Consider the following 475,011-nt stretch of genomic DNA (forward strand, 5'->3'; position numbering starts at 1 on the left):
GGTGTTTCCCTGCTCAGGGAAAGTCTGCCAAGCAGACCTTGAGGATTTGTCTCCTCTGGGCCTGTTTTTTGTTTGATCTCTGCATGGCTTAAGAGAATGAGAATCCCATCCTACCCACTCTTCCGTCTTTTCTGGGAACCTCCTACACACTCTGTATTAGTCAAGAGCTTCAGAACTTTAATGTGCATTTGAATTTTTGGTCAAGTTTTAAAATGCTCCATTTTCCCCCACACCCAAACTAAAATTTCAGTCTGCTTCTTTATACTGGGTTTCAGTCTTGCAAGATGTTAATGTTGCCTCTTTTGAACTTCTTAAGAATCTTGAATGTAAATGAATTCAGCAGCAGCATTGATAAGGTTCATTTTGCAGGACAGATAGTGAGGAGACAAAATTCCTTAAAAATGCTCAAATAGAGAAATTGTGCTTGGCCACAGGAATTCTCAGTGATCTGTGCCCTTGTGACAGCACCAGAGAAATCCCATCTTCTTCACCTCATTAAGACCAAGGGCCACTGCTATGTGCTGAATCTCTGAAAAAATGTGAAACCTGCCTTTCTTTACGAAGGTGACTGCATAGACTTCCTCCCTCCATGAATTAATAGTGTTAGAGATCCTCTACTCACAAAGCTGGTTTTCTTTTCGCTGCAAGAATGCAGCACACAGCCTTTGCCTGGTGATAAGCCTCTCCCTAATTGCCTAGGCTGGTTCCACTCTTTGAATTTTGGATTGGGCAGGTGGCTTGAGCCAATTTTTTATGCTTTGACGTTGTAGCAAGACCCAGCTGCCAGCCTGGGTAAGCTGTGAAAACAGTCTTCTGTAGGGCTTGGTTATTTATCTTAGCCACATCTTTAGTGCCAAAACAGTTCAGGAGCATCTAACTCTCCTGTGGTCTATCAGCCTTGAAATAGAGCCATGGCTCAGACTGAAGAGCCAACAGTTCTTCTGTACAGCTTCCATACATTTGCTCTTGCAGAAATTTTTTGGAAGGGCAGTTTACATATCAGCCTGAACAGCATTCTATCTGTCCATTTTCCCTTTGGAAGACAAAATCCAAGAATCCTTCAGTTTTTCAGGACACAGAAAATGTGCTTTCTCCCTGATAGCTGAGCTGGTATTATAATACTGTGGGCAAAGTTTACTATTACAAGTCAGTAAGACAGATTTGCAACCTGACAAGTTTTCTGGGTTGGCCTGGAGTACATGCTGACAAGCCTGATCACTGAGATTGGGTAGAGTACATATCTCATTTTCACACCTCATGTTAGCACCAGGATAAACAAAAACAATTTTGAAAAGCAGTAGAGCTAGGTGAAAAATGAACTCCCAGGTCTAAAAGTGTGCAAATCTCAACAGCTTTTGTCATTTGACTTCAGCCAGAGATAAGGACACTGCAAAGTGCTCCCTCAAATCTCCTAACATCTGCTTTTCCTCATGCTTTTAGGCAACAAGAATTCTTCAGCTGGAAGATGGAATTCCTATTGATTGTTGTTTTTAAAATCTAGCCAGTCCATGCTGCAGATGTACTTAAAGATCAGTGATGTTGAAAAGCACTGTAATCTGGGATGTGGTTGTTTGGATGCACAGAATGACACTGACAGCACCAAGAGCTGCTCAGGGCTCCTGCAGTCGTGGTAAGGACTTTGTGCAATTTATAAGCTGTTACGAGATTGAAAAGTGACATTCATCCTCTCCTTTTGAAAAATTCCCGAAGAAACTAGCTCAGACAGATTCAGATATCCTTAGACAGATTCAGATATCCTTTTCTGCTGTCTCTTCCCTTTGATATATAATTTTAGAATTCTTTTGCCAATTTTTACCAAGTTTAACACAAAAGTCTACAGAACCAATTATGCTCCTATGAGAAAGTCAGACGTCAAGAGAGTGAGACCCCAAAATAACACCCTGATTGCAGGGAAGCAACATTGTACAGCAGCATTGTGACAGTAAGAAAACTTACATTTTGTTAGATCTCATGAAACCAGCCAACAAGGTGGAACCATGCAGGAATACAAATTTTCAATCATGTTACTTCTCATTGAATAATGACTTGTTTTCCAAAGAGATTATAAAAAACAAAACAGAACATGTTAAAATAATAGTTTAAATATCACCTGGGACAGTGCAATAACTATGAAGTAGTGCATTTGATGAACTATGAAATCAGGCATTCACTTACAGGTGCATCATAGAATTTCTCCTGAAAAATACCAAAATACTTCACTTTTTGTTTTATTAGATTAATGACTGCTTAGAGCTCTCTGTAAGCACTAGCCAGTGGTGTGTAGCTTTATATTGGGTTGTGCAGTTACTCCTCTGAACCACAAACCAGCTAACCTTCCCCTATGTGTGCAAATCAGATTAAAATTCAGCAATATCGAGGCACCTAGAACCTGTGAAACACTAGCCACCTCCCTTGGAAATTAAGGAACTGGGAAAGCATTGGTAACTACCACCTATAGAGATCACTTTTTCAGATAGAGTTGTGTTTTGGGGTAGCTTCATGCACGTGATAAAAAGGCAGTATGGGATGGTGATCCTGAAAGAATGGGACAGCTTTTCACTGTTTCAGGTTGTAGAAAGTAAATGGTGGATGGGATGTGAGGAAGTGAGTGCTGTCAGGGCTCCCATCAGCTGTGGGCAACATCTGTGCTTGTAGATTAAACAGTAGAAGAGAGCAGGTTTTGGTTCTCAGGCCAGCTGGCAGGACTTGACCTTGTCCACACTGTTAAACTCCTTCAGCTGAGCTGCATGCCCACACAGAAGCTGCCTGTTGGACATAGTTCCTGGGCTGTGCTAATGGCAGAATTTGGGAAATGCTTTGTTGGCACAGGCAGCAGCATGCTGGAGCTGATCAGCAGATGTAGTGTAGCCGACTGTCAGGCTCCTGTGCACAGAAGTGGTGTCTGGCATGGTGTGTTTGACTTGTGCAGCTACAGCCCTTCTGTCTGTCCCTGGATTCTTGTATTTACAGTCTGTTGTTTCAGAGGTCGGAATTATCATACATGCAGAAATTTGGTGAGGTGCAAGAAGCACTTAATGTATGAAAGTGCCTTAAACTCTTCCCTCACTTTCTGAACCTGTCTCAGGCAAATCCTCATTAGCCCTATTAATGACATGAGATGGCAGCGGAACCATGAATTTGGTTTGCAATAGTGACAACTCTTGTTCTGTGAGTCAGACTTGTGTCACTAAGCTGTGACCCCTTGGAGCTGGCCGCCCTTCTGCCACTGGGAAAGGGTAAGTGCTTTAGGAAAGCTTAAAGGTAGTATGGAATAGCATCATCAAGAGATGGGTTCTGGCTGCCCCAGTCAAACAGTTGTCTTTCAAGACATGTCCTAGATTTTAACCTATTGAACAAAAACACAACAAATCAAATGGAAAACTCATGGTTCACTGCTCTCAGTTTTGATAGCATCAGGAAGGTCAATCAGAGATTAATGCGTGTAACTGTTTTCTAAGCCTATCTTTAATGCTTTTAGCTTGGTTTCCAAAGGAAATAGGGTGTATGTAGTAATCCTCTTCTGGTTTTTTTTTTCCTTCCCAGTCATTCTTAATCTGAACAAATCTGACAAGCATGTCAATTCTTAGAAGTTTTGTCTATCCCAGCATAGGAGAGAGTTTCTGTCAGTGAAGAAAGATGGTACTTAAGCTCAGGGAAAGACAAGCAGGGATTGCACAAGAAAGAGCAGTCCTAAAAATACCCCAGCTGAAGGGAGGGAGATCTGCTTTCTGAGTTTTCTCCATCAGCAGAGATCTGTAATAGGGCTTGGAAACTGCCCTTTGGGTCCTCTCATCACATCTCAGTCTTTCTTTCAGTGTAAACTTTGCAAATGGGACAAGGTTAATAAAATCTGCAATGGAAGGTGGGGCTGGTGTTTGCAACCTCTGCCTTGGTAGATAAGAGCAGCAGTTGCTTGAAAAGGAGGGTGACATCATCTGGCTCTGCTGCCTAGAAAGAGCACTGCTGCACAAGCTGCAAAGGGATCCAGGTGCCTGGCCCTGCAAAATGCCATGAGCTCAGAAAACTGTGCACTGTTCTTAGTGGTAACAGACAAGAACAAACAGATGTGCTTTGCCTGGAATGAGATATTTTCACACGGAGTATTTTGAATGTGTCCTGTCATTTCTGTGACTTTTTGTATTTAAAATAACAGCCTAAATGCAAGGCCAGGGTCACAGAGCTGCATGCAAAACCCCAGATAATTTTCAGGGAGGGAGAAGGCAGTAGTCAAAGGTATAGTTATTTATCCATTTTTTTAAGGTTTTTTCTTCTTTTGTTTCTTTCTATGTATGTCTCAACTTTTTTAGTGCCTCCCAACCACCTTCTATTTCTGTCTTTTTTTTGTGCACCCTGTTGCTGCTCACTTTGTATCTTTTTCTCCCCTCTCTTCTTCCCCATTAGTTTATTATTCCAGATAAATCTTGTTTATCTGTTTTCAGCCTTCTCACTCCATTTAACTTTTGCCTGAGACTTCTCTCCTTCCCCCACTCTGCTCTGTTTTTTGTCACCTTTGTCTCTGCTGATTGTGCCAGAATTCAGACACCATGGCTCAGGTGGACAGCAGATGTCCCTGGGCATTGAAGAGATCCTTCATTTGAGGGCAACCAGACAAGCTTGAATATCTGTATTCTGATTAAAAGTGTTGCATCTTTCCCCATTATGGCCTCACTTTTCTGCACCCCTAAGGAGGGTGGAGAATTTGGTGTCATTAGGATTAGTTGTCTCAAACTGGAAAGAGCAGAGCTGGGCTCTGTTGGAGCAGCACTCTAGCTACCCAGTGCCATTTGACACAACCACGTGTGCTTGCAGCAGGCTGAACCCAGGAATGCTAATGGAGCTCCCATCCACCAGAGGCAGTGGAAATGAGCACTTGCTCTCAGCTATTTCAGCTTGCTATTATTTTGGACCATTGACTATGAATGAAGTTCAAGCCAAATTGAACACAAATCACCTAGAGCTTTGTGTGAAAGGCCTCAGATAAATTAGTAGTAGAGCCTCTAGCCTCACACAAGTCAAGTGAGCCATCAATGCATATCTGCCCCTGAATGCCAGCACTGCTCCTCCTGTCTCCCTGTTGCTGCCTGTACATTTGAGAGAACACAGACTTGGCAAGGCTAGATTGCCACCCTACACTCAAATGCTGCCTGTATGGATTGCCTTCCTCTGTGGCACTTTGTCAGCAAGCACAGCAGCTGCTGCAAACTAACAGGAGTTGTGACAGTGGGGGCTGATGTTTGCTCTGTCTCCAGCAGCACGCAGGTAGCCATGGGGAGTCCCTTCTGCATGGTCCTCCATGAGATCTTTCTCTTTCACACCCAAGGAAGGCTCCTTCTGCTGGCTACTCATCAGCAGTTGCAGGAAGGCTCTGAAATTACTGGATCAGCCATAAGGGCTCCATTTCAACCCATTTCTGTAGGGGAACCTTGGGGAGGGGCACAGAAAAAGAGATGCAGGAGCTTGCATGGGAAATGTGAGAGGACTACAGGGGTTCTCTTCCAGACCCTGGAGCTGTGTGGCTTTGTGTGTCTGTCACCAATCAGGTGCAGGAAAGAGACTCTTCTCTCTGATTGTCCCTCTAATTTTCTTTAATTGAGGAAATGGCTCTTTTTGTGGGCATTTCTCTCCATTGGGCAGGCTAGAGGGCTCCTTTGGGCATCTTGTGCAGTGCTTGAATGAATGGGAGGAAAAGTGCCTCTGGCTGCATGGCATTTATTCATTGCCTCCTCCTTGAAAGAGAGGTTAGTGTATCACAGCATGATTAAGGGCAAGAGAATCTTACTCTAAATCAGAGAAAGATTGGGAAGAAATTAAAATTTACTTCCTCAGGCCACATATATATTTTTTTTTCCTCACTGCTGTCTTTCCTCCACCACGGATCTCTAGCACTGTTGGCATGTACAACCTAATGGGTACACCAGGGCCAGCAGCGTGATGGATTTCAATGTCACAGAGAGAGTACTGAGTGAAGTACATGGGGGGAAAAAAAGAGAAAAGATCCTTGGATTTCATTGCACAAATAAATGTCAGAATGAAACAGGTCTGGCATGACTTCAGCTCTCTGCTACCCAAAGTCAATCACACTGAAATGCTCATATAAGCAAGAAATACTGTACTGCTCTGGCAGGGGTGAAATACTGGGTCTAGAACAAACCTTTTTGATCACTTCAGTGCTGCTTGAAACTTAAGAATAGACTTAGCAGCACTTCAGTGGAGGCTGGAACTCTTCACCCAACCTTATAGCAAGGGTAATTAGTACTGCAGTTTGTCAGGCCTGGGTTGGAGGGGTGATGCTGAGCTGTGGGACCCCAACTGAAGCTTTCCTCACCTCCTTTAAAGTGCTGTGCACTGAATACAAGAGATGTGTGTCTTACACTGTGCCTATTATTTTTTTGTGCAGCACAGGTCCATATTTCCCATGGTGAGCCAAGGTGTCCCCAGCTGTTGTATCTAGAACCTCTGAGAAAAAGAGCAGGAGTACATCTCAAAGGAAAGGCAAAGGTGACTTGGCACCTCCGTGTGTTGCTGGCTGAAATGGAGGTAAGGGCATGGTTGTAGAATTTAGCAATGTGTAGCAAATTCAGGTCATAAACATGTCCACCTGCAGATGTGCTGTTTGCACTGCAGCTGTGTGACAGCAGCTCAGGCCAGCTCTTCTCAGTAAAGATTTAGCCTGGACTTATTTGACTCAGGAGACCAGCTATTGCTGTTTAATGGCTTTTACTGGAAATCTGGTAAAGTAGGAAAAGGCTGGGTTTGCTTTGCTTCATGCTTTTTCCTCAACCACTCTCATATCATTTGGAGCCAAACACTGTCTCTTCAAGGTAAGTGAAAAAAAAAATCAAAGTTTAGAAGTACAAAAGTACTTTCTTTGTGGAATAAATACCCTTTAAGACCCATCAAAAATATTTTTTAGATTTTAATCACAGAATGATAGAATATTTGAAAGAGACCCACTAGGGTAATCAAATTCCAACCCCCAGCCCTGCACAGGACAACCCAAAAATCACACCATGCATCTGAGAGCATTGTGCAAATGTTTCCTGAGCTCTGTCAGGCTTGGTGCTGTGACTGCTGCCCTGGGGAGCCTGTTCCAGTGCCCAATCACTCTTGGGTGAAGAACTTTTTCCTAATAACCAACCTAAACCTGCCCTGACACAACTTCAGACCATTCCCTTGGATCCTGTCACTGGTGAGCCCAGAACCAAGATCAGTGCCCGCCCCTCCTCTTCCCCTCATGAGAAGTTGTAACTGCAGTGAGGTCTCCCCTCAGTCTCCTTTTCTCCAGGATGAACAAACCAATGACCTCAGCCAGCCCTTGCATAGCTTTCCATTTAGACCCTTCACCATCTTCACTGCCCTCTTTGGACACTGGTAGTTTAATGCCTTTCTTACATTGTGGTGCCCAGAACTGCCCCCAGCACTGGAGGTGAGGCTGCCCCAGCTCAGAGCAGAGCAGGACAGTCCCCTCCCTTGTTTAGCTGGTGATGCTGTCCTGATGTCCCCAGGACACATCAAAGCTGGTAGAGACCTTTAGGATGACCAGGTCCAACTGTGCCCTCAGCATTGCCACTGTAGCCCTTAAACCAGTAAACCACATCATTCAGTGCCAGATCCAGACACCTCTTGAACACCTCTCTGCAGGGCCTGTCTGCCTTTTAGTGATAATACTGCTCTTATGCTAGTAGAGTCTTCCTAGAATCTGCAAAAAGCACAAAGCAGCAAAATATTCACTAAGTATCCTGGCAAAGGGTATGCTTGTGATCAGGTCTAGATAGCAAAGGTATTTTCTTCTTTCATTAGTTCCTCCATTTCTGCAGGCACTACAAGGTGGCTTAGCACATCCACTGTTGTCTGGAAATAGTCTAATCTTTATTTGCCAAAATGATAGCTTAAAACTAGAAACTAGCCTAAGAGGCATCATGTCAATTGAACAAATAATCCTGACAGTTTCCATGGCTCCTGCAAGGTTTTTCTTATTTAAAATAATAATAATATAATAATGATAAAGCTGAAAACCAGTACTGAATCTTTGTGTAACCCAGTGAGGGCACAGACAATAAAACTGCTTTATATGTGTCCCTCTCTTACCCTTATCTTTCTTCAAAGCATCAAAGAAAGACAAGAGGAAAGCAATAAAACCAAATACTTTATAGACCATATAAAGCAACACAACATCATGATGCTGTTTCTCTCACTGATGCCAGGCTGCAATGCAAGGTGAGGGCTGTATCCTGCTTGTAGCTTTTGAGCTGCTACTTGAAAATTTGGTTTGGTTTACGTGGTACAGATGTCTGGAGTTACTTGTACAGTAATGCCCTTGGGAGCTGTTTCATATACTACAGTATAAAATCAAGTCATTAACCATTTGGGATGGAAATCCCAGCTCTTGCATGTCATTAGTATGAAACCTTAATGTAGAACAAAACTGTATGAGTAACATGGTTTGGTTGCTTGCTTTTTTTCCTTCTGGTTTACAGTACAAAAATGGGAAATGAGGTAATTAAAACCTCTGGTTCTTATTGAAAGAACTGTATTTGACCTAAATAACCAATATTTTTTTTTAGTTTTAAACATGTAATTTATTTCAAAATTGAAATACTATTTGCAGTGATAGAAACACTGAGTGGAAAAATACCTCCTGACTCTTTAAATGGGCCTTAAAAAATGGGCTCTTGGAGAAATCACTCCTTTCTTCTTACCCCTGTCTCTAGTTTCTGATAGCATCATCATGAATTTGCCATGTTGACTGTATGGGACATCTGAGAGGGTCTGGCATTTTTAGGAAAAGTGTGGTGTATCCTTTCAAAAGGACTTATGATCACCTGATTATACTTTTAAAGTAATAATAATCTTCTCAGTTTCTTTGACTGTACATTTATTCTTCTTGTTCTTTCCTTTCAAAGACAAATATCCATTAATAACAAGTACACACTACATGGGGACAGAGAAATAGCTTCCCATGTGGTCTTGAAATCCTTCATAAAGTATTTTCCCTCAAGCTGTCTGATGTTTTTTGCTGGGATTATTCTTTGCTGCCTGTAACATCATTGCAGCTGAATCCCTGGGTGCCTCAAAAGTGGCACTCTGGGACATGAGAGGTGAGGAGATATTTGATGCTTTACTGTTTTGGTGTGAAAAGAAATGGGCCAAATTTACCTATTTCTAGTATTTTATGATCCTGTGTATAGGAAAAGAGGTTGTTGACAGCACAGCTCAAGAGAAAAGTATGTTCCTCAAAAGTGCATCCCTTCATCATTGGGCAAGAGCAGGACTGGGGACATTTCCATGGACTTGGTAACAAATTAACTTCAGAGGACAGACATGTTGTGCTATGCTTCTGTTCTTCATCAGTGGAGAAACTTTAAGGATAATTTGGTTGGCTTCTTCACCTGCAGGGGGAAAAAAAAAATCTGGAATGGCAATGCGAAAGGAATCAAATTTGCAGTTGCTGCTTATGGACAAATGTCAGTACAGCAACCTCTGTTTCACTGATGGAAACGAAAGATAAATATTGTAAGTGATGGGGTTGTTTGAATGGCTGAAATGAAGCGTTGCTCTGACTCTCCAATGTGCCTTAATTTCCAGACAGAGGAAACCTTGGCCCACCCAATCAGGAGACTGCAAGGAAACCCAGCCTCAAGAGTGTGGACCGGTTGTTCCTATGTCCTTTCCACAAAGAGGAACAGTAATCAGAAGGTGTTTGAGGGATGAGTTGTCTGTGAGTATCTTATTACTGCCTTTGTTTGGTCCAATGCTGATCTGCAGCTGTTACAGCCTTACAAAATTCTTCCAGCAGTGCTAGAGCAGTTTGAGTGGCTTTGGAAGGAGATGTGGTAGAGCATTAGTGTCTTTGTTTGGCATGTGTCTGTGGAACAGCTTGCATCCACAACCAAATCATTTCATTTACTTGCTTTCAGTCCATGTTCTCATCTCTTTAAAATGGGCACTATAATGCTGTCTCATTATGCACAGACTTTATGGGAGAGGTTCAGTAATCATTATGAAAAGGTCAGATGCTTCAGTGAAGGGCACCTATAAATGAGTCTATAAATAAATAGTCTGGAAGCCTTTAGGAGAGGCTAACAACTTATTTATCTTTTATCCTGCTGGTTGCAGGGGATGTATAAAAGCAAGAGCATACTGCTAATTAGTTTAATGCTGGAATTTTTTTTAGGGGGCACTGAGAGATTGCTGGGTGTAGCAGTTGGCTTGATATGACACCTGACCGGCACTTGGCTCATACGAATGCACAGTGTGGCTCCACGAGATCTGTGCTGAGCCTCACTGGGGACTGTGTTTCTTAATTGGGAAAGGATTGTGTTTATTGAGATGGTACTTGCTGCTAAATATATCATCAGCAACTCTGTGGCACTGCTTTTTTTCCACTTGGCTTAGAGGAGAAAAGCGACTCTTGGTAATGCTTTTTATTGACTAGTCTGAGTGCTGCTGGTTGTTTGGTTAGCATTCAATAATGTCAGCTCTGGACTTGAAGCTGTGTAGCAAAAAGTGGTTTCATTCCACACTCCAGTGGTATTTAAGGCAGGTAGAAAGAAACACCTCGTTTGCTTTAAGGTCATTATATTTTCATGGGAGAGGACCCTCCTGATCTGCCATATACCAATGGTGTGGATACTTTTGTTTGCCACCTGCCTGTGCAACAGGGTTTGGCTGCAACAGAGAGGTCCAGGGTGGAGCACAAAGACAATTCTGTGGGGTGGCAATAGATGGGGGAAGTCCTGGGGAGGCTGAGGGTGACTAAACCTCTTTGAAAGCTTGTCCCTCAGGCAACTTGTTTAATTGCTTCAGTATTGCTTAGCTTTTTGTCACATGAGGTTGAGCATTTGCAACTGCAAGGAAGCTGACAGTTTCAGTGTGAAAGTTTTCAGAGCCTCTGGCACACAATCCCTTAACATGCAGTTCCTTAGGAGATCCATCCAACCCCTTGATCTCTGGCTGCAGACTGAAGCACAGAAAAACCACTTGAACTTGACTGTAGGACCCAGAGTGCCCCCTTCCTTTCCTCTCTGACTAAGGAGACTGGACCTACAAAAGATGTTCAGTCCCAAACCATTTTGGTGCTTCTGAATCCAATCTGCTCCAGGTAGCAAATCTGCTTAGTCCTCTGACTGTTCTGTGTCACATAGTTTAATGGCAGATGAAGAGAGAAGTCAGTTACTCATTGCCCTACCCTTATCTCTCTTCAGAAAGAATTGAGGCAGGCTTCATGTTTATTTTAAATCTGGTTTAAATACCTGAGTTAAAAGACTGGCCTTTTCCCTCGGCAGCCTGATCCTAGCTGGGTTTGCTTTTATCAGCAGTCTGAATGGAATAGGGCTCAAACACTCGGTGGCTTCATGACAGACAGTCTCATTCCTACCTGCTGGGCTTGCACAGGATGGTACTGGGTGTTGCACTCCGTGCAGGTGGGATTTTAATGATTGCAGCCTTTCTTCTATTGCAGCCCTCCCTTTCAGAGAGGTGGGAAACACATGCATCTGCCCACAAAGATAAAGAGCAGAGACTACTTAACAAAGGAAATGCCCTGATGCACTAGGGGAAGGAAAGAAAAAAAGTGAAGCTGCAAACTTTGTTCCTCAGTACGAGATGACCCATCTCAGGAAGGCGGACTTGGTAAGTAGCTCTTTCTGTCTTTAGATCAGTGTCTCTTTTGAGTATTTCAGCCCACAGAATGTTCTCCTGCTCTGGTATTTGCATTAATTTGATTAGGCTGGGGAGAACTGTAGGGCAGCCCCCTTTCTCTGATGACACATTGAGACACTTCAGCCCAAGAAACAGGGGTACACCCTCTCCAAAAGCATGAAGGCAATGGAGCTACAGCAAAAGACGCAGCTGAAGAGCACCTGCATTCAGTGAGGCTCCCAGCTGGTGCTAGAGGAAGCAATCAAGCAATGTGTTAGCACACTGCAGATTAGTCTAGCATCTCTCTGGCTCTCCTGAGCACCCAGGGCTAGATTATGGTTGGGATTCGATTTCTGCCGGGGGGCACTGCCTGAATGGAGGTAGCTGGATGTATTAATTGAGCCACATGGGAGCTCTTTTGTTGGCACACCCAGCAGAGCAGTTTTATTCAGTATCAGACATAGCAATATCTGCTGGACTCCTCATTTGCTAGGGGTGAAAAGAGCCTAAGCTTGGGCCCTAGAAGGCTGGGCAGTGCCCGCTGTCTGTTGCCTTTCAGTGAGATAAAGGACTGCATCTTCAGACTCCATCTCCATCTTGAATCATTTGGTCATTTGACCTCTTTCTTTTTCCCTGGAGGTCTTCTCCTCGAATCCCCCTGCCCCAGCCTGTCTTTTTCTCACAAGAGACTTCTCTGTTTTACTTCATGCCAGCCTTCTGAAGATGTTCTGAGCCATGTATGAGGTGGGGCAAGCTGAAGAAGAGCACAGATGGAGACTTCCCAGATAAATACATCACCAGGTTCCTTAGACTCTTCCAGCAGTTCTTGCCTCTCTTTCTCACAGGGATGTTGTCTGTTTCTCCTGCAACAGTCCAGAGCACAAAGATAACTTTTCTTTGCAACTTTAAACATCACTGAGGAGCATTGGATCTTCGCTGGAGGGAAACAACACATTTTTGCAAGCAAAATAAAAAGTGCTCTGATGACCACTAGAATCAACTTTCAAGCAGAACAAAATGGGTTTTTCAACCTGAGGCTGCTTTAATTTGGGAATCTCTGACAATGGGGTTTGTAGTCTTTTCTAGCTAAAACATTGTCAGTTCTTCAGGCTCCCTTTCAGGCACTAGTATGTGTGTAAATGAGAGTTTTTCAGACCAAACTTCACAGCATATGAAAACATATGGAGACAGGGTTACACAGGACATAGAATTATCTAGACTTTAATTTACAGTGTGGTTATAGTTGTAAGGATCATTCATTCAAACCCAAATTTTTGCTATTTTCATTACTGCCCAGGTGCTCTCCTGGAAAATTTTCACCTAAGAATTTCACCTAAAAAGCTACTGAGTTAATATATATGTATCTAATTTTTCCCTGTAGCAAGCTAGTGAAATAAGAGCAGTTTCCTCAACATCTTTCTTGTGTGAAGTTTTTTTTCCTGTAATAACAGCAAGACACTTCATCACTCTTGGTTTATGTTTCCCCTTTTGAAACAGGCATTAAGGGGTTGGCTCACTAGGCAGATTTGTAGCAAGGATAAATTCAGCTTTACACATGAAGATGGCAGATATTGAACAAGGAAATGCCATCCCAGACCAGTATCTCACTGTCCAAGCTGGGGCCTAGCTATGGGAGTTGCCAAGCATCTCCCATCAGCCAAAATATTCTTAAATAAATTATAATATTTTTTTGTCTCAAGTTAGATGATGATCAGTTTGGTGCTGGCTGGCATTCATATTTGCAGTCCTTTCAATTTTCAGCAGGAGATTTTTTTTTACGTTTGCTAGTGGAGGAGAAGAGGGGATATTTGTTCTACAAGTGCCTGCTCTAGACATAATATTTCATTTCTATTTATATTTCTTCTTTCTACAATGGGCATGGATATTTTTGTCTCATTATTCATAGACTTCAGAGGATTAAATAAGCAATAATGGTGAACAGGCCAGATTTCTTATTTAGAGGTTCCAGATCAACAAGGCAATGAATGAATAGGACAAACAGATTTAGCCAAGGCTTACAGTGTATTAACGTCATTTCATTTCTCATTAGTTTGGTATCAAGCTTGTCTCATAATCTGCTGCAGTTGTACTGTATATAAAAACCTGTTCTCAAAAGCAAGTTGGTAGTTTCTGGGCTTTATAAATATTGATGGCTGAATGAGGCTCCCGAGTGTGTCATGACATTTCACACTGGAAAGGAAGAAAGTTGCAGCAGCTGTGCAGCATCTCAAGATCCCTTGGCACCAGCCTTTTTTCCTCTATTGTTCAGCCTTTCCTTTCCACCCTCCTGAGGACAAAGACGTCTGTCTTTATTTCATGGGTTTGAACCTGCTTGGGAAATAAACATTCTGCATACATAAAGGCTAATAGCTCACTTTTAATTTTTGGCTACCCTGGTTAAAAACCCCACCTCTTGCATGTGCTTTTGCACTGGTTATGGCCTTCATGTCTTGGATGGAAGTGTCAGAGCTGGAATGGCTCAGTTCTGTTCTGTGATTTAGCTGCTCAAATTCTTCCTCAGTCCTGTAAACAAACAATAGGCAGGTCTTGTGTTTCTAAGAAGTGAAACATGCACTCGACTGTCTCTGCAAAGATCATCAGATTTAAGAGAACAAAGCAGAAGATATTTGCATGTACCTTGCATACTTACTGAAATGGAAGTGACACTGTTCTTAAAAGCAGAGGTGTAGAGAGCAATCCAGGCTATTGATTTTTGACCCAAGCCCTTTTGTTCCAAGGGAGAAAGTAATTTATTCTTACATTAGACCGTGGATACATTAGATATTGGAAATTTGTATAGCAAGACAAAAAGGAATTGCTGCCCTAAAAGTTATATAAGTCTGTTTCTTCTCTGGAAAGATCACTGGGTAGCTGCAGAATTGGTGACATCTCATCAGCTCTGAGCAGGAATTGTCCCAACAGAGGGCTCTTGAGTGCTTTGTCATGCAAGTTTTCAGTTTGGACAAGAGCAGCTGAACACTGGTCACTGTCTGACAACTGCCTGTGCTGCAGCTTTATCCTATAATGAGCACGTCACGGTGTTTTCTATTTTTGTGTTTATACGTGTGTCTGTCTCACAGCTCTTGTAACATTGTCTTGCTGTGGAAATTTGCTGTTAGAACAAATGCTGTGCTAACTGGTGATGAGATGTTTTAGGAAGCAGCTCTGCATGTACTATGATAAATGAGCAGAAGGGCTATTTCATAGTGCATTTTGGGGAGAAAAACAAGTCCTGATTCCCCTCATTGTCTCTATTTTGAAAAGGATCATCTTTATTTCTTCTCAGTTTGTTGGGGTTTGTTTGTTTGGGTTTTTTGGTTGGGTCTTTTTGTTGTTTTGTTTTTTGTTTTTTGACTGCTAGACCACCAGAGCAGCCCAGTATTTGGGAAATTTTCCCAGAACATGTTGACACAATCAGCTTGTTGTCTGTCAGTGCCCACAGCTGCTCTGCTGGGAAGGGAAAGGGACCTGCTTATTATTCACTTTGTTGAATGCTTGGAGGCAGGGATTCCCAATTTTCTCTTCACCTAACTCTTTCATTTATTCTTCTGAGGAGAAGGCAGCCCTGTTTGGGATATGCAAAGGAGATATAATGGGGTAGAGTTGGGATAGTTCTTAAGGTTAATTCCACCCTATTGTGGAAGAGATACATTTTCACATGGGTTTATGGGGAAGGGATTTCCTGCCTAAATACTGCTTAGCAGTGTGGAGTCACCACATTTTGTCTGACTGACAAAATTGTGGCGTGGTTTTGTCTCCTCCTATAAAAAATACAGTGTGGATGCAGAGAGAGAGAGAAAGAGGCATTTGTTGCCCCTTCTTGTCGCACATCTGTGTGCGTGTATGCTCGTGTCTGTCCCTACTTAATTATAATTAAACCCGCTGCCTGGATGCAACCCAAAAGTCTCACACGTGCTCCTGTGAATTTCATGAAAACAAGTGTCCAGATGGAAAACAACTGCCCTGCTGAGGGAAGGCCTTCCAAATTCATGCTGTGTTAGACTTTGGGGAAACCACATAGTAGAGCTTCTTGGGTCATAGGATGCATTAGCTCTGCTGAACTCAAAAACCTACCTGTTGGGAGTGTTTGGTTTTCAGACTGCCAACAAACCTCTAAAATCAATTAGTCGTGCAGCTTTACTTGCACTACATATTTTCCTGCTGTTCACAGGTAGGAGCTATTTTATATTATCCCTAATTAGTTTTACATTCAGCTTTCCCTGCTGGCTAAGGCAGGCATTGCTTTGTGTACAGGAATTAGATCCCAGGTACCTTCTGAGTTTTTCAAATCTGCTGTAAATATCTGCAATGGTATTTGTGTCTAGCATGCTTGATAGGGAAGGAGAAATTGCTTAGTCTCCCCCAAAAACTTTGGCATTACACTTTGGGGTAACTATAAATCCACTTCTTCCTTCTGTGGCCAGAGCTCCATATTTCATAGATTTGAATGGATTCTCATAGTTCAGCTCAGAAAGCAGGAAAATGCAATTGTTTGGTTACACTGATTTTAGTACATTGTATTTATACCTATTGGTGTATGCACATACACTGCAATCTGTAGTAAGATTGATCCAGGACTTTACATTTCTTACTGTCAAGCATTTTCCTTTGTTGTAGAGATCTTCTGTGGTGTGTGGAGTGAGGCTGTTCCTCAATGGGGAAGCGATGCAAGGCTGGGGGCTAATTTCCCAGTAGTTATTATGGCACTAAAGTTTCGATAACATAAGTAAAATTTGGCATCCTGTGGCTGTGTCTTTTGCAGAAAATTGTTCTGCTACGGAAAATGGCATAGAAGAATGCTCCCACTTAATTTGATCTTTTCCCCAGAACCTCACCCACTAGTTTCTTTATTTGCCAGGCTCTTAAGGTTTCTCAGTGCTAAAGCAGATACTCCCCATCACCTCTCACTCTCCTCCTGACACTTGCTCCACTTGTTCCACATCTCTCTATGTTTTTTTTGCCCTGTCCTGAGTTTTCTGTCCCTAATTCCATCTCTCTGCAAGTGGCTTCCTGGGAAGGAGATGGCACATTTTGAGGCTTGGGCCAAGCTGCCCAATGGCTGCCCAGTTGCTTGGCAGGGCGCAGGACATGAGGAATTGCTGAACTCTTCTACTCAGCCCCAATTTTCACAGTTTGTTCCAATTCCTGTGAGAGATTTCTACCCTCCCTTCCCACTCAGTGGAAACCAGGCAAGCAACTCAAATGAGGATGAGAAACCAGGCAAGAAACTCAAATGAGAAACCTTTCAGACAGACACAGTGCAACCATGCAAACACACACACACTTAGAAAACCAGGGCCAGAAACATGCAGTTCCACCTAAAGAGTAAGAATGTAATAGGATGTTCTCACCCCAGAGTGATCACATTCAGGGTGATGTGTGAGAGCAAAATTGGAAGCTCTGCCTCTATCTCCACCCTGTCCAGTAGCTATCCTAGAAGTAGATAATTTGGTAATTTAATTCTTAAAACTTCAGCTCCCCTAAATTACCTTTAAAATTTATTTGCTTCATTTACTTAGGTTTTAAGAGATTATGCTTAAGTAATGCTTTGCCGCATTTAATGTTTTGTTGTATTTAAATTTAGTGTGTAATGATTGTCTATATTAAATAATAGTAGCAAAATCTGAGATTATTAATCAACAAAAGATGACAGATAATGCATGTTAAGTTCTCTCTGTATTTTGAATGGTTTATCTCCCAGGTAACATAAGAAGAATGTTAAATCCTACTGGAACACACTCCTCAGCTGATGTAAATCGGCAAATGTACAGCAGCTGAATTTCTGGCCCATTATGTTTTCTATGAAAGATGTCTTTGCCTTCTGAGTATTAATTATCCATGATCCTTCTACTTTTCTTGTTTTCTGCCTTTGCAGGTGCTGCTAATTCTCTCAATTTCCTCCAGAAATGGGAAAATTTATCTATATTAGGAAATGTGTTCTTCCTTTCTTCAGTAAGCTGCATTTTCATTTTTGGCATCCATATTTAAATCCTAATGCACATAGAGATATGAATGATGTGGGTTTTACTGCTGACAGTTTTAAATCCTACCATGCATCAGCTGCACAGACAGCTTAACCCCTTCTTGTCCTAGCAGAAGACCATGTATAATTTTGCAAAAGATGACCATGCCACACACTGCACAGATGTCTCTGTCAGCAAACTGCCCCCATCTTCAAGTCCCAAAATTAAATAATGTAATAAATGATGTAGCAAGGCTGGATGCTGGAGAGGGGGTGAAGGGAAGGTCCAGAGTCCCTTACCCCCCCAGCATGCTGATGCTGGCAGATGCTCCAAAAACTCCCAGCCAAAGGGGTGCAGTTGAACAGGTTCCTTTTCCCATTCCCTGATTCCCCCTTCAGAAAAGCTCAGGGTGAAGCCCACAATTTCTGAGCTCCAGAATGACTTCCCATGTCCTACTGCTGTATATGAGGGGCATTTCAAACACAAGAGGCTTGTGTGCCAGGGCAAGGAATATCCCATACTGCTCCAGAAATCACTGGTGACCTGCATCCAGCAGGCGTGATTGGAGCCACAGCCATGGGAGGCACCCCCTGCCCATGAGCCTGTGTCACCTCTCAGTGTTTCCCTCAGGAGATGCAGCCTGGATAGAACAGGGGAGAGGGTTAATCCTTCTGTCTCTACAAGGGTTTAATTGGAAAGGAATTGTCTTTGACTTAATTTCCTCTTTTGTCTCCACTCAAGCCTAGTGGATCAAAAGAAATGCAAATTGAAAGATAATATTTTGGATGTGCCCGATTTTAAAGTTGAACATGAATAATCTTTCATGCCTCTGACTTAATGTCTGTATCATTTTTGTCACAAAAGTCTTGAAACAATGAGTATTTCGTTATGTGACAAAAAGAATTTACTTTTCATCAAGAGAAGAAACCTGAGTGTTGCTCTCACAGTACTAGAACACAGCTACTAATTACCTCATGTTATCAAACCTGACATTATCCTTTAGATTAAAATACCATATGTTTTATTTTATAATGAGAGGGCAAAGAGCCAGTTACTACAAAGTATTAAGCTACTGCATGTCGGGTGCCACTATATAGCAGGGTTTATTCACACAGAAATTCAATTGGCTGATTATTAGATTATTAGTTAAAGCAATTTAATATAAAACCCTTCTCTTTTTTCTTTCCTCTTCCTTTCTTTCATTGTTATTTTCAATTATAGCACTAGGGAAGTACTTTTCAAGTGGTTAACTTAAGTTTGCTTTCCAACATCTCTTTATTTGTGAAGAAATGAATTCAAAGGTTCTGTTTTCTTTTTAGTGCTTGTGAAAATGAAGGATAGTTGTGCCTGCACTACAAGAAGGGTGATTTAGGTAAATGTCTCTGAGGCAGCTTGAGTCAATTTAGCTTAGACTTGCCCTGAAATTCTCTATTGCTTTGCTGCATTCTTCCCAAGAGAAAAGGTTTACTCTTGTTGAGCTCTATTGGAGTAGAAGGTAGTTTTGTTGGTGTCCTACATTATGGCTGACAAAAAGGGTAGAGAAAAATGCTACATTGAACCACATCAATGGGGAGGAGAAAAGATTTACTCACTTTTTCTCCACATGTTCAGTCTAGGGGTGATGGATGTCAGTTGTCGTCTCTAAAATTCACATCAGACTTACCCAAGAAATCTATAGGGTTTCTTTTTTTTATTGATAGTGTTCCAAGAATTCCTCATTTTCAAAATGTACATGAGAGATTTTTTCACAACTACTTGAGTGCAGATGCTAGAGCCATACATTTTGGCTGACACATTGGTAGAATAAATGCCCAGGTCTGCATTCAACCCTAGCTTGCGAAAGCCTAAATATAAACTTATAGGTGAACAAAAAAAAAAAAAAAAAAACCAAAAAACCCCCACCTACTTCTCTGCCATTCAGACCATACTGTCCTGAGAACGTGCTCCAGATCTGCACCATGGAACATATGGGAAGGCAAAGTCCTGAGACAAAACAAAAGGAGAATGTAAGGTAAAATGCTATTTTTCCATTACTGTGGCACTTATTCATAGATTGGGAGAAATAAGTTGTGCCTGCTCTTGGAACAGAGCCATTCCTTTGCTCATGCAGAGACATCTCTCAAGCCAGCTGTGCTGCCTCTGAGTTCCTTATTATCAACTCTTAGAAGCGTGGGGGAAAGCAACAAAATCATGACAATGATAAATGCTGCTTCTTTACACACTCACACGGTGCCAGCCCGGTTTGTGGTCCAAAAGCCCCACTGTGGTCTGGCTCTGAGTAAACAGAGTTATTAGCAGCCATGGGAGGCTGAGAGGTTGGAGGTTCGAGCTGACCAGTTGCTACAGAAAAACAACAGATTCTTCTTCTTTTTTTTTTTTTTTTTTTTCCTTTTATTGCTGAATCTTTCACACTCTGGAGAAGAGCAGAAGAGCACTGCTGTTGTCTGGTGGTTAAAAGCAAAATCACGTAAAGGGGGAAGAGAAGGGAGAGTAAAACAAAGCTGTCTCTCGCCCACAGCTCGTTAACAAACGCAGCAAGCAATCCCATAGGCACGCCAGGTAGTGCCCCTGGGCTGGCACGGTGCCCATCTGTGCCATCTGCTGAGGATCAAACCTTCCTCTGCTTCCCATCACGTAGAACCTGCAGCAGCCAGGCATTGCTTTCCTGCTGAAATCGCTGCGGCACGCCGCCAGCCCAGGTTAGCAGCTCGATAGCTTTTGCTATGAAAAAAAGGGAGGAGGGGAGGAGGGTGCGTTGCATCTTTGTATTTTCACAGCTATAATCTCTGCTACGGCATTTGTGAGTGTAATGGGACATTTCTCTAGCTATTTACAACTGGTCAGGGCAAGTGTCCTGCTTCCCATATGCCATCTCACTGAAATGGCTCTTTTTGTTTGCTGAGTACAACTTTAGGTGCAGGTTAGTGAAACAACCACAGTGGAATCATTGAAGTGATTAGTGGGTTGAAGGAGAACAATAAATGAAAATATGTTGTGTATATTATGAGATGCAGGACTCAAAATGACGGACTGTCACATAAAAGTGGGAACGAAATAGAAAATTGAGACCCAAAAAAAGGGCAGTAGTAAAAAGCTCAGTATTTTATTCCACATCAGATGGTTTCTCTTCTATCTAAACTGGCATGTTTCCTAGAACAACATTGTTTAAGGAAATAGCTGGCCCATCAGAATGTTTTCCTTCTGCTGTGCATCATCTACCTGGCATTCTGCTCTGACCAGAAAGGTAGAGTATGAGAATGGAGGGAAGCTTGAAGGAAGAAAAATTCCATGCCTCTAAAAAACAGTGCAGCAGCTCCAAGCAAAGTCATAGAAGTATAAAAGAAATTCACTAATAAATTAAGCATTGACATTTTCAGCAAGAGAAAATACATCCCAACTATCGTAATTTCTTCCGGGTTTTACAAGGCCACATCATCGGTTCTTCAGATCAATAAGAATATTGAGACTAGTGTCTGAGATTACATTAAAGCCATCTAATGTCCACAACACAAGGAGTTTCCAACCATTTTTTTAAAATCCGTAAGTCTAGAAGTCTTGCACAGAATTGTGAACAGAATCATGAACAGAATCATGTTGTTCTAGTTTTAAAAATTGAAAATATAAGATGGTACGAAATGTTTTGAAATGTCATGTGACTGCTTGGATCAGATGTTGCTAAAAAAGCCTGTTAGGGTTAGAAAATTAGGTTTTAGTTCAACTCCTGCTGGTCTGTGTTAAAGAGTTTGATTCAAAGACCCTTCTGTCTAAAAAACCCAACCCTAGAAGAATTGAATTTTCAGTTTCATAAGCCTGGGTTCTTTGGAGAACTCTCGCCTCTTCTATTTTACCTTTTGGGGGCTTTTTTCCTGCTTGCAAAGTTGTAAATCTTGGAGAAACATCAAAATTAAAAGCAGGATGGGCAAACGAGGTGTTTTGCCAGGAATAGTGCAAGTTTTACATGATGTTACTTTTAGACTGCTTTTCTTTCAAGTTGAATGGGCTCACTATACTTCAGAGCACTTGCAAGAATAGCTCACGTATTGATATGTGATACTGGGTTTGAAGTGCTGGGCAGACACCCTAATAAATAGTGTGATATTTAAAGAGGATGAACACCGAGTGACACCTAGTGAGTTATTAACATTTATTTTGTTCATTTTGCCATCTGCCTTTCTTGCTAAGCTTCTCGTGTTGTCAAATGCAGATCCAGTAGTTTAGCTGATTTTGTACTGAAGCAGCTCAGATGGACCAAAACCAAAGTTTTCAAGGCAGACTTGCCAAATTTTTCAATGGTGATCTGGAAGTCAAATACCCAGGTGTTTTGAAGAGTGAAAATGCTGGAAACGGAGTATCTCACTGTGAGTTTTGAGTCTTTTTCAAAACCTAACGTTCGTATTGCCACCTCTCCCTTAGAACCTTTGAAAAATACAATTCTAAATGTGTATGCTTAAATGAGCATTTAAAAATTAGTCTTTGGGTTCTTTTTGGAGACAACTCTGCAGCCTTTTGAACAGAGTTAAGGTAATTACTGCATCCCCTGAACTCTACTGACATGGTGCAGATAGGGGGAAAAGCCATCAATGCCTTGCATCACAACTTAATTGCATTTTACTAAAGCACACATTTGCTGGAAGCATGTACTACAAAAACCATGCAGATATAATTTAAAAAATGTTTAAATGAATTGGTTTGGGCTTTTTACTTTTGCAAAATACAAGTCAATGCTTTTACATTTAAAAAAATTCATTTCTGTTTCAAGAGACTTTTTTGAGACTATAACCAAAGCCAAAGAACAGCTGTACCCCACAAGCACAGGAAAGAAACTCTTGTATTTTTTCCCCCAAATGTATGGAAAATGCACCATTTCTGATCTTGTTACAGCTAGTTTACTGCAGTTTTAAATTGGCAATTTAAATTCATATTTCAGAGATTTATGTTGCTTTACTTTTACCAAAACCCTTTATCTTATGTTGGGTTCACTATTTTTCCAGAGCAGGATGGCAGGATCAGAATCCCCTTGACTTTGCTGTGGCAGCCACTGCTTGGGCTGGACACCCAGGTGAGGAAACAGCCCCAGGAAAGGGTACTCAGAGTAGTTCCTGCAGCTGAAGAAAGAGCCTACACCAACCCCAGGACTTGCCTGTGAGTCACCACACTGCTTTGGAGAAGATTTTTAAGGAGTTGTGGGACTTCAGGCTCGAAGGATTGCATCATGGTGAAATCAGGTATTGCAGGTACTGAGGAGAGAGGCACAGCATTTGGTCTGGGCTAACTGGAAATAGTTCATTTCTTTTCTGAGGAAAATGTCTCTTCAGCCTGACTTAAAAGCATTCAGTTCAATGTCCACCAAATGTTTCAGGTTGTTCATTTGGGGGTTGCTACTTTAGATTTTGCCCTTTTCATGAGCAATTGCCAGACAATTTTTTTTAACCCACTGGCATGCAGTGCTCCATCATGCCTGATTTTTCCTTTTCTCTTTCCTAGGAAAAACTGCTCATCAGACAACCAGCATTTGCAGTTTCCATCTTCCCCAAGCTGGGCTTTGGGCTGGAGGAGTAGCTGCAGGCTGCTGATCTCCTAAGAAGCACAGGATTTGGGGTCTCTCTGTGCCGCAGTACCAAGAGTTCGTTTATATCTTTCTGGTAAGTACATGCAATGTGGACATACGTGTAGCTTTTATGTAGCCCTCCTTTAGGGGAGATTCTAAGGTTCTTCTCCAAACACTCTCTCGAGGCTATGTCTTGGCTGAGTACATCCTATGACATTCCTGGTGTGTGCTGGAAGTGTTCATACAGTAAAATCTACTCAGAATTTCTACTGCTTTTGCTGGATAAGGTAGATGGTGTGTGTGGAGAGCATGCAGCCTGAGCAGAGTTGTGTGGGGGCACTTGGGCTGACCTGCTGTAACTTCAGAGCTGTGCATGGAATTAAATGCAGCAGGGTGAACTGCAGGGCTCCTCTTCCTGAATGATAGAAGTCCCTCTTGGCAGACACAGGGAAGCTGGAATTGCTGTATGGCCCCCTATACTGACACAACACCTAACATTTAAACAACAGTTTAATTTTTCTGGGGAGAAAATGTCTCTGGGGGAAAAGTGAAGTAAACCTTCAGAAAACTGCAGATGGAAAGCTTGTATTTATGTAAAATGGAAACATGCTGTGAATCATTGGAGAAAACCTATATTTTCTTGCCAATTATAACAATATTAGGTAGCAGTGCAGGTTTCCAAGGCAACCTGGCCACGGGTGCATTCATGTGGAGTGTGTGTGACTACCTGCTTTGTCAAGCCAATGGATGCATGTCAGAAGGTGGTGTGGGGGGGTGGAGTACAGATCATTTCATCAATCCACACTACAAAAGCTATTTAAAAGCAGAGGATTTAGGGCTTTTTTTTTTTTTTTTTTTTTTTTTTTTTTGGTGTATATCTGATTGTTCTGAGCATTTCACTGCTTTTCTAAAATTGGCACAATCTAGGAATAGGCAAATATGTGGGAGCCAGGCTGGTGGAGTGTCCAGAGGAGTGTTAGAGGAGGCTTTCTGGGCAAGTTAGTGTGAAGTCTGTTCATACATGCTCTGCAGAGATAAACAAATGTACAGCATCTTCCTCAAATAATCTTTCTTCTTCCTTTTGCCTGAACTGATACCAGCCTGTATTTCCCAAGGTGTTAAACCAAAGGAGTTCTTCCAACACCTCAGATTTCTTGCCTTCAATTGCAGTGCTTGGTACCATCTTCTTTGTGCCTGCTCCTCATTCCAACACATCTTTATTTGGTGTATTGAAGCTTTCCTGGCCACTCCAGCTGTCCTGTGAATCACAGAGAGCAAAACACACAGTGTGGTCCTCCCATATGTTTTCTTCAGGCCATCATTTCCTCTGAGGAGCCATTGCAATTAAATGTTCTGTGAGGACCCTGCTGTCAGTCTCCAGGGAATTCACTGCCTTGTCTTTGACCTTTTAAAAACTTCCAAGAACCACAGATTAGGTTTATTCAGGGGAAAAAAACCCCACAACATTAGGTCTGCCCAATACCTGATACAGTTGTCAGGAAAATAAAAAATACATCCCCATAGCCACCCAAGGGAACTGAGAAAGCAATGTGGGTCATGTTCATCAGCCCTGACTGCTTCCCAGATGCTAAGGCAGCTGTGACTGGACATGTAGAGTCCATCCTGTGCTTTAGCTAGTTGGGTAAACTGAGCCTGCAGGTCTGAGCTGACACCACTGGGAGCAGGGAAGATCACCAGGGGATGCAGCTGTAGCCTGAGACTTGGCCAAAAATTTCCACTGTTCTTCGCTAACAGTCCCCTTTCCAAATTTATTTTGCTTCAGGAAAGACTGAGGGGATTCCCAACTATCTTTCTGTAAACCAAAACTGTTGCTGTACTGAGTTCACTGTAACTTTACAGCTTCCCCTGGGAATTAAAAGCAGTGACTCATTGGAAAATGCCTGTGTGATACCTGCTGGCTCTGGCGTGAGGGCTCCAACCACACTGAACCTCTGGCAATGTGCACAGCCACGTTCCTTACTCAGCGCTGCTTTCAGAGCACCCACGGCAGCTGCTGTGTGCAGCGAATGTCAGTCACACCCTGAGCACCCAGAAGTAAGCTTGAGTGAGAAATTAAGATGCTGGAAATTTGTGCTTGAATTATTTCACCTAACTGTTGCATTTTACTGTAGATTACAAAATGTCCTCTGTACTTGGAGATCTGTATTCTCACACACATCTGACTCAGCTCCAGAGCTCACATAATGTGCAGTGAGAACCCACCCAGCTAACCAAGCTAGGAAAAGGTACCCATCTACCTTCCCAGAGATTTTCCTCTGCACTGGCTCTCCTGAAATTGTAGGCATAAACCTGTTTTCTCCTTGCTTGTGGGCAAGGGAAGATAAACTTGGAAAGAGCTAGCCCAGGTTGTGTCCTTTCAGTACCTAAAAGGGGCCTGCAGGAAAGCTGGAGAGGGACTTTCTTCCATGGCATGGAGTGATAAGACAAGGAGAAACGCCTTTAAGATGACAGAGAGTATGTTTAGATTGGATATTAGGAAGAAATTTGCTACTGTGGGGGTGGTGAGGCACTGGAATTGGTGTCTCAGAGAAGCAGTGGGTACCCAATCCCTGGACATTGATGGAAGGCATCGTAGGTGGCAGTAGCTTATATGAATATGTTCTTGAATGTGTTATTGAATGTTATGTTATTGAATACTTTGGCCCAAGTGATTCAGGTGCTCCTAACAATTAAGTCTTGTCTTCAAGCCTCTCAGCCCCCATAGAGTTCCACATTATTTGGAATTTTAGGTTCCAGAGAAAGGTGCATCAAGCTCTTGCCTCTGGAGGCAAAATCAAACACGGGATTGAATTGCCTTTCCTTTTTACATCATGGGACACTTGACAGAGCTACAGAAATCCCATTTGAAAAACGATAGCTGTTGATTTTCTGCTTGCTGAGAATTATTAGTATTTTTTCTTTCCTGCAAAACCAGCCATTAAATCAGCAAAGTGCTTTGGCATTAGAACCATTTGGAAAGTAAAAAGTACCGCTTCTTGTTGTTGAACTGCAAATGTTCAGTTGCAAAGTTAAGGGAAAATCTAAAAGTATGAATAATTATCTTAATTTGAAAGACATTTTACAAGTAAACATACTACAATTGTAGCTACAAATCAGATAATTGCTGAACATTTTAAAACCCAGGAGGATAAAATTAAAAACAATAAAATCAAATTTAAGTCCAAACAAATAACAGAGGCATTCTAAGTAGAAGGTTCATATTATTGATTTTTTTTTTATGGACCATTTCTTTATCTCTAAAACCTCAAATATCACATAGTGGTCTGAATGTTATAATATTTAAATGATCATATACTTTAACATAAAGTGGTTTACAGTCAGTTTTTCTATTACTGTATAAGAAATGTATCCATGAAACATAAAAAGGTCAACTACTTCAATGAAATAACTTTTGAAAATAATACAGCTTTACAGCCATACATAAATACATGTATTTTATTATGTCAAAGAATATGAAAGAATATAGCTCAGCATTAAACTGCAAGTCTTTCAAGGGATACATTATCTTTAAACTGGGATATATGATCATTGAAATACATTATTTCTGCTTTGAACTTTACATTTCCAAGTGAAAGGTTTTTCTTCTCCCCACTTCCCATCTTTTTTCCCCATTCATACGAGTTTATCAAAGTACTAATGTATCTTGTCACTATGTATTTCAGTAATGACTAATTAGAAATTGGGGACTGTGCTGGCCCCCTGCATTGTGTCCAAGCCAGTGGCCCAGCTCTGCCATGCCAGGACAGCCCAGCTGTTCTGATCCATGCTTTGGGAGGGTGCAGGCAGCTGGGACAGGGAGCAAAGCTGAGGTGCAGCCACAATGCAGGGGACAGGGAGGGTCTGGAAATATCCCCAGCCAAGATGGGACTTAGACTGAACATGCAAAGAGACAGTGCTTCATATTCATCAGAACTCCCTGAGAAGGTAGAAGGAAAGGGAGAAGAGGCCAGAGAGTATAATTTGTATGTATTTGGCCCTCCTGTCTGCCTGTGACAAAGTATGGCTTGGTCTGAGCTGATCCTCAGAGAAGTTCCAAATCCCTGGATGGATTTTGTAACTTCTGACAAGTCCAGAGCAGCCCAGATATCTCTGCTGAGCTGCCAACTAGTTCCTTCTGTACAGGCTGCCAGCATGTCCCCCTTGGCTGTGGGATCCCCGGAATTCCCAAAGCATCCTCTGTTCCATAATATCTCTAGGCCATACCCAACCTAAGTTTTATGCAACTAATTAAAAGGGTAAGCTTATTTCTGAGGAGCAGCTGTTCACAGAGTTGGGAGGTAGAAGTAAGGTAAAAAGCATTCCCATTCCTTACACATCCTTCCTCTGAAGCAATCAATAAGTTTAATTAGAGTGGTTAGGAATGAACTATGAAAGCAGCAAAGTTAGTATCAGATAAATTAGGGAAATATTGGGACAAGAGATATATTTGTGACATTTTTAACAGAAATCTGGCGTAAATCTTGCCGGTGCTGCTTGTTTTGAAGGGGAGGAGTGCGTGCATCAGGGCCTCGCAGCAGTGGAAGGGAAGTCTATTATAATCCATCCATTTCCCACACTGTAGCTGCAGTTCTCCAGAAGTAATTGGAGGGGAGTGTGGTATAACACCCACACCACCCTGCTGGAAAATACTGGTGTTCTCTTGCTGATTACCCCTAAAGTCAATGGGTAACATACAGGTTTGGTACAATGCAGTATGATATAATCCTCCTGTGTGCAAGTCATTGCAATTTGCACATACACTTCACTTCTTTCTAGTACAGAAAGAAATCAGTTCGAAATAAGCCACATCTCTTCCATTTCCTCTTGCAGCTGTGCTGGACCATGAATCTTAAAAATGCTTAAATACATATTTTTAAGGAGATTTTTCTCTCAAATGATAGGCATGATTCTAAGATGTGGAGGTTCTACACTGCAGTCACTGCCTTCCTCGAGAAAGAATTTTAAGAAAACACTCTATTTCTAAGTCAGATTTTGTTAGTGGTGGGGCTGTTCATACTTTCAAAGTCATGCATGTTCTTATGAGACTTTGCTTTATTTGGGACAAAGTGATAGAGCTGAGAGAAGCATTCATAGCAAATGCCTTTGTGAAAAATGCTATAGATCTGTTGATACCAGAATGTTTTGTGGGCATAACCTTTTAGTTCTTTTGGTGTAGTAAAAATGCATGAAATTATGTGTGAGGCACTGAACTCAAAAATTTTATTAGCTGAAACATCTGAACTTCTGGTTTAAAATTGCTACTTGCATCAACATTTTTTGTATTCAATTGAGACACTTCAAAGCAAAACATCTTGCATTTTGGTGGTTTTTTTTCTGAAAGGAAAGGGTTCATTTAGTGTGGAGGAGAGAAAAGATTGGATTATTTAGTCTAAAGGAGAGAATGTGATGGAGGACATTTTTGCAAATAGATAAAAGGCTACTGCAGTAAGAAAGGCAATAAATCTGCTCTCCATAATCAGGGTGGATACATGAAGAAATAATGTGGCTCTAACAGCAGAGGAAAAAAAGCCCAAAACATCAAACTAAGCATTAGGAGAATATTCTACTGGAAAGGCTGTAGCTCTTGGAGAATTCTGCCTGACTGGACATCTCCACCAAACTATCTCAAACCTGGTTTTGGGGTAAAGCACCCTCAGGATAACAGAAAGGACTTGTTCTGCCTGAGGGCTGGATAATCTCTGAAGTGTCTCCAAGGCTTGGGATTCTCTGGTGCTAAGGTCTTTTTTTTTAAAGACAAAGCACTACTAATATGGAAAGAGCCTGGTAAGAGATTGTTGGTGCAGCAACCAGACTGTCAAAGAGAGTTTCCTTTGGACAGCTGTGGCTTTGGCAGGGTGGTGTGGCTGTCCCCAGGCTTTGCACATCCCTTGCCTGTATGTGGCCTGCATGTGCACAGTCACAGATGGGCCTGGCTGAGGCAAAATACTTCTTTTAATCCTTCTAAGAAATGACAAATTAAGATGTGATTATAGAACTGTTAAAAAGGAATTACCACAGAGGAATTTCCAGATGGTCATGCAGAATTACTATTGAAGAGTGAACAGCAAGGTTGAGTTATTTATCCAAGTACAGTTCTTCTCTTTGTTTCAGGTTGAGGAGTCCCATTTTTTCTTCCAGTCTATGTAATAATTTCTTATGCAGTCCAGTTACAACTACCTTTCTGCCTGCTAGTTCCATTTTCTTGTCTAGTGCTGATAATATTCTTTTAAACCTAATTCCTCAAGAATATAAAATGATGGGCTCAGTTTCTTCCCTGCTGTGGGAAATAACCTTGGGACTTTTTTGGCTGGTGCTAAGCTTATTTGACTGAGTGTAAGGGATGCTTTGGTACTGTTCTGTGGAGCAGCGTGCAATTCTGCATAATAGGGTATCAGAGCAAATCACTGCTGATAACCTTCTAGGTTAATTGCTGTGCAAAGAGTGCTTTGAATCAACACATTATGTTAAATCCCAGAACACACTCTGGCTATCTCTTTACTGTGACTCTATGGGGCTTCCAATTGTTATTTATGCGTGATAGGTGACACTTATTTCAAAGCTACCTTAGTGATTTAGACACAACAATTTAATTATTTTGCAGGAGTTCATCCCTGTAGATGAGTCTGGAATCATATACATTGCAAATGTATATGTTTCTATACATCCCAGGAAATGCATAGATAATTCCCTACTCCTTTTTCTTATCAAAGCTTTTACATCCTTATTTGTTCTAGCTACATTTTTTACATTTTTTAAAGTGCTGAGCACTGCACATGAGTCTCAGAGGTCACCATGAGATCCTGATGGAAATCCTCACCAAAGTGGAGGTTACTGTATTTGATAGAGTCCAAATGCTGTGTTTATTCCAGATAGTCCTCTGGGAGATGATCCCAGGGATCCCAGGGATGAAGAAAGATTTCAGTCAAATCAATGGAAAAATTCTTCTTGTCACTCCTTTAGCTCAGGCCCATGGAAGCCCCAGGAATCAAAAACCTTGCAAAGCACTGGACTTGTGACTGCTGAGGATTAGGCTGTATTGCAGTTTTACTAAGGAAAATTTCTCGAGGTGTTTCACAGGAACTGGTTCACATTCTTATTGAATTTTGTGGCAAATTAGGTTTTGCTACTTTTGAAAAAATACGTCTTTATGATCTAACTGGATCAATGCTATTGTGGCCCTGAAAGGCACACTGCTAACACAGCAGCAAGTTTCCCTAGGTTAAAATAACACAGTGTAACAAAATAATGTACTAAAATGTAGGCCTGAGCAGGCTCTTGTTCACAAGTTCACTGACCACTCTTGTGACAAGAGGAATTTTGGTAGCTTGCTCAGTACTTCTTCACTGTTCACACTGCTTGTCTTCAGTTTCCTTTTTCATTAGGTCTTCCAAATCACAGCATTGTTCACAATGGTTTAAGTATTCTTGCCATGGCAGATTGCAAGGGAAGGCAGCTTCCATTTCTTTTTTAATCTCTTACCCAAGAAATTGTGCCTATGCAGTGCTCTTTCTGTATTTATTACTGTATCGCTCACAGCTTCACTTTTTGTTGTCTCACACCTCCTTGTCTGCAGTATTCCATCCATAGTAATGAAGTAATGACTGAATTCACATCACTTTGTAATGTGGGGAGCAGGGTAAGGAAAGAAGGGAGACAATGCTGCACACACCCTGTTCATCTCAGAAAAATGGTCTGTGTACACAACATGCAGTTAGTTCAGCTGTAGTAAAAAACAAACAAAATGCTGCTTTCTTACATTGCAGTCAGATAGAAGCTATTATAAAAACTTCCACTGTTGGCATCAAAATAAATCTTGGCTTCCAGATAAAGCAGTATAAGTTTTCTTCCCAGGTTCATAGAGTAGCTCCCAATTTACATCTTATATACAGAATCTGTGGAAGGAATGTGTATTAACTTTTTCATCAAAGTGTTGATCTTTGCTTTGTAGCCTGTGAGGCTTTCCATCTCTTCTTTATTGCTTTCAAGGTTGGTATGTGCTCACAGTGAGGACTGCTAAAACTTATTTTTCCTTAATCCTTCTCCATCACGTGCTTGGACCTAGAGTCTAAGCCTAGCTTATAGACTTTAAAGTTAACCTTAAGCATTCAGGATAGAAACTTACTGCAAATATAACAGTGTCCTCTGTAGCTTCTTTATTTATCATTTAATATTTTATGGTTTTCTGGTGGGGATTTAAAACAAAATATCATTTGAAGTTGTAAAATGCACATCTATGAAAGAAGTAATGTAGCTCAAAATACAATGTAGACACAGGAGTAAACAGCTCTGGCAATGAAGTGATCTCAACTACCCTTGCCATGTAGAGTGACTAACCTGATAGAATCATACCTACCAGCTCACACAAATGAGCAAATAGGTTTCAGTAAAATGCAGGACTTTTCTGATAAATTGCAACTATTTCCATGGAAATGATAAGGATTTTGCTACTTGGGCTATTTCTGTGGATCTGTTCTGTCACTGCTATATACTCTTTTCAAACGACACTTGGTGTGAAGCATTTTACTGGCTGGAAATCATGATTTCTAGTTTGAGTGAAGGTTTTGTAGAGAACATTTTCTGATCCTGATCACATCTTGGAATAATGCAGCTCTTTTGCTAAATTTAGATCATAGACTTGCTTGCACTTCGGCCAGGGTTGAGGATTATCCCATAAAGGATAGGTTTGCATTCTAATCTGAGAAGAAGGAAAAAATTAGAGGGTGGCATTCAGTGGTGAATAAGGAATAGCCTTCATTGGTCGTGGAAGCTAACATTTATGGAAATGTATGTGGTATTACCAGTGGTTTTCTTCTTGTACCCTGTGTATTTCTCCTATCACTCAATTTTTGTAGAACAGTCCATCAAGAATTTTTCTAGTGATTGACAGCCTGAAACTGGGCATTTAAATTTGTGGAATGGTATAGTGTGTTAGGTGTGCTGCAATTTTTATTTGGATGAAGGCTTTCAAAGCACACTTTCATCTGTAGTAAAAAGTTTTGGGCATGTTATGAGTCAGCAAACCATCATTATTCCTAACAGGAAAAAAGGGAAGCCACTCTTTTCACCAAAATCTGACACAAGTGAGGGGACCGCACAAGAATTTTGCAAACCTGAAAAAGCGTGTAAGAAGTAATCAATGTTATGTGCTGGAAATGACAGGTGCAGAGCAACAGCCAGCCACCTCAACAGTCAGATCTGGCTGGGAAGGTGTGGGTAGAGATCCTGCCGTGCCTAGCCCCTCCTTGGTCACTGAAATAATGGCTGTGTCTGTGCTTACCTCAGTGTCAAGTGCTTCTTCTGGAAGTTTTGGGACACAGCAGGAACAGGTAATCATTCCTTTAGACCCACACAGCTCACATCTGCTCTAGTCCCTTTGCAGGCTGTCCTGGCTAAAATCCTGAGGCTACACTGCTAATCTGTCTTAGCTCTGATGTGTGGCCCTGCACAGAGGCACCTGAATTAGCTGCCTCAGGCTCCTTGTGCTGCAGGTACTGCAGGTTGCCTGTGGGGCTGTTTTAGCTGCTGATATACTGCAGAACTTTGATGTCCACATTCTAGTTTAGAACAGATTTGTGACTACTCTGACCGTCCTGTGATGAGACTTAATACACATTAACCTTCTTGGGAGGGAAAAGACCACGTTCAGGTATCTGGGCTCCTTGTTGCATAATGCCTCTAAACTCAGCTTTACAGAGGCAGGAATGACCATGAATTGCTGCTACATGAAACAAGGAAGAGAGGAAAGACAAGTGTTTTTGGTGTATGGATATGTCTTCTGGGGAATGACCTACAGAGAAACTGTGCAGTGAAAGGAGTATTTGATAATGGCTAACACTCAGTGAGCAGTCAAATCCAATGAAGATATGCCTTAGAAACCAGCTGTGCTACATGAAAGAGAGGTGCAGAAAATTACCAACGCTTTCCTCAATATAATAAATGCTTTTTAACAGAATAGGCAGATGATGATGCTGCACAAGGACCTATCTTTCATAGCTTTAGTTTTATAATGAGACCACAGCAACTACCTTTTGTTATGAGCAAAGAAATGTGCTTTCTTTGAACATAAGTGCTAGTAGTTGCATAATACGAAACTTACTGATGCATATAATGGTAGCATCGGGCCGTCTGAGCACAATGTACGCTTTAAAATTAATCTCTGCACAGATCAGCAAGCACATGCGGATTCTCCCATGCTGACAAGAGCAGTGCACTTCTTTAGGAGAAGCCAAACTTTCAAAGCCTGGCAGCTGGAGTTTGCAAGCTTGTTGTTCCGTTATTAACTCTGTAAGCCTTAGGGAAGGGGTAATGGATGAGATGATCCCAAGAGGTCCGTCCCAGACCTACTTTGTTTGGTTTCATGGTTCCTAACCAAGCAAGCAATAAGCACAAGTGTTCTCTGAAATGAGCAGAGGGAAATAGATGTGTATTAGTTATGCAAGATACTCTGTTCAGTTCAAAGCCATGCAGTCCATTCCAGAGCTCAGCAAAGAACAGGTGCAAGGAGCCACAGCCACAAGGACAGCGCTTGGAGGGACCCTGTGACCCCTGGTGATGCTGAATGTACTTTGAGGAAAACCACGAGACAGTAAAGAATTGATTTCAAGGGAGTGAGTTTGGGCAGGACAAGACTTAGGGAGAACTTCTCCCAATGGACCTGAAATGAGCAGACCTTGCCAACACTGCTCATCAAAATCTCATTTATTTTCAGCAAGAAAAAGTGGTGTTTTACAGTGATACCAAAATCACTCAACCTATATTGTAAATACCAGGGATTTGAATCCAAATGGCAGAAATGTACTGGGTTTCCCTCTTGCTGACTTGTGTGCTGTGATCCTTTAGGAACAGGTCTGGGCGGAGGGGTCAAGCTCCCACCCAGGGCAATGCCAGGACTGCATCCAACCACATTTGCTTGGGGCTTTGTCAACTTGGGACTTTAAAGTCTCTGAGCTCTGAGATTCCATGCTTACTCATCCTCCTAGTGAGTTCAATTCAATCCATTATCTGCTCTCAGGACTGGGGTTACCAGACATTAACCAAGCCTGGTTACAGACTTTAGCTGTATTCTCACCTCTTTGCAGACCTTTTGGTGTCATCTTCAACCACCCTTGCAGCTTGCCTTGAAGAGACTTTTCTTGCATATTGGTGGTTTCAAGTAAGAACTCCCCCTTTTTTTTTCTCCTTTTTACAGAAAAGGAAGGGCAAATTTCTTTAGAATAAAATCTATCCCAGTCTTTTTGCAGTTCTTTGACTACAGCAATGCATTTCTCTGTTTCTCCCTTTGCCTTCTTCCAACACATCAAGCAAGCCTTCAGTTCAAATTTTAAATGGAACCCAGATGATTTGTAGGCATTTTGATATGCATTGTAGAATATTTGTACATTTATGAGCTCAGGTCAGAATTTTCCTTGTGTCTAGAAGAATGAGCTATCTTTCCCCATCAGCTTTCAGGGGCTTTCAGACATACATGAAAATACTCAGTGATTTAGGTACCTACTGAAAGTCATTCAGACAGAGGACCTATTGCACTTTTAAAAATAGGACTTTCTTCATTGTGTTAAAAATCCCAGCTGCAACAGCTGTAGTGATAAGGTGTTAAGTTGAACTCTGCCTTTTTGTAAAGCAGGATGGTTTTTCTCTGTCTTCTGGCAGATATGCAATGCAGAAAAACAAGTCATTAAAAGATTCATTTGTAAGGATAAACAGAATTGATGAATAAAGCTGTTTTGTGAAACTAGGCTGAAAAAGTATTTTTTTCTTGAGAGGTGATGATAGATTTCAAAGCTCAGTCCATGCTACCTAATGCCTACACCACAATTCTTCCCCCAATTAGCTGTTTGTAAGGCAGTGCCATCTTCCACTTGTCACATTATAGACTTTATTCAAATGAAATACCTGAAAGAAAAACCTCCAACCTGTCCAGTACCACCGAGCAGAATTCTATTATGTAAATCTACTTCCATATTTTGGGAACAAATGATAGGCAGGACATGAAATGGAAAAATAAATTATACGCACACAAGTAAAAGATCAGTCAGGCAATGTACTGAGGTATCATTAGGGCTGATGAATCACTATTATCATTATAAAAATAACATATAATGCTTCAAATCCTGCATCGTGGTTGACTTCTTTGCTGATGAATATTTATGCAGTTTCTTTTGTTTCTTTGTGTGTCTAACAGATGCCAAGCTAAGTTCAATAGACAAATTGCATCTCTGTGAACTGTCACAGCCTTGTCCTTGTTTTTTCTATAAAACTGAAGTTAAATAGCAAAATAGAATAAATAAACAGAGGTCAGAACCTCCATCTCCCTACAAGATTCAATCAAGTGATAAATAATCTGTGGAAGAATTCAGTTCAGATCAAAGAAGGAATGAAATTTAAATCTTCTTTATTTGAAACAAACCCTTGCGTATCTGCACTCTGAGGATCATAAGTTACCTAACCAATGTGTGTGTCATAACCTAATTAGCCACTTCTACTAAATTTCTCAATATTCCTTGTGTCTGTACTCCTTACCTTCAGTTCAGGATGGGAGAATTATTATAAGCATATGGGGTTTATTAGCAAATAAGGCTTATAAACAAATAAAAAATTACAAGGAGGAAAACAAAGATGGCTAGATAATGATGCTAAAAATCTGAGGTTAGCATAATTTACAATCTTTTTCAATTGTAATAAATCAATTCAATTATCTCAGTGTCTTAGCATAATCTTGTTCCCAAACAAACAAACTTTTATTTTTTTAGGGCAGGTGATTTTTTTCTTTTTTCTTTCCTTTTTTTCTTTTTTTCTCTTTTTTTTTTTTTTTTTTTTTTTTGGTGCCTCTACATGTACAGTCATTGATTTGCTTTGCAAGCTTTCTGTAGAAGGTAGAATCAATGGAGCAATGTCACCCAAACAACTCTGAAGTAGAATTTATAGATTTGGGGAAATTACTTAATTGCTGGAATGATGCTTGCAGCTAAGCCTGCCCACTCACACTTGTGCAACTACTGCGCATTACCCAAGTCCCAGGCATCAAATATATAAATAAACAGTATATACAAACAACTGGAAAATAATGTAAATACTTCTGGAATGTCGTCACTTTTTTGGGGCATTACACAGAATTTAACTGATACTCACACAGGGATACCATCTCTGAATTTTTCCCTTAATTCTGCCTAGAACAGCCTTGAGTCTGTTGATGTCTCCTAAGATGCACGAGGTTTCCCACAGCTAACTGGCTATATGAAAGCATACCAGGCAGAATTAGGTAAGGAATTTTCTGCTTTATCTGTACCAATCACTTCTTCCTGTCTTCATGGGGAAAGTCTTTCCTTGCAAAAGCAGCATGTGGGATTTGGTAGTGATACAAAGGGCTAAAGATGTACATGCCTCCCAAGACTCAAATAGTTCGACTTCACTAAGTGATACTTTTGCAAAGATCACGTGATCTACTTTGATAAGTAGAAACTCACACAAAAGTTGATTCTCCCTCCTCAGCTTGACTGTTGCAGTGCCCATCAGTACAATTACCATGAGTCACTGTGATTGCTTATAGCCCAACCTCTTCTGTGAGGTCTTGTAGTGCCCCTGTTCCAACTTCTTCAGGAGGCAAACTTGCTGATATTTTAAAACGGCAAGACTGCAACCAAGCAGTGAGCATGTTTTGGGGCGACAATGGGATTGTTTGTTTGTTTGGGTTTTCTTGAATTATTTTGCCTAGTAATGCAACACTATATTTTTTGGGCAGCATTGTCCAGGAAATTTTTTATCTCTTCACAGAAATCATCACCTGCCATACTCAGCTATACAGAAGATACCGAGCCTTACTCTGATCACCTCCTACTTCTGTGCTTGGCTGCTGCCAGGATTTTTGCCAGTGATGCCTTTGCCAAGGGAGCCAACAATGTGTAACACCACACCATTTGCTAGCACTCCCTACTCCCAAAGAATACATTAGGTGTGGAATCAGAGGAGTGTTTTTTTACAAGGATATCTTTTTACATACCTGTGTGGTACTGTCTTTAGCCAGTAGCTCTTCAAGTGGCAACGTGAAGTCATTTGATTCACTTGCTTGACCAGTTTCTAATTGGATATAATGAAGCAATGCGAGATGGCTGTACACACTCCCTCCAGCACTGCTCAATTATTCCTCGCATCTCTGTGATGAGATCAGCAGGACAATTTCATACACGCCAGGCTCTCCATGCAGCTGACAGTCCCACCCAGCTAATGAGGCTTTACTGCTGTTCCAGCACCATCACATTTTTATTAATTTGTCCTTAGACTTACACTTGATATTCCCCTCTGCAAGTACCACACAAGCATATCAGTGTCTTAATGCAAAACAAATACATGATCTGGTGGTGTGCATTACACATGTATACCTTTTGCTAAAAATCAGCTGTGCATTAAATGGATGGTATTTCTATTTAAAACAGCCAGCATGGTCTGAACAGATACACTTGAGCTGGTTGCCTAGGCAACAACATTCCTCAAATTAGAGGGGTCTGTAACAGAAGATGTTTATCTAGCTTTAATTTTGGGGCTTGGTTTCTAAAAATCTTAATTCACTCCTTTCAAAGTATTTTATCTAGTGATAATGCTACATTTCAAGCAACAACTAGGACAGATTCATCTACTGTATCTCTGCTGCAAATTATAGGTATAAAGTACATAAAATAGAGACAAAGGTTAAAGGGTAACTTATTTCACAGTTTGGCAATTGTTTAGATGGTTGAGCCTTGCCTCTTGGCTGCTAGGTTCATTGTATATTTGTTTACTGACTTCATTCAAATAAAGCATCAAAAATAATTTTTGTCTATTTGACTGCAATTGGACTATCAGATATCAAAATTCTTGGCCTTGTTTTTATGAAGTTCTGTATCATAATTTTCTGTAATGTTTTCTCCAAGTCTCCCTGCAGCATGCTTCTCTCGCCACAAAACTCAGCACCATGGATAGTTCTCTCTAATCCTGGAAATGCTGTTGTACCTACTACCGAGGTACTGTAGACAATTTTGTTTTGCTTCACTCCTTTTTTTACTAAATGGGACAGGCTTTTTCTCTCAGTAGAGTATGACTGCAGTCTCCTTTAATAAACCCTATCCCTCAGATGGATGCAGGACTAGGGTTGCATGTTAACAGGGCTTTGCAGCAAGGCTTTTAGGGCTCAGTGCTCCCACACTGGGAGCTGTGGATCCATGACAAGGCAGCTGTGCCACTCCCAGGGCTTGAATCAGTGTTTTAGGGACTACATCAGACTCTGCTGTGAAGTGGGGACACTGCAGGGCACAGCTGTCCCATCAGTGTGAAGGTGGGGGTGGCTGTACATCTGAGGGGATGCTGCAACACTGTGTTGGGGAGAATCATTTCAGGTATTCCAGTGTTGCTTCCCAGGAGCTCAGCACCCAGAACTGAAGGGCAAATCCCAAAATGTTTTTCTCCCATTAGTCGTTACTTAGCTCAGGAGATAGTTAAAATATTCAGTGTTAGGTAACTTCTGTTGTTCTTTCAGCATCAGAGGCCTCTGAAAAGCCAAGGAGGTCATGGTAGCATTGGCTCGTCCTGCAGGTCTGTGGCAGGTGACTAATTAGTTTCAGAGGAGACTGTCTGTGCAAAGTTGTCCCCACTCAGGATCTCTTGGGAGCTGCTTTCTGGTTTTCCAGAGACACTGAAAGGAATTAAAATTAATAGGAAGTGAGCATTCATATTTCTTAAGAAGTTTCAAAAGCAAAGGCTTAATGTTTCTGTGGGTGGTTTTTTCCAAAGTGCTTGAGAGATTTGAGAGCACGAGGCTGCCTGCAAGACAGCAGGGCTGCACTCCTCAATCCCTTTAGGGAGAGGATTGTGGGTTGCTTATCCAAAGACAGGTAGAAAAATATCTCCCTGAACAAAAAGTTGAGTATTCTCCACCTTGGGTTTCCTTTCTGCTCACCTGGATTATACTGTTCTGTCCTGAAAGCAAATGTAGGACTGAGAATCAATCACACATAAGTTACTTCTGCTGTTTGAATTTAGATGTTTCTTAGTCCTTGTCTGGAGCTGTGGTATAGGGAGAGGCATGTACAGTTTTGTGTATTTAAAATTTGGGAGGAAAGAATTTGGTGTGCATGTGGTCTGGACAGCAGAAACCTTGCACAGATTACTGTGATATTACTTTTGTTTTGCCTTCTCCTCCAAAATTAAATCTCAAATTCATTAAAATACTTAAATCCCACATTAATACTGATTTCCCTACTGTAGATTGAAATATCTTAGTGCTTTGTTTCTAGAGCAGATTTTCTTGCTTTTCAGCCCTGTTTTCCACAGATGTTTTTAAAAACCTTTGCTAAGTGTATCTAGAATGCAACACATGGAAACAGTCATGTGCACTCGTGCCTGTGTATTCACAAAATAGAAATTAAACTGATTGGAGGAAATCTGGTAAAAACGACCTGTCAAATGTACTAAAGTTTCAGTGCAAAATGCAGGCAGAAAAATTTTTTCTGCTTAACTGAATTTGCCTCATCCTCTTCTTGCTGAGCATCCATTTGCTCCCTCTCCTGAGGACAAGATTTTTCTCACTGTCAGCGGGCTTCTCTAAAAATTCAGACAGCATTGTTTGCTGTTCTCTGCAGATAGATTCTGGTCTTTAAAAGCTCAGTCTTGCTATATGATTATGAAAGTACTACTGAATGTTACAATTCTCGTTTTTTATTCTTAATTGTCCATCACTTTTTAGTACCTGAAAATCTCAGTAGTTTAGACAAGAGAGAGATGTCAGATTCAGCTCAAAGGAACTGCCATGATAGCAGCCTGTCACTAGGACCTCTCAGTGACTCAAAATAAGATGCTTTGTTCCTAAGCCTTCTTTTGCATTTAGCTCTGGACATTTATCGTGATGACTTCAGCTTAGACAGATGTGTTTTCAGGTCCTGTCTTGTTCTTACAGAGAGATGGAAAAATGTAAACTAATTGCCAGTGGGGTAATGAATTCCCTCATACTTTGAGAGAGCCCTTTAATTAAGTTGTGATCCTGTGGATTGTTTAACTAATTCTGCTTGGGAAAGGGTAGCCACACACCACAAGGGTAGAGAGCCATACCATTCTATTCAGGATTAAAAAGAAAAACTTTGGTTTAGCTTAATACAAAATACACAAAATATAAAGTCTCAGTCAACTAAAATATTTTAGAGGAAACTTTCTCTTTTAAAAAGTTATTATTACTATTATTGCTTGGGTATTTGACCAAGGTTTTAAGATGTTTTAAAATTAAAATGAACATTTGGAAAGGAACAGTCATTTGGAATTGACTGACAGAAGTTATTTGTTTAAAGAAAAGAAAACAGAACAAAACAACAAGAACAACAACAAAAACTCAAAAAGAAAACCAGCAAAAACCAAAAAAACTCAACCCAATGTACCAACCTGAGATGTCCAGATTGTTGCCATCCTGTACCTTGTTCTTTCCCTAGACCTTCACTGACATGAGGAGTAAAAGCAAACGGAAAGGTTCTTTTTCCGAAAAAAATAAACCCTGTAGTATGACCACTGTTTTTTTCTCTCAAAGCGTTGATAGAAAAAAAGTCTTTACTTTGTGCTTATCTAAGCATGTGACATTCATCTGAATTGCAGGTGAGCTCAAAGAGGACTACAGATCTTCTGCTATCAGCAAAAAACAGCTTTTGAGTTAGCTCTGCACTGGAATAGCTGAAATCCTCTTCAACTGAAGGCAGTGGCAGCACAGTCCTTTATGAGAAAAACAAACAAACTGAAACCAATCTGTGGGGCGCTTATTAAGTCACATAGCCAGAATTCATGTACAGAGTATTTTAAGTCAGTAAAATCTGCTTGTGGGAAATACATTTGGGAGTAAAAGTACTTAGGATTTCTCAGTGTCATTTTACTTTGCTTTAATTTTCAAGTTAAATTTGGAATAGCTTAATGCTTTTTCTGAAATGTGGTAGGGCAAAGAATCTAATAACTGGAGAATGGCAAAAAACCTAGGATTGGAGGCAAGACGCATACAGGTGAGTTCTGAACCCTTGCTCCTTCCATGGCTTATCTTATCCAGTATGATCTATGCTTACTTGCTCTTAACAGCAGTGGAAGTGGAAAGTGCTAATGGTGCTCCTTCCTTATTTTTATTTTTTTGTCTCTGGTGAGAGGAAATTTATGTCAATCCATCATTTGGCAGTACTGGATGGTTCTGTGGAAATCACAGCTGGCTGACCCTTTCCTGCAGCAGCAGAGAGACCAGTTTAGCTATCACATTACTGTTTTGTGACTCCTGCTGGTACTCCCAGTCTCAGGACCACATCATCCACTGTGATTCAGAGGGTTAGTCCTCCTCCATCTCATCTCCATGCTGGCTGAAGTGCAGACAGACATTTCTGTTCACAAAAGGCCCAAATCAGGTCCTGTTTTCCAACTTCATTTCTAGTGTCTGCTGCCATTGGTTTGACAGAGTGCCTCTTTTTTTGAGCCTGACACTGAAAACATGCCCTTGCAAAGTCCAGTGGTGTGCTCGGCACCTTCCACAGCTGTTAAGGAAGTGCAGTGATGGAACTCAGAGCTTCTATATACAGAAACACTCCTCCCTCTTTTGCAGTCAGCTTTTCCCACTCCCTTTTCCACAACCCAAATCATCCAACAGGCTGACAACCTGCCAACAGATCATATTGACTCCTTCCCTTCATATCTTTAGAGGACTAAGACAGTTCTTGAGGGTTTCAAGAAAGATACCTGCAAGTTGGTAGCTGCAGTGGTCCCAGCATAGCAAAAACAAAAAAGTTTGTCCTGCCGGTTTGGTGACTTGAAGGAATATGAAGGACTCAGGGCCAAAAAGTTTTGTAGATTCATGCAGGAATCACTTCAATCATCTGCAAAGTCACCTGCAGAACAGCTTAGAAATAATTTCTTACGTTAAATATTTATTCTGTAGTGATTGCCTGAAGAGGAACCACTTCACAAACTTTATGGTCAACATAAGTTGGGCCTGGCTGACTAGAGAAGGGTCTTTTCAACTTCCACGTGTAGCCAGCTCAGAGAAATTTTGTCTGTTCACCTGAATGGGAAAAATACCTTTGAGGCCCATTTATACAAAGGAAATAGCTGTATTTCAGCAGATAAATCACAGTTAATGTTCTTTGCCTCGCTGAAGGCAGCTGGATCTAGGAATATTTGCAATGTTGATCTGTTTTCTGAAGAATGAAACCTAACTTCTTGCATTTCAGGGATTTTCAGATGCTTGTTCTATATTTCTTAAATTGCTTGAATCCTGTGAGGACTTAGGTCACTCCATCCTGGTCACCAGGATAGGGCACAGGGGTTTATGACCTCGTGTGCCCCAGTGGCATCTGTTATCTTGCTTTTTTATATTTTTTGCTTTCTTTCCCCATTTCTATGGTAACTTTTGACAATGTCCCCTCTATTATGCAGTTCAGCATAACTTAAAAAAAAAAACCTGTTAAATTTTCAACAGGGTCAGATGTCAGGCTTTTTAGAACGAGATTGAACATTTGGCAGGCAAAGCTCATCTTGGCAAAGTAGAGGAAAAGTTCTTTGTGGGGAAGCGGTTTCTAAAATGTACAATGTGTCCTGTGATTGTGGGTGATAATATTTCTGCACTGTATCCCCAGCATGAAGTAAAGGCAGGGCAACAGAAGCAGAACATAATCAGCCACCAGCCTGGACTACCTGTATCTTTTTAGGCAATTGCATGAACTTCTCTCATTCTGCTGCTCTGTGGGTTTCTCTGCAGGAACAAGGACTTGTCCTCCTGGTGCCACAACAAAGGGACAGTATAGAGCGAGGCTTTGCTTCTCATCTTGCTTTTTTTAATTAGAGGAATCCAGAGATACCAAGGTGCTCTCATCCTTTCTTACTAATAACACCTGAATCCTGCATGGAAAAATGCAGTGGTAAAAGACAGCATCCACAGGGCCCATGTCATGCCCATCTGTTCCCCAGCAATTATGATGTCTGTGGTGAGCCACCCAGACAGTCACAGCACAGCTGTGAATGACAGTACTTTAGCAAAATACTAAACTGTAAAAATTGCTCGAGTGATAGTCAGTTCTTCTCCACCACCTTAAGAGAAGTTTAAGTTGCCAGACATTATATTCAAGTGCTGGACTCCTCAGTGTAGGACTAAAATATTCATGGGGGGTCTTCCAAAAGTCTGGTCTGACTAGTTTTGCCTCTTTGGAAATGAGATGGGGCTCTGACCTTGTATTTGAAGTCAGGAAAGAATGAAAGAAGCCCTTCCTATACACCAAGCCTGCAAATGAAATCAAAGGGGGTTCAGAGATCAGATCTTAACAGGAGTTTTGGGAAGAGCAAATAACAGGTTTCTTTAAGAATTCAGATATGCAGAATGAAGATCAGCAGTTTCAGAAGATACTACGTTTATCACTGATATTCTCAATTTACTTTTGTCTTCTGCCCTAGGAAATGACAGTGCTCTACATGATGGGCAGGCCAATGAACACACCTTGAAAACAGAGGCTCCCCTCAGAGGAATGGAGGGACACACATGTGCATTGTTTGCACCTCATGGTACCGAGAGGTGAGTGATGGAGCAAGACCCAGACCATGCCTCCCCAGGGGCAGGAGCTGGGCTTTGTGTCTGGGGTATTCCTGCCAAAAGAGGATGTGCCCTAGCTGGCCCCTGGGAGCTGTGAGGAGCAGAGGGGCTGCACTGGGGTAGGTGTTGCCTTTGCACCCATGATGGAATTCGTAGGGAGATGGAAATGCAGGAGGAGCTATTTTGAAGCAGGCCCTCCCTCTGTTGCTTTAAGGGAAGCAGAGAAGCTGTCAGGAGGAATATCCCTATTCCATATGGTTGTTCCCTGTAAATATAGCACTGTAAACAAAGACCTGCCTGGGAATTAATCCCAGGGTGACTAAAAATACATGGGCGTGGTTTTGCTGGCTCTTCTACCACTCAGAGAAGTGAGTAGTAGAGGCTGGATTATCTCTTTTAAGGAGATTCATTTATATTTTGCATTAAAGTATTCATATTTATGTAAAAAAATAAACCTCATGTCCCCTCCCCTCTTTAAATCACAACCATATTCTCTTGCTTTTAGAGGAAGTTTGTGTTTGTTTCAGTGCTTTGAAATTAACTTTATGTTCAAATAACCCCTTCCTCACTTAGGAACTCTTGAATTTTTGAAAATCATAGGGAACTAAAGGGTTTTGGGAAGTCCATTTCTTCAAAATGGTCCCATGGTACAGATTTGAAAGCATTTAGGAGCTGTTTTAATATTCCCTCCACTAAGCTACTTTATAACTTCAGACTCTAAAATACTTCCTGAGTCTGGACTAAAGCACTTCAAAAACAGGATTTAGACACTTAAGTCATTAGGACAAAAAAATTCTACCAGTAACTGTAAGTCCTTCTGAGAGTAAGAATCAGTGTCTTTGGCAGCAAGTTCAGGGATCCCATTTGTCAGTTAAGAAAGCAAGTTTTGCTAACAAGAAAATCCCCTCAACTTGGAGAATTAAACTGCCTTGATACCCTACAAGTCATACACTCATTGTAGCAACCTGTCATCAAAGTTCAACACCTTATTCAGGTCCCTCACACCAGAAAACAGAAGACACACAGGCATCTCTCCAGAAAGAGCAAAGCATGGCAATTTCCTTCTGTGTCATATCTCATACAGCAAAATCAATAAAGAGTTTTGAAGTGGTTCACAAAAAACAGAAGCAGAAATAATTGGTGTAGACAAGTTAGATGACCTACCTAATTACACAGTAAATTGGTAATGCCTTTGTATGCACACATGGGAGAGGAGTTAAGTATAGATTCTGACTTGTGTTCTTCAACATGAGAGTGTGGTTGGTTATATTTTTGCAGGAGAAGGGGAAATCACAGAGTTGGACTACTACAAACACGTCACCTTTTGATTCTGTGTATGCCCTAGGTAATTCCTAGGGCACTAGGATAACACCATGTGCACTAGGTAATACCTAGGAATAGTTTAGACCCTACTGTCACAGGGCTGGAAGATGGGAAACATGACCTGTGGGAGGAAACAGTTTTTCTGGAGATGTAGCCCAATACCTGTCTGGGCAGGAACATTCCTACCCTTGGTCTGCAGTCTGCCTAAGGGTTAGATCATAGAATCATACGATATGCTAAGTTTGAAGGGACCCATCAAGGCCAGCTCCTGGCCCTGTTTAGAACCATCCCCAAGAGTCACACCATGTGCTTGAGAGCATTGTCCAAACACTTCTTGAACTCTGTCAGGCTTGGTGCTGTGACCACCGCCCTGGGGAGTCTGTTCCAGTACCCAAACACCCTATGGATGAAAAATATTTTCCTAATATCCAACCTAAACCTCCCCCAACACAACTTCAGGCCATCCCCTTGGGTCCTGTCACTGCTTATCAGAGAGAAGAGATCAGTGCCTGCCCCTCCTCTTCCCCTCCTGAGAGAGCTGCAATGGGGTTTATCAGTACCTGCAATTACATGGTCCCCATTTACCTCAGAGACAGTGCAAGAAATGCAAGGTGGGCACCAACCCTAACTGTGCTCTGAGCCAGGCATGGGGTGGCTCCTTCCTTTGTTTGACCAGTTGATTTGGTATGATTGTCTTTTCATTGTGGCAGGCACCTCACTGCAGAACAGCCTTCCAAACTGGGAGTGGAAAAGGCATGTTCCATTTTGGGGTTTAGGGTCACCACTTCTTTCTGTCCCATCTTCCTTGATTTGGGAGACGTCCTTTATAGTAAAAGCTGTGATAATGCCTTGTGGATGTTGGTTTTTTGCTGTTTCTGCCAATAGCACTGCTCTAGCAGACAGAGGTCCCATTTCCTCTTCTTATGTACCTCTTCAGAGAGAGGAGAGGGTATTGATTTTCCTGGATTTTCCTTGAAGCTTCAGTCAGCTTTCAGCAGGTGTGGCACCCAAGCAAAGTGCTCTCTGCTTCCCTCTTGGCTGCCAAAATCCTCATTCTGCAGCCACTTGGTGTGCTCCCGGTGAAAAGTAGCTGCTTGTAGGGCTGTAATTGGCAACTCCTCACCAGCCTCTTGCCTCACTGCTGCTTCCTACAGCATTTTGGTGGGGCACATTTTTTGAAATCGTCTCCTCCAGCAGTGCTAGAGGCACCAAAAAGATGTTCAAGTTTTGAAGAATGACATCAATAACTTTGGATATCTTTGTTATGACAAGATATCTACTGAGATTTGGGAGAAGGGGGGGAAATAGCCAAGCCTAATAACAGCAAATGTTTAAGAAATAAGGCTCTGACTAACTCCATGAGTTTTCCTGTGGGGGTATTATTTTAAGATAGCAAAAATAAGAAAACAAATCTTGCTGGTAGTTTAGCCCAAAAAAAAGATCTACTGTGAAGACAGGGTGATGGATGTATTTCATAGAATGACTATCAAACACTTGGAAGTGTTTGATAGAGTGAATAGATATAATTTCAACTACTTCTTAAAGTTGAAATATTGATCCTAAATATCCTTGAAAATAGGCAGAACCTGACTGACTACACCCAAGTGACAGGAGAATTGGGAAGTCCATGTAATTTCAGCCAAAATATGCTAGTCTTACTGCTTCATGCATTTTAACCTAAACTCAGATTTTAGTTTTTGAGATCCAACAAGCAAAATATGGGAAGAGGCCACCATAAACTTATCTGCAGTTTGACAGGCAGTGTCTGTGTCCACCACTCCATCTGCTTAACCTTCCTGGGATGCTGGTGTTCATCTTTGGGCTTCAGTTAATGGTTTTGTTTTACCAAGAAAGAAACCTGGATCAGTAGCATTCATGGGACTGCCAAATGAAAATGGAATTCGAAAATGCTGACAGTTGCTCTAATAGACAACATTCTACTTTGAAATACAGTAATTTCACGACCATAAGGCACACCGGACTATAAGGCGTGCCCCCCGGGAGTCGGCAAAATTCGCAACTTTGTAGATCATATAAGGCACACCGGACTATTAGGTGCACTTTTTTTTTGCAGCGAGGCTCCGCCCCCAGCTCCCTCCGGGCGGTTGCTGGATGAGACCCCACCTCAACCCGGCAGCCACTGGCCCCCAGGCCCGCCTGTACCCGGGAGGGGCGGCAGTGCCGTGGGCCCCCAGGCCCGCCTCCACCCGGCTGTCACGGCCCTGCCGGCTCCCCCCATGGCTCACAGCTCACACTTCTGGGGTGGCAAATGTCGCAACTTTGTCCATCATATAAGGTGCACTGGACTATAAGACGCACTTCCAGGTTCGGGGGAAGATTTTAGTCAAAACGGTGCGCCTTATAGTCGTGAAATTACTGTATTCTTTACACTTCCTTTTTGAAATTAATTTGAGAAATATTTTCATATGCAAAAGTCTTAAGGAGGTTTTCCTGACCCTGGGAGTTTGAATATTGTCCTTTACATGCAGAAAGCTGAAGGGAGATCCTGAGTAAAGAGCCTATAGAAATTCTCATTTTTAGTACTTTGACTATATCCAAAATAAGGATTATATAGGTGAAGGTCTTCTGATTTGTTTTCATTGGTTTTGTTGCAGTTTTCTTACAGTTCATCCACACTCCAAAAAAAATTTGTTAAGACTCAGACAGGAGGAAGTCCTGCTTCATTTCATGTTTGTCAGTACCACAAAGTGGTCTTGGCCCTGGCATGAGAAAGCTGGAATTATATGGGATTTTTGGTCAGCATCAAGCCTTCCTATTGGAGTTTCTGGGCTGCTGTGGGTTCAGTGTATCCAATACTCCTTAAGTGGAAGGTTTTGGTTTAGTTTTCTAACCTGTGACCTGTGCCAACCACACTCAAGTAGGCTTACAAACCAGACCTGAATGCACGCTGTTAGAGATCTTTGTAAGCCGATAATCAGGTACTAATCAGGTACTTTTGAAAAGCACCCAGTTACATCAGGCCCTGCTCAATCTCCCTGCTGGTTTCTCACCCCCAAGGCAGATATTAGTCCCCATTTACAGCAGGCTGCACGAGCAGCATCTGTGGAGCTGAGAAGCCTGAGCACAAGAGGCTGTTGGGAGGTTGTGTGCCTTGTTGCTGACAGACTGCACAGACCAACATTTTCTGGCACAGTGGATAACCCAGAGTAACTTGTTTTATCCCTGAGGGCACAGTGCTGGCTGTTCACAGATTCCCACAGACTCCACTGGTGGAGTCTCTTCTCTACCCACACAGGTACGGTGTGGGTGGCAGCTTCAAACAGATCCTACTGCAGAGATGACACACTACATATTTTAGTGACTGTCTTGCTCAAAGGATGGGAAAATACAGCCAGCATGCAGAAAAGGAATAGAATAATTTCATATTTTTACAATCTCCTCGTTAGTCATTTCATAGCACTTTTCCATAAAGTTACATGCCCACATACTACACAGTTATGTTTTTTGACATCTCTAATTGAGGAATCTCTTCTGTCTGCTGAGTACTGCTTTTAATCTGTTTTTACATACTCTTTTTACCTATTTAGGGACCATTAATTTCTGTAATATTTTTCTGAAAGCCATGAAAGTATAGTTCTCACTTCTGAAATTGCAAAGATAGCTTAATGATAACAAATTACACCAGATTGCATGTGGGAAACATTTGGCCTTAATTGAATTACTTGTTTCTTCCAACTCAAGTATCATTTGCCAATACATATAATTATATCTAGAGAAACTTGAATACATTCTTTACAAATTGTACATAAATATACTTAAAATCAGGTAATTTTGATCATATTTATGAGTGGGCAGAAAACAGTTCCTCTTTTGTGAACTCTGAGACACCCTTGAATTTATACCTTATTTTCTCTTTCCTATAACTTCAGTCATGGTCATGAACTAAGTGTTGTACTTTTTCTTCCTCATATAAATATTTAATTTGAAATAATTGAAGTTAGGCAGAAAGTACTTGATAATATTTTTGTGGGGAAATTAACTACTTGCTCTCCTGTGATTCATATCGAAGTCATTTAAAACTAACACGAAACTGGTGTTAATGACCACCTTCCTTTCCCAGCTTAGAACCTCTTCCTCCATAGGCGTCAGACATCAACAGCATAATCACTAGTGGTTTATTTATTTTATTTGGTTTATTAGATATTATTCTTAAGTTCAGATTTTTGCCATCTTTTTCCTTCACAGGAAAGGTTTTAACCCAAGACTTAAATTCCTGTGCCATATTTCAGCCTCAGGAAACAGATGCAGCAGTTAAACCACAGTCACAGACAAGGTATGATTGTCCTCTACTATTTCAATGGGTTTTGGCCAGAATAGAGTTTATTTTTTCCATAAGCTTCAATATAAGCTTCAATAGCTTATACAGCCCAGATACACCTGCCTCTTTTAAAATGTTGTCTTGTAATCCTCTGCAATGAGCCAGAGAGCCCCACCAAGGTTGTGGAAAGTGCTTGGGTTTAGAGCATTTTCCTAGTAGTTGATGGAGACTTACTGAATCATTTTGTAAGACTATCTGTTCCTGAAATTTAAACTCTTTGTCAGAGTCTTCATTTGTTTTGTGTTGTTGGAGAGGATTTTCCAATTAAAAATACTATTAGTTTTTTGAACTTGCAGTATTTTTCTACCTTTTAGCTGGACTTCCTGGGCTCTTACCTGGCTCTTGTTATTGTGATTAGCCTCTGCAGCAGGCCATCATTACTAATTAGCATTAGCAGAGGAGCTCTTGTGTTCTACTTGCATATTCAGCTTCACCCTCAGTTATACCTGTAAAAATGCTGTAGCAGTTCATTCTGTTGTTGAGTAATGATTTGAATGGTATTTGTCATGTGTCCCTAAAGTTTCTATATTATGTTGATGGATGCACCAATATCTTGCACTGCCCAACAGCCTTAGTTCAAGTCAACTTTTAAGTTTGCTAAATGTGAAACTGTAATCTGAAAAGCTGTGAAGTAACAGAGTTACTCCTCACTGCTTTGCTAGTCTTATTAATTTTAATGATATTGGAAAGTCACACTGGTAAGGGCAACGGTACCTATAAAAATTAAACACACCACTCATATTTCTGCATATTTTGTATATATGCCTGATGCAGTGGCAAAAGATCTCTTCTGAGAAACTGCCAGTGCAATGTGTGATCCTGCCTGGCTCCAACCACCTTCATGGGGGTGGGATTTAGTTCCTGCTTGCTCTGGTGCCATGGGGGCTCTTGACATGGCTGTAAATAAATTGCTGACATCACTTGATTACAAGCAGTATAGTTTAACATTGAGTATGTGTTGAATAATCAGCTTACAGGTATATAAATAATAATGAATTACTAGTTTATAAATATTGTCTGATTATTAAACTTAATAATTAGTTAATACGCACAGAAAATATTGTATAACTATAACATAACAAGTTGGAAATGCTGTTTGGCTCCCTCCTGGAAAAGTGCCTTCTTTTCCAGGGGTGGAGGAGCTGGTTCAGTCATGGGTTCATCTGTGGTGAGTGAGGACAATTGGGCCAGTGACACTGTGCCCACAAATCTCAAAGCAGGCACCACAGATGTGCTGGGACACATCATTTCTACCCTTGAAAAGAGATGGGGAGAGATTGGCCCAGGGTTCTTTGAATCTCTGAGGAAGAAGCCAGGCTGTTTGTGCAGAGGACAATGCTGCTGCTTGCTCTGCTCCTGGCTGGGGACAGCCCTGCCTGCCCTTAAGCTAATTAAAGCTTCTGCTCATTATAGCAGTGTGGGTTTTGACAAGGTCATAAATCAATCACTGTCCTAGGAATATGAACTGCCATAATGGTGCATTGTCTAAATAGGAACTAATGACTTAATGACTATTCCAGCTGTTGTGCACACAATGAATTAAGAGCTGGACATATAAAAACAGTGTGAAAACTGTCTTTTCCCCCAGAGACTCTTTCAGACATTGAGTTCAGCCTGATGCATGCTGGCCTGCCAAACTCTAGGGACCAACATGACTGGACCCCCACCTCAGGCAAGGGTCTCTGTCACCAGCCCATCTCCTGCCTGCCTGGAACCCAACACTTCCTTCCCGCTCCTTCCTCCTGCAATCTCAGGGGGAAGTCAATCTCAGTTGCTGAGCCCAAACACACAGGACTTGGCCTCTGCTCCAAACCCCATCCCATCCCCCAGAACCCTTTTCCCAGCCTCAAATACACAAGCCTTTTTTTCTGTTTTAGAGCCCCCAAAACAGTCTCATCAGCCCAAAAACTTAGTCTCCATTTCCAAGTACAGAAAACACAGGACTAATTCTCTGGACCTGATGACTCTTGTCCTTGAGGCCCAAGGACATATGTCTTGCCTTGAGGCACAAAGCCCATGACTTGCCCTCCTTTCCTGGAGTGAGATGACCTGGGGTTTTGCAGCCCTGAAACAGCTCCCCTGAGCCCATATCTGTAAAACAGGATTTCGAATAGGTGTCAGTGCCCTGTTGGACCAGTTAGTCTGGTTCCAGCCAGAATGTCTGCTTCCCTGCAAGAGCTGCTAGCTCAGTGGGTGCCACATAATGCTTTCATATCTGGGAGCTGGTATTTCTGAGAGCAAAAAGTGGAGTAAACCCAACCATAATAATCTGTTTCTTCATCTGTGGCAAGCCAGAAGGTTCCCTCAGGGGCAAATATACTGGTAGAAGCACTGGATCAGGCACTGAAGGTGTCAGAGCTGCTGTGAGAGCACACAGACATGTTGGGAAGTGCAATTTCACTGGAAAGCACACAGCTGTGCACATAGGGCACTCACAAGGGAAAAATATTGAGCAAGGAGAAAGAGCAAAACAAAGAGAAGCCCAGAGAACTCCCTAACATCACATTAGCATCTCTTTTTCTACAGTAAAATTTTTGCAGAGGAGGGTGGACATGTGGAGGACACACACATTGTTATCTCCTTCTTTTACTGTGCCTGAAGGACAGGCACTAAACCTCCTGCACTGCTTAGCTGATAAAACTTAGGCTGGACAGACCTTTCTTTTCCCCGGAAATACCTGGGTTCGGTTTTCATCTCTCCTTCCTGACTCAGGGCAGTGATTAATTCTCTTGACTTTGGAAGACTGATTCACTGACTGTCGTGTTTTGGGGAGCAAAGATGTCTTGGGAAATGGCTGTGTCTCCCAGAACCATTCAGGGAACATGAGGGAAGATACTCTAAAAAGCCAGGGATTTTTGTCCAAACGTGCTCTGAGTTCACTGTTTCTCCCAGGGACACACCTGCCCTCAGGCAGCAAAGAGTAGCAGCCGTGCAGGGCTCTTGCCAGCCCTTAGAGCCCCTAATTGTCCTCTGCTGGGCCCTCCTGCTGGTATTTCAGCTACAGCTGAGGAGCACTATCTGCTGTTGCTTCTCCTGCTTGGCTGCTGGGTGAGCTGGGCTTTATCTTCCAGGCTGACTTCATGACCACCCCCTGCATAGCATTGTGTGGTGGACAACAGGTGTATGAGGATGGGGTGATCACCTTCCTGGTGGAATGCAGAAGTGAAATACTGCAGGAGGTAAGAGGCCCTTTTCTTGGGTTTTTTGGCTGGATTTCTTCTTTCTTGCTGATGAAAAGCTTTTGCTAATGTGGGATAGCCTGGCCACTGTTGTCCCAGGGCTTTTTTTAGTGAAACTGTTCCTCTGGCTTCAGGTGTGTTCAACTGACAAGATATTGTAAATCAGCCCTAATTTGCACTTTCTAGTGACCCAGGGACAAATTTTCCTTTTGGGAATTTCTGCAATTTCTAGCATGGAAGGTCATCTTATGAGAGCAGCTGGGATTTTTGTTAGCCTTGACCAAGTTTGGAAAGGTGAAATTACTATTTCTTGCTTGACTTCCCACCCGCCACTTTGTTCTTAAAACTTGAATGAAAATCCTTCTTCCAAGAAGAGATCTTTCCACCCTTAAGACCAAAAGGTGCATTTAAGTATATATTTATGAAGGCAGTGCTTAGCATGAGCTGTGTTTTTAGAGTTTTGAAACAAGGATGAGAAGTACATGGTCTTATTTGCTGAGCATTAGTCTTACAGTCTTGGAATCCAAAACTAGTTAGGGTTTTGAAGCTGTTTCCTAACTGGAAGAGGACATGGTTGGAAGAATCAACTGCTGACAGTCTGGTAGGAGAGCTCTTGCTTTAAGTCAGAAGAGTTTCCTGCAGTTGTTGATGAGAGCTGCTGGTTGAAATTTCATGGGTTGCTTGTGCAGACAGCTGAGCTTGATCCTAGGATGTGCTGTTTCCAAAGTCTGTAGAGGCACTGGCTGTACCATCCTTCCTGTGAGTGAAAAATGCTAAAGATCTGAACAGACATGGACAGTGAGATGATAAAGGAAGAATTGTTATTACTGATGCTGTTTAGCATTAATAACATCACAGTCCAGTTAGGTCTCATATATACAGTAAGATCCCAGATGCCCACATCATCCTGGAGTGAGGGAGGCATCAAGGGTGCAGGTCTGGAAGAGGTGAACAGACATTTGCTTTATGTTATGCTGCTCACTGGTTCCTGGCTGTCTGGCCTGCCTGCAGAATACTTTCCTGCCTGCAAAGGCCCAATATTAAATTTTGAGTGGACAACTGATATAATTTATAGTGTTTTCACATCCCCTTCATTTTAGGTTTGCATAAAATGTCTTGTTTATTTTCCTGATTATTCATTTCAACTGTACATATGATTAAAAATAATGAATGTTATTAATTTTTATCATTAGTACCATCATTACGCCTACTCATATCCTTTGATATTATTGCAAAAATTATCTTTAATAGTTTTAATAGAAGCTATTCCCCAGGCTAATGAGGATATAAATCAAAGTATTAAACAGGGTAGAAAGTAAAGTTTTGGACTCCATTCTGAAATTGAACCCCTCTGTGCAGTGGATGCCTTCAGGTTTTGCTCAGAAGAATATTTATATACATCTCTTCCATTTACTTGCATGAGATGGGGTTTAAATTTGACTGACATCAATAAGATTGTCTGTGGCAGCAGGGGGACAAATTCAAAGGTGGAGAAGGAGCAACAAGGATGTTGCTGCACTCTGTTCTTGCAGAGGTCAGGAGGTCTTATGCCACTGGCTGTAACAAGGCGAGGTAGACTGAGTGCTCCAGGGAATCCCACCTGAAGGATTTTGGCAAGAGGCAAGTAGATACCAGTCATTAAATTCCATAGGAGCATACAGTAGAATTCTCTGTCTAATTACTAGGATTCCATCTGTTAAAGCTGAGACACAGCAAAAAGGAATAAATAATCTCTCTTCCAAATCTTGGTAATCTTCCAAAGGATGTCTTCTTAACATCCGGAAACCATCTCTGCCCTCTTATTGTCCTCTGTTGCTTTGCTGTTTGTAGCAGTGTGCAGCCTAGCAAGGATGTGGTGTTGGCAAGGGATCAGAAAGTCAGGCTGGTTTCCTGTGCTTTTTTGTTTTATTGAGTGTTTCACCCATTAATTTTTGCAAGGCCTTTTTTTTTTTCTTTGCTGTAAATATTGAACTAAAGCTCACTTTGTACAGCACAACACTCTTGCCAATATGAGCAAAAGCAATATAGCAGATAATACTTTGGCATGTTCTCTGTGTTTCTAAAATTTCCTCTTCAGACTTGAGTTCTTTGCTTTAAGAGGATTGCAGTCTATTTGCTACAGAGCCTGCTAATAAAAGCTTTTCAGATACCCAGTTTAAACTAATTGTTGCTAGTCTTGTCACAGCTTTTTGGGGCCAAGGACATTGCTGTGCTTCGTGGAGAAATCTGTTAATGCATTGAATGAAGCTGCTAGGAAGCAAAAGCCAAGAAGTGCAAGGAAAACAGAGTTGTTCCGCCCAGCCTATGACTGGCTGAACACTGAGCATTTTGGGGCTTTGGGGACTTGAATAGGATTCTGCTGGCTGCATCTCTGAGGTGCTGGTTTTCTCCTGCGTTCTGGGATGAATCCCTTCTCCAGGAGGACAGAAATAATGACTGGAGTGAAAGATTGTAAAAAGGTAAAAAATTGTATGACCCTTGCCTAAATAATTGCTAAGTAGAAGACAGCAGCTAACTTCAGTCTGATCCAGAACAAATCCTTGTCGTTTCTTGCTGCTAGACTTTGAAGAAAATTTGTCCCTCAGCAATTTAGGTGCCAGCCTTTAGCTCGGTCACTGAAAAAATTGCCTGAGGCTGGAGAACTGGAGCTGGATCCCATATAGAACTGCTACCAGCAGTGCTGGGAGGCAAAAGGCTATTGCAGGAGGGGTGCCCAGAGCTGTGAGTTGGCTAGGGTCATGTTGGAAGCCTGCTGCAGTCAATTTGAACCTGGGTCTGTGATGTCCTGAGGCAGTGTGGGAAGTGTCCCCTGGTCCTTTCAGTCTGCACTCCATGACAGGTGCTTCCATTGCACTGGGATAAGGCACTTGGGGGATAAATGCTTTCAAATCTGCTTGGCTTCAGTAACGGGCTGTAATTGAGGCAGGCTTGAAAACCTCATTTTTAATGTTGCACAACACTTCTGCGTTGTTGGTGGTGCTTTTTTTCAAGAGGAGATGAAAACTATAGAAGGAAATGGGGGGAATTACAGATGCATTTTCGCTTTGCCCTTAGTAAATGAGGTCTTCAGTGTCAGTCATCTTTCAAACTGCTTGATTGTGTATATAATCATGTGTGTCTGCCTGGGAGCATCTCCTGTTTGAATAGCAACAGCTCCCTCTGTCTGCCTCGAGTGAACCGTGGGCTGTTGCACTCCAACAGATGATGCCATTTTCTTGTTTCTGCCCAGTGAAATGCCTGCTCTCTAGCTATGTGTGCAGCTTAAATGGATTGACTTCGAGAAGGTTTCAGACTTTCTCTGCATATTTTTAGGAGTGGCTGTAACTTTTTGCTGGTTGCTTCCACTACCAGTTTATGAATTGAACAACTGTTAAAAAACTCAAAAGGTGGGGTAGGGGATGCAGTGGCTGCATTATTGGAGAGATGATTTTCTGATGAAAGTAGGCTTTGAACAACCTGTGAATTACTGTCACATTGAACACATCTCTGGAGATTTGAAAGTTTTATACCGTCTTCCAAAGTGCTTCTGTTGTCTGTGTAACAAACTTGAACTAAGCTGTTCTGTAAGAAGTAAGTCACGCACACTTCAGAACATGACAGCAGCTCAGCGTTAACAATGCTGCTGCATCCATCTCAGCAAACTGTTACTGTAGTACAACTGGAGCTCCAGCAAACCATTTGCCTGGTGATGAAGAGCCAACATGCAACTAAAGGCATGCCATTAACATTTCCTAGCTCTCTTCTCGCTCTGACTTTTGTCCTGTATGAGGTTTTTTGATCACAATCTCAGCGGCAGGCTTTGCTGTGCGTAGCACTTGAAGGTTTCATAAAGCTGCCTATAAAGGATACATCACATCTCATCTGGCATTTACTGCAATAGGTAGAGGAGAAACAATAACCTGCCTGAACTTTATTTTGTATTAAAATATTGTGCCCAAGAGCTGCCTTTCATTTTTAACTTTTTTCAGTATATTAAAATAGAGCTTCAACTTTAAAGTACAACACAGATGATGACTTCATTCAGCTCTGCTACTAGGAGGATGTTTGCAATGCTTTGGGGGCAGAGTTTATTCAGATGACAAGCCAAAAATTCTTATTTTCCTGCACAGGAAGTTTCCTCCACAGAGCTTGTGGGAGATGTAGTCCAACCAGAATGCTCTGGATTTAGGTGACACATAGAAGCCCTTTAAGCTGACTGTAGTGCCTGTGATGTTTTGATGGAATATTTTTTGAATAAGTCTTTCAGTTCTAGAGTTTCAGTCTTTGACAGCTTGTCCTCTTAACATTGAATTCTCAACTGGATGGAGGAACACATTTTTCTTCTAGGTTGCTGTTACCTTCTTACTGAATTGGAATGAGTTATTTTCAAGAGTGTTCCCCAAGACCCAGATAAAAAAAAAGAGACTACAATCAAAAAAGCAACCAAAACAATAATTAAAAAAAATCAAACAAACACCACTTTGCTCCCACTCCTAAATTCTGCTTCTGGAGTGGATTACCAAGGTTGTCTTGGCATTTGTATGCATGGTGTAAGAAAAGTGGCAGTGAATATGGAGTTATGTTTCATGGCATGGTTCAAATAAGTGTGTATGCCTACACTTAAGAAAATTCTTCTATAAGAAAAGCCATTTGTTGAGTCCTCTGGTCTTTCAGGCTTCATAATCAGGCTGGGGGGATGGAGTTCAGTTACATGTAATTTGTGGAAGACAAAATTAAAGCTTTGTCATTATTAGAATGTGCTCACAAATTTTGATAGTGTATACCATTAGCCATTGAAGGTGCTAGCACCCAAATCTCTCCTTGGAGGTGACAGTCCCACTGTGGATGCTCTTGTTGGATGTTCCCTTCTGGATTTAACTGTTATGCTTCAGATTCTGTGTAATTATACATATAAAATAAAATACTTTTATATTTAAAAGGTCACTTAAATGAACCATACACATTCTTCTCCTTCAGTAAGTGTTGTCAAGTTCAACAAACATTCAGTAAGGAAAAATAATAGCTTCTGGGGAAGTGGGCAGGAACCCAAACTGTGCAGCTCACTGGCAGTCCATTAAGCCCCAGAGTATATGGTTAAATTATTGATTTGTCCACTGCTGGCTATTCAGACAGCGACTGGTGCCTGGCCCTTCAAGTACCTTGGCTCTTTTTAATGGTTTGAGGCCTTCTGTCCAGCTGCTGCTTGCCAGGAGCATGACTGCCAACCAGCTGAGTGTTACTCAGGTCACCCCAGAGTCACTGTGGAAGGCTGCTAATCCCTTCTCCCCATGTGCCAGCTTGAGCTGAGCCCAAATCTGGTGCTGTGTCCATTGGCCAAATCTAGTGTCATACATTGCCCTTCATGGAGCTCTGTAACAGGAGGAAAGGTCCCTCAAATTGTTTTCCATTATCAAAATACTAATTTCCTTTTGCCTCTTTCCTGAACCTCTACAATTTGTCCCAGTGAAGCTCTCCTTAATGCAAGCATTATCTGTAGAGAACTTGTTTTGATGAAAAAATGGGGTGGTTTATATATAAAATAATATGGGGGGCTTATGTATGTAAAATAATCCTAACTAGCTGTAATTAGAATAAGTGCTGTTGTCCTAAAAGAATTCTAGTCCTATGAAATGTAGTCATGCTACACCCTTCTAAAAGCTGTAAACTTGCCCAAAGAAAGCAGCACATGGTGAGTGCCAGACAGAATGCTTATATGCAAGTGATTCTGCTACCAGTGGTGTTGATAACAGACCTGCTGGTTAAAGCAAGGGGAGATGGATGAATTGCCCCTTGGTAATGGCATGGGGAGGGCTGTGGGGCTGGTGGGATGTCCTGGGGTTAGCTGTGTGTTTTCAAAGCCAACAGCTCAGTGACAACTGCTATTCTGCATACAAAGTAACTCAGTCTATGGGGAGTCCTGTTCTTTTTCTGTTCACAAATGACCTCCAGTCACAGCACTGGTTGTGTGAGGTGTGGTATGGTTTTGAGAGCAAAGAGATGTTATAGGAAGAAAGATACTTTGCTGATGTGTACCAGCTGGGTGAATGTGCCCAGATAGATTGGAAAGATGAATTTAGGATAAAACCATGTTCCCTGTGCAGCATTACAAAGGCAGATGTCTGGCATCCCCTTCCTGTCATGTTGGCATTGCTTGCACGAGCACCCACTTGTAACCAAGGCCAGCTGGCTGCCCTTTGGGATCAGTGGTCCCAGAGCACAGCCTTGCTGCCTGAAAAGCCTGGAGAGGCAGCCAAGAGGCACTGAAGTCTGTGTGCTTGGACCTTGGGTGCCCGAGTCTTTAAAGCCCAAGGGGAACATTTCCAAATTTAATTAGCATTTTGGGTCTCTTGTGAAGAATTTGAGCTGTGCTGTTTGAGTGGGAAGAAGACTGGGTTTGTTTTTCAGGTCAGTGGAAACAATATGGCCATTCCAAGGGCAAGTGAGTGCAATTCCAAGCTGGTTTGGTGTTTTGAGGGCCATTTCTGTTGACTGCAGTGACAAAGAGTTCTAAGATCCTTCCCATTGCCTTGAAATTTGTTGTGGCACTTAAATTCTCCATGCACACAATCAAACCAGGAATAGAGGTGGTTCTGACCATATATCTTCTGTGTGAAGGATGGAGGGGAGAAATGTTTCCCTCATGACCACTTCAAGGTGAGCTTAAGAGAGCTTGGGTGAACCCATCTGTTCCTTAGCAAATGCTTCTGCAGTGAATGAGGAGCAAGGGCACTCGAAGGGAAAGGAGATATGTCCAGGGACAGTGTCTGAGCTGGCCTTTGAAAGCATCTCCTGGCTGGTGGCACCAGCACCCAGCCCTGTGGCTCTAAGGTGGCAGGCAGCAATCCAAGTTTGTCAGCTGCTGCAGCTAGCAGGGAGGAGTTGGGCTAACACACAGTCTGTCTCTCTTCCACCTTTGGGAAGCACCCAGTTTGAATTCTAGCCCCATACACCAGCAACACAAACATCAAATGAGGTTTCAACTGAAGGATTAGCCAGAGGCCTTAACCAGTCTCTGGTTATTCCATGAGTGCTGCTGTTGCTCCTGGCTTGCTGTTTACTCATCCGCACCTGCAGTGTTGAAAGCTGTGCAGAAATCCTGTTCAGCCTGAGCCAAAAAGTGTAGCTAGGCTTTGTGTGTACTGAGGGCTTTATAAAGGTCATGAATTGAGCTTTTGTGCCAACCTTTTTGTGATTTACTTCTCATTGTTTCTCTTTCTCCAGGAATTCTTCCTCTGAATTGCCATCTGCCATCTCTTTCAACAGGGAGTTCTGTGTTGTAGATTTTCTATTAGCACAAGTCTTACTGCCTTTCTCCAGGAAAGCTGGACCACTGTGGAGGCATCCAGGTCTTGCTAGATCCACTGAAGTCATGCTGAAGGGTGGCTTGGTTTTTGGAGGGGAGAGAACAACTGCTGCTCCCAATAGTCTGCAGTACTGGGTGTAACCTAATTGCTGGGACAGCAAGGAAACCCAGGTGTGAGTGAGATTGTTGGTCCAAGCACAAAATAATTTGGTTTTACTATCAGTTTTGTGGTTTAGGTCTGTGAGGGTCTCATTCAGACTCCTTCATAAGCCTTCTGTTACCAGTTCTGAGTATGTTTATAACTACTTTCACTCTAATGCTGTGGAAAAGGATTAGGCACAAAAGACCAGTTGCAAAGATGCTTCTTGTGGCCACTCGTTATAACTGGGGTTTGCTGCTGGTTTCAGACCTGCAGAATGCTGTTCCAATAGACCCACATGGTTCTGTCTCTCACTTTGGTGACAAACACTATAAAATGCTCTCTTTAGGATGCTTTTGATCACTGGTTATGGAGTTATGACGTGCAGCCTTCATGTGAATGTCTTTCAAAATAGTCACAGGGACTATGGCACACTATCAGCATTAACAATTCTTCATAATTCTACTCTTGAAAGCAACCAGCATCTCCTTCTGTAAAGCAGAGTGAGGGAAGCTGCTTCTCTTGAAACTCAGCCAGGTTTTGATTTAGGAGCTGTGATGCACTGATTGTAAGTAGAAGACAGCAATTTCTACTGCTTGTGGTTTCTACCATGGCAAAAAAGGAAAGACAAGGCTGTGCAAAGCAGGAATCCTGAGGAAGGATTAATTTGCCCATCTCTGGGACAAGTGGCTAAGGGTTTAAGCTCCCTCTGGTATGAGTGAGTTATCTGTGAGAAGGGCTTGATTTCTTTTAAATAACCAGCTTAGCCTAGATGCCTGACTTTTAGCCATTTAGGGTTGGGTAAGATGATCATCATCTGCACATCTATATTAAGATACAAGCTGTTGTTTTTTTCCCCCCAGTTTTCCATTGTTAAAACATGACAAGATCTCAAAGGATATTTTAGCCAAAGCAGGAGTGTGATGTGTCCACTTTCTGATCCCTTCCCAATGCCAAGGCCCACTTTAAAGGTGGGAACCTGATAATATTGGTGAATTCTGGGTTTTGCTGCACCCCAAGCAAATACTGACTGTCCATATATTTGAATGCAAGTCACATATTATTAAATAATGACAGGTGTCTGCACAAGGTAATCCTCAGGGAGAATGTGTAGCATTCATTGAATGTCAATAAACCCCACTTTATGCAGGGAGATTTGATGAATAAACAAAACCTTGATTTTGTTCTGACAGATAGCATCTCATTTAGTGTTTCTCCATGAAGAGCCAGATCCCTTTGCCCTTTTTATCTCCCCAGGTCTCTGAATTCCAGTTTGTCCCTAGTTTTCTTTTACACATCTGTTTCAAAGCATGAGTTAATATGATGCTATTTAAATTTGAGTCACTCAGATTCACTTCACAAAAAATAGGCTGTGTCTCAGGAAGCTGTTTTCAACTCAGAGAAAGAATTGCATTTTGGAGGTGGTTTTTTTTTTTAGGCAACTTAGCATCATAAAAAATTGGAGAGGCAACAAAAAAAACCAAACTGTAAATACAAAGGGGACCTATGAAGGCTTCTGCTGACATTGCTAAGTTTGACCTTGGGTCCTTAAAATGAGCATGAGGAGCCAGACACAGCTTTGAGATGTCCAGTTTTTAAATTAGTTTTAATAGGATATAACAGGTAGATTACAAGAATACAATGCTATAAATTTTAGAGGACTAATTGTGAGGGTTGAGACAAACTAAATGAAGCTTTGTCGACAAGTAAGATCGTAGTAAAGATGTGTTTCATTTCTTGGGTTTGGTGTGGAGTCTTTGGCTGGTTTTATTTCTCCCGCTTAACACTGCTTTATTCTTCTGAGGTAAAACTGAAGCCGAATCACAACCTTGCTGAGTTCCAAAGATCTGCCTTGTTGTAGCTGGCAGGGGTTTCCATACCAATTTTTACATTATTTCCCCTTTACCATCATAGCTAAAACTCCTTTCACTTTCCAAGGTAGAAGAACCTTTGTAGGGCTCAGGTTTTAATGCATAATTCAACCTTCAAAGTCCAAAACAAGCATGCAGAAATCAAAGGCTTGACATGAAGTAAGTTATTTGATTCTGCAAATAGCAGTGCAGTGGCTCTTCCATTGAAGAGGCTGTATTGCCTTTAGGATTTACTGTAATCGAGACAGTCATTTGCTGGATATTGATAATTCAGCTACTGCCTCTCTGGAAAAAGTAATTCACTAACTGCTCTATAACAATTTTCTCAGGAGTTGTCCCCCAGCAGCCTACATGCTTTTCTCAGAGTGTTTTTCTTTCAGTTTTACATATGTTAATATATATTATTTTTCTTTTGCATGAGATTCCCCGCAGTAAGTGGCATTCTCATGCTGAAAAGCAGTATTTCTACTTTAGGTAGTCACAAACCCACAAATCCTGCAAAGGCAGGAGCAGGGCACTATACACACATCTAGACCACTGAGCAGGCTTCTTCCTGTGCTTGCTGAGTAAGACAGGATGGGAGTGGAGACACAACATGAAGCTGACAGCTGGGCAGAGCCTCTGCCTCAGAAAATAAAATCCTGGGGTTACCAATTATGTTATCATCTACCCAAGTCCCTGTAACTAAGACCTGGATTTTACACATTAGAGTCTGAGGTTTTCCAGACTCATCAGAATTTTTATCTAAATGTTGTTTTCTAGCCTTTCTATCCCAGATGTATCACTGTACATGTCAGATTGTGTCTTGATTCCAGTGTTGTCAGCTATAATGTTGTTCCACATGTTCAGGTGTGAGTGCTGGCCTTGCAGCACTCGAGTTTACAACTCAAACAGGAACTGACTGTCATAACTTTGCCTCCTAGTCTGCAACTCCTGCTAGTCCTGGCCTTAAGGTGCTGGTTTGGCCATGCTTATCTTAAACCATTTCTTGAACATATTCTAGTGTCTGCAATCATTACTGTGAGGCTCAAGTGAGGCCATGGCAAAGGTGATAAGCAGCATAATCCTCTCCCAAGCCCCATCTTCAGATTTTGTGATTTCTGGGAGGAGTAGAAACCTGGACCCAGTAATAAGTAGACAAGATCCAGGCACTGCAGCAGTGGGGAGCATTGGAGTAAGTCTTGCATAGAACACACCAGTCTTTGCAGGTCTGAGGTACAGCAGCAAAGCAGGAATGGCTCCAGAAAAGCCCAGTGGACTCGCTGTGGTACCATGTTGAAAAGGGTACCGTGCATAAAAGGGCTCAATGTCCCTACCTGAGACTGACATGTACCTTTGGTGTGCTGCCTGGGCTGTGGAGGGACAGGAGAGATGTGTTCCTGCTGCCCCTCCTGTCTGGGGCAGGTGAATCCATAGTGGAATTCAGACATGCCGAGGTGGAGTCCTCAGTCACTTATAAATCATTGATGCTTTCTCAGTCCTGTGCTTCTCAGACTTCAATTATTTCATTGTTCCAGCTGAACAGGAGTTTTACCTTGTTAAATTCAGGGAGTGCCACTAATGGCAGCAGTCTTTTATCCTGTCCTTCTGATTTTCTGACAGACCCATAATGAATGATTAATCTCAGTGTGGTCCAAAGGGTTCAAGTACCTGTTTCTTTTTCCTGTAATAAAATATATGCTGTTTGACTGATTTTGCAGCATTTATATTTGGATTTTTTTTCCATTTAATCTCTTTTACATTGTGAACCAACTTAAAAAGCTGTACTATAACTCTGGAAAATGTAATTTTTCCCCCTATTATTCCTTTTATTTTTAAAGAACTGATTTCACTATTTTTAAAGCACATCAGTGTGTGGGCCTTTACCATCCATCCATGCTAATAGTCAAGTTTATTGATTCTAAATACATATATTTCACTAGCTTTTGTGATTATTTTCAAAAATCAAAGCAGATAGAAACACCTCTAATTTACAAGCCTAGGCTGCCGTGAAGGTATCACATTAAAAATCAAATTTCCGCTCTCTATTCATGCTCTAGATCAGATTCTCCAGGCATGTAAATTACTACAGCTGTGGTCTTCCAGAGCAGAACATTTTCTGACATGGATGAATACTGGGATCATGTCAGCACTTAAATAATTCAAAAGTGTGGAAACATTGGGTCCATTGATTTGTTCTTTTTCTTGACGTTATTTTAAAAAAATTCACTGTTCTTTTTGGGTTGAAATACTGAAAGCACAGTAAGATGCCAAATGAGTTGTACAGAAACATCTTCATAGGAGGCCTGATTGCTGTTAGGCCAAGAGCAGGTATCTTAATTTACTAACATATCATTCATGTCAAAATAACCTTGTAATTTTATGTTGTAAATTCAGTACTTGCTATTTAATATTGCATAAACTGTATCACTAGTTCTCAGGATTAGACTTATCATAATAGCTGTATTCCAATGTGCACTTGCCTGGATAGTTTGAAAGTCTAGTGCATTTCTTGCAGCAATTTAACAAAGTCATTGCTGGCAGACTTGGTGCAGTTTGTCACAGATTAACTCTTTGGATATCTAGAACTTTACAAGTGGCCCTGAAATCCCAGTGATTTATGTAAACATAATTCTGCAACTTGCTTAAATCTTCGTATCTTCAGGAAAGGAGACAAGATGATCATGGATTTTTAACTTGTTGAGTTACCTTTCTGGCTCAGGGAATTGCTGGTGTGTTATTTGGCTTTTCTGCCTTGTTGAAAGGCTGTCTTGCAAACTGGTGGTACTTAAGGCCAGGAAATGTGTGGTGATCTTTTTAGTAATGGTGGTGTGAAGTTTTGTTTGTAGCAACTCCCCTGCTGTCTATAAAACTACCCTTGGCATTAGTGATGATTTTCAGAAACCTGCAGCTGGTGAAATGCTGAGCTAATGTACATTTTTCCATCGTTTATGTTCAGATAGTACAGATGACCTCAGAGGTATCTACTCATTTTATGGGCACCCTACCTCTGAAGTCATTAGTGCTTAATTTTCACTGCTGCTGGCACTCAACAACGTTAGTAGTGGCTTCATGAATTACTAATGTGGTACTTAAAGGTGAAAAGTAAAGACCTCATCAAATTCTGGATATTTGCATATACATTGCAGATAATTAAGTATCTGAGAGGCAACACTTTTTTCTTCTCTCCCCCTCTGCTGTTAGGGTGTTCAATAAGAGAATCCATTTAGTATCTCTTGCTGCTGAGGATTAACCTTTGTTTAATGCTGTCCAGGCCTATCTGGCGTATCACATGCTGCATTAACCCTCATTTGCAAAGCAGCTTCCTGGCTTCCATTGTGTTTACACTGGCGAGATCCAAGAGGTAATTACAGGGCTCCTTTGAAAGAAATTAAGTGCTGCATATGAAGTCTTTCCCAGAAAATCAGAAATCATATACCCAGTTCATTTTAAGAACTCAGGGAGACCCTCGATTTCATTTCCCTCTGAAACTCTTCTCCATCAAATCAAAAGCAGTTCTTCAAAGCATTGAAGTGTATACTTAGCATTACACTCTTGAATTCAATAAGACACTTCTGCCTTTGCTAAGCAGACATGTCTTTAAACAAAGCACTTAAACACATGCTTAATTAGTTATTGAGACAAGAGGCATGGTGTATGTATTCTGTTCCCATTTTAGAAAGGGCATTTTCCACAGCATATATGACCTCTTTAAGAAAGAAATTTAATTCTAACTTGAGTGATTTTTTTTTTCTTTTTCAATTGCATTTCAATTCAGTTTAGATAAAAATATTTTTTTAAAAATAAGCCAAAAGTTTAAATACCTGATTTGCCCAATCCCTTTTCAGACATGCAGCCTCTTCAAAATAAATAATTGTGCCAGAAGCTATGTTCATCAGGAAACTGTTTTTACTATCACCTGCAGAAACCAAATCACAGATGTTTCAATCAAGGATGATTTTTTTTTTTTTTTTTTTAAGAAAGGCTTTAAATTGCCTGCTCTGCAGTATCACATGCTTGCTTGTAATTTAGTGCCTTATCCAGTGGAAAGTCACAGAGATTAGTTTCTTCTGGAGTACAGAAATTATTGGAAAATTAAAAATCCCTATAAAATTCTGTGATATTTGCAGAATACCAAAACCATTTTAAATAATATTTAAATTATAATTCTTATAGCCATGTTCCAAACATTTTTTCTGAAGCCTACCATACAGTGTGGGGTGGGAGGTGGGGAGTGTGAAAACTGCACTTTGGGTTATGTGTTATTTGGGTTTTTTGAAGTTTTTCTCTTTAATTAGGATTGACACTCTGGTGTACATGGGCACTACACAAATCATTACTTGAAAGAGGAACTGTGAGGGATTTAATCTCTTGCACATATGAGCTGATTACTTTAGGAACAGAACTGTGATGTTCCACATCTGTCCAGTGACAGGTAACAGAACAGGCACTATGTAAACTCTGTGGACATTATGGTCACCACTCATGGGTTCCAGTGTCATGGTGAAAATCACTTTTTAGTAACAAGAACAATGCATTCTGAGTAAAACTGATTGTTCAAAGCTTCAGTGGAAAGTGGTCCTGACCTGTGCTTATTTGTAACAGATGCTAGAGAGACAATTCTCAGATGCAGGTACACGTTCACCTGACTGAACTTGTTGATACAGCGACTGAATCATATGTTCCTGAATTTGTAACAGTGAAGTTCAGACTTGATCACACAGTAATTTAGGGCTGTTGATTGCAGTGTTGAATGGACATCATGCATCATTTGGAAGAGCTTCCACCTCTAATTCATCTAGCTGTGTCTGAACTGTGAGCAAGAGCCACAGGGGGTTTGAATGTCTTTTAGCTAGTTAAAACACTAGCTTGGCAAAAAGCCTGCTATAGACCTGGAGTGTAAACTCCATCAAATGCAGAGGTATTTTGTTCCTTCCTAGCTGCCCTTCAAAACAACAAGAACAGAGGCCCATTGCTCTTCCAAAGATATATGGGTATTTTCCTTGTTTTTGTTGTAAGTCATGGAAATATCAGTTTGCATTATAGACAAATTATATTCCTCAAAGACATGATTGGCAGGAAATACTCCATACTTGTGTAGAAGTTGTCAAAACAACTTCACAGTTAAGAGAATACTTAGCTTAATTTTCCTCTTTCCAATCTGTGTAGACATTTCTAAACTGCTCTCCTATTTGAAACAGAAATAATTATTTTTCCCATATTAATATGAGGATGTAGGTCTGCATTTGGCAATACTTCCTTTTGTGATGCATGAAAATATCAAGTGATTCAATCCTATGAAAAAAATCAGGATTGGAAAATAGCAGTTAGCTATGCCTTGCTTTCACATTCTCATATTCCCCAGGATATCTCTAAACTGCAGGTGCAGAGGTGACCTATCACCTCTTTTCAGGATGCTGCAAGATCTTCAGTCACCACTGTATCAGTGCCTCTTGCACCATCTTTGGGAAGCTAAGAAGTGCCATTATCCTGAATCATTTGTCCAAGATCACAGAGGAGGTGAGTGGTGGAGTGGGACTTGAGCCCATGCCAGTACTCTAATCTCTGTCCTGTCACTGCCTATGCTTAAATTACTTCAGGGACTGACAGCAAAACCTTTGGAATGCTGCTTTGCTGTAGAGGATTTGACCATTGTCCAGTGCACAATCCACCTACTTGTGCAAAATGCCCCAAAGCCCAAAATGTTCTTGATTGTAATCAATGTGGACGTGGGAAGTGCTGGAATCAATAGACTGTCAACACCTGTTTAATGGTAAGCAGGTGCTTAGATGTAGTGTTGCACAGGAGGGAATGGTGATAAAAGCTGCTGGGTTCTGGTGGTGTGTTTGGCAGCAAGACATTTTAAAATCAGGAGGAAAAATACATTTTATTAGTCAGTAGATGTGGCTGTGCCGCAGTATCAGGGAATATGTTAAGTCATGCTCAACAAGCTGTCCACTCCTACCCATACTCTGTGCTTGGATAATGAACTAAAAATTCAGTCTCATGTATTTTAAGTCTTACCTTTACGTGAAATTCACTTAAACTGTTGTGAAGTGTTGGAGGCAGATGAAGAGGGAAGAGAAAGGAACATCTCAGCTCCAATCCTGTTTTTCAAAGGAGGCACATCAGCACATAACAAGTTTTTCCATCCTATTCAAGTAGATGATCATTATCCAGCTTGCAGTGAACACCTGACTTGGTCTAGACTATTGTGCAATGACTTGATACTTAATCAGTGTGGACCTAACCTTTACAAAGGCAGTTTTAAGAGTCAGATGCCATCTTCTTTCTAGTTTCTATTCCTCTGCCACAAGGCTGCCCTTCACGTGCTTGTTTACTTCTCCAACTTTCATTGAAACAGTATGCCAGAAATGAGGCCTGCTTTGCTTAGCCACATAAGGCTCTGGCTTTAAACTCTGAAGCATGTTACATAACTCTTACCAACTTACCTTTATCAGAAAAAAAAAACCCTTCCAAGAGACATTAGGATTTCTGTGTTCCAGCTCCCATATTAGGGGTGCCAGTTACCAATGAGGACAAAACCTGAAAGTGGATGTTCATGGACTCAGGTTTGGCTTGGAGGCAAAAGGCTTCCTGTCTGCTGCCTTTTGAGAGATACCTACTTATCAGTGAAGCTCTGCAGGAAGGGTGGAATAAGTGTCCTATCAAACATCTTACCTTTTTTTTTTTTTTTTTTTTTTTTTTTTTTAAGCTTTATCTAAAACAGCTTCAGGCTACTCAAAATTTTATAACCTTTCAAAGCTTACAAGCCAGCTGTAAAGCAAGAGCTCCTCTTGTTAAACAGCCAGCAAATCAAGGTGTGAAGCTAAGGACATGCAGTAGCAAGGGATATAAGAAATTTACCTCTTCTGCTGCATTTATCTTTAATAAGAGGATGCCTAAAAGCTTCAGCTTTCTTTTATCTTTCACAAAGATTTACCAGAACAAGTGATACTAAGCCTTTAATGCTGTTGCGTTACATAAACCAAAATGTTAAATTTTGTTTCCATTTTCATTCATCCTGCTTTGAAAAAACCTCTATGTTAAATAAGTCTATTATTTTGGAAGTTTGTTTTTTGTTTATTTTTTGTTTGTTTTTAATGCCAAGCAGTACTGATTAATATCAAAGTACACTGGGGTATTTTGAATTCTTTCACCCTCATATTTGCCTTATATAGCCATGTAGCTTGGTATTTTACATGTGTTTTTTTTTTTAACACCTTTCATCTTTGTGGAAATAATCAGTACTGCATTGTAACCAGCATCAGAACTTCATTGCCACAAACCTTCTGTGCTTGTTTGATGAAATGCAAAATGCAGAGTGTGGAACTTAAAGCCTATGTCTGACTCCAGGGTCTGTTCATGCCAAAGTGAACTCAATACTTTTTCCTTTGGCTTGTAGTTGCATGGTAAATGATGTTCTACAAGATCTGAGTCCTGAAGGTGAGGCACAGTCCTGTAAGCAATTTGCCTGACCTTTGGTGCTGGTACAGGGTTATGGTAGGGCAAGGACAGTTGACCAGAGGCTGGGACTGGCCCACCCTGTTTTGTGATGTTTCTTTAACATATACTGGGACCAGTCCCTGTGGACTCAAAGGGAAGTACATCTATATCCCCATCTTTCTCATCTCAGCTTTTACAGTGGTCTGCCATGGTCTTGGTTGGGGTCTATGACCAAGATCTATTGATTTTAATCAAGTGATGGTAACTCACGTTACCCATATCCCAGCACAATAAAACTTCACTTTTAAGGCTAGTCCTTCCTATCTGTCTGCTACACTGCTTGTGAGATCTCCTAAAGCCCAGCAGTTTCCATACCTGACCACAGGTGCTATTCCTGGCACAAGCATGTCACAATTTATTCTATGACAGCATACCTGTCCTCTTGACTCTGAAACACATTTTGCTTGTGAGGATTAACCCAACTGGTTAGCCAGGCCACAGGCGTTTGTGTGGGAAGTGTTTTCTTCTACCTAGAAGCCAAAGAAATAATTCTGACTTAATAACTTAGACACGTAGAAAGATCCAGATTTTAATTTGTTTTTCTTTACTGGTGAGGAGAAAAAAAAAGGAAAAGCACAACACAAAAAGCAAACTAATTGGTCCTGCATTGCACAGGGAGAATGATTAATCTCCTGCATTCAGGAGCATCTGTCTACTACTTCTGCTTGAATTCCTCAAAAGGCTAAGAGTGTTTCTAATGGTCATTTAAATAATAAATGCCACCACACTCATTAAGGGTGTATCAGTCGTTCTTTTTCTGCTCTGGTGCTTGTTGTATTCTATTAATATTTATTGAATTCCAGGAAATTCATCCTGAGCTAGTGGTCCACATTTCTTTTCAAGGTCGCCAAATATAAATATTTTATTTATCTAATTTAGAAAAACGACATTAGATGCGATGCAGCAAGCACGACAAGAGTATGAATTAGTGGGAAGCTTCCCTCAGGAAATGTATCCAGGTACCAGAAATGGATAATTATAAGTCCAATAGCTTCTCTCCTAGCAAGTAATAAAGATACATAATGGCAATACAAGCCCTCACCTGAAGGTGTGCATATGGCAGTAACAGTTAGCACAATAGACTATTTCCTGTTAGGGCATTGGAAACATCCAAATCTTTCTGGTATTTGGGCCCTAAATAAGCTCATTAGAATTTCACCGTCAGATTTTTGACATGGATATGCGTGTGGGCTACATGACAGACTTTCAGCAGCCCTTTGGGAATGGATATACCTAAATCTGTCAGATGCTTGATGTTGTGTCTTGTGCTGGCCAGAAAACCGTGCCATCATGTGAGTGGCCAGAGTAGCTCATTTTGAGTATTGTGTGGGTTTTCCTGCCCCTGACAGCCTGCTGTTCTCCCTTCAGCTGTATTGCCTGTTTGCTGTACATGTGTAGTCCAGGAGTGTTCTGTTTCTTTCTCACCAGTTATGAGATGAAGAGAAGCTTCTGATGATGTTTTGTGTATGGAATGTTCCCTGCCCTTTTCTGCTGCATATTTGACTTCTGCACTCTTGGACTCTGTCATCTTCATGTTCCCTGGAAGTATAAAATTCTTGCTATGATAATTTCATCTTAAGCACCATCCTGCCTTCTCTGAAACGAAGGCAATATATATGATGTGGGGGGCTACATTTTAGAAATTGATAATTGTATTCTTGCAAATGCTGGCTATAAGAAAACAATGTTTCAAAAAGGTAAAAAGCCACTAGATTGTTTACCTCCTCCAAAGAACAGTTTCCCCAAATTGAGTATTGAGCTGTCAAGACTCAAAGAAAACAAATGAAGTGGCATTTAATTTAATTGAATATTGTGCTTGTGGGTTTCTGTATTCAATTTTTAGCGCATTGTAGTCTTTTGCTACAGCTAAGGTTAAAATTAAAATTAAATGTTTGCTGCTATTGTCTAGAAATATCACAGATAAAGGACAGGCTTCTGAAGAAATGGGTGGTGGAAAACTTGTGGGGTTTAGCAGTACTGGTTTTCAAATAATACACACACAACATCTAAGGGAAGGTGCTACAGGAGAATATATTATGGAAAAGAAAGGCACTCTGAAACTGTAAGTGTTGTTGTGTCACCTGTGCTGCTTCCTGCCTTTCCAGGTAAGCATTCCTAGGGCCCATTGTGCTGGGTTTGCCTGGCAAAGTTTTGCTAGTGGGTGGGCTACAGGGGTGGCTCCTGTGGGAGCAAAAAGCGGGGAGCAAAAAAAAGCCCTGCACAACAGCACCTGCAGCCAGGGTACTGAGACTGTGCCAACAACTCTGCAGACAGCAGGTCGAGTGGAGGGGAAGGGGAGCAGGAGGTGCTCAGGTGCCAGAGCAGAACTGCACCTGTGGAAAGGGACCCACAGTGGAGCAGCTGGGGAAGAACTGCAGCCTGTGAGAAGGATTCCTGTCGGAAACCCTGTGGGATGGCCTCATGCTGGAGCAGGAAGAACAGTGGCAGGAGTCCTACCCCAAAGAGGAAGGAGCAGCAGAGGCAGCATGTGACAAGCTGACCTCAGTCACCATTCCCCGTGCCCCTGCACTGCTGGGCAGGGAAGAGGTAGAGAAAACTTAGAGTCAAGTTAGGGCTGAGAAGAAGGGAGGGCTGGAGGGAAGCTGTTTTTAGATTTGTTCTTATCCTATTCTGATTTGAATTGGTAATCAATTTAATTCTTTTCCCCAAGCTGAGTTTGTTTTACCCATGCTGTTAATTGATGAATGATCTCTCCCTGTCCTTATCTTGACCTAGGAGTTTTCATTATATTTTTTTCTTCCCTTTTTATCTGAGGAGGGGAAGTGGTAAGAGCAGCTCTGGAGAGCACTTGACATCCAGCCAAGGTCAACCCTACACACCTTTTCTGATCTATCAAACTGGAGATTTGCAGCTCTGTCTCATTGTTGACATTTCTGATACTGAGCTCTGAAAATGCAGCACTAATTGGCAGCTCATTGATAGTCTCAGTGGCTAGGCCTTGATGAGAACAGATGCAGGGAATAAATCACTCCATCTCCCTTCTTGCAGAAGGGAACAGGCCTAATCTCCTGCATCCTGGTTGAAACCATTTCAGATGGGTCTGTGTAACAAAAAAGAGGAGAAACAAGGTCATTATGTAGTCACAAACAACAAACAGACCTCTGATAAATATCGAGCTGATTTGCTAAAATAAGTGTTAAAAGTATTCAACATCCTTATGACTCTAACCCTGAGCAGTAGTTATGGACAAGTGGCAACAGAGATATGAAATGCTATGAGAAGAAAGACTGAAAAAACTGTCGTAGCAGGAGAAATTGAACCAAAGAGAAAGAGCAGGTGTCTCTGGAGCTGCATGTTTAATGAAAACTTTAGCTCAGTGTCTGGAGAGCTTTGGTCATTAATAAAGTACAGTAACTTCACGACTATAAGGTGCACCCTTTTGACTAAAATTTTGGTCCGAACCTGGAAGTGCGCCTTATAGTCCGGTGCGCCTTATATAATGCACAAAGTTGTGAAATTTGCCAACTTTAAACAGGTAGGGAAGTGTGATAAGGAGCTGAGGAACCTTTGTGACAGAGGAGGAACAGGTATACGTGGCAGGGGCACAGAGAGAGGAGTGCTCTGGGGACTGCAAAGCAAGCCAGGAGGGCAGAGAAGCAGCAGGTTGTTGAGTGGGTCTGAGCTGGAAGCAGATCTGGAGACAGGCGTGTTATTGCAGGCACTTCAGAGCATTAGACTGGACAGGGAGGAGAGGCTTAATGGGTTTGGCAAACAGATGTGATAAGGCTTGGAGTTTATCATGTGCTTTAGCAGTGCAAAAATATTCATGTCACTTCCATTCTTGCTCTTCTCTAGAATCACATCAGAAATTATGCATGATGCATTAATGTATATATCTTTGTGTAATGCACCACATCCTCCTCTTATTTCAAACTAACCTGGAAACTATGCATGGCAAAAATATTTTTGGCAGCAAGCTAAATAAGTTCTATCATGATAAGCTCCTAAGTAAATACTGAACAGTTGCTAACTAAAGAGCAGTGTATAGTCCTTGATTTTTCAATTAACACACCCAACATACAGTAATTATTTTTGTGCCTAAATATACTTGAAAGGAATCTGTAAGTGTGGCGGTGAACTTTAAAAGGCAAGTGGTTCTCTGTATTCTCAGTGGTAGGGTAAGGTGGATTTAACTGACATTGAAGGGAGGCTCTCATGGAAATGTACCATAGTCTGAAAATCCTTGGCCTTAAATAATCTTGTCTCTTCGTGCTATTTTCACTTTACTCTCAGATGAGCCATTGTCAATCAATTGCAGTAATTTCACGACTATAAGGCACACCTTAAAGCCTAAAATTTTGATCGAAACCTGGAAGTGCGCCTTATAATCCGGCGTGCCTTATATATGAACAAAGTTCAGAAATTTGCCAACTCGGAAGTGCGAGCCGCATGGGGCCACGCGGCTCGTTGGGGCTCACGCAATTTCCATTACTAATTTGTTACTTTGTTACACGCAGATCCTCACTGCAGAAAAAAAGGGCGCCTTATAGTACGGTGTGCCTTATATATGGAAAAGGTTTGGAATTTTGCCGACACCCGGAAATGCGCCTTATGATCTGGTGTGCCTTATAGTCGTGAAATTACTGTATTTGCCCCTTAATAAGCCTCGTGGGCAGCTATTCTGCAAGAGAGTGTGTTGGTCTTCTGTAAATACAGTAGTTTCACGAATACAAGCCGCACGGATTATAAGCCGCACCCCCGGTGCCTCGACAATGTTGCTGTCTTTGTCAATAGATAAGCCGCACCCCGAATATTAGCCGCACTTTCGTTCGTCGCGAGAATCCGTGCGCAGCTTTCACAAATTGGCCAATTAGTAACAGGATCGCAGCATAGCGGGCTTTACTGGCTCGGGGCGGGGCCAGGAAGGCTCGGCCCGCTCATGGTTGCCGACGGGGCCGGGTGGCCCAGCTCAGCGCCACGGCTCGGCGGGGCTGGCCGGGTGGTGCTGCCGCCGCCGCCGGGCTCGCTGGCCCCCCTCTCCCGTCAGCACCGCCCCGCTGCCGCGTTCGCTCGCCCGGCCGGCGGGCTGCCGCCGCCGGGCTCACCGCCCGCCCCGCTGCCGCTTTCGCTCGCCCCGCTGCCGCTTTCGCTCGCCCCGCGCCTCGCGAGCGCCGCGCCTCGCGAGCGCCGCGCCCGCCCCGCCCCGCGCCGCTTTCGCGAGCGCGGCGCTTTCGCTCGCCGAGTGGCGCTTTCGCTCGCCGAGTGGCGCTTTCGCTCGCCGAGTGGCGCTTTCGCTCGCCGAGTGGCGCTTTCGCTCGCCGAGCGGCGCTTTCGCGAGCGCGGCGCTTTCGCTCGCCGAGCGGCGCTTTCGCGAGCGCGGCGCTTTCGCTCGCCGAGCGCCGCTTTCGCGAGCGCGGCGCTTTCGCTCGCCGAGCGCCGCTTTCGCTCGCCCCGCCGGCAGGGCTGCCGCCGCCGCCACCAGGCTCGCCGGCCGCCCCCTCCCGTCTGCACCGCCGCCGCGTTTCCTCGCCCTGGCCGGCACTGCAGGCCCCCGCACCGCCGGGCTCCCCCACGCTGCTGGCCCCGATTCTGCTGGGCTTCCCCCGCTGCCACGCAGCCCCACCCGCCGGCCTTCCTGCTTCTGCCATGCTCCCCTGCACTGCTAGCCCCAGTTCTCCCGGGCTCCCCCGCCCTGCTGGCTCAGGCTCTGCCGCCCCCCCTGCCCCGCCCTGCTGGCTCAGGCTCTGCCGCCCGCCCCCCACACTGCTGGCCCCGCCTCTGCCAGGCTTTCCCACCTCTCCCGGGGCCGGCCGGGCTCCAGCTTGGCTTGGGGCTGCCGCGGGCTCTCACTTCTGTGTTGGCAGCTTTTAGAATTTTGTTAATAGATTAGCCGCCCCGGAATATTAGCCGCACTTCCGGGTTTCCACCAAAATTTTGGTCAAATTGGTGCGGCTTGTATTCGTGAAATTACTGTAGTTCTGTCCAAAGATCAGCATTCTCTGCTGTGAGCTGTGGAATGCTCTGGCATTTTGTTCAAACCAGGCAGCTGCCCTTCCTCTGGAAATGTTGTGGAGGAGGCTGAATAGCCCATCAGTGTTTGACAGGTGAGGTGAACTGGAGCCTGGATGTGCCTGCTCTCCCTCGGGACAAACAAGGAACTGCCTCAAACAGGTCACCTAACAAGGAGATGCAGGGCAGGATGGCAGGGAGATGCCCATGGCTTTGCTGCTGTCTGGACTCCCGAGTGCCTAATGACAGCCTGATGCTTGCTTGTTCCCATGGCAGCACTCCTAATGGCCATTCCCATGGAAACCTGCTTCACAAGGGATCCACCCATACAAATGAGGGGAAATGGTTTAAACTGCCCAGCAGTGGAATTTTCAGGAGTGCTTAGCATTAGAGCTGGTCAGGATTGTCTCAAATGTTTCTAATCAGAAAACGCTGGCTTATGAAAACACAAAGTTTGGGCATGTTTGCAGGAAGTCAGCTGCAAAATGTAAAAAAATAAAAAGGCCAGATTTAAGGCATTTTCAGGCCAACATGTGCTGACTGAAAAGTTTGTCTTCTAGCCTGAAAAGAATTTTAAAAGCATGTGTTACTTTGGTGAATTTTAGTCCAATTACTGATCATATTCAGAACAAATTGACTTGAGCTAGCAATGTGCATTTAGTTTTGAAGTGTGCTTTTGTGTTTTTTCAATTTTAGTATTAATATCAATTTGATGTGGGAATATTTTTTGTATTTTATATTTATCTAAGGCAAGTAAAATAATCTTTTTATTGAATGCTCATCTAATGTGTTCCATTTTAGTAAAGTGTGTTGCTTTTTTATGTTTTAGGGGGTTTTTTGTTTTGCTTTTTTTGAGAGGTTTTTTGATTTTGTTTTTGGTGGTTTGTGGTTTTTTTCTTATTCCAGTGGGAGAAAATGATAGGAAACCTCAGAATGCCTTTGAAAAACCTTTCTTATATTTTGCAATGGAAACCCTACCAAATTTTTTATTTAAATGTCCAAAAGTGTATTTCCCTTTAGCAGGAAGGCTATGAAGTTGCTTCACATTGGAGGAGCTGGGGAAATGGGGACACAGATCCATTGAAGTTGGTTTCTACTGGTAAGAAATGTATAGTGCTGCTAAGTCACAAAATTCAAGCCACAAACCAAAGTAATTGGGCTGAGAATTGTTCTAGCAGTTGGCTACTAATTCTGAAAAATAATCTACCACCTGTTTAGTCTGTAGGATTAAAGAAGGTTTAATGTTTGAGGCATGAGAAATTTATTGCTCCAGATGGAGCACAGTTTTTTGAAAGTGTGGGTGAAGATCAATTCTGTGCAGTAGGCTACCTCATTTAAAAAGGTGGCTTGATACAAACCACAGTACTCTTAATAGCTGCCTGTGGACAGAGATGTTTTCCACCTTCAGAAATTGTCTTCTCTATTTGGAAGTCATCACAGAGGAGTGTATCACAATTCCTTAATAGATATGCTGTGCAATTGTCACTCTATGTTCTGCTGTGTATGTCATCAGATTTTAATAAGAAGCAATAATATTATTGTCCCACTAAGAATGTAATCAAAGATGTGTTTGATGAACAGGATAAACAGTTGCTGGAGAGAAAATTATGAAAATTCAAGGGTAATTTTGTTTGGGTTCTATTTACTGGCCATCTGGAAAAAGGAAATACTGGCAATCAGAAACTTGCAGAAATCAGTGGTTTGAAATCGATGAGAAGACAGGATAAGGTAAATCTATTAGTTGGAAAGACTAGAGCATATTGCTTGGAATATTTCTGCTCAGCAAAATCAGTTTTCTGATAGACACATAATTATTGAGACAAGTGCTTTCAGGGAGCATTTCCCAGTTTAGAGAGAAGGTAATGGGGGGATGGGTGAATACTTTCTGGTAGGTCTAGAAAAGGGGATTTACTGTCAAAGTCATTTGTTCAGGGCCTGGAGAACTTAGAGGGACACAGAAATGTGGATCTTATTCCAGGCTTGGGTCAGCCTGGGATATAAATTTGAGGCATTTGGTGGGAATAGGGGGAACCTGACTAACGTCAGGCAGAGGTGTGTGTTGTCACAGCAGGCATGTTGGTGTACAGTCAAGCTGCACACATGCTGCTCTGGAATTGATAGCCAGGATGTTCAGCAGGAGCCTCACACACACATGCACTGCCCCATCCTTGGGGCAGATTTTGGGTTATCTTAAGAGGAAATCCTATCCATGCTGGGTAGGAGTTATTAAGAATCTTGTCTTGCTTCTGAGCTTTTTTTCCAGTCCTGTTTCCCTCACAGACTCCAAGTTTCCCATCTGGTCACTCTCAATCCCTGTTTACTCCAGACAGATTCATCCAGCTGGGAGTGTTAATGCTGGAAATCCACAGTGACACAGGTCATTATAATCACAACAATCCTGTTCTTTCTGATGCTGTTCCCTGGCACCTCAAATTTGCCCAGCCTGTTCAGCTTGCAGAGTCAGCAGAAAACTGGGGACTTACTTGATTTACCTTTATGGGGACTTATCAACCAACTGGACAGGCTGGAGACTGGGGACCTGTGGGACTTCCCAGCATGGGATGGCACTAGGACCCCTAAAAATTCAGTCTGTTGTAAAGCCTCAGGTCTTTTTGTCAGATAAGTGATCCCAGCCTGTTGGATGGGTCCTATGGTAGCCCCAGCAAGGCAAAAATCTTGTTGCCTTTTGTTCAGCTGCAGCTTCTGTGAGAAAACATAAGGCAATGCAAACTGAGAACAAATCAAACAGTGCTGCCATCTGTAATAGGTGTATGGAGTGGCAACTGATGGCTTTTGGAAAGCTTTGTAGAAAGCAGCTTAAACAGCATAACCTCAGAGTTCACATTTTGTACTGGTTTAAAGCACTGAATTTAAAGCATCTTATTTTTCACCACCAGCATTTTACATTTCAGTGGCAGTAAATATTCAAAGGCCCCAAGACGTAAAGAATCTCCAGGGATGCTGTAGTTCTCCCCTGTTTTTCTTCAGCAGAGACATGAACATTAGTATAGCTGGTTAAGAAGAAATAACTTTGTCTAAGTGAAATCATTAAACCAAAGTTCACTGTTTACTAAAGTATTTTGGTTCTCTTGAAATTTTCCAACAGAGAAGATTCTTTTCCTTCCTTTCTGTACTGTTTGGGTTGGCATTCCTACCTCTCCATGGGAACAAATTCTAACAGGACTGATGACACTCCTGTCTATTATGCTATTCTAATATAAAGAGTGTTTGTCATCTTCTAATGCTTCAAGAAGTGTTGATGTTTTGAAGTGAGTTATGTCACCCAACAGAAGGTTTAGCAGATCAGCAATGATACTTGAGAAATTCAGTGGAAAGAAGCCTCTTTTAAGCTATCTTTCTATCTGGAGCACCTTCTGGCAGGCTATAAATGTTTACCATTCTCAATGTCTGACCCAGCTCATGGTTTTGGTCTGCTAGAGTATGGTGGGATGTCAGTGGGGCAAGTACAACTGTGCTTTTGTTCTGATGACCTGTGCAGTTTGCAGAGCTGGATCCCTCTCTGGCATTCAGCCTTTCTGACAACTGCTTTGGCAGTGGCTGCACACTCTCCACATTTATGTAGCAGCCCCCCAGGCTGGTGCAGTTGTCCATCAAGTAATTCCCAAGCCACCTTTAGGAGACCTCTGCATCAAGGAGTGCTTGCAAGATTTTTGAGGGGAATTCGGAACTTTGAAAAGCAGGTCTCAAGCAGTAACTAATGCACCAATGTTGTGTATGTAATGTGTAATGTTGTGTTAAGCAGAATATTCACAAATACTTCCCTACAGTCACACTGATAAAAGAAACCCCTGTGAATTGAAGCTGCAGTTCAGGGCCATAATATTTCTGCTGCCCTAAAGGAAAAAAATATTAGAAGTAATAGTAATTTCACGATTATAGGCTGCACCTGATTATAAGCCGCGTGTCCGGATGTTGGCAACTGTCTTGGGTTACAATACAGAGTGTGATCAAAGGTATCTATTCTATCACCATCTGTTGAGGGTGGGGGCAGTGATCCTTATCTCCCCGGGAGATATTCTGCTAATGGGCCATCCATTGAAACCAGGCAGGGCATTGTTCTTTATCTTTTCACAACCCATCCTTCCTCCAGCGAGTCATTTTCTGCTAATGGCCCATTGAGTCCCACTGTGTGACATAAAATTACTGCATCCCATTGAAAGTTGCTCCAGCCAGGGGGAAGAGCCCAACATTTCTTACCAAGATAAAAACAGAGGTTTTGGGACACTAAGGGAGCCCCTTTCTCCACTGGACTCCAGAGAAAAACCGGATTTCTCCACATCACCACTGAACCTCCGGAGGGAAACTGCACCTTCTACAGGAGCACTGCTCCAACCGAACCACATCTGTCACTGCAGGGGACTGCAACCACCATTGAATGGGACTGCTACCAACACCCTGCCTGACGGGGTGTCAGGTTGTACTCTGACTTTGTCAGGGTTTGGAGTTTGTTTCTTTGTAGTACTGTATTTCTATTTTAATTTCCCTAGAAAAGAACTGTTATTCCTAATTCCCATATCTTTGCCTGAGAGCCCCTTGATTTCAAAATTATAATAATTTGGAGTGAGGGGGTTTACGTTCTCAATTTCAAAGAGAAGCTCCTGCCTTTCTCAGCAGACACCTGTCCTCCAAACTAAAACAGCAACATTTTGTTCTTTGTCCGTATATAAGGCGCACCTGATTATAAGCCACACTTTGGGTTCGGACCAAAATTTTAGCCAAAATGGTGCGGATTATAATCGTGAAATTCCTGTATTTGGACTTCTCCTTATCAATACTTTGCCAAACACCTAGCATTTGAAGGTCTTCAACCAAATACCTCAACAATGTAACAGTATCTAGCAGCAATATTTTGTCAGGTGCTAGACCCTGTCTAGTTCTCAGTCAATGTCTGAGAATCAAATGTCTTAGCACAAAATCTGATAAGAGAAGGAATCTATAGCTATAATGCTGGGTGTGGAAACTCATGCATGTACATCACATATTAATTAAACTAAAAAAAAAAATTACTTATAAAGTTATAGGTAAATTTTTTAATTCCCTAACTATCCAGGATCTCTCCCCACATCCACTATTTCCTTGATTCTTCATTTATTGTAGTGACAGTGCAATTCTTTGTGGAAATGAATCTTATTTGTTTTAATCACTGAACTGAGAAACATTTAGCAGCATTTCAGGTGGAAGAAAAACAAATCCATTGACTTTGTCTTAGTCAACTGGTAAATGTTGACCTAGCCAAAGTGACAAATGTCAAGAATTTTCCTCATGAAGGAGCTGGATAGAAGGTAGAAAGCATGAAACAAAAACCTGAGCCAGTAGTATACACGTGAATGCTGTGCTGCAGCCTTTTATCCCTCAAAGGCTATTCTATTGTACACAGCACAATATTAGTGTGTTCCATGTTTTCATCTTTATATTTAATTCACAGATAATTTCACAGGGGAGAACAAAAACTCTCCTGAGTTCTTCAAATGAATAGTGTGTGATATAAATAGCGCTCAGGGAAAATTCCAGCCACCTCCTGGAAATTTCATTTCTGTGGTGGAGGATATATAGTGTAGGCTGTGTGTAGACATACATTGGTGCAATTCATGCTCCAAAGATTTGTCTGAAATCTTGGAGAAGGCACTGGTTTGGGTTTCAGAAGATGTGGTATTTGAAGTGTCTGGTAAATAATGTATTTGCAAACTTGGGAATTCCTTTTGTTCAAAATTCCTAGCAGCTCAGTGCCTGCATAGCCTAAATCCACAAAATATTTGTCTGCATTCCTGACGCAGCACTGATACAAGGGGTCAAACTTTTCCTTCTGAATCTTATTAAGACTAGAAGATCTTTTGGGGTAAGGTCTTTGGGAGGTCTTCCACTCCCAAATTCAGAAGGTCTGCACCAATGTGAATTAGGCTTATCAATGCCTTTGATTTTCATATTTGGCATCTTTTAGCACGTATGACTCCTTATATATGTTTAAAATCTGACCTCTCGTTCATAGTACTCCTCATTCTGATATCCCAAAGTAGTAAATTTCCACCACTTCCCTGGGACTACTTAGACTTACCTTACAGGCTGATGAAGTCAGAAGGGATTGATGCCAATCCTGCGACTTGTCTTGATATTGCCTAACCTATTATGGGTCAGTTACTGGCCTCATCCAAGTGAGCAAAGCTAGATCCAGAGAGTTTTCATCCTCCTCAGTCAGAATGGACATTGTTCAATCTCATTTATTCTACTCTTAAGGTGAGGCATATGTATGTGGGTGGAGCCGGCTAAACTTCAGCTTCTACAGTAACAGATCTTTTTTTTGGCATCAGGAAAAAGATGCAAATTGTTTTTATGTGGCAGGTGCTTCAGCCATGTACCCTGGGATCAAACCAACATTTATCAAGTAACTTGAATCCCAGCTTTATGCACTCGGTGGGGATTGCCCACAAGGAGGTAATGCATCAGTAGGCAGAAAAGCTTAGAACACAAAGACAAGGAAAAAAAATCACAAACCAACAAACTCAGTTGTATTAAACATGCTGCCCAGGAATGCTTTCCTCTGGCAAAAAAAAAACCTATTCAGATGCAGAGCTACCATAATGATTTTATAAAATAAACCATAGATCATAGCTTTGTAACAAACAGTCAGGACCCTGAGCTCCTTTTCAAATATCTCCTTTTCATATCATTGGATAGGGATCATTATTGCTTTTCAATTAAACTGAATTTGCTATGACAGAATCTTACCAAATACTGACCTATGAGGGGGTTGTTCTTGCTAAAATTTGAATAACATGCGGTTGTGAATGATGGTGTTTGAAATTAGTGAGGATACTAAATAGACAGGATGTTGTGAGATTTCCCAGCAGCTGACATGTTTGGCCTATTATTATAAAGTTGAGTTAATTTGAAAAGACACATGAGTTTCCAGGATTTTTAAATGCCAATACACCAAGTAAATTAAATATGTGGGTGTGAGCTTTGCAGTGTGTTTTGGTTAGTCAAAATCAGAAAACATTTGCATGTTCTTTTTTTAACTTGGTAGTGTCCAGGAGGGTGCTGAATTTAGACTTCCCATGACTACATTCTTCACATGCTTTCTAATCCCTTATTAAAGCTTTATTCTAGGGTCAAAATAAACACAATTAACACAGCCAATTAAATACAAAGTGATATGGAGGAGTGGTTGTTTTTGCCAGTCTCAGATGGGGTAACCAATGTGCCAAAGTAGCCCTGGTGGTTGCTGTGGCTAGAAGATGCAGAGTGGTTTGCAGAGAGCTACTGCAAGAGTGAGAATATCCTGGGAGTTCCTGCAGTCTGGGAACTCCAAAGTTCCCTGCTCTGGACCCTTAAACACCTGATTCCTGGCATCTCAGCCTGGCAGCTCCTATTATCTGGCATGGGGTTTAATGAGCTACATTTAAGTACTACAATATCTCTGGCACTCATGTAATGCAGTGTCAGGAGTTGGTAACAGACACGGGGACCACGCTGAGAACAACCTGCGTTTTTCTCATGTGTTCTGTTGCTGCAGGAAAAGCAGTGTGCTAGTATCTTAGTGGCACTGATCAGATGGGATGCATTTGAGGCTGTCCAGACACATGACATGAGAGATGGCCCATGTTTTCTCCAACCTGTTTTCCTATTTTCTGATGTTTTTACCTCAGTTTGTTTCCCCTTATTTCTGAGGGTGAAGCTATGGGACAGTTCTCTTTCTGGAGGGTTGGAGGCAAGACACTGTTACTTATGCTTTGCACCTCAATTCAAACTCTGCATGGTGAATTAAAGTTAACAGTAAAGCTGCTTGCCCGTGTCCTGGCTCTGCCATTCCCCATTTTTTCACAATACTTTCCCTACCAATTAGATTCTACAGTCTCTGTCAGTGACAGCTCATAACAAAGCCTATACTGGAATGTCTCTTAATTGAGCATCCTTTAGCTCTTTACTTTCTTTTTCATTTCTTAGCTACTTTAATACTGTCTTAATAGTTTTCTCTGAAGATTTCTTTTCAGAGCTTCTTTTCAAATAAATTGCTGTTAAAATGATCATAACATAGCTTTTCTTTTTTTTTTCCCCCCACACACAGAATTATCTCAATTGACTTTAAGTTCAAGGAGTCAAAAGGCCAAATGTACCTTCATAAATCTGAGATGACTTCACTGAAGTCATTGAATTTACAGTCTCTTAACATAGAGCTCAGGTTGACCCCAGACCCCAAAAAATTAGCTTTAATGGGAAATTTAGAGTTTTCTGGTGCGCTGCATATGATGACACGTTATTAGGATTATCCAACAAATGAAAACAAATGTTTGCTGTACTATAGCATTCTGTTCTCCTCTGTATTCGTGTCTGCTCTGTTTGACTGGTGAATGACAGTGACTGAAATTGAGGGTGATTGAGTTAATAACCACTAATTGAATTCAAAACAGCACTTTTGCTGGGAGGATTTTTCTTTCCTCTTTTAAGTAGAGATCTTAGCCAGCGTTTGGGTTGATCTATTTATCCTTTCAGTATTAGTCTTCTTAAGGGCTTCTCTGTGGCTGCAGCATTGGCCAGTGGCCTCTCATCACAGCCACTTCCCACAATGTTACTCCAGTGATTACTTGGAGCAGCAGTAATTAACAGTAAGGCCCCAGGTTGTTAACACAGGATGCAACAAGAGAGGAGTAGTGTTGTGTGAAGTCCTTGAACCTGCACAGTGATAGTCAGCATGGCAGCACTTCATCTTGAGCTCGGCTTTTTTCACTAGGTTTTTGTATTCAGAGTGCAATTTATTTGCTGCAAATGACTGACTTTATGTGTCTTGGTCATGCAGGTTTCCAGGTAAAAGCACTTTCTTTTTGCTTGTTAGCTTCCTCAGAAATAGAATTCGGTATTTGCAGTGCCCCATCTGTTTGTTTGTTTACAATATCAATTACCTCCTTGTTCTACCTTGTCTCAGTGCTGTGTTTGTTTGCCCTCTTCTATCAATGATAATCAAGGGGCTGATCAAATCTACATCTCTTTGTCTTGACTCTGAAGTGCTTGTTGATTAAAGTGGGAGAGATAATAGAATGCAGTAGAAAGGATATACATTTAGTGAGTTCTGTATATCACATCATGTGCTAAACTTCACCCCAAACACGCTTTTCTTCCATTTCCTGCTGTCCTGTTTGTCCACTCATTTCTGTTTTCTGAGCCCCCTTCAGAGAAATGTTGGCCTTCTGGGCAGGACTGAGGGAGTCAAGAGTGCAGACCTGCCTCTGCCAAGGTCCTGCTGAATCCCTTCTTCATGCCATGTTGGCTGAAGTGCTGGGATGGTAGTCCCTCCTGCCAGATTTAGATCATATTGTTCTATGTGATCAGAGCACCCAGCCAGTGCAGCTAATCTGGCTGCCTGTGTTGGTGACCTGCTCCTCTTTGGACCAGGCTGGGGGCTGCTCCACAGTGCAGGACAGCCACTGGCTGTCTGCTAGTCTGTACCTGTTCCAGATGTCAAAGGGTCCAGGCAAACTGGGAACTCCATGAGCAGACCTGCCAAAAATAATTTGTGGGTAGGGCATATATGCACCTGGCATACAGTGGAGAAGTGTCCAAGCTACTAAAAGTCACTGCATAGTACTTATGAGGAGTGAAGGCAGGATAGGGTCCAGCTTTGGTTTTTTCAGTGTCCTGAACAGAATTTGGCCAGAACCAAATGAAATCTTAAACTCTATTACTACAAAGCAACCTCACACACACCTTGACCTGCTTGGTGGGGCAAATGCTTCCTGTGTTCTATGAATGTCAAACCACATCCCATAGCAGCAGCATCCATGTTACCAGTTCAGTGATAACCATGTTGTAGTAATCTGCAAATATTAAAATGATGCACGATTGACTTGTCAGTTTTGCACATATGTTTATATGCAAACAGATCTTATGACTAGCGCTTCCCAAAGTAACTAGGAATGTGTCAGTGCTGAGCACTCAGCAGGTTTTGTTGGTTGGACCTGACCTGAATGTTAATCATGTTTTTCCTTAGATGAGCATTAAATCTCTTCTGCTTCTGGAGACCAACATCAAAATTCAAATATTTAATTTGCTCATTGACAATTATTAAAATAGCTTTGTGCTTGAATATCAAGTTAAGGCAGTGGTAGCTAATGCCGTTAGTCTAGATGACGTTGGAAGTAAATTTAAATCTGATTGAGAAGCATTTAATACTCACTAAGAAAAGGAGGGAATGAAAGGTCAACGGTATAAAATGTTGATATCTACAGACAGCAGAACTTAAGGTTTGGCTTTTGAGGTAACTGTCCTGCCAGGTCTCTCCACTCTCACTTGAAGTTCCCCTGAGTCCAGGAGCCTCCCTCCAGCTCTTTCAGGAGTTTTGCTCCAGAACCTGCCATAGTCACCATTGCAAACACTGCTGTCACCATGTACATCACTTTCTGAAGAGAAAGTTGCTAATTTAAATGTTACCATTTAAGTGGGAATATATTTACATATATATGCACACATGTTGTGAAAAGGCCTAGTTTTGATTGATATTAAGTACATGAGGCACTTTAAGTTCCATATGATATGAGGAAAGGCATTTATAAGTACAGATGTAAGGAAAGACTGCATTTTTCAGCTGAGTTGAAAATACAGGAAGGAGGGACAAGAATACTTGGCCTCTTGAATAACCTTTTCAAGTAGCTGGCTGGTCTCCTATCAATAACTGGCTTGTTGGGTATAATTCCAGTTTTACACCACTTGCTTACATGATTGCTTATATGTTGGCCTGGAATACTGAATTGTGAATTTATGATTAAATTCCTTTTCATTGTGAAACCATACAGCTGTAACTGAGAGAAATATGTTTAATCCCCTGGGGTGGGGATCAACTAGAGGCATGTAAGTACAAAGGATTATTTTTTTTCTCTTTTTGAGAGAAGTTTTTAAGTATATTTATGGATCAGTAGATTGGAACATTTATTCAGTAAACAAAGAAGAGCTAGTCCTTTTAACAAACAGAGTGAGGTTTGCTTTGAGGGTTTCTGGTTTGGTCCAGTTTCACTGCATTTATCTAGAAATGCTTCTTTTGGATCTGAGGGGGTTTTGTTATTTCTTTAATCTTGGCTGTCATGCTGAGCTAGCAATGACCTCCTGAAGAGAAGGTTAATGTTAGTGAAACTTGCCTAACTTAAAATACAGCTGTCAGCCCCTGTGCACAAGGGTCCAGTGAATAACATCTGTTTGAATAAAGCTGATTGTTTACCTAGGATAAACTGGTTTGAATTCTCAGTGAAATGTCTTGCAGAAAGCCTGAAAATTCATAAAACTTCTCAGACTGAGAGTCAGTTTGAATTAACCCCAAGTGGGATTTCACACTTGAAAGTTTCTGCTGGGTGCTCTGTTTCAGGAAAGTGTGAGAGGTACCATATGGTCATACTGAAGAACGTAGATGAGGATGTTGCTGGTGACAATTATTTCCTTAAATGCCTACCCTAGGAAAAGGTGACCATCATCTTTCAGAGGCACTGAAAGCAGACATCATTCCCAGAGCATTGTGTGAATGACATCTGCTGCTTGGGTTTTGGCAGACATGACTTTCCTCTGACACTTGGAATTCCATGTGCAAAGCTTGGGGTCAGAAGGAACTTCTTTTGATAACATTGTTTTGATAAAAATGCCTTGAAGCCCTTTAAGTAACTTTATAGATCAATTTCTCTCTGGAAAGCTGCATTTTTTTTATTTATTTGTTTTGCAGTATGTGGCAATGTATGTTTCGTTGTCTGTCTCTTACAGTTTAGCTGAAGGAACATAGAAAAATTGATAAGGCATTTTTTTAAAACATAATATTGAAAGGAAATGACGGTATAGTAGTGATTGCATACCAATGGTCTCATTCAGGAAGAGGAATTTGGATGAACACTCAGTTGCCTTCCGAGTACAGTTTCCCTCTGCTCCAGTACTCAGCTTCTCTGAGAAGTGGTGCTTGCAGCTAATTTAGAGAATACCTTCAGCAGCAGCTTTTCCTCCTCTGTTTGAGGAACGTGCCTTTCTACAGTCTGGAAAGGCCATTTGTAGGAGAAAGCTGAGTCTTGGAACTCTTGTAGTCTTTGAACTGAGTCCAAGAAACGTCAGTCTTCCTGGCTGCTTTGTCACAGCAACACACCCTTTGAGAGGAGATCTAGAGCTGGTGAGGAGAAACCCCACCCAAAAGCTCACAGCATTCCATTTTATAACTGGAAGTCAGTTACAGGAGTTTCTGGAGCATTTGAATTCCCTATGCCAGGTAGAACCTAGGAGTGGTTCTGGCTTGCTAGGGCTCCCACTAGTCTGCTGTGTACTCAAACTTCTTGAATCTGTGGTCCTGTGATGAGATAAGATTGATCAGCTTGTGCTGAAATCAGGATTTCCAGGTTTCCCATGTTCGGTGCACGTTGGCAGAGTGTGTACACATAGATGTGTTTGCAGTCGAATGGACTGTGGTTTTTCTTTGCACAGATGTCAGTTTGGAACTAGGAAAAAGATGATATTTATGTTTTGTGTAGAGCTCTATCCAGGGGGTCAGACAACAAAGAATTCTAGTTTGAAGCTAGGTGCAATCTGTCTGTATTATCCTCATGACACTGTGACACTCTGTGACCTTGCAAACAGAACCTCTATGTGAATACTCTTCTCTACTTTCTTCTCTTAGCTTAATTTTAAGGTCTTGGATTTGGAGATAGCCTATGGTTTTAGCTCTTAATTTTGAGAGCACTTTGAAATGAACTGTTAATTTTTCTTGAACGTTGAAGCTCATGAGCTTTCTCACCAGCTTCAGGAGGTAGTTTCACAGGTATTAACAAATTGTCAACAAAATTCTTTGTTTACAGCAAGTTGCTATCTTGACAGTGGGTGCATGAAGAATCAGCATTAACTTCTTTAGGTAGCCCAACTACTCTGATCATGCAAGGCAAATGCTCCTCCAAAGGAAGAACTGTCTCTTGGATGACTTGTCCCTGGGACTGGTACCTTCCCGTGGTCTCTGTATTGATTGAGAAGTCACAACAAGCAAATAAAGGAAGAAAGATTCAGCCTGCATTGTTAAATATTGAAGGTGTTTTGTTCCCTAATGGATTGTTAAAAGTTACATATCCTGTTTTCAAATGCAAAGGCAAAAATGAATATTTGGTTATTATGAAGTGTTTACCCTGAGCTGGTCTGGGGGAAATTTACTATAGGAAGGTGTTGGTTCCAGGAGCTGTGAGGGAAGAAACATCATAGTAGTATTTGTTTTTAAATTAATCTTAGATAATAAGTGGGAAGATTTTCTTGACCATCTCTCTTTGAGGGTATGTGTGTTATCTTGGTCCTCTGTAGTTAGGAGAAGGACTCATCAATAAAGAGCTCAGAAAGCAGCTTCTAGTGATCTTGAGATCAGACATATGTAAAACAAGATTTATCCCTTGATAGCTTGTGATACATGGTAAAAGCAAGCCTTTTAAAGTTATTTCTGGCTCCTCATTTTCTCCTGCTTCATTGTAATTTCTCCAGCCATGTCCAGGCTTAGATTTACCCAATCTTTCTTCACCCAAACACTTGCATTTTTTCCAAGGACTGACACAGCTAGGAGCTAATGCTGTTTGTATTTGATGTAATAGAGATACAGAGTTGAAAGACCTGACATTTCTGCCAGCTGGGTCTAAACCTTCTTGCTATCTATCTTTGCAGCTGTATGTAAATGCCACACTAGCTGGGGAAGGAGACTCTCTCATTTTTATGGTCCATTGTTATGGGTTTATCAGCTCTAGCAAGAGAAGGAAAATTCACTAGAACTGCATGCTTTTATGAATGCTATACAAAATCTTGGCATCACATCTCCACTGTTAATTAAACTCTTGTGATTGTGACCAACTCCTTTGCCTTTGGGACAGAATTGAAGAATGTAGGCTTAAACATGAGCTAAACCCTTCTTCTAAACTACAAGAGAGTCCTAGGGCCATGGATAGCGAGTCCTGTGTCTATTGAAAATTATTTTAAGTAGTGTAGTTGCTGCTCTTGTGTAACTTGTCTGTCATTCAGAATATCTCTCATGTTATCATCTTAATGCTCTGATGGGAGCTCCTGCCTGTGAAGTCAAGTGGATCATCCCCTCTGATTCTATTGTATTGCACACACCTCTGTGGCTGCAGAGAGGCCTTTGAGTTTGGGGGGAGGAGGTGATTTGCATATGTTTCATTTGTATTCTTGCAATAGCTGTGCTTTGCCAATTGTGCTATAAATAAATGGTTTGTAGGAAGGTACTATACAGTAGTCTGTCTTCTGCAGTGGTAACCATGTAGGTACAGTGTTGGAGTGTTTCAGGGATTGCAGTAATTTCACGACTATAAGGCGCACCCCCCAGGAGTCGGCAAAATTCGCAACTTTGTAGATCAGATAAGGCGCACTGGACTATAAGGTGCACTTTTTTTTTTGCAGTGAGGCTCCGCCCCCAGCTCCCCCTGCGCGGTTGCTGGCCGAGGGCCCGCCTCAACCCGGCAGCCATGGGCCCCCTGGCCCGCATTCACCTGGCAGGGGTGGTGCCAAGGGCCCCCAGGCCCGCCTCCACCCGGCTGCCACGGCACTGCCGGCTCCCCTCACGGCTCACAGCTCACACTTCCGGGGTGGCAAATGTCGCAACTTTGTACATCATATAAGGCGCACCGGACTATAAGACGCACTTCCAGGTTCGGGGGAAAATTTTAGTCAAAAGGGTGCGCCTTATAGTCGTGAAATTACTGCTTGTTTCACAAGCTGGTCAGGGAAAATCAACATTCCTGCATGCCCATAGAACAGAGTATGAAGCAGTAGAGAGGATTTCATGGCTTTAAAGCCACATGATGCTTTGGAAACTCATTGCTGTCTCTTTGATCTATGCCAGTGGACACAATCAAGGACCTAATAGGTTTGGTTTTGTTTTGACACGAATCAGCTCCATAATCAAACCAGAGTTTGTCATTCAGATAAATTCTACTTGACCCCAAGAGTAAGTTATAATTTTAAGATCCACCTCAGCCAGTAAGGAGTCTGGAGGAAAAGATTTGTAAATAAAGGATGCATAAAATGGCTGAAGGGATAAATGAAAGCACAGAAGTGGGTAAGATGCTTTGGAAAACCCTATTATATTCTCAGTCATCTTTCCATCCTAGCCCATGGCCCATGTTTCAACCACTGCCTGAAATTAAAAAGCAATTTTTAGACATCCTTCAGTCTAATAGGAATCTTCAGTAGAATTTAGACTCCTCAGTGATTTCCATATGTGGATGTGAAGACCCTTAAGGAAGTAGATAGTTTGGAAAATTGTACTATGTGGGTCTTATTGACACTCAGGCAATGAAATTCTGGTTTGTTCTTCATGACTTCAACCTATGCACTGCTGAGAACTTTAAAGAGCAATCTCCTTTCCTGAGAAGTGGCAACACTTGACAACACATTTCAATTTTGAGAAAGTGAGTGTGGCATCGAACGTGAAGGGCCAAATAAAGAAATTGGTCATTCTTTCCAAAAATACATGAGACTTGGCTTTGAGGTAGTGAAGGTAACCTACAGCACAGGTCATCCATTCCCTCCTATCAATGGAAGAGACCCTCTGGAGGCTCTTTGTGCCCTGTGGGAAGACAGGAGGCAGTGTGGTGACACATCACTTATCAGTTCCTACAGAAAATCAGAAGCATATAACCTCCCCTCTGGTGTCCTTCAGCTCTTTTCTAGTCAGCTTCAGAGCTGTTGTCCAAGTCTGAACCCTTAATAGAGGCTGGCTGTCCCTTATAATTTTTCTCCCACTTAATCATTCCATGTCTTATGTGCTCTGGTAATGTACCTACCTTTCTTCTTTCTGGTTTCTGTTTTTATGTCTTGGTTTTTATTCCCTCCCCAGTCTCTCAGGATTTTCCCCCCAACCCCAAATCCAATGACAAAAAGAAAAAAAAAATGTAATCCTGGAATTAATAAATCTTTTTGTTTAACTAGCTGACTTTGTTCAGAAACTTTCTTCTCTTCTATAAGAGAAAATTGACACAGTTATTATTTTCTAAGTGCATAAATTAATTTTTTTTGTGTTACCTTAAACATATTTTTCTATTATGGCAAGACAAGTAGTTTTTCACTTTAGAAGGAACTTCTATGCTATAAAAAAATGGAAGGTTTCATATTTTATCAGCAATGAAAATGTATCAAAAATTCCACTAGAAGGAAGTGTGTGTGTGCATGTGCACATATGTCTATAAATAAATGATGAAGTGAAGAGGAGTTAAATTGTAGAAGATGGTGATTGCCAGGCTCTCAAGTAGCTGGTATCTTGTTCTTAATCCTGATTTTTAAATTTTTTTAAAAAATCTGTTTCCTAGGGGAGAAGCTCAGGCAACCATATACTTAGACAATTCTTTCAATTATTTTAAAATCTTCTGGAAGAATGGATATTTAAGGCCATTGTGTTCTTGTGGGATTCCTGAAAACTGATGGATGGAAGAGGTGAGCTATGCAGATTTAATGCCCTTGCTGAGAACATTAAATTAACTAAATTTAGCCCTTAAATCTTGTTAGACAACAGCCAACTCTGTTGCTTTCTTCCTTGTACTGAGTAGTGTTAGCTGCATGAGTTTTGCTCTAGATTAGCCACAGCGTACAATATCTTCTGCCAGACTGCTTTGTCCAAGAGAAAAAGAGGCATAGGGCTGTGCAGGAGGTCATGTCCTGGAACACCCATCTTATAGGTGCAGGAGACCCACATTCACTGGTTTCACTGCTCAGAGAACAACTTTGGCTTGTGTTTTGTTTTCCATGCACCTGCAGCAAATGCCAAATTATTGCAACAGTATTTAACACTGCTGAAAGGTATTAATCCTACCCACAGGATACTTGGCTTGTGGTTTTAAACTTTCTTACCTGTTCAAATGTGGATTCTAATATTATAGCATAAAATGTAGTGTGAACTGAGTACTCTAAACTCAGCTCTGGGGTAAAGCCTTTTATTTTTCCAAATAATTGAATATCCTAGAATAAAGTTGGTATATGGAGATAGAACATGACACTTTTAAGTGAGTTACAGGTCCTTGCATGGAAGAGAAAAACAACACTTGGTGACATTGTTAGGTGGATGTAAAATAGGGGGTGAATTACTGGGTTGGTTGTTGTTAAAAAGATCATCATGTAAAAGATGCACTTTCCTTGGCCTCTAAGAGAAATTGGTCACTCCAGTTACTCTAAGAATTCAATAAGTTATTGTCAAGACACACCAGCTTCTTTTCATTGGAACAACAATAAGCCTGATGCCCACTTCTGAGAAATTTTGCCTTGCACTGGGGAGAAATTGCTCTGTGCAGAAGTTGAGTTTTGTAGGTGTGGGATTTAGCTAGTGTCACCCAATTGAACATCTTGGGCAGGAGGTAAGATATCTTGGTGAGAATTTTTCATTCATGCCTCTGGGTGTTCTGTGTATTTTGTTTAGCTGTAACTATGGCATCTTCTACAAAACATTTGGCTTCTTTCTTGAGCTGTGCTTTGGGATCTTTCCATATTCTAAGTAGCTTAGCTTGCTGCTTCTCTTATTCAGTGGAGTATTTGGATTCCTTGATGCATTTCTTTATTGCTTTTAAAAGGTGCCAGCACCTTGAAATCTTACTCCCCGTGTTTTATGAAGTGCTAGGTCTATTCCTAGAAGCATTAATAATGTATGCACTCTGCAATTTCACTATTCAATTACTGAACACGCCTGGTACGTGAGAACCTATTTAAGTTGATAAGGCAAAGCTAGATGAATAGGATTATCTGTTTCCTAAGCATACTGAATACAATGGTATATAAATCTTATACCTGCGATGCTCTTTATGAAAATGTCTCAAACATGCATTAGTTCCCACCTGAATCTACTAGAATTGGCATTAAAGAGAACAGAATTCTGAACTTTAGAAGGGTATTAAAGGTTAGATAAGTGTCCTGTTGGATATCTGGTTGCCAACACCCCTTTGACAGAGCTGAGTATGGGATGAAAAACAATAGAAAAAAAGGCAAAAGATTGGAAAGTTTCTCATTCCATGTTGAATTTTTTTCCTGGAAAACCAGAATCCAAATCCTTCTTCCAGTCTGGGAGATTATGTCAGACCTTATACTGACAACTGGGGCTGCAGAGAACCATGGCTTGAAGAACAGCACTTCTCACACACTTCACTTGACTTAAGAGAAATGTGATGATGAATCATTAGCAAAACTTCTTTAGCCCCAGGGCATTCATCATAGACTCCACAGCTCTGTCCTCATAGCTTTTGCTGAGGCACAGCAGGAGAGTGCTGACAGGATCAGAGCTTGGGGAGTAGTGCTGCAGGGCCTGAGCCTGTTGCTCTAGGCTTTTTTTTTTTTTTTCCTTTCTTTTAATAACAGCAGGTTCTTCTGAATTTTCTGATTTGTGGGGAGCATGCTACAGACCTTCCAGAGGTTTTGCACATCCTAACTGGAAAGGTACCTTGTCAAAGGAAATAACAAAGTAATGGAACTGCATAAGAGTTGGGTCAGCTGATGTGTAAAAGTTTTCCCAGATTTTTTTTATATTGCATGGCACTTAAAAATCACCTAAGCCAACTTTTCTCTGGAAGGCCCTTCACACTGTTCCAAAAAAAGGGCCATGCCCTTCCCTGTGACTCCACATGCTGGCACACAAAGACTTTCCAGTGTGGCTTCCTGTGAGAGTGGCATGCCTTCCTCATGTTACCCTACCATACAGCTGGACCTCATGATTTGAGTCTGGCTGCACCTTCCCCTCCACCTGATCAAACTGGACTTCCCCTGGATCCTTCTCAATCACATCATGCCTCATTTAAGTTTCAGCAGGATACATAAGAACATGCCTTAACAGCTTAGAATAATCCTGTTAGTCTCAGTGGGTTTACTCATACACTCCAAGCTGGAAGGCACTTTGCTAAATGAAGACCTTTGTAATGAACTCAGCATGAGGAAAATGCAACTTCTGTTCCTTTTGATTCCTTAGAAAACTCAGTCTGACTCTGAGAAAAGGTTTAATCAGGCAAAATTTCCAGGCACATTAGAAAAAATTTTAATTACCAAACATGCCTGTCAGTAGGGGTCATTGCTTAAGAAAAGTAGCTGATGTTAGCAGTCCTTGAAAAGACAAAGTTTTAAGTATTCCAGTCCAGATTAAAACAGTGTTGGTGCTTGCAGTTGCTAGACAAGAAAGACTAGAGAAACAATAGGATACTTAAATGCTGGATAGCTATTGATGTCAATAGGAAAACTCTTGTCTGCTTCACAGCTGTCTGGTCTTGCCTTCTTTTCCATCCCTAGCAAATGAAGCAAGGGTGATGTTCTAGAGGCTGCTCCTTGGGAAGTACAATGTGCAAAGTCTTTTTAAAGTTGGTACCTGTGTTTTGTTGTGAAAAGCACAGCAAGGGCTGATGATCTTTGAATTGTGCACAACACAGGTTTAACTTCCTAAGCTCTTACTTACCTCAAACCAGAGCGTGCTGTTCAAGGCGATGTCACCAAACTGGAATCACGACAATGTAATTCTGCTCAGGTCTTCTGGGTTTTACCTGTGATTGGTGGAACCAGGTTGTTAGGAAAGGAAAAGAACACAAGGGATAAAGGAAACATGATCAGAATTCAGTGGGGTTATGGCAAAAGCTGTAGAATGAAGTAACAAACACATCCTGCTCCTTTTGTGTACCACTCATTACAAAAGCAGCCATCACCTCCCACAGCTAGAAAATGAGTGAACTGCCAGCTTTCCTGAGGGCAGCTGGTCCCTTCAGGAGCTGAAATAAGCTCAAGCTTTACTTCAGAAAGTAATAAGAGAAAATGCCCAATTGGATGAAGGAAGAAACCTCCTGATGTATTTCCTGGGGCATAGGAGACCTTTAAAAATCATATGGCAACAGGAACAAAATATGCCTTGAGTCACAGGAGAATGATAACTATGGCCCTACCACTGCTCTGTTGCTTCCACAAATTGTCCCTGCCTTCTGGCTATGCTGGGAGGGGTGCTGAGACCACGAGATAGCTCAGCAAGTGGACACAAGGATCAAGGGCTATTATGCCTGTCAACCCACCATGAACAGATCTACCATTTGAAGACTTGCATGTGAGGGCTCTGAGGAAGGGAAACTTGCCATGTCCTTGTAGCTGGCTGACTGCATGCCCAACAAGGTGCCAAAAGGTTCCTGTTTCAGCCATATTCACCGTTGGTTTTGCAAAGGGAAGGGACAGAGAGGCTGCTGCATGTTGGGTGGTTCGGAGTTTGTCTGTGGGTACCTAACTTGGGCTGCAGCTCCTGGAGAAACCTTATCCTGTGTGTGGTTATCATGTGAAATCTGGCTCTCAGCTCCATGCTATGATGATCCAAGGCAGATGCTTTACAGGACTGCTGCTCACAAAAGCACAGCATGGAGCACTTTTTTCACTACCTATGACTGAAAAGGCACTGATCTATTATATCCCAGAGTACTGTTAGTCATCATATCTGAAAATCTTAGTCTGATCCAATAAACAATTCTTTATCTAGGGCAAAAGCATTCAGTGTTAATTAGAAGAATAATTTAGTAAATAAAGGTCAGAGCTTTTTTAATGCTTTATATAGGGCAAAAGAAAACTTAATCTCAGGGTTATAAAAAGTGTTTTTGTTAAGCAGACAGGAAACACTTCCAGCCAGAGTCTCTGAAATGTAAATGAGCCTATTTTATCCCTCAGTTTTCACAAATCTCTCACCATGTTGCCACTACAGAAGAGGAGATAAAGAATTCTAGTATTGCTTCCAAAAAAGATCATATGTTTACTGAAACCAGGCTGGAGCTAGGTATGGGCATACTGGTTTGTGGAATTTATAGTATTATTTTAATATTGATTCAACACAAATCATAAACTGATAGACTGGTTTGGTTTGGAAGAGACTCAATGACCATTTAGTTCCAACTCCCCAGCCATGGGCAGGGACACCTTCCACTAGACCAGGCTGATCAAAACCTCACCCAACCTGGCCTTGAACACTTCCAGGGATGGGACAGCCACAGCTTCCGTGGACAACCTGTTCCAGGGTGACCCGCTGCCCTTGGAATAAATAACTTATTGAAATGGTAGCTGGCAGCAAAATCTGGTTTTGCACTGACAGATGGAATCCTGAGTCTGAGCTCTCCTTGTCTATGGACAGTTCACAATGGTGTGCACACAACTGATAAAGGCCTCCAGTTCCTTTATCATACATGGAGATATGAACAAAGCAGAGCAAAGCTTGCAACTTCTGTTCTTATGAATGAGGGGAGCAAACCAAGGAAAGGGATGAGTGGTCTGATAGGTGCCATGAAGTTTTGCAGATCCTCTGTAGGGATGTACTTGGACCTCATGTTGGTTCTCATGATATCCTTTGATTTAGAGTTTACTCCTGTGCACATCCCTTAGTTATGATGTCAGGTCAGAATATGATTCTTTGCAGATAGATCAGTGAAGAGGGATAATCCATGACATGGAGTGTGCTATGTAAAGCTCAGGTGAACAAAACTAGAAAGGTTGGACAATCCTGCTCATTTTATAGGTGAAGAGAAGTGTCTACCCAAGGTTTGGAGCTACTTGTATTTCAAAGGTGCAAGAAGGTGCAAGGACACACTTGAGGGGCTTGGAGAAGTGATGTCTCAAGGAATGGTGGAAAGTTGGGAGGTTTCTTAGAGAAGGAAACACAGGCATTTTCAACCTTTTCTTTTTTTTTTTCCCTCTAGAGGTTGGAATCTCCTGTGGTTTACGGTAGTCATGGGACTTTTATCTCACAGACCTTCTAGATATCTCCACATTTGGAAGATAAATAAACTTCTACCAGTTTCACCTGCAGAATTTGAGACTGGGAGTTTGAGTGGCAACTGAATTGCAACTGCACTGAGGAGGACTGTAGCTGCTCTGTGATAATCAAATTTGGTTTGCTTGACACATAATGAGATTATTGATTAGACACACACAGCTTGCCATTTCAAATCACATCTCCTCTTCATTTCCAAGGGATGATTGACATAGCCTAGCATGCTCAGCATCATTAAATGGAAAGAGTTATTTACAGTGTTGCATCAGAATTTATCACTAATTCCCAGATCTGACAGAAAAGAATCACTTTGTGTGCTAGGCATTTTTATCTTGCCATTAAAAGTGTATCGAAAGCTTTAGATAAGAACTGAAGCTGAAATTCCTCCCTAGCCTCTATGCAGATAATCTGGTCTGCAAAACTGCAGCAGGGAGTGGTGGGACATGTCAAATGCAGCTCGTGATCCTTCCATGACCTCGGACATGCTCTGGCTGCTCCAGATGTGGATCTCACCTCAAAGGGTTCTTATAGTGAACGTCCTCTTTGTAAAGTTCTCTTAAGCCTCACTTTCCCCATCTATCTTTAGTTATCAGCAGCACCAGCTGTGGGCAGAATTCAGTGGCCAGATAACCTGTGCTGTGTGAGCCTTCATTTAGAAATTTATAAGGCATCACTTCCATTCAAAGGAGGTGATATTTACCAAGAGCAGGTTTAATATGCTTTTATTACCTTCTCCTTTTCTTGAGGAGAAAGGTGCATGGCACCCAAAACTGTGCAGGAGAGGCTGTGAAGGGGTGCTGTGCTCTTAATACTGATCTAAAGCTGTTAGATTCTTTTTTTTTTATCCTGAATGTCAAGCATTTCTCCTTCAAAATCTCCTTCAGATAATTTGAAAGAGCTGAACTACAATCCAGCCTGACAGGACAATTTTGTGTTAAAGTAGCTGTACATAAAATCATACTCTTCTACCAGTTCTCATGCAGATACTTATACCACATTCTGTCAATGGAGCTAAAGACATCTTCTGGGTAAAAGTAAATTTGATTTTTATTTTGAAAACAGTCTCCTAGACTTTGTGACAGTACCTCTATGCGAGACACCACTGGTTCCACAATTGGACCATCTGGAACACCTCTACAGAGTCCCATTCCAGCCTTCATGCTTCCAGAAGTGTTGTGAGGGTGGAGGGTGTTTGAAGAAAACACACACGGTTAAATGAGCTGTAAAAATATGCATTATACAGAGAGACTCCAGGAGCTCTCTCTCATTTGTCTCATCAAAGCAAAGATAAATGAGCAACTTTCTCGTAGGCTATAATTACCTCTAAGGGGAACAAAAACATTGATAATTGACAGCTTTGAGCTTGACCCTAGGAAATAACAAAATCCAGTAGCTGGAAATTGAAATTTAGAGTGTAGAGAGTGAAATTTAGAAACTCAGAGACGTGGTTTTAACCCTGTAAGTTAACTAACTACTGTAGTAGCAAAATTGAAATTGTATGATCATTGATTTGCAATCTAAATTGTGGGCTTTGGGTTTTCTTTAAAGCATGCACTCTTCTTCTTTTATAATTTTAAGTCCTGAGCCTGTATTGCCTCACAGAAAGGGCCAAGAGGTTTTAAGAGCTTAGCTCTTGTTTTGGCAAAAAGATGTTGTACAGATAGTAATCCTGTTTGAAAGGCATTCTCTATCTTCAAGCTTCTAAAAGCGGGGAGAACTGTAGTTTTGGAAATCTGTTCCACTTGTGGGGTTTGAGAATCTGAAGTATTGAGGCCATGGAACTGAAGAACAAATCCATCCATCAGCATGGTAGAGGGTCTAGAGCAAGCCAGACCCTACGTTTTGAGTTTCTCTGTCATTTCCTCCCCTGTGTTTTGTCATGCCTGAAATTTCCACAGTTTTATTATAAATGAGATTTAAGCTGTCTAAAAATCCCATCTGCCCAAGCAAGATGTAATGTGAAAGCTGAACCTGATCACAGAGCACCTCTGCAAACTCCCTAAAAAATGGATCTGTTTCTTTGTGTATTCCATGAGTTCAGTGGCAATTGCTTCCTACAGGATATTTTACTCCTGCACCTTTTCCAATAGACAGCAGATGAAAAGGACTGTCCTTGGCCTTGGTTCAGTTTCCTCTGTCCTCAGTCTCCCTACCCATGCATTTGGGGTTTTTAAACAACTCCTTGGACTTGAGGGGTTCCCTCTGCCATTCTTCTGCATTTATCAACACCCTTATGCCTATGCAAAGCTTGGCTCATTTGGTATTTTGCCTTTGTTCCAAACTGTAGCTGATCCTGTGCCCTCCTTTATAAAAGCCCTTTTTTCTTCATTTAAAGGCTTCCTGCTTTCTGTGTAGCATAAACCCAAAATAAGAACATGAATATGCAATTGAATCAAGGCATTCTCTTGTCTAACCAACACAAATGATTTTTTTAGATTGTCCTGTTCTTCAGATCCTGTCATAGGATCCAAATCAAATGAGAAATCAGAACTGATGCAGCTGAATCAGAACTGATTTACAAATCCAAAACCCACATGTGATAATTACAATATTTATGTTAACTACCAAATTTCTGTGTATTGTTTACCTGGCTATGCCTTGTCCTGCCATGTAGCTGCAGCCTTTTTAGTGTGCTTCACAGATGCAGCAAAATGGAGTCTTCTGGAAAATCAATGTTTGGATGTTAAATTAGGGTTGTCTTTTTCTCACCATTTATAACTCAGTGTACAATCCTATTTTGTTTGCCATTGACCACTCACAGAGTCTTAGATGTTCCTCACCACTCACCCTGTTCTCAATAACTTGGTGATCTTATCATTGGAGGTGAGGAGTTGTTTCTGCATGAGAGAGAATTTGACCCAGTGTCATTGTAATGAGACCAGCATTATACCATAAAAGCCAGAATCCATTCAGGGTTGAACTGGCCATTAGGGCCCAGGCTGGGATCAGGGAATGTGAATCTGATATGACTTCCCAGCCAAACAGGACACTTCTGCTCTTCACTGATCTGTGGGAGGCATTCAGAAAATATTTTATGATTAAACACCATCCCTTGGCTTCCCAGCCCAGTCTCAGCTCATCCCCTTCTGCTTATCCTCAGGAACAAGGTTGCCTCATGTTGTACAAAGTGAAAGATGCATTTTGAATGACTTCTGAATGATTTATATTAACCCTAAATGCCAGTGCAGCCAGGCTGCTCTTGCAGTATGGCTCTCTTAATTGCTCCTAGCAGGGAATCACAAAATGTGAGGACAGGGAATGCTTCTCATTTTCAACATATTTACAGAAAGCCCTTCATTCCAGCTTTCCTCATAAGCTTTTTGTTACTGTAAATAACATACAAGCTGAGGGTGAGTAATAGGTTAGACTGTCAAACCTATTTTTTGAGGCTACCAAATAGCTCTGTGATTCTGCCAGTCACAAATAAAGCTTTTCTTTTGTCTGTGAAGAAGTTTGGTGAGGGGTTTTTTCCCCTTCATTTAGCTTTCTGAAATCACAGGCTTTCTGACCTTGCTCTAGTTGGCCTCCCTTCATTTCAAAGAGGTGTAGAACAGTTGTGACATGCAAAAAAAATATATCTGAAGAAACCTGACTGCCTTCCCAGCCACCCTTGGCAATGGGAGCCCTTGAGTGAGACTAACCTTGCCTTCACTGGGAAAGGGTTTTGCTCAGTAGTGCCTACGTGCAGCTTGTCGGGGCCACAAACACTTTGTCATTTGGCTCCATCTTCTGGGATAAGGCAGAAGAAACAGAGACCACTTGAGCTGACACTTTGCAAGTCCTGTCACACAACATTTATTGGTCTTTTCTTATTCTTCATTAATGCTTCCATGCAAGCTCACACTGGATGCAAACACAGTAGGAAACCTTTTGCTTTTCTGGAGACATTTTAATGGGAGCAAGAATTCAGTACACAAAAAAAGTGCTGAAAATCAATGGCTTTTTTGTTCTCCAAGACTAAGAAAGGACAGTTAGTGAATGTTTGACTTGCAATTCAACAGTGATAGAAAAAAAGAAGAGCTCAGGTAAATGGCATTTTGATTCCTGCACACTTTTGCAGAATTAGCTGTGACTCTGGCAGCACAGTATTTGCTCTCTGCTGCTGAAGCTTTGAAGGAGAAGGGGGATAAGGAATTATTGCTATAGCAACCTTCAAGTGGATGCTCTAGGTGATCAAAACACATTTATTGATGGATGTTTTGACCATCACAGTCTTTCTGTGCAGCACCCAGAACTGTGGACCAGCCATCCAAGCTGTAGCCACACTTGCTTCCATTTTCCATTCAGTCTTTGAGTTTTTCCACTGTTCAAAAATTAACAAAGTCTGAAAGTCTTTTCAGACCTTCATCTCTGAAGACTGTGCTCCTGCTGTTGCTGAGGCAGCCTGACATTAGTCCCTTCCTGGGGGCAGCAGCAGGGTCCAGCACAGTTCTTAGCCTCTGCTCTGGCTTAGGCAAAAAGCAGCAGCTCTGCCATGGCCATTCACTGCATCCATTGGGCAGCTGTGCTTGCTCCTGGTGCTCAAGATGTTGCAGAAGCTGAAGTAATATTTGACTTCTGAGATTGTGTGGATGGTGGCTTGTTGCTGGCAATGAGGTCCTGGAGGAGCCTTCCTGACCAGCTCTGACCTGCAGGCACAATACCTGCATTCATCCTGGAGTAGGGATGGCAGTGAGAGACCTGGGGATAAGGTCTTTGTACCTCAATACAAAGCTGTGCTGGTTATTGGCATGCCAGGGGTAGTTCACTGCAAAGCAGACTTGCAGAAAATAAATTATGTGTTAAATCAGACCTCTATTTTGGTCATAATTCAGCAATAGTTTATACTTTGTTTCTTTTATATGTAATTCATGAGGGTGACTAAATGGTTAATGTAATTTTAGACAAATTGTTTTGAAATAGGTTGCCTGGAATCATGCTTTATGTTCATGTATATATCTATTTCTTAAGCAACATGCTTATAATGTTACTGAGCACTTAGTGATCCCTTCTGAATGCATTTCAACAGAAGTTCTAACATAAAAGGAAATGCACCTCCTTTTTTTTCACTTCTATGAAAGCCAAATTTATTTAAAATGTGTGGGTTTGACCTGAAAATTACTTCCTAATGTCTAAGATGAAGCTTGGTAATGAAATAGTGTGCACACTAGTAATAAAAATGTGTATTTTTATAACTCTGGGATGTACTATGTAAACTTTAATTTAGAATAAGTTGCAATTTAGTTGAAAAGGAGCTACCCATACAAATGCCTCAGACATCACAGGCATGCAGGTGTTCCTTTAGGTCAGTCTTCTATATTGAATTTGTGGGAGGTGTCCTGCTGCTTTGATTATTTCTCTTACTGCCTTGAAAAAGACCCTTTCCCTGCAGCCCCTGGGATGATAGGAATCTGCTGCTCTCTGAAAGAGGGTTTTGGCCTCTTTGGTTGTGTAGTAAGCCTGGTCTGGCTTGGAGAAGGCTTTGCAGGTCTAAGTCTCTAATTGAGAATTAGAACTGAAGAATGGGGTACTTGGAACAAGAGGAAATTAGCTGCTAGGGATGCTGGAACTAAAGCTTTAGATACAACTGAAATTTTGGAGGGACAAAGTATTTGCAGACTTGATGTGAATTCTGCATTATCCACCAGTTGATACAGGACTGTATCACTGCAGTGTGGGGTTTGTTTGTACAGTTTGGGGCTTCCAGAGGACATGCAACCATCCAGGTCCCCTTAGCAAGGCATTGCTGTCTCTTACTCTTTGCCCTGAAAGATGAGTGGCACTTTGCACACTGTCAACTTTGGACATTTCCATCAGGTTCTAAGACAAAACAAAAAAATAACAAAACAAAAAAATAACAAAAAAAAACCAAAACAAAACAAAAAAACCAGAAGACAAGAACCACAAAAATCACAAAACTTTTTTTCTCCTGAGTTTATAACTTCAGCATAGGTTTATAAAATCTCTGAGGGTAAAGAGCAAAAGACTTCCAATCCCCACACCTTTTTCCTTCATTATTGCTTATGCCACAAGAAAGCCATGGAGATTTGTGCTTATAAATAACAGTATTATTCAGAAAGATATGAGCAACTGGAAATATAACTGCTATGTTCCCCTTTGGGTTTCCCCACTTTTCTCAAAATTATCCTAACCTAGGAGTTTCTTCAGTCAGATCTTTGAAGATTTCTCTCTGCAATTTCTCCTGTCCTGCTGGATTTAACACTAATACTTTGTACATGTTGTTGAATATTCGACTTTTCCACTGATTCATGAGTGTGGAGCCATTGCCCTGCAGGTAATTTGTATTTACAGGAAGTGACAGAGGCTTTGGGGGGGTGAGGAGAGCACGTATGGGCCCTGCCTGGAGGCACCTGAGGGAGCTGGCACCTGAGCTGACAAAATCCCTTTTCCCAGGCAGGCAGCTGTGTTGGAGGGGTGTGCTGAGAGAGGCTGGCTCTGTCCCACAGGAGTAGCAACCACAGTGGTAAGAGGGAGACATGCCTGAAATCCTTTATGCTGTTCCTTTTTGTATTTTCTTTTCTTTCCTGTGCAAAGCCTAAATAACACTTGGCATTTGAGCATGCATGAACAGCAAATCCCTGTTAGCAGTGAGCTCCCAGAGGACAAGTCTGCTTATACCCAGCTGGCTCCAAACTGTGGGTGTAGCAGCTCTTTCACAAGGCACTGGCTGCAGGTGCAATAACTGTTCTCTTCCCCAATGCATCCTTTGACTAAGCTTAAACAAATATCAGCCAGTATTCTGAAGACAAAGATGAAGTGTGAAAGAACTCCTGTGAGGGTTTTCCTTCCAAAAGAAGCCCAGGCATTCAGGAACATGGGACACTGATAAAGGTGTGCCCTGCAGACAAAGTACCCAAGGCCACATGTGCCCTGCATGTAGGCACAGCTGATGTGTGCCATACAGTTCTGTCTTATCTGCTGTTAAATTGTGGGGCTGTTGTATTCTCTCTTGATGCTGAAAGACAGATCAGGAGAGAGTTAGAATAAATGGGTCTTGCCTTTTATTCTTGTGTAGTCCAAGCCTCTGACAACAGGAAAGAAAAGAGGGAGTGAATTGGCAGTGGCAGTCAAATACCTGGCTCTGCTGTGAGCTGAAGTGGATGAGACAGCAGCTGAGGTCTCTGCAATTGTTTCCATTGCACAGTGTGGACATGTCAAATCAGACAAAGCTCACTAGCAGTGAGTGCTTGACGTACTTGGTTTGCTTCAGGCAACCTTACAGTAATAGACATTATGTGCCCTTATGTGCAGCATTTCAAACTCCCAGTTCAAAACCCTTATCCACGTTGAAGTCTGTGGTGAGGAAATATTTTTCTTTGCTGCAGTTAAAAGTGAAGGTAAAGTGTTGGAAAAATTATAAATTTTTTGATGTCAGATGTAGTGAGAATTTACTTGCTCTTCCAGATGGCATTTGCAAAGGCACAGAATGTCACAGGTTATTATCTTAAATTGAATAATAAAATATGCACAAGTTATTTTACAGCTGCTTTAATACCTGATTTGTAAAATGATTGCCAGTTAATAACAAATAATAGCTGTTATAATTAGGACTAAGTCATTTGTAATTATGGAACTCTAGAAGACAGACTATTGAAAGAAATGAGGAGAAATAACTTGCCAACTCAACTCAATAGCAATGTTTATTGAATTATGAATATTAATGGATTATCAATTAACTAGTTCTTACCTGATACAAGTTACTTGTAACTGGAGCTGAAATATGAGTTAGTGACTAAGAGCACCTTTGTGGCCCATCCAGAAACCACTGAAGAAACAAGATGCTCTTCATCCTATTGGCTTCGGTGGCACAAAGAGCTGAGGCCTTTCTCGAGTGAGAGAGTTCTCTTCACTCTGTGCTTTTTGTTAATGCAAGCTGCAGAACTTTGCTGATTTTATTGAGTAATGCAGTTTCCCTGAGAGGATAAAAATGACCTAACCAAATTAAACAACAGGTCTGGCAGGAACGTGTGCCCTGGGGTGGCAGCAGGTGGAGGATGAGTGGTGGTGCTTCCCTGGGATGTGGTTTCTGTCAGCCTGGAACTAAGAGACTGCTTGGAGCCAAGGTGAAATTCTCATCTAATGGCTTTTAATTCATTGGCCTTCTATAAAAATGTTCAGCTGCTCTTTGAACCTGAGTGAAATTTTGATGTTCACATAATTCTGTAGTAATAACCTTTACATCTGAACTGTGCATTGCATGGGGAATTGTGGGTTTTTCTTTGTTTTGAACCTACAACCTGTTGATGTGGCTTGATGCTTTTTAGGCTCTCTCTTACAACAAAAAAATCCATATGTATTTCAAATTCATTGTTAATAGCATTTTTTATTTTAAACCTGTATCATATCATCCCTCTTGTATTTTAGGCTGAAAAGCTGTAGGCAATCCAGTTATTCCTTGTTTTGAAGGTATATCATACCTCTGGTTTTCCTTTTGAGCTCAACAGCCCATTTTTTAAGATTTGGAAAGAGGCCAAATCTTCAAGCAGTATTCAAAGTCAGGATTGCTTTGGATTTATACAGATAGTTTCTGTTTTGTTCTCTATTTTGTCTGACACTTTAACTGCTGCTCATTGAGTGTTTTAATAGAACTCTCTCTTTTAATTCCGAATTCACTTTTCTGAGAGGTAATAGTTTGTTCAGAATATTGTTGTGAATATGAAATTAGGATTGCTTTTTGTTATGTGCATCACTTTACATTTCTTCAACCTTAGCTTTATCCGCCATTTACTCAGTATAATAAAATCTTTCTGCAACTCATTGGAATTAGCTCTTGACTTTTTTTTCTATCCTGAACAGCTCAGATTCTTTCCTTTTTGTGCATACATCTGTTTCTTGGAGTCTTTAAGAAATGTGCAACACCTATTGGCATGTTCTACCCCCTGTCCTGTTCCAGGACAGTACAGCACTCACGGACACGAAGCAGCACACACATTTTGGGGTGTGGCCACCCTCTGAAGCCCTGGTGCCAGGCAGGAGGGTTGTCTCCTGGCACATGTGCTGGTTTGTTCTGCTGCAGGTCAGGGCTAGTTAGCCTTTGGGAGAGTGTGGCTGAACAGATCCATGCTCACAGCTGGGCTGGCCAAGGCAGCAGGCATGGATTAGTAGCAGATCAAGCATGTCAGAAGGGTTCTGGTGTGGGTGGTCATATCAAGCTCTGCACCTTGGAATTTTTCCAGGTATTTATGTAGAAGAAGGTGGTAGAATCTATAATTCTGTGTGATCTTCTTGACTGACTGTCATGAACCAGGCTGCAGCTCTAGATCTGTCCCAGGACCTCTTCTGCCTCAACTCCAGCACTGAGCTGGAACAAAAATTGTGAGAACCCAACCTTACAGCCCTTCCCATCTCTTTGTTAAATAAATGCTACCTAGAGTTCACCTCTCTGGGAACTTGTTGTTGTGGACAATAAATGGTCTGAGTGGGTATAGCGTAAGTTAGGGGTGGGAGGGGGGTTGAAAAGGCACAAAGGTTTATGGAATAGGTACTGAGATGGGGATTTCTCCAGGGAATAGCTGGGGTTACAACCACTTAACTGAGAATGGATATTGACTGTTTCCTTCCACTTTGCCCCCTGAATGGTGTCAGGATTGCTTCCTAATCAAGTGCCATGTCTCTGCTGCCCAGAGAAGAGTGTTTTATACAGTGAGCCCTTGAGCACTGCTGCTGTGAAAACTGTTCTTTCACACTGAGGGCTCCAAACGTGTGTCTGCCAGATGCCAAACCCAAGCACAGATCTGCAAGCTCTCCTGGAATGCATCAGCCAGCCTTCCTGTTGAGGGAGAGAGAGCTTTGTACCTGTGCAGTTCCTGCACTGCTCATGCATCTTATATCCAAGTCATTGCATTGAGGGAGGGAGGGCAGGGAATGGGACAAGGCATAGAAAATCCTCAATAGAGGTTTTTACTAAAATTCAATTGAATTAGTTTTTTTAGTTCTAGTTTGAAAACTTAAAGAATAATTTGGCAAGTCTTCTTTTCTCCACACATGTATCCTCTCCAGACAAATTTTTCAACCATATTTTCTGTAAATAACAAAAACAGTGTCCAAAAAGTGTAGAGGAAAAATTATGTTAGTACAATTTTTCTGGGGATGTACATCTCAAGGATATAGGTAATTCTAACATTTAAGGGATTTGAGTAGTAAAAGTAATTGTATTTCTAATGGCAGGATTAGTCTTTAAAAGAATGTTACATAATTTTCCTTTCCAAAACCACTACAGCATTTTAAAAACAATTTTATTTAAAGTTAGGGTTTTTTTGTTATTACAAATTACTGCAAATTGTTACTAGCATAATGTTGATAAATAGGTATTTGGGTGTTGGGAAAGGAGAATAGCGTGAACTTACATATATAATGATAGATTCTGAGCTGCTGCTCAATAGGAAGTACGTTTGGGATTGTAATATTAATTTTTAGTAGTACCAAAAAAGGATCTCAGCTCTTTATGATTAGTTATCAGATGAGAGAATAGGGAATAAAGTGGACCTGTTGGAGCTGGTCCAGAGGAGGATCACAAAGGTAGGGAGCTGGAGCACATTTCCTCTACAGACAGGCTGAAAGAGTTGGAATCTTTCAGCCTGGAAAAGAGGAGACTCTTGGGAGAACTCAGAGTCCCTTCCAGTACCTAAGGGAGCTGGAGAGGTACTTTTCACAACGGTATGCAGTGATGGAACAGTTGGAAATGGTTTTAATCAGAATGAGGGTAGGTTTAGATTGGACATTAGGAAGAAACTGAATGATCTCTAAGGCTGTTTCCAGCCCAAACCACTCTATGGTCCTATGTTTATCATGTGCTCTTTAAAGCCGTGGTGCGCTTTGATTTTGACTGTGCAGTCTGGTCCCCTTATCTCAAAAGGGATTTTGAAGGAAAATGTTATAGAAAAGAAAGAAGGACAGGCTTCCATGCTGGTGCACAGCAGGAGAGCAGGCAGTAAGAGAAGGGTGTGACAGGGGGTCTGTGAAACCTTGAGTGGGATGCAGGAGGGAATAAGGATCCTGTGCTTATTTTCATGTTGGAAGAGAAAGTACAGCCTGGAGACAACCACTGAAACTACAAAGTGTCAGCTGGAAAACAGGGCAGCAGCTTTTCACATTTTTGTAGATAATAAACCTTTACGTGACTTCCAGGGGCAATTTAATGAAAAAGATGCCTCTTAAAGGACTATAAAATAAATAATAATAATAAAAAGAAATAGAAGTAGCACCTCTGCTACTCTGAATCAGGATGCAATTCAGCAACTTGGTTGTCTGCAAAACTCAGGGAAAAAAATTCTCTGGTCTAGAGAGAGAATGGATCTTTCCCTTTATTTGATGTAGCTACTCTTACCAAAGCACGTGGGAAGGCTCTCAGGGCTGCTAGATCTATTCTATGTAGATGTCTTAATTTTAAAGCATGCTGAAACAAGAGCCTTGCACTTTTGTGCATCCATTTGTGAAGATCAACTATAGCTGGACTAAAAGATGAGTGGTAGGCCTATGAATTCAATGAGTGTGAAAAGCAGGAAGGACTTGAGCTCTTAGCAGAAAGCTATTCTGTCACTAGATTGTCTCACCTGAAAGCATACTTTTTGCCCTTGTCACTCTGTATTTTCAAGGAAGCTTACATGTTAGCAAGTATCACTCTGCATCTGTAATGTGAAAAAAGGCAAATAGGCTTTTTTGAAGAAGAACATAATTACACACCAAGGTGAGTAACCTGCTAGAATGGTGCAGTCTGCCTTTTACTTTTTCTTTCTCTGAAAAATTGTTGTTTCAAAATCTTTTGCATATGCATGTTTATGTTTATTATTTTCCACTCTAGAAACGGCCCAGAAGATTTGATGTCAAATTGCTGGAGTTATTTAAAGGAGGGGGGGAAAAAAAGGAATAAAATATCACCTATAATTGTGTAGCACTGCCTGAGCTAAGTGAAACCATGTGAAGTGCTACCCTGCTAGCCCAGAATATGCAGAGCTCCTTGCCTATGTGGGTATCCTGTTTACAGGGCTGAGAGCTCAGATGGGAGGGAGCAAAGCACTGGGTATGGCATGAGAACCTAAAAAGCACTGAGGACTTTTGCTGGTTACTTTATATTGGCATGAAACCTCAGTGCACCTCACTCCACCTCTGGATTACTCATTTCCAAACTCTTTCTTACACCCTGGTGCAATGGAGGGCCACTCTCAGGGTTTTTAAAGTTCATTTGAAACTTTATGAGAAGGAAATGAAGACAAGGAGGAAGGAAATAGGATGGTGACATTTTGAACTGATGATTAACTCAGCAGAATTACAGTGGACCAACTGACATTTTCTTACCATGCTGTCTGGGAGACCTGCCAGTGTGGAATTGTATTAGTCAATGTGTGAGCTGACAAGATGTGTGGTCTGGTGTTTGCAAGAGAGAACAAGATTTGGATTGCAGATAGAAGCCTTTGTCACCTTATTCCAGTGTGAATCAAAAGATAAACGGAAGTGCTTTTATAAAGACCAAATAGTTTTCCCCCAATTAATGCTGCAATTATCATCATAAGCTTTGCAGAAGAGTTGCTGCCATTATGAACATCTCCAGTTTTCTAGGAATCAAGCAATTAGTAGCAGCTGATTTTAAAGACCTGATCCTGGAAGGGTCACAAATGCTGGAGCAAAAGAAATATTAGCTGTGAGTGGAGAGTTAAGAAACTGATCCTCACTTTTACAGAAATATTATTGCTGTCTCAGTACCATCCAAGGATAAAAAAATCCCAGAAGCATAAAATTAAAATAATAGGATCTGAAAATTATAGAACCTGAAGGACCATCTAAGTAATTTTGCATTGCATATAGTAAGAGCCAGGCAGTCAAAATACTGACCCAGTGCAAATGCTGAATGAGAGAGATTGCTAGGGAAAGGTTGGTTCTCTGTGGGATCACACCCTTTTTGAGAAAATAAGAGTACAGCTTCAAAATGAACTGAAATTGCAGTGAGAGTTAAGGGAGGTGCAGATGAGCAGCAAGTGTCCACTATGTCTGAAATCTCTATTTTCTGTTTTTACTATTCCAAAGCTTGGAACAAGAAGTATGATGTTTCAAGTATTTTTTAGTTTACTTGAAATAGACTCATTCTTTTCACAAGAATGATCATACTTTTTCTGTAAATACATATTTTGAATCTCTCAGCAGTAAGATAGGCAGAAATGGGAAAAGCTGCTGTCATTGAGGCTTGCACTGCCTTAGCTCCCCCTGCAAAGCAAACTGTTCTGAAGGTACTGCGGAGAACAAAAAAGTTGTGGGTGAGGTCTGGCAGCCTGCTGGCATTCAATATTCCATAGGCAACAGGGTCCCTTGGGTCTGAGTGCTATGGGCTTCTGTAAAGAGAATTTTCTGAAGGGATTCTTGCATTTGAAATGAGAAGAAAAATGTAAAATGTTAGTTGGGGAAATGGTGGGTAAGAATGAATTGAATGGCAAATAGCAATAGCTCTGCAGACATACAAATAGTCTGCAAAGTCAGTTTTGTTGCCAGGGATGGTATAAAATCTTTTTTGTTTTCTCCCTTCTTTTGCAACTTTTCATGGAATAGTCTGTCTTTTTCCTCTTTGTATTCTAAGAATAGACACATTTCAGGTTTTGACTGTGAGAAATTAGTTTTGGGTAGTTCTTTCTGCGGATAAAATGTTGTTTCTCTTGCTGTGGGAATGTCTTTGATTTCATAAAGAATAGTGATTGATCCTGTTCTTGATTTATTTCCTGGGCAAAAAATAATGAAAAATTATTGAAGCAGGTAGTTTGTGATTGCTCATGAGTCCCAACTGTGAAATATCTAAGGCTATTAAGGACTTCTGAGCTTTGCCCAGTTGGGTTTGGGATATCTCCTGGACTGGAGACTCTGAAACCTCTTTGGACAGGCTATTCCAGGGTTTTATCACCCTGACAATAAAATAGTATTTTCTTATGTTTAAAAGGGATTTCCTTTATTTCCATTTGTGCCCATTGCATCTCGTAATTGTCACTGAGTTCCACTGGGAAGAGTCTGGCTCTGTCTCATTTAATGTCCTTCTCCCTGCTTCAGTTGGATTCATATACACATAATATCTCCTCTAAACTTTCTCATCTTCATCCTAAGCAACCCCAATGTTCTCAGCATATTTCAGTCATCTCCATTAGCCCTTTACTGGACACACTCCAGTGTGTCTATATCTGTCTTGAAGGGCAACTTAAAAAAGAGTCTTTAATCTCTGAAAAGAACGACAAAAATACAGACTTCTAGAAACAGTCTTTGCGGTAAAGGGCTTTCAGATACCTGGCTGTCAGAACTGAAATTTGAGGGAATACATCAGTAAATCATTATAAATCGGTAAATCACTTGACCTTTTCTAAATCTCACTGCACAGATGGAAATTTGTTATGCCTTTTCAATAATATTGTTCCAATGTGTTACCTGATAACTTCTCAAGAAAGGGAGAAGGGATAGAAAACCTCCAAATTTGACCCCAAATTATATTCTTACTAATGTGTTGCCCTTTAAGTATGTTATTCCAATACTGAAGGAGTGATACAGAATCCTTGTTTTGATATTTACAGACTCTTAAAAGTTGGACTGCTAGATAATACTGCTGGAGCTAAATAGCTGATAGTGTGTTCACTGGAGAAAAGTGATATTACTCCACGGGCACATGAGCTATAGTAATATTGAAACATTCCATGGAACTGAAGATTGGATTCTGAAAAGTGTGCAGCTTCCAATGATTGCTGCAAACAACACCATTTTAAAAAGGCAGTTTTTCAGAGGCATGGAAATGAGAGCTAAGCTTTATAGAAAATCTATTCTGGAATGACTTTATTATATGAATGGAAAAGAAAAGCTAGTAGTGATTTCACATTAACTAAACTATATAAGCAAAATATAAATATTTGGATAGCATTTGAACACAGAATTCTTTTGCATTTTTCCTAGAGCTGAAGCGAAGTCAGGAAGTACTGTTAGAACAGGGGAGTGAATGCATGCCAGCAAACACAGCAGTGGCAAGGCTGGCTCTCCAGAGGAAGACAGGGTGGAAGTGCAGCTGAAGGGAGAACATCATTGGTACTGCCCTGAGAGGGGTAACCAGGCATTGGCTTGCAGGAGGCAAAGCGAGGAAAAGAAGTGAGGTTGCTATTTATGGCCCAAGAGAATTTAATCCTTCAGGTGTGTGGTATGACGTGTTATCTGCACGTTTGCAAACTGCAAAAATGGCTGCAGTTCCCAGGGATAGATAAATCCCTGTACCATAGCTCAGGATGGGAATACTGTTGCCATCAATGCCAAGCACCACCACTGTAACAGCATGGTGAGGTTTTTACCTTTGAAATTCCCCACTATCCATGAAACCAGACTGTCTGGAAAACCCCTTTGTAAAAAGAGCTTGAGATGTGATGTCAGGTTCCTTGAGATGTAAAGCTTCCTCTTCCTTAAGGTACCTTTTCCTCCCTCACTCCCCAAAGGGTTTGGTGGTTTGAACCTTTCTTTTGAATCTTCCTTCGAACATCTCCCCACACAATACATAGAATCAGTTGTTTAAACCTCTGAGCCACCAAGTGAACTGAGACAGTGCATGGGCCCTTCCTCCCCCACTGAAAAGTGAAATCTAAAAATTGTTTGAGGGAGAAGAAATGGGGGGGAGACATAACTTGTGTTGAGCTGATGAGCTGGAGAGGAGCCAGCTCAAGTCCAGGAGGAGGATGCCATGCTGTAATGTTCACAGAGAGCTTAAAGGCAGCATAAAAAAGAGGTTTCTAAACATGAGGAAAAGTACCAATATTTCAAGGACAGACATGGGACTAATTTAGACTGATACAATAGGTCTTCCACAAAAGAATTGGCTCTAATCTATTTAAAAATAATAATAATAAAAAATAACTACCCCCCAGCTAGACCTCTCCATGCTTAAGTTAAATTTTAGAGAAGTTGCAGGTACTTATTTTTTTGACTAAATTTCAGTGGTTTGCAGGCTGTTACAGGAAGGAGGGAAGAGAACTAAAGGTGAAAGCCATTACTGTTGTGATTTAGTCCTGTTTCTTGCCAGAAAATGAAAAGCCTGTGCCTGAATGCCTGAATATAGGCAGAAAACCAGGACAAAGAATCAACTGCTGAGAATGTCAAAGGTCCAAGACTTCTCTATTCTTTTCCACAAGCCAACCTAAAAAAAATTTCACACCAGCGTTTACTTGAAGCTTTCTTGATTGGTTGGTTTTATTTGGAGTGTTTCTGTGCTTCTTGGGATTTATTCCTGCTCTCCTTTATCACGTGGGCATACCCACCCAAACGGATCACTTTCTGGAAGATTTTGATCCAGCCTGTAAAAGCATTCCCCCTTGTAGTTTTGGGCTTTCTGTAATAGGGATTGAGCAGTAATCTCACACTCAAGAAAAGCTTCATGTTCTTCAGTTCTAACCAGTCACAGGAAATCATTGTCACTACCAGCAAGGTAGCAAACAATGTATTGAAAACATTTTGGACATGTACTTTTCCGACTTTTTTCTAGAAAGAATTGTGGCTTGCTTGTTTCAGGAAGGTTTTCTTTGAGCAAGGTTTTATGGTACATTAGTCATTCTTTGGGGTTTTTTTGATGCTGGGATCTCTCTGCATCCTGCTGCCTAATTAGCCAAAGGCAGCAATGCACAATGAAGGAACTGGCAGCCCATTTTAGGGACAGCAAATGGGATCTCAGGCCAGGCCCACTGAATGCAGTGGGTCAGTTAGCACAGCTTGGGATCAGGTTGTGATCATCAAAATTTGTTTTGTTGCAATTGTTAAATGCCCCCACAAGACCTGCAGGAAGATTATCACCTTCCTATTGTCAGTGGACTTTCCTTTTATTCCCCATCATTGGTATATGCAGATGGTTTTGAAGGAATAAAAGAATGGGAAATTCAGAGGAGTGTTTTTACTTCCCTCTGGTGAATGAATTATATTGGAAATTTGGCTTTAATGATGTGTTTCTTTGACATTCTTCCAACCATAGTAACTTTCTGCCTTGTGAAGTCATGTGTGAACTAAATAAATGCTTTCCTGGGAGCCTCATTTGCCATCTATGCTGGTAGCTAGGTATTAGGTAGTCATTTTGCAGCTAATGAAAGATAAATCAAAGTCACTGCAGGTGATTCATAGAGGGAATATTTCCCTTCTGTTTAGACACAGGGAAATGATGTCTGATTAGCTGGCAGGTCTACATTTTTGTGTTTTAGGAAGATCAGGTCCAAAGTAGGACAGTTGCTCATTGTTATAGCTGAAATTAAAATGCAAGCACATTAAACTTAACATTCTTGCTTGGAGTGCAGAACGCAGTAATCAGAGGTCATAAGCATGCTTCCCTTAAGGGCAGTGTCAGAGCAAAACAAAACTCAGCTTTTTTGTGTCTCCTGGATACAGGTAACTTGCTGCATACAATTTTGTTATCCAGCCACCAGGAGAGAATTATGCAGAGCTGTATAGGTATGGAAAGCATGTGCTCCCCAGGACTGTGGAGAATTTCCTGAAAATGTGTAAATTAATTAATGTAATTTATTAAATTGTGTACAGTAGTTTCACGAATACAAGCCGCACGGATTATAAGCCGCACTTCCGGTGCCTCGACAATGTTGCTGTCTTTGTCAATAGATAAGCCGCACCCTGAATATTAGCCGCACTTTCGTTCGTCGCGAGAATCCGTGCTCAGCTTTCACAAATTGGCCAATTAGTAACAGGATCGCGGCATAGCGGGCTTTACTGGCTCGGGGCGGGGCCAGGAAGGCTCGGCCCGCTCATGGTTGCCGACGGGGCCGGGTAGCCCAGCTCAGCGCCACGGCTCGGCGGGGCTGGCCGGGTGGTGCTGCCGCCACCGCCGGGCTCGCTGGCCCCCCTCTCCCGTCAGCACCGCCCCGCTGCCGCGTTCGCTAGCCCTGCCGGCGGGCTGCAGCCGCCGCCGCCCGGCTCACCGGCCGCGCCGCGTTCCCTAGCCCTGCCGGCGGCCTGCTGCCGCCGCCGCCCAGCTCGCCGGCCGCGCCGCGCCGCGTTCCCTAGCCCTGCCGGCGGGCTGCCGCCGCCGCCACCGGGCTCGCCGGCCGCCCCCTCCCGTCTGCACCGCCGCCACGTTTGCTCGCCCTGGCCGGCACTGCAGGCCCCCGCACCGCCGGGCTCCCCCACGCTGCTGGCCCTGATTCTGCTGGGCTTCCCCCGCTGCCAGGCAGCCCCACCCGCCAGCCTTCCTGCTTCTGCCATGCTCCCCTGCACTGCTAACCCCAGTTCTCCCAGGCTCCCCCGCCCTACTGACCCGGCTCTGCCGCCCCCCTGCCCCGCCCTGCTGGCTCAGGCTGTGCCGCCCGCCCCCCACACTGCTGGCCCCGCCTCTGCCAGGCTTTCCCACCTCTGCCGGGGCCGACCGGACTCCAGCTTGGCTTGGGGCTGCCGCAGGCTCTCACTTCCGTGTTGGCAGCTTTTAGATTTTTGTTAATGTATTAGCCGCCCCGGAATATTGACCGCACTTCCGGGTTTCCACCAAAATTTTGGTCAAATTGGTGCGGCTTGTATTCGTGAAATTACTGTAAATTAATTAACTGTAAATTTAGTGTTTTCTGTGTGAAATTGTTGGCAGATTACAAACAGCCAAATACTGAAGTTTACAGAGGAAAGTGAGGGCAGTGATGATGGTCAGGCCATATTCCTTTGTTGCTCAGAAATGCTGTGTACATTCTGTGCTTAATGGATTGTTTTTCAGGATTGATTTTAAGGTGCCACATGATGGGGCTTTGAGCAGTGTTCTGCTTCTTCTCCATCTCTGGCATTGTTTATGTCAGGCTGGTACCATGTACCTCAAGCTACCCTGCATTAAAGGAGACACCTCTTGCTGCTTTTGCACCCTGTGGCCCAGCAGCTCTGCCCTGGGAGAAAGGGGAGCATCCCCTGGAGCAGCACAGCTGGCACGGAGGTGTGGGGGGTTCTGCCGCAAAGCAGAAGGAGTGTCCAAATATCACTTACTGGGAACTAACCAGAGGTCAGTGGAATGATTTGGTGCAGCTGAAATGGGAGTGAGGTTCCTGATTTAACTTCCACAAGCAGAGTGGCTTCAGCTCTAAGGACTGATACCTCTTCCTGCCTCTACCCCATCCAGCAGTGGCAAGTGAAAGCAAAACCCTCTGTTATTGTCCAAGTGCTGCTCCACAGAGTGTTAAACAATCCTCCTTCTTAACGTCTGGAAAGGCTTCTGCTCTCAATATGTTAAGTACAGTAGTTTCACGAATACAAGCCGCACGGATTATAAGCCGCACTTCCGGTGCCTCGACAATGTTGCTGTCTTTGTCAATAGATAAGCCGCACCCCGAATATTAGCCGCACTTTCGTTCGTCGCGAGAATCCGTGCGCAGCTTTCACAAATTGGCCAATTAGTAACAGGATCGCGGCATAGCGGGCTTTACTGGCTCGGGGCGGGGCCAGGAAGGCTCGGCCCGCTCATGGTTGCCGACGGGGCCGGGTAGCCCAGCTCGGTGCTACGGCTCGGCGGGGCTGGCCGGGTGGTGCTGCCGCCGCCGCCGGGCTCGCTGGCCCCCCTCTCCCATCAGCACCGCCCCACTGCCGCGTTCCCTAGCCCTGCCGGCGGGCTGCCGCCGCCCGGCTCGCCGGCCGCGCCGCGTTCCCTAGCCCTGCCGGCGGGCTGCCGCCGCCCGGCTCGCCGGCCGCGCCGCGTTCCCTAGCCCTGCCGGCGGCCTGCCGCCGCCCGGCTCGCTGGCCGCGCCGCGTTCCCTAGCCCTGCCGGCGGCCTGCCGCCGCCGCCGCCCGGCTCGCTGGCCGCGCCGCGTTCCCTAGCCCTGCCGGCGGGCTGCCGCCGCCGCCGCCCGGCTCGCTGGCCGCGCCGCGTTCCCTAGCCCTGCCGGCGGCCTGCCGCCGCCCGGCTCGCTGGCCGCGCCGCGTTCCCTAGCCCTGCCGGCGGGCTGCTGCCGCCCGGCTCGCCGGCCGCGCCACGTTCCCTAGCCCTGCCGGCGGGCTGCCGCCGCCCGGCTCGCCGGCCGCGCCGCGTTCCCTAGCCCTGCCGGCGGGCCAGCCACTGCCGCCGCTGGCAGGCATGCCGGCCGCGTCGCCGCTGCGTTCACGTACTTGCCCTGCCGGCGGGCCAGCCGCTGCCGCCCCTGCCAGGCTCGCCGGCCGCCCCCTCCCGTCTGCACCGCCGCCGCGTTTCCTCGCCCTGGCCGGCACTGCAGGCCCCCGCACCGCCGGGCTCCCCCACGCTGCTGGCCCCGATTCTGCTGGACTTCCCCCGCTGCCAGGCAGCCCCACCCGCCGGCCTTCCTGCTTCTGCCATGCTCCCCTGCACTGCTAGCCCCAGTTCTCCCGGGCTCCCCCGCCCTGCTGGCCCGGGCTCTGCCGCCCCCCCTGCCCCGCCCTGCTGGCTCAGGCTCTGCCGCCCGCCCCCACACTGCTGGCCCCGCCTCTGCCAGGCTTTCCTACCTCAGCCGGGGCCGACCGGGCTCCAGCTTGGCTTGGGGCTGCCGCGGGCTCTCACTTCCGTGTTGGCAGCTTTTAGAATTTTGTTAATGTATTAGCCGCCCCGGAATATTAGCCGCACTTCCGGGTTTCCACCAAAATTTTGGTCAAATTGGTGCGGCTTGTATTCGTGAAATTACTGTAATAGTTTGGCTCTCAGTGAGAAGACACCTCTAAGGGGAATTTAAGTAGACTAGCTTTTAGCTGGGACATGGTGGCCAAATCTAAGTGCTGGACTTAAGTGTACTTAATTCAATATTTGAGACTTCATGTTGCCTCAGGCAAACCATGAACAATGTGTTGCCACAGCAACAGGAGTCTGACAATGTTTTGGATACTATTTTCAGCTAAGTGCATGTAAAATAACTGCAATTTTTTTAAAAGCTGTAATAACTACTCTAAGTGCGTTTATACCTAAAGAGAATTTTTGTACTTATGTATTCCTATCCAATAAGTTAAGAAAATTTTTGTAAAATGCATATTACCAACATATCTAGACTATTTAAATTGTTAGAATGTATCAAAATAATCTTTTAGCAGTTCTCAGTTTTATTTATTCTTTGTCTAATATAATGTAAGTATAATCTTTAAGTAATCTTTGTTCATTTTTAACTACTGATAAAAAGTACAAAAAATGAGAACTGTTAAACAGGTTCCATAAAAAGTAATTTCTAAACTTCAGTTCAGTCACATATAAGATAATAAATTGTGTGTCATTTGCACAGTGTAATTTGGCATCCATAGCCACTAAGGAAGCAAAATTAGGTCAAGAATACATCCTCATCCTCCTAATCAAACTATTTATTTCAGTGTATTAGTTCACTGCAGAGCTGATGATCTCCCTCATGGTTTTCACACCTACAGACAACTTCTTAAAAATAGCGTTGACTGCCTTTTTTAAGCTGCAGTAAAATTGTCTCTTGCCAGGAAGAGTAAAAAGTCTCATTTTTAATATCCTAATATTAAACAAGCCTGGGTTTCTTTGGTGTACTCAAAGGCTTGCTTTATTTTTGATTTCCGTTTGGCTGAAGAAGTAGTGAATTTCAATAATGTACAGTGTTTGCTTTAGGTCTGAGCACCTGAGTCTCTGCAGCAGAAGATGCAGGTGCAGATACCCAGAAGAAGGCAGTGATGGTGTGAGATCACCTGCTGGGTATGGAGAGTGTTGTTGGGGTCATCTTCTGGACTGTTTCAGCCAGGTGCTCTGTGGTCCAGGTGGGATTGGGGCAGAGAGAGGCTGACTTTCCACCAGTGCTTGATCACTGGTGTTATGCACATGTGATTAGGCAGGTCTAGCATTTTACTGCATCTTTACAAACCCATCTTTATTGAGGAGATTATTAGGAGGTAAGACCCCAAATTCCCCCACGTGGGGGAGAAAGCAGAAATATGTGTTAGAATCAGGGTGGATGTCCCTGTGTGAGTATCTGGCCATTTTCATAAGCAGAATTATGGTATTCAGGAGATATGTGTGTGCTCAAGTTTGATTTCTCTTGCTACTTCCATGAATCCACCTATGGGCAAAACAATGAGTATTCAGATGTTGCAGGCAGAAAAATACCTAATTTGTCTACCAGTGATGCTGATACTGGAGACTCACAGAGTCCAACACAGATTAGTCTTGTTATTTGACTTGATTTTGTAGCTGTGTGGAGGTGAATGTTAAGTGCAGCTTACTGCAGGCTATTATAATGTTAGGTTGGACATACTTGAATTGTGTCATTGTTGCAAAAGGCTATAACTACAGAAATTGCACAAGTCACTTCTTTAGGATAAGGTTTGAGAAAAAGCAATTAGTGCAGAGAATAAAAGACCATGTTTCCTTGTGAGGAAATATTATCTTCTAAAGGAAGCACTGTAGAAAGAGAATTAAAGCAAATTGATTTTATTTCTGGGCTTAGGATGACTGCATGGGAGTGCTTTGGGTAAAGTATTCTCTGGGTTCCACAGAACCTTATGATGAATGTCACTGCAAGGCACTAATGCACTTCTTCAAGGAGACGGGTGTTTAAGCTATGGGAGCTGCTCAGGCTCTGAGCAATCACATCTCATTCCTGGAACCTGACAAAACTAAGAAGCAGCATAACACATTATGAGCACTAGTACATACAAAAGGCAATATTTCTATGCAAGGAGGGACATGGCAAAATTTAGTGGTTTCTTTCCTTTAGTGTGTCTTTCTGAAATTACTCACTGCTCCTCTATCATTTAACTTGCACTGAGTTAAGAGGCAGAGCCCTTCCTTGGAATGATTGTTATTCTGCATTTCTGTGAATAATCTAACTTGAGGTCTGTGTTGTGTTATTCCAGGTTGATGTTTAAGTAATTGCATTGATGTTGATAGGTAGGGAAATGGGATAAGTCAAAAGGTCCTTGTAGGTTCATAAATCCATGTTTACCCCAAAGGTAACCCTTTTTCATGGTTAGTATTTCCTTTTCTGATCCTTGTGCTGTCCTCTGACTTTTAAATAATTATCAAGGATAAAACCAAAATAAATAGTATATCTTTAAGATAGCCATCCTTCAAAAGGACAGAAGCTTTTCTTTTTTGAGGAAGAAAATGCCCAGTTGAAACTTCAAAGGGATAACTGCACAGAACTGATTGAGCTCCTAATGCTTGAAAACACATCAAAGAATCCTGGACTTATAATCTTCATATTTTATTCATGAGCTCCTTAGAAGGAAATGATTCAGCATCAGTGAATTTGCAAACAAGACACAAAGGAGGAGCATTTAGAAAAGAACCCTATTTTGATGAGGGCTGTGGAAACCTACTATAAGAAAACATCATAACCAATACTGATGCAAGGAGAGGAACAGCACCTGGCTAGATTAGGAAGTAGTTTAGCCTTTAACCACCGAGTCTTCATTGGCAATCTATGCCTGATGAGCAGCAAGTCCTTGTCCATGTGATGAGTCAGCTGGCAGGACTTCAATGTCCTTTTTCCTACTGCAGGGACAGGCACATCATAAAATGCCTGTTTTTTATGGGTCTTGGCTCCAGTGCTGGTTGAGGTTGGAGCCTGAATTTTTGTTTCAACCTGAAGATGTGTGTCAGCATATCCTTGACCCAGGTTGTGATTTCTGACCCCAAATGTATTTGGAATGGCAGGCTGACAGCATTATCAAAAGGTCACCTAGACCAGTCTACTTTCTAAGACAGGATGAACTATTCCTTCTTCTTGCCAAGCATGTCAAACCTGTTTAAGGTGCTCTGTGGAAAAAAGACTGGTCTTCCCAATGCTTCTTGCTCACATAGGTGTGAGGAAAAATCTAACTTAAAATGGGCTATATCTGCCACAAGGAAACACTTCATATCCCACCCGCTGTTCACTCAGAGATCATATTTGGTAATTCTAAAATCTGTTAGTGGAGGTAAATGTAATAAAGGGAGCTAATTGAATTTTTTTTTTTTTTTATCCTTTTTGCCCTAAGTCTGGAAAACCCTGGGCAATTTCCTGGAGCCATGATCCTCATCTCTATCCCTTCTCTTCCAGGGTATACACAGGCTTTGTCAGCTGAGGTGATCAGCCAAGTTTGGCTGGCATGAGTACAGTAATTTCATAACCATAAGGCGCACCGGACTATAAGGTGCACTTTTTTTTTTTTTGCCACAAAGATCTGTGCCACGTGCAACAAAGTAACTAATTAGTAACGGAATCCCGCAATCATGGAGTTTACTGGCAGGTGCTCAATTTGCAAACATTTTTCACAGATTGGCGTAGCCTTTAAATGCAACCCCAAGTGCCCTTCCCATGCATGGGGCCTGGCACTCCCGCCCACCCCCAGTGCCGGCTGGCAAGGTGGGGCTCGGGGCTGCCACGGCTCGCAGCTTCTGCAGCAGCCCACTCTGGCAGCCCCATGCAGCTCCGGGAGCCCCGCGCTGCCCCAGCGCTCTGGGTGCCCTGTGCCACGCCAGGAGCCCTGGGCTCCCCCGGCACTCCGGGAGCCGCATGCCGCTCTGGGAGGCCCGCACCCCCCAGGCTTTTCCCCCGCGGCACCGCTCCCCCGATGCCAGCTGCTTTCCTGCGACCGACCAGGCTGCGCCGCCATGGCGCTTTCCCCCAGCCACTCGGGCCACACCGCCGCTGCCCCGATGCCGCCACCGGGTGGGCTCTGCTCGACTTGGGGCTGTTGCGGACTCACACTTCTCGTTCCCCCTGGGCTGGGGCCACCCGGCTTCTCATTTCCCCTGTGCCCGGGCCGGGGCCGGCACCACCCGGCTTCTCATTTCCCCTGTGCCTGGACCGGGTCCGGCACCACCCGGCTTCTCGTTCCCCCTGCCCCTGGGGTGGCACCTCCCGGCTTCTTGTTCCACCGGGGCCAGCGGCAGCTCCCTCCCTCCCCGCGCGGCTCCTGCCGGCCATGGCCACCCGCTCCCACCCCGCCTCGCGACTTGGCGCTCCCACGCTGCCACCCCCCCATTGCGGCTCACACTTCCGGTTTGGCAAATTTCGCAACTTTGTCCATTATATAAGGCGCACCGGACTATAAGGCGCACTTCCAGGTTCGGGGGAAAATTTTAGCCAAAAGGGTGCGCCTTGTAGTCATGAAATTATTGTAATTCCCTACAAGAAACTGACAGAGATCCCTGCTGTCCCTTGCTCAGTGACTTTAATCAATGAGGGTGCTGTTATTCTGCGAAATATCTTTTACTGGACTGTCCTTCTAGCAGGAAACCTTTAGATTTTTTCTCCTATTTCTTTCTTTAACTTAAATATTCTTTCTTCCCATGCCCAGGTCTTTTCTCCTCCAGCAATGTTCTAAAAATATTGAACCAAGAAATTAATGTCTGCTTACTTCCATGTCCCCAAAGAAGAGTGAAAATCAAGATGTTAAAGCAAGTTTTCATGCTTTATTCTTCCCCATTTGTTCTACAGCACTGAGAAATTGAGATGTTAATAGGCAGGGCAGCAGGCCAGATATCAGTGTAGTGCAGAAGGTGCTTGCTGGAAGTATATACGATTTTATGCCTGCATTTTTCTTTTGTAGCTTAATGTGTAAGGAAAGACATTACATTTTTCTGGGAGCATAGCTGATTGATTGAAAAACTTGACTGGAAATAAAGAGGTCTGGTGTAGAGTGTTCCAGAGACACTAACCTCCTTTTTTTTCATTATTGCTCTTCTTTCATCTTGCAAGCTTAGCCACGGTCTTTACTCTTTGTCTTTAACACTTGGAAAATGCTGCTTTTCAAAGATTAGTCTTTCAAAATTGACTGGCATTTCTAAGGCTGGTTATTGTAGTTGTTTGGGAACTCTAGTAATCTTTAATTTTTCCTATGTATAATGAAATAAAGGTCTTGTGGATCTAAGGAAGAGGAAGAAAAGGTTAAAATAGGTCACCTGATAGAAAGCAGGTGCTGTCCTCTCAGCAGCTGTGCAAAGAGCTCTGGATAGGAAAATGTTCAGTGAAATCTCTGCCATCTACCTGATTTGGGAGAGCTATTGCTGTTAGGATTACCAAGTGGAATATTATACATTCTTACCAGAACAAATATGGTTATTTTACATTCATACAATGCTTTGAGATAGATAAATTATTTAGTATCAAAACTTTACTCATTTATAGGGAATGTTTTTGCCTTAAAGTTTATTAACAGGCTCTTGCTAAGCTTTTTTGCACTTTTTGATTTAATGTCACAGTTCACTGGTGATTGAATCTGCAGAGACATAACTTTTTCAGATGTCTTAATATCTAAAAGTTTAGAAGAAACCCCAAACCTTGCTGGAATATTGACTGTCTGATATTGCCAGTGAAAGCTCAGCCTGTAGCTTTCTCACACTTTTGTAGCACTTCAGCCTAATTCCATTGAGCATGTGTTCACTCTGTTGGGAAATAAAACTTGAAGGGTTTAGACATTTGAGATTTGCTGAGAAGTGCGTAGCCATTCATCTTCTTTATTGTCACTTCTTAACTCCACCAGCTGAGTTTGGTAAGTGGACATATGGGATGGAAACCGTGATAGACTGTCCTGTCTCTCCCAGCCTGCCTTATGTCTATCTCATCTACTCCTACTTTTTTGACTTCTCATCTGCTTTCAGGAGGAGTCATTAGGTTGATATTAGTAAGTATTACAAACTGCAAAATAGTAACTTTGACATATAAAGAGCTGTATCTTTATGAAGATCTCCTCTCTGAAGGGACATGACAGCTTAGTTGTCTGAAGTTTTAATGGATTGTTCTGAAATAGTTTAAAACCAATCTTTTAGTTTTCCTTGTATCACCTTTTTTGAAAGAAAAGCATTCCTTGAGGTTAACTGTGTGATGTACATCCCTCCTGTAAGGGTCTCCCTCAAAACACTGCACATTGTCCCTAGTAAGATGCATAAATACACATTTTTTTTAATATGTAGAGTCCCTGTTGGATGTGAACAGAGCAAAAGGCAGAAGAAAAATTAGTTATACCTGTGTTACATCGCATGTGTTGATTATGAACCTACTAGGATGTGATTTCTATGTGGATCTCCTGTGGATAGGGCTGGAATTATCATAGAGCTCACTGTGTTACCCAAAGTGATCTGTCTGGAAGGCAGGTCTTTCCACATCTACACACCTTTGAAATTACTTCAGGGCTACTCTCATGGCATTTTCCATTCCTTGAAATACACCTTTTTGTCCACAATAGAAGTGTGTGTTCTCTAGCCTTTTGTTTTTAATGATTGCCTGTCTGGATGCATAGGGAAACACACCCAACGAGGCTCCTAAATGTATTTCGCCGCAGGAGCTTCTTCTACCCATTCTGACAATTTGTAGGGTTTGATGAATGATTTCAGTGATAGCTGTGGAGGAAAACTTCATTTCTGTAGCACATGGATTTCAACAAGAGATCTGATCCAGAATAGATGCAGCTCCTACCCTGGGGGTTAAGTGTAAAAATGAAACTCATGCAAGCAACCATTTCCTTGACAACTGCAAACTTTTGATGTGGTCTTTTCAGAGCCATTACACAGGGTCAGGATAAGACTATTAAATGGGGCTTAACATAACACTGCCTTTAATCAGAGAAATTGCCATTGCATGGAGGAACTTCTAGAACATCTTAAAAAATATTTCACCAAACCACTTGGCAGTCTAACTTTGCATGAAACCAATGGCAGATTTCACTTTTGACTTCCTAGTAATGGGATTTTCTTTCTGTCACAAAACATTACTTCATTTTTTGCCTTGGCTCAGAACAGATCCAGCTGGTTCTGGGTAATAGAGCAAGTGCAATGTTAGTCACTGGAGTTTCGTGCTAGGTCAGTTTCTACATAGCCATTTCGTGGAAAAGGAGCCTCCAAAACACATTGGCTTGGTTCTTCCCTTTTTCCCTACCCTTACTTTCAATTAGAAGTATAAATTGTCCATCAGCTGTGAACTCCCTTCTGAAATTTAAAGTTGAAGTTGTCCACAAGTAGTGAACCTGGCTTGAGTATAGTTTTTAAAAGAAATACTGTTAAAGTAGCCAGCTACTAAAGTGGGTTTAGTATGTATGTCACACTGACAGATTGTTACTGCTGTATTTTAGTGCTTCAAAATGACTATTTACCTGTATAGAAGTCTGTCCAATAATATTAGGGGCCTCAAAAACTTCAGACTAGAAATGTTTTAGGATACAGCTAATATTATCTCCTGTAGATTCACTGTTTTATCTTTTGTACCAGAATGAAGTCAGTATTTGTACATGGCCAGATATCTAGAGTTGGAAAATAAACCATAAAATTCAATCCACTTTGATATCTAGCCTTCAAAATATTATTTATACAAATTACTTTGACAACCATAATACATCTAGCTGCAGATATTCTCTTTATTCCACACTGGATGCCAGCTCCTAAAAAAAAGAAGTTCTGCAGAGGAATAGAGAAATGGGAATTAATCCACTGGATAAGGCAAGCTGGAGGGAAGGAACGCAAAGATTTCTTGGCCCTCTGTAATTTGCAATAAGTATTTGCAGTCATTATGGAGAATAACTATTGTAGGCATATTTTGGTTTGAAACTGAATATCCTCTGTGGGCTTTAGGAAGTATTGGCAGCTTAACACATCTGGGACTTGGTACCAAGAAAGTAACAGAGTATTGAGGAAGTAATGAAGTGTCTTAACAATTGGAAGCACAATTATGTTTTTAATTACTTTGCACAATGATTTTAAACAACTGGAGCAAACTATGCTTTAACAGCTCTCCCATTTCTATGGGATTGGGTGTTGGGAATGTCTAAAGCAATTTTGCAGTCAAATGTTGCAGGTGTTAATTAATGTGAGAATGATCAAGTTTTGCTCGTGTACTCAGCAGAGGCCTAAACTTGTATCAAGACAAATTAGGGAAAGCTTAGTCTAGCTTAGCACAACCGACTTTACAGCCGACTGCTCATCTGCAGCTCAGGCCTAAGGCACCCAAATTGTGTTATACAACCCAAGGAGCAATAAAAGGAAGCCACCAGCACAAACACTGGATTTGATGCATTCGTTTTGCTGTCAAATGTACTTAGACTGCAATGCTTGTGCATTTGGCTTGTGCAGCTTTCTATCGTCATTTTCTCATTACGGGGCTGCTGAAGAAGGAGGCACCTGGATATTTCGTTTTTCCTTGATGGTCCCAGGCAGTAACTTGAATACCTGCTTTCAGGTTCACATTTTTCTGGTTATACTCACATCTAGAAACATTCCTTCCCTCACCATAAACTATGTCAGGGAGAGATCAAGCCCCTCTCAAGGGAGCACTCCTGAGAAATATAGATCTTATCTAAGCAGCATCTGAAGTATTTGCACATAAGACAGCTTTTGCATGTTGCTACCTCCTCTTTTAAGCAAACATCAACAAGAAGAGGAAATTGATAGTTGGATCAGTTGTTCTTCCTATGTGAACTAAATGTTTGTATGGAAGAGAGGAAGATATGTTCAATGTGTGAAGGGAGAGTGGAATATCTTTAGTAAAAATGCCATCAGTTTATGAAATCTGACCTGCTTTCTGATGTGTTTCAGAGGGGTTAAAGGATGAAGGAGGTTTAATTTTTATTCTGAAGAATTTGGAGAGGACTATGGATGCTGTGAGTGATTGGCTGATGGCCTTTCATGGAATTAACTATCCATCACATCTAGGCTGCTGGGTTGCTTCAAGAAGGATTTCAAGAAAGAGGTTTCTAGCACAGCAATTTGTCCAGTGATCCAACCATGTAAAAGCTGAGTAACCAGATTTCAAAAGGGATTTTTGTTACCCTCTTATTCTGAGAAATCAGGAGAAAATACAATTTTATCTCAAGTTAAAGGAGAATGATTGCATTAGAAGAGGCCTGGGAGTTTAGCCTGGGAAGATGTCACAGGGTGTGAGGGATGGCTGTGGAGCCACCTGTGCTGATCAGAAGGCAGGCTGGTGGGAAGACGAGAGCTGAGCACACAATACCTTCTCCCTAGCTGATGTGGTGACTTACTATCTGCCAGCTTATCAAACTGAAAGGGCTTGGTGCAGGGCTGGAGGAAGGCCAGTGCTGGCATAGAGAGAATGCAGGTCCACAGTTTGTGATGGACAAAAAAAACCAAAAATCAGGAATGTGACAGCAAGTGATTAGGTCAGCCCAGGCTAACTTGGCAGCAAATGTTTAATTTTCTTAATTTTTTTCAATGTTGTGACTGATTCTATGCCTTGTACATCCCCCCCGAAATATTTCCCTCCTTGTCCATGTGTCCTAGTGGGCCCACTGTCCTCTAGGCAGCACCACATGGCTCTGGCTGTGCTGCTGCACTGGTGCTTTCAACATCCTAGAAGTATGTATGGCCAACAGTGCTGAAATTGCAAGCTGTTTGGCTAAACCTACTTCTGAAACTCTGAAAGAAAGCACCCTCAAAGCCATGTTTGTTCTAAGTAGACAACTTTGGGTCTCAGAGGTGGCACATACAGGGGAGAGAAGTACTATGGAATTAACAAAAGTCTGTTGCTGGGTCTTCAGTCAGGTTCACAGGATCTGCCTTGAAGTGGTGCAGCACCAACAGGGATTTTCCTGCATGAGGCTTTGGACACATGGCTGAAGTTCCCATCCTTGTTACTTCTGCGTGTTCTCTGCCAAGCTTCAGTGATCCAAACCCCTGGTCAGCTGGGGTTTTGAGGGCTTGTACTGTCCTTACTTACATGAATAAGAGTCACATCTGTGGTGGTTTGTAGCTCCCAGCAATTCAGATAGCAGTCCAAGGTGGACGTGGAATAAATAAATCATGGGCTTGGGGAAAAAATAAGTGCATGGCTGCATTTCAGATGTTACTTGCGTTGCAGTTAGAGAACCACCTGTTCACTGCCAGTAGAATCGTGGAACTGTAGAATCATGGAATGGTGGAATTGTGGCATCATAGACTCATGGAATGGTTTGTGTTGGAAACAACATTACAGATCATTAGTTTCAACACCCTGCCATGGACTGGGATGCCTTGTGCCACCCAGACTGGCTGTTTGCCATGTGCGGGCTCCAGGCCTTTGCTGAGACTTGGGTGATGACAGTCTGATCTGAGTGATGGTGAGCCCTTGAAACTCCCTTTGTCCAGAGGTGGGATTTGCAATGGTTAGTCATTCCCAACTACCTGCTGTGGTTGTGGGGGTGAACCAAGGTTGTAGGTAGCATGGTTACCTGAGCAGGGTGCTCAACTTCCCTGATGGTGAAAAGATAAATGGGTGAGTCGATGACTACCACCAAAATGATGCAGATTCTGGCAAAATTTGGCAAGATTTGACTTTGTTTGTTACATTTATGACAGCAGCTTTGCCCAGGTCCCTACATGCAGCATGTGGTAATGGCTTGTGCCAAAGAATGTGTCAGTCTGTGGTTTTGTTCTCCAACCTTTTCCAATGAACATTTGACTGTTAGCTTTCAATTCACATGTTTTAAATGTGATTTATACACAGATGCTTTGCACTGTGCTGTTTTCTAAAGGATGATCAAGATGGGCTGTAAGGATTCTTGACTAACACATATGTGAAATGTGTACATGTGGGAGAAAATTGAACAATAGACCCTCTCTTCTTGGCAAAAAAATTAAAAAAAAAGTAAAAAATAAACACAGGGAAAAAAATAAACAAAAAAAGGCCAAACAAAGAAACCAAAAACCAAAACCATGTACGTAGCATGGACTTACCATAGTTAAATGCTTAAAATGGTCTTCAGCCTTACTGAAGAAACATAAACAGAAAATTAACTCTACCTTTTATTTTATGATAGTATTTCTTTGTTAAATTCTATTGTTATAAGTTTTATTTTTCTACCAGGGAAGTAATAAAGGCATAAAGGTTCTTGTGAAACCACTGTCTCAGGTAAACATTATTTATTCCCTCAAAAGAGATGCTGTGGTTTACTTTAATGGAGCAACATCTGTTCATTCAGAATTAAGTGAGTTCCCTGAACAATAATTATTGAAGATATTGCCACTAAATGTGCCTGGCATATTTTTTTATAATAATAACATAAGCCCATACAATTGAAGGAAACAAGAACACAGTAAGTGCTCTTGTCTACTTCCCCCCTTCCCCCACCTTGAGGGTCACTTAACAAAGAACTTTACTGCATAGTTAATTTTTTGGTCTGAATACCTAAACATTGATAATTCTTTTTGCTGGGAAGACTTGCTATGTTCTCAGTAGCAGTAATTGTAGGGAGATCTCTCATTCTTCTGGTTGTGTGATGATAAGGAGTCAATAATCCAAAAGCATTGCACTTAAGATACTGCAGAGCCTGAGTGTACAGAAGAAAGTCCTAATGCATTTTTTTATGTTGTTCCTCACCAGCAAAATTTATTAGCCAAGAGAGTAGGTCACTGACCTTCCATCAATCAGCCCACAGCAGTTTTTCATTCTTTAGAGTGGATTTTGAGAATTGCAAATAGAATTGAAATCCCCCAAAATATCACAGGAAGAGAATGTTGAATGTTGTCACTTGTTGTTTTCAGGTTTTTTAGCATTATAAAAATATTAAGTTGCATTGCAGTCATTTGAACATCAGTTGGTAGGGTGTTCTTAGGTTTGGTAACCATTTCTCCTGTAAATTTACTCCTCGTCATTCATTGCAGAGGTTTACTATCTCATACAACAGATAAACAAGACATGCTAACAAGCTGATGGTAGAATTTACAATGTTATAGGAAAGATGTTTTTTGTAAGCAATTGAGTAGTATATCCATGTTATACAAAGATCTTGGAACATATTAAGGAGAAATCAGACTACTCCATTTATTTCCGTATTCCTCTATGGGCTTTTGCTGTTAAAGGGAAGACTGGGTGGCTGACTTAATGTCCCTCTATTTTTAATTTCTCTGGCTGTGATTACTATTTTCAGTGGCACCTTTGCCCATTACAATTATGTCACTTGAGCTAGGACTGACAGAATCTCTATAAAGGTCAGTCTCTATAACAGCATGCTGGGATTTAGCTTCCCTAGAAACATGCATCTTCACTGAAAGGGAGAGAAGTGTTAAATTTGTGGGGGGCAGGGGGGGGGGAGGAGGATGGGGAGCTTTTTTTGTTCCATTATGAAGGAAAAAGGCTTTCAAACAGCTCAAGCTCCACAACTGTTAACAATGCAGACTATTGAAGGGATAGCAATCAGCCTACACACCAGACACACAGATTGAATTCTTGCTGCTTGTCATGTAACCAGAGATAAGAGTATTTTCCAGTGACTCTGATAAAATAAATGCTGTCATAATGATTCTGAGCGAGACTCATCCAGATGTTGCAGGCTTCTTGCTGTGGTATTTATTCATAAATCTTGTTAAAATATAATCAGAGAAAGCATGTCTCAATTAAAACCATCAAAACTCTGTGACAATGTTCGTGCAAATGCAATAATAATCCTAATGTGTTGACACAAAATTTGTGCAGTATGTTACTGGCATATTTGAGCCTACTGATTAGAGCTCACTAATTAATACAAAACTAGCTTCTTACAAGTGAAAGAGGACATGTAGGTTCCTCTATACATGAAGGATTATGGATTATGCCCTTTTTGCCTGTGTGCGTGTGACTGCTGGGACTTCCACAATGCTTAAAATTCATAAAGATTTTCATATGCATTAACTTGTACATGTGCTTATAACTTGCTTCCCCCACTCAGTCTATACAATTGTTACCTGTTCCTGGTGCATGGTTCCACTTCATTCAAGAGTCTGGTTGTGTAAAATAATTAGAGAAGAACATTAAGATGGAATGGAGTTTCTATGAACAATTTAGAGGACAAAACAACTTGCATAAACTAAGGTATCACTACTCTTCTTTCAAACACTTGACTGTGCAGCCATAGCAGCCTGCTTTTCATTTCCCTCTGGTGAGCTGTATTTAAAGAAGCAAAAAATACGTTAATTCTGTGTTTCCCTCTAAATAATCTGCTGTCCAGCTGTAGGAATACTACTCAGTTACCACTGGGAGAGGATGGTTCTGAGCTGATGATTCTGTTAGGATGTAATCACGCCATGACAGATTTAACTGTGAAGCTTTAAGACTACTCGTGAATGCCAAAAGAAAACAACTTAGCTTGAAAATTGTAACATCATGTGTCAAATATAATTCGGGAGCAGAAAGAGCCAGGGGATAATTCTTGACATTCAGGCTCAACGTTAAAGCTGGATGAGCTTTTTGGGGACTGGAGTGCTGCAACAAAGTCTTGAGGATACTTACAAGTTAAGGCATGACTGACCAAATGTGTCTCAGCAAGTTCAGGAGCATTCAAAGTAGCTGGATGGAGGAAGGCTAGGCACCCTTGGTTATTTGATGTGCAGTAGCTTGCTGCTCCCTACCAACTTGTTTGTGACTGACACTGCCGTGAGATGAGTTAGGACTCCTGCTAAAAATTTGTAGCAAGCCTGATAGAAACAAATTCTCACACCGCAGGACAGAAACCACAATGCTGAGGCTTGTAAGCTGCAAATTGATTCTGCGAGGCACAACTGTGCAAGCCCAATGGCTTTATCTTTCAATAACACTGCGCACTGTTGCAAATGGTTCCCTGGGATTCAGATGTGCTCTGATTGCCTCACCCCATACCAGAGGGTTTTCCCATCAATCTCTGACCACTGGCAGAGTGTTCCTCCTCTCCTGTCACTGCACAGCTAACATTTTCACACTTGGGAGAAATCTGCAGGAGAGGTGTGCAGCTGTTGCACTAATACCTGGCTTTAAGCTTTTTTACATCCTGGCTTGATGCTAGCCAGGCATCAGAAAATTCTCTTCAAATCAGATTGTGGAAGGTGAAACTGGAAATAAAAGAACATAAAACACGTTCTTAAAACCCTCTAAATTATAAACTAGGTCCAAGTTGCAAATGACAGGAGAAGGAATGAAAGAATACCGCACTTGATATAAATTCCCTGATCCACAAAGTATCTCTCCCTGTACTCAGGGGAGTTCCTTCAAAGTTTCCTCATGAGAGATTGTGTCCTCCCACATGCCCTGTGCCTCAGACACTCTCTCTTCTAGGACTTCTCTGCATAAAATCTCAACTATTACAACTGATGATTTGCAACCCTCTGGGGGTTCCTTTCGGTCACCCCATTTTCCCTTCCAAAATAATCTACCTTTCAGTTGTTCAGGGAATATATTTTTAGCTTCTCCTGGTAAAAGGACTCTTTCACTTTTTGAAGATGCAGGTGATACTTTTGCAGACTGCATGAGGTTTCCTGTGCTGGACTGGCCTGGGGTCATTCCTTAATGCTGAGAGTTATTTTCATCTCCCTCACTCCCACAGTGAGCCGATTTGTATGCTTCAGTGTGAAGTGTCTCCATCCACTAACCCTGTCTTTCTTCGTGCGCAAGCTGATGTAAAATGTATGTAGCTCATTTTTTCTTTTGAGAGTGGGTGCTTTGGGTGAAAAATAGGTTTGGAGCAATTGATTCTTCAAATCAATCTTTGGTATTCTAACACACAGGATTGAGCTATGTAGGTTTCTTTGTTCTTGCAAGCCACACTGAGAGGCAGGGAAGTACAATTCTCTGTACTGTTCCTAGAAAACCAGAGCACAAAGAAGAGATTCCTCCAAATGTTTCAACAACCAGTATTGTTTAAGTGCCCCTCTATGGCTGAATTGGTGTGCAGGCCACAAGTCTCCTACTGAATACCCCAAGTGCCCAAACAGTCTTTACATCTTACGTCCGGTGTGCTCCCAGAGCAGCCCTCATCCCACATGGGCACAGACAATGAGCAACTGTCTTTGCCTTCTAGACATTTCTTTGACTGTGTTTTAAAAGTCCAAGAAGAGATTGAAGGGGTTGGAGAAGCTTATGTTCAAAAGTTATTAACAGACAGCAGCCCAATACCTAGCCCATGTGTTGGGGATGTGGGGAGATGGAGTTTTGATGCCCAATTCTGCTTAAAAAATTCAAAACCTTTCAGCATTTCAAGCAGAATAAGAAAGAGCCTGGCAAGTCAGGTATTTTATGGTGGGAATAACTCTCTCACAACTTTAATCTGTCTCAAAACATTTGAGCTTATGTTGGAGCATAAATGGGTGCTTTGGGAGGAGGTGGAAGATGCCCCATATGAGCTGCTGTGTTTGCTATCATATGGTCCCAAGACTTTGATGTCTGGATAACAGTAGTGTGACATTTGCTAATGTCTAAGAGTCACCTGATCCATTTGGTTGGATTATAGATCTATCTCAGTCTTGAAATCTTGGGGTGTGGCACTGTTTCCCATTTTCGTGCTGAAAAGAAGTGCTATTTGCAAGCCTATCGAGAATCTGCTGGTTAAAAGCTATAAACTGCAATTTCATAACCCTTTATTGTCTCAAAGTGTGTATCTAAGGAAGCATTTCAGTAGGCTGAAGTAGTATTGACTCATTCTCTAATGGATCTACAGCAAACACTACTCCTCTATGGAGGGCAATCTAAGAACTGTGGCCCAAAAAAACAAGTAATAGCTGCAATATAATCATCACCAGCAAGAGAATGAGTTTATGACAGGAATTACTACAGAGAGAAAAAAATGTTTTGGACAGAACAAATACTTCCTGAAGGATGGATGCATGGCTTTGTGCTTATGATTGAGAAAGTTCAGGTTAAGTTTGCTGAGGGGGATATTTCTGTGAAATCTCTCTTGATGAAAGTCAGGTCCTTAATTTAAAAAGGCTGTCATACTGTCTGCAATCTATTTATCAAAGTAGGATGGAAGACAGTTCTCTTCAAATTTATAGCCTCGTCAGCTTGTAAATGTAGAAGTAAACTGAAGTAGAAAGTGGTGTGTTGTTTTAAAAACTGATTACTTTCTGGAAAAGACCTCTGTCTCTGTTTGCTTGTCTCATTATTGTGACAGCATTTCTCTGATAGCCTGCTGCTGCCAGTCCTTGTTAGATGGGCAAACACATAGGTGCTCTGTGGGAGCTGCTGTGTTGTCCTCTGGATGGACTTTGTCCTCTGTCTTCCCAATTTCCCTGTGGTGGGCTACTGCAAATTGAGCCTTGAGAAACTCTTGATTTCAAAGGTGATTTCAAAGTCCTGTAATTATGGCTTCATTTTTCATCTGTCAGAGAAGCTCCATATTCTTCATCTACCCCAAAGGTGTGAGATGGGGTCCATGTGCACTAACATTTGGATGTTTAAATAATCCAAACTACTGACTGAAATCCTCTTTATAATCACTGAACTGCCTTTGGAGAATGATCTGTCTGATTCTATCAAAGTGGTTGTAAAGTGACAGGCTCAGGTGTTTAAATTTGTAAAAGCAATGTCACCTGTTTTACTCAGATCTTACTGGAAAGAGTCTGGCCAGGAATAGAGGACCAGGTGTTCAAAGGAGCTCAGCTCTCAGGTTAGGTACTTAAATGAGGTCAGTTTTTCACTTTTGTTTCACTCCATGTAGACTAGAAGGAGCTCATCAGAGCTGCAAAGTGCAGTTTTGTGATTTCAGCTCAATGTCAAAAAGAAAGCAATGTCAAAACTATAGCAATGACAAAAGGATCAGAATGTCTCAGGAAACTGCAGCATTTTAGCACCATTGATCTCAAGTCAGGGAAAGAGTTGAAATGCATCAACAGAAAGCTCACAGAGCACAGGGGTCTTTTACTTCATTATTTTGCAGTGATAACAGAATATTTCAGCGTTTATAAAATGTACTCTTGATTTTGTTAATCTCTTAGGGGCTGCAGGGCTCAAATGGAGGGGGCAGTTCCAGAATATTTTGTGCCTCTTAGTTCTCCATTTCTCACAGCCAAGATTAGCAGACAGGGCTCAAAACTCTTGTTTGTCTGTGGTCCTTCTCTCTGTCCTATTCAAAAAACAAATGCAGAACTGGTCCTTTCAGAGTATGAGAACAACCATTGTGACAAAGAGGGTAAGAGAAAGTGCTCAATTTAGTGCCTATGCCAGACCAACAGGTGAGCTACTTGCTGAAAAACAAGTTAAGTGGGATGAACTGTAGTTACAAATAAATTATTGCTGGTGCTTTTGTGGGAAGTTTGGAAGCTCATAGCACCTGCATTTTATTATGCTGCTCTATGAATGTTTGACACTTGGCCTGACTTACACAAGCACATTGTGTGTTCTTTTTTATAAAAGCAAACAAGCAAGCAAGCCTGTTTTGTTGTATACAGGAAGCAAAATCTGCATCAATATAGTGAAAAGGCAAGGAACACAAAGTGCATCCAGCCTTTGCCCCATGGCAGCTACCTTTCCAAAGAAACTGGATTCTTACACACACAGGAGTTTGGAGGATTCTCCAGCTCTAAGTTGGTTTGTCAGGCCTGTGAATCCCACCAAACCTCCCCAGAGATGGGCCATGTTCATAGCAGCCCCTTCTTCACTCATGCAGATGTCCTCAGCAAAAAACTGCTGCATGGAAAAACAGGGTACAGGATTTGTGGCAGCTGGGAGAGGTGTGTCCCTCTGTCCTGCTGCTGGGGAGGAAGCAGCCACTCAAGAGGGAGAAGATTTGAAATTTGGAGTGAGCATCTCCTCTAGTCAGCATGGGAAGGACTGGCAAAACCTGTCACTTGGAATCAGCTTTTCGACAAGATCTTTGGAGATCTGACGAGAGGAGAAACTGAAACCAAGGAGGGCTTTGGCCATAAATGAGATGCTATTGCTTTCCCCCACACACCATCATCAGCTAGACATCCTGAATTTGCTGTGTGCAAGGCCACAGTGCAACAATAATTGTTTTCCTACTTAGATTACAAGTTAGAAGCTTTCAAAAGTAGAAATGGCTGCTTGGGTACTGGGCATAGCACAAGGTCATGATTCTAGCTTTTTCAAGTAGAAGAAAAGAAACATTTTTCTCCCATAAAAAGCAAGGTTTGAAATCCACTTACACTACATATAACTTCTTTGCATCAATGGATAGATAAATTTTTATCAACCTATGAATTTCCAGTTTTGGGGGCTGTCTATTAAGGTGATTTAGCTAACAATTTTAAATTATTTTTCACATCAATAGTTTGGGGTTTTCCACAAGGTATTTCTATTTGATTTTGTGTTGTTTCCTTGAGTATTAATAAAAATTGATTTAGGCAATAAACTTTGTGGTGGCAACCCAATAAATAAGAGAAACCTTGTGAAGTGGTATTGAAATAGGAGAATTATTGTGAATTGCTTGAGCAACAGCTTTCCCCTTCAGGTGCCAAACCATCAACAAGTAGCACTAATTTATGTGCAATGGCCATACTGATGAAAGGTAAGGACTGGCTGTTTTTTCTTCCAAAAAATCCAATAAGATCTTGTCCCTTCTAAGAAACTGCTTTGGCACAAGTCTGTCATTCAACGGCTTGTCAACTGTTTCTGAATTTATGTTAGAGAAATGAGTTCTGGTAAACTTAACTGCTACACTTTTCCTCCCCTTCTGTTTTAGAGAAAGGGATGATGAAAGGGGGAAGGTGCACAGTGACAGGGTATGGACGAAAGAGCTGCAGTACCAAAAAAAAGGAGTGTTGAAATTATAAGGTACTGTGCACTTCCTTTGATCTAGAGCTCCTGAATTCCTCAAAATCACAGCTAAAAGAAAAAAAAAATTGAAATACAAGTAAACAATTAGACAGTGATGTTTTCACCTGAAATGCTGACTCTTACCAGAGAGTTTGTTTCATGAAATGCTGTATTAAAGTGTTGGTTTAGTCCAAATGAGAGGTCTTTGCTATGAAGGTCAAAGGATTGGCCATGTTGCAGAGAGTGTGGAATGAGTGCAGGACTGGCTTACAGAAGAGTGGATAGGTCCAAGCAAGAGAGAAATTTGGATGGTGTTGAATCTAGTGGCCCATCCTGCCTTCTCATTCTCAGATGGTGTGTTATTATCTAGTCAAGGAGAATTCTGGTGAAGATTTCTAGTGAGATTGTCAGTGACATTTAGCAAATATTTACAGCTGCTTTTGAAGACAAAAAAGGACAAAGAGGCTTTTTTTTTTTATAAAGTGAGGGGGATTGAAGCCACTGTTTTTATTCCAAATGGGAAGTCTTTGGAAATTGTTCATGCCTAATGTGTGGAGTTTGCTTTTCTTCAGCATTTTTATGCTTAATAATTATTTTCTCCCATGGAAAATGTTTGATTATTTATAAGATTAAGTCAAAAGGTTGTTTTTCTATTGGTCCTGGATTCTGCTGGGACAGAGTTAATTTTCTCCCTGATAGCTGGTACAGTGCTGTGTTTGGGATTGAGTTGATGACACACTGGTGTTTTGGTTGGTGCTCAGTAGTGCTTACCCCAAACCAAGGGCTTTGCAGTTTCCCATGCTCTGCCAGTGTGCAGGTGTACAAGAATTTGGGAGGGAACACATTAGGACAGCTGACCCCCAAACTGACCATAGGGATATTCCATACCATAATACACCATGCTCAGTGTATAAATTGGGAGCAGTTGGCCAGCAGTTTCTACCTCACTTTTTGGGGTCCAGCTGTCCTGAATGTCCTGGATTGGTCAGCAGGTGGTCAGCATCTGTATTGTGCATAATTTTGTTTCTTTAGCTGTTCCTCTCTCCTTTAGCTGTCTCCCTTATTATTATCATCATCGTCATCATCTTCATTGCAATTACCAAACCGTTATTGTCTCAACCCATGTGTTTTACCCGTTTTTTTCCTCCACATCCCACCCGAGTGGGGAAAGACAAAAAATTGGTCTTGTGGTATTTTGTTTTTGGCTGTTATCAAACCATGACACTGCTGAAACTCTGACTGTAGCAATAATGCCTAGTTTTCTACTGATCTTAGATGTGACAAAGTTCAAAGTTAGTGCTGCTCTTTGAGGGGGCTGGTCTGTTGCATCGAAAGTCCTGCAGGGTTCTTTGAAAATCCCTGCCAAAATTCCTTCAAGAAGTATTTACATGGTGTGTGCATCAGTGATTTGCACCCATGAATGAAATCACTGGTTCTGGTTCACTCGTTAAACCATTAAAAATAGCTCTGTTATCAGGAGAGATGTGTTTTTATATTCAAGAACAGTTTAAACTTTTTAACAGTTACTTTGAAATTCTTAAGACCACTCTCTTAATGCTCTGTGGCATATCTGTGAAGTGCTGCCCACCCTTTTGGGGGGCTAGTCCTGTTCAGGATGACTTACCAAGTTTCTATGATGCATAATAGAAAGTATTAATTTTGAGGTAGGGTTATAGGTGTGACAGAAGGCTTGCTGTTTGCAAGTGCTATTTGCATCATGACTACATAAAAAACATGGCTCCTAAGAGGAAACCACCCCTTGGGATGAAGGAGTGCAGAGTAGAACCTGTGCCTAGCTCTGGACATCAGCTGGACATCTTAGAGCACACTCTCTAAGTCTAAGTCTCACTTTTCCTGAGTGCTGGAAAGAGTAAGAAAGGAGAAAGTGCTCTGGAGGGAGTTGGATTAGGAGCTGTTTGCAGCCCCACAATATCTGAGCAGAGGAGGAAGAGCTTACCCCAGTGGTAGGCATAATTTCCAGTCATCTCAACCAGGCTCTGACTACAAAGGGACTGGGAATCTGTGATCTGAGGCTTACACTGCCTTAATGTAACATGCCTTGTGGAAAGCCTACAGCCATGGATATGGCCTGTGGTGCTGGATGTTAGAGAATATTTAGAGCCATAAATATTTGATTTGAGTCGGAATCCACAACGGAGTAGCCTGGACAAGGGAACATTTCTAAAATGAAAAGAAAAGACATAAGGTAAAGATGAGAAGAAAAAAATATATATATTTTTAAAAATGAGGTAAAGGGAACGAGTGGATCTGTGTAATGATGAAAGCACAAGGGACTTCAGAGCTCTGTGGGCTTGGCTTGAGAGGCAGAGGAGCAGCAGGATGTAGGAATGTTGTAGCTTAGCAAAGGCTTTACATCCATTTTTGCTTGGGAGAGGCTTTTGTTTTCTGGTGTGGAAAAGAGGTGACAGAGTTATTGAACAAGTTTAGCAACACTGACTTGGGGGGACTTGTAATGGCTTGTGGGGATGAGCAGCAGGGAATGAGTGGGAATGTTCTGTATGTGAAGATTCTTGCCTAGTGGTGACCCTGCCCCATTTTCAGCTGCATCTCATATCAAATAAAACAGAGCTAAAACATGAAACATCCAGTAATAAAGACCTTTTTGTCCTCCTGATCTTGATCCTGGAAGTGGCAGTCTACTTTTGGGAAACCAGAGAGTTGGCAAATTTCTGAATTTCTGGGTTGGCAAATTTCTGAACTTCATCCATGCAGTAGCCACTCCGGAGTATAAGCCGCACTTCCGGGTTCGGACCAAAATTTTAGTCAAAATGGTGCAGCTTATAATCGTGAAATTATGTTATTTTGGAAAAAATTAGACCTGGTGTAGTTTTACTTCTCTTTGAGGCTGTTTTTGTTGTAGTGGCTGGTCACAAATCAGATTCTTCCCACGTGAGAAGGGATGTCTTCCCCACACGTTTTTAGCTGCAGAAGACAGTGGTTTCTGATAGCAAGGGGAGCACAGGTGCATGTGCTCAGGATATGCAACAGCCAACTGTGGCCGTCTGGGTGTGATGCACTGTAAAGTGTTGGTGGGAGACAGCCTGTGCTCTTGATGCTGGATTTCCAGAGGTTTTGCCTTTAGTAAGGAGAGGATGACTTGTGAAGCTGAATTTCACATCTTTTGTCTGAGTGGAGAAAATGTAATTAATCTTTGCATGGCAACCCATCCTATCCATCTGCCCTCTTGTATGTGCAGAGCAATATCTTCCTTTTTAGTAAGAAAACATTACCCAATTGTATTTATGGGGAAAGAGGGAGAAATATGCAGAAGAAGTATAGTGAAAGCTTTGCTATTTGGTAAATTTGAGAGGCAAAGTACTGCCTGTCTCCTCTGGACAGTCCCAGGTATTGGTTACCCTGCTTTCCTCTCCCCCAATACTGACTGGGGGGAAGGTTTCAGCTTGGGCAGTCTCTTAAACTGATCATGCCTTTTGCAATCCTTTATAGGAATTGCATCAGTGGACATCCTACTAGCCCTAGTGTTTATGTTCAGGGAAAGTGTCTTCCTAGTCAGCAGTATCACTAGATGGAAGAGATTTCGAGAATATCAGTTTGCACAAAGTATTTTCTTGGAGAAAATTAGGAAAGGTTCTGTTTTGTGAAGTCCACCAAACTCTTCCTGGCCATTTCAAAAGGAACTTTTTGAGCCCCCAAAGACCTTTTATAACTGTTTTTCTTCACTTCTTAAAGAGTATTTCTAAACACTTTTTGTACTCTTAAATGGAAGCCAGAATTATTGTTTTGTTAAAACAGAATGGTTCTGTCACTGTGTTATTCCCCAGAATTCCATTTGAAAGAAGCTTTGATGGGATTTTCTATTTGGTGTGAGAGTACAGTGTCAACATTCCATGCTGAATTCACACTGCTCCCTAACGAGTGTCTGCAAGAAGGCTGTGTCTCACTGTGGTTGTACTTCCTTGCCAAGACCAGATGCTGCTTCTACAGGGAGAAAAAAAAAATACAATGTTTCCAAATATTCAGTGTTTGCTTTCTTGAAAGCAAGTGCGACTTGCTAAGTGGCCTTTGGAGTAAATATTGACACAGTTAAGATCCCTGCAGTTTTCATTCTATACTGTATGTGTCTAAAACAACATTGCAATTTAATGACTAATTTTCTATGGTATAATATAGATAATGTAGACATTGGGGCAATTCTTAGTTTTTATTTGTTTACCTGTGACAACCCAGCCACAGACTTTTATTTGAAAGGTACTGAATGAGCTCAGGGCACATTTTATGGGGTTTGTTATAATAATATCACTTTCATTTAAGAATACCTTACTCTTTTCATGCAAATTCCTGAATAGATTTCAGGGCATCCAGTTGTATTGTGTTTTTAAACAAAAACCCAGCCAACCATTAGACTTACTTCATCCTTTCTGACCCCTGTCTCTGCAGGGTTACAGTCTCTGATTTCATTGGGCAAAGTAAATGCTTGCTGTTAAATAATTAAGACCCTTTTTTTTTTCCTTAAACCAGTAGTGAACACTAAAATTCAGGCTCCTTTCTGGCAAGTTTTCCTCCTCTGTATCCTGGCCTTCCTGCAGGCACTTTTGACAGTTCTGCATATTTTCAGTCTTTGGGATTTTATTACTTGTATATTAATACATCTCTTTGCTAATTCTCTAACTGCAGATATTCTCAGCATCAAGGAATGCTGCAAACAGCACACCCTGAGCTGTGCAGTCACGCTGTCTTCTGCCTCCAGGAGCTGGTGTGTATGACTGCAAATACATCCTTTTCATCACTTTCAGGTCTCATAGTAAGAATTTAAATTGTTCATGTTCAGGAGAGGATGGGAAAACATTTGGGCTGCTTAGCAGCACGAATCTTATCTTTCCTGTGAAGCTGAGTGATTTAGGAGATCTGAGTGCTATGTTTGGGTAGATAAATGGAAGCTTAGTAGGTTCTCTCTTCTACCTCCCCACCAATATTTGTCTCCACTTATAGGTGTGAGCCAAGCTGAATCTGTGAGGCTGTGCAGAAGTATTTCATCAGCAGTATTTGGATCAAAACTATGTGGGAGTTTGGCAGAGTAGCAGATGTATGAAATTATTCCTCTGCTATAATGTTTTCTTGATTAGGATTTCTATCATATTACAAGAACAAAAACCAAAAAAGGCATATGCTTGAAAAAGCTTTAAAAACACCCAAATGCATTTTTAAAGGCATGCTATTAAAAGTCATGAAGCTCCTCTCCTAAAGAGGAAAATCTCTGTTAAACTTAGATGAAGTTTGGCAGTCTTCAGGGAAGCAAGGTACACATTAAAATACAAAATATTTTCTGTCATTCCACTCTTGGGTTATGATGCACTGGTTAATCATGAATGACTTGTAGTTTCACTGGGGATGGTCTTTTTCTTCATTTTCATTCCTTAATCCCAAACCAGATGCTTAAATAAGAAGTTCACACTAGAAAAAAGTTTGCTGTTTAGCAGTAAAAGACCAGCAATATCATGTTTCAAGTAGTCATAGTTCCTGGAGACTTTGATTTCAGTGCTCATTTCAAATGCTCTTGAGCATTTGGGATTCTGGACAATGGGGCTCCAGGTCACTTCTGCAAACAGAACCTGTGTTCTTAGTTCTTGTTGGTTAGATTGCAAAAGCAGTCTGAAAGCTTTCGTAGTTGACATTAATTAAATCTTAGGCTGGGAATTAGGAGTTTGGGGTTTTGCTCCTAAACTGCCACTGACTGGCTCTTATAGCCAGGCATTACCTACTCCTTTTTGGTCTTGTTTCATTTTCCAGGCTTAGCTAATGGCACTATAGGGACTTTTGAGTTCCCTGTACTTACACAGAGTGCTTGGCTCTAGCACAGTGTGGTCCATTTTCAGCAGCTCCTCCAGATTATACAGTAATATAATGGTCCTGATGAAAGTAATGGGGTGGAATAGTTACATTGTTGGCTTGTGGAGCTTGTGGGCAAGCTTCATTTTTGCAAGATAACTCCTCCAACATGCATGTTACATGCTTTCTTTCAATCACTTCTTTCAATACAATTTTCAAAGAGGTTACAGTAATTTCATGACCATAAGGCTCGCCCTGCACCGCCACTGCCCCAATGCTGGCAGCTTTTCCACCCCGCGCAGTGGCTGCCCCGATGCCAGCAGGCCCGTCCCGCGCAGGGGACGCCCCGATGCCGGAGGCTTTGCCCCCCGCCGGGGCTGCGCCACCGCCCTTTCCCTCCCCCGCGCTGCCGCTGCCCCGATGCCGCCGGGCTCACCCCGGCCCGGCGCTGGCCTGATGCCGCCACTGGGCGGGCTCTGCTTGGCTGGAGACTGTTGCGGGCTCGCACTTTCGGGGTGGCAAATGTCGCAACTTTGTCCATCAGATAAGGCGCACCGGACTATAAGGCGCACTTCCGGGTTCCGGGGAAAATTTTAGTCAAAAGGGTGCGCCTTATAGTCGTGAAATTACTGTATATGACCAGCAGTTATGTTCCTCTGACTATGTGTGGGTAGTGAAGACATGCTGCTGTAACATAATACTTATTTTTGAGATAATAATATTGGCGTTCATCAACAAGGCTATTCTATAAGTTGCTCTATTCAACAAGCCTTTCAAATAAGTTGTTGTATTCATTCTAACTATTACAGCCAAGTATAAATTCTGGGTGAAAGGTTCCTTTCTCAAAGGAAGTTTGGGTTTGCCTGTTGCAGAAAGGAAAGAAGCAAAACTGAGAAGTATACATTGCAATTATTCTTCATTAAATATTTCATTTTTCAGTTGTGTTTTCCAGGAAAATCAAAATCAATTGTTTGCTCATCTTTTATTACATGTTTTTTCTTATCTAATTAGTCAGATGACCTTGCTACCTGAATTTTAAAAACTACTACTGAAAATAAAATTTAAAAGGTGTCCTGGTTTGGAGCACAGGTGTCTGCTGGGAAAGGCAGGAGCCTCTCTTTGAAATGGAGAATGTAAACCCCCTCCCTCCAAATTATTATAATTTTGAAATCACAAGGCTCTGAGGCAAAGATGTGGGAATTAGAAATAACAGTTCTTTACTAGGAAAATTAAAGTAGAAATACAGTACTACAAAGAAACAGACCCCAAGCCCTGACAAAGTCAGAGTACAACCTGACACCCCGTCAGGTAGGGTGTTGGCAGCAGTCCCATTAAATGGTGGCTGCATCCTCCTGCAGTGACAGATGTGATTCAGTTGGAGCAGTGCTCCTGTAGAAGGTGCAGTTTCCCTCCGGAGGTCCACTGGAGAAGTCAGATTTTCCTCTGGAGTCCAGTGGAGAAAAGGCTCCCTAGTGTCCCAAAATCCCCTTTTTTATCTTGGTAAGAAATGTTGGGCTCTTCCCCCTGGCTGGAGCAACTTTCAATGGGATGCAGTAATTTTATCAGTCCCACAGTGGGACTCAATGGCCAGTAGCAGAAAATGACTCTCTGAAGGAAGGATGGGTTGTGAAGATAAAGAACAATGCCCTGCCTGGTTTCAATGGATGGCCCATTAGCAGAATATCTCCTGCAGAGATAAGAATCGCTGCCCCTACCCGATCTCAATAGATGGTGATAGAATAGACACCTTTGATCTCCTGTATTGCAACCTAAGACAAAAGGAAAGAAGGAGTAGAAGGTAAGAAAGAAAGTGGTGTTTGCTGCTAGTTGCATTTTGCACATAGGTATATATAAGGGACCTTTTAGCATACTTATCTAATATGAAGATCTTCAGGGAGTTTGTCCCCGGTATTTTAAGAAGTATGTCTGAAAAGCACACTGACTGTGTTTGTCATACAGCTAAGCATCCATTTTGTGCCTTGTATTTAAATGTGTTCAAATATGCAAAACATGCAAAACTTTGATCTTAATACATTATTTCTTTAAGAAAGTTGCCACGTCCATCATTGCAAAGCAGACTGTTGTCCCAAAAACTAGGGGAGCAGGAGGGAAGGAGAGAAGATGTTGAAGAGGAAAGTCATACCAATACCATAAATGAGAAATGTGAGCAATGCAAAGAGAACCAGTAACAGTGTTGACATTGAGTAAACATTGAAAAATATATTTTCCCCGAGTAAAAATAGGTTAAAAGTTTCAGAATTCTTTGGTGAATAATTGAATAAGAATTCATGAAAATACATGGCTGTGTTAGTTGTTTTGCTATGCAATCTTGAAAAACTGAAGATATTGCATAAGTTTCTGAAAAATATTCTTCTATACTCATCTAAAATGTTTGGATAGCTTCTGCCTTTAAAATACAAAGTAGGTAAGAGACAGCCCTTCTTGGTCTCACAGGTGTAATGAAGCAAGGCTTTTGGCTGTTCTACCTTGTAAAGCAGAGCACATCCCCATTTGCAAGTGTATAAATATCCCTCATATTATAGCTAACTGATGCTTTCCTCCCCTTCATGTTTAAATAATGCGTGTCATGGGTGTCTAGCTCTGCCTTTGGGAAGCTTCTTAATTTCTTTTCTCTGAAACAGAATCCACACTTTAGTTCCCTTGCTTCCATCCCAGCTTGGCTCCCAGGGCGTGCCCTTGCCTATATTTTTCCATCATATTGGGCCAGGTTATGGTGCCCAAACTTGACAGTATTTTATCAAACACACTGTCCTGCTGACTCAAAAAGATTTGATTTGCTGTGGTGGCCCTTGGGCTTTGAAGAACAATATTGTATTTCTTTTCCATACCTACCTTGGCTGTTTTTAAAAGGGAGACAAAGAAAACTGACCTCCTAGCACTGCAGGTTCTCCACACATATAGGGAGTAAAACAAAGGCATTGCTTCCTCAGGAGCTTTTTACTTCTCCATTTTTTTCTGTCTTCACTGTTTTCCCAGTAGCCTGGTCTGTTTTTTAAATGGGTCTTAAGTGTTCAGCTTCCCCCATTCTCTCCTGAATTTTATGCATGTTATTTAAGGACTGACTCCAAGTCCCAGAACTTCTTAACAGCTTAGTTGTCAATAATACAAATTATATTCCTTTAAAGAAATTATTGATGGTAACCAGAAGCAGGGTTTCATTTGTTTTACCTGTTCTCATGTGATTGCTTAATAATTTCTTTCTTTCTGAGACTGTCTTTGTGACTTTTGAACTGGTAGAATGTGGTGATATTTTTAAAAGTACACAAAGCATCTAGGCAAAGTGGCAATATGGGGCAGTCCATATTGGGTTAAGAGGTGTGGAGGTCCAACCCAGTATTAAGTGCTGTGCAATTCAGAGTATAAAATGAAAGAGAAGCTAGATTGAAGGGAAACTTGGTGTGGGCATACACACCACTCTAAAGTCAGAAATTTAGTGCTTTATTTCTGTTTCTTCACTGTGTTAGAAATAATTCGCAGCGGGGGAAACAATTGGAAAGATTCCTGCCCCCATAAGCAGCAGTGCTGTAGACCCAGAGGGGGCCTCAGGGTGTGTGTTCTCTGCTTTTCTGCAGGCACAGAGCACTTTACAGATGCTCTTACAGCAGCACTCACATGAGGCAGCTAGTGCTGGTTTGCCTTAGGTGGAGTGGGAGTCTGTATCTAGCCAGATAATGCATGTGGTGTAGAGGCAGCAGCAGATGGAATTGGGCTTGCTTGTGTTTCTCAGGGGCAGTAACCTACTCCTGTTTCCCCACCAAATGACTCTTGCTCTGTGGTTCTCCAGGCCTGGAATTAGAAAGGTGTGATCCCTGGCATGCCTGGAGCTCTGGTGCAGGGTGGACAATTATTCTGTTGTGGATCCATACATGGAATCTCTGCCAAGTTCTCTGCATTCATTGGCTTGCTGACTGAGCTGGCCACATTTCAGGTGCCAGTGTTTCCTCCAGACAGAGCAGGTAGGAAATGAAGTTACGTTCCTTGCTCAGTATAAGAGCTCAAGGACCTGGTTTCAGTCTCATTTTATAGAAAACAGCTGAGTTTCTCAAAGCAACCGTTCTAGACGAAACAGGAGGCAAAATGGGGAGAAAGATGGAACAAGGCTTTTAGTTAGATGCAAAAACTTGATGGTACATATTAGATACATGCCTTCTCCTCCCTCCCCTTACACTCAATAACATAAGGAGCTGCTTACAGCCAAAAAGAAATGTAATCCCTAATTCACTTTATAAATCTGGCCCTTCAGTATTCATAAATAACACCCAAGCAAGGCTTTATAAGGAATTTTTTCCACCAGCTTTTAATAAAATCTGAGACCATAAATGTGCAACCCATACAAAAATTTTTGCCTGCTGTCACTGCTATAGACAACTCAGCAGGTAGAAATGTAGCTCAACAGTTCCATCCCCAATCCTCTCTCCAGCTGGAAGAATTTTGCTCACTTATTAATGGGTGGACAAACTCCAAATTCCCCTAGGAAGAATAAAATGTAAGAGTAGGAAAGTTTTCTTTCTCACAGCCTAGGGCACCTCAGACAGTGTCTTTTCCTATGTACTGGGGCTGTTTACAACTAATCTCCTCCAGGTTGTCTGTAAGTCCTTTCTTTTTTCCCATACACTAATAATGTCCATCAAAGCCTTTCATCCCCCTTTCTGAAATTTCTCACTTAATTCACTTGTGCCTTTTCTGTCTTTCCTCTTGGCTGTCCTGAAGCTGAACTGTGCTTGTTACCCTTGCCAATTGCAGTGAGGCTTCCTGGAAGCTGAACAATATTTATATGGTTTCTATTTAACCGTGTAATCTTCAGATATGCTCAACTGAATTAGAAGCCAATCATATAAAAAATAAAAGTAGTTTATGAAACTGGGAATTAGAGCCTTTAAAATGTTAGATCAAATCCCTGTTCAGAAAGGGATGGAATAATTTTATAAACAAAACCCAAAGGTTGAATCCTTCCACCCTTCTTTTTAAGACTGTTCTCCTGCTTCATTACGAGAGATGATATATTTTTTTTTCCACAAGAGAGTGTGTTGGTCTGTGGCAGCATTTGAGGATTTCAATGATCTTAACATTAGACAACGTGATATCTGATGGGACCTATTATCTCTCTTGGGTTGTCTTACAGAGTTTTCGCTTCATTCTTTGCACATTTAATCTTCTGTTCATTTTGGCTGAGAATATATCTTGCAGATCCAATTCAGTATTTGTGTCTGCTCTAGAAAGCACAGGAAAATTCCAGAATTTACTTAATGAACTTGAAGTCTTGATGCCTCCTTTTGGTCCCTGAAAGAGATGAAACTTTTGGATGCTGGTGGTTGGTTTCTCCAGAGATGTCAGTGCAGTGTTTCAAGGGGGACAGCGTGGAGGGTCATCTGAAGGATTGTGTCTCCTTGTGGGTTGGTGCAGAATCATGTGATGCCACAGAAAAGTTGTATCTGGATGGCAAAGGGATTTGCTTCCAAGCTATCCACAGGTGAATTGACTGAATTTTGCAGTACTTTGTTTTTCTCAAAGACTCTGGAAACTGGAATTTTTTGTGAGACTTGCAGCTTTTGTTTGAAAATATACCATGGCATGTTTTTAGCTGTTGCCCTCTTTTTATCTATTTGATGGAAGAAACATGTGAAGGGGGAAGCGTGAAAAAGAACATGGAGGCAACCAAAACAAGCAAGTATCCCATTACTTTTTTGTATTTAAAATCCTTACTTTTTAAGCCTGCTGTGTATTTTCTTGGAGTTGGGCCCAAGGTCTGTGAGTTGGGTGTTGGCAGCACTGCAGCTGACATCCTGCTCTGTGCATCATCCTGCATTCTCTCTGTGTTAATCTGACACACAAGTGTTTAAAGCCAGAGGGACCATTATCACCACCTGCAGATCACAAATGAAAGAACTTCGCTCAGTAGTTCCTGGACTTACTATTAACTGTGTAATGGAAGGGCTGTTAAGACAGAGGTGAAATACAGACCATGACTGTTCAGGATTGGAGTAGGAAAAGAGAGCAAATCCTTTGGATAGACACTGAACTGCCGCCTGTATATATTCCTGTAAGCCAAATGTATGCATTGGAATGTGTTTTGACTGGAAAGTGTTTTTCCTAGAGCTGTAAAATGACATATAAAATAGGATTGTATTGCATAAATGGAAACATTAGGAGGCTTAGAAAGTCGTTTGGCAAGCAGATGTGTGGAGTTCTATTTTATAGATCTTGCCAATGTTATTAGGAAGCTGACATCTAATAAAACTTAATTCCATAACATTAAAATACTCACTTATTTGCTACAGAAAAAGCCTCACTTTGTGAGAGAAAAGGGTGGAGGGGAATACTCCTGGTCACTAGGCAACGTGTTGCCACATTTCTACATTAGTGCAAATGAGACATTTACCAGGTGAGCATGGATGAAATATTGTGATTACTGGGGGAACTTTCAGCTTGAAGAAATTATCATATGCAGATAAAATACAAAAAGAATGGCAATGAGAGCATTATTCATGTGATGGGGAAGGAAAGCTGTGACACATAAAACTCTTAAAGGCTCCAAAGCTCTCTTAAAGGTTACAAGCAGGCAGCCATTCCTGCAGAGAGCAATGTTAGCTCTGGTCTTGTGGGGGGCAGGCTACATAACAAAAGCTGACCACACAAGGCCTGGAGATTTTCCTGGCAAAAAAAAAATGGAGAATTGACTTGCTTTAGCAATGGGAAAGTTCCTAGAACAGGAGGTCTGGTTTGAAATCAAAGCAAATCGAGCTGAAGGGTAGTAAGTACTGTGAGGGGGTTGACCCAAATTTCACGGAATGGGTAAGGTTGGAAGGGACACCACCTCTCTCAGCAGCTTGATCCAGTGCATGGTTACACACACAGTAAAGAAAGATGATCTTCCTCATGTTCATGTGGAGCTTCCAGTGCCTCAGTTTGCACCTGTTACCTCTTGTCCTTTGGCTTGTCACTGCTGAGAAGAGCCTGGGAACATCCTCTTGGCAACTCCCTTCAGGTGCTCACAGACATTGGTGAGGTCCCCTCAGTCTTCTCTGCTCAAGGCTGAGCAGGCCCAGCTCTCTTAGCCTGTCCTCATAAGAGAGATGCTCTTGATTAATATAAGAGGTCCCTTAATCATCTTTGTCACTGTCCACTGGACTTGCTCCAGGAGCTCCGTGCCTCTTGTCCCGAGGAGCCCAGAACTGGACACAGCGTTCCAGGCGAGGCCTCACCAGGGCTGGGCAGAGGGGCAGGATCACCTTCCTGGACCTGCTGTCAGTGCTCTTCCCAATTCCCCCCAGGATCCCATGGGCCTGCTTGGCCTCAAGACATGGACAACTGGCTGGTTCATGGACAGCTTGTTGTCCAGAAAGGCTCTTCCAAGAAGATTCCTGAAGAGGCTAACATTAGCTCTCCTGAGCTCCATGGCTGTGCTCTTACTTGCTGCCCTGCTTCCTCCTGTCCTGGTACTGAACTCCACAATCCCATGGTCACTGCAGCCAAGGCTGCCCCCAACTTTCACATCTCCAACAAGGCCTTCTCTGTTTGTTAGTATGATGTCAAACATCACCTTGTTATTTCCTAGCATAATTTTTAATTCAAAACCACTCCAATGAACTGCTTGAGTATAAATATTTTTGTATTCATTTTCTCCGAGAAGCACTGTTTTAATTTAACCAATGCTTGCCCATCCTCAAAGGCTGACAGCACACTGCTTTGTGGGCAGAAAGTTCCAAATCTCTGAGTCTGATTAAAAAAATCCATCTTCCACAATGTGTAGTTTGCCAAGAATAAGCAACTCTCCAGTACAGTAGGATTTATTGTAATCATGTAGATTATTTCTGTAACTTCTGGGTTTTGTGGCTCATTCTCAGCTTGCTAAAGATAACACTCCACACTATCATGCACTTGTTATATGGTACTTTGTGTATTATTTTGACGATCACATGGTGATAGCAGATTCTCTGTAGCTGTAAAATATAAATATATCCTGGCCCATGAGGAAAAATGTCCATGAATTTTCTTCTTTGTCTAGTTGCAAGTGGTACAGTAGTTATAACTTAAACAGTATCTTCTAAATTAAATTCCTCTTGAGCAAAAACATTATTTATTGGCATTTAAATTTCATCATGCTGTTTTCATATAGTCTTTACTCAGTTTACATTTATTTGCATTGGTGCCAAAAACACTTCTTCAGAGATCCACAGCGCTTAACAGCTTTGGATAGCTGGCACAACTTTAGCTGGCAAATTTTCTTCTCAAACTACAAGTCTAATTTCAATTTCTCTGCTGTGGATCTGGTGTTAACCAAATAGCACAAAAGCTCAGAGATTTATTTGTTTAATGTGCAAGAATGGGAGCGACAGCTCTGAGCACTTAAAACATTTTTGCTGGAAGTATCCATGCAATATCTTCTTGTAGCTTTCATCTCTTCAGAAGCATGTCCCCTACCTGTTGTTTTTTGGTTTGTTTTTTTGTTGTTGTTGTTTTAAGGAAGATTAAACTATCCCTTTCCTATTTCAGGGGAAAGTGTGTGCATGCCTGCAACCACTGTCATACTCTGCCACATACAGAGATACAGGATAGGGATGTGTGTTCCACATCACTGCCTTTGTTCTCTGTAGTGATGAGAAAACAGCTTGCCGTGCACTGTGCAGTGATGTGGTGTCTCCCTGTTTCCTCTGAAGGCAGAGGACACTACCAGATGTGGTGTGTGGCCCACCCTGTGAACCTTGTGCTCAACCTTCTTGCCACGATATCCCGACTGATATTCCAGGGAGGGAGGGTGGCACTGACTGTGCTACCTGCTGGTTCTATCATCTCTGTGGCTGCCCTCTCCTCGTGTAACTCGGCTGCTTTATCTGCTAGCTGTCATCACCCCAAACTGGCAAGAAGACCATCAGCAGTGGAGAAGTCTCACTGCTGCCAGGTATTTGTGTTTGCCTCCAGCAGGAACATGTTTCTGAAGGAATTTCAGTGAACTGTTCCAGAGAATGGCTGAATAAATGGTGACAGAAACAAGAATTGATATAAAGTAATTAGTATTAAAGCAATTTGAGAGCCTGGATAGAAACCTTCTATATTAATTTATAATGTATATTAATAAGGATTTCCAGGTAGTATCAAGCTCTTGAGATGAGGTAAAGTGTTGACAGAGCTTAAGAATGAGAGCAGAGCTTCATAGTTAACATACTTAGCTGAAGAGGTGCCAGTTGATTGGTTTGATCTGTCACTGCTGAATTAGTTCTATATTTAAAGTAGGAAATAAAATTCAAGTCTACCTGTGAGGCAAAAATCCCAGTTCTACGAAGAAAACAGGGCGGAAATTGGGCAGGTGGGATGGAAACAGGGATGGTGCCTTAGCAGAGGGACTAGAAACATGCAAGACACTGCAGACAATGAAGCAAGGAAGCTTCATGGATGAAGAGAAAATTACTATTGTGTGACAGCTCCTAACTGAGAAGCTTTGGGAGGGAGGCTGGCTGAAAGCACTGCAGAGATGCATCCCCCATAAATGGATTATTCTGTGTTGTCAATCATGCTGGGTTTATGCTTTACCTATGAAGCAGAAATGCACTTACTGTGACCAGATTCATGACACTTGATGAGTTTAGAACAGCTTAAAATATTCTGGCAGTTCCAAAAAGCATGTGAGCCATATAGAAAATTAGGCTATGTCAAGTAATTACGAGAATTGTTATGATGGTTTCAACGAAACAGAGATGGCTTACTCAAGATGCATATTAAACACATCATAAATCTTTCTTTCAAAACTGGGTTGCAAATATTTGATAATCCGATATCTAATCCAGTCAATTGTTAATTTAAGACTATTTTCAAGTCTGAGCATTCAGAAAATCTTCATGATGGAGATTGCTGATAGAATGCTGATGCTCCTATATCTCATCTTGGGCCCTGCAGATGATGATAAATCTTTCTCAAACTCCCTGTTATGCAACCTTTACCCAATAAGCTCTGGCCCTCTGCATGAACCCTGCATTGGTGAAGAGGTTTGTTCTCTTCTTGAGTTTATTGGAGGATCAAGATTTAATTTCAGGAAGTGTGTGTTTTTCATTTACTTTATAATATGGAAAGGGGCTAACTATGTTTTGTCTGCCTTTGAAAATCCTATTCAAATGATCTCCTGCTTGGGCAGCCCTAAAAGCTCAGCATGTACAAACACGAATTCAGAACTTTTGAGAGGTTGAAAGCTGCTGCCCTGCTCTGTTAATCCTTTAATCGTTGAGCACAGAACATCTGAGCGCTGTTTCCCAACCATTCATTTGAACTACAGAGCAAAACTCTTAGATCCCCCTGAGACTTGTATCCATGGAACTGAAACCATCACCATCCTGGAGCAAATATATTCTGAATTATTAGTTTCATTTCTTTTTCTACGTGACCTGAGAAATGTTACAGTTCTACATCTTCACTGAATATTTTCAAGACGTTACCGGTTTCTCAGCACTAAGGGTGCTAATATTAATCAATCCCTCTTAGCAGCTCCTCTCTTTTCCATCCCTTTACAGCTGTTTTGGAAGTAATTCATCTTCTGATTTTATTGCATTGAAGTGCTTGTCTTCATCATGCAGAAGTTGCTCTCTGTTCAGTGCACTGCATTGTCTCTAGGTAACATCATTAGCTCAGACTTTGATGTTACTGTTTATATCAAATTGGAGGAGGGCAGGAATTGAAACAGAAAGGTTTCCTTTCTTATCAAATTACTTCTGATCAAATTACTTCTGCTTAAGTAGCAAGGATTGTCCATCCTACACATCATATGACTGTGGTCAGGGGAAAAAAAACCAAAAAACCCCAAACATTCTCAGCTAAATTCTTGTTTTCCTCTTATTTACAGAATCACTGAAAAATGAAAAGCCACCAGCAGCATACAGGTCCTTTTGTATGTCTGCAGGAGGTTTCTGCTTCCTGCATCTGAAGACAGGCTGTAGGACTGGGAACCAGATGTTATGGGGCTCCTGTTCCTCATCTTCTTATTAAACCCTTCATTTTTGCTGTATTCTGGAAAAAGAAAATCAAATGAGAGGTCTGCTATCTTCTGCTCAGACATTAAACTCTTCTTCCAAAAGCAGAATTTTGCTTTTTGATGGACTAGATTGAAGGAGTAGGAGAAGTGGCTCTCTCCTCTGTAAGTGTTCATGGTGCAAGAAAACTCTTTCATTCCAGTCCATGCTATATGGAATTCTACATTTTCCTGAGACATTTATGGTATTTCCAGCTTTCTCACGTGTGTGTTCCCAATTCAGAGTCTATCTCTAGCTGGCCCAATAAAGGGACAACAGCTTTCTTGTAGAACATAGACAATGGAGTGGTTGCCTCTACTCTGCATCCTCAAGGATGTGCTGACACTCATTCCTCTAGAAACTGCTCAAAAATAAATTTAGGAATTTAATTTTGTGTTTAGAAAGTCCATTACCCCTTAAAGTAGCCGTAAAATGCTGACTTTTACAAGTGGTACAATTTTGCAGCAGGGATTTCACTTAGGTGCTGCCTTGGTCATGGGTGATTTCAGTTCCAGTGACAAGTGTACAAAGCCTTTCTTTTGGGGAAAACCTACCATGGTATAGTTAGAGAAGTTCTCCATAGTACTTTGAAAAAATAAAAATGTCTGCACCTGCTGCAATGTGCTGTCTGTGAAAAAAAAAAAGAAATCTACACCTGCTTGCAATGTGCTGTCTGTGAGCATCTTAGATAATAACATGTTCTGCCCTTTATTTTCTCAGGCAGTGCTTGATAATTTGTGAGGGACAAGATACTCTAAGGGAAGGTACTTTTATTTATTTTTTTATTACTCTTATGGCTGCTTATTTAGGAAGGCTTTATGGCACCTGTGACTTGACAAGTCTGGTCATATTTGAGGAGTGCTATTCAGTAGTACTAAGGATCAGTTACTATTCAGCTTTTAGCACAGAGCCTTTGAGTCAAAGGTCTTCATCCTAAGGACAAGTAGTGTGAGCTCCACATGGTTTTCACAGTAAGCTGGCCTTTTTTTGCTTCAACATCTCCAGGTTTTAAATTGTGACTAGAAAGAGAGTCTTAAAGTGTTTAGGCTACTCACCTTCATACCCTGAAGTATCATATCAGCTGTGTCATGTGTGTGCTATTCATTCAGATTTCATGTATTCTGTCCATCCACTGGAAATTTGTTGTGGGTATGAAACAATATACTTCAGTCTTGGCACACAAATTGTATGTTCAGTGCCTCTTATACAGCAGTGTGAGCTTTACAACACATAAGTTTGCATTAAAATTGTGTTCTATGACAGTGCATCTCTGAAACAAGAAGGTTAAATAGTTATCCTTCATTTTGAGACACTTTGGTGAAGGTTTCTTAAGGGAAGCTGAGTAAAACAAAGAAATTCAAAACTGATAATGTACTGTTCTATATAGCTGTAGATTATATTCTCTCTCCTGCCTAGGTGCTAGGCAATACACATATGTATTCCTGTGGGTAACATGTTTTTCCTACTGTTGGGAACAACAGCAACAACATCGCCCAGCAAGTTGCACTGCTGCTGTGAGCCCACCAAACTTTAGTTCAGTTTGGCAACTGATAAGCATCTCATCAGTTTGGGCACTAATTAAAGTTATCCACCACTTACAACCATAAAATTCTGCAAGTTATGCTGGGGCTTCCTTTTGCTGGATAGTTGGCCTTAGTTTCTCCAAGTGCCAGAAGCTGGGCACAAAGAAAAGTGCCATTTAGGTTGGCAAGTAATGTTTGTTATTCCTATGGGGTCTCAGAAGGAAAAGCACAAGATGCTAATGAGAATTTATCCTGTCAGACACAAAATGAATTTAATAGAGATTATGTACTGTGAGGCCAGAAGGGTGCAGAACTGTGTGGAACTGCTCTATGAAGAACAGATGTGGTTGTGGTTTTATACCCTGCATGTGATTTGGACAGCCTGCACGAGATTTGTGCACAGCTTGACCCAAAATTGAAGTGAAGCAATTGTGTGGGCAGGCTCTCCCACACAGGGTAGAAGTGGTTACGTGGTCAAACATGCCTTCCCTGAAGCAGCAGCAGTGTAAAAACACACAGCTCAACACACAGCCAGCATATGCCCTCGCTCCTGCTGCCCAAGAAAATCATCTCACCTTTTGACAGGAGATTGGTGGAAGAGATTTACCCAGCCCTTGTCCACCCCTTTCAGGAAGAGTTAGCAGCTGGCCCTGGAGTTGCAGTCCTGCAGAGATCAGTCCAAGTCCCTGCTGCTTGTCCTCCCATGGCCCAAGACCATAATGACACTGCACAGGTTTGAGGGGGGATCAGTGCAGCATTAATTAAGGCCACCAGTCCATGGCAGCAGACGGTCTGTCACTGGGTTTCATGGGACTTCTTTGGCCAAAAGAAGTATCTGCCATTCCTGTTTTCTTTCCCAAATGTAAGCCTTCTGGCACTGTTGTTTCTGATCATGGTGTTTGTTTGAAAGGATGTACAGACAAACAGAAACCCTGTTCATCTTCTCACTAATTAATTTTTTTTTTAAAGGAGAAAAAAAAAATATTCCTACCTCACCAAATGTTTAAAAAGATATGTCATTTCTTGTTTTCCTTTTTTTTTTGGTAGGACTTGGCGTAAACATAAAAATTCCTCTTTCCTCCAGTCTCTCCAGAAGGAAGCTATTTCTTGAGTAAGAGGAGTGTCTTGGAAATAAGGTGTAGAGGCAGATTTAAAATTATTGTTAAAAGGTATTGCTACTATGTTAACATAAATTTTTCTGTATTTTGGGCTTAGTAAATAAATTTCATGGTAAATTGTAATAAAAATTACATTGAATTGAAGAGTTATATTCACAGAACTTGTCATTCACTCCTCTAAAGACAGTATGACCCCAAAAGCTCCTATATTTGTGGCATGCACAAATCCATGTTTTGAATGAAAAGCTAATGTGTAGGCTCCAGGTAATTGCTCACTGTTTTACTCAGCACTATCATTGCTACACTGGCTAGCTTGTAGATTTGGGGGGGCTGGGGTTTTGTTGGTTAATACTCTATAAATAACATCAAAAGAGATGAAATGGTGAGCTCTCTTTTACTCTGCATACCACCTGGAAAATGAGATCTATTAAAACTATCACAAGATACCATCTCTCTCCTGAACAGCAGTCAGAAGGAACAGCTGTGTGTTATTTCTGCCTCGGGTTGGAGCTCATTTCAATAAGCTGAGATTGGCTGCATTTTCCAAGACTCTGCTATCTGGCTCATTTGTAACAGCCATTCTTCAGAGCTCTTGCATCTGTCAAACCTCATACAAATCCTCCCCTAGAGGAAGCAGATGTTAGAAAGTTATAATTTAGATGTTTGTTTTGCCTCTTAGAAGAATTCTGGACAGCAATCACTGTGGTCTGTTAAACATCATTAGCAAATGCAAATTGTTGATAAACCTGTATTAGTTAGCAAGCGATTTTTGTAACAACTTTTCACCTCAAGAATTAGAGCAAGGGGAATAAAAAGGTAATCTATTCTGACAAACATCTAGAACTGACTATGCTATAAAATCATGCACAGAGTTAAAGGATGGTGCCTAAGTTAAAATGCTATAAACGTGTTGCTGAAGTCATTAGCAGTGTAGACAAAATGGAGAGATCCAGAAGGTTCTGTCACCAGTGTTAGATGTGTGAGCACTTCCCAGAGAAGACCTTCCCTTCATTTTTCAGGTTGGCTTTTTGTCTATCTGGTGCTTATTTTAGTGGTTGTCCTTTCCTGGGGGGTTTAGAGCAGATAAGAACACCTGCCTGGCAGTCTGAGGGACTTGTTGTTATTCCAGTGGTCTGCAAAGCTCCAGAAGGAGATATGGGCACTGTGTGTTGTGGCTTGGATTGGGGAGCACGGGCTCCAGTTCTGTGTGTCGTTCTCATAGTTTGTTCTGTATGTGAACCATGTCATGTTGGTTTGCTTTTAAAGGTCATGTGAAAAAAAATAGCAGGGAGTGTCTGTTAATCTTGACCTTGGGGATTAAGCAGAAGAACAAAGAGGCATTTGTTTCAGCTAGCTAGAGTTCAGCACTGCAGCAAGCAGGATGGATTCTCTGTGGAGGCTGGTTAAGAGACATGAGGCATTTTTCATGCAATTGTCAGGCGTCTTCAAAAATCAAACTATTAACAAGAAACATGAAATGTAGGAGAGGTTTGCACCTAATTTGTCCTTGGCAGATGTAGCACCTTGTTATGTACTTTTGTAAATATCTAGAAGATGTTAAAAACCCAAAATGTGTTGAAGTAGCACATTCTGCTCTGTCTACAGTGAAGTATATGCATCATGGATTCATTAAAAAGCAGATGCTGCACACACAACCTGATTATTGCACTGTCTCTACACTTCAGGCCTTGGAGTGCTGAGGTAGGGTCATGGGGCAGATTTTAATGAATTTAAAAAAAAAAAAAGGTTATTTTACTCATGTCTCCTAAAATACCATACTGTTGTTGAATCTGATCTTCTCTAGTTTTGCTTTTTAAATCTTGGAAAATAGAAAGCCTTTTTCCAACAAAACCCATATTTTTTCTTAAAATAATGATAAAATGTTCTCTCTGTTCACATGCTGAATTATCATCGACATTTCTCAAAAATAATTATGATCTGTGGCATACTTCATTCTTAATTAACAAAAAGGAGTTGCTACTATTAACTGCCAACACATTTTGATGTGGGGAAAATAGATTGTCCATGCTACAGGAGATGAACAGGTCAGATTTTCAGCTGAGACGACATGTCAGAACTGCAGCTGTTTCTCTTGTCCCTATTTTAGACTTAATGATAAAATAATTTTAAAAGAATCTTTTATCAATAAGTGTTTTTCTGATGGATGAGAAGTGAAGCCAAAAGTGAATTTGGTAGAATCTACCCTGTTTTGCTCTGTTGCAAAAGTCTGGGCAAGCTACTTTAACCTCTCTGCCTGAGATTTCCGCCCCCCAGCACCTAATCTTCTCACTTAATAAGGCAGAGCTTTTTTGGGCAGAGTTGATGGTGCATCTTTCAGGGTGCTCCATCACACTGCAGTTATCCAGTCTGCAGCAGTCCCTCAGGCTGGGATTGATCATGGTGATTCTAGAACTGGGGAGTTGTCTCCCAAGGAGATGAATGAAGCTGAAGGAGGGATAATTAGGAAGAGCAGAAGGTAAATAATCTGTCAACTGGATGAGGTCAGCTGCAGGTTTGGGGGTTACAGGACTTAGTGAGGCACTTAATCCCACCATAGCTGGTTATCACAAACTGCAAACAAAATTGTTTCGCAGGTGCAGAGGCTGTTGTGGTCAGTCACAAATTGGTCTCCCACACAAATATCCATCATGGAGCACCCATCATTGTCCTGCCGTAGCTGTCTGAAGCTTTTCCAGTTGCTGCCTTGCAGAGCAGCAGTGCTTAGGACTCTAACCCCACCCAAATTGTTTGTCTATGCTGGTTCTGAAGATTAATTGTCTCATCTGCTAAATCTGTGCACCTAAAATTGACTTATATTACTTTGTTCTCACTTCAGCTCCAGTTACAGATGATAATATGACTTTCCTGAGGGATTAAAAATCTCTTCTATTTCAGGTTATTTGCTTCCTATATTGACACTCAGACATCATGATCAATTCACTTTACATACTATCTGCTATTTTACCAGTTTATTATTCCTGAAATGTGCTTGATGTAGAGAACTGCCAATATAGGGTGTCTATTTGCAGAATGGATTGACAAAACTTTTAATGGTTCCTGGAGTCTGTCTACATTTGCTTGATGGCAGAATTTATTTTGTTATCTTTCAAATATCCCTTGTAGGTGCAGATTGCACTCTGCAACATCCCAGAGCTTTAGAATCATGTGGGATTGAATTCTAGGAGATGTCCTCATTTTTAAATTCATCTTTCAAGCAGAGAAAACTAAATCATAGCATTTTGTTTTAAATTGTTTATCTTGATGTTTTTTTTTTTCTCCTTCCCACTGGAAGGAGAGTATTCTTGTGCATTATTAAAGGTATCTGAGTCCCTAAAAACTCCTTGTATCACACAGCAGAGCTGTATAGACATTTGTCCTATAGACTCGCAGCTGGAAGGTATAACAGCTTTCATAGCTGGTGGCATGGAGGCAGCCAGGAGAAAGGGATCAAAAATGTAAATTAATTAATTATTCCCAAATGAATTAAAAGCTGTAGAGGTGCAAAGATGCAGGAAGAATAAATGTGATTAAATAAAGCTCTGGCACTCCTCTGAGGTAGGTCAGAGCTTTTCTGAGGCAAAGGTTTTGCACGGCCTCAAAGGGTCCACTCAGATAATGCAGAACCCACGAGCAAGTAACTTGAGGAAGGCATTTCCTCTCAAACAAGAGTTAAAAGGACAAATATGAGTAAGGCTCAGCCTCTGGTACAGCTGCCAGGTAGGTATTTGTAAGCAGTGAGCACTTAGCAGGATGAAGGCAGCATTCCTAACAGAATGGCTACATTAACAAAGAAAAGGATGTGTGACTGTAGTGCTGAGGTGAATCTTTGCAAAATCTTACTTTGTCAGCTGCTTGTAACATTTTGTAATGCATTTGTGTGCTCCGTTGTTGGTTCTGATAAGCAGCACTGCAGCCCCACATAAGCTTGGTGTGAGTGATGGTGAGAAACCATCCCCCAACCGCCATAACTCCTTGTGTTTTCTTTCTGAGGCACTTGGTGTATTTTCTGGAGCATCTGCCAGAGGACCACTAAGCTCCTTGGCATCTTAGTGTGCCAATTCTTTCATACAGACACATCCAAATCTGCTTTGAACACTGTTTGGGAAGAGATGGTGCATCATCTTGGAAATTTCTGCTTGGCTTCCAGTGTGGATACAAAATCCTTACCAACCCTGTGCATAAGGGGACTCTGACATCTCTATTAAGACCCTGTTGGCAATGTTTGTGTGTTCCTACATCTGCTCAACAGCTTCTTTGGCTTCACAGACTCCCCTGATCTTCTTTATCCAAGATGGGATTTAGTCTGCTCTGGAAAACTCATTTCTGATGCCTGGGTAGCTGTCCGGTGCTGAGCTCTGGGATGGTTATAAAGTCCCAAGTGCTTGTATTAGTCATTTAAGGACAGAGACACATGTCCTAAGGACACGTGGACCTGCAGTGTGGCTAACACATGCTAGGAACAGCAGATCATGGCTAAGAATTTTGTATCAAGAGCTTAGTGGAAATGTGTGATAACTCCCTCAGTCTTCCTTGTGTATGTATTGCTGAAAAGATTGCATCAGAAGCCTTGAGAAAACTTGACTGTTCAAAATGGGAGGTTTTTAGCTAGAAAAAAAAGGAAATAGTCTGTCCCCAACATTAAGATTGTTTTGGTTATTTAAGCCTGTTGTGTTTAGGAAGCAATTTTCAGCTTCATTTAACATGCCAGTCAAAGAAGAAATTGTGGGAGATAAGTGCTGATGCTGTCAAGCTTAACTGTCTGACTGAATTGGGGTCCAGGTGTCTATTTCTTGACTTAGTTCTCAGTTAGCAAAGTGCATGTTCTCCATGTAGGTTATTGGTTTGCTGTTTATTAGTCTTAAGCAGTAGGAACATCAGCTCTCCCTCCCTGGGAAATGATTTGCAGAAAAAAATGCTTTATTTAGTGATAATCTGTATGCAACAAAAGCTCTCTAAAAGTCTGGTTCCCTTAACATGTCTTCAAGCAAAAGATTACCTTTTTTTTCCCCCTTTTGCAAAATGCCTCTGTTTGGCTGCACCAGTGAGAAATCTGCAGAGTGCTGTAAGTAAGGTTCAGCAAGAAACTATCCAGTCACCTCCCAAGGGAGGAGCACTCTGCAGCAGTAGTGCAGCAAGGAACATGCAATTGAACCAACTGCATTATTAGTGCACTTTTGTTGTGGAACATCAGCAGTTTTCCACCAAGTGTCAGAACCATGGCATTATGTGTTGTTTGTTTATTTGTTCTTCCCAGTAACCTACTCTAAAAACCTCAATATCATTAGATTGTGATTACAGAAAAAAAGCAGCAGCAAGGGGAATCCTGTTAATGAATGTGTTCCATCAGTGCCTCTAAGTGTTGTTGGTAACCGCACTGTGCGGTACAGAAAGCCTTCCCTGCACTCAAAAGCTCATGTAGCATTTCTTATTTGTTCTGATTATTGCTGTTGAGATGTACTTAAGTGTAGCAGCTGGCAGCTCTAATCAATATCAAGGCCCTTTTATGCTATTGATTGTGCAGCTCTCCTCAACCAGCGAGCTCACAGAACTGGAGCAGTGACTTGACCAGCTTGATGCGACAGGCAGCTGGCAAAGCCAGGACTCGTGTACAGGTGTCCTGGAAAGCAAAGAGATTCTGGCTTCTCATTCTGTCTTCTGCTTTTGGTGGTCTGCTGCAGATGACCCAGCAAAACAAACAGGCCAAGGTAGGGAAATTAGCAAACTTGTGAATTTTCATCCAGGAATGAGTCCAGAGCAAGCTGGAGGTAGAAAACTGTTTCTTGCAGGAAAACTCAGCCAAATTGTTGCAAATGCAAGCAAATGAATAAAAACCATGACATGCTTTCTGGCATGTTGTAAATCTGTGAAAGTACTCAGTATGCCAAGTAAATAAAACTTGTTAGGACTTTGCTCAGTTCTCAGTAAAAAAAAAATAATGAGTTCAATTTGATACTTGACATTTTTCAAATAATGCAGCTGCTACCTCAAAGCAGACATCTAGCAAGTATGAACCTGGTTTTTAAATGTATTCTGATATTCAGGTCTTCACTTGATAAATTAAATAAATAAATCACCATGTCATTGAATTTAGGTGGAATTACTGTTTTTCCTGAAGAGGCTTCAATGCCTTGGGGCAGTTGGTGAGGGAATCAGGGACACAGCTTATTTTTTCCTCTATTCTGCAGATAGTGGCATGGAAAGAAACAGATGGTTTCAGATCCCTGGACAGTTAGTGTATTAATACATGGCTCCATGCCAAAATTTTTGTTTCCTTTGATAAAGGGATGGCCTACATGACACCAAGCTTGCTAAATTCAGACAGGTTTCACCTCTGTGAAAGGGGAAAGACAGTCTTCAGCCAAAAGATAGTGGGGCTTGTTGATAGGGCTTAAAAATAGATGCAACAGGGGAGGGGGATATCAGGTTTAACAGTGATAAGGTGCAGGACAGCATGCCATGCCACTCAGTTCAAATCTGATGCTTGCTCTGAGTTAAATAACTGTGTCTCTGTTGAGCTGCAAATCAAGTCTTGCAGTCATGCTTAAGCAATACAGCAGCTTAAGTTTATCAGTGTAATATTCAAGTTTTTCTTGTTGTGAGGAAGAAACAGCGAGGAAGGGAACCTTATTCTTTGGATTTTTTGGCTTAATTTGAAATGAGCACTTGAATTTCCTGCTTTTTATAGGATATATTCAGAGGTGCATTGCTGATTATCTTGTTCCTTTCATCTTGTGGGTGGCTAGAGGGGTCAGATCAAGGAAATGCCAAATGTGCCATTACCTTAATGAGGATGTAGTGAGCACCCCTGTGTCTGGTGCCTGTCCAGGGGAATTCCCTAAACCTGCACATCTTCAAAGTCTGTGTGCTGCCAGGCAGTGAATTAGAGCTTTCTGATGATGCTCTCAGTAAATATAATTAGCTCAGGTCCCCTCAAAGGAAAAGGCTTTCTCATTTTTTGGACAAGAAAGGCAGTGGGACTGTCTGTGAAGCTGGATAATAAATTAAGTATTACTAATTGCATTACTATTGCATACTTGCCTAAGACCCATCCTCACTACCTTGCACTGATATCAGCAGGCATTTTTTAAGCAAGTAGACATACTTAGGTCCATGTGACTTCTCCTGAGAGCAAGACTTTGCAAAATCTGATGTCAGCACTTTAATAAATGAAGTCCCACAAACAAAAATATGTTTCCTTTTTGCAGGTACTGAACCTATGTACCAGATCCATGTCAGTGGGGAAATATGCCTGTCATTGAGCAACTGTTCTAGTCAGCAAAGCACAAGGATTAATGATGGAAAATACTAGATGAATGAGTATTATAAAAGCTGCCAAAGCTCAGACTCCCATATCAGTTACATTTTACCTTACACATCCCCTTGGTGTAGCAGTAAATTATTAATGCTGAAAACTGTTATTTCATTCATGAATAATTGAATATGGCACTGGATGGGTGATGGGTAGATAGCATACAGTGGTTAGGAACAAAGGCAGTGGCTCTTGCTGATCCGAGATGCTCCACATGCTCAGCAAGAAAAACCCTGGATCATCTGTTGTGCACCTAGTAGGCAAGAACAGAATGGATGGGTCCTGGAGCCCTTCAAAGTGCATCTGGCCTGTGCTGCTGAGTGATACCAGGAGCAGTATCTGCAGAGAAAGTTTCAAGAAGTGGTATTTAAGTTGTACAACTTCACAGGGAGGGTGTGTTCGTCTCGGCTCAGTATTGCAGAGCACTTTGTCTGCAAAGGGTTGAAAGGGGAAACTGCATTTGCACCATCAAACACGGGAGCCAGAAGGAAGAGCTGCCTGAGCTCTGTGACAGAGCCTGCCTCATATTGTCAGGAGGGGAATTTGGAGTACCCTGGAGCTTTGCTTGAGTGCTGCAAACTGCTCTCTGGAGAACACTTAACTGTACAGGGATCTCAAACATGTAGATGCTCCAAGACTGCTCCTTGAAATTCTGCCTCATTCTCCCTCTTGTTGTTTTCTAGAGTGGCTCAGGGAGCAGAATCACCCTCCCTTCCGACGCTGATAGATATTGATGAAGTCCCCTCTGAGTCCTCTCAAGGCTGAACAGGCCCAACTCTCTCAGCCTTCCCTCATAGGAGATGTTTCAGTTTCTTAATTGCCTTTGTCACCGTCCACTGGACTCGCTCCAGGAGCTCCGTGCCTCTCGTCCCGAGGAGCCCAGAACTGGACACAGCGTTCCAGGTGAGGCCTCAGCAGGGCTGGGCAGAGGGGCAGGATCACCTCCCTGGACCTGCTGTCAGTGCTCTTCCCAACTCCCCCCAGGACACCATGGGCCTGCTTGGCTACCAGGGAACATGGATGGCTTGTTGTCCACCAGGACCTCCAGGTCCTTCTCCGCAGAGCTTCTTTCCAGCAGCTCAGCACCCAGCTTGTGCTGGTGCCTGGGGTTTTTTTTCCCCAGGTGTGGGACCCTGCATTTACCTTTGTTGAATTTCAGGTGGTTCTTCTCTGTTCATCTCCAATCTGTCAAGGTCCCTCAGAAGGGTTGCACATCTCTCTGGGGTATCAGCCACTCTCCCCAGGTTTATGTCGTCTGTGACATAAATCTGAACTTGCTGAGGAGGCCTCTGCCCCTTCATCCAAGGCATTGATTAACAACTTAAACAATATTTGGGCTAGTATTCACTCCTGGGGGACACCACTAGTGCCTCCAACTGGACCATGTGCCACTGATAAGCCTCTGGGATCTGCTGTTCAGCCAGTTCTCAATCCACCTTACTGTCCATTCATCCATTCCCCACTTCCTGAGTTGCTCTGAAGATGTCAGAGAACAGTCTTGTGTGTAAAAAGCCTTGGTGGCATTGAGATGGACAACATCCACCACTGTCCTCTCATCCCCCGGGCAGTTGTTTCATCACAGCAGGCAATTAGGTTGGTCAAGCGTGATTACTTTTTAGAAATTTGTTTGCTCCACCTAATCACCTTCCTGCCATCCATGTAGACAGAGATGGCCTCCAGAATGAGGTGCTCCATCAGCTTTCCAGAGAGGAACAGTTTATTGAAGCCCATCACAGCTCCAGCTGTAACACCTATGTTGTATTTCTATGCTATATTTAACAGCATTTCTGGTAGAGCATTGGAAAAGGTGTTATCTCTGAGGGTGCAAAACTGTGCTTGAAGTGCACTTGTTTGGAGCACATGCACATCTTGGCACAAGAGCACCACTAAGTGAGCTGCAGGGCTGCCTCTAGGTCGACCTTCCACCCAAGTCACCATGCTGGGGTGTTGTTTACAATTTGCAGGCTTCAGTATCTTTTTAGATGTATCATGAAACACAGGATGAATTACCAAGTTTCTGGGGTGGTTTCTTTTGTAGAAGTTTCACAGCTTAGTTATTCATTGCTCGAGGGGTTGGAAATGTCAAAGTGTTGGCGACAAAGAGGGTTTCTCACTGTGGAGTGCCAATTAATTGGTTCAGGGATGATATGAGACCAAGGGCTTTTCAAGTATGGAAAGAAAATGAGGAAAAGGTTGGATTTACCACCATTTATTTTTTTTCTTCTGAAGTGTCTGTGCAGAATCTGCATTTTAAGAACCAGCAGCCTGATTTTCCTGTGCTGTTTATTTTAGTGTGGTTACAGGGGAAAGAGGGGGCCCACTTCACCTTATCCTTGCATAAAATGAGACCTTATCATGCCTGTGTGCAAATAAAGAGGGTAGTGCTGGGAAAAACTGCTTCCTGGAGTGAGGGAGAAGGAGCCAAAATGCACTTATTCAGTGTCTGCCTTCATCCTGCTATTCTCTGAGTACTTCTACCTGCTTACTGCTGTTATTTCTTCACTTTTGCTTTGCAATATTGAGAAGGTATTCTGAGTAATGTCTAAATCCATTTTCTATTGTCTTCAACATGAAGAGGACTTCTTCCCTAATTTTGCTGTCAAGGCAGCAATCCCTTGACTTTAGCATTGAAGAATATTATGTTGATGCTCTTAGCTTTGTTTGGCAGCGTTTATACCTGGCTCAAGTTAGACTATGCTGACAGTATTTTCCTGACTTTGGGGATATCACTTATCCTAATGAAGGGGATGCATTTTGCTTAACTGGCACTGTTCATGGTACATGATTCCATTGCCTGTGAGTGACTCTAAGCCACAGAGATAGGCTCATAAACAAGATATGGATGAAAAGACTAGCTGATGCCTTTTTTTAATTTGCAGAGATATGGTAGAGCTAAGTAAATTAAATGATTCATTTATGCTAATTTCACATGCACGCCAAATAATGCATGCCACTTTTGTACTTGATTGTAATATCTCTAATTTATGGAGATTATAATGTAAAATCAGCAATATTGCGAATTGAGTAATTGGTGGAAACTCCATGGCTCTCAAAGAGAAAGGAATCTGCCTCATAGTAAGGTTATCTTCAGACATGAAAGAAGGGGGAAAGGAAGGGTGGGCACATTCATAGCATAATAAAAAATCTATTTGAGTCAGGTAAACAATCTATAAACAATTCACTTGGAAGAGAGCAGGGTAAAATAAATCATCGGATTTTATAGGAAAAAAACAATCCAAAAAAAGTTTTGACACAGCTGGACATAATTTAGGCAACACAAAGATATGTCATGCTGCATTAATAATTTTTTTTTTTTTTTTTTTTTATTTTTTTTTTCTTTTTTTTTTTTTTTTTGTTGGTTCTTGCATTATATCTGTATGTTGGGAAGTAAGAGTTGGCTCTTGCTTGGTGAGAATCTCTGTTTCCCAGTAGTTGGTGCAAGGTTATAAAAATGTATCTAATCTAAATAGCCTGCTTACCTGAACCTGATCTCTCCTGCATGACAATTAAAAGCCTCATTGAGCCAAAGAGCTGCCACTGAAGGAGGCTGTGAGCGTGGTGGGTGTCAGGAATGATGTCTCTTGCTAACACTGCTCGTGGACAGCATACACATGCAGATTTTATCTTTGGAATGCTTATCATATTGATAAAGGTTAGTTAAGTTCACTATCAGAATTTTTATGAAAGATTTGATTGGAATGATAATTTGTGCTTGTTAATTAGAAATCACATGGAAGCATCTTGACCTAGATATCAGGATAATTTGCATGCAGAGGCCTCTGCACGCAGTTGTGTTGTAAACTGAATTATTTTAGATGCAGCAATAATAAAAATGTAGTTATTTCTGTTTGATGTCTTCCCGCTTCTCGTGTTTGTACAAAAAAACCCTGAAAATTAACAGCACAATTCTGTGACACTTGTATTGCTAGACTGTTGCCAGCTTAGTTAGACCACATGTAAAAAATGACTGCATAGACTTTTGTTTATTAATAAAAAAGGCACCACATTTTGAGGGCAGGAATCTTCCAAACTTGTCCTTTTTTTTAAAAATTTATATGCTAGGTCAGACGATATTTAGAGTACATATTTGAATCATTGACAAACACTTCAGAGACATGGAAAATTCTGTCTCTGAAAAATGAAGATTCTTGTAACGGAAGCATTACAAATTGGTTTTCCTGTCTGTAAAATGTTCAGATGTTTCAGCTTCCACATAAAGATATGGGCTTGTGAAGAGGAACTGATGTTAGTTAGCATTCAAATGCTGCTCTAAGCTACTCACACACATCTCAATGAGTTGCTTGACTAAATCTGAGCAGAGCACTTGGGAAGGATTCCCACCTGCACCGTGCTCTGGGCTGAAGAGCAGCGAGTGGCTGATGGATGCAGTGTTGTGTAGCCCAGGCCTCTGGTAGATGGATCCTGGACACAATCCAATCACAGGAAGGTCCTGTGGGAAAGGAAAAACTGAGGTGATGGTGTCTGGGTTGGCTACAGACCAATGCTGGACTTTGTACATCAGTGTGGCCAAGTCACCATTACAGGGGAAATCGTCATAGACCCTGTGTTCTTCCCTTTGCAAAAAATGCATTCCTTCTGGGAAGGCCTGAGGAATGGAATTGGGTCATTCTGCTGAGACTGCATTTTGAAAGGTGGAGAAAGTTTGGGGCCTCAGAAGGCAAAGTCCATCATTTCAAGAAGCAGACCTTTTTCCATAGCTGCTGGTTTGTTTTGTTTCCCTCCTGACATGGGAGGAAGAAGTTGAGCTGATTTCCATTTGAGCTGAGTGGAGAAGAGCAGAGTAGGTGTTACACTGAATCACTAAAGTTGTTTGTCCAAGTAGACATTGGATTCTTTGATGTTAAAATAAGCCAATCTCCTTCTGGCAGTCAGGGTTTACATTGTGCAGCTCTGGGAAGATTGGGAAAGATGATTGTATGTGGTGTGGGACTCCCCATGCAGCTGCCTTAAATGGAGAGACTGTCTCTGGATGTGTGGACTTGCAGCTATAAAAATTCTTCTGAGCTTTGCAGGGAAACTTTTGAATGGAGAAAAAAGTTTTGATATGCTTTATTTGAATCCTCCATTCCAGTACCCATGCTATTGTATCTTCCACCCTTCCACCTCTTCCCTATTAAAAAGTCATTCTTTCATATTCTGAAATAGACCCAAGAGTGTTTGCAAAAGGAGAACCACCATCTGGTAGGTGGGATTCAGAGAAACTCTCTCTTATTAATTTTTCTGGAGTGGAATTAAAAGTGCCCAAGGGTTTGATCCAGCTGTTCTGTTACCTTTTGATGATGCCCTGAAGTCTTATCTGAGCCCTTCTTGCTGTCTGCAACACCTGGTTATCAGTATTAAGCAGGCAAATCTGCCACCTATTCTTTTATTTCTTTTCACTAATCAGTGAAGTAGTGCTGAAATACATTTGGAGTGTTTGGAAAACAAGCCTCACTTAGGAAAATTCTCATCCTGGGAATGTTTGTAAATCCTGACTCCTGATTTCCAGCAGGGTGCCTGTGACTTGTATCTGCCTGATCCAGGTCTGAGGCCACAGCAAGATGATGGTCAGATCTTATCTAATGTAAAGCACTTTGCTGATTAATGCCAGGTAGGTAGCTTAGGTCTCAAGGCAGGGCTTTCACAGCCTTGTGGCAGTCACTGCATGTCTCCTGAAGCCTGAATGATGCAAGATTAAGTCTGCCACAATTTAATTTGCATTTTACTGATAAGGCCCATAGCAGACCTTGTTTTCTGACTGCACAAGTCTCCAACTTTTTCCTTTGTCCTTTTATTGAGAATTAAAAGTTAAAGTTAAAATTTAACTAGAAGTTAAAAACCATTCAGTTAAAGCTGAATGGAACTGCTGATTCATAAATAGAACAGTTGCTTTTGGAAAATGTTAATATCTTGTGATAAAGCAGTCATTGCCATTTTATGATACCTGACAGAAATTACCCAGTTTCTTTGCACACAATTAAATGGAATTATCAGCCCATTAGGTTAGATACATTTCACAGTAGGAAAATAAAACCTAATGTTTACTTATCGATGTTTAAATAAATTGTAATTATCATTCCATGACAGTCTTGTACTACTGTAATTAAGCTTTAAAATAAAGGGTAATTGGAATTAAGAGGGCTTATCTACATTTCATTTAGAAGTTACTGTTGAAGTCAGCTGTGGTAATGTGCAATAACTTTCAGAAAACAGCACTCACCTGTTTCTGCCATGGATTCCATGCAATGATGCTGGCACGCTAGAGAAGGAATTTCTGTACACCTCACTGAGAGCCACAAGGAGCCAGCTGCATGTTTAGGGAAGCTTCCTTACATTGAGCACTGACTGTTTGTGTTTTTCCTTTTCTTGGGATTAAGTGCCTTTTGAGACTGAATGTCTTTTGAGACTGAGCTGAGCTTCCTTGGTTTTTCTCCCACTCTTTGATTTCTGTTTATTGCATGAATAAGTTTTTCGGTTTTCAGTTTTTTTCTGCCCAGCGTAGCAAATTGAATGCTATGGATTGCTGGCTGTTTGATTCAGCAGGCTTTGCATGCAAACCTTTGATTTGCCAAGGAAAATCAGGGCTGGGTGAACAAAAAGGGCCCAAATCTACTGCTTGGGGACTTCTAAATTCCCGAATTTGATGCAGCCAAAAGGACTTGGACCTTCAGGGGATATATCCAATAGATATGGGGTCAGTGTGGGGAATGCCCCAGGGAGAGAAATCAGCTCTCCCCTCGGGAGCAGCAATATAGGAGCAGTAATGCATTAGCTGAGACAGCTCTTGGCACTACTCCCTGAAAAAAAATGGTATGTCTGACTCTTAAACTCCTTAAAGACTTCAGCAAAAGGATTTTAAAGGGCACATGGGCTCTTCTGAAATGTATGATTCCGAAGACACTTGGAACAAAGTGTAAGTAAGTGGCTAACAGCACTTCAGTAAGTGGGGCATTCAGATTCTCACCAGCAAAGGGATGCTCAAGCATGAGAAGAGTTGTAGCCTCTGGCTGCTTAGGTTAAAATGCTTCTTATGAGACTGTGCCGACACCTGGAGAGACTGTGATCAAAACTTTTGTCCAGATTGTCGGGTGGTTTTTTAATGTATTTTCTTTTTTTGAAGGCTTACTGTTTAGTTTTCTTTAAATTTTATTTGGATATTGTGAATATTTAGCATAAGCGGAAGAAAGCAGCTATTCATGTGCATCAGTCATTTGTTTGAAGCTGTTTGTTCTGGTGGATTTGATTTGGTCTTGTTTCCTTCCTTGAATTGCTCTATATCATGAATCTAAATTGCCTAATAAAAGTGATATTTGAATTTCTGCCTAGGCCCTCCAGTTCACCAAAGGAGTGGACAGGCCACAGCCTCACAAGCAAAATGCATTTCCCCTGGGATGAGCTCCTTTAGTTTAGGTTTTTATTGCACATGAACACCAATGTTGTTCGAGCAGTGGTGCACTTACTCTTTACTCCTTGCTCTCTTCCCACTGTGAGTAGAATGATTTTCCTTTTCCTCATGCCCTTCTGTTCCTCCTGGAATCAGTGGCATTCCTGACACACTGTCAGGGCACAATAGCAAAGGTCCAAGTACCAGGAGGCACATCCTGAATACCTACCAGACTGAGCTGTTCATGTAGAAGCCTGACAGAGGCCACCTTAGCTGATGGATACACTCCATTGCGCCTTGAGATCTCCTGGTCTCATCCCATTTTGTGAGAATAGCCAGGAAGATACTTCCTGCTCTGTAGTTACCCACAGTACTATCTGAATTTGAGAGGGACAGCCTATGCCAGAACCTGAAGTCAGGACTGAGAAAGCACTGCATGCTGGATAGGGGTTAAAGTTAGCTTTAACTGCCCAGATTGGGATCAGGTTTTGTCTGGCTTCTCACTGTTAGGTCCTAGTATTTCTCACAAGCCCATATAATTTTAGGGAGACACATTAAACAATAGATTTAAGACCTATATTTTAATTTGGTAGTGGCTTTGGAACTCTTCTTATGTAGTAGAGTCTATAAACATTTGAATGCTCTGAACTAAAACTCTACCACCAACAAGGAGCTGCTCCAAAAAGGAGGTTGTTTTCATAAAATATTTTGAGGGTTGTGGCTTTTTAATATTGAGGGGGAGCTTTTTGAAAATGTCAAAGCTGAATCAATTGGGTTTTTTTTGAAGTGTTTAAGTGGATTTGGATTAAAGATCATCTTCAGCTTAAATATAATTTAAGAATGTAGAGTGAAGACATAATGACATTCAGGACTAGTAACTACGTCACTTTGAAAACTAATTAGGGAACAAATCAAACTGGAAGATCATATTAGTTATGCAGTATTGCCATGTAATCTTTTTTTTTCTAAAGGAAAGTAAACACATGAGACTATTAGTCAGCTGGGATAAATCAGATTTGTTCCTGTTACTATGAATTTATATTAGCTGAGGATTTACTTTGACTTCTAGGTGGTGCAATTCAAAATTATTTATTTCTGACTACCTTGTGATTTTTTTTTAATTCTGCATATTTTAGAGGAAGTTGAACTTGCAGCCTTGCCATTGCAGTTAAAGCACATGAGATAACTTGGAAGAGAATTTTCACTTTTTTTTTAATCTGTATTCTGAGGCTGGCATGATAGGACTCAACTAACTTCTTGAGTTTGATGTGGTATGATTTTTAGCAGTTCGTCTTTGATATTGATAATAAGATATTTTTTGTTTGAGGTTTTTGGTTTTGTTTGGTTGTTTTTGGTTTTGGGGTTTGTGGTTTTTTGGGGGTTTTTCTGTAGCATCAGTCAAATCTAAAGTTTGGTTCATGATTTTCATCATGGATAAATTATAAGACCTGACCTGATTTTAATCCTAGTTACTACCAGATCGGAATCTGCCCATGAAGTGATGACCAAAATTCAAAATATTTGGAAGTGGTTTTTAATGATTTTCCCTAATTATTTGTCAGTGTATTCATAGAATTGTGATTTTTTTTTTCTTTAATATAAAGGGAAAAACTGTACCTAGATTAAAAAAATTTTAAAAAGGTGTCATCTTACAAAGAAGTTATATTAAATTTTAGTGTTTAAGCCAAAAAAGGCCTCTGCAGCCAGCCAGCCAGCTCTGGAAGCTTTAGTCTGATGTGCTAAGCTAACATAATTGAGTGTGGTTACAGATCCACTGAAGTTAAAAGTAAAGTTTCCATTGTTAGTGGGCTTTGATCAGTAGTTGAAGAGGGGGGATGTCAGACACATTGATCTCCATGTTAGCTGTATTCACAGTTAAATTAGGGGGTTGCACACCATTTCCTGGGTCAGATCTGCAGTTTTGTGAGCTCTAAGTTAGTGCCTTGTGCTGTGTACTTTCAAAGGCAAACATCAGAGAGAAACATGGATCATCCAGACAGCTTGCTGAAAAAGAAAAATTCTTCTTCATGGAGTTGGTTGGCAAGAAGGGCAGCTGGGGGTGGCAGGTTTGTTAGTTGCCAGCAGCTGTGTCTCTTTGGTGAGGAGGTTCTTGAGAGAGTTGTGCAGCTGTTGTTCTGCCTTCCCTTAAAACTAGTGCCTACCTTTTATTATTGGAAGCTGAGAAACTTGTGGAGTAAGGTTCTCGCTTACTCTTCTATGAGTGAGGGCACAACAGGGCTGCTACCCCTCAGGATGTGCTTTGATTTCCTGAAGGGTAACAGAGACACAGTCTGATAGACAGCCACAGTCTCAGCTGCACTTTAACAGGCTGGGCTTTGTGAAGGAGCATGCTGTAACACACATGATAGATAAAAGAGTGTTGAAACACTAAAAGTAGTTTTAAAATTCCAGTGCTTGTTTATTCTCAGTTAGTGATCTTTGCCTTGGAGAGCAGATGACGTAACAGCTCCGTTTGAGCCTGGAGCAGTGGAGAGCAATCATGCTTTCTTATTCCACTATAAAATTTTACATTGGATACAGTTGACATTTTGGCGCAATGGACCATAAATTAATGCTGGTATGAGCTATAAAAGGAAGGACATTAGAATAATCAGGTGGCTACAGAACCAGTTGAGTGTGTGACTGTCCATGGCACAGAATTTTTCGATTAGCTTACTTTTATGAGCCTGCTCTCTTCACTTTGTCTGTATCCAACATACCTTAATTTCATTTTCTCTCCAAAGTAACTCAAGGGACTGCTGAACCTCTTGAGTTATGAGATTTTTGTGTCAACAGAAATTTAATTACTTCAGCGAAATGAATCACTGTAACCCATCTACAATAAATCTCCACAATATAATCCAGAGAATATGGTTTTTGTTGAACCATAAGGTGTAATCTTTATCAGCATTTGTCTCTCTATTAGTATGACCGTGTTAGACACATACTTGTTCACTTTTTTTGTTTTGTTTTCCTCTGTGTGTGCTTTCAGTGCCCTTAGGTTTGATCTCTGTTATGAAGGTAAGGACCTGTGCATGGCACATCTCCCACACTGAGGTTTGCATTTCACAGAGACACTGCTAGCACTCCTGAAGTGACTTGCTCACGCTGTGTTTGCCAATAGGAAGTGACTACTTTACTCTGGAGTTGACAGTTTTTCACCCTGCCAATTATTTAATCAATGTTAATGGCACATTGAATTACCTTAAATTGCTCCTGTTTTAGAAATTAAGTCCTGGACTTCTTTTTTGTGGACTGTTTCCCAGGGCATGAGTATTGGCAGGAGCTGGGGAGTAAGGAATTAAAATGAGAGGAAGGAAGGGTTTTACTCTGTGTTACAGCTGGAATGGAATAGCGTGCTCTGCTCCATGTATATTTAACCTTACCAACGTGACCTGGAAATTTGTTGAGTTCTATGTAGCAACAAGATAAGATTTTGGTTTCTAGCTACTGAAAGAAATCATTTGTTTCTCAGGCATTAAATTTCTCAGTTGATGAAACGACCTGAGCAAGAAAAGTGTGGTTGTGGTCAGTGGTTGGTTGGTTGGTTGGGTTTTTCCTTAATCAGATTTCAAAATGGAAAATAATCCTAGTTCAGGAGTCAGTTCTTTCTTATTAGTAAGTTGGTGAGCTGATTTCTTTCTGGTTCAGAAAGAGGAAAAATTACTTTTAGGTGCACAGTAGATGTGAAAGCTTTAGTTTCCACTTGGGTTCCTAAGAAAAGTTTTAACTGGGGAAAAAAAAAATTGCTATTTCTTTTCCCCCACGAGGAAGACCATGCTTGTTTTCCTTATGAGTTTCTTACTGAATGATGGTCCCAAAGGAGTAAAACTTCTGGGTATTTTGTTCAAGTATCTGCCATGGCAATACAACACTGATGTGTTTCAAAGATGTCTTATGTCTTTGTAATAGCCTGTAATTTGTTGTGAATCAAAATTTTTATTACTGTGTTATTTCTGTGTCAGCGCAGGCTTTGGATTGTGATGGTGTCTTGCCTTGTGTAACCCATCTAAATAATTTTCAGTTTTGATCCCTGTGATGTATTTCATTCTAAAAGAAAATAATTTCTCCATTGAAGTAAAGGTGTATAAACTGGTGATATGTAATTTACTTTTAAATAGGAATTCACTTTCTTATACCATACTTTACAGCAAATATGCTCTTCACACTTGGTGACCAACAGTCCTGTGAGTATTATTGGAACTGGTCTTGTATCTTTCCATGCTGTCTGAGAGGTTTCCTTGTTTAGTAGCTGCTTGCAGTGAGGTCAGTGGGATCAACAATGATGCAGACATTGTCTGAATCGGAATTATCTACCAAATTTGACTCAGAGAAATCATCTGGCACTGAAGGGATCTGGGATGTGCTGTTTGTGACAGAGGATATTTTTCTGTCCTGTTCACAGCCTTCAGTACTCAGGATTATTCACTTTTTCCAGTCAGCTTTTTCATAGAATCATGTAGAAATTATTTCCTATATTTATCTTGAAACAGTTTTCCTGCAGCTTACTCCCATGGCTTGTCTGCATCTTTAAAGATAGCAAAGACAGAGCCCTTGGCATGTTTTACATGTGGATGTTTTACATTTAAAGCTATCATATTTCCCCTCAAGACCTTTCCTTTTAGGTTATACTCTGAACTCATTATGTCTCGTTAGTAGGTGCAGTTTTCTAGACTTGAATTATTCATAGTGTTCCCATCTGGATTTTGTCTAGCCGCTCCTTTGATTTTTTTTTCCACCAAGTAGGTTTGATTTGTTAGGATCATTTTGGACTTAAATGCAATTTTACAATTTGGATTACATCCCTGCTAGTTCTATATGCTCCTCAGTGGTGTTTGTCACTACTGAATCATTCAGGTAGTTCATAGAACTCCTGCCCTAAGTCAAACTCTGTGGTTGAATAAGCACAAAAGCACCTGACAATAAGAATGGGGTTACCTGCTTCTTTTTATCTCTAGGTGAATGTTGCACCTGTTTGACATGGTGCAACTTAGGTACAAATGAGTTATGAGGGGGTAATTTTTTAATTATTTTTATTTCCCACTTTTCCCCATGCCTGCCAGTCTTTATGCTTCCATAGAAATGCTTCTTAAAAAGTGTCAAGCAATGCATTTTCAGCCCATCAAAATAAAAATGCTACTTCAGCAGCTCAGACTTGCTCTTAGGTCTGAAATAAGACTGACAGAGCAATTAATTATTGCTATTCCTAATAACACCAATGCCACAGAGCATTTAGTGTACATACCTGCACAGAGAGAAAGAATTAAAATGTTTCTTTTGACCAAGAAAAGGATGAAAGAAATATGAAGGCGGGCAAGCGAATGCAAAGGACCACAATGTACCTTAAAGATATCATACTCTGAGAGTCTCCAAGACATTTTCATAAACCTCTTCCATACTGTCACAGTGGAATGAGTCATCTGAGGACATCAGTAAGCTAGTGGGTGGTTTGTTTTAATTAAGGATTCCTTTGATACAGACATACTGTATTTTATATGCATATATATATTTGGTGAAGCTTATATGCATGCTAACTAGGTATAAGCAGAAGTCCTTGATTTCTGTCCCTGCTTCCTAGTATTTCATAAGGCTGTCAGCCCTCCCTTACAAGAGTACAGCTTTTTCTCTCAAGCAGCTGTAGCTTGTCTTGCTGTGACCCTGCTTGATCCCTCTGGCTGGCTTTAGGCAATATTTTGAAATCTGCTTTTTAAAGCGAATAGCACAGCAGCCATTTGTGGGCATATATTGAAATGGTTCTTTGCTCATCTTCTGCTCTGCTTGCCAAGAATCACATTGAAACTAAGCTTATTAATATAGAGTAATTTACTCCACGTCCACTATTCTCAATCTTTGCAAAATGCATGCTCTGTCATTGTACAATGCCTTTACTGTTTAAAAGGGCCTGCAAGATACTGACAAAGATTGCTGCTGTTACAACCCATGTCCTCGCTTGCTGTAAATCACTGCAGTTAATAGAGCAATACCAATTTCTCCAAGAAATGATGAAAATACAATTTTCCAACAGAAACTGCTTATTCAACAAGATCAAAACATTTTGTGGAACATACCGACTTCAATCAAACCCCATTTATAAAAGAAATCAAAGTGAAGTAGCCTTTTACCTCATTAAAAGATAGCTTTTTGATTTTTTACTTTGGAATTTAGATGAGGAATTAGAACATGATATTTTTAAACATGTTCAGTTTTTATTTATTAAATGAAATATTCGCACAAATATGTACTTTAAGGGATGTGTTGTCAGCTGGCAGTTCATATGGATGCCGAATTAAGTTCATGAATGGTGCCAATTCCTGCACATCTGAGGACTTTTGCTCAGCATTCAGGGATGCAGATCAGAAGCCATTATCACTGATGACTTTTTGGCATTTTCAAATATAGCCAATGAAAGATTAAGAATGGAGAAGCAGTTCATCCCTAAGGTAGGAATGGTCCCTATGATATCTCATAATGGGGAAAGTATAGGGAATTTTGCATTTTGTGCAATATAAGGCATACTTGCATACCCATGTCTAAGAGGATGAAAATGATGCAAGATCCCTTTCAGATTTATTTCTGTATTGTATAAACAGACAACATGATAATAATGTCTTTAAGTATAGGTAATGAAACTTTATTAGCCTGTGATAGCTATGTCAATAAAAATGTGAAGGGTGTGCAGCTGTTCTGAAATAAGCTTTGAATTGTGTGTGGCAATGGAGTTATTGCCATCTTTGCTGGATAACAGCATCCACTGAAGAATCGCCAGAGCTCTGAGGAAGTGAGCAGGAAGTTGAAACTCTGGATCAAGATTTCCTGCTTTTCTGTGAAAGTGTACCCATTATTTTGGAGGAGAAGGGGAAATGCTGGCTGTGAGACTGTGGTTTAACCAAGTGGATGGTGGGGAAGGTAAGAGGAAAGCCAATGTAAAACCTCTTGGGAGAGCATTTGCTGGAGGCTGTTCACATTAAGGCCATGGAGGTGTTTGGTTTCAGTGCTTCCCTGAACTGAAAATCTGATGATGAGATGGATGAGTGGGTAGGCACCATGCCCATGTTCCTTAGTAAGAGCAGGCAATGATACAGTCATCTGAGCAAACTGGGACTGGCTGGTATTTGCACCCCTTGGATATTTGTACCGTAGCCAGGAATGGTCATGCTGTAAAAAGCCTTGGAGGCACCAGTGAGGTTTGTGGTAGCTGCTCCTGCAATCCTTGGAGAAATACAATATTAATCTATGATTAATTAAGAACAAGAAGCAACTATGACTCCTCAGCTGTAGCTGATATATGATTGTAGTTGACTGCATGTCCATATAAATCTGACAGCCAAATAGTAAACAATTAATTTGGGCTATAAAATAAGGCAGTGAATGCTCTGGTGTTGAGCAATGCTTGGATCTTTCATAGTATGGATGATTTGTGCTTTACAAATAACTAATAATGACACATACACCTTTTTGTAAATATCACCTAACATGATGGAATATTTGTGTAACAATTTGATGATGTTTGTAACTTTGGACAGTGCTATTTTTTCTGTGGTTCAAGTCCATTTCTGTGTGTAGAGATGTGACTGCCCCTCTGTCCAAGTTCTCTTTTTCTATTGGTTTGTCATTAGTGTGGTATGGGCATTTCAGAGAGGACCACTGCTATTTCTGTCACTCTCGTTATTCCATCTCCTGCTGTTCACCTGTTCCTGGATCCATCATTGCTGAAGCAACAAGTTTTCTTTTGCTTTCATAGCACCAGACTAGCTGAAAACATGGAAGGATCCAACCCAAAATATAGAAGTCACCCCGGGACAATAAGAAAGGCCATAGTGTAATGAAGGGTATAACAAGTTTCTTCAGAGTTACCTTGGATGAATTTCAGATCGAATTTAATTGAAATTCTAATGCTGAGTCATGTCTACATATAAGTCTGGCTGAAACTGGGTACCCTGAGAAATGAAAGATGCAAGTCAGTACAGCTCATTTCAGTGCTGAGTTTCCATTAATCTTAAAGATACACAATTTCTGCATTATTTTGCAGGAGGGAAAGAAGTAAAACACTGTCTGAGTTTATTTACACATATATTTGCAGTCGCATTTTTTAACTTTTAAAAATACTTTGGAATTCAAGGTTCACAATACCAACCTGTTTTGCTAGCAAAACAAATTACTCAAGGGGCCTTTTCACTGTAGGGAATTTTTCTTCCTGAAGAGAACAAATCTGTTTTCTTTCCAAGTGCAAATTAAAGAACAGGAGTTGCATTACTGTTGGCAGGTGAAAAGATGGCTTTTTCTGTGCTATACGCTGATCAGGGTTTAGAGTATGAAACTGAAGTTACATCAATTGTTTTTACCAATTCCTAGGCAGAGCAGATTTTTCTATGTTAAAGCTTTCTCATGATGCAGAGCATAGTATCTGCTTTGCAATTTAACTTTGTTGCATGTTAAGATACCAGACAGATAAGTGACTTTCTAGAAAGTTTGCTAGACTTGGTTAGCCAAATAAAAACCCACTACCTCATCCTTTGTTTATATCCAGGTATAGCCTCTGGATATGATCCAGAGTTGTTAAGTGATTCAGAATATTTTAGCACATCTTTGCAATTTTTTCATCCCTTCAGGTTACACTATTCATTAAAACTCAGTTCATTAATTTACTACTGTCTGTGCATTCTTTCTAAGTGGCAGCACTAATATTCAAAGTTATCAGTTATTGTTTTCTTCCAAAGTATTTTGTTGTCTCAGCTTTGTACAAGCCAAACACTGTAATTGCCGCTTTTAATCTTTCAAAGTGCTTTGCAAAGATGAATTAATAAATCATCATAGCCCCTTTGTTGAGCAGGTGCAGTTGTAGTGGGCATAAATTGCAGGACTCTGTGCTTGCACCTGAGTGCCCAGTTATGTCCCACATGGGTGTTGTATCAGGAATATGTCAGAGGATTTCAGGCATTTAGGTTCTCCAATTTCCAGTAATTTACTTGGAGGAATATAGAGGCTCTGGCTGCAGAGCTGACCTAGCCTAAGGGAGATGTGTCCCAGAACAACAATCCACTATGGACAATGGATGGAGGCAGTGATCTCTGTCTTAGAGCCCTTAAGGTTTAGAATAACGTAGTGGTACCCTTTTCTGTGGTATCAATATTCTAAATTTAGTGCAACTCATGCCCCTGCAGGTCTCATTTGCTCATAGTGAGAAGCACATTCCTTCCCCTGAGCTTCCTTGCCCATAATTTAGTTGGGGGCCTGGACACCCTGGTCCTACACTGGCCAGCCCCAGGGACTGAGAGGCTCACCCAGGTAATAAAAATCAATTTACATCAGCAAAAGCCCTTTCCTTTCCCTCTCAACAGTAATGCTTGCACCCAAAGTCTGCTGGGGAGCCTTCTACATGAAATGCTGTTTCTTGTTGAAAAGCAAATTGGAAGCAGTTGCGTCCTATAAATCTTTGACTAAAAAGATAGGTTGTCAATTTTATCAAAGTTGCACTGCAGAATAGCCCTAAGCAGGAGTTTCCAAACCCCTACTTCATATTCTACAGATAAGGATAAATTATAAGCCTCCTTGCTATATATCTCTGAAATGTAATGTACCTATGTCTGTAACACAGGCTATAAAATGGAAATGAGATAGCCAGCACTGCGGTGTTTTTCTGATGTACAGAGGTTATCCTGGTAATATATCTCAAAAACCTCCAGCAATATTTTAAAAGATCAGCGATGTCAATTTGCATAATTTCATATATAATCTTTTCATTTTTCCTAATGGCTGAGGAAAGGTGAATAAAATTTCACACTGTTCACAATAAGAACAAATAATTTAAGGTGTGAAAATGCCACTGTTGTCTGTTACACAAGGACCAAGGTGAATACGTGTGACTTCCAGAAACCTGTTTAAATTATCTTGGGCTTATACCTTGCACCTATGGGCAAGTTACAACTGGAAATTATTTAATTACCTCTTTGTCAAACCAAATGGATATGGAAATTTTATGGTTGACCTTTGACATTTTGCTAAATTTAATTAATTAGATTCAGCATTTAACGGTGTACTTAGCTTGGATTACTGCTGTGCCAAATGTATGCAAATTCTTTATAATAAATGCTGGTTACTCAGTGTTGGGGTTCATAATTCAGTGGGATTGCCAACTGTTAGACCTTTACTATTTTTAGCTAGGTCTGGATGAAATCTGTTGCACTTCATTTTTCATAAAGACTTGGGGGTTCCATTTTTTCAACAGACATATTTGAGTCTAAACTAAAAAATTCAGTTATTCTGTAAGGGACATTTTGTTTTTGGCTTTCTGGGGGGAGAATTGAATATTTTCAAAACAATACAAATTTCAAAAATAATTAGCACCAACTTCAAATTCCTTGTTCTGCTTTCTTGGCAAGTCAGAAATAATTTATTTCATTTTGAAGGAAATTGTGACTGTCTGATTTGGGGACGAAAAATAAAAAATGCCGTTTTGAAGGAAAAAGTCAATAGCTCCATTATAAAACATGGCCACAAACTTCTGACTTGAGCTAGACTTTAGTCTTAAACTCAGAGAGATCAACCCCATGTTTTCTGTTAATATGCGAGGTGTCAGAAAACTCTAATCAGCCTCTCAGCCAGGTAAATCTCTTCAGTTCTTTCAGCTGCTTTTGACCTATTGATATGACAGGCTGTCTAATCCACAGATATTTCTTCTACATCTACCTCTCTGGAAATATTTGCTCAGCAAGTTAAACTTATTAACTGATTTTTTCCAGCTCTTGAAAGCCGATCAATTCCTTGGACTCAAAGTATATAAATTCTCTCTCATACGTCACCTTTTCATCTCATTGATCCCCATATTATAACTTTCCTCTACATGTATTTCACTGGGGGCTCTGTTGAATGAGACCAGACCAATTTGAACTGGAGGTCTGTATTTTGTCATTTTTATTCGTGTTTTGTGAGAGCTTTCGTAGATGCTGTTGCCTTCAAGTTACTACTGTGGTAGAGGGTGGATGTGCCTGGGTGAGTGTATTCCAGTTCTGCCCAAAAAAGACTCTAACAACTGACTGTGCAAATGTATTGGCTACAGAACTGTGTTCGTTCTTGCATACAGTCATAAATTTGGAAACAATGCCAGTTTCATTTTTTTATAGAGAGTCCTATAATTCATTATATATAAGGATATTGCAATTTTCTTCTGTTCCCAAAAGATCGTTTTCACAAACTGATTCATGCTTGAGAAGATATATCTTGGATCTCTCCAGAGCAAACAAATATAGAATTTAATATTTTTTTTTCCAAACAAATACAGAATATAATTTCTTTTCTCCAGCTAACTATGTTGACAAAGCCTTATCTACTCTATAATGAAAAGTTTGGTGACTCAATTTATCCTTTAAAAAAATTCAGCTGCCTAACTGTTTTAACACATTTTTTACCTTGTCTCACTAGAGTTGGTATGAATACTAAAATTTGAACGATGTGTTGATGTTCAGTCCTTGTTGAAAAGTGTCTTCACACAGTTAAAATTTATTTTCCTTCTGCTTCATCTTAAAACCAGAGATCTGGTAAGTCTGTGCTGTGAGGTCCAATAAAGGAGTGAACTGAGATTCAGCAAAATATCACCCGCATGTTTAATGTTCCTCTGGTTTAGCTTTTCTGTCATCTCAAACTGCTTTTTCAGAGGGTTTCTCCTGAAGGCTCAAGTGCAAGCAGTGATTGAAATGAGAGAGGAGATTGCCCTAGCTTCTCTTCCTCACTGCAGAAGAACAGGATCAGGCACCCATCACCACTTTCCCAGAAGACTGACCATCATTTTTTCACATATTTCGTTCTCCTGGTTGGTCTTAAGCCAATCCTTCAGCTGTAAAAGAAGGGGCACCCTCACATCTCATGAGATTACATCTCGTGAATAGTGGAGGTGCTCAGCATGTGCCCTGTTACCTTGGTCTCCAGGAGGCCAGATCTGCATGTGCTGCTCTCTCACCATGCACAAAGTCCCCAGCTGTCATCATTTGCACCTAGCTGATGCCTGCTCTATCCAATACCGTCTTGCATCTGCTCTGTGGGTGTTCACTGCACAGTCACTAATTATTTCTTCAGCACCATATGTAGCCATTTCTGTGTCAGGGATGTTTGCTTTTGGCCTCAGATGGCGGATGTGGAGAACAGTTTGTACTTCACTGAGACCTGTGGCTGATAAACCTGACTCTGATCCTGGTGGCAGTACTAACACTGGTTACAGGAGCTGATCCTGGGGTTTTAATGGATGCTTCTTGCAAGAGCTTCTTAGTTCTGTGACCATATCCTTCTTGACACTCCCCATGTACAGGAAAGAGTCCCTAATAGCAGTGAAACATCTCCATTGTTACTTTTAATAGAATATGTGGTTTGACTTAAACATCATTTTTGTTAATGCTGTGTTTCATTTCATCAGGCAGAGCACATGAATGTGTGTGAGGAAATCAGTGGACTTGTCCCATGCGAACAAGCACTTCCTTGCCTTTTCCATTTTGTGAGCTATTTCCTTATGTGCAGAGGCAGAATTGTAGTTTGGGGAATGAGCAGATACCGTGCTGTCTTACAGGTGCAGGAGATAGAAGGGACAGGATGGTGCCCCTGCACGAAGTGAGAAATTGGGCTGTATCTACATCTGTTCTGTTTCAGACTTAGTTCCTTGAAATTCATCAAGACTGGAATGTTTCCATTAGCTGAAGCCAAAAGTCTGTTGTTTGACTCACAGATGAAAAAATCTGGGGGCCACCAATTTTCCAGAACTCCTAAGGCACATGTCAAAATCTTTGTGTGCCTGAGATTCATTCAACTTATTTCTGGTGTGAGTTGGAAAAGGGAGCTGTACATGTAGTTTCTGGAAGGGATATCCATGACACCAACTTCCTGGAAGTCCCACCACCCTGTCGTGGAAAGGCACCGCCCATTAGTAAGTTGTGGAAAACCCTGGCTGCTGGACTCATCAGCCTCTTCTCAATCAGAGCTTCACTTGAGAGCAGCTTTCCAAGGACCATCACAACTGCTGGCCATGTGAAACTATCAGCCTGCTGAGAACCTAATCTCGTAAAGAGTTAGGGAGAATAAGGCAGCTGGGAGGCAGTAATGAAATGTGCAAAGAGTTGCAAAGGCCAGTTGGTGAGGAGTAACACAGGGAGGTGAGGGGATTGAGCATCGAGATTTTGGACTAAGCTGGAAAAGCTGGTACATAACTACTTCTGTGGATTTGCAGAGTTAGTCCATAGATTGTGTCACAACATTTCTTGAAATTAATTGTATCTTTTGAATATCAACTTTCCCGGGAGCTTTTTGGGCTGGTTTTTGTCTTTGGAATGCACTTAGATCATGCAGAGCAAAGCATGAATGAGCCACACACTGAAGAAATTCTTCTTTGAGACTTTGGGTCTCAGTGATTTCTCTACAGCAAATCAGAGTGGCAGCGGAAGGAATGCATGGAAACACTTAGAAAGTGCACTTAGTGCGCTTAGAAAACCTTACCACTATTAAAATTCATTGAAAATTCAAACTGTAAGAGAACATGTCATCTATACTTTACCCCCTAACTGCAGAGAGCAAATGCAAGTTAAGAGAAAGACAACCTCTGAAGTATTAGAAGGTTTGAAAAGATTTTAGTTAGTTTGGCCAGAGTTTATCTCTGCAGGTATAGCATGGATCTGAGCAGTTAAGACTGGCTTTGTTAGAAATTTCATAAAGCAGGGGAAATTCAGAAAATGGATCCTGTCAAATTGCTTAAGCCAAGTCTACAAAATGTAGTAAAACCTAGTATTGGAAGAATCTGAGATAGCTGAAGCCCTGCACAGATGGCCCTGCTCTGTGCAAGCATTAGTGCAATGCATAGATCAGGGAGAAGATACCACTACACTTGAAGTGTTATTCAGCGACCAGGATGGAGTGCCAGGACAAGACAAATGGCCTGTCAGCCTGAAAGTGAAGGGACACTTATTAGTTTAAAGTTGGACACAGGTTCAGAAGGCAACGTGGTGCCAGAAACCATGTTAGCATTGCAGAAGAAACCACAGATGGCTGAGAGAAAATAGTTAAAAGTCCAGGATGACAGCTGGGATCTGGCCTTTGCTTTAGAAATACTTGAACCAAATGTGTAGCTAACAAGGTGAAATAGATACAGTTTGTAAAAGCCTCTGAGAATGGATCACCCAGTGGATTAGAAACAAAACAAGCCCTTGGTTACATGTGGAAAATGCTGTTTTTACAAGAGCAGAGTAGAGATTTACATATCTGTTCCCTTGAAGATGTGCTCAGACACCTTTCATGAACCTTTCTGCACTCTGTCAGAGTGAGCAAATCTACCTGGGGATCAAGATGCGTTTGAATTGTCATCCTTTCGCTCAGAGTGATTATGAGAGCTCTTGCCACAACATGCAGAAGGTATCTGACTTTTTTCCTCATTAATCAATGCCTCCATCAATACTGCCAAGATACAGTATTTCCAGACTAGGAAATAATTCCAGATGCAGCTAACCACTCAGGAATGTGTGGTTGAGTATTTTCACATGTCCCCACTTCACCATGGTAGGTGAGAGAGGAGTATTGTGCAAACATGGAACAGTCAACAAACTCCTGTCTTTTCACCTGTGAGCTGCATGTCTACCAGTATGTTTCTAGTTCAACTTTACCTTACATTAACATGCTTTTTTGGTCATTTAATCTTTCCAAGTATATGTTTATGGCAGCTAAGTAGCCATTGAAAAGAAAGTTATAGAGATTTACTGATGTAAAAATAAGTTTTCTCTCAGTTTATCAAGCTTCAGTTTGGGTGCTGCACTCATGCTCCTGCTAAATCAACAGGAATCACACTGTTTCTTGGCATTTGGTGAAAACAGCATTTAATTGAAGACCCAACCAGTAGTTACAGATGAATACTATTCCTCATTTTGCTTCTGGACACTTTAATCAACCTGCCTGCATGTTGGGATCAATCAGTTTCAGCAGTTCTGTTCATTCATCTTCCTCCTGCCATTCATCTCATGGCAGCAAGGAGAACACTGTGTAATTGAATTTAGCTGAAATCTAATAAGAAGAAAAACCGTGACAAGCCACCTATAATCAGCTCGATTCTGAATTTTCAAAACAAGCACTAGCTTTGTATTTCTAGGAGGAACATATTGGGGGTCCTGCAGAGCTTCAGTGAGAAATCTGGCAAAGAGAGTGAAACACTGGAGATATGGAGTCTGTTTTGTGGTTTGGTTGTGAATTTTTTGCCATTTATGCTCATTTAAAATAGAAATTTTGATGTCTTACTTGCTTTTCACTCAGCTTCCACACAGTTTGCTTAATTTAGGAGGGAAATCCACCACCTTTTCCCCTGTGTAAAAGGTATAAAATGATATTTTGTGGTGTGTGTGTGTGTGTATGTATTTGGGGTTTTTTAAGGCTAATGGAACAAATCATAGAGACGAAATCTCAAAATATTTTCACTGAAACTAATGTAGGATTAGACTTTAAATTTTTCTAAAGTGCTCAGCATTTGATCTGCATTTCCACATGGGCTCCCTTAGAAACGATTGCGCAGTGTCATGTTCATGGAGTTACTGCTTTTTTGAAACAGGATATTAACCACTTGGGTTTAACATGCTCTAAGTTATGTGTGCTGTTTTAGAGCTGAAGCTGATATGACTTGACTGAGTATTCCCATGGAGCATTGCCTTTTTTAAGTCTTTTACCATTGCAGATCTTTCTGACAGAATTGGAGGACATGACTATAAACAGAAACCAACTTAAGAATACTCAGAGGATTTCTCACTGCCTACAAACTCTTTATTTTTGGTAGTAGTTTTACACATGAATTGCAAAATGTATTCATAATCTGAAATAAGGGAGGTAAAAATGGAGAAGGAAAGGTCCCTATATACATATCTATGTGAAGGGATTGTGAAACAGTCCATCAAGGGCCTATTACAAGGGCTTGTAATGTGTTACTGAAATAGGATATTTAATAAGGTATCTCTTTTCTTGGAGTGTTATTGCAATATATTGCCAAGGTCTTATAGAGTTAAACTCCTGGGAAGTGCATATGTGACTATTTTTTCAGACCAAATGTGGTGAGGGGAATATGCATCAGGATACAATTCTAATTTTTTCCATAATAGTTAGACCCTACTATCTTGCAAGACAGTAATATAATGGTTCTAAGGTTGTTAGAGTTCATCATGTGTCCTGATGACAAATATATAGTTTAAGCAAAGTGCTTCAAAAATATTATTAGTTGGGGAGAAGAGTAATAAGCCTATTCCTCACACACCTTTTTAAGAAACCTAGGAAAAAATCTCCTTTTGCTGGGTTTTGAATCCTGTAGCTATGTCACTGAATAAGAAATGAATATGCTCAGAATGCAGCTTTTGGCTTTTTGGTGATTTCAGATTATGACATCAATGAGTGCTTTAATGTTGTTCAGTTAAGAATGTCTGCACAGCCACCCACTGTGCAGCTTTTAACCATGGGGTGCTGCACAATTTTGAATTAAGCTTCCCATATTTTATGCACCACGTTGGACTGGCATGTAGAGAAAATGGGTATAAAATATGTAGAGGATTAATCACACCAGAATACCATTTTTGCGTGTTTAGGGACTACTTTAGCAGTCCATGGCCATGCTGGCTACAGGAAAGGAGCAGCTCTGTGTACAGCCATTTGTCGTGGGCAGATGAGGAAAGCACAGTGACAGGGACATGTGCTGACAGCTTGAATTCATTCTGCCTTTTTTCTGACCTGACTGGGGATAAACAAGTTTTAGACTAAGGCTGTACCCAAGCTAACGAGCCTCATCCAGCCTCTTTAATTCATCTACCTGAATTTCCCAGGTCACACAGCTCTCACAAGCCCTCTGCCTGTTGGACGTCTTTCACAGCAGTCAGTCACTTCAGGTAGCAGGGAAGAGCACAGTAAGGCAACTCTTTTCTCTAGCCAGAAATAAGATTCTGAGATTGCAGGTTTTTTGAATCATTTGTGTTTTGAAAACGAACCCAAAACCCTTCTCAAATAGCACCATGGGCACAGTAGTTAATTTTCTCTCACTTCAATCAAAAGTAAAATTAGTTGTAATCCATTGTTGGTTATTGTTGTTATTTATCTGCTTGTGTAATCAGTCCAAGCAAAAGTATCAAGACCCAAACCCTGTACTGTGATGTCAGATAAGTGAGAGTGGGAGAGTACTACGGGTGGGCAGTAAGAAGTGCACAGTCTGCTAATGAGATCAATGCAATTAGCACAGTAAATTCTGGCCAAATCATAGCAGGTGCTTGTGGCAATAAGTTTAATGCATTTTTTTCCTTTCATGTGAAAAAACTGTTGCAACTGCCTAAGTAGAAACATGTGTTTATTTTGATTTTTATCTGAAAGTGTTTGTTTTTTCTTCACTCTAAGTAAATAATCTCTAATTACAATGTACTTGTGTGTACTCTCCTTGCTTTCTAATAGTGTATTTTTGAAATCACTGGGATGCCTGGAAATAATTCAAATAGAACACCCAGGATGGTCTCATAGGCATAAATATTATGTGGGAATGAGCCTGCTAAATCTTTTTTATCCACTAAATTTGAAACACGTATAGATTATATTCTGAGACAGAACATAATTTAAGGGGGATGTAGCAACTCTCATTACATTCCCATTAGTCAGTAACATAAACCACTTTCTAACTGTGGAAGGCTTGACAAGAATAGGCTCTGGTATTGTAGCATGAGATGTTATTCGTGGTAGTGATTAATTTCTGTAGTTTCTGAGATATTTGAGCCTGACCTGTGCTGCCCCCAGTGTTACAAGTACCCACTTTTCTTACTTTTCTTTCCTCATAACACTTTAACAAATTCAAATTTTCAATCTTTCTTTGGGTGACAGAACTGTCCTCCAACAGCTACAGGTATAATTGTCTACTGGTGAGAACAGACCACTGTAAAACAGAGCGTGTTCATTATAACAAAAAAAAATTATTGTAAGTTTTAGAGTGCTGCAAGAGGGGAGGGAAGAAAAATGTTTTTTAATGAGATTTGCTGAGATATTCAGGCTGCTTCATCCCAGGTGAAACCACTTTTTAAAAAATAAATTCTTCCAGCTTCATTCTACTACATTGAGTGTTTCGTATGTTTTAAACCCTGAAAGGACCATTTCATTATCTAAATATGTTGGCTAATAAAATACTCAGACATCCTCTCTGTAATGCACCTCAGTAGCAGAGAGATTTTGTAGGCCTGGAGAGGGATTGGAAGAAGCAGGTTCGTGATCCAGATTCTTTGTTTCTCTGTTGGATACTCAAAAGTTATCATTTTCTTGCATCCACACAGCAGAAGAGACTAGGAACAGGAAAATGAGACTTCTCCCCTTCTGAAAGGATCAATTTCATACTTGCAGCACTTATACATAATACACTTTGTGGAGAAGAAATTTGGGTCCAGAAAGTTGGTGGGAGTTTACTCATTGCTCTCAAAAGGCCAAGATTTTGTTCTGTCTCTTATGCTTTAATTTACTGTAAACAGCAAAAGCATTCCCACTTACATATGTGGGGAGGTCTAAATCATTGTAAGTCAGTGCAAACAGAGGAAAACTTTATATGCAGCCTGTCAACAGCAAATGTCAATGGAAGAGCATTAGTAATAAATGTCATGGTGTGCTCTAATTACCTCCTACAGCTCTGCTCCTTTAGGGTAGATGTTCTATCCATTGAGGTCATGCTGTGGTACATATTAATTAAATCTCTTCAGTGTTATCTGCTGTTTCTGGAAGGCAGCAAATGTAATGTGCAAAATAGTGGCTTATCTGGAAGGAAAAGAACACATCCTAGAGCAAGGAAATATCTTTATCTTTTTGAAAGAGATATCATCTATTATTAAAGAAAACAAAATGGGAACCTGCTGTATTTTCTGCTCTTGTTAATAGCATAGTTTAGAAATATTGACTAGAAAGAGGAAAGGGAAATATGCTCAGTCATGAAGGCACAAGAGCCACACTTGAGTAAGTATGTGCTTCTATTAAAGTTATGACCCTGTAGTCAGTGGCTAGTGAAGAGAGACATCCATAAGCATTGGAAAGAAATGCAGCTGCAAGCAGCCTTTGCCCTTTGCTTGGAGAGATTCTGTTTTATCTGATGGAGAAGCAAATTGTTCCAATACAAAACCCTAAACCCCACTAAAGTCAGCCAGTGAAAAAATGTGAAGCTTTCCCTTGCTGCATGTGTCTGGCTCAGGTTTCTGGTACTCTTCTCATGTATATTAACGCTCCCATAGCAGTTTTTGACAGAGCTATTTTTAAGAACTATTTTTTGCTTTTTTTATTTCACCTACGAAATTATATATCTGCACAGGCAAAACCACCTTTTTACCACTCAAGAAATAGGATTCTGTTTGATGACACAGTGGAAAGTGGAAATTTTTTGCAAATTGTCTGGGGAGAATACACTGGGTTTGAGGTAGCTCGCATTCATGTCTTTTAGATCTTAGCAGAAATGCTTTTTAAATCTTTCAGAGTCTTCAGAAGAGAGCAGTCTTCCCTACTCTAAGAATTACTGAAGAGCAGCTTATTCTAGGAGCAGAGAGTTGGTTCAAAGTGGGTGAGAAAACTGCTATGGCTAATTAACAAATTTAGTATAGTCCAAGAATAGTGCATTCCAGTTTCTCTGGCTCTCTGTCTAGGCTCTTGTGCCTTGATGATGAATTGGGATCAATGTTCTGTGAGAAAAAACCTGCATTTCCATTACACTGTTATGATGTTCATTCAAATCATTGAATATGGACATTTTTTACTAAAATCTGTTTTTGGGGGGGTTTTAAAGCATGTCTGCAACACAATTACCAGTGGGCAAATAGTTAGAACTCAGAGTATTTAAGATAATTCTCAGGAAAGTTTAGGAGCAAATAGCTTCTCTTGTTCCTAGATGTACACATCAGTTTTGAAACCTGGCTACTGTTTTAAGTTTTGACAATCTGTAATTATCTGATTCAAAACATTTTGGATGCAGCATCTGATGAGACAGAAGTCTAGTTCTGTCAATAACATGAATGTTCTGGGTCCAGCCTGAGCTCCATTAAGCCCCAAGAACATAACTCAGCTGTACTCTGTATGGAACCCACCATTACATAGTGATTTGATTTGTGAAAGTGCTGGACTTCTGTTCACCCTGAGTGCTGATGATCTCAGCTTTGACACACTCAGGCCTTCACCAGAGTTGAGTGCACGTACATCCAACATGGTCCTGGTAAGCCTAGGATTACTGGGCATGGGCTTACACTGGGACAGTAATGCTGGGACTGTTCCCTTCATCTTGGGGACCCTAGATTTTAGCTGGTGAGTGTTCAGGGTGGAGAAAGCAATGCTTCAGAGGGGCTCTGCAGGACTGCTGAGGATGTGATAAGCTACTTGAACCAGCTCACATACCTGAAGTGGTGTTTGGGTATTGAATAGCAACAGCTGTTAGCATAAATTATTACTTTAAGGGAGATGCTTTGGTCTACCGCCAAGCAATTACAATAAGTACTGTTTAACTAGGTGTTAGCATGAGGGAGAATTTCTTTCTTCTCTGTTATACAATTCAAGAGTTACCACTGAAGTTCAAAAGAGAGAATGGAGAAAAAGAGCACAGTGGAAGAGGATCGCATTGTTCTGTTACCTCCCAGCTCAAATCTCTTCCTCAATTTTCAGGAGTACAAGGACCAAGTCCCTAGATGGGTTCCTGAATTTAGATCCAAGTTTCTGTCCTGAACTTTTCTCAGCTTTAGGTCAAATCCAAATTTTGGCATTTTGGAGGAGAGAGAACCTGGATACAGAGATTAATATCTAGCTGCTTTTGAGCTAAGCTGCTTAGTCTCGACGTGGTGTTTTGATGCTAACTTTTACTTCAGCCTTTTTGTAGTTTAAAATTTTTTCAGATTGGACTTGTTTCTTTCCAAGGTAGGGAAGAAACAGGGCAGCCCTGGAAAAAGAGGGTGTTGTTTTCTCTGTGTCTAATTTCTTTACAATCTCTCTCATATTAACTTATAAATATTTAGCTATGAATATGCTTGACGGCTTGTCTTCATCCCATGCCTAGATAGAAGGGTCCTGCAGATAACCACCACCACTTGTGTGCCCTAATCTGTCTGCCCTGAAGATCCCTTAGTGCAGAGATGTGCTTTAAAGGGTCTGGGAATTGCCCTGGTCTCGGCACACATCCCAGGCTTTCCAGCACTGGTAGGTTTCAGAGGTCTCAGAGGCACCTCAACCTCCCACTACTTGCTGCATTTCTTGATCAGGCAACAAGGAATTCTTGTGGTATTTACATGGGAAAGGAGATCTCATTATGGGAAGAGCAGAAATATCTGGATGTCTGTACTGGCTCTTGGCTGTAGTTCAACACTCATCTGTTTTCACTGGGGACTGGGGACTGGCATTGACCTTTCTTGGCAGACACAAGGTGAAAAAGTCACATTAGAGAAGCTAAACAAAAAAAAATTTGCTTTTTATTTTCAAGTGTGAGCACATAAATTCTCTCTCCATAGCACCAGGGCATAGGTGTGTTACAAGTAATTGGAAGTTTCCATCTGTTACTTGATAGAAGACCTTCCCACATAGTGGTTTTCTGTTGTCTTCAAATAGTCACAAAGAAATTATTTTAATTATCTAAAATAAATAGATCTTCCCATCTATCAGTATCCAAATGTAGCTGTAAGAGTGTTAGATTCTTTTTCTGTTAACCTGAGGTAGTAACAATATTCAAGAGCATCACATAAAAGGAATGTATGTCATTAATGATGCTACAGCTGTCCAACAACATCTGCTCTTTTTATTAGTGTACATCTTCTGGTGACATGACAAAAAATATGGCCAAGTCCATGGCACAGAAAGATACCTGGATGTCAGTTTGCACAGAGCTGCTTTCTGCCAACAACTCATTAGAAAGGCAATGGGCATATGCACTTGCACAAATTTGCAAACACTGCTGTTTATTACATCAAGTTGTGTCTTTGATATCACTGAGGTTGCTCCTCTTCTTCACCCTCCTGAAACACCCCAGTGCCCAGCTGGGTCTCCCCCTGCACGGAAGGCATCCTTTGGGGAGAAAATGGTAGTGAATGAACTTCAAATCCAGTGCATTATTCCAACAGTGTGGATGGATATGAATTAGGGCTCAAGACCTACTTTAGGCTGTAGCAGGGTTTTCAGTAGTGTGCAGCCCCCTGTTGGCTTGGGATTACTGGATAGGAAACCACCATGCAGTCAGGGACACAGGAAGACACAGTGGGAAGTGCAGCCAAAGGGAGCTGAGTTTCAACTCCAACTCTGACATGGCCTTGCAGAGAATCTTGAGGAAGTAATTTTGCCTCGCTTATAGATAGTTCTGGACCTGTGTTTTTCTTAACAAGCTCCACATTGATTTTACTTTCTTTACTTTGGGAAATCCTTTTCAGCCATGTAAGCAGCTAAGTTGTTAAATCACTTAAAAAAAACAAGCAGAAATGCAATGCTGATGTGAAATAAAATTGTATCTATGCATGTTAATGCTTAAGAGAGAAATATTCCACTTGGTAGGAACTCCAGTTGCTTATTTTACTTTCCTAAATCTGTCACTTGCTGTCACGTGGCACTCAGCTCTCAGGTATCCAAAATACTGCAGCCCTTCCTTGGGGACAGCCTTGGTTCAGTGGCATGGCTGTGAAGGAAGGGATGGAGCCTTGAGAAAGAAGCACTGGAAGTACTTAACCATGGCCACCACATCTCTCTGCTGAGTTCCTGCCCTCTAGCTCTAAAACAAACACCTGCCTGTCACATTTCCTCTTCTCACACTTCGCCTTTTTTGCTCATTGTTCCTTATTATGTGTTTATAGACTGCCTGAGAGTGGTGGAAGGCTCTGTGCTTGGTGCCAGAGTAGCACACATCATCTTACAGACACAGTTCTAAAATCTTTGTGCTTGCAAGGCTTCATCAAGATTTTATGGTGCATATAGCAATTTTTAAACACTGCTTAAGGAGGTTCCCATTTAAAGGACAATGTTTATAAACAACTGCTTAATTATACAGCTTGAGGTAATACAGGTGGTTTGCAGTCCATACAGCTTAACTTGGTGTGCTTGGGAAATACTGAGGTTCTTTAAGGCACTCTAGATAAGGTGGTTTTTGAGTTATTCACATTTCCAGCACTAAATCAGTATTACAGGAGGAGTATCCACACTTTAGTCATTAAGCAAATCTTCAGGCAACTAAGTGATTTTCTTCAGTCTTCATAAATCCTGAGGTCTGAAAGCTAGATTTCCAGAAATGCCACAGAATACTGAGTGCAAAATTCTTTCTAAATATCAGGTTGACTTTTTTAGGTATCATATTTTGAAAAAATTGCTTTAGCTTTGGTCTCCCAGGTCATTCAGAGTTTCTTCATTATATGCACTGATTATGTTCACAACATTAAGGTTTTCATAACCTCCTTGACCTTCTATTTTCCTAAGTATTGTTTTTTTATTTTTTACAGGGAGAAAGGGAAGGAGAAGGGAGGTCTTTTAAAAAAATAGAGTTATATTCAGCATTACTTTGAAAAAGTGTAACTTGCAAAAAAGTGTAAACATTCTTGGTATCTATTATGATTTCACAGAATACTAACAATAGCATAAGACAGCAGATTCATAAAAGGGAGTATTTTTCTTCTTTGAAAGAGAACAAAGTATAGTTCTTTTAAAAAGGAGGATCATTTGTATTGGGCACTGTGGTTCTGACAGATTAGTAATAAAGCTACAGAATTTTTCCTTTGAAATCTGTGCTTCAGGAAGATTTATGGTGAGACAGAAAACTCCATTTGATTCTGCTCAAAATTTTGGGCATGAAAAGCTTAAGTCTAAAATTCTTTTGAAGAGAGTCCAAAGTAATAGAAAAGATAATTTTGAAGGAGCTGTGGCTTAAAAAAACTATTTGTTTCAGAGTTAGGAGCTCTGCAATGAATTTTGTGCGTTCCACAAGAGCTGTAATGTAGTTCTTCTGCGATGGCTTAAGGCCAAACACTCGCCACTACTTTCAGGAAAGTGATTTACAATGTCCTTGTGCCTTTAAATAAGACAGTTTGACTTCTCTCTGGAATCTTTTCTGTCAAACCCAGTCATTGCCAGTCTTCAAGTGACCCACAATATATTTCTTTAATCGGCTACCTTTTGGATTAGATTTTTTCTTTTTTGAGGTTTTGTTAGCTCCTTGACAACCTTCACAGTATAGCAGTGTTAAAAAACAACAACATTTTAAAATAGAGGCCTTTAAATCTGGCTGGTTGGTTGTGTTATGTCTTCTTGCTTGGTTTATGACTGTTGAGAAATTGCGATGCAGATAAATATATTTTTCAGCTATCCTTTAAAGGAAGTATCTCCTGCCAAACCACTTTCTTTAACCTCATTTATTAACAGTGACTGAGTGTGCCATCCGTTTGGAGACACTGTGCTATATTCAGATGATGAAAAAATTCATCTCGCCTCTGTGTGATAAGGATTGCAGCACACGTGCAGCAGAGTTTTTGTGCAGCACTGGAGCTGATTTCCTCGGGACAGGGAGTATCACAGTGGGATTTTCAAATGTTACTGTGTGACTACTCCTTAGGCTCTTTAGGAGAGGGGTTCTGCTGAACTTTGGATTCAAACCTCAGTTTTGATAGCCTTAAATACTTTTTGTACCTTGGAACTAATTTTAAGTTATCTTTTCTCCAAATTGATTACTGACAGAAATTTATGCTCTAAAGGGAATGGACAATATCTAGCCTTAAGGATTCATTTTCAGGATCTACATTTAGGGTCAGGAAGGTGGAATGATTCCTGGATAGTCTACCTCCTTTACTTTTGTGTCTACAATGACTAATTCACGTGTCCTCCAGGGCTTCCTTTATGCACTGAGGTTTACTTTTTTATCTCTGTTTCCATTTACTGCTGTAATTTGGCATAATGAAGTAGATTTCCAGTTGTGTCCTGATTTTATTTTCAGATGCTTGCTAGAAAGCCTAGCATTACATACAGTTATTCTTACGATTTTGATGGACATCAGCATTTGAGTGTCAAGTAACTGCTTATCTCATTTTGTAAGGAAGAATAAAGTACTTCTATAAAGCCTTTGACATCACATTTCCCATGTTTTTTCCCCCATGTTGGGATTTTTCTTTTCCTGTACCCCAGGCTGTGATATGTAGGCACTCCTGTGCTAAGTTACCTGGTACAGCTCATCCTACAGTGCTGTTTCTGGGAATGGTTCATTGTTATTCCTGTGCTTAGTATCAGGATGCATAACAAATTTATTTTTAGGAGGTAAGATCCAGATACACTTACAGTCATTCCCAATTCCTCCTGAGTGCTAGAGGCATCATTGCAAACTACCATAAAAATTGAGAAATAAATATTTCTGCTTTGAAGCAAACATATGTCTGTAGAGACATACTAGTTCCTCAGGTGCTTAAGTGCTGTTTCCACTGGAGAATGGGGTTGTCCTGCCTGGGAACATAAAGCAGAGTTTGGCATAGCACAGTGGCTCAAGAATTATGAATTGGCAGCTTAGTTCTTACTGCTCTAGTTTAAGGCAAGGCTGCAACAAAATTACAGTAATTTCACGACTATAAGGCACACCCTTTTGACTAAAATTTTCCCTGGAACCTGGAGGTGCGCCTTATAGTCCGGTGCGCCTTATCTGATGGACAAAGTTCAAAAAATTTGCCTATCCGGAAGTGAGAGCTGCGAGCCACAAGGGGAGCCGGCAGGGCCATGGCTGCCAGTTGGAGGTGGGGCGGAGCAGCGGCGGGCACGCCCCAGCCCCGTGGAGGCGGAGCCACCCCTCCAGAGGCACCCCCTGGCCCTGTGCAGGCAGGACAGCCCCTACACAGGCACCCCCCGGCCCCGTGCAGGCAGCACGGCCCCTACACAGGCACCCCCCCGCCCCAGAGAGGCAGCACGGAGGGGTGGCGGCCATGCCCCGGCCCCGCCAGATACAGGCGGGCCTAGGGGCCCGCGGCGCCCCTCCTGCCAGGTACAGGCGGGCCTGGGGGCCAGTGGCTGCCGGGTTGAGGCGGGGCCTCGTCCAGCAACCACGCGGAGCGAGCTGGGGGCGGAGCCTCGCTGCAAAAAAAAAGTGCACCTTATAGTCCAGTGCACCTTATCTAATCTACAAAGTTGCGAATTTTGCCGACTCCCGGGGGGTGCGCCTTATAGTCCGGTGCGCCTTATGGTCATGAAATTACTGTAAATAACCGCTATGGGACTTAACAGTCACTTTGCTTTTCAAGAAGCAGAGAATGTCTGTTAGGGAGATTTTAAAACCTGACTTTATATTTTGAAATAAGTGGCCTGAGTTTCACATGTGTTACAATTGCATTTTGAAAGTCTTACCCTTTTCTTTTGTGCTGCTGTCTCTGCTGCTGTTCACCATCCACATGATATTAGCTTCCCACTAATGAACACAAGAGATCCCACACCACTCACTGTTAGACTGGAGGCTAAACCAGCATGGAACCACAGCCACAGACATAGCACAAAGCATCCTTAGATTTAAGAACTCAGCCTGGTTTTTGCTGTTCCTACCATTCTCACAGAGGCCTTTAATTAGAGAAAGCTCATCTTGTTGATCATGCTGCTAGACTGGAAGTTCCAGAATCTACCACAAAAACAAGCTGGATACCTCTGACATCCCATTTCACCTCTCTTGGCTTTGTTTCACGCACCTGCAAGGGGCTCCCAGTGTGATCTTTGGACACTCTGCAAACAAACTGGGCATCAGGAACCCCTGCGACCTGCAGGACTGGTCAGTTGGGCTCAGCTGGATGAGCTCACATTAAATAAACAGATTGCACCTTGCTGATGGAGACATGTCTTTCCCTTCCTCTGTAAATTATGAATGGTGATGGTTTGGGCAGCATTTCTCCTGAGTGAAAGCAGCTCAGTATTATGACTCACCAAGCAGCACATTCCTATAATGGTAGGCTTTTAAAAATATTTTATGGGTATTTGTATGGGAGGAGTAAGACTAAATAGAATTGCATAGATCATTTTCCACAAAATTTGCTATAAACCTCTAACAGGGCAAATCTCATTGCAGACTAATTAAAAAGATCCTGCTAAAATGAAATTAGTCTCTATTGCTCTCACTTGAATTGTCTGGAATATAGCAGTATAAGCAGACCAAAGGATTTTTTAAATCTTAAAATATAGTAGAAGTATTTAATAATATTTCCCACAGTTTAACTAAAAAGAACAACATTTTACTAGCTCAGATCATCAAGGATCATCTTTTAAAGCTGATCCAATATTTGGAAACAAACTTTCCAGGCACTCCCCACACTTTGTCACTTCCACATGGCAGGCACTTTCTCTGCAGGTGTCAGCACCCTCCCTGCAGCTCTGATGAGCACCCAGTGCTGTGCAGTTTGAGGGTTTGTTGTAAATTCACTGGTAGCTGTTGCTGTTTGATGGACATCAGAGGGCTTAAACACCTATGCAAAGTCTGAAGCTGTAGCACTATCCTTGCACTAAGAGAGAAGTAAGAGATAGTACCTGGCTTTAAATAGATTAGGTGCAGAACTCTTCCAACTTTTTCCTGTCTCCAGACTTTCCCAAGTGCCCAGGTTCTGTCAGGAGCAAAAACAATAGATGCCATAATCTTCATCTGCAGGCCAGAGAACACATCTTTATATCTGCTGGTGTTTTGTTGCTTTTTTCCATCTTGCCTCTTGAAACTTGGAAGAACTATGTGTAGTAGAGGAGAAAGAATATTTTTAACATGCGTGATAATTGCAGTGCCTGCCCTGGCGTGTACTTCATTATATGCTGATAGCTTATTCATTAAGAGCTTTATTACAAACACAGACATCTGACACTTTAATTGAAAGAAATGGAAAAGTTTGAAAATTGTTTTGTGCTCAACTCTTATATAAAAATTACAAACAATTTTTCTTACTGGTATATAATGCTGATTTTTTTCACGCTGGAATGCTCTACCTGTGAAATTTCATCCAAGAGTGCGTTTTAATAGCTGACTTCTTAACCCCTCCAAATAAAAGAGTATAATGGAAATAATGATAGACTGAAATTCCACCCTTAATTTGAGCTGTGCTAGGAAGCCTGGGTTTCTATTATTCTATTACTTTTTCCTTTTTCAAAAATGAGTATGTACTTCTGTCACTTGGCTTTATGCATATTCATACACAATTTAGCACCCTTTCCTCAGCTGGGTGAGGTATTCCCTAGGTAATCTAGCTCATTTATCTTCAGCAGTGCAACTTGTGTTTGGCATTATTCACCAGTGGGGCCTGTTACACTGTAATGGGTGATTTTTTATTTTGGTTTTGGTTTGTTGTTTTTTTGTTTTGTTTTGGTTTGGTTTTTTTGGGTTTTGGTTTTTTTTTTTTTTGTTTTTTTGGGTTTTTTTTTAGCTGTAATGTGCATGTTATTTCAGTTGTAATAAATTCTGGAAGCTGTATATTTAGATGCAAGTGTACTTCCTGTATGGTAAAGCCTGGCTGAGTGAATGAAATACTGTCTGCAGAGCTTTGCAGACCCTGTCTTCTGCTGCACTGTCCCCATGTATGCTGGTGTGACCACTGGTGTAGGAGTGATGGAGAGGAGGAGGTGTGACACCAAATTCTGAATCCCCAAGCACTTTGCAATCTGTCATGGGGAATTCTCATTACTGGAAGACAGCAATGCATGTGAGCTCCAGCTCAGGTCACTCAGCTGCACAGGAAATTGGACCCACTTTGAGCTTCTCTGTTAGATTCTGGCACTGGCTGTGGAACAAATTGTATGTGTTCTTTTATCTGCTAGGAAGTAGCCACAGAAGGGGGAAAACAAGTTTCAAGTCTTCTTTGAAACCATCTTGATGAGAAACTATCACTTTTGGGCTTTTTTAATGATTTTCTACAGTTTTAGATTATCAGGTGTCACAGATTACTGAAGAATGGTGTGTTTTAGCTTTAAAATTAAGGACAATCAGTGATTTATGCCCCACAACTTTGGAGCACTTGATTTTGATTTAGGCTGTTCCCTGCCATTTGCCAATAGAATGTTAGAAATGAGCTGTGTCCCTGCATAAGGAAAATATCCTCTGGATGTAAATGTCTCATCAGTGTAGGTCTGTCAACCTGCATTTCACGAAAAATTGATGCTTTATTTTCTCTTTCCCTTTAGGCAATGGTGAATCATTAAAAGAGCTTTTTGTTTGTTTACTGTGGGGCCAACCCCATGGGAGCATGGATGTCACGCGTGATAGATTTATTGACGGATAATCATTTGTTTGGGGCTCTACCATGAAAAATGGTTTGACTTCATAAGTCTCACCTTCAGAAATTATTTAGAGCCTTCTCTGTTTAAATTATGAATCTTTGCAGCAAGGAGAATCCTTGACAGAAGCTGTCTGTAAAAGCAGGAAACCTTCTCATATATGAGTAGCATTAACCAAATAACTTCCTCCAGGGTACATCTACATGGACCAGACACCCATGTGGGCTCAGAACAAGCTGCAGTAATGTAAAATTGTGAGCTGGTTTCTCTTCCCCTGTTAGGTATGTTCATACCCTCTCAGATAAAGACAGTATAGAACTGATTGCAAACCAAACGCCCCCAAGTACCTGGGCTGCAGGACTCAGGGCTGCTTGCACAGTGCAGCTCAAAAGTGAGTTAAATCAGGTAGGAAAAAGAAATAAAAGATAAGAAGACTTAGAAAATGTGAGCTTAATAAAGATGGAAGTGAATGCTAATACTAGTCTGGTACAGCCTCTGCAGAGTTGTACAATGTACAATTCAGAGGTGCTTAGCTTGTCCTGATTACAAGACTCTGAAGAAGAGCTTTGCATTGATACTTCATGAGTTGCTAAAACCTGCTGCTAATTGCCTGTCTGGAGGCCTCATAGGGAAACAAAAACAAAGATCCTGCAGGTGTTTTAATTGGTGTTCACAGAGCAGCCCTGTTGTGCTCCATGGATTTGATTCAAGCTGTTCTCAGTGCCCAGATGGGAGGTGGCAGTGCTATTGCCATCTACACTCTGTGGGTGCTGCAGCCTCACAAGGAGCCCCAGCAGGTGCCAGGGTCTCAGAGCAGCTGGAGCCATACAGGGAAAAAGCATTCCCTCCTCCTGGTCTTGGATCCCAGCAGTGTGTGGCAGGTGAGCAAGCAGGTGATGCAATGTGGGGGGAAATGCAGAACAGCAGGGAAGGTAGCACCGGCAGTTGCAGAAACAGTGGAGAAGTTAAATCCACATCAGTTAACACCATGACTGGTACCTGATGGCAGTGCTCCACCAGCAGCGAATGTAGGTTACTTAAGAATGACTAAGAAGTTACTTCTCCCAAAACACTATTTGCTTTGGGGGTTGTTTTATGTCCTGCAACTTTTACTTGATCCATTATGAGCAGCTCAAAGTTTAAGACACACTATGCAGAAACTGCAGTGCTTAGAAACACTGCAGTTGGATATATGCTGATGATAATCCTGGCAGATAAAGGTATAGACCTTGAATACCTGCCGTTAGATATTTGTAGTTTATTTGTTACAGTACATTTTCTCAATAAATTTGTGAGAGAGCATTTTGTTTATCTGTCAGGTCTGAATTGTATTACAAGACAGAGGTAGACTAATCTGCTAAAATTAGCTGGAAATTAGGTAAATTATTGTGAAAACTGATGTTTAGCTGCTCTCTTTTGTTCCTTGCAGTAGAGAGTCCTCCCGTGTCCAAATTATTATAGATTGATTCCAAATTATTATAGATTGATTTAGTTGTGCATGAACAGGGCCCAGTAATGTTAAAACAGAACAATGTTTTTTCCCATTTACTAACTATTTTTTGCATTCAAAAATATGAAAGTTTAGATTATGATCCACTGCAGTTAATATCAGCCACGAGTCACTGGTCAGAAAATAAGGCAATGCAGGACAAACATTTTCCTGCCTGTGTTAAAATTCTTGTTTGTCATATAAATGGAAAGACTCTCATCAAATGACATTTATAGGTCTCTAGGGTTGTTTGTGCTCAGGATATCAAGGCTGACTGTTGTATCAAGAGTCAAGCCTGATCACCCAAAATGTGAAGTACAGTTTTTATTTAAAGCAGAATCAAAGCAGAACTGGGTCAAATTCTTCCCATTCAAAGTTGATTGAAAATGTGTGCCTGAATGTCTTCCACCCTTTGAAAATCCAACCTAGATACTTCATTTTAGAAATCATAATCAGTTAAACTCGTAGGGTTGGAAGCACGTAGCTTGAATGTGTTATTTTCTATAGGACAATTTTATAGGCTGATGTGACCCTTCACCATTGTAGAGCACCTTGACTTCGTGGTGATAAACTACTTCACTCAGGTGGTCTATCAGTTAATATTTTAACATTTCCTCTAAGAGAAATCTAAGTTTGATGCTTGCTAATTTTTATTCTGATAGCAATTTTACACCTCCAAAGAATGTATTTTAAGACCAGTGGGCACAGCACTGAAATGTATGGTCTGCCTTAGCTGTTAGACTGTTTCAAATTACTCATTTTTCTGTGCTTGGACTTTTGTACCTGGCTGTGGTTCAAAAAGCAGTGATTTTGGCCTTCTCCATAAAGTGCTCTGAGAGTGGTCTATTCGTTAACATATTTCTTTTTGCTTGCTGTCTCAAAATCTAATTTCTGTAACACAATCCATGCAAACTTAGTGCTTTGGGGGATAGAAAAGAAACTATTGGAGTAGTCATGTTTTTCCTTGAAAACTGAGGTTTCATAAGAAGAAAACAATGAGTTAATGTTACCCCAGATCTCTGAATTCATCTCCTCAGATTTCTGGCCAGCTTTATCTGCTAATGTCAGGCAATATTACCTCACAAAAACACCCATATTCTATGCAACTGCTTTGGGTTTGCTCTTGTGCTGACATATTTAAGGCAGGACACCTTTTCAAGTGTGGACAGGCTCATACTAGTTAAATATATACAAAGAAAATGGTGAAGACTACCACAGCCAAATTAATGAATTAAATTATCAATGCCTTATAGAAAGAGCCATGAATCACATTACAGGATAAAGAATGAATTTTTCCCCTTTGCTTTTGATAGAAAAAGTAATATATGGTCTGAAGTCTAGCTTTGATATTTCTCTCTACTCTTCTCACTCTCAAAGCTTTCTCAAAACCAATAAAATCCACAGGTTTGCCATATCTTATTCAGTGAGAAGGCAACTTAAAAACTAATATGCTGCGTTGGCACCAAGTGAAAGAAATTGATTTGGAAGATGACAGCAAAAGGGCCATGCTGAAATGTGTATAGCCAGGCAGTGTCACACTTCCTTGGAAAGCATTCAAATCAATTTCTCATGGATATGTATTCCCGAGGAGCTGTATCAGGCAAAAAAAAGCTTCCTTCAGGAAGCACTGATCTGTCCAGTGCGCTCCCATCAGTGCACTTCCACAGTGCCACCCTGGAAAGATTTACTGGATTAAATGTACTTTTCCATTTCTCTGGTGTGTTAGAGCAGTCTGCCTGAGGTGGCAGACTAGGCTGGAGCCCAGGACACTCAGTTCTGATCTCAGCTTAACTCTTCATTTGTCCCCTGGTCAGGGGCAAGGCACATCCTCTTCAATTCACTCCAGTTTCTCCACTGCAGAATAGGACGACTGAATCTTTTATTGAGGGTTCTGAGGAAGAAAGGATGAAACAGCTAACTTGCTGCTGCTACAAGTGTTCCACTTCCACTCAAAGCATACAATTTAGATATCAGTGTTTAAGACCCTAATAAACTAGAGATGCTTTTCTGTTCTCATGATGTATCATTGGCCATGCTGAGCTTCAGGCTCACACAGGAAGAATCAAATTTCTGAGGGAAGTTGTGGGATTTGTGGATAACAGTCTGAAGTAAACTACCAGCATTTATTTTTCAGCCTTGGTATCACCAGGAGGTCCCTCTTAATGTATTAGGGATAGCTGTGTTTGGACTTGCACAGTGGCCAGTTGTTCAGAGAGCCAGGAGATTATCACAGGAAGCAGAAAGTTTTGGTAAACTCACAACTTTGTGAAAAAGCCTGTTGGGATTTAAGGGTACAGATAAGGTTTTGGGAAGATAGACACTACCTAGAGAAATGGAGATTATATCCATAAAGAAAGGCAGTGAGATTGGACTGTTTAGAAACTTGTCTTTTAAGGAATAGTGACTGCAGGTTTCATATTCCCAGGAAATGAGATTGCATGTGTGCCGCAATACAAAAATAGAATAATAATGTGAAATGGAAATAGAGCAGATGAGTGTGAAGGTTTTCTGGTTGCTGATCTTCCCTTCCTCCCCTGAATCATAGAGTCTGTCTGCAGAAAAAAATGTTAGAAGTCGTTTCTGTTATTCTCCCTGGCAGACAGTGCTTAGCAAGTTGCTAACTTAGAGGTTGTCTTTTGCATTTTTTAGAGAAGATCATCATTCCTCATATGCATGAAATCCTGTATATCACCTCAGTGCTGCTGAACTCACTGCTGCTACAGAGTTCATTATTTGAGGGATTCATTTGCTGTTCTACTGAATGGTTTTGTCTGTGTGGTTTATGGATTTTCTTTTGTTTTGTTTTGTTTTGAACTACAGCAAGCACTACACTTGCAAGCACTTCCTGTATCTTCAAAAATCATAGAATTATTTAGGTTGGAAAACACCTCTAAAATTGAATCCAGCTATTAACCCAACAGTGCCAAGCCTCAGGTGCCTGCATACAATCCTTTTGGATCCGTAGTTCCCTTCCTGCTTCCCCTTTGTTCTTAAGGAGACAACCCTTTGCTGTTGGACTAACCAAATTACATATCTTCCTCTTTCCCATATAAGTTTCCCAAAAAATTTCTCAGTCTGTGCAGTCCAGCTCTGTCTTTGAGTTAGTGGATTCTCTAGAAGTCCACTTTGAAGTGGATCCCACTCCTGAGCGATTCCTGTGTGTGTGGGGGTCAGATGGCACTGAACCCAAAGAGAGTCACTCCAGGACCAGTGCCAAGCATTCACTTCTAGGTCCTGAAATGCTTTTTACAAATGTAAGCACATTTTGTAGATGGTTCTCACGAGGGTGCATTTGAAGGAGCTGAAGGCACTGTATTCGTTTGTCAGCTACAAAAAGGTAAATGTAGCTCTTTACTAGGGTCTCCTGAAAATGTGGGTTGAGCTGTCATAGAAAGAAAAATATGAGGACTATGAAAAAAGAGTTTCGGTTTTTATCATGCTTTATTCCTGTTTCTTTGATGAAATGAATGGAAAACTGTTGGTGTAGAATTAAGCAGAAATGCAACATTTTCATTTAGAACAGGATGAAACATTTTGGGCTTTTTTCCCCCCTGAAACTTGTGCCTTGTTTCCAGTTTTTATCTCTTATCTCAATCCACTTTTGTAATGATGAAAAGGACAGAGCAGGGAAAGAAAAAAACTGCAAAAACTGAAACCTAAATTTTTCTCTCTGATTTTTATCAGCATATAATTTACTTTGGTTGTCAGAAGGTTTTACCACTCTAACCATCTCTACTGTTGGTGAAGGGTATGAGGAAAAAGCGTGTCAACTGGGTAACAAGGTAACATTGCTTTAAATTCAGTATTTTATAGCAAAACAAACTGGTGCTTTGTAAGCAAATAAAATAGCAAGTGAAGAGTATAGACAAGTCTTGCCACATTTCAGTCTTGTAATCATTGGAGTATTTATCATTGTGTCCGTTTTTCCTGGAGGGTAAACTGGGATTATTTGGTTTGGTAGCATTTTGTTTCCCAAGTGTTATAGTGAAAAATTCTCAATATTTTCCTGTATCTAGCAGTCAAATATTGAGGATTTTATATCCCTATTGTGCTTTTGGCAGGTCAGACCAAATTTTCCTGTATGTACTTCTTCTTGAAAATTATAATAAACCCTCCAAACCAGACTTATTTTGTTGATTTCTTCTGAGCAATTCTTCTTACACCTTGTAGTATCCTTCCTTAAACAAGAGTTGTATTTTGGAAATACACTTCACTCTTTGCCAGTCTGGCTTCCTGCACCCACCAGACAGTGAGATTTTCCTGTTTTGCAGAGGCTGATGGGTTAAGTGCTTGAGCATAAACAGACTGAACTGAAAGTTATCTAAATATTCAGGTGTCCAATGCAGTAATTCACTGGTACATCTTGTCATAGCGAGTGGCTGAGGCAACAGAAGAATCCTGGAAAAACTTGGGGTGGGATCCACAGCTGGCTACTACCACTTTGCTCGGAATCTGGCTGGCTGGGCCTGTTCTCTTATTTTCTTTGACTGTGGGCACAACAGGGACTATTGTAGGCTCTGCACTGCTTGTGAAGCTCAGGCTTTATGGGTATCAGGCTGAAAGGTGAGCAGTGATGCCTGCCTTCTAGCTCAGAATTCCAAAGTGTCCTCAGCATTCCCTTGTAATTGTGCTGCAGCAGAGCTGAGCTGTGGGCTGTGGATACATTCTGGGTGATCCTTTGCTCTGGTTCTGTATGATGTATGACACTAGGGATTAATTAATTGAATATTTTATTTAACCAAGATTAAAATAAATTAGTAAACTATGTACTGCCTGGCCTGAACACCCAGTAAGAACTAGTAGTTTTCATTATCCCTGAAGAAATCATTGACTATTTTATGTGATGCAGTAATGTATTATTCATAGACAATTTCATTGGCAACATTATTGTGGATTCTCAATATAGCAAGAATATGTACATAAAGATATGAAGTCCTAAGGAAGAGAAAGACAGGTGATCTTCCATAAAAATAAGGATTACAGTGCATATTCATACACACAGAGGACTACAGATCTTGGTGGAATCAGGCAAACACCTGATCCTGGTGGTGAGCCTTATTCTTAAAGCATGCCTGCTTCTACACATTATAATGCACTTATTTTCAGTTTCTTAATGATAAACTTGAAATATCTACCTGAAATGTCCTTCTCTGCCTGAAGCTGGGTCTTTTCAGTCCCATTGTTAGCAATGTACGTGTATTTATTACATGGATGAATGTCCACATTCCCATCCATTTTATTCATAGGCTTGGGAGGTAAGAGTATGCACCTGGAGAAACTCATCTGCATAGCCTGAGGTCTCATCTTCTGCAGTGACAGAACACAGCACACAAAATTGTGTACCCCATGCTGTCATCTAAGAGAAGGACTGAATTTCATGGTGTCTCTGGCAATGTAAAGTAACACTGGTTCAGAGACATTTGTTCCACCTCCTCCTGGTGTGAAGATGTGTACCTGTTCTGGCATCAGGGAATTCACCTACTATCCTTTCAGACCATGTCACCAACCATAACTCTACCTTTCCTCTTCCTTGTGTTTCGGGTTTCCCAACCTGAATGCTGAATCCAAGGCAACTTCTTGTTTTGCCACAGCAGGTTTTTGTCAGCAGTGTGCTTTCTTCTAATCTGTGGTTCTGCAGGCATTGTGAGATTTGGGAATGAGCCTTTGTTCCAGTGGTAGCAAATAGCACTGCTACTTTATGCTTCCACCCAAAGCACCACCCAGCTTACTTGGGCCCTGCTACAAGGGATGAACTGAGCTCTGCCTCACCCTCTGCTGCTGCATAGGCTTAGCTCAAGTTTCTGTCTGTCTTTGGGGACTTTGGTGCTGTCACTGCACTATAGGCATGCTCTAGATACTGCCATGCCCATTGCCAGACTGGCATCTGTCTAAAGGCAGAGCCTCTTGGATTTCACATCAACAGCAGAGGTCTAAAACTTCATTGTATCCTGCACAGCGTGTCCAAACTGTCATCTTATGGAATGGGCTCATAAACCAAGACCTTATGATACTTGCACTGAGTTCAGTGTAAAAGCATATTGTGTTAATCCTTTTCTTTTTGCTCTGTGTCTTATGGTTGTCCTTGAAACCTTGCAGGAGGTGTTGTTATCTAACTGGAATATATTGCTATGAGAGCTTGCTACACTGCACTGGGCTCTTTAGAAAGCTTTTACCATTTCATAATTTAAATGTATGCTTCTCCCTCTTTAATTGAAAAGTCGTTAGGAGTGAAACGTTTGTGTGTCTGAATTGTTTGAAGGCTGCTTTGACTTTTGGTTGCCGAGGAAACTGTTTTAATGTAGAATTGTATCCCAGTGACTTCAAAGTCTCTGTTCTCTTATGGTTCATGCATCCCTTGGGATGGGAACTGTTTCAGTGGGAAACTCTTTCAAAGTAGTTTCGTTCCATCTGGGTTTGGCATATTTAAAGAAATGCTGATGGGGCTTCAAAGTTCAGCTGGTGCTGAAATTTCTAGGGGAGTTCTATGTTCTGTATGGATGCAGGACTGGACCCGACACCAAAGCTGCTGACTTGTGACTTTGGAATGCATGCACCATCATGTTACCCTGCATTCTGACTCATATCCTCAGCTTCTTGTATTGGTTTTTTGCCTGTTCATACTGGTGGAGTTATGCACCACTGAAGTCAGGGTTTACTGAGTGGTGATTGTGTGACTGTAATGGAGAATCTTCACGTTAAAGCCCCTGTGAAGACAGGAAAACTGCTTTTTATGAAGGTGGGAATGGATGACATCTTACATGAAGAAGGCCAAAGGAGGTGATGGGTCTACAAGTCTGCAATCCTTGTCCCTCTCATGTTCAAGGTGTTGGAAAAGAGAATTAATCCATCTCTTAGAATCGCATGTTGAGACTAGGATGCCTCTTCACTCTCCTTTCAGGACACTATATTGTCCCCAAAGATGGGGGGGATGCATAGGATCTTCCATTCATAATTTAGAGCTGAGCCATCAAAATGCAGAGTATGGATTTGCTGAGGTCCTTGGAAATATTAGCTTGACTCTAGTCAAATCATGGGATTTCTAGGAATGCAGCCTCTGTCTTGGCTGCTATTCTCCTTGTTCCTGAGGCTGGATAAAAAATCCACGTAACTCGACTGGACTCCTCTGGCAGCAGGGCCTCTCTTCTCACAAGCTGTCAGAACTGCAGAGCAAATAGATGCTGTGGTGTAACCTCAGGGGCAGGAGGACACAAACCCAGTTCTGTAGGGGAGGCATTTCCTTTTCACATGTGGGTATCAGAAGGGTGAGTGGTAGACACTTCTTGCCCCCATTGCAGCACGTAACAGCAGACTACCTGGAATTGTATGGGAAATCCATCATAGTCCAAGCACTGGTCTGAGGAAATAGAGGGGGAAAACTCTTCTATCTCAGCAGCTCAGACATCTGCCAGGCAGAAGCAGCTTCAGATCGTGCAAGTTGCAGAGCTACCTTTCACCAAGAGTTATCCCCCATGCCAGGAAAAGACAAAGCTTATCTACAGTAGTGGTTGTGGGGAAAATAGCTTTTAAAAAAAAAAAAAAGTGTATTTTCTCCTGGAGACACATCCTTATGTACCTTTTATGTGGAGCATGAACACTGCAGTACAGAGGAAGAACTCACTTCAATAGCAGGTTCTGCTGTGCAGCTAAAGGCCACCGCTGCATGGACGTGAGCCTCCAGCCTAGAAGGGGAATTGCACATCAGCTTTGGAGGCTAATAAAGGCATGACCTTCTTGCTTAATGAAAGAAAAATTTCCCAGGAAATGCTGTTCCCTGCTGGCTGTTCTACATTTTCCCAGTCACAGGCCACAGTCCAGTCCCTCCTTTGCAATCAGCAGCACTTAGGTTGTCACCCAAGCACCAGCTGTGGGAGGGAGGAGGTCTGGCTAGATGTGAGGCTCTGGGTGAAGGACCAGGAAGTATTTTTCAGGCAAAGAGGTCAATAAAAAAGTCTTTTATTGCAAAGGAAGCATAGGACATGAGGAAGTTTAGCAAAGAGAATTCTTGAAGGTGGCTGGGAGATGTGGGTGATGAGCCCTGTGTGGCCAAATGCTTTAACTGTCCTGGAGTTTGTGCCATCAGGAGCAAGGCAAGGAGGCTTCAGGACATCTGACCATTTTTTCAGTCCTGGTAAATGGGTTTTGAAGGTACAAGGGCTGATCTAGACCATAGGATAGAGTCATTTGGAGAAACTTATGTGAAACTGACATACTCATTTTGATTTCATCACAGTCCAAATAGTTCCCAAAAGTTAATTGATTTCTGGGCTGCTATTTTCGAAGCAGTGGGGGAGAAAAATCTTGACTAATGTCAAAACATCCCATTTTGAATCTGCAGAGACTCCATTTGGGTGGAGGTTTTTTGTTTGGTTGGTTTTTATTGGGGTTTTTTTTGCAGATTTTTTTTAATGGCATCATCGTTATAATGCGATGTATAAATGCAATCTAATTTATTTCATAGCACAATGTTAGATCAGTCCAAAGCAATTATTTTTCTCCTAAAATGTCATGTTTAATTTTGCCTCTTAATGAATTTAGAATTGGAAATCTCAAAGCTGTTGATGAAACCAAATGTTCATCATTTTTTTGGACAGTTCTGTTCAGGTGCTCTACATTTGGCTGTGGTAGACTCACTATGTAGCACAGACTGCAGGGTCTTCCTCCTACCCTGAATCTTCGCTGGTTGGGGTGAAATCACTTCAGAAAAGAAGGGCTTTTTCCTATGTAAACTGTGAAGTGGAAAGGAGTAGTAATTGTCATCAAGTTTTCCAGGGTCTACTACAGTATTAATTCAGGCCACGTATCTTGTAACAGGCATTAACAACAACTGTATATATAATAAGTTTGACACATTTGAGTTCTAAAAACCTTAAACTCCAGGGATTCAAGCCAACTTCATTAAATCGGTGGAAGAAAATGTTAGCAAGTGATTTTAAATGGTGTTGGCATATATACACCTTTTGAGTTGAATCACTTGCTGTTGTCCCAGTAATTCAGTCTGGGTTTTCTGGCACACTGTGTGAATGTAAGGAGGAAGTGGTAGAGTTCCCTTAGAGTCCTACAGATGCTTTGGCTGTTATCTTTGCAGTACTGCTCCCTCTGTGTGTGTGTGTATTTATTTTTATTTATTTATATATATTTTAAATATATGGGGAAAAGCTTGTATTCTTTTCATATGCAGAGTATTATGAGGCAAAAACTGAATTTTTAATATTTAAGTCTTTTGGGTATTTTACATATTGGTTGTTGTGGTTGGTAGTAGGGCTTAAATAATTCTGCAGTCTGGACAGGTATATTTGTCTGCCTAACAGTTTTTGAAGCTGATGGCCAATTTCAATTATATTTTGAAGAGAAGCAGAGGTGTCAGAGGGACTGCACTCCTACAAGTTTTCAAGGATTAGTGGCTCATAGAGGAGCCACAGGCAAGGAAAGCTTAGCCCTTTGTTAGCAGGAAATCATACAGAAGAAACACTTATGAAACTGGTTTACTAGTTCCTATGGCTCATTCAAATTATTTGTTTAAACTTGAAATACACCTAATTTATACGGAGAGCGGTGTGTCTACACGTATTTGTATGTTATACACAAGCATAATGTTCCCTGAAATCCTTCCAGAAATTAATTGTGCTCCTCCTTGCTAAAAGCAGAGCCCCAGCTCCATCTGGTGGCTCTGTGATTGGTAAGACAAAACCGCTGAAATTCATCTTGTCTGCGATTTTGTATTTTGCCTAGTGAAAAAACATAAGCGTAGAACCAAGCACACAGATAAGTGTTAGCTCCCTCAAGATGGATTTTATCTATATCAGAGAAGGCCCTTATCTTTTGATTCCTTTCTTTAAGGGGAGTTGTTTTTCTGAACTTAATGCCTTTAGAGGTTGGGGGCTTTTTCTTCAATCATGAGCTAAAAATTTAGGAAAAAGGGAGAAATTTCCCTCTACCTCACCTCCATCTCTTGAGAGCAGAAGGTAAAGCTTTATGAGGAAGGTCAAATATATCTGAGTTTCAATGTCTTCTTGTCATGTGACCCCTGGAACAAATCTTCAAGCCATCTCTAGAAACAGAAGTAGTAATGGACTGGTATAGCCAATTCTTCACTAAAACACGTTTTGATAAAAGTCAGTGCTAAGATACGGTATTTTCTTCCTTCATTGCTTTTCCTCTGCATATATTAGGAAGGCATTGGGCCTAGATTTTCTGTTTGGTAACTGATTTGTCCTAAGAAATTATTTTTATTCCAAGTGGGATAACAAAAAATAGTTATGAAATTAATTTTTCATCAAAAAACAGTGTTAAATCTGGCAGAGTTTTTGTTTTGATTTTGGTCATGTGTTTTTAAAAGAAAACAATCAGCGCAATGCTAAATAGAAAAAGAAGCGGTTCTGGATTAATATTTTCGGTAAAATAAGTGATGTAAGTAGAAGAAACATTTTTTTCATGAAAAATAAAATGGCTTGTGGCAGTGAGCTGCGTTATCTCTGGTTTTGCCCAAACAGGAGGGCCTGGAATTCGGGCGGTGAAAATTAGTACAGGCATGCATAAGGTCAGCTGAAAATTAACTCCTTTGCTCTTTTTCCATTGTGAATTGATACAACAGCACTACTGAAACTCTGGACTAGCTCGTTCATTTCAATAGATTCTAAAATGAAAAATTTTGTTTCAAAAATGTTAAAATTAAACAACTTGATTTCCCTCTGCCTGCCACTGTCTTGTGAAGCTGACTAAAACTCAATGACTGTTTGGACAGGCTCAGAAACACTCCTTTAAATTTTAATAATGTGGCTGACATATAATTCTTCACCCCCCTCTTGGTAATTAGCAGAATTGGTGTTCAGCTTTCAGTTCTTATTTTGTGTATTGCATGTGGCCATGCTAATGGAAAACCTTGCACTCACTTAAGGAGCTGATGAGGAGGAGGAGGAGGAGGAGAAGGAGGAAGAGATTGTGACCTAGTCTGATGAGAGGAAAGCCAAATCCAACTTCTTCTGCAGATACTTCCTGAGAGAAGTGAGGCCCAAGACTGTGGTATGGAAACAGTAATCCAAGACTGGAATTCATTATTCCTTGTACTGCCTTAATCCTTTGGCACAAACTGTCTCTACTTTCTAGCAGTAATGCTCTTAGTGCTACAAGCAGCGAGCAAACCTGAACCTACACAGAGGAGGAATGGAGAAGGGTGGGTCAAGGCACTGTGAAGTGCAGCAAATACAGACAGGTAGAATGAATTATGAGTCAAGAGTCTGAGTAAAACCAGCACATCTTGCAGGCCATTTTACTCCTTAAGACACTCAAGTTTGCTGCAGAGGTGCTCTCTCTGAGGTTTATGGTCTCCATGTGCTCCTGGTTTGTCACACTTACCCATCACTAGGCATTTGGCAGTGGAGCAGTTGCACATTTTCTCCTTTTTATACATTGCACTTTCCTATGTATGGGGAAGAGTTTTATATAGCCACAAAGAATTTTATATGCCTTGGTGACATTTAATCTACATACTCTCCTCTACTTCTACGTTTTCCTAATGAACAAGCTGTAGGCTGCATATTTTGCATACATTAATGCTTTGTCACTTCAAACTCGAGGCAGAAGACTGTTCCAGGCAGAAATACCATCTTGTTCCTGTCACAAGTCTTAATACAGGAGAATATTAAAAAAAACTGCTGTGTTTGGAACCTTTTAACCAGTTTTAAGCAGCACAGGGTGTTTTCCTGTCTCATCTGCTTATAATAATGCTTAAGATCTTAAATGATAGCTGTTTCTCCATGTGGGAAGCACAGAGTTCATTAATAATAAAAAACAGCTTTTTCCTAAGCTGTGTACAGTCATGATAGACTGACCAGGAAATGTTCATCCCTCTTACCAGGAATTGGTGCAAAAATCACCAGATATGACCAAGGTTACACAGTGGTTGTGTCAGAAGGGAGATTTAATCTCTGCTTCCAAAAATAAAAGCATACACACATACACAAAATGTAATAAATTGTTTATTCTGAGGCTAGCTGAAACAAATGTGTAGTCTACTGCTAGGCAGTTGTAAATGGTGTGCTCCAGAGAAGGGAGATATACAAAATGGTTAATCAAGGCCCATGTGACAAAACTATTCCCCTATTTCATCCACTTGCACCTTTAAATGGATGTTGAATGCATGTTTGAAGGATGGCATCTGCAAGACAATATTTTCCCGAGAACAAACAAACAGTCTTGTTGGGGAGCAAAGCTGTTCAGTGTTTTCTATTCCACTCATGAAGTGGAGGTGAACTTTTCTGGCATTTATAGAAAGAAACAAGCCCAGAGGACACAAGAGAGCAATCATACTTGCACTTGTTTGTGTTCACATTCAGGTGCAACGGAGGATTGTGGTACAAGAAGGCTAGATATGGATCTGGGGAGCACAGAGTTCTCAGGACAGGCTGGAAAGATCCTCAAAAAAAAATCATCACAGCCCATGGAGATCCCTTGTCTTTCCCTCCACTTCTGAGCAACCCCAGTTCTGCTTCATAGCGTAAGGAACAATCCCTCCATGTGCTCGTGTGCACATTTTCAATGTGGCATTAAAGAATAAGGCTCTCTATGTACAGAGGCAGGATTTGTTGAGGGAGCATCCCATGTTGCCTCAAAAAGGGCACTGACTTACAAGTTCACATATCACCACAGAGACCCTGAAATGTCAGCTCTTTAAGGATATAGTAGATCTAAAATATTTATTTTAGAAGGAAAGTGGTCTTGCCCTACTGATCTATAAGGAGCATGGAAAACATGACAGGTAGATAAATACACAGCATATACCTTTTACATCCCCTTAATGATCATCAAACCATTTTTAGTGGTAGGGAGCCCTTTGGGGGGTTGTCTTGGGTTTTGGGTTTGGATGTGGTTTGGGGTTTGTTGCAGTTTTTTGGGGGGAGAGGAATTCATTTGTTTAGTGCAAGCAGACAAACAAGAAACAAAAAACCAGAACTGTGTGTTCATAGCAGCACTGCATGTCTGTAGCATCACCACCTTTTCTGTGGAGATTGCAGTGTTTGGAAGCATTCCCCTACAGCAACTCACTAATTATTATGAGCTAGAAATCATGGGGGCCTTGTGGAAGCAGAGGAAGTATTCTCTTTCTCGTGTAGTAGCTAGCTAAAACCTGACCTTTCGATCTTAGTTTGACCAAAAAGAATAAAATCAATCATAAAATGAATATATATTCCAAATCAAAATGTATTTCCTAATTGGCAACTTTTGCTGCACTGCAGTAACAGCTTTCAACACGCTTGATGCAATTTTGACACGTTGCAATTTGGTCTGTGGTGTTTTAATGATTGTACGTGAGGTAACATTGATTTTAGGCTTATTTTTCTCCTTTGCTGTTTTTCTTAGTCACCTGCTATGGCATCTGAGTCCACAAACATAAAATGAAGTGTTGTTCAATCATGCCACAGCCGTGGCACTGTCACTGCCTCTGAGCCTCCCTCCTTTGATGTTAAGAGAGCCTGCAGAGCCCAGGCTCCTGGCTTAAGCATCAGAAGGAAGCTGCTTAATGCAGGATATCTGAATAGCCTTTTGCTGCCCCTTGTCATCTCCTGTAAAGCTTTCTTAAAGTCACATGTTTACTTAACAGTGACATTTTTAGAGGAGCCTTTGGCAAGGACCCAGTGAAATTCAGGTTGGGAGTGTCTCCGGATACCTTAAATATATTGTAGTTTTGTGTAGATACAGAGGGCAGCTGTAGTGGTCGTTTCAGTATGTCTGTCTCACTGGTTGTCTGCCCTATGAAGCTTTTTGCACTGCACCAGGTCAGAACAAGAAATATGACAGTGGGTGTAATGGAAATGTTGGGAGCTCTCATTAGGGCTGGCTGACCTTTCTGTCTGAGCTGTGGGTCTGCAGCAGGTTCCATTAGAAGCAAATGTCCAAGGAACTGTTTAAAATAAGTGGTCACTTATTTTAAGTGACAGCAGAATCAGCAGCAGTATCCCTCTGCTTCACAGGGAGCCTCACACAGACACTTCCCAGTCCATAGAAAAGTAATTTCTCAGGATCACAGAAATGCCAATATTGGCACAAGGAAGAACATTTTTCACTATGGTGAAAAATTCACATGCTTTAGCTAGCATTAATTTCATCAAAATATTAGACACACCAAGTTGATAATTTGACCTTGGCTTCTGAAAATTTTAGAATGACCTTAAATAAAGCTTGGGCCAGAGAAGATAGACCAGAAAATCAAATTCATCTAAACTGAGCTTTTGAATTACATTTATTTGTACTGTGCTTGTTGAAAAGCTGAGTTTTTACCATCCTTCCCTGGAACAGGTTGTTATTTTTGGCATCAATGCCTGTGTTATCAGTAGTGTCTGATCACTTTGTCTGTGTGTGGCAGCCCCATTCCTCTTCCTGTGGTCCACCACAAACACTGCTCAGAGACACTGGGGAGGGCAGGACTTGGTGCCCAGTTGTAACAGCAGAGACTCCCCCTCAAGGAGCTTCTGATTAAGATCACGAGGAAAAGTGCTGTTTAATTTAAGGAAAGATAATACCCAGAGGTGATATATTCAGTCACAGCTTAATTGAAATCAAAGAGCACACAAAAAGGTGAGGGAGACAGCAGACAAAAGGTTAAGCAGAGCACCTTGCATCAAACGTTCAGCTGATGATTAGCTGTTGATTGTGGAACATAAGCCAAAAATCAAGTTTTATTGTGTGCCCTACAGTGATTTCTGTGTTCAAAATGAAATCAGAAAAACAGGCACTTGTTTATCTCCATAAGTTATTGCAGCATGTGTGACAAGAAAATAAAGAAGTCATGAAATATTATTAGTGCTTTCTTTTTATTGATTACTGAGTTTCTTTAGCCGCAGGAAATACTGGAGAAAATTTATGGCTCCACCCTTTAGTTTAAAAATGAGTGTAATTGTTAAGCTGTGGAATTATGAACAGCTGCTTGTCAAACAGTAACAAAAAGACAACCTTTACAAACAACACCTATATTCTGCCTGCATCAGGAAACTTTCACACAAAAGCTGATCAGTAAGAGTAATAATCTGCTTTAAAAGGGAAATGTAGATGACAGTAAATAAGAACTGCTTAAAAAGGAAGTGCAAGCCACATAATGTGGGTGTTTCAAAGAGATTTGCAGTAAATACAGGGGTTTCTCTTTTTAATAACAGGATGTTTACAAGTTCCTCTCACCTTTTACTCCTGAGTCCAACACAGTAATTCCACTAGCTTAGGTGGCACAGAAATCAAGTCAGGCCTGATGAGAGTTACATTTCTATTTTAAATCGCACCCACTTCATCCTCCTAGTCCACTTTTGCTTGAAAATGCTTCCTCCACAGAATGCTGTGCTCATCTTTCAGAAGAGTTAAATAGTGGGGGCAGAGGCTTTTCAAATAAGCTGTTGGTTTATGTCAGTTTGTGGCTGACACTTCATCTGTCCATAAATGTTTAAGTTGCCATTACTGTGGTGTTGTATCTTTGCAGGAGTGATGCCTCTCTTTCCCCATCCCAATTATCTTCCCTTTGCATGAGTTCTGTCTGCCCAGATTCAGAAGAAACTATTTTTAAAAAAAAACTTAAAGGTTGTTTCTTGTTTATTGTAAGATATTTCTATTCCTAAGGCACCTTTCATCTGATGATTAGCATCAAAGGATTTTGTAAGCCTTGATTCTTTAACTTTCTCAGTAGTCTCAAGGTATTTTGAGAAAAAGGTTTTGCATAGCTCAGAGCTGAAACTTCTTAACAGCACAGAGCAAGGTGACACAACAGCTTGGGCCAGAATTAAGAAGACAAGTGATGGTTGGCTAAAACTGTGAGAGGAAGCTGATGTGGAGAATGGAATACATGAGTTGAGTGCTTCATACACAATTAAGGCCTCCCTCTCTTTCACCTTCATCTTATTTTGTCCATAAAGCTCTGGAGGAAATAAAGAACTGGGCACTGAACAGAGATTGCAGAAAACATTGCTGAGCTTGAAAATAGAGATGTAGGTGGAGAACAGCAGTGCTGGGTCTAAGGTCAGAGCCAGCTTGTGGGAGACCAAGGGCCTGGGATGCTCCATCATGGCCAGCAGGTGCATTGGATGAGTGGATGTGTGTTCCTTGAAAGTCCTCCATGCAGTTGAGAACTGGGAAATCCAACAGCACACAGGAGAACTGCTGAGGATCAGCTATGGCAAGCCAACCAGAAAGGGAAAAAACAAGCGTCCATCCTTCATCAAAAGGGACATGGCCAACAAAGCCATCCAACTGTTGTCATTATCAGTTCCTACTGGTACAGGAGTGCTGAAAAAGTTATTCAGTGTTAGCTATAAGCCCTCTGAGATGTTTACACATGCTCTTTATTTCACAATAAGAAATGGTCAAAAGAATATCATTGGAGCCTTTCACTGTAGAAAAACTGAATGAGTGCCCAGTCTTTGCAAGACAGAATGGGCAGATATGACCATAGGTGTAACAAACACCATCCAGTGAATCACCTCCTCTACCTGATTTTCAGACATATTTAGCACCTTCACCAGGGATAATGGTTTAAAGAGCTCTGTACTCAAAGGGAGCAGATTTCTGAGTGGCTTGGTACTCTTTGGGTACAATCTATTGACTCCCCTAGCATCATGAAGAGATGGGCACAGGGTGAGCTGGCAGAAAATGCTCTGACCCACTACAACACAGGCATGTGTCTCAGTCATCAGTAACTAGCTGTCAGTCCTTAAAGATGATGCTTAAATGGAAAAGGATATGCATACTGGGAAAATAATGGCCAAATTTGTTTAACATACTTTACAACAATGGTTATGTCACATAATTTTAAGTAAACCTTGTTCGTTAGAGGCTGAGTCTCTCCATTCAGTGCTGTAGAAGCCTGAAGGAATCACAAAGAATTTATCTAATTGGCATCATGGATGAAGGCTGCTGAAGCGTTGGGAATGACCAGATCTTCTGCACCAGTAATGATCTTATTGCCATAGCTACAGTTGTCTGACTCTCCTGCTCCCTGCAAGTTGACAAATCACATTAATAATATTTGCAAAACCTTGAAAGTCTCACCTAGGGTACAAGTAGTTGAACAGCTGCCTTAAAAGCCATTTCTGCCTATAGTCATGCCCAATCCTACTTCAGCTGTGGGGAAGCCCTCATTGTCTGTAAAACCAAACTGTACATTCCTTAATCCAGGCACTGGCACCCCAGGGACTCCTTCAGCTTTCAGATGCTGAGCAGGCTGAGCCCTATAAGGGCTATGAGGTAAAGTAGAAGTTTCTCATGTGCCTTCCTGCCTAGGGAAGGGTGTAACTATAACTCTTGCAAAACTGTTTGGATCAGGAGGCTGGGTTAGGACAGGGGCACTGAGAGTGAGTTGGTGTTGACTTGTCCTGGCAAAACTGAAATGCCTTTTCTTTCCATGAGAGTGTTGATTCCAGCCACCTGTGACATTTCAGCCACCTTTCATTTCCCACCAGGAACCTGTGCTCTACCTGAACAGGGCAGGGGCACCATAGCACAGGCTGTAAGAGCCAGAGCAAGGACCCTTAGCACTCTTGACTAAAGACCCTCAATTCTGGTTCTCTGATTTAAAGAATAGAAGACTCAAGGGAATACGGTTACTGACACATAATGGCACTTTTAATGCCAGGTCATATTGCAGCCCTTAAGATTTGTATCTTTTTTTTCCCCCTCTTCATCTTTCTGTTAGCAAGCAACAGCAGCTTCTTTTTCCACTTCTTCCATTTTCAGCCCCTCTTGTCTCAAACTGGGTGGCAAACAGGGTGACCTGACTTAGTCAGGTGCCTCACGGGTATTAAGATGAATTTTCCTTTCCAAAGCACTTTGTCTCAATTTCCTGACCTGTTAGGATCTGTGTAGTGGTTTGGGTAGTTTCAGCATACTCTGTAATCCACTGTCTGTCCTTTTCCATGGAAAATGTGAGGATGTCATTGTCAGGCATGCACAGCAGCTAGTCTGGTGGATATTCTTGCATGTATCTTCTTATTTTGTAAGCTGACTTGATAAATTAGGAATGGGTTTCATATAAACAGACTTCCAAGGTGTCACTTAGTACAATTAGTGCAACAGGATGGGCAAAGGGTCTTTTTATCAAGCACACTGTCTTTGTGCTCATCTGCCATCTCCTTTTACAGACTCATTTAAGGTAGTTGGAAATGTGTTCTGGGTTTCAGGAGAAGCATCCATTTAATTGAGGTCAGGAGAGCAGAAGCAGCAAGCAAACAGGAAACTCTGGAAAGGGGAAAAAGATGTCAGTGGGTCTGAGACAAACCTTGTTGCAAAGGGGCACAGGTTTGGAGAGAGGTGGGGTATGTCTTTTTCTGACAGTTTGCTGTGACTTTTGTGATGGTGTCAGTGAGCCTCTCCCTCCCTCTCAAGCAGAGTTTCCCCTCTGGACCATTGCTCTGAGGGCACAGCAGGTTGCAGAGGGGGAATTTTTCAGTATCTCATGGGAAATGTAGTCCACTTAGAAGCCCTGGACTTGAAGAGAGACCCTGACACAGAAATACCCACGGGGAGCCACAATGGTATGCCCAATTTAGTGTCAGTGGCAGCTGACAACGTTCAACTTTACATTAAAAAAACAAAAAAATCCCTGTTTTTCGTGAAAAATACTTTTCTACATCTTTTTTCCCAAGCCTTTGCCTGCATCTTTTGCACAATTGAACCTTATTATCCAGTGGTGTGGCAGGGATGAACTCTGCATCTGCCAAACAGGCTCCACACTAACTGTATGAAGCTTGCCTCCTTGGCCATGTGGATTAATGTTTTGAACTGTCACCTGTAGCCAATTTCATAATGGCCATTAATAACATTAAAAGGTACATGTGTATTGAAAAAGGAGAGAAGCAAGCACTCTCCTTTAGATGATTGAGCAGCTGCATTACATCTGCATTGTCTTGGCAAAGTTGCTACTTTCCTGTGCAACCATGGGTTGGGATTGTTTTTGCTGCTTGGGTGAATTGAAAAAGATTGCATCAGGCAAGACTTAGAAGGCATTGGATCAACAGAATACAAGGACTCGTACTGTATTGTGCCTTTCATGAGTTGTTTGAACAATGGGTCAATTCTCAGTTATCTATAGTTTGCAATGTGAGATCAGGCTGTGGTCTTTGATATGGTTTTTAAGTTGGCCCCTACTGATTCAACCGTGCATGCAGAGGATGTCTGCAATCGCATCTTCGATTTTAAGTTCTAACCAAGCTGTAGGAAATAAAACCTCCATGCCAAATAAATTATAAAATACTTTATTTTACTTAATTTTGCCCAGCAAGCTGAAACAAACATGCATCCTTAGATGCATCAGTAATTCATGTAACATGATAATTACTCAGTGTGCAATCATTACCTTTCCAATAGTACTCATTACCTCAACAGTTCTTAAACATTTCTGCAGCAACACCTGGCTTGTAGTTATAATGATACCATTCTGCAAGTTTCTGAATGCATTTTTTTGTTCTGACTGGCACTGATTGCATTTCATTTACCTTTTTGCCCCTGCTATTGTTTATTGGCAAGAGTTTATCAATTAACTCAGTCAAGATCCCAGCAAAAACTACTGTTTCACTCACTAAAAATCAATAATGAAACTCAATAACTCTTTCCAAAACCCAATAAAGAAGGAGCAAATAATGTTCACAGCAGATATGTGCACGGGGCTTTGGTTGAATAGTTTATCTGATAAAAAAAAATGGCTTCTGTTGGCTTTAACTACCTACCAAATGCAGCCTGAACCTGCAAAACTTTGCTCCTGCCTTGCCCTTTTGCTTTTGTTTCAAAATACTGGAATAAAGGTGGTGTTTTCAAAAAGGAAGTATTTTGATAGTTTAGAAAACATAACTTAAGACAAACGTTATGGAAATGTGAAACTACTACTATTTTTGAAGGTTAAAACTTGCTGAAACTGAGCCACAACATTTTGTGCAGGGACAAGGAAGGAGGAGCAGGCAATGTTGTGCTGTTCAGCTCACCAAAGCAACCACTCTTTGCTTCCTTCCACTTCCAAGTGACTTTGCAATTGTCCTTTTGACCTCAGTGGACATCCATTCCTCATGTTTAAAGTGGGAGTCCATCTGGAGTGTATTTTTGGGGACATGGGCTAAAGCTCATTTGTGCTTTTCATGATGAGGGTAATGTAGTGACCTTCATAGCAGAAAGCAATAAAAAATTATTTTGTGTTGTAGTTTGGGATGAAAAATTCAAGAGGAATACATCTGATGATGAGCTAACTAATTCTAATGCTGAAGCAGTAGGTGTTTTCAGCAGAACTACAGCAGGATGAGTTTTCAAATGCCCTTTAGATATGGGCAATAATTCTTGCTCTTTTATACCACTGTGGCAGCTAGAGGCTTTCAGCCAAGCCAGGATCTGGTATCCTGTGTGATGCTGTACTGTTTGTGCACACAGTGCCAGGCATTCCTGTCCCAGAAGATGTGCTAAAATACTGGGAGTAAGGAAACATTTTTTATTTTTGCTTGTTCAACTGATGAAGATAGGGTGAAGTTAAGAGATACTTCCTGATTACCCGTGAAGTTGCAAGCAGAGCTCTGAGGCAAACACTAGTGCCTTCATTTCCAGTAGGATACTTTAATCTTGTATTATCCTTCATGTGCACAGGAACCAGAACACAGCAGTTGGGAAACATTGTGCTTCTCATGTTTTGAAATGGTCCAGAGCAAGCAGACGTTTTTGGCAGAACAAAACTGCTTAAGGCTTGTCAACAATTAACATCGTGTTTAGAATGGAAAACATATATTTTTAAAATCTGCTTTGCTCTGATCAGATCAGAAAATAGTGTCAAGGCAATTAAAGGAAAATAAATAAGGATGAAACTGCTCTCAGAGTAATGGAAAAATAATTATCAGTGTGCCAGCTGATGGCGTGTAGTCCCTGCTGGATGCCAGAGGAGAAATATCCATTTTCAAAGTGCTTTTTGGGTCTCATCCTGCATCATGCTCAGCTTGCTCAGTTCCCATGCAATGTTGATAGAAACTAGAGGCACCCAGCACCTCAACAGCTGCCCTGAGCATCTTCAAGGATCGGCCCACCATGGACAAGAGCAGTTGTGCACTGGCAATAAAAACAACACAAAGTAGTTGAAAACACAACAAAGGAAAATAAAATGTGTTGGAAAATTTCTTAATTAAAGATGATGACTTTTCATTGTGATTTATTAAGACAGTTGCTGCCATGTTTCCAATGATTATCTGCTATTTTGGAAAAGTGTCCCCTTGGATGTGCTGACACAGTTGTGTCTGTTTATGGTGAGAGATCTCCACAAAACAGTTCAGCAGCTGGGACACTGATGGTGTACTGGAAAGTGTGTTCAGAGGGCTTTTCTCCAAATCTTGAGATTTGGAGATGATTTTGAGGTGAGGAGATTATCATGAAGAGACTTTGAAACCTCGTCTTCCTGTTCATAATAAGTTACTCCTAGGAAGGGGAATTGAAAATAAAACTCTGATTTTAATGAAAACTTAAGGAGTGTTTGCATTTGCTTTCATGGCCTTTGGTTTACAAATTCCTGCAGCAGCAATGGGTGGGGCCAGAAGTTGTACTGGGAGTTGACCACAGAAGTAGTTTCTCATGTCAGAGGGAAAAAAACAGTGAATTTCATTAAGCTGTTGGATTTTATTCTGCCTTGCTGCAATTGAGCAAAGGTGAATGCATTGTGAAGATCGGGGGCACAGCAATCATGTGCTCTGGCCTGTGACATGAGCACACATTGAATGGTTCTGAAGTCTTCCCTTTCTTGGCTAAATAGATGATGGCAGCAGGAGAGCTTCTGCCTCACCTTCCTGCTCTAAATGTTCTTAGATCTTTCTAAGTACAGCCAAGGGGAGGACTTTCTTAATCAACCTCATTGTTGATGTGACTGAAGGTCTTTAGCAAGGTTTATTATTTTCTTCATCTTTGGCCTGAGTTGGTGAGATGGGTAATTAATTATAGTTTATCCATTTGTCAGGATGATTAAAGCAGCTCTGCTGTGTAGCTTGACCTTGACCTTCAGGTAACCAGAGAATTCTTTTCACTTAACACTACCCTAGTAATGTATGACATTTATGCAGCCTCTTGCACCTAATATTTTCCTCTACATTTTTCTGAATGCTCTCTATTCTTCTAGTATGGTTTTTTGGCTTTTTCTTAATCTGGAAAATACATGGAATCATTCTCACTAGGATTGGAAGAATTTCTGAGGCCCACAAGAACACTGATATTGAATATTGTGGGCAGTCTTGTGGCTTTATTAGCTTTTCTATAGATCTACATCCCTTTTATTGAAACTAATACATAAACTTTCCCTGACTCTTAGTGATTTATTCTCTCTTTCTTTACCAAAGCTAAAGATAAATCTTTTGTGATCCTACTCTCAGAGGTTTTATTGAAAGCCACACTTTTGCTTATAGAGGCTCCTGAGAGAATCAGTTTAAATGCCTGCCAGAGTGGTGGAGGATACTGAGATTTTTGTACTGAGACTCCAGACTGATGTTGGAAAGGATACTCCTGCAATCTTACTTGCTCTGAAACAGTAAAACAAACTAAGGATATCTTTCAGATTTTGTTTGTCTTTATCATTACTTGACTTGAAAAGCCTCTCCATTTCTTCCTATTTCCAAATTATCTCTTTCAACTTGTCTAAGTTGGCAATTCCAGCAGATACTCCTGTTTCTGTCTTGGGAAAGACTTTTAAGGATCCTAAATTGTTGTAGTACAGAACTGGCAGCATGATGGAGGACAGGAAGCCTGAAACTTGGCCACCTTCCTTCTGGTGTGCTCTTGAGAAGTGCCTGCTGTTTACTCCCTGGTGACTTTTCTCGCAGCACCATTGTCTATTAGTTCACCACATGTCAAAGGAAAATGTTCTAATTTAAAATACAATAGTGCCTGGTGTCGATGCTGTAATTGTGTATTCACACTCATAGATCACTTCAGAAAACTCCAATACTTGCCAGAGTAGAGAAACTGTGAGCAAAGATTCCATAAGTCATGAGATTGCCTTAAAATCCTGAGACTCCAGGGTGTGTGGATCTGTATTTCTCTTGGGCATTTCTTTAGGGTTTATATTTTTCAAGCTTTCCCCGGTCATCTGAAAAGCAAGTCACTTATGAATAAAAGAAAAGCTGAGAATTTCCTTCATGTTGGAGGGCTTCAGGAGCCACAAATTGAGCATGAAATGTCACTGGATTTGTAATGAAATCACGGGAGCTGGCAGGACTGCCAGCTTTCTCTCCTTTGCCTACTTCTTAAAAACAAAACCCTTTAAAATTGGACTGCTGTTCCTATAATAATTATAATTAAATATTACTGTCCTTTAATAAATACCTCTTATTCTGTGACCTCATGTGTAATTATTTTGCATTAAGCATATGATTAACAGCAGACAGAAGTGCTTGATAATGATAAATAGCTGAGGATTTAGTATATGTCAGGTGTGAGTCCACCTCCTCTTTTGTGTTGATGTTTTTTAGCTGCAGTTACACATCTACAATCAAGCTGTAGTAAATACTTTGAGGAAACTTTTGCATTATTCCTTCCAAAATGGATATTTTCCAAACTTTTGTAATTTAAAGCCAAACATATGCATTGTCCGCACATTTCAAGAGGCAGCTGGATTAAAACCTTTTGGATGAGATTTTAATGAATGACTGTGTTCTCTCACTGAATCAGTGCAGGGAGTAAATTTTTAATGACTCATTAACAAAGTTAATAGTTTTGAAAATCATTACAGTGCGATTCCATTATTTTGTTTCCTTTTTGCAGTGCGACTAATGCTCCATGCATCATAGTAATGTTTTTCTTTTGGTGCTTCCAACAAAAGTTGTTCTGACTCAGAGCTTCCTCTAGGAAATGTGTATGAAAATGGCAATTTAGAAATACTCTGAGGTGCTCAGGAGTTGGATTTAGGATCACGATAGACCTACTTGAGGGCCAGACACGACAGCCTATATAGGCCCCCTTTAGAAGGAGATACATACCTAATATGGTTTTCAAAAGTATTTGAGTATCAAAAGATTTCAAAAAGATTTGAGTATCTTCATTTAGGTATGAATCAGGGGCCAAGTTTCCATAGGCACTCCATATAACCCTATAAGCTACCTAGATTTTTTTTCCTTCCCTCACTGTTTGAAATATTCCAGATGTCCTAGGTTTGCATTCATATGTCCACTGACCAGCAGCCTTTGCCTGGCATAAGAGATTTATGCACAATACTGTGTATTCCCTTCTATCTACAGGCAGCACTTTCTATTGGCTATATTTTATGTACAGACATAACATTTATAGGAGCCTTTTTGCTACAGCTGTCGCCATGAAAATCATTCTGTTGCATTCAGTTCAGATCGACTACTTTGGGTGGATAAAAAAATACCTAAAATTATTTTCTGTAATTCATCTCCTAGTCAAATGTCTGTATAGTCCATTGCCTGCTGAGTGAAGAGAATTTATAATAAATGTTAGCTAACAAGCTTCTTCCTTGCTAACTAGAGCATTAAATTCATTGACAAATGTTGTCATGAGTTGGTTTGTGAGGGAATAAATGGAGTTCAGAGGTAAGGAGAAGAAATATGAGGCCACAGAAAGGGACTTGGAGAAATTTGAAAACTTAACGCTTGTCAGCATTAGAGAAGACCTTTATCCTGACAAAACTATACAGAAAAATGTTTTATAAAGTGATTAATGGAGGTGATACGGTCCCCCAAACCATACTGAAAAGTATATAGGGGTTCAGAGATAGCAAAAGGGGTGAATTTAAAACTAAAACTGTGATTCCCATTGACAGGGACACTGATTTCCTTATCAGTCTCATGGTGGTGCCTAAAACTCAGGGCTGGCACTGCCTGTGCCAGGAGCTGGCATGACTGAACAGGTCTTCAGGCAGTTTGGCTTCAAAGGAACAAATTTAGTTTTTAAATTGGAAGGTTTCCCTGGTTTTAAGGACAGGAGAGAGGTCCATGGAAAAAGAGTGACCATCCTGAGAGGTTAGACCTTGCTAAGCAGCATAGACAAAGAGAACCAAGACTTGGACACCAGCCTGCAGCCATCAGACCTGGCTGTTTCTGCAGGTGCTCTGTAGTCTCTCAACAGGTTATTACTGTGTTACTGTAGGTGCTGATACAGGTTGTAGTCAAGCTAGGAAAGCTATCATAAAATTTGGATTTAGGTGCACGCATGTTTAGGTCAATGCAGAGTGAGAGCAAGCACCATTTTGGGAAAGGAGGCTGATTCATATGTACTGGCTGCTACTGGATATTTAATTCAAGGCGAAATTCAGTGCTTTGTCCTCACAAGAAATCAGTAAACTATACTGTACACTAGAAGTTCTGTATAGAGTTCTTGGAAATGGAAGTTCTGAAAAATAACATGAACTGATATTATAATTGGTTCATTCAGCACTGCAATATTTTTAACAGTATTTATTGATAATATATAAATTCTAATTAGTAATTTCCACTTTTAATTATCTTACATTTAGTTACAGCAAATGGTCCCCTCATTCTTTAATGTAAATAAATTTGTGTGAGCATGTGTTTAATAGCCTCTTTCATATTTTCCTTTTAACCACTACTGGAATTTATTCTGCTTGAGCTAAGCACCTCCATATTTTGTGGCAATTTACTTATCTATCGTTCTTCTGAAAATATCACAGACAAGATTAATGGATTGGCACCAATTTGGTACTTGGGTGATTAATGTCAAAGCTATTTCTAAACCATTAGTTTGTTATACATGACATTTTATCTTTGTTTAGAAAAAAAAATGCCCCAAGTGCAGATGCTAACTATAGATTAAGAAAACTTACTTTATTCTGAAATGTAATAAACTTTGGAGAGAGGATTGCCTCCAAAAGTAATGTCCTCACCCATAAGTGCTTAGTGTTAAATATTTTTATTTTAAATCCACTTTTACTCATTAGTTTGAGGTGTTTGTCTGTCTAAATAACAACACACTACAGAAACACTGGTTTATGTTTTGTTTAAAAAAAATAAACACCACCACTACCCAAGACATACTGTTACTCCTGCACATCCCCAGCAACTAAGGGCACTGAACAATTTGACACTCCAGTTCCAGTATCAGATTTTGTACATGTCACTGCTGAGTGAAGATATTCCATCCCCAGCAAAAACCAAAGCCTTCTGCCCTTTAGTGCTCTATTCTCTGATTGAAGTTGCATATGTGATTTTATGCCTGTATAGAGCCTGGGTAAAGGTTTGGGTCTGGTCCCACAGGGCCTTCTGTTTTGCCAGCTGCAATTTCTACTGAACGACACAAAATTTCCAACTAGTTCATGCAGAACAAATTTCAGTCGTGACTGTGTAGCTGGTCAGTGGATGCCACGATGGTCAGCCAAGAGTGTCACACATTGCAAAACGTCTGGGAGGGAATGATTCTGAGTGATACAAACTGTAACACCGACACACAGTCACTATTTGCAGTGTGTCACCTGAAGCTGCAGAGCAATAAAGCAGGGAAATGGAACTATGAATTGCCTTGGGCAGGGAAAGATGGTCAATAGTGAGATATTAATGAGATTCATGGTATAGATTTCCATTTGCAGCTGCAGTGCTGCTGATAGAGAAGTTGTAACAACTGTGATGTATCTCATGAAGGTTAGATCTTGTGTGCTGTCTATTTAAAAACAAGTTTTGCACCCCAAATCGGTTCTTGGTGTCTACAAAGTTTTCCAACAACCCAAAGAGACCCTAGTCCTTGATTAGCTGGGAAATTAAACTTGGAGTGGTGTCCATGGCAGACATGTCCAGTGCTGTGGTTTGGAATACCACGCTGTATTTTGACTTCTACCCTTAAATACTAGTTTTTCCTTCCATATTGTGCCTAAAATTATTTCACATGTTACTCTAGGGGATTAAAATAGCCTGATTCTTGAAAGTGTTCTCCTAGCAGCAGCCAGAGAGATAGGAGAAGAGTACCAAGCAGCTTGAAGATGTATAATTAGCACTGTCAAACACATTTCCCCAAGGCCTCTTTAAAAGCCTTGATTTCCAGGAATCCCAGTGGAGATCAACTTGTGTGTCCCAAGCACTTTTGCAAATTAGGCTGCTTATGTTGTCAGTGAGGCATCCTCACGCAAATTTGAAATGTTGATAGACATACATCAGGTTTCTGCAGGCTCATGCATGGTCACTCCTGTGGACTTTGGCCATTCAAGAAATGCACTAACTGCAAGAAATGTTTCAGTGTGTCCCACGGTCTGTGTGCATGTGGCATCTCATGTCACGGTAACTGAGGAGATACTTTTTCAATTGAATAGAAATAATTTTGCAAATGAGAGCTAGTGAGAAAGAAAACTGAACATGGGAAGATAAAAACATCATGACAGAATTAATAGAGTAATCTGTTCATCAATTATTGTTTGAAGAGTATGTCAAGTTCTTTTATTTTGATTTGTATCAGATGGATCAGCACTGCTTCCAGGAATAAAATCATCATCTTTTTGTTCTTTTTGCTTTCTTTCCTTTCCTGCCTAGGACATATAATCAATATATATAAATTTCCTCATTTTGAATGTTCCAATGTGATTTTTAAAAAAATACTTTTAGATAAATCTTAATAGGCAAAACACTTTATTCCCAGCGCGTTGATCTTCATTCCTGCTCAGTACTTGGAGTGAAACCTTAATCTGATAAGAAAGCAAAAAGGAATTGGTCACCAAGGTGTACCTTTATCTTATACCTCTGTGCAGGAACCTCTTTATTCCTGGGTAGGAAATTCTGCAACTGCATTTTCACTACCTTTTATGATATTAAATTTTAGGCTTTTCATTTAAAAACTGGCAACCAGTTATAACTGGCAACCTTGCTATTTGTGTTCCTGCTTTTGGTAGGAATCATACAACTGTAATGGAATATAATGGAATAGTTTGGAACCTCTCTGCCTTGGGCACAGACTTCTGTCACTGCATTAGTTTACTTAAAGCTATGTCCAATCTGACTTTGAAAACATCCAATGATGAGACACCTAAAATTTCCCTGTTTCAGTCTATGCTTTTTCATTGTAAAAAATGTCTTCTTTACACCCAGTCTAACTTTACCCTCTTTCAGACATGGTTGTTTTGAATTTACATTGAAAACTTGAGCACATATAATTAAAATAAGAACAAAAGCATATAAGCATTTCCAATTTCTTGGGTGTCATTAATCTTTGGATTAATTTTCTTTGAGTAGCTATAATTTCCATGTGATGCTGTCAAACAGCAGTTGTCTGGGCTGTTGCTCCTAAGCAGGGATCTGCTGCAGGGGTGTGGTAGATGTGAGCTGGAGCACAGATGATTGTTTGGCTTGATGAACAAAACCTGAGTCATGCTTGTCATGCTGGGGTGAGGAAAACAGGGTGAAGAACATGCATTTATTGCATTGGGGAATATAAAACAGAGAAAATAAGAAACGAGAGAGAGTGAATATGTGCACATCTGCAGGTGTGCTTGTGTTCACAGACCTCTAACTCTAGAACTATTCATTCTTTGTAGTCTGGAGATGGTTATTCAGGAGGTCTAGGAAACATCACTCAGCTGTGAGATAGCCTGAGTTCACTGCACCTCAGCAGAGCACTTGACCCATCAGCTTTTAAACTGGGTTGCTTTTTCCTGTCATCCTTCTGATTGCACTCTTCCACTTTGAATGCATCATTAAAAATTCCTTGGAACACAGACAGCCTGTTTCCCTCTGGCATGTCAGGTCATTCTTAATTCATGCCATAAGAACAGCTGGGGAAGCATTTGCTGGAGAAGGGACTGCAAACACATGTGAATTCTCTAGTTACTCAATAGGTTAACTAGTTTTCTTTGCTGTCCTGTGTTCCATCCATATTTAAAATTTCCATTGGGTTCAGTTTCTGCTCAGGGATTTTCCTCAGTGTAAAAGAAGGAGAATGTACTGCAGAGTTGCAGCATTTCTGATTGATGTTTTCTTCTAGGAGGGGCAGTACTTCGATGTGAATTACTTGTAAGAGGCAGGATTGTGACAGTATGCCTAAGGGCTGACTATCAGACTGGAATGAATGAGAGCATATATGCATTAGCTGTGTGAAACACTGCAGTCCTGAAGTATATGCTTGTGCATTTGTACAAGATATACAGCAAGGTCTCTTGGATAAGGAATTGCTGAGGTTTTGGACAGGGAGCTCTTACGTGTATTGATAGCTGGCTCTGGAGCTGTGCTGTGACCTCCTGGCTTGCACTCTGCAAGAAATTCCATGTACTGCTTTATCCTCTATGGGAGCTGTGATACCACTGAGGCTATAAATGCAAACATAAATGAAAAGCAGGATGGAACAGTTCTGTGCTGTAATTTGCAGGTCTTTTTTGCTGCAAGGGCTAGTGACAGGTCAGCTTGAGGGTAATCCTTTCCTCTTTCCACTATGTGTGTCCAAAGGCAGTCCTCAGCAGTAATAGCCCTTCTCTTGTGAAAAATTAATTTACTGTTGCCAGTCCCACTGTATGGGCTCTGAAGGTGGCATTTCCTGGCAGGATCTTTTGGGGTCTTTGAGGAGGTCAGTAAAAGTAAAGATCAAATTATCAACAGGCATTTGCTTTCTCTTTTTTTTTTTTTTTTCATAACCCTTAACTGCAAATGCAGACTGTGCTGCCGAGGTTTGGGTGTGGAGTATGGGCGAACTCATTTTTACGTCTGCGTGTATGTGCCTCGTAAAGGGGTCAGGTCAGCTCATCTCTGGTAGACACAGCTTTGTTCCAGCTCACATTCCATCAACCTTCAAAACAGCCTATGAAATTCTAGGCCAAGAAATAAAAAGAGAGACTTGAACACTTTTAATTTCTAATTCGATCTGACTTTTTGGTGCATGTGGATGTATGACATTGTTTGTATTCTGTGTGTGAGCTGATCAGAGAAGTGACAGATCCCTCACTGGCATTCACAGAGCACAGGATTTCAGGATGCAACACCAGACTTGACAGCTTCTGGGAGAGAAGGTGGGTCTCTGCAGCAGATGGGAATCAAGCTGTAATTTTGATTTCCCCATCCCGGGCCACCAACCCAAAACAAGAAGGGAACTGCTGCAGGCAAAGGCTACAGGGCCACATCTTTGCTGAATTAAAAGGACTGGAGCAGAGATCAGCTGGGGCAGAATGACCTTGCCTTATACCTCCACACACTTTTGGATGGGATTGAGTAATGCTTTGTGTGTGACTGAGGCCCCTGTACAGTCTCGTTCAGAGTTTTCAACTTTGATGTAGTGTATTTGCACTGGATCCTGATAAACTTGTTTAGAACCATATTGTAAGAAACGTGGTTTTGGCTAAAATTCTACTACTGTACCAGATCATAGATGATCAAAGACACGTCTGCAAAGCAAAAAGGATATGGAACCATTTTAGAAATATATGGTTTTGATCAAGAAGAGGTTGAAATATACATTTAACAGCATTTAATTTCTTAATTTACAAAGATCTTTTCAAATGGCTTTCAAACAGGCAACAAAATTGAAACAAAAGTCAGGTTTACAGGAGATGTATGATTCCAGAAGTAATTATAGAGAGTGTTACTAAGACAGAGCACCTAAAACAATGCAGCTTAATTATCCTAAGATAGATGTATAACAAATCCTCTCAAGATTAATTAAGGTCAACAAACACATTGAAAAGTCTCACAGTGGGTAAAAAATAGAAAGGTTCTTTAGTCATTAATCCAATTTTAAACCTGAAGGACTGTATAGAAACAAAGTCAATAAGAGAGGAAGACAGAAAGTAGAGGAATGATCTACCCATAGAGCACAAAAGTTGTAACTTAGAGTTTGAAGATTTTGGTTTGGAGTCACTAATGCCAGTCAGAATGAACCACTCCAATCTTAACTTTACAAAAAAAAGAAAATGCAGGCATTATTAGCCTCTTTAAGAAGACAGAACTTTTGGGGCTAAAAATTCAATGTAAAAATGTCTGAAAACAGTGATCTATGTTAGTAAGGTCATGGCTGTCCTTGGCTCTCCTGCAGTCTGCCCATGGTAGTGCCACAAACTGTAGTATCCCCTCTCTCCTATCTCTTCTCCATCAAACATGCCTGGAGATGTGGAAGCTCATTCAGGTGAGAGCTGCATGTTGGCTAAGAGTTCATGTCTCGTAATCCTGGATTACGTACACCAGGATTGTTGAGTCAAGTTCCCAGCATTGTAGGGTTCAGAGTCATCTTGGACAAGTGTGTGGCAGCCAATCCCCTCTAAATCTTGGGGATTGTTTGCCCTGTAAATTAACAGTCCTGCAATTTGCCATTTCCTGCATGTAGGGTGTGTGCCCAGTAATGCACTGTGTAGGTGCCAAATCTCTTCACTCAGTTGCTTGGCTACAAATATTAATGGGACAGAACATTTGACCTGGTGACCTAAGATGGGCATTAATTCAACAGGTTCTCTGCTGATAGCATTAAAATATGAACTTCTTTAGAAGCTTGACCTTTTAATCACATATAGTTTTGCAGGTTAAATAATAGCCTTTTGATGGGTAGAAGAGACTTGGGATGATCTAGGTTTTAAAATTCCAAGTGGTATCTTCAGTGGCAACTTTTCATTCACACGCCCTACCTGACAATGAAATTGTTTTGGCAAATGAGAGGACATTTGCTTGTGTGTTAAAGTGGACAGAAGCTCAATAGGATATAGCAATCTGAAAACATCAGAGAGATATTGGATTTATCAAGGTAATGTCACTGGATAGTTGCAAAAACTCTCACCTGAGTTGATGAGTTTGATAAGGAAGTACACGACTGTAGTGAAGCGTTTTGATAGGTTGCATTGTGCTTAATGATGTTATATTTTGAATTTGGGAAGGTCACAATCTGATACACACTTTTAGTGACACTTGCAAGGATTGGTGCTACATCAACACACCTCAGTGGCATCTGGTCCCATTAAAAAATGCTGTAGCTCTCAAAATTCAACTAAGCAGGGAAATTTTCCAGGAATGACCTGAGGATCTCATGACTACTATTTATACTTTGAGTTAAAAGGAACTTTTTTTGAAAGGTGTTTTTTACAATTTACCAGCTTCCATTTTTCAGATAAGAGTTGCAAAACCAGAGTTATCTTGCAGTCATCACCAGTTTGCTTACCCATGAAAATGGTAGTGGAGCCCTTTTTTGCAGCAATGGACTCCATATTTTATACATGCAAATAAGAAACATATCAAAACAAGGGTTTTCTACCAGAATAGTGCATTTTCAGAAAGAAGAAACTTCATGGGCACATGTGCAATTTGATACCTTTTTCCATCTGAGAGATTGGAAGCAAATAGTTTGTTTATGTCATTTAAGTAAGGCTGAATTGTTTCTCTAAATTAGTTAAAACATTTAATTTTCATGCTGTTTCATTTAATTCCATTGATACTTTTGTACTGTAACATTCTTTTTAAGCTAAAATGTTCTTTATTTTCTCTTATATTGCTTCAGTGTTCATTTAAAGCATCTTCTTCTCTTTTTAAACAAAAAAAGATTCATCTATATGAAAACACAGCCTTTTGGTATTTCATAAGTTTTGCAAGAATTTTTAAGTATTTTTAAGGTTCACAAGAAACATCAACTCTTGTGCTACTTTGCAATACAAATGCATTTCAAAATGACATAAGATCCCACTGAACAGAAATATTTTCTTCACGGTTCTAGTCGATAAATTGCTTTTGGACTGTTACAAGTACTGACAGGATGTATTATTACTTCTGCTGGGTGGTATTTTTTCATTATGTCTTCAGTCTAAGTTCTGTCTGGAATGTGTTTAAGTACTCATTATATTGATCTTGTACCACAGGCTCATTTTTTTAAAAAAAAAAGATATGCATTATTCAGTTTTCAGTGATCTTGACCACACATTGTATATAGAAGGGGTCAATGTCTTTTCAAAGAGGGATTTTATGCAATTCCTATTCAGGTTATCCTAGCATAGCACTCTGCTACTTGGTTTTTGTGGTTTGCTCATTGTTGTTTTGGTTGGGCTTTTTTTTTCCCTCTGGGTGGTATGTTATTATTTCTAATCACAAACCAAACAGCTATTCCCACTGGTCAGCCACGTGGGCTTTCTGTTTTTGTTTTTGGAGGATTTGGTTAGGTTACTCACATTCCTAAGAAGGGACTGGGTTTTGTCATTCACCTACATGATGCCTTAAGATAGCTGGGTATGGTGTATGGGGTATTTCAAAGCAAGTTTAGGCAGCACAGCCAACATCCTGAGCTAACATCCAGGGGTTCTGGCTATGTGTGCATATTTTGTAGTGTTCTGCAGCCTACAGTCAGCTCAAAGCCACAGACACCATCCCAACACCTTCATCTGCAGATGGTGTTAGCCCCAGCCCTGAGGACATGACTCTTAATTTCAGTTTTCTTCTACTGCAAACCCCTTGCCTATTTGAATCCCACTTTAATCAAATTTAGTTTCTCAGTGAGGCATGTGATTTAATTGCTGACCAGTGCTAGGAACTCTTTTGTAGGAACTCTCAGATCAGAGATAATCAGGAAAGCATTGAAGCAGAGTGGAGATGCAGTGCTTTACGTGAAGCAGCTGAGCAAAACCGACTCTAGTGGGTAGATGTCTACTAAATCTTGGTTGGTAGGTTGCTGGCAGGTTGGCCAAGGCTAGTGCCATAAAAATAACTTCCTTTTGGACTGCTCACATATGAAATTTTGATGATGAGGATGATGTATTAGCATTTTCAGAACAGTGGATTTCAGAATTGCATTTTGAAATTTAGTGTTCATGCAGTAATTGTGGCTGAAGACTTCTGGAATGATTTAGACTTGTAGTGAGCAAGAACAAAGCCTTCCCTCTCCCATTCTGCCCCACTGGTCAATGAGAAGAAAACTTACATAAAGTGTGCTCCAAGTGTACTTTCTACAATTACTTTTACAATCCTTGTAATAGGTGAATATATTTTGATGTTTTTATTAACTGCAATTAATAAGAAAGGGTGAATCTGCTCTCCTCTGTGATTCCCAGAGGATCAGGGAAGAAATGTTGCAGATTTGTTTTCTCTCAAACTAACTCAGAGCAGTGCGACCAGCCAGGCTTTTACTGAAATGTGTAGCTGAATGTCCAAGCTTCTTTAGGTAACCCTTCCCCTGTATTCCTGCTGTGAACTCATCCCTGAGCCTCCTGAGTAATGGCAGGACACAGAAGAGGGGAAAAAGAGTGGCTGTGAATGTAACTGTTATCCCTGCTTCACAGAGTATTTGCAATATTCTTCTCTGCTGTCAAAAACCAAATACCAGAGATTATATGCTCCCCAGTTACTCGGAAATTGTTTTCCTATTTATTTTATGCCCTGAAAGCTCTTAGAACTCAGTACTCTGCATTAAGGAGGAAGGCTAAAGAAAGATACAGTATTTTGCTAGACTTGTGAAACAAAACAGGAAAACCAGAGAGTATAGAACACCATGTTTCTTATTCCTGAAGTTTTGCAAAGGAGCAAACTGAGTGTGAAAAAAAACCCACAAAACCTGAAATGTTAAAATAAGCATTTCTAATGGTGTTGTTATGGGATCATTTGCTGTTGCAATGACACTCCATCAGCAGGTCTAAAAAAGGTGAAGGATTCCATAGCCATGCTGATCTAGATCTTTCATGGCACATTTTCCACTGCAGATGGTCATGTCAGAGCTGGAGGCAGTCAGGACAAAGGGGGAAAAAAGTGCTACCCCACCCCCCCAAATTATAATTTCCAAGGCTACAAAACTGAGAAATAAAATCAAAGGCATGACTGTCATTTGGTGTCACTGAAAATGTTTTGCTAAGTGTTCCAGTAAAGATGATACAGTAATGGTGTCACATTGTGCATTTATATGTCACAATGCTTTTTACAGTAGCTATAGACTTTCAGATGCACTCCTTGATAATCTGGCAATTTTATCATCAGGGAGTGATAACCTCTCAGATATGAAAGCTGATGTCAGCGTCTTCTGCCACTTTGATCTGCGTGAGCTGATGCCTTGAAAATTAATGAGAATACTACATGTGAAATCAAAATCAATCTACTGTGGATTCTTTCCTCTTTCTGCCTTTCCAGGAGAGCTGGCAGGGGGAGGGGGTCGGTGAGAGACATGCGTTATCAAATCTGAAGCATGGCAGAGTATAAAGGCTGTAATCTCATCTCAGGATTCTTATGGCTTTAATAAACTCTTCATGCTTCATTCTTGCAGTTTACTGCATCATAGGGGCCCCTCTGCAAAATTGCAGCCATAAATTTTCCCTTCTGCTGGACAGATTTTACTCCCTTGCTTTGGTATATATGTCATCCTGCTTTCAACAGAGTCAAGACATGACAAAACTAATTAAATATTTGTATTACCTTTTCAAACTATACAGAGAAAAGTAATTTCTTAGATGGAGGGAAAGAAGGCAAAAACATTGTTGACTATAGTTCATGGGGACTTCTTGGTGCTTACAGACTGCAAAAAGTAGAATTCAACTGCTGTCACCTCTTGGGATGAAAATTCCTTGTCGCTTGATCTGAGATTGGCAAAATATCTCTATTACCATTGGCATTTGGCAAAAGGTATTAGCCAATCATCCAAAAAAGCATTATAGTTCTGCCATCTGCTCCCACATCTGCTTAAGCCCTGATGGCCCCCAAGAAATTGTCTGCCATTAGCAGTGATCCCTAAAAATAAAGTCCTTTTTACTACAACTAAGTGAGCTAAGTAGACCATGTTCTCCCTTAAGATGCTCGTCTGGCTGTGATTGCACATTAATTATGTTTGGGGCTGACAGCTGTAAATTGCAGTCAGTGTTTGTTGGCCTCTGCTGGAGGAATATGTGGGGTGGAGCAAAGCTTCCTCCTGTACTACATGTACAGCCCGCTGGGGCCAGCTGATGTGGCACCAGGCTGGCAGCAGCAATTGCTGTTGAATTGAGCACAGCAAGGTGTGACACCTTTGTGTTCCTGCTGCTGTCACCCATTCCCGGGAGGCAAGCACTGAGGGCTGCAGTTTCCTCAGCAGCAGAGATGGTTTCAGTGCTCTGCAGTGATGGGATGTCCATGCCTCTGTTTTCCAGCAGGGAAGGCATCCCCAGAGCTGCCAAGGGAGGGAAATTGCAGAGTGCAGTTGGAGTCAATACAGCTGGCAAGCACCCGTGACAGCAGTTTGGTGCACACAAGTGAGTGAGCATCAAATCACCAGTCTGAGCTGGAAGGAGGCATCTCTGGGCACTCTATGCATGCAGTTAGATTGTAATCTGCATTACATGGAAACTGTACTTACATCTCAGAGTAAAGTTTTACGTGTTTGGTCTTCACTGCATGCTTTGTTCAGTGTTGAAATGGGCTGACAGTGTGGTGTTAGTAAAATATTTATGTTTTGACAACTAGGAAACAAACGAACCTTTTATGGGAGGGGTGGCGGGGAGGGGAAGGTTCAGATGATCAGAGACATGTCCTTTTACATGGACAATGACCTTAACAACTTTCCTAAAATTCTCCAGTAAGCTGCAGAAAAGGTATCATGCATTATTTTCCATTAAGTTTTCCAAAAACTGCTTAATACTAAAACTTTAAAAACACTGCCCTTACATTTCTTTTGTTTCAGTGACTTGTATTCAAATTAATCATGACAAATATGTAGAAGGCTCTTTTACTGATAATGAAAAATAAATTTAAATAACCCTGGTGCCTTGGTATAAATGTCACAGTTTGAAAATGCAAGTCTTGAGTACCAAAACTCAAAGGTCTTCAAATTAAGAGCCAATTTTAAATTTGCAGTTATCACGCTGGTTTCAGCAGGGAGCAAGTGTAAAAGAATGCAGTGCGTGAATTGAAAAAGCAGGGAAGATTTATGTGTCTACATTACCATTGCCAAAAGAATATTTTCCTTCTTTATTTTCAAGGGCTCATATATAGTCTGAAGATTCCAAAGGAAAGGAAGAAAAGATACTAAGCCTTAAATAGGAAGACAAGCATACAAAATAATAATTTCATAGTTAAGGAGGCATGTAAGATGGATGGGAAGGAAGATGGATAGGCAAAAAGTAGAGTTTCTTCTGGCCTTATTTCCTCTTGTCCTACAAATCTGATCACTCGTTCTGATCATCCATATCCATGCTGGGACCCATTGGTCTCTAGCACACTGCTGCTATTTGCAACCCAGAGTGCTGAGGATGGAACACAAATCCCTCCTACAGTGTGTGTGCCAACTGTATGTATACTATAAAAAGACCTCGAGGACCCTTATAGGGTTTCACTGATGTTTTCCCTAACAGATTGTAACAGGGAAAAAAAAAAAAAAGTGATAGAGATATGGAAAATATGGATCACCACATTCTCAGTGGATAGGAAAAAAAAAAAAAAAAGGCAGCTTTCCAAAGTACTTGTGGGATTTAGAAAGATTGATTTCTTAGGAATTCATTAGGAATTCACAGAGCTTGACAGGAAATTATGATCCAAAAGATATTTTAGTGGAAAGTATGGTTCCTGCTGAATTGTTAAAGGTGCTTTATTTCTAATGGCAAAGCTGAAAAGACCATTTCAGGTTGCCTTCAATACTTGAACTTTAGGGTTCTGTGGATCCATGAATAAGAGGCTTAGAGTGTACACTCTTCTGCTAACTTGTGTTTCCAGCCCCTTCCATTTCTTCTAGACAAAGTCTCTGAAGTACTGGTATTTCCAATCCATAATAGGATCTTGGTTCACAAGCAGGGCAAAGGACTACAACTTCCCAAAGCCACCTTGGGGATCTCAAATGAAGAAGCAGCCACTGCAGCATTGTTCTGTCAGTTTTAGCCAGACAAGGACTACACTGATGAACCTTCACATCTCATTGCAAGGTCTATTTGCTCAATGCTTTCCTTGAAGGAGAGGTTATAGGCTGTACCCATTTGACAATAAAAGCATCAATGTCAGTTCTGCAATCCTTGATGAACTCATAATGTTTTAAATTGAAATACATTTGTTCAGAGCCTGCCTTGGGTATATATATCCATCAGAGAGGAAAATGAAGTATCATGCTATTTCTGATCCACCAGCAGCTGTACAGAGGCTGCTGCTCTGTATCAAATGTGCTACTTAACCAGGCGGAACAGGGGCAACAAAAGTTTTCCCAGCCATATCCTACTTCCATTGTCCTGCTGTTTTGATTGCTGCATTTCCAAGGTATTAATTTCAGTGAAAACTCTCCTGAACACTGGAAATTTTCAAAGATATCCAGGACAGCTCATCACACAAAACCCTACACATTTCAGGATCACGATATGAGTCTACTCAGTCAAATAAGATGCTGCTTCTTGAAGGTTTATTCAGTCATTGTAGTTGCACATGCAGAAGTAGAGCAGGATTGCAGAACAAGTCAGTGCAGGATCCAAGGGAGAAATGAATATGCATATCTGGTAAGCAGGAGGATGTCCATGAGAACATATTAGCCCATTTACTCCCCAGTACTCTGATTAGAGCTGTTTTAGTGAGATTTGTGATCTGTGCTATGCCCTAGAATGTCAGAGAATTCAGTCTTGTTCATAGGAACCGCAGCACTGTCTGGTTTTGAGCTGGATGTCTCAAGGACCAAAGGCAGGCTGCAGACTTGGTAGCAGTGTTTGGATTGTCTCCTCTCATTGTCATGCATTGTCCCTGTCACTTGGCCTTTGCTAGTGTCCTGACCATTATGCTTGCTCAGCTACTTCATCTGCTCTCATAACAAAGCTACAAGAAACAGGTTAAGCTACATATTAATGTTTCAGTGCACAACACTGCAATTTGATAACAATAAACAGAAGCTTTTATGAGGCTGTAAATGTCTCTTCCATTTATAAATATTGTACTATAACTGCAGGCTCTAGGGTTATCAGGCAGTCAAACCTTTCATCAAAGCCAAATAGTTCCTAAAGTACCACTCTTAAAAATCTTTTGCAGGCATTAATGTTTCATTAATTCACTCAAATTAGTCTCCTTGGAAATCTGTATAGCAAGTAAAATCTAGCTCTAACCCATGGAAAAATTAACTGCATTTTTAATTCCCTTCTTTAGAATTTACTCCACATGCCTTTTGGTGTTACATAGCTGGTGTTCCAAATGTACTCAGCTTAAAGGGAAGCAGTAAAATTAATAACATATGTACAAATGTACATTATACCAATGCACTCCCACCCTCCAGCCAAGATTCTTTCTGCCCATCCAGCTCTCTCTTCTGCCTCTGCTTAGCCAAGCCAAATTTATTAAAACTGCTCTGAAGTTGCACCCACAGTGCAAAAACCAAGAAAGCACTGTCCAGGTATTTGATTCTCAGGGCAGCAGGGACCACTGTGACTTCCATCAATACCCATTGTTTCTATCCAATGTACTTGAAGTAAATTGTACCAGCAGCACACACAGCCTGTGTATTCACCATCTCTTTCTACCTCCAGCCTTGCAGAGTACATATCCTCAATTCCTGCTCAGTGTTTAAATGTGCATAATTGGCAACCTGTTGTTACTGCATGTTGGCACGGAGCTTTATAATTGGTGTGAAAGAAAATTATTAGGGCATCTGTAATGGCTTTATCTCAGTTCCTATCTAGCCTTCCAAGCAGTGCTTAATTTTGTGCAGCTTAAACAGGAAACTTTTAATATAAAGCACAGACTGGACCTGCATCTTTGAATTCACAAGTGACTGACAGTTTTTCCTCTGTGAGAAGCTTTTGGGGGACAGTCAATCCCTGAAGTCATCAGTGAATGTGCTTTGTAAGCATTTGTGGTCTTACAAGCTTCCTAGGGGTAGAAACAAAAGGAAATGGCTGCATGCTGTCCTATGTTGAGATGTTGGGATTTAACACAGTAGGTGCTGGAGGGAGGAAAGAGGTGAAGGAAAGGCAGGAGCATGTCAGGAAGGTGCATCTTTGGGTGCCTGGCTGCAGGGGTGGGAGTGGGCATGAGCACATGAAGTCCCAAGATTTACACCCCTGCCCACACTATTGGTTTGAATAGGGTTGTAGTTCAAAGTACAGTGAGCTGAGCTGTTCCTTGCTTGGCCACGCCCTGCTCAGGGTCACCTTGGCTCCCCCAGTTCAGAGAACTTTGGATTTTGGGATGAAATGAACTGCTAGCATTGGGAAGAAGCGTGAGTCTGTCTTTGGGAGTGAGCTTGAACATGGTTGTACCTGATGTCAGCATGTCTGTAGATTGCTGCAAAATGTCTGCATTAATCTCATTCCTCTCATATCTCTGTTATAGAACCAATTGTAAATGTGTGTACTGATACCCAAAAGCATTGGAAACAGGGAGCTAGCAACAAAATGGTCACATATCTGACAGGTCCCCCAGGAACCTGATTGCACTGATTAATCTACAGTACCTGTTTCTGTAGTCTGGAAGAAACTGTTCAGTCTCTGACAAAAAAAAAAAAAAATTATAGAAATTTAGTAGATTTTATAGAATTTAGTGTAGTACTTTATAGAATTCGATAGTATTTTATAGAATGAAAAATAGTAATGGGGACAATCCCATTATATGGGTGCTGTGAGGCTCTGTGGTGCCATAGCTTGAAGCGCCCCTATAGCACCATCAGCACAAGGTTGTACATCCAGGGATGCACACCATGGTTCCTGCTGGAGAGATGTGGAATGTCTCATAAAATGGTGTCTCAGCAAAGGAGCTGAGCATTGCAAGAGTCACAGCCAACAGAATGTGAGGTGATGACTTCTGCCAACATCTGCCTGTGGCAAACCATTTTAATAGGGCACAGGCTGAAAGCATTTGTCCTGCAATGATCATTTGCAGTGAGTACAGAGTCCCAGTTTGTGAATTCACTCCCCAAGTTCTCCCTCTTTCTTTCTCTCACGTTTGATGACATAGCTGTCTGTGGCAGTGACAAGGCAACATGTAAATACCTTGCAGAAGTGTTATTCATCATTAATGCAGGCAGTTTGAAGTCCTAATCAAACAGCATTTGCAGGAAAAACTTTTTAATGAGAATGGCACTAAAGAATTTAATTTAAAACACGTGAAGGGATTCTTCTTTGCACATGTCTCTTGCCTCTCAACCTTCCAGCTCTTTTTCTGTCCACTAAAGGGTTAAAAAGAAAAAAAAATAAGACAATTTGGGGTTCATCGACTTTACATAAAGTCTTTGCCACTTAGCTCCTCACAAAAGAGCCGCAAAAAGACTTAAGACTCAGGGAGAAGTGCAGCAGGGATTTTTGATACCAGAAATCTCTAGGGGGAAAAAAAGGCATCATGAAAATAATTGGCTGGAAAATGAAGCTGGCCAAAACGAGTATATAAATAAAGTAGAAATGTTTAACAGGGAAGGAACAGCTAACCTCAGGCTGGGGTGAATGATCTTTCTGTGGCATCTCTCTAAAGCAGCTCCTAGTGCTCAGTCAGGAATCACAGGGTCAATGCAGAGATTATTTGGTATTGATCTTTGGCCTGGCTTTATGCAGAGCATAAGCCTGTAAAATTACCATGGTCCTTGCAAATTTATTAAAAGGGCCTAAAATTTATTAATCGCTTTGGAAATAGAGGTCATGGGCTCTGAACTAGAATAATAAAGCTTTAAGACATTACCAATTATCTAAGAAGTTTGTACAACATGATGGTGCAATTACCCTGTGTGCAGGTTTCCTAGCTGAACTGCAGCCAGACCACATTTGCCATCTGTCCTTTCCTAAGTAAATGGGGTTTCCAGCCCTCCCCAAATTCACACCATACCCCACCACCACTAATTATTCTCATCAGTGAGGTATATCTGCAAATTTTTACAAAGTTATTTAAATATATTATTATCATCAGAATCAAAGTGTGCCACACATGAGAAATGGGAGACATTATAAAAAGCTATGGGCACATATTACTGTTCATGGGGGTGCTTTCTTATCTACACTGCAATAATGGCTGTGCTGTCGTATCCCATTGCTCCTGATAAAGGAAGAGGTCATTTTTGCACATATTTTTTGACAGAATGAGGTCGCTGATGTAATCTCTGATTAGTTGAATAATGGTCATGACAGATTCTTAGTTGTCCTACCTTAGAAATGACAGTCTGCTTTCCTATCCTGGCTGACCTTTTTTCTTAAAGGGAACTGTGCTTGCAAAGCAGCCGCAGAAACTGAGAACTGTGGGGGCTGGGTCTTCTCCTCTCTGCAAGGGTAGTGTGAAGAAAAAGGGAAGAAGCTAGTAGCACCAAGCACTCCTGTTTATCTTTCAGCAGACACGAAGGATATAATCTCTGTGGAAGAAATTCCTCCACCTCAGCTGTGGCAGATTGTTGCCCCTTAGATGAGGAAGGAGAGCTCCTTGCAAGGTTATTTCATTAGATCATCTGCTTTGCCCTCAATAGCATCTCAGCCCTGTGCCCTGCTAGCAAGCATAATAATGTGACTAAAACACCTCTTAACATTTAACAGCCCCATTAATTCTCCATTGATGCACCACACAGACTAAGGGATTTGCACCCTTGACCTTGGGCATCTAACACATAAAATACTAGATTATGTTTTTGCAACTCTTTTGTACACTCTCAGTCTTTCAGTGCTGGGAGCACAGACAGGTATAACCAGCTTAGTCAGACAACATAAAAATTTAAACTTTTCTGGCATAGACAAAGCTAGAGGCACAGGAGAAATTCAATGTCCTTGTCTTGTTTAATAAGTCTGCAAGCTTGAAAGTCTTATTAAGCATTCAGAAAACAGAACGTGACACACTTAAAGAAAGTTTGTGGAAATTACCTTTTCTCTTTTTTTTAAATTCCTGTTGAAGTCTCCTTGAAAAACAAGAACTGAGAACAGGATTCTCATTTTTGATGCCTTACAGTAATTTGGATTGAATGTGAACTGTTTTCTTTTCCTCTCCCTTCAGTTAGCAAGCAAATGGAAAGCATATTTTATTTGAAAAACCTTTAGGGAGTGAATAGAAATAAAGTTACTCTAAACAACCACTGCATTACAGAAGTAATATAAATTAAGTTCTGTTTTCCTGTGGAACTTCTCCAGAATTTGACTTGGAATGCAATGAACTAGATCAGAGACACACCCTGTAAGAACAGTTAAATTATAGGGAGTAGGAAAGAATGTTAAAGTTAGAGCTAGGGCTGACCTCTGTCTGTTCTCTGGATCACCCTTCCTCCCTGCCCACAATACTTGGATAAATTCAGAGGGTTTAGTGCATGTTCTTAGCTACTCTCTTAAGCAGCTCATGGGAACTAATAAATCACTAAGAAGATTTCATGAGGACAAACTTTAGTGAGTTAGGTGTCTGCTTTCCTGGGAAACTCCTTCAAACACTTCTTACTTTATTTCCAGCAAGAAGAAGGATGAGATGCAGATGCAGGGTGAGACTAGTGTGCCACACACAGCACCCCTTGGAATGTGGCAGGAAAGCAGGGGGCAGTCTGGGATGGAGAAAAATAAGCCAACAATCTAAAGTTAAAACCACAAAGAGAAAGACCAAATAATATTTTCTGAGCTTGTTATCAGAGAAAGTTAATAAAGCCCTAATGAATATTAATTCATATCCATATAGATTGCTAACTTCTGTGGTTTTGCTGACACGGCGAGCAATCAGTATTTAAATGTCTAGTATTTCTTTTGATTTGCCACAATTAATGTTTCATGGAGTGTATTTAAAACATTTAATTACAAGTTGTTCTTCTTGGGGTTTTTTTTGTAAAGACTGAATGGCAAACAAAGCTGCAAGGCCGTGACATACTCAGAATCAGGATGCTGATATAAATATGGGTAGATGATGCTAACCAAGTTATTTCCTTTTAAATCTCTTCATATCCTGAATGGAAACATGGCTTTAGATGAAAATGCTCATTATACAAATTAGATGGATGTTATTATTGAGCACATTAATCATTTTTTCTCCAAATGTTCACTTTACAAATGTAATTATTTTTAATCATACTGGTTCCACTAAATTAGAGATTTGGTTTCCTTTTACACTCAAATTCAAGGTCTCTGTATTTAAAAGCACATTATGTTTTATAGATTATTTCCTGTCATTTTACTTCAAAAGCACCTGATAAAATTTCAGTAAATGTGATTAAATAGCACAGGAAAGTTGCCATGGTATTTTTCTTCCTTTCAGCATCATAAAATCACTGGTTTCTCTATGGCAGGTTTAAAGCTTTACTAGAGTGTAGGTGTGTAATTAACCTGATTTCTTAATGAGTGTATTGAAAACAAATTCTCTTGCAGTTCAGTGACTGATAATAAGCTACTGAGTATTTAGCCTTGACAGAAGATCAGGACAGAGCTTGTATGACAATTAAATAACACCTATAGCTTATTTTGAAGTCTCATAAGATACTTTGTAGACCTTGTTGACACCTCAAAAACAAGCACAAATTCTATTCCACGCTTTAAAAAATCCCAAATCTTCAAACCCACAGGAGATTTTATGATCAGCTTTTCCCCTGGTCATTTGCAGCAGAAAAAGCAGCCCAGCATCTTGTGTTATCAACAACCATCTGGCAAAATTTTATTGTCTGAGCTTTTCAGCTGCTTTATGAGGAACAACAATTTAACTCCACAATGAAGACTGTGTAGGTTCACAACCAGATCCAGTAATTTTCAGACTGCCTCTCTGTTAGTGTGTATAATTAATATGGACTTTGAGACATTAAGCAACAAATTCTGTAACTGGAAGATATTTCATGTGCAGATTAGGAAGTAACCATCTGCCGCATTCTTTATGCAGTGCTGTAGTTTGCTTTAGAAAGAGAAGAAAAATTCCAACATATCACATGGTTTTGCAAAGACCATGTACATCCCCAAGAGAACCTGGCTTTGCCTTTTCTGGAAATATACTTCAATTAGAAGTGTAAATGCACACTCTCTATGCACATTTTCTATAGCAATTTTGCTAATATTTTAAGAAATCATGCTTCTGCCTCTCCACAATTTTTCTCCTAAAGAGATCATGCAAAAAAACAGATGAAGAAAAGAGATTAATTGATGGGCAGCTGCAGTTTGTGATGAGGCAGAGATGTGCTATGAATATTTGTATTAGTTTGATTTACCAAAATATGAGTATTGGTCTAATACCGATACTCAACTGTGACGGACAAAAGACTCTCTAACAATTTAAAGTTAGAAAGGGAATGTTTATTCAGCGCTGGGCAGCAGCGTGGGGTAGCCCCCTAATACACACTGCGAAATTACAGGTGGTCACAGAGTCTATTTATTGACAAAAAGTTTAAATAAATACATATTCATAATACCAGCCCCTCCCATCCTCTGTTTCTTATGGTAATTAGCTTGAATGGCTATTAAGCATGCGTGGTTGGCTTCTTGAATTAAGTCTGGGGTTGTTTTCGTGGGGAGGGGTCCTAAAAGGACGAAGTAAGGCGAGTCTTCCTCACCCTGAACTTTCAACCTTTTTCTATTAATGACAATACAAATGATTTCTGGGGATATTCCAATTTTTCAAAGAATGGGTTTCTGGTTGCGATTGTTCGTGCTTCTTCAGGCCTGCTTACCAGTTTCGTCTTTTCCCATTGTAAGCACAGCTGAGCAAACATGAGATGACGGACGATCAATCAATTATTTAAGTTTAACTAAAACCTTAATTTTTCTAAGATTAGTGTTTCAAGTTAAAGGGAACGTAGGTATTCATGAACAGGTAGAAGAGAACATACATTCAAAAACTATTCTGTGAATAAACACTGTTTACCTCATTGTGTTAACAATTTAACACATTTTGAAAAATTCATGAAAGATGGTTCTTTTCTTGTTCTTTATGCAACAGGTTGCTGAGCACAGTATTATAGCATTGATGGTTTATGGTTTCAAAGGCGTTTGAAAGGCATTGAAAATTGGCAAAACATTTCTACTAGTTTTGTTAAAGCAAGCAAACATCTGTCACAAAGCAGGACCAGGAAAAAAAAGACATTGAAGACATTGGAAGAAAATGTAGCAGTGGTAGCTGTTACATGCAGTGGCCCACTTGTAGCCTGTGGATGGAAGTGTCTACAGTGCAGGAAGGTGGGAGGAATTCCCAGAGGAACTGGGGTTCTCTGCCCAGGTCCTCATCTATGTTCTTATACAAGGCCTCTTCCACAGCTCACTCCATAGACATTTGAATTGATCCTCAAAGATTGTGTATGTAATTCCTGTTTTGATTTTAAAGCTCTTACTAGGATTATTCTCTTAGATTTACACATGAAGTTTAAGGAGGCAGGGAGCTGTGTTTCACTGAGTTGTGCTTGTCTCATAGGGTTCTGTAAGACCCCAGGAGAAATATTCCTCTTCTGAACTTCCCTTTGCAGTGTAAAGCTCATTTTTATTCTTTGTACTCCATAGTGGACTCACCCTATCCTTGTAGTTCTAAATATAAAATCCTTTGGTGGATGACCACAGAAATCCAGTGCCATAGACCGTCAGGGCAGGAATTACTTTGCCAGCATTCTTGCACTTCACTGGCACATTAAAGAGCTGGCAACTCCAGGGGTGGTGGGATGGATTTTGTCTGGTTTTCTCTGACTTTTTGTGTCAGTGTTGGCTTGTCAGAGGCTGATGGAGGTGACTCAGCCACGTCCATTCCTTCAGTTGGAGGTTGCTAATATATCTCTCTATTAGCTTTCCCAGTTTTGTGAACATTTTCAGGAATTTACTGCTTTTAAGATCTCTGCCTTTTTGTCAAACTTGATGGAAATATTCACATTTACTGGGAAAGATGAAGGTGTAGATGTGCACACACAAAGAGCACGAATGCATAGCCTTTGTTTCCCTAGGGAAATTGGATAAAAAGTGTCCACTGCATGACCAGTCCCCAGCAATACACACTAGTGAAGTTGTCTTTCTTGGAATGAATTTAATTATGTCCCAGTTTTAAAAGAGAATGAATGATGTGAGTTTGTAGTAAATGGACTGGGATTTTTTTTTTCAGTCCTCAGAATCCTTGACATATAACCTTTAGCTTATATAAAACAGTTCAGCTGTTCATTCATAGGTTTAACTATGCTGAAGACTATCCAGTGGAAAGAAATCTTATTATCTCTAGCTTAATATTTCATTATCTGGCACAATATAAGGATATTAGACTTTGATTGCTGGTTCTCTTCAGAGATTACAGCATTTAAATTCTTATTCCCATCTGCATTTTAAATATCATCTTTTTTTTTTAACTGGTCACATTTACATTGCATTTAAATCTTGTCTTTCAAGGTTTTGGGTTAAAAATTTAAGTGCAAAATATTCAATTAGGTTTGTCCTAAATTTCCTAAACTATTCTGGTGTTCACCCACTCATTTCACATCCTAACAATATGCGGACATAATAATGGTCATCAAGGAATTGCAATGGTCATTCACCACACAGCAACATCACACATCTGACCAAAAAAAAATCTCTTCAAGAAGAATATGATGACCTTATGCACCTAAACCTTTTACAAAACTATTAATCTGTGACAATGTCACCCAAAGTTATAATAAATAAGTTACTGAAGTCATTTTATGGGTCACAGTAATGTATCTGTTTGGAATCTGTTGTACTCAGACAGGCATATACATTTGCTGTAAATGGATCTTCAATCTCTGTGAATCATTTTATTCTTTTTATACACACTATAAAATTGCCATTTTTATGGCCAGGCTTGATGTATGATATGGCTGAAGAGCTGTATGAGTTAATTAAAGAATAAAGGGCTGTCCCTTCTGCTCTATATATCTGTTCATGACATTAGTATCTGAGAACCACTGTTTTGTACCATGCAGAGATTTTGGCTTTAAGGAAATCATATAGGTTGAGGTATGCATACTCTCATACTGTGCAGGGCATGTGATTGGGTCCAAAATCCAGAAGTTTGTATCACCATGGCAAGCATTTGCCCTACTGAGGCACAGTTGGAAGAGACCTTCAAGACTGAGTCCAACCCATGTCCCAACACCTCAACTAAACCATGGCACCGAGTGCCACATCCAGTCTTTTTTTAAACACATCCAGGGATGCTGTCTCCACCACCTCCCTGGGCAGACCATTCCAGTACTTTATCACTCTTTCCATGAAAAAAAATTTCCTAATATCCAGCCTATATCTCCTCTGGCACAGTTTAAGACTGTGTCCTCTCGTTCTGTCAGCTGCTGCCTGGAGAAAGAGACCAACCCCACCTGAGCACAGCCACCTTTCAGGGAGCTGTAGAGAGTAATAGAGTCACCCCAAGTCTCCTTTTCTCCAGGCTGAACAAGCCCAGCTCCCTCAGCCGTTCCTCACAGGGTTTGTGTTCCCAGCCCCTCCCCAGCCCCGTTGCCTTCTCTGGACGCGCTCAAGCGTCTCAAGGTCCTTCCTAAACTGAGGGCCTAGAACTACACAGCACTCGAGGTGTGGCCTCACCAGTGCTGAGTAGAGGGGGAGAATGACCTCCCTGCTCCTGCTGGCCACACTGTTCCTGACACAGGCCAGGATGCCATCGGCCTCCTTGGCCACCAGGGCACACTGCTGGCTCATGTCCATCCTGCTGTTGACCAGCACCCCCAGGTCCCTTTCTGCCTGGGCACTGTCCAGCCACACCATCCCCAGCCTATAGCACTGCAGGGGGTTATTGTGGCCAAAATGCAGGACTCGGCACTTGGACTTATTAAACCTCATCCCATTGGACTCTGCTCATCCATCCAACCATTCCAGGTCTCTCTGCAGAGCCCTACTGCCTTCCAACAGATCCACACAAGCTCCCAGCTTAGTGTCATCTGCAAATTTACTAATGAAGGACTCAATGCCCTCATCCATGTCATCAGTGAAAATATTGAACAGAACAGGGCCCACACAGACCCCTGAAGGACACCACTGGTGACTGATCCCCAGCTGGATGCAGCACCATTCACCACCCCTCTCTGGGCCCGGCCATCCAGCCAGTTCTTAACCCAGCAAAGAGTGCTCCATGGGCTGCCAGCTTTTCCAGGGAATGCTGTGGGAGACAGTGTCAAAGGCCTTGCTGAAGTCCAGGTACACAACATCCACAGCCTCTCCTGCATCCACCAGGCGGGTCACTTGGTCATAAAAGGAGACCAGGCTGGTCAAACACCATCTGCCCCTCCTATGCTGGTTGGGTCTGATACCATGACCATCCTGTGAGTGTTCCATGATGGCACTCAGTATGGACTGTTCCATAACCTTACCTGGTACTGGGGTCAGGCTAACTGGCCTATAGTTACCAGGATCCTCCTTCCTCTACCCTTTTTGTTAATGGGTATCACATTGGCCAGCTTCCAGTCATCTGGAACCTCCCCAGTGTCCCAGGACTGCTGGTAAATGATGGAGAGAGGCTTTGCAAGCTCATCTAACAGCTCTCTCATCACCCTGGGGTAGATCCCATCTGGGCCCATAGATCTATGAACATACAGGCTTCTCAGCAGTTCTCTGATTGCCTCCTCCTGGATAACAGGGGGACCATTCTGCTCCCTGACACCATCTACCATCCCAGGAGGACAGCTGTCCTGAGGACAAGCCATCTTCCCACTAAAGACTGAGGCAAAGAAGGCATTGAGCACTTCTGCCTTCTCCTCATCTGTACGTACTAAGTTCCCTCTCTCATCCAGTGGAGAACAAAGGTTGGTCTTACCCTTCCTTCTGCTATTAATATATTTTTCTTTAAAAAAATTTATTAACCTTTAAAAAAGTTACCAAATTAAGTTCAAACTGAGCTTGCTTTGACCTCCCTAACTTTTTCTTACATGCCCTAGCAGCCCCCTTGAACATTTCCTGAGGGACCTGACTCTCCTTCCAATTATGATACATCCTCTTTTTATTCCTAAGTTCCTTCGAAACCTTGTTGCCCATCCAGGCTGGACGTTTGCCTCATTGACTTGTCTTTCGGCACACAGGGACAGTCTGGTCCTGTGCCCTCAAAATCTCTATTTTGAAGCACACCCATCTTTCCTGAACTCCTTTGTTTCTAAGGGCTGCTTCCCAAGGAACCCTCTGAATAAGTCTCCTGAAAAGGCCAAAGTCTGCCCTCTGGAAGTCCAGTGTAAATGTCTTATTGATGTTCCTCCTGATTTCACCAAATACCAAGAACTCTACAATTTCATGATCACTGTGCCCCAAGCAGTCTCCAACCACTACATCTCCCACCAGCCCATCTTGGTTTGGAAACAACAGATCTAACATAGTCCTCCCCTGCTGGGCTCACTCACCAGCTGCATCAAAAACTGTGTGTGTGTTATCCTCCACACACTCTAAGAACTTCCTGGACTCCCTCTTTTCTGCTGTATTAAGTTCCCAGAAGATGTCTGATAGGTGACTTCAACCTACCTACAAGAACAGGTGCTAATGATCCTGAAACATTCTCCAGCTGTTTATAGAATAAGTTGTCCATCTCTTCTCCCTGGCTGGGTGGATGATAACAGACTCCCAGTAGGTTGTCAGTCTTGTTGGCCTTCCCCTTAATTCTTACCCACAGGCATTCCTACATTTTTTGAAAGCTTCAATAGCATCCCAGAATACAAAGCAGAGAAGTTTCTGTAGATGTTAATTCCACCAAGAAAATAAATGAATGTAGGAAAATAGGGCAGCGAAGGATCATTTAAATTCTGTCTGCTGCCATCACAGATGCCATGCTGTCTCATCCCAGTTGGCACGCACCAGAGCTCAGTCACATCTCTCAGCCCCTGCTTTGCTAAACTCAGTAAGACAAACTCATGATTCACTCTCAAAGATAAACTCACCATTTCTTTGATCATCTTTCACCTGTGCCTCCTTGAGTTTGTACTTTTGCACAGAGCTGGCAAAACTGCCCCCTAAACTTCAGTCAGGGTTTCCTCAGGTTGCCTTCTGTGGAAGATCATACTCTTGTCTCCTGGAAGGACACCAAAATGGTTTATATTGTATCGCCTTTGGAGGTGAATGTGCGTACCCAAACTCTGAACTTCGCACTAGCCAGGTATTTCCCAGGCATTAGCTCTTGTCTCATACCAGATCAAAGAGGAGCAAAAATCCCACAGCAAGGGAGGATCTTCAATTTCAAGTCTTTCTCTTTGAATTCTGGCTGTTGTGCATTAAACAAGATATTTTCTTCCTTTGTAACCATGTGATAGAAGTTCTCATACACACTTTCCTTTCATCAAGAGAATATTATTTAGGCAGCGAAAAGGAAGGTGATTGTAGCAAAGGATAATCACTAGGAAAAGAAAAGTACGCCTCCTTATATTTACATTTTAGAAAGCATGAAATTCTGTTTCACTTACTCGTCATTATCCAGTATGAGCTAAGACATGTGCACTCTCCAAAACAGTTTTAAAAGATAAAGTATTCTGATTGCTCTGAAGTGTAGAACAATATTTTTCTCCACATTAGTGTTGGAGAAAAATAGCACAAAAACGTCAGGAACTGTAACTCATTGCTCTTTTTTCACATAACTTAATCATGCACCTTCATTTTGAAGCCCACATCCAACAAAGCAAATTCACTTTGAATGACATCTTTAAGAAATCATCCTTCTTCTTATGGTCTATATTACTGCTGGGCCCCTTCTGTCTTAGTTTTTTTCTTCCTGTAAATTCTATGGCAGATGCAGATCTTTAATATCACATTGGTACCTAAGTTTTCTCCTTGAGATCACTTTGTTATAAGAAAAGAGGTATGGTCTTTACTTGTCACAGTGACAGGCAGATACAACATGTCACTCCCATGAGGGACTGGTTTGCTGCAAAGAGTCTGGAAAAAAACAGTTAAAGAAATGAACACTTGAGATGGCAAGAAAGGTTTCAAATGCCATGCAGGTTATAGGTCTTTAAAAGGTGCATGGATCTCTCATATTCCTTCCCAGACCCCAATTTTGTCTGCACAAATATGACATACAGCTATCATTCCTCTCACATATTAGGCTTATCATCTCCTTGCCCTTTACAGCCTTCCTCATGTCCTCTGTAAGCTCTAATAAAAGCTAATCCGTAAGAAAAGGCTCAAAAGACCAAGCAGACCAAGCTCAATTAGTTCTTTGATTAACTTCATAATTGAGCAATAAAGCCACAGAGCCAGACCTTCTTCAGCTGAAAGGGGTGACACTCAGTGTCACTTTACAGAGCTGCCCAACATGGTTTCTGCACAATTTTATTTATTTAACAGTTTTTTCTAACTTAGTAAGAGCATGCAGGGGTTAGGGGTGCACACCTTGGTTAACACCAGGTAGGCTGCCCACAGGTGTGCCCTAAACCTCTCTTGGGCTCAGGACCCTTTCCCTGACATCACACTTCCATTTCTGAGGTTTGGTAAAGGGTAGTCTGGGTGTAACATGGGTTTTTATTAGGAACACCAGAAGAGGAGCAGCCAGACCTAGACATTAACTTTTAAACCTGTGGTGAGGATGTCCCTCTGCAGTGCACTGCAAAAATGCCAGCCTTTTTGAGGCAACTCTGTAAAGTATTGCATTAAAGAGGGTGAGAAAATCAAGGATTTGGGCTGGTCCGGGAAAGGTTCTAAGACACCAGTATCTGGGAGGAAAATCCAGATGTCTGTTCCTGCAGGAGGGGATCTATCCTTCTTGGCACAGTGTGCAGTATGTGGGGTTTTCCGTGTGTGTTCCTGCACTGAGATATCCACATAGACAAGACACTAGAGGTGTTTGGAGATGAGACAGAGCAATATATTTGTAAGGACTCTGCAGAAGTTTCCTCCTGAAATTGAATATTCAAAAAATTGTCTCACAATAAATGTATGCCCATCTGTGATATTCACAGCTTGTTTTAACTTTATGATGCTGGAGGCAGACCTCTAATCTCAGCGGGTGCATTCTCACTGAAGAAATGGCCCTATAAAAGATAATGGGTAATTAATATAATAAAAAATTTCCTCAGTAATGACTGGGGATATCAGAACTTGGTTCATATTTCCTTTTGGGACCCTGGAAATAAAATTTTATATTTCCCAGCAAAAAAAAGGCTGATCTTTGTATTTTGAGTACATACAACAGCAAATAGTACACTTGAACAGTTCTGTAACATACTGGCTGGAATTTGATTCCTTCCTTTACTAGTCAAGGAAGGAAGATCTGAAACATCCTCAAAGTCTAACAAGATGCTAATATGCTAAAAAGAGCCTTTGAATGAGCTTGTTTTAGTCAAAATATTGCAAGTGTGTTAATTCTAAGACCTCTAATGACACTAAAAACACTCATTGACAAATGCCTCATTTTCTCTTAATAACACTTGCTTTAATGTTGCTGTAAATGATATCAACTTTGCCATAATGATACAGCACTAGCACTTAAAATCTACCTTCCGTGGTTATTTGTATTTTAAATTTTGCATTTTCATTTGATCCCATATGCTTTTGACAATGCTGGATTGATTTAAAGCCAGCTGATTACAGAACACTGAATTAAAGTGGAATCTCAGGTACATTACAAAGGTGAAAGAGCAGTTAGATCCTAAGCAACACCTGAGCTAATGTCTCTTTTCTAATTGAGTGATAGTCAAGCAGTTTGCAGTGCCAGCAAGTATGGTTAAATCAAATTGACTTTTAGTGTTAGACCAATGGTGCTAATAGACTGGGTTCACTGTCTATAATGGATATGGAAAGACAAATACATTAAAAGCAAAGGTCATTCTTATCTTTTGCTCTTGACAAGACTTAACTGTACAAAGTTACTTTCCCCTCCAAGAAATTATCGTTCCTACAGTTTATCTCAAATGAGTTTGGTAATGAAAATCTAGAAGGATTTTTTTCTTTCCGTGTCGTACTCCATAACTCAAGACTTATCACCCTTATACCTGGATGCATTATTTGCCTTTTCTCCTCGTGCTCAGATGGGAGTAAGGGATTGTTTTCATTTTTGCTTACAGAATCTGGTATAATGGTCTCCTGATCTTTCCTTCAAGTGCTAATGTACCAACTAACAAGCAACATGTATGGGAAACAGGAAGAGGCTGTGAGTTGTCTGGAGGAACAGGGCGTGTGGTAGGAAACATGGACCATTGCTTCTTTCAGCAGCCAACAGAAAGACAAATAAGCATCTTGGTGAACTTGAAACACTATTCCCCTGCTGAGCTCGTGAACTGTTTGCCAGTGCTAAAAGAATGTCCTTTCCATATAGCTGAGTACTGTTGGCACGGGAAGAGTTTTGATACTGCTTTCAGCATTAAATTGCCGACACTGAGGGCTGCAGAAGTCTTAGCCCATTGATTTGTGTGGGGCTTGCAGTCTGCTTGGGGTTAAGTATGTGCACAACTGTCTTGGCTCAGGATGGCAATCAGAGAGCTCTGAAAGCTCATGAATTGCAGATTAATAACAATGCAGGTAACTGTTAGGGTACAGAGTAACTTCCTTCAGCACAGTGAAAGTGATGCATGTTTACAGCTGAAGTTTTGAAGCTCTGATGATGAGGCAAGATGAAGGGAGTTGCATTTCAGTAAGGACTTCAGCAAAAGACAGCAACAACATCTTACATAAGAAATAAGAAAAAGATTTTGTCTGTAAACAGCAGGATCCACTACCTATTGTCTGATGTTGGCAATGTCTGATTCGTAATGTTATGTTGTATCTAGGACTTTCTGACCCATAATAGGCTGCTGAGAGCCATCTGGGCAGTGCCGTGCCCCACACCAAGTCACAAATTCTCCTGGGACTCTGATCTAGTTAGGGGATCCATATGGGATGTTCTTAAAATCCTGACATCACCCACAGGCTGGGACAGGAAATAGTTCTCTTACTTCTGTTTTAGAGCCCTCTTCTGTTTTAGAGCCCCAATGGCCAAAATTCAGTGGCAATTCATCATTCTCTCCCTAAGTACAGCCTTACCAAAGGGCCTGTCTCCAGTCTCAGACTCCATGGTTTGCTTTCCTGGAGGGTGCACATGGAGGGAGTAACTTGTACATGCTTGGATTTAATGAGTTGAGAACAAGCAGTGCTCTGTGTAGTGCTGCTGCATCCAGGAAAGGCTGCATCGTCCTGCTTGACACAGTTTTTCCTAATAGTTTTGTTTTATCCACCAATAGTGCTGTCTATTTGTATTAGTTTGAATGATTAGTAATTTTTAAATGCAACTGTCATACTCTGTCTCATTAATTCCAGTGATTCTACCATGCTGTAAAGAAACATGACACTGTAAGAATTAAACTTTTGCTAAAACATTTTTGACATTCATAAAGGTAAAATTTTAGTGTGGCCTTCATGGTTTCACTGTAGGTACAAAATTCTGTTCCACAATACATTTTGAGTGTGCCACCAACATTCCTTACTTGATTTAGGGAGAAAGGAATAACAAGTAAACTGAATAGTAAAAGATTGGAGTTGCTAGCAAGTTGAAAATACCATGGTTTGTTTTCCACTAATACCAAGAGAGATAAAGTTAATCTGAAAGTACACAGAAATTCACATTTACAAAATCTGGTCTCCACAAGGCCGTGAAATCCTTAATTTGTTTATTTCTCCCAGAAGAATATAAATCACTGTTGCATCGCCCAAATGTTTGTGAGTTTATCAAAAGGAGCGTTTATTCAGCATTCGTTCCACTCTGTCATTAAATCCTCTGGATTATATGGCTGCTGTTGTCTTTTAAATTCCTGATAAATATGTTGCTGACAGCCAGCTGTTCTTTCCAATGCATCATAACCAACCATCCTAGAGTAGATCATTAGTCTGCTTGCATACATCTACTTTATTTATGCCATTCAGGGAGATTACAATGGCCATCTGCAACTGTGGGCACTATTTCTTTTGGAGGAATGCACCATCAGTGGCACAGGAATGTGAGGGACAGGGCAGAGTTTCAAGGATATCAGCCCTCTTGGACTGAAAAGATTTGCCTGCTCAGTAGAGGGACACTTTGGTGTCTCTGGTGGCTTCAGCCCTTTTTTCCCTGAGGTGGTTTTGGAGCCATGCAGGCTGGTGATCCTACAAAGCCTCTTGGGGCTGCACCCCCAAGCAAGGCATGGGGTAATACCTGACCCATCACACTACCTGCTTATCCCTGAGAGCAGAAATTTGGGTGTATCAAAAATTCTCAGTTATGGAAAAGACTTTTCCCCCCTCATACTCCTATGCCACATTACATTTGTTAAATAGAAGGTCAGAGCTTTCCAGAGTTTCCCCCTTGGCAGTAACCTGAAATTTCCTGCTGCTCCTTTGACTTTTCAGTGGTCTGGAGCATCAGGTTTGGTTCACTCACAGTTCAAGCTGTCAGACTTCCATGTACAGAGCAGTTAGGGTATGTTCCTGCTGGGGAAATCGAACAGTACGTTTTCCAGTTTGCAGCATTCAGCCCATATGGTTTTTTCTTGGGAAACAAGGGAATGCTGCCCCTTGCACTTGTAATTTACAGTAATTAGCAAGGAAATGGTGCTTTCTTTTAAAGAAAGAAGAACACTGAGCAACCCATTCCTAAAAAGAAAGTTTGGAAAGGAGGCTCACATGGTGAAGTAGTTCTTTTATTCCTGGTGTAAACATAAATATTCAACGCTTTTTGCAAATCAAAAATCAGAAGCAAGAAAAGAAGTGATCTTTGGATTGATTTAACCTCTTTTTTTTTCCTAGCTTATGCTGAAATGCTTAATATTTCAGCTGTGTGACATGCAAGTAACCTGATAGATTGGTTGTATTAATTGAAAAAAAACCTAACGCAAAAAAAATCCTAGCTGAGACATTTTATTTTCAAAGAACAGATGGCTTTCTTTACTTACAGCTGCAGAATATTTTGCTGCAACATAAAGGCATATAGTATATCCTCTGGGGATGAAGGAAAATGAGATGGAGAGAAAACATTGCAGGGAAAATCATTAGAAGCTCTAGAAATAATAGAAATACCAGCCCTGACTTTTGGTACCTTTGTTGGCTTCAGATGACAAGTCCTACTTGAGATCAAGACATCAGCAGGACCCCTACTTGCCCTGAGTTTCCCACCCTCCTCCCCATGAGGACAGCAGCAGGAGAAGCCCCATCTGCAGGCATTTCTTGTGGCAGAGGACGTTTTTTATGTTTTCTCTACCAGCCTGCCTGGCTTAACCTTTTGACCATCCTTCAACTGCCTCTTAATGTGACCATTTTATCAACAACTGCAGTTAAAATGGCAGTCAGTTTAGCCAGCTCTGTCTGCTGCTGCTTGAAATTTTATGTATTGTGACCTTCTTTGTGCCCTTAATTTCTGCTGGAGATGCTCATCTCCTTGCACTGTAACCAATGAATCAATTTTATTTTCTCTGCTGAGGGTGTTGGGGGGGGGTTGAAAAGCAAAGTTCCTCCCCCTGCTCCTTATCTGAAATAAGAACACTCCTGCCGTTTTTCTCTCTTTGTAACTGCCTATTGATTGTGTATGTCAACTGTACATCTGTGGGTGCTGAAGGATTTGATTTTATTTCTGTTTGCCTAGTGATATCTAAAAAGTGCTTGAAGGGCTGCTGAGAAGTGGGGGTCTTGTCCACAGGTTTTACAATGCATTATTTGCATCTACTTATATCAGAATGGTGTAATTACACAAGTTATTTCTTTTTACATGTTAAGGTATTCTTTTTGGATGATACATGCATCTGCAGTCCCGAGGCCCCAGAACTGCCTTAGGCAAGATTGCCCCATCCAGCCTTGCACATGGCCAGATTTAGTGCTCTTGCATGAACTGTTTGCCAGTAAATAAAAGTAGTCATTTTTCTGTGTGTTTGATGGCAGTGGAAGCTGTCCTCACTTCTGTTGGTCTGGGCAGTCCTCTGCCACTGAGAGCAAGTCAGATGTGTGCCTGAATGAAACAGGCTGGGAAGGACTAAAAGAATTGCCTAAGGAGTGAGAAGCAAACATCAATTATTTGCTCAAGGATGAAAAAGTGTTTGGTAGGCTACTTATTTAGATGGCTAAGCACATCTTGCATTTGGTTTTAGCATCCTGACCTTGCACTTACAGCACATCTATCATATCTGTGACACTTGAGCAGTTCAAAGAGGGCTTATGAAACTTCTGAAACTTCTTGTCAGGGCCAGGGCCATCAGCAAAGGAACTCTGAGAGGAAGTGGCTGAGATGGGCTTTGGTCCATGATGGATTCAGAACCATCAGCACTGGGGTGGGGCAGTCTGTGGGCACTGTGAACTCCTGGGTATGGCTGCTCAACACCCTCTGCAAAACTCACACACTGACACCCTCAGTCAGTCTTGTGTGTGCCCTAAGGATCTGGATATCAGGCCAGATATCAGGGTGTGATTCCTGGGGTGTCCTGACCAGGGCTCAGAGTTGGACTTGATGCTCCCAATGGGTCTCTTCCAACTCCATGTATTCTGTGATTCTATGATCCAGTAGCAGGTCATGCAGTAACTGCCTGGGTAACCTGCATTACTCAGTGTAAGTCTGTCATGTGTGTGAGTGACAATTATTCTAAAACTGGGGTTTCCTAGCAAAGTGCAAAAGTGTTTGAGGTACAGCTTCCAGCAAATATTTGCATGTGGTCAAATACATCATGTCTCAATTTAATTCTAGATCCATAATCAAGATAGCCTTTATTAGATTTCAGGAAATCTCTATTGCACTGCCTTTCCCTGGGAGAGGTGCCCAGGGTATTGAGCCCCTGACCAGAAGCCTGAGGGAAGTAGAAACAGTTCTTCAATTACCATAGCCCTGTTCAGTTTGTCCCTGTATCTGTAAAAGCACAATATCTATCTTCCTTTTGCATGCTAGGGCCTGCTAAAAAGGAAAATTAGTTGGGGAAAGTTTTGCTGTTTCTATTGTTACAGATTTATGATTTCATAGCAAGATACTAATGCAAACCTGGAAGAGTTAAACCTCTGCATTTGCAGAGAGAAGTCCCTGGGTAGCTCCAGCCCTTCAGAGGTTAAGAGCAAAGGAAGCAAGGAGAAGCATTGTGAAGCTAGGACTCAGACAGTGTGAGGTATTGCAACTCACTGCTTGAAGATTTAGCTCTGTGCTTGCAACTGGACTAAGATGGGATGTTTGGTACCTCTGAATGTAGATGAACATTGTGCTTCACATTGGAAGGCTATCTAAATATGGCAGCAAAGTATTCATGCATATATGGGGTAACAGGGCTGGAATTGGTTAGCAGGGTACAAAAGATTCCACATCCTCAGTGTTTTGAAATGAAGGAGTTTTCCTGTGACATAATTGTGTATATCAAAGCTCTAAAAGGTAACTTAGAGTTTGAATGGCAGCCATACAAGTTCAATGCAAAGCACCCTCTGCAAAGAGATTATATAAAGCAGAGGGTGGAAGAACACAGTGTGTGTGTGTATGTGACAAAAATTCCCTGTTGGTTCAAGAATAGGTGCTTTGTTTTTCATTAGATACAATATTGGAGATGTGTCATCTTTAATTCATTTCTGTCAAGCTCGATTGTCAGAAAGAGTGAAATTTCTTTCAAAAAAGACATAGCTGCTAATGCCTAAAAGCACAGTGCAACCACATTCCGGTCCTTCCAGATCTCTAATCAATGTCTCCTTCTGCAAAAATGCCCTAGAACCTTGGAAATGGCCTCATAATATTAATAGAAAAGATTAAAAGTACCCTTTTCTCCCTATTCTTACCTTGAGCAGAAGGACACCTTTTTTGATATTTGTTTCTTTTGTAACTTAGTGTCACAGTTTCATCAGCCAACTGAAAACTCATCAGCTTTTCAGTATGAATTAGAGTTTAAAAAATAATTGATGTGGTGGTCTGTTTTCTTTGGAGCCTGCCTTGTAGTGCTCTAAAAGAATCCCCATATGGTGAAACCTGCAATTTTGAAACAAAAGCCTTTTCCCATTGAGTATGGCCAGGTCCTCACAATATTGAAAGGAATTAGTCATACAGCTCCATTACTTTTTCACAGGAATAATACTATGTGTTAGGAAAAAACTGGGTGACAATCAGACTTCTTTGACAAAAGATGTGAAGTTTGCTTTTTAAAATATGGAATTCATTAGTATTATTGAATAACCTTATCATATTTCTTTTAACTATAAATGATTTCCTCATACTTGGTTCCTGAGTTTTCAAAGGCTTCAGAAGTTACATAAAAGCAGGTACACGATAGAAGACTGGGTATTGTGGAGGTGTTAATACGTAGCAGATTTTTTTATAACCTAAGCACACATATTTCAAGACCCATTATCTTGTCTTTTCTTTTGATAAAGCAGTTTTAGATTGACTGTTGCATTCCAAGGAAATCCAACACAGAATATTTCAGTCACACAGTGACCAATACTCCTCACTTGGACAACTTCTCGTCTGGTTGAACAAGATGGAAAAATAAATGTGTTCTCAAATGTCCTCTCAGGGTGAAATGCAGTCTCTCCTACACAAATAAATAACCAAACACCAGGACCATGATAAAGGCATGGCACAGCTTGGCTCTTGGAGCTGATACTTGCAGAAAGAGTTGTAAGCTTGAGTCACAGGTGGCTGAAGGATGTGCAGAGACCATTAACATAAACATTCTGCTGTGATGCTAAACATGTGTGATGTGAAAATCACCTTTAATTGTAGCTGTCCAGCAGCCTCTGTGCACTCACCTATGATAAACCAGACCTTTCATAAAAAAATATTACTCATATAGGTACTAATCTGTGTTCAATGACAGCACAACACTTCATCTATTTATTTATTGAACACTGGGATAGGCACAGAGTGTGTTTCTCTAAAAATTTCCATGAATGTTAATGACAAGGAATATCACTTGTAGAGAACACTCTTGCCTAGGAAAATATAGAAAAGGAAAGCCAATAAAGCATCATGTGAAAAATATTAGCTTGCTGAAAAGCTTTTTATGGTTTGAATTAATTTTTAGTTCAGCAGCACTTGTTAAACCTATAAATAGATAAATAGTCTCTTGCCTTCCTATACATTTTTTCCTCTTATAGTATGCTTTAGAAGTCTTCACATTCAGTGATTTTTATTTTATTATATTTAGTTAACACTGCAGGCTCTCTTTCAGAGAACTGCTTTGATAACCGGCTGTTTTATCTCAGTTCCTAGTGCGATAAAAGCCAATTTGGAGTCACTTACTTTATACAAAACAATGCAAAGTACAAGATATTTTGATGATAATAGCAACTTTAAAAAAGGATGACCATCTGCCTTTATTCACTTCTGCTTTCAGTGTCCTTTAGAGCTCCACTTTCCCTATGGAAAGATGAAATCACAGAGATCATTTTCAGTCCTGTCAGCTGCGATGATGTGGTAACCATCTTATAAGATAAACATATGGCTGGGTCTTAAGGGCTTTTTCAAACTGGGAATCCAAATATAGGCTGCCAAGTTGTGTGCAGAAGCATCTGCCACGTCAGTTCCCCATCACAACGCCTCCCTGCACCACCAGAAAGCCTGAGCTGGTGCCTGCTCTTTTCCAGGTTGGCATTCCATGGCAAGAACCAGCCACAAAAATGTAGAGCTGTGTATCTGAAGGCTTAACTTTAGACCCCTAATCTGAATGTTTTAGGAGTAATTTGGGACAGGTGAGACTCATCCATCTGGAGAGTTCCAGCAGAATCCCAGTTGTAAGCTGCAGGGTGAGCACGGAAGGACCTGGAAGTCTGTGTGGAATAGGGAATTATTATTTTGAGATACACTTTAGTCCCACTGGCAGTGGCATTCACACAGTCCTTATTGGGCAGGCCAGGAAGGATCTATTCATACTCCATCTGATTTATTTTTATTTATTTCCTGGACAAACTGTTGTCTAGTCACTGTATCTTGTTTCATTTGTGGTCTCTTGGCTCCAATGGCTTCCCTCCTGAAGCCCATTAAGCAGGAATTGCTCCCTACATGGGTCTGTAGCAGCTCCTCATAACTAACCAGAACATGTTTCCAACTTCAACCACTTGATTTTCCTGCTGTTCAGTGCTCCTACCTAGCTCCTTTTGTGAGGAATGTTGTAATTTGCCTCTGTGAGCTGTTATGGCTCTTACTGGAGGTTGAATTCCTTTGACCTTGAAACATGGCGGGATTTTGGAAGTGGGGTGACCTTGCCCGTGGCTTCCTTCTGCTGGTGGCTCTGAGAAGTGATGTCTGTGCTCAAGAGAAAACACAGCCAGAGGAATTTGTAGTTGACCTCTTAAGTTCCTCATCAGCCCCTCACACGAGAAAGACCTGAATATATAGAGCATTTTTCTCCAGGAAACCAGCACAATTATGAGAAACTTCCTCATTAAAATGTTTATGTGAAGACAACTGTTTTGTTGAAAATGTGCATAGTCCCTGTGGGCTAAAATCACTGCTGATATTTTTATATAGCAATACTTTTATTTTAATCAGGTGGGTTTCTTTTCTTTGCTTGACTTTTTTGGTGGTCTATAAGCAAAGCCTCTGAAATGTTTATCAGAACAAAGGCTGCTGGTTTTTATAAACTTTTTGTTTTGAAGCAGAACATGCCCCCCATTCCAGGAAGTTAACTTACCTTTTCTATTTGCATGGAACTTTCCCAGAAAATCAGGGGAGAACGTGTAACACAGAGACATCCATAAAGGTGCAGGAAGTTAGATTTATTGCTATTTGTGAAACCATTTAACACTGCTCAGAGCAGTTTTAGCTCATCAACACCCCACTGGTGAATCTCACAGTATCTATCATGTTTATCTGAGACAGCCTTCTGCGATACATCTTCATTTGTTCTTACCTAGTGCTTGCTCTCGTCCTTTACTTTACTTTTTACCGTACTTTAAAACTTCAGTCATTTACTTCAGGAGCCAAAACTCTTTTCCCCCTTACCCCATATGCTGAATAACCAACTAATAAACAGGGAGTTAACAATTCCTGAAGTATTTCCTTCACCTAAGCCAACTGTTGAATAGGAACTGTGTCCCTAGAAATTGATTTTAATAAGTTCCTCCCCTACATGGACTATTTTAAAACTTTTAAATAAGACATTTAATAAACACCAAGGGAAAAGAATTTCAGTAGCTGGATTTAAAAAAAAAAAAAACAGAAAACAGCCTTTACTCACGCCTCTAACATTGTCTGGGAAAAAAAAAAGTTAAAAAAATATTGGGGTTAAGTATTCGATTAAAGAGTACAGAAAATAATTTTTCAAAAATAGATCTTTATTAGCAGTCTGGGATAGAGAACTGGATATTCACTTTGAATAGGGTTTTCTGTTGAGAGGAATAGAAAATTTTATTTCTCAGGTTACAAGTTAAAAAAATATGGAAAGTGAAGTATTTACATTACAAAGATGAAATTGAGTTACAGTGGCTAATAGGATAAGTGTTGCAAGTTAGACATTAGAAGAGGGATGTGAACTCAATTTACCAGGCAAATTAACTTTGTTAGAACACTTGAGCTGGTGCAAAGATAACAGCATCATTAGGAGACAAACTGCCCAACTTGCTTGTATACTCCAGTATTTCTCTAATGATTATAAAGTTCTTTAGGCAAGATTTTTTTTCACCAGCCTAAGGGCACCAAAAGATCTTGATAAATGTGTACCAGAAATAGAACGAAAGCTGGACTCAATGCCCTAACTCTTCACATCCTAATACCTGCTGAAGCAGTTCTGATTCTTTTGCTCTGCCCAACTAAAATTGTGCTCCTGCATGACATGGGTGCCACTGATTTGGAAAAGAAGCTACTCAGTATTTCAGGACTTGAATAACAAGCCCGCAGAACCTGTTAGAAAATAATGTCCTGGAAAGCAAAGTGGCAGATAGAAGGAGAGCTGGAGCCTGTCAGCGGTGTCCATCTGAGGCAGGTCAGATACTGAAATGTATTTGGCATCTCTCTCCTGTTTGTACTCTGCCTCACCTTTGCCCAAGGGTTTCACAGCGCTTCATACAAGTAAGGTGAATGGTGTCTGGATGCAGTCAGGCAATGAACAAGGGGATCGTAACACACTCGTTAAGAAGGTTAACACACTTGTGCAGAAGGTTTTCTGCTATTTCCAGACTGTTCAGTGTGAGAAAGGGAAGTGTGTTCAATGAGGTACCCGAGGTTATGCCTCAAATTACAGTAATTTCACGACCATAAGGCGCACCGGACTATAAGGCGCACCCCCCAGGAGCCGGCAAATTTCACAACTTTGTAGATCATATAAGGCACACCGGACTATAAGGCACACTTTTTTTTTTGCTGCAAAGATCCGTGCCGCGTGCAACAAAGTAACGAATTAGTAAACAGAATCCCACGATTGTGGAGTTTACTGGCAGGTACTCAATTTGCAAACATTTTTCACAGATTAGTGTAACCTTTAAACACAGCCCCAAGCGTCCTCCCCGTGCGCAGGGCCCGGCAGTCCCGCCCACCTCCAGCGCCGGCTGGCGAGGTGGGGCTTGGGACGGTGGCGGTTCGGGGCGGCTCAGGGCCGCAGCCACGGCGGGGGCCAGCAGTGCTTTCAGGGCTGTGGTGGTGGCTGGCAGCGCTTTCGGGGCCTGTGGCGCTTTCGGGGCCGCAGGAGTGGCGCTTTCAGGGTCGGTGGCACTGCTTTCGGGGCCGCCGCTCACGGCTTCTGCGGCAGCCCGCTCCCTCCCTCCCCACGCCCCCCTGGCGCTCCGGTAGTCCCGCGCCCCCCTGGTGCTCCAGAAGCCCCACGATGCCCCTGCGCTCTGGGTGCCCCGATGCCAGCGGGCTCGCCCCGCGCCGCCACTGCCCCACCCCGCGCCACCACTGCCCCAATGCCACTGGCTTTCCCCCCTGCCCGGGCTGTGCCGCCAGGCTTTCCCCCCCACACCCGGGTTGCTCCGCTGCCGCTGGCTTTCCCCCTGCACCGGTGCTGCCCTGATGCCACCAGGCTCGCCCCGGCCCAGTGCTGCCTCAATGCTGCCACCGGGCGGGCTCTGCTCAGCTTGGGACTGTTGCGGACTCGGCTTGCAGACTGTTGGAAAATTTCGCAACTTTGTACATCAGATAAGGTGCACCAGACTATAAGGCGCACTTCCAGGTTCGGGGGGAAATTTTAGTCAAAAAATTTTAGTCATGAAATTACTGTAGTTACAAGATGGGAAGCAGTTGCAAAGAATCCCCTTCTGGGACAGTGGGGCTGATCTGTCTACCTGAAAATAAAAGAAAGCCCGTCCTATTTGCAGTGAGCAATTTAAGCCAATTAAAACAATGAGATTTGATTTTAAAAAATTAACTTGTATTAGAAAATTTGCTATGAGATTTGATTTTTTAAAAAAGACAAAAAAGAAAGACTTTGTGAAACTAGACTAGGCAGTGTTCACAGCATAGTGGTCACCCTTTGATGTGACACTTTAGAGGAGCTGAGGCAGAATGTGCTTTTTCTGTGCAGTTTAATAAAAATAAGGCTGTGAAACATCTTCTGATGCAAAAATCCAAGACTTTCCTCAATATCTAACACTGAACTTTAAAATTACCATACCTGAATGTGTGCAGACAAATTGTGTTCTTTAATTTTAGCAGCATCTGTGCCCATTTACATCAGCTAAATATCTAGCATTCAATACAAGCAATTTTCTAGTCTCTTTTCAATTAGCTCCATTACAGAAAATCTAATTAAATCATATCTTTTAGCAGGAACCAAGAATTCAAGAGTTAACTTTTTGCATTTAATTAAAACCTCTTCATCTTGAACTGTTAATTTCCTGAAAAAATATATCCAGTAGTTTTCCCTCTGATCCACTTAGTTCCTGAATTAAATGGCTCATTGACTCTGAGCTGGCTCTTGAAGTGTACACTTAGGCTCCAGCTCTGGTGACAATCTCAGAAGATGATGGGAATCATAGCTGCTTTTCTCCGCACTTCTGGATAAAATCTCTTCAGATACAGCTTGTGTTTCTTCTGGGCCCACAGAGACATCTGGATGACCATCAGGAAAGCAAAGATGCCAACTAGCAGGGAAAAAGATTTAAAGAAAAGGATCATGTGCGTTTTTTCAGTGCCTGTTTCTGCAAATACCGTAGGGTTTATGGAGAGGCTTGCAGTCTCTTCTGTGGGCAGAGACAGCTCTGAAGTTCCTCTCAGCCTGCCAGTTGCTGATATACCATAGCCCAAGGCTCAGTCTCCACATCAGAATTCCCACAGATGATGTTCACATTTGTTAGACACACCCTGTACCATCTCTGACTTCACCATAAATCCATGTATCACAAGGCTTCCTTGGCCATGGTGTTGTCTCAACCCATGGCCTCTCTCAATCATATTTCTTTACTTCTGAACTCTAACATTTCTTTGTTTCTACCTCTGGCTGCCATCCATAACAGAGAGCTGTGCTCTCACTCCCTGGTGTGTGGAGGGAGAGCTCAGCCCTAAAGCAAGTATGCAGTAGCTGCCTGATCCAGCAAATAGGCACAAAATAGGGGATAATTTTACTGGATTTGCATTTTGAAAATTCATTATCCTTTGGTTGAATGTGGAGGTGGTTAATCAGAAACATCAATTTGGTGTCCGGTCAAGTTAAATCTGGGACAATTACAGCAAGAATGAGTGTGCTGCATATTGCATTATTGAGTTGCTGCTCCTGCCATTGTAGGGAGAGCCCTACATTGTCCCCAAACTTTCAGATATTTTCCATATCAAAGCCTAAAACACAAGAATGTTTCATCTTTTTAACCAAAATTTCAATTTAAGTTTTGCATGATGCAGTTTAAGGCCACTTTTGTTTCTTTTTTATTCATAAGCCACGGGGGGCTACTTCTTCCAAGTAGGTTTTATAGGTTTCTATTTTGAAATGGAAAAATAATTACAGTAATTTCACGAATACAAGCCGCACAGACTATAAGCTGCATCTCTGGATGTTGGCAAACATTTCATTCTTTGTCCATAAATAAGCCACACCTGAGTATAAGCTGCTCTGTCGTTCACAGCGAGGACCCGCATGCAACAAATTTGCCAAATGTAACAGAATCGCGGGATGGCGGGGGGTTTACTGGCTCGGCTCGGGCTGTGCAGGCTTGGCCCGCTTGGGGCTGCCGACAGGGCCAGGGACCCAGCTCAGTGGGGCCGCTCAGCGGGGCCGCTCGGGGCTGGCCACCGCTGCCACTGGACTCGCTCGCCCCGGCCTGGCGCTGCCCCGTGGTGGCAGGCAGGGACGGAGCCCTCCAGCACCCACGGTGGCGGTGGCGGGCGGGGACGGAGCCTGCCTGCTCCTGCCGCGGCAGGCGGGGGCAGGAGCCGCCTGCTTACCTCACGGGCCGCGGGGATGGCAGCACAGGGTCCCCCCGTCTCTCCCCCAGGCTGCGGCAGAGGAGGGAAGGAGAGAGCTCTCCTGGCTCTCCCCGCCCCCCGTGCTGCCTGCAGGGAGGCAGGCTCCACCCATGGTGCAACACAGTAACAATTTGTAACAATCTCGAAATCCCGGCTTTTACTGGCAGGTTGCTCGACTCAGCACCTCGGTTTCCACTTCTGGGGTTGGAAATGTCAGAAAATTATTCACATATTAGCCGCTCCTGAGTGTTAGCCGCATTTCCGGTGTGGGAACAAAATTTTAGTCAAAACAGTGCGGCTTGTATTCGTGAAATTACTGTAATTGGAGAGCTCAATCCCAGGGACCATATTTTTGTGAGTGTTTAGGTCTCTAAGGATGCAGCAAAGTACCAAACAAGAGTCACAAAAGCTAGTAAGCAGGCTGCTCTTATGAGCATCTTGGAGGTTTATCTCATATGGCAAATTTGATGGCAGTATTTCATCTACTATAAACTTTTTTGGCAAATTTTAGATTCTGTTTCAAACTTACCTGGCAGAGTTTGTGTCATCACTGTGAAACTAATCCAAGACCCAGCCTGTTGCGAAGAAAAAGGCACAGTTAGTTGTATGTTTAATGTAAAGCAAAATGGCAAGTTTTCACAAGCTCTCCATGGAAAAATTGTAATACTTGTACTGGAAATGGGAGAGGAAAAATAGTAAGAAATGAACCCCCCAGTGTGCTGGATAGGGTGAAGAGATGGGTGGCAAATCTTTAGATCACTGGGGAGACTCTAGTGGACAGAAATATTGACAAAAATCCATGTGATAGTGATGTGAGGGAAGATGAGGGTCTGGTGGAGAAACCTTTGTGGGAGCAAGGAAACTCTGATATACAGAGCATAGGGATTGATGTACATAGGAAACTGTGGAGGTGTTGCAGATTTTCTGCAAAGGCTGAAACAGTAATCACCTACCCTTTGCATATAAGCAGAAGAAAGTCATGTACCTCATATGTATAGTTGGGACAGGATACCAGCAGGAAGAGCCACGTGAAGGGGTTGTAGGTTGGACTTGGAAAACAGGTTCTATTTCCTTGTGAAAGGGGGAAAAGAAAAGGTGGGGGAAATCAGAACCAGTTTCAGTACAGGGAGAGGAGAACTGAGCCTTATCACAGCCTGCCTGTGTAAGAGCAATCCTCTGGGCCAGTGCTCTCAGGGTACAACCTGTTAGAAAAGTTTCAGTGAAGTCTTTTGAGGTAGCAAAAGCTGATTTATCCCAGTGAGAAAAAGCTTAAATCAATTTTTGGCTCTTGCTGCTTTTAAACTGAATTAGGCCCCTTGCAAGAAATAACATAAGCAGTTTCCTAACCACAGAGGATGAAAACATTCTGGAATAGAAACTGACTTCTGTGTGGGAAGTTGACCATACTGTGATATTTTCTTGAATAGGGTGTTCTAGTGGGGAAATTACACTATTAGTGTCTGAAAACATATTTTACTTTCTGGTGTATACTGTATAACCTTTATTCTCATGACACAAAAATGCTGAAACCCCAACCTGTTAAGAGCATACACATACACTGGTGCCTGTGTAAGCATTCACAAGTCTTTCTCTGTGTATTTTAATACATGCATGTACATCTTTGCCTGAGATGAATGTGCCTAAAAACTCTGCAATATCGTTTTGAAGTTTTTGACACTTATTTAAAATGAAATACTTTTATGTCAGTCACCAGCATGCTTTAAAGAACTACAGTGCTTAAATCCATATTTAACTTGCCGTTATGTCTAATTAAGATAAATTTGCTATAAGTTTTGAAACAACAACAGTGTTGCTAATGTTTCCTTGTCACAATTTTTTGAAGGTGCTAGACCAATGGCATGGTTACTACTTCATCTTTCTTTATTCAAGAGATGTAGGTACATAAATTACTGTACAGCAGCGGAAGATGGATAGGTTAAGGAACAGGAAACAAAGACAGACCTGAATTGGTTTGGTGAGCTAAAGCTACGTTGATAAAGTGATTTCCAGCTTCACACATCTGCAAGACATTAAAAACATATTTTCAGTTGTACGCCTAAAAGGCTGTGGCAATTGAGTGCAGTGCATGACCAGAGCCCTCCCCATCACAACCCAGCCTCTGTATCCAGGAAATATGCATTCCAAAACGCAGCCTGTGATCTCTGCCACACACCCAAGTGTCCACTGAGCACTGTGGGTGCAGCCTGGGGTGAAAGCCCCTGGAACATCTCCATAGAGCTCTGTGCAGCCAGGCCTTCAGTGGGGTTCCCATTCCCAGCATATGCAACATGTTTGGCCCTGAGGAGATCAGGGAGATTCCCTGGCTGTAAGGAATTCATCAAGGTGCTCTTCTTGATTTTTCCTGCATTTAATCCAAGCTGCAAAGAAGCAGGGGAAAAGCTGACCTCTGGTTTTGTAAAGATGTCACGAGTTAATGTCCCTACCCCTCTTCCTAAACATGGTTTCAAAGGTGTTCAGCAAAACAGGAAGGAAAAAAGGATTATTTAAAAAGCAGTCGTCTCTAAAAGGCAGACTGGTGGAATGGATAGTAATTAGGGATTGATAAAGGAAGGGAGCCAGTACTATTGCTGGTTCTGGAACTCTCTGGTTAAGCTGTTTCCAGCCATAAACAGCTTCTCAAAGTTGGTTTCTAACATTTAGGTATTGCAAACCTTTGAAGAGGTGCCATTTCTCCCCATTTGCTTATGCAGCCTGTAGTACAGGCTGACTTCAGATTTGCTTCAGGCTTTCAGTACTTCATCAGCTACAACTACCGAGGAATGAAAATCAATATTTACCCATATTTAAAATAGGAACTGGTAGGAAAATCAGTTTAAATTTCTGAAGAAGATGACCTGTCATCACAACTATATAATTTTATGGTTTTCATTTATCCTCTACTCTGTGAAGAAAACACAAATGGTATATACAGTTCAAGCTCAGGCTGAATTGAACTTTTTTATTAATTTCTGGGTTGGAAGACTGATTTGTCCTCCCAAATAAAAAAAATGCAGTGTTAAAAATGTTGCATTTTCTTATATAATTTTCCATTCTATATTTTGCAAAGATCAAAAAAGTTTAAGAAATTAAAATAAAAAGGGAAATGTTTAAACCAGGAGATGTTGAAAGTGTGAAGTCACAAAATTAATATAAAAAAAGAACTTCAATTGTGATTTTTAAATCAATTCTTAAAGTCATCCATAACAAATTTTTGTTAAAGCTAATTGAATGAACTATGTAACTTCACTTTGTATTGAAATGTGCTATTATCTGAAAGAACATTGTAGATAGAATTGCTGAAGAATGTTCCCCTTTTTTGGCAGAGATTTTTGTGGGATTTGTTTGGAAGGTTTAAATCAGGTCTATTAGTAAATAGACCTGTTATTAGTTGTTATTCTGCATGGGTAGGTAGTTACAGTTCAATTCCTGCTGTCCTTTTAAATTCTTTTAATTCCAACTAACTGGCAATCCTCTATTATAAATACCAGATGTAAAACACTAAATAGCCAGAAAATTAAATTCCATTATAAAAAACCATATCAGAAGCTATAACTCTAACCATAGCTATGGACATAATTTTAATTTACATACTTCCAATTATGAGCTGGGAATGTGATTTGTTTTCCTGATTGTTATTATTTTAAAGAAATAGATTTTGTGGGTAAAAGTGGTTTTGTAAAACACCATAGCTAATGAGATGCCCATACTATTGTGGAGCAAGAGATATTCACACACTATAATTAACCCCTACCAATGCTAAGTAAAACAAGCTAAGGGCATTTCTGCAGGGATATTTGTTGGCTTACCTTTGACTCTGCAGCTGCATTCTGCTGTGATTAACTCTTTAGGCATGTGACTGTTAATGTTCTACATTAGGAACCACTGCTAAATTTAAGCTAGTCCTCAGTTTATCACATATAAAATGTGGGGCAGCGGGGAACAGCAGAGGAAAAGCTGACACTATTTACAATTATAAAATATTGAAGCCTGCACACTGTTTCCCCTCTTTATGTTCCAAGTGTGCCCTATGAGAAAAACATTCCTACAAAGCTTAATTTCTCTAAACATGAAAATCTTTCAGGAGGGCCTGCAGAAACTCTTCGTATTAGTGCTGTTGTTTACAGCAGCTGCAGATGTATACACTTAAATCAGGATGTGTAATAAAGACAAAGCTTAAAAAAGAGTTTTAAAAAAAAATCTTCCAAATATTTTATTTATATGTTTTAGAAAAATGTGAAAGCAGATTCAAATTATTTTATTTCGTATGTTGATGTTTTAAATGCATTATCTGGGAATCTGCCAACAAAAGATCTGAAAGGGACAAGGTCTTGAGTTTCCATGGGTAGGGAGTTCTCAAAAGAGCTGTAAGAATTCAGAGTGCAGACCAGGTGCTGATGCAGATCTTAAGGGGATTGACATATTTTATAGCAAATACCCCAACAGGACTCATCCCTTTGCTCAATGGCAGCATTTTCCTTACAGGGCACATTCCACTGATGCAGGGAAGGATGTTAAAAGAAAAAGGAGGCTTCCTCTAAGCGGAGACTTTTATGAGAAATAATTTTGCAGGTAGCACTGAATATTCAGACAAGTAGCTTGCTTGAAACACCCCCTGAGCCTGGGAAGGGTGCACACAGCAAGGTTCTGAGCAAACTGCTGACTAGCAGTGTCACAGCCTCCTGTCTCTGCAGTACTGGGTTATTGCTTTTGGCTCTAGAGCCTCATGGAGTGAGTGAACTTCATAGAAGTATTTTTCATGTCTTTGCTATACCTTATTAGAGCAAGAAGAGCTGAGAACTGTATGGACAGACTCAGAGGCAAACACTGCCAAAATTGTGACCTTTAAGGGTCCTGATTTACAAAGGCATTTAAGTATTTCTACCTAGTTTTTGAATGTTTTTCTGAATGGTGTTTGCCTGGAGGAGCCTAGACATATTACTGTCCCATCACCCTGACAAATTTCTGGAAACTGATCTGTATCTGGTTTTCAAAGAGGATGTTTTGGCTACTGGCCCAGCAGTTCCAGAGGACAGAGAGGATATGCATTTCTATGTCAGAACTTCTTACCAAGCCTCTGTCTCACTATACAATTATGTTCAAACAGCAGGTTGGGTAGTCTCAGCTATCCTTCATCAGCTGCACTTTCCCTTGGCTTATCCCATTTTGGCAGGGTTTATTTATATTGGTTTTTTTTAGCTGTTGATATAAGTTATTCGGGGTATACTGAACTATTGTGAAGTCTGTTTAGCATGTAATTCTTCAGTGTTTTAAAAATGACAAGATTCGGTCTGTCTAAAAGTAGTTCTAACACAATTACCAATAGTAATAATGCTGATGATGTTCTCACAGCTCTCAAATACAGTACTTCAGTTTAAACTCTATGCATGTAAATATTAGTTTACACTTCCTGACTAAGAAACCTTAATAGATTAGTACTAAATCCAGTCAAAGTACACAGAGCTGTGGACATGGACTTATATATATGCATACACACAAATGCACAGAAGCATTACTGCATTTTGCTAAATTGTGAGTTAATCCTATTCCATAATCATAAATAAAATTTCATTTTTGTACGTACCAGAAAAGCAAGAGCAGCATAAGAAACTTGTTTGTGACCAAATGCTAGAAAACAGAATGAAATTATGAATTGCATTTTACGGTATGCACACGGTTTGCTATGGGTGAAATTAATCTAGTGCTGAGGAGCAGAAATGCTTCTTTCCTGACAGGGTCTGCAGAAAGATTGGATATTATCACACATAATATGAAGACAATACAAACAGTAACAGCACTCTAGAAATGCCAGTTTTACACCACTGATCTCAAGACAGTTCCCAACTGTTTTTAGTATTTGCCAGCTTCATATGTCCAAGTGTTGGTGGTGGTGAATCCCTTGAAAAGGCAAGGAGAGGAGTGGAGTGAAGGTCAGTGTCAAAATCAGGCTGAGACTCACAGCCTTACCTAAAAACCTTTCTACTTCCATGAGCAGAAAACTAAATACATAACCTACCTCTTACCTTTTTTTAACTTTAGTAGTGAGACAACAGTGAAGCTTTACTAGGCAGACACTGCCTGCTTCACAGTCATGCAAGAAATACATTTAACACTTGTAAATTTTACCTGCCATCAGACTGCCCTCTCCTTTTTGTGGTTGTCCCAGACCAGTGTGGGATTCTACCAAGTTCATGTCCAAAAGTTTACAGCTCTCAAGATAAACTTGGTCATAGCTGAGGGATCTTTGTGTCTTGAACAAAGAGTTTCCTCTATAAAGAAGGTGCACTTATTGATTTGATAGCCCAGACTGCTAAAAACTGTGTCTAGGGAGGTTTCTGCATTTTTTGCAGCATTGTTGTCAAAGCCACACCATATCCAACTGTCATTCAGTGAATCCATAATTTTAAAATAGAACTTTTGTGCTACTTGAAAGAAAAACAAGTGCCATGTAGGAGAAATTTTTGATTGAGAAAACTTAGCAATTTAACTGAGTGTAAATAAAAATGGCAAAATAAACACTTTTTCTCCAAAGTTCTCATATAAATCTGAGATACAGAGGAAAATAAAGACTAAGGTATAACAAGGAAAGTAAAGCAGCAGAAAAAACCTTTGCCAATTATTCTCAAAAGAAGCAAAAGTCCAGAGAGCAAACAGAAAAAAAATCATGAAGAAACAGCAGTGCAACAATAAAATGTTATGAAGGAGAGCAAAACGATGAATGAAATCCAAAAATTTTAAAATAACTTTGTTATCTGCAGTGTGTGGTGGATTTTTACTGGTTTCTCAGGGAGGGAGAAAAAAAAAAAAAACCTTAATTTTCATTAAAAGTATGTATCTTTAGCAAATAAATATCTCCTCCAAGAAAATGCAACCAGCTCTAGTTCTCTCCTGCATTCTTTAATATGAATGTTGTGAAGATGAGCAAAATATATTGATCTTTGTAAAACACTCTACTTGTCCAAAATTTCCACTTCATAAACTGGGCAACAATTGACCATTGCTGAACAGGCACAAACATTCAGTGGCACAAAGCAGAGGTGCTTCCAACACAACAGTCTTCCTCCTGACAGGGAGCAAAGACTAATTTCTAGGTAGATCAGTCACATGATTTAATGTGGGACCAATTTCTTGCTTTTGGAGGACTTCAGGTTACATGGCAAAAACTTTTTCAAAGACTTTTTTTTCTTTCTTTCTTTTTTTTTTTTTCTTTTTTTTCCCCTACCCATACCTACATGGAGGCGTGTACCGTGGGTGGTTGATGTAGTATGCGATCCAGGATGTGAATCCCCAGTAAAAGGCACAGCCCTGGAACACACAGATAATTTTTTTTGAAAGGACAATAAGGAAGTTCAAACTGTAACTTTATAAGAATAAATTCTGCCAAGTGCAAAACTCGGGTGACCACTGAAAGGCTTTGCAGTTACTTGTGAGCCTTAGAATATAGATCTTTCTAAGATGCTATGAAGTCAGTAAAAAATAAAATTGAGGACACTGTAGATTTTTTTTTTTATTGTGTTAAATTTGTTTTACTCCTGCTGTAGGAATTGGCACTTATTTTCTCCTATTTTGCCTTTACTGCTGAAGATCACATTTCTCTGAGCTGTACTATTAAAAGTCTAGGGCTTGTTAACAAAGCTGAACTGTTACTGTACCTGAAATTCAGCATTTCCAAGCAAGATAGAGCAAGACAAACAGAAGGCTAAACCAGACAAAACAAGAATGAGTGAGGCCCTGTATTGTAGCCATGTGTTAATCTCCTTCACCAAAATCCTAAAAGTTTAAAGGCAGGGTCTTTACATCACATTGAATGGGATGGAGAGGTGATACAAAGTGCCCAAGACAGAGTATGTGAAATAAAATAAAAGAAGGCCTGTGAGTAATGCACACAGCAGGAGGCTTTGGAATAGTGAAGACCTGGCCACCTCAGTATCTTCCTGCCCGAGGCCTCCATCTATAGAAGGAGAATTTTTTTTTCCTACTTGTAATTTGATTTTCACTTCCTAGCACAAGGCCTGTCTCTTGCTCTGTATTTATATTGCACCAAGGAAGCAGTGTATGATTTCTGTCAACACTGCTAGATGTTGCAGCAGCAGCTATCACCATAAAATAACGTTCAGTCTGAAAAATATCCTGGACATGACAATCAGCCCCTTGGGTGAATGAGTCAAAGCAGACATTTACATGCAGGAGCTAAAATGGACATTGATTTCAATTTATGTCCTTGGGGACATGGTCCTGAAATCCTTCCTGTTATCTGTGTTTTCACTAAACATAATTCCTGGAGCTACAAAATAAATTAATTTTTATTTCCCTATCTTCTTCCAAGGACTGCTTTGATATGAGGATATTCTCTCTTACAGAAGATGATAAACATATTGTCACCTTTATCATATTTTTCAGAGGAGTGTGCCCTTCTGAAAACTTGTGAACAAATAATGTCTCCAGAACATGTCTGATGTAGTGTAAACAGTGACAGAAGCAGGCCAAGCTGCAAGAGAAAAAAAAGAAAAGGAAATTAAGGTAAGTGAAAGATTGTTTTTACTACTTCACAGTTAATGTCTTGAAATTAATAAGAACTGATATTCCAAAACTGCAGTCACATTAAAATTGTGGGATTTAAGATATTGTCTTAATTGAAGCATCTGGAACCAAAGATTAATGGAATAATTTTCAGTGTTATACAAAGTTGCTTGCATTTTGCAGAGAAGCAACTTATTTTTACTAGCCTTGAAATAAAAAGAGCTCGTTGAGCTCTGAATGTGAGGCATAGTCCTGACAAGACATTCAGACAGGACAGCTGTGTATACAGCCAGGCGTCTGACGCGCTCTTCCAAAAGATGTCTCCCATGTTTTAAGGCCACCTTAATGCTCCTGTAGGATGTGTCTGACATTTAAAAACATTCTGAATATCTTCTGAATGGTTTCCTTGTCCTTTGCCAGCTCTTCTAGCTGCATGGAGGTAGTTTGTGTTTCATTTCCTCGTGGACGCAAAATGAGATTCTGTTGCTAAGTTAATCCATTCGGATGGCTTTTTTGTTGCCTGTTATAAAGAAGTGAGGCAATTGTGGTAGAAATTATAATATTGATTCTCTTTTGAGGAAGATTATGAAACAATAACAGGCATTGCTGATTTGCTTCCGAGAATGAGCTGCAGCTCACAGTGATTGAGTTTCAGAAACAAATGTCAGCAGCGATTCCTGATGGCATTTTATCTTGGTTACATTTACTGTACTACCATAGCCCATCTTGCTGCAAACCAATTACAAGGCATAAATGAAAAGTGGTTTTCAGCATGTGAACTCTCAAATAATTTTATTATGCATCGTGTACGGTAGCTAAAGTCAAAGATTAAACAATTTCAAAGTAATTAAACCAGAGAGAGTTGAGCTAAGAGAATTTTGAACAATTAACGACTTATCCAAAGCCTGGAGCAAACTTCCAGCTTTGCTGGAAATTTTAAAATTAATTTGGCTTAGGATGGAGACCTCAGATGAACCCGTTAAGGAGTGGTCACTGGCAGGATTCTGCACAACCCTTGCCCATGTAAAACAAGGTAAAGGCATTGCAGGTCCTTCTGTGCTGCCGGAATCTCTCTCTTTTTAAGCATATGCACAAGAGAAGGAATACAAGCATCTTGCAGCTCTGGATTTGAATTCAATTATTCTGTGTTCTCATTCCCAGCTCCACTAACTCCCTTAATGTCTCTCCAAGTGCCTGTTCCTCCAACTGTAAATGGCATTATTTCTCACTGTATCTCTCTGCTGTGTACCAGTTCCCCTGATTCTGCAATCCTAGTGTGGAGAAAGTGTGTGGGAAAGCTGTACAGTCCTTGAGCCCCCTAGGTCCCTGTGTGCCCTCCTATATGTGGTCTAGCTTGTGCAGGTGACAGACTTTCCTTGATCACTTCTCACCCTTCTGCCACGCACTAAATAACCCTGAATGGGACAATTCCACTGAAGAAAAGTTCCATTAAGTGTGAAAGTTCCCAGTCTGCCTGGTGCATTCTACCACCATCCTGTGGAGATGCTTCCTCTGAGTTTCTTGACCTGACTCATGAAATGCACACCTGTAGAATTTCCTCCCTCCAGTGCCTAGGTGAGAGTGGTGTGGGGTAGTTATGTTCTGTGCTGGATGCTGATGCTGCTCATCTCAAGAGCAGGAATGTGCAATAAGGAAACTGGGAGTGGGGCACCTGAAGTCTTGACTTTTCTGTCAAGCATGACTTTGGGTTGCTACCACTCTATTTATTAATTTACTTTCTGACTCGATGTCAAAGCATTTGGGAAAACCACTGCATCTCCACAGTGACCAGGTGCAATAACCATTGCTGGGATCCCGTTTTTGGTCAGGAGTGTTTAGGAGTGCTGCTAAAATGACAAACAGGTATTGGTAATAACTGAATCTGACACCAGGCACGCAGCCTTAGACCCCCTGTAACATCCTCAGCTCTGGAAATGCAATCTCCATCCCTTTGGTTTCTCATGATCCAGGAAAATAATTCACACAAGTGTCACTTACTGAACCACTGGGTGGCGGAAGTTCTTCCTGCTTTCCACTTGATCATAAATACTTGAGAGGCGAATGTAAAAGAGCAAATATATGAGAAGAGGCCCGGTGTATTCTGTTAGAAAAAACTAGAAATGAAAAATAAAATAACTGTGGCAGAGTAGAAAATTGTATCAGGAAAAGTGTGAGAAAAAGAATACGCCTATCCACAACCCCTATTCATCCTTCAAATTACTTTTGGCTTCATTTTTGGGATTTAAATAACACATAGGGGATTCTTCTGCAGTCTTTTTAGCAGAGAAGTAAAATCCATCTAGGAAATGAGAGATAGGTTTCTGTGCAGAACATTAATCCAGTCAGGAATGCTTCATGGAAGGTGGTCAAAATCAAAGTTATCTCCTCTTTATATTTTTGGCTGTGCAATGGGGTGCCTATTTGGAATTGAAATAACACTGAAAATCAAGGCCAAGAAACTGAAGGCAGCTTGCTTTCTGCAAGTGTTTTTTGCAATTAAGTGGTACATCAGTTAAAAGCCAACCAGGCATGACAGAAACACAGCTTTGAATCCTGTTTGCTAGCAGAGTCATCTGGAAGGGAGGCTATCATTGCTTGAAATTTGGTGGAGGATGGAAGAGCAGGACCAGTCTGCCTGGTGCATGGAGCTTTGAGCTCTTTTTCAGTGACCGTGTGGTTCTCCTCCCTGTGCAGGCACAGCAGAAACAGCCTGTGTTGAACAGATTGGATAAATTACCCTACTGTGACAAAAACAAAGAAATAATTTCATCTCACCGTTGTGACCCCTGCTACGCACTGAGAGCTGAGAGGAGGGACAGGGTCATGCAGATAACATGAGCCACCCTCAGCTTTAAGGTATGACTTTGGTTTGGTACAGCCTGTATTGCTTTCTGTTGGAGAACATTCTTAAGCCACATACAGATGGAAGAAGTAAAATGACATTAGAGTGATGAAAGATCTGGATTTGATCACCTGTCCCCACTGGATTGAATCCCAGAATAAAATGGAAGAGGTGTAGTCCTACGTGTTTACAAGGACTGGCAAATCGTCACTCAAGTGCCTATCATTGCTTCAGGGAAAAAGATTTATAACTGATGGGTTATTTGGCTTTATGGTGTCTGTTGGCACTGCTGTAGAATTGTAATGAATAAACACCTGTGGTTTAAGGAAGCACTGACTTTAGACCACCTTTCTCAAAATTAGTATTTGGCCTCTCAGCAGGCTGTTCTTCTAATCACTCTTCAGAAGAACATTAAAGAGAAAGCTTTTCCTGCAGAAATATCTGACAATTAGGTTCCCTTTTCCTCTGCTACAGGGGGAAACCTTTTGAAATTTTATCCTTTCATAGCAGGATGGTCTCCAAAAGTAATAACAGACTTAAGTGTTCTCTACCAGGGGAACATCAAATTCCCTTTTGTTCCAAGTGACATCATGACTCCTGTGCTCCATTTAGACTCTGCATGATCCCAAGAGCAGGTGTGTGTGTGTTTGTTTAAAAATATTTAATCTAGGAGTCCAAGAGCACTCATTGTGGAATACCACACAGCCAAGGGCTTATTAGAATTTTGTCCTAATAGCAGTTGTATGGGTCTGTTCCAAAATGTGAGCCCACTGTGTTTGGCACTCTGCAAACACTCTAAGGGGTGGGGTCTGCTATTTAAACCTAACACACTAAATCTAATGGTGGCATAGGGGGCAGAGGCACAGGTAGTGTGATCTGGGCAGGTCAGGGGAAGAGCCTGGAATGAGCTGCTTTCTTCAGTGTAGCTTCTTCTCTCAGCCATGAGCTGCACCACAAAGTGCACCCGTCACTGCCAGCTTTCAACATCTGTTTGGCAGAAGCACATTACAAAGCTGCCAGGAAGAGTTTGGCAGGACCTAGCACCAAGTTGTGCTTACTTGTCACTGCACCAAGTGTTCCTCCCCTACCCTGACTGATTGCAGATGCTGAAAGGAGAAGGAGAGTTTCAAGGTTTAGTAAAAAATCCAGTCTCTGTTTAAAAGCCAAAGCTCCAGGCACAAGATAACTGAATCCTTGTGGTGGAGTTTGATGTAGGAAGCGGAGATGGATGAATGCAATTCAGAGAAGCAGTTGTCAACACTGACAGTAGCTCTGGAGCTCGGTTTGTGGAGGTGAGCAGCATCAGGATGCTCAGGGTGTGCCCTGGTGGCCAAGAAGTCCAATGGCATCCTGGCGTGGATCAGGAATAGTGTGGCCAGCGTGGCCAGCAGGAGCAGGGAGATCATTCTTCCCCTGTACTCAGCACTGGTGAGGCCACACCTTGAGTGCTGTGTAGTTCTAGGCCCTCAGTTTAGGAGGCACTTGAGTGCATCCAGAGGAGGCAACGAGGCTGGGGAGGGGTTGGGAACACAAACCCTGTGAGGAACGGCGGAGGGAGCTGGGGGTGTTCAGCCTGGAGAAAAGGAGATTCAGGGGTGACCTTGTCACTCTCTACAACTCCCTGAAAGGTGGTTTTAGTGAGGTGGGGTTGGTCTCTTTCACCAGGCAGCAACCAACAGAACAAGAGGACACAGTCTTAAGTTGTGCCAAGGGAGATATAGGTTGGATATTAGTAAAATTTTTTTTCTTGGAAAGTGTGATAAAGTACTGGAATGGTTTGCCAGAGAGGTGGTGGAGTCACCATCCCTGGATGTGTTTAAAAAAGACTGGATGTGGCACTCGGTGCCATGGTTTAGTTGAGGTGTTGGGGCATGGGTTGGACTCTATGATCTTGAAGGTCTCTTCCAACCCAGTCATTCTGTGATTCTGGTTCTGGGATACGGTTCAGCCTTGTCTGTGTGTCAGTCACATCACTCATGTGGAGGCAGGTGGTGCTGGGTCAGCAATGAGATTTGCAATTAAACTGGGCACTGTATTTGCCTTTGTCATAACTGAGTCACGTAGTTAAGATCAGTAACATTCTGTTTTAGAGGATGAGGCTCAATTTGCTGTAGTAGTTTTTGTTGTAGTTTACTTTAGTTTAGGTAAGTTTCAGACTCTCCTTCTGTTGCATCTCCCATGCTGTGATCACTGCTCTCATTCTCTGGCCCACTGATTTTAAATTTGTCTTAAATGAAAAATGAGTTCCAGAAAGGCAGGCAGAGAAACTGCTAAAAATTCCCATGAGTTCAAGCAGGCAAAAGGGAAAGCAGTCTTAAATTAACACAGCATTACAATTACTGGTTCTGCCCACTGGCAATCAAGGGCAAGCACCATTCTTTTACTATTGATTCTCAATGATTATATGCAACTAAGCCTAACTAGTACCTTCATACTCATCCTATAGCTGACTAATTGCTAGGCTTGGGGAGTTATTAGTTTTGTCAAGGATGAGTTCAACATTTTTATGAGTTCATCATTTTTTTTATGCTCAAAATTAGAAATATCTACTGACATATTCTGCAAAAATAGTAATCACATTTTAAACAAAGGCCTGAAAGTAGTAACATTGTAGCTTGCTCCTTCTGAAAAAAAGAAATATCATTTATAAAAAAGAAAAAGTGATAATTTAAAGCACAGAACACATTTATCTTACAGAAATGTAAAAAGAAAAAAGAAAATTAACAAACAAAACCAAAAACACCAAACTCTAATATTTAGAAGAAAAAATATTTTTTCTTTACCATCTTGTGGTCTTGCCTAGATTATTTTGATTTATTGGGTGCGACCAAATATGGTGATCCATAATAAACACAAATATCTTTTTTTGGAGAAGGAGTATGTCTCTGTAACAATGAGCACAGCTCAACAGGATTTAACTGTTGATCTCATCATTAACTTCCTGAAGAGCGAAAACAGGCGATTGCCCTTTTTTTTCCCACATCTGTACACATTTCTTCATATCTTGGACAGTATCCAGTTCTCTTACCTTACTTCTCTCCAGTGTCTGATAATATATACTCTGTAGGCTTCTTATTCTCAGTAACATAGAGAAAGTGCTCTTAAATGAAGTTATTCTGGAATCAAAACTCTCCCCAGCATGGTCTCCATACAGGGTGCTAAAACCAAGCTTCTTTATCCATCTCAGTTATCAGGTCCTCAGAGACCTGACTCAGTAACACCTAAACTGGAAATATCTACTACCTAAATATAAAAAGTGAGCTCTGAAACCAGTCAAAAGAGACCTAAATAGGAGTTTTCATTATCCAACAGATGATGGAACAAAAAGTAAAACAGTACAGGAGAGCTAATCTGAAAATCAGCAAAGCATCTCATCTTGCACAAGCCATATTGTACCTCCTTTTATCTCTTATTCAGCTCCTCATGCCAGAAACACCTTGCAGAACAGAGTAACAGCCAGGAATTCAAATCCCAGACCTCATGAGGCAGTGGGTATATTTAGGGAGGTATGAATACAGCAGATGTGAAAGGAGCTCTTTAAAGTTATTGGAAAGGTTTTCTGGCTGATAGGGGTCTGACATTGTCCCAACAGGTCTGCTAAAAAGAGTGGAAAGGATTTTGATGTGAGTTAAAGCACCATGTGTACTGGTTGGGTAAAGGCAAAACAGGACAAAAGAGAGTTATAAACACAGGCAGTGGAGTGGAGGGAGTCTGAAAAAAATCCAACCAAATCTTTATTAATGAACAGCCCATATTAGTATCTTCACATGAGGGCATCAGCTAACTCCTCTCTGTAATGTTTATGACCTGGCCTTTCTGTAATATCACACAACTCACCCTATCTTGTTGCCTTTTGGCATAGTCTCACATTATCTCATTTATAACAAGCAGCAGAGCTGAGGAAAGGCCCTACAGCCTCTTCCATGCTGATCCCTTCCTGCAGCTCTTTCCATGCCATGTAGGGCCAGTTTCCCAGCCACTGGTACTGCTTGTGATGTTTTCTCTTCCACTGCCCACGGGATGGCTGGATGGAAGCAGAGAGCATGGGCTGAAGGTAATACCTGCAGCCAGAACAATCACTGGGTCACTGTCTGTAGTCCTCAGCACAGCAAGAGATACAAAAGAGCTTGAGCATGTCCTGGGTAACTCTGATGGAAAAGCAGCTGCAGTATATAAATTATCTAATGGACAGGGCTTAGTTTCTCTGATACTTGTGAGACAAAGGCAGTAGTTGCAGGTCTGAGCCAAGGTCAGACTGCACAGTACATACTGCACAAAGAGGAGGATCTCCTGCTATCAGACAGGCAGACCATTGCTCTGTGTGAGTGTACAGAGCACAGCTGGGATTTCACAGAAACCCTAGAGAAACAGGCAGTTAAATCCTCCCAAGTCCCCAGATCACATTAAACTTGGCATATAACTGCCTTAGACTCCTTTTACAATCCCAGCCCTAAGTACTCTTGAGCTAATGAAGAAACATTATTAAATTCTAGTCTAATTTCTACTTCATACGCTTTGTTACCTCATTAAAGGCCATACAGTTACCTGGGGATGATAATGGCATAATTTTAGCACCTCCTTTAAATCTTCACCATTGTAAAAGTTTTGTATTTTCATGTTTGCAAAAATGCACAGCAGCAGCAATTTTGCATCAGGTAATACAGTTCTTAAGGGCTGCTTGAATATTCAATTACTTTTTGTTCCAGTTTTCACAGAACTGGCTAATCCAGTCTACAAAACCTGCATTGTGCATGCAGGGGCACCTGAAACTTCCTTTGTCTGAGCATATTTTGCACTAACTCAGTGTCTATGAATATTTCAGGCTGCTGCTCGGTATTTATTGCAAATACCAGAGACAGGGATGGATTTAGTGTAGGATTTTATAGGCAAATTGAAGCTGACTCTGGCCAGTTTCAGGAGCTGGGGAGTGAACAGCAATGGATGCTATTTGTCCCTGAGTCAGGTCTATGAATGCTCTGTGGAATAAGGGAGGTGAAACCCCAGCTTCCTCCTGTCTCTTCTGCTAAGGCTGACCTGTCTGAAACCTTGGCATCAGACCACTTCATGCTCTGGTCAACATTCTTCCCTGAGACTAATGGGGACTGAGAAGCCATTTCATGTTTTTTACTCAAAATGGAAAATTATTGCAAATTAACATATGTTATTCTTATGCACACACATACATGAATATGTTTGTACCAATACATATCTAGTGGAGAACTCAAGTTCTGTTTGTAACCAAACACCAGTGTGAGTTCAGATTTGCTGCCAAATCTTTACAGGTCTTTGACAGCATTTTGATATCTGCCTTATAATGTGCCTCATTTTAAAATGTGTATTTATTGTCTGCTATGTAGATATGTAAACAAAATAGTGCTTTTTAAACACCTGTTATTGTAAATAACCTCATCTGTGCTTTTCATCCAGATGCCTCAAAGCACTTTGCAAAGTGGAAAATACTATTACTTTCTTGCCAGTGTTTTGGAAGCTGAAATACAGAGAAATTCAGTGACTTGTCAGGCAAAGGTGGGCGAAGAGGCACCTGCTCCTCTCAAACACTGGTTCAGTCTCTGGTTCACTGTGCTGAACACTGGTTCACTCTCTGTGCTCTCCTCACACCCTGTATGGGGTTGGGCAAAGTTCCCCATACAAAATAATTGTGCTGGGATGATGCATTCTAGAGTGACTAAAACTGCTCAAATTTGCATAGATTGACAAAACCTCCTTAGTTACTCTGAATGCAAATAGGAAAATGTCTACATTTCCCAGCTCTGTACATCAAGCAGCTTTGTTCCTTAAGTAGCAGGGAGGGTTTAAGCATAAAGTTATGTATAACTGAAAGAAACATATTGTTCTATTTATATTTACTGAATTCCCTCTACCTTCTTTTTGCACTCAAAGGGGTAAAAACTCAAGGGCATTCCTAGAAATAGTAACTAGAATCCTCAGAATTAATTTTTCTAGTAGCTCGCTGATTCCCTTTGGCAACTGAAAAATTGACACTCTGGCATGGTTCATCATGAGCTAGTGGCATTTGTTGCTGAGACCAAGAGAAATTATTGCAACACTGTTGTATTGCATCTGAAGAATCCAAATCAGCCAGCTGGGCAATTTCAGAGGTCTCCTCTTCCCTTATCAGTTAACTTCATGCTGCCACTGGGCAGTAACAAAGAGCCAAAAGTACATGTGGCCCAAGGAAAGGCACAAACAATATAAAACCACGGCAAGAAATCAGGCAAATGCAAGCTGTTCTCTCCTGATAACCCTGGAGGCTGAAAAATATTAGACTTAATTAAATGAAAAATAAGAGCAATCTTGTGTGTGTAGTTTGCCTTTGTGAAAGGTCACAATGTTTTTTAGAGTTCACAGCTTTTGACTGGGATCAGCTCAAGACTTGGCCAACTGTACCAAGGCAGAGCAACACTTACTGTGTGTTCAAGCAGAAACCTCTGCCAAGTACAAACTCTGAGCTTACAACAGAGGTCCTTTGCATTGCTAATAATTGTAGTTGGAAAAGGTGTTGTCAAGGAAATAGTGACTTCTTTTTTTTCCCTGGAGATCATCTTCTATACCAAATTATCTATTGATCCAAGAGGCTTAGCAATGAGAAACCATTTGGTGATTTTTCTGTCTTTGGCACTTTTTTGTAGCTGTTCTTAAGCCATCCACAGATTCACACAGAATCAAACTTTCTGTTTATTTGGCACTTCTGCAAAGTTTTCCAGGTATCCACAATTCCCTGAGTGCGTTATTCAATTTGTAGGGTCCTATCCCACAACTAATTCTGTCTGAATTGGCCACAAAATATGCAATCCCTGATATGTGTCTGCTGAGAGCCATATTCAGTAACATTCTCTGCTACATCAAACAGATCCTCAGCTCCTTCTCTGACCTGGACCTCAAATTCCTTCCTAAGCTACGATAGTATGAGTCTTGTTACACTGTCTCACTAGTTTGCTGGGATTCCCATTCCTCACACTTCTTCAAACTCCTCAGATCCTCTCTTTTTTCTTCTCTTTGTCTGTACTTTTACATCCCATTGAGAGGTTATAAACCTTTACTGAAGTCTCTTCCCCTGTTCCCAAATTAGGGAAAATACCCTAAGTTGTTCCCCATGGGGAGTCCAAGTCTAACCTCAGTGTAGAGAAGGTAGAGAAAATGAGTCTGCAATAGTTTGGCTGGGGTTTTTTTTCCCCAAACCAATCAATACACAAAATGCTTCCTATCACAATCTCGTAGACTTCTTGGGATTGTTCCACATTTACAGGACCAATAGATTGACCTGTGCCAGACAATCAAAGCAAAATGCTGCTCCCATTCACCAAGAGTACTGAAAAACTTTGATGCAAGAGGGGAGAACCACACTGACCAGAACACTGCTTTCCCCTGGAGAGAACAGAGCACCTCATTGCCCTTCCCCACTGTGTACTCCTGCTGTGCACAACCACAGAGCTTCAAACACAGATCTCTTCCTGGCTTCTTGTTCATTTTCCACAATGTCTAACTTGGTGGTAAACTTGCTTGCCAGCCAGGAGAGAACAGATCAATTAGTGAAAAATGTGGATTTTCAACTTCAAAGATGCTCCTGGGTTTAAAGAATTATTAGTCTCAACATTTCTAAATTGAGCAGAATCTTTTTCCATTGAAAAAGAAATTTGAAGTGGAGCAGTTCTGCTGCCAGCTTTACTATTTTGAGGCCCTCAGGAGTCAAAGTACTTAAGCAATCCCTAATTTTAAATCATGGTTACAAAAAATATTTACTGAAGTACTGTGTTTCAGGGTTAATCTTCTGAAATTCACAGGCTTGGAGGTAAAATAATTTTTTACAGTTCTGTGCTGTTTTCTCAGTTCTATTTGGATTCTTTTGGTAGCTGGCCCAGGTAGGAACAGGACAACAGAAGCTGATAAATCAGAAATTGCAATCATTGCTCAAATAAGGAAAGCTTTAGCAGCAGTGTGAATTTGAGCCAGAAGAATGGATTTTTTCTGGTTGTTTTTCTCTTTTCACTACAGCAGCAGTGTGTATTCTTAGCAGTAAAACACCAGCCATGTTTCAAAAAGCCACCATGCCACGTTGCAATTATGTAAAAATAGGTGTCTGTCAAACATGCTTAGGCCCAAAATTGCATGGAGATTAAAAATAAAAGCCATCATTTCAGTGGTGGGAATTTCAAACATCCCTGGGGGGTAAAATCTTTACAGAGCCACATAGAACAAATCTATAAACTCAGCTCCCATTAGTATCTCTGCAGCATCAGTCAGCAAACCTCAACTATGCCCTCCAGGCAGGGTAAAGAAATTGCAAGTCCTGTGCAGAAGTAAATTATGTGTTTCAGGTAATATTTGTTTTATATAAAAGAAGGGAGAGTAGAGCAAGAGTTCTAACAAATTTCATGATACTAAGAAACAGGTTTTGTTTTTTCCCTGAATTATATTCTGGAAATCAGCCTTGAGGGCCTCCTTTCTTCTGAATGAGCCAGCTGAGGTTGAGTTTTGTCCTGGAAAAGGACCTAATTTCTCAAAAGAGACTGACAAATAATTGTTCCAGTGGAGAAGAATCACAAATCCCTCACCCCTCCATCCCTCCATCAGAGCAATCCAGCCTCTAGAACTTGTTGAAAACTGGTCAGCCAATCTCAGAGCTGTGGTGCAACCTGAGCCTGGGGGAAGGCTGGCTTTACACGGCACAATACACCAAAAATATTTTGGTCACTGTGCAACAGTGTTTTAGGAAAGCTGAGGAAGAGGAGGAAACATCCTTCCTGCAAGGTGTCAGCCTCTGGCAGAGGGATTAAGTAAGCAACAGGAGACAACAAACCCTTGCTGCCAAGGTGGAGTGTGACAAGGCTGATCATGTTCCAAAAGGGAAGCTGAAATCTCTTGATTTTCCCAGACTTACTGATACACAGACTCTTTGTTTGGGAACAGACAGCAGCATCACCTTTTATTTTACAACATGTTTGGAAAGGGTGCTGCTCCCAGGAAGTGCAGATCGATACTGTTTTCCCCTTTTAAAAACCAGAAGTCGTTGTCTTGGCATAAATCCCCAGCCCTGGTGTTCTTGGTCCTCAAGGTGATCTCCAGTGAGGTGACAGAGCCCCAGAAAACCCAACTCTGTGCTGAGTGTTCCCCTAGACAGACCCATGCCCAGTGCATCGACCTCTGGAGAACCAACATGTCTCCATGTTCTTCTGTATCTATTTTTGGACCCCAGACCTGAGAGTGGCCCTTTGTACCTTAGTTATCATTTTGCTGATGAGATAAGAATATTTGTATTCTGTGCCTTGTTTATTTAAATGCCAAACCTTTAAATCAGAAGCCTCCCTCACTGTGTGTATAGATCTGGTAGAGTGTCAAGGGGGATAGGAGCACAGGAGATCTAAAGACAGTAAAAATGGCAGTAAAACTATGCATCCTGTGTACAAATGCATTTCTAATTGCTTTTGCTAGAGTACAGTCCTCTGTGAACCTTTTCTCTATTGCTATAATAGCTATAATATAAAAGTCTCGTGACTGTTTAAATGACGTGGCTAGGAAGAAGATTTCTCACACTGAGAATGGAGACAATTTGGAATATAGAGCAGAATGGGATAAGATGAATATTCAGAAACTCATGGAGTCAACTTTTTGCATGCAGATTAAATCATTAAAAATTGCCACTGCCTGCAGTACCTACTCCTGGTCATAACTGCAATATTTATAATGGGATATTAAGCTTTAGTTATGTTACTGTCTTAGGCTACATAAACCACCAGGAAAAGAGAGAATAAATAAGGTTCTTGCAGATTACTTAATTGTAGCAAACAGGAAGCTGCAGTAATCACAATTTTGCTTTGCAAGGAAATTCCATGGTTGAGAGGCAGTAGGATGGATTCGTGAAGGAAACGGGAGTAGCATTAATTAATCTGGCCCCAGCAGGCCATTAATCAGGATGGGGTAATGCCTCAGTAAACTCACAGACCTCTCAAACAGGTAGGTGGGAACACAGTGGGAAATGCTCTAGCTCCACTGAAGTAAACTGCTGGTCTCCCCCTGGGGATTTGGATCCTTTCAGAACTGGAATGGATGGACACAGGTCACTTTCTTCTTCTAAAAAGGACTAAAAGCTGCCAGAATTCATGCTCCTCAGGGCTAGCTGTTTCCCAGGAGAGAGAGAAATGACGTGATTTCAGGCAGCTGGGATGGATATGAGACCTTATAGAGCTGATCCAGAGGCTGATTTTTCCCAGGTCAAGGGTTACTGTTGTGGCAGAAACCTACACACTGAGTGTGTTTCAACAAATACAGAGCTGTAAAGTAGCATGCCCATTCCAAGTGTCTTGTGGGCTGCCTGAGATAAGAATCAGCAGCCATGATGCCAGCTAGCAAAAATTCACCTGCTTCATTAAAGGAATTGCAAGCAATCAGTGTTTGCTTTCCATTGCCATGAGTAGTCTTATCAAGGCTTTTATGGCTTTCAGAAACCGTGCTCTGTCTTACCCATGTTTCTCACTGCAGAAATTGGGAATGCCATTACCCAGTGTAGAGATGGGGGCTGTGTGTTATTTCAGCTAATGCTCTACATGCAAACTGCAGCAAGAGCTTGGTCAGAGTGATCGTGAGACTACTCTCAGCTCCTCCACATGTGCCTGCTGCAGGACATTGGGAAGGTCTCTTCTTCTCCCATTCCTACATTGTCCTTTCAAACCCTTCTACTGTCTTCTGTCCTTGGGTTGTGAAAGAATTTAATCTTTCACTTCTCACTTTCCCAAAGGAGCCTGTAAGTTAGAGTTCCCTATGTTCATTTGAGTGGAATGTGCTGCCTCTCAGCACCCTGACCTTCCAACAACCGCTTAAAGCAAAATAACTAAAGTCAAACCAGGTCTACCTACAGTGTAAGACAGCTATTGTTGTCATGGCAAATGCTTTTGTTTTATAAGGAGATGCAGAAGTTTTTACTCTTGAGCCTAGCTGGACATCTTCTGTCCAGAATCCTTGGCCTCTCTCAGAACTGTTCTTTGCTTGAACAAAGAGTAAGGTATTTCCATCCAATTATTTTCCTGCATTAGTAACAGGATTACTAGAAATCCATTTTTTGTTTATAATATCCTTCAATTTTCAAAGCTGAGGAGTCTTTCAGCAAATTAATGTATTTGGCTACAGTTCTGCACAGGCATATGAGCCCAAGATAAGCTAAAACTGTTTTTTAAAATTGATTTTTTTTCCTCAGGCAGTATTTTTATGTTCCCCTTCTAATCTTTAATTGGAAGTCAGAGTTAGCATATTGATAACTTGGCTCACTCTCCATTTAATTCTGTTTTGAGTGCTGATAAACTAATTACAACATTTTACATAAGGAAGCACAGGCTGAGGAAGCTGAAGCAATTTGATGCCAAAACACATTCCCCATTAAGATGTATCATGCTGACTGCTACAAGGACATACTTACTGTGGTCCAACCAACCTGCTGACCCAGGTCTGTAAAATACAGTGTAACGATGGAGGAGACAGCAAGGCTTTGGATGCTGGTGGAATCCTTCAAAAAGGGCCCGTCTGCAATGACAGAAATGGAAGAGGAGATGGTGTGAACAACAGGTACCCTCTGGGGGCTCAGCATAATGCTGAGGCTGCCCTGCTAGTGATCCAGCTTGGGGTCTGATTCACTTTGGTGACTTGGTACTTTTTCTCCAGGTTAGCAACTTAGAGTTTTTCCATGAGGGTTATTCCCATCCTGCTTTAACAAAAGCATGAGGCTGCCATGACACAGGGCAGCAATGTGTGATGGTTGTACTCTGCTGTCTCTGTTAATCTGGCCCATTAGAGACAGGCCAGGCAAATAACACAGACAGCTCCACAGAGCACTTCTTGTTCTGTCTTGCAAGACTAATGGCAAAGTCTGTGTTACACAGCCTCTCCCCCACTGACATATTTTGCTGAAGCATTTGCATTCTCAGGCTGTTTTACCAGGCAGCACCTGATCTTGAATGCAACTTCTTGGGCAAAGGCTCACAATCCAAGATTTCTTTGCTAGCTGTCTGACCTAGGCAGACCAGGTGTATCAGAGCATTACATTACTGTTTGTTAGTATTCTGAGGCATCTGCTTCCAATCCTAATGGATCTAGAGTGTGCAGGCAGACACATGAAACGACAATATTTGGTTGGTTATTTTTCATATATATATACATAGGCAGTGAGCTGGATATTGGAAAAATCCAACAGCCACTGGCTGTTGCCGTGGCTGCAACACCTCTTCACTCTCTTCTTTATGTATGGTCTCCCTTTCAATATACATTTGTTGACTATTTACATCAGTGAGGGTGCTAAATTCCATCAGGTGCTGAGCCCTCATTTTCTATGGCTTTGCAATTCTACACATCCACAGACCAAACACCAAACAGCCTCTGGCAGCTTTATCTTCCACTGCCATGTCCACCAAGAACTTCTGAACAGACACAGAGGCTGCCTCTGGCAGCCAGCTGCATCTTCTAGTGAGGCAGTGAGCAAGTATGAAAGCAGGTAATGCAGTGAGTGAAGGAAGGGATTGAATGGGCTTAAAACTGCCTTGTCTTCATTATGTGAACATACACTCCATTCTGGAACATTTCAGTGGTTATGAAAACCTTCCAGTTCCTTTATTAATGAGAAAACTAATAAGTTAATAATTGATGCCAGTTAATGAGAAAGTACTAACAGTTCAGCCAATAACATGTATAGAGAGAGCAATAGTGTGAGGAGGAGAATCTGCCAGAGGATTAGTAATGCTTTAGGTGGCTGTACTCAGCCATGTGAATACTCACTGCGCTCTAGTTGCAGGCCAACACGAGATGGGTACCACTGGGGACCTGTTCCAATCACAAAGCATGGCTGTTAATTTCATGATAGAAAAACTAAATTTCTGTTAGGCTTGGGTTGGGTTTTTTTCCAGCTGATAGCAAAAAGGTGAGATGGAATGAAAAAACACCTCTCTTTAAACAGTTCTCTCCCGGTCTTATCTATACAAGGAGAATACAAAAGAACTGGGAGGAGTACACAATACACACATAAATCCCTTCTCACATTTGGGTATTGGAAGGGCCATTCTCAATGCTGAACAATTCATCAGCACAGTTTGTATGTGGGACTTGCCTCTCATAAAAATATGTGTATGCTAGAGTCTGGTCCAGGACTTAGTGTTTCCCATTTAGGAATGTAAAACCTGACTAGGGATGTGCAGCTTGTATTAGTTCTCAACCACAGATTAATCAGGGAAATGGAGACACATAAAGAAGAAGCACATGGGTGAAGCTGATGACTTCCTTGATACCCTCAACTTGAGGATGTTTCCTAGAAGTAGATTTTTAAATGGTCTCTTTTTAAGGTCATTCCAAAATGCACAATAGCAGTTGGCTGTTGTTATTGGATTCCCTTTGGTGATTTTCAACAGAGACCAGTCAGGTTGGTCAAACAGGTACAAAGCTCCAGCTGCATTTGTTTCCCTTGGTGTCAGAGTGAGCAGGTAATTGCCACCAACACACTGCAGAGGGGATTGTGCTGTTCAAGCCGTTAACTTGGCCAGCTCTTTAGTTCCTCTATGCAGAGGGCTGTGCTTCTACACCTGTGCTGCTGAATGGACAATACAAACACTCCTCCTTTGCACCACATGGACAAGTAACTTTTTTTAAGCCATACACACTTTTTGGTTTGCTGTTGGAGGTTTCTAGGGATGACCTAGCACATTTCTGGGCTGATCTGAAGCAATGTGGTGAGAACTTCCATAGCCAGTGGTGTTGACTGACATTTGGGGGAAGCGAAGTTTGTCCGAGATAAGTGAGGAATCTGCTGCAGTATCACCACCCCCAGCCATTTCTACCACATTTGTCTTTATTTCCTTTGACACACCTGAGGACAGTTGATAGCCTGAAGGAGATTTGCTTTCTTTTCAATTCAAAGCCTATGTGAAAGTAGTCAGATTTTTCTAGATGTGTCTTACAATTCTTAGTGATCCCGTGTTTAAGGTATAAATATTCCCATACCTCTAAATGGAAAAAATTGTTCACATGACTGTGATCAAACGTGGAAACATTTGCCCCAAGAAGCTGTGGCATCTCCTTCCCTGGAGATACTCAGGTCTTGTCTGGGGATGACCTTGATCAGTCTTACAGGACTTTAAAGTTGGTCCTGTTCTGAGCAGGAACCTAACTTATTTCAGGATGATGAGGAAAGCTTGTTCACTCCACCAGCTGCCAGCTGGAAAGGAAGGGCACTGTACAAGGTGTGCACTGTGCAGTGACACTCATTTCACACTCTCATTTCAAAAGCACTTGGTCTGACTTTTGTAGGCAAGAACAGGCATTAGATGAACCCATGAACCAGGGCTAATAGCAGGAGGTGAGACATCCATCAAGTAAGTTGCAAACATTTTTTTCAAGGTACCACAACAATCCATGGCTATTAAAGATAACAAAGGGAAGATAGAGAAGGAGCAGCTGTCTGACTTGTCAGGGAAGATATGATTTGCTCCAGGACAGCAGATATCAATAGTTATTTGGGAGCCTGAAATGCAATGTATTTGTGTTAAATTGGAATTTTCCCCCCAGCTCCCCCCTTCATATTACAGTATGTTTCAATAAAAGTCAATTTACCCGATCCTGTGGCAATGCTCTCTTAGGTATGGCTCATAATCTTCACAAGGGCAAACAGAGGTTGTGCATTTAAGCACGTCATCCCACATTTCCAGTCCTTTAGCCTCAGTACACCATTATGTTCAAACATACTCAAAGATTTAGACAGATGGAAGTGTGTCTTTGCTGCTGCTCATCTGCAGTGACCTTGTTATCACATCAGTGTGTCTCTGGTTTCCAGGCCATGCTTGGAAAGCTGTGTGTATTCTTCTGGAAGGATCTGGAATTAGCTGTTCCTTCCCTGCTCTTACTGTTGGTGGGGGGCCACTAGCATGTCAGGTGGAAATGCTAAATGGAGTGGGGGACAAGGTCCAAACACATTTCTATGTTGGTTTGAGTGAGATCACCAAAGCTTCTGCTTTCAGTCATAACTGTCAGCAGATTCCAGCAGGGCTGTTCCCAAGCATTAGCTGTCCAGGGTCCTGCAGAAACCAGCATTGCTTTCTGGAGAGAGGTGTGACCCCACAAAGAGTCTGCTCTCCCAGCTTGATGAGGCTCATTTCAGACAGGAAATCTCACACATTCCTGGGCATCCTGCTCACCACTTGGTAACAGTGACACAAAGGGACCCTGGCCCCACCTGTCACCACTTATTTGCCTTCCTCCTAAGACTATTTTTCACATGGATCCTCCAAAAATCTCACTAGAGTAGCTCTGGATTTCTGTTTGGCAGTGTGGGCAGCTATTCCAATCCAGCCTGCCTATGGCAGACACACATTCCTCTCATTCCTAGCAGGAAAGCTCTCTTTTCTTTAAATAATGAAAAGAAGCCAAACCGAGGGACTAATTATCGCTTGCCTGTCAGAATGAGGGGTTGATGGCTCTCTTGGATATCCAGATCCAGGGCTGTCTGACAGAGTAGCTTCACCTGGCATCAGCAGGAGTTCAGGAGTGATGTGGAGAGTCCTGCTCCCAGACAGGGTAAACATACACACTCTCTAAAGGCAGAGGCACAGCTGCAGCTGTGGGCAGCACTTGAAGGCCTCTCTGCATTCCCACACCTGGCAGAGCTCCCCTTGCTTCCAATCTAAAGCTGAAGGGTTTCTCTTTTGCAGGATTATTTTTGGGGGGTTTTAATTCCCAGTGTTTAATTCCCAGTTTTTTCTCATTAACATTTTCCATTGCTGCCTCCAGCAGAGAATAATGGCAATCCAAGCCCATGGGTGATGGAAGTCTCTTGTAACTCCTGTTGCATGTAAGATCAGGCATGTATTAATATTTACTTCCTGACATTGTGACAGTGCATCAGAGCTCAGCCACAGCAGGTCACAGTCTCTGTATAATCCTTGTGGTTAGCAGAGCTGTTCAGCTCCCTTATGCAGGTTTTATGGGTTTGGATATGTATTTCACACTTGGAACAAACTTGTAAAAACAACATTTCAGCTCACTTATATCCCAGACTGGCTTTGACTCGGAAAGGCAGATAGATGTAGACTGCCCAGAAAATAAGAGTTGCCATGATGGTTCAAACCACAGGTCTATTTGGCCAGTATTACATCCTGTAAACTTTAGTCAATATTGTGGTTCCTCCACATCTATTACATTTCTAGCATTTATGTAAAACAGCTTTGGTTCCTCTCTTTGCAGCATCATTGGACAGCTGTTGAAATGTCTTCCTAGCTTTCCATCTCTATTTGATTACTTCTACTCTGCTGGCTTATCCTTCTCTGGAAGGCTGTTTGCCTCAGACCCCAATATAGTCACCCCTCAACTGCAGGCACGTTGGCACCTGAAAGCTTTGCCCATTCCTCTGCTGAAAAGTCATTCAGAAAGTCCTTGAATTTAAGTGACATCAACTTCATTCTTCTTCACGAGCAACCTGATTTAGCTGAGGATGTCCCTGACCATGCCAGAGGGGCTGGACTAGATGATCTCTGATTATCCATTTCAACCCAAATTGTTCTACAGTTCTGTGAGTTATTCTGCTGTGATTCAGGCAAAGTTATGTCTATGTGTACAGGTTTCCATTAGTCTGGAAGTTTAAGCAATTATGACAGGTCTTAAGTCTTTGACCATATTCCATCTTCTCTATCAGGAATATGTTTGAACTTTGTGTTTAAAACATCCTTACACTTATTTTAAACAAACACTTAAAATATTTTAGTTCTGCAATGTTTAAGGCATTGTAATTTTTCCAAACACAATGGTATTTGCTTGGAAAGCAGCTTGATGTTTACTTTTAATAACCTCTTTTAAAAAATGGATAGGAGGAAAAATATTTAATCTTGTGTGGCTTATTTGTTGTACCTGTCCATATTTAAAAGAGAAATTAAAATACAAGCAAACTGACAGGACAAACTGACGTACAAACTGATGGCTACCTTTAATTTTCCCCTAGCCACCTATGGAGTTGCCTATTAATACTGGCTATAAAAAGGAGCTGTAGTGCTGTCAAACAACCATACAAACACCAACTAAAATGACAGCCTCGGTGCCATGCCCAGCTGCCAATACCACTGCACAAAAATGCACAGAAAACCGAGTTCCACTGGTCCTGCTGCCCACATGGCTTGTTTTTGTCACTGCCTGTATACTAGAATCCCAGTAAATGAGTCAGCTAATCAGACAATCCTAGGAAGCAAGGACAGTAAGAAAAGCCTCTATGCAGCTTTAACAGTGTCCAGAGACACTCTAACCACAGGACTCAAACTGTACGGACCTTAATGTATGCTCCACCACTTAAATTCACAAGATGTTTTGAAAATTTAACAGCTATGAAATCTAACTACTTGGTACTTTTCAATAGTTATGAAATTTAAGGAGTCAACCTAATTTTTATTAAGTTTCATAAAGAATCTTCTACAATAGCTACTAATACAATTAGTGCACTGTCTGCTCTGCAGTAAATTGCACAATCAAATGCCCATTTGTCACAAAGTATTTATGGAGTGTATGTGAGCCTATATGAGAACAAAGGTGCAACAGGATGTAGACCTCCCTTGCTGAGGAATTCAGTTTCTTAGAATACAGACCTGCAAAAACTGGGGAGAGAGGAATCTAAGAAATGCAAAACACAACTGACAGACACAATTTGGAGATAATTATCAGATTGACTTTCCATCATCAGCTAATTTTATTACCAGTTAAATTGTTTGCTTCTCATTGTATTTCACCACCCATGCATCTCTAATAACAAATAGCCTTAATAATTACATGCAATACCTGCTGTGATATGAATAGGGTGATATGAACAACAAAATTACTATAATCAATCATCAGAGCATGTTGTTTAAATTTGCAGAAATAGCGGAATTTCCAAGAAACCGCTGCGGCACCAGCTTCCCTTATCGGAGCACAAAAATGTTGCACATGAGCTGAGAAGTGGAGCAGCACTTGCCCATGTGAGCTGAGCATGGCTGACATGCATTCCACCACCTTACCCAGGTGGCAGTTTTGATACCCATGTAGCAATAAGAAGAGTTTGCTAGGAAAGATTCACATTTCAGTATGTGTGGGTATGCTGGGCTTGTGCATAATATACAGAGACAGGCAGATTACCTTCAAATTTGCTGAGGTCTTTCCTTGACAAGTAAACACTGAGCAGATACAGTTGTCCCTTGTCTGTGACCTGAGACAGTGGCCATGGTGTTGTTTCCCTTGGTTGCAGCAGCCCTGTGTGTGTTCCCAGGGATATTTTTGAGAAAACAAGGATAGAGACATCACCATGCCGGCAACCACAGCCTTTGCAGGGCTGAAGTTTGCCTACTCTTGCTTCACTGAGCTGACAGCAGGAAAAGCAAGATGCTGAAGTGACTCGAAGCTATTGCTTTCTGCTTTTATTTGGAAAAAAAAAGGCTGTGTGATTTATTGTGCTAACATTGCACTCGAGTGATTCCTGAGCATGATGGCAGAAAGCAAAGCACACCAAAGAAACCACAGTAAAACTAAGCTCGGCCACAAGATCAAAAGAGAAAGTATCTGAAGTGATTACTTACTGTGCTTGCCTCTACTGTAATAAATGGCAGCTGCTGAGAGCTGCAATCTGAACAACCAGCCCACTTGAAGAATTGCAGCTCTCAGCAGCAAGCCTGGGGCAAGCAGGGCCATAGCATCTCTTCACATGGCCCCTCTCAAAAAGCCCTCTTTGGCTGCAGGCCAAGAGATGTTTTGCTGCTTTGACCCACTAAGTGCCAGCACAGTCACCTGGGTCTAATTTTCCAGGGCTAGTGCAGAGACCAGCTCTGGCCAGACCCCCTCCAGGTACCACCAGACTGAGCTCCTGAGCCCAGCAGGGCTCACAAGGGTCAGGCTACCAATTGATTGCTGCTTCCACCTCTTGCTAAGCCTTTAGGGCACAGGGCTGACCTTAGCAGGGCACTTTCTGGGTCCAGGATCATTCAGCTAAGCTGTGTTTTCCTGGCAGAAGGACCTTTGGAGGGTGTATCAGAATATTTAAAGAGTGGGAACAGATCCTGAGCTAGATCCATGTTTTTATGAGAAGTTAGTGGAAAGAGCAGATCCAGTGTGCCCTGTTCAGTAAAATCTCAGCAGAGTACTGAAATGGATGTTGTTTTTAATGGCTTCATAGCTGGGGATAAATCTCTTTTCTTTGTCAGCTTTTTTCTCTGAATATTTTCTCTGATTTGTTTCATTTGTAAGCTTTCCAGGGAAGATCTTTGACCATGTATTTTACAAAGGCACCTTGAATTCTAGTTGCTATAGGGACACAAAAAAGCACTTTCTTAATAGCATGTGGAATTTGAAAAATTAGTTATGTGATCATAAGCACCCATTTCTTTCATCTGGTTTTTGCAGTACGTGAATTCATCAAGCTACAACCACACTGCTGGCTGAGGGAGAGCAGGCAGTGAGCTGGCTGAGCTGATGTCTCCAGACACCCTGGCTAAGACCAGCAGTGCTAAGGACAGGATCTGACCCAGGGGCAGGACAGCATGCACTTCCCACAGACTGCTAAGCAAGCAAACCTAAGCCTGACTGAATATCTGGCTAAATGCTCCTGGTTTACCTGTTCATTTGATTATTCCCACTGGCCTTAAGTGTTTAAAATCTGTGGCCACCCATTTTTCCTACGTAAAGTCTTGTATCAGTCACCCTGGCAGCTCCACTGAAGCCTCACAGAGACTGGCCCAGAAAGTTTCTCAGAGCATACCTAATGTCTCTATAGCACAATGCACATAATTCCTGCACCCATTCCCCTTTAAAAAACTGACAGAATTTTGCCTGTCTTGCCCAGGATCTGGCAAAAAAAGGATAGTCCTGTCGATTTGTTGGTTTCTGGGAGCTGTTCAGCTGCTTGTGACTGTGCCCAGATGTGAAGCTCCAGCCTGTGGGACTCTGCAGTGCACCTTGAGTCACAAATTTACTTGACTGCATTTTCATTAAAAAGCTTATATAAATGCCTGAAGTTGTTGAGGAACAGAACACGTCCCCCATGCATATTTTTTCCCCCACTGAAAAAAAAATTTGAAGTCTCATACTTCAGCTATGTTCTGATCAGGCAATAATGGACAAATTTGTTAAGAGTCTGCATAGTTTTTCTTAATGGAGATTGATTCTTATTAGTGGCAAACAGAATATTATTTGTCATTTGGATTTCAATTTATGTCACTAACAGATTAACCTTTCAATATTCCTTCTGAAACAGTCTGCAACTGAAAGCAATGGAATTTCAGACAAGCAAAAAGCATCAAGACAAAAAAAGACAACCAAGCATGCAACATTTAGATGCATATGTTAATATTTTTCTACATTGTTTTTCCTGTGCACTTCCAAAAAATAAAGGAGAAAAGGGAAAAGCCAGCCCTGTGCATTTCCATTTTCCATGTAGCCTGCTGCAGAAAGCATAATTAATTTTGATCTTTCTGAGTGAATTTGCATTTAAATTAATGTGCGTGGGCAAAGGAAGGGAAAGCGAATGAGGCTCACCTTTTATTTCATTAATAACAGCCACAGACCAGAATACAGAGAAACAGGAAAATAGGTACTCTGACAAGCCTGGCTGGAAGGAACTTTCCCATGGGGAACTGCCCTTCATCAGTGCAGGGAGGTGGGGAGGTGCTGAGCGTGTGGTGCTGGCCAGGACAGCAGCAGGACCCCCATGGGGCAGTGTCACTGCAGGGCTGGCACCCCTCACCCTGCCCTCCCTGCCCCCCCTGCCCTCCCTGCCCCTGTGACACTGCCACCCTGCAGGGCTGGCACCCCTCACCCTGCCCTCCCTGCCCCTGTGACACTGCCACCCTGCAGGGCTGGCACCCCTCACCCTGCCCTCCCTGCCCCTGTGACACTGTCACACTGCAGGGCTGGCACCCCTCACCCTGCCCTCCCTGCCCCTGTGACACTGCCACCCTGCAGGGCTGGCACCCCTCACCCTGCCCTCCCTGCCCCTGTGACACTGTCAGGGGGTGGTCAGTGCAGCTGGGCTCTGCCTAATGGGTTTGTGCAGGCTTTGGAGCAGGGACGCCCATGGAGGGCTGTGTCTGCCACCCATGTCTGTAACAGCACTGGGTTTGCTTCGTATTCACAGACAGTCCTGTTCTGGCTCTGAAATGCCAGCCCAAATTAAAAGAGATGAGTAATTTATGCCAAGTGAGGATTTGTATTCTGGTAGTTATCTTTGCCTTTCATTCTCCCATCTCCACAGGTCTGGAAAGGGAAACAAAGATACTTGTTCAGGTATCAGGAATGTGAGAACTTGAGCAGGACTCTTCCTAAATATGAGCTCTATCAGTGAAGTCTTCACACTAAGGGCAGCACAAATCTGAGAAATTGCACATTAAGGAACATACATTTGCCAAACTAAATATATGTTTCAGGGATGAAAAATATCCTTCCTTCTCTACGCTCTTGTCCACAACTTGGCATGGGATTTCTTAAAACACAGGTTAATATTTGGTAGTTTATGGAATCACTTGCTGTCTATCTCAACCCATAAATGCTCAACTATGCTGATGTGGAGTTGCCAGTGCAGACAAGGTTTTCACTGGCAACAAAGCAGAGCATTTAAACACAGGCATTTGTTCACCCTCATGGTCTCAGGAAACACAGACAGTAAGGTACTAAGGCCTGTTTTAAACTGTTCCTTTCAAAACCTTTGTTCATGCTCATCCCGTGCCAGGTTCTGAGGGAACAAATAGTGCTGTGCCTTGCAGTGTCAGATATGCTTTGCCTCAGGACACTGATAACACAGGTCACTGCCACCTCCCTTCAGAAAGCTCTGCTGTGGCTACTGCCACAATCAGCACGGCTGCTGAGTACCTTTAGGTAGCAGCTCTTCACAGAGCTGCAAGAGGGACAGAGAGCAGAGAACTGGTGAGGTCAGCGTTTCAACCCAGTGCTGTTTGCACACTGCCTGAATGCACTCCAGTGCCAACAAACTTTACAGCAGGACTGGGGCCCTGCTGGCTTTATATTCCAGCATCAGAAAGTACACAGTGGTTCAGCAATCGCAGCTGATGCAGGAAAGATGGCTCAAAAGCTCATTTTGCCTTCCCCACTGATGTACTGGGCAGAATCCTACCCCAGGCTCTAGCTGTTTCTTTAAAAGCATTCCACAGCCAATTAACTAATAAAGTATGCTAATTAAGTATAATTTTCTTTCAATATTGACTATCCAGGGGATGTTGCTCTCTCCAGCCACTAAGCTAATCAGGATGCTTTCCCTTGCTGACCCCCAAAGCAATGTAGGTTTTGTATCTAATGCCCACACCAATGCCATCAACAATTAACTGAGCACATTTGAATTGACATGATTTTGTCCTCAGAACAAATTAACTTCCCATAAATTCATTGGTAAATTCACCACACTGAAAATTAATCCCCACTAAGAATAGGGCTAAACTGTAATTCCTCCAGGAGCAGTGAGAAAAAGGCAGCAGAGATCTGCCCTGCTCTGGCAGCAGATCAGACTGGCATGAGAGCCAGAGGCTGCCATGCTCCCATGTCCTTCCTGGGAGAAGTTTATTAGGGCTGGTTTAATTCCCCCAAACCATCACTCTGCTTAGACTGTGGAAAGGCTTTTGTGCCTCAGAAGCACTGCTATGAGGCTTGAGGGAAGCTTATCACTGTCTACAGCACCCAGAAGGAGTTGAAGGAAGGTGGGGGTCAGGCTCTCCTCCCAGGCAGCCAGTGACAGGATGAGAGGACATCCTCAAGCTGAGCCGCCAGTGGTGCAGGCTGGACATCAGGAGGAATTTCGTCCATGGAAAGTGTTCTAAACATTGGAATGGACTTCCCAGGAAGGTGGTAGAATCACCATCCCTGGAGGTGTTCAAGAAACAGCAGAACATGGCACTCGGTGGTGTGGTCTGGTTGACAAGGTGGTGATCAAAGGTTGGATTCAATGGTCTCAGAGGCCTTTTCCAACCTAAAAGTTGATCAGCAAAATGCTTTTCCACAGACACAGCCCATAAGGGACTTGATTGTGGTGATACTGCTTGGTGAGTTTTCATTGTTGCACCTGAGGGATGATGTTTCATCCCAATCTATGTGGCGAACACTTCATGACCTTTGAACACCTCTACTGCTTCCCCTCTGTAAACGTGGTAGACACAGCTCATCCAGACTGTTTGTGCACACTGAACTTGCAGTTTAATGGCAGAACATAAAAAAATACTGCCCTCCACTGGTATGTGTTTAAACCAGAGCGAGATACGTTGTCCCAGTATAACTCACACATCATTTGTTTCAGTGGTGAGTAATTTTTAACAGCAAATATATTCAATATCATTGCAACTTGGGGACAATTTAGAAAGAGGCAAAACTCGGCTACATTATTTTTACTGTGAATCATTTGTTCACCTTCTTGTCTTTGATGCATTGCTTTCATTAACTTGAAAGAGTTGCAAATACCAAATTTTGTTTGAAAGCTTTTTTATTTCGGTTGTTCTTAGGGTTTCTTTCCTACCATGCACAAATAAGAAAATAGACAGAAATAGGCTACAAATGTGAGAGAGGGCTTGCATTTAAACAAATGCAAAACAAACCACTGTCACAGGGTGACATCTTCCATATGAAGTTCTGAACAGCCCCCCTTGCCCTTATGCTCGCCTGATTGTACCCCTGGAATTGCAGCTACTTGTTACATCACAGCTCTTGGCCCTACAGTAGGAAGGGGCTGCAAAAGCACATCCAGGAAATCCAGGAGGAAGAGATGACCAGGGGGAAAGTCGGAACTTAGAAGCTGAAGCTGCTGCCTCTTCTCTAGCCTGTCCAGCAGGGATAATACCATAGGACTTGTCATTTATTTCTCTTGTTCTCACAGGTTTTTCAAGGAGGTAACTTGCTTTGGCAAGGGAGAGTCACTTCCCCTCCTGCTATCCAGTGCCTGTTGGCTGTCTTTCACGAGAATTCCCGGGATATTTCATACAGGTCCATTCCAAGCAGCTCTTTGTAAGAGAAGCTGTTGGACCTTTCAGTAAAGCCACGTGCCAGCCTAGGGGTTCAGAAGTGCAGGGACTCCTGTGTAAAACCTGATGTAGATGCAGAGCACATTTACAGCCCCAGGTGACCTTAACCCTGCCTTAATCAACAGACACCTGTCTTATTAATGGACATGAGATTCTTTTCACATTAATGAAGACCCCCTGGGGCTTTTAGCATCCAGAGTTCCTTGAATGAGCATTAAGCCCGTGAGTCTGCTGGTGAACACCAGGTTAACACTGGAAATGAGTCTGTTCTTCAGACAAAAAACATTAATATCGGAATTTAAATTGATGTAGGAGCAGTTTTAAACCCAAAACTACTTTGGCATCTTCTGTTAACAGTTGAGTAAGCTTTAATTCCTCAAGAATGGATATTCCTAGGGCCTGGATTACTTCTATAGGGCCTCCTACTGTAATTTTCTCAGTTGCACCATAGGCACTAATATAAGACACGTTGTAAATAATAACAGGCAATTCTGGTAAACAAATTTTGATGTTTTTCATCTAGATCTGTCAATTAAATCTACTGCAAAGTCAAGAAAAGCAAAGAATCTAGCTATGAAATTTCCTTTTCTTAATGAGGCATTTAAATAGCATCTCACATTTGTTCTCCAGTTGTTTACATAGGATGTCATTTGTGATGCATTGTTGGAGCCCTGTAAATCTCAGCTGGGAACAATATCCCAGAGAGCAGAGGGGGACAATTCTGCTTCAAGCTACATCTCAATAGATTTGCTGCCTTTTCTTTTATTATGTTACTCATCTGTAATCCTGCTAATGAAATGCAATAGCATCAGAAGCAGCAGCTGTCAAAAAAAGAGAAATAATGTGAATTTTCATTAAACTTTTTGAGTTGATCTTTACTTTTTCCATTGCTGATTTAAATATTGCTGGTTTTCTGAAGGTCATCTTATTTCTGTAAGGATTTAATGGATAGTCTGGCTTTTGTGCTTTAGACATCTTACTCCCTCTGGTTCAATAGGTCATTAAACATATATTTAAGTCATTCTTTGTCCCAAATATTTCTTACAGGATCACAGCCAAAAGAGAAAAAAGACACCAAGGTGGATGAAAGGCAGGTTAATTATTCTTATTTTATAGATGAGAAAATGAAGCTCAAAAGGGAGAAAGTGTCTAGCACACAACCAACCCCTATCAATAGCATGACTCCCATTGGTCAAGTCTTAAAAACCTAAGTCTTAAGCATCACATTCATTTCAGTGTTAATCAGGAGACTTCAAAAGTCCCAGGGGTTCTTCTGGGTTTTATGATTATCTTTTGAAGACCAGAATGCTTTAAACATCTCTCTCTGAAAGTTTAAAATTCTCTGTGCCCCACTTCTAAATCAGCTTGATGAGCCAAACCTCCACCATAGTTTCTTAAATTAATAATAAAATATTTTTGCAACTGTCTATGTATTTCAGAAAGCAAAACATCATGGATACCTGATCAGATGCTTTTCAGACTTCTTTAGCGTCTCTTTCTCCACAACTTGTAACAAGATTCAAGTGCTCAGCAGAGAAATGAACTGCAGATGCCTGGTCTGGTGCTCACTCTCACTGTTGTTATCTCAGCACCCCAGCTAGAAACATCCAGTGCAAAATCTGGGCCTTAGCAGTGTCAAGAGGCGTGAGTCAGGCTTTAATGGGAGGCTTATGACCACAGCTCAGGATGCACAATAGCATTTGTGAGGTGCCCAGGACCTTCTGGGGGGTGTATGTGATGGGCTCCACACATTGGCTGTCCCCTTTGGAACATGGCCAGAATAATTTTGTTCTGTAATTCCAACACAGAATGGGGTGTGTGGTGCCTGAGTATAAAGTAAATCTTCATTCACTTTGAAGATTAAAATCATGAGGTTAACTCAGTTTGACTTCTCCTTTCTTTTAACAGTGTTAGGTCAATGATGCCATTCTCATTTCCTGACTGGCTGTTACAAAGGAGTGAAAAAAATTCCCAGCTTTCACAGGAGGGCTTCAATTATTTTGACAGCAAAGCCATAAATTCAGGTCACACGAATCTGTACCAGCAGACAGACTCCTGTATTTTGTATAGAGAGATTTGCACAGATATGTCACAAGCTGAGAGGAGGTCATCATCATCATCCTCCTGATGCTTCTCCCTGCACAGGATAGAAATGAAGCTACTGGACGAGCTGGTCTTGTGGCTAAAGCCCCATCCTGAGGCAAGAATTTGGGTCCCTGTTCTGACAGGCAGTGCTGCACAGGCAGAAAAGAATTTGCTCATGGATGAGATCTCTGGTTGCGAGCTGGGAAGGAAGAGGGTAGCAACCAGTCTGAGTTTTGTGGCAGGAGCTTACTTTGTGCTTAGAGCTGGGAAGCAAAAAGTAAAGAATTTCAGAAGGCACAAGCCTCACTGTGGCAGTAACAAGAAATTAAAGGAATTTCTAATAAACTGGGTTGTACTGACAGGCATAGAGAAGTAAAAAGATCTTAGAATTGTGTAATTTGAGGGATACTGAAATTCATCAGGAACTAGCATCCTATTGATCTCTGCTGTGTGACTAAGACAAAAGAAAAATAAATTATAAATATAGGATGGAATAAATACCATGTTTCCTCCTAATCTGGTAATTTCCATTTACAAAGTCAACACAGATGAATGAGCAATTTACACTGATGAAATCACTGCACTTCTTAGTGCCCATTTGCAATAACTGCCCATCCCCAGCGACTCGCCTTCATTTTGTGATTTCCAATTGAGTTGTTATGAATGCAGAGAGGGGAGAATTTATCGAAAACAATAGCTGGATGTGACTGCCAACCCAATGTGCTCCGAGAATCCATACTGGGGACGTAATTCTGGGCCTCTGAGCTCTGCAATCAGATGCCTGCACAGCAGGATATAGTCTGTCCTTTGGAAAATTCCTTCATATATGGATTCTGGGCTAGTGTGAACTACTTAGGACAATCAGGGAGGAGGGAGTTTGAGGTCTGATAAAAGCTATAGACTTTATAGCTGCCTTTCTGTCCAGGGAGTGCATCCAGCTCGAGGGGACTCATGGTGGGATCAGATCATTGCCCTCTTTCAAACATTTTGGCTTTCTCAAAGCCTGATCTCCTTATATAGGACAGAAGAAAGATCCCTCTGGAAGGCTCTGTGCCCTAGATATAACTTTTTTGTGTCTCTTTGGTTTGTGAGACACATGGCTGATTGACAGGCCAAGACTATGAAGTCAACTTTGCTGAGCCATAAATAGCATAATTCAGCTTCTCTGAGTCCCCAGCAGATGTATTCATCAGGCACATGAGTCTCTCCAGGCATCAAAATTGACAGATTTCATTAACTTTCTGCAACCTGAGAATCCAGCTGTAATAGGCAGCATGGAGAAATCAGAGGAACTGCAGGTTCTCAGCAAGACTGTGTTATCAGACAGTCCTGATTATACAGAGCCGGTAGGCAAGGACTGGCTTAGCAGTCCTGCTCTCCCTGGTACTGCTCTTAATGACTAATCCCCACAGCATCCTTTCTCACCTCTCTGAGCCTTGCAGTTTAACATCACAGCCAGCCTCCAGAAGGGAATTACGTGATGCAGTACAGTCATCCTTTCCAACAACAGCTCTGCATCCTGCTCTAGTGTGTCAGCACAGGCCTGGCACAAAAACAATTCTTCCTGATGCCCTTGCTCTTGGAATCCTGCTACTAGATCTCAGGTGTCATGAAAACCAGAAAAGTTGCACATTCAGGGCATGAAAACCTTGAGCAGCCCTTTAAAAAGGAGGAAAGAAAGAGGACTTCCTCGACTGAATTAATTTTAGTACTTCTTGTGCCTTCTGAGCCATGCTCACAAAGCCTGCCTTATGATTTCTAAGCAACGAGAGATTCTCCTCCTTGCTCTTCACCCTGTCAGCTTGACTTCTGCTGTTCTGTGTTTTGAAGATCTGCTTCAGGGTTCAGGGTTCTGTTGGTTTTAAAATGCTGCTCTCCCTGCAGCTGCTGAGCACTGCCCGAGCTGAGCACTACTGATAGGAAATTGGGGATAGAAGTGAGCTGGGGACAGTCACAGGTCATTCTGAAAAGTTAAGGAGGGATGATGTGCACAGGGAAAAGATTTGTGTGATGTGGTACTTCTGCTTATGTTTGCCCTCTGAGATGGCATCTCCTTGCATTAGGCAATAAACCTGTTACTCAAGGCCCTGGAAGCCAGTGGGAATGTTTGACAGGCTTGGTGAAGGTGTGGTGGAAGGGCTGCCTGGGGGTCTCTGATGTGCCTCTGTGCAGGCAGTCAGAGAGGGTGTGCTCTGGCCAGGCACTTTGGGGGTGATGGGATCTCCTGTGGCTTCTGGGACACATGCAGGATGAGAGCAGTAGGTAAAACACAGCCCTGCTGAAAGGAGGAGGCTGAAAGGGAGATTGCCACCATCACAAAGAAGGAATTGCACTTTTTCCTTGTCCTCTCTCCAGAGGAAAGCAACAGAAAACATTTCCCCAGCATTCCCAGGAACATGGCTCCTAAGATCTCTACAGAAATACCTGTAAGGAGGAGTTATAAGATGGTATAACAGGATTCTAAAGTTTCATATTGTTCAGAAATTATGCTGTTTATTGAGTGCCATCTACTGACAATTCCTGTCTTAATTATTTGCTTTCATTGAGATTGCTTATTTTAAATGCCCTATATAACTTCTTTTACCTTAGATTATTCCTTAAGCACATCATTTCCTTCTGTGGAAAGGATATCTTTGACATGATGTTTTCAGTTATCTCTTGGACTTTCCTTTTTCCTTCCACCCATCACCAAACTTCCTTCCCTGCCTGCTCCTTCTGCCTAGAGGGCAATTTCTGGCCTCCCTATGCTCACTCTTCTGGCTTCAAAGTATATCTGCAGTTGTGCTGTCCCCCTTGAGGTTGCAGGAGGTTGCCTCTATCAGTTTGTTAAAGCACTGCTGTGATCTTATTTCCCCCTTTCTTTTCAGTTCTTCCTCTTCTTTCAAGAGCTTTTTCAGCAACTTTCATGCAGTAACCTTGAAAATATTTAATGATCACTGACTCCACTATATTACCTGTTCTAGATGTATTTTATTTTAGTTATGTGATACTTGAATTAGCATTATTATTACAGTTTTTCATTTTCTATCTGTAAGATTTCCTCCCCCAGCAGTCCAATACATTTTGCAAGGATAAAAATAAATTAAAGGTGAAAAGTTATTGCCAAGGACAAGAGCTCAGGAAGTTTAGCCTTCAAGATATTCTCCATTGAAAACATAATCTGTATAGATAAAGAAAATGCCAGGTAGCTAACTCATTATAAGCAACTGAAAAAACGGGTCAAGAGACTTCTTTCTTACACACTCAGTTTTTGGCTTGGTTCCATCTCTGCCAGCTAGCCAAAGGAATAAGGAAAATTCTAGTAAAATCTCCTAATGCATAACACCATTTTAATTGAGGCTTCTTTGCCCATGCCTCAGACAACTCAGCATGATGACCAGTGATACCCTGACACTCAGCTGCCACTCAATTTCAGGCAGAAAATATCAATCTGTAGAAGTGTAGACATTTGTCCACAACACGTTCATTTTGTGGAACTCCTTCCCAGCGGATTTTGCTGAGGTCAAAACTGTGAGTAGGTTTAGAAAGGATTAGACAGATCCATGGCGGGCAGGTGTGATGTTTGCTATTAAGCATGACAGCCTGGCTCCAACATCTGTTACAGAAAGCCCCTGCAGGGCTGATGGCTGGAGGGGGCTGCAGCAGGGACTCTGCTGTTCTGAGCTGACCCCAGTTGGTGCTGCCTGTCCCTCCCATGGGCAGTGGCTACAGCAGCCAGGGGATGATTAAAAACAGCTTCAGTCTGGACAAAGCCCTTGAATTCCATGAAAATAGCACTTTGTCTTAAATGGTTATTCTCCACTAAGATAGATCCTTGAATCTCCAGTGATAAAACTGGGGTTGCCCCCCTGAATTCAATGCCACAAAAAGCACAAGATTAGGCCTTTCTGGGGTTGTTTCAGTAGATACAGTTCTGCTGAAGTGAGGGTTGAGGAGTATTTCAGTATTTGTTCCTGGACTGCTAAAACCATATTCTGCCTTTTGTGTAAACAACATTCAAGCTAATATTTGATATACATAGAAATTACTTATCAGTAAGATGGCACGTGTCACTTGCATCTCATTTCTTTTATTTTAATGACTAACAGCCTGTGCTGCAACTCATAATTCAGTCTCTTTCCTCCTTTCTTGAATCAGGCAGCAAAACCTGATCAGTGACAGTGATGATGCTTGTGAAATTGCTGCACAGGGGTTCCTCTCACTGAAGGGCTGACAAGATACCAGCTGAGGAGAAAGCTTAATTGCATGGGTGATCAAAGGAGAATGTATGAAGACAGGGAGACTGTAAGGGGGTGTGCGTAGGATTGTGTTTTAATGAGAGATTATAGGGGAACATGTGAGTCTGGCACACACAAAATGACAGAAATGAATGCATGAGTTAGTACAAAATAGCATGCTAACCAAAGGCATCCACAGATCAGCTTCAGCCCCTTCTCAGCCCTTGCCTAAGAGAGCTGTATTCTATTTGCTGTCATCCCACTAACTATACAAAGAGAAAAAAGTGAAGGTTTCATTTTTGCAACTGGGAAAGGAGGAGGAGGGGGGCAACCTCATGAGACAACAACATCCAGACTGAACTGGAAAAGAGAGATCAAAGCAATGAGCTGAACTGAGAAGAAAGGACACAGGACACTGATATGGTGTACTCCCGGGAATGGGATGAATTGACATAAAAAATGAGAATTTAAAAAGCATTGAAAGCACTTGCCAGCCCTTCCATGTGCTGTAACACACTGCACTGACAGGTTTGGTTCATGGTGTGTACTGTGCTTTGTTGTATGCTTACTGTCTTACTTTATACTCAGCTCCACTTACATCACTGGGGGTACTTGAGGAGTAAGATGCCTTTTAATATCAAAACAGGTGCCATTAAAATGGCTTACACACAATCCCACGTCTTTTTAGCTCAAATCCATTAAAAACCTCATTACAGTTATATTGGCATAAACCTCTGTGGCAGTGTTCTCCAACTGATTTAAACTGCATCAATATAAATCCAGTTTCAATTGATTTAAGAGATTCTAGGCAGAAGTGCACTGCATTTGACAAACTGATGGGAGGACATACCCTTAGTGAAATATTAAAACTTCTGCACTCGATCTTTTCATATTCAGCAGTGTGGCTTTTGAACTTTTGCCATTTTGTATTTTACAAGCCCTTACAGGGAGGGAAAATAAGTAACTTTAGAGCAGTCAGGTTAACAGCCTTTCGCTTCATCAACTGAACCCATGTGCAACCACAGATGCCTTAAGCTTTAGTGTTTTATAACATTATAAGGACATGGGAGAAGCATAATGCTTTTTCTACTTACCCTGCTCTGAACTCAAACATATTAGTGGCTGACAACCTTTTCATTTTTTGCTGTAAAAGACATCTAGCCTTTAGTTGAACACACCCTTTTGTTGTAAAAATAATGAAAGCTCAGTATCTAAGATGCCACCCACTAGACCAGGCTGCTCAGTGCCCCAACCTGTCCTTGAACCCTTCCAGGGACAGGACATCCACAGCCTCTCTGGGCAGCCTGTGCCAGTGCTTTGCCACCCTCACCATAAAGAATTCCTTCCATATATCTAACCTAAATCCAGATGTTATTTAATCACCCTGAGCTCAAGTTCCCCACTACAGCAACTTTCTGTTCCACATGGTCAGCTTATGGCCAGCTTGAAGCAGCCTATTGTTATTGAAGTTTATCCAATATAACACTGGGAGAAGAAATGCAGTACTGGTCTTGAAATGACACCATGTAATGTTAAAAACAAGAGAAAAACTACTGCCCCTCATGTGCTGGCAGTGATAAATTATGCAGTTCTCTCCTTCCAGTCTCTCCCATCTGCAACAGCTACAATAGAACCTTAGTTCAAACACTGTTCTTGTTGAGCACTGGAGCTGTCAGGCCAGTCTCAGCTTTTCTGTGAGATTCATGAAAAATAAATTTGACAGTTTCTCTAAGTGAAAGACCTCTAACCATGTCTACAGCCTGGTAACCATAGTACTTACATGTTTTGTGAAATTTGTGTTTCACATCAAGAATGGTAGATGCTGGAGGTACCTGGAAAAGAAAGCAAAATGCATGCAGATAAATTTTTCCTTCTTTTTCATTTTGGGATCCCTTCTCCACTCCTCTAATGAAGAGATGCTTAAATTTGTCTGCAAGTCCTTCAGGCTAAAATGAAAAAAAAAATCAGCAAATTTGTTTTCACAGGTTGGTATGTTATCAAAGATTGTCCAAATTTGGCTTACACATCACCCGGACCACCTCTGCTTGGTTGATGGAAGGGTAAAATCACAAGGGTCAAGAGGGAAAGTTGCTGGCCCTGCTTAATGCAATAATTGCCCCCAAGATCAAACTAGGGGGCCCTTAGATCAAACAGTGGGAAAACTTGAAGGGTTTAGCTTTAAAGTTAGGTTTGAGCATGCTGAGGTTCATATCCTAGAGACATGAAAGTGTTCCTTGGAGAGGGCAGTAGCAAAAGTGGTAGGCTCTGTCCTTTCTGCCTGAAATGAGTTTGCTTCTGTGTGCTCTGAAGCCATTCAGGTGTCACAGTTTTAGAGGGCACTCTGGAGGCTTTTTAGGCTCTATTTTATTGTGTATATTGATTTCTTTATATACTTTGTACAAATTACCTGAGAAAAACAGAATTTACTAGAGCAAAAGTCTTGGATTTGCCTTTTGTTTACAAGGAAAGGCAATGGGACTCTTGATGTAGCATGTTGAGCTACTTATTAGTGGATTGTGACAATAACCATGCAAATTAATAGAGAAGAACTAAGAAATTCTCCTAGTAGAGATCATTTAGCACCTTAACATAGGTTGTTTTGTTGAAAAGACTGAGTTTGGAGAAATACTGATGCAACAAAATAAAATTGCTGACTCTAAAGCAACAAATTAGTACAGAAAGAAAAGTTTACTCTTATGTAACTTGACACCCTACACAAATATAGAATATATATTAGTATTAATGAGTAACCCAACTTGCTTCCAGTGCTATGAACAGGCAGAGAGCTCAATACAGATTTCAGTGATCTAAAGATGTAAAATGACGCCTGTGCTAAAAGGTAGTAAAGTACAGATCTTTTCTAAGATTTTTCTTGGATTTAGATGAGAACACTTTATTTTCTACATTTACAGAAGGTTTTACTGGGCATTTACAGAAACTGCTGTAAATGAAACTCCACTTAAACCCTGACTTGCCTCCTATGTGGCTGCTAAGCAATGCCAACTCCACCCAAATCAATACCCAGGCTACTTGAAACAGAGGATTAACCTTTCTCTGTCTCCAACATTCATGTTGACCCAAACCATGCTGAACAGTGCTAGGCCAGGCAAAAGGCACTGCCCTTGGAGACCCTTTTCTTCGTAGCTACACGAAAAAATAGAAGAAGCCATTTTATCTTTCTTGGTTCAAAAAAGAAAGAAAATATTTTATCTGTGTTTATTGCACTTGTGCCATTCCATGCAACACCCAGTAGAACAGCACATCTCCCATAGTCTTCATGTATTTTTCTTGTCATGTGTGTAACCTCTATGGATTTGAACACTGGAGCTGGGGGTTATATTCTTGTAACCTCTAAAAATGTCTGGAATTGCTTTCTCACACTTTATAATCTCACACCTGTGAGGCCTGGAGCCCAGAATCCACCAGATATGGGTGCAAGCACTGTTAGCTGGCAGCACCTATTCAGTATGCAAGGCTGCAGACCAAAATCTGTCATGTGTCCTAGCACAGAGCAGATGTGCAGGTACTCATTGCCAGCTGAAGGATGGTCTTTTCCAGCTTGATGGAGAATGAGCTGGCTTTCTAAATGCAGTATAAGCCACACTGCTGCAGGACCTACATCCCTACAGATCAGCACCTCACTGTGATGGGTTCTGGGATAGAGCAGCTCAGGCCAAGCCATGCTCTGGAGAGCTGATCAACCGATTGAGGAAAAGAAAGCTGAAAAACTGTAAAGCTTAGCACACTTACAGAACAGTGCTTGCTCAAAACAGAGCCCAGGTTCCAGCTCCAGCTCTCCTGAGTGTGTTTTGACTTCAGGGCAGAGCTGCTCTCAATCTGTTCAAAATGTCTAGTCCAGCTCTTGTTAGCAACTCTGCCTTTACATCCCTCTCCCTTTTTTCATCCTGAGACAATCAGTGCTTTCCCCCCTCCAAATCCTGCTATGGCAGCAACGGGATTCATACCACCTAACTTCAGCTACTTAAAAAATTAATCCAAGCTCATGATTTAGGCCTACTTGTGGAATCACCTGTTGGGTTCCTGGGATATTTTTTTAGCTTATCTTATATTTACGTGTATCTATGTGCACAATGCAGCTCTAAGCCTTTACCCCATCACAGTTATCAGCGTCATTTTACAGAGCCAAGCAAGGGAGGTAGAAACAGCTCCAGCTGCTTACAACAGCAAAGTTCTCTTTGTTACAAAGTCTTTTACCAACTTTCTAGTTCTAGCATAATATTAAAAGTTGACAAGTATTTGTTCTAGCCAATTAGTATACTTACATGTACCTCTTGCTTTGAACAATGCTTGCTTGTAATAGCTTAAAACAATGGATAAAGCTTCATTATTACGCTTACATATTTCTACTATTTTCCTTAACATATTTTCCTGAGGTTTATCTCTACACAGCTCACAGCCCTATTGTTTCTTGTCCTTGCATCTTCAGCATTCTTGCATTTCTCCATCCTGAGATTTGCTTTCATGCAGCTTTCTGAGAGTTTTAGAACTTTCCTATTTCCCACAACCACCCACATGCCTTGGGTGTTTAAAAGCTATGAAGGGGTGGCAGTGTCCTGCTGCAGCCCAGGACCCTGATTTTGCCCTGGGGGGTGATGAGCAGCCCTGCACACCACTCCTCACTCCAGAGCCAGTGCTCACACAGCTGGCAGCAGCTGGAGGGCCGTGGTCTGTACATCCCTGGGCGAGGCAGAGCTCATCAGCAGGACCCTGCTGTGCCTGCCTACACCCAAGCTGGGGAGCCAGCTGCCTTTGAGAAGGACCCTTCCTCCCACCTGAGACAAACTACACGGGCTGAAAAATAACACAAACACCTTCCCCCTTCAGAATGGGCTGTGACATGGAAGGATCACAGCGTCCTTCCCCGGGCACAATAATGAGGCTATAGCCACAAAAGAATGAAATACATTTTTTTATGATCTTGATAATTCTGTGTCCTTTTTTAAAGACCTCATAAAACAACCAATGAAGTTATAGTTTCTAATATTGATCAATGAGAAGATGGATGCTGAGACACCAGCTTACTACTAAGAGTTTCCTCTTCGTAGACCATTAATTATCTTTTGTTCTTTTCATTGTACATCAATACAAGATAAGGAATTGTAAGGACTGGAAAAGCATCTGCTCTTATTACCCTTTGTGCTAACTGAATAAAACACCCTGGAATATTTCACTGTAATTATTAGTCTTACTCTCCTTTCATTCTTTTGAATTATGTCTGAAAGTGTTATGACCCTTTCTTTCCTCTATTTCAGCACTTTACAAATATGCAAAGGCAAAGCAGACTGAGAGACCGCCCTTAGTTTGTATAAAGCAAGACAGATTTCTGCTCTTATTTGGTATGTATCTTCTACAGTCTGGTGGTCAAGCCACTTTTTCCCTACAACTTCTTCACTTGTAGTCTAACACCTGATTTAAAGTGTAGTCAACTTTCCAATAAGTGACTATCATGTGTAAGGTTCAAGACTAATTTTTTTTTATGTTATGAATAAATGCATATTTTACAGCAGTGGGTTAGAGTCATTACACTTTTCATTCAGAAAAGTATGATTTCAAAATGTCAGATCCTGGTTTTCCTGTACTTTCACAGCCAGAAAACTTACTTTTCCATTTGAGGCAACTTTTCATTTACAGGAATTCAAAAATTAAAGGACCTCCTGGGTCATCCATACCAGTTCTATTCTTCCTTCAGACACCAGTGCACAAAGCATCACATTTATTTTTAAGATTTAAAATACCATATTAGTATTTTATGCTATGACTGAAGGAAGAGGACTAAATGGAAGATATTGAGGGAACTTAATACTGCCTTTTGTGAGTGCAAGCTAATCAGATAGTTATCCACTTTCATACCTCTTTCACATTTATAAGTCAAGGAATTATGCCAGATCTGGTGATCTGTATGTAATTGCATCACACAGTTCTCGCACTATAGAATTGTTGTAGGGGTCAGAGGTCAGCAGAATATCAATAAGAATTTGAATAATAGAATTTCAGCAAATAAGTATCCTTTCATTTAACATTTCCCTCTGAATACTTTTTTCTCTCTGTGACATGTCAGTACCTCAGCACTGCTGAGTTACCTACTTTGTAACAGGCATTTTCCATAATGGCAGAAATTCGAAAATTCTGCCACTCCAGTGGCTCATTAACCACTGCCCCATCTTCAGCCAGGGTAAATTTGTTCAGAAGGGTGACATCAGTTTATTCCAGCTGAGGATCTGGCTGCAAAACAGATAACCAGCTAATGGGAAAGCCAGGTAATTTCCAAATTCAGCACTCAACAAATAGTTCATCATTACTGCTTTTGCACCCTGTCTTGTTTTGGGACAATGCTGTATTATAAGAAACCAGCAGCATTCCACAGAAAGTTAATTTAAAAAACACCTGTTGTAGCTGATCTCTGTGTTTTATTAATTTGACTTATAGATCAGATTGGCTCTTTCAGTTTTCAAAGTCAGAATTAAAAATTGGGCACTGTTTTGCTTTAACCTTTCCCAGTGTATCCCACTCTTGGTGAACCAGTGTGCTGGTCATGCCCAAAGAGATATAAATAAATGAGCTCACCATGGAAATGGCAGAGTAGAGCACTTGTCTACATATAGACAAGTGCTGTCAGCAACTACACAGAGGCTTTATCTAGAATCCAGCATTTTACTCAGGAGACTGCAGTGAAGTGGCTCCCAAACAGCTGGCTCTGACCTCAATCCAGCCTTTCCAGAAGCAGCAAATATTCCAAATTGCGGTTTGAGCTGAGGTAGTTTCCAGCACACATACGTAAGCAGAGGCTGTCTCACTGAGCAATCTTCCAGATTATTTATTATCTGGTCACATGAACCTTGGCATATGACATAATCTGACTGACTAATATTTCCAGTGATTATGGGCCAAATTAGCTAAGAATACACATAACCACATGCTTGCTGCGTGCAGTCATGTCAATTTACACCAGCCAAGTTTGCCTCTAAAGATGATTCATTGTTTTTGTACTGCTAGCTGGGTATTTCTATTTAAAAAAAATAAATCCTCTCTCTTTGCAAGAAATTGCCTGAAAAAGTGTCAGACACCAAAAAAAGCTTTTTCTCTCTCTGCTAAGGATAAGAGTGGACGTAAAGAGAATGCAGTTCATTAGCATAGAGAAGGTGTGCATAATTCAACATACACACCTATTTCTGAGCAAATCTGACTAGATTGGTACATCCCCATGCCCTCTGACCTTTGATTAAGGGGAGCTGAGTAAGGTTATTGTCCATCTCAGCAGAACCTGTCAGGAAGCCTCTGTCACAACACTTTTCTACCAGGAAAATGGAACTTTTCTGGCAAAACCCTGGATGTGTAAATTTGTGTTGACTTCAAATTTTTAAAGTGGAATAGAAATTTATAAAAAAATATGCTTCTGGCACATGCTGGGAATTAATTTTGTTGTGTTATATTCATTACTTTTTATTTCTCATCTGTATGGAACTTTCATTACTTCTGCTTTATTTTATGACACATCTATCATGATAGTGCAAAATAATATAACACATTGCTTTCATGTCATTGAAAATAACCCAATAGGAAGTAATATGCAAATAAATGCACTATTAAGTTGTAAAATAAATTGAACTTGAAATATTTATTGTATCATAACAGATTGAAATATTTCAAAACTAATTTGTAATGCAATCTTTCCCAAATTCTACCTCATCAAAAATTCAAGACTCTTTTTTTTTCACTGTCATTTTCAAAGAAAACAACATTTGGGATATGCACTTAAAAACAAAATAGTTGACAAAAAATAAAGTAATACGAGCCACAAATACTAAAATAAACTTTTTAAAATTATAATATTTTATTATAACTAAATATAGTGCTGCTTTCTTGAATAAAGTATAAATAATAAAGAATAATAAATTTGACCCCTACCTCTCAGGAAGAAAGTGAGGCTTAGGGTGTTGTTTAGGGGAGTTTTTGGGGATTTTGATTGCCAATTCTAGCACACATAAAACATATGTCTTACCTGTGGAACCTCTGAATTTGTCTTCCCTTTTCTATCAAATGGCTGTATAGATTTTTGTTTGCTTTTTTATATCTACACACGCTGCTAAAATTAAAAATCAAGTAGTGCATCCAAGAAACTCAACCAATATTTAGCACAAGATGGTCACAATCTATCTGAGGGACTGCATGAAGTTAAAAAAAAAAAAAAGCCAGAAGACCAACCAATTCAAAAGAAAGTTCCCAGAAGAATGTATTTTGGCAAAACAAGTGATTCTATGAGTAGCAGGGCTAGTAAAGCAGGTCCATGGAGGGAAATTGGAAGCTGAGAAGCAGCAGAAATGAATGGGAAATGAGAGTGATATATGAGAACAACCAGGCAGCATCAGATCTGTTTGAAATCCAAGTACTCTTCATTATTCAACACCAAGTGCAATGAAGAGAGGCTCGCTGTACTTCTGGTAGAGGTTCTCTGACTGCCACAATTTGTTCTTTTGAAGCACAAGAAATGTAGCTGTTAAGGAAGAAAAGCTTGCATTTTAAGGACTTTTTAAAATCCAAAATTGCAGAATATAATGACAGCATTAACATATACTGGTGAGTATTTACAGAGCCATGCCTACATGGCTCAGGTGTTTTGTGAAGAATCACACATCAGATTTCAGAGAGAACCTGAAGCATGTTCTGAGGGAGCAATAAATCATATGCAGGATTATTTTAATGCTAATAACACCTATAAGAGATGCCATTATGCCCCTAACTTTCCATCTTGGGCTGTGCTGTTAACTATTAGACTAATAAAACACCGACTGCTCCCCGTGGTTTTGTATTGCTCTGGTACATTTATAATTTGCAATAATCTCTGAATTATCTCTGATGCAATAAGGCAAATGTGTGGCTGGGGTAAAATGTCACAACTTTGGTGGGAAAGAGGGCATTTTCACACTGGCTGGGAATCTGTCTCTGCAGATACAATTTTGGCAATATTCACTGCTCTGGTGGCAGAGCTGGCTCTCGCTGCTGGCCAGAATGTTCAGGGAGAGTTGGAGCACCACCAGTGTCTCACAAATTCATTCTTGTTTTTGCTGAACTTTGAATGCAACTTTTATTTTTTTGAATATTTATTATATTTGCTTCTTTATTTCTTCCCCCAGGCTTCGGCTTCTTTTTGTCTAAAATAAGAGTCGTATAAAATCTGTCATTTAAAGGCCCTTCTAAGCTTTGATTAGTATCAGTTGAAGCATTAGTCATCTGTTGCAGCTTCTGTAATTCTTAAATTATCCCTTTGCAAATGCTAAATGCCCTGAAGTTACCAGCTTCTCCCCTCCCCAGTCTCTCTCTTCTAGAAAAATCAAAAGCCATTTCTCCAGGTATTCCATTTAAAAAGCCATCTCACAGCAAGCAAAAAGTAATATGTATAGTTGCCTCTTTTCATCTGAAACCATCTGCAGCTATATTGACATTAAAATTATGTGGATTTCTAGCAGAGCAGGAAGAAATAAGTGTCATGCATTGCTACAACAGAATTTGAATATGTTTACCTACTTTACCAAGTATAAGTAATAACTGAGGAAGAAAATACTACTGTCATCACTTCCAGCACTGTGGGCTGGGCATAAGATTCAATTCTTACAGGTAAGAAAAGACATAGATTTTATAAATGTATTTTTTCTCAGTGCCCCCCAGCAGGGACCAGATGCCCATTGTGTTAGATGCTGTGAAAACACAGTGAAAGACACAAGACACCCTGAAATCCTCCTTCCAGAAGGAAGTAAAAAAGGAGGGTTTCCACAGCAATGAGCCTACACCCAGCTATTTTTGTGTCTGTGCTCCTTCAGCCATTTTGCTGTGGGAATTGCTGCTGTGTGGGACTCAGCATCCATCTCTCACTTTGGAAGCCCCCTACTTGGACACAGCTGGTTGTTCAGCCCTTTTTGGCATCTCTGGCATCAGAGGTGGAACACCATTAATGATAGATTGCTTGAATGAGAAAAATTATGATAAAAATCCTCTGCATGAAATGAGACCCCTGTGGATGGTCACAGGTTCTGCTTTTCCTCTGCAGAGAAGAATATATAGTCCTCTGAAGTGAAATATTAGAAGTGAAATATTTAGGGGGAAAAATACTTAAAATGGCCATGAAAAATATTAATCTCTTTCCTGGGAAAGGACTTCTTTACTTTGCTTCCCTGGAATGAGGCTAATGGGAAGAATCTGACATTAGAGGCAATGTTCTGGTACTGCAAAGAGTTCCTTTGCAGAGTTTCACTGCCTACTTTAATGACTGCATTTGCTCACCTAAAATGAATGTGGTATGTCTAACCTCCAAGCCATGATGTGAGAAGTTATTTTTGTTTGCTAGAGCTGACTGTGCAAAAGAGAGACAGCGATGACTGCTCTCCTAGGCTGTTCACTTTCTGTGGCAGAGAGGCAACCTACAGGCAAGAGATTTCTGATACCAGAGACAGCATTTCTGCATGCAAATGGCTTTGCTGACATGCCAGCAGAAATTCATTATGTTGTTAAGCCATTGCATGCAGGTACAAAGACACTGCTGCTTCGGGTGCCTTTCAAACAAACAAAAAAAATAAAAGAAAAAAGAGGAAAAAAAAGGAAAACAACTTTTTAACTCCTTCAGAGGAAAACAGGCCTTTCAGAACAATCAGAATAAGCCCTAATTCATCTTTGGGAAAAGATGCAGTGATAGACACACTGTAATATTTACCTGCAAGAAGTGCTGAGTGTGTACAAGTGACTGGGTTGATGCATAGACTTGTGTCTATGCAAGGGCGTTTTAATTCCCTAAAAATAATAATATTCCCATGACATTCATTGTAGGCATTGCACAGCAAACAATGCCTACAATGCACAAACATAGAGTTAAAAGTTCCTCCAGTGCGTACTGTGAACCATAAATGTCCAATTATCACTAACTGGGTTTTACAAAGAGATTTCGGTGGGAGAAGCACTGGCTAGAGGATGGAGAGTTTAAGGAGCAGTAGCCTCCGTTATCTTCACAACACATCGAGGAAAGTGGCTCTTCCTGCCCAGCTGAAGAAGCAAAGTCTCCTCTGCAGGCCTTAGGAAATGTTCTGAAAAAGGGGGGGGTCACTGCACAGTAGCCAAAACCTGAGTTTGCACCTCTGTTTACAGCTTAACTTGCAAAATCGTACAAAATACTGAGCTTTGAGGCTTTTGATGGGAGAAGGCTTTCTCTGCTGGTTTCCCCAGAGGTGATTTATTCTGTAAAAACTGTACTGTGTAACACTTTATGCCTTAGAAGCAACTCATGCAAAGTTAATTACATTGCACTATGTTTGTGGGAAAATACATTTTACTACAAGTTAATTTGAAGAAAAAAATATTATACAATGAATGCTATAAAAGAAACAGTTATGAGTTGCCTTAACAGCGTTTATAAATCAAATTACTGCACATCGATAACTTTAAAACCAACCGACATCAGGGTTTTGGAACAAAGTATGAGTAAAACAGTTTTTGACTAGCCATGTATTTTTCATAAGTTGTGGGTGGCAAAAAAAAAAGTGGGTTATTTGTTAAAAAGTATAAAAAGAAATTTTTTTCTTTCATTTATAAGACTTTATGACTTTTGCATGTTCCGCTGTTTTCTGTGGCTTTTTGGAAGCAAAACAGAAGCCAAAATCCTTAGACATTTTGTAATGCTTTTTAATTGAAAATATTTCTTACAAAAAATCTTTAATTACATGCTTTCCTCTTGTCACAGATAGGAATTTCATCCAGACAAATTAATAAACTGTGAGGTAAAAAAAGGACTTTTGATCATCTAGGCTCACCTGCTGTTTTACACTAGCCAAAGAAAAGATTCATTCCTTGCTAAATACTTCTCTCACTTATTAAGCAAGAAACCTGTATGATTCATGTTTCAGCTACAGAATACCTTCACACAAATGCAGTCTTGCTGGGCATGTTAAAGAGCTGAAGATTGGCCCACAAGACACTCAACTCTTACCTACCATCCCTTGACTGTAAAAACATGGACCAAAATTCTTGGCTAAATTTTCCCAATTGTGGCTTTCAGGCACCAGCTCTTGTAAGTCCTTTGGCTGCTCGGGGAAAAACCTTTCTGCTCAGAGACATCCTCTCCTGGGTCTGTCTCCCTGGGGAGCAGGGGAAAAAGGAAGGGAAACCCAGGATGCTGTCCTGCAAACTGGCCCAGACATCTGGATTCTTGTCCTGTCATGGGCAGTGTGTGGGGAAGGAGGCTGCTTGCACCCCTCCTCAAAACTTCAGTGCCCAGTCCCAAGACACCTCCTCTGAGCATTTACATACTGCTTTTAAGGACAGCTGTAGCCAAAGTTTAAATAACTTTCCCTACTTTGAGACCTCCCTTAGTCTGGGGACATTTTGTAGAAAAACTGTGGGAAAAAAATGAAGCTGGTTTGTGATTCCCCCCATCCCCCAAAATCAGAACCTCTTCTCCATGGCATATCACCTCAGAAGTAATTTCAAGAGCAAATCTGGGGGGAAATATCTCACTCTGCTATTATTTCTCTTCTAAATTCTTTAAGTAACTCACTGGAAAAGCTCATGTGTGCTGAATTACTTGCATAATGTCATATCCATAGCAGAGAAAGTCCTCAGAGCAGCTTGACAATATTAAATAAAAGAAATGCTAGTCCTATAAAGAATTTCATGTTCACAGCATGCATGTGCAAAATAAACTGCCAGTGTTGCTGACTCATGTGAATTTAAGTTTTGCAAGATAGGTAATTTTCCTCCAAACCCAGCTCCTGCAGGAGATGATATGGGACCAAAATGTCTGGGATTTTTCTCTTCCTCTGCTTCCTTTCAGTATTTTTTTTCTGCCTTTCCTGGTTGTGGAAAAGCCTGCAACATGATGTGAATGTGTTTTGAAGGCTTAAAAAACAAATATGTATTTATTCTGTTCCTTAAAAAAAATCAAGAATTTATAATAACTGCTTAATATACGTGACTGATCCTTCCCAAAAGTGTGAGATAGGTAAGAAAACCAAAGGAAATAATGCTATTTTTACTTTTTCAAATGGAGAATTAATCTAGAGAATTAATTGTGCTGGATTCAAAACTTTGGATTGATGCCAATTGATTTCTCAAGACAACACACCCAAGTACACCTTTTATAAATTCCTGATACTGCATTGAAGACAGGAAGTTATTTCTTGCTAAATACCAGAACTAGTTAAATGTACCATAATTTTGCAGACTTTACAGAGCTCCCACTAATCTGAATGGGATCCATAGGCACATGCAAGAATCTCATAGGAAACTCAACCTCTTGGAAGCAGCTCCTGGTGTTTAAGCACAGAGCATTAAGCATTGAATGACTCTGCCTGAGCTTCTGCTGGGTGGAAAAAGAAAGGGTTCTTCTCTCTGCCATTATAATGCATTTTTTCCCTTTAGATTTATTAAGAGAATTTAGATTTATTGAGAATATTATAAATGCATTTGCTAAATCATAATATTCTGAACCACTAGCAATATGCAGTAAGACTCTAAATACAAACATTTTAAAATCTGTAGTTCCTATTCTCCCCTATTCTGGCAAGCAGCAATTGCATGCAAACCCAAGAAATTAAGTTAATGATAACTATCTCACAAACAGAAAACAGGCATTACAAGTGCCATGTTGGGCCTGTACCAGTTATATTTAATTAAACAGAAAATTATGCGTAATCCAGTACACCAGTTTCTGGTTTGCTCTAATAACCAACTGAAATTCAATTCACCAATACTAACAAGTGTTCATGAAAGCAAGGAACTCAACTTCTGTACATTCAGGGTTGACTTAGGAAGGGATTATCACAGCAAATAAAGGGACTTGAACAGCTAGGTGAATGAGCATTCAGAAACCAAATTCTTCAGGCAGTCTTGGAAACCTCAGCCTTGTACTATACTTGTACCAATCCTTTGGTACTGTGCCAAAAATATTTTTTTTCAAAAGTCCATGCTGCTGGCCTTGTAAACTGAACATATATTTCTGTTTCTGAGCAGAGACTTCCAGCTGTTATTCCTACTCTGTGTGTATTTTGCCTCTGAATAAAGAGTACTTAACAATCACCACTTGTGTCTCTCTTTTCACCGCTACAGGAGCAGAGTCCATGGTGTGGAAGAGGTGTGGAAAATCTTCAGGGTCAGAAAAATTCAGAATAAAGATTAAAACACAGGTTTGGTATCATCCCAGCAGCATGCAGCATGGAAGGATTCCTAAAACCTGGCTCTTTGCCTAATGCTGTTCTGTACTACTTTTCTTTTATTGACATTATAGGAAAGCTCAAGATAAGAAACAGATTTGTCTTTCTTTTGATCAAAACCTAATTCTAAATGTATGTAGGTAAACTAACAACTGTGTAACTATCCCTCAATAAAGCAATGTGAGCACTACCATCAAAATTGTTACTAATAGTCATCCTATTTGTTTGACCATTTTGTGCATGTCTCCTCTTCGGCTCGATAAAAAAACTAAAAATAAAAAAAAATTTAAAATTGCCCCATTAAGAATGAAGAAATGAGACATTTGCCTTTAACTAGCCACACAAATTGCAAAAACACCCTTTAAATGACCAAGAACACTGGAAATCTGGTAGTGTTCCACTCTGCATATTTCAAAGGCATTAAATTAAACATTTGAAGCAAACTTATCTACCTGTTCCAGCTGTTGCCAATGAGGATAAGGGAAATTTTTTTTTCTAGAAAAACAGTAAGTCTCAAAACTCCACTAATTTACTGAAAAATTCCGTAGGCAAAATAGATTAGGATTCCCATTTTCATGGCACATGAGAGACCAACTCTTTCACTAAGGGATAATGAATCACAAAAACAGCGATGAAAATATTTATGAAGCATTTTTTAGCTGTTATTTATGGGTTCATAAGCTTCCATCCTACCCAGTCCTCTCATCCTACTTATGCAATTTGGCTGTAGTTAATATTTTTTAGTCACATTATTAAAACAAACAAATCAAACAAAAACTTAAAACACCTCATTTAGATAAGACCCTTTGTTTAAAAATTTTAAAAATTGCCAGGTCCAATCTAAGAAGCAGGGTGCAGCTGAGTACATTTAGGTACCAGCAAGTACTCATAGCATTGCAGAGATGGTAAGCTTTACAAATGTATTAAAAATGAATATCTATTCTGAAACTAATGTTTAAGTACCGTGCTCTGAAACAGACACTGTAATCTAAGTATCCACAGTCAGCCTAAGGACACAACTCTGAGTCCACAATGCTGCCAGGAAATCTAAAACAAATCAGTGCAGGATTAGTTGTAAAAATCCAGGAGAAGACCAGCCCAGGTTTGTGACTCACAAGGAATCCTCAGTGTCTCCCAGAGACAGGAGTGAAAGCACTTCTACTGCAGAACAAGACCACAACACACTGAAAACAGAGTCCCTGAACTGGCACTGTTTGAACCAAGCACAGCCCCGGCGTGCTGGGATAACACACTCACCTTGTCCACAATGCAGATCTGCTTCTTGCTTTGCACATCAACAATCTCTACTTCAAAGTACGTGATTTTTGAATGTTTGAGCGCTGGTGATGGTTTGATTTGGCCAGCAGAGAGCACCAGCTGAGATAAGTTGAAAAAAGAGCGTGAGTCATTGTGAGACATGGACAGAGCTCCTCCATCGGCTGCGAGATCCCTGCTGCGTTCTGGAGCGCTGGGATTCTGCCTCTTGAGCATGGTGTGACCCAGCAGCAGCGATCGTCATATCAGCAGGGGACAGTTCCAGGGGAAAATGTTTCCTCCCTGCATCAGTTAAATACAGCCACAGACTGACGAGACACAAAAGGTCAAGTGGCATTCCATTTTAAGTGTACTGTCTTATTTAGCAGGAGTGAAAACAATGGCTCTGTAATCCATGTCTATATTTAATCTGCTATCGTGATGTCCTGTGTCGCTGCTGCTGCTTTCTTATTTTCTTTTTTTATTCTTTTATTTAAAACAGCATTTGAAACAAGACATCCTGAAATTCCCTATTAGCAGATACCAGATCCTGAAATTCCAGAGCCCCAGAGGGGCAACCAGAAATGAATGTAGTAAATTCCACTGTTACCTACTGAGGCAGATGTTTAAAATGTCCATGTACACACACGAATAGGTATAAATGTCACCTGTTCTAGAATCATCATCAGATGTCATCCATTCTAGAAATATCTACTAACAAAATAGCATGAGTTCATCAGCAAAATTTAGGGGATACTTGCAAGTATCTGCTCGGCTTTAGCACTATGGTTTTTCTGGTATTTAATGGGGTAGAGCTTTCCTTACAGTTCTGCCAGGGAAAATCAACTGAAGGAATGAAATTATAACCTTAAAGGCATTCATTCAGGGCTTGGATAATTTCACTATTTTCTTACTCTTTCATGAAAATTTTTACAATGCAAGTCTGCAACAAAACAAAAGCAGCTTTAATGGTAAAAATAAAGACTAGATAAATCAACAAATTTTCAATGAAGCAACTTCATTTCTCCATGTATGACTTTTTAATAGGATTGTACAGAACTAGTTGCACTTTTCCATCCTGAAATTCTCCCTGGGCTGCCTAGGATTACAGTGTTAGAAGGACACCATGAATTTCTGCAGACAGTTCCTTCCACAGAGAAAGTTCTAAATATATTTCTCCATGGTAAAATCTCAGGAAAACTACAGTCACTATTACAAAAATCATATGGGTTTGTTACACTGAGGAAATTAATGAAGTGGAGAAAAGCCTCCACAAGGCAAAAGTCACCACACAAATAATACTCTAGGATGTGAGGGTGGAAAGAGAATAGGTCTCTTGTCTTTGATTCTGCTATAACTTAGAGAAAACTTAGTGGTTCTTTAGCCATAGTTCTGACTAAAGGAGCTAACCCCAACTCATAGTTAAGATGCTTAATGCCCACATGACATAACAAATTTTGAAGTAGCTTAGACTGAGAGAAAAGTCCCCACTGCATGGTGATGCAATCATGCAGCTTTGGAATGCCTTCACTGGATTTGTTAATGGAAAATCCTGGCTGGGGGAATGGAGGTGTACAACAATATCCATCCCCTACTACCAAAAAAAAAGGATTAAATTTTGACTATACTGGAATCAGTGTCCTGCCATTGGTGCAGAGCAAGTCAGCATCTAAAGGAAAAAAGCAGTTAGACTTGAACAAGATTATATCCTATCAAAGAAGTTCACCTGTCTCTGAGGTTAAATGAACAGGGTTCAAGAAGCCATCACCTTGGTGGAGTCAATATAGCAAGCAGAAATTTTGGTATAAGCTAGTCACAACAGGGAGAATGACAGATTATTGTCTTACTGTAAGGGGCTTGCTAAAAACAGCCACCTAAAGACCACAGAACACACAGGTCCTAAAATCCAAGTGTGAGATACACTCATTTGAACAAGCTACTCTAAAGAAACTGTACAAACTGCTCTACAAGGGATGAGACAAACTGATATAATATCCCCTTTCAGCTGTAAGATTTATATGAATAAGTGAGCTGTAATAGCATCTATTAATAAATTTCTAAATTTATTTCAATTCAAAACTCATAAAGAATAATATTGATCGTGAAGGCTAATTTCTGTGTATATAAAGGAAACTGGTGTTACAGTCATTACTGTGGGTATATTTATAACGTTTAAGAGGATAACATCTGAGCTGCTGCTGCTGAGAAAAAAAGCTTTTGATTTACTGCAGACATTTAAATGATCAGAATTTTATTACTGACCAATGAACACTTGAATATCTGAACCAATTCCAGGAAAATGCTTACAAAAATATACTCCCATTTTTTTCAATGCAAGCTAATAATTTGCAATTTCAATATTTTGATGAACAACCATCTTTACAGACCCAAACACTTTGCTGACATAAATTAGGAGAGCTTCCATAAAGGTGGCTGGTCCTTTTCTCCCTCTATTGTATTATGAATTTAGGATTAGACAGCAGCAAACGCAATGCTTGCATATAAGGTGGATGAGAACTACTCTACCAAAATAATCAGGGATTGAGTTACCACTGATAACCCAAGCTCTAAAAGGGAGATGAATAAAAGCTGTGATGGTTTTGCCATTATTGCAACAAGTGCTGCAATTTCTGGAAATGGTATCAATGGGTTTGGATGTTCCAGCTCCATGGGAAGTTATCCAGCCCATTCTGTGTGGAAGTGAACATAGAAGGGAAATATTAATTGCTGGACAGAAGGCACATCTCCTCTCATGCAGTTATTGTACCTCAGTCCCAGCACATGGGTCCAAGTGATCAGTCCTATGGTGAGATTTATTGATCCGCATTACACAGCTATAAGCTGCTGTCCCCAGAGCTGTCCCAGGGCTAGCAGCCAGCAGCCACCCAGCCCCTGACCTCAGCTTCATTCTGGGACTCTGAGAGGAGTCAAAGAGCACTCAGCAAGAATTAAATCATCTCTGACAGCTTCAACTCGCACTGAAGTTCAGGCCATATAAGGGGCAGATATTTTTGAGGGGCTGCAAGAATGGGCATCACTCTTCTCAAAGTGTGGCTCTGCCTCCTCTCCTCATTTGGCACTCAGCTCACATGAGCTGTTTTGGAGACAGGCAGGCACTTGGTTAAGCCATCCTTCCAAAAGGCACTTTTTTGGAGAGGCAGAGAATACCTGTCCCCAAATCACACAGCCTGGCCACCATCTCTGGTTAATAGAGTTGCTGATACTTTCAGAAAGAAAAAAAAAGCTTACACCTGCGAAGGATTTTTTGCACCTTCTAATCACTATCTGGAAACAAGCATCAGCCTGTGCTGGTCATGACAAAATAGGTAACAAACCACTGGTCAGACTAAGTCAAGACTTAGCATTCAGTTTCTGCTTATGACGCTGATTTCCTGGGAGGCATTTGGGAGCTGCTGTTTTTCCTGCTTTTCCCTTCCTATTCCACATGCCATCCCTGTGTGAGGCTCTCTTGCACTGTGCATTTTGCAGACAGCCTGGCACAAAGGGATTTCAAAAGACCTCAGCTGGGGCCTTAAGGCACTTCTGAAGATCCTTTTCATCTCTGGTTATGTTTGGAACTCCTCCATCCCCAGCGAGCTGGTCATCCCCTTTCAGCCTGCAGAATGTCAGCTGTTAAGTCAGCAGCAGAGGGTCACCTCTGTCAGTCCAGATGCTTGTCAGCAGCCCCTCACATGTCACTTTTTTATCCCACACACTTGGAATGCTTGGCAGGACCAGGGTTATTCCTTTCCCACAGGCTTTACCCCCAAGAGGCAAAACTCCAGCGCCCAAAGCACATGAGGCTCAGAACCACACATCATGATATCCAAAACAAAGGGATTGCAAGGTCACTCCTACCTTAATGTGCCATTTTTGGAGATTCTGCCATCTGTCTTGCTGGGGGAGAGAGATCTGGGCCAGTGTGTTCACATGGCCCTTGGCCTCACACCTTTTTCAGCAGCTGCACAGCCCTTACACCTGGTATTGTGCTTGATCTAACCACCACTGTTGACATCTCCCTGTTTCAGTCTTAGATTTCATGTTTTCAGGGCCAGGCAGGAGTGTAGCTGTTTTTCCAGTGTCTTTATTGAGCTGTCCAAGGAAGGATTTAAGAATCTGATCTAATTTACTCATTTGGAACAACACTGACAATAATTTGTGTGTCTGGCTCCTGGCTTCATCTGGCAGAGAGTTTAGGAATAGATTTACCAGATTATTTGGGGGGGTTACTGCATTTAAATGTTTGGTTTGATACTGGTGTCCATAACAATTAAATAACAACTAGAATGTATCTCTGAAGTATTGCAGAAATTTAAGCATGAGCCTGGCTGCTAGGGAAAAAAATTAAAAAAACAATGTGTATGAACCTCTGGCATTTATTTGCCTGCACATACCTACCTTAGAAGTCATGAAATACATTTTAAACATTCTCTCTACATGTTTGCACACAAAAATGCCACTTAGAAGTGGCTCCACAGCATTCCTACTAAAACTACTCAGGTCATTTCATTTTCTCTCTTGAAGCTAAGTCTCTTAAATAAGTAATGGACAAGAGAAAGGCACAGAAGAAGACTGTCCTGACTCTAACACTAAAAAAATCCTAAAGCTATTTTAAATAATGCTGAAGTCAGGACTGAACCCCACCAGCTAGGGGACAGGGTAAAAGTGATATACACCCATGTTTCTCCTCTTCAGCTACTGGCAGAGGATGACAACCTTTCTGACCCTGTGAACTGTGCAATGGAAACATTACACAGCCAAAAGCCACATCCTTCAGAGGCTGTGAGAAGGGAGAGTCAAAGGAGCAGCTTGTGAGCAGGGTCCCAGCATCTCCAGTGCCCACCTTGTCCCTGCAGGAGCTTTTACCACTGACCAGACCAAGGATGTTCCACCAGCTGTTAAAAATCTCATTGTAGTAGCCCGGCTTTATCCTTCTGGCTTCGAAAACTGAAAATATTGACTTTGAACTCTGGTGTGGGTGGTGCCAATTAGAAGCAAATTCACAGAGCAAATCAAATCCAAAGCCAGTGTTTGTTCTATCCCCACAGACATCCACAAGAGACACCAGGGAAATAAGCAAAGCTGAAATACAGGATAGTAATTCTATCTGCAAGCAGTACACAGTGAAACTTCCACCCCCAGCCCCTGTAGCACACAAACACACACCTACTTCTGTACCAAAATAAGTGCAGCCTAATACAGAGCTCAAATCTGATGATGGGCAGGATATATTGTAACAGGCAGCTGCTGGGCTGCAGTGTGGAAGAAGCCCAAGGAGATGCTCCTGGTGATGAAGAGACCCAAATGAATCTTCAGAAGTGACCAGTCTGTTAAGGTCACTGACAATAAATAGAATATTCACAGTTGTGAAGTTTTGGTTCTTGTTTGCATGAAAACAGTGGAAATTGTGCTATTCCATTATTTGAGGCATGAGATCTTCTCCCCTATGCATCTGGAAATACATGGCTATGTGAAATGCTATGTGAAAAGTCTTTTTTTCTTAACTTATATATTCTGTCATTCTCTTTCACTCAGGTGAATGTGTAGGCCTTTCAAACACACAAGAACAGCTGAAAACTTTACTTCCAAAAGTTTAAGGAAGATTTTTTTTCCCCTTAATTTCAAAACAAAGTCTATGATTTTTAAGCTAGTCTTGGCATATTGCAGAAAGACAGGGAGATCAACACACTACATATTTAAGTCCTTGCACAGACAAAACTCTTTATTCCCCATTGTTTCTTTGAGGCAAAGATTAGAAAGCAGTGTTAGAAATCAGACAAAAAAAAGTCATCCAAACTTTTCCAAGAACCACTTTTAAGGAAAACTCCACTGACCTTTACCTGCAGAATTTTCCCTCCAACATTACACTCATCCTTTAGCATGTCCTCAAGCTGCTTTTGCCTCTCAGTAGCAATAAGTGCTTTCATACATTTGCCTTAATGTAGTGTGACTCCCCTTACTGCATCATCAATTCAGCCTAATAAAATGGCACCTCAATTAACAGAGGTTAGAAACTGGCTTACAAATGCCTGGCTTTATTTCAGCTTTTCACAACAGGCTTTGTGCACTCTGGTGTGCCACTGCTCACCTGAGGAAAGCCACTGGGATGAGCTCCTGTCAATCTCAGCCCAGCAGCAAAGCTATCAAACAAGGCAGCGTCTAGGTGGGTGAGACTGCTCAGAGCATGGGCAGACAGTAGGTTTCCATGGCTTTCATTGTGGCTTTATGTCATCATGTCACCTCACAGTGTAAAGAGAAAGGGCTGAGCAGATTAATGAAGGACAGGTGCTGATACCCTGCACTTTGCAGCAGTGAAGCCTGCTCCATGCCCTCGCTTAATTTCAGCTGAGTACAGGTATTACTGACAGCATTTTTTAAAATCCCCTCTGAGAACATACCCTGATGAGATAATGGATTGTAATTTCACAGGATAAGATCAAGTAACCACATTATTGGAAGCTGATCAGACACTAAGTAAGGATAATGAAAAGAAATAACGTAAGGCAAAGCCATTTTTCACAAATGGCAGCAGTACAGAACTGGCAAATCCATGTTCTTACATCTGAGATTAGGTGCATCTTTCATTTGGGCAAAATTATCACATGCAAGATGAAGTTGGAGTCACTTGGAATAGTTTCAGAGAAAAAAATGTTGTTCAAATATGCATTTTTTGGTGACACTAAAGCAGTCAAAAAGATTTACTCATTTGGATAAAAAGATTTTGAGGTTCAGAACAATCTGGTCTCTTTAATAATTTCTGACCAGTAGGAGGGAAGAGCAGCCTTGACTAGAACACCTACAGATTCCTAAAGAAGCTCTTTCAACATTAACATATTCAAAAGCTCTTGTTTGCTAATGTAGAATGTATAAAATCCTGAAAGCTCAGTCAGTAACTGCCACAAAATATAATCACAGTCTTTCAGACAGTTCTATCCAGACATACGTTTAACAGTTTATAATGACAAAAAGAAACCTAACTCCAAGTTACAATCCCTCTTTATTGTCTGAAGTTCTTAGGGTGATTGGTCTTTCATTGCTTTTGAAATGTTACATGGTATTTCTTCTCATACAAGAAGCCAAACTGTTCCCAGTCTTTTTCATTTCAGGGCTTCATTAATTAGGTTTCTGAAACATCTGTCAGCATAACCTCCTTCTTTCACAAACTTTCAAGTCTCCAGAAAAGTTCCCATTTATTATGACATTTTTAATACTCAGTCTCAGTCCTTGAGCTAAGTTATCGGTCTTTTTTTACAATCATTTTGTGACTAAAAATTATTCTTGTGACGCTTTTCTTTCAAAGCTGAATGATTTTGAGAAACAGTAGAATTGCTGGAAACTTGGTATTAGACAAGTAAACAAAAAAAGACCTTATTTATTTCATTAGAGCTGTTGTTCAGTGCTAGGGTTTTTCAAGCTTGAAATGTTTGAAAAATGTTTCTATGAAGTAAAATTTAAGGGGAAAAAAAAAAAGCAAGCATGCTCATCAGAATTAAATACTATCTTTTATTTCTTTATTTTTTTCTCTTGTTAAGGCTCTTTTGCCCCCAGACAGCTACCATTCCCCAGTAACAACCCTGATAAAAAAGTGACCCTGCCCCAATTTGAGTATTGTGCTAGTGCTTTCTGTGTTGACCATTATTTCTGACCAACCTGCATCAGAGCCATGCTCTCCTCACTAGGGGTGTTTAAAGCAGTGCAGGAAATCTATTCTTTTAAAAGTGCTGCAAGAAACCCATTCCTTATGTACACTTTAGAAGCAGAAAGAAGTCTCACCTGTGGACAGATCACTTTTCTGCTGGGGCTGGGGTCTGGTCCAGCATGGGAAGCAGTGCTGAGCCAGGCAGTTCTGCCAGCAGCAGGTTTAGGTGGAAACATCACTGACTTACTGCCACAAACTGAGTAGGTTCACATGCTCAGGATTACACCTCATCAAACTTGCCATCCTCACAGCACCTGGAGCCACCACATGCCCTGAAATAAAATGTGCCTTTCATCAGGAAGTCCAGGGGATGCTGACAGAACCGCAGAAAGTGGTGGCTCCGTGGGGAGCCCAGTAGCACAACCGTGTGTGCCATGCTGACCCATGAGAGCTGGATCTCTCACAAGCCAGTTTTGCTCATGCCTAAACATGACAGCTGCCCACAGACATAATGAGCCTCAGTACAACATCAGGGCATCCTCTCAGGCATGAGAAAATGGAGCCCATGTGAGTTTAAGGCCTCCCCTCTCTTCCATTGTTGACTACCAGAAAGAAATACAGACACAAACAAAAGTGCATCTCATCTCTGTAATGGTATTATACCACACAGCAACCTGGAACAAGTTGAAAAGAACAGGATGTTAAGCTTGAGCTCCAAGGAAAATGGTACTGTTAGCTCCAGGAATGCCTCTGTGGCTTCTCATGAGACACCTGCACTCCTAGTGAATAAAACATTTTCCACCTGGCTCGTTTTTGCTGGCAAACCCAGATAATCCATTATTTGTTTCATCACACCAACATTGGCCAAGAAGCATTTTAATGTAAAAAATGTTCTTCTATCCATCACAACTGGCAAGGAAGAATGCACTAATTTATGTGAGGTTTGAATGCACAGGTTTCCCTTGTCCTGCAGCAAGTCAAAAGCAGAGAGGCTCAATGCAGACGATCTTAGCTAGCATGTGACAAGTCAGTGATAAGGAGCTTGGCTCCAGGGGCAAGCAAAGCCAAAGCAAAAAGATTGCCATAATGGACTCTAAAACCTTGACAGAACCGAGATGTGAGCTTGGGCTGCCAACAGGCAGCATTTGTGCTTGGCACACGGGGACAGCAGCTCGTCACTCAGCACCCCTGGAATCTGAGCTCCAGGTTAACAGCTCTCAGTCAGGAATGGCTGCCACCAGCTTGCAAGCAATGTCAAGACAACCACGGTGTGGTTACACCCAGCTGTCAAAATTATCTTTGCTTTAGGAAAAAAAAAAAGCTGATGCTGCTCCTAGGGTGACAACTGTCTCTGTAAGGCATTCCTGCAATTTCCACAGCCATCTTGGGGGCAAGGTCATAGAGATAGATGTGACAAGGAGAGCCCTGACATTTAACAGTCTGGGAAGCAGCACCGGAGGATTATAGGTAAGATGTGAACATGATTCACCATGAGAAGAGTTCCTGTAGCAGAAAGCAACTCAGTTCCCCAGACAGGTTCAAAAATGCTGTAAAATAAAGCCCCTGGTTAGAAACAATGCCCTCTCTCTATATCCAGCTGTAGGAAGTACTCTAAAAGGCTGAAGGTGCAGTTCATATACAAAGTGTAAAATGAAAGAAGATTCAGTGTCACATCTGCCATTTTCCAGGGCTAGAAACAAAATGGTGGGAAGAGAATATCCACAGCTACCTAATGGGACTTGATGTGGTTATTTTAAGTACGATAATCTGATGAGATACATAAATTTTTTTGTTTCATTTTTTCGTTGTTATTGGTTTTTTATATTAATAAGAGCCCTGGCTTACCTGTGCTATCTTCCAGCAGGAGGCTGGAGAATGTCTGCATTTGAGAGGACAGGGAGGTGTGAATTGACCAGGGTCACACACTGTGAGTGTGTGACAGCCACACTGTGCCTTCACAGTTTCCCTCTTCTTCCTCTGCAGACCTGCAGAAAACTGTGGCCATCACTGCCACACAAAAGACCCTGCTCCAGCTTTCTGATGCAACTTTCCCCTGAGACCAAACCACATACAAGCAGCAGAGATGCTGTACCTGGGTCCATCCAGTTTAAAGGATTTTGTGCCTGTGCTCCTGGTGGTATATCAGCCCCAGGAACAGCTGGCTGTGCCTGCAAGTTTCTTTTCAAGGAATCTGCTTTGCTGTTGCTGCAGTTAAGAAGGAAGATCTGGGAGTGTCATTTTAAAAAAGCTGATTTTGCTTGCAAAAGCACAACAGACAAGAACAGGCAAATAAAGAAATTTTGAAAATACTTGACCACTGTCTTTGTAGGTTTAGGTATTAAAGTCTCAGATTTCTAGTTGAACATTTGAATTCACAGCATTTAGAGCAAAGCTGACTGACTACTGGCATCAGCAAGCTAAGCACAGGACACTACCTACCTAGAGAAAACCAAACTCCACTTCAAAACATTTCTTTCAGAGCAATCCCTTAGCAGACTAATACCCATTTAGTTACTTGGTTCTTCCTCAAGAATAAAATGTAGCTTTAATGAGCAGGGCCAAAAAACAATTAAAGTAATTTCACGATTACAAGCCGCACTGACTATAAGCCGCATCTCCGGGTGTCGGCAACATTTACTTCTTTGTCTATACACAAGCCGCACCTGAGTATAAGCCGCTCTGTCGTTCGCAGGGAGGATCCACGTGTGCAACAAAGTTGCCAAATAGTAACAGAATTGCGGGATGGCGAGGTTTACTGGCTTGGCTTGGGCCGTGAGGGCTCAGCCTGCTCGGGGCTGCCGACAGGGCCGGGTGGCCCAGCTAAGTGGGGCCGCTTGGGGCCGGCTGCCACTGGCACCGGGCTCGCTCACCCCAGCCCAGCGCTGCCCCGCGGTAGCAGAAGGGGATGGAGCCTGCCGGCACCCACGGCAGTGGCGGCAGGCAGGGATGGAGCCCACTGGCACCTGCGGCAGCGGCGGTGGGAGGGGAAGGAGCCCCCCCCGCTCCCACTGCAGCGGTGGCAGGCGGGGGCGAGACTCCCCCCCACTTTCCCCCCGGCCCACAGGGACGGCAGCACAGAACCCCCTGCCTCTGCCCCGGGCTGCAGGGATGGCAGCATGGAGCCCCCGCCTCCCTCCCCACCCCGCGCTGCCGGCACGGAGCCCCCCGCCTCTCCCCCTGGCTGTGCTGCCTGAAGGAGGGAGACCCGCCTCCCTCCCCCCCCAACGCTGCCGGCACTAAGGCCGCCTCCACCCACCGTGCAACACAGTAATTAATTTGTAACAATCGCGTAATTCCAGTTTTACTGGCAGGCGCTGGGCTCGGCACCTCGGCTGCACTTCCAGGGTTGGAAATTTCAGAAAATTTTTCACATATTAGCCACTCCTGAGTGTAAGCTGCATTTCTGGGGTGGAAGCAAAATTTTAGTCAAAATGGTGTGGCTTGTAATCATGGAATTACTGTAATTTCTCTTGATGTTACTCCCAGAAAACATTTCTGTTTCCAGCTAGCTGTAGCTCTCAAGGGTGAAAAGGAACACGAACATAGCAGCCTTCTGTCTTTCTTTTGCACAGTTTACCACAAGGCAAGGATAAAATAACTTCTACTTGTTCTGCTTTTATAATTTTTTGTTATTATATGCTAACTACTGCAGCACAGCATTTTAAAACACTCCTAAACAGAGATGGGTTTTCAAGAACACCAGAGGCCCAGGAATGCTACACACAGAGCCCAGCAGGTCCCTCTTGTAGGTGATGCACAGGCTGGAGTCATTGCCATTGGCACACTCAGATTGGGAGGCAGGCTGAGCTCCTCAGGCCCACACCTCGAGTTGGCACTGAGATGGCTGAGATGGTGATAAAGAAATAGGCAGACATCTTCACTGGCAAAATCCTTACAGCTTGTTTTTTAATAATGTTCTGTGTGTTGCTAAAGGGCAAGTTCTGAGCCAAAAGTTAATGGTTTCCTACTTGATGCCCTTTGGACTTTGAGAGACAAGCATTTCAGAATCAGTAGTTTCTCTCATGAATATATTTTTCCAGCTCTCTCTTGCAAAATGCAACCCAGGAAAGGCAAAATATTCAGCAGCAGCTTGTGCCTCATTTTCAATAGCTCTGTCAGCTTTGTCTCAGAGAAGCTGAAGCACAGCTTACATCTCTCCCTCCTGAAATCCAACAACTGATGGAAACAATGCAGGACAATATAAAAGTGCCAGTGAAGCATCTGTAACTACTTAAAAACGACAGAACAAGCAGAAAGTCATTAGTAAGACTATTGAAACCCACAAATTAAATTATATATTTCTCCCCTGAGGAAAATGGGAGGCTGAGCATCACAAACTATTCCAGAGGAAAAGACCATCTGGGCAGAATTTTGAAAATCATGGCAAGTACATAAGCATGGACTGGGAATTTGGCCAGAGGGAATTTACCAAAAACTGAGGGCCTCAGGGGGCTCAATGGACAGGGACCTGGAGGCTGAGCTCTGAAACAACAAAATCTTTGTAGCAACCAGAAGAGACTTGGTTTTGCTTCAATAACACCAAAACATTCACATCTTTTATTAAAAGTAACCAATTTAAGCACTTAAAAATAAAATATTATGAACCCTAAAAGAGATACTAACATTTTACAGCAATAAAAGGTTTAAAGACTTTTCAGTTTAGTTATCTCATTTAGATTATTTTGGCCTAGAAATTCATAAAATATGGTTATTCACACCATCCAGCAGAGGAAACTGCATTTTACACCTTTCCTACATGCAGAGTGAACAGAAGGTAAATCAAGGCACCTAAATCAGGCCTGAGAAAAAACAAACCCTTTCCTTTTCCATGGAATTGCACACCTAAGGCTGGGCTCTTTGAATATCCTTCTAGATGCCCGCCACCAGAAACTCGCAAGGAATGAAAACTCTGTTTTCTGCTCTGCTCCATGGTTTCAGTCACGGCATGGCTGAAATCCTGGGACCAGTAGATTGCTCAGAAGAGGTAGGCAAGGATCCCACCAAGCTGTACATGATCAGAAACTGCACCTGATACTTCAGCTACAGAAAGCCCTTCCTGTGGCTCAGGACTCCTGTTAGACTTCAGTTCCCACCCCACTCTCAGAGCAGTGCACGTGAACCCCTGCTACCATAGAGGGGAGGACAAGGATTTTTATTATGGAAACATCTGCATAAATCGGTTATCCCCAGCACATTTATTGACACTTCTTAGGGGGTAACCAAAATCAAGATCTGGCCTTTCACTTTCCCCACACACAGTCCAATTAACGCCAGACACAAATATAAAATCACAGCATATTTGAATAACTGATTTTTAAAGATGGATATTTATCATTTTGCTGCAGAGTAAATGGAGAAGTTAAGTTTAATTCATGTTTATTAAGGTCCATGAAAATTTCTGTATGAGAGACAAATACAATTATCTTTACTATGAGAATAAATGTATAATGAAATACTGGCTTTCCCTAGTTAAAATAATATACTTCACAATAAGTATGGATTTTGGCAAAGCAATGTTCCCCTGCCACACAGCACATGTTTAATGAAGTTACTCCTCAGCTGTTACTGAACTGAGCCAAAATGAGATAAGCTGAGTTCGTAAGCACTCCCAGTCCATTAAAATGGAAACCTCCACTGAAGAAAAATGCTTTACACTTTCAATCTAAAAGCTATGTCAGCTTATTGAAAAGACAATCATTCTATCTCCTCTCAAAGTAATTAGACCAGAAAGTAATCACAGAAAGGAATTAAGTATTTGTGGTCAGATTTCCCATCAGGATCACTCAGAGCAGCTGTATTCATACAGCCTCATATCTTTCCCTTTGCCTTGTCACATCCTGGCCAGCAGCAGCTCTGGCACAGGTATACTGAAACAATGCCAATGGCACTTGAATGCCCTGCAATTAATATGCAAGGTTCTAATTTACATCTTTAAAAAATTAGATTCCAGGAAGGTAATGAAAAGCCATTTTCTTAACAAAACAAACTATTTTCTCTGGTCTGAACAAATTATCCTATTATTACACAGCCCACATGAACACAGATGGGAAGAATTTTTGGTTTCATAAAAAAACTTAATACTTTTTTGCATGGAAAACCATGTCACTGGAACAGTAGGAGCTGCAAAGTGGCACTTTAATATGCAATAAAGACAGAAAAAAGACACTGCTTGCTACCTCGTAGCTAGCAGGTATTCAAATTATGGAATTCATCTGTCACACTCCACTTAGCATATCTGTATCACTTCAGCAACTAATGCCACCATCAGATAGTTATTTGAATAGTAAACAAGTAAATGAATAGTGTAAAGAGCAATAGTATGGAGAGGAAAAAGAGACCAGAGAATTAAGTTAAGATTTTTTCTTTTTCTCTGACACTGTAGAGTGAAGATTCCTCTTTGGCTCACTTTAAAAGAGGAAGAATGTAAAAAACAGAGAGAAAGAGACATATTTATCAAGGCAACTTAATACAGGAGAAATCTTCAAGCTTGTTTCAGGGGCACATCTCTAGTGGTGCTTGCAAAGTCCTTCCCAAGGGTAAATAGAACCTACTGCATCAATTTACATAAAGCAAAGAGTGGTCCAAACTAAAGAGTGGCTTGAGACTCATCCCTAAAAATTCAAAACCTTCATCTTTCAGTCTTTCTTCTCCACAGCAGCTGGTCTGCCAAGTAGTTCTCAAGGTTCTTGAGCAGCTGGCTGTGCCTCTGTGCCCACAGAGCCTCCTGAGTGGGTAAAATGCACAGGTCTGCTCCACCACAGGGACTGGGGACCTGCGGAAATGTGGGCTGTCCTTCACCCCAGCTCACATTTGTTAGCACAGCTGAAGCTGTCAGGAGATTCCAGCATCCACTGAGCTTTGCTCCAAGTTGTTTCTCTCAGTTCCCCTGGCTCCAGCAGGAGCTTGGGCTCAAAGAGGCAGCACAAAACACAGCTGAATCCTGGAAACTCAGCGCTGTAACATTTCATGTTTTGTTTTTAAGCTGCCTTGGGTTGCTCCTTTGGGTCACTGCTCCCACACCGTGCAGAGCAGGGATGCTGTGGGCAGTAAGGAGAAGAAAGAAGAGCTCTTGCCCAGAGTGCATGTTTTCTCATTAAAAGCCCCAGCACCCTCTGATATGTACAGCCCACCTGTAAAATCTGCCCCCTTGTAAATTGCTGCTGCACACATACTGCCACATTTATTAACCACCTCTCCAAGAGAACCCTGTGCCTTCTTCCAGTCTTCCCATTCCTTTTCATAAAATATAGTGTACCAATTGCACAAGAGATTACCTGAATTTTGCAAAGATCTTTTGTTCATTATTTACTAGAAGACGATAGCGTACATTCAGAGAATATAAAAATGTTTTATTCACTATCTTCAGCTGACTCTTATTTTTCCTCCTCCCCAGTAATAGCGTTAATACATTTGTACACATTCTCAATGTAGCATGTCACATTCCACCTGCAGATATATCTTTTTGTCTTTGAAATATCTATGAACTGCATTAAATAATCACTGTAAGCCATCTTCTGTTGATAACTTTATCATTTTACTGCTCTGAATTATTCATACAAAGCCAACACCACATCGCTATATTATTGCAGAAAAGCAATTAAGGTGAAATGTACAGTTTCAAGAAAATGGAAATCCCTCTATTCAGTTGCACAGGGCAGATTGTTTCTACCTTTTACTTAGGTCAGTGTCAGATAACATCAGAAATTGGCATAGCTGTTGGTGTATGTGTGTGTGGAGGGGACGGTTGTTTAGTTGTGTTCCAAATTGCATAGAGGAATAAAGACAGGTTTTTTTGCCCCAGTGCCTGGCTCCAAAAAAGCACTTGTCAACAACACACATATAAAGAAGTTGAGTGCAATTTTTTTCCCTGGCCACAGCTGGTGAAAGGGAGGTGTGGCAGAGTCTGCCCGTGGTTACACTCACAGCTCCCACCTGCTGCAAGCACTCACAGTACCCAAATGCTGGGTCAGCACACCAGCTGGTCTGCCACACAACCACAGCAGCAAACAAAAGCCCAACCTCATCCCAGCAGCTGCAAGTGGCTGGTTTTAAAAATGCAGCAACTGGTTTCAGGTGCCTTAACACCTGTTATTGCTTTCATGTACTTGTGAAAGCCACTGATCCCTTAACACCAGCCTGGAAAATGAAGTCTACAAGTGACTTACTTCATGGAAGAATCTGAGCTCATCTGAGCACCAATCCTCTATCTGTTTGAAAACTGATTTAGTAAAGACAAACTTATTTCCTTCACAGAACACTCCTTATATGAGACAAGATTATCCAATAATTGTCAGGCTTTATTTTTTTCCTTTCTAACAACTACTGGAACACTGAATAAAGCCCTCTCCAATCTAAAATACATATCAAATTCCTGAATGCAGTTGATTTAATGAAACCAAATGGGAAATTTGTATAGACCATCAGCATCGTTTTTGTGTTCAGACCAGATTTAATGCAAGCAGGAGCTGTCCCCACACAATCTCCCACAGCTGTCATTATGTCCTGGAACAGCTAACCTGTGATGAAAACATATCCTGGATGGTACTGACAGAAAAGGGAGACACACCACGGTGAGACATCTTCCCAAAGCTCCCTGTTCATCATGAAAACCTTTTGCTATGAGAAAATATGAATACCATTAGACATACAAACATGTACGTGTGTGTGTGTTTGTGTGTATATATATATATATATATATATATTTGGAGAGTTTTTACTAGTCCCATTAATGAGTTATTCTTTCCTAGGAAGCACCAAAAAAGTCAATGAAACATTTTCTCACTCTACAGAGACCTATCTGGGATAATAACTGTAAAACACAAAAGGGAAAAAAAATTAAGCAAAATTAAGAACAGGGTTCAGATTCTGAGGAGGGGGGAAAATAAAGAAGTCTCTCTCCTTTGAACAGCTGAACTGGTCAAAAAAAAAAGGGTAAAGACATTCTTCCTCCTTTGCTGCTATCCCCCACATCAGCAACTGTGGCTTCCCACAGGGACCACAAAACAAACTGGGACTGCATAGTCAAGTAAAAATACCAAAACATGCAGCTGTTACATGTCGAAAGGCAAGTGAAGCCTTTTCCCTCTGCCCAGTGCTGTGCAGCACACAGATAAAAACCCCAGTCCAACATGAATAACAAAATGGTGATGCCTAGCCTGTGTCCAGTATGTCCTTGAGGTCTACCAGACATCTCCAGCCTCTCTGGAAATCCTGTTGAAAGTATTGGGCAGAGAGGAACTATCCCTGTAAGCAACAATTAGGAAAGAAAAATAAACCCTCCTGCCTTTAGGTAGCTCTGTCCTCCTGCTAACATGTCCTTCCTTATCAACTGGAAACAGCCCTCATGGATGTAGAACGCAGAAAAATCACCTCTAGGTTTGCAAGAAACCACTTTAGGTTTGATGGAAAGAAAAAAAACCTCTGTCAAGTCTCTTTCTCTGTCATTTGCACAATGAGACAATGGTCGAATAGGCACTATTTGCTTATTCACACTCAGCAACCCAGAGCATAAAACAAACCAGGGAGCTGGCAGGTTAGCTGAACATAACATGCTGAGTAATTTATTATACACAGCTCCCTAATGAGCTGTGAAATAAATTCAGATGTGGCCATTTTAGCAAATTCAGAATAATCTCTGTCTCTCAAATATCTGAGCTACTGATTCACAGTTTGTCCAGAAATGGAAATTTCACTCCCCTAGCCTGTTGCTACTGGCTTTAATGTAAGGGGAGCAGCAACAATTCTGTATCTCTTCTTTACATCGCAGAGGTACCTGAATGCTCCAAGTAAGCTGGAGTTTTTCTCCTGCCCGGGTCTGCACGGTCTCTTCGCAGCCTCACTGCAGAGAGGACATTTTCTAAGAATTTTGAGACAGCTCAGAAAATATCTTAATCTGAGAATTTTGGCAACTGGCTACTTTTCCACATAACTATCCTCGCTTTTTCTCCATTTAGCCATAATACCGGTTCTCTATCAAGCATACTTTTGTATGAGATTTTGGGTTAGAGTTTGTTGTTTAGGTTATGGGTTTTTCTTTTTCAAAAGACACAGGAGCAGATACACATTAAAGGTAGCAGAAAATACAGTGGGTTTGTGTGTATGACCCTCAGACATACATGATGGCATGCAAAAGGTAATATGCACATGTTTAAGCCCAAGGCTGCAAGCAACTATAAATTTACCACACTATAAATTTCTCAACCTTCAAGACATTTGTGTTCTGTCACACCCAGTTTTAAGTCTCAGGCAAAGGTGATTTTCAGACTATTATATTTCATTAGCAATAAGCTTTCTGGATACTCATTTACACTTTTCCCTTCCTTAATTAAGTCCAACTACTTCTAGTTACACCTTTGTGTGCTTCATTAAATCATTTAATTTCCTCCTTGGTATTTAATAGCCTTCAGTTATTTGCAGACCGCTGGGCCCTGTTCTCACCCTTTGGGTTGGCTAGTGGCCAAAACTAAACTAGCCAGCTCAGGTCCTCAGCTGGCATAAATCACTTCAGTACTTTTAATCTTTCTCATACTGTACAAGTTGTTCATTCCAAGTCAACGATTTGCTCATCAATTTTTTCTCTTTCAGCTCTGACCTCTCCCTACTGATAACACAATGCCCAGACTCAGCAGAACGTTCAATAAATGAGTGCACCAGGGTTCTTGTGTAAAGGCAACCCAGATTGCCACTGGCTTTCTCTAAGCAGGTTGCAAGCCAGCATCTAATTCTGGTTTGCTATCCAGATAGTAGACTCTGTCTCCTTCAGTATTTTCTTTCTATGCTGTGTATGTGTGGATGGTTCTGATAAAAATCATTGGGAAAAGTAGTACAATTTAATAAAAAGTAGTACAATTTAATAAAACTCATCTCACTTCCATGTGCAATTCCGTGAGTTTTCTCTGCTCCAATGCTTTTGTCTGTTTTTTTGAATCACAGACTCTCAGGCCTGTTTATCCCATTCAGTAAAACATAAAGCCCCAAACAAATCTGCTTGGAGTGTGCACCATTTAAGTGTTTGGGATTAGCTACCTCTGAAATGCAATGGCATAACCTATTCAAACTTGCCTGCCAGGAGAGATGTAGGGGACACCTGTGATGCTTACAGATGTCAACAGTGCAGAAGTGAAGGAACACAGCTAAAGTCTTCCAATCTGAATTATTATCTAGTAGTGCTAGGGCTGCTGTGCAAACAGAAAACTAGTCCTTGGCTATGCTGCTTGCAGCACATGTCATTCAAAGCATTGCAGGCCTGCCTGGGAGTAATTTTACTGCTTGCTACTGAAGGAGCTGTGCCTGCTGCATAGTGCTGTCATGAGGTGCAGAACTGATCTCTCTAATTGGATGTATTGTCCTCAGTAATTTCCCAGTGACTTCAGCTGAATAGCTGACAGAAGGAAATAGCTTCAGGCTTCTGTGTCTCTGAGGACTCAGCTTCCCTCACAGCCCAAGGCAGATGTTGCTGCTTCTGCTGCTCCAGGGACTGTGCTTGTGAGTTCTGCTTCTGAGCATGAATGCAGTCGCACAGTCCAGAGTGTTCCGAGGTCACTTTGTGCCACCAGCTCCTCAGGAACCCCCCCACTAACAGGCTGTGGATGTGCAGCATGACAAATGGGCGTGCTATGAACAGCAATGCTCCTCACAACACAAAAGGCAGGCTCACAGTGCTGATAAAAGACATGAAAGGCGTTTAACACCCAGCTTTTCAATTGCCTAAGTAGAGTGATTATTTTCCTCAAGAAAGAAAACAATCGCGACTGGGGTATTGCAAAATAGTGTGAGCTGAACACAAATGCCAGGAAATAGTTTTCGACAGAACTGACACAGCTGAACTAGTGTTTAGCAAACAGGTCAGTAGCTGGGGCTATCCCAGAGGGCCACAAATGTCAACATGGCCAAGTAATTTCTGTGTGAGATGGAGGGAATTACATCCTACCCATTCTCTCAGAATAGCAACATAAGGGACAGTGGCGTGACTGCCAGCTTCTGGAAAGATGACTGCAGTAGCTTCTTGCCCTTCCACACAAAAATGGAACACCTTTTGCATCCCATAAGGTATATACATCTATCCCACAGAGAAACAACAGGATGGTGAGCTGAGAATTACCTGAGTGCAGGTTAACAAAATAAAAACCACCTTCTAAAACACTGGAAATAACACTAGCAAAGAAACAGCCCTTCATGCTCACCAAAGAGCAGCCACGGAATCAGATGTTCGGATTTACTAATTAGACAATTCTTTGCTATGTCTTACTAAATAACCAAAATTAATCATGACTGCTTTAGAAAATCCTGTTCTTTACCTTCAGATACATCAGGCTGAACACTCTCAATTTCTTGAAGCAGACTGATTAACACACTAGAGACTGCAGACTACGAGGAAGCTGTTTCCAATGCGTTCAGTCTAGAGGCCAGAACTGGCCACATTATTTAAAGCTGCTCTGGGCTTGCTCTAAGCCACACCATACACACGGGATCTAAACATAAACAGTACCAGTGCAGAAAAACCAGCAGCCCCCAGACAGATGTGCTCTGTACCTTCCTTCCATGTGGGCTACTTATTTTTTCTTCCATTATTAGATGCTAGCAATATTGTAATGAGTGCTAATATCTGTCTCATCAATGATCTCACAGGTCAGTTCTGCTCTCAGCCATTAAATGTCTGGCCCTGATCTGTGCCATATGTGGGTATAGCCACAGTGATCCAGAAATTAACGCTGTTATTAACTCGTGACAGGAACATCTTCCATTCCCACATAAACACCATTTTTCTCCAGCTGTGACACATCCTACAGCTTTGGGATGTCTTTCTAATCCAAGAAAAATCCACACAGAAGTTGCAATTTTAATTCAGGCCCTTAGAGTAACATAAAGCAAGCCATATGTAGCAGAGTCCAGACAAATTTCAATATACATGAAAGATTAATGATATTAGAAGATAAGAGAGAAGTCAATATAGGCAAAAGTTGAAATCTGAGTAGTTTACCCAGTAAGTTATAGGAAGAGAAACTGCCAAGTAAGGCTGAAAAGACAAAACTAAACCTGAGCTGAGAGTCAAGCTCTCATCAGAAGTTCTGACAGGCTAGTGCACTGCAAATTATCCTGGACTTTAAAAGCTGCAGTTTGAAACTAGACAATTTTTAAACTAATGAAATACAGGAAAAATGAACTCTATTTTCTGTTAGAGAAGTCTTTCTTCCTATGAGATGATCTTTCCTTTGTTTTCCGTCACTTAAACTGTTTTAATTCCTTTGCTGACAAGCCCCATTATGGCACAGACTACTTTTCTCCAAAATTATCCTGTTCTGTAAATCAGATCTTCAGAGATATTAAGCACAAACCTTGTATGTTTTGAGATTTTCAAGACTTCTTGGAAACACACCTCTTGGATTAACCTCTTAGTTGTGCAAAACCACACAGATCCCAAATACTAGTGCTGATTTATTCCCAGTGTATCTAAGTGTTAGGGTAGTGACAAGCTGTTTGCCTTCAATTTTAGAGCAGTTTTACCTCAAGACCCTATCTAATTTGGATGCAGCCACTTCAAAAAGAAGAAATGCAAGAGGGCACTATCAAATGTCTCCTGCAATGCCTGCTTTAATTAAGCTGTGTTGAATCAACTCCACTTTGAGCTTCCTATGCCTTTGTTTGCTCAGTATGAATCATCTTCATCATTTCTGATTTCATTCTTTTGCTGATGGAAAAGATAGCAGGAAAGGATTCCTCAGGATTGATTAACTAAGCTCTCACCCCATTGTCCTTGGTAAGTTTAAAGAGAACTGGAGGTTATAATCATCTTTATCACTGCATGATGCAGAGCCATGCAGATTTCCATCTTTCACTTTAGCATGACTTTGCACTCAAAGGAGCACTTAGCTGTGCTAAAGCAACCATCCCCTCTCTCTCCAGCCAACAGTTCTGGATAGATCTGGACGACACTGTGCTCTGGAGCCCCCTCTGGTGAGCACAGCTTTGTAAAAGTGCTTATTGTGGTGCAGAGTACATGACATCAATTATATAGGGGTTGAAACTGGCACTTTGTTCTGTGCTACCTGTATGACTTTGAGCTGTTCAGGTTGGATTATAGGGAGAGAAAAACAATCCTGTAGCCACAATGGTACTTATTTTTTGTCAGCAGCAGAATTAAAACAGTTTAAGTGCTGGAAAACAAAGGAAAGATCCCCCCAGGAAGGAAGATTTCTCTCACAGAAAATATATTTCACTGTGTACTTTTCTTGAGCTTGCTTTCGTGATACTAAAGAGATGGCCTGATGGATCTGATGGAGCATTGATTCCATCTCCTGGCTGCCAACTGGAAGTCTGAATTGGAATAAGATTTGATTGCCACAGTAAAGCTTTGTAAGTCTCCTTCTAAGCAATAAAGCAGAACAGAAAGGAATTACAAAGAATAAACACATGAACTGTGGGGTTTTTTCCAGAGTTTAAAGGTGAAGTTGTACAAATATCAGAAACTAATTAAGCTGACTGTGTGATATTTAGTTATCTTAGATCCTGGGAGAAAAAAAATTGATTTCTGTTGCACTGAATTAAATTACATTTTCATACTGATTGACACAAGCTGACTTTGCTTCTACTTGTCTTACAAAATTACCCGTTATCTGACTTTATTTCCTGAAATTGGGCTGCTGACCTTCTGCAGTGATGCTATTTTAGCGCTGTATTGATGAACAAACACTTTGTCTACAGGTAGCATTGGTCTGAAGGGTCTTATATACATCTTACTTTGTTTGTTCAGCTAAGTGCAGGTTTGAAAAGGACATTATTTTCCCTAAGTGAAACCATATTTTTAACCTGTGCAAGTATGCTGTCCTGCTACCAGCTTCCACATGCAGAACCCTTTGTGTGAGAGTGTGAATGCCTGAATTTCCTCCCTGTACTACAATCAGCTTTTAAAACAAAGTCAGAGCCTGGAAAGCGAGCACTGTCACATTTTGGAGCTGCATGGCCCTGTCATCTGTCCCAGCTGATAACAAACACCCACCTTCAGAAAGATGAGCCTTAATCCCCCAGCTGGTCTCAATTCTGGTGCAGGAAGGATGCTGAGCTGCTTGATGGCCCTTGATCAGCAGTGGGGCATGTGTACAGTGTCTGGGGGGGACAATACCTGCTTCAGCCTACTGCTGGTCTGCTCTTTCCATGACCTCTTCCACTGTAGGCTGGTTCAAGCATGAATTGAACTGCTGTACAAATATAGGCCCAAAATGCTTCAAATTATGACTGCTCAACTGACAAACCCCCCAAATTCGAGGATGTGGCATCTACTGCTTGGCAGTGGTGCCACAGTGCATGTATTTGATTTCTCTTTGACAGGACAGCTCGTGTTCTCATCCTCTGACTGCTGCCTGCACCAGCAGTCCATATCACTCCTGCACCACAAAGGGAGAGTGCGCTTGTACCTGTGGATTAACAGGGAAAGGCAAGGAGGATGTGGTACACTGCACTTAAGTGAACCAAGAAGATGGTCCCAAAATGACGGAAAAAGTGCTAAAACATTCTTGGATTATACAAAACCTGCTTTCCTACTGTGAATTTGTTATTTGCTTGGAGTGGGGGAAGATGGAATATAGGAAGGTTAATCTGAAAATGTTGTGTTACTATTTTGATGCACTTGGTAATGGATGATCTTCCTGTGATTTTGTAAAACAATTTTGAGAATCCCCTTGATTCCTATGGAAAGCAGGCACACCTGGAACTGTCCAAGGACTCCAGTTCAAACAATGTGCTGAATGCCTGACTCTTTCCACTCATTCATGTTTCTCATGGATTCCTGGTGATATCTGTAATGGAAATTGCATGTGACATGTCTTTCACACTCATGGACTTATCAAGGCAAAGCTGACAAGTTCTCTTTTCTCAGCCTCTGACTCTACATGACAACCTGTAGTAAGCCTTGGCAACTTCCAGACAGATGCCTACTTCTGTTTTGCACAAGACCAGAGACATTTCATTGCAGCGATAAAGTGCGTGTCACGGAGGGCTGGGGTTAAGTGCTGCTCAAAATACACCAAAAGCAAAGGGGAACTGGCACAAGAAATGATGAAAGAGGAAAAAGGAACTTCAGGCTAGACCCAAGGACTGTGAAGAACTTGATCACTTTACTGGGAGAAAGTCAGTGGACAAGCTTTGGATGATAGACAAAGATAAATTCACATCAATTTCTTAGGATACAGCCATGTGCTCTTTCTACCTGCTTCCCAGGGTTTTAGATGGTTTTTCTAAGCACTGTGAATAATTTGGACACAGAAATCTGTGCTCAGAATCTCTGAGACAGCAATTTAAGAGTTACATTATATTAAGGTTGTCTAAAAACCCTTCTGTGTCTTTGGGTTATTGTTTCTAAGCACTATAGAAAGAGGTTAAACTGCTTTATCAATTTGCAGACCATTCTCTTTCATAAAAACCTGCCCTTCCTAGCCCATCTTTATCTCAAATAATGTTCATTAGGGCACAGTTCCCCTTCCTTTATGAAGGGTGAAGTTGATGGTCTTTTAGATATTATTTAAAGAAAATCTGGATTCACTGAGTATTATGACAAAGACTTCTTACTCATTTGCTTCATTCTTTCATTTAGTGTAGTTTACATCAAATGAGTGAAAAGATATTTCCTTTGTTACCAAAAAGTACTCTAGTACTTCTTCACATAGGAATGTACAGAGACAGAAAGTCTCAATTTGTAAGACTAAAGTTTGTAAGACCCACTAGCAAATGTGAGATGTTTGCAGATGATGTTGATAAAAAGCAAAAGTGCCAGGATAAGCAAAAAGGATAGAAATAAATGAGGTAGAAAGGACATTCTAATACCAAAATAGCCTTCAAAGATCAAGAGGTTGCAGCTGAGACAAATGAATAATGGTGGAAGCACAAGCTGCTGATGCAAAACCAGAAGAGAAATGATGGGTACAGAGGTGGCAATGGCCTTCCCCTAAATTCACCAGCTTGCATGGCCTCTGTTAGAGCAGATTCAGCCTGCAATCTGTTGTTTTTATTCTCATGCCAACATTGGCTCTAGGGCAGAGGTGGACACTGCCTTTTCAGATGGGGCACAGGGACAGTGGTCACAGAGGAAAGCCAGCAGTGTTTCTCATGCCCTACACTGCCCTGCAACCCACCAGGTGCTTGCTCTTATTCTGCTCAGCCCGTTTCAGAAGTAGTACTCAAGGACTAAATTTCCACTTAATTTAATTGAGAAAGGCTGTAGGGCTTTACTGCTATCATTGTTTAGCAGTTATTTTTCCTGAAGCTGCAATTATCACTGCCAATGCAATTCAGTGGGTAATGGAGGAAGTCAGGACAGTACACGCTTCACAACCTCTCAGGTGCTACCTACCCATGACACTTATTTATGAGGCTCCCGCTCTGCTCGCTGTTTTTTCAGGAAAAATAAAAAGCATGAGCTCTCCCTGGCTTAAACATCCAGCTCACCTTTTAGCCGTGCACTTGAAGGAGCAGAGAAGGAGTTTTGGGGGAGGAGGGGAAGGAATTCACAAAGTTAAACAAGGATAATTAGAGAACAAAGACAAGAAGCCCTTCGCTAATTTAGCCCTTGAGGAGCTGATGAAGTGTCAAAGACAGTTAAAGTCATGGCCAGGAAAGACTTTCAGCAATTGCATTTTGGACCAGATAAAGTTTTTAAAAGAAATTATGGTGGGATTTAGGCTTTGGTAAATACAAAGGTCACTTGGCACTCAGTAATTTGTACTGAGGTGCTTCCAGTCTCCCCCTTGAGGTTCTCCTTCAGAACCTGGATGCCAGCCCTTGAACAGAAGGTGCTCCTATGACAGTCAGCCATTCTCCATATATTTCACCCTTGGCCCTGAAATTTTTTAACTTCAGGCCCTGGTCATTTACATTTTTCCATTAAGATTCTGCCCATAAAGAGCTGATAAATGTTTCAATGCTTTCTTCATGAAGTCATAAAATCCAACAGACCAGCAAGTTGTTTCTACCTGTGATCTGTAACCATCTGCAGCACTCACTAGTGTGTGTATAATCATGCAGAGAGAAGTGGCATATGTGACAACAGTTAATACTCATTACTAAACTCAAATAGACCACTGCAGAATGTTACTTTAATATGAAGTTGAATCATAATTTTATTACTCAGAGGACATAAACTATTTTCCACCTACAGTTTAGCCAAACAGGAGGTATCATTGTTTAGTTTCAATAGGAATTTATTGCTTCTTTTAACCAAAAAGATAAAAGAAAACCCTGAACCACCCATGAACACATGCAATGAGCAAACCTGCTACAAACCTTCTAGAAGGAAGAATAAAATACTGGGAAAGGAAAAATTGTCCCCCTTGCAAGAAAAATCTCCATAGGACAAAGGCAAGTTTCTTACCAAACTTATTGAAATAATGAAAAAATAATGAATTATCCAGGCAAACTTCTGGGATTAAAATTGCAAAATACAGGGCTTTCTTGATGTAATTATTTTGTATGCCCTGCTTATTCCTACTCAATACTACAGTGTTAGATTTCTTTAATCAATTAAACAGGTACATTCATGATGCAGAACAAATTAAGTGGAACAACTTTGGACAGGATTTGCATGTGGATTTCTCTTGCCTTCAGCCTGCAGTGTGCTGTGCAAGTGTGCCATCAAGTGGTACAGAGAGAAAGAACTGGGCAAAGAACTGATCCTCCACCTTAAAGACAGGAGATCGAGTGTCCCCTGAAATGCCACCTTTTTATCCGTAAATAACCAGGGACAAATATTCACATGTCCCCATAAAACTAGGTGGGAAAGAGCTGTATGGCTGGGGTTGCTGGGCATGTGGCTACAGGGGCAGATGTCTATGCATTCAAAAGCCTCTGAGGCTCTTGTAACAGGCTTCTCTAAGAGCCTGACATTTTTAAAATCTGCCAAAGGCCGTAATTACCACCTAGTGAGGTGTATGTCCCACATCACAGAACAAAGCTGCCCTTGAATGACCCTCCTGAAGAGCTGGTGAGCAGCATGGCTTGTTCAGACAGATGATGCAGCTCAATGGAGCCCAGAAGGGAAACTGTCACTGCCATCTGGGACCTGCTGGCAGTGCCTGGCTGGTGAAAGACCTGGGCACCGATGTGGTGACACCAGGAGATTCTCCATCCTTGTCCTTGCACTGCTTTCAGCCTTGCTGGAGCTGATGAGTTTGGCTCAGTTTGTCTGATTGGGATCAAGGATTTGGGATTAATTGAGGTACATAAAGAAACTTTTTTGGTGATTTCTGAGCATCCCACACCACTTCCATCAGCAAACCACCTCAGCATCTCAAACTGAATGGCATGTAACTATGAAAAAAATGTTTTTCTACTTTGTTTTGAGAGGTTTGCTTTACATCCAGGTAATTTGATCACATACAAGAAAATAGCATACTTCAAGAGCTGCTAAGGCACCTGTAACTCAGTAAAATCACTAGAAATTAACTGCCCCTAAATACCTTTACAAATATGGTATTATTGGTGATTTTTCTCTGAGGATACAAGTACATTGTATAAACCCACTGTTTTCTTGGTGTGTGGTGTGGTTTTCTAAGTGTGGTGGGTGGTAAGAACAAGACCATCTTAAAGCAGATCTTGTATTTTTCAGACTAGCCTAGCTTTGCTTTTACCTCACATATCTCTCATTTATGAATTACCACTGCAGTTTCCATTCTGGTGGAACTGAGCATTAAATATTACCCTATGCAGTTTTTCCCCCCCCCCAGTATCACCTGATGCCAATCACATCTCAGTAGTGCCTGCTTCCTTTGGTAAAAACATTTGTGTTACAGAGCAGGTCTGTAAGACAGTGTGTGGTCAGCGTTGAAGCAGACATCTGAAAAAACACAATAGAAAAATGCCAAAGTAAAAGAACAATATGAACAATAACTGGAAGATTGGTTGGGGAACATCAGTAATTGTGATTAGCAGTACAGAGATGTTTGAATCAGGATGATAACTAGTAATTTCTTAAAAGCAAACAAAACAAACCTTTCAAATCAGCTTGTTCTCACTGTGAAAAGTGCTAGCACATATCCAGATTTCCTCTTTTTCACTGACTGTGAAGACACACTCAGTACAGTTATCCATGGTCAGCTGAGCTGGGATATCTGTCTGTATTTCTGTTCTTACCCACAGCCCACCTTGCCTGGCAAAAAAGTCACAGGAGCATAAAGGAAGGCCTCATTTACCCATTGAGGACTATCTGTCACACTGGCATGGTGAAATAGCCAGGGGGTCAATTCTCTTTGTTATCAATAAAATATATTGCACACTGGCAGATCTCCTAAGCTACCAAGGAGGCGTGAGTGACAGAGAAAAGTTTCTCAAAAGACAATGGCAAAGAATGAAAGGTGATTTATTAGGAGATGTATACCAAATTACCTGGGGAAGCAAGGAAAGGAGCACTCTGCTCACTAAAAGCATATACACATCTGAAAATGCTCATTATTAAAACTGCAGATAGTCTCACCTCAAGTGCTGTTGGAAAAGTGAATCTGCTGATGCATGAAGGCATGACTAAGATATGGGAGACTTGGAAAGCAGCACATGAAAAGTAGAGGTTGTGCTTTAAAGTGATTAAGGAAAGTGAACATCAGAATTTCCCAAACTCTTCCAAGATGCTGCTTTCTCCCCTTCTGTCTTGTCATGCTTGAGTGACTGCAATGCTGGTTCATGGAAAGGCAATTTGCCCTCTCATCTTCAGCTCTTCTTTGTAAGGCACTGACTTTATAATCTCTTTAACAAAGCAAACCTTACATGATCTTTTGTGTTCTCCTCAGTGTGGCTAATGTGGTGCTCAGTCCTGTACAGCCAGACTGGCCAGGGCTCTTGCTTTTGGTAGAATTTGGTCTGAAGTTAGCTGCTGACAGATGTGTGCCAAATAAGGGCTGTCAAAGCTGGGGGCAGTGCTAGAGGCACCATCACCTTTGTACTTGTGATCTAGCTGTATTTGCTATAAGCATTATGTTTAGCCTACAAAAATGAATGAAAATGCTCCAATTCATAGAAAGCAATAATGTATTATTAAACAGAGAAGCTTTCAAGCATCTCTGTTTATGTGTGCAGACCTCCCTCAGGGAAAGCAGGCTGAGTTCAATGAGACTAATGGTCTCTGTGGAATAGACAGAGCTACTGTGCAAAGGTTCAGAGGATCAGAGCTAATGGTGTTAGAAATCTCAATGGCAGAAAAGTATCTCAGCAGTAGGATGGAAGCTGCCCACTCCTCTTCATTGTCTTAAAAATTATAAGTTGACTTAGATGACATTTTAATTTATTTACCTTTTCCTTTCATCTGCTCTTCAGGTCTTCTTACTGCAACTTCTAAGGCTTCTCAATTTCAACTTTTCAAATTGATTTTCTCATCATTAATTGGACAATTAACTGTAACTTAGTAATTATTTATCAAGTATGCTCATTATGCAAATACCTACAGATCTAAAATATATCCACACTCAATGAATTTAATAAGAAGGCATTGCTGTGGATATTATAGAATTTTCTTCACTTGCACCAAGTATTTGAAGAGCAAATGTTAGAATTGTATTTGTTTTTGCAGTCACCAATGTCTTGTAGAATGTGTTCACTATCGTCCCAGACACTATGCAATAGCTCAATTAATGCTGAAAGGTCAGTAGAACTTCCCTTCCATGTATCCCATGTCTCATCCATGAGCCATAACTGGACTGTTTGTATCCCTAGAGCACCTGAGGGCCAGTCATGCTTCGTGCTTCTTGGATTCTGCCATTTAATCAGACTGATACCTAGGCTGATGTGTAGCCTTGGATTAAATGTGTCATCTTGGATTAAATTAATGGCAATAGCTACTCACTGAAAGAGCAAGTACAAAAGGAGGAGCAATTTTACTGGTTATCACCTTGGCCTGGATGGTTCTTGTTTCCATGCTCCATTCTTTTGTCTTCCCTCTTCATTCATTTATCCACTGATCCAGAGTACACTGATATTTCACATAGAGAACCAAGGAACCATAAAGTCAGTTCTTGGTCTCATTGCAGCATCCCCCACTCCTATACCCATAATTAGTGATTTCTTCTGAATTATGGTGAGTTCTGCCCTCTACCCTGTTTTTTTGTTGTTGTTGTTTTTTGTTTTTTTTTTTTTTTGGCTGCTGCTGCTGTTTTCATCTTTGTCCACTCAGAGGAAGGTGAAAACACTGAAATGGAAAAAAATTTAGAGGTCAACAACCATTTCTGTGAATGGGTATTTTTAATTTTATGGCTGTTTGTGAGGCAAAGTATTGGAAATATTTGGCCTGCAGTTATTTATGAGTACTGTTAAAATATTCATTTTCCCAGCAAGTTGGAAAGTTCAGAAGGCCATTTTATGTTTGGAAAAGTAAGTTACATCACCATTTAGCAGAAGTAAGCTGCAGGAACCCAAGAGCAAATGTAAAGGCATATATCACTTCAGAAATCAGAGTCAGAAAGAAATATTCAGGAGCACTTATGGGTGGTAATCCAGAATGTTTTCACTCATATATTGACCAAATAAAGCTTTAATGAAAAACCTGTGATATGATTAGGTTGTTTTCAAATATTTCAGCTTTTACACCATGCTCAGTGAATGGCTTTTTGTTTTCCCTTCTTGAAACTTTCCAGTAGAATATTTTTGAAGGATCTTTTTTCCCAGTCTGATTTAACTTTGTCTCTATTTTCCCTGGTTGTCTGACTGCCTGAAGAACCAATTAATCATATCTGTGTTCCTGGTAATTCACTATTCCATTTGCAAATAGATGTAGAAAAAGCTCCAAAGGATCCAGTATTGTGTAGGTATAAATTATCCTGAATTATTCTACAGGTCCTTCTTTTTCAACTGTGGTAAATCTCCAGGAAGAAAAAGAGATCCAATCAAGATAGTTCTGGCTTATTTCTAGCATTCTAGAAACAGAAAATGTCTGGATGCTAAGGAAGATGTATCCTACTAAAGATGTAATGTTTAGTGGCAGGTTACACAATCACAAATCCTCAGATTCCTTGGGCCTCGCTGCTCAGTAATTATGCAGCGCTTAGATGCTTTCAAGTGAAAGTGGGTTTAGGTAAAAGCAGAAGTAAAGCAAAGCTCAAATGAACTGTGTGTTGAAAAACCTCACTATGCATCATACTTTGGAAAGTAAATAAAAAGCAGTGGCAGTATCAGCAGGAATGCTATTACGTTTACTCATTGTGTAAACACGGAATGAATTAATAATCTAATCTATCATTTAAGGTTTCGTATGCACCCAAGCAAATAAGCCCCAGTCAAACCAGTATCCCATCTATCACAAACATTAATAAAATACAGTCACTACTGTTATCAAAAGAAAATGTATTTCCTTCAGGCAGCCTCTGGCATCTCTCTTAGAAATCATTTTAATTGAAGTTAGAAGATTAAAAGCAGTAAAAGTGAAGGTTTTCCTTCATTCTAAACCTATATCCATTTCCATCTAGGTTTTCATCTTCTTACCAGCACGACAAATGTTTTTGAGATTTGATGTAAATGTGATGCAATTTCAGGAGAACTCAAAACAACATAAAACTTTTTTGACAGATTGTTGACTATCAGAAGCATATTATTATTCCTTATGCTTTTTCAAAAGCTGACCTGTTGGCAGATAATGGAACAATTTCACTTTCCTTACACTTAGATTTTGTCATGTACATTAGAAGACTGGAAATAAATTTGTGCAAACATCATTTTACCAATGTATGTTCATAATGTAGTTCAAGATAAACATGTTAACACTGAAAAGAACATACTTTTCAAAAATTACAGTCACATGCAGCAAGATGCTTTTTTCATAACTAGTTGAACGTATTGCATCCTTTCCCTTAAATGTAGCATTCTAAGGATTTATACATGTGATTATTTTCATCCTGTTGTGTTAGTTGACCTTGACATTCAGTGAGGCTGCCCAAAATGTGCTGAAGGGCTTGCTTGGGTTTTGTTCATTTGTTGTTTTGCTAGAATTTCTCGTTGCTTAGCATAAATAACAGCTTTAACCTCAATTTAGTTATCTAAGAATTAGGCACGTTGAATGATCTTTGGTTTGACAGTGAAATGATCGGTACACACAGAGATAACTTTGAGTACAACAGTTCTGCACTCACTCTCAGTGGTGTTCATTTCCACTTGAGCCAGTTCCTTTCATTTATAGTGTGTTGCTCCTTTGACCACCAACAGCTTCACCTCTCTCATGCTCCATTAGCCAGCCAAGTGCAATGCACTCTGCAGTGATTCCATAGAGTCCCCTCAATCAAAACCTGACTGAAAGGCTGCCTTTTCAGAATCAAGTATCATAACCCTAACCTAAGTCTCTGAATGGTTCAAACAGGACTGTTTTGGCCTGCGTTGCTGGGAAACACCAGCAATTTTATTTCTGGTTGTTTTATTTCTAGGCTTACTGTAGTTTTGGTGTCTTTCTTAAGCATGTCTTTGTTTCAGAGAACACTGACAACCCTCAGCCTCCTCCTAACCCCCTTTGTCTTTAGGTTTCCTTTTTTTGTAGGCTTAGGAATGGGGAGAATAGAATTTGCCAGTCCTTGTGGAGCCCACCGCTTTCTCAATGACTCGGCATTCTTAGCTCAGCTCTCAGGGTTTTCATTTGTCAAGGTCATTACACATCGCTAATTTGCTGAGGGTTTCATCCCACACGAGCCCCTATTGATTTACTGTAAGATATTAAATGGGTCAATCACCTAATTTTTCATAAACAGCATACAATTCATTCCCTTCTTTGTCACAGAAGCTTTCCTCACTGTGAAGTTCTGACATCACTGTTGGTCATCCTCAGGATGTATCCCACCAGTATCATGTTTAAATAAATTGAGCAGCCTGAAGAAGTGTAATGTGAACTGGCTCAACTGGCCAGTTCTCAGCTCCTGCTTCTCAAACAGGACTGCAGCAATAAGCCAAGTGGCAGTCTGCCATTTCCCTCACTCATCCAAAGGTGCTTGTCCATATGGATACCAGCGATCCTGAAACACACTCATTCCTTTTGATGACTTCCATACTCAGCAGTACTGACTGCCACAGCATTTCAAAGTGTCACAGGCTCTTTTAAAAAGGTTGAATTATGTACTATCACAAAAGAATTCCTGGGAGCTGCTACATACATGTAACCACAAGTCCTAGAGTTCCACGGACGGAGCCCAGAGTGCACAAAGCCCAGGAACAAGTGGGTGTGTTGTAACATGGATGTCAAATGATTGTTTCCAAAATGCTCACTGGACTCATAAAGATTGGATGCAAAAATTTAAAAGCATTTGCCTACCCACTACAGTTTTAGCCAAAAATCTCTAACCTTAAAATCTGTGGGATTTTTTGTCAGTATAGATAAACCTTAAATTTTGCCCAGTGAATCCCTGCATCAGTTCACTCATTGCCTGGTAGGTTCTAGTCAAAGATATTTACTGCATTTCCCTGTTTGTTTACATCAGGAAAAAAATATGTCCCCTAAGGCACTAATCTGAAAAACTTAGATGCATGCCTGCTGTCTGACATGCTTCCTAATATATACTATTTCCTTTACTTCTCTAAATTTCCCTTATTCTTTGGACAAAAAGGAGCAATATGCTCAAAACTCTGCTTGTGGGTCCCCTCACCTTGTAGGGCAACAAAGTATGAATAGCATGTCAGTGAGGCTATCCTCCCTCTGCTGGATACCATGTTTTTACAGGTTTTTTATTTTCTCTCTTTTCCCATATTTCCTCTGCTTGTCATTACTGCAAGAGGTTCAGCAAATTCTCAGAACTTTTGTATGTGAATTTGTTATTTTCTTGCCCCATCGTTAATGTTTACAACTTATTTTGTATTTGCAGGATTTTATTAAGGTCATGGCAAATCTGACATTTAAAAGCTCAAGGACTTGCTTCTAACCTCTAACTTTGCCTGCCTTGATGTCTGGAAAAAATGTCAGGCTTTCCTCACTTCACTGTTTTTCTAAAATTAAATGTGCTTGTTTTGCAAATACAGAATGTTACTGTAGAAGTGATTTTCTCATCTTGTAGACAGATAAACCAAAGCCACATCAATGTTCTAGAGGTGTAGAATAGAACGTCTCTCTCTTTTGTAACTGTAGATAGTTTAATTTAAAATTTAAAAATTCATGTGGCTATAAACCTGTTTCTGAATTTCAGACTAAATGCAGTACAATCTACTGTGCACAGGGAAAGATCAGGACTAATTTTTTAGTTACATTTTTATTTTCAGTTAGCAAATGTGTAAAGGTATTGTTTCTGATCTCACAAACTGCTTGCTGAGTTCAGATGTACCCTTAAAACAAATGTAGTACATTTTCTTTTGTGGTTTTGGTTATGGAGCACACATCAGATTACAGAGACATATTTGATCTCTGTGGACAGATTTCTGACAGTTTTGTGAAGAAAAACTGTAGCTATTTACATTTCCCTCTGTTTCCATGACACTTGTCAATTGTACCCCATTCTAGAACTGTTTTAAGGTCTGTGGGGCCCAAAGTCCAGGTCATAGCTTTGAAATGTTCCTGTGGTGAGATTTGCACATAAGACCACAAAGTTTAAACCTTGTCTCTAAATGCAGTCCTCTTTTAAGCAGTTTCTGCTACTTACTTTTTTCTTCTCTTTGCTCCAGCTTTTCCCCTCTTCTTCATTTTTTGAGTGCTTGAAGTTCTTAATCTCTTTACCGTTCTTTTTCCAGACATTTCACTGATTGAAACATACCCAAACTTTTCTTCTATAAAAGTTTGAGGAACAGTCTGTGCAAATAACAGTCTGTTTCACATTGGGAATGGAGTGACACCACCCCAGCCAGTGCTCTAAGGAGAACTAAAGCCACCAAATGTGTGAGAACTTTACAAAGCAAAATGGCAGAGCCAGGGGTATTCACCTCTGCAGCCCATGACTATTATGCTCAGCAATTGATGTTTTTATGAAAATCAGTACCTAAGATACTTTTAAGCTGGAAGCTAGACAGGCAGGAGTGATGGATTCTCTTGTGGCCTGTAAGTACAGCTCTGAATTCAGGCACTGCAGAATTGCATCCTCCCCACAAGAACATTACAGTGGCTTTTGCCCCAAAAGGCTACAGTGCATTTGAGACCTCTGACATGTAGAAGGGCAGTGCTGTCTACCAGTCCTTTTTCATGATGTACATCATCCACACACCTGTCATACAGCCAAGGATGAAAAGGAAGAGGTGTCACTTTGGTATCTTTCAATACCTTCACCTGCTTTTGAGTTGTGATATTAAGCTGGCAGCTCTGGCCGATCTTGATACTCTCACCAACATCTGATGCATGTAAATCATCCAGGAAGAAGTCTGGATTGGTGCATTTGTTCAAGATGCAGAGGTCCCTGTCTCAGTATTCTTTTGCATTCTTCTCAGTATTCTTGCTTAAGACATAAACTGAACAACATGATTTGTTCATGCTGTTTATAGACACAAAGAAGTTGTTTAGCTTCTTGCCAGCTTAAAAATGTTCAAGATACCCAGTCTTGAAGAAATACACAAAGCAACATGGTTCTCCCATTTAGCTATGAGCAAGTCAAGGAAAGCACATGATAAATCCATGGCCTTCTCCAAAAGAAAGGGCAGAATTTGTACAGGGGCTGGTTTGCTGTGTATGCTACAACAGTTGAGATAAATATGGGACTTTCTCTTCCATCACCACCAAAGTAACTTTATAAAGAATCTCTCTCAAAAAAAGTTCTAGAATCTTATTCTTAAACATTGAAAAGATGGTGTTTTTTCCCTTTGTGAAGGGGAAATTGAAAATCACAGCATTGTGAAGATTAGCACAGCTAAAACAGATAATCCTCACACCAGTCCTGCTGGCAACTCCCTTCAGTAATTTTGGCAGCCAAATGTGAGGCCTGCCAACAGCACAAAGAAATCCAGCCAGGAAGACAGCAACAGTCCTATATATCCATGCTGGAAAAAACACAATCTGGAGCTTGCTGCCTGCGCTCTGATGTTTGCCAAGCACACCCAAGGAGTGGCCACACATGTGCTGGCTTTCACAACAGAGAAACAGAAGGCAAACAGGAGAGCTGTGTGAGTCACAGCCTGAGCAGTGAGGAACATGCTGCCATAGTCCAGAAAGAACTAGAAAAGTCTTCCTCAGAAGTCAAGGTGAGGGTGCACATATTTTGTCTAATATACAGGAGGAATTCTAGTCTAGACACAGGCTGAACACACGTGAACCACATTCCGTGTTCACTGGCAGAAGACTGACTTTCACAAGGAACAACTGATTTTCTACACTGGTGCACTGGGCAGCTGCCAGCAAGGACAGGGAATTCCCCCAAGGCAGTGCCAAACTTCAAACCCCACAGCACCCAGTGCTTCTCAAACCCACTGTGGCCCCACTTGCCCCACCCCATCTCACCAGATCACAGTGTGGGAAGCAGGGAAGGAGGTGGCAGTGCAGGGTGAGGAAGAGGTGAAAGAAGTGGCAGAGTATGGAAAGTGGCTCCACAGGAGATCTAGCAGCCTTACATAGGGGATGAGAGCAGCCCTGGGCAGGGGCTGCAGACAGACCCACATAGGAGGTCTGGGCTGAAAATGAGGGAAAACAAAGAGGAGGGCAGAGGGACAGGTTTCCCTAAAGGAATGCCAATACATCCCACAGGCAGTGAGAAGAGGATGCTGAATGAGCCAATGATTTCTGCTGATCACACAGACTTCTTCAGGAGAACAGCCAAGGACTCAAGGATAGCAGAGACACCTCTGGGGACCAACAGACTGACTGAGAAAAACATCAGCAAAATGGTAAGGATATTAAAAGACATTCTTTGTTTTGCCTCTTTTTCAGCAGACTGGCTGGCCATGTGTCTCTCAATCTGCCTGTCTGGCAGATTGAGCATGTTTTTTATTGAACTGGACCTTTCATGTGTTTAGCAAGATGCTTATACACACACAAATAGTGCTTTGTCAACTAGGTCAACAAAAGAGCGTCTCTGAAAAGTTTTATTCTATATCCTTGTTTTCAAAAACCTGTATCCAAGCTACAGAAACCAAATCAAAGCAGTGAACTGCAAAACTTTCCTCTTCAGGCACATAAGCAGACCTGCTTTTCATTAAATCACTTTTCCTACATCCAAAAACAGGATACTGCACATAGTAATCTGCTCCAGATGCTGAAGGAGAGAAAGGACACGACTTTTGGTCAATGCTGTTCCATCAGAATCAGCCACTAGAAGGGCCATACCCACACTGGGGCATTCTCTGCTCCTTGCAACTCCCTCCAACACCTGATCTATGGAAACACCTTAATAACAAGGTGGTAATTTCTGACAGGAGGGAGCATGCCTGCAAGAAACCACCTCCTCTATGAGCAGCAAAGTCAGATCAGGTCAGGCAGATGAGTTTCCACCCTGTATCTCAAGAGGGAACAGGTAAAGGGATCTGCCTGTCGATGCAGATCCCAGGGAGAAGCTGTTTCCCTCCCAACAGCAAGGTCCCAGCCCTCAGTTAATTCAAAATGGCTGCAGTTCAGCAGCTGGATCAGATGTGGACTTGTGGAGCTTCCCCCACACCTGCTTTCCAAAATGTGCCTGCTGGCCTTCCAAAATGAGTCCAACATTTTCAGAATACCACTAAGTCACAATGTTCTCCACGGGCTGTTCTGTCTTCCGCCTTGCTCGGGTGATGAGAAGCGCTATCTGCTTCCCGTGGTTCTTAGGTTCTCCACAAAGGAAGGAGGCTTTTTGGTCCTGTAGGCAGGAGTGCCTGGGATCCGAGCCCCTCTGATGGCACTGATGTAAGGCAAAAGGGGAGGCTCCCGCACCACCAGGGCAGTGCCCTTGGGAGTGTAGGCTCGGAGCAGCAATTCCTCTTCTGCATGAGCAGTCACTGCTACCCAACCTGCACAGACAGAGAGAATATGGACAGTGAGGAAGACAAGTCTCTAGGATCAAAACAAGGTTCTGACACAAACTACTGTCTCCCAGAGTGGCTAAAAGTCTGAGCTGCCCTCGTGTGGCTGCTTGAGAAACAAGCTCAAAGGTCATATCCAGACCTTTCCCACAGAAGGTAGCACCTAAACCCACTCTTCTCAGACACAGCTCTTCCTGGCAAATTTAAGAGGGATGGTGTGAACTACCAAAAAAAAAAAAGAATGAAGATTTCCAATCAATGGCCCTTTCACTCTCACCTGGACAGTTGACAGTGTCACAGCCATTCCAGATGCTGTAGAAGTGGTATGGCAGCCAGAGCATAAAATATTCCAATGCTGTCATCCTGTACAAGCATGGCTGTCAATCTCCATTCTTATAGGCTGCCACACTTTGTCTGGACAAAGTCATGGCTGCTATGATTTTTGTTGCTGACAGTCCTGCTCTAAGCAGGAAACACAGCTTCACCCCTTCAGAGGCCTCTTCTCATCAATGTTTCTACGATGCAGACCCTGCAAAGCAAACTAATGAAGAAATATTAAATTACCTGCAGAGGAAAGCTTGATATCAGCAACTGCCTCAGTGGTACCAATTCCTTTCAGTGTAATGTCCTGAGGGACAAGTGGGGGGAACTCTTTCATTCTCTCTTCCCCACCCATGGGAACCTAAGATTAAAACACAGGGAAATTATTTAACAGTCAAGAGATTCTTCAGCATTCCTACCTCAAACTGGCAAACAAGGCACAAGGAAAAATAAAGACATTAAACATTTGTTAGCTAATTAAGAACTGGATTGAATAATGTCCAGGAGTTATTTCAAGTTTCCTAGAACAGAGTCAGGATCACATCCAGAGGAACCCTGTGGGAGGTAAGGAAAGATGGAGTGCCCACTGCAGGATGCAGCCGATGGATCAGGCCAGCTGCCTCGATGTGAGTGACAGAACTTGTTCCCCATGTGCACAGGAATGGAAATTCCAGCACAAGCTCACCCTATCTCCCATCAGTCTGCAAGTGCTACACAGAACATCGCTGTATCAAGGAAAAAGTCAGATCACCAAGAGATTAAGGTACATACAGAAGGCAAAGAAAATTTTTCAACGGCAATCTGTTCTGAAACTCCAGTCTGCAGGTTTGCCATGGAAAATATCCCCGTTGCCGCCTGCACTTTAAGGCTGTTCAAGAAGAGCCAAGTATGAGTAAGCAGAGCACTGCAAATCTTATCAGCCTGAATGTTAGAAACAGAAACTCTGCTGAAAACACTTCTTGAGTGCTCTCTCCTAACACACCTCAGTCTGTGCAAGACTGCTCCACACTGCACATCTCTGTTCACCCACTGCTCAAGTCCCAAACTCCTGATACCTGTGGATGTTCCCTGTCAGTTGTGCCCCAGACAGGGCTCCTGCCTACCTGCAGCCACAAGCTCCTCCCAGCACCTCCCCTTACCTTTAAGAACTCTTGGGCTGTGTGCTTCTCATAGATGGTGTCTGCATTACTCAGTGTGGTAACATGGACTGGCAAGAGGTTAGAAGCCAAGACAGAAAACCAGGCAGGCTTTTCTCCCTGAAATAAAGTGGATGTTAATTAGGCTAACAGAAAAGCAGCCCTGAGTTTTCTTTCTCCTGCCCCACTTCTTTCCTGCATGTTGAAAACCTATCTGCTTGATGCCCTCTCCTTGTCCAAGAGGTCCTTGCCTCTGACAATGACTGCAGTCAGGGTTTATATAAAACTGAGATTTGAGATTCCAGAAGAGAAGACCCACAGCTTCACTATCCTGCCTCAAAGCACCCCCAATGCCGTATTTACTGCCAGCACAGCTGCTCAGCTCAGGTAAATCATCCAAGAGAGATTTCTGCTCTCATTTGACCCACAAGAACAAACTCAGTGGGGTAATTCAGCACAAGAGGTGATGGACATCTGGTCTGGTGCTGCTCACTCTACATTTCTAACACACAGCACTCATCCAACAGTACTTGGCTCCAGCTGCTCTCAAGCTGTGCAAAGTCAGCGGAGCAATTTCAGCAGGCACTCTCATCACATTTGCAGGAAGAGCAAACAAGGTCAGAGAGGGGAGAGACCTCTCCAAACACTACCAGCAGCCAGAAATAAGTGCAGGAATTCCTTCAAAGGTCTAAGCTGAAGAAGAAGCTTCTGTCATGATCTGTGAACAACTGTCCTCCAAGATCTCAGGAGGATAGAGATACGTAAGACTGATAGATTGATGTGTGCTCCTGCCATTTTTTACTTTACAGAATCCCTGCCCCCTCCACCTTTCTGGTTTTCTTCCAGCACGTAGAGAGTGTCCTTAGCAAAGTACCAATTCAACATTTCTGTGGTGATCTTGGAAAGCAGACTGAAACAAAGAAATAGCCATACACACACCTAAAACAGGGCAAGCTACTGGGAACATGATCTAAGACTTATGATAACGTCTAATCTTATGAAAGAAACTGCCCCTTACAGAGAAATCATAGTGGGAGGTCAACTCCACAGTTTGATAAGGGTGTATGGCATGGGATTTTTAATACATGGAGGAAATTACAGGGGAGACACACAGCACATTCGAAAAATATTTTTTACAGAAATTAAAATATCCATGCAAGTAATTGCTTCCTCAGGGAAGTACTTCAGAGGTCTGCCAGGAAAGAAAAATGTCTATGCTTTTCTCTCTTAGCAGACAGCTTTCAAAAACACAGAAATGAGGAAACCCACCTATTTTCCCAGTTAATTCTGACATTCTCCTCCCTCCCTCATGCCTCTTTATATGTCAAGGGAAGAAGATTAAACTGAAGATGTTAGTCAGCATCCAAAAGCAGTTCCCATTATACACTATGTAACACTGCACGCTGGTAATAAGTAACAAACCTCTGAACTACCCATCCCAAGACATTCTGACTTCACGCAGTGATTCAGTAACTGATTCATCATCTCCAAAACAGCAATGAAAGGGTCTGGGAAAGCTACCCATAAAGCCTTTTATGGCTGGTGCTACTGTAAGAGATTAAACAGCTGCTCCCAAAATTTTTTCTTACCTCTAAGTAATCTATACGTCCCAAGGCTGCTAAAAACAAGACCATTCCTGGCTTGAGAATGAAGGTCCGTGGAACAATTGCATGTGATGGCAAAACCAGCTTTACTTCCTTCTCTGTTAGGAGATTCAAAACCTGCAAAATAAATTGTCACAATTCATTCCAAATGTTTCAATGGAAACAACGAAGTTAGTATTGGCATTATATTGATAGAGAGAGATACAGATTAAGTAAAGCAATACCAAGAACATCTGATGCAACAGTTAGTTCTGGTCCACACAGTCAGCGAGAAACAGGAAGATTTCCTCCTGCCAAAATCTGCCACAGACAATCTGCTTGTCCTCCACTAAGACTGAACATTGACTGCAGGAACAAAATTCAATCTGAAATTTTGATCAGAAACAGCAGCAACTATTTCTGGATGCAGGAATTATTTTCCACATGTATTCAACTCCAGAAGAAGGGAAGAGCACACACAGTCTCAAGCTACCAAACCAGGTGTCTAAACTGATGCCAGTCTCTACACTGGCGATCAGAGACCTAAGTGCAGGTTAGTAAAGCAGGTTATGGTCTGAAAAATACATCACTAGAAAACCAGGAGTCTTCTAGTGTTCATGAAAGCAGCACCTGCACATGAGCTGTGAAGTCTCAGCACAGTCCTTGCAGTTCATTCTCTTTGGAACCTTCCTGCCTCCCTGTACTATTTAATCTTCCCCATTGAGGAGAGGCCTATAGTTGGCCTGTGAGCCTCTCCACACCCCAAAAGATGACCTGCAGTTCTGTATGGATATTAAAAAGATCAAAAATCAAAAATGCTTGTTTTGGACATGTGCACTTTGTCAGCACTGGTTTCAGTAGGGCATTGCTCTACTGATAAAGGCCTGATGTATTCTGGAGCCAGTAGCAGCAACACTGTAGATCCTCCTAGTTTCAGGAGAATGCTTTGTCTAAGATGTGGTTTGGTCATAAGACTCTGGCTACCTTCCTAAGCTCCACCTTTTCCCATAGGCTGTGAGAGCTAAAGTGCCAGCTTCATTGGGTGATACTGGTGTGAACTTGCTAAGAGCACTCTTGCTTACTTCCCTTCATTCAGAGGTTGTGGAAGCTTGGTGATGCAGTCCTCCTTTGCAAAGCTGGCAGTATTGCACTACTCAGAAATGCAACAGCATTACCATATGAACTCCTCTCAACTAAATGCAAACCTTATCTTAATACAATTCCTAAACTAAGAGAACCCTCATGCCAGAAATACAGCAGGGACACTCTCCCACAGGCACAGCTAAGGCAGAACAGTCCTCTCAAACCCTGTCAGCCCAAAACAGCACCACAGAGTACCTACACAGTCTTCCTTTACAATTCCTGGAGTGTCAAAACACCACCGAGCATCCTTCACTTCGTTGTGAGTGAACTCCTCCCTTTCCTCATGCTTCTTAGGGGGATCTCTAGGATCTTCATCCATGCTGTAGGAGAGCAGGTCAGGGTCAAAGTCAATCTCAGCGCTAGACTTCTGCTGTTGAAACGTTCTTCCAACTCTACCTGGATTAAAATGAAAAGTTTTCCTGCTAATTTACTTATTAACTTGCTTTCTTTCAAACATCTGCCACTTTGATGGTTTAAGAGATGCACATCTATAAAGGTGATAAAGACATTATGTGGCTAGAAATCTGTATGTTCAAAAGCCAAAATGATAAGAAATCCCTTCTATAAGTCTTGCTTAGCACTCCTCATACCCCAAAATCCCAGCAGGTACCAGATCACAGACACTTTGTTACTTCCAATTTATGGTAAAGCAGGCTGCCTTCTTTTTTCAGTGCCTCAGACTGCCAAACACTGAATTACCTGAAAAACTAAGCTATCTTCTGGTAACTCCCTCTTTTGAATATAAATACTAAGCATAATAAAATGTATTAAGTAAAATTTAAAAATTAAATATAAATACTACAATATAAACACTAAAATTATGCACAACCCCTGTAGCCTGCAGCCCAAATGCGGTTATTTAAAATTACAGTAATTTCACGAATACAAGCCGCAGCAATTTGACAAAAATTTTGGTGGAAACCCGGAAGTGCGGCTAATAGTCGGGTGCGGCTAATATATTAATAATTTTCTGACATTTACAACCCCAGACGTGCCAGCCAGAGTGCCGAGCCAAGCACCTGCCAGTAAAAGCCGGCATTTCGCAATTGTTACAGTGTTACCGTGTTGCCCTGGCTCCCTGCAGGCAGCACGGGGGGCGGGGAGAGAGGCGGGAGAGCTCTCTTCTTCCCTCCTCTGCCGCAGCCCAGGGGAGGGGGGGGGGGGGGGGGGGGGCGCAGCCATTGCCGCGGCCCGGGGAGCCGACGTGGGGGGGGCGCCGCCATTGCCGCGGCTCCGGGAGCCGACGGGAGCCCTGCGCAGCCATTGCCGCGGCCCGGGGAGGAGGCAGGGTGCTTTGTCCGCGCCCGCCGCCGGCGCCACGGGCGCGGGAAAGCTCCGTCCCCGCCCGCCGCCGCTGCCGTAGGAGCGGGGGAAGTTCCGTCCCTGCCTGCCACCGCGGGGCAGCGCCGACCCGGGGTGACCGAGCCCAGTGGCAGCGGCGGCCGGCCCCGAGCGGCAGCACCGGGCTGGACCACCTGGCCCCGTCAGCAGCCCCTAGCGGGCTGAGCCTGCACAGCCTTAGCTCAGCCAGTAAACCCCGCCCTCCCGCGGTTCTGTTACTGATTGCACGCGGGTCCTCGCTGCGAACGACAGAGCGGCTTATATTCGTGTGCGGCTTATCTATGGACAAAAACCGAAATATTTGCCAACACCCAGAGATGCGGCTTATAGTCAGTGCGGCTTGTATTCGTGAATTTACTGTAAATTTATTTTCTTTATTTGGGAACAAGAGATGGCCCATACTGTGATATCCTTGCAAACTACTAAGCTATCAGCATTTGCCAGCCTCATTCAAACAGGAGATGCATTACACAGATGAACCCTTTGCTACTGCAGCAGCTGACAGGTATTCAAAAGTACTAATGATGCTGTTTATGGAGGAGATAGAGGTCTTTCCCCCATTAATCTGGGAGCAAACACTGGTCAAAACAACTTAACCTTTGTGTAATGGAGCATTTTTATTAGGGGCAGGAACGTAACATCTTTACTCACCCACTAGGTAACCTTGCTTTTTAAGTTGATTAAGGTAATTTTTTTCTTCAGTGCTCAGCTGATCTTCTGTTTTTGTTGCCTCTTCTTTTAGTCTCTCCTGCCTTCGGAATATCCTGTCACACGTGGGGTTAATAATTGGAAACTTCAACAGGTTCAATGTTGTTCCTGGAAAAACAAACAAAAGGCACTTTTAGGTCTCTGACTACCTGATACATTTCAGCTTTGAGGAACAAGATTACAAAAAAACTGCTTCTCTAATTGTTTGGTGAAACCCAGTCAAACAAATTCAGAGGTGGAAATACAGCTGCTCCCATAAAGTACTAGCCTCCCAACTTGAGGAAACAAAAAAAAAAACCGTCCACCTGCTTAAGACCTGTTCTCAGCTATAGTTTGAATAAAAAGGTCTCAAAGCCGAGTGCTGCCAAGGCTGATTTAGTACACCCCAGGTAAGTCTCAACTCCAGACAGCTTGGTTTGGCCTACAGGTGTTCACCACTCCACCTCCTGGCCTCTCCAGACTGCAGGGCACCTCTAATGGACAGGGACAGTGCATCAGGCGCCATCCTTACTGGCAAGGGTGCACACAGACCCACTCTGGTTTACTGAGCCTCTGAGCACTACAGGATGTGCAGCATCCTCAGCACATGCACCCCACTCCTACTGCCCCGAGGAATCACAGAATCAATTAGGTTGGAAAAAACTTCGGAGACTATCACAATGTTGACTAGACCATGGCACTGAGTGCCACATTCAGGCACAGCGACTCCATCATCTCCCTAGGCAGTCCATTACAATGTCCAGTCACCTTTTTGGTGAAGAAATTCCTGCTAATGTCCAACCTAAATCTGCCCTGGTGAATCTTAAGGCTATGTCCCCTTCTCCTGTCACCGGCTGCCTTGGAGAAGAGACTGACTCCCACCTGGCTACAACTTCTTTTGGGCAGATGCAGAGAGTGATAATGTCTCCCAAACCCCCTTTTGTCGAGGTTAAACACTTCAGCCACTGCTCGCAGGTGACAATTTGAAGCATGGCACACCTTTGCAGCTTGCTGCCCACCACGGAGGTGCTCAGGGTGGCAGATGTCCCTTTGGTGACAGGTTCTCCTGCTGCAGAGGTGGCCAGGAGCAGTCCAGAGGCCCACAGCTCACTGTTTCCTGCGCACCCCACATCCCCCATTACCCGTGCTACAAAGGGCCAAGCAATGCCCTGACCTGGCCACGGGGACACGGTGGCCCTGTCGATGATGTCGGGGGCGCGGGACTTGCAGTAGTCGGAGCGCAGCAGGGTGTTGAAGAGCGTGGACTTGCCGGAGTTGGTGGCGCCTAGCAGGTAGACATCGCCGGCACATTTCCAGGAGCGCTGCAGCCGGCTGACCAGCCCCTCCACGCCGTAGCCGGTCTTGGCGCTCACCAGGCGGATGTCCACCAGCGCGGCTCCGCGCAGCCCGGCCCGGGCACAGGCCGCCGCCAGCCGCTGCCGCAGCCGCCCCAGGTGCCCGCGGCAGTCTGCGGGCAGCAAGTCCACCTTGTTGCCCACCACCAGCACGCCCGCGGCGGGCACATCGGGGTCCAGCAGCGCCGGCAGCTGCGGCAGCACCGGGTCGGGCAGCTCCATCACGTCGAGCACGTAGAGCAGCAGCGGCCCGCGGCCGTGGCGCGGCGGGCGGCGCAGGGCCGCGCTCACCACGCGGCGGTGCTCGTCGGGCGGCAGCCGCAGCCGCAGGGCGCTCCCGTGGTGCGCCAGCGCCCAGCACCGCTGGCACACGGCGCCGCGCAGCCCCGCGGGGCCCTCGCTCAGCAGGCTGCGGTACTTGTCGGCCGGCACGAAGCCCGGCGCGCCGCCGTCCCCGCACTGCAGCTCGGCCCCGCAGCCCGAGCAGCTCACGCCGCTCGGCGGCACCGACGGGTCGGACATGCCCGGCACTGCCGCCGCTGCGCCCCGCGCCCGCCGCTCCCGCCGCGGCTTCAGCTCCCGCTCCCGCGCCCGGCGTAGCGCCGCCGCCGCCGCCTTCTCAGCCGGGTCCGGCTCGTACTCGAGGAAGACGAAGCGCTCCTGCTCCTCGCCACCACCCGCCGCCGCCGCCCCGCACCGCCGCAGCAGGGTGCGGGGCCGGGCGCGGGCCAGGCGGGCCAGGAGCGCAGAGCCCAGGCGGAGCATGGCGGCCCCGGACGGACAGACCGCCGCCACACCGCGGGGCGCGCGTCTCTGACGTAACCGAGCGCGCGGGCGCCTCGCGGGAGACGCGGGCGTGACGTCACGGGTGGCGCAGGCGCCGTCCTGCCGCCGTAGGCCCGCGCTCCGCCGCGCTCACTCTTGTCTCTCGCCCCTCGCCCCTCGCTCGCCCGGCCGCCGCCCGCGGCCCCTCCCGCCGCCACCATGTACGACGCGGACGAAGGTGAGGGTTTTCCCTTTCTTTCTCCTCGCTTTTTTCTCCCGCCCGTCCCGTCCAGGGGATGCTCTGGTCCCCCGGGGCCCGCGGGAGGCGGGAGATGGGGGTTATGCGGTGGGATCTGCTGCGGGAGCCGAGGTGTCGGAGGGTCCGGGCGGGGAGGGACTGGCCAGAGCCTGACTCACACGTTGTGCTTCCCCACAGATATGCAATATGATGAAGACGATGATGAAATCACCCCCGACCTGTGGCAGGAGGCCTGCTGGATTGTTATTAGGTGACCTGCTAAAACTCTGTCCTTATCCCTTCCACAGCTGTACTCTCGTGGTCTTGCAGGTGACATCCAGCTTGCTGCCGGGAACACGGCTGGGAGCTGCAGGCTTGCTTGTGCTGAACTTGCTGCAGCACGTTTAGAGCAGGAGAGCTTTCAGCAGAAAGGGTTGTCAGTAGGAATTAAGATGCTCTGCTGACCCCCAGCACGCCCTTTCTTCAGTGAAGAAAGAGGTGGTTCTGGTTCTATATCGAGCACAGGGTTTTGGCCACTAATCTCACAGCTGATACTGGCATTACGAAGTCAATACTAGGCTATTTCCATCATTTTGGTGGTGGTTTTTTTTAGCAAAACATGAGCACCCAGGACCTGTGTGGCTGGAGCAGAGGGGATCCAGGCTAATAGTTCTGAGTACTATTACTTGGATTTGGGGGCGTGCTCCTAGTTTAGTGCAGCTAGGAAAATCAGTTAAAGCAAAGTAATTGACAGATGTTATTGAAAACTTGAGCTGAAGCTGCTTTCAGTGAGGTTTGTCATCATGTTTCTCTTCCAATTTAAGGGAAATTTAAGGCACTGACTGGATACAGTCATGTCTTAGCCAAGAGGTGGCAGCAAGTCTGTCACTCCAAAGTGTCTTCAGGCAGGGAGGGAATTGTTAAACATTTGTGAGGAGCATCTGTGTTTGAAACTCATGCCTTGGGTTAATTGAATGTGTTTGATTCTCTACTATATTTCATAGCTTTTGGAGTTTTGGTAATAAATACATCTTAAATTTGTTGGTGTGTGAAGTACATTAATTAAGATTTTTTTTATTAACCTTTTTTTTAGCTCCTATTTTGACGAAAAGGGTTTAGTCAGGCAACAGTTGGATTCTTTTGATGAGTTTATTCAGATGTCTGTGCAGAGAATTGTTGAAGATGCTCCACCAATTGATTTACAAGCTGAAGCTCAGCATGCCTCAGGAGAAGTGGAAGAGCCAGTAAGTGGAGAACCTTGACAGAGATTATGTGTTTTCACTATTCAAAATAATTTTACATCAGTTTTATTGAACTCCTGTCCTGCTGTTTGAGTTGAGAAATGACCAAGAACAAGTGAATGCTGCAGCTCATATTGTCAGTTCCTCTGCAAAACTGCACAGACAGAGATATAATAGAGCAGGTCAGGTAACCAAGAGCAAGCTGTGTTTTGGTGAGATTCTGATTTTTCAGAAGCTTTACCATGGCAAGAAAGGTCTGTGACTAAAAGCTTCTGTCTTAGCTTTGACTGAAATTAGGCTTAAGTTACGTCCTTGTTTTCAAAGGGCGCTGCTGTTCATCTTCTTCCATTGGCACCACATTCCAAAGAGGACAGATTGTCTCAAATCTGTGCCCTGTGATGGCTCTTCTACAATGAGTGTTCACCTTCTACAGTGGCTCTCGTGCTTTCACCCGTGTCCCTTGTATAGTCTGATCCTTGTTTCATAAGTGCAAATGGTGATGAGCCATTGTCTTTCTGTCAGTCACTGCCTTGATGCTTCCCTCTAGAGATTTAAAGGAACTTTAGGACACCAGAGCATTGAATTTGTTCATGGTTTTCCTGTTCCTTTGCATTTTTTTGCAGGCAAACAACTATCCTGTAGAGAATAGCTGAGATGTCTTTTGGTTTCTTTGCTAGGCAAAAAGCTCATAAACATTGAGCTCACTAATTCTTAATATTTCTTCTGTTGTTCTGTGTATGTTACAGCAGAATTCTCTACTTGTGCAGTTCTGCAGCTGATGTTTGTGCTGTGCCTGGTCACGGTTCAGGTTATAAGTATGGTTTGTGCTGGGCTTCTTTTTACCCAAAAACTAGTATTTCACTTTCTCAAATCACAGAGATTAGTATCTTATTCTCATTTACTAAATGCAATTTTTAGGAATAGGTTTAGAGACGAGAAAACTTGCTTTTTCATTCAGAGTCACTTGCAGGCAATCTCTCATCACATCTGAAGATTCTGGACTAATTTAAGGAAACTGTGTGTATTGGGAAAAACTTTATTTTTTTGTTTCTGTCTCCCTCTGCTTCTCAGTCTCAAATTTTGGAGGCAGTTTAGAGCACATGAAAGGGTATAGCAACCATGCTCAGAGATAAGAATGATGGTAAATCATGGTATTCTCCTTAAGATTGGTTTCATGAGAACTTGGGAAATGGTACTATATGTGGCTGTTGCTGCAAATCCAGGAAAAGGTGTTTCTTCACATAAGGATTGAGATTTTTTTTATCTACAAAACTTGCCAACAAGGGTCTGCCACCTCCTGTTGTAGGAAGCTTTTGGGCATTTTTAAAATCAGATAATTTTCCAAAAATTCAAGTCTTACTTTGTTCGCTTACCCTATAGAATCTTCCTAGGAACCAGGGTCACCCAGCTTGCTGTGTTTTCATCTATTGGTAGTGGCTATTCTTCTGCAGTAACAGTTCTGGTTGCTAATAGGGGAGATGTTTCTGCTATTACAAGTAAATATATTCTTGTTTTCCAGCCCCGGTATCTGTTGAAGTTTGAACAAATCTATCTCTCCAAACCTACACATTGGGAAAGAGATGGAGCACCCTCACCTATGATGCCAAATGAAGCCAGACTGAGAAACCTTACGTAAGAGCCAGCTCTGTGGTGGATAAACACAAGGAAGAACTACCTCTTCTTATTAATTCATAGCCTTTTACAATATAGTAGTGCTTGAAAATATAATAATTATTGCTTTGTGTAAACTTTCATGTTTAGTTGTTAAATGCAGCTGGTGATTGATGATTTGGTAATAATGCTTAATACAGCTGTGAGTGCCTTCATTACTAGGGTTGTACAAAAAGGTAGTAACTGACAGATAACACAGTGGTGTTTTTATCCTGTAGGTATTCTGCCCCCTTGTATGTGGATATAACTAAAACAGTTATTAAAGAAGGGGAGGACCAATTGCAGACCCAGCATCAGAAAACCTTTATAGGAAAAATTCCTATCATGTTGCGTTCCACGTACTGTTTGCTGAATGGCTTAACTGACCGTGATCTTTGTGAGCTGAATGAGTGCCCACTTGATCCTGGTGGCTACTTCATCATTAATGGATCAGAAAAGGTAAGGGATATACTTTACACAGCCATCTTCAAAGACACTGGAAATTCTGTTACTTGTTTCCATGTTTTGCCAGGAGCACAGAAACTTATTTCAGTGTACCAGAGATGCTCTGAGTACCTGATCTTGCAGAAAGATGGGCTTTAGTCATCTGTGAGGGCTTTCTCAAGCCACCTTTTCTTCTTTGAGGCACATTTCCCATCTTCAGTTCTTCCTTTCTTCAGTTTTGTGAACTGATTTGCGTTTTGTGAACTATTTGCCAGTAAGTACTCTAGATATTTTTATTTCCTTTTCCAGCATTGCAGAGCAGCATGCACTCTGCAATGAGGCACTTACTCAGAGTATCCTCCTGCTTGTTCACTGCTATAGAGATGCATTTTGTTTTAAGAATAGGTTCTTGCTTCCATTGCTGTGGAAGCAGCTTCAGAAAATCACATGCACACCCTGTTAGTGCCTCAGCAGTGAAACTGACAGTATTTTCTAACTGATAACTGGGCAAACACAGGAAATTTCTTCTTGGGGGAAAAAAAAATCTGACTTTGATTGTTGAGCTGGCATTTAAATTTGCCTGTGTAGTGTGTTGGCCTTGGAAAAGCAGATAGTAGGAAAAACAGATAGTAAATACTTTCTTTATCAGTGAAGTGTCTCGACACAGACAGCACATGTGGTAAGTAATAACAGACAACAGTGTTCCCTGAGTTTCTTGTTTTGGCTATTCCATCTTAGCTAGCTGTGTATTTTGTTTAAATGTGTATTTTTAAAATACAGAGTTTAGCTAAAATGCTGTGCATTGCTCTGAAGTTAAGGCACCTGAAGGAATAGTAGAAATAGTGTGAGTGTTGCTTTCGGTATTCTCTTTTGTCAGCTATTTACTGGTGCTCTTGTTTCTGACAGGTTCTGATTGCTCAGGAGAAAATGGCTACAAACACAGTGTATGTGTTTGCAAAGAAAGATTCAAAATATGCCTACACAGGAGAGTGTAGATCTTGTCTGGAAAATTCCTCTCGACCAACAAGTACTATATGGGTCAGCATGCTGGCCAGAGGTGGACAGGTATGGCTAGGCAGTAATAACCCCAGAGACTAATTTAGGAGTTTTGTTACTGTCCTGTCTCTTTGTGTCATTTTCTTTTAGGTTTTTGAGAAGAAATTGCTTCCGATGCTAAGTTGTAAAGAAGATAAAAGTAAACGAAAATTTGTTTTTCATACGTTATGCCTGTCTCTATGATAAATGATTTGAGTATTCAAATGCAGACTCAATTTGTGGCAGATTTTAGGGCAAGGCTAAAAACAATTTTTAAATTACTGTACATGAGTTTTTAGAAAAGTCAGACAAGCTGTGTCCTGTGTTTTCACTAAGAATAAATAGAGGAGCAGAAATCCTCTCTTTGCTGATAGTCAAGCTAGTGTTGAGATGCCTTTTGCTGACCACATGTTAATTCATATTTATGATCTAATTCTGCCATCTGTGAGGGGAAATAACTTCTAAAGCAAAAGATGTCAGTACTCATTTAGTATTGCACTGATTTTTTGAAATTTTCCAAGAGCAACTTAAATAGAAACTTTACAGTATTCTCATTCCTGATGTCTGGGACACTCCTGATTTCCTCTGCATCCCACAGCATTTCCTTCTGGAGAAGGGGAGCAGCTACTTGAATAATCACTTGCACAGTGGGTTAGAAAAGCTGAGTTTAAGCCTGACAGAAGGAACACTGAACATGGATAGGGTTGCTCTTGGCACTAAAGGAGAGAAATGATGCATATGATGTACAAGTAATATTTATATTCTTTTGTATCAGCAAAAACCCTACAAGTTTTCACAGACTTCTAAAGCTTGAAATGTTTTTAAAATAAAAATTCATTGCTGGAGAATAGTTGCAGAGTAGCTCCTTAACTGGCCTGCTGAGAAGCCGTGTTTTCCTGTGGTGCTTGAATAAATATGCTTGTGTTGTGCTGTATCATCCAAATCCAGAGAAAAACTTTTACTTGAAGGCAGGATGATTTAAGCCTGACCTGTGCTTTTCCCATCTTTGCAGGGTGCAAAGAAGAGTGCCATTGGTCAGCGTATTGTAGCAACACTGCCATATATCAAGCAAGAGGTCCCCATCATCATTGTCTTCCGTGCACTGGGCTTTGTGTCTGACAGGGACATTCTGGAGCACATCATATATGATTTTGAAGACCCAGAAATGATGGAAATGGTAATATATATATATTAAATTATTTAGTGTTCTCATGTTTGGTGGTGTGTCAGTGCAGGTAGTCATCCCTTGAAGTGCTGTTCGTTCCAGTTGTAATTTACTTATTATTTTTGTGGCTTCTGTATAAGGAATGTTGAAAGCTCTCTGCCTGAATCTATTCTAATGAATACACTAAGGAGACAGAGTGTAGTGGAAATTTTTAGAGTTAATATATATTTAGAGAGTTAGGGTCTTCTCCTGCTGTTGTTGACTTTAATTGTAAAATCTTGGTTATACTTGAAACAGCATCAGACCTAGAAAGAACTTGAATGAGAACTATTTTCTGAACTATTTTCTGCACGCTTCATTGATGTTTTCTATTGCCAGAAAGAGCTGAATGAATAATTTGCAGATCCGGAAAAGAATCCTTTACAAATTACTGTGTAGTTTCCTTAGCTCCAACAGGCTCTGTTTGCTAGAGGATTTTGCTGTATTTTTGTGCCTCAGGTCAAACCTTCTCTGGATGAAGCATTTGTCATTCAGGAGCAAAATGTGGCTCTGAACTTCATTGGCTCAAGAGGTGCCAAGCCAGGTGTCACCAAAGAAAAGAGAATCAAGTATGCCAAAGAAGTATTGCAGAAAGAAATGCTCCCACATGTTGGTGTCAGTGACTTCTGTGAAACCAAAAAGGCCTATTTTCTAGGGTATGTCAGAACTCTGTCTCACAGCTGCAAATGGAAAGTTTTTACTCTTGTATATGATTGGAAGAACACCTTGAATGGAAGTTTGTTTTAACCTCAGTGTTCTGGATACTCTGATAAACTTTGGGGCACTGGTATATTTTTGAGGCTAAGAAAATGCAAATTTTTATAAACTAGGGAAAAAAGGAATAAAATTAGCCTCAAACACATTTTGAATCTTAAGTTAAATATGATGACAGTGCTAAATTTTTGATATCCAGATGCATGGATAACATCTAGAAATTGATAGCTAAGATGTAGATAACTACTGATAAGCTGACTGTAATGTAAACCACTCTTTAAAACATTGTCTTGATCGCTGCTTATTGGTATGCAGATGAACTGTAGCATCAGGAGACTTGTGATTTTATACCTGATTGCATGTGCTTAAACAGAGCCATATAACAGCACAGGACAGATATTTAGCAGAAAAGGCATGACCATCATGATGTAAATATTTTCTTCTCTCTGTCCTTAGCGTGAATTTTCTGTGGACCATATTCCTCTAAGGATGTGCTGAAGAGATTTATTTTAGGGCAGTGGTATCCTAAAGATCTAGAATGCACAGCCTTTAGGAAAGAGTTCACTTAACTATTCTTGAAAACATGTAATCTTCCTTGTGTATGTCTGCTGTCAGATTCAAACATAAACGATCTTATTTGCTTAGGTATATGGTTCATAGACTGTTGCTGGCAGCACTGGGAAGAAGAGAGCTTGATGACAGAGATCATTATGGCAACAAAAGACTGGATCTTGCTGGGCCACTCTTGGCTTTCCTGTTCAGAGGGTAACTATTGCATGCTCGTTTTCTTTCATGGCACAGGCATTGCCAACTCTGTGCTTCTAAATCAGACTAATTCTCTTGTGTCAGAGAGCCAGTCTTGGGCAACACAGCTTCTATCTGATTATGACTTTTTCATGGAGTAGTTGAGTTTTCTAGAACATCAGGTGGCCAGCACTGACTTGTTTTGAAGCATATTTTGTGCATGTTTACAAACAGTTTCATCTGCTTTATTCCCCTCTCCCCACTCACCCTGGTTACAAATTGCTTTTTTTCAGACGGCCAGTGAAATTTTTTTCAAATAGCCCTGAGTAGGCTGAATTGCACAGCACTGTTTAATCAGATTTCTCGGTGTCTTTCTTCTACAGAATGTTCAAGAATTTGCTGAAGGAAGTGAGAATATATGCACAGAAGTTCATTGACAGAGGGAAAGATTTCAACTTGGAGTTGGCAATTAAAACAAGAATTATTTCAGATGGTTTGAAATATTCATTGGCAACTGGAAACTGGGGTGACCAGAAGAAAGCTCATCAGGCCAGAGCAGGAGTATCTCAGGTACAATAAGGGCTTTGTCAGGTTTACAGTTCTTATGGTAAAACTGTTCTCATGGAAGAGTTTAACACTGCTTAGCAGCCATGCATGTTGTATGTTAAACACAATTATTCTTAAAAGGAGGTGAACTAAAAGGTGTAGCTAACAAAAATAAGAGCTGTTTTAGTTTTTTATAAGCACATCATTTCTAGAGGGCATTGATCCTTTGTGCTAGTGTGTCATGATGCCTGTCAGCAACACACTAAAGAAGCTTTGACAGACTGAACTCCTTCCTGCGTGCAGGTGTTGAACCGCCTGACTTTTGCATCAACGCTTTCCCACCTGAGACGCCTGAATTCTCCGATTGGGAGAGATGGAAAACTGGCCAAGCCCCGGCAGCTGCACAACACCCTGTGGGGAATGGTTTGCCCTGCTGAGACCCCTGAGGTAATGAAAGCAGGATTTGTGTACTAACTGCCTTTCCCCTCATGATCATTTTGTAGCCACGGCACTTGTGATGATCCCTTGCACTTTTTTTAATAATGCTGACAAAAATATTTGGCTTTGTACCTAACTCGGTGGTTGAAAGCATGTTTCATGTCTGGTTCCTTGGGGAGTTATGTTTAAATTCTTGAATCTTCTTGGGGGAATCTATTGATTTGAAAATACAAGCTAACTTTGTGTTTCTGCTAGGGTCATGCAGTAGGACTTGTGAAGAACTTAGCCCTGATGGCTTACATTTCTGTGGGGTCTCAGCCATCTCCAATTCTGGAATTCTTGGAAGAGTGGAGTATGGAAAACTTAGAAGAAATATCTCCAGCAGCAATAGCTGAGTACGTGCAAATAAAATTCTTTAAACAGACTTAAGCGTTTTATCCTGCACAACACTTCAAAGGTTTGGGGTTATTTGGTAGTGTGGGATATTTTAATTATTATTTGTTTGTATTTCCCCTTTCTAGTGCTACCAAGATATTTGTTAATGGCTGCTGGGTAGGAATACACAAAGATCCAGAGCAGCTGATGAATACCTTAAGGAAGCTTCGTCGTCAGATGGATATCATTGTGTCAGAGGTATAAATCTTTACATCTAGAGTTTGGGTGTCCTTTTAGACCAGGAGAAGATAATGCCTTGATACTACATTGCAAGTTTCAAGTAGCATTATTTGCAAGTCTCTTTCTGAATATACTTCACATTTTGTTTGTTTTGTGTTTTATTTAGGGAGGTTTTTGTATTTGATGCTTTTTTTTATTATTATTATTATATGCTTGATTGTGTATGGTTTGTTGCTTGGTTGTGGGGTTGGTTTTTAGCAGGGATTGGTTTTTTTTAAACAGGATCCAGTTGAAAGTCAAAACAGTTGAAAATAATCTTCTAAAACGCTTCTGTTTGTAGGAGTGTTACTCTTTTGTTCCGTGCTTCTGATAGTGCCTGGAAAGTCTTTGCTTTAGGGAATTTGGTTATCCTGTTTTGTGTTCTGTGATTCTGATTCCAAGCTGAGACTTTGTACTCATGGGGTGCTGCTGTCTCGCCCAGGTCTCGATGATTAGAGATATTCGTGAGCGAGAAATCCGCATCTACACTGACGCAGGCAGAATTTGTCGGCCCCTTTTAATCGTGGAGAAACAGAAATTGCTGCTGAAGAAAAGGCACATTGACCAACTGAAGGAACGAGAGTATAACAATTACAGGTGAGATACATTCCTGAAATTCAACTGCAGGTGTCATTTTCCATCTTGGAAAGCTGCGTGTTCCCTCAGTTTGGAGAGAGGAATGTTTAAAGCTTTGTGCAGCACAATGATGCTTTCTCTGCCTGGCAGTTTAATCAGTTTTTTTAATCACCCTGAGGCAATAGTAGTAATAATAAGCCAGGGAAGTCTTTGTTCTTGTCACTGTTAAGAGACCCATTTTAGGTGTTAATTGAGTCATTGGTTGTTCAGTTGGCAGGATCTTGTGGCCAGTGGTGTAGTAGAGTACATTGACACCCTGGAAGAAGAGACTGTGATGCTGGCAATGACTCCAGATGACTTGCAAGAGAAAGGTGTGGCATATTGTTCAACCTACACACACTGTGAGATTCACCCATCCATGATCCTGGGAGTGTGTGCATCTATTATCCCTTTCCCTGATCACAACCAGGTCAGTGCACCTCTGCTGACATCCTGCTTTTAAAGGTGATAGAAAACCCAGGGGGGGTGTGTATGTGTGTAAAGAGCTTTATGTACATAATTATTGATCTTCCCTTTGTCTGTCCAGTCTCCCAGGAACACATACCAGTCTGCTATGGGTAAACAGGCTATGGGAGTCTACATCACCAACTTCCATGTCCGTATGGATACGCTGGCACATGTGTTGTATTATCCCCAGAAGCCCCTGGTAACAACACGCTCCATGGAGTACTTGCGGTTCAGAGAGTTACCAGCAGGTGTGGTAACTGTCTTTGTCAGTTCATGTTCATGGAACAGAAATACTACTTTTTTTGTTTTGTTTCAAACATGTCACAAATGGTGTCTCTGGAGTACCTGAACATTTAGCAAATGTGTGCAATTTAAGAAACGAGTATAGGTTAAGCATTAGCTTGTAGCTGGACACCTAGACTGCAGAAAGTTTGTTGATTGTGTTGCAGCTATAAGTACTTTACCCGAAAAAATCCTGCTAAAATCTAACTGAAAAAATGCATTTTCTGTATTGATGTTTGATAAGTTTTTCACAAGGGGTCACTCTTGACTCTCTTTTCTATCCAGAGTTACGTTTGCTGATACTGCATGTTTTTGTGTGTGGGATATAGAGCTTTTATGTGAGAAAGCATAGAACAGCTTCACTGTAGAGAGTAGAGCCTACTTTGAGTTAAAATAATGTCTGTCTGGGCATTGTGCATTCTTTCAAAATATTTTTTCTGCATATTGTAGGTATCAACTCGATTGTAGCCATTGCATCATACACAGGATATAACCAGGAGGACTCTGTCATTATGAACCGTTCTGCTGTTGACAGAGGCTTTTTCAGGTAAGACTTTGTAATTTTTTTAACTGCTTGAAGTTTAAAAAAAAAACTGTATCGGGTTGTCCAGAGGCTCAAGAAAAGTTCATTTTATGCTGGAAAACGCTGGTTTTGCTATTCTCTAAATCATTCCAACTTGAGAAGCTTTTGTTTTTGGGGGGGGATGGAGGGAGCAACACAATGAGAACAGTGAATGGGTATCTTAGCAAAACAGCATGAAACCTGGCTGCCCACTTTATCTTCTTCTTTATCTTCACTTCCATTTTGATCTTTATTCTGTTTATGGTCCTTTGTATCACAGTTTCATGAAAAAACATTTGGACTCTTCCCTGTTGTATTTTCATACAAGTGTTGCCAGGTACCAGAGCAATGTTGCAGCATTTTAGCATAGTCCTGTCTTTATTAGTGAGACAGTTGCTACCAGTTAGGATTGGAATGTTCCTCTCCTTAGAAGGAACTGCTGTTGGCACAGCTGGTGGCTGATGTGACTTCGTGCATTATGGTATCTGAAAGCACTTTGGTGTGCTGGCAACTGAGACAGCAAACAAAAATCCTTAAAGCACCAGAAAGAACCTTATATAAATTGAAAGTTTTTCACTGCAGCTCAGTTGTACTGAGTGTGGCACTGCAAGGTAGCAGTAGAGGCCTAAAAAAGTGTGCAAAATTGTGTGCATAAGGAGGAAAGTAAAATGATAATGATATGCTGAAGATGTGATTAATCATTAGGAATAATAACTACTTCTGAGGTGTCAACCAGATACAAAAGTCTTTGCAGTTCATCAAAAATTAGCATGTTATCTTAGGTACTTTGGCAGTATCTGCAAAGTGACTATCATAATGCCCTCTGAAACCTTTTTGTTTGTGGGCTGTTTTTTGTTTTTGTTTTCCCTTCCTCAGTGAAGGTCAGATTAACAGGAAATCAGAGGAAAGGTGGTGTGGCATGTGCTCATTATTTGGATTTGGTTGTCTTTAGTAACAGTAGCCATAATATGTGAAAATGAGATACACAGATGGGAGAAAATGATGCTGGTTTCACTGGAGAAGACTTTATAACTTCATTTCAGGTCTGTGTTCTATCGCTCATACAAAGAGCAGGAGTCTAAGAAAGGGTATGACCAAGAGGAAGTTTTTGAAAAGCCTACACGTGAAACTTGCCAAGGTAAGATAAAGGAGTACACAAAGACTCAGTTTTTTTAATTAAGGTTTTGTGGGGAAGGTAGTTAATGTTGAACTGATGATTCAGTCTTCATGAACTGATGATTCAGTCTTCATTTTGGGATATATTAACACAGACATTTCTGTATTTTACAGAAATTACCATATCAGTTGAGATATTTGCATTAGGTATTTTAGCAGTTGTCTGAAGTTGCAAGCAGACTTGCTGAATTACTGCAGAACATCAAGAGCCAGTATGTTGAAAAATTTGGGAGTCTACTTTTTTTTGTTCCTTTTCCCCCCAAGGTATGAGACACGCAATCTATGACAAACTTGATGATGATGGCTTGATAGCCCCTGGGGTACGTGTGTCTGGGGATGATGTCATCATTGGCAAAACAGTCACACTGCCAGAAAACGAAGATGAGCTGGAAAGCACCAACAGACGCTTCACCAAGAGAGACTGCAGCACCTTCCTGCGGACCAGCGAGACTGGGATTGTAGATCAGGTCATGGTAACCCTGAACCAGGAAGGATACAAATTCTGCAAGATTAGGGTGAGCACTGACGTTTGTGCTTTCTGCTTTAATACTCTTTGGTCTGTATTTAAGTTACCAATTGCATGTTTTCCTGTGGCTTACAGGTACGTTCTGTAAGAATTCCACAAATTGGAGATAAATTCGCTAGCAGGCATGGTCAGAAAGGAACCTGTGGTATCCAGTACAGGCAAGAGGTAGTAATTTTTCTTTCTTCTTTTGAAGATTTTACCTGTGATAATCTTAGCATTGGAACTGTCTTAAGTGAATTGTCTGTGGAATATCTACTCAGGTGCAATGTTGATTTAAATGTACCTAAAATATTTTTAGAAGGGAACACAGCTGCTTCTTATGTATTTCAATGCCTTTTAAAATCTTTAATAGTCTTAATTTGGCACATACTTTTCTTAAACATGATGTTCTGGCAAGAATTGACTGTGTGTTTCCCTGCTCTAGGATATGCCCTTCACGTGTGAAGGCATCACACCTGATATCATTATCAACCCCCATGCCATCCCTTCCCGTATGACCATTGGTCACTTGATTGAGTGTCTTCAGGGCAAGGTGAGAACAGTCCTCTATATACCACTTGTCTGAGCAATATGGATTAAAATTTGGTGGGGATTGTCTCCTTTGAGCTTTTTTTGGGGAGGGGGATAAAAATTAACACTATCTAGTAGGCATTAATTCACTTAAAAATAATTGTTCTCCATTGTTTTGCTGTCTTACTTGATAGCAAAAGGAGGTTTCTTAGGGAAGATGTACAGCTGTGTAAATTTTATCCAGAAGGTCAGGCCCTACCTAATAATAGTATACTCTCTCATCTGTTGCTTTTTTTCCAGACATTTTCCCCAGACCTAGATGAAGGAGTAGCAAAATTGTTTATAGTGTGTATTTTTAAAAATATGTGGCAGATAAACACAGCAAGATAGGTTGCTACCATTGGCATGGAATCTCAAATTCCAGTTTTAAGAGTTACTGCTGTTTTAACTGAATAGCTAAATATGGTCTAACCAGTCCTTTAGAAACCTGACAGACTTTCCAACTCTCTTCTCTGTAGGTGTCTGCAAACAAGGGAGAAATTGGTGATGCTACACCTTTTAACGATGCTGTCAACGTGCAAAAGATTTCCAACCTTTTATCAGATTATGGCTATCATCTAAGAGGAAATGAGGTATAATCAAAGTGCCAGTTCACTATAGTTTTTTTACTATACTCTTGATGTGTAGTAAGGCTTATGATTGCACTGACTTCTTCAGGTCCTCTACAATGGCTTCACTGGTCGAAAAATCACATCCCAGATCTTCATTGGTCCTACCTATTACCAGCGCTTGAAGCACATGGTGGATGACAAAATCCATTCTCGTGCACGAGGGCCAATCCAGATCCTTAACAGACAGCCCATGGAAGGCAGATCTCGGTAAGGATCCCTGCTAGTTTCTGTATGGTGTTTTGTTTTTCTGTCCAGCTTTGAGCCCTGAACAAGTACGTGCTTCAGCTTTGCAGCTTAATTAGTTCACTCCGAACAGCCACACTTTCTTGGCTTGTGTTTGGCTTAAGATCTTGTATTGGGTGGAGGTGCCAAGGTTTTTGTAGCAGGAGGTACTGCTGGGGTGGCCTCCCTGAGAAAGGACCAGGGCTTGCCCCATGCTGGACACAGCCACTTAGAGCTGGCCAGTGCTGAGCCCAGCAGTGGTGCTGGTGGCACCTCTGTGAGAATATATTTAAGAAAAAGTAAAAAGTACTGTGCAGCAACTGCAAGAGAGGAGTGAGGAGATGCAACAGGAACTGCCCTGCAGCCTGTGGAAAGCCCACGCTGCAGTAGCTCCTGGTAGGAGGTATGATCTGTGAGGGACCCCTGCTGCTGCAATCTGTTCCTGAAGGATTGTACCCTGTGGGAAGGCCTGTGCTGGAACAGTTTGTGAAGGACTATCCCATGGAAGGGGCCACATGCTGGAGCAGGAAAAAATTGTGACAAAGGAGCAGCCAACAGCAGCTGGGATGCACTGACTTCAACCCCCATTCTCCCAGTCATCACAGGGAGGGGAGGAAGGAGTTGAGAGTGAAGGAATGGAGTAAGCTTGGGAAGAAGGTTGGGGAGGTGAACTTCTTAGTTTTGTCTGTTTCTCATCATCTTACTCCATTTTTAGTGGGTGATAAACTCGTTTTCCCCATGCTGAGTCTGTTTTGTCTGTGATAGTAACTGATAAGCAATCTCCCTGGATTTATGTCCACTCATGAGCTTTTCTATCATACTTTCTCCCCCTGTCCTGTTGACATGGTGGGGACCAGAGAGCTGTTTGGTGGACATCTGGCAGCCAACCAAGGGTAAACCCATCACAGATAAGCAGAGGATGACTTAATCACACTTCATTTTGCTGTATGGTTGTGCTGTGGCTGTCAGACACCAGCTGTACAAATGCTCATCAGCAGTTATTAATTACTGTTTCCACAGTTTTACTGTGTGATGTTAGAGGAAAATTAATGCACAGCTGTCCTCCTGCCTTGCAATACAGATACTTGTTCCACCACCAAGAACTGATTATCTTGCCAGTGAACTCGAAAGTTGAGGGGTTTTTCTCTTCCTTTTAGTGATGGTGGCCTTCGCTTCGGAGAAATGGAACGAGATTGCCAGATTGCTCATGGAGCAGCCCAGTTCTTGAGAGAAAGACTGTTTGAAGCTTCAGACCCATACCAGGTGCATGTGTGTAACCTCTGTGGAATCATGGCAATCGCAAACACGAGGACTCACACCTACGAATGCCGCGGATGCCGCAATAAAACTCAGGTACGTGTGGTTTTCATTAGCCATTGTTTCTCCTTGTGGGCAGGAGGAAATGCCACTTGAGTGAAGCAGGAGGATAGGGAAGTAAATATTTAAAGAAGCACCAGAACAATTGCTATTTTAGTTTCATAACTGTTTTAAGTGTTTATAGCGTTGTAGTCAATTTGGATGCTTCCTTATTAATTTTATAGTGTTGGCTTGTCACTTGGCAGGAAATGCTGTTCAAGTGTTGTACAGTGCAGAGTTTTCAGGGACTTTAAATGCTCCAGAGCTTATTTTTAGAAGTAAAACTCAGAATCACAGGAATTTAGAGGCATCGCCCTTGTGACTGTCCCATGGAGATACTAATGCTTGCAGGGCTGGTCCCCCCACAGGAGGTCTTTTGTTTTGCACTTTGGTGGTTTTTCTAAATTTAATAAAAGCTCTGCAGTGCATGCTTGGTTGCTGAAGTATGTCAAGGGAGAGCAGTGGCAGAGATAAAAATAGTTGCCTTGAACAGGCTTGTTTTTGTGCCAGGGACTGACTGCTGCAACTCTTAACAATGGCACTGGGGTTACAGAGTGGTGTGTGCTGGAAACCTTACCTGCATTTAAGCACCTCAGGCACACTCTGCTATGCACATGTTCTGTGTTACATGGCTCTTGTTTAGGATCAGATCCCTTGGCTTCATTTCTACATTAAAAATGTGTTCTGGAGAGCTGCTGTGTAGCCCCTGCAGACAGTCTCAGCTTCCTTCTTGCTTTGATACTGCCTGTGAGCAATTCCTGTTAAATGCTTTCGTGCGTAACTCCAGATTTGCTTTTAAGCCAAAAACTGAATGAGTTTTTTGTGTAGAGGATGGTGGAAGTTGATGCTTTTTGAGTGTTTATCACAAGACCTTTGAAATCTCTTTCCAGATATCTTTGGTTCGAATGCCCTACGCCTGCAAACTCCTCTTCCAAGAACTGATGTCTATGAGTATTGCACCTCGTATGATGAGTGTTTAGCCTTAAAAAGGCTTTTTTTTTAATTATGAGACTCAAGTGCTCAGGTTTTGTTTCATTTTGTATACGTTGCATTCAAAATTACAGTTTTACTCATCTGATGTGTGCTGTTCAAAAGTATGTTTATTTCCTGTAAATAGAATTAAAATTTGTAATCAAACTTGTGAATCTATTTGTGTATCTGTGAAAGAAGTGTGCAAGCAAATTGGGACTCAAAGAAAAAGGGAGTTAAGAGGGACTGATTAGTCAGCTAGAAAAAGCCAGAGCTTGCAGCTTTCCAAAATACTAATTTAAAACTGTGCGTAAGTGAAAGTCCTCACATCACAGCTCTGCACCATCATCTGTGGAGAAACAAAAACATGTTACATTCTGTCCTGTTCCAAAGGGGAATATCGCAACTTAGGCAATAGCTTTGGGCTCTCTTGGCTGAGGGTGAGACCTGACCCCTCCTTCCTTCCTGCCTTCTTTCCTTCCCTCCCTGCTGCAGGGGGGTGATAATAGACATGTTTTTCTGTGCTGAGGTCACCTGGGCATGGCACACAGACTCTCACCACAGGTAGCTATGATGTCTGACAGTTTGTTCCATTAACTTTTATCAATTTCCTTTAAAGTGGCAGTCTGCATTTACTTAGCTCCAGCTGCCTTAGAGCTTTCCTACAGCTGAAAAGAACCAGCTGTAGCATGTGCTGGGTGTGTGCAAGACACAAACTGAGGCACTGTGCACAGTACTGCAACCTCACAGTAGTTAATGTGAGTGAGGGAGCGAGCATTTTCTGTTCTGGGGTATAAGTGTGATGTTCATGGCACAACTCTGTAAAACTCGATTTCGTTCACATCCATAAATAAGATGTTTGAAAAGGGATTAGAGACTACCTTAAAACCATTAGCAAAGTTCCTGTGCATGATACTTGGATTAATTGTAAGCTCTCATTTCAGTGCCAGGTGCTGCTAATGTTCTTCTATGGGGGAAGTATTTTAGCTCTTCACAGACAGAAGGACAAAAAAAAGTCAAGACTATATAGTTTGGATAAAGCTAGCAGGGATTAAAATCAAGGATTATGTCCAACAGGGGATTTGGGCAGCATAGTATTCTCTAGCCAGGTGCTTTATTCCCTGTCCCTCTGCCTCTAGCAGGGTTTCAGTTACTGTTCTGGCTCTCCAGATTTATTCCTAAGCTTATCATGTGGCTGTGGTGCTGAGCTATCCTCTGCAGCTGGGATGAGGGGGGCTGGTTTGCCAGCAGCTTTGCATACAGCCTAGCAAAGGGGACGTGCTGTGGCAAATCTCTGAGGTTTCATATCCCAGCATGCAGAGAACATGGCAGGAACTGGAATGTTTGCTGTGCCAATACAGCTCCCAGGAGAGAGGAGCAGGTTTGAAAGCATCCAGACAACACTGAAAGGATGATAGAAATGGAAACCCACTGGAAGTTTCTCTATAAAAAACCCAGAAGGCATTTCTTAATTTTAATTTGGTATTTCCAGTACTTCACAGCACGTGGGGGGTTATTTAACAATCCCTTGAGAACTCTAGCAGCTGAGATTTGCTGGAATGTTTTGTCAAATGCAAAAAACCACATGTTAAACGAGTATTTCTATTGAGGGGGAGGATTTGTTGGGTTTTTTTCTTTTGAAAGCATTAAACAGAGGTGGTCCTTTTGTATCAAATAACAATAAACTGTTAGGGAAGAGAGCTGCTGAGTGTTCAGCCACACTTACCAACCTTTGGTCAAGGCTATTTCATGCAGGGTTTCCACAACGTGGATTTTCGCAGAAGCTGTTGCCTCTCCTTTGGCATTTGATGCATGGCACTCATATTCCCCAGCATCCTCTTTGCTCAGAGGAGATATCTAAGGGAAAAAACACACCCCGCTCCTCCAGTGAGCATCTTGTGCACTGGTAGAGGTGATTCTGTTTTCAGGAATCTTACAGAACTTCTTTGAGTCAAATCCTATCCTCCCCTCTATTCCCCCTCTGATTGTACAGGCGGTATGCACACTTCTGCTGCATGCTAGACAGAGGAAGGGAGCTTGCACCAGGTAAGACTGGAACCAGAGCCACCCTTCTCCGTCATCTCTAACTCACACAGGTTGTTTTCCTCTAAATGCCCTGTCTGTTGCCATTTGTCTCCTGTACTGTTCTTCGTTCATGAGCAGTTTGCAAACTGCGCTCTGCTGCCTGTGCAGCTCTGTGCATACACAGAGTACTTACCAGCACCCAGCCAGTCACTTCGTGTTTCTCAGGGCCCCCACGGGTCTGGATAGCCAAGTTCTCCCGGTCCCCAGGCAGGAGCTCCATCCTCTGGACACCATACTGTCCTCGAATTATCTGAACAGAGGGGCAGGAATGGGTAAGAACTTTGGGGCTTATTTATGCCAGAACTGCATGTTGAACCATACCTGCACACAGATCAACATTAGATATACATTCATGTGTTTTGTGCAGCAGCAGTGTGTTTGTAGTGTCAGAGTTTCACTTTGTCCTCTGTGTGGTGCAGCCGCACCATCCCAGTGCCTCAGCCCTGTGGCTGCACTCCCCTCACCTCAGCAGCAAGAGTGGCCCAGTTTTCTGGTGCTGGGCAGTGGGATGTGCCAACATGCCCTGTGCTGATCTGGCCTCACAGAACTTTGTGTGCACACAAGGGTGTGTTCAGCCCTGCTTGTTTCTGCTGCAGCAAACCAGGCAGTCCCTCCTGGTACGTAATTACCAATGGGAAAGCAGCACTGCAGTCTTTCCCCAGTATCTGAGCCCACAGCACAGCACAGGATAAGTGGTGCTCAGCCCTTGTTACCACCAGGTCAAGCAGTCTCTCAGCCATGAGGAAGAGGCATGAAAAGCAGAACAGCACTGACAGGGAGTGTAAACTCAGCATCTATTCATAAACAAGCAGAACACACTGCCTGAGTCAACAAGTCCGCATTGTATAATCACCTGACAGTCTGCTCTTGAACCCCTACAAATAAAGCTTGCTGTCTTACAGAAAATTTTAGGCCAACCTAGTTTTTTCTCCATAGTATCCTTAAGTAGTAACATTTCAACTTAATTTTAAGACTCTTCACAAGTGTGCACAAACCTGTGGCACTTGAGGAGGCTGTACAGGGGAGCCATGCAGTGGCTCTCAGCCCTACAGCCAGGATCCTCTCCATTCAACACTGGCCCCTGTCCTAAACCAGATGTTACCAGTGCTGCCAAAATCAACATGCTGCTGGCTACTGCAGCTACATGACTGCCCCATGTGGTTCCTGTTCCCGACGTGGGCGATGTCTAGCCACCTCAGAGTCACTGCTGCCAGCAGGGTGAAGGTAAAAGCAGGTCAAGGGACATTCCCTACATGCTCCGAATACCAGGCGCTACCAAGAGAAACATGAGTCCTGTCCTGCCTCAGGATCAACAAGAGTTTATTTTCTAAATAATGCCTAAAAACTAAGCAAAACCAGACGACTGGGGGTGGACAGAACTGCACAGATGAGAGAACTCATCAAAGAGGTGTGTTTCTACAGAGGGATCTGCTGTGGCCTTTGTGCTTACCAGGCACTTTCAGGCACCTCAGATTTGCTGAGCTGTAAGAGCTCCTAGCAGGGTCCTCACCTTGTTCCAGATGAGGACAGGGGTTGGGATGCCAATGACTTCACAGCTCAGGTAGATCTGTGCTCCTGTCACATTCCAGATGTCCTTAGGAGGAGTCACAATGGAGGGTCCTGCAAAAAGGGAGAAAAGCTTTTAAGTCCCAGGTGACTGCAAGCCTGCCTCCATGCTAAGCCTTTTAAGTGGGAGCCAGTCACAATTTTGAGAATGAGGCGAACGTGATCCCTGCTAGGAGCAAAGTTCACTGGGCAGATCCCACATCACAACACTTCTCTCTCCAAAGTAACACACACACCCAGCCCTGAGCTATCCAGACCAATGGGTGCTTGCCCCAGATGAAAACTTAAGTGCTGAGCAGTTCAGGTGATGAGTCGTCCTCCTCTCAAGTAAAATACTGTTTATATTCTGTCATCTCAGAGGCTGAGCAGAACTGTACCAACTCCTGGCTCTGTTTGCCATGCAGTCACCAAGTCAGCTGGCATGGAGGAAGGGATCCCCAGGAGACAGGCTGCTTCCCACTCAATCATGTCATAAAGAGCTTGCCCAACTTAGCAGCATCATTTCTCCCAGCATGATTTCCATCCCCTGACTGTGGGCTAGCAGAATTCAATGTTATGCTATTCCTGTTTTACCTGTGTGCAATGCTCAGCCAAAGAGGGCTGGCTGGGTGGTGACAGAGCTCTCGATGGGCGAGATTTGCGAAGGGAGTAAGTGAATGCAGAGCTCCATCTTTATCCAGAGAGCTCCAATTCCTGGTTAAATAGAGAGCTGCTTCTAAAGCAGATCAGAGCAGAGTTGTTTTGCAGATCTGGCTGGAGATGTTTATCCCTCAGGCTGGGAAATGCTGGAGACATAACCATATCTCAGGAAGGGAAGAAAGGCCTTTTCTGTTCAATCCCTCTCTAGTGAGGCTGTTTTGTAAAACGCAGCTATTAATTCCCCACAATAGGAAGTGCAGACCAAAGGAGCACAGAGTGTTTATTTCCAGTTATTGATAGCTTTAAGAACACCACAAGCAGCTTTCCCCCTTCTGTTCTGAAGATGCAGGCAGTAACAGGAAACTAAAGCTCCCATTACGCTCCATCAGGAGAAGGCATTTCCTATGCAGACAGGTACTCCAGAGCCAGCCTGACAGAAGCTCCTGGTTATACTGACTCACAGAGCACACAGAGCTCATTCCCAGCCCTGTAAAAGAGGGGCAGATATGGGTCCTAATGCTCCTTATGGGGTCCTGAATCTGCACTGATTTCAGCCTTGCATGCTCACTCTACCCTGCAGCCCTGTTTCAGACTGGGGTCTAGGTTTCAAGTGCATCCCACTGCACCAACATCTTCCAACAGAAAGTTGGTGTCTTCTTCCTCCTCGTGATCTGGGGACAAATCATGGGGCAGCTTCTATTTTAGCCCAAGAGATGCTGAGATGCTCCTGAGCAGCGGGTGCAAACCTAGAGAAGTGTTTGTTCTTCTCTTTCGAGACTTCTCTCTCCAGGAATGACTGTACACAGCCTGCTGGTGGGAAGCTGCTAAGAGACCAGGGTTGGCTGCATTCAACACTCTCTGTTACAGAAGTGTTCCTGTTCTGATTTTTAACAGAAGGCAGCTGTGGAGAAGCAGAAAAGTTTTATGTGTTGCCCTGGGCGATGGCTGAAACCACACCTAATAGTCAGCACGGGCTGGTTTCCTGGCAGACACCACAACCCAGGTGCTCCTCCTCTGCACAGAGATGAGTCTCTCAGCTGAGAAGAGGATTTAAGCAGCGTTTCAACACCCTGCTGAAGGTTTTTCCCCCTGAGTACCCCACAGTGGCCAGCTCAGGACATTGCCATGCTCAGGATGGGGCCACCTCAGGTCATGCACTCTGCTCCCCTTATCCAGTGCAGCGTTTCCTGCACAGCCTGGCTGTTCTTTTTCTGGTGTCCCTTAAACAATAGGGATAATAAGGTGCTTAGAAGCTCTGATGGGACACAGTGTCCCCAGGCAGCTTGGCTGGACCCATGCTCTGTGTGGGACCCCCAGCTGACACGCATCCAGCAAAGCCTGCTGCTGCCCTTACTCTGTTGCCCAGCCCTCCACATGCAAACTAGCTTTCCTAAAGCAGAGATTGGGACTTATCCCCAGCTGGCAAGGCTATGTCTGCCCCTGTATGACACCATTCTATCACTGGGGTTCTTCCATGAGGCAGGAAAAGCACAAGTGCCCCCCAATGACCACCATATCTCACCACAGAAAGGAGAGAACCTGACACATTAAAAGCCAGATGGATTTTAAGGCATTGTTACACTCTTCCAGGATCCAGCTCAATTCTGCCCTGGTTGGAAACTGGCAGCATTCAGCACACCACTAAATCCACTGCCTGCGGTGACTCAGTCCTGGTTACTGCCTGAGTTTCCCCCCATGCCAAGGGTTCGGACACCCACTTGCTCAGAGGTGTTCATTCACCCTGCCAGGATGAACAGGTCACACCAGGATTTTTCAGCAGCAACTGCTGTCAGGGGAAGAGACAAGCTATTTCTACCCACCTCCTGGGGGAGGAGAAATTGTTTATCCTCTTGGACAGGGGAATTGCCTGCACAGCTTCACAGCAAAGCCCTGTCTGGCTTGGCACAGCAGCCACAGCACAGTGAGAGCTTGGCTGTTACAAGCTAGTCCTGAGCTCGGGATGTACATCCTGATCCAACCAGGCAGAACATGACGTTCTACATTTGGCTGCAAAATGAACTAGAAGCGTCCACAGGCCTCTGCCTGTATCTGACAGAGCTCTGAGGCCAGGAGGGAATACACATCCTGAGAGATGCAGCAAGTGTCATGGGAAAAGTCACCGTGCTCTTTCTGGACATTTGACTTAAATCCATACAACCAAACTCTAGAGCTGGGCTTCTTCCGCCACTAAAAATAAATGAGAAAGGCCAAGAAGTCATCAGATTTAAAGTCAAACCGGCTACAGCCACAGCAGTAGCTGAGCTCCCACAACAGTGAGCTGACACCCAGATGCATGGCAGTCACCCTGCTCCCTCCCACAGTCCCCCAAAGTGGGCAGAGATGGACAGATGATACAGCAACTTGACACAACAGGAGAGGCAGGGAACAGCAGAGCCTTGCATGCACTTCAGAAGATGTGAGGACATTCCCTGCTCCAAGTGCTCCTCTTGCTTCAGAAGTTCTTGTGAAGGGAGCAAAGTGGGGACTGGAAACAAGCCCACCTTTTACAAAGCAGAGATCTTGATTCTTGCCAGCAAGGAGCCCCCCTGCCATCATCCTACAGCCTGCACCTTGGAGGTCTTGCTGCTCTACTGCCCACAGAGGGGATGGTTTCTCCCTCAGCTCCCTTCAGGAAGGGCTGCACCTGCCCATAAAAATGATCACCACCATCAAGGCGGCTGAGTGGTCCCTGCTGTCCTGCTGGGGACACTGTGGATGTACAGATGCTCCCTGACTGCACGAGAGCTCCTTGACCAAGATGACAGCCCAGGCTGTTGATGGAGATCAGCTGCTCTTCACAGGCACTTGAAGCATTTCCTCTGTGCTCTGCCCATTGTTTGTAAAACAAATAGCTGTCCCTGGCCCAGGAAGGCGCTTTTTACCGAGCCCCAGAGCTCATTCACCCTGGGACAGAGCCTGAAAACACTTTTGCTGCAGCTTGTAGGGAACTTACAGCCTGTGTTATGTCAAAAATAGAGCTGGAAAGGAGTTCCCATTGTTGTATGTAGTTGCTTTTCTGCCACAGCAATGTGCACAGCACAGCCTCTGACATCCTTGATGAGGATATTATTTGGCCTCTGTTCCTGACACCCCTCCTACACCAGGCACCCCTTCTGTGCCCAGCCTCAGCTTGCAGAGACCTGGCATCTCCCAGGACCCACTTGTCCCTCATTGATACCAGGATGGTCACTCACAGCTGAGGGTTAGCCCATCCTCACCAATCTTCCTTTGCTGTTCACACACAGTCAAATAAAAATCACACAGCAAGCAGAGCAGTAACTCCTTTGCTAAAATCAAGGGGCCCACAAGGCAAAAATCAGCTGGACATTGACACTGTGGGCTCTGTCCTGGTGCTTGGGAGTGTGTGGAAGCCCAGACCATGAACACACAAAGCCATGTACCACATGCTGAAGCTCACATGGGGTCAGCTTGGCTCCCAGCCAGCCCTACTGGGCACTGCACTGCCCTGCCACAGCCCCAGGTCACACACACACAATCTGGAACAGTCCCCGAGAGGACAAACCCAGGCAAAAGCTAAACATTGTTTAGCTCACAATATATTGCAAGTCTGAAAATAAACCCACTCCAGTCTCCTAGGTTGCTGGTAAAGTACTTTCCCTTCAAAATTACTTTATATGGAAAAAGGGAAACCTTCCATAAGCAACATTTAGTCATTTTAGCTCCCATGGCCTCAGCTGCCCCCTCCCAGGTCAGTGCCCTGTGAGAGGCGGCAGCAGACGGGAAGGGAAGCAGCTCCTGGCCTTCCCCACTCCCAAAGCTGCCTGCTGCTTTCTGGCAGGTTTAACAAGCCTCCTCTGTTACCTTCCTCTGAAGGCATTTCTCATCCTCCTGTAATGTCTGTGAAGAGACTGTTACAGAAGGAAGTGAGTGTTGGATGCTGTGTCTGTTTGGGCGCTCCCCCTCAGACTTCAGGAAAGGCTGCAAACACGGACACGGCTTTGCCCCAAGCCCTGGAGACTTGAGATTGAGTCAGCGTGAGGAAGGGCCCTGGGCCACCATCATTCTGCCATGGAGCAATTCCTGCTTTCCACACCACTGGGCTCAGCACGGTGCAGAGCACTGCTGCTGGAAATCCCAGCCCTGCTGTTTCACCATGGTTTGGGAACACTGCCTCCAGAGACCTTGGGCATGACCTTCGTATCACAGAATCACAGAATGGTGTGGGTTGAAAGGGACCTTAGAGATCATCTACCTCCATGAGCTAAAGCCTGGAAAGAATGTGAAAAGCTTGCAGTGGGAGACACAGAAAAAAGGCATGGCAGCATTTATGCATGGAAAAGCAAGCAGGGCTTTCAAAAATCCAACCTGATTAGACTTGTTACGTGGTAATCTCCTATTTAGTTCTAACCTCAGACAACCTCAGCCCAACAAAGGATTAAACGCTTTTTTTTTTTTAAACACAGCATGCCTTTCCAGCAACAGAAAAAACAAACATAGGGTGGAATTTGCTGATCAGTAATCATTCCTTCCTAGTGAATTTGGGTATGCTGTGATGATTGAGAATGAAGACACAGGTAAAATACAGGATCCTCCTGAGCCGTGAAGGTGTTGTGTAGTCCCCAACACACTCTTGCTCTCTAGGACTCTGACAAGTAATATATTCAACAACTTCCACAGTAGCTTTTAGCACAGTAACCATAAAAACTCAAGCTCCAATGAACCAAAACCTTTTCAAATAGTGGAATGCTTTTTAAGGAGGAATTTATGACCTGTGCTACAACAGTGGAAGGTCCCAAAGTTACACATGAATTTTAAATCATCAGTATTTTTGAACACTAAGAGCAAGGAACAGCAGTGTTCAGGAGTCAGTCATGAAACACAGCAGAGTCCAGGAAGGGTGGATGTGTTTTAAAAAAGGAATTGTTAAATATTCAAGAGCAGACTGTCCCCAAGTGTGGAAAGCCCAGGGAAAAAGACCAGCCTCATTAAACAGAGAACTCAGGCTGGAATTTAGGGGAAAAAAGGAGAATCTATAATCTCCGGAAGAACGATCAGGTAACGTGGGAGGACTATAAGAATGTTGTGAGGTCATGTAGAGAGAAAATTAGAAGGGCCAAAGCCCAACTAGAATTTGATTTGGCTGCTACAGTAAAAGACAACAAAAAAGTTTCTATAAATGCACTGGCAGCAAAAGGAGGGTCAAGGAGTGTCTCCATTATTGGTTGAATGCAGAAGGTAATGTAGTGAGAGGGCATGAGAAAAAGGCAGAGGCACTTAATGCCTTCTATTTCTTAAATATCAAGACCAGTTGTCCTCAGGATACTCATCTCCCAGATGGGGAGATGAGTGAAGTCCCCATAATCCATGAGAAAATGATTAGTGACCTGCTGTGCCACTTAGGCACTCGCAAGTCTGTGGGCCTTGATGGGATACACCCGAGTGCTCTGCCACAGACTCTCAGGATGCAGCACAGAAATGCAGGAAAGATCCACCTCCAAACCTTCCACCTGTTTTCCTTTGCAGTGGAAGATAGCAGGTAGCCAGCCACTGCTGCAAGACCCCCACTCCCACCTGATGAAGAAACTCAAACCAAATTCCCAGGAGAATCAGGGAACTCAGTTCATTTCCAACCACAGATGATTTAGCAAAAACTTTGCTAAATCTTTCCCCAACAAAGACAAAACCACTTATTAAATGTGTATATTCTTCTAAGTCCCTTAAAATCCAGAAAAGGAAGAATGGTAGGAAAGAACTAAAGCAATCTGAGCCTCTTGTTAACAAATCTAGAAGAATTTCTTGCAAAATGTGCCTGGCTATGAACTATGTTTTGTGGTGTCTAGAGTTTTGTACATAAATCAGCTGTATCAGAAGATGAGCTAATCTCAGTGATAACACCAGTCTGCCATTTCCCACAAGCTTTTTTTTCCCCAAAAACTCCTGTTTTTGTTCTACTCTGGTATTGGATTAAAAAAATAAAACAAACCTTAGATATTTCTGGAAAAGCCTCAACAGCTGAATTTGGATGGAATGAGCCAACAGATGTGATTCATGTTTCTTGTTTTGAAGTTGACCTGTGGGAACCTGGTACTTTTTTGTCTGTAGCACAGATTAACCTTTATGGAACAGTGAAGTATCAGCAAAGCAAAACCACTGATGGGGTAAACTGGCAGGAATTTGGGAGGAGGGGGTGATATATTTGCCCCTGGGGCTGCCAGTCTCCACAAGAGCCTGGCAGTCACAATCCTATGTCCATCAGATTGCTTTTTTAAACCCTGTAGACAGGGTTTGGCTGTAGACAGCCCAGAAACCTCACACTCACCTTCTTCTGAGCCCCAGAGCTGGTGTGTGGCACCTTAACAAAAAATTCCTTCCATGAAGGATGCTGTCTGGGCTTCTGGAAAACCAAAATGATACCTCTCTGAGGGGACAGCTCAGCTCCAGTGACTGGGATCTCCCTTGTGGTGAAATGTAGACAAGTTTAATGCTGGTTACAGTCAATTGTAAAAGAATCCCTCCTAGTTCTGCTGTTCATCTGTAGCCTGTGGGAGGGATCTTGGGAGTCATCATAATCACAAGGAAAAGCCCTGCATGTTTCCAGTGCTGGGAAAACGCTTTCATGGACCCACAGAGTTTTAAACCACACTCAGATGAACAGAAATAAAGCAGACTGCTTGGCAAGCCAGCAAATTTACCCTTGACACAGAGAGGCCCTGAGTTTCTACCTCCCCAGGAGGTCTTTGTAGGTAGGTACAAAGCAGCACCAGCTCCCCTGAGAGTGAAACACTGTCCTCTGAAGTCTGCTGAAAGCTGCTTTGTGGCATGCTGCTTTTGAGCAAGAACAAGAGTTTGGCTTCCACCAAGAAAGAAGGGAGCGTAACACAAAGAGAAAGCCTTGATTGACAACAGCAAAGCAACCTGGAGACCCCAACCCTGTTGGAACAAGCATTAGGGACTTCAAACCACATAATGAGGCAACTTTGGCAGTATTTCCAGCAGTCACAACACGTCTCTCAAAGCAGGTATTTGGTTGTAGCAAATGATAAGAAAAACTCAGGGGTATTTGTCACTTCCTGCGTTGGTTAGGCAACAAGTCGGTGCCTGGTATTTCTCAGCTCAGAGATCATCATCAGGAATCCTGAGAGCCTTTTTTTATGGGGGTTGGTGCTTTGAGGTTTTCTGCCTGGCTTGAGCTGAGCCATGCAACCCTAATTCTTTATGCCAGCTGGCTTTGCATGGCAGTGGGTACCACAGTCCTCCTGCCCCAGGTCCCAGCTGGCTGCAAACAGCCTCAGTGTGTGCACTGCAAATTGAATTTCAGCCTACATTCCTGAAGCCACCAACTCCTTAAGAGGCAGTTTTGAACATCTGCGCACAGCTGTGTGACAGCAGTGACAGAGGGCAGCTCCCCAGCTGTCAGAGCAGCCTCCCTTCCAGCCAAGGGGGCCACCAGAGGAGGCACCCCAGACCACCTGTACCTGCCCTGCCTGCAAGACCTGGTGGCAGACCTGAGCTGCTTTTTCATAGGCAGAGAGCAAACAGACAATCCGTTTAAAGGCAGTGCTGGAAAGCAGATTGAAAACTTCACAGCATCCACCTCCTGCACCCTCAGCACTGTGATTAGCTACAAAAAGGCTGCTGGGACACACAGGTCGAGATGACATGCAGGCAGTGGTGCCCTGACAGGGAGCAGGGCAAACCCAGGGCCAGCTCTGAGTGCAAGTGTGAGGGCAAAGCACAAGCCCAGCCAGTAGGGTGCCCCATGCCATCACTGCCTGCTCTCCCAGAGCAAAAAGATGTGCAGCTTTTTCTGCTGGCACAGCACCAAGAGCAGTCAGGCAGCTTCAAGGAGTTGACAATCAAGTAGGATGCCTTTTTCCACTCATCCCCAACATAAAACCCAATTCAGAAAGGACCAGCTGAATCCCTCCATCTGCCAAGTGCAGGTAGACTAAAGGTTATTTCTGTCCTTTCAAACTCTTCTCAACTGTGTCTTCCTCTGCCCTCCAGCAGGAAGTTTTGGCTGCTGCAGAAATACCTCTTTCTGCATGGCTTCATCATTTTTGTGCAAAACACAGGCATCACATCTGAGAGGTCTGGGAAACAATCAGGGACAAGGTCAAGGTGAATTCTGCAGGGCTGAGAACGTGTTAATTCCTTTTCCTATTTAACATCAAAGAAAGATCCAACAGGATGTGAAAAACAAGTCTTCCCTCTCCTGCTCCTCTTGAACAAAAAAAAATTAAAAATCCCAAAAAGCAATTAAACACAGTTAGGACCTACTGCTGGAAACATACGTTTCTGGATCTCTTCTTAGATACTATCTTGAAAGGCTGCTCTCTCTTGGACTGAAAGGACATGAGAGGGCATGCAGACACCTCAGAACCCATCTCCCACTATTTGCCTACCACACTATCCAGGTCCTAAAAACTCAGAAAAGTGCTGTTTCCTATCTGGAAAGATACTGGAAAAGGCTCTATCCTGACAAGCTGATGGGATGGATATTCTCTCCTGTCAGTGTTTCAAAATCCATGTGAAGATTACAACTCTCCACCCTTCCCACCCAATGCTCCTAACTTCCTGGAGGCCCTGAGGGATACAGAAATACTTCCAGATGTCTAGCACAGTTGTGGGATGTCCCTGTCTGGGCAGCAAGCCACAGAGCAGTGCATATCACTAGAAGGCACATAGCACAAGGAAGGTTCATGCAGGTGAGAGAAATAGCTGAAGGATCAGTTGTGCCACCACTGCTGAGCAGCCCACATCCATCCTGCTCCCTTCCCTGAGATGCTGGGTTGGAGCTCTCCCAGCAGCAGGAGCTGAAAGAACAGGTCCCCTCTCCCTGGAGGACTGAACATATTGCCAGTTGCTCTGCACTACATGCTCCAGCGAAATTCTTAAACAGGCAACAGCCTGCAAAGATCTGCAGTCTCACTGCAGATCTGCACACCTGAAGAGATCATCTCCAAGGAAGGGATGCAGTTTGTGCATGGAATGGCTGTCTACTCTGAGACCCTTCTTCAGCAAAGCTGCTGCTGTGAGGATCACAGGACAGAAAAATCTTGTGGAACCTACTGGAGGCTGGCAGGTCAGTGCCCTTCCACATCCCCTGCCAGTGGCTCATGTTTGCATTGATCTCATCAAACTCTGTCTCTATAGTCTGGATCAAAGCCCCACCAAGTCAAACCAGCATCCAGTCTGGGACACACACCAGGAAGCACAGCCAAGGGTTGGGACAGTATCTTGCAAGTATCAATACCTGTTTTGTAATGAACTCCCACATTACTTTGGGCAAAACAAGTGAGAACACAGCCTTCTTCTCAAGTACGCACCTCAAGCATGACATCTTTCAAACCCATCTCCTCACTCGTCTGGGCTGGCAGAGCCAAGAAGCAGCACGCATTTTAGGAGTCCTGAGGCCACTGGGCAGGAAAGGCTCCTTCCAAATACTAGAGAGAGGCATGGACTGAGGCTATTCTCACCTTATTCCATATTGCCTTGAATGCTGAAATTCCTTCCCTCCAAGAGTTAATACTCTACCACACTGTTTCTGGCTAATATGTAAGCCTAATCTTTTGGACAAGGTTTGTGAAAAGCTGCACAGGGCATTTAATGGGCAACATCAAAGTGCATAACACAATCCTCACCCAGTCTTTCATGCCTGCCTTGGGAGTTTCAGAAACATTTTTTTGCAAACATACTTGGCCTCAGTTATGAGAAGCAAGAGAAGGAGGAGGTGGAGGTTGTGACCTGCACATACTGTGTTTATGAGAACACTCTTCCACCAAAACAGCACTGGCGCTGCAATCTTGTCCTTGAGACATTTAGTATATGGTTTGCATGCTATGTCTTACCCCTCCCTCCCGCCAGCAAAAACCACTCCCAGAGGCTAGAATTTCTAGTAGAGGCTCTGCGCAGAACAACTTCTTCCTTGAGCACTATCCCTGAGAAAAATCTTGGGATGAATCAAACTCCTGGTCGGAAATGCAGCAAGTGCAAACCGCTACGTGCGGCTCACAAGAAAGTCACCGTTTCCTTTCATTGGCTCTGAATTTCTGTGGCTTTCACATTCATTTAATTATTTCCTTTCCTCTCTGCTTGCAACCATCCTGGGCAGAACACCGCCCTGGATAGCTCACCCCTTTTGTTCCATCTCACAGCAGCCCAAACTGCAAGCTTCAGGCAAACTATGAAAAGTGAGGGCGTGTAGTTCCAGCACCGCTGGAAGCCAGCAGCGAGTGCCCAAGTTCCTCGGCCGGTCCGAAGTGGTACTCCAAGTTTAGGCAGCGCCATCCGACTGGGACTCTCCAGTCCATTTAAGGCGGGTCTGAAATCACGTCCATTTTACCAAGAAGCGCCCCGACGGGATAAAGCGGCAGGAGAGCGCTGGGGAGGCGCGGCGCTTCCCCGCGAAGCCGGGTGCAGAGCGGCCACCCCGCCCCGCAGCCCGCCCGCCCCGCTCCCTGCCCCGCACCTTGCTCGCAGGCTCCCTTGCTGCGCTGGCTGATGGCGGGCTCGCCGCGGCTCTGTGCGCGCAGGCTGGCGGCGCGGAGCTGGCAGCCGCTGCCGTAGGTGAGCCCGTCGCTGCCGCACACCGGGTAGCGGCTCTTGCAGAGGCACACGCCGGGCGGGCCGGCGGCGGGGGGAACCGGGCCGCCCTTGGCCTTGCGGCGCTGCCGGCTCTTCACGCACTCGAGGCCGGGGGCGCAGCGTCCCCCCGCAGCGCCGCCGCCGCCACACGCCTCGCCCTCGCCGCGCCCGCACTGCCAGCAGCAGCCGCAGGCGTCCCGCACCCTGCCCAGCGGGCAGCCCCGCGCCGGCAGCGCCGGGCACCGCGCCGCATCGCAGGGCCCGCAGCCCCCCGCCGCCGCCGCGCCCGGGGCGGGCACCGCCAGCGCCGCCAGCAGCAGCGGCAGCAGCGGCAGCAGCGGCAGCAGCGGCATCGCGGAGGGCGGCATGGCGGCACGGAGCCGCCCGCCCACGGCAGCCGCTTAAGCCGCGGGGGGAATCCCCTCCCCGGCGGCGCCGCCCCGGCCCCGGTCACAGTCACGGCCAGGGTCACGGCCCGGCAGCGGGGCACCGCCGCCATCCCGCGGCCGCCGGGCACTCCGCACCGCCGTGCGCGGTCCCTGCGGCTGTGCCGCGCTCAGCTCCGGCAGCGCGTCTGTTCCTCTTCCCGCAGAAAGGAGCGGGCTGACAGCCGGCTGAACGCGGGCCAGTTGTGCCCAGGGGGCCAAGAAGGGCAGTGGCATGGCCTGGGGCAGTAAGCGTGCCCAGCAGGATCGGGGTGCACTTACTGTCCCCCTGTACTCGGCACCTGGAGTGCTGTGTTCAGTTCCGGACCCCTGTCTACAGGAGGGACATTGAGGTGCTGGAGCATGTCCAGAGAAGGGCAAGAAGGCTCATGAAAGGTCTGTCGAGAACATGACTTAGGAGAGGAGGCTGAGGAAGCTGGAGCTGTTTCAAAGGTTCCGAGGGCACCTCGCAGCTCTCTACAACTCCCTGAAAGGAGGCTGTGGTGAGGTGGGGGTCTGTCTCTTCTGCTGTGCCTGCAGTGAGAGAATGAGAGGAAAAAGCTTTAAGGAGAGGCATGGGAAATTCAGACTACATATTTGAAACATTTTTCACTGTTCAGGTGGTCAGGCACTGGAACTGGTTGTCCAGGGAGGTGGAGACAAAAGCATCTGGATGTAGTGCTGGGTGAAGATTTAGTGGTTTAGTGGTAGTGCTGGGTGGATGGTTGAATTCGATGATCATAAAGTTCTCTTCCAACCTTGGTGATTCTGTGATTCTTGCCACCTACCCAGGCTCAGCTCACAGCCACTGGCTGTGGGGGGCTGCAGAGGTGCTGGTGAGCCTGTTCAGGTTCCTTCAGGAGGCAAAGAAGAAAAGAAGAGCTGTCTGGTCTCTCCTGTCCATACTTGAGACAACATTGTTTTCTGCTGCCTTCTTTTACCTTATCTTGTGGCTCCTTCCCTGGAATGGCTCCTGAACAGTCTCCTAGAGTGGGGGGCTGTTGCCACCAGCAAGAAATTGGGAATATTCCCCAGGCAGCACTGGCCCAGGCAGCACTGGACAATATTGCCGTCAAAACAGCGTCCTGAAAGTACCAAACCTAAAGCACCACAGTGCTGACAAACCCCTCAGGCAGGGGCAGCAGGGCAGCACATTCCCTGCCCTCATGCCTGCCTGTGCCTTCAGGAGCTGCCATCTTCTGCAGGGCAGTCCAGGCTGAGATGATGTTCTTGGTTCTGCCAGGGCCTGTGCAGTGGGTGCTGCTTTGGCATTCCAGGGAGAAGGACAGAGGTAGTTGGTGTCCATGCTGTGATACTGAGGGATTTGGCACTGTCCAGTTTGGGTTGCCAGAGGCTGAGCCCAGGTCACTGTGTCCCTTCCCTTGGAGAGAGCAGCTGGAGCTGTGACTCAGGCCAGCTGAGAGGGGCTGCAAGTTCCCCACGCTCCCAAATCTGCTCTGGAGGATTGACCCACTCATGCCTGTTCAGCTGCTGACGCTGTGGGAACAGGCTCCCATCACATGTTTCCTTGGCTTCCTGGGGCTCAGCATGAAACATTCCTCCATTTCTCCTGGGACCATGGTATCTGCATACATGTCCTTGGATTTCTCCATTCCTCTCACTCTGGAAGTACTCCGTGCTGTTCTTATGGGAGAAGGGCTGCCCTCATAAGCAAGCAGCACCCCAGACTCGAGGAGTTCTACACATTTTCGTTGTTGCTGTGCTGTGTTTTGCTTTGGTTTGGGTTTTACGGGCAATTCACTAGAGGAGTGATGGAAAGGGGTGAAATGTACAGATGGACACATCTGTCAATCCTAGCTAAAAATACCATTTTGCACAGTTCACCTCTTTTCGCTGTCTCCTGCCAATTGCCTAACATCTCCCTCACAGGCCCCTAGATTCCAGTTCATCAGAGCATCACAAGCCCAGATACTCTTGGGCAGAGAACCACAGAGAGTTTAATGAACCTGCAGTAGCTTACCAGAGCAAGCCTTTCTGACATGAAATCACTGTCAGCAGTCCACTTGGTGGGAGGAAGAATGTCGCTCTGAAAGGAGGACATCAACACATTGCCTTTCATTTCTTCCCCTCAAATCTCTTTCTTTCCACGCCAGAGGGGAGGCAGTGCTTGGAGCAGTTTTTCCTCACAGGGAGGAGTCCTTAGTTCATGCTTTGGGGCAGAAGGACCTCTAGTGTCCTTTCCCAGCAGATGCTTTGGCATTACTTCTCTAGCTCCGTATTTGATGATCTTGAAACTTTCCTACGTACTGTGTAAGGAGATATGATCCGCAAAGTGCGTGTGGGGAAGTGGCTGGGAGAGATAAGGCTGGGTTACTCCTCCCTGGGCAGAAAACATTTACTGTATGCCCCAGCCTCATCCTGCTTTGCTTCATGGCTCCTCCACATCCTTTTTTCTTCACCTCAGGGACCTCCGGGTGCCTCTGTGCAGCACAGGCTACTCCATTTAAATACATTACATTAGATGCTCCTGCTGTCTCAGTAATGAATTTTCCACTAAATTTCAGTGACCACCAATGTAAATCTGTTGATTCATATTGTGCTTCTTGGGACTTTTGTAGAGCGCACCACCAAAATCTACGCTTAGTATTCAGCAGCCTAAAATTCTCATAAACAGATTGAATTTAATTAATCAGTGGCAGCTATCAGGAATACAACCAAAGTGACCTTATGTGTTTTGATGTGAATAAGGGTATTGTTTCATAACCAAGATTGTCCTGCATGCATCACTCCAGTGAGAAGGGCAGGCAGGGTGGTCTTTCTGGGACTGAGGAAGCTCGCAGGGTCTTTGAAGGCAGGAGAGATTTAGCTGAGACGATGTGAGAATGGAAGCAGACGGCTTTTAATTTCCAAACCGAGCGTTTCACTTGCGCTTTGATTTCCCCCAGCCAAGCAGCCCCTCTGGGTTTGCGTGGGCTCTTAGCCGGGATACACAGCAGAGCAGGTCTCTCGACTCTCCACAGGATGGAGACAGGTTCCCCTCTGAAGTCAATAAGAAAGTCAAAATAATAAAGTTATTCTCCACGTGGGAGACCCCGGCATCCCTCCACCCGCCTTCTGCTTTGCCCTCTCCTCCCACCCGGGTGGCAGCAGCAGCTCCGCATGCTGAGGAGAGCCGGGAACCCACCGGAGCGCAGTAGCTCACGCCTGTTCAGCGCAGGAGTCAGAGTTTCCCGGCTCCGGGCTCCCAGCTATCGGGCACCCCTCCCGCTCCTCCTCCCGCTGCCGCAGCCCCTGATGAGTTTCGGTTTCCATTTCCCCGGCGCGGCGCGCCCGGCGCTGCCCGGACACTCCCGAGCTGTCGGCGGGCGAGGATGGCGGAGGGACGGCGGCAGCAGTGCCGGGGCAGCGGCACGGGAGGTACGGACGCCGGGAGCGGCACGGTCGGGAGGATGCTGGGAGACCCCCGGGACGGCTCCGTGCAGGTGGAGCCGCTGAAAGTGCAGTAATCTACTGTGCGGCCCCTCGGGGACGGGGCGTGGGGGGCTTAAACGTGTCCCGGTGGGCAGCACTCGGAGCGGGGGGACTGGAAGGAGGAAGAACGTGCCGGGGAACAGACAGGGATTTTCCTCTCTAGTTTCATATCTGATGCGTGAGAAGGGTGGGCAGCGAATCTCCAGAGGTGTTAGGTAAATTAGGGCAGGCTTTGCTGATGACTGTCTTTCACTCTTGGGCATCCTGGGTCTCAGACACTTGGGCTGGAGCAGAGCTACATGAGAGTAACTGAGTCCCTGGTTCCTCTAGGTCGAGAGAGCATCTGCAGCCCCTCAGCTGTAGACAAGGAGGTCTGGTTCCTTCTGGTTAGACAGGCAATGAGTGAATTTTCCATCACTGCTTCTCCAACACCTTGTAAAGTGCTTGACTTGAAGGCATCCCATCCCCAGGGCTGTGACAAGTCTGGGGTGGCCAGATGCCTCAGGAAGTACTTTGTCTTCATCAGACACTCTCCACAGATGTACAAGAGCAACAAACCGTGCTTCTGCTGATGTTTCACTGGTTGTCTTGGGAGCTGGTGGCACAGCAGCCTAAGAGATGGAGAAAGGCCCTTTAGCGTAGAGTCATCCAGCATGAAACAAACCAGTGGGTAGGCAGGACACTGAAACCCTAAGGGGCCTGAGAAAGTAAGTCATACACACTTGTCTCAGTTTCTTCTGAGAAGCAGAAGCTTTTGCTGAAAGCAGTAGCACACTGAGGTCTTGGGAAGGGAGCTGAGGTGGTTAAGGTGCCTGCTGCCATAGCATGATCATTGTGTCTGTCAGTGTGTCCTGCAGAGTGCACGCAGTCGCAGAGGAGTGAGGAGGTGAGATGCTCAAACCATGATGGAACACACAAGCTCGTTCTCTTCCCTGACGGGAAGCTTTCTGAACAATGGGCTAAAGCTTCAGCAAACTGCCCCCAGACAAGGTAAGAAGCTTTCACAGGGTGGAGGTTGGATGGCAAAGGTCAGAAAATGCAGCCTGCTTTTTCCCAGGGTAACATCCAAGAGTTTGAGGCACATTCTTGTTTGTAGAGAGGGAACTGGAACACATACCTTCCTAGTACCCAAAACTTTATCTTTTTTTTAACCCAGCCAGAATTGCACAGATTTTGAGGATCATACCAAGATCTGAGCTGCTTGGAATGCCCATGAGACAGGTTTCTCTCAAACTTAGTAAGGATCAGTGGAACATTCCAGAGCAATGCTGATGGCTTGCAAATCACCCGTGGCTTGGGAAAACTGCAGGTGAAAGACACAAGCATGTGAGAACCTTACCACCTTCTGATGAAGCTGTGAGGGTCACCATCATCTACATAGGGCCTAGCACTTTATTGTGTGACTTTCTTGCGCAGAGCAAGATAACAGAATCAGGCTGAGCATGGTTGTTTTCCAGCTTCTCGTGGAGCAAGCCACAGTGAAATCAGTAAGCCCTGCTACAGCAGGGTGAATCAGCTTGCAGAGGACCTATATTTTTTCCACATATTTCATGGTAAAAGTGATAGGGCTTGGTGTGCAGAGGATCTTTGTCCTTCATTTTGTCTCACAGCACAGCATCTATTTATTTTGATTTTTTTTCCCCTTATTTTTGCAGGCTGGTACAAGAACTGGGAAACCGAAATATCGTTCAAATAGCATGTGGGGACCAGCATGCCATGGCACTATCCAGAGGTAACCTCTTTCAAGAACACTCCTCCTCCAAACAGGAGCCACACTTGCTCTGAGAAGGCAATGTTTGTACAACTTGCAGTAGCTGGTGACACCATTATAGAGTAATGAGCAGTGGGGACACAAAGTGCACTGGCTGTCAGTGCTGCTCCTTCCTCCCAGCACCCAGGGATCTGCATATCTCTCTGTCTCTCTCCAGCTCCTGAGCACTGCCCCTCAACAAAGGTGGAGAGCAGATGTGGCTACTGCACTCTGCAGTCACCAGACCTGCTCATTCTTAAGTTGCAACACCTTTCTGGTTGGGAACTTTTTGCAAGTATGACTTTAGGGGCCTTTATTCTTGCTGTGCTGAGTCACATGGCAACATGGGACTGTCCCAAAGAGGTCAGAAGAAAACAAATCTGGCCACACATGATGGTCTTGCCTTGGAGCTAGGTCCCTGGAAACAACACTGAGTTTTGCTCCTACTCCCAAAGTGCAAATACTCAAGGGAAGCAGTGAGGCTGAGCTGTTTTCTTTTGTTCTGTGTGTGAAGGAGGTGAGCTCTTCACCTGGGGCAGGAACACCCATGGACAGCTTGGAGTGGGGAGCCAAACCACGCTTACTCACAAACCACAGCTGGTGGAAAGACTAAAGGGCATCCCACTTGCTCAAATTGCTGCTGGAGGAGCTCACAGCACCACCGTGTCACTCTCCGGAGCTGTGTATTCCTGGGGAAAGAACAGTTTTGGACAGCTGGGACTTGGAGACACGAAAGGTAAGGAAGGAGAGCACCAGGAGGGTGTTTTCCTGGTCAGTGTGCTCACCAAATTGCTCCTCAGTATTGTCAAGCTCCCGTGGAGCAGTGGTGGGCAGTAAAGTCTTTTGAAGAAAGTCTATCTGGGTATGTTCTTTGTTTCCTGACCAGGAAAGGAATGCAGGAACAGTGTATTTAGGGGTTGTTTTTCTATAGAGAACGTGCAATCATTTTATGTGGCTAACTGGATAGTGTGAGCTCTTAAAACCTCTGAGGTCTTACAGGTCCATTTCGACTCCTGTCTTGTCTCCAGGAAGTCTTGTGTAAAAGAAATTAATTTTATATTTTTTAATCTTCTTTAATTATCAGTAAACACAAAGTGAGAGAATAATTTAAACCACCTAATCTTCAAATTTAGAATGCTAAGAAGAGTTGTCCAAGACAGACAGAACATCTAATCTGAATGTGTCCACACCCTTGAGAATCAGGTATTTTGAAGCCAAGTACCATTGGCATTTCAGATATGAAAGTACTGCATTTTGTTTTAGACCAAAGTAAATGAAAATAAAATAATATGAAAAAGAACATTATGAGAAAGAATATGTTATACTGGAGGGAAAACAACCCAAACCCAAGCTGTAATTGCATTAATTGCTGTAAGAGAGGGCAGAAAAGCACTTCATCCTCCTATTTTCAAATTTTTTCTGTATATGAGACCCTCCAGTACTCTTTAAATTAAGCATTATTATTTTCTTTCCAGACAGAGACTGCCCAACATATGTTGGAGCTTTAGAGCACTGGAAGACTGTATTTATCTCGTGTGGGGCAGATCATACTGCAGTTCTCTCCAAGGTGAGTCTGAAATGGAAAGTCAGCATCTGAGACCTCACCATGTGAGTAAAGTTACACTGCTAAAAGTCAGCGTGGAGAAATTGGGATGGTAATGCCTGCTTTCACCTAAGCCTGAAGGCAATCCCCAAGGGATGTTATCTAAGCTATTGGGAAAACTGGCCTTTTCTCATATTCCTGTCACCTGCATGCAGCCTTTTGCAGGGATATGGTGAATGGGAATCCTGAGGCAAAGAGGTGCAGTTCAACTCCCAGTACTTTTTGAAAATACTTTTTTGTAGCTCATTGAGGACTTCTAATTCATTGGGGTTTACTCATACAAGTAAATTTCTTAAGCAACAGGGAATTATTCTCAAGAGTTAAATTACTTTTCTCAGAAGCTAAATTATCTGGACTTTACAGTGTATGATCCAGCTTGATGCAAAGTGAACTCTCCTCATGTTTGAATCAGGGATGTTTTGAATGAAGTCCCATATAACATGTTGTGTCTTGCTGGCTCTCATTCTTGGTTGTGACCATTTGATTGTTGTTGATAACGCAGTGATCCTGTTGTTTGTTTCTTGGTTTCAAGGAGGGGCTGGTGTGCACCTTTGGAGCGGGAGAGTCTGGCCAGCTGGGTCACAACTCCACCCAGAATGAACTCCTGCCTCGTGTAGTGGCTGAGCTGTGGGGAGCAAGGGTTACACACATTGCCTGTGGCAGGTGGGAAGTGCCAATGATTTGTCTTCTAAGGTCAATGCCTTAGGGGAGTCACTGAAGAACAGTAGGGAAGGAAGTCACCAAGATGTTCAAATCCCTGTATCACAATACACTGTCCAAGTATCTGTCTACTGTTCAAGTATAAGCCACCATCCTGCCAGAGCCCCAGTGAGAGTAGAACCCTCAGTCCCTGGTGAGAAGTGGGAGAGCTGCAAAAACTACCAGAAGCCCTTGGTCTTTTTCTCTTTTAATAAACAAAGTACTGGATATATACTGGGTTCCAAAGGGCAAAGGACTGTCAAAAGCCTGCATCAGGAAAGTCACTGAATTCCCATCCAGATTGACAAACTGGTAGGTTCTTAGTAAGAATTGAAGAGCAGTCATGATTACCCAGTTTCACTTTGCCCTTCTGGAACTGGGCCAGAAAAAGTCTCCTGACAACTCACCTGGGCTTGGTATCGGGCTCAGCAGCACAGAAGCTGCACGTTTGAATACAGAAGGGTGTGAAGCAAGCGTGGTGTAACACTGTTTTTGTATGTGGAACCCAGGTAAATCACAAACATCAGAGGACAGTGTAGGAAATCTGAGTCCATATGTGTCTTTATTGCTGAATGTTTATGCAATTAAGAGTTCCAACACTGGTTAAAGGGATTCTTTATCTGGACTATCAGGACTTTTAAAGACAAGATTCAGGTCTACACTCTGAAAATGTATTTGTAAATTTTATTCTGTTTTGCCCTGTGGTTTTCGCTTATTATGACTTTATTTTTTTTCCCTGAACAGAAAATACACTGTGGTCTATGTCCTTTCCTTGGACAAATTCTATTTCTGTGGTTCTGCTGATGAAGGACAACTGGAAAATCAGAGGAAGCCCAATCAGTTGATACCACTTCCCATCAATTCATCAGTGAACACTGGAAAATCCTGCCAGAGTAATGACCACTGCAGATGCATACAATCTATATTTGTTTCTTCCATGAAGATATTTGCTTTCTTGATTTCATATTTACACTGAAAGGCGAACATTATGTCTCATGCTTGCTTGGCCATCCCAGGAGTTATTCCATTTGCAGTTTGATTATCATGGGTAATGGCCTCATAGAATCAAACTTTCAACAGATAACTACTACCCAGAGGGTTTTTTTACTGTTCCACTTCTGTACCCTTAACTCTCTGAAGATAATGACTGTCTCTTCAAATGTTCCTATGACAATCTTTTTGTTCTTTCACAGAAAAGAATGTGTCAAAAAAGTGGATTAAAGTTATTGCAAGAGTAAATCCAAGTTTTGCCCATTGCAAGGAGGAGAACAAGGTATCAGAGCTTCTGATTTTACCACTGTCCACATTACTGCTGGAAACATTTGGATTTTCCACCATGCTTGCACTTCAATTATATATATGTCTATTGCAGTTTTATCTGTGCTTTACTTACAGACTAACTTGTATTGCAATTATATATGTTCTGTGGTTAAATGCATCTGGATCATGCTGGATGTCCATTAGTTTATTCATACTTAGGCTGAAATCTTCTTGTAATGATTGGATTGAAAAAACAATCCCATCTGCTGTATTTTTAATTTTGTCGATGTTCTAATGTATTTCACACAGAATTCGTATTTGAATGGAATTGCCACTCTGGAGGATAAAGAAGTGGATGCATGGATTTCTAATTCTAAATGTTGGGAGCACATAAAAAAGTAAATCAGAAACTTGCTGTTTGAGTTGGTTGCTGTTTGGGTTTGTTTGTGGTTTTTTCCCTGATACATGATTTTCTCTAAAATGTATTATTCTTTGGAGGCTATTGTAGGAACTGTTGTTCAAGAATTTAGTCAAGGGACAATCTTGTACTTTGGCACAAAGTTGATAAGGACCTGACAAGTTAAATCAGTGAAAGACCTTGCCTGCAGACCAAGGCCTTGTGCAAAAAGCCTAATCCAGAGTACCCAAACTGGAATGCTGCACTAGCATTTAAAAATTAGTGATCACTTTTTTAATTTCCCATTTTCAAAAGCAGTATGTGTATACCACTGTGGATGCCTTACACCTTCTCAGGTTTTATATGGGAGGTTATTTTCTTTGGGAAAGTCTGGTTCCAGCTGCTGATTTTGAGGATTTTGAAAACTTGGCTAACTTGGGACTAAATATTTCCCTGACCACTTTTAGAACAGTTTGGATCATGTGAAAAGTGTGTTGAGAGGGTGAAAGAGAGGGTTCTTTCCAGATCTCAGTAGGAAGGGCCTGATAAAATAGCTGCTTCGGTAAGAACTGAACCAGGAATACTAGGAGGAGGGCTGATGTCCCTTCAGGTTCTCAGAACTCAGCTTTTGTGCGGCAGCAAATTGATAGCCTGATGGATTTTCCCTCCACGTGCCACAAAGATCTTGTCCCCGGAGGGGATTCTCCTCCCTTCCATGTTGCAGTGCCTTTTGTTTTGCATAATAACAAACAAAAGCAGCTAATGTTCTGACCTGTCAGGAGAAGAATCTCCATGATAACACTCACCAGACTGGAGCACTGGCTGGCATGGGGTGCTTGAGCAGGTTCCCTTACAAGGCCCAGGAGAGCAGAGGTGGCTTGCCAAAGATCACTAACTCCTAGAGTACAATGTCTCCTGCAACACTGACAGAGAGGTGGGGCTAAGAAAAGTTTTGTGTGGTCAGGTGCAGACACCCTTGTAGACGTTTTTTGTTCTTTCAGAGTTAAAAACCTGAAGTTTAAAGGACTGACTTTCTGTTTTTTACTTTCAGGAATATCAGACTGATCTTTTCATCCGAGGCTTGTATCAATGGAAGCTTTCTGGACAAAAGGTAGCACGCACTGACTTAGACATAACAGAATATATTGGCTGCATGTGAACTGACCAAAAAGTGTAATTTTTTATCACATATGTTGAAAATATTTATTTTATCTTTATTTTTCAAATCTCAAGCTAATATTAAGGTTTTTATAGCCCTGGTCCTACTGAAATGTGCTAGAGAAGCCCACATTTTAGAAGATTATCCTTTAGTGATATTTGGCACATGATGATAATCCCTCCAGGCAATATTACAGCTCTAAAAGGATCCTTAATAGCTCCTTTGGGAACTGAAGTGGAAGTCATTTTAGGGTGAAATACATTAATAATTCACAGCCAGAAAGTTCACAGACAGAAAGGACAGGATGTTAATCAGGTCACAAAACAGTGGTTTGTGTTGTCTGTCTTCTTAGAATACATGAAATTATACCCACAGGAGCTGGGGCTGAGCTTTCCAAGTATTTTCTGATATTACAATGCTTCATTATACAGTAGAAAAATTATTTAGTGTTCTTTTTTCTATGTTGTGATAGAGACAAGCATTTCAAAACTTCCAAAGAAGTCTCAGGCATAGACATGTCAGAAGTGAAACGTTTTTATGAGAAGATCAGTAAAAAACAAACAGTCTACCGGGAGGTAAGGATTTGATACAAGGATGCTCACTACAGATACTGAAAAGCTTTATGTATGATTTGTGTATGAAACTTAGGAATTTCATGCCAACCTAATTACTTTGGCAAAACATAATTGCATTTTAACCCTTGTCTCTTTTTTTTTTTTCTCTGAAGGTGCAAAAGGAGATTCGGAACTTGCTGCCATCATTGTCTTCCTCTCCCATCTCACCTGAAAATTTCAGAGTGTACTTGATCTTGCCTTTCCTTCTGCCGGGGAAGGATAGGGACTCTTTCCTTTCTCTTGCTCTTCTGGCTCAAGCCATTGTGAAGCTCCAGCGAGAGGGCCTGCAAACTCTTGGTAGGGTTTTATGATGGTAGAACTGAATGATTTAAATGCCTGGTCATTTTCTGCTGCAGAACAAGTGTTATTATCACTGATGTGATGTGTTCCACAGCTTGAAATAATTGCTTTTAATAGACACAGAAACATGGGGCTATGCAGTAAGGTGCAAGAATTTTAAAAATTCTATCTGAGGTTTAATAGTTTTTGACATGCAAGCTTAAACTTTTTTTAATTCATTTGATAAAAAGAGAAAAAGCAGCTCCATCCACAAATTGCAGTGATTTGTATGTTACCTGTGACCTCACTAGCTGTTTTCTTTACAGAATGCCTATGGTCAAATCTAGAAACACCCTTTTTCAAGGAGCTGGTCATTCTGTATCAGGGGCTTTCCCAGCAAATTCTGTGGGAATTTCTCATGGAGTTCACACATATGGGGCCACACCGCCTCTTCAACCTGGACCCAGCTGAAATTTGGCCTCTGCAAATACTGCAGATGCTTTACCAGGTAAGGAAGTGCTTGGATTCCAATTAGACAGGGTGTCTCAATGTAGCTTAGAGTATTTTAATACTTCTCACTTGTTGAATTCTCTGGGTTTGACACTGCTTCAGGAATCTCTTGTGCTCTACACTGGCACATTTTTGAAGGAGTCCTGCTCAAGTTGTGCCAAACTGACCCTCTGTAGAAATGAAGAGCTAAAGCATGTTATAGCCCCTAGCAGGGGGAGGAGTGCTTTCAGTAGTGTCAGGAGTGCATCCACTGATGCCTGCACAGCTGTGGATGTGGTGTCCTCTACCTAACATGCCCATTCCCCTTTTTGCTGGTGAGATCCCTCACCCCAGTAACTGCTCACAGCATTTAAATACAACTTACCTTTTTGGCCCATTGTGGCTGCCACAGTAAGGCTCTGTGATGCTTTAAGAGTCTGTTAACCTGACACATTCTCTGGGACAGCAGCATTAGAACTCTTTAGCTGCATACAAACAAGGGAAACAAAGGAAGCAATAACTGTGTTCTTCTGGACAACCATACTTTCTCCTGTGGAGATGTTCAAAGTTTATGAAAATCAAGAGCCCAAGTACACAGTATAAATCAGAGAGACTTGTTAAATTTTGTTCAGACTTCATGTCCTTTTGGCTGAGAATGCAGAATTGGGTCTCAAAGTTTAGACTCTCAAATCTGTATTTATGCAGATAAATAAACTCAAAAATGCAGTAGGCCTACTCCTCTATAAGTGATTACATGACTTGGAGATTTAAATGTTCACTGTTTCTCTGCAAGTATCTTTTCCAGGCAACAAGTAGGAACATGAATAGGGAACCACAGAAACATGAAAAACACTCCAAGGGAAATACACTTTTCCTGATGGAGTCCTGTTCTTAGTTGTAAATGAAAATTGCTTTCCTGCTAGTTTATACATGGCTTTCTAAGACTTCTCACTGTGGAGCACTGTGCTACTTGCAGCACTTTTATCCCTTAACTTCTGTGCAGGGTCTCAGAGCCCTTTCTGAAGAAAGCCCTGTCAGTCCTGTGCTGCCAGACACAGCTCACTAATTCTGCTGCTGATACATTGTGTGTTTCAATGCAGGTGAACTCCAGAACTGGTTTTGGACTACATGAAAGCATCTTCCACGTACCTGAAGTGGGAGGGATCATCAACTTATGTGCAGCCTTCAATAGAGTAGTAAGTATAAATCTTACCAGCAGTGCAAAACACTCTTTTTTCTTTTATTTAAATAGTTTATATATATATGGAAATCAGCTCTAGCGATTAACCCAGCACATCTCAAACACATTTCATTTTCCCTAAATTATGCAAGCCCTTTACCATCCCACTGTTCCAGCAGCTACAGTAGAGCTGAGATGATCCCTGGTTCTGAGAGTTGGAGCTGCCCTCCACCATCTTACGCATCTGTTTGCTTTGAACTAGTAATCGCTGTGAAATAGCAACACAAGGGATGGTTGCTACACTTTGTGTTACTGTGGATTTTATTATGTTTAATTAAGAGAAATAATCTGAGGTGTCTTTAAACTTTTATTTAGAAACCCTCTTGAGCATTTCAAGGTACTTTTATCTTAAAACTAAGCTGTGATAATAAAAAATAGTCTGTGGCATTTATTGATGACACAGAGTGAAAATTAGCTACCAAATCCAGTCAGTGTCAGAGGAAGCAGTATGAAATGGAAATGTCCATAGCAGGGGTTTCCTTTGTCAGAAAAAAGTAAGTTTTCTGGCAACTTGGCTGGAAATTGTAGGGCAACTGCCTAATTCCTTCATAAGGTTTTGTTTGCTAATGTACCAATTTTGTACCTATTAACCAGAGTGGAGGAGGAGGTCTGAGAAACAGCATAGAATCTTCAGCCGATTAGGACATTAGCTGAAGGTGCTGCCTTATCACACTGGACGTGTAACATTTTAAATTAGGTTTTTTTAAACCAGTATCTATTTTTGGTATTACGTATAACAAGCCCAGCAGTTTTTAAAAACAATATACCATAACCTGGGTATCCAGGACATTTTGGTTTAGCTGAATTATGGAAGATGATGTTAAACTCACTCCGTTTTATTCTTGAGGCACTACTGTAGACAAGTGTCTGTCTGCACACAGAGGTCAGACGCCTCTCTGCTTCTCACACACAGGAGTGTGTAGAAGCTCTTTTTAGGACATGAACCTCTGTTAGTGCTCATTTCAGAGACATGGGAGTTTGCCAGGGCAGTCTGGCAGTTCAGTTTGCACCCATGTCCCTGAACTGCGTTTTCACAAGGGAAAACCAACATGTCTTTTCCTCCTTGTCATTTCAGACAATCCTATGGAAGCTGAGCAAGTACCCATGCATCTTTGATAGGGAAAACAAGATCCAGGTTCATACTACAGAATGCAGGGGTCTGTCCAGTATGTCTATTGTAAGTGCATCCAGTTTTGTTACCAATCAGAAGAGATAAACACACTGCTAACAGACTATTACTCCAATCCTCAGAATCCTCTGATACCCTTTGCGTTCATCTCTGAGCAATGGCATTTTTGCGTCAGACGACAATGCCTTCTGCAAGACATACGGAAAAATTTAAAATCCGCCTCAAAGCAAGATTTCAGGAAGATGTTAAAGGTAAGATACTAAATTGTATTACTTGTTAGCTCTAAGTATCTTGCTGCAATGTTCCTTGATTTCAGTTACTGGATATTGGTAGAAGGGTTTCAATATCCTCTGAGCATACCACAAAAGAACTGCTCATCAAATTATTACACCACAGATAGTGCAGAGTAAATCTGGAAGGCAGTATCGTACATCCTTATTCCAGGCAGCTTTGTTGGTGTAAGTTAAATGCAAGTGGCAGTGCTATTTACTGTGACGTTGCTTTGGGGTAATGGAATAGAATTGCTCAGTTGTCAAAGTCCAGTACTGTTGCTGCTAGACTGACTTTTGGGACTTTATATTAGTACGTTAAAACCTCAGCGTCTGGGGAACCAGCCTAAGGGGTCAGCAAGCAACACAGCCACACAATGACATTCCTCTCATGGAGATGCTCTCTGAAGGGAAAGGAAGGATAGTGCTGGCCAGAGAAATGAGCATCTGATACAATGATGCTGTCTCCATGTGCCTTTAACCCGTGGCTTCCACACTGATTCAGACGTTGTGCCAGTTGTGTTTCCCACAGGAATTGTAATGCTGGCCTTGCCCTGCAAAAGCCATTATCTGGCTGACATGGGAACAGGCCACCTGCCCAGAGCAGAGTTCAGCTCAGGGACCACGTGCCCCACCTGTCACTAACACGAAGTCTGGCACCACGCCTGTGCCACAGGAACCACGGACTTCGGTGCCCTGTTACCCAGTTCTGGTGCTCTCCAAGTGAGCTTTCCTGCCAACCAGAGCTGTCAGAGCTCTTCTTTCCCATTTACTTAGGAGAAGATTCACAATGGCTCCCAGAGCTACCTTTCCTTCCTGCTTCCTCACTACATCAGCTGAGAGAGGCATTTATTTAGAGAGGCAGTGAGAGTGTGCTCTGTACTGTCCTACAGATTTCGAGTCTCCACCAATTGCACAAGCTGTGACAAACAGCTGCCCTTAGCTCAAGTCAGCCTTTGGGCACACCTCTTGCGAGCACTGCCTTTCACGCTGTGCATCACAATATTATTTACCCAGCAGCAGCCTGAAAAATGTAACTGCACTGCTAGTATCCCACAGCATTTACAGCCTGGTGCAGCATTTACAACTTGGTGCTTCATTTCTGCATTTTTCAGCAGTTAAAGGACATGAATGTGTTTTGTGTTGCAGATACTACCCAAAAGCAAAACATAAAAAAGAAACCTTTATTGGAGCACTGACCTGCCCCCTTCATAGCTGTGTCCTGTCAGAAGGTTTTTCAGACAGTATTGAGAACTTAGCATGTGGCACTCTAATCATGGCCCTAGAAAGAAAAGATCTGCAGGTACTGCACATGCAGACATGGGCATCAGCCAAAAAGAAATGTCTTCATTTGACTCACATTTTGTTATTAAACACCAGCCTGATTTAATTTTTGCTCTTCTGACAGTGAGACAAACGTATTTCAGTACACACATCTGGTTAAAAAACACCCAAAGCTCTCAAAGAGAGGTTCATATCATTGCATGTTTTAGTTTCAATTTTGTTTATTCAGTCAGGGTACAGTTTTTCCTCATGACAACTAAGGGTTTAACTAGTGCTACTACAAATGCACAGCACTCTTGAATGGATAAAACGGAGAGAATTAGTGCTTATTACTCTTACTCTTTATCTGCATTAGCAGTAGTTAACAATGGGCTGCTGCTTCATACCGTTCCAGATCCTACCAGGAAAATTATGCCAGTCACTAGTGCCAGAAGGAAACTCTCTCAAATGAACTGCAATACTTGAGATGTTAATGAGATTAAACAAATTACGCTGATTTAGAGAAGCCCAGGGGTTTGCAAAGGCATCACATTAGTTGTGCCTAAAAAGCTTAATCCCCATCCAGGTCCACAGGTGAAAGAACACATAAACTGGCACTGTAACAGGAAGGAGGAGGCTGTAGAAACACAGGCTGGTTGTGCTGGTGCAGCCCTGGGGGAAGGTTTCGTCCACGCTGGCCGAGTAGAACAGGCCTGCCAGGGACAGGAGGGGAACGAGCACGGTCAGCGTGGGCAGGGAGGGCAGCAGCCCCGCTCCGGCCATCAGGCCCCGTTACCGCCGTGCCCGGCGGCCCCTCAGGGCTGCTGCGAGCCCTCGGCCGGCGGCTTCTTGTGCGTCATCCTGGCGGCCTCCGGAACCATGTTGGGGATGCCGTCGATGATGGGGTACGCGATGCCCAGCTCCTCGTTAATCAGCTCGTTCGTAGCTTCTTCGTACCTAGCCAGCCAAGTCGGGTGGGGGGGAGGGAAAAACAGCCAAGCAAAAACACGAGGAGCAGTGACTAACCTGGGTTTGCCCAGGGCTCGGGCGCAGCTCCCCCGCCCCATCCTCACCTCAGCGGCCGCTTGGAGAGCGGGCACACCAGGAAGCGCAGCAGCGATGGCTCCGGTGGCTGCGGCCGCGCTGAGCCTGAGCCTGAGCCCGAGCCCGAGCCCGAGCCCGAGCCCGAGCCGTGCCGCCGCTCCTGCGGGCGGAGGCAGTGCGGGCCGTACGCGGGGCCACCCCGGGCCGCCCGCCGCAGCAGCAGCAGTAGGGCCGGGCCGCGCAGCATGGCCGCCGCTTCCGCCGCCCTCAGCCCGCCCCGCTCCCCGCCCCGCCGCCGCGGCGTTTCGCAGTGTAGGGTAGATCGAGATTATCGTAACTCAGGATGGTGTTCCGTGTAAGATCTTTGTACACTTTCAGGCTTAATCAGGAAGAAGGGATACCTAGTCAGTGGAACGGGCAGCATTGCCTAGCCAAGGACATCCGGGAACTGAAAAGCCTTAAGGATGCAGTAAATCAAGATAGTGATGTATTTCTGTATATACATTGCTAGCTTGGCAAAATATTCAAGGTCCACGTATCCTGTAACTGAACTGTGTTCATTATAATACTAAAAATCACGCCCACAGGGACCCCTGCCCAGGCGAAGACACTTCCCATGAGGGTGTCTGGAAGTTAGCTGGGATTATGTAACTCGTTTGGAAATTACTAAACAAGCATAACAGACTAAGTTACTAACTCTGAATTTCTATGTATAAATAATGGCTCAAAGAGTCTGGTGGGGTGTGCTTGATTTGTAGAATACCACCAAATACCCCGGTTGGCACTGCCATGAAATAAATATTCAGTGTCTCTCGGGTGTGTAACTACAGACTTGTTGCACACCAGGTAAGGAATCTGATTTTGTGGGCAGCATGGGTGTCTCTATCCACATGTGTCTCGGGCCTTGCAGGTGTCTTTTGAGGGTGAGATAGGGGAGGACCAAGGTGGGGTGTCCCAGGAACTCTTCAGGATTGCAGCCAGCACCCTCTGCCAGCCCAGCACCAGCGCCTTCTGCCATTTCCCCTCCGGCCTCGTGTGGTTCCCCAGACAGGTAAGGCAGCCCTGCAGGGGTGGATGGGGGGCTCACCCATGGGAAAAGGCAGTCATGGCTTTCTGGTGTGCTTGTTCCTAAGCAGGCCTCGAGCTGTGAGGATGAGGACACCTTCCTCTTCATTGGGACACTGTGTGGAATGGCCCTGTTTAACCAACGCATGGTGCCCTTCCCCTTCCCCAGGGCTCTCTACAAAAAGCTACTGGACCTGGCCCCCACCCTGGAGGACCTTGAGGATCTGCTGCCAACCATGGGCCGGTATGAGCCAGGCATGGCCCAAGCTTCAGCTGGGTCCCTTGCCTTGGCCATATACAGGGAGATCCCAGATGCTGAATTTGGGGCATCCATGACCTCTACATTTACTGTTCTGAAGTTGCTAGAAGCCACAGATTTCCAAGGAGGTCCTTGTCCAGGGCATGGCTGTTGCTCTCAGGGGCTGGCATTGCCAAAACAAAAAGCCAAGCCTCATAGCTCAGAAAGTGTCAGATCTCTGCTCCACAAGAGCTCAAGTCCACACTGTGTATAATATATAGTTCAAACCACTTTGGACTGTAGTTTGGACTTGAAAGAACTAATTACCCAGTTATTAATATTGAGGGGTTTTTTACTGATCTAATAATTATCAATTTCCACAATATTGCCTTGCACAAGTACAGTATTATGAAATACTGAAGTTGTGCCAATTCTGGGAACCCTTGTGCAGAGTTTCCATGCAGTGGGAGAGGAGATATCAGGCAGACATAGAGGGAGAGGTGCTGCTGCCACCAACATAATGTTTCTAGGCCCTTGAAGCCCAGTCTTCCAGGCAAGTGATATAAACAAACAAGAAGATGAGAACCCCATCCCATGACCCAGTGACTGTGTTGAGGTGCTAAATTCCTGAGATGCTAAATTCACTGAAGTTCCTCAGTGAATTGGAACACAAGGTTGCTTGCAATACTTGGAGAGGTGCTGCACCCCAAAACAATTCTTCAAGATCATCCCACTGTGCCACACTTAATTCATCACTAGATAATGTCTGGAAGCAAGGCTGTGGTCCTAAGCCCATTTGTCACTGAACTTTGTGTAAAGTTGTCCACTCAGGGCATGGGGATGGACTTGCCTGGAAACTCTTGTTACTGGAGGCATTTGTGCTCAACTTCCAGCAGCAGCATAATGAAATTTCAGGGCCATATGTCATGGCTCTGTGTGAGTATAGGTGTTGTGTACATGTATGCATTTAAACACTGCTTTTCAAAGGACTTTTTTTTTGCAGAATTTGAAAGTGCACTGAAGGGTCACATTTCTTCTCTCTATAATCCCTTTTGTGTTTGGACAGGAGTCTTTGGAGAATTTTGAATGAAGAATGTGATAGCTTGGGCTTGGACTTCACGGTGAGACATCCCACATAAGTACTCGGGCAAGACAGTGTCTCAGGGCAAATGACACAACTTATCTGTAAACTCAAATTAGTGAGAGTGCCATGTCAGGCCCTTCAAGAATGAGAGATGTAGCACATATATATCTGTCACATATAGATATAGCAGCCAGTGTTTTAATTTATTTGCATAGATAATGGAAGGAGAAGATTCCACAGATGTTGTTGAGCTTAAAGAAAATGGTGCCAACATTCCTGTCACTAAGGATAACAGGTCAGTTTTATTTTTTTATTTCTTAATCCTTTTGTCTTGTTACAAATGTCTGAAATAATGTGTCTGTACCCATATATGTTAGAAAATATTCACTTATGTATTGTTCCATTGGTTTTGGTCCTATAGGTTGTACACTTTCAGTTTCTGCTGTACTTGCTGCACATGTGCCAAACACTGGCAGTTTATGCAAGCAGTAGATGATGTGGGGATCCTTGGACATGCTGATATCTGCATATACAGACACCTGGCATTAACAGGAAAATTCCTAACAAATGTAAAAAATAACCTTGAACAGTATTGTCAAACAAATGCAGATGTTTTGTTTGGGAAACCCAGCAATAGGTACACTTCTGTAAGGAGTTTTTTTAAGAGCAAAATGTTTCCTGCTTAGTTATGTATATGGAATGTATCTTGTACATAAAGGAGAACAAGCAATCTATCAATAAGGCTTTGTGTCAATATTAATCTCAGCACAGAGGACAAAGAGAAATTTTATGTCCTGAATTATGCAGATGACCTAAGGACCCACAGGGATCCATGAAAGGGCTATTTAAGAAGCTTGAAGTACAGCATTTACACTGAGTTGATTGTACAAGTTCAATGTCACTACACAAATCCTCATCTGAACTAGAGAGAAGAGTGAAACTATTGATTAACAGCTGTGCAAATATTTATTTTGATTTCAGGAGAATTCTTGGGCATTCAATGGGAGTTAGGTCTGCTAGATTCCATCTTTTATAATAATCAGGTGTCTGATAGGATTTCATTGGAGCATTCACATGAAGTACAAGGAGTGTTACCAAAATTAATTCATTCTGGCCAGAATTAATTCTCTTTTATTTGCGAAGATGCATTCAGCTTATTCAGTGGATAACTAATTGCCAGTGACAACTGGTCTCAGTGAAGACTGAGTCTGTACAACAGAGCAGGTCATATGAAATAAAGGAATAAAGTTCTCTATAATTCTCCTTTTAGGAAAGTACCACCCATGCTTGTTTGGTATCTGTTGCAGGAAAGAATATGTTGATTTGTATGTGAATTATATATTCAATAAATCAGTACAGAAGCCATTTGAGGACTTTATGCAAGGGTTCTTAAGAGGCTGCCCAGCTAGAAATTGGAAGATGTTTTCCCCTGAAGAGCTGCAGGTTCTTCTTCAGGGACACACAACGTTTGACTGGCATCTGCTGGAAAAGGTATTGTATACAAGCACAGTGTCCTTCTGCTCTATGTGCTAAGCGTAAACTAATTCTGACCTGTTCTTTCATTGAGTGCATAACAGATGGACAGAAGCTCAAAGAACTTTCTCTTTCTTTGATTTGTGTCGATGTTCTGTTTCTAATCTACGTCACCTACAAGAATAAAGGGGAATAAGTATCAAGCCATAACTCAGGAATTGTCATTGAATCTTTGAAAAACAAATGAACAAGCAGATTCCAGAGGTTAAGGGGATTTGAATAACTATGAACAGGATTATAAAGTTTATCACATAAAATGTTGCTTTAAATATAAATGGAAATATTGAGGATTAACTGGCCTGTTTTATTTTTGTCTCTTTGACAGAATGCGATATACGAAGGGTATGAGAAGTTAGATCAAACCATCAGGAATTTTTGGACTGTGTTTCACAAGCTAACAGAAGAAAAAAAGAAAATGTTTCTTGGTAATGTGCCAGGCATTTTAAACCTTGCATAGCCCTTTTCTTTTCCCCACAACAGACATGCTAGATGGTTGCAAATAATATACTATAGTATAGTTCCAAACTGTAGCTTTTCAACATGTTCGCCCCTGCTGCTGCCACATTTTCTAGGGAAAACCACGAAAAAGTAACACAACGAGTTGCACAGGGACAGCTCTGACCCTCCTCACATCCCTTGATGTTTGCATCACACCACCCTGAAGCTTGCAGTTACTTTATCCCTTACTTCTGTGGCTGTGTTGTTGGTCAGAGGCTGCAGTTTGTGTGAGTATACTGTGTTCATGTAAGCAGTTTACCTTTCTTAAAGGGTTGCAGAAGCTAGGTCATCGTTTTTAAAGGCAGAAGGTCAGACCTAACCTGGCCTTTCTCATCCACAAAGTCTATAATATAAAGTAGAAGAGGGCTTGTAATTACTATGAATTGGTAAGAGACTTCAATCTGTATTCAGGTGCAAATTCAACAAAGCATAATGCTTAGCTTAAAAAATATCCATATATTTTCCCTTCATAATTTTCATTAACATTAATTAATGATTTTCAGCTAACATTATTTTATTTTGTTTTATAATTCACTGACTTGTACTTGTTTTTATTTTTTTCCTTCCTTCAGCTTTTTTGACAGGATGTGATCGAATCACTGGCTATAGACCAGAACGTTTTGGATTTCGTATTAGAGATCCTCGAGTAGAAAATCCAGATGAGTTCTCTCCCTGTGCCAGCACTTGCTACCTCATTTTGTTGCTCCCCAGATACAGCAGTAAAAAAATACTCAAAAAGAAGTTGCTTTATGCCATAGAGCATAATGAAGGTTTTGGACGTGCCTAAATCTGTGATAGAAGCACTTTAAAGCAAAAATAAGAAAACGAATCTTTGTTCACTTGTCATATTTTCTCTTAATAACTCAAATCTACTGGTTTCTACCCTGCCTTATTTTTACTGCACTTTATAAACACCTGAGTGTGTGCATTTGCTGAAATTTTACATTGCTTATAAAATTGAGCTTCGACTAGATACCTCATAGTTAGATTATAAAGTTAGGAAAGAAGAATCCTGTTTAGGACACTTCAGAGAAGTAAGCTGATAACCAAGCATATTTACATATATATGCAGGCAGGGTCTGTGCTGTTCTGGTTGTGTTAGAACAGTGAGCTCCCAGCAGCAGGGATTCTGTGATTTGTACATTTGTGCATTAGCAAGCACACAACCAGGATGTGCTAAGCAGTCACCCTTACAAGGCAAAGCTGGGGTAAGGTTTTCATCTGTGTTACTTAAGGGTTTCTCTTGGGGAGCAACTAACACGTTTAATGAGACTGAATTGAAGAAGCAGTCTGTGCTCACCTGGATATGATCTATGATTTATCTGAGAGAAATTCTTAGGAGGATTTGATCATTCCTAGACTTTTTCAAAAGCTGTATAAATTATAATAATGCAATTTTTTGTTGTTTAGTGTGATAATTGTGATATTTGTCATGTTTCTTTCTATCTTCTAAGGAGATGTTTCACAATTAAATAATTAAATCTTAGACTTGGAGAACAGCACTGTCTACAGAGCCCTATGGACATGAGGCTGGCAGGGCTTCTGGAATCTCATTGTCAAAACAGTGCAGAGCACTGTCAGGGCATTAACAATGTCAGGCAGGACGTGTGTTTTCTGTGTATTTTGCTATGTGGAGAGAGGGAGAGAAAAAACAGTCATTATTTTTTAGCAGTCTTCTCTTTGGTACATTAAATGTGTCAGGGGACATCCATATGTAAAGAAGACTTCCACTGTCTTAAATTAAATGATGATGGATTAAGTTTTCACCCCTGTAGCTGTGTTCTTCCTTTCTTATGCATCTGCCTACATAGATAAGCATAACAGGCAATGTGTTCTCTGTCCTCCTTGGAATGGGGGGGCCATTCACAAGTGGAGTCAAAGGCTGATGTCAGCGTGTTTCCAAGAGATGCATTGTATATGCTGAACAAGTCAGTCTTTCCTGTGTGATGCAGAATGACATTGTTACCTACCTAAAAACAAAGCAAAACAAAAAAGGCAAGCTTCCTTTTAAGTTACAGCATAGTAATTAGTGAAAAAAAATAAAATCAAGCACTCACCACAAGCACCAGGGCAGTACAGGAAAGCAGATCGCATGGGAGTTGATGGGAAGAGGGGAAATAATAGGACTTTAGAGGGTGGCAGCTCCTGGCAGAGGGGAGTGAGGGGACATGGCCTGCTCAGACCTACCCCCTGTGCCCCTCTCCCCCCTGGAACAAACAGGACATCACAGGGGTGCCTACATCCTCTGAGAAAGGCACCACTCTGGTGTATTTTTGTGGAAAGGGAACTGGCGGAAACTCAAGTTGTTGCCCACATCTCATGTCCGGCTGATGCTGCCACACCACCACAGATTTCTGTTTTGGCAGCTTAGCCTGCTGTTCTTCATCAGCCTGCTCCTGGCTGTTGTTTCCCTTTTTATGGTTTTCTTAGCCTCTGGTAGGACTTGGAAATCCACAGTGATCTTCTGTGCTGTCCAAGTGCACAAAAGATGTATTCTCTTTGGAATTCAAAATAACCCATCAGAGATTAAATGATAATAGGTTTATTTAGAGCCTGGAGGTATTTCCTTCTCATCATGTATGATGCAACATCACATGGGAGATTAAAGCCCAGAGTCACTTTCAAGGCTATTTTTAATTTGTCCTCAAATAATCCCTGCTTTTATACATATATCTATGTGTGTGTGTATATATATCTTATATAAAGACTTTCAGAGCAGTGCAGTCCTCTCTGATTTTCTGAAATAAATTTGAACACTGGGCTGTGTTTACATTTTCTCAAGCAGTGCCCATTATAAAACATGCAGGAGAATACAACATGAGTGAGCATCACATTCAGCTGTGAGTTCAAAAGGCTTCACACAGGCAGCTAAAGTATATTGAACCTGCAGCAGTATTTATTTTTAGGCCTCACATCTGAGCAGAGCATCACCTGTAGACAAATGCAAGAGCAGCCTTGAAAAGTTCTCCAGGAAGCTGAAATGTAACCAGTTATTTCAACAAGAAACTCCAGGCTCCTGCACACAAATTCCACGCTTTGCTCCATCAGTTTCTTTTTTTTTGTTTTGTTTGTGTGCGTGTACCTTCCCCTCCTTGACTGCGCAATCAGAAGCAGAGGAAACAGAGTGTAAAGGGAAATGTTCTATTTTGCAAAGGTCTCCAGACAATGAAATAAACAGAACAGAAACAAAAACAAACACAGAGAAGTATTTTTTCTTCTATGTATCAGTTATTCAGAAGCTGCTTCTAACACTGGTTAAACCACAGACGTTATATCACAGGTGTAATTTTACACGGGAGTAGCTCTTTATTCTAAACACGCACGATCCACGCAAATACAGGTGATTTTTTTACTTGATCTGTCACACATTTTCTGATAAATGCACAAACACTGCAAACTGTCAGACACGTCGCATAAGGGCCACGAATACTTGTGGGCACTGGACTTACCTAGAGACTTCTTCCCCCCATCCTGAGCCCTTGCAAACATCTTTCTGAGGTTTGCTCCAAATACTGTCATTTTGGTGGTCTGAATGGGTTCCAGCTAGTGCATTGCTCTTGTGGAGTGCAGTCTTTTTCTAATAGATAGCACTAAAGCCAGAAAATCAGTACTTGGGAGTTACATAATTGCTTGCTTGCTTGCTCATTGGCCTCTTTTTTTTTTTTTTTTTTGCTCCCCCTCTCTCTCATGGGGGACTTTGACAACAAACCTTTCGAAACTTTGAATTGACAGGTGACGAGAGGCCATGTAAAATGAAGAAGACACTATTGTTATGAGTAAGTGACATTTCGTGCTTAACTCATTTTTGAAACGCTGGAAAGCCGCCTTTCCCTTGAGACCTTCATTTAGAACAGCTTAAATTCTGGAATGCGCTTAACTTGGCCCGTTGGTTTCTGCTGCGTTTAGAGCGGCTACTGATCCGCACGGCTAAAGCCCGGCAGCGCAGCGGGCGGGGGCCGGCTGTCCCTAGCGCTGCTCCCGCGGCAGTCCAGCCCCGCTGGGAAGGGCAGGCCCACGCCAGGAGCCCAGAGCTCACACCGTGCCCGGGCCGCGGGGAAAGGAGATTCCCGGCCCGCCCCGCGCCCGCCGGGGGCCGGGCCCGCCCTGCGCATTGGCCGCGCCGCGCGTCACTCCCGGCGGCGGCGGAGCGGGGCCGGCACTGGGGCTGGCACTTCCTCGTCGCCGCGGCGGCAGCGGCGGGGCTGGCGGCGGTGAGTGTCGGGGAGGGACAGCTCAGCCCCGCCGTGGGGCTGCTGCCGGTCCCGGTAGCGAGCCCGTGTGGGGGGCAGCCGGGGCTCGGGCGTGGCGGAGCCCCCGGCGCCCTCCGCGGCGCAGGACGCGCGTCCCCGGCCCGGGGCGGCCGCGGGGCTGCGGCAGGAGCCGCTGGGCGCTGCTGGTGCCGCAGCATCACCTGGCTGCGGGGCGGGCGCGGGGCTGTGTCGCTCCGGGGTCGCTGCGTGCCCGCCGGGGAGCGCCGCTCTGGGCGTGGGAAGCGGCCGCAAGAAGCGCGGGGTGTCCGCGGTGAAGGCAGGGAGGGAGCGGTGTTTTTATTGGGGTTACAAAATGGAGGTGATGGCGCGGGGGGGGGGGGGGGGGCGGTGTGTGTCATATTTGATTTTAGGTATCTATTTTTATATGTTTCCTGTGGGAGTGTTTCCATCTGGGGGCACGCGGCTGTGCGGTGGAAATACTCTGCTCCTGCTTTAACTCGTTTGCTGGTACACCTTGTATTCTCTTGCTCTGTAGCCTGGTTTACATTGGACACTGAGTTGGACTGAAGCGGAGGCAGAGAGAAGAAGAAAGTGGGCTTGGAGGCTTAGTGGCAGAAAGAGGCAGTAAATTCTGTCATTGTTGAGCAATGCTGGTAGAAGAAACACATTTGTTATCTGAAATCTCACAAACAAGAGGGAAGGAAAAACTTGTTTATTCATGCTCTGCCAATTGGCAGATCTCTTTGTTTAGAGAGCATTGAGCTCTCAGTGTTATTTGTTGCAATCTTGATATGTACTTAGGTGACTTTCCCAGAAAGGGAGCAGAGTGGAAATGGCTTTAGAATATGTTTGTGTGGTTTTGAGGAGAGGCTGTGCATGGCATGAGAGCTTTTAAAAAGAGAGAGGAAAAGAAAAAAGACATAATACATCCTGTCATGATCATACATGCAGCATTATTATTTACCAAACCACCGGGGCTGTTTTTTCACCACAGGATATATACTTAGTACGTAGCAGAACCTTATTATAGCAGAGGGTGGGTCTTCCACCCACAATAGATTTCCTCAAAATATTCCTCACAGTGTGAGGTTTTCGTAGCTCTAGCTGTGCTATGTATGTCCTTTGCTGTTTTGATGATGAATTATTCCTGGAATGCCAGGGGCTGAGGATGTGTTATATCTTCGCCCCTCTCTTTTATATGTGGGGAATTGCTGCAAATGACTGGTTTTACTGCATTGCATCTGTTCTCAGCTCTGTGAAACATGAATACCAAGCTGGCTGTGTTGGGATTTCTGAGAACAGGAATAGGTGATGTGGTTGTGTACTGCAGTTCTTGTGCTTTTTGTAATCCAATCTTTAAAAGGAACTCTGAACTTTAATCCCTAACTGATGCATTTAAGAAAAACTTCTCCCCTAAGGGTTTTCCCTCTGAAGATAAAAATTAATCTTTTTTAAGCTGTATTGAGCTGGGCACTAGGAACATTAATCACTTATGTAAAATTTCAGTAAAGTGAATATAAATCAAATATTTGATATATACGTGTGTATGGGCAGGCACATATCTGTTAGTGCTTGCTGACACTGGAAACTTTATGTAATTGTTTTAGTATGAGAAGTAGTTTGTAGAGGGAGTTTGCAGTGGCACATGCAATTTTACTTCCTCTGTACTGTCAAAGAAGAGTAACTGCCTTAATCAGATTGGAAGCAGAGTGTGAAATTGTCATTTAAAGTCTCGTTGTGTTTCAGGACACAGCTCCTACTTGAACATATAATGTATTAAGACCTCCAGCATTTTTCTTTTTAGGGGGAGAAAAATACAGTCTTAAAGTCGTGATTTTAAAAATGTCTTCAACCTAAGTAAATTCACCAGGCCATTTGAAATATTCAGCTGTGCCTGTACACTCAAATTGTGAGTGGCTGTGTTTTTTGCTCTGCTCTCCACTGGAAAGTGTTGATCTGTTTCTGTGAAGCCAAGCTGTACAGAGATTTATTGGCAAAATATTTGGAAGATGGAGGTGGCAGTCGATAGAGATGATTTAAAAAAAAATAGTGAAAACCAGATTTTCTATGCCTGGTATAGGGATTGTTAAATATGAGGAGCTTCAAAAAATATGGGCCTCTAGCATGAATGGAGAGTTGAACTCTGAAATATCACCCTAGTGTTTATATGGATTATACAGGGCGTTTGAGCTCTTCCTGTTTCAAGTAGTGTCTTAGCTGGAGGAAAAACCCATCTCTTACCAATCACATCATATCCCCTTGCCCATTAGCAGCAAATTCTTGTGTGGAATATCAACACAAGGAAAGTAATTAATGTATTTTTAGCATTTTTAAAAGAAACTAGCACTAGAAGATGACTGTAGTCTATAGGGAGCAGAGTATTGAGGAACGCTTTCAGAAGGTATCCCAAATTAATATTTAGCTTGTGTAGTACAGTGTCATTATAGTTGAAGCCATATACTGGTGAAATTTTTTCAGCTCATAGGCAGTATCTATTTATCCTAGCAGGGAACATGATCCTTGGATCTTCAGGATTGCTGCTTATGTCTTTGTAACATGCAGTTCCCCAGGCTGAGAGAAATGGCAGTCCCAGATTTCTGCTGTTCCAGAGTCAGTTTTGAAACGATTCCCTGCCACCTTCAGGATGTCGCTCATGCATTTTTAGTTTAGGTTTTTTTGGTGGTGTGATAGAACATGGAGTTCGCTCTAAATGTAGCTGTTTAAAGCACATTTAAAGCACATGCACACACTTCAATTTTCTTGTGTCCTACGGCATTCCTATTCTTAGCATAGCCAGCATAGAGGGTATCTTCCATTAGGCTTTTGTGCTTAGGGCAACCAAATACAGAGTCTACACCATGACTGATTTAACTAGGCAGAACCTTGTAAGCTCCTGCTTTTTTACCCAGACAGAGCCTTGTAACCTCCTGCTTTTTCCTCTGCATGCTTTGGAGCTGGTCAGTGATAAGCACATGTGGGTGTGAATGAGTTGGATTATGCTATAAGGACTGCTAGAGATAAACGGGGTCCTGCATTACTTTAAAGCACCTAATAAGAGATCCTAGTTAGCAGTTCGTGGTGGGGAATTGCACCACTGATGAAGTACTAACTGGAAAATCCAATCCTCTCCCTTCCCCTTCCAGCTCAGTCGTGCCTCAGAGGAAGTGACCACAGCTGACAAGCAAAAGGTAAGAGATGAACACTCGTTGCTTAGGGCTTAGATTAGGGAAGGCTTTATTGCTAATACCTAGAGCTTGAATTAGCACCAGGTTTTGGAATCAAACTAAATGCATGTGTTTCCTGTCTGCTCACAGTGGGAGAAGGAATCTGTGGTGCTTCAGGGGTTACCTTTTTCTTTTCTATCTTGTGCTATGTTAGTAAATTTGCTGCTGCAAATTGCCTTAGCTTAAAACTTGGCATGGTGTGTCCTAAGACTTGATGTCTCAGATCTTTCATTTTCTAATGTTTTTGCTTCCTCTCTTGGCAAAAAAAAAAAAAACCAAACCAAAAAAGCTTTAGCTGGTTTCTAGTTCAATCAGAGGAGTTCTCAATGTCTTATTAGTATAGCATGCTTAACAAATAACCCAAACCTGTTGAGATTAGGAGTGACGAAGAAGTGTTACTAAAATCTTTCACATGCTTTTTATGAAATACTGTTTTCTTCCCCTAGCTTTTATGCATTAGCATCCTGTTGTCTTTATCAAGTTCAAGCCAAGTAATTCCTTGGACCTTTTATATTGCTATGTTTTTTCCTTTGCTGTGTTACCCCACTCTGAAATCCCTGACTTTCACTGAGCACACCACAGAAGATAACGCCTGACTGCTGGCAAGTTGCATCAACGTGACCTGTCCATTGCTGTCAGGGCCAAGCTGTCAATGTGCTGCTCCACGTGAACTGCTGCTTCTTGTGTAATTCTTGCTGCAGTTCAGGGATGTGTGTGTGTTCAGTGTGGGGCTCAAGTTTGGGGTGTGTGTGTATGTGCGCATGTATAAATTTGGGTTGCAAGACTGCATTCAATTGAGCAAAGTACTCCTTAATTTGTGTTTATCAGAAATAACACATTTCTGCACTGGCCAGTGCACCACAAATACCTGTGTCTTTCTGTTCAGGTCTAACCACCTTGGTGGTAATTTTTAAAGATTTACTTAGAAGTGGTGTCAGATATGACACTCTAAAAATTCAGATTTGGACCTGTTAGTCTGAAAAATGTTACAGTTGGTTTTGGGCATTGTTTGATACTTGGCTTTTGAAGCAGAATAATTTTTGCAGTGTAAAGTCTCAGTCTCCTGGGTTTCAGAACATTTCTATTGCCTCGCAGATGGAGATGGCCAAGACATGAAGGTGCTGATTCAGTACTACAGCTGAGCTGTCTTGATTACTCTTTGTCTGTGTAATGGTTTACTGACAGTTCCCAAACCTGACTGTCATGCAGGAAATGCCTTTTCTGGTTGTTTCGACTTCCTGCTGTGAACAGCTGGATCTCTGTAGGATCATTTGTGGTGTACTTGCTTCATTCACACTGATTCCTCTGTTTCTCTTGCCCAGGAAGGATACATGACTTGCTGAAAAGAGAGAAAATGCTATGCTGGGGCTACTCGTCTTATGGACAACCTGGGATAGGTAGCAACTTCCAGGTCATCATTCCTGAACCACAGGTGTATGGGTTCATCCACGACAGAAATGTCAAGGAGGTGGCATGTGGAGGAAACCACTCTGTGTTCCTGTTGGAAGATGGGGAGGTGTATACCTGTGGCTTGAACACCAAAGGTCAACTGGGACATGACTGTGAAGGAAGCAAGCCGGGTAAGTCTGCTTTTTATATGCACTTCAAATTGTCTTGAGGCTGGTGGGCTGAGAGCATTGTGGAAGCTGCTTTGTGCTGATTGCTGTAGAGTTGGAGCAGCCAGCAGAGCTGATAATCGTGTCACATAACACACTAGTGATGCTGAATAACACTAGCTGGCTCTGGAAAGCTAAAGCTGAGCAGCACGGGTGAGGAGACAGGTCTGCTCACTTTGCCTGGGAAATACATCAAAACAGAGGCAAGCACAGATGGTCTCAGGGCAGATTTTGTTATCTGGCATTATATTGTCTCTATAAAAAGGAGGAGAGGCCCATGAGTCATGAGTGTCTTCTGCTTTTTCTTTTCAATTGCAGAGCATTGTTATGCCCACTCTTATTCAGCTGTTGCTGAGAGTTTTCTCACAACAAAGAGTACGAGTGGATCTGTGTTGATTGTAGTTGTGGAGAACAAACTTCTTTTTGGCCAAGAGGGTTTGTAAATTTTGTTTCCCCATTTCAGAATCCCTTGTCAACTTGTGCCTTCACTCCTTTGTGCCTTCTTAAACTGAAAAAAGGTCACTTTAGTGTTGTGTTCCCCAGACTCACAGTGCATCTTCATTGTGTTCTGGTGGACAGAACTCATGAGTGCTGAACCACAGGCAGCTACTGCCTTTCCTTCCCAGCATGAAGGAGTGATTTAATTGTAAGTTGTTCTTGGAAGAAACCCTGAAGCCTTTCTTCTGGACTCTTCTGAATGTTGGCCTTCCAGTTTACCTTCCATTAACTTCTTGGTTTTGGCATGTGATACAGATATTTCTGTTTCCATACTATAACAGTCCTGTGCTGTGTGTAATTAGAGCAAAAATTCCTCAAACTGCAGGCTACCCTCTGTAGGACTTGGGTTTTGTGTAGTGTAACCTATTGTTGCATGACAGAAAGAGAAGGTGTGTGCAAAATAGCCACAGTTCCCCATGCAATATGTGCAAACCTGACCTGACTGACCCTGTTGCTCCTTTCCTCTGTCAGTATCTTTTGTCTCTTTCTGTCAAAATGAGTTGGCAGGTGTTGGATGCTGGATGACTCGGGTGCTGGATTAGAGGAGTTGACCTTGAATCTGCCCTCTCTTGCTTTTCCTACAAGTAGTTTCTAGACAATTACTGGAAGAGACTGGGAACAGGAGTATGTAAGTCCTCTCTGTGCACGTCTTCTGAGTACTTGTAAATTTAGGCTCTGGAATAAATTAAATTATAAGGAAGCCAAGCCTGGTGAATATTCAGCTTAAACTGCTGAGGATACTTCATCCTCCAAACCACCCAGCTAGCTCAAAACTAGTGTGGAGACCCCAGAAATTCAGTACTGTTTTGAGAGCTGCAAACATACTTTGAGAAACATATTTGGGCTACACTGCTGTTTTATCCATAAAATTAAGCAAGCATAAGCTGATGATGAAAATGGAGGTTTCACAGCAAGTAGATAAGAGCTGGAAATGGACTTCATGAATCCTGAATTTTGAAGTGTAGATCTCTCTCAGCTAGGTAATGCTGTTTTCAGCTAGACCTGTAGAAGAGGGCCAGTCTGAGATGTTGAAATAGAAATGTTCTTTGTGTTTGATCCCAAGTGCCCTTCTTCCACCCCTTAAATTAGGGTCTGTCACTAAGATGTGAAACCAAGTCCCCATTATCCTGCAGTTATCCAGTTACTTTTTTCTGAAAAAGGTTCTGCGGTGCTGCTCTCTGAGGAGCCTGTGGCCATACCAGAGTAATGGTGTTTCAGCACAGCATTACTGGCTGTGGCTGTAATGGGATTTCTGCTGGCTAGGGCAGGTGGGAGGGATGTGCTGTAAAGCAAGGAGCAGCTGCTCTTTTTAGCTTACAGTGAACAGTCACAGCAGCCTTTATGGTAACAGTAAAGTGGGGGAGAGCCCCATCACACACTCCCCTGTGCTTTGTCTTGCAGCACTGGGAACTGAGTTTCTTAGTTTTCATTTGCAAATGGAAGCAAGAAGAATCAAACCCTCCTCTCACTCCCACTTCCTCTGCATGGGATAAAGACAACCTTACACCTTTTGTGTTAAAAGGCCTGTCAAAGATGATCTTTTCTGTTTTCCATTGTTGTGGGCCTGTGAATGAAGCCGTGCCTGACAGGTGACAGGGTCCTGAGCTGCTGGAAGTGATAGAGAAGCCTGTCAGGAGAAGTCTGCAGTAGAGAATGGGAGAAATGCCAGGAACTGGGACTCCTGGAGCTGCACGTCTCCAGCCTCTGCTGGACAGGGCAGTGTGGGCTGAGGTCTCTTGGTTTTCCTGCCCTGTGGCTTGATCCTGCCAAGCCCATGAGGGCAGCTGGGAGTGGGTGACTTCTGCCCAGCTCTGGAAGCGAGCTCCATCTCCTGATGCAGGAGGCTTTGACGCAGTACTGATTGTCCCTTTCAGGCAGCCCCTGGGGAGCCTCCTCTGGACTTCACAAATGCTTACCAGGGCTTTACAGGCTGTGTTGGAGAGTAATACGGAGACACAAAAATGTACAGGGGGTTTTGAACCTTGTGGAGGCTGCGTTGATTTCCCAGGGATGGAGTGATCCCCTTCCTGCTGCCTAGATCTTCCCTAAGAGGAGGCTCCCTTTTGTTTCTCACTATTCAATTTTGCTTCTCAGTCATGCAAACAGCGGCACAGAATTGTTTCAGCAATTCCTCTTGGAGGAGCCTTTTAAAGGGCACCTTTTGAAATGAAAGAAAATGTGTTAATTAAAAGCTGTGTTTATGGTCACGTCTGTTGACCTTGTGGATGTAATGTGGAGAGGGGGATAGCAGCTGCCAAAGTGTTTCTTATGCCCCTCCTCTACAGGGAACAGAAATTACTGGTGGAGTGCATGCCTCTGAAAGAGCGTAAGTCAGTAGAGGTTTATTTTCTGGAAGTGCCCTTTCCTCTGGATTTTACATTGAGGTGCTAAAATTAATATTTAAGATACCTAAGAACTTCAGCCAAACTAAAATAACATTCCTTTTGAACTAGAAGTTAGCTGCTTCTGAATGTTTTTAACTCCCTCCTTTTGATGATACCAGGGTGATACCAGGTGTGGCACTCCTATGGCCCTACCACAAGCCAGTTTCCCACCTTGTCATGCTGTTTACCAATTAATTTTTAATGTGATTGTGGTGGTGAGCAAGACACTGGAAGAGTCCACCCGTCTTAGGGGTGGATATCTGGCTTTGTTAATACTTACATGATTGTTTTTCCTCACCTCTTTTTTTTCCTTTTCCTCCCCAAAACATTCTGTAGTTTGTGTCTCTGCAATCACTTGGCAGGGATGCAGAGGGGTAGGAATGCTGTTCCAGTGTTCTCTCACCATGACCATTATTAATAAAGCTTCTGTCTGACCTGCCCTAATTTTCACTTACGTTGTTACGCCCTTGAAGTTTTCAGAGTCTCTGACCATGTCTTAGGAGAAGCAACTTGGCAATTTTGGTAGTGAAGTATTGAACCTGCTGTTTTGTAAAATGCATCTGAGTTTGCATTGATTTCCTGAAATTTATCAGATGATAACAAACATTATGTCTCTAATGGGAAGCAATAATTTTGTACTGCAGTAGTTTTAGGAAAAGAAAACCTATTCTTCATAAGTATATCTAAATTTCATCTTTTCCTGTAATTTCACTTGGATTGATTTTCTTCAGGTCTACCATGATGTCTTGACTCCCTGTGATGATTCTTAGATAAGTGTTTTATCTGAGTATGCATGCTGGAGAACAAAAAACAGATGGAGGTACCTAAGGTAGAGGTTCTTTTGGGGTCTGGGTGGAATTACAGAGGAGTGTGAAACAACTAGCTGGTTATTAGTAGTTTGTAAAGCTTTAAAAACATGCTCGAGTCTGAGATGTGGAATTTGTTTTCAGCTCTAGATACTTGTTCTGCTCAAGTCACTTGGACTTCATTGATTTCTGCTAGTGAGAAAACCTGGGCTTTGGTAATTAGTGTCAAGAGAGCTACAGAGCAATGTCTCAAGCCAAATTTGCCTCAAACCTTTTATTTGGTAAGATACAGCAGACAAACCTATGTTTTTTTTATTACAAAATTCCATCTCTGGGTGCAAATTTGCAGGGGAGCACTGCAGTTGTGGAATCTATCTGCTCATAGCTTATGACAGAAATATCATCATAATGTTCATTCTCTTTCAAAAAGCAGGAAAAAGCACCACCAAAACAAACAAGCCAACCTAGGTGATCCAGATCTTCTGGATTTCTCTGAACTGAGTGGCCTTTCTTTTCAAATGTGAGTCCACTTGTCCTGAGCCTCAGCACAGGATAGCAGCAGCAGAGAGCTCTGTGTTCAGGGCAGCATACTTGTTAATCATAAACCCCAGAACAGCTGAGAATTCAGATGTGCCACCTACTTGGAAGGACAGTCTGTGTAGATCTTCCTGTTTTAGCCTCTTCCCGGTGGGTGAGAAGGCAGCCATGAGGGCCTGGTTGCTCTAGAGGAGAGGTGGCAGGGCTTGTGTTTGTCATCAGCAGGTTGCAGGCAAAGAGTGTGTGTGTTTATGTTTCAGCACCCATTGTAAATGTTATTTGTAAAAAAGAAAAAAAAGTAGTTAAACTGGTCACCCCTTGCAGATTTGTACACATCTCTTGCTCCTTTGATCGATCACAGGATCTGACCAAGCTATTTCAGGTTGCTGTGCCTTCACTTAGAGGCTGCAGTTGGATTTACTTTATGGAGTGTCAGTTTCAGCTGAATTGATGCCATTTGGGCTTCTGAATGATTTAAAATTAGGTGTCAGAGTTTAAAATGAGCTTAATTTAGAAACAATTGGTGTTTGATTAAATGAGAAGTAAAGGAAGTGTTTTCTCCAAGATATCTTAAATATGCCTGTGTTGTGTTGAATTGGCTGGCTGAGGGATTCGAATATGCCAGATAATTATAGTGGGGGTTGTTTTAAAATTTGTGTGGTCTTGATCATGAGAACTGACTCGTGTCAGTATTTTCTGAGGCTGTAGGACTAGGAGAACCTACACTGAGGAAAGACAAGGCTCTTTAGGAGGGCCTAAACAAGTAAAAATCTGATTTCTTGATACTAAAGAAATCTAATCAGCGCCTGAAATGGCTGTAAGGTGTTCTCAGATGCAACTGTGAAATCTTGTCTCTAAACACACATGTATTATTAGAACCACTGTATTCCTCTCTTGATTTCATTTTACTAAGGGGCAAAAACAAGGATGAGCCCAGGGAAAGCAAGATACTAGTTTTTTTACGGTCAGTATGATCTGTTGTTGCAGAGGACAAGGGGGACAGTTTTAATGCTTCTTTACCTCAAAATGCAGAGCTGCAGTAAGAATGACCAGCTTTTTGCCTTCTGACCTGGGGTTTGTAGGGCAGTTCGGCAACCTAAACTTGTACTTGCCTCTGTTGTATTTGTTGCTTGTCACTCATGTATCATACATACCCTTCAGAGGCTTTCTGAAGGTGCAGCTGAAATAAAAGCTTGCAAATTAAATAAAGGCTGTCTGCCTGGCTTGGAAGGAACATGAAACCTTGGCACTGTATGTGGCACTAATGCCTGGCCCCTTTCCTGTAACCATGCTGAAGCTAGAAGATGTGTTCAGGATAAAAGGGGTGGGTAGCTGAGTTAAAGGGAAGGGCAGGGAAGGAGCTGGAGGTGATGGATGCAAGTTTTATTGGATGCCCCAACCTTTTTGTAGTCAGAATGGTTGCTTGTACTGGACAAAAGTGGTGACTTCATTAAGCCGAGTAAGTATGGCTGAGAGTCACAGCTTCTAGGGGAGATTTGGGTAGTTTGGTGGTTGTTGATTTTGACTCAGTTATCTTCTGACAGCCCAATACTCTTCCTTAAGCTGTATTGGAAATAAGACTTTATGTCAAACTTTGTGTGACAATTCTTACCAGAAATCAAGTAGCTGAAAAAAAAACTGGTAAGACATGTTCACTCTTTTCAACACCTGACCTGCCTTTTAAACAGCTACCTGCCTATAAAAACTTGCCAAAAAGCAATCTACAGATGCTCATATCTTCTTTTCTCAGAATGTCCAGTAGATAAAATTAATAAAATTTATTTTTTAATGTTTAATAGGATTGCATTCTTTGCCTCCCTTTTCCCAGTCACCATACTTGTTTTCAGTAACACATTTTCAAGCAGTATTTGTGAAGCTGATGGGAATGCCCTTGAAAGCAAGGGCAGAGGTGCTCTACTGAGTGTGCACTGTGCAGGTGTGGCTTTTCAGAAATGTGGCTTTGTCTTGTCTGCAGGATTGAAATAAATGGGAACAAAGTGAGGAGCAAATCAAGTGCTTTTGGAAATTGTATTACTTAATCAAAGCCTGGCCTGCCACAAGTGAGGCTCTCAAGTGTCACAGCTCTGGAGTGTGTATCACCACTCCATCAAATCTGGCATCTCTGCACCCATTTCCCTAATTCCCCCTTCTACTTCTGATACCATCCTCAGTATGTCATGCCAAGGTTTAGTGCATCCTGCCCACCTTGGACTTGCTGCCTTGGAGCTGTGGTATTTGCTGGGGTGTACGTGGTGGATCTTGGGGGTTTCTCAGTAGTCATGGACCAGCCACAGCTTCTGTGCTGCCTGCCAGTGGCCAGCAAGCCTGGCTGAATGGCCACCTTTACAGCTCTTTGCCATAGCCTGAGGAGGAAAATGGGCTCTCTCTGGGTTTTCTGAACATGTTTACCCTATGTTTCTGTAGTGACCTATGGTGTTTTATTTCTTTGAAAGAAGCGTCCTTACTAGTTTACCTCCATGGTCTGAAGGTGAATTCTTCCCTCTGCCAGCTGATGCTTGCCAGACTGAAGCCCTCTGTGCCTGAGCAGCCCTTCCCAGGAGCCTGCTCCAGCTGTCTGTGCCCGTGCCAGTCTGCATCCATAGCTCCTCAAGGAGGCTGTGTCCTCTAGACAAAAGGCAGCAAAGTGGGGAGGGCTTTCTGTCTGTGCCTGAGGAAGGGCTTTGCTGTCTCAGGCTTGGTGTCAGGGGGAGTAGCTGGCAAAGTACATGTGAAGTGACACCTTGGGGTATCACGCTGGCCTCTCATTTCTTGCTCTTGCATTCCTGCCTTGACATGACCAGAAACAGCCTTATAAAGTGAACGCAGTGTCAATAAATGGGCCAGCATCTCTCAGATTTGAGACTGCAAGTAGCCTTGCTAAATAAATGAATGAGTCCCACATGTGTCGTGCAGGTAAACCATCATCTTGATAAGAATCACTGGTGTCTCTGGATGAAAGGGGACTGCAGAATCTTTTGTTACTTGGGGCTTCTCAGCCTTGGCCTATGGACTGCGTTATCACCACTGTGATCAGCAGTGTTCTGGGGGAGTGTCACCTGCTTTGGTCTGTCCTTTGCTGTCTTCCTCCCACACTTACTTTTCATTCAGTGAGTCTACTCTCTGTTTACATTTCCTCCTTGTAACCAAATTATCAGAGTCTTAGCAGCTTCAGCATTGCTGTTTTGTGTCTCTCTGATGGGCTTTTCTTCATGCTGCTCTGGTTTCTGCTGCAAGCATAGCGCCATTCACGGAGTTCAGGAAAGGAAGACCTCAAGATTTGCAAACTGGACTTGTAAAACCCAGCCTTCTCGATGGATATAGTAAACTTAAGGTGTTGAAAGTCAGAGGATGTTACATTTTGATGTAAACATTGCTTGTCCATACTTCCAAGTTTTTGCCCCATGCTAAGAGAGGTTTGAGCATAAGGTGTGCAGCCTTATGCAGGTGAGAGCAGCAGGCAGATAGATAGTGAGGATAGCTGTCATATGGTGGGGATGTGGTCTCTCCATGGGGCTTGCTCTTGTAGTCTGGTGCTGTGCAGGTGCAGAGCACAGTGTTTCTCACACCCTTGTGTGCAACAGCATTGTGTAATCTGAGCACAAGATGCAACAAGCACGTACTGCCTTCCCAGAGACGCTCTGTGAAGAACAGGAAGGTAAAATTGCAGAGCTGGTGTCAGGCAGGGCGGTTCCAGCTGTCTACGTGTTGTGTGTCTCATCTGCTTGGCCATGCCAGACACTGTAGAGTCACCAAGGTGTGTTCTTGAGACTGTCCAACAGCCCTGGCCTCCTCCCTATGCACCCTTCTGGTTGTTCTGCTGACAAACCACAGCCTGCAGAGGTGGTGTCAGTGAAGCCACAGGAGCAGTTTTAGCTGACTGGGTTAGATTATTTCTTCGAAAAGCACATGACAGCTTTGCAAAGTCTTTGTTTAGTTTAAATGGTTTATAGAGTCTGGTTTCTTCTTCCTGATCCAGGACTCCAGATGTTTCCTGTGACAGCTAGGAATGTGGGATGCCAAGGTGGTCAGAGTTGAAAGTGGGCAGAGGGAAATCAGGGGGTCCTTCTTGGGAGCTTTAAAGAAAAGGGGAAGGAGCAAAAAGGCCTTGGCAAGCAGTCTGATTTCCCTCTCCCCAATTACCAGTTTCCAAGTGGCAGAATCACACTTCCACTGGGGATGATGTTTTCTGGAAAAGGTGGTGAGTGTACTTGTGCTGCTACTGGTTAAATAGCTGGTATTTTACTGGTAATACTGATAAAAACAGTGAATAGCTAGGACATGGAAGTCATGCTGACAGAAAAGGAGAAACTTTCTTAAGGGGAGGGAGATATCTTCTCTCTTAGTTCACTTTAAATTGCAAGTATTTTGATTGTTGCACTTTGGTTTTCTCTTTTTCCAGTTTCTTTAAAACACTTCGGCATGCTTTAATATTCAACTGACTTCAGTAGGACTGATATCATGAAGCTCATCACAGCCTAGAAGTAGAGCCAGGATATCCACATGCAGAAAATCTTTGGGGTGTGTCATTGGAGACTGAGGAGTCATCTGAAGTTTGCTAATTAATGTATAAAAATCTTGTCAGGGCGTTTGGTAAATCCACTGTCACTTACTTGCTTTTTGTATAGTAGCTTAATAAAATGGTGGTGACTGAGTTTGGCCATATTGTTTTTGTGATTTTCTTGTGGCACTTGTTGAAGGCAGTAGCAGATTTTTATGGAGTTCATGGCTGTTGAATCAGACTTTTGTAAGTGCTAATGGTGTTAGTGTCACCTTGTTAGATGGTTTAATGTTTTGATGCAATTAATTTCCAAAAGGAGAGAACTCTGCTCCTTTCCTGTAAGAATTAAGGTATTTCAGTACTCAGAGAATAGAAAGATTATACAGGTGAAATTTAGGTCGCAGTTGGTGTCTGATTAAATATTCAGCTGCCTTGAGCACTGAAACATTTTATCTCACACTTGTGATTTTTAGATCTGGGTTGCACAATGCTCACCTATCCTCAGTGTGCAGGTGGACTGTATTAACAAGCATGGCAATGCAAAGAAATTGGTTCATCTGTCCTCAGACTTGCAAGCTACTAGCATTTAACCCAGAGGAATTTCTTAGCTTACCTGTTTCTTTCTTCCCTGTGTTTCTACCACCATCTCTTATCTGGGCAAGCTAGAAAGACACCTATTTTTGAGAATTAATGAGTACTTTCCTTGCAGACACCAGCAACCAAGACGAGCAAATGCTCTGAGTTGTTTATTGTCATCCTGGGGAGGCAATGAATGGTTTTGGTCAGATGTCCAAGCAGACTGAAATCACTTGAAACTCTTCCAAGACACAGCTTCTTCTGACCAGAAATGCAGATTTTGCCACTGAAGGTGTAACCTCAGGGCTGATGGATTCTCTGTCGTTTCCAGGCAGTAGAAGCCATGTGGTGCTGTTCCTGTACATCCTGGTACACATATGGCTAAAGGATCTTGCCCTGTCCTCTAGCAAAGGTCTGTCTTGTGAGCAGCTGGAAGCTATATATGGACAGGGTGTACCAACTCTCTGATAAAATTACTAGGAGTAGGAAAGCTAATTAATCATTCAGTGCCTGTGCATTCTAATTAGAGCAGTATAAGTGAGTGCTTTGTGCTCCTAGCAGTTGCAGACACGGAAGGTCCTGCATAGCTTTCCAAAGATGTAGGGGCAAAGCATGGACCCTGCTCTGTAAATAGGGAAGCTATGGACTGATGGTGGGCTTGTCAGGGGTTTAAATTCTTGTCCCAGCTTTACTGCCCTTCCCAAACCTTCAAGCTAAATGCACTGATTGTCAAAAAGTTGAGTTGTAGAAACATACACCACGTATCCTCAACTTTTGCTGGAGTGTCCTTGTAAGCAAGAAAACACAGGAGCAGTCCTGAGAAGTAGCCCTGTCTCCAGTCACAGATGGGCTGTCCTGAAGACATTTTGCCTCATTCTTTACTCCAGTGTATTTTATGAAAAGATGTAACAGGGTTAAAACCAGAAAAAGTCAAACCTTGATATACCTGTTTGTGTTGAGATCCAGAGGTTAAGGTGACAGAAGAGAGAAATCAAAGCTGGAACGCCATCAGATATGAAGAACTGATAAATGACTTCTAAGCATTGGTGCTGTTTTGAGACAACTGACAGCTTCAAGAAGAAAAGATTGTGTCAGTGTCTACTTCTTGGAACTTACGAGTTTTTGTTTGTTTTTTGAAAGCTTATGAGGTGTTGAAACACTGTATTGCATAACTGCTTCAGCCCTTCCCTGTTGCTTTCAGGGTTTTGTTCTGTTTAGCTTTGTAGATAATTTTGCCTCTTAAGTCCACTTGACTGGTTTTATTCATCAATTACACAAGATGCAATACTAAGAATAAACTTCACCTTTTGTACTCTTCATCTCATTGCAGTGATACATCTTCTCGAAGGAGTACATAATGGTGTTGTGATGCTTTGGAAGTTAAATGTATGCTAACCATTAAAACATCTAATATTTTGATGTGAGGAAGGGATGGGAGGTCAACACAGAAGTACAGTAATTTCACGACTATAAGCCACACCATTTTGACTGAAGTTTTGGTCCGAACCCGAAGTGCAGTTTATAATCAGGTGTGGCTTATATATGGACAAAGAATGAAAAGTTGCTGTTTTAGTTTGGAGGACAGGTGTCTGCTGAGAAAGGCAGGAGCTTCTCTTTGAAATGGAGAATGTAAACCCCCTCCCTCCAAATTATTATAATTTTGAAATCAAGGGGCTCTCAGGCAAAGATATGGGAATTGGAATAACAGCTCTTTACTAGGGAAATTAAAATAGAAATACAGTGCTACAAAGAAACAAACCCCCAAAACCCTGACAAAGTCAGAGTACAACCTGACACCCCGTCAGGCAGGGTGTTGGTAGCAGTCCCATTAAATGGTGGCTGCATCCTCCTGCAGTGACAGATGTGATTCAGTTGGAGCAGTGCTCCTGTACAAGGTGCAGTTTCCCTCTAAAGGTCCAGTGGTGATGTGGAGAAATCCAGTTTTCCTCTGGAGTCCAGTGGAGAAAGGGGCTCCCTTAGTGTCCCAAAACCTCTGTTTGTATTTTGGTAAGAAATGTTGGGCTCTTCCCCCTGGCTGGAGCAACTTCCAATGGGATGCAGTAATTTTATCAGTCACACAGTGGCACTCAATGGGCCATTAGCAGACAATGACTCGCTGGAGGAAGGATGGGTTGTGAAAAGATAAAGAACAATGCCCTGCCTGGTTTCAGTGGATGGCCCATTAGCAGAATATCTGCCGTTGAGATAAGGATCACTGCCCCCACCCTCAACAGATGGTGATAGAATAGATACCTTTTATCACACCCTGTATTGCAATGTGTGGCTTATAATCGTGAAATTACTGTCAGATAGATGTTTTTGATATCCCATGTAAGATGAGAGATGGTACATTCAGTGACTTGGCAAGTGACAGTGAACTGGGACCCTTGTTGGACTGCCTGGGCAGCCTGTGATCCCAGGAGAAGGCTGGCTTTTTTCCTTCTCTGTAAAGAAACACATGTGAGTGTATAAAACTATTTAGCATTTGCATTTCTTCATGACTTTTCAGACCAACTGCTATTGACAGGGTATGTATTGTGGTAAGATGGGCCATACGTGCACCTTTCTAAAGGCAAAGAGCTTCATCTCTAAGACAGGCATGGGTTTTTTCCTGTCTGTAGTTATCCAGTGAGTCCAGGTGAGGCTGTGCTCTGTTCCATTGGTGAGCAGTGCAGTCACTAAAGGCTTTCAGTGACACAGGGAGCCCTTTCAAAACAAGTTGGTATTTGTTTGTCTCTTGGGATGGTGCACAGAGCAAGGTCACATTTGTGTTGCCAAATTAAACTTAAGATGGAGCCAGAGGAGACTGAAAGGACCTCAGATTTCTGAACCTATTGAGTCCTCTCAGTGTCCCAGTGTGTGAAGTCCTTGCCACAGCCCCGTACCTCAAGGCACTCTTTCTCTATTTGCAGTGCTACTGTGGTCAGAATCCTGCCCCCTCCAACTAATCTTTGGTCACTGGAGTCTTCTGTCACCTCCCCAAGGTGCTTCAGTGATTCAGGGTCAGCTCCTGCAGGAAGGAAATAAGACTTACTGTGGCAAATATGCTTTCCCAGGGAAGTGTTCCGCATGCCTGCAGGTAGTGAAACAGTCTCTGCTATGGGTGCCCCATATTGTCCACGTTTGCTGTTTTATCAGACTCATGATGTCCCCTGGAGTGTTTGGCAGTGTGCAGGGAGCAGCTTTGGAAGTGAGGCCAGCTGCTGACTTTGTGACCGCTTTTAGGAGCTCAGGTGGTCTGGGCGACAGCCGAGTCTCAGTGTACCCTTCCAGCAAGGGTGACTGGTGAAGTGATGGGTTCATAAATCAAGGGGTTTTCTTTGGAGGAGTGGATGCCTTCATCCTCCTCACCTTTTGATGGCATGATCCTCTCCAGTAGCAGCTTTAGTTCTGGACCTTCGGGTCCCAGTACAGAAACACAGCTGTCTGAACTTAGTTGTGTGTCTGGCACAGTGCAGCAGGTAATGTTTGTCTTGCTGGATGTCTGAGAGGAAGAGACCAGAGTCATGTGTGCTGCTGAGATACCTTGTCTGCTATTTGTCATTGACCTTGATCAGCCCTTACAGCTGCTGGTTGTTTAGAGCTCTCAGATAAAAATAGGTTCCCTCATTTATATACATATGTAAATTAATATAAACCAGACCACCCAGCAGTGCTATGGTTGGGTGCTTGTGGGCCCAAGTGGGAAGCTGTGTCTCTAAATTGAGTTACCACCCTCAAACGTGTGTCTCTGCACTGGCAGCAGGACTGGGTGAAATCAGTGCTGCTGGAAAGAGCTGCAGGACCAAGGGTGTTATGGGGTGGCAGGTCTCAAGCCCTCCTAAGATGTTTGTGTGCTTGTAAACTGCACCTCTGTTGCCATTAAGTATTCGGAGTGAAATGAAGCACATGTTCAGGTGGCATTTTCCTCAGCTAGGATATGTATTTAAATAGTTGTCACCTTTTTCTTCAATAACATGCATTAGGGATTTTTCTCCTCATTTTCTCATTCCTGGACATAGAAGGCAAGCCCTCCTAGGGGTACCTTTTTCTACACTCATTTGAGACATGTAGATAAATTGGTAAGCAGGTTTTGGTGCTAAGTGTGTTAATGGTTTCTGAATGCCTGTGATGTGTGGTATCATTTTCATGGCATGACTTATAATGACCCTTTCCTCTCGTGTCCCAGGCAAGTGGGATTTCACTAATACTGATCACTGCCTGTGGCTTTCAGGGTGAAATCTTTCTTCAGCTGGAACACTTTATTTGTTCAGGGAAGAAAAAAGAAAAGCCACTTTGCTTCTTTCTGGCATGCAGGGAGCTTTGCCATCAGTTGTGCAGTATTTCTAATGTTTTGTTGAAAAAGAAGACTTTTTTTCATGCCCATTTGTAAAAATTGTGTAATGAGTAAGATTTGGTTATAGATGTTTTTAGAGTAGTTGTCAAACCTGCTTCAGTTGCCTAACATGATGCAATGATGAAAAGTCAATTTTAGGTTATCTTCCAGAGGACTTGAGTGATGATTTAAATTTTTTTTTTTCCATCTAATTTTGCTTCCTTTTTATGGTACTTTTTAAAATGAGTGTTTGACAGTGATAGTAATAGGTTGATAGGTTCAAACTTGTTCCAAGATTAGCATGGAGGGTTTTGTAACACATACACATCAAGCAGTAAATCAAGGTGTGGTGGATGGGTTGTGGATGACATCCAGCTTTGTGAATGACTCATCTTCATTGGACATGAGAGTTGTGGAAGGGCAAATATATTTTATAGGGTCTGCTGTCTTCTCAGTGTTGGATGATCCCAGAATCAAAACTGAGTGGGGAAACCTCAAATCTGGGATATCTGTTCCTGAATAACCTGATAGGTTTTCCTGTGTCTGAGGCTGGCTGTCGTGGTGCTTGAGGCATGTATACCTGTCTGCCTTCTGTGATCTTCAAAGCAGGCTTTCAGAAAAGCTCAGCAGCGACACATTTTCAGTAAACCTGATGCTTTTTCTCCTCTAGGACACAATTTAAAACTGAATTTGGGATCAGCACTCACCTGAATGGCTTTGCACGCGGGTTTGCCCTGGTGTCAGCATGCTGCTGTGAGATGAGTGCTGTGACCAGGATGTTTTCCCTGTTTCCCTCAGAGCAAATCGGGGCGCTGGCGGGGCAGCACATCGTGCATGTGGCCTGTGGGGAGTCGCACAGCGTGGCCCTCAGCGACCAGGGCCAGCTCTTCTCCTGGGGCGCCGGCAGCGACGGACAACTGGGGCTCACCACCATAGAGGATGCAGTGACAGTGCCAAGGTAGGCATTTCCCAGGGCCAGCTTTCCTCAGGGGAGCTCCTTGGAGCTGATGCAAGCGCTGCTCAACCTTGGGAGGGTTGCTTTCTCTCAGTGTGGTGGGAATAGAGCCTTTCTCATGTTGGGATGAAGGTGATTCCTTCTTTTCACTGCTGTTCTGGTGCTACCTGAGCACTGCAAGTCCTCAGGAGGTTTGGGCAGAACAGACCTGCCCGTGGATGGTTGAGGTATGGAAAAGAAAATTGGAGCATGCTTAGCTTCCTCCATGAATAATGCCACAATGAGTACAGAAAATGTCACAATATGTACAGAAAAAGGAGGTGCATGAAAGCGTACTTAAAACCAGAAATGCTGTTTGTATTTCATGGTGTTTTATCATGCTGAGTTAACAACAGATACAGTCTCTCATTTGGTCTGCCAGTGCAGAGCAGAAGTTTGAGATGTCTCTCCAGGATGGCTGTCATTGTCAAAACAGTATTTAAAGGAAGAGTTTCAGTTACAAAAGATTAATGTTTGAGCTGAAGGGCTCTGTGAGAAGACAGTCTTTAACTTGCATGTGGTTCTGATAAAAGAGAGAGAGAGAGGCTCATATAGCAGTGTGATAGTGCCATTTTAAAAATAACATTTTTGTGGAATAACTTGAACCTTTGACATGCTATTCTCTGTACAAAGCACTGAAGAGGGTTTGGTGCTGTAACTCACTGGAACTGCTAGGCCCATAACAGCATGAAAAAATGTCAGTGCCTGAAAAAGAATAGTGAAAGAGATGCCAAGAACCAGCTATTTTCACCATTCCCAGATGGTTGGATTCAGAGTTGTAGCAGGAAATGTAGTTGAGTTACTCGTCAACTGTCTGGAGGTCTCCACAGATTTGCATCTATTATGTATGGATCTGTATTGCCTTCAAGACACTGTTCCTCAGTCTTGAAACCATAGATTTTGTGAATCTATACAATAAATACCTGAGTGTAAATGTTAATTTTTATCTAAGGTGGTTTGTGGACACATATTCTAAAATAGTGTCGTCGTCTTTAGGTTGATAAAGAAATTGAACCAACAGACGATACTGCAGGTTTCCTGTGGGAATTGGCATTGCCTGGCTCTGGCAGCAGGTACTGTAACATCCATTATTAATTACCAAAATTAGTGCTGTTATTTTGCACAGTGTCCAGGACTGCATATTTCTGCATAATAAATCACAGACATCCCATGTCCTGACTGCTTTTGGGCCAAATGGGATGCTGTAAAATGGATCAGGTACTATGAATATTGAGGAAGAGCTTTGCCAATACTGTGGAGAAAGAAAACATTGCACACAGACCACCCACTGTTTCTCTGGTGAATGATGGCAGGAGCACTTGAAAGCTTTCCATCTTGATTTAGAAAAAAGTGTGTAATTAATTTCTTTGTGTTGAAATTTTCCTTGGCTGTTACTCTTTTGTGTGAAATGTGGACTGTTTTTTGTTGCACTGTTTGTTACAGCAGTTGCATTTTGTATTTTGCACTTAGTTGCTTGTGTGTTTATTTGCCTGGTGGCTTCAGGCCATGCTTTTTTTTTTTTTTTAAGCAAAGAATGTCTCTCTTGATTTTGCTTTTTTAATTTTCATCATGAGGCTTGGGTGGGAACGAAGCCTCCAGAACTGTTTCTTTTTAATTTTGGCAAACCTGCTTTTCTGTTGGCTAACTTTCACCCACCATTCTCTCTTTTTTTCCTTGTTTCAGATGGCCAGTTCTTCACCTGGGGGCAGAACAGCTATGGTCAGCTGGGCTTGGGCAAAGAATGTCCCTCCCAAGCCAGTCCACAGCGTGTCAAGTCTCTAGACGGGATCCCTTTGGCTCAGGTTGCTGCAGGTGGAGCCCACAGTTTTGCCCTTTCTCTCTCAGGAGCTGTGTTTGGCTGGGGGAAGAACAGCTCAGGACAGCTGGGACTAAGTGATGAACGAGGTATGAAAATTATGCTCCTAGGTGAAAGAAGGATAGACTCCTTTGGCCTAGTGTCTCCTGTTGCATTGACAGTGTATTTTTAGTGAGTGGGTGTGAAACACTCAGCAGCTCCTCCTGGGACAGGATGGTAGAGAAAGTCTGTGAAGGCTTTTCATACTTAGTAGAAACAGAAATGTGTTTTTCCCCCTTGTGGGTGTTAATTTAAGTGAGGAGGGTTAAAAAGAGAGGTCTTTCAAGTGTGAGTATCAACAGGCAATTATCAAAGAAAGTGCTCTTTATTCTTTCTCCCTCTTCTCAAAAATATTTTGCCCGTATTTTGTTTGAAGTTGGTTGGAGCAAAGGCTTTCCCTGCAGAAGAGCAGGCTGAACCCATCTCCTCATTTCCCAACATGATTTTGACTGGTGAGCATCTGTATGCTACAAAAAGATGGCAACACCGAATATCTCAGTATTGTGAAATGTTGTGTAGTTTATTTGTTGCACAGTTTGCCAGACACGTACAGCCAATGGTAGTTTTCTCAGGTGCTAGTCTGAAAAGCCCAGATCTCTTCTGCTTGTTGTTTACACACTCTTAACTTTCTGGAATAAAACAAGTGAATAAAAGATTTTCTTTGCAGCTTTCAAATCAAAATTTGGGACTTGATTTCTTTATTGGTTTCTGCATAATTCCTGAGCAGATTTGAGTATCTAGGCAAGTTACTGAGTGTAGATGTGATACCTAGCATGCACCTAGATAGCTTGTACTGTCTGTAAAGTAGGGCTGATCTACTAGAAGAGAAGTAAAGTCCTTTCCATGTAGATTGGCAGATAAATGCTTCTAATTAAAACAAAGCTGCAGTTTACATATGAGAGGCTTACACTGACACAAGGCTAATCTTAAATGAACAGAATAGGCATCAGCTTGTGGGGTGGTGCTGGCCAGGGATCATATTCTGCTTCCCCCTCAGTGCCTGGCATTGTAGTAAATATGTGTTATTTATGGTAAGTGAATCATGGTAACACAGTGTGAATTATACTTGTCAAACATGAACTGAAAGGTCTGTAAACATGGGTATTCTGCAGCACTGTTATTATTAACAATTATGCTATAGAGAGAAGTGTCATTCCTGTGAAAAGAGAGATCAGAGTGCTAACATACAGAAAAAAGTAAATCAAAAATATGCTCTCGTTTCTAAAGTCATGGAAATGTGACTGGCTTTTTTTTGCTACCCGTTAAAAAAGCACCTTACAAATCCCTAGGTGAGAATCTTAAGAAATGGGCAACTTCTATAGATAGGAACCCAACTTTTTGTTGGTATGAAATAAGCAGCTGTTCCCCTTAGTATCTCATTGTTTTGGGGTGCTTTCTGCTCCTTGAAGTGCTTAGCTTTTATTTTTACTGTATTCATCCCTAGGAGACAGACTTTAAATGATTAGGGATGGCAGAGCAAAGGAAAAAGCATCACTCAATGGTTGGTAGTGATTAGCCTTTGCAAGTAGGAGGATCTTCTGCTTAAAGGATGACAACAGAAGGAAAGCTGAGTATTTAAATACATGTTGGGATTCAGCTTAGCATGTGTCTTGCACAAGTGTCTCCCATGTGTCAGGGTTGTTCTATATGGAAAAGGTCTAAGTAAGGTTTTGGAAACAAGAATTTGCAGTCATCCCTGAGGAGCCTGAAATGGAGCATGGAGCTGGAGGTGGGTGTATCTAGGCTGCACTCACCATTTCTCCCAAACAGCAAGTGCATGTTGAATTTAATTAAGATAATCAACATGTGCATTCTTGCTCTGGACAGTTTTGTTTGAGTCAGTCAAGTCTTTTAGGAATTTGAGGGGAAAAGTGGCAGTGAAGTGCTGAAGGACATGTGGGACCTTTCTCACCACAGTTGTTAAAATTTCTCTTGTGCTCATAGACCATGTCTGAAAATCAGACTGACAGTGCTTTTCTTGGACATGTAGGTTTGTGTTTATGAAACAGCTGCTTTATTTCATTTGCCTGCCTTGCAGACCGAGAGTCCCCTTGCCACGTGAAGCTGCTGCGGTCTCAGAAGGTTGTGTACATCAGCTGTGGAGAGGAACACACAGCAGTCCTGACAAAGGTAAAGATGCTGACCTAGGAACCCTGACCACTGTCTCACCTGCCTGATGGTTTCACAGTAGTTTTCTGTGTTACAGTAGAAAAACACAGATTGACTTACTGTATTCGTTCTGACCCCAGTAAAAGAAACTAAGTGGAAAGTATATCCTAATTATTTATTCTGAGATTCATTGCCAACATGATCCTTTGCTGGTTTTGAAGCTGAAAATGTTAATAGTCCGCAGCAGAAATAGCAAAACTCAGGTAAATCACTTGAAAATATTAGCTTTGGGAGAAAAAAGTACAGCAAACACACATCCAAAGGGGTGAAAATAGCATTTTGTTGGAAAATAGAGTAATACTGTGCATCAGAATAAGATGGAAGCTAAAATTAGTGAGTATTTAAATTAAACATTAGTAGTCACAACATTGACAAGAGGTTTTCAGTTCCAAACCTGCTGCTTCCAAGTGTTGTATAATTTAGTGGCCAGAGGACAGGGCTAGGGTTTGAAAGAGAGCGGCTCAGTTCTTGCCTTGGCTCTGCCACTTTGTAGGTGTTGCTTCCTGTTTTGGAGCCTCAGTGTTTTCCACTGTAAAATGGATTGAACAACTGAGTTTGGGATTCCTGTGGGAAAAATACCATTGTAGAAAACTAGTTCTGTAGGAGCTTGCCCGGTGTAGAGATACCTGAAGATAATTCTGTTGGTTTCTGATGGATGGCAAGGTTGCTTATTTGCATTAGCAGAACATGAGTTTGTTTTCTGAATCCTTTGAAAATCCCCATCAATCTCTACCTGAGCTTTGGGCTCATACTGAAACTGGAGTCAGAGAGATCCTGCTGGGTTATGGGTCCCTAACTGGAGACTCTGGTTTGTTAACAGAGTGGAGGAGTGTTCACCTTTGGTGCGGGCTCCTGCGGGCAGCTGGGCCATGACTCCATGAATGATGAGGTGAACCCCCGAAGAGTTCTTGAGCTCATGGGCAGTGAGGTATCCCAGATTGCTTGTGGCAGGTGAGTCCTGTGTGCAGTCAGAAACCTTTCTTTGATGGAGGTTGATGCTGATACTGAATCATGCAAATAGGGGGAAATAGTCCCCACTTCTGCATTCTGTGTGTCAAAGCTGAATTAATTTAAATCTTACTTTCCATGAGAATTTTAAGGCCCTCCAAATGAGATGGTTTTTTAATTGGGGTTGTACCCTGCTCTCTAACCTGTAAAAGATACCTTCCCAACTTAATTCAGCAAGACTTCAGAGCAGAAGCCCCTTTGGTCACAAGTTTCCAGCCTCTTTAATGAAAAGTGAGTTAGCAGCACTGGTGCTGTGTTGTTGCCTTTCAAGAATGTACAGGCATAGCAAATGGCTAAGCTGATACTGTGAGCCTGATACCAGCTGCGTGTTGGCACGAGCTGCTCTTTGTCACTTCCACCTAAAGGGCTCCATCCCATAAACTGGTACCATCAGGTGGCAAAAACTGAGCATTGGTGCCTATGCAAAGGTACTGCTTAGCACCTGCTTCTGGCCTAGCAGAAATGAGAGTAAGGTCTAGGCTGCATTTGGTTTGATTGTTGGATGGGGTATTTTGGGTTGGTTTTTTGGTGTTTGTTATTTTGGGGTTTTTTGTTTTTTTGTTTTTGGTTGGTTTTGGTCTTGGTTTTTGTTTTTTTGTTTTTGGTCAGTTTTGGTCTTGGTTTTTTTAAAATTTATTGTTAAGCAAGGCCCAAACTCTGTACCCATCTCTTACAGACATCACACTTTAGCCTTTGTGCCTTCTTCAGGAATGATCTATGCATTTGGCTGTGGAACAAGAGGCCAACTGGGAACAGGGCACACTTGCAATGTAAAGTGTCCCTCTCCTGTCAAGGGCCACTGGGCAGCTCATAATGGGCAACTCTCAGGGAAACCTGGTATGTACTGTGCTCAATTTGAAATGGCAAATGGACATAACAATTTCACCCATGGCTGTCTAAAGACATTCTTAACATTGTTCTGTGAAATTTCTGGAAATACCAAAAGAAACCCATCCTATTGTCCCAAATGCACTGTGGTAATTTCTGGGTGACCTTTTGCTCTCTCTGTTAATGTATGCCATCTCCCTTTCTCTTTTCATGGCAGAGCTCAGCATTTGACAAAATTGAGACTTCATGAAATTGTACTAATACCATGTTCCAAAGGCTTTGTTCTCTCTTTAAAGCCCCTATTGCAGTTTAAAAATTACAGCTTTTCCCTCCTGTGTAACTCTCATGTAAGTGGCTACAGTGCTTGAGTTCAGCTGATTGCAGCAGGGCCTTCAAAGGACCCAGGTGCTCCTTGTAGTTGTATTGGCAGTGCAAATGAGAGGGGAGAAAGTACAAATAGGGTCTTGCATTCATCAGCCTCTAACACAACTGTGTCTTTCTCAAACAGATGCCTGTAAATACCACATTGTTAAACATATCTTCTCTGGAGGAGACCAAACATTTGTACTTTGCTCCAAATACGAGGTAAACGAAATGAAGTATCTTTAAGTCTTCAGCCCTGTCCCAGCATTCACAACACAGCTTTTGTTTTTGCTAAAATCTGAAATGGAAGTATTGCTTTGGACTCCATTCTGCCTTACAAACCTTAACAGCTCTGACAGTTGTTAAAGGTATTTACAACTTCAGTGGCTGAGAGTTGCCTTTCTTTAGAGGCATATCAAAGCCATTGGGAAGATGCTGATTCCAGTTTAATCAGGAGGGAAGGGAATCTCGTCTTTGCAGATTGGAAGTGGAGGGCTGCTTTCCACCTGTGGCACTGGCTTCTGCATTGTTGGTGTGTAGGGCCATCAGCCACGTACAGTGGGATTTTGTCAAGCAGTGCTGAATGGAAAATGTATTGGTTTTCCCACTTCTATCTTTTTTCTTTCAAGAAGTGTTTGGGATAAACTTTTGAGGCATAGAAATAGATAGAAAATAACTAAGCCTGTAGTTATATATGACAGTATTTAAGAGGGTACATCTAGGAAATGATACTTTGATTTTTTTTATTTTCCTCTTTTTAAAATTATTTTTAGGATCTTTTTTTTTCCTCAAACTTTTTTATACCTTCCCTTTTGGACTACTTAGTAATGCCACAAAACTTCTAACCAAACCTTTTCAGAGACCACACTAAGGAGGCTATCACTTACTTATTAAAACAGAGATTATGGATAGGAAGGAACTGTTTTACAAGCCTTGTCTTTGCTGAAATCTGTATCTTCTCACAGAATTCCTTGCCTGCTGATGATTTCCGGACCATAAATGAAACACGTTACACCTGTTTAATAAATGATGAAACTATAGATGTCTGGAGGCAAAAGCTTTTAGAAAAGAACAGTTCTAATTCTGTCAAGTAGGTATTGTGGCACTGGACAAGCCTTTTGTTGAAAGTTCTATTTAAATAATTTGGTTGGCTTCCGTGCCATGCTTTCACTTGAAATTTAGCAACCTTTTCAAGTGTGGTTCTTGGTCGTTTCCAAGGGGAGGAGTTGCCAGTCTCAAGGCTGCCAGGTGAGATCTTCTGAGCAAAACCAGAGAAATTTGAGGCTGCCTCAGCATTGCAGATGGTGGGTGGGAACTTGATTTTTAAAGTTGTCCTGCATTGTGTGCTTAAAATTCATGAAAAGCAGCAAGAACTTGTGAACAGACTGATTGAGTTCTTCCCCTAGTGTGCCTGCCATGAAAAGGGCAGAAAAGGTGGAAAGGAGGAACTAATTCCTCCTTTCCCAGAGGGACCTTAAATGATCCTGAGTGAAGTCTTGCCCTCTGTGCCTCTAAAGGGGTTATCCTGACAAAAAGAAGGGAAGAGAAATGAAGAGATTTAATGAGGCATCCATTCATAACCTCTGTCTCTGTTTTCTTTTGTCTTCCTGCTGCCGACAGTAATGTTGTTCAGATACTGTCCTCAGCTGCCTGCTGGAATGGAAGCTTCTTGGAGAAGAAGTGAGTGCCAGATTTCCAGATGTATGGCTCTCCCTTGATGCAGACTGGAATCCCTTTGCTTCACTCACTTCTGCAGTGAGATTTGATTTTTTTGATCAGGCAGGAGATGAAGACAGAGAATGTCCCCTAAAGGGATGGGTGGTCAAAGCTGGGTAAAGAAGGCTAATGGTGTTAGAGGGTGCACAGTGAGTGTACTGAAAGTGGCACAGATTTCTTGGAGTTGCCACAACTGTTATTCTTCCTTATGAAACAGATACCAACATTGTTAAAGACCGGGACAGGAATAGGACATGAAGGGAAATTAGAGATGCCAGGTATCTGAATAGTCTCTTACCCAGCTGAGCTAGCTGGTGCATGTGAAAGTACACTTCCACACAGGCAGCTCTTGAAAATACATCAGAGACAACACTAAAGTGCTTTCCTTTTAGGTGACATCATATGTGGAAAGTTTTGTGCTCCTGCTTACAAAAGGAGGAATTTCAAATGGGTGTAACCCACAATAGGTGATGACAAGGTTGTAAGACACATAGCTGAGTCAAAGGCTGTGGGTTGGGAAGGCTTGTTGGCTGTATCTGTAAATGTTGAGGAGGTAACAACATGAGATGAGGAGGTGGAGAAATTTTTCTGGTGATGTGATGAGTAAATGGCTTGTAACTAGGTAAAGAAAAACTTACTCTGAATATTCTTTGCATAACACATTCCAAGAGCAACTTGAAAAAGAAGATAGTTTGCTAATTATTCTGGTGTTTTTCTGCTTGTCTTCTCTAGTGTTGTGACATGTTATTACATCAGGAGGGTTGTGTCAAGTTGGTTTAAAACCCTTGTTGAGGTATCCAACTTGATGAGTCACTTTAAATAGTCTCACGTCTCCTTTGAATGAGGAAATGAGTGGAGTTTATGGCTTCATCAGCCAAATACAGTTGTTCTCCCACTTCAGTGGTGTCTTGGCTAGTGCAGCACTTCTACAGGAAGTCTTTCACCAAATGAATGATAAATTCTGAAGCCTTAAATGAGGTTGTATTTGACTATGTACATTTATACACAGTCTTATGTCAAGGTGCACTTGATAGAAATACCCCAGTGCTTCCCTCCCGTATCCTAAGGCCATGTAGGCCTGTTTGCATTACAGGAATAGATGGGGGAGCAGCTTTTCCATGGCTGTGTGCCTGAGCACACCCAGCACTACCTTTGCAAAGCACAGCCTGAAGTGCTCTGTACCATGGCATGTCTCTGGGGAGCTATTTCCAACCTGGAGCCTGTGCTGTTATGGGAACAGCCATTCTACTGCAGCTGGCTGTGCTCAGCTCCTCGTGTTGTTACAGTCACACCATCAGGGTGACAAATGCATCCTGTCTTTAATAGCTGTTTTCCCCTTCAGAGTGTCTAATACAGTGCTCTTAAGTCAGTGAAGGAGTCCTGGGGACAACTTCACCTTTGATGAAGTGTTTCTCTGCAAGAATCCCAGCCCTAACCAAAGCCCAGGGGAATTAGGAAGGGGGAATCTCTGTTTCTATTCTTATGAATTCCCTAGTGGTCCTTTCTCTATTGCTTGCTCTCAGGCCATGTCAATACACAGGTAATGGGGTCTCTTCCTTAAACTTATGCCTGTCCGTGGTTTCTCTTTTAAAGAATTGATGAACATTTTAAAACCAGTCCAAAGATCCCAGGGATTGATCTGAACTCCACAAGAGTGCTGTTTGAGAAGCTGATGAACTCCCAGCACTCCATTCTCCTAGAGCAGGTACTGCACTTCTGAGATTTGGATACTCAGAGGGGAAATTAGGGCTTTGTTCCTCTCTAACGTGCAAGTGCCAGCAGCATTGTTGGGAAAAGGTTGTATTGCAAAGCTAAATGCCAGACACTTAATGGTACTTCTCTTTTTAACCTGGGCTGATTTTGACCTCCTCAGAATGTGTCTCCAAGGCTTTTATTTAAAAACAGGTTTTATCTCATGGCATTTAATACTTGAATGTCTACTGAAATAAACTCTGTGTGTATTTGTAATTATTGTGTGTCTGTCAGGAGTTGAGTACTTCGTGGTTATATAATTTATTCTAACTCAGAGAATTTCACAAGTGCAGAGCTGTGGGATAAAAGCATACATGTTCCCCTTGCCACTTTTAGCTATAACATCTGTAGTTTGGGTTTTTTCACTCTGGGTTTGTCTTTTAAAACAGGGTTTTACCAATTCGTCAGCCCTTAAACATCATCTACATCGTAGGTGCTCTATCACTCAGGATAAGTTGTCTTTTTTGTTTTGTTTTCTCTCTAGATACTGAAGAGCTTTGAAAGTTTTTTGATTCCTCAGCTGTCTAGCTCTCCACCAGATGTTGAGGCAATGAGGATCTATCTGATTCTCCCAGAATTCCCACCATTCCAAGACTCCAAGTATTACATCTCTCTGACACTTCCTTTAGCAATGGCTATTTTACGCCTGGATACCAACCCCAGCAAAGTGCTTGGTAAGTGTCATTTAAGAATTGTTCTCATTTAGAAGTAAAATGTTATTTCAAAGAACACTTACCAGGGAGGTTAATCTAATTTACCTTATCTAGTTAACCCACATTCAGAGACTCAGTTCCAGATAAATTTCTCTACAGAAACATAGATTTTTGTATATCATGAAGATTAAATTATCTTATTATCATAAATTTGATCAGCTATTGATCACTTTACAATATTTTTTTCTGTGTAACGTAAAAAAAGAATACTGAATTTAATATTGAATTATGTTGTCCTCTACAAGATGTAGACAAACCTTGCTCTGTGACTTAGCTGAACACTTAAACGATTTTTCCACTCTTGAGTCTTTTAATTTCTAATATATTTTCCTCTGAGCTTATTTTAAACTGAGCAGAACATATGCTGCGTAATGATTGTTACTCACATTTGTTAAGCTACTACTCATTTTACTCTGATTCTTAAGGTTGTCTTGTACAAAACCTGATATTATCATGTAAAATGCTGTGTGATACGTTCAGATCTTCAAAAGAATCCTAGGTTCCAGTTTTTACTTCACAAGTGATTGGTTCTAGGATAGTCCAGATCCCTTCAGGGGAAAGTAAGGGTTACCTGTCCTTGGCACGAAAGAAATCAGCCTCTCTAAAGAGGGGGAGTTAATTCTTTAGTGCAGATGTGCCAGGAGACACACTCTGACACCTGCCAGAAAAGGATATGGTGCTACAGAGAATGGGCCAGGCAACTCTTTCCTTGTCACTCCTGAGAGACAGATGTTTGCCCACAAGTTCACAGTATCCTGAATGCCAGATACTTGAAACAGTGTCTTGAATTAAAGACTGAAAACTTCAAATTCACCCTGATCAGGGTTTGGGCTGGGTAATGGCTGGTATGGCTGGATGGGAGTGAAAGAGGGGGGAGCTTTTCAGTTTCTGGTATTTAGATGACTCTGCTTCACTTGAAGTTTTGTTAAAGTCTTCAGGTGTGTTCTACTTTTTTTTCCAGTTGTAGCCCCTTATTTAGTGGATACTCTGGCCTTTGATTAAAGTTTATATTGATGTCTTCTGCTTTCCAGATAACTGGTGGTCTCAGGTGTGCCCAAGATACTTTCTCAGACTTGTGGACCTCTATAAAGGTGCAGTGGTTTACCTCCTCAGTGGAAGGAAGACACTGCTGATCCCAGTCCTGTTCAGCAGCTACATTACAGCTGCTCTCAGGCTTCTGGAGAAACTCCACAAGGTGAGAGGAAAGCCTGGGCATGTGTTGGTCCTAAGTCCAAGGTTCTTGAAGATTGTTTAGTCCTGTCTCAAATAAAGTTACCCTAAAGAAGGCTGCTGCTGGGCCATGCACTCTTGCAGCACAAACACCTGTCCCTTGATGGTCTCTGCTCTCCCTGTGTTGTTGTTGGGTGGTTAGGGTGAGGAGGAGAGAGAACTAAAGTTATAAGGAGGTTCTATTTGATTCTTCTTGGCTTGTACCAAAATATAAGAGATCGAGTATTGTTTGCAAAACTTTCTGGGTCTTTTTGTTTCAAGCTGCTGTAACTGAATTCATGAAAGCAAACCTGAAAATACGTTAAAATAAATTGAATATTTCCATCTGTTCTCTTCACTAGGTGAATCAGAAGGTTAAACATGTGGAATATGATAAGTTTTATATCCCTGAGATTTCCAGCTTGGTGGACATTCAGGAGGATTATCTCATGTGGTTTTTGCACCAGGCTGGAATGGTAAGAGGTTTTATGTATAGTAATGAAATGATTGTCCATGTTTGTGTCTCTGGCTGTAGATCTGTATTTCCAATATCCTTAATGAGAGCATAATGTATTCAGTGTAGGAGCTTCTGTATGTTAAATATCTCAGATTTGAGTGCTTTACAAAATAGACTGAAAAATAAAAAGGCTGTCGAAAGAGTTGGAGCTAGCAATATTTAACCAAAGCTTGCAACAGTCTGTGATTATTCATGTGAATTTCGTTCAGTCTTTGCACAAGGGGATTAATTCAGTCACTGGATCCTTTTAATGTAATCAAGACCTCAGGAGCCAAGTCCTGTATTCTAAAATTATAATTTTTGCCCTTTACTTCTACTGTTTAGGCAGGTATTGTGAATAATGTAGCCATGTTAAAATGTTGCTCTGTAAGAGGAGGCAGTGTGGCGTTCTGGCTAGGGGACTGAACCAAGCCTCAAGAGATGTGGGTTCTATTCCTGGCTCTTCCAGTAACCTGCTGGGTGATCTTGGGTAAGACCCTTCACCTCTTTTATGTCTCACTTTCCCATCTGTAAGAAAGGAGATAACTAAACTGAGGGCTGCAATATGCTGTGTGGGAACCCAGTGAGATTATTTAATTGTAGTAAAGAAAGGAATCCCAAGTGTAAAAAAAACACCAAACAACATCTGCCAAGGGATGCTGCAAGAGTAAAACCTGACTGTAGTGATAACTTTGTGTGTGTTTTCATGGGCTTTGTAGTGTTGTGTGTGCTGTGTCCACATCCTCTGCTTTTCATCATTTAAGTAGTGCTGCTGTGTGCTTACCTTTAGTGAGCAGAACAATAAAGTACTGACTTAAATTTATGTAAGGGATAGTTAAAAATGTTCAATATGGCTAATGACGAGTACAGTAATTTCACGAATACAAGCCGCACCAATTTGACCAAAATTTTGGTGGAAACCCGGAAGTGCGGCTAATATTCCGGGGCGGCTAATCTATTAACAAAATTCTAAAAGCTGCCAACACGGAAGTGAGAGCCCGCGGCAGCCCCAAGCCAAGCTGGAGCCCGGCCGGCCCCGGCTGAGGTGGGAAAGCCTGGCAGAGGCGGGGCCAGCAGTGTGGGGGGCGGGCGGCAGAGCCTGAGCCAGCAGGGCGGGGCAGGGAGGGCGGCAGAGCCTGAGCCAGCATGGCGGGGGAGCCCGGGAGAACTGGGGCTAGCAGTGCAGGGGAGCATGGCAGAAGCAGGAAGGCCGGCGGGTGGGGCTGCCTGGCAGCGGGGGAAGCCCAGCAGAATCGGGGCCAGCAGCGTGGGGGAGCCCGGCGGTGCGGGGGCCTGCAGTGCCGGCCAGGGCGAGGAAACGCGGCGGCGGTGCAGACGGGAGGGGGCGGCCGGCGAGCCCGGCGGCGGGGCTAGGGAACGCGGCGCGCCGCGGCCGGCGAGCCCGCCGGCGGGGCTACGGAACGCGGCGCGCCGCGGCCGGCGAGCCCGGTGGCGGGGCTAGGGAACGCGCCGCGGCCGGCGAGCCCGGCGGCGGGGCTAGGGAACGCGGCGCGCCGCGGCCGGCGAGCCCGCTGGCGGGGCTAGGGAACGCGCCGCGGCCGGCGAGCCCGCCGGCAGGGCTAGGGAACGCGGCGGCGGCCAGCGAGCCGGGCGGCGGCAGGCCGCCGGCAGGGCTAGGGAACGCGGCGGTGACCAGCGAGCCGGGCGGCGGCAGGCCGCCGGCGGGGCTAGGGAACGCGGCGCGCCGCGGCCGGCGAGCCCGGCGGCGGGGCTAGGGAACGCGGCACGCCGCGGCCGGCGAGCCCGCTGGCGGGGCTAGGGAACGCGCCGCGGCCGGCGAGCCCGCCGGCAGGGCTAGGGAACGCGGCGGCGGCCAGCGAGCCGGGCGGCGGCAGGCCGCCGGCAGGGCTAGGGAACGCGGCGGCGGCCGGCGAGCCGGGCGGCGGCAGGCCGCCGGCAGGGCTAGGGAACGCGGCGGCGACCAGCGAGCCGGGGGCGGCAGGCCGCCGGCAGGGCTAGGGAACGCGGCGGCGGCCAGCGAGCCGGGCGGCGGCAGGCCGCCAGCAGGGCTAGGGAACGCGGCAGCGGGGCGGTGCTGACGGGAGAGGGGGGCCAGCGAGCCCGGCGGCGGCGGCAGTACCACCCGGCCAGCCCCGCCGAGCCGTGGCGCTGAGCTGGGCCACCCGGCCCCGTCGGCAACCATGAGCGGGCCGAGCCTGCCTGGCCCCGCCCCGAGCCAGTAAAGCCCCCTATGCCGCGATCCTGTTACTAATTGGCCAATTTGTGAAAGCTGCGCACGAACGAAACTGCGGCTAATATTCGGGGTGCGGCTTATCTATTGACAAAGACAGCAACATTGTCGAGGCACCGGGGGTGCGGCTTATAATCCGTGCGGCTTGTATTCGTGAAACTACTGTAATTTGCATTGCAGGGGTGTTTTTGTATCACCATGTAGTGGCCTTATGGTCTCTTCTGTTGTTTCATGTGGTTTCTGCCTCTGTTACTCTTCACAAGAGCAAGTTTCACCCATGGCAGACTAACACAAGATTGATTCTGTGCCAGTCAGTCTTCTTAGTAATGTTTGATGTTCATGTTTTGAATTAGAGTTGTGCATTTTCTTGAGAAGGAAGCTCCCATGCTTTTCTTTAAGAGGAAGAAAAATGGGTTGTTGGTCCCAAAGGAGGAAAATTTACTTTGCATCACCTTTGGACTAGTCCATCCAAAAAAAGCCCACACAAAATTGAAAGAGTAAAAGATTTTCTTACTCCTCTTTTTCTTTCACAGAAAGTAAGGCCATCCATCATGCAGGTAAGAAAATTGTTTCTCAAGACTCTTATTTAAAGAAGTGCTCTGAAAGCTGTGGATAGGAACAAATCTTGCCTGCCTTTCTTGCAGGATGCTGTGACTCTCTGCTCTTACCCTTTCATCTTTGATGCTCAAGCTAAGACCAAGATGTTACAGACAGATGCAGAATTACAGATGCAGGTAATCATTCTCTCTCCCAGTTTTCCTGATACATCTCTAGTTCTGTCTTTTGCAATGGTGCCTGCATGGAAAGGGAGTTAGCTGGGAGCTGGTGTGTGCAACACTTCACTGTTTCCATGATACAGGAGGGCAGTGTAGCTGGAAAACCTCTTTGCCCTGGGTGTTGCAGAGGCAGTGCTGGGTGTCTTTCCCTTCAAAATGTTTGTCTGGAAACATCAGAACTGTCAGATGTGCATGTGGTAGAAATTTAAACTGTGTAGGGAAGGATTAGTTATGTATTTATGATAATCCAAGGATAAGGAGTAAGGTGAGGAGGTGTAAGACTGGATAAGTAGACAGATGTTCAGGTATGTGGACACTTGTTTTGAAATGTCTGCCTGCTGCAGGAGTGGTTGCTCCTTCTAATAATGAGGTGAGTGTTTAGACCAGCTCCTGATGCTGTTTGTGGTTGCAGGCAGCAGCTGTTGCCAGCAGCCCACCCACCCAGTTGCAGTGAGGGGCGCAGCCTGGGGGCCCTCCAGGAGTGTGCTGACAGCAGGTGTCCAGCTCCAGCACCCTGTAGGTGGCAGCCAAGCCAGCTCCCAGCCAGGCTGTGACAAGGGCAGCAGTGCCAGTGTAAATGTCCCAGTGCCAGGCACTGCTCACACAGCTGCCTCCTGAGACAGGCAAAGTGTTGGGCACTGACCCCCCCCATCCAGTGCAGCTAGGTCTGGGACTAGTCACATCCTCTGTGAAATAAATTTGCTGAGGTCCTTGGTTGTCAGGTTCCTGCAGGGTGGAAAACTGTCATCACAGTCACTTAGTACCGATTTCCTGGCTTTTCTGTGGCTGCTTGAGCACACAGCCTGCAGCAAGGGAGAAGAGGCTTGGCCTATGCTCAGATGCTGCAGTCGACTGCTCCTGGTTTCATTTTGTCAGCCTCTTGCATGTTTTCAGCTCTTCAGTTTGTCAGCAGTGCACTGCTGAGGAGAGATGTCAACCTTACCTTGGCAGAACAGCAGACTTGTAACAGGTTTTCTTGTCCTGAGAGACAGGATCTTTAGCAAGACAACCACTTAGATGCCAGAGAAACCAGTAGCTCTCTGACTGCTGGAACAGAGGAAGCCTGATCTCTGGTGGATTTCTGTCTCAGGTTTTACTGACTTTAATTTTTAAATGTGAATTTGCCTTTTACTGAGAACAACACGAGAAGAAATAACCTAAGTGCAGGCAAAGCTTAGACTGGGCTTTGTGCCTTGCCCAACTCCAGAAAATCCGTGTGGATGAGGGCTTTGAATTGTATGTGATGGGATCCCTGGTGCCTTGACAAATGCATTTGTCATCTGGCTCCTTGCTCGGTGTGTTTGTAGCACTGTTTTCCTTCCTGGGCTCACTCTTACCTGAATGTGCTCACACTGAGTTTCTTGACTCAGTAAGAGCATGAATAAAGCCTCTTCTTCCCAGCACCTGCCTAATGTAAAAAAAATGTTCAGAAATTTAATCTCTCTTGCTCAAATGTGATGAATTGGTCAATGGACTGACAGTGTTGTGGGAAATAGGGGAACAGAGCATACAGGCACACACACAGTGCAGAGTAAGTGTGGGATTCTTGAACCCTGGAGAAACCAAAAAGGCTGAAAGGAGCACCAGGCATGTAGTTGTTAACTGTTTTCCTTTCACAGGAAGAAATAATCTGAGCTGTGGCTGCTTTTCACTTCTCTTTTATTTACAGGTTGCAATAAATGGTGCGAATTTGCAGAATGTCTTCATGCTTCTCACTCTGGAGCCTCTGCTGGCCAGAAGCCCTTTCCTGGTACTTCATGTTCGCAGGAGTAACTTGGTTGGTGATGCTTTAAGGGAGTTGAGCATCCATTCAGACATTGATTTGAAAAAACCTCTCAAAGTAAGTTTCCCCCCTATCTTTAGCACCTTCTCATTTAGCAAACATTTCTGCTACCTTTCAGCCATTCACATTACTGCTTCACCAGTGTGCACTAACTTCTCCATAGCTGTCACACATAGGAACATTTTAGTCAGTGCAAGGATTGAGTCTTTTTTCTGACTCTTGGAGTGCTTTGGCTGTGGAGAGTTTACAAGAAGGCAAACACAGAGTTTGTTCTCTTCTCTTGGTGTGTTGAGAAGGGAAGGAAGCATTTTGTGGTGTTATGCAGTCTCTGTTTTGCCCTTCTTTAGGAGCAGGCTGTTTACAATAGGATGTGTTTTATCTCAGAGATTGCCACAATCTTCAGTAGCTGCTGTCATGCTGCTGTTTTGATTGTTGGTTATTTATGATTTGCATAAGGATTTAAAGGTGGTTATTTATGATTTGCATAAGGATTTAAACATTCTCAAAATACCTGATTTGCCACCCCTGTTCCCTTTCTGTCCCTGCAGGCAGAGCACTGAAATGAGCTCGTGGTTTGGTCTGGGTTTGGGCATGTTGGACAAATTGCTTTTCATGGCTCTCAATTAGATAGAAGTCTGATTCACTGTCTCAGCTCTGCATCCCTGTTACTGACCTGCTTTTTCTACAGGTCATCTTTGATGGTGAGGAAGCTGTTGATGCTGGAGGAGTAACAAAGGAATTTTTCCTCCTGTTGTTAAAAGAACTACTCAACCCTATCTATGGCATGTTCACTTACTACCCAGAGTCAAACCTGCTGTGGTTTTCAGACACGGTAAGCCCTTGCCCTCAATCCATGCAGGTTGGAATAATATGCTGCATTTAAATGACAAGGAAGTTAGTGGCAAACTATGAAAGAAATGTTCTTCCTCTCATTTGCTACTCGTGATACAATGCGAACTCTATTTTTAGTTAGTGTAAATAGGTCCATTAACCTTAGAATAGTGATGGCTGTGCCTGTTAAAGAGTTGGCTCTCTCTCTTTATTCTTATCCCATAATAAAACTTGTTAAAGTTCAGGTGACAGGTAATAGAACTCTTATTATCATGAATGTAATGGTCATGTGCTGTTTTACAGAATGAGAGGTTTAGGTGGTAATGGCATTAGAGTCCTGTGCCTCCCTTGCTGTTCACATAATTGCAGCCAATCCACTTAGTTATGCATCACTATTGCCTTCAGGATCTAAAGTTGTTAATGCTTTATGTGAGGAAGCTCTTAACAGCAAGAAACGTGGCTTGTAGTGGAAGGTTGTTGGTTTTGGAAGAGTGTGGAGTGCAAGATCTGTACCTGTCAGATGGCTGGAGATGGTGGTTTATGTCCTTTTCTTCACCTCTGTAGGTAGCAAGGTGGGAAATGGTTGCCAGTCTTCTCTTAAGGTGTGGCTGTCCTTGCTAGGGGGGATTACAAGGAAGGAAGTGGCCTAGCACCTTTTGTAACTTGTAAACAGCATTACAGAGCATTCACTGCTAATGTCAGTGCTATTAAACAAGTCTTTTGGCACCAGGAGTGATGACAGTGTAAGCACTGAAAATGAGTCATGTGTTTGAAACATTTAACAATCGTGGGCAGCCAGTCTGTGACTGACACATTGAAAGTCAATATGTGAAGAAAAGGAGGCCTCTGCTAGCACCTCTACTGGTGTATCTGCCTCGGTAGAACTGTGCTGATGCAAAAGCTTTTAATAGAAAATAGGATGGGTAATAGGGACAGGATTGTTAACACATTTTCTTGCAGTACATAAACACTGAAGCACTGTTAGTGTCTGATTAGGTTTGAAAGACAGTTGTTTGCTAAGAAAAGCAGGAGCCCCTCTTTGAAATGGAAAATGTAAACCCTCTCCCTCAAAATTACTATAATTTTGAAATTAAGGGGCTCTCAGGCAAAGATGTGGGACTAGGAATAACAGTTCTTTACTAGGAAAAATTAAAATAGAAATACAGTTTTACAAAGAACAAACCCAAAACACTGACAGACTCAGAGTACAACCTGACACCCCGTCAGGCAGGGTGTTGGTAGCAGTCCCATTCAATGGTGGTTGCAGTTCTCCTGCAGTGACAGATGTGATTCAGTTGAAGCAGTGCTCCTGTACAAGGTGCAGTTTTCCTCTGAAGGTCCAGTGACGGTGTGGAAAGGTCCGGTTTTCCTCTGGGAATCCAGTGGAAAAAAGGCTGCTTTGGTGTTCCAAATCTCAGTTTTTATCGAGGTAGGAAAGGCTTGGCTCTTCCCCCTGGCTGGAGCATCTTCTAATGGGATGAAGTAATTTTTTATCAGTCCCACAGTGGGACTCAATGGGCCATTAGCAGAAGATAACTGCCTGGAGGGAGGATGGGCTGTGGAAAAGATAAAGAACAATGCCTCATCTGGTTTTAACAGATGGCCCATTAACAGAAGATAATGCCCTCCAGACATAAGATCACTGCCCACCTGATTTTAACAGATGGCCCATTAACACCTGATAGGAGCTCTCTGTCCCAGTTTGTAAAGCAGGGTCTGGCTTTTTAGTGTATGGAGGAAAAGGGTGCTGTGCATTGCACCAGTGACAGTGTCTCATCAGGATTTCTCTGTGTGGTTTTGCAGTGTTTTGTAGAACACAACTGGTTTCACTTGATTGGCATCATATGTGGTCTTGCAATCTACAATTTCACAGTGGTAGACCTTCACTTTCCCTTGGCTCTGTACAAAAAACTTTTGAATGTGAAACCTTGCCTAGAGGATTTGAAGGAGCTGTCCCCTACGGAAGGAAGGTATGAAAATCAAAATTTGCAGTTTTTCTGGGAAGGTAGAACATCCAGCTAAGAACAGGAAGTGCCACATTAAGTAAAAGCTGATGAATGAAACACTCCTGATCCTTTTGAGTAACTGATTAATTTGGGTGACTGTGGTCCTAGGAAAACATATGAGCTGGTGGTGAATTTTATGTAAGACTTCTCTCTCACAGGGTATTGGATCCATCTGCTTAGGCTTCCACCCTCCTGACCCCCAGAAACTGGGTACCAACACAGCCAAAAGACACCTCCCACACCCCCCTTTGAGAACAGAAAGCCTGTCCTGTGTGCTTGTGTGTGTGATCCCAAATCCCAGCCTCAGCCTTTCCCCTCCAGCCAGGCTTAGACTAGCAAGCAGGGAACTGTGTGTAGTGCTGTGAATTGTCCCATCCATGAGTCAGAGCAGCTCTGACCTGCTCCCATGACAGGAAGAAGTTGAATGGAGTGAAAGAATTGCTTTTTCCAAGTGGTGTATTGAATCTTTGCCACCTAAGTGCATAGGGATGCTGGCTTTTCCTGACACTGGGAAGTTAAGATCCCACTGTCTGACTGCTGTCTTATTTCTGTTTCTGAGTTGCTGTCTGATTTATCTACATAAAGTGACATCTGTATTTATCAATAATGAGGTAAAATGCCAAGAAGATAGCAGCATGGTTTTGGGGGGTAACAGAGTATTTTGTATATGATGGGCATACAGGTACAGTCCACCTTTTTCTCTTCCTCCACTCCCTCAGACCTTTGTGTGGTGATGACATAGAATTAGAGCTTTAGAACTAGAAATGGAATTCTGTTCCAAAGCCAGGATCATTAAAGATGATCCATGAACTAGGTAGGCGTAGACTGTATTGATAGTTTCTGTGGACTGGCATTTATCCTGCCCCTAACAAAGCATCTCTTTATTTGAGGTGTATTTCTTTTTTACTGCTTCAGGTGACTCAGATTCTCTCTCTTGCACTCCCTACTACCCAGATATATGATGCTGTTTACTTCTGCTGAATTTGTTTTCCCTGTTAGAAGTATGGCTTTAAAATCTCTGATTATTCTTCTTTTCATTTCTTTCCCTACTTTTATTTAGGAGTCTTCAGCAACTTTTAGATTACCCTGGGGAAGATGTGGAGGAGACATTCTGTTTGAATTTTACAGTAAGACACATTTGACATATCAACTCTCTGATTACTATGGTACAGTTGAAGCCCATCTATATTTTCATGTGTATTCTGGCTTATTCCAAATGCCTATAGCACATAACCCATGCTAATGTTAAAATGTTCTTTGCTGTCAACTCCCTTCTTTTGTATGTGTGCGGTCCTAAAAACTGAGCTAGTAGTGGATCAGGCTGAGTGGTTTTCAATTTAACCTTGCTGTCACTGTTTAAAGACCTGATGCTCTAACAGGTTGGGAGTGATGGGTTCATCTTGATCTCAGTCATTTTTTTGACTCTCTGTCCAAGGCCTGCTCTGGGGTACAAACAAGGTACCATAAAACTGCTGCACACTGTGAAGAACTTTGCTGAGCAAGGAGAGTGGGGCCCATTTCCTTTTTGCATGAATAAGAGCACATAAACTCTCTTAGATCAAGTTTACCTCTGGGGTGAGTCAGACCTGCATCTGACTGTGTCTCCTGCAGGACAGAGCTGTAATTTGGGATGAGGCAATGAAGGCATAGTGATGGTAATGCAGGCTGTGTGAACAAAGGATACCTTTAAAGTAGCAAAAGAGACTTTTCTCCAAATTCCTTTTCACACATAAGGGCCTCTTTTGTTGATGGCTATTTGAAAATTTACCCTTTCACATTTTTTTCACGTAACCAGTTAGTGTACAGATTGTAGGTTTGTACTGGTGCCATCCCAGGCTGGCAAAAGCAGGAAAATGACTGTGTCATTTATTCTTCCAGTGAGAGAGGATGAATTAACCCACTGAGTTTCTGTTAAAAAAGGAAGTCCTTTTTATTGGCAAAACTCATGGGCTTAGTTAATAGCAGGTTTTTGGTTACCAATCTCTAGGGTCTTTTTTTCCCAGGAAATTTACCTAAAATAATTTTTATTCCTTTCTAAGTTCACATTTCAACTTAACAGTCCTACAGTAAATGTGGGTGATGGGGGGTGGTGAAGCACACACGGTACTTGGAGCAGAGAACAGAAGTTTCTGCACATACCATTTTCTCTGGTCCACCCTTTACATGCCAGTCCTCAGCTGTCTAAGAGGACTCTGTCTTTCTTGTAGGCACATGCCCTGGAAAATACTTCTGGTCAAATTAATTTCTGGTTTTGTACAGATCTGCAGGGAAAGCTATGGTGTGACAGAGCAGAAGAACCTGGTTGAAGATGGAGATAAAATCCTGGTGCAGAAAGACAACAGGCAAGTGGGGCACTTGTGGGGATGGACTCGTGCTTGTGCTGAAGTCATGTGCCACAGAAACCCTGGCTGAAGGGAAGTGGGGGGAGGTAATTAGCAGTCGCTGCAAACAAATTTGCAGTCACTGCAAATTTTTGCTCAAAAGTTACTGGGCGCTAGTGGGATTTGAACAAAACCTCAAAATTTCATTATCTTTCCACCAATGTTTGGAAAATGTACCATGCACTTGGATTGACATCTTCCCTATAAAAGTATAAAAAACCTTTTGTATAGACCCTTGGTAGTTTTCTCATTTTGAGTAGACATTGGAGACATGATGTTGGCTCAGGTTGATAGCCCTGATGACTCAGAGAGGAACTGTATGTGACCAGCAAAACTGAGCCTGGCAGACTTGTTTGTACTCGCTAATCCTGGAGCCGGAAACTTTCCTTTGAGCACGGCGTGACTCCCATCCCTGATCACAGCCAGAAGGACCTGCTGTACTTGGGTCCCTTTCCATTTGACTGAACACCCCAGAGTTATTACTAGCACAGCTACCATTCCCCCCCTTTATTTTTTGTCCAGCTGCTGAACTATTTTCTTCCCATAATCTTGTAATTGGATTTCTACAAATGCCTTTATTACTTGAAGCAGTGTTCACATTCTTTCTCTGCTGGCAAAACATTGTGATCCAGTGACTACTCAGCAGCATGGTTAGGGACTTGTACTGGGATTGCTGGAGACCTTGCTGGCAAGGCTGGAGATGAAGTAATTTCCTATTAATCTGATTATCTAAAAGGGTTTTGAATGTGTCTGAAGCCATTGCTATAGCAAAAGCTTTGTCTCTGTTACTTCTTACCTACTTTACTACTGCCCAAAATGGTGCAATTACACAGCTAAAGAACTGCCTCCATGCAAAACCCACATGGGTTTCTATCTCCCTGCAAAGATAAGATGGACTACAGGTAAAACAGAAGAGTGCTTAATCTACCCTTGCAACAGTGAAGGAAAGATAAAAATGCCAGTGGTAGAACCCTTTAGGTATTTAGGTTGGGCATATACATTCAAAAGAAAACCTGCCTTTTATTTACTGTATGCCATCCAGTACAAAGGGACAAAGATTTTAGCTGAGAGCACTTGGGAAGAGCACCAGAGTTAACTACTGAAACTATTTATTAAGTCAGAATAGAAAACAAGGGAAGAAAATCCTTAAGGAGAAAGGCTAGTGTGTAGTTCCACCAACTTAACATTCCAAATTTCAATTGCTTTATCCTGACTGGAGTTTTGAACTCAAGCTAACCTCTAAATCCAAGTCTAGACAAGGCTGTCAATTTACCTTACAGTGCTTAATGACTTCCTCCACCTCTGCATTTAGAGGCCAGGGACCAGTTTGCCACCCTATGGCCTGAATAGTTTGGTGTGTGCATGTCTGTGGACACGCCCTTCCCATGTGAGGAAAGTTCATTGGGAGCTGGGGAATGCATGGGTTTGCTGTACCTGACTAATGCAGAGTAGGAAATGCTTGCATTTTCCCTTTCTCCTTTGGAGTTCATAAAATGCTCATGATGCAGGGTTCATGACCGTAACAGCCAGAGAGGAATTAAGCAACTGTTAAGTGCTTAATCAGCTTGAATTTCCCTAATGCTCAGGTGACTATGGGGAAAATGACAATAAAACAAATGCCTTGGAAAATAACTCCCCCTTTGCTATATGATTTCTTACTCCAGGTTTTTGTTAGTTGGCTTCCTTATTTCCTTTTTACTTCCTCACCTGTCGCTCACTGCTTTTACATAGTGTATGTGGTGAGAGCAACTCCACCAAAATGTTTCTTCCAGTTGTAAACTCCTCAGCTTTGCTGGTGGTGGAGAACCTGGGGTACCTCCTGTGCCACCAGTGCCAGGGAATAAGCAGACACATGGCAGCACTTGCTGCTGAACACTCTGTCCATGTTGCAGTGGCTTGGTGAGAGGAGGGCAGTGGGTTGAGCCTGCTGGAGACTCCTGTTTGCAGAATACTTTACAAGCAGAAGCAGGAAAACTTGGCAGTGCTGCGGCTTAGACATGTGGTTTGAAGTGCTTTCCTTTGCCTGCTTTCTCTCAATGCATTAGGGAAGAGTTTGTTGAAGCCTACGTGAATTACATCTTCAACCTCTCCATCCAAGAGTGGTACACAGCCTTTTCTACTGGCTTCCTGAAAGTGTGTGGTGGGAAAGTTCTGGAACTCTTCCAGCCCACAGAGCTCAGGGCCATGATAGTTGGAAACAGTAACTACAACTGGGAGGAACTGGAGGAGGTAAAGCTTCCCTCTTGTACTTTTTTAAAATTTTGCACAGGTGCCAGGATTGTGCAGTTGCATGAGATGGGCATTAGTCTGTGTGAGGAGATGGGATAAGCCATGATGCATTTCTTTTTTTTTTTTTTTTTTTTGTGCTCCTTGTACACCTTGCTGTCACTCCCATGGAAAGTTTCTCACAATGCTGGCCTGCTGCAGATAAAGCTCAGGGAGGAAATTCAGGATGAGGAAGGACAGGGAGAAGGACTTCCATCTGCTCTTTTAGGGGAGGAAGTCTGTGACTGAAGGGAGGAGACGAAGGGTTTTCACCTATAGTAAAGCTCCGCTGCACAAGGGCAAAAACTACACAAAGGTTCAAAGGGGAGTCTGGACACCCAGAAAGGGTTGTATCCTCTCAAAATCCATAGACCAGCAAGTCATTCACAGTGCAGAGTGTGTGATCCTGTCCATGAGTTTAGCCGGTGAAAAGGCACTCCAGAATTGCTCTCCACACTTGTAACTAGCTGGAAAGCAGAAGGCTAATGTTTGCCTTTCTCACATAGCCAGGAGAGCCCTTGCTGGGTCTTTGAACCATGCCATTGCCCATCACCCATCCTGTGTTCCCTTTCAAAGCTGTCAGGCACTGATCTGATGTCAGATACTAGAAAAGATCAGGTCTGGGTTCTGCTTAGTCTTTGCTTTCTAGTGCCAAGTGAGAATGTGGTATTTTGGTTTTTAATAGAGCGCTGTCTATAAGGGAGACTACACTGCCACACACCCAACTGTGAGAATGTTCTGGGAGACCTTCCATGCATTTCCCTTGGAAAAGAAGAAGAAATTTCTCTGTAAGTATCTTGCAGTGGTGCAGCATCTCCTGGAATCGAAAGACTCGGGTGGGAGTGGCTGCAGAGCTTCATTGTATTGAGTTGGGTGATCCAGCGTGAGTGACAGCATCTGCTAGTCAGAGCTGGGGTTTCCCTCTATGGTGTTTATTTTCCTGCTGTCCTGGGTAGCTAGGTAGCCCTGCTTGAGCAGGGGGTTGGCCCTGAGGACCTCCAAGGTCCCTTCAACGTCAGCCACTCAGATTCTGTGACTGCTGGAAAGATAAAGGCCAGTGTTTGTGCCTGGCACTGGCCTTGCTGTGCTGCAGCTCCCCCGGGAGCCAGCCAGGCCCTGCATGGAGTCCAGTCAGGGTTTCAGCCCCTCCAGGCGGGTGGGGCTGAACCTCGCCTGTGGGTGCAGCCCTGGTGGGAGGTCCCTCACCTGCCCATCCTTCCTTGTGTGTCTGGCAGTGTTCCTGACGGGCAGTGACCGCATTCCCATCTACGGCATGTCCAGCCTGCGCATCATCATCCAGTCGACGCCCAGCGGGGAGCAGTACCTGCCCGTGGCCCACACCTGCTACAACCTGCTGGACCTGCCCAAGTACAGCAGCAAGGAGATCCTCAGCGCCCGCCTCGTGCAGGCCATCGACCACTACGAGGGCTTCAGCTTGGCCTGACACAGACTGTGTGCTGAGCAAGAGAACGATGGGCTTGGGCTTTATTTTTGTAAGGGAATAGATCTCATTTTTTTTTTTTTTGGGGGGGTAAATAGTAATAATAATAGAGATGATGCAGTCTCAGCCTGATGCTGCCAGCATTTTGTGGGGCTTCAACAGGGAGAGACTCTTGCTTTGAATTTCCTCATCTGCTGAACAAGACCAGTTCAGTGGGCATTTCTGTTGTTTCCCCTCCAGCTTGACATCACTGACCTCCTGGCAATTCCCAATTCCTTGTAGTTTGCTTTTATTGCCCACATACAGTCTTACCTCTTCTTTTAATTCAGTTGAAATATTTTGATGTCTCTTGCATTTAGGATATGGTGGAAACAGCATAAAATAGCAATCTACTCTGAAAAGCTGTGACTTCTCCCCACCCCTTTTTCCTCCCTTCTTATATGCAAGCTGGTTCTTGCTTGCTTTGAATGGAAATATCTCCTCTGTCCTTTGGTCCTGGGTGGATGGTACTGGGCTGGGATGTCATTTGTGACCCCAGAGTGGTGCATTAGTAATGTTCTGTCTTTTTGGACCAGGATGTCTTATAGAAAATATGGTAGCTTACAGAGATTGGCTTTTCCTCGCTAGTCTTGAATTTTGTTTTCAAGCTTTACAAAGAACCCTCAGAATCTGTCTGGAGTGGGATTTGTGTTCAGGTTCAGGTACCTCTCATAGCAGATTTCTCTAAATGCCTCTCTCATGTTGTGTTTCTGTTCTGGCAAGTCTGCAGTCTGGGTGGGTGGGCAGCCCTCTTTTTCCATCCCAACAACCTTGTTACTCCAGTGCAAAGTGAGGTGGCTGCTTTTACTGCTGCCACATCTGTCCAGAGGAGCTGCGTGTGTGGGCGTGCGAGTGCAGGGGTGTGTGAGTGTGGGAGGTGTGTACAATCTCTCCAGTCTCATCAGGCCAGGTCAAAGGAAGGAGTAGAGGATCCCCATTTGAGTGATAGCCCCCTGTCTGGAGATTGGTTTGATCTGTGCAGTTAGGCTTACTTTGCTGTTTGAGAACAACCCTCTCACTTGGCAGCTGTTTTGCCAGGGGGCCTGAAGGACAATCTGTATGAATGAGACTGAAAATGTAGAAAAGTCACTACCTAAATCTATCCTGTATGACTGGAGAGCTTTTGTCCTCTTTTCCTCAGTCTCACTGCCCCATTAAGTGAAGTTTGAATGATTTTTCTCCCTTCTCCCCTGCCCTTTTTCAGATGTTGATGTAAATCTCATTTTAAGCCTAGGGTGGTTTTGACATTGGCTTGTTATTAGGACATAGTATTTATGCACCATGTTCAATTTACAGTATTGAACTTGCACCTCGTAACAAAAGGTTTTAGGCTTTTGGGTTAGTTTTTGGTTTTTTTAAAAAAGACAAGCTGTGGGCTACATTGAGAGACCCCCAGCCTCTTTCTAATGCAGCATTGAAGACAAATAATACAGTTATATCAAATGTTTATTTTCGATGTGTGTGTACATAGTACAGTATTATGCAATAAATTTGATGTTTAATTCTGATGGAGTGGTTGCCTTTCCATGTCAGAAAGCAAAGGAGAGGCTGCTCCAGGCATCAGCACTGCCTCTCCCCCTGTCCTGTCTCAGACAAATGGAAGTCCTCCACAGAAGAGCTTGGACTCAAGACCAGCCCTCAGTCATTCCATAAATGCATATGTGGTTAGACACATGTATTTACATGTTTAGGTGGATGGATCATATGTAGACATAGGAATATGCACGTATCCTCTTACATACAATGTAATGTGTGCACATGACTTGTGACCTGTATTCCTGTGTAAGGTCTAGCTACTGTTGCATCTAGTGTATATAGTCTATACTTTGTATATAGTGTGTGGCATTACTGTAGAGAACGTGTATTGCACTACAGAGGTGTGTATATGTTTTATATACTATA

General features: G+C 42.2%; 7 protein-coding genes and 1 long non-coding RNA gene across 11 annotated transcripts; 4 read left to right on the top strand and 4 right to left on the bottom strand.

Moving 5' to 3' along the window:
* The first annotated feature begins 1,450 nt into the window (after positions 1-1,450).
* Positions 1,451-324,155, top strand: LOC116997074. Its single transcript, XR_004418068.1, has 19 exons — positions 1,451-1,630; positions 6,398-6,537; positions 9,586-9,718; positions 11,462-11,631; positions 17,516-17,592; positions 19,525-19,614; positions 20,122-20,302; positions 21,808-21,961; positions 22,595-22,828; positions 23,088-23,245; positions 36,322-36,409; positions 36,922-38,144; positions 43,573-43,690; positions 49,238-49,325; positions 52,442-52,549; positions 276,497-276,616; positions 279,311-279,472; positions 315,039-315,122; positions 323,872-324,155. It is a non-coding gene; the product is annotated as an uncharacterized LOC116997074 (long non-coding RNA).
* On the bottom strand, positions 266,521-325,575 carry TECRL (trans-2,3-enoyl-CoA reductase like). The gene is made up of 12 exons (XM_033061309.1): positions 325,233-325,575; positions 311,546-311,597; positions 292,236-292,280; positions 290,887-290,990; positions 278,615-278,730; positions 276,479-276,584; positions 275,329-275,401; positions 273,681-273,724; positions 270,062-270,119; positions 269,085-269,170; positions 268,629-268,674; positions 266,521-266,784 (listed from the first exon to the last, which is right to left on the bottom strand). Exons 1-12 carry the CDS (start codon positions 325,464-325,466, stop codon positions 266,657-266,659), a joined length of 1,092 nt encoding a protein of 363 aa, XP_032917200.1. The 5' UTR covers positions 325,467-325,575; the 3' UTR covers positions 266,521-266,656.
* Positions 325,576-361,776: 36,201 nt separating this feature from the next.
* Positions 361,777-371,034, bottom strand: NOA1 (nitric oxide associated 1). Its single transcript, XM_033061092.2, has 7 exons — positions 370,089-371,034; positions 368,879-369,043; positions 367,086-367,282; positions 365,750-365,881; positions 364,164-364,280; positions 363,268-363,385; positions 361,777-362,691 (listed from the first exon to the last, which is right to left on the bottom strand). The coding sequence occupies exons 1-7, from the start codon at positions 371,032-371,034 to the stop codon at positions 362,486-362,488; spliced, it is 1,881 nt and encodes a 626-aa protein (XP_032916983.1). The 3' UTR covers positions 361,777-362,485.
* Positions 371,035-371,178: 144 nt separating this feature from the next.
* POLR2B (RNA polymerase II subunit B) lies at positions 371,179-387,467 on the top strand. Its single transcript, XM_033059817.1, has 25 exons — positions 371,179-371,272; positions 371,471-371,543; positions 372,366-372,516; positions 374,033-374,145; positions 374,403-374,622; positions 375,514-375,672; positions 376,655-376,819; positions 377,306-377,502; positions 378,206-378,325; positions 378,688-378,874; positions 379,154-379,297; positions 379,544-379,683; positions 379,810-379,921; positions 380,385-380,539; positions 380,789-380,987; positions 381,105-381,273; positions 381,758-381,854; positions 382,913-383,007; positions 383,310-383,560; positions 383,647-383,736; positions 383,996-384,103; positions 384,600-384,713; positions 384,799-384,959; positions 386,132-386,327; positions 387,221-387,467. Exons 1-25 carry the CDS (start codon positions 371,254-371,256, stop codon positions 387,308-387,310), a joined length of 3,525 nt encoding a protein of 1,174 aa, XP_032915708.1. The 5' UTR covers positions 371,179-371,253; the 3' UTR covers positions 387,311-387,467.
* On the bottom strand, positions 387,413-402,507 carry IGFBP7 (insulin like growth factor binding protein 7). Its single transcript, XM_033059818.1, has 5 exons — positions 402,022-402,507; positions 390,895-391,004; positions 389,518-389,634; positions 389,030-389,156; positions 387,413-387,648 (listed from the first exon to the last, which is right to left on the bottom strand). Exons 1-5 carry the CDS (start codon positions 402,503-402,505, stop codon positions 387,629-387,631), a joined length of 858 nt encoding a protein of 285 aa, XP_032915709.1. The 5' UTR covers positions 402,506-402,507; the 3' UTR covers positions 387,413-387,628.
* A 3,265-nt stretch (positions 402,508-405,772) lies between these two features.
* LOC116996661 (E3 ISG15--protein ligase HERC5-like) lies at positions 405,773-425,373 on the top strand. The gene is made up of 23 exons (XM_033060538.1): positions 405,773-405,940; positions 406,840-406,984; positions 407,650-407,726; positions 408,259-408,480; positions 409,220-409,311; positions 409,880-410,010; positions 410,791-410,939; positions 411,240-411,319; positions 411,616-411,704; positions 412,755-412,814; positions 413,335-413,437; positions 413,590-413,773; positions 414,082-414,263; positions 415,345-415,440; positions 416,560-416,661; positions 416,736-416,864; positions 420,100-420,240; positions 420,326-420,498; positions 421,559-421,613; positions 421,792-421,871; positions 422,884-423,067; positions 423,435-423,534; positions 424,180-425,373. Exons 1-23 carry the CDS (start codon positions 405,895-405,897, stop codon positions 424,392-424,394), a joined length of 2,835 nt encoding a protein of 944 aa, XP_032916429.1. The 5' UTR covers positions 405,773-405,894; the 3' UTR covers positions 424,395-425,373.
* Positions 418,370-419,010, bottom strand: PIGY (phosphatidylinositol glycan anchor biosynthesis class Y). Its single transcript, XM_033060540.2, has one exon. It carries the CDS (start codon positions 418,926-418,928, stop codon positions 418,698-418,700), a length of 231 nt encoding a protein of 76 aa, XP_032916431.1. The 5' UTR covers positions 418,929-419,010; the 3' UTR covers positions 418,370-418,697.
* Positions 425,374-427,779: 2,406 nt separating the features above from the next.
* On the top strand, positions 427,780-473,173 carry HERC3 (HECT and RLD domain containing E3 ubiquitin protein ligase 3). 4 transcript variants are annotated; one of them, XM_033059819.1, is made up of 26 exons: positions 427,780-427,818; positions 430,962-431,006; positions 432,365-432,622; positions 447,071-447,230; positions 448,263-448,339; positions 448,950-449,171; positions 451,160-451,251; positions 452,111-452,241; positions 452,975-453,135; positions 453,635-453,711; positions 454,455-454,579; positions 455,110-455,169; positions 456,799-456,910; positions 457,442-457,631; positions 458,702-458,865; positions 459,242-459,355; positions 462,121-462,144; positions 462,232-462,321; positions 464,033-464,203; positions 464,835-464,978; positions 466,781-466,947; positions 468,044-468,110; positions 469,243-469,325; positions 471,410-471,593; positions 472,315-472,417; positions 472,865-473,173. In XM_033059819.1, exons 3-26 carry the CDS (start codon positions 432,397-432,399, stop codon positions 473,071-473,073), a joined length of 3,153 nt encoding a protein of 1,050 aa, XP_032915710.1. In that variant the 5' UTR covers positions 427,780-427,818; positions 430,962-431,006; positions 432,365-432,396; the 3' UTR covers positions 473,074-473,173. The 4 variants fall into 4 exon arrangements, 2 of the variants coding, with proteins under 2 accessions (XP_032915710.1, XP_032915711.1); XR_004417932.2 differs by lacking the exons at positions 462,232-462,321; positions 464,033-464,203; positions 464,835-464,978; ... (4 more) ...; positions 472,315-472,417; positions 472,865-473,173 and adding an exon at positions 459,721-459,865 and having other exon boundaries at positions 462,121-462,145; XR_004417933.1 differs by lacking the exons at positions 462,232-462,321; positions 464,033-464,203; positions 464,835-464,978; ... (4 more) ...; positions 472,315-472,417; positions 472,865-473,173 and adding an exon at positions 459,721-459,865 and having other exon boundaries at positions 461,941-462,143.
* Positions 473,174-475,011: the final 1,838 nt, after the last annotated feature.

This window comes from Catharus ustulatus, chromosome 5 (genome assembly GCF_009819885.2).
Source record: "Catharus ustulatus isolate bCatUst1 chromosome 5, bCatUst1.pri.v2, whole genome shotgun sequence".
NCBI classification, from domain to species: domain Eukaryota; kingdom Metazoa; phylum Chordata; class Aves; order Passeriformes; family Turdidae; genus Catharus; species Catharus ustulatus.

What these genes read in the sequence shown, in the direction of transcription:
- TECRL (XM_033061309.1), bottom strand. Translation starts at nt 325,466, where the DNA reads ATGCTCAAGAGGCAGAATCCCAGCGCTCCAGAACGCAGCAGGGATCTC. An exon ending in TGGCCTGCAACTAGAGCGCA is followed by an intron (nt 290,991 to 292,235) that starts GTGAGTATTCAC and finishes CTGTCATTGCAG; the next exon opens with ACGGGCCCTTTTTGAAGGAT. An exon ending in CCCACGGTACACGCCTCCAT is followed by an intron (nt 273,725 to 275,328) that starts GTAGGTATGGGT and finishes TCTGTTTTCTAG; the next exon opens with CATTTGGTCACAAACAAGTT.
- NOA1 (XM_033061092.2), bottom strand. Translation starts at nt 371,034, where the DNA reads ATGCTCCGCCTGGGCTCTGCGCTCCTGGCCCGCCTGGCCCGCGCCCGG. An exon ending in AAAGCAAGGTTACCTAGTGG is followed by an intron (nt 367,283 to 368,878) that starts GTGAGTAAAGAT and finishes ATTTTAATCCAG; the next exon opens with GTAGAGTTGGAAGAACGTTT. An exon ending in GAATTGTAAAGGAAGACTGT is followed by an intron (nt 365,882 to 367,085) that starts GTAGGTACTCTG and finishes TTTATTTTGCAG; the next exon opens with GTTTTGAATCTCCTAACAGA.
- POLR2B (XM_033059817.1), top strand. An exon ending in TCATTAATGGATCAGAAAAG is followed by an intron (nt 374,623 to 375,513) that starts GTAAGGGATATA and finishes TGTTTCTGACAG; the next exon opens with GTTCTGATTGCTCAGGAGAA. An exon ending in TGCTGGCCAGAGGTGGACAG is followed by an intron (nt 375,673 to 376,654) that starts GTATGGCTAGGC and finishes CCATCTTTGCAG; the next exon opens with GGTGCAAAGAAGAGTGCCAT.
- IGFBP7 (XM_033059818.1), bottom strand. Translation starts at nt 402,505, where the DNA reads ATGCCGCCCTCCGCGATGCCGCTGCTGCCGCTGCTGCCGCTGCTGCCG. An exon ending in CTGTCCTCATCTGGAACAAG is followed by an intron (nt 389,635 to 390,894) that starts GTGAGGACCCTG and finishes CCCTCTGTTCAG; the next exon opens with ATAATTCGAGGACAGTATGG. An exon ending in AAGTGACTGGCTGGGTGCTG is followed by an intron (nt 389,157 to 389,517) that starts GTAAGTACTCTG and finishes TTTTTCCCTTAG; the next exon opens with ATATCTCCTCTGAGCAAAGA.
- LOC116996661 (XM_033060538.1), top strand. Translation starts at nt 405,895, where the DNA reads ATGGCGGAGGGACGGCGGCAGCAGTGCCGGGGCAGCGGCACGGGAG. An exon ending in GGAAGCTTTCTGGACAAAAG is followed by an intron (nt 412,815 to 413,334) that starts GTAGCACGCACT and finishes ATGTTGTGATAG; the next exon opens with AGACAAGCATTTCAAAACTT. An exon ending in AGAGGGCCTGCAAACTCTTG is followed by an intron (nt 413,774 to 414,081) that starts GTAGGGTTTTAT and finishes TTTTCTTTACAG; the next exon opens with AATGCCTATGGTCAAATCTA.
- PIGY (XM_033060540.2), bottom strand. Translation starts at nt 418,928, where the DNA reads ATGGCCGGAGCGGGGCTGCTGCCCTCCCTGCCCACGCTGACCGTGCTC.
- HERC3 (XM_033059819.1), top strand. Translation starts at nt 432,397, where the DNA reads ATGCTATGCTGGGGCTACTCGTCTTATGGACAACCTGGGATAGGTAGC. An exon ending in GGAAGCTTCTTGGAGAAGAA is followed by an intron (nt 455,170 to 456,798) that starts GTGAGTGCCAGA and finishes TCTCTTTTAAAG; the next exon opens with AATTGATGAACATTTTAAAA. An exon ending in ACTCCATTCTCCTAGAGCAG is followed by an intron (nt 456,911 to 457,441) that starts GTACTGCACTTC and finishes TTTTCTCTCTAG; the next exon opens with ATACTGAAGAGCTTTGAAAG.